This window comes from Lissotriton vulgaris, chromosome 7 (genome assembly GCF_964263255.1).
Source record: "Lissotriton vulgaris chromosome 7, aLisVul1.2, whole genome shotgun sequence".
In the NCBI taxonomy this organism is placed as follows: domain Eukaryota; kingdom Metazoa; phylum Chordata; class Amphibia; order Caudata; family Salamandridae; genus Lissotriton; species Lissotriton vulgaris.
In genome coordinates this window covers 1,296,394,294-1,296,944,465 of record NC_141695.1, presented here as the reverse complement: position 1 = coordinate 1,296,944,465, position 550,172 = coordinate 1,296,394,294, and the positions used below count along the sequence as shown (strand labels likewise).

At 45.5% G+C, this 550,172-nt stretch overlaps 1 protein-coding gene across 2 annotated transcripts; it reads left to right on the top strand.

Annotated features, from left to right (window-relative positions):
• The first annotated feature begins 149,810 nt into the window (after nucleotides 1–149,810).
• LOC147703531 (uncharacterized) lies at nucleotides 149,811–549,532 on the top strand. 2 transcript variants are annotated; one of them, XR_015297584.1, is made up of 10 exons: nucleotides 149,811–149,909; nucleotides 257,524–259,579; nucleotides 295,018–295,117; nucleotides 374,956–375,030; nucleotides 384,133–384,269; nucleotides 453,922–454,059; nucleotides 462,689–462,803; nucleotides 503,549–503,673; nucleotides 543,424–543,516; nucleotides 549,240–549,532. XR_015297584.1 is itself a non-coding variant. In XM_086931902.1 (10 exons), exons 1-10 carry the CDS (start codon nucleotides 149,813–149,815, stop codon nucleotides 549,338–549,340), a joined length of 3,015 nt encoding a protein of 1,004 aa, XP_086788028.1. In that variant the 5' UTR covers nucleotides 149,811–149,812; the 3' UTR covers nucleotides 549,341–549,532. The 2 variants fall into 2 exon arrangements, 1 of the variants encoding a protein (XP_086788028.1); XM_086931902.1 differs by having other exon boundaries at nucleotides 384,133–384,243; nucleotides 453,918–454,059.
• Nucleotides 549,533–550,172: the final 640 nt, after the last annotated feature.

Below are 550,172 nucleotides of genomic sequence, written 5' to 3'. Positions count from 1 at the left end.
AGGGGAGCCGGACTTGATTTGCTGGGCCAATTTGTTGAACCCCTCAGGAAGTAACGGGGGAAGAGAGTGCAGGATGGTATGGCCTTGAATGCAATCTGGGGCTCCTGGAGATGGTCCAATACTAGGGAAAGCCTGATAGATAATCTGGACTTTCTCTAGGAAAAAGGATGCCAGGGCCTCGCAGTGAGAGGTGGAACAGGCTTTCAAGGAGGAGATCCTTTTCGCCAAAAGGTCTTTAAGGACTTTAAAGATGGTTTTAGACGGGTTCGGACTGTTGCGAAATTCCGAGGAATAGAACGCCGCGCGATCTCTACAAATGGCTCGATGGTAAAGCTTAACAGAAGCAAGATACGCGGCTTTCTTATCAGCCTCGTAGGACTTGCGCCATTGTCTTTCCGCCCTTCTGCAGGTACCTTTCAAAGCCCGTAAGGCACTATTGTACCATGGGCTCGACTCTCTAGAGCTAAATTTGCTCAAGGTAATGGGAATCAGAGAGTCGAGCGCCCTGGTAATCCACCGGCAGAAATGGTCGTAGCCCGTTTCCACTTTATCACGTGGAAACGGGCTACGACGTATACGTATTTTATTCCTAATAATATATAACCACACCATTGCCCTTCCCCCAAACCACTTAAATCCTTGGTGTCTTTCTATTTCATATGGAAGAGATATTATAGTTGCAGATATGAAGGATAAAAGCAAGATCTACTGTGAAATTAAACACATAAAGAGCATTTTTTGTTTAAAAAGATATAAGAATCTGTGTAATTTAAGTCAGATTAAAAATTGATAGGCACACAATGTGTAGATAAAGGCAGATATTTTCGATTTTTCTGCAGCGAACTTTGTTGTGCAAAAAATAGCCTGTTCCCATAAATATTTTTGTATTTGCTCTTTGAAGTTCGTTCTAGAAAAAATATCAGAATCATGCAATGCCGGTTTTAGTTTTTGCTGCTTTGTTTAAATACAACTGTAATGATGCTCTGTGACCTGCCGTTCAACTTGGCTGCTGACTGTGACAGCAACATTATGACATCACAACTGAGCTCTTATAACTTATTACGGTTGAGAAGCTACGTCATTTCATTTTTAAAGATGATGAAAGTTGTTACAAGTCACCTGTAATAAGGAAGTTAGAGACAGGCTTATATGCAGCAATGACAGGTGTCTTATAATCTACTATATCATATGGGCATGTTGGAACGATGCTTATTCTCAAATCAAAAAGCAATCTCTTTTTTTCTTGCCAAGTGTGGCTTTATGGAGGCCGTGTAGATTTTTTGGTAAACCTCTATGAGAAATCAATGAGATGAGTTATCTATTGCATGAATACATTGATAATGGTTTGCCTGGATTGTGCAATTCAAATCTAGACAAGTTGCTTCTTTGTGCACTGGAAAATATAGCCTAAAGTGCCATGTGGACAATGTGATGTGGAGATCTGTGCCTTCATGGCCTCGTTTCCAAGAGAAAGAGACTTCTTTAAGGATCACACTGGTGATCATTCTGTAGGCCTTATTAACTCACGCCCGCATAGATCGACCAGAGGAAAAGTAACTGAAGCACAGATGTCAGCCCTTGCAGGGGGTCAGTTTAGATTTAAGATTAAGTAAGCGGGCCAGTTTAAGAGATTCTGAATGTTTTTGGCAATGTAGTCTCCGGATATGGTAGTCGCTCTGGGCTTATCAAGCATAACCAGTGATTGTCAGGATAGCCCTCCTTGTGAGAGGATCTTAAGACATTCTTGAAGTTGGACTTTGAATACAGTGATATTCAAAGGCTGGGCAGGGGCGATGGATAAAGTTGAGTATTGGAAAAAGCATGGTTCTTTTAATTGGAAGTGCCAAAATGCTAAATTCTGTAGTCGATTCAGAAAAGGGGGTGGTGATGAACAGAGTGTCTGAATTAAGCAGACCACTCTTATCCAGTCCAAAGATCAGGGCTTGATCCATCACCGTTATTTATCTCACTGCACCATCCCAGCTCAGAACCTGGCTATATGCAAATCAGTCTGTCCCTGGCCCAGTGCATCATGGGAACAGGGCAGACTAAACTACCAAGCCAATTCGTCACCAGAAAGGAGACAAGCTACCGGGGACCGGTTTCTGGCATTTCAGCCTTCTTCGGCCCGGCTTTCTTGAATCCTGATGGTGCAGTGAGACAGGGACTCATGTCTGAGTATACCCTGCCACACCTATAGTGGCCAAAAACGATTCAGAAAAGGGGGTGGTGATGAACAGAGTGTCTGAATTAAGCAGACCACTCTTACCCAGTCCAAAGATCAGGGCTTGATCCATCACCGTTATTTATCTCACTGCACCATCCCAGCTCAGAACCTGGCTATATGCAAATCAGTCTGTCCCTGGCCCAGTGCATCATGGGAACAGGGCAGACTAAACTACCAAGCCAATTCGTCACCAGAAAGGAGACAAGCTACCGGGGACCGGTTTCTGGCATTTCAGCCTTCTTCGGCCCGGCTTGCTTGAATCCTGATGGTGCAGTGAGAAAGGGACTCATGTCTGAGTATACCCTGCCACACCTATAGTGGCCAAAAACGATTCAGAAAAGGGGGTGGTGATGAACAGAGTGTCTGAATTAAGCAGACCACTCTTACCCAGTCCAAAGATCAGGGTTTGATCCATCACCGTTATTTATCTCACTGCACCATCCCAGCTCAGAACCTGGCTATATGCAAATCAGTCTGTCCCTGGCCCAGTGCATCATGGGAACCGGGCAGACTAAACTACCAAGCCAATTCGTCACCAGAAAGGAGACAAGCTACCGGGGACCGGTTTCTGGCATTTCAGCCTTCTTCGGCCCGGCTTGCTTGAATCCTGATGGGGCAGTGAGAAAGGGACTCATGTCCGAGTATACCCTGCCACACCTATAGTGGCCAAAAACGATTCAGAAAAGGGGGTGGTGATGAACAGAGTGTCTGAATTAAGCAGACCACTCTTACCCAGTCCAAAGATCAGGGCTTGATCCATCACCGTTATTTATCTCACTGCACCATCCCAGCTCAGACCCTGGCTATATGCAAATCAGTCTGTCCCTGGCCCAGTGCATCATGGGAACAGGGCAGACTAAACTACCAAGCCAATTCGTCACCAGAAAGGAGACAAGCTACCGGGGACCGGTTTCTGGCATTTCAGCCTTCTTCGGCCCGGCTTGCTTGAATCCTGATGGTGCAGTGAGAAAGGGACTCATGTCTGAGTATACCCTGCCACACCTATAGTGGCCAAAAACGATTCAGAAAAGGGGGTGGTGATGAACAGAGTGTCTGAATTAAGCAGACCACTCTTACCCAGTCCAAAGATCAGGGCTTGATCCATCACCGTTATTTATCTCACTGCACCATCCCAGCTCAGAACCTGGCTATATGCAAATCAGTCTATCCCTGGCCCAGTGCATCATGGGAACAGGGCAGACTAAACTACCAAGCCAATTTGTCACCAGAAAGGAGACAAGCTACCGGGGACCGGTTTCTGGCATTTCAGCCTTCTTCGGCCCGGCTTGCTTGAATCCTGATGGTGCAGTGAGAAAGGGACTCATGTCTGAGTATACCCTGCCACACCTATAGTGACCAAAAACGATTCAGAAAAGGGGGTGGTGATGAATAGAGTGTCTGAATTAAGCAGACCACTCTTACCCAGTCCAAAGATCAGGGCTTGATCCATCACCGTTATTTATCTCACTGCACCATCCCAGCTCAGAACCTGGCTATATGCAAATCAGTCTGTCCCTGGCCCAGTGCATCATGGGAACAGGGCAGACTAAACTACCAAGCCAATTCGTCACCAGAAAGGAGACAAGCTACCGGGGACCGGTTTCTGGCATTTCAGCCTTCTTCGGCCCGGCTTGCTTGAATCCTGATGGTGCAGTGAGAAAGGGACTCATGTCTGAGTATACCCTGCCACACCTATAGTGGCCAAAAACGATTCAGAAAAGGGGGTGGTGATGAACAGAGTGTCTGAATTAAGCAGACCACTCTTACCCAGTCCAAAGATCAGGGCTTGATCCATCACCGTTATTTATCTCACTGCACCATCCCAGCTCAGAACCTGGCTATATGCAAATCAGTCTGTCCCTGGCCCAGTGCATCATGGGAACAGGGCAGACTAAACTACCAAGCCAATTCGTCACCAGAAAGGAGACAAGCTACCGGGACCGGTTTCTGGCATTTCAGCCTTCTTCGGCCCGGCTTGCTTGAATCCTGATGGTGCAGTGAGAAAGGGACTCATGTCTGAGTATACCCTGCCACACCTATAGTGGCCAAAAACGATTCAGAAAAGGGGGTGGTGATGAACAGAGTGTCTGAATTAAGCAGACCACTCTTACCCAGTCCAAAGATCAGGGCTTGATCCATCACCGTTATTTATCTCACTGCACCATCCCAGCTCAGAACCTGGCTATATGCAAATCAGTCTGTCCCTGGCCCAGTGCATCATGGGAACAGGGCAGACTAAACTACCAAGCCAATTCGTCACCAGAAAGGAGACAAGCTACCGGGGACCGGTTTCTGGCATTTCAGCCTTCTTCGGCCCGGCTTGCTTGAATCCTGATGGTGCAGTGAGAAAGGGACTCATGTCTGAGTATACCCTGCCACACCTATAGTGGCCAAAAACGATTCAGAAAAGGGGGTGGTGATGAACAGAGTGTCTGAATTAAGCAGACCACTCTTACCCAGTCCAAAGATCAGTGCTTGATCCATCACCGTTATTTATCTCACTGCACCATCCCAGCTCAGAACCTGGCTATATGCAAATCAGTCTGTCCCTGGCCCAGTGCATCATGGGAACAGGGCAGACTAAACTACCAAGCCAATTCGTCACCAGAAAGGAGACAAGCTACCGGGGACCGGTTTCTGGCATTTCAGCCTTCTTCGGCCCGGCTTGCTTGAATCCTGATGGTGCAGTGAGAAAGGGACTCATGTCTGAGTATACCCTGCCACACCTATAGTGGCCAAAAACGATTCAGAAAAGGGGGTGGTGATGAACAGAGTGTCTGAATTAAGCAGACCACTCTTACCCAGTCCAAAGATCAGGGCTTGATCCATCACCGTTATTTATCTCACTGCACCATCCCAGCTCAGAACCTGGCTATATGCAAATCAGTCTGTCCCTGGCCCAGTGCATCATGGGAACAGGGCAGACTAAACTACCAAGCCAATTCGTCACCAGAAAGGAGACAAGCTACCGGGGACCGGTTTCTGGCATTTCAGCCTTCTTCGGCCCGGCTTGCTTGAATCCTGATGGTGCAGTGAGAAAGGGACTCATGTCTGAGTATACCCTGCCACACCTATAGTGGCCAAAAACGATTCAGAAAAGGGGGTGGTGATGAACAGAGTGTCTGAATTAAGCAGACCACTCTTACCCAGTCCAAAGATCAGGGCTTGATCCATCACCGTTATTTATCTCACTGCACCATCCCAGCTCAGAACCTGGCTATATGCAAATCAGTCTGTCCCTGGCCCAGTGCATCATGGGAACAGGGCAGACTAAACTACCAAGCCAATTCGTCATCAGAAAGGAGACAAGCTACCGGGGACCGGTTTCTGGCATTTCAGCCTTATCTTCGGCCCGGCTTGCTTGAATCCTGATGGTGCAGTGAGAAAGGGACTCATGTCTGAGTATACCCTGCCACACCTATAGTGGCCAAAAACGATTCAGAAAAGGGGGTGGTGATGAACAGAGTGTCTGAATTAAGCAGGCCACTCTTACCCAGTCCAAAGATCAGGGCTTGATCCATCACCGTTATTTATCTCACTGCACCATCCCAGCTCAGAACCTGGCTATATGCAAATCAGTCTGTCCCTGGCCCAGTGCATCATGGGAACAGGGCAGACTAAACTACCAAGCCAATTCGTCACCAGAAAGGAGACAAGCTACCGGGGACCGGTTTCTGGCATTTCAGCCTTCTTCGGCCCGGCTTGCTTGAATCCTGATGGTGCAGTGAGAAAGGGACTCATGTCTGAGTATACCCTGCCACACCTATAGTGGCCAAAAACGATTCAAGCAAACCGGGCCGAAGACGGCTGTAATGCCTGAAACCGGTCCCCGGGAGCTTGTTTCCTTCCCAGTGTAAGAATTGGCTTTTGTAGTTTGGTTTGCCCTGTTCCCATCATGCACTGGGACAGGAACAGACTAATTTGCATACAGCCAGGTTCTGAAACTGGGATGGTGCAGTGAGCTAAAAAACGGTGTTGGATCTAGCCCTGATCTCTTGACTGGGTGAGAGCTTTCTGCTTAATTCAGAGACTCTGTCCCTCACCACCCCTTGTTGTAAATATTTTTGTCCACCCTAAGCGTGGAAGGGTATTCTCAGATGTGAGGCCCTTGCTCATTGCACCATCAGGATTCAAGCAAACCGGGCCGAAGACGGCTGTAATGCCAGAAACCGGTCCCCGGGAGCTTGTTTCCTTCCCAGTGTAAGAATTGGCTTTTGTAGTTTGGTTTGCCCTGTTCCCATCATGCACTGGGACAGGAACAGACTAATTTGCATACAGCCAGGTTCTGAAACTGGGATGGTGCAGTGAGCTAAAAAACGGTGTTGGATCTAGCCCTGATCTCTTGACTGGGTGAGAGCTTTCTGCTTAATTCAGAGACTCTGTCCCTCACCACCCCTTGTTGTAAATATTTTTGTCCACCCTAAGCGTGGAAGGGTATTCTCAGATGTGAGACCCTTGCTCATTGCACCATCAGGATTCAAGCAAACCGGGCCGAAGACGGCTGTAATGCCAGAAACCGGTCCCCGGGAGCTTGTTTCCTTCCCAGTGTAAGAATTGGCTTTTGTAGTTTGGTTTGCCCTGTTCCCATCATGCACTGGGACAGGAACAGACTAATTTGCATACAGCCAGGTTCTGAAACTGGGATGGTGCAGTGAGCTAAAAAACGGTGTTGGATCTAGCCCTGATCTCTTGACTGGGTGAGAGCTTTCTGCTTAATTCAGAGACTCTGTCCCTCACCACCCCTTTTTGTAAATAAATTCTGTAGTCGGGCAAAAGGAAGTGGTTTGCTCTTGAAGATCTGCTGGAATTGTAACCTTGATTAATTTGTATGATGATGGTAGAGCTACTTTTGAAGGCGAAGCACAGTTTCCGTTTGGATGGATTCGGGCGATGTGAGTCTTCAATTATTCATAGTCAGGAGATATGGCATAGAGAATCTTATACCGCCCTGAATCAGCCAATAAGTCTGAGATTAATGTGGTAATGCATGCAGTCAGTGTAAGCGCATTAAATCCAGACAAAGAAATGAAAGGTGGTCTCTACTGAAGGCTATAAACTGTTATAGAACTGTAAGGCCAAGTACAGAATAGTTGTCCTCCGACAAAAAATACAGTTTCAATCATAGATTTTAGGCATGCACTATAAACCATGAAACCAATGTGAAATATAAGATATGGTTCATAAGTCATAAAACCCCTAGTTTACATAAAGGCATAGTCAGGTGCTGAGAATGCTTTAGCTCAGCGCAGACAACATATAACATACAGAGAACACGCCTCATCATCACTTACAGGTTCTTCAGCAAATGGATACGCTGTACTAGCGGAAAATATCCAGAGGTCAGTTGAGGCGCTACAGCGTCCTGTCTGATTCTCTAAGCCCAGTCTCAACCATATGCCCTCTAAGACCCGTCCCTAAAAGTTATATGGGGAAAATGTTTTCCAAAGAGCTCCCTTCTAACAACCATTTTCATCACTAAGGGATCATTATGTGATAGTAAGATTATGCTTGCCTCATCGTGCACTGGTATGAAGATAGTTTCACCGGTATGTTGACATTGCCCATTACCTGGTCTTGAGAGGCGTTTCCTCCTCCTCGAAAAAACCCTGGGAAGGTTTAGTCTAATGCATCATTTTCATAGAACCTTCCTAGTAGGGGTTCATTACATCCATAAATCACATTAACCTATTTAAAAAGTTGCTCTGTGCCAAATTAAAAGATGTTATAAAAAAAGACTATTTTTCTATCAAACACATTTTTACGAAATGAGAAAAATAGAAGAATCCTCAAACCAGACTAATTAGTAGGAGTCTATCTTATCTTTTTATTTTTCCCCTTAGCCCAATATTTCCACATGGGGGCGAGGTTACTGTTTTTTGCTGTTTGCGTCGGAAAAGGACACAGATTTGGTCGCTACATAAAGTCTTTCTTTGAATTATTTTTTTTCCCCTGTTTTTTTGTGATTTGTTTTATTTATGCCTGGGCCCAGCAGATGGTTTTGTGGCACAATGTGTTCCCCCAGGTATCCCCTTTCCTCTTCTGAGCAGGTTCAAGTTGTATCTTTGGTGGAAGGTTTGCAGGCTGGTGAGTGTCCTGCTGAGTTAGTGTTTATCTGTCTTCATTTTCTGCCTCTTTGAGGACTTGCTGAGCACGGTTAGGTCTTTTTGAATGCCATCTGACTGATTTGGATTGTTACCCCGCCGGGGAAGGGCAGGAATGCGAATGGTTTGGTCTGGTCTTTTGATAGCGGATGCTAATGGTTCAGTCATAACTGGCTGCCTTGCAATCTGTTTAAACAAAAGTCCAGTTGAGCATACTCTGTCATGTGTATTTTGTTGCATGATGATACACAAAGTGTGCAGAGAAGTGGCATTATCTGGAACCTCATTTAGATGTTAAAAAGTGCCTCTTCACTCTCTAGAAGAGAGTCTCAAAAGATGATTAGTGGTGTTGTGACTACTGCTCTCTAGGAGATGGAACCGTATTCAAAACACAGCAGAATTGAAGAAGGGAACCTTAAGAACCCCATGGATCCCTTACCTAAGGGGACATTTGTCCAAGGAATGATCGAACCACAACCTGTCCCTAAGGACATATTTAGCCAGTACTAGAGGAATTCCTCTGGTGCCTTGCCCTTCCACAAGTCTGTTTGGGCTGTTTTACCTAAGAAAGGGAACAATGGAGAGTGCTCTCTTTTTCCCCACTTCCTGCTTAAGAAGGAGAATTCGTATTGGTTTAAGGCTGAATTTTCTCCATCCGCTAAGCAAATTCTCTTCAAGAAAGCTTGGTGGTGGGGTTCTTCCATTGCTTCAGGCCTCGCACAAGTACCTAGTGCATCATAAGATGGAGGTTTGCTTATAGCGTTCCTTTTCTACAATGAATTTAAGGATCATAGGGTGCCTATGCTTCTCAAGCACTGTTAAAAGATTCCAAGGACCTCTATGATGCCATGCAGGAGCGGGTGGATTATCGCCTAGTGAAGATGGAACAAGTCATACGATCATGTCAGATGACACATACAATGAGCTGCGGTCTGTTGCAGTTGTTACGGGTGCTTCCTCTTCAGCAGAAGTCGCCTGTAGATGAGAACGTAGAATTCAGATGCAACTCAATGTGCTTTCATCACCTATCTAAATTTTCTGGGGCCCACTCATTTAGGTCCTGGCTTGACTGATCTGGTTCGACAAACAGAAAAAGAAAAGTATGTGCTTCAGTGGAGTGTTGAAACTTTTCACCCACTCATCCCCAGTCAAGAGAGCTGGGTTTAATCCATCATTCTTTTGCTCACTATGCCACCTAGTTTAGACCCAGCCATATGCAAATCAGTCTTGACCCTGCTCTTCTTGGGAACAGTACAACCCGAACTGTCAGGCCAGGTCCTCCCTGGACCGAAAACAACGATCTTGGGACCGGTTTTGGGGTATTACCCCTCATCAGCCAGGCTAGCTTGAATCCAGTGGCACAGCGAGCAAGGGAACTACTTTTTGGCCATACCATTGACCACTTAGGGCACACATAGCAAGACGATGGATGGATTGTTGAAACTTTTCAACCACGCACCCCCAGTCAAGAGATCTGGGTTAAATCCATCGTACTAACTATGCCCAAGACGCTTGTTTCGGGTCCATGGAGGACCTGGCTTGGCAGTTCGGGCAGGACTGTTCGCATGAAGAGCAGGGTCAAGACTGATTTGCATATGAGAATTGGAGAAGTGTGGCTCAATGGTTAGAGCGGCAGACCCTGATGCAGAAGTCTGGCCCGGGACCAGGGTTCAATCCCAGGGTTCAATTCCCGCCTCGGCGGGTCTTGGGCTCAATTTCCTCTGACCTGTTAATTCTCGCCTCGATGCCTATTCTAATCATGGGTCCCACTCTGCAACTCTGGGCAATAGCTTGCTTAATCTCCACAACGGCCCCAACAACGCTAGGATGCCTGGCTTCACCTTCGGGGTGCCCAGGGGTAGGCACTTCACTGGGAAAGGCCAGGATGGGTTCCTCAGCGGTATTCGTACAAGCGCCCAGATGCCTCCGGGTAGTCGTGCGCTATACAAGTACCTCTACATTCACATTACATTCACTACATTCACATTACATATGACTGTGTCCAAACTGGGATGACATGACGAGCAAATAAACTATGGAGTAATCCCCGATCGTTGTGACCGAGTATGAATGTTTGCATTAATCAGTAATCAGTCCATCATTTGTCCTTTTTGCTTCTACATGAATTGGCCCTTGGCACCTCATTGTTCTTTTATCTTCAAACTGCACCCTCAGCTAAAGTAATGCTAACAGCCACAATGTCCCTATCTTGGGTGGAGTTGTGGTACGAGGCCTCCTTCATGGTGGTGATCAGTGTCTCCCCAGTGCAACCAGTGAGAGGTTGGTTGCACTGTTTCTCCTGAAGGGGTGATGTTAAGGTTCAGTAGATTAAGTTAAGCCATGTTCTGGGGTTGAAATATCACGAGTTTTAATCAAAGCCAAAGGCCCCCCATTTGCCATTTAATAATATTCAATTCGGTTTTTTTTTTCAAAATTTGAACGTTGTTTATGTATATTTTAGCACTCCAAAATATTATAGCACTCAAATGAAATTCGTGTTTTATAAAAAGCACAAACAGATATGACATACTATCATTCTATACAGCAAAATACTACATACAGTGTAGTTACATATCACAAGTCATTTAAATACATAAAACAATGACACACATAGAAATGTCAGAGTTGAGGAGTGTCCAGGATAATAAACAGGAAAAAATTGGATGTATACCAATTTACTCTTCGTATAAGCATAAACACTCAACAGCATCCCTCAAGCGAGGAGGGGGAGAAACATTCACAAAGCTTTTTCCACCTTAAAAACGCATATTCATTATTTGTCAGTACTTTCTCCGGGATTAATTTGAGTTTCAAAAAGAGGGAAACTCCTCCATACGTCGCTCAATAAATAACACGTTTCAACCTAAGTGGAGGCAGGACGTTACTTTAGTGAGGTCGTCATCAGGGTGTACCCTCATTACTTTCCTGACCTTAACTTAAAGAGACAATTACATTTAAGACAAAAGTGTAGGTAATACTTCACCTGTTTAAATCACTTGTAAAATGTTATCTGCTATGTAAATTGTTTGTGCATACCCACTTCAAAGAAAAGGATTTTGTGCTCTCCGTGGGTGTCTGATAATAGGGAGGGGGCATTTGCAATGCAGTAGGCCTCCCATTTGCAAGAGTTAGAGCTTTTGGTGTTGTAAATGATAATGCCTTTTACCTAAGTGTTTTAGTTTGGAGTGGAGTGGATGTATGTGGTGTGGTGTGGTGTGGAGTGAAGTGGTTTTATGTGGGCTGTATTGGACTTGTTAGTTGTGGTATGTGCTAATTGGTGGAATTGTGTTGTGTATGTGTAATATGTGGTTTGGTGTGGAATTATGTGGTGTTTATTGGAAATGTGTGGAGCTGAATTGTGTGTCATGGAACTGTGTGGCGTTGAGCGAAATTATGCTTTTTTGAATAACTTGTTATGGTTTGGAGTGCATATATGAGGATTGCTGGTATATGGCATTTATGTGGGTGCAGTTGTGTTGAGTAGAGTATAATTATGTGTAGTGTGATTATGGGGCGCTGAGTGGTATTATATGGAGTGTAATTATTTTGTGTGGTGCAGAATTGTGTGGCATTGAATTGTTTGGTGTGTGGAATCATGTGGCATAGTTTGCAGTGGTATTATGTGGCATGGTGGGGAGAAGTATTATATGGTGTGGAACTATGTGGCATGTTGCAAAGTTGCACTTTTTTGTGGAGTGTAATTATGTGTTTTGGAATTGAGTGGATATAAGTGAAGGGTAAATATATCAGGTGCTGAAAACAAAGCCCACTGAATCTCCACAAAAGAGCCCTAATTCTACATTTCCTAAGTGAAGGATGCTGTAGTTTCAGGAGCACTGGTTAGCTCCCTCTAATTATGTCCAGAGTCACTTGCGGTCTTGTTACATACCACGTCCAAAAACTGCAGAAGGCTCAAATTACAGACCGTGATCTCACTCATCTTTTGGCTAAAAAAAACATCAAAATGTGGCATCCCAACTAAAGGCCTGCACTGGCCCCAATAAAAAAAGAACAGAGTTCAGTGGAATTTACCTAATCTACAAATACCTGGAAGGATCTGCCGTCTTACGCCTTAACATAATGAACAGCAACCACCTTGCCCTTCTGCTCTGGAGTAAACCAGGAACAAAAACAATGTGGCCTCAGCCACTGGCCCACCGCCCAATGCCATGTTTACCAATCTGGCCCTGCCAGGAGGGAAAAGAAAGTGAAGTGCTGGAGTTGGCAGAGAAGCACACTAAGAAAACAAGTAGAAAAAAGCATACATCACTATGAAGTGCTTTAAGAGAAAGCAAACATGGTAATATACAGGCTATACTGGGGTGGGGGGGGACAAAGACAAGATGGACAGGTTAAAGCAAATAAGGTGAGTGAACAGAAAGCAAGACATGTGAATGACTTAACACAAAGCCAATAGTAAGGTTGGTAGGTTTCGACCTTATAACCACAACTGTCAGAATTATCCAGAAACCAAACTTAAAGGCGCCATCTCTGTCCATGCGATCTCTATGTTAATGGAAACAGAACAAAAGGAGACAAACAAAAGGAAAGGACTCGCTTATCACGATGTATATCTAAAAATAGAAACCATGCTAATTAGAGAGCCCTATGATTTACATCACCAAGGCAAGCTCTGAAAACGCAATCAAATTGTAAGCATGTTAGAACAAGAAGCAGCCCCTTCAGTGCTGCTACTTAAAAGCACTATCATGGTCCATCAATTGTCCATGTTGTTACAAGCACACTGCACGAGTGTAGCTGCACTTGTGGAACGTGCTTAAATACAATAAAGTAGTAGTGAAAAGCGCTGCACTTGACGTTACAGAAACATATTGTGAAAACAAAATCCACTTTTGCACATATGATGGTGGGTCTTTCATAGCTGCTACCTTGACTAATGCCCGAAGTCTAATTGGAGTTGAAACCATACAAAAAAGCATTGTATGTAAAAAAACAAATTCTGTGGCCTATAAAAGAACAGAGATAGCGGTGAAGGGAATGTGAGTTCATAGGTTACCAGAAACAATGTAGATGACTAACCTACTTTTTGAATAATTTGCCTATCAATGAATTTGCCTCGGGTTTCTTGCCACTCACGAAGGACGTCAACTTGCTATAGTGTCTCTTATAAGACGACACAGACTTCAAAGCCTTACATTTAGTGTTGTCCTGGAGGAGGATTATTTGTTGTTGGGTACATCTGTTGTGGTTTGAATTTGAAAAGCAGTGGCATTTCGGCTAAGCGTCAAATAAAGGAAGAGCTTCCAGATAATACAATGAGGTATATTTAATAGTGAATTCCTTGCTGATTATAAAGCACTGCAGTTTACAATACAGTGGTGCGCTTTCAAAACCCAATCTAAAACTAAATATTTTGCGCCCAGAAGCAGGCTCTATAGCTCCTAGGATTAGGCAGATTTCATACTTAAAGACTCTGCATTCGATCTTCATGTTAATCATGTTAATTTAAAAGTACTACTAAAAAGTGGACGAGCGGGTCAAAGTGCTCCTACTTAATATCATGATGTATAATTACAAGTTTGCTAAATAGAAGGCACTACAGTTTACATTACTGAGGCGTGTTGTGAAAGCCAAACGCAATTGTAAACATGCTGCGGCCTGTAGCAGGCCCTTCACAGTTGTTATTTGCAATTTTCTTTATGAGACTCTTCATGGAAATACAGTTATATATTACGCTTCTAATCATTCATAATCACGCCCTGGAACCAAAGCCAACAAGAAAAATGAAAAAAACAAATATGCAAACACAGACCAGGCACACCTTTGGAAACCCATCCACTTGCAGCCGTATACACTGATGTATGCTACTACACAAGCATGCATACACACCCTCATGCACACATGCATGCAGCGACCAGCACATACAAACCTACACACTCACATAAATATACACACAAGAAAGCATGCACAAACATATAGTGCTTTAGCAATGTACACACAAATATGAACAAGCACACATATGCAGGCACTCCTACATACCCACATATGTGCACACTCAAACACACATGCATGGAGGCATGCTCCTGCACATATACACGCACACGCTCTTGTCTGTGAAGCGACTTTAATGAAACATTTATTTTAATCCTTCAAAAAATGCAACATTTTAAAGTGCTAATATGGTGGCAGCATGTGGGTACGCATACTAAACGTGGTTAGTGAGCGTGTGAAGCGTACGCTGTGTGGGAGGCAGGTTCAAATAAAGGCATGGACACATGCTCCCGCACATATACACGAACACTCTCTTGTCTGTCATGCGACTTCAATTAAAAATACATTTTAGCCCTTTAATAAATGCAAACTTTTACATTGCTAAGATAGTGGCAGTGGGTGGGCATGTCCTCTGTAGGGAGTACGCAAAATAAAAGGGGCAGTGGGCGGGTGGAAGCGTCAGACGAGTGGGAGGCGGGTGCAACTAAAGGCACTGAGGCATGCTCACGCACATATACACGCACACGCTGTTGTCTAAAATGCGTCTTTAAATAAATGTTTATTTTAAGACTTTATAATTTTAAGACTTTAAAATATTTAAACCTTTAAAGTGCTAAAACGGTGGCAGCGGGTGTAATTGGCCTCTGTCTGGAAGGACGCAGGTGCAGTGGGCGGATGGAAGCGTCCGCTGTGTGGGAGGCGGGTGCAAGTAAAGACAGGGGAGCTGGTGGAAATAAAACTGCTAAAAGGAAATGGAAGAAGGGAGTAGGTGCAAGCGAGATGGAAGCGTCCGCTGTGTGGGAGGCGGGTGCTGATAAAAGTGAAACTGCTGAGAGGGATTGGGAGAAAGGAGGGGGTGAACGCGAAAAAAACAAATGCCAGCTGTGCACGTGAGGCGGGTGCGGGGAAAGACGAGAGCTGATAAAAGTATGCTGTGTGGAAGGCGGGAGCGAGTAAAGACGAGAGCTGATAAAAGGGAAAATGCTGTGAGGGATTGGGAGAAAGGAGGAGGTGCACGTGAAAAAAAAATGCCAGCTGTGCACGTGAGCCGGGTGCAAGGAAAGACGAGAGCTGATAATAGTATGCTGTGTGGAAGGCGGGAGTGAGTAAAGACGAGAGCTGATAAAGGTGAAACTGCTACGAGGGATTGGGAGAAAGGAGGTGGTGCAAACAAAAAAAGCTTTCGGCATTGCGGGGGGAGCAGGGGAGCGCTGCGAGGGATTGGGAGGAAGGAGGTGGTGCAAACAAAAAAAAGCTCTCGGCATTGCGGGGGGGGGGGGGCAGGGGAGCGGGTGCGAGGAAAGACGAGAGCTGATAATAGTATTACTTGGCAGTGCTTTGGTTACTAAACTGTGTGTGTTAGAAATGTGGAACTTGACTAAAAAGCTCCCTTTTCCCCTGGTGTCCCATCATGCACCCTATCCACCCTAACATCGACCAGGCAAGCCGATTCTCCTACTTCAAGCACAAATCCCGTTGTACCCCCTCTTGCCTGCTCTCTTTCTCATAAAGCTGACACATGCAAAGAATAATGTCCAGCTACCATGTAACCTATGGGTTTCCGTCCCGTTCGATGTTTTCCCTTAGACAAGAACGGAGTCAGTCGGATGGGTGACTCGGAAACCCCCCCCCTCCCTAACTCTGTCACCGAACGAGCAGCTCTCGCTCATCAATGATTTCCTAGTTTGCGAGGACAGCCACGGGTTGGGTTAACAACCAAGGGAAAACCTAATCACGCACACGAGACAGCCACGAAGAAGAATAGTTTACTACAGCCCATTTTTCCTTTTCGCAGCTACACACACATACCATTGTGAGACATCACCGCCCTTGTGTACGAAGTAAAGAACGCACAATGCCTCGTCTTCTATACCTTTCTGACAGAAATGACCCTGTGACAATGCCTCGATTCTCTGTCCTCAGATACTAGCAACTCTGTACCTTGTCACCACAATCGCCCAGATGCAATATGTTTGTCTATGTGTAAATGCTATTCAGGTTATTCTTTAAACGAGAACAAGTATGCTATGTCTTCTGTATGATTACATCATGAAATGATTGAATCAAGTCTAAGGGAAACTCCTTCTTTTTTTGATTGTACTCGTACTGTATATAAGTGCTGATATGTTTCAAGCAAAGTAGACTACTCCTGAACCCGCTTGGTGAAGGAGCTCTCCCTTAACTCGAGTTCTGGAATAAAACCCTTTCAACTCGAAGACCACGGACTCTTTTCCTCATTTTATGCATTACCATTTTCTTGGGTAATTATAGAAATTCCGAACGGCGTAAATAACTAGATTTTTATTTACCACAGAAATACAGCACGCCATTTGCAGGACAGCTAGGAGTATGACAGCGGAGGTAGGGCAACAAGTTAAATGTAAACATTGTTGGCATTGCTAGGGGAGGGGGCGGGGGAGCTGGAGCGCTTTTCTTTGAAGTCTGATGGCGGGGAGCAGGAGAGGCTTGAGAGCTGATTCCTCTGAAGTCGGGGAAAAGCCAGATGGTGTTTGATGCGAGGCTGATGTGTCAGGGGGCGAGAGAGGCTTGAGAGCGGATTCCTGTGAAGTCGGATACGAGCCAGATGGTGTTTGGTGGGAGGCTGATGGGTTTGACGTGCGCGCACGTCTCACAAGAGTGCATCACATGAACTGCACTTAATCCGCGCTTGTTCAAGAGTTTGTTTCAACTACTATACACTCGCCTATTAATCCCTGCGGGATATAATAGTCGAGACCTAACAAGTTGAAAGTACATCCCTTTTCTTAAATTACGTAGCATTAGTTAAGGTGGCGCTTGATCACCAATAGCGAGTGCAGTTGTAGCTGTCTGGCCAGTTACGTTGCTGGCAATTACATCCATGAAAGTCAGAGCTAAAGTAAATAAGCCAAATCCCCCTTAAAAGGAAGGACAAAACCAAACAAAATCCTACCAAAAAAGCCAAACTGCCGGTCGACATCGAAAAGAGTTCCAGCACACTTTGTGAGAGTGAGTGCGCGCTGAGGTAAGACAATGTATGCACAGTAAGCAAATCCTATAGGGAACAATGATTGTAACATGAAAAATATGAAAGCGGGCACCATGCTGAAACATGAAGCGCAGCGCGCATGTACACAATTTTATATAAGGAAACACCTTAGGTGGAATAAAGTTCAAATACTAATGTGTTGAGCTAATACCCAAAGTTATCATAGTTGTTAGTGAAAATGTCCTGCTGCAGCATGGCCTCCCTTTAAGGATTGCCTCTGTCAGACCTAAAAAGAAGACATCACAAGCCCATTGTTCCTTAAAAGGAAGCCCAAAACCAAACAAATATCCCACCAAAAAAATCCCAATTGACGGTCATCATCAAAAATTGCAAAAAGCGCACAAAAGACAGCAAAAAAATACAAGCAATGGAGCAGGAGGCAGCATTAACACAACTGTGGGCCTTAAGAGGAGGTGGGAGGGAGAAATGCTATATTAAAATGTAAGCAGCTATGGTGCCAAAGCTAAATACAGGCAAACGGTAGCAGAGCAGGAAACCTTGAAAAAATTGTACCGCATAGAATAGATAAAGATGAACCATAGCGTAATGATATAAGACTGCGCCGCTGCTCCGTGGAAGAAATAGAAGAGAAAAATGAGGGACAAAGAGGCGGGAAAGACCACTAGCAAGCAAGGTTTTTAAAGGACACTGACATAGACAAATGAAAAGCAATGGCAACAAATGGGAACGCCACAAACCATATACAACAGGTCGCTAAGTCACAGCCTAAACCCTGTCTCGACCTAAAAACTCCAGAGCCTAGGTTGGTATGTGCACTTTATCATTTAGCTGACTCAAGCAGCGGTCCAACTCCATGCTAAGTGACCACACGCTGAATGACAAGAAAACATAACAGGATCGATTTTAAAATGTGAGTGATAATCATTCTTCTCGCTGTGCAAATGTCCTCTCATGTCAACTATTTCAGGTTATTAAGAAGGGACAATACTTTATTTCCTTTAAGTTCCACAACAATATCATACATGCTCTAGGTGAGGGTGTTTAAACAAAATACAGCCTGGGATGTGTGGTTATAATGGTTTTGCTAAGCACACACAGACCAACCTAAGAAGAGTACATTGATATGCATGCTATATTTTTGTTTATTATCCTGGAACTCGTCAACTTTGAAATTTGTATGTGTGTCATTGTTTGATGTTTTTAAATAACTTGTGATATGTAATCACCATCTTTGCAGTATTTAGGTGTATAGAATTACAGTTTGTCATTTCTGTTTGTGTTTTCGTTCAAAAAAGAAATCCTTTTGAGTGCTATAATATTTTTGAGTGCTAAAATATAATTCAACATCGTTGAATTTTGAAAAAAACTTATTGACACACATGATTTGTGATCATGTTGTGATCGAATAACTTATATTGAATCTATGGCAAATGGGCCTTTTACTTTGATTGCATGTCCTGGGGTTATGCCATTAAATTTAGGCTTTCAGCTCCAGCGCCTCAGTGTCTGAAGTTTTTCTAGCAAATGTACAATTTCTTTTGGAGAAGCGGATTAGCTGCCAGGGGACCCAGGGCTATATTGATGTTCCATCTATTCTAGACGCAAAAGCTGCTTGGAGATTTCAAATCTATTTTTGATCTAAAACAGGTCAAAAATATGTGATGCACTAGACATTACTGATTTTGTTACTTCAGATCATCTTTCTCACTGTCTCAGTAGGAATCCTTCTTTCTTCAATGAATTTAATCGATGCACAGGTTCTCGTTTTGGGCCAACCAAGCTTGCACAAGTTCCTCCGGTGCATCCCTACCAGTTTTGAGTCTTGCTCTTTAGACTGTTTGCTTCTCTGAGATTATCTGTCAAGGTACTACCTTTCGTAGCTGCTTTGCTACATTAAGAGAATATTTCGTTATTTCATATCTGGATGACTGGCTAATTTTGTCAACAAAAAAGGAAGGGAGTTAGAGGAACTATAGCTAGGCTCGCCCTCCAAACACTAAGATAAACAAATGGTCTCTGTTTCCAGATACCTAAGAGCCTTGCTAGTTTTTCAGATAACAACCAACACACACTGGGGTCGATTGTGGAAATATGAGATTGTGTACAAAAAAGGAGAATTGCTCCTTTTTTAGGTGTCCCCTCACTCACCAGGGTTGCCCCATGCTTCATCATTGGGGCCATCCCAGTCCTCTACGGGCTGGGGCGTGCTGCGACTTGCGACAGTTACGTGGGAGCACTTTTTTAGACTATGTGTGGTGCATGTGTATTTGAGGAGTGGACTATGTGATGTGTGTTAAAAATACCTGCCCAGTAGGTTTACAATAAACTTTATTCTTGCCTCTAGGTGGTAATATTAAAAACGGGGTGGAAAGATAGGCTGCCCTAAACGTAATGTGTCAAGATGTACCTATCAACTCCTATCGTCGACATGTTTCGTGCATACCCCAAGCACTTCTTCGGGACTACACAGGGACCAGCCCTGTGTTCGCCACTCCTTAGCTCTTCAATGAGATATTGATAGATTAAGTTTAAATTCTTAAAGTTAAAGTTAGACTGCAGCAAACTATATTAAGTGCATGCAATGATACCTACGTATTTGTTCCAAAAACACGTGGTTCCTGAAAAATAAAAGACAACTTGAAAAGTCACGGGGTGAATCACCCCAAATCTTATCACACATAGTTTACAAGAAGAAAATGTGATGATTTCCTGTGATTTATAAACGGACATTTTGACCGTGGTTGTATCCATGCACAAAACGTGTTTCATTTTGTGCATCGTAACGTGATAAAAAACACCTGTCTTTGTGACACACCCAAACATTCATCTGTCATACACACTCATACATACATTTCCTGAGACCTAACTGGGCCCCATGGATTCGGAGGGGTTCGGTATCCTAGCAGCTCTGGTGAGAGAAAATCGGATTTTGTAAATAGCAGAGCCTCGGGCCGATTAGCGATAGTAAACTGACCCGTGGAAGGCCATTGTTTCCCCGATTTGACTTACTTGTGCACCGGATACCTCCTACTTTTAGGCACCTACTTGTGTCCCTCCGGTCCGGATGTTATCGGACCGAGGGTTTCTGGTCTGTTTTAAAGGAAGTTCCCGATCACGGTTTGCTTGCGCTTCCGTGACTGCGCTCATAGGGAAACTAGAGCGTATAGTTCTGTATCCCGGCTCGCGAGTGGCGGCCATCTTGAGTGTGACGCTTCCGTACTCGTATATTCAAGTACTCTTAAATAGGATTAAACGGCAATATTTTCGCCCCAGAATTAATGTTAGGTGTTCAGGATAGTATATACTACATTATCAAACCTTTCTTTTACAAAATAATTTTTGAAAAAAGTTTCTAAAAAAAAAAAAAAAAGTAAGTGGATGGTCAGTAAATGGATTATTTCTGCCCTTTTGATCATTGACAGTATATTAAATCAATTCTCGAGGCTCCAGTATTAGTGACATTCAAAAGTCAGAATAGACCCTCTTTGCTTCTAGGTACTATTGGGTAGGTGATGGTACATTCTCAGGTATTGATCAATAGGTTTTTTCAACAACCCCTAACCTGTCTCTCAAAGCCAAAAGGTACCCTCAGTACTTCTAGGTACTCCTGGGTTGGTGATGGTATATTCATTCACTAGATTTTTTCAAACATCATTAGCATATAACCATACTAGTTTTAGTTAAGTTAGGTCAACTTCGTTACAGGTATATTTTTGATTTTTCAGAAAACGTTGTTCAAGTTTTAGGTGAACTGTCCCCAAGGGATATCATCATTTAGTCCCACTATGTGAGAGCGGAGTCTGAACACCCAACGTTGTTCTTTTTCAAGTAATTTCTTTTCCATATCAGCATGGGGTTGTTGGATTTCCAAAACCACCCACCGCATGTCATTAGGCGTATGTCCCTTTTCTAGAAAGTGTGTAGTCATTTTTGTATTCGAGTGTTTGCACCTAAAGTTACTGCGGTGTTCCACCATCCTCGTGTTCACCTTCCTTGTTGTCATTCCTATATAGTGCAGATTGCACACACATGTGATCATGTACACGACCCCTGACGTATTGCAATTGGAAAAGGATTTCAGATTCCAGACCAGGCCCGTGTTACATGTCACCTGTTTGGTAGTATCGGTTAGGTGGCATACGCTGCAATTGGAACATGGGTGGTGACCCAATGGCAATGGATGTAAGCGTCGAATCGGACCTTCCACATTCCTTGGACGTGTATGTACCACCAAATCTTTCAGGTTTTTTCCTTTCCGGTGACTGAACATCGGTTGGGTGATGTTCAGACCTCCACTGTTCAACGTTTTCCAATGTTTTTTTACAATTTTTGTTACTTGCTGTGAGGCTACAGTATAGGTAGTGATGCAGATAGGTCTTCTTTCAGAGGTATCTGTAGGTGGTTCTCTAGGTTTTGACTCTAGCAGTGCATCTCTATTATTATTCGATGCTCTTTTTTTGGCCTTTGAGACAATCTTTTGTGGACATTGTCTTTGGAATAGTTTTGTACACAGTTCTTTGGCTTGCACCTCGTAATCACATTTCTCAGAACAATTTCTCCTTAGTCGTAGAAACTGTCCAAAGGGCAGATTTTCCCGGAGTGGTCGCGGGTGAAAGCTTTCAAAGCTTAATAGGCAGTTCCTCGACGTCGGTTTGAAATGTGTTGTGGTTGTCAGTATCCCTCTTTCAGCTTTGATATTTAAGTCAAGAAAGACTAATTGTTCTCTACTCATTGTAGAGGTGAATTTTAGAAAGGGGTCTTGTAAGTTCAGCCAGTCCAGGAAGGAGTTTGCATCCTGCTCACTGCCATTCCAGATGAGGATGACATCGTCAATATAACGTCTCCACATCTGGATCTTTGTGGAGAAGGGGTTGTCTGTGCTCAGGATTCTTTTCTTCTCTAGCCAGTGGACATATAGTCCCGCCACGCTCGGCGCGAATGTGCTTCCCATGCTAGTTCCATGGGTCTGTCTATACATTGTTTGTTGGAAAAGGAAGAAGTTTTCGGTCAATGCGAGGTGGCAGCATTCTAACACCACATGTCTTGGTGTTTTGTATTCCCACTCGTTCTCAAATAGGATATCCTCCAGAATTTGTAGTGTTTCCCTGTGGGGCAAGCTCGTATAAAGGCTTTCCACGTCGAGTCCAATCAATATCTGTGTGGAGGGATCAAAGGTGAGGTCTTTTATGAGGCACAGAACTGATTTGGTGTCTTGTAGGTATGTCTCTGTTTTTTGTACCAGCGGTCTTAAGAATGCATCTGCAAACTTAGACAGAGGCTCTAGAATCGATCCGATCCCAGAGACGATAGGTCTCCCGGGTGGTTTTACTAGTCTTTTATGGATCTTTGGAATTGTATAAAAATACGGAGTCCTTGGGTGTTTATTGTCCAGAAAGTCTGCTTCCTTTTTGGATAGCCAGTCGTTGATCAGACACTCTTCCACCATTCCTGCAATTTCAATTCTCAGGCGTTCTGTTGGATCCACCCTCAGGATCTCATAATTCCGTTGGTCGGCTAGTAGTCTCAGACACTCATTCTCATAATCTATTGAATTTTGTATCACAATAGCTCCGCCCTTATCGGCTGGTTTTATTGTAATGCTTGTGTCATTTGCCAATTCATGTATGGCTTCCTTCTCAGTTTTACTAGTATTGTAAAATGTTTTCAGTGACCCGGTGTCCAGGTCCATCACATCCTTCAGGATAGCCTTTTCAAATGCCAGTAGTTCCACTGGTAAACTGGTGGTTGGGGGGGTGAATGAGGATTTTTTCTTCAGTCCTGTGTCACTCACAGTTCCCACTGGTTGCGGTTTGTCTTTAAAATAGACTTGTAATTTTATATTGCGAACAAATTCCTTCAACTCACAATATAACTTGAATTTATCCAAGTTTGTAGTAGGGACAAAACCTAGACCTTTTTCTAACACCCTGTTTTGATCTGGTGTTAAGACTTTATCCGAGAGGTTCACCACTAAGCTCAGATGTTGCTGGTTGACGGTGTTGTCACCGGTCCTTGGCTCCTCGTGTGCGTTCTGCTGGTTTCCAGAGGTTGCGCCCATTGTACTTGCTGTCCTCTGGTCTTTCCTCGGCCTGGTCTTTTGCCTCTCCCTAAAAAAGGCTGCTGTGGCATCCCTTGCATCTGGGTATTATCCCAAAATGGAAAAGGTTGCTGCGGGTACGGTTGTTGAAAAGGAGGATGGCCATAGAAAAACTGCGGTGGTGGGCCCTGATAGGGTTGCCAGAAATTTCCTCTATTCCTTGTCCTCCCTGATCTGCCTCGTCTATTTTTAGGCTGGTTACGGTTGTAACCTGTGTCGGAAGAATCAGATCCTGTGTCTGAGCCCCCGCTATCCGTGCTGTAGCCTGAATTTCTTCCAGTAGGTACATACTCCGCCTTAATGTATGGATATACTTTCTCGTGTGAAAAAGATTTCTTGTCTTTATGAAATTTTACGTATTTCGTGTCTTTCAGTGATATTTCGAATTCAGTCATTGACTTATTCAATTCATCCAATCTTTTTCTGAGTTCAGCTGGTGATTGGTAGGATTTCAGTTTGATTTCAAGATCCTGGATCTCCACCTTCAGTGTCTCTGCTCTGCGTGCTGCAGTTTTTACAATTAGGACTAGCCAGTCCCTGGTGCAATGCCAGCTGATCAATGACCAGTCTTTTTTGAAAACGAGATCATCTTGAAAGATGAATGGCTCATTATTTACTATTAGGCCCCGCGGTGCTGCGTTGGCCCTATGGTATTCACTCATCATGATTCCATGTATTATGGTTTTCACTAGGTTTCGTTTTAGTTCTGTTAATTCATCCCAACATTGTTGGGCCTCACTAGTGTCTTTGTAAGTCGCGCTCGAATGGGGGAGCATGGAGGCTATTATCCTATCTGCCTCATCTTCTGTAAAAGAAAGTCCTGTAATTTCAGCCATTTTGATCTTTCTGTTGGTTGGTACTAGTGTGTAAACTAGAAAGTGGGTCTGTGTCACTGTGTAGGTGTGTTAGTAGACTCCCGCAGCTGCGCGCTGCAACGTGTCAACAAAAAAGGAAGGGAGTTAGAGGAACTATAGCTAGGCTCGCCCTCCAAACACTAAGATAAACAAATGGTCTCTGTTTCCAGATACTTAAGAGCCTTGCTAGTTTTTCAGATAACAACCAACACACACTGGGGTCGATTGTGGAAATATGATATTGTGTACAAAAAAGGAGAATTGCTCCTTTTTTAGGTGTCCCCTCACTCACCAGGGTTGCCCCACAGTGACATGCTTCATCATTGGGGCCATCCCAGTCCTCTACGGGCTGGGGCGTGCTGCGACTTGCGACAGTTACGTAGCAGCACTTTTTTAGACTATGTGTGGTGCATGTGTATTTGAGGAGTGGACTATGTGATGTGTGTTAAAAATACCTGCCCAGTAGGTTTACAATAAACTTTATTCTTGCCTCTAGGTGGTAATATTAAAAACGGGGTGGAAAGATAGGCTGCCCTAAACGTAATGTGTCCAGATGTACCTATCAACTCCTATCGTCGACATGTTTCGTGCATACCCCAAGCACTTCTTCGGGACTACACAGGGACCAGCCCTGTGTTCGCCACTCCTTAGCTCTTCAATGAGATATTGATTGATTAAGTTTAAATTCTTAAAGTTAAAGTTAGACTGCAGCAAACTATATTAAGTGCATGCAATGATACATACGTATTTGTTCCAAAAACACGTGGTTCCTGAAAAATAAAAGACAACTTGAAAAGTCACGGGGTGAATCACCCCAAATCTTATCACACATAGTTTACAAGAAGAAAATGTGATGATTTCCTGTGATTTATAAATGGACATTTTGACCGTGGTTGTATCCATGCACAAAACGTGTTTCATTTCGTGCATCGTAACGTGATAAAAAACACCTCTCTTTGTGACACACCCAAACATTCATCTGTCATACACACTCATACATGCATTTCCTGAGACCTAACTGGGCCCCATGGATTCGGAGGGGTTCGGTATCCTAGCAGCTCTGGTGAGAGAAAATCGGATTTTGTAAATAGCAGAGCCTCGGGCCGATTAGCAATAGTAAACTGACCCGTGGAAGGCCATCGTTTCCCCGATTTGACTTACTTGTGCACCGGATACCGGATACCTCCTACTTTTAGGCACCTACTTGTGTCCCTCCGGTCCGGATGTTATCGGACCGAGGGTTTCTGGTCTGTTTTAAAGGAAGTTCCCGATCACGGTTTGCTTGCGCTTCCGTGACTGCGCTCATAGGGAAACTAGAGCGTATAGTTCTGTATCCCGGCTCGCGAGTGGCGGCCATCTTGAGTGTGACGCTTCCGTACTCGTATATTCAAGTACTCTTAAATAGGATTAAACGGCAATATTTTCGCCCCAGAATTAATTTTAGGTGTTCAGGATAGTATATACTACATTATCAAACCTTTCTTTTACAAAATAATTTTTGAAAAAAGTTTCTAATTGCCGTTTAGCGCAGTCACGGAAGCGCAAGCAAACCGTGATCGGGAACTTCCTTTAAAACAGACCAGAAACCCTCGGTCCGATAACATCCGGACCGGAGGGACACAAGTAGGTGCCTAAAAGTAGGAGGTATCCGGTATCCGGTGCACAAGTAAGTCAAATCGGGGAAACGATGGCCTTCCACGGGTCAGTTTACTATCGCTAATCGGCCCGAGGCTCTGCTATTTGCAAAATCCGATTTTCTCTCACCAGAGCTGCTAGGATACCGAACCCCTCCGAATCCATGGGGCCCAGTTAGGTCTCAGGAAATGTATGTATGAGTGTGTATGACAGATGAATGTTTGGGTGTGTCACAAAGAGAGGTGTTTTTTATCACGTTACGATGCACAAAATGAAACACGTTTTGTGCATGGATACAACCACGGTCAAAATGTCCGTTTATAAATCACAGGAAATCATCACATTTTCTTCTTGTAAACTATGTGTGATAAGATTTGGGGTGATTCACCCCGTGACTTTTCAAGTTGTCTTTTATTTTTCAGGAACCACGTGTTTTTGGAACAAATACGTAGGTATCATTGCATGCACTTAATATAGTTTGCTGCAGTCTAACTTTAACTTTAAGAATTTAAACTTAATCAATCAATATCTCATTGAAGAGCTAAGGAGTGGCGAACACAGGGCTGGTCCCTGTGTAGTCCCGAAGAAGTGCTTGGGGTATGCACGAAACATGTCGACGATAGGAGTTGATAGGTACATCTGGACACATTACGTTTAGGGCAGCCTATCTTTCCACCCCGTTTTTAATATTACCACCTAGAGGCAAGAATAAAGTTTATTGTAAACCTACTGGGCAGGTATTTTTAACACACATCACATAGTCCACTCCTCAAATACACATGCACCACACATAGTCTAAAAAAGTGCTCCTACGTAACTGTCGCAAGTCGCAGCACGCCCCAGCCCGTAGAGGACTGGGATGGCCCCAATGATGAAGCATGTCACCGTGGGGCAACCCTGGTGAGTGAGGGGACACCTAAAAAAGGAGCAATTCTCTGTTTTTGTACACAATATCATATTTCCACAATCGACCCCAGTGTGTGTTGGTTGTTATCTGAAAAACTAGCAAGGCTCTTAGGTATCTGGAAACAGAGACCATTTGTTTATTTTGGCTAATTTTGTCCTCTTCTTACTGAGGCTATCCATGACATGCAGCTGATGTGCTTGGTGTTCCAGTATGTTTTTTTTCTCCTGAATGTCAGATTTCCCACCTCCAGCCCTTCCAGATCATGCAGTTCATCACACTGTGCTAGGCACAGTGCCTGATTCATTGGGTGGGGCTCAGGAGTTTCTTTCCCCCTGTCAGAAATGCTTTCTTCAGCGGAATGTCAATTAGGGTCTGGTTTAGGGTCCAGGTTTTTTTGGTCGCCCGAATAGTCCTGCTTTGGTGACATCTTCATTTTAAAACTCAGTTCTGTTTTCATAAGTGAGTAACAAGGCAAATGTTCTGTTTTTAGGTGATCCATGTTCAGCTTTTATGGATTTGTTTTCTTTTTTACCTTCTAAAAGTGACAATTCCATCTTAACTGCTGAAATATTTTGCTAAACGTCCCTTTCACCAGTCACACGGTCACCACTTGATTCTGCTCCATCTGCCTCAAATCATGTGTTTGGTAACGAAAGCCAATGTTGGAGGTAATTCCCTATCTGTAGAATTGTGGCAGAGTCTCTGGTTCTCATTGAAAACGACTAATTGTAGTCTGCACTAGTTGCTTACTGTTCTCTGTTCTGAGTTGGTGGTGCTATTCCTTCTAGTGGCACTATCTCTGTCATGCAGGCAGAAAACACGGTCTGTCAGCCATTGCAGTACTAAGTAGTCGTCTTTTAGCAGATGCAGTCCTTTCTCAGCCTTGTCGAAATTTTAATTACACCAGTGAAAGCCCTTAATTTTGCATTACGGGAGACTCATGACATTTCCCAAAATTTTCATCTATGTTGTTTCATGTCATTTTTAGGTCTCGTAGAGAGACCTATTGGAGTGAAACCAAAAAGCGAAACCAGCGGATTTCTAGAAGTGCACGACGTCCTCATGCACGAGCTTGCCCGAGCCTTCAAGCAGCATTTCTCCTCCCCTTACCATTTGCTCCTGCCTCCGAGAGCTTCAAAGGGATCTGTTTCCCCGCCGACTGCTTCACACTTCACGGCCGCCAGGCCGTGACTCGCATTTCTCCTTCCTTCGTGCCCAGCCCCCCTCCCAGCGCTTCCAGGCCTGCACATCAAAGGCTGCTGCTCCCCTAATTATTCACTGCCCACGGATCTCTGCCACCCTTTCTTCTCGGCCTCTTCTTGTCTTGTGTTTTCATCACCCCTTACTGTCATGTTTTCCACTGTTTGCTCATTTGCCACTAACTGCTGCCCCCCTGCACCGCTCTGTTCTCACTCCTCTCCATGCCAATGTTTTCATCGCCCCTCTCCTTGTCCTGTGGTTTTATCACCCCTTCTTGTCCCCTGTTTCCCACTATGTGCCCTCGACTGCCACTCCTCACACCCCCCTGCACCGCTGTTTTCTTTCTTCTCCTTGCCATGTATTTTCATCGTCCCTTCCTGTCCCGTATTCCACTCCGTGTGCCCATCTGCCGTCCTAGTCATCCCTCTTCTTGCCCAGTGTTTTCATCACCCCTCTTCTTAACCAGTTTTTTCATCACCCCTCTTCTTAACCAGTCTTTTCATCACCCCTCTTCTTCACCAGTTTTCATCACCCCTCTTCTTAACCAGAGTTTTCATCACCCATCTTCTTATCCAGTGTTTTCATCACCCCTCTCACCCCTCTCTGCCTTTCCCAATACACTAAGCCCTATAGCTGAAACCTCCGTCACCAAGCGCTTCTAGTTCCTCCCCAAAACTAGCTTGGTTTCACGGATGCAATTTTTTTTAAGTGCCTCGTTCCTCACATTGCAATAAACTGTTTGCTGATGAAGTGCTGTGAACGTATTGACGTGTCCCGTGTTTTCATGTATGTGCCTAGAATGGCCGCGGTGTGTTCCTTTGTGGTCACTGTCCTAATTCCATAAGTGTTTCCAGCGCATATGGTTTATTGTTTTTGGCGATAGTGTGAATTTTGTGATGGGCCGTCCCCTCCATGGTACTTTAAAGCTTGTGTTTTGCTGTTAGGTTTCGCAACCTTACCCCCTCACGTGTGTCTGGTTACAGCTGAAATGTCATCATCGAGTTTAATTGGCGGGATGACTGAGCATGTGAAGTGACCTACAGGTCACTAGGTCAAGTCCATGCAGGGCAGACACAGCCCTTCATTCTCCCGAAGCCATTCGTTGAGCTCTATTAAATTGGTGTAATAGGTGACGCCTTTTCTTTTTCTTTTTTTTTTTTTCCCTCATATTGCGAAGCTCTATGTGTTCGGAGTTTCAGGTGTCTGCGTCTAGTTTTTATTGTTCTTTTCCGGTTCTGCCCCTTGGTCTCTCTTGTCTGGGGAGTTTATCATCTTCCCGATGATCTTTTAGAGGAGTACCTTTAAACCGTCACATAATTTGAACTCTGGTTTCAAAACGGGGGGGGAGCTAGCCACTATGGGTACTCACCAAGTACCATACTTGTTCGCCAGAAGTTGTTTCGCATTAATCATAGGACTGATGTTTCTACTCTGTATTGGTATTTAGGTGGTTTTCAAAGCTTTCCCAGTACTTAAATCTCTTATAGTTGTTTCCCTTTCTATCTAGTTTATTTGTCCTTACAGCCGAGTTCATCCACTCTCCATGTGTTGGTGGAGAAGATCCAACCCATTTAATGCAAATCTCCCTTCTTGCAAGTACAATTAGCACAAAGAGTAAGTTTTCTTGACATTTTTTAGACCCCCTCCATCAACTGTATCTTCGATCCCAAAAAGAGTAAGAGTAGTAATTACAGTTATTTCTTTGTTCATGATTATGCTCAAGGTCTTACCAACTTCATTCCAAAATTCCTTTAGTATGGGGCAGTTTCTAAACATATGAATGTCGTCTGCCTTTTCTTCCCCACATTTCGGGCATTTCTTTGTTCCTGCATTTTTAAATTTGGACTGTTTTTTTGGCGTCCAATAAGCGCGATGTATGGTATATAGATGATTCCTTTTCAGTGCCGCAGATTTAAGAGTCAACCAGCATTTCCCCACTGACTTTTCCCAAATTAAATCCAAGTCTGCTGTCAATAAGTCTTTCCCCAAGATTTGACCTTCAATACTTATGTTTCTATCTCCAGCAGTTATTAACGCCCAGTACCACTTTGCCACTTCTTTTGATATCGGTGTAACCCTTACCATTTTTTTTTCTAATTTTTCATTTTCTTTGCTATATGTAGGTATCGTTTTAGACCAACTTAAGATTTGATAGTATTTGAATTTGGAAATTGAACTATTAGTCATCTTTTGAAGTTCTGACCATGTTTTCAAAGTTGAACCGTTCAATAACTGTCCCCAGTAGTTGATGTTTGCAAGTTTTAAAGGAGTTGCCAGTGTGTCTTTTAGGCATTCTGGAGTACCTGGTGAACACCAAATAGGGGCCATTTCGCTATAATACGGGATGTTTAAAAATCCTCTCATTTGTGTCCACACTTTTGCTGCCTCCCTTAAGATCTTCAATTTTATTTTTTTTAAGTACTTGGGGTGTCCAAATTTAAATAAGAAGTGGTCAACTGATTCTGTCGTTACTTGTAGATGTCTTGAATAGTTTTCGTGACTTTTTAGTAGCACTTGGATGTTTTTGAAGTGAAACGCCCTATGATACTCCACCAGATCTGGGCTAGCAAGTCCTCCATCTTGCTTCCCCCTTCGAAGTTTTTTCAATGAGATCCTTGTGTCCTTCGAGGCCCATATGAAACTTGCAATTTCACTTTGTGGTTTTTTCAACAATGATTTTCCGAATTCCAGAGGAATTGAATTGAACAGAAATGTAAACTTTGGTACAATTGACATCTTGATGATGTTGGATCTTCCTATCAAGCTTAGTGGTAAGATGGACCATACCTTAAGCATTTTTCTCACCTCTCCTGCTACCTTGTTTATGTTGCGTTGCGGGATTGTCTTTAGATCATGATTCATTAAGATTCCCAGATATCTTATTTCTTTCTTAATGTTTGACCTTTTAAACTGGGTGTTCCAGGTCATAATTTCCGTTTTTGTGTGGTTTACCAAGTAGCCCGAGACCTTCCCAAACGCACTAATGGTTTCTTCAATCGTATCCTTAGCTTTAGGATAATCGTCCGTGAAAATCATTAGGTCATCCGCATATAATGCAATCTTCTTCTCCCATGTTTGATACTTAAATGGAGTGATTCCTTTAGCTTTCCTTAAATTATTTGCAAGCGGTTCAATGTATAAGTTAAAGAGCAAAGGCGAAAGGGGACACCCCTGCCTCGTTCCTCTGCCTATCTTCACATCATCCGTGAGACTGCCATTGATTAAAATTTTAGATCTTGTTGTCTTATATATTTGTTTTACAACATGCATGAAGGGCTGACCAATGTTGTTTTTAATCATGACTTTCTCTAGAAAGGCCCAGTTAACTCTGTCGAATGCCTTTGCGGCATTGACAGTAAGTATGGTAAGAGGAGCTTTCTTTTGCGTGGCTATGTCTATTGCGGTCAGAAGCTCTTGTGTGACTTCATGCAGTTGCCTCCCCTTGATAAATCCTTTTTGATCTGGGTTTATAAGTTGCGGCAATATTTTTCCTAACCGGGCTGCCATGATTTTAGTGAAGATTTTATAATCCGAGTTTAGCAGCGATATCGGACGATAGGATTCGCATCTAGCAGGGTCCTTTCCAGGTTTTAAGATGATGGTGATTATCGTGTCGTTCCAGGAATCTGGTATACTACTTTCTTGCTTGAGGATCAGGTTAGCCAGGTCCGTGATATGTGGGAGCAAGGTATCTCTTAATTCCATATAAAACTCATTTGGTAAAGCATCAGGTCCTGCTGCCTTTCCTTTCTTCAAACTCTTAATGGCCTCCTCTACTTCACTTGTTAGAATCTCCTTATTTAATTCTCTCTTGTCTTCTTCCGTTAGTGCTTAGGATGGAACATCTTCAAGATAGGAGTTAATCAGGGTTTCTTGCGGATTAGTATCTTCCGTGTATAGTCCTTCAAAAAAATTCCTGAATTCTTGCTTGATTGTGTCTTCGTCCGTGCTTTGAACTGTTTGACCTTCCTGATGTATACTCCTTACTTTATTTCTGGCTAGGTCTGTTTTAAGTTTCCACGCCAACCACTTTCCACATCCCTCCCCATATTCGTGCTTTGCTAACTTGCTTGACTCCCATTTTTTTCGCACTCTTTCTTCCAAGATGTCTTTTAGTTTTTCTCTCTTGTGCTGTCTTTCTTGCAGTAATTCTTCTTTTCTACTCGTTTCTTGTTCCCTTAATATTAAAGTATCTAGAGTGTTGGTATTAGTTTCCAGATCTGTGATTTCTCGCTTTAATTTCTTATTTTTATAAGCCCCTAGACTCAGTAACTTCCCCCTTATCACGGCTTTGTACACGTCCCAAGTTATCCGTTTTGTGGTGCTTGTTTTGTTGAGTTCAAAGAAGTTTGATGTTTCGTTTTCCAATTCCTTTATCATTTGTTGATCTTGTAATATTGCCCTTTCTACTGTAAATCTTCTTATTGTTCCTGTTGTTTTGACCTGTAGAGTTAGTTACACAGCCGAGTGGTCTGATATATGAGCTGAAAGATGTGCTACACTTTTTACACTTTCAGACAGTTCTCGATCGATAAGAAAATAGTCGATCCTCGACCTATGTCCCAATTTTTTATTATGTAGAGTGAAAGGTTGCTTGATTTCTCCTTTATCCCTCCAGATGTCAATCAACTCAAGATCTCTTTTATAGAAGCCAATCCACTCTCTCATTTTTGGCAGATTTGCCTGTCTCCCTAGTGGTGACCTGTCTAATCTGGGATCTATTACTAGATTAAAATCCCCTCCCAGTATTATTACTAGATTAAAATCCCCTCCCAGTATTATAGGTGAGGTGGCTAATAATAACTGTGAATAAAGTTTTCGTAAAGGGATCTGCATCATCCAGATTTGGACCGTAATATCCTGCAATCGTAAGCGGGTTATTTTCAATCTTTATTTTGGTGATCGCCCATCTTCCTTTATTATCCACTTCTACTGAGTCTATGACAGCTTTTAAGGATTTTTTATAATGATTGCAATTCCTTTGATGTTGCATTGTTGTGTAGTACAAACATATGTATCTATCCAGCCTAGGGTCTTTGTTATTTGAGCCCATTCTTCTTTCAGGAGATGCGTTTCTTGCAGTATTATTATTTCGCTTTCTGATGTTCTAATATATTCTAAGATTTTGTTCCTCCTACTCTTCGTCCTCAGTCCATTTACATTCCAAGAGAGTATTTTGATGTCTCTACTTATGCTCCCCATTCATTCTGTTCCTTCTAACACTTTTCCACTTCTGCATGTAATTTATGTCATTGTTTATGAAGTGAGACTCCGTTTTGTTTCTCCTTCTGCTCCAGCGTATGAGGATTTTTTGTTTTTTTTCCCTATTTTGCGCCCCACCCTTTTTCTTTTTTGTGATGTTTTTATATTTTCTCTTTTCTGGTTGTGTGTTACCCTCCCCGGGGAAGCCTCCTTCTTCTTTTTCTTCGGTTATCTTCGTAACCCTTTGTGCCTCCCGACCCCGTGATTCTTGACTTGTGCATAAAAAAACATTTTTGTAGCCTTACACCATTATACTTTTAATTTTTATCCAATGTTATGCTTTCAAAGGATTTCAAAGGATTTCTCAATAGCTCAGTGGTTCTTCTGATCTTCTCTGATCTCGCATAAATTCAATGAATGTTTTAACCTCTTCTGGATCTTTCATGTTTCTCATTTTATTCCGCCACATTATCCTGAGAGATGGTGGGAATTTCATTTGTACCGTAGCACCTAGCTGTTGAAGCTCTGACATCAAGTTTCCTAGTTCCCATTGTCTGGTTTGGGAGGCCTTCGACTTATCAGATCTTATTCTAAAGGTCCAGTTATCTTTATTAAAGTTACCTTTTTTCAGAGCCTCTCCCAAAATGTTATCTTTTAGCACATAAGTTTTGAAGTTAACGAATATCTTCCTCGGAGTTTTTCTCTCCTTGTTTTTCCCAAATGGGTCTCTGTGTGCTCTCTGTATATCTTCTTCTAGTAGTGCCTCGTCGGCCCAAGGGAAATATTCTGCCAGTAGTGCTACCACATATTTCTTCATGTCCGATCCCTCTTGATTTTCCGGAACATTCAAAATCCTGATATTGTTCTTTCTTGCTTGATTTTCCAGTGACTCCATCTTTTCATTCATTATCTTACTTTCTTGTCTCAGGGAATTTATTTCTTTCCGGTTCTTTTCCACCCTTTTGTCCAGGGCGGCCACTTCACTTTCTACCGCCGTCACTCTGTCGCCCAATGCGTTTAGTTTATTGTCCAACTTTTCACAGACTTCCTGAATTTTATCTTGTTTGGCCTCAGAGTTAGAGAATTTTTCCTTCATTTCTGTCCATATTTTTTCTAGAAACTCATCTGTGTGATTTTTCTGGGATTCTTTTTGTCCCCCTTGTGATCTTTCCTCATATTCTGTAGTCTCATGTGTTATTTCTACTGAGCTTTCCTTTTCTCCTCCCTCCGCCATGAGTACTTCTTGGGGCTTAATTACTTCTTCCAGCTTGGTTCCCTTGTTAATCTTCCAGATGTCCTCCAGACACTTTGTCTCAACCTTGCTTTTGTTCTTACTTTTGTTCCCTTTTTTGTACTATCTGGGGCCACTTTTTCAGATTCCAACAATGTCTGTGGGCTCTCCAAAAGAGAGGGTGGTATTACTGTGCTTGCGGAGAGAATATCTTCTTCTACCCTCAAAAGTGAAGGGTCTTCTGAAAAAGGTTGTGCCTGCTTATAGGCCTGAGCTTCTGTATATGATCCCTGTTGCTGTTGTATTTTGAAGTAGGATCTTAGTGAAGGTGTCACTTTTATTTTGGCTTTGGTTTGAGACGAGGAAACTATTTTTCCCTTGAAGGTGGGCAACCCACCTTCAGGAGCTGTCTTGGCGCTCTCAATAGTCTGTTTTCTGTGCCTTTTTTTTTATCTCCCTTGGAGATATGCCTTTAGGGTACTGCTCTTGCTTCAGAAAATTCCTGTTCCGCAGGCTATAGGTGGATATGACCTGTTTCCCCTGTAATTTTGAGGACTGCCCTCCCTGGGTCTTTGCTTCTGCTAATTCTGATTGAGAGGGGGTTTCCTCCGGTTCGCAGCAGTCCTTTTTACCACCCTCCTTTGTTACGCTTAACAGGTCACTCATAAGCTGTTTGTCCGTGTTGTGTCTTAGTTCATTAATGTGTAAGGTTTGGGAAATGTTTGTAGCAGTTAGGCGTGTGGACACAAACAATGAATACTTGTCTCTCTTTAATCTACATATTTCAATGTCAGTATCAGCGGTCAACCACTCCTCAAATCCCGATGTAAAAGGCAGGGCTTCTATTTCATTACACACTTCTTCCTCCTTTTTGCTCTGACTGCTGCTACTTTGTAGAAAAGTTTCCCCCTCCGTGTCGATTAATCTAAACTCAAAACCTCCAGGCGTTCGACACAGGGTTTTCACCTCACATTTCCCCTTGTGGCTAGGGCAGAACTCACCGCTTCCTCTGCCGCTTGCGCCCCGGAACTGAAACCTCAGTCTTCCGGAGACCCGGCAGCAGCGCGACCTTGCTCTCGCAGCCGCTGCCCAGAGACTCGAACAGCGTCTCCTCTCCAGCTCCGCCTCCTCCAACACTCTGCGACTCGAACCCGGCTCTCCCCCCCAAGACTTTGCTCTCCTCTGCAGACGCCGACTCCCGGTAGAAAACCATCCCGTGGTCCGCTCAGACAGTAAGAAATCCTTTTTCCTTTGTCGCCTGTTTGCCTTCACCGTTTCTTCATGTGTGCGGTGTTTTGTCAGGCTTCACCACGTTTCCTCATGCCAGAGGAATCACGGAGTCGGGAGCTCTCCGGCTGAGCGTCCTACCCAGCCGCCATCTTCCCCCCTCAGGTGACGCCTTTTCAGCACAGCGTTTAGGAGTTACAGTCTCTGTGCATATGAGCTATGGTAATCCCGCACAATTATTGTATTTATCTTGAAGTAGTTTGTGTCTTGTGCGCGCTTTTCGTTGGGAGTTTGAAGAACTGTAGTGCTCTGTTCCCGGCTGCCACATAAATAACTTTGAACTGAAGAGGTCTTGAACGAAGCGCTGTTCTCTGCGAACACTTCAAGAATGTTCTTCAGCTCTATACACGCAGATACGTGAATTCAGATGATGTGCTTTCACCATTTTGTAAAGGTGGAAGTATGTGGTATCTATCTAGTGCTTAAATGGAAAGTAGAAGTGCGGGTACTCTGTATCAGAGTACCTCCTTGTTTCTGAGAAGTGCTGGTACTCTCCAATTAAAAGTATTACACCTCGCTTGAGAAGTGCAGGTACTCTCCCCCTCTTAAAAAGTGCCGGTGCTTAGTACCGGACAGTACCGGCTCATTTAATGCACTGGCATATCCGATCCCAGACCGATGGAGGGGGTAAGAGTATGTACGTGCTAACAGTAACAAGTGAATGAGGTAGAAACAGATTATTAGTAATGTTTGTACAGTGCTTAAATCTTTGGTCATGTGATCAGTGAGTTGAAGACAGGAGGGGGTGATGGAGTTATGTACTGACGACAACGATCGCGAACTAAGGAGTTTCTAATTGTGCCGTTTATAATTTATAAAGTGATCTCTTTATATTGCATTTATTTTTATGATGTAATTTTGTTCATGAGATATATGCTTTTGTAGTAACATATGCAAACTGATTACATTGCTACATCTTACTGCCATGCAATAACACAAGTTCCTTTATAACAGCATGAACAATACATTTCGGAGAGTTGTACACGTCAATATTATTTACCTACCTTATATTGAGAAATTTTAAACATTGAGGATGCGTTCCTGTCTAATAAAGTTTCTGGTATTATCATATACTTGACTTTATTTTTATTTGTGCTTGAATATTGCCATGTCTCAAAGTCCTTGCATGGTTTGTAGGGATGCCCTACGAATAGTAATAGAGTTGTTGTTACAACTTCTGCCCATAAAATAGGGGTTATGGCAATTCCAGGCAACCAGTGAATGAGTACTAACTTGTAAATAGCTTCATGTTTTGGAAAAATATCCATTATTTGAAAGCAGCTCAAGTTCTTTTTTTCAGAAAATAGTGCTAGGTAATACGGCTAGCAACCACAAACTTTTGTTCAGCTTGGAAAGAGTTAATGTACGCAGTGCACCACGTGACTCCTAACTGAGGGCATTCCTGTTCATTACCTCAGATAAAAGCCCGCCCGAGTGACAGTGAGCTATGAAATGAAAGCTTTTGACTTAATTGAAGGACAAACACCACATAATGCAGCGCAGATTCATCGCTGCTGCCTGCACGCAGCACACAGTGTGCGGCCTCTAGCCGCTAAATACACACAGATCATAAGCGCCGCACAGGGCAAGTGGGGTTTTCCAAACCTGCGACTGTGGGACCTGAAATGTAACTTGCACACCTTGCCTTCGCTGGTTGTTTGATAACCTGCCCTGAAAGAGTTCACATGAAGCTGGAACATTCCCGGGTTGGCTAGGTCACTGTTACCAAAACGTCAGGTGCTTCGAGGCTTGTTGTGAGGACAAGGCAGAGTCTGCCTGTTGGAATGTGTAAACACCAAAATTACAGCCTGTTTAGGTCTCATAGAGAGGCTCAGGCTGCCTCTGCAGCAGTAATCTGAGAGAGATGCAAATTACTTTCCCTTCGGCGAGCAGAGTCCGCTTTCATGCGCCTCTTCTCCCCTGTCCTTCTCTGGGGACCCTCCCCATCCTCCTCTTCATCACTTTACTGTATATTTCTGCGTTTCCTGTACATCCTGCCTCATGTGCTTGCACCTTACATTTATTCATAGCGTTTTTTTGCCCTTCTGCCCCTATTAGACTCGTTTTTTGTGCCCTTCTGCCCCTGTCAGACTCGTTTTTGTGCCCTCGTGCCCTGTTAGACTCGTTTTTCCCTTGTTTTTCTGCCCTCTGTTCGACTCGTTTTTCCCTTGCAACCCCAGCATCGCTCAGCACAACCCCAGCATCACTCAGCGCAACCCCAGCATCACTCAGCGCAACCCCAGCATCACTCAGCGCAACCCCTGCATCACTCAGCGTAACCCCTGCATCACTCAGCGCAACCCCTGCATCACTCAGCGCAACCCCTGCATCACTCAGCGCAACCCCAGCCTCATTGAGTGCAACTCCAGCACCACTCAGCACCACCACAGCATCACTCAGCGCCACCACAGCATCACTGAGTGCCACCCCAGCACCACTCAGCACCACCACAGCCCCACTCAGCGCCACCCCAGCATCACTCAGCACCACCACAGCACCACTCGGCATCACCACATCATCCCTCAGCGCTACTCCAGCATCACTCAGCACCACCACATTATAACTCAGCACCACCACATTATCACTTAGCACCATCACAACACCACTCAGCACCACCACAGCATCACTCAGCACCACTCACCACCAACACAGCACCACTCAGCACCACCACATTATCACTAAGCATCACCACATTATCACTCAGCACCACCACATTATCACTCAGCACCACCACAGCATCACTCAGCACCACCACAGCACCACTCAGCACCACCACAGCATCCCTCAGCACCACCACAGCACCACTCAGCACCACTCAGCACCAGCGCCACCACAGCACCACTCAGCACCACCACAGCACCACTCAGCACCACCATAGCACCACTCAGCACCACCACAGCACCACTACAGCACCACTCAGTGCAACCACAGCACCACTCAGCACCACCACAGCATCACTCAGCGCAACCACAGCATCACTCAGCGCAACCACAGCATCACTCAGCACCACCACAGCATCACTGGTTCAAATATGTTCTCTCAATGTTTCAAGCTTTATTACAAACTTCTGTTCTTGGATTTTCGTCACTGAACATAATTTTCACAAAAGTTATTTACAAAAGTTTAAGCTATTGCCATTATAAATTACAATCACTTTTATTTAAGTATTAATTATTTAAAAAAATTAAAAGCCATTGTTATTTGTAATATCAATACATTTAAGTCACGTAAATACAAAACATGTTGCATTAGAAATGCTATAGGTGTCACATTTGCAAAAGTTATAACTATTGACATTGTAAATGACAAAGCTATTAATTTAGCTATTTTCAAAAACAACACAAAAATAAAAAAATTGTCATTTACAAAACCAATAGCTCAAACCTTCCTAATACGAGACCTATTGCATTGCAAATGCTTGTTGTACTTGAGTGCGCATCTTGGTTTAAAAAAGTGGTGTGGGGTAAGAGTGGGGAGACTGCTATAAAGACGAAGGCACCAGTTTGATGAAGTAGATTTATTGTAGGTAAGCCGCACACCAGATGGGAGGACACCCTCGTAAAACACAACTTGTCAACTCCCCAACATTTCTTCAACTGAACAACGTTCAGCTGGCGTTCTAGAACGTCAGCTGATTACATCACAAAGGAGGTAAGAGGCACGTGGAGGGTACCGGAGGCTGGGAGGAAAGGACGGGAAGGTTCTGGAAAGATTGGGAAGGTTCTGGAAGTGTGTATTAAATTAACAACTGCTTCACATAAAACCTCCTGTTATGTTTCTTTAAGGTTTAAGTTACCTTGTGCTGTAGCACGAGAAGTGCATTTGTCATACTGTTCATACTGTCTTCTTATTGTTTAATGGGGCATTCCAACCTTCGGTTGTTCTCAACTGACAACCTACATTGGTAATGCAGCAAGTCGGAGAGAAGGACTGAGGGAAGGCTGCTCCGTCGATGGATTAACTTGCTGAATAAATTCTTGATTATACTTCATTGCTGCATTCATTACCTAACACCCCCACAAGTAACATTTCCACTGGAACCGGTTTTCTGCTGGTATCTCACAAGGCCTTTCTATGCGAGGTGCGCGCTCGGATAAAAAAAGTAACCTGTGATACCTGCAAATCTCATTTTGGTACAAAAGCATACTTTCGCACAATTTTCATGCAGTTTCATCAAATTTCGAATGCGAAAAATGCAGTTTCACCCAGCCTTAGCACCTTTCTAGAGCACTCCCGAGAGGCCTGTGACACCTTTAGTTTTCAAGCATGGCCTCAGACAGTGTGTGTTTATATATATATACCGTGACCAAAGCCTTGTGTGGCTGAAACGCGTTGGTGGGGTGAAGCGTTGAATTAAAGGCTTCTAAAAGTATCCGGTTGTGCCGCCTCCTTTGCCCAAAATTAATTATTTGGGTCAGGATTCGACCCCTGGGCCGAGCACAGGCTGTGGAGCGCTCTCATTGAGCTTAAAGGATCACATTGCCGGAATATATATATATATATAGATATATACACCCATCCGCCGAGTACCGCACCAACCTGCAATCTTGAAGGGGCCACGAGGATGGACCCACCTCCTTGTGGAGCGACAGAGCAGGATTGAGGAAGAACACCGTGGCGGGGGCTCACCTGAGGGCTCCAATTCAGCAGTTATAAGTGCGCCACAATTTGAGGGAGAACATTTGGGCACTACATATCCCAGAATTCCTGTATTTCGCCATGAAGGCGTAACAAAGCATTTAATTGGGGGTATGCCTGCCCGCCACTGCACGAACTTTCCCGGCAGCCTCTGAGGAAGAGGAAACTCGAAACGCGTCAGGCTTGAAGGGGAAGCTGTACATTACAACCTGCCACTGTTGTACTTCCGTACCTGAAATTAAAAAGGCTGGTAACCTTTCTCTGCTGTCTCGTGTGCGACTCATTTGGGACTACCAGCGTTACTGAATATATATATATATATATATATATATATATATATATATATATATATATATATATATATATATATATATATATATATATTCACTGAAAAAACCATAGGTTATAGACCATATATAGTTAGGAATTCGCATTTACAAAACCTTATTTTACTCACACAAAACCATTGAAATTCCATATATAGTTAGTTGCACTAACTATATATCGCGCACCCGCAATCCACTGCTGATGATGTCACATATTACATCATTCATGACATGGTCAGTGACATCACTGATGACATCACTGATGACATCTCATTTGACATTACTGATCACATCACTGATGATATCATTCATGTGATAATACGATGAACCTCTTCAGACTCTAATATAACCTTAGATACAATCAGTGTAAACAGACACTCACAGACTGTCACTCATCCATGGAGTTACTCACACACCTAGTCAGTCATGCAAAGAATCAATCACACCTCCATTTCCTCAACTATACAGTTATACAAACTTTACTTATTCAAACATATACTAACACATATTTACTCTCTTATACAATCCCTGATACAAGTTCACAATGATCCATACAGCCACTCACACATTCACTGGCTCTTATGCACAGTTATTTATATATGTCAACTCTCACATGTACTGTGTTTTACATATGTACTTACTTTGACATGTAGCACTGAGATATCCATTCACTCACCAATACACTCATGCACACAGTCAACCGCCCATACAGCTGATTCCACATGCACTTTTGAAACCATACATCTAGTGAATCAACTGCTCACACATCTATGCACAGAGTCATACACCTCCCAGCCACCCACACACACACTCAGTCTCCCATACAAATACTTGGGCAACCAATCAATAACCCATATAGTTACTCATATAGCTACTTATCAACACATGCAACAGTTTACAGAACAACAGACATAATGATGCACAAATTAAGACAGTTTAGTCACTAACCCATGCACTCAGTGAGACACATTTAATCACTCACTCATACAGTCAGTCATGCACCTACTAAATCCTTCATCCAGACTCTTATACATCCACTCATTCTTCAATATGTAAGACATATTTTAACTTTACAGAAACATACAGTCACTGGATGTTGTCATCAGTGATGTCATCAGTGATGTCATTTGAGATGTCATCAGTGATGTAATCAGTGATGTCACTGACCATGTCATGAATGATGTAATATGTGACATCATCAGCAGTGGATTGCGGGTGCGCGATATATAGTTAGTGCAACTAACTATATATGGAATTTCAATGGTTTTGTGTGAGTAAAATAAGGTTTTGTAAATGCGAATTCCTAACTATATATGGTCTATAACCTATGGTTTTTTCAGTGAATTTTCAAGGTTTTGTAAATGCTAATTCCTAACTATATATGGTCTATAACCTATGGTTTTTTCAGTGAATTTTCAAGGTTTTGTAAATGCTAATTCCTAACTATATATGGTCTATAACCTATGGTTTTTTCAGTGAATATATATATATACATACATATATAAACATATATCATCTGTATATCTATATAAATACAAACATAAATGCATGCATACATATACTTATATGCATACAGATGCATGTTATTTACATGAAAGTTGAAAAAACACTAATAAAAGCAAAGCTAAAAAGCCACCTCATTACAAACAGAATGGCTTTAACTTAAACGAGGGCCAGATCTATTGCATTTTCAATGCTTGTTTACTTTGGTTCCATCAAGAAGGCATTCAGATGTGTCACACATTTGCCATAAATTCTGAATGTTAGCACTCTAGTTGCACATTAGATCACTGTAGTAAAGCTACTGCTCACCAGGGACGTCTGCTGCTGGTATTCAAAGTGCATGTTTCAGTCTGCATGTCAGAATTTTTTTAATGAAATAGAAGAGGATTTGAGAAGTCACTCAAAATGATCCCTAATTTTTCTTTCTGAAGCACTAATCATACTTTCTATGGCAAAATTAACCCCCTCATGTTGTTCCTTTTTAAATTGAGTGTTTTCAGACTTACCACTTCATTCCAATCAAGATGGCTTCTGGTGTGCCATACTTTTGTCATAAGTAAGACTGTTAGCGCTCTAGTTGTTCTTTAGAACACTCTGGGACATTCTGTCATTGGGCTATACTTGGGGTACATCTGGGTGATATTTGGGCTACATTTAGGCTCTTTTGTCTCTGGTGGCCATCTTGGGAGACTGTATGTCAGAATTTTTTAATGAAATTGAAGAGGGTTTGAGAAGTCACTCAAAATGTGCCCTAATTTTTCTTTCTGCAGCACTAATTATAATTCATATGGCAAAATATACCCCCTCATTTTGTTCCTTTTTAAATTAAATGTTTTAAGAGTTACCACTTTATTCCAATCAAGATGGCTTCAGGTGTGCCATACCTTTGTAATAAGTAGGACTGTTAGCGCTCTAGTTGTTCTTTAGAACACTCTGGGACATTCTGTCATTGGGCTATACTTGGGCTACATCTGGGTGATATTTGGGCTACATTTGGGCTCTTTTGTCTCTGGTGGCCATTTTGGGAGACTGCATGTCAGAATTTTTTAATGAAATAGAAGAGGATTTGAAAAGTCACTCAAAATGTGCCCTAATTTTTCTTTCTGCAGCACTAATAATACCTTCTATTGCATAATATACCCCCTCATTTTGTTCCTTTTTAAATTAAATGTTTTAAGAGTTACCACTTTATTCCCATCACGATGGCTTCAGGTGTGCCATACCTTTGTAATAAGTAGGACTGTTAGCGCTCTAGTTGTTCTTTAGAACACTCTGGGACATTCTGTCATTGGGCTATACTTGGGCTACATCTGGGTGATATTTGGGCTACATTTGGGCTCTTTTGTCTCTGGTGGCCATTTTGGGAGACTGCATGTCAGAATGTTTTAATGAAATAGAAAAGGATTTGAGAAGTCACTCAAAATGTGCCCTAATTTTTCATTCTGCAGCACTAATCATACTTTCTATGGCAAAATATACCCCCTCATGTTGTTTCTTTTTAAATTAAATGTTTTAAGAGTTACCACTTTATTCCAATCAAGATGGCTTCAGGTGTGCCATACCTTTGTAATAAGTAGGACTGTTAGCGCTCTAGTTGTTCTTTAGAACACTCTAGGAGGCTGCAGTAGAACACAAAGGAATCAACTGACAGTCTCTGTCCTTGTTGGATGTACATGTTTTACTGAGAATGTCAGACTTCATTTTCACATGACTGAGAAAGATAATGTGAATTTACAGAAAATATGCTTTCAGTTTAGCTTATAGATCCCCTTCCAAACCACTGTGGGAAAATCATGAGATATTAGTTTTCTTTCAAACAATATTCATGATATCACAGCAGAAGGTTTTTTCACATGGTAAAATCACCTTAGAACCCTCCACAATTCCTAAAACGAGTATGGTACCATCAACAAATGATTTATAATGTAACTAAAGTCCTAAAACCCTCTATTAACTACAATGCTTTTTAATGAGGTGCTATCATGTATATTGGTCCCAAGATGGCTGCCAACACTTCTTGGATGAAGTGCTGACAGCCAATCAGATCAGATGTGTGGTTAGGCTCCGCCCAGATATATATCTTTTTTTGAACCTAAATTACTCAAAATCCACTGGAGCACATATATTGAGACCTAGCAAAGGCACATCGGGCTAACAGTCCCTACAATTTTGCCAAGTTTTGTGCAAATCCATTCAGCCGTTCGAGCTAAAAGTGAGGCCAACCGCCCTATGGAAATTAACATGGGAAAAACGTGTTTTGGGACCCCCCTTTTTTTCGGCCCCCCCTTGATGAAACCCCCCCAAATTGTCAGGGGCTGCTCAGAAACAAAATGTTCCATTTTCCTGAACATTTCAGCCAATTCCGTCCACAAACGCCAAAGTTATTAGACATAGAATTTTCAAAAATCCCATAGAGAAAAAATCCTAACTATATATACCTACTGGCGACCGCCAGTAGGTAATATATATATATATATATATATATATATATATATATATATATATATATATATATATATATATATATATATATATATATATATATATATATATATATATATATATATATATATATTCATTCAGTGGATGCTCCGAGGAACGAACTTGAGCCACACTCTGTGTGGGGTATGAAAGCTTTATTTTTCCGGCATTGTCCTTATATATTTTGGTCTATCCCGACCTTCCTCAGAGGTCCGCCGCTTCATCTCGGGACCCCAAAACGTGATCACATTCAGCTGTAGGCGGCTTCAGCCCTGTTCCTGGTGCCCCCTGGTGGATTCTTGGTGGAAGGGAAAACGCGCATGCTGGTATTTGTGCTCCGTTAGGGTGACGATATTCCTCCCCTTTAGTGGGTGATGATTATGCTGCCATCTCCACACACCCTATGCATACAGCCTTTTGTGTAGCAAGGGAATCGGCCAAAGTCCAGTCCTTGGCGGCTGCCAGCTGCCTGAGTTGCTTGTGCAGTCAAAAAGTCTTGGTCCAATTTAGGCAATGTGCTGGCGCTCTTGTCGACGTTGCGTGGAGCTTAAAGGATCACATTGCCGGAATATATATATATATATATATATATATATATATATATATATATATATATATATATATATATATATATATTCTGAACACTGCTGTCGTGTGACAAAGGCGGGCAGCACAAAGACACCAGGATACGCTATTAGCTAGGCAGTGGCCTTACAACTGACTATGGACGCATTCTGGGCTCAGACAGTGTGTGTGTATATATATATATATATATACCGTGACCAAAGCCTTGTGTGGCTGAAACGCGTTGGTGGGGTGAAGCGTTGAATTAAAGGCTTCTAAAAGTATCCGGTTGTGCCGCCTCCTTTGTTCAAAATTAATTATTTGGGTCAGGATCCGACCCCTGGGCCGAGCACAGGCTGTGGAGCGCTCTCATTGAGCCTAAAGGATCACATTGCGGGAATATATATATATATATATATATATATATATATATATATATATATATTCTGAACACAGCTGTCGTGTGACGAAGGCGGGCAGAACAAAGACTCCAGGATACGCTATTAGCTACGCAGTGGCCTTACAACTGACTATGGACGCATTCTGGGCTTCAATTTGTTAACTTTCTGATGTGAAGGGTCAAGGTGGACCATACAACATTACACTCGCTGGTTACTATTTGCATCCCCCCTCCCTCAGGCGCTCGGCATGTTGTTGGTCAACTATAAGGCACACTACATCCCTCCCTTAACACAGAATAAAACACATGGACAACAAACTGGTCATTCATGACACACAGTCATATTAAATTATGAGATTAGTGTATGAAAACAATGCATTCAGTCGATGCTCTAGGTGGTGTTATCGGCTTCTCTCTCAGTCAGCCAGGTAAACTGTGTACCGTCGAGATGAGTCTGGACCTCAAGGAATATCTGCCGCTGCAATTCCTTTGGGCTGGCATCTGGGCGCCCTCCTCAGTCTCATGTGACCTGAATGCACTACGGATCTAGTTTGCTTGAAGATGGCACTGCAGCTGGCAGTGCCGGGACTGGTAGAGTTGGAGGCGACCCTTGAATGACCAGGGTGTTTTTGTAACCCGTTCGGTGGACCCATTAGGGCTGGGCAGGCAGCTCCACGATGAGCAGTCCATGGCATTGATGACTGACAATGTCTCATTCATGGCTGGGGACACTCTTTTGAACTGGGAGATATTCTGGGTGTCTCAATTCCATTTGTAGCCATAACCATGGTGCCTTTGATGTCTGTGTCCCTTTGTAGCCGTAACCATGGTGTCTTTGATGTCTGTGATTGTCCAGGGTTCTGCTTCAAATGACAAACATAACTTCCCCCCTGTGTGATGATCTTTAACCAGGACTCGATCTCCTACATGGAGGTTGCGACATTTGGTGCACCCCCTGCACAAATAATACTCGTTGTTGCGGGCTTTCGGGAGTCAGAATGGCTTAAGGGAAGGTGGCTGAGCTGACCAGAGAGGGCGGTGGCGAATAGTGTCTGTCAATGTTCGACCAAAACACAGCAGGCTTGGGGCAATGCCAGTGGTGGAGTGAGGCATCAACCAAAATTCAGGTTGAAAGGTATAAATCTAGCTCTCCACATTCCTGGCCTCTGCTACAGCAATACAAATGACCTTCGTAAGTGCCCTTACAAGCTTCTCTACCTCCCCATTGGCCTGAGGCCACCTGGATGTGATTCAGCAGTGTATTGTGTTCTGTGACTGTAAATATTCTGCCCACTCATGGCCATTGAAAGGTGGGCCATTGCCGGTGTGGATTTTTCTGAACAGTTCATGGCCATGATTTTCTCATCTTTTGGGATGACCTCGGACTCCTTGGTGGTTGCTACAATTTCCACTTCAGGATGCCAGAAAAGTAATCTACAAGGATCAGCATGTGTATGTCATTAGGGAAAATAGAAGGGGTGGAGGGAGAAGGAGGATGAACTAAGCTAGGTCGGCCTCCAAGTGAACTAGAAAAAAAGTAGGAACCCAATGTACTGGATTCAGAGACCTAGCTTGTATGATGGTCACCGATCAAATGTTGTCAGTACAGACCAAAAAGAAAGAAAAATTTCTTTCTAGTGTCCCCTTACTCACCGGGGTTTCCCCACGGTGACATGCTTCATCATTGGGGCCATCCCAGTTCTCTACGAAAAGGGGCGTGCTGCGACTAGCAAACTACGCAGGAGCACTTTAGTTGTGAAAGACTATGTGTGGTGTAAGTGAGATAGTGATAGAGTGGGTGTGAGTGATTGTTAAAAATACTGTGCTAGTGGGCCTCAACAAATTTATTTAGCTCCTAGGTTGGTATATTAAAAGGGGGTGACATTGTTATTTAACCTTTAGTCAGGGCTAAATCAGTGTGCGGTCAACATGTTTCAAGCTCCCCAGGCTTTTCATCAGGACCATACAGGAACCAGCCCTGTATTTGCCACTCCTATGAGTCCCTAGTTAGGGTGTGTAAGGTTTACTAAAAAAACATTCAACGCTGTTAACATTAAAACATGCGTGTTATACATACGATTTGTACTGTTTCGTTACTTCTGTAAAAAGAATGACACATGATTAGTGGCAAAGTAACCCCTCCTTAGATGGAAGGGTATCACACATTTAATTCACGCCTCATAATTGGGTATTTGGTGTCACATCTGCACCTTATTGGTGCGTGCAGGCTTTCCAGTCCAGTGCATGCATAGATAAAATGTGAATCTGGTGGTTTGTGAATTCACACATGTAAACAACACAGGACTTAATGTGACTATGGACACAACATAAATGTCATCATGGCAAAAAACGGCATATTTACATGTAGTGGTGCCTATTAGCACTGCATGGTCTCTGGTAGGGGGCAGGATCACCTTATGGAAACATTGCTGTCGATTTAAAGGTAAGAGAAAGGGAACTGCGATCAATGTGCGTTCGCTATGTTCCTAAGTAAACGAAAAAGCTTCGTATTCTAAAAACGGGACCCTGCCACCGTCGAACTGAGCAAGGTACTTACTTCCTTCATGGTGAAACCGCACCGTATTACCTACTCGTTACCGCTCCGGACCGCATCTTGCAGCTGGTTCGGCGAGGGAAGTTTTTAAGTTATCGCATTTCCGGGTACGTTGTTTAAGGGCTAGACCGTGTATCGGTAGCGGCCATCTTGGGAGGATGTGAAATCGATGGACAATAAAGATGTTGACAAAACCCGACGTTATTGTCAGGAGTTATACGTTTATGTCTCAGCATTACTTCACTCATTACTTAGAATCCAATATTCCTGCTTTCTATCATAATTCGCATTTTTGTTCCAAATTTACGATGAAAATCGTGCAACCATGATTTTTGTTTTATATTTTGAGTTACCGACAGAATTTGAATTTGAAGTACACGCACAAACTCCAAAATTACAACCAACTCAGCAGGTTTAGGCTATGTATCAAATTGTAGGTGCAACCAGAGACACCACCCATTCAGCCTGTTATTCCCCGAGCTTGACAGAGCCTCGGGCTAGTTTATTGAATTGAAACTGTGTGTACACATTGCGGGTTACCATACCTTCATTACTACTGTAGAAGATGTACCGTTCTGCTGTGCTGTGTTTTACTGGGGCCGCCAAGTTTATTATAGACTCTTCTCCCCAGGCTCAACGCTTTCATTCGTTAATAAAACAAGCTTTTGCAAAGCAATAGGTCGCGCATTTACGCGAGTTTAAGCTATTGGCATTGTAAATGACAATGCCTTTTATTTCAGTTTTAAAAACAAAAACAAAAATAAAAGTCGTTTTTAAGTTAAAAATTTGTAATGTGAATAGCTCCAACTAGCGTAAATGCGAGACCTATTGCATTGCAAATGCTTGTTTTTTAATGTCATGGCTTTAAACTCTGGTCTCTCATGCTACCAATGGAGAGGGTAAGGGACAGAGATGTGTTATTCGGGAGCAGTAGGCAGACTGTTAGAACCTCCAGCCAGTCACATCCAGGGCCGGACTGGCCGTTGCAGGCACTGAGCAATCCCCCGGTGCGCCGCAAAGGTGGAGGCATGTTTTGGGCCCCTGGGGGCCGTTTTTGTTACAGGACCGTTTTTGCAGCATAGCTGCAAAATCGGCCCTGTAACAAAATCGGCCGAAAACCGGCCCCGACAAAGAGCTTGTTTGCACCCCCAACGGCCCCTCCCGTTCTCGTTACCCCCACCCCTCCCCCCTCTTGGGGGGGGGGGGGGGGGGCGGCCAAGCACTTTGCCAGGGCCGGTTTTCGTTCCCAGTCCCTGGTCACATCCCCACTTCCCATTCTCCCAGGGAAACTCCTTTGGCTCAGATGAACATAAAATATCCCTTTATGCAGAAGATGCCCTTTTGACATTGGGCGATCCTATGACCTCTGGTGAAATTGGACAACTGTAGGAATTTGAAGCAGTGGCAGAGTATAAAATTAACGTGGACAACCCCGATGTCCTCATTTTAACACTTTCCCATGAAGTAAAGCCAGCTCTCAAGCACAGATAATCATTCAAATGGGCAAAATTATCCATTAAGAATGCTGTGGATATTAAGATCACTCGAAAGGTGACTGCTCTGAATTAGGCAAATTTTCTGTCTTTGTTGGAAGAGCTGCAGGGAGACATGGCTAAATGGATGCCATTACTTATCTCCTTGGTGGGAAGAATCAATACAGTTAAAATGAATGTACTCCGAGTATTCTACACCTTAGGAGTAAGGCCCATACTGTCCTGGTTGTCAAGAGATTCTCTGAAGAATTGAACAGGCTGGTATCTAGTTTTATATGGAAAACCTCTACACCCAGGCTAGTCCTGTGAATATCACAAAAGCTGGGGCAGAGTTGGGGAATGGTCCTCCTGGATTTTCAGAGGTAATATACAACTGCGCAGGTGCAAACTGTGTTAGCTTGACGTGCCCCCACACGGATAAACCCTGGATCCTAAGGGACCATGCCATGGTAGGCAGGTCTTTGTGGGGGGTAATGTGGTTAGAGAAGAACGACGACCACCAGATATCTATTTAGACCCCCGGGTACCTGTGACACTCCGCGTGTGAGATAAACTAGCGAGAAGGTTGGGTCTTACAACATTCAACATTCCCTTCCCCATATGCTCCATTACATTTAAGAGCTGAGTGTCTCTCAGGGCTACAGCAGAGGCACCTTCATAAATGGAGGATAGCCGGCTGCTTTAGAATTAATTCTAGGTGACTTGAAAAGACATACTCAGTTGCAAGATTGGGTTCTTCACACCCGACAGATAGAAATCCCCCTTTGAATCGCTGATCCCTAAATAGGTGGGCTCTCAAGGCCTTTGTTTCTAAATTGTGAAAATTACAGTGATTAACCAATGAAATCTGAGGATCTCATTTACAATTTGAAGGAAGGTGGAGACACTTACTCCAGATGGATCTGGAAGTATTCTTTTGGGGAGAGAGGGGGAGTGGGGAGGTTTTGGTAGGTGCTGGTGATGATACTGCATGTAAGGCAGTTCCAATTCTATTTAACACCCGTTCTGTTACTTCTTTTTGGAAACTTCAATAAAAAGACAAGGACTGACAAAGCAAAAGCCGGTGGGGAGGCGCAGCTCTAGCTCAGTTAATTGACAAGCCCTATTTTTTGTGTTTCAGTGTCTCCCTTTGTTTAGGACGTGGTCACATTTGTATGTAACATCTCTTCGTGGTAACAAAGCCAATTTTATATTTAATCTGTTGAGTTGTGGGGTGTGTATTTCTTCCTTTGTTTTTTGGACCATCTGGTGAAATAAAAATCTTGCTTTCCGTTGACTGCCATTAGCGAATTTGTTTTACATTTTGCTAATGCCTGGCTAACAGTTTATTTATAGAGGTAAGCGTAACTTGCGTAATTGTCTCTAGTGTAATTACAGCAAAATGACTCGTAATTATGTATAATTGCTTGAGGAGCGTAATACACCATTTAGCACTAATTTCTTAGTGCAAAATGCACCCTTGTTTCCAAAATGGGACGGAGGATGCATTTTGCGCTATGAAAACAGCCTTAAATGCTACAGGAAACGAACATCAGGAGCCAGCAGCTGCTTGCTCTCTCTTAGATCTTTGTTCCTGTGCTCCTGTGCTAGGATTTTTCCCCTAAATTACTCTTAATTACTTAAATTGGCATAATCATGTAATTGCTATAATTTCACAACACAAGAGTAACATGCGATTACTGAAATTACTCTGCTTACTCTGCAATAATTAACATTTCGCCCAGACCCATTTATTTTAACTGCTGCAACGACAATTTGTAGTGTGTATACTGCTGACGCCTTCTTCGCTGTGACTGTTTGCTAAGATTCTTGAAGGTAATTAACCTGGAACGGTGGTCCTAGGTTTCTAGTCAGTAGTTGAGAAAAAGGACAGCTCTCCGTAGAGGTCAGGGTCCCTTCCAGGTTAGGCAACTCAATAAAGTTGCATAGCCTATTGTGTAATTGCCTAGTGACAATATTAGGGCAGCACAAGGGTGGTGGTCCATGTATTTGAGTGATGCTACCCTTGTAAAGCTCCACCCTCACAAAATGAACTTTACTGTCAGTGTTTTGCTCTGGTATAAATCCTTTTTAAAAAAAATAATTTTATTGAATTTTTAGGATCAAGAAATAAAGAGAAAATAATAACAGAAGGCAAAAGCATTCAAAAATATATATTAAACATATTACAAATTATAAGTAAGCAAACAATATACAGAAACAGTATGTGCATAACATTGGAGAAAAAAAGAAAAAAAAGGAGTAAGGAAAAAAAGAGATAAAGATAGAAGATAAAAGAAAAATTAAAAGAAGAGAGAGAGAAATCTAAAATTGTATATGAGAAGAGTTAGGTGAAAAAAATAGAATAAAAAGAGATAAGTTGTAAAAGGTAGCCAAAGAAGATCAGATTTAGTTTTTTGAGAGATAGATATAGAGGGGACATTAGCAATTCTATGTTCATCACAAATAAAATTCCACCAGGTTAATGAAGATATTTTAGAATTATCTTTCGAAGATGATAAAATAACTTTGAAGGCTAATGCAATAAAAAGGTCAAATAACATGGAAATACAGGAGGAATCATCAACATCAGGTGAAAAAGAACCTAGAAAAACATTTAGTAGCGATAATGTATGATCACATTTCAACATTTTCATGAAAATATCCCAAACAGACTTCCAAAATATTAATACATTTGAACAATCATAAAGTTGATGTCACAGTGTGCCAGTATCATTAGAGCAAGATCAGCATAATGGAGAAGAGGATGGAGAAAACTTGGAAATACAAACATGAGTGATAACAGCCCTATTATAAATAAAATACAAGGATTGGGTTATGCGTGCACCAGCAGAAACTTTAAATAACTTAGACCACAAGTCGTAATAGAAAAGGAAACTGACAAGTCAGTCTCCCACGCAGTTTCAATATGAGAATTAGGTCTCTCAGTAACATGTGATAACAATAACTTATATACAAGAGCAGCTTTAGGTCTGTGAGGTGGAAATAAACTATATAATGGAGTGTGTGCGTTAAGAGATGGTGTATCAACTGGGAGGTAAAAAGAGGCTAATTGTGATTGAAAGGCATTTGAAATTACAGTATATTCATTGATGCAAGAGTTAGGTAACTGAAATTGTACTTGTAGGTCAGGAGAAGGAATAACAGAGTTTTGGTTATTTAATTGGTGTACAAAAAAATTCCCTTCTCCTTCCAGTATTTGTAATGGATGATTTACCTTTATATTTAAGAGACTTATTAAACAAAATTGTGGAGGATGAAAAACATTGAAATGGAGTTAAACCATTGGAAAATGTATTGTATAATAAACTCTGGGAATATTTTAAAATAGGGTTATTGAACATGAAAGTACTATTGGACATATATATTACATTCTTAAAAAGTCTTTTAGTAATGGGCGTTCAAAAACAATCCATCTAGGAATAGGGATATCAGCAAAATCATAGGATAAAGCAAAGGACTGTTTAATCAAAAAGGCTGAGTGATAAGCTTTAAAATTTACAAAACGCTCACCACCTTCAGTCTTAGGACAAATAAGTTTTGTAAGAGCAATTTGTGGATGTTTCTTGTTCCATAAAAATTTTATACAGATGGAGTTAATTTGAGAAAAATAAGAGATGGGAATCTGAATAGGTATATAGGACATGTGGCACAATCATCATTTTGATAGTATCTAACCTACCCCACCAGGAGAGATAAAGTGGAGACCAAGTAAGAAGGAGTGATTGGATTTTAGTGAATAATGCATTAAATGTATATTTAATTGTGGAAGACAAAGAGGCAGAAAACCAAATTCCAAGGTATTTAATTTGTGTGGGACAACAAGTAAAATTAGTATCATTAAACATAAATTGGTCACATAAGGAGTTTAGAGGTAAAACCTCTGTCTTAGAGAAGGTTAATTTATAACTAGAAATACTGGAGTATAGCCGAACCTCATCCATAAAAGGCGGGAGGGAGGTAATGGGGTTTGACATTTAAATTAATATATTATCCGCATATGCTGATATTTTAGTTTCTATGGAATTATAAGTGAAGCCAGAAATATATGAATTAACACGGATGCGCTCAAGGAATGGTTCAAGGCATAAAACAAATAATAGAGGAGAAAGGGGGCAGCCCTGGTGTGTACCTCTGGATAAAGAAAAAAATCTGGAAAAATGATTATTAACAAAAATTCTGGCTCGTGGGCAAGAATACAATAATTTATTATAAGAAATAAAAGTAGGTCCAAAACCAAACCATTGGAGAGTTCTAAACATAAATGGCCAATTGATACGATCAAAAGCCTTTTCGGCATCCAAAAACAGTGCTGCCAGAGGAGATTTGAATTTTTTGCCATACGAAATAATATTTGCAAACATTCGAGCATTTTCCGATGCTAATCTGCCCTTCACAAACCCAACTTTGTCAGTTTTAACCAAAAAAAGTAATAATATTTTCAAGACAGGATGCAAGAATCTTGGCAAATATTTTACAATCATAATTTATTAAAGATATAGGGCAGAAATTTTTACAAAGGGAATGATCCTTGTCAGGTTTAGGAATTATAATAATTAAGGCGTCCATAAAAGAGCCGGAGGCTTTAGCATTCGCAATAAAGGAACTAAAAAGTGTCAGAAGATTGGGAATAAAAATGGAGGTAAAGGTGGCATACAATTCAACAGAGAGACCATCAGGACCTGGTCCTTTTGATTTTTTTGAGGATTTAATAGCATTAGTTATTTCTTGAGCTGTGACTTCTCTCTCTAATGCGTTAAATTCATCGGGTAGAGAAGGGGGAGAGGGAAGGCCCGAAAAAAAGTTATCTAAATTTTGATTAATAGGATACGTGTCAACAGAATAAAGAGATCGATAATATTCATGAAAAACTTCAGCAATATCTTCATCCGACGAAACCATTGTTTTAGAGGATTTATTTAAGATGGGCCCAATGCTTTTACGTTCAGATTTAATTTTCAAATAATTGGCCAACATCTTACCCGCTTTATTTTGACCACCATGATATTTGGATTTAATTTTAAGAAGAATATTACAGGCTTCAATTGTTGCAAATTTGTTGAGTTCAGATTTGGCCTTAATCAATTCATGAAGAGTTGAAGACGATTTGGAAGTAAAATAAGTATGTTCCAATTATTTAAGTTGTTGTAATTGATCTATATATTTTTTCTGTGTAGCTTTCTTTTTCTCGAGACATATGAAATAGTAAAGGCACGAAAAGAGGCTTTAAAGGCATCCCAATTATTGGAAACAGAGGTGTCCAGTGGATTATTGAAGTTAAAAAATTCAGTAATAAAAGTAGTGGCTTCTTTGATGTACACGTTTCCAGTGACTAAATTGAAGGGAGGTAAGTGAAAGGTCCAGTACAGCATGAACTGGTGCATGGTCAGAAATATTAATGGATCCAATTTCCGATGTTTGAATGGAAGGAAGCAAGGGTTTACTAACCAAAATATAATCAATCCTAGAATGAATTTGATGAACATTAGAAAAAAAAATATATTCAAGTGAGTTAGGGTTACATGTCTTTCAAACATCATATAGTGAACGAGAGGCAATGGCCGATTAAAATGCTTTGTGGGATTTATCATGGTTAAATTTACATTTAGATAGTCTATCAGAAAAGGGGTCAATCCATTGGTTAAAATCACCAGCAATAATAATATCAGGGCAGTCAATGTAAGAGAGTAAAATCTTAATGTCATTCCAAAACTCAGGGTTCGGTTTAACAGGGCCATAAATATTTAGTAAGACCAGAATCTTGTTTTGTATAACAACCTTTGCCATTACCCAACGTCCATCATCATCATTTTGTGTAGACAAAATTTGTACAGATAACGACTTATGAAACAATATAGCGACGCCCCCTTTTTTGCTAGATGCAGGAGAATAAACAACTTGACCCACCCACTGTCTTTTCAACTTAAGCGATTCTGCTTCATTACAATGAGTTTCTTGAAGAAAAGAGACCTGAGAATCTAGTTGGGACAAGTGAGATAATACCTTTTGTCTTTTGATGGGATTCCCAAGACCACAAACATTCCACGTGACAAAATGACTTATAATGGAGGGATAGGGGGGTAACACACGAATGGAGTTGATACTCGCCAGGAACACAGTTAAAAAAGAAAAAACACCACAAATGAGATGCATGTATGGAAAATGTTATGGAAAAACTAAAATTACTGATATACACATGCAACAAGTTGAACACCAGCACTAGAGCAAAATAGATATAGAGAAACCAAGAAAAAAACAATACAGAGAAAAAGAGGAAAAATAGATAAAAGAGAAGACAGATCAAGGAAAGAAATACTGATCTATAAGGAAGTAAAAGCAAAAGATGCATGAGACATAGCTGCAACGACAAGCGATGGAGCGACAGAGAAAAAGATATAAGTACTAGAATTACGAACAGCCCTCATAAATATGATAAGAATAAAAAAAACAACAGGAACATTATGGATTGCAGGAGGAACCAGCTGTAGAGTTTGTAGAAATACTTTGGAGATAAGATTTCAATTTAAGAGGATCATCAAATGAACGTGTAGAGCCATTATGAGTAATGTTACACAGGCAAGGTTGAAGGATAACATAGCAAATATTCAATTGTCTCATCTGAGGAAGTAGAGCCAAAAACTCCTTTCTTCTAGCATTAGTGGCATTAGATAAGTCTTGAGATATGATGATTTGGGGCCAGACCATTTGAGATGACGTTTTGCTTTGGCTGCAGAGAGGACTAGCATTAAGTCAGTAAATTCCAAAAATAACATAATTATTCATCTAGGTTTGGAGGCATGAGGTTGCAGTCAACCAAGTCTATGGGCACGTTAGATATTCAATGTAGGCTCTGGTTGAAGATCCAAAAGTTCTGACAAGAATTTCTTTAGAAATAGAAGCATATCTGGACTTTCAAGATTTTCTGGCAGACCATAAAGGCATAAGTTATTGCGTCTATTTCGATTTTCAAGGTCCTCTGTATGAAGCTTTAAGCATTGGATTTCCTGTTCCAAAGACAGAATTTTTGTAGAAACATTGTGTAAATCACTGATACGTTGCTCCATATCCAACACCTTAGCCTCCATTCTAATCCATCTATCTTCTATTTGTTGAAGCTTCTCATTAGTCGTGGTCATAAAAGACTTAATACTTCTAACTTCATCCAAGATAATATCAAGAACAGGATTTTGGGAGGACAGAGTGGGTGAAGGAAGGTCATTTTTGGCTCGCTTGGGTTTGGTACCTGTTGAAGAGGCTCTTACAGAAGTTGAGGTTTCACCTGCCATCTTGAAATGATGAGGTGGGCGAGAAGAGATTTTTAATAAAGTTTTCAATCTGCTCATAAGCCCACTAAAAACACATAGAAAATGAATAAGGCTCCAGCAAAAAATAGATCAAAAGGATAACGTCACCCTCCTGTCAGCCCTCAGGTAATCAACTCAATCATAACTTTATTCGACAATTAAGTCATAAAAGCGTTTCATAAAACATCCAACATTTACAAATAAAAGTTGTAAAATATAAACCAAAGTACATATGTATAAATATGTTAAAAATATGATTTAACTTCCATAAGACAACTGCCGAGTATGATCATTACATAAACACTAGTCTATAATAATTGGTTTTTTAAATCAAACAATTTCTCCTTTGTTATTCGATAATCCATTCAGTTTAAGGTAATCTAGGGTAATAGGTAATCGCTATGTAAATAATATACCAAAAGCGATAAGGCAAGTATTAAATCACAAGCCAATTTTTCATGAAGCTAAGGGGTGTGACCAAATGGAGCAAATAAATGTGAGAAACTGGTCCAAACTTGAACAAAAATGCCATATGCTCCATAAATGAAATAGGCACTGAGGTAAATTCCACTCATTCATAGGTTGGAGAATGAGTTATACCTGGAAGAACAGGAAAGGAAAAACTTGAGGCAAATACTAGTGCTAGCATATATGGAAAATATAATTTTGGCTGCAGGCGCTGACAAAATCATTGTAGGGACAATAGAAGTGTTTGAATAGTGTTTGCAAAGATACTCAGTTATTTTGAGGAAAAACTAGAAGCTACACGTTGCAGTGCGTTAATAATGAAAACCCTGGTTACCTTAGGACTGTGCGAGCTGAGCGGCCGATGTAAAATGGCGGCCGCTGCTCACATTGTTATAAGGAGAAATCCCTGTCACCGACGTTCGATCTCCGTCAGCAGTTGGAGGCGTTGAAGTGAGTCAATCACCTCTCCGCACCCTCACACGCAGGCGTCCGACATTTGCGGTTCCCGTTGTTGCCAAAATACAGCTGAAATCCAGTAAGAAGCTCCGCGGTCCCACGTAGCTCACGGGAAAGGCGCCATCTTCCTGCCGCCCGAGACCACGCCCCCCATGAATCCTAAATAGAATTGCAGTTATTGTGAGGTGTATGGGTTGGCTTCTATGCTAGTGTTTTCTCAAGATCAAAGTGCCCCGGTAAAGACCTAGGGCCAGATGTAGGAAGCCTAATACCGGTCAGTAACGGTCGAAATAACCGAATTTCGGCCGTTACCGACCGGTATTAGGCTTTTCAGATGTAGGAAGCCAAATTGTAGGATTCGATAATTTACCGAATAGGTAATTTAAGGAATCAGTAAATTACCGAATTCTTAAAATACTGATTTGATAAATTACTGAATCCTTAATGTAGGGAGCACTAAAATGAGTACTTTTCACATTTCAGGATTCGTTATTTACCACCAACTACAAGTTGGTGGTTGTGAGAAGTTGGCCTGGTATATAATGCTCACTAATTCTTAGTGATCACTTTGTACCATGCCAAGCAACCCTTATGATGATGGTTGTAATTCAACCTTGTAGACCAGTTATCCTAGTGGTAACGTGGACAAAGCAGTCTTAGGCTAAACTCTGAAAGGCATGTGAAGCCAGCTGTTATACCATACACAACCCCCTTGAATACCAAATGAAAGGGACACCACACAGATATTTATTGAAAATATATATTGATTTATTAACTATAAAATCCCCTGGACTCTTTATGAGCACAGAAGCACAAGCGTTAAATCACAAGACAGTTTAAAATACACAAAAGTTGCACAATATGGATGAGCCCTAGGGGCCACCTAAACCATATACTAAGAAAGTGGTATAACAGATACCAATAGGAAAGGGAACAGGCCTAGGGCCTTGGGAATCGCTGGAGCTATTCGAGACTAGCAATGATTAAGTCGGGAAGGGCCCACGGGACTCGGGTGCAGTGTTCAAAGTGCACGCACTTTCCAATGCAAAGTCTAAGGTGCGTAAAAAGTACAAAGTTAGAAAGTTAGGAACCTTCCGAGTGACCTACGGAGCTGAAACTTAAGACACAGGCCCTTGAGATGTGTACCAGTGCAGGAGCACCGGCGGAGCTGAGTTACCTCACCCACAGGAAGCAGGTGCATAGGGTCGAAGTAGTGTCGGGTTTCGTCACGCTGGTCGATGGTGCTTGGAGCTGAAGATGCTGCAGGCGGCTCGAAGTGAAGAGTTCCGGTGGATCCAAGGGTGGATCTGAAGATGTGAAGACCTGAAAGCAGAGGGGACAGTGTTCAAAGTCACTAGCCAGTGACTACCGTGGAACCAGATTGGAACCAGGCGATGTCGGGTGCAAACAGGCGTTGTCAGGTAGCTTCTTTCTGCAGCCACGTGGATACCCGGGGTCGAGGACGTCCAGGAGTCGGTCACGAGCTGTCCCACGTAGGCTTCTCGCTGTTGGCGGTGTCGGCGACCTGTTCGGAGCAAACAGGCCTTGGCAAATGCAAGCCACGCAGAAGTTGAAAGATGCTTATCACTCGGACCAGCAAGGTCAGAGCGGGTGCTCCTTTTTACAGGAGCTGGGTTAGGTCTGGAGCAACCAGACCTGCTGTGTAAACCGTCGGTTTCGTTGCCAAGATGGCCGCTGACCACGTGGCTAGTGGCCGGGATGGTGCGTCGAGTGGCACAATGCAAAAGGGCCCCACGCAGATCGTGGAGATGCTGGAGGGCTGATCTTCGGTGCAAGGGCTGCTCGGTGGTGGGGGTTCTCAGTCCCCAAAGCACAATGTCGAGGATGCCTCAGAAGCTGTGCAGTCAGCTTTTCGAGTGTCTTCCAAGAGGTCCGGTCCCACGTCACTCGGTGCCTCCACGGGTCCCTTCTTTGCAGGGACTGTGGATCGGGCTCTGAGAGGTCTGGGAGTCTGGTTCTTGTCGGGCTCTGGGCTCGGGCTCCGGCGGGAGGTGGCGGCAAAGCAGACGTCGAGTTGCTGGTTGGTACCTGTGTTCACAGGGTGGCCACTCCTAGGCCACAAGGGAGATTCTCTTCAGTCTTCTGTGCAGCAGAATGTCGAAGTCCAGTCTTCTTCTTCGTGTAAAGTTGATTCAGGATGATCTGCTGTGCAATGGCACTGCTCCCACTCTTATTCCCAATCTGAGGGGTGGATCACCTACTAGGTCCCGCCTCTGGGAGGAACCAGGAAGGGGGCGGTTACACCCCCTTTCCTTTGTCCAGTTCCGCGCCAAGCCTGGGTCTGGAAAGTCCCAGGACCGGTTTGGACTGGCCTATGCACGGGGACACCTTGTGTGCCCCGGGCATGTCTGATTCTATTCAGCCCTGTCCTACCAAATACACAAAACCCTGTCTGGGGTGGTGCTCGCACCTCCCAAGGCAGGAAACCCTTTGTCCAGGCCACCATCTGCCGAGTTTCGGGCAGCAGCAGGAGGCCAGACTCGTGTCTGTGGTGGCAGCATCCATTTTGTGATGCTGAGGCTCTGTTTAACTTTAACCGGGGTTAAGGCTACACACATGTCGTGTCCCTCTAGAAGGGTGGAATGCTATCCCCGTCGCCAGAATTGGCGAGGGGATAGTATTCCAATTCGTATGACACCTTACTCGACATGTTTTGATAAAGCCAAACCAAAGATAGCAAATAACCGCGAGGATTATAATGCACTTAAGAGTATATGGTATGGCAATATCCCGGAACAGCTTAGGGAGTGGTTCCCGACAGCTGCAGACAGGCTCAGCTCATACTAGAGCACCATCTCACATATTTCCAAGCACTCTGCCTCCAGGATTGATGAGGCCTTCCATAGGAGTGACTGATAGGAACATATGTGTCCAGTTTAGGGTTAGGCACAGACATACTGTACCTAAGTAAGAGGTGATTACACCAACTTACCCCAGCTGAGTGATCAGCCAGTTGTGTCAAATATGGAGGCCAGGCCAGGGGTGGCATAATACATGCTGCAGCCCCTGGTAGGCCTTGGATACACCTATGCCCTGGGTACCTAGGGTACACTACTACAGGGGCTCATGAGGTGAACCAGTTCCAATTCGTAATGCACCTAAAGTGCATTGGCAGTAATTTAGAGAGAGAACAGCAGGCTGTGGGTCTGATTAGCAGGCCCACAGCCACATTAAGTCAGAAACCAGTGAAGCAAAAAGCAAAAATTTGGGGTGACCATAGGATAGCAGACCCTACTCTCCTACATAACCCCCCCCCCCCAAACGCAGGGACATTAGACTAACCTTGACCAGTTGTGTCTTCATGTTCTAAGTGGAAGTACCTGGAGAGACCATCTGCGTTGCCATGGTCAGTCCCTGGGCGGTGCTCCACTGTAAAGTCCATCCCCTGTAGGGAAATGGACCACCTGAGTAGTTTGGGGTTTTCACCCTTCATCTGATTAAGCCATAAGAGGGGCTTATGGTCAGTCTGAATCTTGAAGTGAGTACCAAACAAGTATGGCCTCAACTTCTTCAGGGCCCATACCACAGCAAAGGCCTCCCTCTCTATAGCTGACCAACGTTTCTCTCTGGGGGTCAGCCTTCTGCTAATGAAAGCAATGGGCTGGTCCTGGCCATCTACATTAAGCTGTGAAAGCACTGCTCCCACTCCCAACTCAGAAGCATCTGTTTGGACAATGAACTCTCTTGAGTAGTCAGGACTCTTCAGGATAGGTGCAGAGCACATGGCCTTCTTCAGGTCATCAAATGCCTTTTGACAGATTTCTGTCCACTGAACCTTTTTGGGCATCTTCTTGGATGTCAGATCATTAAGAGGGGTCACAATGGACCCATAGTTCTTAACAAACTTCCTGTAGTACCCAGTCAGGCCCAAGAAAGCTCTGACCTGAGTCTGGGTGGTTGGAGGGGACCAGTCCTTGATGGTCTGGATCTTACTCTCCAGTGGTTGAACTTGGCCTCCACCTACAAGGTGGCCCAGGTATACAACCTTACTCTGCCCTATCTGGCACTTTGTTGCCTTGATAGTGAGGCCTGCCTTCTGCAGAGCCTCAAGTACTTCCTTCAGGTGGACCAGGTGATCCTCCCAGGTGGAGCTAAAGACAGCAATATCATCCAGATAAGCTGCACAAAAGTCATCCAACCCAGTGAGGACTTGATTCACCAACCTTTGGAAGGTGGCAGGTGCATTTTTCAAACCAAAGGGCATCACCACAAACTGATAATGCCCACTAGGGGTAGAAAATGCTGTTTTGGCTTTAGACTCCTCAGCTAACCTGATTTGCCAGTAGCCAGCTGTCAAGTCAAATGTGCTCAAATATTTGTCAGAAGCCAACTTGTCAATGAGCTCATCTGCCCTTGGAATAGGGTGTGCATCTGTCCTGGTGACAGCATTGAGTCCTCTGTAATCCACACAGAACCTCATCTCTCTCTTGCCATCTTTGGTGTGAGGTTTGGGGACCAGAACCACTGGGCTAGCCCAGGGGCTCTCTGAAGGCTCAATGACACCTAATTCCAGCATCTTTTGCACCTCAGTCTTTATACAGTCCCTGACGTGGTCAGGTTGCCTGTAAATCTTGCTCTTTACAGGAAGACTGTCACCAGTGTCCACCACATGTGTACACCAGTTAGTCTGACTGGGTGTCAATGAGAACATATGCCTGTATGCCTGTAGAACTTGTCTGCAGTCATGTTGCTGATGTTCAGTGAGGCTGCCACCTAAGGCCACACCATCAACTGAGCCATCCTCAGGGTTCTGAGTGAGCAGGTCTGGGAGAGGGTCACTCTCTTCCTCCTGTCCCTCATCTGTAGCCATGAGCAAGCCCATGTCTGCCCTGCTGACATATGCCTTCAATCTGTTTACATGGAGCACCCTGTGGGGGCTCCTGGGAGTTCCTAGGTCCACCAAGTAGGTAACCTCTCCCTTCTTCTCCAGAATTGTATGGGGTCCAGACCATTTGTCTTGGAGTGCTGCTGGGGCCACTGGCTCCAACACCCATACCTTCTGTCCAGGCTGAAATTCAACAAGGACAGCCTTTTGGTCATGCCAAGCTTTCTGTAATTCTTGGCTGGCCTCAAGGTTTTTGGATGCCTTTTCCATGTACTCTGCCATCCTGGAGCGGAGACCAAGTACATAGTCCACTATGTCTTGCTTAGGCTTTTTGAGAGGTAACTCCCATCCTTCCTTCACCAGACACAGGGGTCCTCTTACAGGGTGCCCAAACAACAATTCAAAGGGGCTGAAGCCAACCCCCTTTTGAGGGACCTTTCTGTAAGCAAACAAAAGGCAGGGCAGTAGGATGTCCCATCTTCGCCTGAGCTTTTCAGGTAATCCTCTAATCATGCCCTTTAGGGTCTTGTTAAATCTCTCAACAAGCCCATTGCATTGTGGGTGATAAGGAGTGGTGAACTTGTAGTTGACACCACATTCCTTCCACATAGCTGTCAAATATCCTGACATGAAGTTGTCACCTCTATCAGATATTACCTCCTTAGGAAACCCCACTCTGGAGAAAACTCCAAGTAAGGCCCTAGCCACAACAGGAGCTGTTGTGGTCCTAAGTGGAATTGCCTCTGGGTACCTGGTGGCATGATCCACTACCACCAGTATGAATCTGTGCCCAGATGCTGTAGGGGGATCCATTGGACCAACAATATCAATCCCCACTCTTTCAAAGGGAACCCCCACCACAGGTAGTGGTATCAGGGGGGCCTTTGTGGTTCCACCTGCTTTACCACTGGCTTGGCAGGTTTCACAGGAGCGACAAAACTCCTTGGTGTCTTCAGACATGTGAGGCCAGTGAAAGTGAGGGACAAGCCTGTCCCAGGTCTTGTTCTGGCCTAAGTGTCCTGCTAGAGGAATATCATGGGCTAAGGTGAGAAGGAAACCCCTAAATTGCAGAGGTATAACCAACCTCCTGGTTGCACCAGGCTTGGGGTCTCTACCCTCTGTGTAAAGGAGTCCTTCATCCCAATAAACTTTATGGGCACCTTCAGCATTCCCAGCAGCCTCAGCAGCAGCCTGCTGTCTGAGGGGTTCAAGAGAAGGACAGGTTAACTGAGCCTGCCCCAAGTCTGCCCTAGAAGGTCCCCCTGTCCCCAGAAACTCAACCTGATCAGGTTCAAGTTCTTCAGAGACAGTTCCTTCAGGGGTCTCAAGATCAGTTTCCTGTGAAGCCTGATCCTCACTTGCAGGCAGTTGGGAAGGCACAGCCTTAACCCTCCTGTTCTTTCTCTTGGAAGGTGCTTGGTCCATTGTTCCAGGATCCAAGACCTGAGGTTCAGAGAGGCACTTTTTGGCCTGTGACCTGGTCACAGCAAGGACATGTGATGATATCCCTAACATCTCTGCATGAGTCCTGTACTCAACTTCTGACCATAGAGAGTTCTCCAGGTCATTGCCCAACAAACATTCTACTGGGAGATCAGCACTAACCACAACTCTTTTTAGGCCAGTTACCCCTCCCCAGGAAAAGTTAACAAGTGCCACACTATGTGTAGTAGTGACATTGCTGGCATTGGTCACCAGGTAATCATCACCTGGCATGTATTGTCCAGGGTCCACAAAGTTAGGTGTCACCATAGTGACACTGGCACATGTGTCCCTGTAAGCTTGAGCCACTTTATTGTTGATCAAAGGCGTCTGTCTGTATTTGCCCAGATTACTGGGACTTATGTCAGGGGTCAAATCTATGTCCCCTTCACAAATCAGAACAGCCTGTGTAAGGGTTCTGACTAGATCAGAATCACCTTCAGTTCCCAAAGTGATACCCACTAATCCCTTGGTTTGAGGACCAGCACTGCTAACTGTACTAGTGGGTGCAGGTGCCTTAGGGGCTGCAGTGCTGGGGGCTCCACCCTTTTTACACTCACTTGTCCAGTGAGAGGTGTTCTTACAAGTTTTACACCAGGGTTTCTTCTGACCTTCTTTCTTCTTCTTCTTGGAAGTTTGGGACCCACCCTCTGTCTCAGTTTGGGGCCCTGTTGAAGACTTCTGGTCTTTAGCTTTCTGCTCCCCACCCTTCTGGTCTGTTTTCTTCTGGTCACCACCCTGGTTCTGGTTCTGGTTCTTTTGCTTAACTCTGGTTCTTATCCATTTATCTGCCCTCTTTCCCAATTCTTGGGGAGAGGTCAAATCTGAGTCAACCAAATGTTGATGCAACTGCTGGTTCTGACAATTATTTAAAATTTGTTCTCTCATCAGCAAATTATACAATCCTTCATAGTCTGTAACCTTGCTTCCCAGCAACCATCCCTCCAGAGCCTTAGTGGCACACTCAACAAATTCAGACCAGTCCTGAGTCTGTGTCTTCTGGGTATCTCTGAACATTAACCTGTACTGTTCAGTGGTTAAGCCTAACCCATCAATCAGAGCACTCTTCAGGACCAGGTAGTTTCTAGAATCCCCATCACTAACTGTGAGGAGTCTGTCTCGGCCTCTACCTTCAAAGGAGAGCCACAAGATTGCTGCCCACTGCTCCTGAGGGATCTGCTGTACTCTGCAGGCTCTCTCCATTGCAGTAATCCATTTATGGATATCATCCCCAGCTTTGTAGGGGGGCACAATCTTACTCAGGTTTCTGTTATCAAAAGACCTGTCTTTATCCTTGTGGATATTGCTGCCACCAGTGGGTTCTATTACCCCACTCTCTCTAGGCTGTCTTGCTCTAGCAAGTTTCTCTTGGGCCAGGGCAATCTCTAACTCTTGTCTCTGGACTCTCAATTCAGCCTCTCTAATTTGAGATTCTCTCAATTTGGTCTCATGTTCCCTTCTCTGAGGGCGAGTCATCACCCTTCTAGAGTGACCATGAGAACCTCTAGAAGCATGGGAGTTGTCAGAGTCACCTGAGTGAGTCCTTCTCCTCCTAGGCTTCTGGTTAAGTCCACCTGGGGGTCTGAATGGGTTGTTACCAGATTCATTCCCAAGTTGGCTTAAGTTAGCCTGGTTCAGTCTGCTGACCAGCACCTGACTATTTCTGTCATCATCTGACTCGCTGCTTTCCACCTCTTCCTCTTCTTCCTCTTCCTCTTCCTCCTCATCTACTTGAGGAGCTCCAGTGGTGGAGGCTTCCTCATCTACCAGGATGATAGGACTAGGGGTGTCTACAGTGTCATCCTCTGAAGGATGGCCTCCTTCAGCATCCCCTGTGGGGTTTGCCTTAGAGGGCTTTAGAGCCTCAGACTGGTCTAAGAGCTCTCTTAGGTGGTCTGTAGTAGGGGAAGGCCCTGTCTTCAGACCCCTTAAGACACAAAGCTGTCTTAATTCCTTAAAGGAAAAAATAGCAAATTTGGATGGTGCCCTTGGAGGGTCACTCTCAACAGGGATGTTCCCAGTGGAACCCTCTGCTCCAGACATTGCTCTAGTGTGGGTGGATGTGTTGCAATCTACCTACACTGGTGTTTACCTACTAAACCTATCTAGTAGTTGTAGCTAGGGTGTGCTACTCCCTTTGCTCTACAACAACTAAGTTCAGTAGAACTTAAGTATACTAGTCTTGTTTTATATGTACCTAGCAGGTACCTGTATGATCTTTCAAATGATAATCTCAAAGATTGTAATGGTAAAACAACAGCAAGCTCAGATCCCAATCCGCTGCTCACCAATGTGAGAAGTTGGCCTGGTATATAATGCTCACTAATTCTTAGTGATCACTTTGTACCATGCCAAGCAACCCTTATGATGATGGTTGTAATTCAACCTTGTAGACCAGTTATCCTAGTGGTAACGTGGACAAAGCAGTCTTAGGCTAAACTCTGAAAGGCATGTGAAGCCAGCTGTTATACCATACACAACCCCCTTGAATACCAAATGAAAGGGACACCACACAGATATATATTGAAAATATATATTGATTTATTAACTATAAAATCCCCTGGACTCTTTATGAGCACAGAAGCACAAGCGTTAAATCACAAGACAGTTTAAAATACACAAAAGTTGCACAATATGGATGAGCCCTAGGGGCCACGTAAACCATATACTAAGAAAGTGGTATAAGAGATACCAATAGGAAAGGGAACAGGCCTAGGGCCTTGGGAATCGCTGGAGCTATTCGAGACTAGCAATGATTAAGTCGGGAAGGGCCCACGGGACTCGGGTGCAGTGTTCAAAGTGCACGCACTTTCCAATGCAAAGTCTATGGTGCGTAAAAAGTACAAAGTTAGAAAGTTAGGAACCTTCCGAGTGACCTACGGAGCTGAAACTTAAGACACAGGCCCTTGAGATATGTACCAGTGCAGGAGCACCGGCGGAGCTGAGTTACCTCACCCACAGGAAGCGGGTGCACAGGGTCGAAGTAGTGTCGGGTTTCGTCACGCAGGTCGATGGTGCTTGGAGCTGAAGATGCTGCAGGCGGCTCGAAGTGAAGAGTTCCGGTGGATCCAAGGGTGGATCTGAAGATGTGAAGACCTGAAAGCAGAGGGGACAGTGTTCAAAGTCACTAGCCAGTGACTACCGTGGAACCAGATTGGAACCAGGCGATGTCGGGTGCAAACAGGCGTTGTCGGGTAGCTTCTTTCTGCAGCCACATGGATACCCGGGGTTGAGGACGTCCAGGAGTCAGTCACGAGCTGTCCCACGTAGGCTTCTCGCTGTTGGCGGTGTCGGCGACCTGTTCGGAGCAAACAGGCCTTGGCAAATGCAAGCCACGCAGAAGTTGAAAGATGCTTATCACTCGGACCAGCAAGATCAGAGCGGGTGCTCCTTTTTACAGGAGCTGGGTTAGGTCTGGAGCAACCAGACCTGCTGTGTAAACCGTCGGTTTCGTTGCCAAGATGGCCGCTGACCACGTGGCTAGTGGCCGGGATGGCGCGTCGAGTGGCACAATGCAAAAGGGCCCCACGCAGATCGTGGAGATGCTGGAGGGCTGATCTTCGGTGCAAGGGCTGCTCGGTGGTGGGGGTTCTCAGTCCCCAAAGCACAACGTCGAGGATGCCTCAGAAGCTGCGCAGTCAGCTTTTCGAGTGTCTTCCAAGAGGTCCGGTCCCACCTCACTCGGTGCCTCCACGGGTCCCTTCTTTGCAGGGACTGTGGATCGGGCTCTGAGAGGTCTGGGAGTCTGGTTCTTGTTGGGCTCTGGGCTCGGGCTCCGGCGGGAGGCGGCGGGAAAGCAGACGTCGAGTTGCTGGTTGGTACCTGTGTTCACAGGGTGGCCACTCCTAGGCCACAAGGGAGATTCTCTTCAGTCTTCTGTGCAGCAGAATGTCGAAGTCCAGTCTTCTTCTTCGTGTAAAGTTGATTCAGGATGATCTGCTGTGCAATGGCACTGCTCCCACTCTTATTCCCAATCTGAGGGGTGGATCACCTACTAGGTCCCGCCTCTGGGAGGAACCAGGAAGGGGGGCGGTTACACCCCCTTTCCTTTGTCCAGTTCCGCGCCAAGCCTGGGTCTGGAAAGTCCCAGGACCGGTTTGGACTGGCCTATGCACGGGGACACCTTGTGTGCCCCGGGCATGTCTGATTCTATTCAGCCCTGTCCTACCCAATACACAAAACCCTGTCTGGGGTGGTGCTCGCACCTCCCAAGGCAGGAAACCCTTTGTCCAGGCCACCATCTGCCGAGTTTCGGTCAGCAGCAGGATGCCAGACTCGTGTCTGTGGTGGCAGCATCCATTTTGTGATGCTGAGGCTCTGTTTAACTTTAACCGGGGTTAAGGCTACACACATGTCGTGTCCCTCTAGAAGGGTGGAATACTATCCCCGTCGCCAGAATTGGCGAGGGGATAGTATTCCAATTCGTATGACACCTTACTCGACATGTTTTGATAAAGCCAAACCAAAGATAGCAAATAACCGCGAGGATTATAATGCACTTCAGAGTATATGGTATGGCAATATCCCGGAACAGCTTAGGGAGTGGTTCCCGACAGCTGCAGACAGGCTCAGCTCATACTAGAGCACCATCTCACATATTTCCAAGCACTCTGCCTCCAGGATTGATGAGGCCTTCCATAGGAGTGGCTGATAGGAACATATGTGTCCAGTTTAGGGTTAGGCACAGACATACTGTACCTAAGTAAGAGGTGATTACACCAACTTACCCCAGCTGAGTGATCAGCCAGTTGTGTCAAATATGGAGGCCAGGGGTGGCATAATACATGCTGCAGCCCCTGGTAGGCCTTGGATACACCTATGCCCTGGGTACCTAGGGTACACTACTACAGGGGCTCATAAGGTGAACCAGTTCCAATTCGTAATGCACCTAAAGTGCATTGGCAGTAATTTAGAGAGAGAAGAGCAGGCTGTGGGTCTGATTAGCAGGCCCACAGCCACATTAAGTCAGAAACCAGTGAAGCAAAAAGCAAAAATTTGGGGTGACCATAGGATAGCAGACCCTACTCTCCTACAGTGGTAAATATCGAAAACCGTGAAAAAAGCAATTTATTGCAATTTTTAACAGTGCCATGTGGCAGACATACATGCCCTTAGGGCATGTATGTGTGCCACATGTGCACCCATGCACAGTTCAGGGGTGCAACAGGGTGTCAAAGTGACACCCTGCAACCCTTGAATGTGTTCCCCATTTTACTGAATCAGTATTTAACGATTCGGTGATTCCCATGGAGGCCCATAGGGATGAATGGGAAATACCGAATCGGTAAATACCGAATCGGTATTTACCGAATCTTACCGATTCGGTAAAATATACCGAATGAATACCTACATCCCATTTACCGATTCTAAAATACCGAATCGGTAAAATTCGGTATTTTAGAATCGGTAAATCTGGATGTGGCCCCTGTTCAGGGGGCTTTTGTTTGGAACAACGTTTCATTTACTACTTTAATTAATTAAAGGCTTTAATTCAAGTCTTCATGATTCCAGACTGTTCTGAATTAGACGTTACATTTTCAGAAACCAGGGCACCCACAATCAAAAACTAAAGAGGACTAGCATCCATTAGTCTTATGACACCTCACGAAAGCTTGAAAAAGCATTGATAAAGTCATTTCTTTTTCCGCTTGAGGTTGGAGAAGGAGCGCTCTCCACTGTTGCTTCAGTGGATGCGGGGGTATCGGTGAGTGAGAGGGAGGCAGAGCAGAGTTGTCTGGTAGGGTGATGAAAATTTAGGCAGTGGTTGATGTAGGCTGGTCCTTGGCTGTGAAGGGCTTTGTAGGTGTGGATTATCAGCTTGAATTGGCATCTCTTCTGTTTGGAGAGCCAGTGGTTTTCTTAGCTGAGGGAGATGTATGGCCATTTGGGGAGTTCCAGGATGAGTCTGGCTTTAGAACTCTGTATGGTCTGCAGTCTCCTCAGAAGGTAAGTGGTGATCCTGGCGTAGAGTGCATTGCCATTGTCTAATCGGCTGGTGATTAGTGCCTGAGTGACGTTACGCCTGGTCTTTAGAGGGAGCCATTTGAAGACTTTTCATAACAAGCAAAGAGTTCAAAAGCAGCCAGAGGTGACTTTGTTGATCTGAGACTTCATGGTCAGTTTGCTATCCAGGTTTATGCAGAGATTTCTGGCGTGGTCGGTTGTTTTGGGTGATGGTCCTAGTTCAGAGGGCCACCAGGAGTCGTACCAAGGAATAGTGCTGTTGTCAAAGATCAGCTCTTCCATTTTTTCAAAGTTAAGGTACAGGCATTTGTCCTTCATCCAGTTAGTGACGCTCATCAGGCATATGTGGAAGTTTGTTCTTGTTTTGCCGGATTCTTCTGAGAGGGAGAGGATCAGCTGGGTGTCGTCTGCGTAGGATAGGATGTTTAGTCTTTGTGATCTGACAATGTTGGCCAAGGGGGTCATGTAGATGTTGAAGACGGTGGGGCTGAGGGAGGATCCTTTAGGGACACTGCAGATGATGTCATTGGGTTCAGAGGTGAATGGAGGTAGGTAAACCTTCTGCGTTCTTCTTGTGAGGATGTGCTGCTGTCTTCTGATCAGAGTGTGATGAGATACAGTGTCAAAGTCTGCTGAGAGATCGAGGAAGATCAGAGCCGATGTTTCTCCACAGTCGAGAGAATGACAGGTATTGAGTCACTGGTGGAGTAGAGAGAGATCAGATACAACAAAATAGAGAAGTAGCAAGGGATAAATTAGAGAAATGTGGGGTAGAAAAATAAGGTAGAGGTTGGGAGAAAGTTCCGATAGCAGGAGGTAAGAGTATGATACAAGGAGGCAGGCAAGAGTAGAGGAGTAAAGATGATTGAGCAACGTAGGTAGATAGATTATATAGCAAAATATAAGTGAGCTAGAGAAAGAGATAGCTAAAAAGGTAGCAGATGTTGAGCCAAGCATTGGTAGAGAGAGCAGACTACATCTATGCACAGTGAGGTGGAGATAGAGAAGGAGGTAGCGAGAACGATAAAGAGGGAGAGTCTGGTAACTGTCCCAATCATTTAAGAGGGGGGACTCTTTTGTCATGTCTTAACACATCTCTGGAGGTCAGCCCTTTATTTTATAAATGTATTTAGGATTTTATGTGACTTGTCTCAAAAAGATGCTTTTGGAAAGGGGCGACCACTCGGTCCCCCCGAACGTATGGATGGGTGCCCTGATCCCCCCGGGAAACCATTTTGGGCGGGGGGCGTGGCTCGGCTGGCATGCCCAAAGTGGCGTAGCCAGGGCGCGCCCTTTCCCGCCCAGGAGGGGTTGTCCTAGACACCTGCACGAAAGACCACGCCCAGTAGGCGTACCTGAGGAGGGTCCCCGCCCTCCCGCAGACGGATAAAAAGAGCGGGAATCCGAAGAAGCGTCCTCTTGTTCCTGTGCTCTGAAGGCTGCACCAACTCGTTGCTCGTGAGCCCTCGACGGAACAAGCGGCAATTTTGAGAACTTGTAATCTTGTTGTTTCTCTTTCAGTTATTTGGAGTACGAAGGATCTGGGACCTCGTTGATCGACTAGAGCGGAGTAAACGAAGCTATGGCCGGCAAAAAAGCAGGAAAGAGCTCCGAGTTGGAGAAGGTACTGCGTACCTTGTCGAATCGAATACCGATCATGGACCAAAAACTTGGTAAAGTTGACTCGATCGGTCGAGGTTTGGCCGAAGTTAAAAAACAGTTAGCGGCTCAGAACAGCTCAGGCCGTCCTAAGAAGGTAATAGGCCCGGCCTTGCCGGGAATCGTCCCTGAGGGTAGGGGGAAGCGTATTAAGAGGAGGGCGGTTTCCGGGGAGGATCCGGTTCCTGAGGTGCCCCCAGTCGCATCCATCACACCGGCGGACAGCCCGGTACCAAGTCCAGATATAGGTTTACCAATCCCGGTTGTAATTACCCCTATTAATGATGAGGAGATGCCCCCGGAACTGGCCATCCAGTTAGCGGCAGTGTTACCCTGGCTCAAGAAGAAAGCGGGGGGGCAGTGGCCGCGGGGGACCCGGCCGAGGAGGCTAGACTAATAATCGAGCAGTTACGGCAGTCGAGAGAAGCCGGGACGGCGAATGTTCCTCTTGTTCCCCCACAGGTGGCGCCAGGAGTACCTACGGTTAGCCGGGAAAAGACGGCAGACACGACGGTAGAACCCGGTAAGCACACATTGCCAATGGCAGGGGAAGGTTCGTTACCTTCAAGGCGCGAAAGGGTGGCCCAGCACATCCCTGCGGCCTCAAAGGAATTGATATGGGGGGAAAAATATGTGAATATGTTTTCATTGTTGACGGACCATCGCGAGATGGAATATGCAAAATCCCAGAAAGATTTATGGCACCCCAGTGTATGGCGGGCCAAGATGGTGGAATTTAGGGTCGATGAGACCGTAGCGAATTGGGTAAAGGCCTTTTCGATATTTACGGCAGTCATGGGTGAACGAAAGCCGGAAGTGCTGACCGAGTTGTCCTGTTACCAGAATAGGATTATGGATTTTTATACCATGTATGAGGGGGACGAGTGGAAAGGATATGACATGAAATTCCGAAAAGCGAAAGAGTTTGATGCATCTTTGACCTGGGACTGCCTCGACTCGGTGTCATGGCACAAGCAGCTCTTGCCTGGTGCGGCGGGTACGTCCTCGCTGGGCGGGAGCGGGTCGGGGTCAGTTCGCCAAAAGCCTGCGGTGCCCTTTCGAGCAGGCGCCGGTGGGGAATTTCAGCCCAAGACCGGCGGAAATGGCGGCAAGCGGGGGGTTTGTTGGGGCTTCAATAGAGGCAACTGTAGCAGGCCCCAGGGAACATGTAGGTTCAGGCATGCGTGTGCGGGCTGTGGGAACTCCTCACACCCGGAGAGTAGCTGTAGATCTAAGAACAGCGGAACGGGAGGAAAAGGAGGGTCTAAGCAAGAGTGAGGTGATGCTTGGGAACCGATTGCCTACACCTGTCGATATCATGGCTCTGACTCCTTGGTTGAACAAATACCCTTATCATGTATCCGCCGGGGTGTTGAAGAATGGATTCCTATATGGCTTCAACATCCCGGCGGGGGATTTTCGGGGAGACTCTTTTTGTAAAATTCAGTTATCTGTCCAACATAACCCAAGCGTAGCAGCAAAGAAAATTTCCAAAGAGGTCAGCTTGGGGCGGGTGGCGGGGCCTTTTCATTGCCCACCGGTGCCAGATTTCGTGTGTTCCCCACTAGGGGTGGTTCCAAAGAAAGACCCAGGGGAGTTTGGACTCATTCACAACTTGTCTGCCCCAAGGGGTTCCTCGGTGAACGAAGCCATTGACCCGGATATTTGTTCGGTGCGGTACACATCGTTCGACGATGCCGTTGCCATATTAAATCACCTGGGCCCCGGAGCGCTGATGGCGAAATCGGACATCGAAACGGCATTCAGGTTGCTCCCGGTACACCCGCGAGACCAGCGCTTGCTAGGTTTTGCGTTTCAAGGGAGTTACTACATGGATAAATGCATGCCTATGGGTACCTCCATTTCTTGTGCCTATTTTGAAATGTTCAGCTGTTTTTTAGAGTGGGCATTCACCGAGGCCACAGGGCATAGGCACGTTATGCACTATCTAGATGACTTCCTGTTCTTGGGAGCGGCCGGCAATACGAAATGTGCGCAGGCGCTGCAGAACTTCTGCATCCTCATGCGGGAGTTCGGAGTCCCATTGGCACCAGGTAAGACGGTTGGACCATCTACTTCACTGGAGTTTCTGGGAATTGAGCTCGATTCTGTGGAAGGATGTTTCCATTTAACGATGGAAAAGGTGGCCAAGTTTAGGGCTTCCTTGACGCGATGCCTGGGCAAGGAGAAAGTGACCCTGCACCAGTTACAGCAAACAGTGGGTCAGCTTAACTTTGCCTTAAGGGTGATACCAATGGCCCGCCCCTTCTCACGCTCTATTGCACAAGCTATGGTGGGCCTCAAGGAGGGACACCACCGTACGAGACTGTCGGCAGAGGTTCGCCAGGATATGCGCATTTGGTTGGCATTTCTGGCGGACTTCAACGGTCGAGTTGTGTGGAACAAACCACCAGCATCTTCGGATGAACTAGGTTTGTGGACCGACTCAGCTGGGAGCGTGGGATTTGGCGCCACCTTTGGTAACCGATGGTCGGCGCAAGTATGGCCGACGTGGTGGCACTCCAGCGGTCTGACAGGTAACATTGGGTTCTTGGAGCTATTTCCCATTTGGGTTGCTCTGATGGCATGGCCAGACGACTTTAGGGACCGCTCGGTGGTGTTTTGGTCTGATAATATGACTGTGGTTGAGTGCATTAATCAGCAGGCAGCCCGCTGCAAGTGGATCTTGAGATTGTTGAAAGAAATTGTTTTACGTTGCATGAAATTGAATGTACAGTTCAGGGCAAAACATGTGCCAGGCGTACTGAATTATGCAGCTGATGCACTCTCTCGTTCACACATGCAGGCTTTTAGGTGCTATCTACCCACAGCGGACCTAGTGGCGGCACCGTTCCCCGAAGCTCTATGGCTAATCGGTGCCCCGGATTACAAGACCTCGTGGCAGCCAGCTTAGCTCCCAGGACAAGGAAGGTTTACGAAGGAGCGTTTCGTTCCTACTGCACATTTTTGGGTCCGACAGGGAGACAGAGCTGGGGGCAGGAGGAATCCTTCCTGGGGTTCCTGGTAGCGCTGCACAGAGAAGGCCGATCAGCGGCAACGGCCAATAGACATAGGCCATTTCGTTCATGGCACAGCTGCACGGCATAAGTGACCCGACGGGTTCCTTTTTGGTTAGGAAGGCACTCCGCGGCTGGCAACGCCTCGAGGGTCGCAAGCAGGATACGAGGCGCCCGATTGGCTTAGACAGATTTTCTCTGCTTTTAGCAAAGCTGGATGAGACGTGCTCCTCCCCTTTCGAAGCAGTTCTGTTCCGGGCAGCTTTCGCCTTGGCATTCCATGGGGCTATGCGGGTAAGCGAACTCGTAGCAAGGAACAAGAAGGATATGGAGGGAGGCTTGTGCAGGGATCACTTACAAATAAGGGGTGATTCGATGGTAATCTCGATAGCCAGGTCCAAGACAGACCAGGAAGCTATGGGAGATGGTGTTGTCCTGCAGCGCGCACGAGGGTCCCCCACTTGTCCGATAAAGTGTTTAGAGGAATACTTGGCACTGAGGACGGCTACATGGGGGGGGAGCCTGCTGAGGCACAATGATGGCACCCCACTGACGAGATTTCAGTTTCAGAGGGCGCTAGCACTGTCAATCGCTGCCGCGGGCATGGGCCCGTGCGATTTTGGGACTCACTCATTTAGGATAGGTGCTGCTACTGAGGCTACGGCCCGGGGTCAGAGTGCGGAGGAAGTAAAACAGCTAGGCCGTTGGTCCTCGAATTGCTTCAAAAGGTATGTGCGATTGCACATGTTGTAAAAGTCAATTGACATGCACTCACGCTTCTTGTCTTTTGTTTGAATTACAGTTTCGCGAGCCTGTCACGCGGGGCGGAATTGGAAGTCGACCCAACATCAAGAGACCAGCGGTCAAGGATCACCGACTGGAGAGAGAGTGGTATGGGTCGTGGGCCACTCATATGTGAGGCGCGCCGGGGACGTATTCAAGGGAGGTGACGCGACTCACGCATCTGGGGAATACGGGTACAGAGTGACCTTCCATGGGAAGGAAGGGCTCTGTTTTGACCAATTTCAATCGTTTGTGGAGGGTCTTTTAGGGCGGCAAAGGTCACCGCCATCTGTAGTCATAGTACACCTGGGGGGCAATGACTTAGTGAAGCTGGGAAGACAAGTGTTATTAGAACACATCCTGTCGGCAGTTAGCTGGTTGGCTAAGAAACTCCCGGGGTGCACGATTGCCTGGTCCCACATGATCCCCAGGAAGATTTGGCGGGGGGGTCTTTCAGTGTCAGCGTTGAACCACTCAGGGAAAAGGGTCAACAATAAAATTGGGAAATTGTTTCGCTCCACGCAGTTGCATAGCATTCCTCACGGGTGTATTCGGGGTGATCACATGTATCTGAATGATGGGATTCACCTGTCCAGGGAGGGGAATGATTTACTCATAGGACACTTCATAGCATGGCTAAGGGGTTTGAGGAAGCATGACCTTTAGGAGGAGTGGGGGGGGCCGGATAGTCGGTCAACTATCCGGCCTGTGGCGGTAAGGTCATGATCGGTGAGCAGTAATTTCAAGGTCCCTGGAGGGGAGCGCCACCCAGAATGGATGGGAGCGCCCGGGGAGAGGCGGCCATTGGCCCCTTCCACGGGGAGGCGGCACCCACTAAGGATGGGTCGCCTAGGGGGAGACGGCCATAGGCCCCTCCCAGGGGGGAGGCGGCTAGATGCCCCTCCAACGAATTTCCCGGGGGCCGGATATCCGCGACGGCGGAAGAGAGTGTGGGGATGGGGGGGAGTCCACGCTGTCCTTCCTACAGATACCTCACACGGGAACTCGGACGACCTTTAAGATGACGTCGAGTGAAAGGGGGCCCCCACGACAAGGGAAGTTACAGTTGGCAATGAGGGTAAAGTCCTCTGTGCATGCGCCACTCACACCGTGAGGGCGGGATTTTGGTAGTAGGGATCTGACACCGGTTAAGACCTTGCCGTTGGCCCTTAATGCTAGGATGGGTAACTCCCCCCCGCCTTCCAAAAGTTCAAACCTGTGTCTGTCTTCTCCCATTGGGAAGTGGTGTTGGGAGGGGGTGGCGGGCATCCCGGCCATATGGAAAGGGGCGACCACTCGGTCCCCTCGAACGTATGGATAGGTGCCCTGATCCCCCCGGGAAACCATTTTGGGTGGGGGGCGTGGCTCGGCTGGTATGCCCAAAGTGGCATAGCCGGGGCGCCCCCCTTTCCCGCCCAGGAGGGGTTGTCCTAGACACCCGCACGGAAGACCACGCCCAGTAGGCGTACCTGAGGAGGGTCCCCGCCCTCCCGCAGACGGATAAAAAGAGCGGGAATCCGAAGAAGCGTCCTCTTGTTCCTGTGCTCTGAAGGCTGCACCAACTCGTTGCTCGTGAGCCCTCGACGGAACAAGCTGCAATTTTGACCCACCCACCAGCCCCTATGGCAATGTTTGTTTAAATAAAGTTTGATTAGAAAGAAGTGTATAGGCCTTTTTTCCTTTGTAGAGAAGGGAATGTTTCATATAATGATGTTGCTTCTGCTTTTAGGACATTTTTTCCCTTTGTAGAAAGGTAAAGTTGATGACTCATCAAGGCTATGTCAGAATTTTTTCTTCCCTTAGTAGATAAAACAACTGCCGTATTTATTTTTTGGTCGGGCGGTAAGATCATGATCGGTGAGCAGTAATTTCAAGGTCCCTAGAGGGGGGCGCCACCCAGAATGGATGGGAGCGCCCGGGGGGAGGCGGCCATTGGCCCCTTCCACGGGGAGGCGGCACCCACTAAGGATGGGTCGCCTAGGGGGAGACGGCCATAGGCCCCTCCCAGGGGGGAGGCGGCTAGATGCCCCTCCTACGAATTTCCCGGGGGCCGGATATCCCCGACGGCGGAAGAGAGTGTGGGGATGGCGGGGAGTCCACGCTGTCCTTCCTACAGATACCTCACACGGGAACTCGGACGACCTTTAAGATGGCGTCGAGTGAAAGGGGGCCCCCACGACAAGGGAAGTTACAGTTGGCAATGAGGGTAAAGTCCTCTGCGCATGCGCCACTCACACCGTGAGGGCGGGATTTTGGTAGTAGGGATCTGACACCGGTTAAGACCTTGCCGTTGGCCCTTAATGCTAGGATGTACAATTTTAATTTAGAATGTATGCATTTTCAGGATGCTAGACTCGGCTAGGAAACCTTTGTATTAGAGATCTGTTAAGGTTAGCCAAAGAACATGTCTTCATCAAAATGTAATAAAAGTAAAATTGTACATAATTCATGAAACTTTTATTTAATGTTTTAAATTTTGTTTCATATTTTAATAAATACGGCCGGGGGGTAACTCCCCCCGCCTTCCAAAAGTTCAAACCTGTGTCTGTCTTCTCCCATTGGGGAATGTGGTGTTGGGAGGGGGTGGCGGGCATCCCGGCCATATATGGTGACGTATTATCTGTTGGCTACTCAAACTTCCAAAGCAGAACTTCCCAGTCCATTAGGATCTCTGCTAACTTTTCCTCTGATCTGTTTTTTGGGGTTTCAGTGCACTCATCTGTCCCACTTCGGTCTGTAATGTGGCCACTATGTCTTCCTAGACCTTTTATATTTATGGACATAGCCACATAATATAAATAAAGTTTGTTTCCCCACTCGCCACTCCATACATGCTGTCAAACTTTTTATATTTTACTGAGTACCTTACAGGTCAAATACTTTTTATGCAAACATTTGCCATATCTCAACATAAACTTAGCCTTGTAGAAAACCTTTTTAATATGTGCTCAAGCACTAGTCCATTTTACTTCTATGAGTGGTTCAGGGCATTCCTCGTCGTATTATTTTATAGTCTGGTACGAGTGTCCTTTGTCTCCACTTTGCACTCTGTGTAGGTATTACCCTTCAACATGACTGGCTGTATTTCTTAAGATTGTTGGCTCTTCTGGAATAACAGCAAAGAAGGATGCCTGTGTTCTTGCACCCCAGAATACTCTTATATGTCTTCTAATGTAAGAAACTTGCTAGTTATGATGGAATCTCCCATCCCATTTTACAACATATTGCTTCAATCCATATAGTGACCACCATATTGGATCTTATTTTCTTAAAGGACGGCAACCCCCAGAGAGGTGGGGCTTGGGCAATATTCTTTCCTAAGAATTTTCCCAATTAATTCCCATCTAACAAAAACAGACTGTGCAATTCCCTGTCATAGTGCAGACCCTCCACACACCATTCCACTGTAGGTTGTAGTTGAGCAGTAATATAGTACATTTTGAAGCTTGTGAATCAACCCTGCTTTCCTTAAGGCTGCTTTAGGTCTTGTAACTTCACTGCTGCTAAGTGTCCCAACACACACAAGCTTGACTAGCAACTGACCAGTTCCTTGAATACCTACAGTGAGAAGAGGCACATAGATCGCTAGAGAGCATTTTGCCACACTGGGAACATAATAATCCACACTGCTAATGAATACATTAAGCCTCCTATGTCTCTGGTCAAATTGCACTGTAGCAGATCAGTTGTCTCATGCTCAACTTGAATTTCAAAATATCTAAACTTATTTGTTTGCCATGTCGCTGGCCAGTTTGAGTAGTACATGAAGTTCTTGCTTTGCCAATTCTCAGTCTAGGCACCCGGTCAAAAAACTCGGTACTTTCAGGAGGACAGTAAGGGAATGATTGGGATTGACAAATTTATTTGAATGTTTTCATCATACACAGAGCTCATGCAAATCCGTTCCTAAGTGTATGGCCATGTTTCTTAGGCTTTTCTTAAGTTTATTCAGTTGGAATGCTATAGTGAGTGGAAATAAGAGGATCAATGTTGGCTGGTCATTGTCTCCAGAATCCAGATTTCTGAAATGACTGCCTTACTCTTAGTCCTTGCAGTACATGCAGTGTATAACAAGTGGACGATTCATTTATTGATGGTCCCATTGTAAACGGAACCCCTAAAAGCGTATAACAGTCAAACCCATCAATAAACTGTGCCTTATAGCAGCACAAACATATACTGAAAGCTTTTCCATGCCTCGTGTAGCCACTGCATAATCTCCGTCTTCAGCTTCCATTTCATTCCTGACATAAAACAATATTTTCAATTTAAAGTTGTGTTCCTGTAAGGGATCTACCTGAAATGATGTGGGTGTTTTAAACCACCCATCACTTTCAAGACCCTTGTTGCCAAAGCCTTGCTAAGTATTTAATTGCACTGTTTATCATCGAAAATAATATATGCACTCTACAATTGAAGGGCTTTTTATCCAGTGTGGGAATTACATTTATTTTCACTTCCCTATTTGGGCCTGTAAGTAAAACACGGTTTAATTGTTTAGGTCTTGCCTAGGCAGCGCTTGCGCTGTCTCTTCGAGACATGCTGTATCTAGGATATCAAAGAACAATGAAGGGATTTGGCTCCAATCAGTAAGGCTGAGCCAAAATTCGAACAAACAAATTACAATGCCAATACTGATACTTGTTTACCTATTTCAACTGGCGCATAGAATTGAATCAATGTCAGCCTGGACACTTAATTCGAATAAACTTTAATCCAAATTAATTCAAATTGTCACATAATTTAATCAAGTGAAAAGAATTTGAACAATTTAAAAATTTTAAGCAAAAACCACAAAAGTGCAAAACCTATTTTTCATGACAACAATACACTTCATATGTACAACTTCTTTACACTTCAACCTTCAGCCTCTCTCTTAATCCCATTCATACTTGTCACATCTACAATTCATTCAGACCACTCACACTCCAATATGCCAACACACCAACACTTTTCAGTGTTTTCACTTATTTACACCATATAATTACAACAAAATAACAACAAAAGCCAAATAAGTCTTTCTTTTTAGCCAAACAAGTGTAAAAGTTAGCCCCTTGATGGTGCACCTGCAATGGGTGTCGTATAGAGATGAATTGTATAGTTTGTCAAGGTTTCACCTGGGAGTAAATCATAAATAATTTCCTGTTTGGCTTTTGTTGTTATGTTGTTGTAATTATATGGTGTAAATAAGTTTCGACACTGAAAAGTGTTTGTGTGTTAGCATATTGAAGTGTGAGTGGTCTAAATGAAGTGTAGTTGTGACACGTGTAAATGGGATTTAGAGAGAGGCTGAAAGTTTGAGCGTAAAGAAGTTGTAAATGTGAAGTGTCATGAAAAATAGTTTTTTTTTTTTTGTAAATATATTTTTATTGCAGGATTAGAGACAAGATCACTCAATAGACCAACCAGTACACTTGTGGCATCCCGACAGTTAACATGACAGAAATACATTACACAGCCAAGTAGCCCACATCCCGGAGGCTGGACGGCGCGTCAAATTTCCGTTCCCCAGTAGATGCCTCAGTGTGTGCCCTGTCCGGGCGTCAGGTCAGTTATGTCGTGTAGTATCTGCTTTTACCCCTCAACACCCTCCCCCCCCCTGCACCGTTGAGCCCCAGGCTGCATCCTCGTTCGCTCCCAACAATTCCTGTCCATCTCCTTCCTGGTCCATCTGGGTCTAAGAGACTGCTTTGTGGTGCTGAACCACCTACCCCACAAACACCCCCCCCTCCCTCCTCCCCCCACAACTGCTGGTAATGCGGGCACCCACAATCCTTCCTAGCGCTGAGGTATGCCACCCATCAGGATCCACACACAAACATTCGATCCACATGGAATTCAATCTTATCTCTACTCTCCCTCTGCATCGTCCATCATATAGTCCCGCAACGCTTGAACCACTAACTCCCAGAACCTCGCCAGCTCCAGACATTTCTCATTGCCAGTCCTAGTTGCCTGACGCATCCTGAGCACACTCTCGCAGCCCGACCACTTCAACAGCTCATTCCTCCATCGCCTCACTGACGGGCCTTCCTTGGACTTCCAATGCCAAGTTATTTCACGTTGTGCCAGCATGATCCCCAAATCAATAAATTTGCTCGTTATTTTAGTCTTCCTAGTATGCGGGAACCAGAGGAGCAGGCACGCCGCCATATCAAAGTCTATCTCCCTGTCCGTGACAGCATTCAGGAGTTCCCCCACTTCCGGCCAGTACTCCCCCAACTTCGGGCATCCCCACAGTAGATGATCTAGATCTACCTCTGGCGCCAAGCATCTCGGGCACATGGCGTCAAGCACCTGGAAGTGCCGTCTCAACCTCTCCGGGGTCAAGTACGCCCTATGGACAATGAAAAAATGCACCTGCTGAAATCGCGCGTTCCTTGTTCCCTTCCAGGTCCGACGCAACACTTGGCTCCAGATGGTATCCGGTATGGGTTTGCCTATACTGACCTCCCATCGCGACTTTAGCGCCAGCAAGGGCGCCTTTCCCTCATTCAGCATTCTGGTATGGAGGCAAGTCACTGCTTTGACGGTGCCCGCTGCCATTACCACATATTGGCATGCCATGGTCACCTCCGGCTCTGTCAGCCCCCCCCCCCCCCAATATCGCTGCATCGCTGCCACCACCGCAGCGTGCAGTAGGAAGGTTCCGTCTGGTAAGCCAAATTGCTCCTGTAACGTCTGATATGGGACTAGCGCCCCATCAATATAGAGGTCTCCCACCATCTGCAGGCCCAGCTCCTCCCACGTCAACAATTGGGACCAATCGCCCCCATGTGGTAGCGCGGTCAACATTTCCAATGGTATCTCCAGTGCATATGGCCGGTCTTTTTTTGCCCTCTTCAAGCTCCTATCCCAACACAATTTAAGCGTCTTTTCCTCTATCGTAAGCTCCTTCACATCTAGTTTCTGTTGCATTATGATATAAGACAAAACATGTCTCTGGATGCCAATCCCCCGGTCGTGGTCAGGACCCCTGAATTCCCTGGCTACATTCTGCGTTAGTACCTGGAGTTGCGCTGCCAGATAATATAACTCAAAGTCGGGGACGGCTATCCCCCCCTCAGTCTTGGGACTAGTCAGAGTATTCAGTGCTACCCTGCGCCGTCCGTGGCCCCATAGAAAGCCGGTCACCAGTGTCTTCAACTCTCTCTGCGGGATCCATACCGGTAGCGTACGAAAATAATAGAGTAGTCGCGGGAGTGCCACCATCTTCAACAGCGCCACCCGACCCAACACGGATAGAGGGAGGGAGGCCCAAAAGTCCATGCAACCCTTCAGCGCACGAATACAGCGCTCCATGTTCCCCTCCAAGAGGTCCGCTGCCTCATGGTAGATGTGCACCCCTAAGTAGGTGAAACATTTTCCAACGAGGACATCTGAGGCATTAGGTTTGCTCTGTGGCTCACTTGTTGAAAACTATAACTTAATTAAACATATCTTACCTTCTCTTTCCTTTCCTTTCCTTGATTTGTTTCCTGTAAAATGGATCCAAAAAAGAAAGAAACACATTGGCTGCAAATGTCTTTTTCTGACATTTTTCTATTCCAAAGTACAGCTTCGGAACAGAGATAAAAAAAGGTTAAAAATGCAAAATTCCCCAAAATGGTTTTATTCACAACCAAACACATTAGCACCACTTTTACAAAGTTTTCAAGTGAAGCGCTACTTTCGTTTTCTCTTCTTAAATTGGACAACAGTGTTCACTTCTGCTGCGCTGTCGCTGCCCCTCCCCCTCTCTCTTCCTCTTCCTCTTAGTCCCTCTCATTCTGTCTCTGTCTTCCTCCTCCTCACTTACTTAAAACTATGATTTTAACAAATGGCTCCTAGTTTCTCGTTCCTCTCCTATCCTTTATTTGTTCCCCTGTTAAATGGATTCAAAAAGGAAGGAAACACTTTGGTTGCAAATGTCTTCTTTTTCTGAGATTTTTCTTTTCCAAAAAGCAGCCTCAGGACGGAGAGACAAAAAAAGGTTCAAAATACGAAACAAAAAATAAAACTAAATCAAGCTATACAGAGTAGTAGCACAATAGCCAGATTGGTTTTATTCCCAACCACACACATTAGCGCCACTTTACAGAGTTTGCCAGTGAAGTGCGACTTTGGTTTTTGCCTCTTTCTTTGAATATCATTGTTTTCCCGGGTGGTGAAGTACACCACTCCTGGAGGTACTGAAATACCTGGTTGATGCATAAAGTGGAAAACATTTAATGTGATCCTTATCAGCGGTTTTCCTAATTTTAGTTTGTAAAATGTGTACCGCCACTCTTTGTTCAGGGATGTGGTCTTTTTAAACCATATTGCTTACAATTTGTAAGAATATAAGCAATGGACTTTGAAACAGGCCCTTTCTGGCCCTGTATTCATGTGCTTAACTTTTCAGGCAAAAACACTCAGTGATTTCTGAATAATAAGTGCAAAAGCATTAAGGTAAATATGTTTTTTATGCTGACATTTCACATGTTTTCCTTAATCTTGCATTCCCAATGAGTGTTTGCCATTTCCGAGATGTTGTTCTTTTTTTGTTTCCAGCCAGAATATTACTTTTTTCTCCCTCCCCTAATAACCTATTTCCCATTTTCTGGTTCTTCAGCGCCACAAGTTGATCCAAATGGCAATAGTGCTACGCAAATATCATCAGTCCACTGCATACAAAAAGTAAAAAAGATGATCATATTCAATGCCAAGAGCTCTAACTATCACAAATGTGAAACCGTTTGCATTACAAATGCTTGTTTATATGTCCACTCCACTCCAAACCAAAACACATGGATAAAACACATTGCCATTTACAATGCCAATAGCTCTAACTCTCGCAAATGCGAGACCAATTGCATTGCGAATGCTTATTTTTTTCCTGTTTGACTTTGGGACTCTATGTGCTACGACACTGCTAAACACGTGATTTTCTTCTAAAACATATGCCCTGCAATGGTTTAACCTAATGGGCTTATTTAACTTTCCAGTAAGTCCATAGCAGATGTTGCAGAAAATGCAAATGCACCAGTTGCTGAGACGTTTAAGGTCACATGAGGCAGCAATGTGTATTTTCACCACAAATGTGTATAACAAAAATACATGGCTGCAGCTAGCATTATTGTGCTCAAAATGTTCTGCAGCTTACAAGTACAGCTGTGTCACATGGTAAGGCACAGTGCCTTCGTCATTTTGAAAAAAAACTACTTTTCTATGTAAGCACAGTCACCCCTAAAGTATGCCTGGCAAACCCACAAGTATTGGGCGCTTAATATATAAATGTGGGCCGTTCTAGATATTAAGCAGTATGCTCCCACAGTGAATAGTTACAAAACAATGTTTGACACTGTGTATGTAAAGCTATGTTTTCCATGAACAGATGTTGTGGTGCATAAAATAATAGTTACATTTAGTGGTGAAAATAGTTTGTAACTTTACGAACATATGTTCTGTGCTGCCTGAGAGTAACCTGGTTTAGAACTAGTTTGACTCACACCCCTGCTCCAGAAACTGAATACATATCCCTGGATGGTAGTTAACAACCCTCCCCTTTTAGGATATGACTGGTCTTCTGGCAGCAGTAATGCAAGAGTGGTGTTATCAGTGACCACTCTCTAGGTTGCCCACAGGAACAGTTGATAACAAGCAGCTTCCACAGCTCTTACTTTGAAGTGGGGATTCCCAATAGTACTAATAGGAACTAAAACCATTATTTCTGTGAGACAACTTAGACATTTTGTCTGTCTTCACAGCAGGAGGGAAGACCAGCTCACGCACGGACAAGGGGTAGGAAACCTCCTCGGCTTAAGGGAGTTACTAGAATGAAGAACTAGGCTCTGAACCTGAAAGAATGCTATGAATATCTTGGTTGAGGGATTCTGTGAAGGTTTGCAGTAATCTGAGAAAGGAAGTGCTGAAAAGTGGTACAAATGCTGCAAGAAATTACCAGAATTTGGTGTAGGAAATTCCCCAGTCACTAGCCAATTTATTGGCTAAGATTGACACCTTGCCACCACCGCCTCAGAACATTCCTGACCTAGAAACACAAAACCTGAAGAAAAAAGGCTTAGCTGAAAGGCAGAAGAAAGAAGACTCCTGTTAACAACTAGATTTGGAACTGTTCTCGTAAAGTTTGGTGTTTTGCATGCCACAGGTACACAATAGGCAGTAAAACTCCCAACTCCAGGAAGGCCCAGCTGGCTACTGTGTACTGGACTCAGCTTGGTCCTTGGATGGAGATAGAGACCTGGTGCAGAGAAGCTTGTACCAAGCATACAGAAGTGCCCAGAAATTATTTTTCCAGTACCCACTGCTGATTGGAACTTAGTCATTTTTTGTACACCTAGAGGACCAGAATGAGATGCAGAGGCTTCCCCAGGGGAGATGTCGAGGCTCTTCCTCTCAGGGCTTCTTGCCACAAAGAAAAATGCTTCAATTGGACTTCCCAGTGAAAGTGTCCCACCTCATGGATCCTTGCCCAGCTACAATTTACAGGATTGCCTTAATGGCTTAGCAGAACCCAATGTTTTTGGTTACTACATAGACTTCTGGAGACTTTTGCACTAATAAAATTCTGTCAGCAGTCTTTACTGCTCAACATCTTACCCTTATTGATTTTGTGAGTGTTAATGATTCCTCTCTTCCTAGAGATACTTCTGAACCCTCGCTGTTCTTATGTGACCCTACTTAATTTAGCTTCTGAGCCCTCTCTGTTCTTGTGTAACCCTACTCAATTTAGCTGCATGCAGTGTATCTCGTGTTTCTTCAGGGTCTGCTTTTGGCTTGTGTGAGTATAACCATTCTTAAGCACGTTGTTAATGCCAGCATGGGTAATCAGCTGTGCTCACTTTGAACTAAGTATACTAAAAAACTAATATATTTTCCTCCGTTGCTGCTTCTTAAGAAACTAGGCCATCAGCCTACCCGCTTTGTTTCTTCCCTTGTGTAATTTCTGCTGATATTGTATGGGGTGAAATTGTCCAGTGTTTCATGCACCTTTCCCACCTTATGTTTCACTGGGATAAGTGCCTCAGTTCCATTTGGGTCCTTCAGGGTCTCCTTTTTCAGCCTCACAATTTTATATACATGCCCGATTTGGGCATTTTCTCTTTTCAGTTTAAGCCCATACATTATGTTTATGCACTCTCCTCATATTATTACCTCTATTGCCTCCCATTCAGTGCCATTTGACACTATAGAACTCAAACTACGTGCAAAGTGCTGCTCTATTTCTGTTGTAATGCCAGAATGACAACCAGGGTCTCATAGGTCTTCAATTCGCAGCCTTCAAGTGAATACTCCAGCTCTCCACCTCCCATAAGTATAGGTCGCCTTTAACAGTAAGTGATCTAAAAGTGTTCTGCACATATTTGGCAAGTCATAGTTCTAGCTTTGGAACTCTGTTGTTTGTAATCAGTCCCTAACTATGTGCCATGTAGTTATAAATAAAAGAAATACACATTGTCTGACAGCTGTTATGCTTGCCACTAGGCCTGGGCGGTGAACTCTGCTCCATTCGTGGAGTATGCAGAGTTTCCCTTACTCCCCCGAGCACGCGGAGTTCTGAAAAACTCAGCTCTGTGAGCGGTAGTAAGGAAAATCCAACGCAGACCACCTCCAAGCGAGATTTCTCAACCTAGGTAGTCACGAATGGTCATGACCGTTTGCTTTGCGAAACCATCCGTTTGCGTTTAGGAAGCTGCTGCTCGAGTAGAAAATCTATTCGAGCAGCAGAAAGAAGCAGCGCCCTCCTGCGTTGTGCATAGTGGTGTTTGCGCTTATTTCCAGCGGGGGACAAACACCCAGAGCTAAAAGCAGTACGAATGACAAGACCTATTACACTCCGATGCTTGTGGAACTTCGCATAGTACCACAGAGTTTTTTGGTCACTTCAGAACTCTGCCCAGGTCTACTTGCCACATACGACCAAATCAGCTCTCTGTATAGGGATTGCCAGTGTATCTCTCATTTCGCTCTTGGAATGTGTTCTTGGGGGGTGCCTTTCCTGAAAGTTATCCAGTGTAGAGTTGACAAACTCAGCCCATATTATTATCACTCCCAGCTAAAGATCATTAAAGAAGACTTAATTATCTCCATTTGTAGTATAAACATTCAAAAAACAAATATGTTGACTCTCAAGCAAGCCATCCTCAGTAGAGTGGTTCTGGCTCTTAAAACAGTTGCATCGTCCTGTTTGTGATAGCAACTGCCTCTATGAACACCAACACCCTTGCGTTTCTTCTTGGGTCGCCCGTTTGGCTCCTCTGCATGGCATAGTGTTAGACTTGGCACCATTGGCGTGGGTCTCCCTTCCATTTTTTGCTGTTCCCTCCTGTGTTTTTGCTATATGTGTTGCTGGTCTAGATGCTTTGAGCACTGTGCCATTGCTATTCAGTGCCACAGTGCAAGCTTCGACAACCGACCCGGAGACCATCCCACCCAATCTTCCGCCGTACCTTCACCCCCCTCGAACATCCTTAACGACTGGAACCCAATCTCCACCGAGGACACCATCCGCCTGATGAACTCCATCCACTCAGGATCCCCCACAGACCCATGCCCTCACCACATCTTCAACAAAGCAGACTCCATCATAGCACCACACCTCCGAAACGTCATCAACTGCTCCCTCAACTCCGCCACCTTCCCGGAAAGCTGGAAACACGCCGAACTCAGCGCCCTTCTGAAAAAACCCACAGCGGACCCCACCGAACTCCCGCCCCATCTCGCTCCTCCCATTCCCGGCCAAAGTCATCGAGAAAGCCGTCAATAACCAGCTCGCCGCCTTCCTCGAAAGCAACAAATCCCTCGACTCCTCACAGTCCGGCTTCCGAGCCAAACACAGCACGGAGACCGCCCTCATCGCAGCAACAGACGACATCCGAACTCTACTGGACAATGGAGACACAGTCGCCCTCATCCTCCTAGACCTATCCGCAGCCTTTGACACAGTCTGCCATAGAACTCTTCTACAGTGCCTCAAAAACATCGGAATCCAAGGAAAAGCACTGGAATGGATCACCTCATTTCTCACCGGTAGAACCCAGAGAGTCCGCCTCCCTCCATTCAAGTCCGAGGCCACTGAAGTCACCTGCGGCGTACCCCAAGGTTCCTCACTCAGCCCCACCCTCTTCAACGTATACATGAGCCCCCTCGCGACCATCGCTCGCCAACACAACCTCAACATCATCTCCTACGCAGATGACACCCAACTGATCCTATCACTCACCAAAGATCCCAACACCGCCAAAACCAACCTACATGAAGGTATAAAAGAAGTAGCAGAGTGGATGAAGCACAGCCGTCTGAAACTGAACTCAGACAAAACAGAAGTCCTTATCTTAGGCACCTCCCCCTCCGCCTGGGACGACTCTTGGTGGCCAGAGGCCCTTGGAAAAGCACCAATCCCGACAGACCACGCACGGAACCTGGGCATCATCCTGGACTCATCACTCTCTATGAACAGACAAGTCGACCCGCCTTGTGTGTCCCATTGCTGAGCCGAGCCCAGAGACGCTGCGGAGGATTGCCTGTCCCTCGGATTTGAAAGCCTGCAACTCGCCGCTCCCGCTGCGCGGGAGCCGCTTCGCTTTGTGGGTGGTCCCACCAACTTTAAAGAACACCGACCCTGCCTGCTTGCCGTGACAGGGGGAGAATCACCAGAGGAGGCTGCAGGGGTAGCGCGGCAGGGACTCACTATCCCAGGAGTCCCTGCTTGACCACCTGACATCTGGTCAGCGCCCCCCTGCGTGCCCCGCCCACCACCGGCAGACCAGCAAAAGGAAGCGGTTTCACCCGCCTTGTGTGTCCCATTGCTGAGCCGAGCCCAGAGACGCTGCGGAGGATTGCCTGTCCCTCGGATTTGAAAGCCTGCAACTCGCCGCTCCCGCTGCGCGGGAGCCGCTTCGCTTTGTGGGTGGTCCCACCAACTTTAAAGAACACCGACCCTGCCTGCTTGCCGTGACAGGGGGAGAATCACCAGAGGAGGCTGCAGGGGTAGCGCGGCAGGGACTCACTATCCCAGGAGTCCCTGCTTGACCACCTGACATCTGGTCAGCGCCCCCCTGCGTGCCCCGCCCACCACTGCCTCGCCTACATCATCAAGAGAGAGCCCGTCTTGCGGGACGCAAGCGGGACGCCGGGCTAAGCCCGGGCAAAGGGCGGGCCATCTGAGGCCGTCCAAGGTTGGCCAAGGTTGGGTTGGGCCTGGTCTCTTGGTTTGCTGTCTTGAAATCGACGCATCTGCGTATCTCCTCATCCCGGCTGATTTCAACGTAAGTTTTATCAACTTTGGTTGTGTGCAAAGAGTATTATGCCTCCTAAAAAGTTACTTACTCCTAGCAATTCTATTGAGAACTATCTGGTACAAGTTGTAGAAAAAATCAACAGTGACAGGAGAGCTTCTTTGGGAATAGACTCATCTACCCAATCTCCCTTTATTGGCATCGAGGCAGATGATCCCTTTGGCCTTCAAATTAATAATAGCACAAATTGTGCTACACTCGACTCATTTCCGGATACTATCATTATACAGCCTAGTGGTACTGTTGCTGGACCTGAAGACCTTAGCGTTAACGAAGTACTGACAGAGATAACTACTAGTCATGATCCCTCCATCTCCCCTCCAGCACCCGTTCCGGGGAAACGGGAGTGTCTAAGGTCAGCTAAGAACAAAGTTGCAAACCTCCCGAGGAAACATTCAGAGGAAGAGGAGCCTGATCTGACTAATGAGGCTTATGTCACACTTTCAAATGTCCAATTTAATAAACTACTGGCTCTGATGGATACTAAAATCAAAGGTGTGGTTAAACCCCTGGTCAGCAAAATAGATAAGTTAACCTCTGAGGTTAACCGACTGGAAGGTCTACTGCAAAAAACCACGGGTGAGATAGGAAAACTCCCGGAAAATGTCTCTGCCAAGATAGAGGAATCTCTAAACAAATCAGTAATTACAGCTATCAGTGGACTCATCCCTACCCCTGTATCAAACCCCCTAATGGCAACTAATAGTACTCTTCCTGGTGACTCTCATATTGCCCCGATCCCTGCTCCTGTTGCTGAAGACCCATTTACTGAAAAAGGGACTTTCGAGCTTGTGGTTGAAGCTTCCCCATTGGTACTTGTTCTTGCTAATGTTCCTCCCTTGGCTCAAGGTGAGCGGGAAACAACATCTTCTCTAATATACAAATCCCTATCATGGCTAACCAACAACATGGTAATCACTCCATGGGGAAAGCAGCAACTCTCTGAAGAGCTCGTTAATGCAAGAAGGGTCCAGTGGATTAGGGACAGGGTGAAAAAGTTCAAAGGGGAGTGCGTCGTCCTACACTTCTCTGACCCTGGGGTTTTGCCTAACATCTTACCTAATATCCTACCACCACAAAGGAGATCAACCTCAATAGTTCCATAGACTTTGGACTTCTTCTATCCAAGAAAGGGAAGTGGCCCAAACTCAAGTATTTAGAGAACCAAATGGAACATTGTGACTAAGAGGGGGAGGAAGGACGTTGCTTCAGTGGACTGGGGTTTGGGGTTGGAAAATCGTTTTTCTGCATTGTCTAACTTAAATGATTGCGATTGACAACCATCTATTTGTAACTCTATCCCCTTGCCCCTCTGTGACAAAAGAACTTTTGATCCAGTCAGTAATTTAACAACAGATTGTACTCAGGGGTATCCGTCCGATGATTCACCAGGGCTATCCAATGTAATAACCACTAATCAGGTCACTGGGGGTAGGATGTCACACAAGCCTATTACAAACCCCTGTTCTCTTACGACACCTAACTCAGGGAACCTCTTGTCCTGGAATGTGGCTGGAATATCTTCCAAGATGGATTGCGCTGATTGGTTTGAATTTATTAATAATTACGACCTTTGCATCTTCCAAGAGACTTGGGTGTGCGAACCTATTTTTGCATTGGGGTATGTAAATTTTCATGTTCCTGCTATTAAGGGACCAAAAGGGTGGCCGATGGGGGGCCTTATCATATGGATTAGGCAGTCTTTAAAAATTGTTGTAAAATGTGTGGAGCTTGACCAAAAAGATATCCAGCTCATCAGATTGACTAGTGATCTATCCATCTCCATAGACATTTATAATATCTATGTTAGAGGTGGTAGTAAAGGCCAATCTGAGGTTCTTTTGAGTCTTTTTAATCTTCTTGAGACACAATCTGCAGGGAAAAACATTCTAATTGCAGGTGATTTAAATCGTACTTTCGAACCTCTCATCACTGGTGATTCTCCTCTGGGAGCAGAGGAAGATAAGCTTTGGGACATCCCCACACTAGATTCCCCACCGATAACTCGGTGGACGGCTGACATCCTAGGCCTAAACGCTATGTGTCTGGAGCACGGGCTACGAGCCTTGAATGGTCGAACCCAATCAGATCGTGTTCCCGCCATGACTTTTAACAACGGGCGAAGTAAAAGTCGCATTGACTATGTCATTTGTAGTATATCCATATGGTCATCTCTCAGTGACATGGTAGTAACAGCTAGGCCAGAAAGCGACCATGACCCGCTATGTGTCTCACATAATTGGTGGACATCTAACGAAATTGCTCCAACCCCTTGTGACCAACTTGTGCTCCCGACGATCATTCCATCTAATGACATGCGTAGGTTAAGGTGGTCTGGTGTCAAGACAGATCAGCAGGCCCTGGAAAAGATAGGTGCAGCGGCAGACAAGGCCATTTTGGCACTGGAGAATATTGCTGGGTCTTCACAGGGACATGAAGACATCACTAAAGCACATACGACTCTTTTTAATGAAGTTAAAAGTTTCTTCTTAAAAACCGCACATAATACTAGGGCCCGCCCGCATAAATCAGCAAAGTGGTATAATCAAGATTGCAGGGCAGTAAGATTTAAATTAGGAGCTGCAATCAAAAGTAACAACTTGAGTGAGATTCGATCTGCCAGGAAGCACTATAAAAACTGCATTGCCAGGGCAAAAAGAGAATGGGACGAAGACCACTGGCAGAAACTGAGATGTGCAAGTGAATGTAAACACTCTAGACTATTTTGGCATATTGTTAAATGGGGCCACGATAGATCTCCAGAGACTCCCAATAATAATGTCTCTCATGATGCATGGGTTAAATTTTTCAGCGAGCAGTACTCCTCCAGGGATCAGTTTGTTAATAGCTCTAGCCCAACATATCTGTTCGCAGATGAAGACGTTTTTGTGCAGAGCGAAGTCCTGACTGCCCTGAAATCTGTGCATAGTGGCCGAGCCCCGGGTATTGATGGAGTCCCGGCGGATGTCTTTTTAAATGACACCGACAGGTGGAGCAAGTACATCTGCCTTCTACTAAACCATATTGCTAGGGGCGCTGAAATCCCGGTATCCTGGCGGGGTGCTGTCATTATCCCAGTATATAAAAAGGGAGATCGTGCCCAACCTTGCAATTACCGCCCAATCAGCCTAATTGACACGGTTCAAAAAGTTGTAGGACGTGTAATCATTAACAACTTGCTTGATTGGGCAGAGGAGCAGAACGTCTTATCTCCTTTTCAGGCTGGGTTTCGCAGAGCAACCAGCACTGTGGACCAGGTCTTCCGTTTCCAATTGATACAGTGGAGGACCGTGGTCTTGGGCGGATGCAGTCTCTACGCAGCTTTTGTTGACCTACGGGCTGCATTTGACCTGGTGCCGAGGGCAAAATTGTGGGAGGTGCTGGCAGCTCTGGGGGTCCCGATGATCATTTTAACTTTGATCATGAGACTCCATGAGGGCACTTATGCTAAAATTCAATGGGGTGGTTACGGTAACGATACTATTGATTTCCCTGTCGAGCGTGGGGTTCGACAGGGCTGTTCAATGGCACCGACATTGTTTACACTTTTCATAAATGGAATTGTTCCCCGCATGCAAGCTGAGCCTGTAGATGCTCCCTCACTCGCAGGTGCAAAAGTTCCTATTTTAATGTTCGCAGACGACACCTTAATTTTATCAAAATCCCCTAGCGGTCTGCAAAAGGCATTGGTCATTTTTGACAAATTTTGTAGTGACCACGGCTTGGAGGTAAACGCAGCCAAAACAAAACTCATGGTTTTTAATCCTTGTAGGAATTTTAAATCCAAAATATCCATGAGTGGGCGTTGCCTCGAAGTAGTGAATTCTTTTACTTACCTGGGGATCCACATTTCAAACGATAATAGATGGAACCACCATTTAAACATTGCAGTACTAAGACACAAACAACTGGCTGGTACCATCATTAAGGAGCATAGCAAATCTTTGACCAAACCAATTAAACCTCCTTTAATCATATATGAGGCTAAGGCAATAGGGTCAGCATTGTATGGGGCAGAGATGTGGGGGCAAGAAAACCTCCAGGAGTTACAGACGTCAGAGAATAACTTCCTCCGAAAACTAACAGGCACCCCACAGAGCAGCCCCCTTTTGTCTCTCAGATATGACCTTGGCAGGAAGGAAATCTCGGCAATGTGCAAACTTCGTCCGATATTATATTGGCGTAGAATCTGGACCACCCCTGAGTTGTCACAATATGCAGCAGGATTTGCTGATGTCATCAAAGCAGACCGATTCCATAAAATCAGATGGTTTAGATCATTAAAAATAGCATTAAGTGAACTAGGGTTAAGCGATCTGTGGTCCGATCCAACCGGGTCATCCTTCCCATCCAAGTTGTTCATAAAAAATCTTTTCTGGGAACAGGTTGAAAACAAGAGTTTCCTTAGCAATAATAATGGGTCTATGACGACTGCTTTCCTTGAAGCTAAACTGTTTCCCATGTTTGAAATGTATTGGGATCTTATAACTAAACCCATGGAAAGGAAACTGTTTTTTCAAATGAGGGCTGGCTCTCTACCTCTGAGTAATTAAACATCAAAATGGAGAAATGGAGGTCCAGCTATTTGCCCAGTTTGTGGGGAAGGAAAGGAAACGTTGGGTCACTTTTTGTTTGCCTGTTATGCATATTCTGCTCCCAGACGTGTTTGGTTGGCTCCCATGTGCAGAAATCTGGGTACTAAAAGCAGCATGGTAGCTCTACGCATTGTTAAATCTACCTCCTTAAACTGGATTATTATAGCGACTGCAAAGTACTTGGGGTGGGCGTGGGTAATTAGGCAGAGATTGCTAGTAGGGTGACTACTCTCTGCCTAGTTGATCAGAGACTGCTAGATTATCTATTCTCTGTTCCCATGCGAGGTGTCTATCCGACAAACAATTTTTACATTGATTTTTAATTGTGATACTGGATCGCTTCTAAATATGACTTTTTATTATATGAACTTTGCACCTTTGATTGTATATAACAGGATGAAATGTAATTCTAAACTGTCTTTTTAACGTGTATTGTGCTTAAGTCATACCTGACTTTGTAATTTAATTGTATTTTATTATGTGTTTGTTTGTCTGCTTTTATGAGTAATACTCGAATAAAGCACTTTTGAATTGAATTGACAAGTCAACGCAGTCTCATCTTCATGCTTCAACATCCTCCGCATGCTCAAAAAAACATTTCGCTGGATCCCCACCGAAACCAGAAAAACAGTTACCCATGCACTGGTCACAAGTCGCCTGGACTACGGAAACACCCTATACGCCGGTATCACCGCAAAACTCCAGAAAAAACTCCAACGCATCCAGAACGCATCAGCCAGACTCATACTAGACATCCCGCGCAAAGACCATATCTCCAGCCACCTGAAAAACCTCCACTGGCTCCCCGTCAATAAGAGGATTACCTTCCGCCACCTAACCCACGCTCACAAAGCACTCTACGAACTTGGACCCGAATGCCTCAACAAACGACTTTCCTTCTACACCCCCCCTCGCCAGCTACGATCTTCCAACCAAGCCCTTGCTACCATTCCTCGCATCGATAAAACCACCATGGGAGGTAGATCCTTCTCCTACCTCGCAGCTAAAACCTGGAACTCACTCCCCACTCACCTACGCCTCACTCAGAACCACCTAACATTCAGAAAGCAACTTAAAACCTGGATATTCAACAAGTAATTCCCATCCCTTCCTCAAGCGCCTTGAGACCCTCTGGGTATGTGGCGCGCTATATAAATTTCTGACTTGACTTGACTTGACTATGTTAAATTGATGTAATGGTTTAGTGACTCCATGATTGGCTTATTTGGTGTACTTGTGAGACCCTAGTACAGTGCACTGTGTGTGCCAAGGGCTTGTAAATCAAATGCTGTTGCTTGGCTTGCAGCACAGATTGTGCCACCCACCGGAGCAGCTTTTAACCTATGCCATTTCAAAGCCTGTGTACAGCCTGGGGCTTCCATGTTGACTTGGCAAGTGCTCCCACATGCCAGTCCCTAAACCTTTCATTTTCTACATATTAGTCACTACTAAGGTAGGCCCAAGGGCAGGGTGCATTGTATGTCAAAGGTAGGACATGCCCTGGTGTGTGTGGTATGCCCTGACAGTGAAATACAGCCATTTTCGTTTTTCACTATTACAAGGCTACCTGTTCCCATAGGCCAGAATGGGCAATTTGATTATATCATCTTATAATCCTAACTGACTCAGGGAAATGGGTACAAATTCGAGTTTAGTATGCCTGAACTCAGAATGATAAAATACATCTTTTAGTGAAGTTGTTTTTAGCATTCTGCGTTTGAAAATACCACTTTTAGAAAGTAGGTATTTTCTTGCCTAACCACCCAAGCCTGCCTCTGCTAGGTTGTGTATTCCTTGTCTGGTATGTGAGTGACAGGGGCTGGGGTGGCTCTAGGAGACAGGGTGAGTCAGCACAAGGCTGAATAGACCTATCTGCGTTAGGAGTGGTGGTAGGAGTAGCACCTGGGCCTGAATAGGGCTCTGCCTGCCTTTCACAATGCTGGCTCAACCTCCTGTGGTGTGTCTGATGACCCTGGCCAACACTGACCAAGGAAAGAAGGAGTCCTGTAAACAAGTGCTCCAGGACTACACAGCACTGGTTTGGACTAGGTACAGACACTCTCTGCCTTCAGAGACATAGGATTTTGGTGTATAAAAAGGGGAACCCAGACCCCAGAACTGAAGATTACTTCTGGCAATCAAGATGACCCTTTGCTGAGGAGAAGAACCAGAGAAGCTGAATAAAGAGACTACCCCATGCTGAGTGTTTGGGGGTTGGCCTGCAGTGGTTGCTTCATTTCCAAAGAAAGGAGAAAAAGGACTTAGTGTGCTTTCACCATCTTGAAGAAGAATATCCAAGGGCTTGAACTTTGCTTGCCTGCTGCTTGAAGTCTCAGGGATACAAGACTTCACCCCCAGCTCCCCCCTGAATTTCCTTCCTGGGAATTGAAGTGCCTGCTATTGTGCTGGGCCTTCAGAGAGACTGCGTGTCCCTGGGAGCTGGAATCGCAACTCAACAACGAGAAGCTTGTTGCCGCTGCAGCAGTTGCCGACGCATCGCCGTGCAAGCGTTCCGCCACTGCCGTTGTCACCATCACATCCTGCAAAGCACGTCGCATCACCGGAGAAGCGTGCCGCCGCCACAGAGGTTGCCATCGCATCACCGGAGAAGCATGTTGCAGGGTCTTGAGGTTCTGTGACAATCATAATGATGTTTTTGACTCGTTCGAATATGGACGAGTTTGGTATCTATGAACCGCAAATGACGAGTTTAGTGGGTGTATGCGTTTTCGCTACGCTGGCCTGAACCATTCATCTTATTCATGGGTTTCTCCATCTGAACCCACAGGTTCCATTTTAGATACGGCATCCATTTTGTCTCTTGCCCTCAAGTAGCCAGCGAACGGACACTGTCCGCTTCGTGACCCTGGGATTCCCAAGCTCTTGCGGAAGACACGTGTTCCTTTGAGGACGTCTTTATGGCGAGGGGGATGACACTGCAAAGGCAGATGGCTCCGCTCGAGGTTCATCTTGCCGTGCCGGTCTATTGTTTCAGCCGTGCATGCATTAGGCACGAATCCTTTGATCCTGCAATCGTGCTTCCGATATTACCCCCTACACTCTTTTTCAATCTGTTGTCTATCTTTGTCTTCCTTGCACCTGTTTCTGTCTCTTTTCCTAACTCGTTTACAGCTAGAATGGAATGTACTTAATGATGGGATAACGTACTTTTACAGTTGGGAACCGGCGATGCTACTGTAATTATGTTCCGGGCTCCTGAATACATGAAAGCAACCCTTTTGAAGTTTACTGTGGGAACTGAGTTGTAACCTTTTGTTCGCCATGTTGTGCTATGACTAAAATATGTATAAAAGGAGCGATCCACTGTTGCAATTCGAAGCAATCTCTCAGAACCTACACGTAGTGTACTTCAGTGTGTCTCACTGGTTAGAGGCGGCAGACCCGAGAGCAGAGGACGGCCCGGGACCAGGGTTCGAATCCCGGCGCGGCAGGGTTCTGGACCAGGGTCAGCGGACTCGATAATTCTCTCGCCTCGGTGCCCACTCTGATCAGCGATCACACTCGGCAACTCTGGGCATTAGCTTGCCTCATCTTCACCAACGGCCCCACCAGACCGCCAGGGATGCCTGGTCTCACCCTGGAGATACCCATTAAGGGACCATCTCTCAGGGAAGCCAGGAAGGGTTTCGCAGCGGTCGAAGCGCCTTGGGACCCTCCGGGTAAGTAGTGCGCTATATAAATGCCTATACATTTACATTTACATTTACATTTCTTGCGATTTCTGTATCCCTGCAGTAAATAAACCTTGATCTTTGACGCCGAAGGAAGTGTCCCGTGTCTCTGTGATTTGTACGCCGGAACAGGTAACCCACGAAGGTTTCAGGTGTTGTTCCCTGGCACCGCTGGGCCTTAGAATAGCCCAGTCCTTCAGTTGGTGCCCAACGTGGGGCGACATCAACGGTACCGGTCCAAAGCCCGACGATCGTGAGGAACTTCGTGTGAAATCTCCAAGGAAAGGTGCACCCCGCTTCATCGATCCTGTTGTCGAAATAAGTGGTCCGAAGACTTTTCCCGCGAAGATTCCCGCCTCCTGACGGCTGCGATGGTCTGATGCCCTGACTGTTGACCTGTTTTGGCGCCTGGCGTAGTCCTTTGTACAGCGAGATGATAGACGGGCCTTCCTGGTGACGCCATTGTTCTTTCAGTTAAGTATTTGTGGGTCGCTCCCAGAAGCCTTGGTTGTTGTTGTTGAAACTTGGTTGTTTGCATGGTTCCATTGCATTTGTGGTTCTTAGTTGTTGGTTCTTATTTGACGATTGCAATTGCCAAAAACCGAGGGTCTTGCATTTTTGTGAGGACATCGTAATTCGATAACCCTTGAAGTTTGTAAACTCGGTTAGTGTGCACGATGCCTGGCCGTAGTACTTTGTTTGGTTTCTTTAAATGTTGTGGTGCGGATTCCCGATTGGAGGACTCGTGTCCGATACCTCCAGTTGGAACTCCGATCTATGAGCTCTATAGTCGCCATGGAGTGGGTCCTATTGTGTATAATGATTATTGGATCCGCTACACTAAAGACGATGGTGTCCTTAGTTGGCCACCCCATGGTAGTTTCGAAACTGCAATTTTGGACAATCTCGAAGCAAAATTGTTTAAAAAGAAAGCTAGGCCGGCCATGTTTGATTCCTTTCGGTTATGGCGCAAAGAGGCCGAGCAGAAAGAAATCAAGCAGATTAAGAAAAATAAGAGAGAAGGTATCGTTACGGTGATGAGAAATGCAGAGCAGTTTCAGCGAGACAAAGAAGAGAAGGAAAAGGACGTTTTTGCTAGACTGCAACACATGGCCGTGGATAAGTGTTATCCTGTTTTACCGTCGAGTTCTGATAAGAAGGGAGAAGAAGCGGTAGAGGACCCTTTGTTGTCCTATCTACTGAAATCACCACCTCCATACGCACAGGATACTACAGCCCCTGTGGTTCCTCCTGTTCCTCAACCTGTCGTTCCGGCAGCTGCTGGTCAGCCTGCCGTTGGTCCTGTCCTTCCGAATCCTCTTGTTCCTCAAGTTGTCCCTGTTCCCTTGCCTACCCTTCTTCCTACTGCTCCACTGCCTATACCTTCTCAGTCTGCTGTTCCCACTACTTCTGCTCTTTTTGCTACTCCTACTGCTCCTACGTTTAGCCCTCATGTTGTTGCTTCTGTGCTTCTCTCCTCTTCTCCTTCTGTCCGTAGTCGCATACCTAATGCTAATCTTTACTCTCCATTTGGACCGATCCTCGGGTCCGATGTTTCTGATGTCCCTCAAAGACAAAGTCAAATTCCTGGTGGTAGGGAGAGTGATACGTTAGTGAAAATGACGCGTAAATGGATTAGGTATCCCGTTAAATACACCCCGCGCATGGTTTGTGAGACGTTCTCTCAATTTAATGAGCCCACGCAGAGATTTGTGTTTGAGGAAATGTGTAAATCCTTACGAGAGGAGTGGGATAATGATGAGGTAGACAATGCGCCATCCGAAATGACTGAACTCCAGAATCAGTTTTCGAACGGTATGATTGTGGGTAGTAATGTTCGACGTGCTTTAGAGCGCCTCCTATCCTTTCGATCTATAGTACAACCTCGGGCATTGTTTAAGGACGAAACTGAGGAGTAGATGGCACAACCTGGTCAGTATCCCATGCGAGAAGTCCCCCCAGTGTGGATGCCAGGTGATCCTGCTGCTAATCCTGCTATTCCGCCACACTTCCAGAGAGTTTGGATACACCTCCCATGGAAGCGGTCGGAAGTATTGCAAGTGAAGCAATCTTTGCCTGACCCCCGCAAAAATCCGGCAGGTTATTATAAGGAGTTATCTCAATTAGTGGATGCTACTGTTATGAACCTTGCCGATATCGATATGTTGTTCGGTAATGTAGTACCTCAACCAATTTGGGCTAAAATCCGTCAAGAGAATCACGTAGCCGAGTTAGGCGGTGATTGGGCTGCTCTTGCAGCGGCAGACGGACGACAAGTTGGTGGGGCTAAACCTGAACAGCTCATTACTGATCTGCCCCAGAGGATTATTACACTTATGAAGACACTTATGCCAGCAATGAGAGTTAACTGGGATAAACTGTCTGCGTGTAAGCAAAAGAAAGACGAGAGTGTCTCTGATTTCTTTACCAGATTTGAGGAGGCATTTATCGATCACAGTGGTCGGGATATGAGCACTGAGGGAGGTCAGCGACTGTTTGTTGATAAATTTGTGTCGAACTTATTGCCTGAACTCGGCAACAAATTAAAGAATTCTGAAAGTTCGTGGGCTGTTTCTACTTCTGCTCAAATATTGGCCACGGCTCAATATTACGAAAATAGGGAGAAGGAGGAAAATGATCGTGCGGATAAGAAAACAAAGGATCTTAAAACTAAAGTTCTGTTGCAGCAAGCGTATCCTCCGCGCTCGAATCAAAACGATGCACAGCAACAAAATAGATCACAATCACAGTCTTCTAGGACGCAGTCGCGTACTGACTCCTCTACACCGAGATCTATGCTTGGATATAATCAATGCGCATATTGTAGGGGTGAGTGCCATTTGAAGTTTAATTGTCCGGTTTTACGTGACCGAAATAATGGTGTTTCGGCTCGAGGAGGTCGTAGTGGTCCTCAACAAGCATCACGTGGTAGAGGCCGTGGTGCCACTCAAAATCAGAATGAACGTTCTACCACTTCATCAGACTCGAACAATTGCTTTGATCAGCGCGATTCATCATCTGGTAGATCTGCACAGTATCATGTGGACGACTATTACGTCGAGCATGATATCGATGCTGACGGTAATTACTAGGACAGCGGCAGACAAAGAGAGGGAGTAGTATCAGTTCCGGTTGATCAGAGAGGGCCTTACGTCGCAGTTGCCACATCGGGCGTAGTTGAGCCTTTTCTGTTGGACACTGGTGCAGCGAAAAGTTCCATCATGCATTCGAAACTCCCTGGCGCACCTTTGTCTGGCTTAACGAATGTTTCCGTTGGATTCTCTGGTGCCCCCGTTAGCAATACGGTTTCTAGCCCTTTGCCCCTTACAATTGGGCCTTGTGAGCTAGAGGCTCCCTTGATTTATCTACTGGTTGTGGTGAGAATCTTTTGGGCCTGGATTTGTTGAAACGGTTATATGTGACTCTGTACTGTTCTCATGCGGGAGTGGAACTTACATTGGGTCAGAGAGTGATCTCTCCTATGTACTTGTCAACTGATAAGCTCCCACCGGAATTGAGTTCTCTTCCTGAGTCTTTGTGGGCAACAGGTCCCAATGATGAGGGCCTGCTGGACATATCACCTTATGTTGTCCAATTGAAATCGAATGTGCGATTACCACGTATTCCCCAGTATCGTATCTCTCTCGATGGTGAACGAGCGCTATTAGCGATCATATATGACTTGATCAAGAAGGATGTCATTGAGGAAACTCGGGGAAATGTGTGTAATAGTCCTGTGTTACCTATTCTAAAACGAACTGATCCATCCAAGCCTCCTGTGTACCGTTTTGTCATTGATTTAAGAGAGGTAAATAAAATTGTGTTTCCATAATTCCCTGTGGTGCCTGATATTACGGCTTTACTGACTCTGATTCCAGCCTCTGCCTCTTGGTTCTCGGTGATCGATCTGAAGAATGCTTTCTTTAGCATTCCGATTGCTGAGGAAAGCAGAGATCTATTCGGCTTCTCATTAGGAGGTCGCAGCTTTAGATTTAAACACGCGCCTCAGGGCTACTGTGAGAGTGCATCGATCTACAGCCAAGCTCTTAAGGGTCATCTTGATGCATTTGTGTTACCAGCTGGTGCGGCCTTGATTCAGTATGTTGATGACTTACTAGTGGCCGCTGACACTGAAGAGATTTGCAAAACTGCTACAGTATCGCTGTTACAGCATCTATGTGACTTACACCACAAGGTGTCACCTTCTAAGTTACAATATTGTTGTCAAGAAGTAACCTATCTAGGTCACTTATTGTCAAAGGAGGGAAGAAGGTTGACCCCAGAAAGAATTGCAGCGATCGCTCGAATGACTGTGCCAACAACTCAGAGAGATGTGCGTGCCTTTCTAGGTATCACGTCGTACTGCAGGCAATGGATTCCCAATTTTTCATTGCTAGCGAAGCCATTGGTCGCCCTCACGTGCAAGGATGTTCCGACTCCTTTGCCATGGACTGAAGAGTGTCATAAAAGTTTTTCTGAATTGCGTGATGCGTTGTGTTCGGCTCCTGTGTTAGGTACTCCTGACTACAGTAAGCCGTTTACACTATACGTTCATGAGAGAGAGGGTTGTGCGTTGAGTGTTTTGACGCAACAATTTGGCGGTAAGCAGCGTCCATGTGCATATTTTTCCTCGACCTTGGACCCAGTAGCTAGAGCATTGCCGAGTTGTCTGAGAGCGACAGCGGCAGCTGCGGTGTCCATCCGGCAATCTGCAGGTAATCCGGCAATCTGCAAGTAGTGTGGCTCACTGGTTAGAGGCGGCAGACCCGAGAGCAGAGGACGGCCCGGGACCAGGGTTCGATTCCCGGCGCGGCAGGTTTCTGGACCAGGGTCAGCGGACTCGATAATTCTCTCGCCTCGGTGCCCACTCTGATCAGCGATCACACTCGGCAACTCTGGGCATTAGCTTGCCTCATCTTCACTAACGGCCCCACCAGACCGCCGGGGATGCCTGGTCTCACCCTGGAGATACCCATTAAGGGACCATCTCTCAGGGAAGCCAGGAAGGGTTTCGCAGCGGTCGAAGCGCCTTGGGACCCTACGGGTAAGTAGTGCGCTATATAAATGCCAATACATTTACAATACATTTACATTTACAGGATTGGTTATGGATAATATGCTTACGGTGATGGTTCCGCATGCAGTTGACACGAATCGTACAAAAACTCAACACTTGACGAGTGCAAGGTTGTCCGGTTATGAGTTGACGCTTTTGGCAAGTCATATACAAATAAAGCGCTGTAATGTACTGAACCCGGCGACATTGTTGCCGACTAATATGGAATCAGATGATGTACCACCACATGATTGCTATTTACGAACTGAGGAAGAAACGAAGGGTCGTGTTGACCTAAAAAACACTCCATTGGCAGACCCCGATGGTACTTTGTATGTTGACGGTTCGTGTTTCAAGTTGCCGAATGGTGATGTGACGACTGCGTATGCTGTAGTGACGTTGAGTATGGTTGTGGAAACTGCGAGATTGAGTCAGAATTCCGCGCAAGCGGCAGAGTTGATTGCGTTGACGAGAGCGTGTGTTTTGTCTAAAGGGAAGCGAGTGAATGTGTTTACTGATAGTCAATATGCATTTGGCGTTGCACATAGCTTTGGTCGTCTGTGGAGAGAAAGAGGATTTATGACATCGCATGGTACGAAGATCCAACACGGACAGCTCGTGAACGATCTTTTGGACGCACTTACATTGCCTAAGCAGGTGGCAATCATTAAATGCAGCGCGCACCGAAAGGTTACGGATGATGTTGGTCGTGGTAATGCGTTTGCGGATGAGATTGCTAAGGAAACAGCTAAGAATCTTGCAACCCGAATGTACGTTACGAGTTCAGTAAGGTGGCCTGCGGAGACTGGTATGTGTGAGGACACTGTTGAGAGTGTGAAAGCGATTCAGAATGAGGCCACTGAAACTGAAAAGACTAAGTGGAAAGAAAGCACGGGAAAGTTGGATGCGCATGGATGTTGGATTGATTTGTCGGCGTGTCAGAGGTGGATGTTACCGGATGCATATGTGCTAGCCGTTGTGACTATGGCTCACGGCTTGTCACATATTAGCGCGAAAGGTATATGTAAGTTGCTGTCCCCTGTATGGAAGAATGATGGTATTGCTAAGTGTGCTGAGAGAGTGGTCAAAAATTGTATGGTATGTATGATGTACAATCCCGGCAAGGGCACCCCCACTCCACCTGGCCATTTTGCTCCTCCTACATGTCCCTTTGAGGTTATTCAGCTGGACTTCATCCATATGGAGAGATGCAATAACCTGAAGTACGTTTTAGTTGTGGTTTGCGCGTTCTCCAGATGGATTGAGGCCTATCCTCTTAAAGATAATACTGCCCTGTCCACCGCGAAAGTCCTACTGAAGGGATACTTTCCTCGGTATGGAATGCCACGGATTGTATGGTCGGATAACGGAAGTGAGTTTGTTGGGAGTGTGATGAAGAGTGTGTGTAAGGGCCTTGGAATTCGACAAAAATTCCATAGCGCTAATCATCCCCAGTCAGCAGGTTTAGTGGAAGGGTACAATGGCACTCTGAAACTAAAACTTGCTAAGATTCAAGCTACGACTGCTCTGTCATGGCCTGATGCCTTGCCTCTGGCTCTCTTGTCGACCAAGGCGACTGTACACTCTCGAGTAGGGCTTAGCCCATATGAGATTGTGTTCAGCCGTCTTGCGAAAATTTGGGGAGTCCCGAGGCCTAAGGCCTTTGATAGTCTCGAGTATCCAATGTTAATTGATTATCTTCATGATCTGACTGCTAAACTGAGGTTAATTCATCAACAGGTCTTTGAAGCTCTACCGGCACAGACAGAGGGTCCTGGACATCGGCTCCAACCGGGTGACTGGGTTGTCACCCGCAACTTTGGCAGAAAACGTAACTTGGAGCCGAGATTTGTGGGTCCATTCCAAGTCCTGCTGGCTACAAGGACTGCAGTTCGGTTGGAAGGCAGAAAGAATTGGGTGCATACCACCCACACCAAAAAAGTTCCGATCCCTTTACCAGCAGATTCTTGGGTGAGGACTGGGATTGCCGCAACGGAAACAGAGACCCCAACAAGTTTTGTGCCGTTTAGTGATGCTCAACCGGTAGGAGACACTTCATTGTAGCCAGATACATCTGTTGAACCATCAGCATTGGAGAATTCGAGGCTTGAACTGTCGTCTGATCGATTGGACGCGGTTTCGCAATCTGAACAATTGTTTGAAGAACAGACTCGACCTGGGAGAAGTCGATATTTTCTTTGTTCTCGTGACAAAGACTAATAAAAATCCTTTTTGTTTTTTCCTTTTGAATTCACATTACCCCTTATTTTTGCCACGAATATTATGGACAATTGCATCCTCTATTAATTCTTGAGGTTTTTTTTCATGTGTGTTCCTTTTTCCACAGCTAGGAGATTTGCCTTAAAATTGAATGTTTGTTTAAAAAAACCTTTCATCCGGGTTGGCCGTAGGGCCGTGCGGGTACTTCCTTCTGTTTAGCAGGTTCCTGACACTAGGTCGGTTACTTTTGTCGATTCCTGGGAACTCCTGGGAATTGATAATCGCTACTCAGAACGAAGTGCGTCAAGAACGTTGCGGACGGTTTTTAGAGGATGGAGTTCTCTAAACTGTCGGAAGTAGAGAGGATGTCAGCTCAAAGATCGGAATTGCATAGGGTTGTACGAACAAAATGCTTTCTGTTTCAAGTATTCCTGCTGTTTCTGGCTGTTTCCATGCTATTGGTGGGTGGAGTGTATTTTGGAATACAGTCGTTATTGCCTTCTGCTTCACCTACTTCTTCTTCTGAACCGAAATCTATTCCCACTGTTTCTCCACATTCCTTTCATCCTCTGCCCCAACATGAACAGGTTAGACGTGCGGAATTCATGAACAACTCCTTTGTCTAGCTCCTACATCAGCATCAGTTGGTGATGAATACTACTAACTGTTGGGTGTGTGGGTTAATGCCACATACCATGGATAGGGGTATTCCGTATTTGGTTCTTCCTTACAGCTCCCAGGGGTCAGCTCGAGCATTCCAAACTATGTTTCGTAGCGCACTAGATTCCTACTCCCATCGAGAGCCACGCTCTGCAGATCCTGGTCCCGGCCCGTACCACAAGCCTTTGGCAAGAGCGATTGTTGACTTAGATAGAGATATTTTTGATGCATCGCTTATTCCAGAGGAAGAGGTGCGAGCATATAAGGATCTGAGTGAGGCTGAGTATAGCATGTCAGTGGGTGATAGACAGCTTAAAAGCTCGTCTCCGATCTGGATCGTACCCCATCTTGGTAATTTCTGCTTGCAAGGCCTTGGTTGAAATCCGCGAGCCCAGCTTGGGAAGATTGCTTGCACTGAAACGTACGTTTTACCAATGCTCTCTTCCCCTGTTTTTCTGACTGCCAAGGGTACATACTTTGTATGTTATGTTATGATCGCGCATATACATGGTTGCCCCGTGACTTCTCGGGCACCTGTTATATTGCAAATTTGTTGCCACCGACTTTCACAGTTGCCTCGGACTATCACAAGACTAGAGTTGTGAGAGGCGTTATTAGCAAAGAGGACACTGCCGGTCAAGAAGCAGGAGACTTCTTCAAGGGTTTCCTGTTTATGGTTAACAGTAGGAACCTGAGACAGCTGACTCGTGTGGTAGAATCGACTGCTAATATAACTGCAAGTGCCCTTGGTAATTTGACTGAAGTATTGGGAGGGGTCCCAGTAAAGAGAGAACGATAACCAAAAAATAAATAAACAATCAAACAGACATAGCTTGAAACCACATTGTTTAATTCACAAATGTGGTTATATCTTGCATATAATATGCTAATTCACATTAATTAGTCTGTGACTATTTACAGTGCCCCAAAGGTGGGAGAGGGAGGAGAAGGTGTGGTTGTGTTGGGAGTTGAGTGAAGGAGAAGGGTTCATAAGTGACAGTAAAATCAACGAATAACACTTATTTCACAAAGTTACATGTTAATGTACACAAAACCGGACCAACAGGTTCATATGAATTACTTTTCAAAAGTCATACTCCAGATGTACAATAAATGAGAGCAATGGGGTACGGAGTTGACAGCAAAGAACAATACGTTGTCGACGTTTCGACCCTCGTGTGCGCAGATATGAGTATTAATCTTGCTGTGGGGTCTTCCTCAGGACGGGGGAGAAGGGGACACGTGACCTATTTGGTGTACAAATGTACATAAATTACCACAATGGGAAAGAAATTCACCCTAGATTACTCAAAAATAGCAGTGCACACCATACATATCTTGGAAGTGACTGAAGGTCAAAAGGGGTTTCCGCCCAGTGGGATGCGACTATGTCGTAAAAATCAACTAGTACATATGTTGGTTTACCTGGAGCGCTATTAATGCGTCCAATTAATGTATTATTATTTATTCCTAGATCACTACATAGGTGGAGAGAAGGAGCGGTCTGAACATAGGTCAAAACACACAGGAGTGGACCATCAGCGATAAAATGAGAGCTACCAATAAATTAAGCAAACATACTAACAATCCCGGACTTAATGCACCGGTCGGAGGTGTCTGGAAACTCGCATGACAGATTGGTGTTTAGTAGTTAAATGATGTCAAGAAAACGGGAAATTGGGACTTACCACAACAGTGGTGTGCTCCGGACCCGAATGGATAAGGGTTCAGGGTAAGTATCTAGAGTGAATCTGTAATTGAAATTAAACACTTCTTATAGTTCAGAAATTGCTAAAACGTATAATGCAAGACTAGCCACACAGTGGAAAACTCACCGAGATCGCACTCGGAAGCGCCGTGTATTCTAATTTTACAGGGTCCGATATTTCTTGAGAGGTACGGTTGCTCTAAACAAATAAAGAGCGCGGGCAGGCGTTAGAGATTGATATAAATGCTGCAATAGTTGAAACCATGCGCAGGAGAACCGGGAATGAACTTACCCGACAGCCGTGATCGGATAACTTCCGGCGTGGGGTAGCATACAATAGCGCTCTGGCAATGGGTTGAATGAAGGGCTAAGTCAGGTGACAAAAAATATATATACACCGGCGTTAGGAAACGGGTGGTGGGAGGTGGATTTGGAGCATGCAATCAGGTTCAGGGCTGTGAGCATGCTTACCGATCGTGGAGTTAATCCGGTTCGGATCTCACCTCATACATTAATATTATTGTATAATTCGGTTTGGAATTTTGTTACATTATAAGTACAAGTGGCCTTTACCCACGTGTGTGAGGTACGCCATTGACTGTAGTACTGGTTCAACTTGATGGTTGCCCTAGTTACGATACCTTTCCTGATTTTTTGATGATGTAATTTGCTATTTATACTCATAGAACAGCTAATGTGGACCTGTATATGTGATCCTCCATGGGTACCAACAGCCAATCTTAATCCGCTTTATTTCAAATCAAAGCTGAGACAGTGGGCATTGTGCTGGTCTAATAACCGACATCTAGGCGGTCAAACAGTTACCCTAATTGGCTCGACCATTGTATCATAAATGTCTTGTAATTGTCAATACATGCTAACTCTGAACCCCCCCCCCTTTCTTGGCTTAGCATGAACAAAATATGCACTCACACGTGGGTTGCCCATTATTCAAAACGGAATCTGTAATCATTTGGAAACTCTTTATTCAGTGCGTCTCGTATTTTGACTGAATGCTTGAACACACGTTACCTAGCAACTAAAGTTAGTCTTTCCACTATGTCTCCCAATCATGTGACTGGTTGCCATGGTGATATATGAGTAAGCGGAACTCTGCTTCGCCATTGCGTCTGCAAGCAGAGATCGGAATTGAACACACGTTACCTAGCAACTAAAGTTAGTCTTTCCACTATGTCTCCCAATCATGTGACTGGTTGCCATGGTGATATATGAGTAAGCGGAACTCTGCTTCGCCATTGCGTCTGCAAGCAGAGATCGGAACCGGATTAACTCCACGATCGGTAAGCATGCTCACAGCCCTGAACCTGATTGCATGCTCCAAATCCACCTCCCACCACCCGTTTCCTAACGCCGGTGTATATATATTTTTTGTCCCCTGACTTAGCCCTTCATTCAACCCATTGCCAGAGCGCTATTGTATGCTACCCCACGCCGGACGTTATCCGATCACGGCTGTCGGGTAAGTTCATTCCCGGTTCTCCTGCGCATGGTTTCAACTATTGCAGCATTTATATCAATCTCTAACGCCTGCCCGCGCTCTTTATTTGTTTAGAGCAACCGTACCTCTCAAGAAATATCGGACCCTGTAAAATTAGAATACACGGCGCTTCCGAGTGCGATCTCGGTGAGTTTTCCACTGTGTGGCTAGTCTTGCATTATACGTTTTAGCAATTTCTGAACTATAAGAAGTGTTTAATTTCAATTACAGATTCACTCTAGATACTTACCCTGAACCCTTATCCATTCGGGTCCGGAGCACACCACTGTTGTGGTAAGTCCCAATTTCCCGTTTTCTTGACATCATTTAACTACTAAACACCAATCTGTCATGCGAGTTTCCAGACACCTCCGACCGGTGCATTAAGTCCGGGATTGTTAGTATGTTTGCTTAATTTATTGGTAGCTCTCATTTTATCACTGATGGTCCACTCCTGTGTGTTTTGACCTATGTTCAGACCGCTCCTTCTCTCCACCTATGTAGTGATCTAGGAATAAATAATAATACATTAATTGGAAGCATTAATAGCGCTCCAGGTAAACCAACATATGTACTAGTTGATTTTTACGACATAGTCGCATCCCACTGGGCGGAAACCCCTTTTGACCTTCAGTCACTTCCAAGATATGTATGGTGTGCACTGCTATTTTTGAGTAATCTAGGGTGAATTTCTTTCCCATTGTGGTAATTTATGTACATTTGTACACCAAATAGGTCACGTGTCCCCTTCTCCCCCGTCCTGAGGAAGACCCCACAGCAAGATTAATACTCATATCTGCGCACACGAGGGTCGAAACGTCGACAACGTATTGTTCTTTGCTGTCAACTCCCTACCCCATTGCTCTCATTTATTGTACATCTGGAGTATGACTTTTGAAAAGTAATTCATATGAACCTGTTGGTCCGGTTTTGTGTACATTAACATGTAACTTTGTGAAATAAGTGTTATTCGTTGATTTTACTGTCACTTATGAACCCTTCTTCTTCACTCAACTCCCAACACAACCACACCTTCTCCTCCCTCTCCCACCTTTGGGGCACTGTAAATAGTCACAGACTAATTAATGTGAATTAGCATATTATATGCAAGATATCACCACATTTGTGAATTAAAAAATGTGGTTTCAAGCTATGTCTGTTTGATTGTTTATTTATTTTTTGGTTATCGTTCTCTCTTTACTGGGACCCCTCCCAATACTTCAATTGATAACCCAGGTCCCCGTAACCTTATCTGGGTACAACCCCCCCACTAATATCTTGGTAATTTGACAGCAGAGCTTCAGGCGGATAGACTTATGACGTTGCAGAACCGTATGGTTTTAGACGTTGTACTTGCAGATAGAGGTGGTGTGTGCAAGGTGATCCATTCGAGTTGCTGTATTTTCATCCCTGATAACGCTCCAACTGTATATCAGGCTATCTCGAAGTTGCATAAGATCTCCGAGTCCATACACGTGGACGTAGGTGATTGGACGCTACTCGAATGGTTTTGGGGCCTAATGTCGACGTGGGGTTGGAAGATTCTGATGATCATTGGAGTTGTTGTGACGTTCCTGTTCATGTGTTGTCTTTGTGTACAGTGTGGTCCTGCCTTATGTGGCCTCTGTGCTACGTCGTGTATAAGACGGCCATCTGTTACCAAGGAAGCATTGATGGATAGAATAATGTTGCAGCAACATCTGAATGACCTGATGAATATCGAGATGGATTCTGATATCGACTAGTGCTTGCCTACCTGAGGGCAAAAGGAGCGTCTGAGGTTCTGTGACAATCATAATTATGTTTTTGACTCGTTCGAATATGGACGAGTTTGGTATCTATGAACCGCAAATGACGAGTTTAGTGGGTGTACGCATTTTCGCTATGCTGGCCTGAACCATTCGTCTTATTCGTGGGTTTCTCCATCTGAACCCACTGGTTCCATTTTAGATACGGCATCCATTTTGTCTCTTGCCCTCAAGTAGCCAGCGAACGGACACGGTCCGCTTCGTGACCCTGGGATTCCCAAGCTCTTGCGGAAGACACGTGTTCCTTTGCGGACGTCTTTATGACGAGGGGGATGACACTGCAAAGGCAGATGGCTCCGCTCGAGGTTCATCTTGCCGTGCCGGTCTATTGTTTCAGCCGTGCATGCATTAGGCACGAATCCTTTGATCCTGCAATTGTGCTTCCGATATTACCCCCTACACTCTTTTTCAATCTGTTGTCTATCTTTGTCTTTCTTGCACCTGTTTCTGTCTCTTTTCCTAACTCGTTTACAGCTAGAATGGAATGTACTTAATGATGGGATAACGTACTTTTACAGTTGGGAACCGGCGATGCTACTGTAATTATGTTCCGGGCTCCTGAATACATGAAAGCAACCCTTTTGAAGTTTACTGTGGGAACTGAGTTGTAACCTTTTGTTCGCCATGTTGTGCTATGACTAAAATATGTATAAAAGGAGCGATCCACTGTTGCAATTCGAAGCAATCTCTCAGAACCTACACGTAGTGTACTTCTTGCGATTTCTGTATCCCTGCAGTAAATAAACCTTGATCTTTGACGCCGAAGGAAGTGTCCCGTGTCTCTGTGATTTGTACGCCGGAACAGGTAACCCGCGAAGGTTTCAGGTGTTGTTCCCTGGCACCGCTGGGCCTTAGAATAGCCCAGTCCTTCAGTCTGTCATGGCTCAGAAGATCACTGAGTCGTAACACGGCCGTCGGGCGTGCACGCATTGCATCTATGTTGTCGCATCGTAACCAAGACGCCATTTTGTCGCATCACACCGGAACGCCATCGCATCGTACCGGAGACCAGTAAGAAACCGACGCATCACCTCCCCACACAGTAAAGAACCGACGCATCCTCTCCCCTGAGTGTAAGGAACTGACTAATCACCTTACCTGTGACCCTTTTGTTTGCTTTGCGTTACGCATCCAAGGTACTGTGAGAGTAAAAGTGTTGCATTTGCATCTGAAGTGAACTAAGCTATTTCTACCATTTTAAAGACTTACTTGGATTACAGCATTGTGGATTTTTGTCATTTGGTCTTGTGTTAAGTCTAGTAAAGAGTACATATTTTTCTAAACCTGTGTGGTGTCCATCTGTAGTGTTTTCACTGTATTACTGTATGTGTTCACAAATGTTTTACACACTGCCTCTGAGATAAGCCTGCCTGCTCGTGCCAAGCTACCTATGGGGTGAGCAGGGGTTATTTTATGAGTGTAGCCTCTTACCCTGACTAGAAGCAAGGGTCCCAATTTCTCAAAGGTACCTACCTCTGCCAACTAGAGACCCCCAATTCTAACACATAGTAAGACCCCATTAGGCTTGAGCAGGTTATTCTTGCAGTCTAGTAGCCAGTCCTGCAGACTACAACTGGCAACTGATTTCAATGTGAGAGTTCCACTAAGCAAACAGCCAAATTCTTGTTGAGCTCTGAGCCCTGCTATGCCCAGCACCACTAATTTGCGTGAATGCACTTTCTTTCTGCACTGCTAACGCATACCATTAGTTTAGTTCAGGACATTGTAGTAGATAAGTAGCCTTTACAAGGGATTTTTCACTTACACTACCTATCTCCAAAATGCTTTGTGACAGCCTGGTTTTACTCTACTTCTACATTGAAAATAGAGGTGAGCACAGTGTATTTGATTACAATAGACAATGAACCCCTTTTTTGATGCAATGGTCAATGTTAAGGACAGGATGCAGTTCTGGCAAAAGAAGCTTTGAATGATGGTTATGCCGAAATGTTGTTGGGGAATTAAGCTTAATGCTTATCTCTTCAAACTGGTTAAGGGTGTAGTGTAGATAGTGTCCAGTGACAAGTGCTCTATTTCTGAGAGCTGTTGCAACTCTGCAGTATGCACCCACCCTTGTTTACAGGAAAACATCTCAGGGCACACCACTAACCAGGACTAAATTGTGTATCCTAACCCTTCTGCGACATGCGCAATGTATTGAACTGCAATAGATGCCAACAACACTATGTAGTTCGTCCACTTGGCAATGAGCTGTTTATTGGGCTACACTCCTCCATCATATTTCCTCCCTCAGCTCTCTTCTCGTTTCATGAATTAACCTTCTTTCTAACTGATCCCTTTGATGGTTTGCTGAGGTAAGTATGCATTAAAACGTGGAGCTCGCCTACACTTCTCTTGAAAGAGTACTACTGACGTTCGGTCAAACGTATGTGCTTACCGCACTATTGTATCCAACTTCTGTTCCAAAATTTAAACGCACTCACTAGTTTAAGTATTGGACATAGTGCTTAATTTGGAAATTAAAGAGTGCTGGTGCCCAAAGTCTTCACAGAAGACTGCGGCTGGTGCTATTAAATGTCAGTGTGCCGAATACAAGGGCTGTTCAGTCTTAAATCCACCTCATGTTTCTCTTTAATCGACTACCAGTCACTCCCTGCCTCTTTACCTCACTCTTGCAGGTTCCTGCTTCCCCTTTGTGACAATTTTTCAGTGTTTCTCTTCCTCCTTCTTTTTTCATTTATGTGTGTTTCCCTCTTTTGGTCTCAGGAAATATCTGATGAGGAAAAATACATTCCAGTCCCCAGAAATGAGTGCAGGTGGTCCCCACTTCATCCACTGCCTCAAATTAAGCACTTGACATAGTGCAGAGCTTGGCCCAGGAAGCAGCAAATCAATTTACAGAGAATGGCTTTACTGTAAAAAGAGTGCCTAAAACATTAGATGTGAGTAAAGGATAAGGTGGTGGTGTGTGTCCATTATAAAAAAGATATTAGCAATTTGTATGTAATGAAGTAGAGGAGGGAATAGGTAATTGGAGCAGCACGCTGCACTGTTTATTTCATATTAAACACTTTTAAATTGCATAATTATGTTACACTTGTTTGCCTATTTCATGGACAGAAAGATTAAGTGATTTATTAAAATCCACCATTTAAGTGCAGAAGCCAGGATTAGAATAAAAGCGCCTGGATACTGTTTCTAAAATATCTACTTTCTCTCTCCAAAATACTCCCAAAATGCACCTGATCTGATTAGAAAACATCTCAATGATGTGCATCTATTCATGCACTTAATTTATTGAAATTAATTCATAAAAATGATGTGCTTTTGCAGAGCAGTGCTGTCATTGCAGAGTGACCCAAGTAAACTACTGACAGCAGGCCTGCCATAGCAGACTGCAAGCGCAGGGCAACCTGCTTTAACTCGACTTTGCCTTCACCAGTGCTTAATTTGAGTTGGTGGTTTCCGGTGCTCAGCATTGGCACTTAATCATTAACACCAGCACTTTCCATGAGCACCAGTTAAGGACACATTCATTTATGGTAGGCATCTGGAGATTAAGTGATTTTCCCAGAATCACAGGATGGTGAGCCGACACAGACTGGAACCTGGTTCCCCAGCTCCGAAGTTCACAGCTCTAGCCATTACGGTTAGTAGTTGGTTGTGTTTTAGGCGGCGCTAACAAGAGAAATGGGCTGGTGCAAGCTGTTTCCTGATGAGAGCCCGGCACCCATTTTGTTTACAAAATAACCTCTGGCCTTCACCATGTGTGAGAAGGTCAAAGCTATATCTTTAATATGTGTCTGTCACCCCTAAGGAAGGCCTACTCAGCCCAGGAGGCAGGGTGCGTTATATTAACAGAGAGGACATATAAGTGCAATTTTATATGTCCTTATTGTGGCCTTTTCCATTAAAGGCTACTATAAGTGTTCAAAGGTCCATAGGATAACATGAGCTGGCACCCGGACAATTTCGCGGTTGCCTGCTCCATTCTGGTATCATCAAAATATGTCATGTTTGGCAGCAAACAACTAGCCTTCTCACGCCTGTCCTGATTATTGTGCCAGAGGTGATCTGGCATGTACCCAGGAGGCTACCTTGGAGGTTGTCCACCTGATTGCCTCAGCTTCCCTCTGCTCTGTCTGGCAACCGGCCACTGCTGCCACCAAGACAGAATTCTGACCTTCAGCCAGGAGGAGTGAACACTCCCAGGAATCAGAAACAATTGCCTGGACAAGAAGGAAGTCACAACTCCCTCCCTGACAGGATGACTAGTGAAGTGGCTCATCAAGGTGGTGAGCTTCAAAGCTTTCACAGTCTTTTATATGCATCCGGGCTATCTCCCAAATCAAGGTACAGCCACCCCCCTCCCCCCAGGCACATTTGCACCTGTATAAGCAGGAACATTATGAGTGGAGTGGGTTACCTGGCCTGTACAGCTGAGGAATACTTCTGCCATTTTTAAAAGTAGTAGAATAGACGGTTCTGGGTAGGGAAGGTGACCCCCCTAAATGGGGTCACCTGAGGTGTGGATTAACCATTGGGGCTAGTAGCCCATAGGCCACATGCACCCATGGGCTAACGCCCCTAAATTTAGGATTTAACAGCCACCACTGACACCAGAAACTCAGTTCTGATCTGACTTGTAAGAAGACAAAGAAGAGACCTGTGTCTGCAACAACTGGATCTGCACAAAGCAAAGGCTCAAACAGAGGTACCCCGCTGTGAGCAAAAGGCAACTCTAGAGTCTTCTGGACTAGGGGCACTAATACCCTTAACACCGCAGGTAAAAACAGCGCACTGGAACCAAATAATCCCTGCCATTGGGCCCTCTGAGGGATCGCCCAAAAGTAGATGGTTTCAATATTGGGTTGTAGGGGCACCACCTGGCCGCTCCCAACTTGGTGTCCCAAGTACACCACAGAACTCTGCCCGATCTGGCACTTACTCGCCTTGATCGTGAGGCCCGCCTTCCGCAGTGCCAACAACACTTCCCAGAGGTGGCGCAGATGTTCCTCCCAAGTGACACTGAACACTGTGATGTCATCCAGGTAGGTAGTACTGAACTCATCCAGTTCAACCAACACCTGGTTGACCAACCTCTGAAAGGTGGCAGGGGCATTCTTCATCCCAAAGGGTATAACACGGAACTGGAAATGCCCATCTGGTGTGGAGAATGCTGACCTCTCCTTTGCCCCATCAGTCAAGGTGATCTGCCAATACCCAGATGCCAAGTCAAAGATGCTGAGGTTCCGAGCAGCCCCTAACCGATCAATGAGCTCATCAGCTCTGGGGATGGGGTGTGCGTCGGTCTTCGTGACTGAATTGAGCCCTCGGTAGTCCACACAGAACCGGAGTTCGGGTGTGGCACCCGCGCCGCAGCCTTCGGGACTAAGACCACTGGGCTGGTCCAAGGACTGCTGGAGGACTCAATCACCCCTAGTGAAAGCATCTTTGAGACTTTCTCTTTGATGCAAGCCCTTACCCTGTCAGTTACTCTGTAAGACTTGTGCTTCACAGGTAAGCTGTCCCCTGTATCCACGTCATGGACGCACCAATCTGTGATACTAGGAACCAGGGAGAACAGGTCATAAAACTGTCCCAGCAACTGGCGGCAGTCATTCTGTTGCTCAGGGGTCAGGGTGGAAGAGAGGTTAACACCATCCACTGACCCAGCTTGCTCTGTGGCCGCCAGGAGGTCAGTAAGAGGCTCAGTCTCCTCTTCCATTCCAGCATCTGTCGCCAAGAGCATGCCCACTTCAGACCTCTCTAAGTGGGGCTTAAGGCAGTTGACATGCAGGACCCTCAAGGGGTTCCTAGGAGACCAGAAGTCCACCAAGTAGGTAACTGGACTCTTGCGCTCCACAACCTCAAATGGTCTGGTCCACTTATCCTGGAGCGCACAGGGGTCCACTGGGGCAATGACCCACACTTTCTGACCTGGTTGAAGCTCTACCAGAGTGGCTTTCTGGTCGTACCACCGCTTCATCTCCTCCTGGCTGGCTTCCAGATTCACCTCAGGGAGTTGCCTGAAATGCCTAGTCTGGTTCGTGAAGGCCAGCATATAGCTATATACATCCTGGGGAGGTTTCCTTGGAGATTGCTCCCAGCCTTCCTTGGCCAAACTCAGAGGTCCTCTGACCGTGTGCCCATAGAAAAGCTCAAAGGGACTGAACCCTAGAGATTTCTGTGGCACCTCCCGGTATGCAAACAACAGGCATGGTAAGAGGACGTCCCACTTACACCTCCTGGGTTCCTCAAGACCCATAATCATGCCCTTCAGGGTTCGGTTGAACCTTTCAACCAACCCATTTCGTTGGGGGTGGTAAGGAGTGGTGAACTTGTAAGTTACCCCCACACTTCTGCCACAGGGACTTCATGTACTTAGAAATGAAGTTGGTGCCCCGGTCAGACACAACCTGTTGAAGGGAATCCTACTCGTGAGAAAATTCCCATCAGTGCTCGTCCCACCACGGGGGCCGTCACTGTCCGCAGAGGTATGGCTTCCGGGTACCGGGTGGCATGGTCCACCAAGACCAGGATGTACCTGTTGCCCATGGCTGTCTTGGGGTCCAGTGGCCCCACAATGTCAATCCCCACCCGCTCAAAGGGGGTACTGACCACAAGGAATGGCTGGAGAGGAGCCTTCTGCTTTCTCCCACTCTTTCCACTTGCCTGGCAAGTCTGACAGGTCCTGCAATGAGTGTCTGAACTTCTGCGCATTTGGGGCCAATGAAAGTGGGTGACAAGCCTCTCAAAGGTCTTGTCCTGCCCCAAATGTCCTGCCAATGGCACATCATGATATTGGAAGTTATCAAGGGCCCCCTGAACTTTATGTGATACAGTTCCTAGGACAGGGAAAAACAAATGCGGTAAACAATTCCTAAACAACTCAGAAAGTCATTCATGCAGTGATATACGGAGAATATAGCAGAAATAATCAACTAGGTGTCTAAAGAAAAGTAGTTAATTTTATTGAGTTATAAAAATACATGCCATGTTTTTTGTTAAAAAGCTTTTGTTCCAAAACATTATTTGAATTAGTAACATCGGCAAAACATATCATCAAATAAAAATTACAGATTTATACATACAATTCCAAAATAACAAAAATAAAAAAATGTTACATATATTAAAATATCCTTTTTGTAGTAATTATTGACGCGCGTTTCGGCCTTTCACACGCCTTCTTCAGGAAATTACCTACAAAAAATGTTTATTTAAAAAGAAATTAAAACCACTATATAATAGTGAATATAATGCTTTTATAAATACATCTGATTATCTTAGTCTATGATAATCCACCGTTGCCTCAATATTTTTTCAATCTAGACACAAAAAGGATTTATTTTATAAAAAAGGAGCAAATACATTTACTTATTAGTAGACACCATACTCAGTGATTATTCTTTTCATTTTACATTTCTGATATCATCTCCTAAAATTAGACACCATGTGTCTGATAATCTGCTACACCAGTATATAATTTGGGTACTCAAAACACCACTTCAATAAATCATATGTATTAATGCATGCAGAACTAGTAATGGCACTTACTTAATCGTTCGTAGACTAGCATGTAAAAACTTGAACGGATAACCTATTTTCTCGATCTGATAAAATTCTGCAATATAAAGATTAAGTGGTCATGATCTGTAGTTGTTCATATATACAGAGTATATACGGAACTATATAATGAGCTTGTTTGCTTACTTACTAAAAAAATCTCTTTATATTGATGTAGGGATAGTAATATATACGTAGATTTGATGGACAATTGTTTCTTTAGTTCAGACCTCTTTGTGTTAGCTGAAACGAGAATTATTATCACTCTAAATTACGAATACTATTGTATCATGGTTGAGAATTGAAAATAAAGCTAATTGGAATACTTGTAATTGCAGCTCTGGAAAACAATTATCAGACAAGTACTCCCATGCAATCAAATCCAAGAGACCTTGAAAATCATTAACTTTGTTGCCCTGTACCCAACTATCCAATGCTCTGCAACAGAAAGTGACATACCCAGGTACTATTTTCTATCTTTTTACACTTCCTGAACCTCTGCCTATAGAGTTCAGGGGTCAAGCCATACCTAGTCATGAGTGCCTCTTTCATGTGACTATAGGAGTTTTGGACTTCAGAAGGCAAGTCCAACAGTGTGTCCCGCCCCTCACTAAGGAACCTTCCCCATAATCCCGCTCCCCAATCTCTCTCAGGGACCCGGTGGGAAGACATGGCTACCTCATAGCCTCTGAACCACTGCCCAATATCGCCATTCTTAAAAAACTCCTTTATCACATATTTAGGGATGTACACTTTACCTTCCCCAGGTGCTGACGGTGTGCTGCTTTCAAAGGGAGTAATCTCTAGGCTCCTGGCTTTCAGATCCAACTCCCTCAAAACTTTGTCATGCTCAAACTGTAACCTCTTTTCCTCTAGAGCCATCTTCTTGCTTTCTATCTCCAGTTGCCCATTCAATTTGAGCTTGGCCATCTCCATTTCATGCATCCTGTTTTCTTTCCTGTCTGCCAACTCTTCTGGGAACAGACCTCGGGCAGAAACACTGCTACCCACTGGGGAGGGCGCACCCCTCCTCTCAGGACCCAGTGGCTCACCAAGCTGCTCCTCTGCTTCCTCATAATTCACTAAATCTCCAGGGGCATTCCTTGCTTCCATCTAGGCGCTCAGCGCCTTGTGGTATTGCTCCTTTTTGGAGATTCCGGCCGTGGAAATTTTAAACTTTCTGCAGAAGCTCTTGAGCTGGTTGTTGGTGTAGCTTTCTAGTTTCTCTTCCTCCCAATCACAGTCAACAGATGCAATGGATGCTGCCTTTTCCATTCTGACTGACCCAGGCATGACTTTTCAAAAATAAAATGGAGATCTCTGGCCAAAACAAGCATCAGACGTACGTGGCTGCGTTATGGTCTGCACTCACTAAGTAGTGTTCACCAATCACTGTACATGAGTCACAAATACAAATTCAGAATCCCTTCCGCTGACTGACAATGTTAGAATTGGGGGTCTCTAGTTGGCACATGTAGGTACTTGTGACAAATGGGGACCCTCTCCTCTAGTCAGAATAAGGGGGATTACACTCCCAAAATAACCCCTGTTTACCCTCTAGGTTGCGTGGCGCAAGTAGTCAAGGCTTATTTCAGTGGCGGTGTAAGTTGAGCATTTATAACCACATACAGTAACCCAGTGACAACACTACAAATAGACACCACACAGGTTTTATATCAAAAATAAGTTATAATTTATATAGAGTTACCACAAGACCAATAAATGACAAAAAGAATCTGTGTACTATTAGCTTTCAAGAGTTCTTGTTGAAAAGGCTTAAGTCAAGGTTCTGTGCGAGTCGGTAGCCCGGACGGGCTACAGCGTCGTTAAAAATAACAGAGTCTAGCAAATCCAGCAGACTGTGTCGGTACGGGCCCACACAATGGTTTACAGACTTAGTCACAGTACGTTTTACTTGGGGCGGCCGGCACGGATGTGTGAGCCGGTTCCGGTGATCGTCGCGGTGCAGAAAGGAAGCGTTGCAGGCCGCGTTGTCCCTCGATGCGGTGCAGGTAGCGGCCCGTTGACAGAGTCGGTGGATCCAAGGCTTGCGTTGCAGGGCGAGACGGTGCTTTGATGCAGTGCTTGCAGCTTGCGGTGCGGCAAACGAGCCGGAGTTCGGGAGCTGGCGTTGATCGGTCCGGACAGCGGTGCGAGTCGGGCGGTGCATCGCAAAGCGTGTGAGGCGGTGCCCAACTCCGGTGCGGTCACAGGACTCGAAGTCAGCAGCAGTGACCGCGTCGGTCAGACCAGTTCGATTCGGTGTAGCAAGCCATTGCATGTCGCAGTATCCTTGCAGTCAGACAGACAGGCTACGGCTCGGTGACCGCGTCAGGACATAGTCGGTGAGCGCAGAGCTTGCGTTGTTCGAGGCGGACATTGCTTGATGCGGTGCCTATAGGACAGCAGGCCGGTCGTGAGAGTCGGTCACAGCTCCCTGCCTCTGTAGCCACTTGTTTCCAGCGGCAATTCACAAAGGCTGGTGAAGTCCACTGGTCCTGGGACTTCGGTCAGGGGTCAAGCTCTCTTCCAAGCCCTTGGAGATCTTTGCACAAGTTGAAAGAAAAGTCCACAAAGTTCTTTCTCCTCTCTTCGGCAGTCAGGCAACCACTGCAGGCCAATACCCCAAGCAGCACTTCAGCTTGGGAATAGTCTCTCCTCAGTTTCTTCAGGTTCCTTTTCCTTAGCAGAGGTTTCGTCTTGCAAGTCCAGAAGTGATCTAATTTAATGGGATCAGGGTCCCAATACTTATACCCCAAAATCCTTTGTTCTCTGAGGGGAGAGGGGGCCTGTGCCCAGTTCAAGCCAGTTCTGAAGCACTCTGTTTACCAGACTTCTCCTTCCCTTTCACAGTACAGGGCAGGCACATCAGATGCCCCACAGGAGGTGGAGCCAGCATTGTGGAAAGCAAGTACAGTCCTGGAGCACTTTGTTGATAGTCTTCCTTCTCTCATTTCAGTGTGCAGGACAGAGACATCAGAAGCACCACACGGGGTGGAGCCAGCATTGTAGAGGGGAGGACCCAGCCCTATTCAGGTCCCAGGTGCAACTCCTCCCTCCCATCTAGATGCAGATCTCCCTATTCACCACCAGGTTGCCCCAGCCTGTCTCTTGGAATCCCTCAACAACCCTGTCACTCACAAAACCAGACAAAGGAATACACAACCTCGCAGAGGCAGGCTCAAATGGTTAGGCAAGCAAATACCTACTTTCTGAAAGTGGTATTTGCAAACACAGAATATCAAAATAAACTTCACTAAAATGTGTATTTTATTATTCTGAGTCCAGGCATACTAAACTCAAATTTTTACCATGTTTTCTGAGTCTGCTAGGATTATAAACATGTAACAATCCAGCAGCCCGTTCTGGCCTATGAAGAACAGGTAGCCTTGCAATAGTGAAAAACAAAAATGGCTGTAATTCATTATTAGGACATGCCACACACATCGGGGCTTGTCCTACCTTATACTTACAATGCACCATGCCCTTGGGCCTACAATAGGGGTGACTAATATGAAGAAAAGGGAAGGTTTAGGGACTGGCAAGTGGGTGCACTTGCCCAGTCAGCATGACAGTACCAGGCTGCATGCAGGCTCTGCAATGGCAGACCTTAGACACGTTTTACAAGGCCTCTTCTGTGGGTGGCACAACCAGTGCTGCAAGCCAACTAGCAGCATTTTGATTTACACGCCCTGGACACACTCAGTGCACTGTACTAGGGTCTGACAAGTAAACCAAACATCCAATCATGGAACTACTAATCAATACATCAATTTACATTAGGGAGCACTTTCACTGTGGCACTGGACAGCAGTGGCACAGTGCCCAAAGCATCTAACACCAGCAAAAACACATGAGGCAACAGCAAAAATGGAAGGGAGACCCACGCCAATGGTGCCAGGTCTAACAGTTACATAGCAACCCTTAGGACCCTGCAAACTTGAACAGAGACAGCTAAGCCATGGCATTTACAAAAGTTCTGAACAGGTGCCCCCTTGTTCCGTGGCACTTGTGTTCTATTCCTGGTGTCAGGGTTGAGCCACTAGTACCAAAACCCTGGTGTCTCCGGTCCCCAGACTCTCTTTGATTGCAGTTATTGTTTTTGGCATGGGAATGCCCCTGTGTGGTTTTCTGACTGTGCACCCTTACCCAGAGTTACTCATCTGGAGGTATCCCAAATATTTTTTATATTTAGTGCCCAGAGCGATCACCAGTCATGCTTGCGCACTGAGGTCTTTTAAGTGTAAAGGTACCAAGAACCCAGATTGGGGTTTTGTTGTCGCAAAGGGCACCTCAAGCAGATCTTCCTCTTTACATGGGTCATCTGTCAATGTACTCGTTCATAGACAATTAGTAGTGGTGGTAACATATTGTTTATGAATCTCTATTACCAGAAAGGTCTTATTCCTGTTGCTGGTAGTGAGCAAGAAACCTGCCTGCCTCGTTTTCCAACATTCTGCTAAAGTGTCAGGACTGGGTCCTTTGCTGACATCCTGAATGGGTGGAGGCATGCAAGGAGTATACAGTGTTCTTATGGACCTGTTTGGCAAGTGAGTGTGTGGTTAGGGGACCCGTGGGATCCATTTTGGTTTTACCCTGCTAAAGCATGGTACAGCATTGTGGCTGAGTAACCACCTTCCAGAACAGCAATGTATATTGCTGATATTCCTGAAGCTTTCTTGAAGCACCACAACACTGGGGTTAGGAGAATGGGGACAGGCCTTGCAATAGAAATCTAGCAGCCCAGATCGTTCCTACCTGAGGACTCCAGTTAGGATAGTTAGAGAGAGGGGAGGAAAAATGGAGACAGTGGTACTCTTTATTAGTGCAGGTGACCATTCTGTCAGGGCCTGCTTTTTGTCGCTCCCATAGGTGATAACTCGAAAAGGCTCATGACGGTCAGGAGTGAGGACTCCACTCCTCATTGTACCTTGTTTTGTGTGCTCTCCATGGAGCCAACACTCATCATTACCTGCTGTGGGACCATCTCTTAAAGAGAAAGGTTATAGCTGCCTTGAAAAGGAAGGATATGCAGACTGAGTAGCATCTCAAATCAGTTCCAGAGCATTGACAGTGGAATCAACATTCACTGTCTGGAAAAACTATAAGAGAAAGCCTTAAACGTACTAAGACCATTCCAAGACTTCTCACTGACTCATGAGGTGATCCACATCAGTGTCACAGATACAGGTGAGATCATGGCTGGTGTCGCTGAGAGACAGTCACCAAGAGGTGACAGATATCACCGGAAAATCTAAATCTCCAACTACCTACTGGATAAGAGCTGTGGGGCACATGCATCAGTGTGTTGTTTTGCGATTCGTAATTTGTGAATTTTAAGGAATCGCAAGTTGCGAATCGCAAAACGACATGCATCATTATTTTTGCGATTTATTTGAGAATCGGTAAAAATCGCTATTTTCCTGCGAATCGCAATTTATTTGCAATTCTTTTGCGAATTCGCAACTGAAGAAATCGCAAAAAAATCGCAAATTTGCGAATTCGCAAAATCATGCATTGCATTGAGGACACACCCAGGAATCACACACACTGATTAGGCACACCTGAAACCTAGTTTGAACTACAGAGTGGCAGTTGGTCATTTGAACTGTGTGTGCTGCACCAGGAGGAGTGTTTTGGGAGAGCAGTAGAAGAACAAATGGAGCCAGAAAGTGCTACTCAAGACCTTCAAGCAAGAAAAAGGAAGATAAAGTTTAGTGAACAGGAGTTGCAGATTTTGATAGAGGAGGTTACTCAGAGGCAGGAACAGCTGTTTGGGAAGCAGTCATTGAAGGTTCCAGAAGCAGTCAAAAGAAAACTGTGGCTGGCCATACAGGCAAAAGTTAATGCTGTGGGGGTTGCCCACCGAGATATCACCAACCTTCAAAACATCTGGTATGACTTACGCTCTTGCGCAAAAGAAAGGATTGCGACAAGGATCAAAAGTGCCAACAGAACTGGTGGAGGCTCTCCCAGGGACAGACCAACTACCCCCCTGGAGGATTTGGTTGAGGGGACCCTTGTGACAGAAGCAGTCATTGGAGTGATTCAAATAGACACCTCTGAGCATGCTGGCACTTCACAAGGTAAGATTACTGTGTGCAATATTTTTTAATTTTAAGCAAATGAGGTTGCAGGTTGTAATTAAACATTTCATTAGTGCTAAGGTTAAAACCCATAAGGTTTCATATACTTTGCAGTGGCATATGTTGGTTTACAAGCCATTTTCATGTAGGAAGCAGTGCATCATGGGACTTGTAGTTTTTCAAACATGTGTAGTAAAATGTTTTATAAAGTTGTAAAAAAAAAATCAAATAAACACATCACTAATGAGGTAGTTCAAAGGCATGCATTTAGCATGTTTATTACCAAACAAATGTGCATTTTAGTGCTTTTTAAAACATGACATTTCAAAACATTGATATACTGAATGCACTTTTTCATTCATAGATGTTGATACAGAAACTGAAAAAAATGTGTTTGAAGACACCAACTTGGATTTACAAAACACATTAGATCAAAACTCATAGACATCTTCACCAAATGTGCACACATTGCAAGGTAGAAAGAGAGTGCGTCAGCTTCAGAATTCAGACACTGAAGAAGAACATAATGTGCCAGAACTTGAACAGCAAAGTGCAGGAATCACTGGCACTTCAAATAAACAGTCAAGTTGTGTTAGAAAGCTCCAAAACTTTTTCAGAAGAAGGCCAAGGTCTTCAAATCCAAGACACTCCATAGAAGATAATGCCCTTGCAAGTGAGGTTGAAGTAAAGTTATTGAAAGTGCAGCGTCTGCAAGGGAAGGATATGAGGATTATGAAGGGCAAACTGAGTCATATCAGTGAAGACATGAGTGAAATGGGTAAAAGTCTGACATCATTAACAAAAGTGATTGAAGGTGCACAAAAGGCGTCATGTCACAATTTTCACCGCATAGCAAATGCATTGGAGACTATTTGTCATGGCATGGAAGGTCAGAAAATTGCAATAGACACATGAGAACAATGATGAGCATGTACACATATGCAAGGGCTTTGAATAGAGTAACTACTAGCAATGCACGACTGATTAAACATACAATATCCATTCAGAAGGATATTAGACAATGTTGTGGTGAGCTTTGTGAAGGTATGATGTCTATGAAAAGTGCTGCTATTAAGATGCAACCTACAGAAAACCTAAATAATTCTGTTGAAGGGGGTTTAAACATTGATTGTGATGGAAGCAGTGTCAAAATTAAAGCAAAAGAAGTGTCAGAACGCCGTAGCGCAAGAGGCCAAGACCTAAACACAAGAAAAACTATAATTTCAGAAAAAGTGAAAACCAAAGCTTTAGGTTTGCGCGGAAGGAAGAAATGATTACCTGTAATAATTTGTTAATATGTTCATGATTTTTGAATATGTTTAAAAATGCACCTTGACTGATTCAAGTTTGGTAAAAGTTTATGTATTTCTTCAAATTACATGCAGTAATGGTTCTGGAGTGCCAAGCTCTTCCTTTTATTTGAACAATAATTTAAATAAACATTTTGAATGCAAATTACATTTATCTCACCTTTATTTTAAAAATAATGCTGAGTGATTTCTGGTCTTCTTCTCCTCCCTTCTGCTGTGTCAGGTCCATGTAATCTTGCATGGGGTTGTTTAGGCTGGTTGTCATTATTTGGTAGCACATCCTCCACATCAAGTTCAAGGCCTCTCCTTGTGGCTAGGTTGTGCAGGATAGCACATGCTGCAACTATTTTGCAGCAAACATCCGGACAATTTTGCAGTGCTCCTCCAGTCTTATGCAGAATTCTGAACCTTGACTTCATAACCCCAAAAGTCCTCTCTATGATACTGCGAGTTGAGATATGGGCATGATTATATTGCTGTTCTTTGTTGGTTGTTGGATTCAGGTAAGGTGTGAGTATGTATGACCTCACACCGTATGCACTATCTCCTATGTTTTAAGGTAAAAAGTTGTAATGAGTACCAGTTCAATGCCAAAGCACAATAGTGAAATACATAGGACATTGATTAATTACATTTACCTAGTAAATATCCGTCTCCAAATTCTCCAGACAGCAGGCGAGTATGGATGGCACTATGTTTAAAAATGTAAGAGTCATGGGCACTCCCTGGGTAACTGGCAACTAAGTCAGTGATGATTCCTTTTGCATTGCAGATTACTTGAATATTTAATGAATGGTAATTTTTCCTGTTTCTAAAAATGTACTCATTTGCAGCAGGGGGACAAATGGGAACATGTGTTCCATCAACACATCCTATTACATGTGGGAAATGTGCCATGTTATAAAAGTCTACTTTGGTCTACAGCAACTCCTGCTGAGTGGTAGGGAACTTTATGTGATGGTTTATCCTATGGAGCATTGCATTGAGAAAGTCTTTAAAAAATCTAGACAATGCACTCTGTGAAACACCCCCCCCCCCCGCAACAGCAATGACACCTTGAAAGGACCCAGAGGCTAGAAGATGAAGACAACATAACACCTGTACATGGGTGGGTATGGCTTGAGTCCTACGCGTTTGCCTATGCAATATGGGGTCTAATTCTGCTCTCAATTCTAAAATAGAGACTGCATTAAGCCTATACTTATCATATATGTCTGCCTGTGTCTGCCCAAGCAAAGTGATGCGCAATCTAAATATTCTTTCATTAAGTATTCTTCTCCTCCTTCCTGCTGCTCTCAAACGCCACCTACTTGCTAGCACAATGACTGCTGCCATCCTGGAAGAGTTCCTGTGGGAATGTGGAACCCCTTTTATAGTTGGCCAATCATTTGCACATGTTTTGTTAGAAAAAAAAATACCACCTGCTAACACTTCTTCTACTTTTAGGAATTCCTAATTGTGATTTTTATGAAAATCGCAAATAGCGAATTTTCATGCATTCCAAAATGCGCAAAAAATGTAAGGATTCTTTAAATTTGCGATTCCTTAACAACTCGCAATGCCATTTGCGATTTTTTAAGGAATCGCAAAGACAATTGCGATTCCTATTTTGAAAAATAATTAATGCATTCCAAAAACAGAAATTGCATTCGCAAACAGCCTAATTTAGCGATTCGCACTGTTTGCAAATGCAATTTCTGTTGATGCATGTGCCCCTGTGTGTCTTACTTGGTCTACCTGACCTGCTGATAGGGGAAAGTATAGGGCACCCACTGCAGGAGCAAGTATACTCAGAGGAAAAGCCCAGCTATAGTGACCTGGAAACTGGCACTGTCCGGAAAGGTGGCCTGGATTCAGTGACTACTCAGGAGCCGAACCATGTCCTGGAGTAGGTTCCCCTGTATCCCCAATTTTAGCCTGGTGCACTGCGTTGGAGATGCCAAGTGGGACCACTAATACTGATCATACCTGAACAGGAGGGACGTTACAGGAGTTAACCCGAGTGCTGGAGTCAGTCGCCCTGCATTCTTCCATTTGAGCCTGGTGCATTGTGCTGAATATGCCAAGTTTAATACCTGCCTGTGGTCACCCCAACCACAAGTGACATTGCAGGAGCTCCCTCTGATCCTCCTGTGCTGTGCCGAAGAAGAGAAGCGGACCACATCTCACTGTCCCCCTCATGCTATGTACCCAGGACCTTTGATGTATGCTAGCACAACTTATGACATTTGACCTCTGCTGGACGCCCAAACCTTCAACTGATTTACCAGTGACTTATGGGTAGACTCTCATCACAAGTTGGGATGAGGTTTGGGACTGAATGGCAAACCTAGATATTGCAGCACCCTCCGTTGCATCTGAAGCTCTACCAGCAGTGCCAAGAGACAAGGCAGAGCCACACATACGCAAGGCACCTAGAAAGGACCTCGCTCCAGGGCCACACACCAGAGAAGGTAAATGCTAACTGAACACTGCCCCAGGGATCGGTGGGGTTTAGAACTGAGAGTTTGGTCTTAATTTATAATTGCATAATCTATTTGTGTTGCATTATGCAGTTGTTGTAATAAAGTATTTTTCCTTTTTCTTAAAGCTAGTCCCCTGGAGAATCCTTGGACTGCTCACCTCTCCACCCTGAGAGTCAAGTGCTGAAAAGGCTACTTTGTGCTCAGTTTTCAGTAACCGGAGTAGGTGGGCCCGGAACTTCAATGGTAAGAGGTCTCAAGCACCTTGGTTGTGTCCCAGTAACCTCTACATTCCCCGGAAGCCTGAAAACTATTCTGACATTTGTACTTCCAAATCAGCTGTGGTCTCCTTCTAGATACAGTGTCCTCCTGCAAGACATGCTTCCAGTATTCTTTTCACTGTGGGTTGGCTTCTTCCCTCAAGTCAGATCCAGCTCCTCCAGCAGGGTGAGGGCCAGTTCCCATGCACAGCTCTGTATTCACCAGGCAACTGGGCTCATCACTCCTCAAGGTAGGCTCCCCTCTAAGGGATGCAGACCCTTACTCCCTAGTAGGTACTTTCTGCTTATCCAGGCAGACTACAGGTCTCCCTGTGGAGATGTGACCCTGGGTTTCTCCAGGTGCGTGGCGTCTTAGCCCAAATGATTTCAACCCACACGCTGGTAATAAGTATATTGGCACACTGACCTTGGTTTCTACCTGGAATTTATTCTAGGTTTGCAACCAGCAATGTGGATTCAAGAAATCAATTTCTCAAGCTGGTTTCTGACAGTCCCTGACACTTGCTCCAGATTGATCAAGCTAAAGTCTTTGTCGCTCAAATGCAGGAGGATGAAGGAGTGGTTCTGGATGCTCCCTGATAGGAGAATGTGAAACACGGGCACAAGAGAGATAATGCCGACGCACCTACTGTACATAACTGTGTGCAGTTACACCTCAAGGGGCAAAAAAATCATGTAACATGAGGCTGTCACTGCACTTCCACTGTGCATCTGTCTCTCTCTTTTTTTTCACAGAAATCTGGTCTATTTCAAGCGATCCAAAATACAATGGTCCTAAACCTTCATTTACTACAAACAAAAAGATCCTTTTTCAAGTCAAAAAATCTCTGGAGCTCACTCAATGATAGCTCCTAGCAGTCAATACATTTTTGAGAAACAATACATTCTTTGGAAGGAAAGCACACTGCAGTGACTGGCATTCATTGCACCTTTTGACCAATTAAAGCAGTCTTACTACCCCACACTCTGGGTGAGGTGATTATCTGGATGGATATATTTGGCAGAGGACGATCGCCTCTAGTGTTGTAAATAGAAAGGGATTTCTAAAGTCTCCACCGCAACTTGTGCGGATGTGATTCAAGGACAACATATTGCTGGGTTGGTTGCCCGCCCTCTCCCCCTTTGCCCCCAGTCCTGAAGAAGACCCACAGGCCTAGGTTCCAAGTACCCTTTGTGCCCCAAGTCGGGTCGAAACGTCGACAGTACAACCCATTGATCCTGGACCAGGAACATTTCCCCTCTTTGTACCGTGCAAAACATTGATTTACTCATGTCTATATGAAAATGTAAATAAGACATGGACTCTATGGACACTGTATGGCCTGGATACCTAGATTGAGATTCTTTATCAATCATTTTTAGGTCGAGGCTATTCTATTCCGTAAGGGATAAATAGACGAGAGTATAGTGGGCAAACCAAGGTCTTAAACCATTGCGGATTTCGGACAGTTCGTGTGGTGCACTCGTGCGGAAAGCGCATCCACATCAAGCCATCAGCCTCCCTCCCACAGGCATCTGTTGCTTCCCCAGCGTGCGCAGTGCGCGCTCGGCCTCACTTCTCCTCTCCCCTAATTACATCCCGCTTTCACTTTCACGGCCGCGAGGCCGTGAGCTTCACTTCAAAGGGGACGCCAATGCTTTCAGCACTCCGCTTCCCCGCAACCAGCATTCAACCCCCACCTTTTAGTAAAAAAAAACAATTGCAGCTTTGCCCAGCTCTCTACTATTTCCAATGTTCCAGGTTTTACAAGTTTTGCCTCTTTTCACTTGCCGCTTTTCCCTGGATCACACATTGGTTTACTGGTTTCCCTGGCCTCCTTAGTGCCGGTCCGCCAGCTCCCACGTCTGCCTCTACTTCATCCTGCGCCGCCCCGGAAGATTCTGCTTCACCTTCCACGTCCCGAGCCTGCTCCGCCACTGTGTTCCGCTCCAACTCTCTGCTCTGCCCTGCCGTTTCACCGTACTGCACTGCCGTGTCACCGCTTCACCATCCCCCGGTAGGTTTGCTTCACTATACTTCGGTTTTATTCTTCTACTGCTTTGTGCAGCTTTTAGGAAAAAAAGCCTCTCTTTTGCTTTTGGATCTTCCTGCTGTCTGTGACTTAAATGTGCACTGTGCTCATTTTTCGACAGTGTGCGATGCTTTGCACAATAGTGTTTCATTTTATTTAGAGGCTATTTGTGGGGCAGGGCGGTACAAGTTTTGAAAAAGAGGAAGAAAAGGATTTACTATTTAAAAATTTATGCTAAAATCTGTGCTTAGCATAGTGTGCTGCAGACTGGTATTCTGCTGCTTATGTCTTTACATCCAGATATACAATACAACAACTAACATTACACCTATTTATTTTATTTTATTTAATGCGATTTAATATAGTGCGAACATTACCCGAGAACGAACAAGGACTATTGGCTTTGTCAATGGTTGTTAGTTGTGCCTCGCACCACTCTCGGGCTCACCTCCTGCTCCCCCTTTCACAATGCGCGTGCACGCCCCCCCCCCCCCCCACCCCTCCCATTTGTTCTCTATTCGCCTCCCGCACCCATGCGGTCTCTTGGGCTCTGCGGGCACAGCCATGTTTTTTTCAGTAATTAAAAAGAACACTTTTCGTAGCCACAGTAGGGATAGCCGTGGCACAGAGCAGCATACCGGTGCCCGAGATGAAGACATTGCTGGCATGAGAGCCACTGTTTTATGTTTTTTTTAAAACATCACACATCTCCAATAGACATGCTTAAACAGCTGGGCACTTACCGCACCATCCAATGCTCATGACACCAATGGAGCATCTGTTAAACCCTACAAGGTTAAACACCAATGCCCAGAAGTTAAATCGTTGTTTTAAACATTTACGCTAAAATCTGTGCTTAGCATAGTGTGCTGCGGACTGGTATTTTGCTGCTTATGTCTTTACAGCCATATATACAATACAACAACTAACATTACACCTACAATGAACAAGGACTATTGGCTTTGTCAATGGTTGCTAGTTGCGCCGCGCACCACTCTCGGGCTTACCTCCTGCTCCCCCTTTCACAATGCGTGTGCACTCCCCCCAGCCCTCCCTTTTATTCTCTGTTCGCCTCCCGCACCCATGCGGTCTCTTGGGTTCTGCGGGCACGGCCATGTTTTTCAGTAATTGAAAAGAACACTTTTTGTTGCCACAGTAGGTATAGCCGTGGCACAGAGCAGCATACTGTGTCCCGGGATTAAGACATTGCAGGCATAACTTAACGTTTGCTTTTGTAATTTCTTCACTTGTAATTTTCTCCTCATGTATCAGTTATGTTCCTATTGTGAAGCGGTCTGACACCTTCGGGTAAAGTCTGCGCTATATAAAACGCATAAAATAAATAAATAAATAAAATAAGTAAAGAGCCACTGTTTTATGTTTCTTTTAAAAACATCACACATCTCCACTAGAAGTGCTTCAACAGTCGGGCACTTACTGCACCATCACTCAGCACCACCACAGCATCACTCAGCACCACCACAGCATCACTCAGCACCACCACAGCACCACTCAGCACCACCACAGCACCACTCCGCACCACTACAGCACCACTCAGCATCACCACAGCATCACTCAGCACCACCACAGCACCACTCAGCACCACCCCAGCATCACTCAGCACCACCACAGCACCACTCAGCACCACCACAGCACCACTCAGCACCACCCCAGCATCACTCAGCACCACCCCAGCATCACTCAGCACCACCACAGCATCACTCAGCACCACCACAGCACCACTACAGCATCACTCAGCACCACCACAGCATCACTCAGCGCCACCACAGCACCACTCTGCACCACCACAGCATCACTCAGCACCACCACAGCACCACTCAGCACCACCACAGCATCACTCAGCACCACCACAGCATCACTCAGCACCACCACAGCACCACTCAGCACCACCACAGCACCACTCAGCACCACCACAGCATCACTCAGCGCAACCTCAGCATCACTCAGCACCACCACAGCATCACTCAGCGCCACCACAACATCACTCCGCACCATCACAGCATGAATCTGTGCAACCATTCAACAACAACTGGTTCAAAAATGATTTTCATCACAATAAAATGCACTGAACATAATCTTCAAAAAAGTTATTTACAAAAGTTTAAGCTATAGCCATTATAAATTACAATCACTTTTATTTAAGTATTAATTATTTAAAAAAATTAAAAGCCATTGTTATTTGTAATATCAATACATCTAAGTCACGTAAATACAAAACATGTTGCATTACAAATCTTATAGGTGTCACATTTGCGAAAGTTATAACTATTGGCATTGTAAATGACAAAGCTATTAATTTAGCTATTTTCAAAACCAACACATAAATTAAAAAAAATCATTTACAAGACCAATAGCTCAAACTTTTATAATGTGAGACCTATTGCATTGCAAATGCTTGTTTATTGAGCTTCTTCAATCTCACTTGGATTTTCTTTTCCAATCTTTCCACACCTGAGCACCGTCTCCTATCTTTAGCACGTTCCCCTATGGAGCAACTGAACCTTTTAAACATGATAAAAATTCTGTGGAAAGCATTGTTTGCAAGAAATATTAAATATTAATTGTTTATGTCATGGTTGGCTTTGGCACGTTTATTTTTCTTTAAATGTATTGTTTCTCAAAAATGTATTGAATACTAGGAGCTACCAGTGAGTGAGATCCAGAGATTTTTTTACTTCTAAAAGTTTTTTTTGTTTGTAGTAAATGAAGGTTTAGGACCATTGTATTTTGTATCACTTAAAAACCCAGGTCCAAGACTGTATTGGGTGACCCCATTTTTTTGATAATGGTCTATTTCAAAGGCACTCTAAAATATTGCTACAATCTATATTCTTGTCTAGAAAAACTCTCTCCAATGTATGTACCTTCCACACATGAGATCCAGAATAAATTACTGTTCCTACACAGTAGAGGACCTCAAAAACTCTCCATGCTGACTCTAATCCACACATGGAACATTCACAGTGCGCACACACTCTTCAAGCGTGTCCCTGCACACCACCCATAGGGCCATATGTATCAAGCAAAAATGCGTTCGAAAACGCCGAAATTCGCAGAATTTCGGCATTTGCGAACGCATTTTTTCTAAAATGTATGTATGTAGCAAATCTGCGTGCAAAATGCGATTGCATTTAAGGAATCGCAAATTTTGCGATTCCTTAAATGCAATGTAAGAAGCACCAGAAAAGTGCAATTTCGCCTTAAGAAATTGCACATTACCACCAACTTCAAGTTGATGGTAATTTGTGATTTCTTTGAAAAATTCACTTTTTTGCATTTTCAAAGTGCTATGTGAAGCGCATACATGCCCTTAGGGAATGTATGTGCACCACATGTGCACCCATGCTTATTTCAGGGGTGCAACAGGGTGTCCTTTGGACAACTCTGCACCCTTGAAATTGCATTCTCAATTTGCGATTCGCAAATCGCTAATCGCAAATTGAGAATGTCTTCCCAGTCATTCTTATGGGCCTCTAGGTCTATAGGAATGAATGGAGAGGTATTCCTTAATTGTGAATCGCAATTTGCGAATCGCAATTTGCGATTCGCAATTAAGGAATATGTAGAATTTGCAAAATGTATTGCAAATCCTACATACATAGCATTTTGCGATTCTCAAATAGCGATTCCCAGAAAATCGCTATTTGAGAATCGCAAAATACCTATTTGATACATATGGCCCATAGCTCCTTACCCAAGCAGTCAACAGGCAGCTTGCTTTACATTAAAGGATGGCACTATTAAACTGCAGTTATAGTCCAATTTTAACAGTGCATACCATGGGTTAGACTCCGTTATGAAGCCTAACATCCTGTCAGATGTCATAACGGTAAAATCGGGACGTTTTCACAATTTCGGCCCCAATTTTCCTAAAGTAGATGGATCTAAAATGGATGTTACGATTTATGACATGTATTCTTTAAAGCCCTTTACATAGCGACTTTGAAACTGGATGTATGTTGAAGATCCTTTTTCTTGCAAAACCACTTAAAAAGGGTGTGAAAGTCCTAATTTTTTTCCATTGGGTCAGCGAAGCAGGTCGAGCCTGGACCATACCGAGCACAAGGAATCCTTGTCCTACCACCATCCGAAAATACACCATTACTGAGCTTTAAGCCCTGGACCCAGTACTCCCCAACAGCAACTGTTGCTGCATCTTTCCCCGATCTGCAGTAGGACATTTCAACTGCCGACACTGCCCCCTCTCCTGCAACACTGAAGCTCTAGCATGCACATCGACCACCACCACACCTACCACGACCACCCTAAACCACTGATATTTGGGAAACCATCACCTCCCTAAACCCTGATGTCATCTTCCTCATCAAGACCTGGCTCAAACCCGCACACCGAGACTGCATCAACAAACATAGAGGTGGACTCACCATCATTCACAAGGAAACCATCCACTGCACCATCCCCACAGACAACATCACCCCAATCATGGAACACCTCAACTTCCAACTCTGAACCGTCACTAAAACCACCATCAGTGACATCGACACCTACAAACCTCCATGACCTCACCCCTTTTTCTGCAATGCCATTTCTGATTTCATCAATCCGCTCGCCATCGACTCTGAAAATGACATCTTCCATGGTGACCTAATTGTTCACCTCGATAACCCCAATGATACAAACACTGCCAACCTACTCGAAAGCATGAGCAACATCGGCCTCACCAAACTGGTTACCAACCCCATTCACATCGCAGAGCACACACTCGACCCAATCTTCACGGCCAGTGACAGAGTCAAGTGCAGCCATCTCACCGAGCTCACCTGGACCGACCACGCTATCGTCCACTTCACTATCTTGGGACCCCGCGGCACTGCCCCCAAGCCTCCCAGAATGAATATATGATGTTACTTTACAAGCCATTAGTACACATGGCATTGCGTTCAAACATGCATACAAAAAGATCCTGCAAAGTTATAAATGAGTACTAATGGTAATGCATACTAGTGCCCGCTAAGTAGAGGTAGATTACCTCCCAGTGTCATATGGATACTTCGTTACATATATTGCGTTAAGTTAGCATGAGTGCATTACATGTTTAAACAGCCTTTTTTCCTTCGGCTTCAGTTTTGCACACGACACATACTTGTTGTTGTCGCCTTCACCCTAGAAGCGGTGAGGTGGTTTATTTGAGAATAATATGTTATTTCTATGCTATCAGCTTTGCCTGGTACACTTGGTACAACTGTCTGCACACTGAGAGCTGCACACTCTGAAATTAACCTAACACAAGGTTGCTGGGAGGCTTGATCCTCGCACCACATTAGACATAACACAAATAATGTTGATGCCAACATTTTGGGCTCTACGCGGGTTTAAGATAGAGTTACACGGAATGAACGTAGACACTTGGTGCTGCGCATGAAGAGAGCTGGTAGCTGTTGATGTGAACTGCTCCTACTGACATTGAGAGGTATGGGGCCGCCCTGCTAAAGCCCGAATGAGACCTTCTTAGATATAATATAATATGCTAGATAGGGTGCGCGAAATATAGGTGATATAGATTTCTATAGAAATTGCATTAGAACATGCTAGCACCTTTTGCTTACTATGGATTAGTGACTATGCTGCTGACTCTGATTTTTATAATCTGCATTTTGGTATTATACAAGATACTGCGTTTGAGAACTTTGCATTGAATAATAAATATTTCAAACTTGCACTTGTGTTCTTTGACTCTCAGTTTTGGTTTGAAATGATTATCTAACGAAAGAGTGTTCATGTGTTCCACGACTCCTGAGGTATTCTAAAGATCATGTTCTGGTTTGTCTAAGACATGGATCATTCCATAATGATCCATGAGACACTGTAGCTAGCTAGGTAAAGAGATTTCTGACACTGAGATGAGTTTTTGGATCATCCTAACTCACTGAGGTTCTAGATCTCTATGCACAGTTCTGTGGGAGAACGGAAACCCTGCTACATGGCGCCCAACGGATTGGTTGGCCGTATTTCATGACACTCGAGTAGTATATCATTCATACCTTGACGCCTTCATTCCCGTTTCCGGTAAACGGCGGTGTCGGAAAACCTACCTGTTTTTGAAATAGGTCTTTTCAAGCTTGAATTCTTCTAAAAAAGGTTTCTTTGAATCACTACCCAGTTGTGCTACAAAGTGTTCTTTGTCTTTTTTTCTTCTTCCTGTGCTAACATGGCAGTGGAAATAGCGCAGCATAGCCGCGTCGCGGTTCGCGACCACTTGCGGGGTTATAATGTACCCGCGGAAGGCTTAGCTGTGGTTCTAGTAGTGAGTGCGGAACATGCGTACCCGTACGAATTGTTTTATTCCTGGGTGACATTTCCGGAAGTGGACGCTAATTCGGGTGTCTACCATTCATACACTGCCACGGATGTACCGGCGGCTTATGCTCCGTACAGAGCACTGGAAGTACCTATAGACGCTTGGCAGCACGGAGTTTGGTTTGGTGGCGCCCTACCCCATTCTTTAACGGCTCCGAGGTTAGGTCCCTTATCCATTCCGGGCACAAATTGGCCCGCTTTGGGTGGATTTACTCCTCATCCTAATCGCACCACTTGTAATGTAGCTGACCTGCGGCGTCTTCATGAGGTCGCGGTTGGAGTGATTAGAGCGCTTGTTCATTACATTGGTCGTAATATTCATGGCGCAGCCCCCGCAGGTGCGCAGCTTCGAGCAGAACAGGCTGGTTTGAAAATCAGTCCTGTCTTGGTGAATTCCGTTATGGGCAGAAAGCCAGACAATAAGGATGATTTTCCTTACTGGCTTGCCGAGAAATTCGACCAGCTGGAGGCTGTGTTTCCTAATACGACTCCGGGTGAAAAACACCGGATTCTTACGCTTAGTTTACCAAAAGATTTAGCCCCGGAACTTGTTGACTGTGAGACATGGGGTAAGACTTTTGCAGCGGTTTACTCGCGGTGCTTTGGCACACCGTCAGTGTCGAACCTGTCTGCGATCCTCAAACGTGTTCAGGATGATCACGGACCTGAGTCGGCGGTTGAGTTGGGTATGCGCCTGAACGGTTCATTTGAGACAGTTTGCGGTATTATCCTTGCCAATGTAAAAGGGGATGCAGTGAACTTTCAAGTGGCCAATGGTCTGGCGTTAATTCCCGATGCCGAGAAACCCCGTCAGCTGGCAAGAATAATTGTGGCGGCTTATAAAATGGTTGGCCGCAATTCTAAGGGTGCGAAGGTTTTTCTTGAAAAAGAAAAGAAGCAGCCCCAGGGGCAGTCTTCGGAAACAGGTGGACAGCCCAGGTCCAAAAAAAAAAATTGGCCTAAAAAGCAGAATCAGGGTAAGCAACAACAACAACAGACACAGGTCTCGAGTCCCGCGCCTTCACAACCTGCGCAGTCAGAGCGAGTTTATGAATTGCGCGATCGCGCTACGATTAAATCGCCTGACAGATATCAGGCATCTGACCAACGCTCTCCTCGTTCCTTTCAGGACTCATCGGCTCCGTCAACCGGTGGTGGAGGGGGCGGCAGGGGCAGGGGTGGTCAGCAAGGACGTGGCCAGCCCCGCACGCGAAGTGAAGGGGACCAGCGGGACGACTCTATGCCAAAGAGACCGCAGTTTGCCAAGAAGAAAGTCGCGGCCTTAACGGCGCATCGATATGCCCCAGATAGTGAGAACGCGGCTTCGGAATCTGACGTGGGCTCTGACCTTGCTGGACAGCGCGGCGGAGATTACCATAGTGAGAGAGGCCCTCCGTCCACTGTTGAAGGTGACAGCGACTGACACTTATGTTGTAATCGAAACAGCTGATACACATGTTGCTCCCCCTGAAAGACTTTTTGAAATTGTCCTGTTAATTGAAGGTGACATGCAGCGAACTGTAAAAGGGGTATTTTGGGAGAATCTATCGGATACGTATGACATTTTGCTTTCGGAGGCTGACTGGCCCCCACCTTTTGTTCTCGCAGCTCCGCGAGGGGAGGAGGTAATCCTCCCCAGTTTCGCGCACACTGTGCCGAGAGTGGAAGCGCTGCATTTTGCAGAAGAGTGGGCTCTGGCGCTTGCGCCGGCTGTGTACCGGAATCAGTGTGGCTGGGATAAATTGTCCCCTAGCCATGAGATTCCGTTGCGGTCACAGCCGCAGCCACAACCCCAGTATCCCATACGGCGTGAAGCTAAGGCTTCGGTCGCGGCTATCCTTGAACAATTGGAATATCAAGGTGTAATTGAAACGTGTGTGTCACCAATGAATAATCCCCTTTTTACTGTTAACAAGCCGGACGGCTCATATCGTCTGGTTTTGGATTACCGGCATTTGAACTCGCATTGCCGTAACTGTGCAGTACAGAATACTCACGGCTCTGCCCTAGTGAATAGTCTTGAGCGTAAACGGTTTAAAACCACGCTTGACATTTCCAATGGTTTTTATGCACATAGATTAGATGGTCTAAGTTCCCAATGGACCAGTTTTACTTGCGGCGGCGTACAAAAAATGTTTAAACGACTCCCAATGGGATATAAAAATAGTCCTGGAGTGTTTTCCGCCCGCATAGTCTCTCTTTTAGAGAGTTTCGATCCAGTTGCATGTTCGTATGTGGATGACATTTATCTCACAGACGATGAGCTTTGGGTGCATCTGTGTCGAGTGAACAGCATAATTTGTAACTTTGCAGACATGGGTTACAAGTTTAACTTTGCGAAATCACACATTGCGGAGTACACAGTGTTGTTTCTAGGTTATGAACTTAACCATGAAGGAAAGGGATTGGCTCCTCATTTCCTGGAGAAGTGCGCGCAGTTGCGCTCTCCGACAACGCTGAAAAAATTACAGTCTTTACTGGGTTTTTTAAATTTCGGGAGGACATACATTCCGGAATATGCCCAGCGTATCAAGCCTTTATATGCCTTGGTACAACCATCTTTTTCCAAATCATGCTGGCTGCCTGAGCATTCAGCCATTCTGCAGTCTTTGCAGGCTGATTTGCTCACTTCTGACTACTTACAGACCCGTGATAACCAGACCAACCTGGTGATAAGAATTATCCCTGGGACGGTGGGTTTCACGTACCTGACTTTTAATGAGGGGGATACTGTACCTATTGCTTACAAGTCACACTTGTACACTTCGGCTGAACTGCGTTTTTCCACTGTGGAGAAAGTTTTAACGGCGGTGCAGATGGCAATTCTTAAAGAACGTGCCCTGTCGCAGGGAAAGCGCATGTTGGTTGTTACCCCGTGTCCTGCCTTGGAGGCGGTCACGAAAGCCAGTGTACCGAATTCTAAAGCTTTGCACCCTCGGTGGATTCAGTGGGCTACATCCTTGAAATCTCAGGATGTCACGTTTATTTTTGACGCCGCTTTACGGTCGCAGGAATATTTGCAGTATGAATTTGTTCATCCTGCTCCTTTAGCAATGCGGCCGTTGGAGGATTTCCATTGTATCATTTACACGGATGTTCGGCGCAGGTTGCGCATGGCTCTAAACATGCCTACGTTTCCGCTTGCGCCATTGTGGTCGGTGCCATGGTGAACGATGAGTTCAAGTCCAGTGTCGTGCACACGCAGACGCTTGGAGACTGCACCGCACAATTAGCAGTGCTCCGTGCTCTTATGCTCGCATTGGAGTACGCAGATGCTAGTGCGACGACTTTAATCGTAAGTGATTCTTACTACTGTGTCCAGTCTTACAATGAGAACTTGTTCTTTTGGATTCAGAATGATTTTCGTGATTCCAAAGGTAGCACAATAAAACATAAAATGATCTGGGTCCGAGTGGCGGAGCTTAAAGAGAAACTGCCGCTCGTGTTTGTGATTCATACTCTCGGCCACCAGCGCGTGGGAGTCCACGCTGTTGGCAACTCGCTTGCTGATGAAGCAGCGAAGTCAGCGGTATCAAAATACTTAGTTGCAGCAGTCACAAGGTCCAAAAGCAAAATAGATGATGACATCTTGGCGGCTGTTGCTGCCACGGCGAAGGGAGGTAAATATCCTGCGGGGTTCCCTTCGAAGTACACATACCACTTAAGTCCCGATAAGGTTCCTTATGTGAAAATTCCTGAAGTTGGAGAGCGTCTAGTTCCCAACTCGGATCGCAGAGCTTCTCTGATTACAGCGGCTCATGAAGGTGTGGCGTCTGCGCATGCGGGCATCTCAGCCACTGTATCTCAGCTACAACAGAGGTTCTGGTGGCGGGGACTGTACAAACAGACGCGCGATTATGTCCTTATGTGTGACATTTGTCAGCAGATCAAGCCTTCTACTGCTGCGCGTCCGCCTCAGACACAGTTGTACATCTCTAATAAACCACTTGGATGTGTTTATTTGGATCACTGCGGTCCTTTTTCTTCTGATACTGCGTATAAATACATCTTAGTAGCAGTTGACTCATGCACACGCTTTGTGTGGTTATGGCCGCATCGCAGCGCTGATTCACGGACTGTCATTAAGGATTTGCGTGTCTTTGTGGGAATCTTTGCTTGTGGTGCTTTCCATTCGGACCAGGGTCCGGCTTTCGCCTCTAAGGCGTATAAGGATGCTATGGTTTCGTTGGGAGTACAGGTGAAGTTTTCAAGTCCCTACAGGCCTGAGGGCAATTCTGTGGTAGAAAGAATGAACCGCGACTTAAAGCAATCTTTGACAGCCCGAGTTATAGGCACTGGTAGAAACTGGCTGACCCACCTCTATGGCGTGCAGCGTGCGCTTAATAATCTCCCTAGAAGGTCTCTGGGTGGGCGGACCCCATACGAAATGCTCTTTGGTATCAAGATGTACGTCCCTGACCTTGATGGTGCAGACTGCGAGGCCCAGGCCGCGGCCTTTGACGTAGATGAACATTGCAATGTTTTACAGGATCTACAAAAGACCAGAGACAGTCTTGCAAAGGAACACTTGCCCTCCACGTCGGATGATGCGTTGCAGATCCCGGTAGTTGGCTGGCTACCCCAAGTTGGAGAACTGGTTCGAGAGAAGATCGATAACAAAAAAGAGTTTGGTCCCTCATATCGAGCGCCGGTTCGAGTCCTTGGAGTGAAGGGCACAAGAACAGTCATTTTACCACCACTTCCAGGTCGTAAAGAAAACAGATTTATTTCTATTGACAATGTCAAGACACACAGGGTGGCCGATTCTTCATAGCATGACACCGGCTGTATCCTGTCCTTCCATGGTGAGGAACTCTGTGCTGGCTATTACATCTGGTGCAGATCAGGAGGTGTCCCTCGAGATGCCTGCTATGTCAAGTCCTTTATTAAATACTATTCCTATTACTAACATTGATGAGCTGACCTATGCAGAACCTGCTGAGTTATCTATGTCCGATATACAAGCTCGTTTGGCTAACCAGTCCAGATTCTCTTTTGACTCTGATTCGGAACTTTCAAAGAAACCATCGACTATTGCAAAATATGCCACGTTGTTTAAAAAACATTTTTTAGTTCCACCTTGGACATACATTTGGCTGATACTATTTTCATTTTATCTTTTTATGTCAATTGGTTTTGTGTATTATTTTTTCCGTCTGATTGATGGCCATTATGTAAAAGAAAGAACAGGAATTCGGTACCTTAATGGAACATTGGCCCCTCTCTCCTCCTCACATTCCGCACACAGACTAAAGAGAGACTTGAAAACTGTAAAGATTACTGCTTGGCCTGTCCTTGATGGGATTGTGTGGGATGCGGTTAGGTTTCAGATACATGGCCCCACAGAAGTTATTAATGTTCCTAATGTGCTTAGAGTAAACATGGGAGATGTGATTAAGCAAAATATTCGTTCTGATGATTGGGATCTTCAGGCCGTAGAAGCATTGTTCTCTGATTTGAAATATTATGCGGCCTTTGATGATGAGGATTTATATTTAGATTCTGTCAATTATGGTGATTTGTTTTGTTACCAACATTATGGAAATCATTTCTTGCACAAGACAAGTTCCAGGCGGGTTCCTGTGAATTACACTCAGTGGGAACATTGCCCTACTCCTTTACAGGGGAGCTCAAGTACGTTACTGGGGAAATATTCTTACTTTACAGATTTTAATCAATCAAATCCGGAGTCATTTTATTTTAAAGTGAACCAGAAATTCATGCCCAAAGTTAGATTAACTGACACAAAATTGTTGTATTCAAAGTCCTTTCTAGAAAGGTTATCTGTGGATGGCTATGAGTTATGGAAGGATGCTATTGACCTTAAATCGGTTTGGGGTACCAAAGATTGGCAGGTACAAGGCACTGAGGCTTTGCATCGTGCATGTCTCATCCCGAATCACATGTTGTTTTTAAATTCGACTGTTTCCCAAACAACATGTTTTGGATTGGCTACATCTAAAAAATTAAATACCCCTACTATCCCTGATTTGGAAGAATATTCGGGTTGGAGTAATTTCACTACATTATCCATAGGTGAGATACAAGCACTTATGCAGAATTCCTCCTTTAATATTTCCAGTTTTGATCCAGTTGGGTGGCTTTTATGGCAAAGAAGCTCTGATTCTTGCCAACGTCGTTTTTTGGGTTTGTCTGAAGGTTTTACACACATCAGGCCAGATCCCAGGTTTGACACAGATCACACGGTTACAACTTATTCAGTAGGCAAATTGTGTCAGAACTGGTTACAACATTCCACTTTAGCTGCAGTTAAACTGCATCTGTCCCAGTTGAATGAGAATATAGAGCTAAATGATTTTATAAAAGGCCCGACTATGGGTAGGTCTAAACGCTTTATTTATGCTGTTTACAATGAAATTTGGAAATTTTCACAAGTCGAAGCAGCTAAACGCCTGAGGGCTATTGATCAAGCCAATTTGGAAAAAGTGCTTGCAGTGGTCGATAACAGTATTAACACGCTTTCTTCCAGAATTTACACATTGGATAATATTGTTTCTTCTGTTGTTGATATTGTACATGATGAAGTGTCCACGTTATACCATGGTCAAAATCAATTGCGTTCTGTAATGCAGTTTGCCTGGACTCTACAGACAATTAAGGCTGGTCGAGTTCCCTGGACCTCATTGAACGTTTCATCCCTTTTCGCCCCTTTTAATCTTACTGAAAAACAGCGCATGCTTTCAATGCGTGATGCATCATTTTCTATGTTACATATTGAGAAGCTAGAATCCTTACCTTTCTCTGTTGCTGAAACCACTACTGCCACGTGGCTTATTCATGGTTTAATTACATTACCATTTCCTTTATATAAATTTACTAACTGTATGCGGTATATTGCTATAGGACGATATGAGCCACTAGGCAATGCATTCCTACATGAGGCATGGTCATTACCATACACATACAGATGTCTGAAGGATGGGAAAGAAGTGAATCTTAATGGTGAGGAATGCACACAGTCACCTGACCATTCATTAATATGCAGACACATTCAGTTACACGGTTCTTGTAATCAGGACCGACCAAATTTAGCATGTGTTTTAAAAGGCACGCCAGTTCCAGCAGTGGTTCCCACATTTACATTATTAGCTAATGGTAGTTATTTGCTTTTAAACAACGAATTATGTTGTGGTTTATTAATTGGTGTGGCTTATGTGGTAACTGTATCAGAGCGTGTGGTGTGCTGCAAGAATGTTCTATACCCACCCACGCATGGGTCTTTAGATGCCTCCATCTGGCCACGGATTCCAACCTTGGAAGCAAAATTCAATGGTTTAAGCAGAATAAGGGCCCTTTTGTCTCAAAAACAAGTGACCCTGAGTTCGGCCCGGGAAACTTATGTCCTTCACATAGCCAACACCCGCACAGAGGTGCAGGCGCTTTTAAATACTGATTTGCCGTTTCATTTCTGCGAGCTGGTACACCAGATTTTTAATGCTTCTTCAACGACTGGGCTGGCACATTTTTTCAAGTTAGTGAGCAGTGGCCTCGTGACTACGTTTGAAAAAGTTTTTGGTATCATTCCCACGTTTTTCCACACTATTTTTTCGAGTTTGTTTGGTGGACTACCTGTGTTGCTGGCTGTAGCCGCAGGCATTCTGTTGGTGTTTTTCTTCATAAAACATGGATGCCCAACCTGCGCAAGACGCCGTTCAACGCCTCCTGACACTGTGCCGTAATCGGATGCTCAATTACTATGGAACATTGCCGCTTGCAGCATTAAGCACGGCCTATAGATTGTCATTTCGGTTCACCGACTTCACGTGTGTCCAACCTGTGTTTCACTGCCTGAGCTGCGAGTTCGATTGGGCCATTGATTTGTGCCTATGCTTGAGGACTGCTCCTGACGTCGATTTTGATCAACTAATGCGTCCCGTGGTGGCTCATGAGCTGATCTGTTCTGGCGAAAGAGTTATGGCCTTGGCAGCGATAAATGGAGTTCTGGGCCAATGGGAGATCTCTGCAGCGGCGGATGCCTTTCTGACACACAGCGATCTGGTGAACCCACCGAGTTGTCCTCTGACGTTACAGGAGGATCCGATGCTGGAGGAGCACGTATGTTCTTTCCCATTGCTGAATTGGATTGCTGAACTATTTTCGGATGATGGCAGTGATTTCATACTGGAGGCTGTTGCAACTTTCTTTGCATATACTTTCCAATCATGACATGCCTGAAGGAGTGCTTTGTTGTGAAATATGACTTTCCCCTCGCTGAATTGGAGGGATGGACTGTGTTCAGCTGATGGAGAGTTCAAGCACGTGATGTCGCTGAGGATAACGTCAACATGGCACATGACTTTGGATATCGGATAAGTGCCTTAAAAAATTTTTTTTCTCTCTTACAGACATTTGGATTGATGCGGCCTGGTCCTACATTTCATAATTTTGAGACCTGGCGAATAACTTTTGGTTCGAAAGTTTTGTTTTTATTTTTAGACTTGAGGCCACTGTAGGCATTCGTACATATGCATTCATACATATTTTTTAGCTTATTTTAGCTCAAGATTATTGAACTTTGCTTTCAATCTTTGTATCTGGTTTAGTATTGCCTTTTCCCTTATGTTTGACGGTGCTCGGACCAATGGGGGGGTGTCATATGGATACTTCGTTACATATATTGCGTTAAGTTAGCATGAGTGCATTACATGTTTAAACAGCCTTTTTTCCTTCGGCTTCAGTTTTGCACACGACACATACTTGTTGTTGTCGCCTTCACCCTAGAAGCGGTGAGGTGGTTTATTTGAGAATAATATGTTATTTCTATGCTATCAGCTTTGCCTGGTACACTTGGTACAACTGTCTGCACACTGAGAGCTGCACACTCTGAAATTAACCTAACACAAGGTTGCTGGGAGGCTTGATCCTCGCACCACATTAGACATAACACAAATAATGTTGATGCCAACATTTTGGGCTCTACGCGGGTTTAAGATAGAGTTACACGGAATGAACGTAGACACTTGGTGCTGCGCATGAAGAGAGCTGGTAGCTGTTGATGTGAACTGCTCCTACTGACATTGAGAGGTATGGGGCCGCCCTGCTAAAGCCCGAATGAGACCTTCTTAGATATAATATAATATGCTAGATAGGGTGCGCGAAATATAGGTGATATAGATTTCTATAGAAATTGCATTAGAACATGCTAGCACCTTTTGCTTACTATGGATTAGTGACTATGCTGCTGACTCTGATTTTTATAATCTGCATTTTGGTATTATACAAGATACTGCGTTTGAGAACTTTGCATTGAATAATAAATATTTCAAACTTGCACTTGTGTTCTTTGACTCTCAGTTTTGGTTTGAAATGATTATCTAACGAAAGAGTGTTCATGTGTTCCACGACTCCTGAGGTATTCTAAAGATCATGTTCTGGTTTGTCTAAGACATGGATCATTCCATAATGATCCATGAGACACTGTAGCTAGCTAGGTAAAGAGATTTCTGACACTGAGATGAGTTTTTGGATCATCCTAACTCACTGAGGTTCTAGATCTCTATGCACAGTTCTGTGGGAGAACGGAAACCCTGCTACACCAGCATGTCTCACCGCAGCTGGAAAAAGATCTCAGAGGACCAATGGACCAACGCCCTCAACACCTACTGCACTCAAACCGCAACCAACCTAGAACAAGCCGTAAAGAACTTCTCCGCCTGGATCACAGACTGCACTGACAGAGTCGCCCAGCAAACCCACCAGGCTCAAAAAGTCCTCCAAGAAAGCCAGTTCATCCAAGATGGAACTAAGATACATTAAGCACACTTTCAAATGACTCAAAATGAAGTGGTGCACCAGCAAGGAGCCCACAGATTAAACAAAAAATAAAACTGCCCTCAATCTATAACACCAACTCCTGAAAAAGATGAAACAGAGTGCCCTGGCTGGCTGCATCGAAGCTAGCTCCAACCAGATCAAGTAACTCTTCAACATCGTCAGAGATTTTTCCAGCCCCACAGGTACTGAAAACATCAGCAACCCTTCACAGGAACTCTGCGACTCTGTGGCTAATTTCTTTCACAGCAAGAACTGCACCATCTACTGAAACTTTGAACCCCAACCTACCGACCTTCTCAGCCATCTCGACCCCACAGATGAGGAGCACAACCACCCGCTCACTAGCTGGGACCGGCTCACCACGCAATTCACCATAGCCAACATGATTTCTGTCCACTCAGAAGCACCCTCGGATCCCTGTCACCACCACTACTTCAACCGCAGGAGCAAGACCATTAGCAAGGAGCTCACCACCATCCTGAATGCATCCATCAGCATGGACACATTCCCCGAAGAACAGAAACATGAAAACAGTCAAGCCCCTACTTAAGAAAAAAACATCCGCCGACCCCAACAAATTTAAGAACTACCGTCCCGTCTCTCTGTTCTCCTTTCCAGCCAAAGTACTTGAGAAGGCCATCAACCACCAATTCACAAGAACACATGGAGAACAGCAAACGTCTAGACACTTCCCAATCCGTATTCCGCAGCAACCACAGCAGCGAAATCGCCTTGATTGCAGCCACAAACAACATCAGATCCCTCCTCAACCAAGGAAAAGTGGAAGCCCTGATCCTCCTCTAAATCTCAGCAGCATTCAACACAGTATCACACCACAAACTGATCAAAAGATTTCACAACATTGGAATCCAAGGAGACGCCCTCAAGTTGATCACCTACTTCCTCGCCAGCAGAACCCAGAAAATTTGCCTTACGCCCTTTACCTCGGAACCCAAAATCACCACCTTTGGCATCCCTCAAGGTTTGTCCCTCAGCCCCACCCTCTTCAACATCTACATAACTCCCTTGGCCAACGTCATCAGATTGGATGGACTGAACATCATATCCTACGCCAACTATACCCAGCTCAAACCTCTCACTATCAGAAGACCCCTCCGCCATGCTGATCAACTTCCGCAGGTGCATGGCGAACATCGCTGACTGGATGAGAGACAATGGCCTACAATTCGGCACAGAAAAGATGAAAGTGCTGATCTTTGGGAGCAACACGGACCCCATGGTACGATGCCCTGGTGGCCCCATGAACAAAGACCCTCACCTAGACCAAGCGATGACGCCCGCAACCTTGGCATCATCTGGACAGTAAGCTCACCATGAGAAGACACAGCAATGCAGTCTTTTCTGCCTGATTCCTCGCCCTCCACATGCTCTGCAGGATTTTGAAGTGGCTCCCCATCGACCCCAGACGCACCATCATACATACAAGCCCTGGTCACCAGCAGACTAGTAACAGCATTACACACTACATAGGAATCACCTCGCACCTCCTCAAGAGATTGCAAACTATTCAGAACACAGCAACCACACTCGTCCTAAACCTCCCTAAACTGACCCACATCACCCCCCACCTCAAGAAGCTCCACTGGCTACACATTCAGAAGAGATGCCAATTCAAGATGTTGATCCACATCGTCAGAGCCCTGCACAATCAGGGAACAGCATACATCAACCACTGATTGAACTTCCACCGTCCCTCCAGATACCTGCGCTCTGCTTCCCTCCTCCTCGCCCACACCCGAGCATCTTCCGCAGCAACTGTGGAGGACACTCCTTCTCCCACCTTGCCGTGAAGGCCTGGAAAAACCTCCTACTTCACCTACAGACCTCATCATTCCTGCTGGAATTCAGAAAAGTATTCAAGACCTGTATGTTCAACTGATCCCCTGCAGCACTGCCATCAGCGCCTGGACACCCTTTTGGGTGCATAGCCGCTATACAAATACAGATTAATTTTTATGTGAAAACCCACATGCACAAAACTTTGAGAGAATTGTCTAATAATCACGTTTTTTGCGAAAATAACTGTTAATATTCAAGTGAAAAGTTTACAATTTCACAAACCCTCTAAAGTAGGAATCCCATGTTCTTCAGGAGCACAGCGCTGCTCGAACTAGCCAGGGCAATCACTGGAGAGAAATGCGGGTGAAGCTGGCAGGTTTTCCATGTTTAGCTCTGAAGTCATCATGCCACCCTAACGAGAAATGTAATTAACCTCTATAGGGGTGGTGATATATGCGGGTACATTCTTGTTTTTTTTCTGTCACTCCAACGCCTGCTGTTAAGCAACTTTTCAGCTACTTGTAAACTACACAGAATTCACCACCTAAACACATTCTTACAACCTGATGCATCATGGGCAATCTCGGCTTCCCACCGACACAGCTGTGTGATCCTGGACAAATCGTGTTATACCGCCATGCCTTGGCTGCTTTATTTGGAATCATTACGGAGCTTAAAAGCGCAACGCCCCCCAAAATATTAAACGCTATTAAAATAAAGTTGGCGTTTACACTAGGAACGGTTTCGGTTTAAAAATCACGTTTCTGCATTGGGAACATGTTCCAGGCAGCAAGCCATATTTTGGCACTTCTTTAAAGTTGGGCGGCGTTTCCCCATTGTCTTAGTCTTATTATTTGGCTTTCATCATATAATGCTGACAACCCCAGTCTCAGTGCGTAGATAAATAGGGTTGAAGAACCAGCCGGTCCGGTATTATGTGAACGCTAGCGTGGCACCGAATTCGGCGATGAACGAGTTAAACATAGGGCACGCTTTAGTCAGCCAATCACACCAACGCCTGCAGCACCTTCATAATCCAATGAATTACTCCCCAGACTCAGAGCATGTTAACCATCAACAGGGCAGCGCACTCAGACGGCCGGACACCCTCCACACACACCATGCGCCTCTCTTTTGGGGTCACGCTCTTTGCGCTCTGGGGTACGTACCACTGAAACTAATGCATTGACACAGCATGCTCTGTGTCACCTTTAAATAGTTACATATAGTACGTAAGTGTGGAAGGCGCGTGGGGTGTGGGAGATGCAGTAACTGGAGGGAGACTGCATGCAGAAATCTGTCAATCTAGGAGTACTAGTGTCCCAAAGGAACATGGTGGTGTCAGCTGACCCCTCCTCCCCACCTCTGCCCACGGTAACCGCTTTTAAATTAATTGTGGAGTGGGTAAAGCTACAGAGAGATCAAGAAAGCAGAGGCGCGCTTCTTTGTGACCTTCAGAGTAAACAGATCCACTATTTGTTATCACCATATATGATATGAGAACGCGGGCACGTCTCCAGGACGAAGGACGTGTTTTCGAAATTGGCAGAAGTGGGGAGGAAATATTTAATTTGAGGCTGTGCTGGATAAAAGATGTGCACGCCTTTCCTGCAGGGCGTGGGCACACGTGAGAGCCGTGTCAGTGTGTGCCATCGTTTGTGGAAGTTTTATTTGATGTTAAATCGAGTCTTTCGAGTTGTGAGCTCATCGTTGTCCAGTGAGCTGAACGCAATTGGCACTAAAGAACAAGCATCGTCAAAGACTGTAGGCCTGTGCTTTTAGTGTAGACTGTAGAGAGTCTGCGTTTGACACATGAAGAAGAAGTTTGTGTGGTTTTTGCGTGATTGTGGGAGTGTTGGGCGGCAGTGTGCTGTTTGTTCAGTGAACCTAAGTTCCCCTATATCAGGAATGTGTTATTTATTTTTTGTTGAAGGTGAGTACTAGGTTTGAGTGTGATATTTGTTTGGTGCACAGAGCTGGTCGACTTGCCGCAAGTTTGATGATTGTTTGGGGATTAGGGGCTGTACGCATGGTGTGAGTTTGGTGATTGACTTCTGTAGTGGGTTTGTACATCTGATCTGGAATGAGTTCGATTATTTTGGGCGATGCGGGTTGCACACTTGCCATCAGTTTGATGTTTGCTTGTTAATCAATAGGGTTCTATACTTGCGATCATCTTGATGTTTATTGATATAGCTTGGACAGATGCCATGAATTTATTTTTGCTGAAGAACAGTTGAACTTTTGCAGTAACTCTGATGGCTATTTGGTGAAGAGGAGTAGTGCTCTCTTCCCACGCGTTTGAGGATTTATTTGGTGGAAGAGGTTGTGCAATCGTCAGACTCTGGTGATTGTGCAGTGACGGAGTTGTACACTTATCATTAGTTTGATTATTGTTCTTTGAAGTGGGGTTGTGCATCTGCAGTGAATTTGATTATTTTTGGACCTATGGGGTTGCACTCTTGCTATCAGTTTGACGTTTGTTTGCTTATAGGGCTTGGACATTTGCCACCAGTTTGATTACTGTTTGGTGGTGTTTAGACAGAATTTCGGAAATAAAAATATTGTGGGACAAAATATTGTGTGAAGAATATCAAGGACAAAAATATTGTGATGGTAAGCTTCTATACATAAGCAAAGAATAACTATATATAACTCCACATATTTTATTATATATATATATCTTCAAGGAATGTAGATGTGAAGTTAAGAAAAGTAAATTTATACTTAACCTATTTGCACCTACCTTCTTGATATTTTGGTCCTCAATATCTTTGACACAAGAGTCCGTTCACGTAATATTTTTGTTTCCAATAGTCTGTCAGGGATCCTTGGTTGGTGAAGAGCAGCTGTACACATGCATTAAGTTTGATGACTATTTGGTGAACATGGGTCGGGCACTTGCAAAGAGTGTGGTGATCATTTGGGGTTGTACAACAATTTTCAGAATTTGGTGATTGTTTGGTAAGATTGGTTAAACTCTTGGAATGATTGTGACGAGTGCCTGGTAAAGAGGGGTTGTACATTGCAAAGGGTTTGATATGTGTTTGGTGAAGGGTGGTAGTGAACTTGCCAAGACTTTCATGCTTGTTTTGGTGAAGAGAGGTAGTTTCAAGTTTGATGACGGTGTTGTGATGTTGTTGTACATTTACGATTACGTTGACTATTGCTCTGCTAAGAGGGGTTGAACACTTGAGGTGAGTTTGACGATTGTTTGAAGATTGGAGTGTCTCTCTCCGGGCATTCTTCAGGACCAGAAGGAGAAGCCAAGTTCAGCCCGGCAAGATGTTTAGACCAGCCCACTCCCTCCCTCCCTCCCTCTCTCCCTTCTTTCTCTTCTTTTCTCTTTCCTCTCTTTTTCCACTCTCTCCTCTAAAGCACCCACTGTGCCTGTTGTAGTTAGTTACCTGGGGGAGCTGAAGAAAATGGCAGAGACGCCATCAGCGCCCCCCTCCTTAAAAACCAACATCCAGTGGGTGCAGCCTACTGGGAAATGCCCAGTGGATTGCACATCCTCCGCTCCGTCCACCATTATGGATAACATTCTTATATGAAAGTTTAAACTAAGGAGTTTGAGTACACCAACAACATCAGTTTACACAATTTTGTAATAATAAACATCACCACACAGTCGTATGCTCTCAGTCCACCCAGACCAGTGCACACAGCCCACAAGTTGCGTCAGTGCAGACACAGGCTCCACAGAAGAACGCGGGCTGCTATGGAGCAGCCCGCGTGCACGTGCGCGGGCTGCTCCACAGAATAACCGCAGAAGCGTGCACGTGCGTGGGCTGCACCACAGAATAACCTCAGAAGCGTGCACCTGCGCTGGCTGCTCCACAGAAAAACCTCAGAAGCGTGCACGTGCGTGGGCTGCACCACAGAATAACCTCAGAAGCGTGCACCTGCGCTGGCTGCTCCACAGAAAAACCTCAGAAGCGTGCACGTGCGTGGGCTGCACCACAGAATAACCTCAGAAGCGTGCACCTGCGCTGGCTGCTCCACAGAAAAACCTCAGAAGCGTGCACGTGCGTGGGCTGCACCACAGAAAAACCTCAGAAGCGTGCACGTGCGTGGGCTGCACCACAGAATAACCTCAGAAGCGTGCACCTGCGCTGTCTGCTCCACAGAAAAACCTCAGAAGCGTGCACCTGCGTGGGCTGCTCCACAGAAAAACCTCAGAAGCGTGCACGTGCGCGGGCCGCACCACACCGAAGCTGCTGAAGGCCTCACTCAGTGTCATAGCTAGGGGGTGCGGTGCGCCCCGGGTGGCACCAATTTTGCGGTGGCTGCCACCCCCCCAGCTCTTTGTAGGCAAGGTAGCAAAGGTCCAAGGATTCTAAGTCTTGAACAACGCTTAGATAAGCTGTTTTTATCGGTGAAAGGAGTACATACTCATCACTTCTCAAACCCCCCCCAGCTCTTACCTGCGGCCGTGCTTCACAGCTGCTGGGCGTCAAACGCAGAACAGCAAGCTACGCCACTGGCCTCACAGCCAACTACTGAGTAAGAAGCTATCAAAACCAGACCCGCTTCCAACAGGTTATGATGTGAGACACAAACATGCTGTGTAGTTACACAGCTCCAAAGACTGGTGTTTGTTGGCTGCCTACCGTGTGAAAATGAGACACTTTGATCATATTCGGCCTCTCTTCATACAGGGTACGATGCGAGACAAACACACAGACACTCTCACAGCACCACCATCGGGCATAGCATATGGAGTGAAAGTGAGACACATAATCATATACTCCAAACATTTCTCAGAATGTTCTAGGGACACCTCTCACAGGCTAGAGGATGAGCGCTTACAATCTTTCATTTCCACCTCTCACAGGCTAAACGTTTAACCCTCAGAATGTCCCAACTCCACCTTTCACAGACTAAATTGTGTGTGTTTACAATGTTCCTACACAGCCTCTCACAGATTACAGGATGAGCTCTTATAGTCAGGGCTTTAAGTGGGCCGGGTCTCAAGGGGTCTGAGCACCGGCAGTTTTTTTTAGGGGGCCTCGAAACGGGTCTCTATCGGGCTCTGTTTTGAGCCATGGCACAGGCGGTCCTTGCGGTCACTGCAGTCTGGAAAAAAGTGCCAATGCGCAAAACAGCCCGATTGAGACCCGTTTCGAGACAGCAGGCACATTGATGAGCGCTGCCCACACTACTCACTTCTCACTAGTGGACGTCATGCCAGGTGAGCGTTGTGTGGGAAGGGAAATCCTTTAAAGAGAGTCATTTTCTCTCTGGATTTCCCTTCCCTTCCCTTTCCGAAACGCAAGAGCAGCAACATTGTGGTAGGGTCACCAGGGCTTTAAAGCTTTTTCAATATTATATGCAACAAGCCATAGTTGCAGCTTATTTATCTTATGCAACTAATAACTGTTGACAAAGCCAATAGTCCTGACTTGTTGTAGGTATGATGTTACTTGTTGTATCACATATCTGGAATGGATGTAATGACAGAAACAGCAAAATACAAGTGGGGCTGCACACTATGCTAAACACAGATTTTTAGCCTAAGTGATTTAAAGCCACGCCCCTAATTACACTGGCCACGCCCCTTTGAGAGACCCCACAGTTTTTTCATCCCACTTAAAGCCCTGCTTATAGTGTTCACAGTCGGCCTCTCTTAGGTTAAAAGATGAACCCTCTTAATGTGCTAAACCTACCTCTCACAGGTTAAAGGGTGAACTCTCACAATGTTCCACCCCACTTAATGTTCGCATTTCACCTCTCACAGGCTAAACGGCGAGCCTTCGCAATGTTCCAACCCCACCTTCCAACTCCGCCTCTTACGCTAAAGGGTGAGACTTCATACCCACCAGCATCTCTCCGAACATTTCAACACAAGTGACGTCACACAGCCGGGCCCTCTCCAAGGCGCACACTCACCCCACACCTTAAAATATGACAATCTGCATAAACCAGAATCATAGAGGGAAAACAAACCGTATGACGACACCACGTTAATCTTTCAATAATTATTTCTCTGGTGTTCAAGCCCTCGCGTGCACGGTTGTGTAACTGTGGAGTGTGGTTTGCATTCCACTCGCACAAGAAACGGAAATATTAGTTTCGCTGCTGCATACACACAACTTCCCCACAACCTGTGACTAGGCGTCCATAGGTTCAGATAGCGGCCTCCGTCAGCAGACGTCGGCTCCGCTCTCCCTAATCCAGTCAGGACCGCCGTTCTTTCCATGGTCTGCGGTTTACCATTCACCAGTTTACCGCTCGTCTGGAAACCTCGGGAAAGGTCACATTTTCCGACTAGAGTTTAATCAGAGTTACACACCGGCACTAGCGCGCCAGATTCACGTTTTCCACTTGAAACACTCTTATAATGCTCTTATTTCAATGTGGTTACGCTTAAAACGCTTATTGGCGTAGAATCAATGGCGTGGCAAAGATGCAAAAGCCATAAAACACGCAAATAAAATAGGGACCATCTCCAGGTTAGGTAGTAAAAAATAAGAACGTCTGTATTTGAAGTGCAGAGGGTCCCTCACATCTCTGAGCCCTGGTGCCAATGCACCTTCTGCACTGTTTATCGATAGCTACACCCCTGTGCAGACTCCCAGTCGTTCCTGAGCCCTCCGAATATGTCAGATTTTCCTATATGACTCCAAGGCACCAGAATTCATTCACACTTACCGTTTTTTTTTATTTCTGTAATTTTTTATTGTAAAAAAATTATATATTTACATGGAGCATAACATATACATGGGAGGAGGAAGAGAAAAAGAAAAAAAAGAGAGGGAGAGAAAGGAGAAGAAAAAGAAACGCCCGGGGGGCACATTTACCGTTTTAATAGCATTTCGCAGATAGTCACTGTTCTCAATTTTGCTTACATTTCACACAGGCGGCGCTGTAGAAACTTCAGACTTCCATGAAATTTGTAAAACTGTTCAAAGTTCTTGTACTTATATCTCAGGTTTACAAACAGTACTTTCCCGCAGAAATTCACATTTTCTGTTTTAACTGCATTTTGCTGACCGTAGTAGTATCTTACTTTTGTCTCATTTTCATGTCCAACATTGCCATGGAATCTCCAAACTTCACTGAATATGTTATTCAGCACATTTTTGGAAAGCAAAGTCAACCTGCGGATATATTCGATGCTGGTAATCAGTTACAGCTGATATGCTGTCCTCTTAATAGTTTTGCCAGGTTGTGGCGGCACCTCCATAACATAATATGTATCCTTGAGTGGCAACTTACTTAAAATGGCTTTGCATAGAAGTCTTACACATGATAGTATGTCAGTATCCTTGGAGACCAGGTCTCATGTGTGTCTAGGCTCCTGTGAGATGCTCTTCGTGGAGGGGGCAACGGTTACTGCAACTTAGGTGAGAGAGACATTGTTGCCTCTGTGATTGGCATGGAGGAGCAGTGGTATGCATAGGCAGGGCCTGCTATTAGTTACTGCGTATGCAGGAGCAGGAGTCTGATTGGTCGTGTGCCAAAGGTTAATGTCTGTAGTGAGCTTTAGGGGTGAACAGTCTGTAGAAACCCAGGTAGCGAGATACTGATAATAGACTTGGCCGAGAAGAGTAGTAAAGACGCCATCCGGTGTGGGCTTTGGCCTTGCCCAATCAGGAGGCGGGACACTAGCGTCATGAATCCCTCATGGGGTCCACCCACCGCCTTGGAATGGCTTTCCTGAAGTGCAGGAAGCTAAGGGCTGAATAGGCCAAAATCAGGCTGATTGAGTTACTCCTGGGCAGATGCCCTAGAGGTTCCGTGGCCCCGGGATCTCTCTGTAGGCATGAAAAAGGACTATAAAGTCTGTGCCTTTGATGTACAGTGCCAGTCTTGCCATTCAAAGAGCTCTACTCAGACCTGCAGGGGACTTGTTGTGGTGGCTCGCAAGGCTCAGGCTCCTTCAGGAGTGGAGCATGGTCGCCACTGCTTTAAGTGTGGAGCAGATAATAGCCAATGTGTGGGCAGGATATGCAGTGGCCCTTTAGGTCAAGTGGTGTCCTTTGTGATGGCTGCAGTGTTTGGGCAGGACAGTGTTTTGGCCTTGAAAAAAGCCATCCTAGACACTTGTAAATCCAGGTTTGCGCCATAAATACCTAGTGTAATGGTTAGCAGGGAACACTTGCATTCTCCTTTATGAAGTGGAGGCTGCGACTTTAAGGATCAGGAAAAAGGCCTGACAGCCTGAGCCACCAATGCACATTCCTCAGTCCTCTCCTGCTACAAGTCATGTTCAAAATACCTTTGTGGGCAACAGACAGTAAGTTGTGGCAAATTGCTTTAGATTAAGTTAAACTGTCAATAAAAAACATTCTCTTTATTTACTTTTAATCTAATTAAGGGTTCGTGTTGGCTTCATGAGATTATTTAATTGTAATCAATTCTAATTGATATTAATTTATGTTTAGCAATGCAAATCAGTTAATTATAATAATGCATTTATTTGGCTTTGGATTGAAATTGGGGCTATGATAAGGAACATTATTTAATTTATTTTCAATTGATTAAGATTTATTGTAAGAATTAGTATTAGGGTTGGAATTAGGTTTAAGTAAAACAATTGAATTTAAATGTAGTAATTAAGGTTCAATGTTATCGCAGCAAAAATATTAATTTAATTTAATAATAATTTACTTCGATTTACAATGATTAGAACTTAGAATTAGTGTTAAAGTTACATTTAATTTAATTTGACTTAAATGCATTAAGTTAATATGGTGGTTACATTAAGGAAAATAATGCAATTTATTTTATTTTGTTGTAATTTAAATTAAGTAAGGCTTGAACTAGAGTTAGTAATAATGTTAAGGAAAAAATAATTTAATTAACTTATAGTTAAACTCATTAAATAATAGGGTTACAATGAAAGTTAGATTAATCAAATAACACATCGGTGTAAAGTAATTAAATCATTTGACTGTAATTAGAAAGGTCTAGGCAGCTGTGGATGTATATTTTTGAGGTTCAGGTAGTAGTAAAATGCATCACAACCACACCGTAGTAATATAATAGCTGTCGATCTAGTGCCACCAGCGTTGTAATATAGAACTGTTCAAGAGCACCCTATTCTCTATAGCAGGAACACATTGGTTATAAAAGTTATAATATGTTTTCAATGATAGAGCCCGTAGAGTAGAACTTTAATTGTGGCTCCCACCTGATCCCCAAAAGAAAGTCCCCTCTATCTGCATAATCGTCTTGTTTGGTGTAATGCTGGAGGAAGAGAGGGCCACTCTTGGTGATGTTATATTTTTGGAGCCCCAAAGAAGATCCTCGATCTTACCACACCAGAGGTTTAGGCCCCTATTGCCCATCCACAATACCACCACGACCAGGCTATCCCCTATCACTTTGATTATCGAAGACCACCATATCCAGTGTCATAAGATTGTGTATTATCTGCTTACATCCGGAGAGGAGTGGACGAAAGAAAAGAAATGATGGAATGTATTGCCCAACAAGTGGTGGTTAGGTGCGGCTACTAGAACGGCAGCTCACATGCTGGCAAGATGGCTAAGTCAAAGCTTCATGCAGTGTTCTGAAGTCTTAAGGAAGGGTTAGTCTGTAATGCTTCTGAAGTTAGAAAATTGAGTTCCATAGAAACAACAAACATATGGTATGAAGTACTCCATGTAAATACTCAAGCAGTGATACATACATTTCTCCCCTGTGGCATTTGTTTTGCTGCAAAGTGTACCGAGAACTGTGTGTGTGATCTTCTCACTGTATTCTTTAAGGCCTAGCGTAATTATCTCCATCGTTCCCAAACCAGTAGTGGTTATGAGTAATCACAGTGGTGCTTGGCAATAATTGTACCAGAGATTTCATTTCAGCAGATTGCTTGTCAGACTCTGGAGGTCAAAGACGGGCTACTGGGCCACAACCATAGAGGGGGACGAGTCGTCTGCCTCTGTGACCTGGACAATCTTCTCCTCCTGCATGGTCCAGCACGCTCTTTCCTTCTCTGAGCAGTCAGGATTTTAGGCACTACTCAGGCCCACAGCTTTTTGAGAAAGTTGTGCACACTTCAGGTCATGTCCCCTCACTTGGGTAGACTGGCTCTCATGCGGACACCAGCGATCGTCTCAAATGAGATCTTTGAGTGCTGTGGGGAGCGCTATCTTCCTTGATCAAGAATAACTTGTAACTGGTACAAAGTGGGGTACCTTGTTCTCCTTTTTTATATTAATTTTCCCAACGTGGAATGTGGATCACCTGCCTATGTCCCTGGAATCTTTTTAAGAAGGTTCTCTTTCAAATGACACTTTTTGGCTGTAGTGCAAACACGGCCTGTGTGCAAGGGAATGGAATCTCAGCAGGTAGTGATGATGCAGACTCCAAGCCGTAGTATCTAAAACATGGACACAATCAAATGGGAAGGTCCTTCACATGGCTGTCATCAGCCTTTCTAAAGCAGCATCCTTGTTCCCTGCCATTCACGATATGACAATGCTCAGGAAAATGTAACTAGCTATCCCTTGCTAACAAAGTCCTCATACAGTTCTAAGGGTAGCTCCACTCCCACCCTTCCACACTTCAGTGTCTGGGTCTCCATCCTCCAAGCAGAGCAATGCAAGTGACATGCTTCCACTGTCTGGGAAAGCTGTATCCTTTCTCAATCTTGTGCCATAATAAACCAGGGTTGTCCAAAATAGATCCAATTCGTCCCAACAAACATGTTCACATTGTACACTGTCTTGCTGTTATATATGTGCTGTTCATATGCAATGTACACATATAATTGATATGCACACAGGATATCAGGCCACGGCTCTGGGTGCCTCATTGATGAACTTTTACCTAAGTGGGGCCTGTAGATCACACCCCTCTCAGACAGAGAAAAAAATGTCTGTTGAGGACTGTTGATTTGCAAACATTGGCAAACTACCACACCACTTCATATCAATAACCCAGGACATTGGACAATAGTCCATGTTGACACAGAAACAGTGTTGCACCCTGGCAGTACCATGGACAGGCCTCGGCTGGAAGGAAAACGTTAGACTTGAAAGTTAACTAAACTGGTTAAAAGTTGGAATATCAGTTTCACATGCAGTTGGCTCAATCAGGGCAGAAGTGCACACCAGTATACCATGCATGAGACATTCCTGTCCCAACTATGGTTATTTACTTTCAGCACTACTTGTGATGCACTGATGGTCTGATTTAATATATTCTTCAAAAATACAGATAGCAGGGCTATCTACCTGATTCACCATGGAAGAAATTCATTTTTATCAGGGATTATGTAGACTCAATAGCATTTAGTTGCAGCAGCAGAACCTAATTCAAGAACTTTGAGGATTGAACTAAGTGAATCTTTGAACTGATACCAGATAATCCAAAGGTCAGCCGCATTCAACATGAAGTGCTACGATTGAAAACGGATCTATAATCAGATATTGAAGCACTGGTGAGGCATATTTATCCAACATTTGCGTTGATTTCCTCCATATGAGTCAGAACTTAAGTATTAAAAGCTGTCCATTCTTGATAACAAAATGCCTATTAGGGATGTGTCCTTAATCCAAAGCTTGTGGGGCAGTAGAGAGAGGGAAGCCATCATGTTTTTTAGGTCTTCTGAGGTGCACATATTGGACTCTGAAGTTAATTCCCTTTTGAGGGATTCCGAAGTAAATTCCCTTATGAGGCTTGCAGGAATCAGCACAGTCTCTAATGGTGTGTCCAGCACAAGTGAATACTCAGTCATTAAAAGACTGGTTTGTACTTGGAGAGGGGTCTAACCAGGGCAATAGTTTAAAAAAAACGTGTGGATATAAGATATGGCCTCCAGTGTTGTGTTAATAACCAGTTAACGAGCCCCAAAATGTGACATTAGGTTATAAACAAATTGATCAATATTGGCAAAAAAGACGACTTAAAATCCCTTTTTAGGAGACCATGAAATGGTCCCAAGCCTTTTTGATGCTAAAGTGTGGCAGAAGGCAACAGAAGACCAGGGCTGTTCAATACTTAGGGCACAGTGTCCCTGTTTGTGCTGCAGTGCACCTTTAATGAGGTGCACCGTGCGCAAACAAGTACAGTGTACTGTATTACAGATAATGTGTTGCCCCCAAGTCAGATGTGAACTTGCAGTTTTCCTTAGGCAGGCAGTGAGTTAGTGCAATGCAGAAAGGATGCTGGAAGAACCATTCTATCCTTCACAGTGCAGGCAGCCCCCAACGTGCACTTTAAAGGGGAAGAGAGATTAGCCTGCAAGCGAGTGTAGTGGGTGACTTGACCCACCTGAAGGTGGGTGTCTGGGAGGTCCATGGGATCCCCTCTCTCCCTTTCAGAAGACACACTCAGGCAGGCACTGACTGCAATTCCTGACAGCCTCTTTTCCTCTGCTACCATGTCCATAGCACGGTGCAGGCAAAGCGGCAACATGTGTCTTCATTAGTATGGAGCATTGCCTCTATGGTAATGAGGTAACACCCTCTTAAGATAGAGCATATGGTATATGTGAACTGTCACTATCTGTATTATACTAGGTGCCACACAAGCGTCTGCAGCTCATTCTGTTATTCTACAGTGCCCTTGGGGTGCAAAAATGGCGCACCGTACAAACCCGTAGCACCCTCTGGTTTTATATGTAATACAGCCCCTGATTTCTACTTAGCAGCCGATGACAGATAATAATAATTATGTATATAAACAATTTTGTTTTTACATACATACGGGGAGCCGTGCGGGGAAATGGCAGATATTGGCTTAGAAGGTGGAACTTGATAACTCCCATAAATTGAGGAACCTAGGAATCTTAGGAGATTGCCCAATTGTATGTCACAATATCAGTTGCAAAAATATTATCCAACAGAAATATCATTTACAAAAATGTTGTCACTTCAGCTGCAGTCACGCTTGATGTGCGGATCCTGCCGAAAAATTAGAAAAAGAAGACCAGGTCCCGGGGCATACAGAATGTTTTAAAAGTACGGGGGCGCAGGGGGCCCCCCTCCGAAGGCTCTTTTAAGCCCTAGGGACCACCACCTACCTGGGGCTAACTGTAAATAAATTGAGGGGCCTCACAAACTGCCCCGGGGACCACCACCTCCCCAGGGCAAACTTCATAGTAATGGAAGGGATCGTGGACCCCCCCCCGACCACCACCACCACCCTGGGGCCAAAATGCCATTTTAAAAGTGGGGGGGCACGCGTCCCCCCTCCTGGGCCATATACAGCCTCTCACATACCCACTCACTCACCCATACACCACTGACCCACCCACTCACTCACCCACACAGAAACACACAGTCACCTACTCACCCCTACTGCCACTCATACAGCCACTCACTCATACAACGACTCACACACCCATAGAGCCAGTCGGACATCTACTCACACATGTAAAGTTTTTTATTAACCTAACAATAAATTATTACTCCCTTATTTACTTACCTACTCATACATGGATACACATAGTCACACAGCCACTCACATAATATGTTAGAAATTGTTTCACTCAATAGTAGTACACAAGGTATAGTCATTTAACTTTAGTAGTTTCTTAGTATATATGTTTAACACTCAGAAACTTTTGGAAAACACTCACACTTACTGGATGTTGGCATCAATGATGTCACTGACCATGTCATGAGGTATTCTTTATTACAGAGACAGTGCAGTCTTTACATTTTATATATTTTTACATGTAATGCGCTCATTATTTAGATCATAAATTAGCCATGCCAGCACAGTAGTAATGGTCTCATACAGCACCTGCATACCTTGAAATCATACGTGAAAGACCAATGTAATTTTTCACTCTTTGCCCACTGTCAACTCAAATCAAATGGTTGGGTTCATTCCCCTACTTCTCTTGTCTTGGTGTAGAACGGGCAGGTCAGGCTCCCATAACATTTAACTTCCAACACACTTTTCCTCTGCAAGGGAGCCCTGACCTCTGCAGAGTGACCTCAGCATTCGGGAGCAGAGCACCCTGTGTGTATCCAAAACAGCTGCACACTGGACTTCAAAGGTACCAGACACTTTATGAAATACTTGCTGTAATTCCTAAAGTCCTGACTCATTCAGCTCACATTGAGCCAAGTTCACAGGTGAGCTACATATAGCTTTATATGCTAGTCAAAGACTATAAGATCTCAACATGGTCTTAAAGTACTACAATCTCCAGGATGCAACAATAAGTGAACAATGGAATGGCGGGATTATTATTGCCGCATCGGACAAGTGACTTGGATTTAAATACATATTGATGTTTCAAAAGAAACCCTCCTCTTTGTCAATCATGTGACGAAGACCTGCATAGGGTTGAAATGCGTTATTATGGACTATCTGCTGGATTTAAATGCTTGTTGCACAATACCGGCTGGTGGGCTAATTTTTCGCTCTTGAAAGGAGGAGGCCTTGTTTCAGTTTATATATATATTCACTGAAAAAACCATAGGTTTCACACCAGTTATAGTTAGGAATTAGCATTTAAAAAACCTATCAAATTCACTGAAAAAACCATAGGTTTAACACCAGTTATAGTTAGCTGGAAATTTTACTGATATAAAACCATTGAAATTCCCACGTTATAGTTAGTTGGACTCACTATAACTTGCACGTGTAATGCACTGCTGATGACATCACATATTACATCACTCATGACATGGTCAGTGACATCACTCATGACATCACTGATGACACCATCCAGTGAATATGTGTCTTTCTGAAAAATAAATATTAGTGAGTAATGTTTAAATATTTAAATATATATATTAGTGTTTCACTTTGTGTATAAGTGGCTACATGTGTTGGTAAGTAGCTACATGCGTATGTATATGGGTTATTAGATGTTTCTCTTAGTATCAGTATGAGCGTCTATATGGTTTGGTGGGGGTATTACTTAGCACATAGATGCATGAGTGACTGACTCTCTGTTTGTATGTGTTTTGAAGACAGCATATGTGCAGGACTGTATGGGTGGATGAGTGTGTATATGTGTTTGTTAGTGAGTGAATGACTGTCTCACTAGTGTCTTTATCAGTAACGACATATGTTTTAATCTAGTATATGTGAATATTGATGTATATAAGTGAGTATATGTGAGAGTAAGAGATTGTAAGAGTTCCTGTTTAAATAAGTATGTGTTTCTATAAGTGATTGTTTAAGAGAATAAATATGTGTAATTTTCAATATAAGTAAGGTGGAAGTGTGTGTATAACTCTATATTCAAATAAATGGATGTTCAATAGTTTATTTGCACGTGTGAGTATGTGTGTGAGTAACTTTTCGATGACTGTCGGTGTGTAACAGGATGTATAGGTGTATCACTTCATATGATGAGTGAGTATATGTATGAGTGACTATATAGAACAGTTGGTGAATGAGTGGATGTGTATATAGATGGTGGAATTACTGAATTACTTGTTGTAACTGATATGGGTATCTCCATTTTTTTTAAAATTTCAGTTTCTATTTTTGAATATGTGTTTCAAGGGTTACATTACAGTGAAAGGAGGTCTGTCACTATGTCACAAGGATGGTGTCATCAGTGATGTCATGAGTGATGTCACTGACCATGTCATGAGTGATGTAATATGTGATGTCATCAGCAGTGCATTACACGTGCAAGTTATAGTGAGTCCAACTAACTATAACGTGGGAATTTCAATGGTTTTATATCAGTAAAATTTCCAGCTAACTATAACTGGTGTTAAAGCTATGGTTTTTTCAGTGAATTTGATAGGTTTTTTAAATGCTAATTCCTAACTATAACTGGTGTGAAACCTATGGTTTTTTCAGTGAATTTCATAGGTTTTTTAAATGCTAATTCCTTTGTATATCGAGTTTCTAACCTTTTCTTTTTTTTACAATTTGCTGTTTTTTTTTAAGTATTCATTTTTTTTATATAATTTTTTTCTTTTGCGCTCTGGGTGCGCGCTCCGGGAAGCTTTCAGCTAAGCTCTCCGGTAAGCTTTTCCGTGAGCTCACCTGAAAGCGCACCCAGAGCGCTACTGTCGTTCGTGAAAAAAAATATGAATGAAAAGTTAATAATAATGCAAAACATTTCGTACCATACAAATAAAATTAGTTTTTTTTAATAAGGAAAATGATTATGCATTACTGTAAAAGTTTGATGACGTCACTTCGGCGCGCAACGTAAGTGCCCTCGGAAGCGCCTACGTTCGCGGCGCATAAACGCACGCAAAAGCGCCTACGATCGCGCCACGTTTGCGCCCCGGAAGCGCCTACGATCGCGCTGCGTAAACGCACCGGAAGTGCTCCGGAGCGCGCAGCGTAAACGCGTCGGGTCATGTGACCCTAAAATAACACTTTTCATTGGTTGCTAACAGTTTTTTTTTACAATGAATGAAATCCCCACCCATTTCCTTCACTTCTTCTTTCACTTTTGTGACTGAAAGACCTGCCTTTTTTGCTGTTCCATATTTCTTGATTAATCATGGCTGCCAGACCATCCAGCAGTGAAGATGACTCCAATGATTTCATTGATGAAGAGCATCCTCAGCTGAAGGTCAAAGAACATTTCATCTGGAAATTTTTTAAGTTTCCAGCAGACCAGAAGAAGGTGAATGCACCAAAAGTAGAGTGCAGGATCTGCAAACAGGTCCTGTCACGGGGTAACCCCCCAAAAAAATACTCTTTTGGCAACTTCACCATGATTCGCCATGTGGAGAGGAGGCACCCCCAGAATTTTGCCCGGGAAAGTGTCAGGGCTCTGGCACAAGAGGTTCCCAGAGATGGGGCCTCTACATCAACAGGAGGAGCAACTTCTTCTGGGAGAGAACAATCGCAGGAGCAGGTGGCAAACATACAACCTGCATTTAACCATGGGGTCGTCAAATGCAGATACTGCAATCAACTCCTCACCTATGGGGAGCAAAGTGTCCTGCTCATGGTTCGAGCATTGGAGAACCATCGCTGCCCTTCCCACCCCTAATTTTTTTCTTTTCTTTTTGCTCCTGTTGAGCAGTTTCCATTCCCTGTTTTTGTTCCTGTTCAGTTAAAAGAAGAAAACCAAAAGTTCTTTTCAGAACTACCTCCAATTCTCATCAAAGAGCTATATTCTTAAAAAAATGAAGAGTAAGTGAAATATAGTGCATTGATAATTGAAAGGAGAATGAGTAAGAAAGAACAGAAAGGTATGAGAGGTGAAAGGAAGTGAAGTAGGAGGAATGAAAGAAGGTGAGTGTTAGAAAAGAAAGTTATGACACAGTGAATAAACTGGAGGCCTCATTTCTGAAAAGTGACACATCGCTACGTGAAAACAGCGATGCGTCACTTTTCTGGACGCACTCCTTATGACATTCCAGATATGTCATATTTAATATATGACTAATCAATTCGCAAAGAGTTACAGATATGTCAGTATTTCTGACGTATCTGTAAACACAAAAGTAACGCATTGCTGGAGTGCGTCACAAAAGTGACGCAACTCCAGTAATGTGTCCTTTCACATGGAAAAAGCACCATGTGAAAGGTTTGCTGTGAAGCAGGCGCAAGATTTTGGCGCAACAGCATCCTAAAAAAGACGCACTGCGTCATTATTACCAAGCTTTTTGCAGGGGAACACCCCCTCTGCATGCATTATACCTGACACTATTTTTAAAAAGTGACGCATCTAGGTACATGGGTCACTTTTTAAAACTCTGCGCCACATTATATCTGCGTCAGGTATAATGTATGCAGAGGGGGCAATCCCTCGCAAAAAGCTTGGTAATAACGACGTACTGAAATCTATGAGATTTCTCTGCGTCACTAGGTAATATATATATATATATATATATATATATATATATATTACCTACTGGCGGTCGCCAGTAGGTAGTTATAGTTAGGATTTTTTTCAATGTTAAATCTCAAAATTCTATTTGGAATAACTTTGGCACTGGTTGACGAATCTGCCTGAAAATGTCACGAAAATGGCCTCGTCGAGCTCCGGTCCTTCCCTGAAAGTTTGGGGGGGATACAATAAGCGGGGGCCGAGATAAAAGGGGGGTCCCAAAACGCGTTTTCCCCATGTTAATTTCCATAGGGCGGTCGATTTCACTTTTAGCCCGAACGGCTGAATGGATTTACACCAAACTTGGCAAAATTGTAGGGACTGGTAGCCCGATGTGCCTTTGCTATGTCTCAAGATATGTGCTCCAGTGGATTTTGAGTAATTTAGGTTCAAAAAAATATATATATCTATAGCAGCGCACCGGTGCGCGCACCGGAGTGCGCTCCAGGCGCGACACGCGAGGTGCGCATGGAAAGCTGATTGGCTCTCGGGTGTCTGTAAACATTCCAAACAGTCCAGAGCGGTCGCCATCTTGTGTCTCGGTAAAATCGAGACATAAGAGGTGGCTAAAACAAAGTGGGAACTGACCATAAGGCGTCAGGGATAGACCCCTTTGACCCCCTAGGTTTGATGTGGGGGCTATAAAAGGGCCCGCGGGGCATTTAAAATATATATTTTTTTTTCGTTTTGCGCGGGGGAAGCGCTCGGTGCGCGCACCAGGTAGCGCACCGGGGAGCGTAAAATGAGGGAAAAAGATGACAGAGTTTTAAAAAAATGAAGTTTTTATTTAGAAATTGGAGGTAGTTCTTAAAAGAACTTTTTTTTTTCTTCTTTTTGTTGTTTTATATTTTTTTTGTGTTTTTGGAACTTTTTGAACTTTTTTTGGCTTTTCAAAACAGTTTTATATTTTTTTTGTATTTTTTAGGGGGAGAAACAAAAAAAGGGAATTGAAACTGGCTCAACTGGAGCAAAAAAACAAAAAACCCAAAAAATTATTTCTTTTTGGGGCACTTGTGATTATCACCTGCAAGGACGATGAGCTTAATACTTTTTTCCCCATAGGAGATAAGCTTGCCACAAGCAGTACAAGTAATTTTAAAGGCATCACCTCAGATGTTTCTGGTTGCGAGGAAGTGGGTTGGTTTCTTTGGGAGGGGGTCCTTGATGACTGGGGGAGGTTACTGGCCAGTTCCCGGAACTCTGCACGAGAGTAGTTGTTTGGATGTTTTCTTGTCATGTGCCGAATCATGGTATAGTTACCAAAAGAATATTTCTTGTTTGGGTTACCCCGTGAAAGTTCATCATTGCAGATGAGGCAAGTCACCTTGGGAGCATTCACCTTTTTTTTCCCCTCTGGAATTGAAAAAAACTGCCAAACAATGTGTGGTTTGGGTTTGTAAGGTGTATTTTCTTCTGGCAGCCATCTTCTTCTCCCCTCCTCCTCTTCCTCTTCCTCCTCCTCCTGTTCTTGACCACCAATATAATTTGGAGCTGGTCCTCTTGGTGGTGGTGGTGGTGGTGGTGGGGCAGATGCACCAGCTGATGCTACTACTGAAGCCATTATTTGGAGCAAAAAAGTAGAGAGAGCAACAAACAGGTCTTCCTCAGTCAAAGGACAAAGTCAGAATAAGGAAAAAAGGTGGGGTCTTTCATCATTTAGAAAAAAAAACTGTCCTGAACCAATGAGAAGTGTTATTTTCAGGTCACAAGACCAGGGGCTTCATCATTATGAAACTAAAACTGTTATGAACCAATGAAAAGTGTTATTTTCTGCTCACATGACCCGACGCGCTTACGCTACGCGCACGGGGGCGCGCAGCGTAAGCGCGTCGGAAGTTTACGTTTTGCGATCGTATTCGCTCGAGTACTTCTGGGTGCGCTTACGCCGTGCGTATCACGCGGTCGCGGCTACGCGATACGTCACGATCATGTTTTCGTTTGCGATATTGGCGCTCACGAGACGCTCCCCGGAGCGCGCCCGGGGGCGCTTTTCAGAAATACGCTTTTCGGGGCGCACTCCGGGGCGCGCTCTGGGAGTGCTCCCCCCAAAAATAAAAAAAATAAAAATGGGATAATTGTAGAGACAGGTAGCCCTATTCTGAAGTGGTTTGTAAAAAAATTAACTTTATAAAAATATGTATTGTGCTACATTGGGCTTAATATATGTTAGAGCCAAAATGTAGCCCAAATGTAGCCCAAAGTAGCCCAATGTAGCCCAAAGATGGCCACCAGAGATCAAAAATTGTAAATGTAGCCCAAAATTCAACTAGATGTAGCCCAACTGTAGCCCAATGACAGAATGTACCAGAGTGTTAAAAAGAACAACTAGAGTGCTAACAGTCTTATTTATAAAGTGAAACTTATAGTAAGGAATTAGCATTAAAAAAACCTTTGAAATTCACTGAAAAAAAACATAGGTTTCACACCAGTTATAGTTAGGAATTAGCATTTAAAAAACCTATTAAATTCTCTGAAAAAACCATAGGTTTCACACCAGTTATAGTTAGCTGGAAATTTTACTGATATAAAACCATTGAAATTCCCACGTTATAGTTAGTCGGACTCACTATAACTTGCGCGTGCAATGCACTGCTGATGACATCACATATTACATCACTCATGACATGGTCAGTGACATCACTCATGACATCACTGATGACACCATCCAGTGAATATGTGTCTTTCTGAAAAATAAATATTAGTGAGTTATGTTTAAATATTTAAATACATATATTAGTGTTTCACTTTGTGTATAAGTGGCTACATGTGTTGATAAGTAGCTACATGCGTATGTATATGGGTTATTTGATATTTTTAGTAGTATCAGTATGAGTGTCTATGTGGTTTGGTGGAGGTATTACTTAGCACATAGATGCATGAGTGACTGACTCTTTGTTTGTATGTGTTTTGAAGACAGCATATGTACAGGACTGTATGGGTGGATGAGTGTCTATATGTGTTTGTTAGTGAGTGAATGACTGTCTCACTAGTGTCTTTATCAGTAACTACATATGTTTTAATCTAGTATATATGAATATTGATGTATATAAGTGAGTATATGTGAGAGTAAGAGATTGTAAGATTTCCTGTTTAAATAAGTATGTGTTTCTATAAGTGATTGTTTAAGAGAATAAATATGTGTAATTTTCAGTAGAAGTAAGGTGGAAGTGTGTGTATAACTCTATATTCAAATAAATGGTTGTTCAATAGTTTATTTGCACGTGTGAATATGTGTGTGAGTAACTTTTGGATGAATGTCGGTGTGTAACAGGATGTATAGGTGTATCTCTTCATATGATGAGTGAGTATATGTATGAGTGACTATATAGAACTGTTGGTGAATGAGTGGATGTGTATATAGATAGTGGAAGTACAGAATTGCTTGTTGTAACTGATATAGGTATGTCCATTTTTTAAAAATTTCAGTTTCTATTTTTGAATATGTGTCTCAAGGGTTACTTTACACTGAGAGGAGGTCTGTGACTGTGTCACAAGGATGGTGTCATCAGTGATGTCATGAGTGATGTCACTGACCATGTCACGAGTGATGTAATATGTGATGTCATCAGCAGTGCATTGCACGCGCAAGTTATAGTGAGTCCGACTAACTATAACGTGGGAATTTCAATGGTTTTATATCAGTAAAATTTCCAGCTAACTATAACTGGTGTGAAACCTATGGTTTTTTCAGTGAATATATATATATATATATATATATATATATATATATATATATATATATATATATATATATATATATATATATATATATATATATATAACCTACTGGCGGTCGCCAGTAGGTAGTTATAGTTAGGATTTTTTTCAATGTTAAATCTCAAAATTCTATTTGGAATAACTTTGGCACCGGTTGACGAATCTGCCTGAAAATTTTCTGAAAATGGCCTCGTCGAGCTCCGGTTCTTCCTTGAAAGTTTGGGGGGGATACGTCAAGCGGGGGCCGAGATAAAAGGGGGGTCCCAAAACGCGTTTTCCCCATGTTAATTTCCATAGGGCGGTCGATTTCACTTTTAGCTCGAACGGCTGAATGGATATACAGCAAACTTGGCAAAATTGTAGGGACTGGTAGCCCAATGTGCCTTTGCTATGTCTCAAGATATGTGCTCCAGTGGATTTTGAGTAATTTAGGTTAAAAAAATATATATATCTATAGGCGCTCTCCGGTGCGCGCACCGGAGAGCGCTCCAGGCGCGACACGCGACTTGCGCGCAGAAAGCTGATTGGCTCTTGGGTGTCTGTAAACATTCTAAACAGTCTGGAGCGGCCGCCATCTTGTGTCTCGGTAAAATCGAGACACAAGGGGTTTAAAAAAAAAGGGGCAAATGACCATAAGGGGGAAGAGTAGACCCCCTCTGACCCCCTAGTTTTGATGTGGGGGCCATAAAAGGGTCCCGCGGGTAAAAAAAAAAATTAAAAAAAAATCGATTTCCGCGGGAGGCGCACCCGGTACGCGTACCGGAGAGCTTACTGGGGAGCGTACCATGGAGATAAAAAATGACAGATTTTTTTTCACAAAAAAAATGCATTTTTTTTATAAATTAGAGGTAGTTCTGAAAAGAACTTTTTTTTTTTGATTTTGTTGTTTTATATATTTTTTTTTAGACTTTTTAAAACAATTTTATAATTTTTTGGGATTTTTGTCAAGGGAAAAACAAAAAACAGGGATTCCAAAACGGCTCAACAGGAGCAAAAAAATGTGAAAATTTAGGGACTGTCAGGGCAGCGGTGTTGCTGTTTCTTTAGGGCAATGAGTTCAACACTCTGCTCCCCATAGCAGAGCAGTTCGTCACACTCCGTGCACAGAAATTTGATGCCTGCAAACTCTGGCTGTATGTTAGGGACCATTCTTCTACGGGATGGTCCCGAAGGTGTTGCTCCACCAGTGGAGGTGCTGCCGCCATCTGTGGGTAATTTCCGTGCCAGGTCTCTGACACTCTCCCTCGCAAAGTTGTTTGGGTGTCTTCTTTTGGCATGCCTGATTAAATTGGCATTTCCATCTGGATAAAGTACTACCACATATTTTGCAGGTTACTTTTGGAGCGTTGACTTTTTTTTCTCCTTCAGGGATGTTATAAAATTTCCAGATGAAATTGATTTTTTTCTTCTGCCTAGGAGGGTCCTCATCTAAAAATGCCTCTGAATCACTGCTGGATGATTCTCTTGCAGCCATTGCTGTAGATCAGGAAAGTAGGAGATGAAGATAGTACACAGAACAGCTCTTGCTCTCTCCAAGTACAAAGCAATAGTGAAGGAAATGGGTGGGGATTTCATTCTTTGTAAAAAAAACTGTTAGCAACCAATGAAAAGTGTTATTTTAGGGTCACATGACCCGACGCGCTTACGCTGCGCGCTCCGAAGCACTTCTGGGTGCGTTTACGCGGCGCGATCGTAGGCGCTTCCGGGGCGCAAACGTGGCGCGATCGTAGGCGCTTCTGCGTGCGTTTATGCGGCGCGAACGTAGGCACTTCCGAGGGCACTTACGTTGCGCGCCGAAGTGACGTCATCAAACTTTTACAGAAATGCATAATCATTTTCCTTATAAAAAAACACTGATTTTATTTGTATGGTACGAAATGTTTTGCATTATTATTAACTTTTCATTCATATTTTTTTTCACGAACGACAGTAGCGCTCTGGGTGCGCTTTCAGGTGAGCTCACCGAAAAGCTTACCGGAGAGCTTAGCTGAAAGCTTCCCGGAGAGCGCACCCAGAGCGCAAAAGAAAAAAATTATATAAAAAAAATGAATACTTAAAAAAAAACAGCAAATTGTAAAAAAAAAAAAAGGTTAGAAACTCGATATAGAAAGGAATTAGCATTTAAAAAACCTATGAAATTCACTGAAAAAACCATAGGTTTCACACCAGTTATAGTTAGGAATTAGCATTTAAAAAACCTATCAAATTCACTGAAAAAACCATAGGTTTAACACCAGTTATAGTTAGCTGGAAATTTTACTGACATAAAACCATTGAAATTCCCACGTTATAGTTAGTTGGACTCACTATAACTTGCACGTGTAATGCACTGCTGATGACATCACATATTACATCACTCATGACATGGTCAGTGACATCACTCATGACATCACTGATGACAGAGAGACTGACCTACTTTCACTCGCTAATATATGTATTCACTAAGATACACTTAATAAGGCAGATGTCCAATTATTTTTTTTTTTAAAACATCCATTAAGACAATAATTTAAACAAATATTCTTCCATCGACCTTAACATACATATATAAAACATATTTATTTATCTGAAAGACACACATTCACTGGATGGTGTCATCAGTGCATTACACGTGCAAGTTATAGTGAGTCCAACTAACTATAACGTGGGAATTTCAATGGTTTTATGTCAGTAAAATTTCCAGCTAACTATAACTGGTGTTAAACCTATGGTTTTTTCAGTGAATATATATATATATATATATATATATATATATATATATCAACAACCAAAGAGATCCAATAGCCATGTGGGCGCGCTCTGCAGTGTGTGCTCTGCCCAGGGGTCGGATCCTGACCCAGGTAATTTTTTGAAACAAAGGAGGCGGCACAATCAGGAATCGATTTAAAGCCTTATTTATTACAAGACTTCACCCCACCAACGCGTTTCGGCCTCACTCGGCCTTGCTCACGGTTGGTTAGTCCCTCTACAGTGTTTGTATTTATACTAGCCCATTTGTAGCCATTTATGAGGCATTATGGGAGATGTAGTTTCAGTGCATTTTAGTGATTAAATTAAAGAAAAGAAAGACTTTGCATGCTTTTAAATTATAGCACTTAGGTAACAGTCAGTGTTCACAATAGTGGGTTTAGTACCCATTGTCTTGACTTGATGTTTACTCTTTATCCGTTGTTGTTCAGGGTGTAGTACCCATTTTTTATTCTGAGGTTCTTATTCCAGATGAACATGCAGATCCTCTCCAAAGTTCATCCCCTTCGGGTATTTGGTTCGGAGTCTAATTATCATACGAGACTCCATCTGTCGCAGTCTTCTAACCACATCACCTCCTCTTTCCATTTTATCCAGCACAGGACAAGGGGGGTAATATTGTCCTGATGAAAACAACTGATTACATAGAAGAGGCAATGAGACAATTAAACCAGGCAAACAACTATCAAAAACTGGAAATAAACCTGTATGAAAAGATGAAAAAAGAGCTGCATGAACATTTGGAAACATGGCACAAAAATGGTTTAATAGATGAAGAAGAACAAAAGTACCTAACCATTGATTACCCAATAATACCGTGCATATATTTTCTCCCGAAAATTCATAAGACCTTAAATCAACCACCAGGGAGGCCCATTGTTTCTTCATGTGGATCATTGTACGAAAACATTTCCAATTACGTCGACAAATTTTTGGCCCCCATTGCCCAAAGTCTCCCATCCTATATAAAAGACACTGGTGATTTTTTGAGAATTCTAATGAATGTGACCTGGAACCCCGAATTTTTGCTAGTAACCATTGATGTAGTCTCACTCTACACCTCAATCCGCCATGATATCGGAATGCAAGCCTGTGAATACTATTTCAAACAACGGAATATCATATATCTGGACCATTCGAAAATGCTAATGTCAATGATTGATCTATGTTTGAAGAACAATGTTTTTTTCTTCAACAAGCAACTATTCAAACAAATCTGCGGCACCGCTATGGGCATTTCTCTATCACCGAACTACGCCAACATCACTATGGGGTGGTGGGAGAAAACCATAGCATGGAATGAAGAAAATCAACAAGATCTGGAACGGATAATGTTATGGGTTCGGTACATCGACGACCTGTTCATTATTTGGCACGGCACGAATGAGCAATTTCAGATATACTTCAATAAACTCAACAACAACAATGTCGGATTACAATTCACATGCAATACCAGCACTAAGGAAATAGATTTCTTGGACACTAAAATATATGTGCTCAATGAAAAGTTGGAATCAACTCTATTTCGAAAAAAGACAGCCACAAATAGTGTACTTCATGGGACAAGTTTTCATCCCACACCACTCCTGCGTAGTATACCGTATGGCGAATTCACAAGACTAAAGAGGAACTGCTCGGTAGCAGAAGATGCTGAGAAAATCATTGAAGAAAGCAAATGCAGATTCAGAGCGAGAGGCTATGAAGAAAGAGTATTGACCAATTGCAAAAGAAAAGTCGACCAAAAAACACGCACCCAAAAATTGATGGAACAACCAAAAAAAAAGTGAAACCCACACACCTCCAAGATTAATAATGACCTACAGTAAAGAAAGTTCCAACATTGCCCGAATAATGAAAAAATACTGGCATCTTCTGAAAAATGATCCTGATATTGGCAGTACCATTGGCAACTCACCACAAATAACATACAAAAAAAACACTTCACTGAAAGACCTATTGGTCAAAAGCCACTTCCAAGAAAAGCCAAAACAGAACTGGCTAGAAATGCAGCGAAAAGGATTCCAACCCTGCAACACCTGCAAAGCCTGCAAGATTGGAAAAAGTATGAAAGTAATTGAGGAACCAGATGGCAAGTTAATGAGAATAGATCAACAAATCTCATGCACCTCAAAAAATGTTATTTACATAATCGAATGTAAATGTGGAATGAAATATGTGGGGTGCACAACTTGCATGTTGAAGAAAAGAATTTTGGAACATATTCGAGCAGTAAAAAATTCCAACATGCAATATGCCACTGCGAAGCACATGAGTACATGCCAGAACGGCGATTGGAGGCAAATGCATTTCTTTGGAGCAAAAGTGCTGGATAAAATGGAAAGAGGAGGTGATGTGGTTAGAAGACTGCGACAGATGGAGTCTCGTATGATAATTAGACTCCGAACCAAATACCCGAAGGGGATGAACTTTGGAGAGGATCTGCATGTTCATCTGGAATAAGAACCTCAGAATAAAAAATGGGTACTACACCCTGAACAACAACGGATAAAGAGTAAACATCAAGTCAAGACAATGGGTACTAAACCCACTATTGTGAACACTGACTGTTACCTAAGTGCTATAATTTAAAAGCATGCAAAGTCTTTCTTTTCTTTAATTTAATCACTAAAATGCACTGAAACTACATCTCCAATAATGCCTCATAAATGGCTACAAATGGGCTAGTATAAATACAAACACTGTAGAGGGACTAACCAACCGTGAGCAAGGCCGAGTGAGGCCGAAACGCGTTGGTGGGGTGAAGTCTTGTAATAAATAAGGCTTTAAATCGATTCCTGATTGTGCCGCCTCCTTTGTTTAAAAAAAAAATATATATATATATATATATTTATATTTATATATATATATATATTTATATATATATATATAGAGAGAGAGATGTATAGAGAGATGTATAGAGAGATGTATAGAGAGATCTAAATATCAAAGGAGCTCCTCAATAAGCCCAGACCTCTTGGGGGAGGAGTGCATCGGCTGGGGGAGCGAACCAGCCCAGGAATACAAACAGCAAGGAAGTGAAAGCGCACACACCTGGAAAAATGAAAGGTATGTGTTCATTCAGCACACCAGTCCTGTTTCGGCCCAGGTCAATATATATTTATTTATTTTTATATAGTGTGATTTAATAATGTTTTATATTGTTTACATATGTTTACTAAATTAATAGGACTGTTCTTATATGTAAAAGGTTTGTTGAAGTCAAACACTTTCCCTAGTGTTGCTTAGGCTGGAGTGGGAATAGTAAATCTAACCCATCCAAAGTCCACTACTTTCCCTACTTGTGCAGACTGGAGTAGGAATAGTAAGTTTAACGCCTTCAAAGTCCAATGCTTTTCCTACTGTTTCTTAGACTGGTGTGGGAAAAGTACATTTATTGACTCTGAAGTCCAACACTTTTCCTACTGCTGCTTAGACTGGAGTGGGAATAAAAAGTGTAACCCCTTCGGAAGTACAACACTTTTCCTATTGTTACTTAGAATGGAGTGGGAATAGTAAATTAAATCCTTCCGAAGTTCAACACTTTCCCTACTGTTATTTAAACTGGAATTGGAAAAGTAAATCAAACCCCTCTGGAGTCCAATGCTTTCCGTACTGTTGTAGAGACTGGAGTGGGAATAGTAAATCTAACTTCTCCAAAGTCCAACACTTGCCCTACTGTTGCTTAGACTGGAGTGGGGATAGTAAATGTAACCCCTCTGATGTCCAACACTTTCTCTACTGTTGCTTAACCTGGAGTAGGAGTACTGATCTAATTTTTTCGGAGACAACAGTTTTCATAATATTGGTGAAATCGTTTTTGTATTATTTATTTCTTTTTTATAGTTAATATTGTTTATTTGTATTTTTTATTTTTTAATGTTTATTATTTTTAGTAAATTTGTGCTTTATGGGTTCTAATATTTTGATATTTTCTATATTGGTGAATTGTATTAATATGTGTTTTATTGAATTGTTTACATTTTCAAGCTGATTTTTATTTGTGTATGTATATTTTCTATATATATAATGTGTGTTTCATGTTACTAAATTGAATTTTTTGAAAAAAAAATCAATTAATGTAATATAAAATATACATTTGTCATTAATGATATCATACTGTGTGTGTATACATATGTATATTTTATATAAATATATATTTGATATATTAATTTTATTAAATAAATATTTCACATTTACTTCCTCAAAATGCTGTGTATATATATATATATATATATATATATATATATATATATATATATATATATATATATATATATATATGAGAAAAAAATTCAATGTTTTTTGAATATTGATTTTGATATTGTCAACTACATTTTTTAAGATGTTTTTGTAATTTCCATCATAAGTATAGGAACACAATATTGTGGTAAACAATATTTTAACGCAACATTTTTGTCAGCTATATTGTTTAACACGATATTGTGTCACTGACCCACTCTAAGGGGACTGAATAGTGTCCTTGTTGCAAGACAATTTTTTTTCTGTGGCGGAGAAGGAGTTTTGTACATGTCCCAGCTGGAAGCCATACCAGTAAGCAAGCTACATAGGACCAAAGTGTTGGGCTTGTTGTGACCATCTTAAAGAAAAGTAAATGGTGAATTTTACATCTATGTAAGGTTTGGTACCTTGTAGCAGTGACTGTGGTGAATGCCACCAGCTTCATGATTGAGTCACATTCTACGGGAAAGTTATTGAGGTACTTTCAGGCAGTGACTATGGTGAGTGTCCCTAGTCTCATGGGTGGGGTAGACAGGCAAGGTTGTTTTTGGTGTGCCCCTCCCAACCCCAGCCTCCCACTCTCAACTTTGTGCTGGCATTGGTGAGGTCATATGCACAAGACTACAGAGCTCAGTCTTTATCCATGTGCCCTGTGACTCAAATGGACGTCTCCTGACAGATCCATTCTTTTGTCTCGTGCCTTCGTTTTATTTTCCCTTCCTGCAAGTTGGCTCGTAACTCTCCTCTCTCTTGTGAGATGCACTCCTTCCTCAGTGTTCAGAGGGGGTCAAAGTTATGGACTCGGGAGGAAAGGCGATGTTGGTAATGTTGGATCTTTCGGCGGCTTTTGATACCGTCCCCCACAGCCGGCTCCTTTCAAGACTCTTTGAGATCGGCTTGAGGGGGACGGCTTTCAGCTGGTTTGAATCTTTCCTGGCCGACAAACAGTCTGGGCTCCTCCGTACTCAGCCGCAGTGCCGCCTCTGGAGGTAGGAGTCCCGCAGGGCTCGATCCTGAGCCCTACTCTATTTAATATCTATATGGCCCCACTAGCGGCGGTGGCTGAATCCCATGGCGCCCAGATTGTTTCGTACGCCGATGACACTCAGCTTCTCTTTACCTGTGACAGTAATATCGATTTCAACGGAGAGAGCATTATGAGCTGTCTTGGAGCAGTTTTTAGTTGGTCTCAACTGAACAACCTTAAGTGCAATTCAGATAAGTCTGAGGTGCTCTTTTTCGGCTGTCCTCCCGATCCCGGCTGGAAGTCTTGGTGGCCGGAGGCCATGTTTCCACCTTCCGTCGCCTCCTTTGCGGCCAAGAATCTGGGAGTGAAGGTGGACAATGGTCTCACTTTTAAGCCACAGATCCTTGGCTTAGTGGGTCAGTGCTTTGGGCTCTTAAAAATGCTCAGGAAGTTTCTACCACTATTATCCTTAGCCCATAGGAGAATCATTGTCCAGGCGCTGATAGGTTCGCGTTTAGACTATGCCAATGTGTTATATCTGGGCCTTCCTGAAAACCTTCTGTCCCGTCTGCAAATTGTGCAAAGTTCTGCAGCACGAGCAATTTTCGGTCTTCATCGAAGATCCAGCTCGACAGTCCTTTTAAATGCCCTCCATTGGCTTCCGGTTCGTAAACGCGTCATTTTTAAAACGCTAACTTTAGCTCTCTATGACACTGGCGCCAGATATATCAGGAAAAGATTGAACTTCTATCAGCCTCCTAGGTTGCTTCAGTCCTCTTCACTGGCCTTGGCTACTGTCCCGACAATCAGGCGAGCCCGCATTGGTGGACGCTCTTTTAAACGTCTTGCACCCCAATTGTGTTATACTCTGCCCCTGTCCTTACGGAAGACCGATAATCTTTTAGCCTTTAGGCAAGATCTCAAGACATGGCTATTCGGACAGTAAGCTTGCTACCCTCTCCTCCTCTGTGCCTTTTGGTCTATAGCGCCGGGACACTATTCTTGAGTAGCTGAGTGCTTTACAAAACCCAATTTAACATAACAATAACATAAAAAAGTCAATCAGGGTAAGTGAGACACGTAGACAAAATGGTGCATCTCATCTTGGGGGTTTACAATGACGGAATGTCAAAGAAACACTGTTCGCAGACTGACTAACTAGTAATTGCAGCTCACTTCAGGCCCACTGTACAACCTTTGCCATTCTTCATGCTGCCAAAGAAGCATAGGCTTGCTTCTAGGTCAGACTGGAACTAAAAATAGGCCTTGGCACCAAAATAAACGTGCCCATCAATAGTGTATTAGATGGGTAAAAAAGTGGCCAATGTTTGCACACTGGGCCAAGAAGCATTCTTTATACTGACAGACTGACCACGAGGAAAACTTGTAAAGAAGTTTATTCCATAGGAAGATCCCATCTATCAAGATCCAGGTTACAAATCAAGACATAACAAGTATATGACATACATAGTATTCCAATATGACATGCAAGTAAACCATGACAACTGTAGGTTCCAGACTATGCAGATGTCATTTAAAGAGAAACTCCACACACCTCCCTTCCTTGACCACAACAAAATACATAAATAGAATTAAACATAAACTTTAAGATAACCAGGACGTTTGATTGTCCTGGAAGTGCAACAAGCCTTTTTACATACATTTCTGTTATGAAATTTTTTTTAATGAACCAACAGGAGTAGGAATTGCACCATCAACATTTGCACCCAATCTACCTTTGACCACCACCACTCTGTTCAAATTCCATATGCGATAGTTCTGGGTTCTGATAGCATTGTTGAAAACGTTTATGACCTTAAGAGGTTTCATGAACTTAGAAATAGAATTGCCGCCCAGGCCAGGCCGCTTGCTCATGACCCAATCATCAACTTTCACCACAGTTCTTTTAACAGCATTTTTAATATCAAAATAACATTCTCTTTTGTTAGCTTTCATGTCTTCTTTCTTTTGTATGTCAGTACCATCATAAACCCTTTCTTTTCCTTTGGCTAACTCTTTATTATTAACCCAAGAAGGTTCAACAAATGTGTTGGGTATCCTACCACGAAATATTATAAAAGGAGTTTTTCCCGTGGTACCATGAGGAGACATTCTATACTCCTCCACCTTTTTTAGAACTTCACCTTTCCAATCTAAGGACAATTACTTTGCTAAAGTAATAGTTTCCTTAAGTACTCTGTTAAATCTCTCAACCATTCCATTGGATTCAGGGTGATATAGGGCACAAGTTTTGTGAATAAAACCTCTCAACCTTAAGAAATATTCCATTACCCTAGAAGTAAGCTGAACACCATTGTCCGTTAAAATGGATTCAGGCAAACCTTTCTTCGAAAACAAATCCTTCAAACACTCAATCACATGGGTTGAATCTATAGCAGACAAAAAGAAAACTTCAGGCCAGCATGAATACATATAAATTAACACCAAAAGAAATGTTTGCATACCACCATGATACACAGGACCTAATATATCCAAAGCAATATCTTGCCAAGGACAAGAAGGATGCCTCCTTATAATCATGGGTTGTACCCGTGTACATTTGGTTTATAACTTAACGTGCAAGGCACACAATCTCGCACCACATGCTCTACTTGCTTGTCCATGTCAGGCCACCAATATGACATGCGCAACCTTTCTTTGCCTTTAGTAAGACTAGCATGAGTTGCATGAACTACATCCACTAATTCATTCCTGAGACTACCTGGGGGATTTAACCTAGTCCCACGAAACAATAACCCATTCTCTTCAGACAACTCATTTCATACAACCCAAAATGGCCTCATAGATTCAGAACCAGCCTTTCTCTTAGTCCAGCCCTTTTGAACAAACAATATCACTTCAGTCAAAATCGAATTATTAGCCAACTCTTCCATCCACCTTTTCTCCTAGATCATTTCATGATCCACTACACACACCCATTCACTGGAATCATCATATTCATCACACACAGTGGATTCACTAAGAACAAGGCGCAATAACACATCAGCAATACCATTGTCAATTCCAGGAATATATTTGAGTGAAAAACGATATTCCTGCAAACCAATGACCCATCTAGTGATGCTACTTGAACTTAGATCAAGACCTTTCTTATTAAATATTTCCATTAAAGGTTTATGGTCAGTGCTAACCTCAAAATCAATACCCCACAAGACTTTCTTCAATTTCTTCATTGCCCAAAAAACCGCAAGAGATTTCCTTTCCACTACAGAATATCTAGTTTCAGGATCTCTCAAACTTCTGGAAAGAAACATGACCGTTTGTACACCAAAAGGACCATGCTGTTGTACAACAGCCCCTAAGCCCTTCTCACTAGCGTCTGTAACAATAATAGGTTTAATAATGGGATCAAAGCTCTTGAGTGAAGGAGCAGAATTCAGTTTTTCTTTGACACTTTTGAATTCATACTCCCATAACTCTGACCATCCAAAATCAATACCTGTACGTCACAGGGACCTCATGTTCAAAGTCAAATCTGCAAAACACTTCACGAATTTTGCGTAATACTCTACCATACCTAAGACCCAAAGGAGTGATGTCAAGCTTTATAAGTGACACTTTGTTTTTCAATTTGGACTGATAAAAAACATTAGACACAATAGTGATTTTTGCACCATAGTCAAATAAAACGAGAGTTGTTTCCCCTTCAACAATAGTGTTGACTAACGGCATGATTTCTTATTGTTTTCACCCTGAACTTGAACAATGATTTGTCCACATTCAAAATAATCCGAACTTACCACACTGTCATCAGCTTCATAAACCTCCACAGTTTTAACTTTTGGTACTGATCTACTTTTTCATATTGAAACAGAATGACCTATTCTTTTATGTTTTGTGCAAGTTTGATTCAAAGCAGGACACTTCTTATCATTCGCGAGATGACCTACTCTGCCACATCTGTAACATCTACGCTGTTCAAGAAATTTACCTTTACCATCCTCTTTAGCCATTGGAGCTATATACTTACTTCTATCAGCTCTATTTTGACTTTTGTCTTTGACCTTTTGTACTTTTACATCTTTCTCAATGTTTTTCCTTATAACTTCAACACACTTCAATGAATGTTCGATTCTCTTAGCTACAGTGAGAACCTCATCTAGTGTAGGCTCAATGCGTAACCAAAGTTCTTCTCTGACCTTTTCCATGTTGCATCCAAACATGAACTGGTCCGGAATACGTGAAGAGGCACCTTTCTGTAAATCTGTAACATACCCTTCAATAGTTTCTTCTTCTCTTTGAGTTCTCTTTGCGAAATGATATCTTTCTAAAATTGTACTTATCTTGGGTAAATAGTGTTTATCTAACTTCTTAATACGTATCTCATAGTCATTCAAATCTCTTGCTTCAGCAGGTAAGAGATCAGGTAAATGGTCAAAAATGTCCTGACCTTCTGAGCCCAAACAGTGGAGAAGTAGCAATGACTTTCTCTCCGCACTTAGTGATGGACCACAGTCTCTAGCACACATTTCAAACACTACTTTCCAATTTTTCAATTGTATAGGTGGAACCTCAGGACTAGAAAGAAAGAAAGGTGCAGCCGTGATATTTGCATATTGAAGCTTAAGTTAGAAATTATTATCAGACTAAAATCTGTGAACTATTAAATATGCTCCATGTGATAAACAGCTAAATATCTATAACAGTGCTCCAACTGTATATTATATCATGAGTTATATCCAGCAGAAGCGCACTGTGTATTAACATAACTGTTTCATAAGTAAACAATTGCTAATAAAATACAATTATGAGTGCGTATCACCGACAAAGTAACACGCAAAATCAAAAAAATAATTAAAGAGGTTAAGACCTTTACAAAAAATGAAGAGAATTAGCACTCAGGCAACAAACGAACTTCGTATAAATTAACCTTAAATTGGATTGACAGTGTGCGGGTCACTGAAACACAGGCTTGAAGACATCCCATGGAAAGCGTCTTGATTTAACATAATAAATCTATGGCAAGCTTCCAATAAGCCTCTTCTTCTGCTGCTAGGCAACGATCACAACTCCAGGAATTTCTCAAAATGGCGCCCACGCATTCACACTGCGTGACATCGTAGAAATCTAATCCTTAATGTCACGCATAATGGCACAGACGGTGATACGCATGCGCAAGAAGCATGACGCATGAATGGCAACGAAGATGAAATTCCACCAAAGCAGGACTCCGTTCGACTTACAACTGGTGCGTTTATTTTTAAATAACTCTATTCGGTTTGTTATGGGTTTGTGCATATATTTTCAAAAGATACAGCCACATTCACCAAAAGTTTGATGCTGTACAATTTCCAATAGTTCACAGCAAAGCAAGCAACCCACGCTAAAGGTGTAATGGCGTTCAATTGCCGGTCATTAGACGTAAGACAAGCAACTTATGACAGCACATCACATGAACCAATATATATTTCTATTCAGCTCCATGAGCAAAACAAGGTCGAATCAGAAATTCTTCTTCTAGTCACTTCCCACTATCATCACCAAGGATGAAATCGCCTCACATATGAGACAGTCAAAATCACAATTCCGTGCAATACATAGAAATCTTGGATTGGCAAACAATTATCTCCCAACCCAAAAATGATTGTAAGGGTGAGCATGCAGCATGCGGCGAAGCTCCCAATCCCAGTAATATTTACATAAGGTTTAGCCACCTTATGATATGTAAAACAATTTGTTTCCCATTAAGCCATAAAGCCATAAAGTAATCCAAGATTTTCAAAATTCAAAAATTATTTAAATAAAATGGAAATGTCCCTCACTAAATCCTTTATGTTGGGATCTACTTATTGTCATCCTGCCAACTAATCCACTGAATCATTCTGTACATTGAGAGACTGACCAGGACGAAAACTTGTAAAGAAGTTTATTACATAAGAAGATCCCATCCATCAAGATCCAGGTTACAGCTTCAACTGAAGCTCAAATCAAGACATAACAAGTATATGACATACATAGTATTCCAATATGACATGCTAGTAAACCATGACATCAGTAGGTTCCAGGCTATGCAGATATTATTTAAAGGGAACTCCACAGGGCAATTTTAAACTTGTAAAGACACGCTGTACAACTGTTTTGGACGGTATGGAAGACTGCGTGGATTTAAGCTTGCTGAACGCAGTATTTGTTTTAATAACAAGAAATCAACAGTAAAAACGGGCCAGCAGACCTTAAAACAGTCCACAAACAGCCAGGAAACCAGCTCTCACATTGGGCTGTCAGACGAGCTCTTTGGCAGCGACAGCCGGCATGACTCACATTTGGCGGGGTGGGGACAGTGGTTGTAAGGGTGGGCCCAGGGGAAAGTGGGGTTTGCGCTGGCGGAATTAAAAAAACACAAAAATTACCTTGAGGCAGGTCTCGCGTCACTGCTCGTACTCTCCAGTCTACAACTACAGGAATATGAAGCAGTCAGCCAGGCTCCGTCCTTTAAGCCACTGACAACGCTGCAATGCAGCGTTGTGATTGGTCTAAGCGTTATGACACGGCACTCCGACAGGGGCTAGAGGGGTGGGCATGTTCTCCATGCAGGCTGTAGTGTAGCCTGCATGGATGACAGGGAAGTGCGCATGACTGGTTTGGGAGGTCCGAGTGGGCCGACCAAACAGTCATTGCGCACTCAGGAGTAGGCAAACAACTCCTCCCATGCCCTGCTCAGAGAGCAGAGCAGCCCTGCCTAACCCGCCCGCCCGCAAAGCAGCAAGACATGTTATGAAGCTTAAAATAATAATAATAACTTAAAGTTATTATCATTTTATGCTTCTCTTCTTCACACGGCCTAAAAGCAGTGGGGTGACGCTCACAAGCATCCCAATAAACCAGAGCTTTAAGTGGGTGGGGTCTCACCGTGTCTGAGCAACGGCAGTTTTTAAATGGGGCCTCGAAACGGGTCTCTTTCAGGCTCTGTTTTGTGCCCTGGCACAGGCAGTTAGTTTTCTTTCCGGACTGCAATGACAGCAGGCACATCGATGTGCGCGAGCTTACACTGCTCACTTCTCACTAGTGTGCGTGTGCTCACACAGCTCACTTCTCAGTGGTGTGCGCGTGCTCACACTGCTCACTTCTCACATGTGGAGGTTATGGCATGACGTAAAAAAACAAGGTTGGTGGAGGGTCTAAGGGGAAAATTATTTAAAGACCAAAGGACAGACAAACCCCTTATTCGCAATATAACAATACAAAAGGACTGTCAATGGTCTGTACAACTTATGAGGGCAAAGAAAAATGTGACAAACTCTGTGTCTACCTGTAAAGTGTGTACAACAAAAAGGAAATGAATCCCATCAGCCCACTCATATGGCAGAGCTTCATCATCTGGGATAGACCCAAAGATGGTCCGGTTAAGGAGCCACACACCTGTTGAAATTATGTGCTTCTCCAAACCCAAGGAACCACCAGTGATGGATCATACCATAAGTCAAATCAGTTTGGAATGGTGTGGGATGTTAAATTGCAGTGAGAAAAAAAGTGTGCAAAAAGAATCAAAAAGTGAGATGTAAAATTGGCTACCATGATTTAAGGAAAACTTTATTAGGGAAAATCATGGTGTCAAGATTAAAATGAGTGTGAGACAGTTTGACACAATAACTGTCTATTAAGGATGGTATTTGGTCAACATGTTTCAACCATTGTAGGAAAGTGTACCCGGCTTTCGTCAGGACCTCTTGAACACTACTGCAATTAAGCTTGACCTAAGCTTAGTGAAAAAAGCAAAAATTAACACAAATTAATGATACAAAACATCCTACCATACATTGGATTTTCCAGACGGGGGATGTCTGTTTCATAAGGTATTTAGGATTCTTTCCTAACAAGCACTGGCGTTGCCAATAGGTCTCGCAGTAGGAAAGTTGGAGCTATTGGTTTTGTAAATGACATTTTATATTTATGTTTTGTGATTTACAATGCCAATACTTTTAACTTTAGCATATGTGACACTTTTAGTATTTGTAATGTCACATGTTTTGTATTGCCTTTACTTAGATGTATTGATATTACAATTAACATTGGCTTTTAACTTTTTTTAAATAATTAATACCTAAATAAAAGTGATTGTAATTTTTAATGGCAATAGCTTAAACTTTTGTAAATAACTGTTGTGAAGATTATGTTCAGTGACTAAAATCCAAGAACAGAAGTGAAATATTAACATTTTTTTGTGACATTTGCAATAAAGCTTCAAACATTGAGAGAACATATTTGAACCAGTGATGCTGTGGTAGTGCTGAGTGATGCTGTGGTGGTGCTGAGTGATGCTGTGGTGCCCCTGAGTGATGCTGTGGTGGAGCGATAGATAGATAGAGGGCGATAGATAGATAGACAGAGTGACGGCGATAGATAGACAGAGTGAGGGCGATAGATAGATAGTGAGGGCGATAGATAGAGTGAGGGCGATAGATAGAGTGAGGGTGATAGATAGAGTGAGGGCGATAGATAGATTGATAGAGAGTGAGGGCGATAGAGAGATAGAGTGAGTGCAATAGATAGATAGAGTGAGGGGAATAGATATAGTGAGGGCGACAGATGTGTGTGTTTGTGTGTGTGCGTCGTGTGTGGTTGTGTGTGTAGTTGTTTGAGTGGTTTTATGTGTGAGTGGTTGTATGTGTGGGTGGTTGTATGTGTGAGTGGTTGTATGTGTGAGTGGTTGTATGTGTGAGTGGTTGTATGTGTGAGTGGTTGTATGCGTGTATGGTGGTGGGGTTGGGTGTAGGGTTGTGAGTGTGTGTGTGTTTTGGGGGTGTGTGTGGGTGTTTGGGGTTGTGTGTGGGGTTGTATGTGTGGGGTTGCGTGTGTGTAGTTGTGTGTGTAGTTGTGTGTGGTTGTGTGTGTGGTTGTGTGTGTGGTTTGGTGTGTGGTTGTGTGTGGTTGTGTGTGAGATTGTGTGTGTGGTGTGGTTGTGTGTGTGGTTGGGTGTGTGGTTGTGTGTGTGGTTGGGTGTGTGGTTGTGTGGAGGCTAGCCAAAATGACTATGTGAAAGTTTTAGTGATGGAAAAACGACTTTAATAAATGGCCCAAAAATAAGCTATACAAATGACATAATTAGTTGGCCACAAACCAGCAAACCTTCTGAAGTGAGAAACCTCTAAAAAATTACAAATTGTATTCTGGCTTAGTTCAACTGCTGATTGCCATCTAATAGTCTTTATTGATATTTGAGTGCCTTCTCGTTGCCCAGCAGCAGGCAATCCCAAGGACTGATCCCAGCCTCTGCTCCTGCTGTGTGATGAGCACTGACACGAACTTCAAAGGACCTGGATATGCTTGCAACCATCATTTTCTTTGGTGGTTGCTGAGGTTGTGGCTTTCTGTTTGTTTGATGCTTATGGTCGTATTCAGTCAGTGTATTGGCCAACAACACCGTACTTGTTTCCACTGTTTGTGCATGTCTGCATAGGGAAAGATGCATGTTTAATAGTAACTATGAAAGGTTCACTGCATATCATAATATCCTCGCACATCACGCGCACCTATTAACGCTGTGTCTCATTGTAAGGATCTTCACGCGTTCCTGTTTCGGCGCCTCTCTTGCACGTCGTCTGCATAGCCGCATGCGCGCGCATCCCTCACTGGGTATTAGCTGTATGAAATGATTACATCGATTCTTCTCAAGCATCTGAAGGGTTTAATGGAGTCGGTCCCAGCCCACTTTTGCTGGGGCTCAGTTAATTGAGGATCGTCTGTGTCTTGAGAGGAGGAAGCCGCTTCGGTCCCCAGCAGATGCTGACACCTCATTACCTCTCGGAGAAGCCCCGCACAACTTCAAGTAGAATAATACATTTCATAAAAAGGATAATGCTAATGGATAAAGTGGTTTGTATTCTGTCTTGGGTTATGCTTTAATAAGCTCGGAAGTGAAAGAGTCAAGCAAATGCAGAAAACAGAAAAGAGAGCGATGAGGGGTGACAGCCTGGCACATATGATGAAAGAAAACAAAGGGACGAATAAGACCGACAAACTGAAATGAAACAAACGGGTAGGCAAATAATCTGGAGAGAGACACAGTTGACACATAAAGATATAGAGAAAGTGGGAGCTGAGAGAGAAAACAGTACAAGAGAGGGCACGTGATAGCGTGAGAGAGAATTAGGGAAACAAGAGCGGCCGAGAAACTGAATGTACGGCCGGCCAGCCATGAATAATTAGGGGAGGAGAAGCCGCAGAGCACACGCTGGGAGAAGCCCTTTGATGTGGTGGCGGCCGTGAAAAAATGCAATTAGGAGGGAGGGAGGGAGGCTGATGCGCGTGCTTGTTTGGTCACGTGATTCACGTGAACTCGAAGAAAAACGCACAGAAAAAAGCGAGTATTTTGAGCACTAGAAGTCTCTCCATTTTCCATTCCAACGGAATGGAAAAGGCGAGACCTAAAAAGGAAAATACACAACAAGGGACAACAAATAGGTAGAACACAGACACACATTTCTATTATTTGTGCGCCATATGTTTCTTTATGCCAATAGGTCATTCTCCAAAACGATAGAGAAATTTTTATTATTATTTATTTTTACTCACCCAAAAATGCTTGGGAGAAAGCCTCACCTCTTCCTGGCCACTGCTCAGGGTTGAAGGCCCAGCTCTAATTCGTGAAATAGAATAGTGGGTGTCTGGTTAGATCACATCCATACTAATGATTCACTGGCACAAAGTGCTAAAAACCTAGGCATTGTTTCTGAGTACATGACAGACAGCAACTGCAAGGGCTGCCGTGAGAGTGAGACACAGTTAGTAACAAATCTCTGATTCTAACAATATATCAATGTAAGACCAGTGAAAAAAAGCTCTTCAAGGCTGGCTGATAACGAACCAAGTTCATTTAGTAACAATAATACATAAGGAGCTCATCAAACTCCTCTTTGTAATTGTAATCCAACAGCCTATATGCTGATATCCAGAGCGCTCTCCTAAAAATGAAAATAGAGAAACGCTTCGCTGTGTAAAGCTGGAAAATGAGCGCTCTCCTAAGTAGGAAACCGCTTCGCTTTAGAGAGCTGCATGAGCTTGGCTGGCGTCGCTTCCTCACCTGTCCGTCGGTACCCCTGGACTGATCCTGAGCCGAGGGGGAGGTACCGACTGGATCGGGGAGGAAGTTAATATATGTTACATGGGACAATGGGGATGCTCCATAGTTGTAGGACCAGAGTGGAAACTGTATTATCAGCCAAATAGAATCGTTTTTACTTGACTGGAACAGGGAGGAAGTTAATAAGTGTTACATGGGCCAATGAGGATGCTCCATAGCTGTAGGACCAGAGTGGAAGCTGCAGTATCAGCCAATGGAATCGTTTTTGCTAAAACATGAAATGGAAACTGCATTATCAGCCAATGGAATCGTTTTTACTTGCCTGGAACAGGGAGGACGTTGATAAGTGTTAGACGGGCCAATGGGGAAGCTCCATAGCTGTAGGACCAGAGTGGAAACTGTATTATCAGCCAATGGAATCGTTTTTACTTGACTGGAACAGGGAGGAAGTTAATAAGTGTTACATGGGCAATGAGGATGCTCCATAGCTGTAGGACATGCCAGGTGAGTGTTCTAGAGGAAGGGAAATCCTTTAAAGTCATTTTCTCTCTGGATTTCGCTTCTCCTTTTGAAATTTGGGATCAGCAAGACTGTCCTGTTGTCACCAGGGATTTAAGTGGCAGTTTTTTTCAATATTATACACAACAAGCCATAGTTGCTGCTTATTTATCTATTGCAACTAGCAACCATTGACAAAGCCAATAGTCCTGCCTTGTTGCAGGTATGATGTTACTTGTTGTATCATATGTCTAGATGCAATGACAGAAACAACAAAATACAAGTTGGGCGGCACACTATGCTAAGCAAAGATTTATTAGTTTGTGTTTTTAAACCACGCCCTTAATTACACTGGCCACGCCCCTTTGAGAGACCCTCCAGTTTTTTCATTCCACTTAAAGCCCTGCCCTGCACAGCTAATCGAGCGCTACCCAGAATAGGCCTCCGCTTCTTACACATTCACCTGTCTCCTCACAGCGGATCTTAGTAGGTGCTAGATGCAATCCTTGTAGATGCTAGATTTTCATCTTCCTCACATTGACAAAAAACTACATAGGATAACTAAACTGAAATACAGCTAGTAGTATCTGAAAATGCTACACAGTGTTCTACAGGCGTCTGTCCTTGACTGTCACAGCCTGCTTCAGCAATGTTCACTATCACTGTTTGATCTATCGCTTTAGGTTTTCAGCATCAGAGAGCTAAAGCTTTATTCAGAAAGACCTTCGTTGATTGCAAACTAAGATGGGGCAACAACAGGACACAGCTGTCCACAATTTGAACCATATGTCTTATGTACTAAGCAGCCAAAGCTCACCTGAGCAGGGTATACACATGGGTTATGTAAAAGAATGAGCTATCTGACAAACGAGTGTTGCTGAGCCCTTGGCCTGTGAGTAGGACTGGGTGCTTTTGAACATTTAATGACGATATCAAATGACATTCTGAGTGGGCCCTTTCATTCCAATCACTTCGGACACCCCTACTTGGCAGGTATCATAATTCTGAGATTTGCGGCTCTCTCACACTCCCTCGTCTTCTCCTGGCGAATGCTGGTGGATTAAATTCGACGGATAAAAACATGCAGTACATTTTAATCAATTAGGTAAATGGCGCGGAAAAATTAGAAATCTGCATGAAATTCCTCATTTGCACCTGGAAGACGCATGGCCAGGGGTTTTTATCATACCTGATAAAACACCACCCCACATAATATCGAAAGACATTTACTGAGTGCATTTAACACCTCACACGACACCCTTGGAATCGGCACCTTACTTTTACAGGAAATCTAGCAAAGGAGAAATCGAAATTCTAAATGGATGTGAATAATGCACGGTTTTACTCAAGTTGCAGTAACATTTGATACGTAACCTGCTGTTCTCACTGCTGAGAGAGGCGTGTGAATCCCTTTAATAAGATAGCGCCTCCGCACACACTGAACAGAACAGGACTCCCTGGCTTTCCCGCGTGAACTCCCTGGTCACGAGTGGGCGTTCATCACAGCCGGCCCTTTCCTCTGACGCAGAGCCCAGGTGTTTGCACCTCACGAATTGCTTAGAGAGCTACCGAAACCTAGACAAGCAAACCAGGCTTGTCATGGAAAGGGATGTGTTACTACTCAGGGGAACCTTTCTGACGGCGTGGCGCGCATGGGAATATGGAAAGTTAAAGCATTGGTAGGTAACCAGGCCTTAATTAATCCAAGCAAAGCAAACCCTTCTTATCTTCAATGGTGTTCGTGTCTGTTCGAATGGAAATATGGAGCTGTCATATTTTTCAATAACAGCGTTCATTACGCTGTCTAAAGATAGGAGGCACTGGATCTTTTCGAGGGGTATTAGTTGGGAATACTCCGCTGAGGAGGATAGTGCAGTCTGTTGTGATACCACGCCGGAAGTGGCGTGTTCTCGCCATCAGTATTCCAGGCTCCCCCTTCACCAAAGACCTGACTCATGCTGCATCGTCATACTACACTTATATTAAAGCCATCTCTCAGTTATGGGAATACTGCATCGTCATAACTGCACTTATATTAAAGAGATCACTCAGTTATGGGAATACTGCATCGTCACGCTACATTTTTACTAAAGAGATCACTCATTTATGTGAATACTGCATCGCCATTACTGCACTTATATTAAAGAGATCACTTAGTTATGGAAATACTGCATCGTCATGCTACACTTTTATTAAAGAGATCACCCAGTTATGGGAATATTGCATCGTCATGCTACACTTTTAGTAAAGAGATCACTCAATTATGAGAAACTGCATCGTTATAACTGCACTTATATTAAAGAGATCACTCAGTTATGGGAATACTGTATCGTCATGCTACACTTTTATTAAAGAGATCACTCAGTTATGGTATTACTGCATCGTCATGCTGCACTTAAATGAAAGAGATCACTCAGTTATTGGAATACTGCATCGTCATAATTGCACTTACATTAAAGAGATCACTCAGTTATGGGAATACTGTATCGTCATGCTACACTTTTATTAAAGAGATCACTCAGTTATGGGATTACTGCATCGTCATAATTGCACTTATATTAAAGAGATCACTCAGTTATGGGAATACTGCATCGTCATGCTACACTTTTATTAAAGAGATTACTCAATTATGGGATTACTGCATCGGCATGCTACACTTATATTAAAGAGATCACACAGTATGGGATAATTCATTAAAAATAAATTTTTCAGTAAAACAAAAAACACTGGAAAACTACCCGAGGCATAATCCAATTGGACTGTAGATGACTAACATCCATGTTTTGAAACCCAAAATGGGTCTAATATTGCGTTCTTTGATGTCAGTGAATAATGCCTTTCACTGCCTGCCCCTGGCATGTCTGATTTTTTCTTATTACCTAATGCCTATAGTGTTTGGTAGACTTCTTCACACCCATTAATTGGGTAATTTAGCAGAAATCGGTAATGTTACAGTGTTTGCTTTTATTTCAAGTGTGATATGTGTAAGAAATTGGGTTATTTGTTGTGATGGATGTGAGCCCTTCTCAAGCGATAGGTCCACAATTGTATCTTTACTGGCAACCAAGTACCCTATTGGAGCACTTAACTCTCTCAGGGAAGTGAAGCAGAGCAGTCCAAGGCCTACTAAGGGGACTTGGTATAGGCTAGGAATCCCAATTCGCCTGAACACAACAGTACCTCTCAGTATATTATTATCCACTCATTTCCTTTTCTTTTAAAAAGTAAACATGCTTTTATTGTACACACACTATTAAATACCATGTATTCAATTACAAATATAAACATCAGAGTAGTTTCACATTTAACATTTAACATTTTACTCCTGTCAGCCCTGAACCCCTATAATCACAATAACCCCACCACATATACCAAATGCAACATTACAATATAAAGGGGGTGTCAGGGCAGCACTTTTTTTTACCCACATGTTACGATTCACACATTAAGCCCCGTTGAAATCAAAACCAATAGAGTCAATAACTCTATTCAAATGCATTCATTATAAGTATAAGGTTTGCATTGTCAATATGTTAAATAAAGAATTTCAATATAAAACAGCATGTCAGAGTCTTGCTTCACTCTCTATAGGCCACAAAATGCAGCCGTAGGACCAACCACAATGAATCCCTGCACTCCATAGACCAAGAGCAAAACAATTGGGGACTGCTGCCCCTCCTTCAGCCCTCCACAACACATGTAAAATGCATAGTTAATTAGCGGGCCAGGTGGTGAGCAGAGTGACCTCCGCCATGTTCTGTTCTTTTATTTCCTCTTTTGTTTTTGGGTGCCCCGGTCCCATCTGGGGCACTCACAACCTGATCCATTTCTTGGGGACCGCAGAAAAGACCCAAGGCCCCTGTGGCTCTGACAGCTCCCCGCATGTCCTCCCAGGCGGCGTGGAAGCTGGCACCATTCTCTGCTGCTGGGTAGGAGCAGCCTTTGTTCCTGGCTCCTGCCCATGGCGGAACCAGTCTTGATTCCCCTGCCCGCAATGAGTGCAGGAGGGAGGAAGAGGGCTGGCACAATCCACCACCAGAAATTGGCACTGTGAAGGAGCAACGTGCCCAGCCGGTTGTGTTTTCATCAGTCTCTGGGAACTAGAGCCCACGGGGCCCATGGAGGACTAAGCAATGCAATGATGTCTCTGGTTTTCTTCACAACAGCCCGCAGGGAGATAGGAGACTGAGGGCAGAAATTGTCCCCACGCACGCCCCTTCCCGAAAGGGAATTTTTTAAATAAAGATACGCTGACCCCCGGGCCCTGGCCCAGCCCGTGGGTAGTTGGGAAAATAGCAGCAGAGTGCCACAAACTTGGTTTTCGGGCTGCTTTCCTTTTTAAAAAGGTGAACCTCCAAATACACTTATTCCTGGCGCCATAGAGCTAATTTTCTTAACCGTGTGCTTGTTTTGTTCCTGGCAGTCAGCCCTAGCCACCAGGAGCATTTTTGTAGAGCCGCATACCTTACAGCAATCTGTAGGAGCTCATCATTTGATCCAATGCTGTCTCTTTCAATGATTTGCTTATGCTACCCACATTAATTATTGCTAATATCAGTGTGTACATATGATTATTAGTCCTCTCTAATAAGTCCTGTTCAGGAAGCAGTTTTTGTTTGGGTCTTGTTTGTCTCAAGGACAGTTAGGAAGTCCTTACTTGAGAAGCATTGCTCCTGTCTTTGAAAACATAGGAACCAGGTCCTACTGCAAGCTCACTGAATTGCCAAGTACCGCCATTATAGACTATGAGTCTTTGTAGGTAATGGAGGTGAAAGGTTAAGGCTTACTTTTGGGGTGGTGCGGAGTAGGACACCTAGTTTAGGCAGCACATGAATTAGCATGTGACTACAGCCAAACACAGTGTCTGTTTTTTAGCGTTTTAAGTGAGTTTAGTTCAATAACCGATTCAGAGTTTTGATGTTTGCAGCTTGTCTCAGGAACCCAAGATCAGTAGAAAATACCCAATATGCAGGAACATGGAAAACAATGCGCCCTGGGAGTCTGGGAACAGTAACCTCCTAATGAAAATGTGTAATCATGAAAAATGATCGTCATGGCGATTCCAGGTTTCAAAGCTCGTGCTGCCCCCAGTGACTACTGTTTAGGAATCGCCTGCGCACCAGTGGCATGCCAGGAAGCTCCTCTAAACGAAAGAGTCTCTATAAAACTTCCCACGGTGCACCGCCTGTTCAAGGCTCCCTCTGGGTCTAAGACCAATTTGTCGCCTTTGCATTGCAAAGTACACAGTTGCCTTGCAAGGGCCAATTTTGCCCTGAATTGTTTGAACAAGTCCCATTTTATTATTTGATAGGGGATCAAAACTTGTACACGGAATGGAACAGAGAGGTCTCTCTCGTGTTTATGCAGGAGCGGGTCACCTCTATTGAAATCTATTGCTTAGAAAAGCAGTTATAGAATGTATTTAGCCAGTGCTTAATTTGTAAAACAGTAAGAATCGGGGGCCAAAGTATTGCTCAGAAGCAACACCTTGCCCCAATATCAGGGGAGCTGAACATCAAGGCTGCAGAGTCTTGATTCCACATCTTGCCACTTTCATCCACCACCAGACACTCCCTGCATCTTTGTCTCACTATTGCTGGTTCTTTTTAATTCCTGCTTTCTTCCTCTATCACTCTTTTTCTCTTTCTTTTTCCTTCCCCCTTTTGTGTTGCTCTCTCTTTTGCTCTGAGTGAAAGTCTGATGAAGGAAAAATAAGTGCTGGCCCTCAAATATGAGTGCCAGTGGATCCCACCTGCAGCCACCGGCTTAAGTTAAGGACTGTGTTTAGGAAAATAAATGACCAGGCACCGACGTCATCTCTACCGTTATCAGCAATGTTTGTCTTCACCAGACTGAGTGGATTCTATGTGGCACCTGTTTTATTGGTGTGGATTTTTCTTCTTTTCTTAGTTCTCTAAATGTTCCTTAATCTTTAGCAGGGGAGTAAATCAATTACTGCTACCACTTGTAAATGTTAACACGTTAATATTCTGTATAGATAGCCAGTTCTGTAATGTAAAATACATATGTAATGTAAGCTGAATTTATAAAGCACACTGTCACCCCACGAGTATCCTGGCGCTATGAATACCATACATTCCCGTGTGCGCAAGTCCACCCATGCCAGATGAACGTTGTTAGAGCTGCAACTAAGTTACACTAGTCCCTGGGGAAAAGCCAAGTTTTCAGCTTTTTTCTGAATTCCAATAAATTCTCAGTCTGGCTGTGATTAGTCGGGAGTTCATTCCACAGCCGCAGAACTGAATGCTCTGCCACCAATCCTGTTTTTTTTAATCTGGTAGTGCTAACCAATTTTGCTGTGGCTGAGCGAAGATTTCTAGCTGCAGTATACCAGGTGAATTTGCCCTGCAGTGGTGTAGGTCCCATTCTATGTACTGCCTTAAAGACAACGCAGAGTGATTTGAATTGTATTCTCTGCAGAATCGGTATCCAATGGAGATCCTTCAGAGATAGGGACGCAGAGGACCTCCGCTGTCTTTTCAGAGCTAACTTGGCAGCTATTATTTGAATTCTCTGAAGTTTCACATAACATAACATAACACATGAAAGAATGTAACCCCTGTGGAAAGGTCTCTACTTTTCTTACTGTAGTATATTTATGACATCACTACTCACTGATATTAAGAAAATGACATCACTGCTTCAACTGTAATTATTTGGAGTATATGTCTATCTTTGGAAGCTTTTGTCAAGAGCCTTGGATGCCAAACTCAGTTCTTCACTGCTCCAACTTCAGTGAGTGTAGTGAGAAACGAGTGACTTCTCTGCACCTAAGCTGCTGATCTGACAGCCCAATTACTATATGACCACTGTGAAGGCTGATGTAAAATGCTTTTTACTATTGCAGCCTGTGCAGCAGCCCAGGAAAAGAGCCTCTGCACAAGCTGCAATAGTAAAAAGCATTTTGAAAACATCTATGCACTGTGTGCCAGGCACCCTTTAGTGCCTGGCACATGGTGCATGGATGTTTGGGAGACCTCCATAAAAAGGCTGTCGGAAACTGACATTCTAATCCCTACGGCAGGCATCACCTCCATTGTAGGGATTAAGCTCCAATCGCTGCCCGTATGGGCTCCTGAAGCCTATCTTTACCCCCTCCCAAATCGCTTTGACCGGCGCTGTTGTAATCCGGCGGTCAGACCGAAAACCTCGATGTCGGGCAAACCACCACAGACGGCCTGTTGGTGGCAGTCCACCCGACATCGCAATCTCGCTCTATACATTATACAGTGCTTCATTGACAACCATTAGAGTGAATATTGGATCTGAAATCCCTATATTTACTGCTCTTATTCCACAGTTGGGAAAAAAGTTTTTTTTCACAGTTGTGACATCATCGGGAAGCACATGCTTCCTTGGTCTTTTCCCTATCTTGTCTGTGTCTCCAGAGACCCAAGTTAAGAAGAGAAATGGCAGATGATGTCTCGCTGTTGCAGCCACCTTCTCTTGCCTCTCTTAGGTCTCCAAGACTTGAGCATTGCATATGAATGTAGGTATTGGGCAAAACTGGGGTAACACCAGCTGCTATCCCTATGTAATCCAGAGCTCTTCACAGACATATGTTCACAGGGAACTGTTGTCCAGGCTGACAAGCGGGCTCTCATAGAGTTACTAGTGTCAGCAGGACATTGGCTCTGTTGGAAAGCACGGCATCGGGTGAGAAGGGCATGATAAGAAAGTCAAGTCAAGTCAACAGCAAGCTTTATTCGGTTAAAAAAAAAATTAAACCATCAAAGCACAGTGCCACACAAAATTCATGAAGAAAATTCACTACATACATAGGATAATATTAATACCAACATACATATTTTGTAGTCATTAGAAAAAGACCGTTTAAAATAACTTGGCCCCTAAAGACACAATACTTGGCATTCGATATACAATTAAAAAGATTGTCACCCGCTGAATATGCATTTTAAAAATTACATAACAATAACATTTCATACCAATAAAAATTCCTTAATCATAAAGTCACCACAAGTGCAAAGGTAGAAAGCTCATATCATAGTAACTGCATCTTATTTCTTCTTGTAATTGCCCCTGTGATATAGCTAGCCACTCCAAAACATACCATCGGGGACCTCAAACATTGCAGATATATCAGGGCTGGCCTGACCTGTTCAAAGTCACAGCCCTTTAACAATGGCAATATGAATTTCTTGCGTATTAAGACATAAAAATCGCAAAAGAAAATCAAATGTAAGGTGTTCGTTTCTGGAAAGGGGCATGGACCAAGGGCCCCCTCCTTCGAGAAGCCTTTTGGGAAAGAAAGTAGCCCTGGGAGCATATTATACTTAAATCTTGCCAATACAAACAAATGAAATGGTTTGTTTATATACATTAAGTATGGCTGGATTCCTCTCCGAGTACTTAAAATTACAAAGCTTCTAACTGAGGGTTTGACCAGCTCACCTTGTTCCCTCGTTGACATAGACCTGTTTAGGAACTGTAGTTTAATGGCTTTAATAGCCACCTTGCTCAGCGCCCTTGGGTTTGTAAACAAGCCAAGGGCTCTGTCTAGGGACATACAATCCTGGATTATTTCTTGATTCAGATTGACCGGTTGCTTAGCCCAAATTCTTAGCCAGCCTAATAATGGAGCCACAGCAATCTGGTCTTGGATATAGCCAACTCCTAAGTCCTCATGTACAATAAAGTTAGCAGCGGAAACTGGGAGAGACAATAATTTCCGTAAAAAGATATTTTCTGCTACTTGTATTTCTCTAGCGTCTGTGTAGCCCCATACCTCACTCCCATATAAAGCCATGGGGACACACTTTGCATTGTAAATTTTCATAAGGGCTGGGAGTGGCTTAGAACCTATCCGCTTGGCGAACCCCAGGACAGCCCCCGTAGACCTGGCTAGACCATTCTTTTTTAACGTTCGCTGCGTCACCCATGACCTTCTATGATCATAAACTATCCCTAGATAGGGAAATGTTGGAACTTTGGTCAGTTCCAGGCCTTTACAGAAAAATGTTGCCTTTTTTGACCTTCTTCCCACCTATCGTCATTGAGTGGGACTTCTTAAAATTAGTTATAAGATCAAGAAAATCCATAAAACTAATAAAACGATCTAAAAGCAATTGCAGTCCTCTCGCAGTTCTGGCCACCAAGACAGCGTCGTCAGCATATAACAGTGCTGGAATTCTTTTGGAGCCTACCCTTGGGATGTCTTCACAAGATGTTATTAATGCATCGCCCAAATTATTTATATAAAGTGAAAACAACAGAGGGGCAAGGATACATCCTTGCCTTACTCCAAATTTGACGGGCCATGCTTCATTTAAGCTCCCATTTTCATTGTAACGAACTGCAGCTGTGTTATTCTCATGTATTTCAGCCAGGAAGGATATCAAGGCGGGATCAAGCCCAATGTCGGAAAGAGATGCCCATAACTTTTGCCTATTTACAAGGTTGAAAGCAGTTGAGAGATCCATAAAAGCCAAATGGATATCCCCCTGCCTTGCGACTGTGTACTTTCCTAGAACCAAATGTAAATTCAGACATTGGCCCACCGTGCTTTTCCCCTGCTGAAACGATACTGCAAGTCAGAGACAATGCCATTATCGTCCAGCCATTCTGTCAACCGTGCTAAAACAACTTTCCCCATTATTTTCGCAGCAGAGTCCAAGGGTGAGATTGGCCTGTAACAGGACGGATCTTCTCTTGAGCCCTTTTTAGGTTTCGGCCTGGCTGTAGCACTGCAAAGCAGTGCTCCGCCCAGGGCGAAAACTTATGTCCTACAGTATGGGGCTTCGTCCCGCCTCTGTCTTCCATTGGCTAGCTCCATAAATGGAGGCTAGCCATTGAAAAAGATTGGCTGTCAGTCACTATTTCCCCGTCGGAACGCGATTCGGGGGCGTTTCCGTGTCTTTTTTTAAGTCCCGCCCCCCACACCCTCCCTCTGGCCATCCCGTTGTCCATGCCTTCTCCCTCCCGCCCGCCCACTGCCAGTGCCTCCTCCCTCCCGCCCAACCACTGTCCGTGCCTCCTCCCTCCCGCCCCCCACTGTCCGTGGCCTTTTTTTTATATTACTGCAGTATAGTTGTGTGCAGCTGAGCCAAGTGCGGCATCAGCAGAGGGCTGAGCGCAGTGATTAGCGTAGGTTTTCTTTGATGTTTTGCCATTTTTGTATCCATTCGTGTACATATTCTCCTGTTTTCAAAACTATTGAAATCACCTCTACCGGCCGGGGTGGAAGCTTTCACATTCTGCTCTGCTTCCCTGTCACCTCTTTCTGCATGGTGAAATAGCAGCCGCTTTACCGCTTGCAGCATGGGGGGTGATGATTATGGGGGGTCTGAGCTAGGTGTTACTGGTGAAGAGGAAGGGCGGGACGAGGGCTAGAGTGACCTTCCAGCACCCTCACACGTAAAGGAATGCGTTGCCCTTTAGTTTCCTTCCCAGTAGGACAGTGTGTTTGCTCGGCGGCTTGTCACTATCGTGTTCGGCAACAAAAGCACTGCGCATCTCTGGCAGCTGTGTGTGTGGAGGGCTTGTGATGCACGGATGTGAACATGAAGAGGGTGTGTGTGACACACACTGCGTGTGCGGTGCTTCCCACTGTACGGTCTGTGTTAAACACAATGTAGGAACTTGGGGCAGTCTTGCTTCTAAACATGGACAGAATGCCAAGGCATGTCAGAGAAACCATGCCCGCCCCCTGCCCTCTGTCCCGCCCTGCCTCTCTATGCATCTCTACAGCGTCCCCGTGAGGGCTGCAGGGACACAGGCCGTGGTGTCAGCCCCCTTGCCCAAGAGAGGGCTTGCAGACCGAAAATGAACCCAAAACGTGGAAACGGGGCAAAAGGCATCATGTGGCCTTGTTTGCCGTCTTTTTTTCTGGATTTCTTCCTATTTTTGAGTAGCTTCATGTAAAATGGTGCGATTTTTTTAAATCCTGCCCCCAAATAAATATTTTCAGTCGCAAATTAAGTTTACTTTTCCCTATTGGAGCTCGCAGATGTTAAACATATCTGGGAGGGGGGCAGAGAGTCAGAGAGTCCTGTGCAAGAAACTGAACGGCGGTGTTTGGCGCATTAGGGCAGCCACAACCTTGTAGTGCAGCAGAGGAGACACATTTTTGGATGCAGAGGGAAAGAAAATTACCCACCACAGGGGTTTCTCATTCTCGGAGCATACCATCTCCTCGTGGCAAATGTCTTAGAACGTTTGGAGATAGAGAATACTTAATTCGTCGTTGAGAATTGTTGAAGTTTTTCTGTCCTTATTAGGAGTAAAAGGCAGCAAACACACATCATTGGTGTTTTTTGAAAAAATGTGGTGTCTACTCGTTGTAGGTGCCCCCAGTATCTCTCAAATGCCCCAACTATCTTTTCCAACCCCTTTAATGGGAGAACTTGACACAGACAACTGCTTGGGCGCCAATGTAGTATATACACATTTGTGTTAAATAGTCAACATGCATAATGTTTTTTTCCTACAAGATTTAGTATTCTGTTGTTTGTCTAAAGACAAACCCCGAAGGTCGCAAAGCCATGTTATCAATGGATTTGCAACAAAAAAGGCTATTATCTGTGTCACGTTGACACTTAACACAAGGCTACCAGGCTTGAGTAGTGCAAAAATCAACTTACTCTACTTCTGCCTGTTAGGAAACTGAGTCATTGAATACCAGTGAACTCTCTATCCGCTGCCTTGCTGGAGGGGGTGAGTGGGGCAGCATGTCAGTGCAGCATTATTTGTGACATTACTTAGTTGTTCTAAGTATTAAAGTGCATGCTGGGTGGTGAAAAATAATAGTATGCGAGTGAGGGGGAGCAGCATTCCAGTTGGCTAGGAAAGAAAGCTTCCCTCAGTGCACGTCCTGTTTTATTTCCCGGAGGTGCACTTGGGAGGACCATATCCTGCAGATTTGGCTGGGCAGCTTGGGTGAGGCATACCAGTCCTTGGGTGGAGACGCTGCCGCACAAGGACCACTTGCCCTGTTCCTCCTTCTTCCAGTGGCCCTTCTATGACATCACCACACATCGCAGAAGTGGTGGGTTTGGACTGAGGGAGAGGAAAGGGGGACCAGGATGCGTTCTAATTGCAGATGGTGGGCCCTACGATGATTCTTCTGTCATTGCACACAGCTGGGACTGGAGCTCAGCTAAATTCAGTGGTTGAAGTGAGGGAAGGCTAATGGGACCCCAAATATGCTGACCCCACCCCTATTTCACTCATCATAGTTCCCATACTTTTTTAGGCATCTCAACCACTTGACGGGGAGGTAGAGGTAGGGACAAGCTTTGTTGTGGTTTCAAAGGATGCACAGTCTCTGGGCGAGGGATGCAGAGCGAAGGTCCCTGGATGGTTGGTGGAATTTCAGGCGATGGTTGATGTCTTCTGGTCCTATGTCGTGGACGGCTTTGTAGGCGTGGGTTAATATCTTGAATTGGCTTCTTTTCTGTACGGGAAGTCAGTGGAGGTTCCTAAAGTGTGAGATGCTGTTGGTCTGTTTGGGCAGGTTGAGGAGGAGTCTTGACGCTGAGTTCTGTATCGTCTGCAGTCTCCATCAGTTCAGTGGTGGTTCTTGCTTGCGTACAGTGCCTTTCCATAGTCCAGCTGGCTGGTGAATAGTGCTTGAGTGACGGTTTTACTCATGCCAGTGGGGTGCCATTTGAAGATTCTTCAGGTCTTGTAGGGAGTGTGGAAGCAGACAGAATATACTGCATTGATCTGTCGTTTCATGGCGAGTTTGCTGTCCAGGATGATGTGATAGCATGGTTGCATGCATGGTCTGTCGATGTGAGTCTGAGTTCGGCGGGCCACCAGGTGTCATTCTGGGGGGTGTTGCCTAAGATAGCACGTCAGCCTTGTCATTGCTGAGCTTCAGACGTTTGGCCTATATCCAGTCGGCGACATTTTTCATGCAGTTGTAGAAATTGGTCTTCATGGTGGGGAAGTCTGCTGAGAGCCAAAGTACGGCATAGGATATGATGTTGAGATAGTAGGTTCTGATGAGGTCGGCTAGAGGTATTGTGTAGGTGTTGAAGAGGATGGGTACTTCATGGACATGAGGTGAGCTTTTGTATAGTATGCTCTTGTAGACCAGGTGAACTGATGATGTTATATCTATGACTTGACATAGTGCATAGTACGTTGTGTACACAACCTCTTTGTATATATCCACATAGGTGTGGCCAGCTCTTGTATTTATACATGCGGTTAACTGCTGTACAACGTGTGTATTTTCTGTTCTGGTGTGTTACCTTTAAGTAAGAGTGAGTTCTCTGCAGCATATTACTGTACATAGAATGAACTGATTTATATTATTGTTCAGTAGATGGAGCCTAGATTTGTATATTACCCTGCAGGTGTTTCGTATTGGGACTAGTTTGTAGAATGTACATATTTGAGTAGGTGTATATAGGGGCGTAGGTTTGTGGACTTGTTTGCGGTATGACCAAGAACCCCCCTTGGGCCTGTTAGGCCTAATTCAGGTCTGCTATGTCTGTTTGTTCTTCTTGTAGTCCTGAATTATAGTGGTTGGCTTAACAAAAAGGTAGCTCATCTTCATCCGTAGAAGTACTCATGAAATGGATAAAAATGTTCTACTTTTTGGAATTTACTAATATTGTCCGTAGTAGTCTTGGAAAGCTGCACCAGGCTTAGGCTTCCAGGCATAATACTGGCAATTGAACACTGAAACGTGATGGGGAAAAAAGGCGTGCAAATAGTCTATCTACTGGCAATCAGTCAAGCCGGTATCCCGAACCATTTTTTTTTCACCCACCATGCCTCACAAAATAGAGGGCCTGATTTAGAGGTTGACAGACAGAGTAAAGGGAGACAGTGTGGCAAAGGACTTCACGTCTCGTTTCCTATTGTTACTCCACCTGCCAAATTTAGAAATGTTCACTTGCTCGGTCGACATCTCTATATATTGACAGGAGCCGCCATCATGTCAGTTACTGACGATGTAGCTAAAGTTTGACGGACAGCTCTATCAAACATGACATCCAACCGTCAATCTTTTCCACAGTCTAAAAATTTCTAAAACAAACTCTCATTGCAAGGTTTTATTTTTCAGAAGAAACAACCTAATAACCTCCCCCACACCTTGCGTGTTCTCTCACAGTGTGTGGCGGGGTCTTTTTTTATTTTTTTACTGTCCCTCACATCTAGTTTGGCGGTGACAAGACGGTGGGGGGGGGGGGGGAAGTAATCCGACTGCCCATTCTGAATAGGGCAGACGGTCGGTTGGCTTACCTCCAACAGCCCCTACTCTGTTGGGTCATTGGAGGAAGTTTTACACCATCTGAATACATTTTAATCTTGTCAGCGAAAACTTGCAGTCCACCAACTCAAAATTGGGTTGGCAGACATTGGGTTTTGTGGACAGGGTATTGGGTCGCCGTTGGAATGGAGTACTTGTCAGCCGCAGAGGTCCTTCTAATGCAACCCAGTGCTGACCCTTCTACTTATGGCAACAGTCCATCCTGAACCTTTAGTCTCGTCCATTCACCCTATAGCCCAATTTTTTTTCCCAAGTTGGGAATTTGAGCTCAGCAAACTCCCTGATTAAGCTACGTCCCTGAGTGTAAATCTGAACTATATATTTGTAATGAGCTGGCTTATATGATGTCTTCAGTAAAACAAGACAAATATTCAGAATACATTAAGCTATCGCACAAAAGGTCAATACTGGAAACTGTTCTAAATTTCCTGTAAAACAGATCTTCTTATATATGTGGGTATACATTGTGAGATTAACTAGCATACTGCATATTCCGCTGTGACAGGAGCTAGCGTATACTAAGCACATCTACGTATGGGTGATTTATTTTAACATATATCCATGTAGTTGAGATACTTGATGAGTTGGTATTTAGGGGGTCCTAGCATATCAGGTTAGTTGGTGTGTAGATTATATCCATGTTGGTAGCCTATGTATGTGCAGTGTGTGGGGGGCTCTGTGTGGGTGTGTGTGGGGGGGCTCCGTGTGGGTGTGTGTGGGGGGGCTCTGTGTGGGGTGGGCTCTCTGTGGGTTTGTGTGTGGCATTTGTGAGAGATTAAGCTATTGGCAAGGACAATGCCATTTATTTATCTGTTTTCAAAACCAACACATAAATAAAAATGTTGTCATTTACAATGCCAATAGCTCTAACATTTGCAAAGGCGAAACCGTTGCATTGTAAATGCTTGTTAAATATTGGGACTATGACTGCTTTGCCCCACGTTCTTGGGAACCCTGCCTTGGTGGAAGCATTAAAAACTCTAGTTAAAATCTTTGCCCACACATTTGGATCGGCCCTATACACATCCGCCGGAACCCCAGCTCAGTTTTCCGTGACTTGATTGCGTTTTTGTAGTTCCTCCTAGCTTTGGCGATACTAGTTAGATCCATTGCAGGGGCCTTCAAGACCACCATTAAGGCGTTATGTGCAGTAATGCACATTTGGTCAAACCAGTTTTTTAGTTTCTTGGGCCGTGGTTTGCCTCGCCGAGTCAAGTTAGCCGCTATTTGGTTTGTGATGCGGTCAAAGGCACCTAGGATTTCTGTAGATTCCACTCCCGGATCTGAACAGAGACTAAAGTCTTCTCGGTTACTATCATATAGGCTACCAAGAAAGTCAACCGGAGTAATAACCTCCCATCTCAACCTTCGTCCTTGGGAGTTAGTAACTATATTAGTATTTGTGATAGGGGCCAAAGGCATCTCAAATATGAGGGCCTCGATTTCGAGTACCATCTTGAGGGGGTTATGGTCGCTCATCCCAACCTGCCTAACTTCAAGATAACCAATATGGTCCATTAAGGGGCATGACACTAAAATATAATCAATAATGCTGTCGTGTCCTTGACCTATATAAGTTGGGGACGGATTTAAGGAATTTGATTGTTCAGTGCAAGACAAATAATGGGCAGCTAAAAGACTCTCTAAGTACAGACCGCTTCTCGTGTGCTCAAAATGGATGAGCCCCTGCGAGGCGAGTTCCTGCTCCGTGCTTTGCAAGCAGTTTAAGTGACAACCATGAAAATTAAAATCACCAAGGATTATAACATAGTATGGAGCTTCATTACTTATTTCAAAATCATCTAAAAAAGTACTCAGTGATTTCAGGTGCTCTAATTCGTCTTCCCTAGTGAAAGAGTTATAAAAATGTATAACCAATAAGGTTAGAAGGCTTTTTTTACTCTCCAACTTAACAGCTAGGATGTGAGGAGAATTGGACACCACCAGCAGAAGTCAAGTTAGGTGGCAGGACATCAGACATTTTGAATGTTTATGTTTTGGGGGAAGGTTCTAGGTAATGCTGTGGCAGGACACCAGGGGCCCTATTATAGATAAGGTGCACTTTCCCTGTTTGTGCCCAGCGCACCTTAAAATAGGTGGGCACAAGCGCCTGTTTGCGCCCCGGGGCCCTTTGTGTAATACAGCCCCAGGTGTATCTTGTATGAACATTTCAGGAGATGGCAGTAATGTAGAGCGTAGTGAGGGAGGATGCCAGGATTTTTTATTATTTGGGTGGGGCAAGGAAGCAGTGGCTAGAGTGCTGGAGTTGGTAGCTAGACATGAATTATTCTTTTTAATTCACATCTAGCATGGGGTTATTGCATGTTGTGAATGGTTCCCCCTTAACTCCTCTACCACTGTGCTGCGGATATGAGCAGGGGCACAGGCTATGTAGAGGTCATTCTTAATATTACATTGAAGATTGGTAACTATGAATAAAGCAGATTGTTTTTTTACATTGTTCTGCAGAGTAATGCATACCATTCACATATTTTATTTATTTCAAACACTTGGGGATGTATATACAATTATAGATGGGTATTTTTTTAACTAAGGTGATCTTAGTACTGTTCCTTCTGAAGTGCACGCTGGGCAGCTGCCCAAGCTGGAATTGCTTTCCTTAAAAAGTGACCATTAGCAACGCACATCACAAAGGATCATCCTGCTGACCAGGAGTATATCGTAGCCACTAACAAACAAAAGACCCAGGCAGCATAAACACAGAAAGCAAGCTTTTTGTTTTTTTCTCCAAATGTTAGCAATATATTGCCAACATTGTCTTATTGCCTATACATTCCCTTACTTTACAATCTGTTTCTTCTATTGGTAACTGCTTCCAATACAAAGTGGTGGGGCAATAAAGGGGAAATAGTATATTTTTTAAAGGACTTACATGCCGCTTCTGCTGCCATGGTCCAGGTCCTTCCACAAGCGCAGTCCAAAGGCCACATTGAGCAGACTCCCAGCCTCCCCACCCAATCCATATGCTGCTCCCATGCTATTACCCAGCATGAGAGAAGCCCTGGGATTGGTCTGAGTGGGCTTGACTGACTCTCGCTCAGGGAAAGGGAGCCTGTGCCTCTTCTCCACCGGCTTTGCAACACAGCAGGGTTGGAGAAATGTAAGTGCGCATGTCGGTTTGGCTGTCCTAAAACAGCCAGCCAAACCGACGTGCACTTACAGTGCCCAACTCTCCTCCTCCCTGCTGCTGTCCATAGAGGATAAACTGAGTTGCCCTACCCTAGACTCGGGCTACTCGGCTCAAACAGTGAAAAATAAAAGGTGTGCGCGGAAGATGGTTATGGCGTTCAGTGAGGCAGTGGGAACCTCGAATAAGATCCTTAAGTGATTTTGACCAGACGGAGAGAGCGAGACTCAATCAATCAGTCAATCAATCAATCACAGCATTTGTAAAGCGCGCTACTCACCCGGGAGGGTCTCAAGGCGCTGGGGGAGAGGGGTAAGTTACTGCTCGAACAGCCAGGTCTTGAGCTGCTTCCTGAAGGAGAGATGGTCTTGGGTTCGCCGTAGATGGGTGGGGAGGGAGTTCCAAGTCTTGGCTGCCAGGTAGGTGAAGGATCTTCCTCCGGCGGTGGTTCTGCGGATGCGTGGTACGGTGGCGAGGGCGTGGCTGGTCGATCGTAGCTGGCGGGTGGGCCTGTAGAAGGTCAGGCGGTCGTTGAGGTACTTGGGACCCAGGTCGTGGAGAGCCTTGTGTGCGTGGGTGAGGAGTCTGAACGTGATTCTCTTGCTGACGGGGAGCCAGTGCAGGTCTCTCAGGTGTCCGGTGATGTGGCTGTGTCGGGGGATGTCCAGGATGAGTCGCGCGGAGGCGTTCTGGATACGTTGGAGTCTTTTTTGAAGTTTGGCTGTGGTTCGGGCTTAGAGGGTGTTCCCGTAGTCCAGTCGGCTGGTGACGAGTGCCTGGGTGACGGTCTTCCTGGTTTCAGTGGGGATCCATCTGAAGATCTTGCTGAGCATGCGCAGGGTGTTGAAGCATGAGGATGAGACGGCGTTGACTTGTCTGGTCATCGACAGGGAGGAGTCCAGGATGAAGCCTAGGTTGCGTGCGTGGTCCGTTGGTTTGGGAGCGGTGCCCAGGGCCGGGGGCCACCAGGAGTCGTCCCAGGTGGAGGGTGATGATCCCAGGATGAGGACTTCCGTCTTGTCTGAGTTCAGTTTAAGGCGGCTGTTCTTCATCCAGTCGGCGACGTCTTTCATCCCTTCGTGTAGGTTGGCTCTGGCGGTGGTGAGGTCGTTGGTGAGGGAGAGGATCAGCTGGGTGTCGTCGGCGTAGGAGATGATGTTGAGGTTGTGTTGGCGTGCAATGGCTGTGAGGGGGCTCATGTAGACGTTGAAGAGGGTTGGACTGAGTGAAGATCCTTGTGGTACGCCGCAGATGACTTCGGTGGCCTCGGGTCTGAACGGAGGGAGGCGGACTCTCTGGGTCCTTCCGGCGAGGAACAAGATGATCCACTCCAGTGCTTTCTCTCGGATTCCGATGTTGCTGAGGCGCTTCACTAGGGTGCGGTGGCAGACAGCGTTGAATGGCGCAGAGAGGTCCAGGAGAAGGAGGGCCGCTGTTTCCCTGTTGTTGATCAGGGTTCTGATGTCATCGGTGGCTGCGATGAGGGCGGTCTCGGTGCTGTGGTTGGCCCGGAACCCGGACTGCGAGGGGTCGAAGGATCCGTTCATCTCGAGGAAGGCGGCAAGCTGTCTGTTGATGGTCTTCTCGATGACTTTGGCCGGAAAAGGAAAGAGCGAGATGGGACGGCAGTTCTTGAGGTCGGTGGGGTCCGCCGTTGGTTTCTTCAGGAGGGCGGTCAGCTCGGCGTGCTTCCAGCTCTCCGGGAAGGTGGCGGTGTGGAAGGAGGAGTTGATGATGTCTCGGAGATGGGGTGCGATGATGGCGTCGGCTTTGTTGAAGGCGTGGTGTGGGCATGGGTCGGTTGGTGATCCGGAGTGGATGGAGTTCATTGTGCGGGTGGTGTCTTCGGTGCTGATCGGGGTTCAGTTGCAGAGGGTGGTGGTGGCGGGCGTCAGTTCGGTGGTAGGGTGCGTGGTCTGTGCGTCAAAGCTGTTGTGTATGTCGGCGATCTTGCGGTGGAAGAACGAGGCGAGTGAGTTGCAGAGGTCTTGCGAGGGAGTGATGTCGTTATTTCCGGCGCTGGGGTTGAAGAACTCTTTGACGATGCTGAAGAGTTCCTTGCTGTCGTGGGCGTTGTTGTCCAGTCGTTCTTTGAGTGCCGTCTTCTTTGTTGCGCGGATCAGCTGGTGGTGTTTGCGGGTGGCGTGCTTGAGGGCGGTCCTGTTGTCTGTGGTCTGGTCGAGCCGCCAGGCTTTCTCGAGGGTGCGGCAGTTCTTCTTGGATTCCTTGAGTGCATCGGTGAACCAGGGGGTTTCTTTGCTGCCGGGTCTGCTGGGAGGTTTCTTTAGTGGTGCGAGGTCATTGGCGCAGGCGGTCAGCCACTTGGTGAGGTTGCGTGCTGCTTCGTTGTGCTGGTGGGAGTGTTCTGGTTGAGGGAGGCGGTGAGCTGTTCGGCGATGATCTTGCTCCAGCTTCGGCGGGGAACCTGTTGCGGGTGGTGGTGAGTCGTAGTTCTTCTGAAGCTGAAGTGGACGCAGCTGTGGTCGGTCCAATGGAGTCCGGTGGCGTGGCTGAAGGAGATGTGCTTGCTGGATGAGAAGACGGGGTCAAGCGTATGTCCGGCGTAGTGGGTGGGGGTGTTCACCAGTTGCTTGAGTCCGAGGTTGTCCAGCAGGGCGGTGGTGTTTTTGTCGTTGTTGTTCTCCAGGTGGAAGTTGAGGTCCCCTAGGAGGATGTAGTCGGCCGAGGGAAGGGCGTGCGGGCTGATGAAGTCTGCGATGTCTTCGCTGAATTGCGTGCGTGGTCCCGTGGACTCGTATTTTGAATAGTGGAAGTATATTAACTCTTGACTCTTCGAGCAACCCACAAAGGTGAATTCATTCTCAAGGGGATAAACTATTACAAAGACAGCCTATTATTGGCAGGAAGTTTGACCCCTTATCTGAGATTCCAATATGAACGCATATAGAAGTTTTGTACATATAATTGTTGATCGGAAGCCCTAGTCCTGATGAGGCCTGCAAAATGATGGGCTGAAACGCGTCGACATTATTTTCGAGGACACCCAATGAACTGAAATACACAAACAATTATAATAGCAGTTGTAAAAATAGAAGGATAGAATTGTTGACCTTGAACACTGCTTGTATAGGGTGATCTTATATTGAAGGAATGCTCGGTTGAAGTCTATGGTAGAGCATCCGGTACGATTAACATGGGCTACGAGAAACAATAAGTGAAGTTATAACTTTTTGTTTCCATCTTGAGTTATGGTGAAAAGATAAATGGTTGTAATTGTTTGTAAATGTTCGTGTATATATGTAAATGTCATTCTCGTATGCATTTTGAATAATAGTCGGATATAAATAGAAAAAGCAAAGTGATAATAAAAGATACACTTGCGAATAAGTAAAGAATTGTTTTTGAGGCAACATTTGGCGAGTGACTAAAACCAGAAGATTAGTTTCAATATCATTAATTAGCTGGGATAGGTAATTAAAAAACCTGTCCGACCTCGTTTTGTTTTAATTTGTCCCGAGGCATTGTTATGTTTTGTTGTATTATGGTTATACCCCGATGCCTATAGGGTTATATAGGGAATCCCCTGTTGAAATATATACCCATGTGTTACAATGATAAAAGTAATTTGTAATGTAAGTAGATCCAATAGCCGTAGATGTTCTTAAAAAGGTGTTTATTAGTTAAAAGTTGGTAAACAGGAAGGCCCCACCGGGAGCAGCATCCAGCTGCTCAGCCCCACTCATTCAAACTGATCACACATTCAAACCATGCATACACGAACATTCTAATGACATCACACACACACAGGCTGAGCAGCAGGGAAAGAGATGATCAGAATATAACAAATTTCCCTCTTTTAAAACAATGAACACAAAAGAAAGCAAGAGAAAATAAATACAGTATGCCCTGACGATGGCAAGGTCAGGAAAGCAAGAGAAAATAAATACAGTATGCCCTGACGATGACAAGGTCAGGATTTCAAATAAGCAGTCAACACAAATAAATGAATGACTGCAAATAAAAATTATGAAATAGCAATATAGCATAATATAAGAATTGTTGCATAAAACACAAAAAGAGGAATAATATCCTCTCGCACAACACCAATGCAAAATCACATAACCACCATCCCCCATCACAAACCAAACCCAAAATATCACAAATCATGCCAGTTGGCCGGACTGTCACAAAAAGCAATAAACAGGGAGCCCAACTAAGTAAAATGCACGGGGTATATGACTTCGCAACGGCACTCTGTATAAATGAACACCTCTAAATGAATAGAGCACTTACGTGGTTCAACCAAATAAATCATGTATAAAACTGAGCATTAACAGAACTGAGGACTCTGCAGCCCCATATAATTCAATCTGAAACAGATGGAGCGCCTCAAACAATGAGCACCTATGTGGCTCCGTAAAATATGCATACTAAAAATCCAAACTGGAGAACTAATCTTCAGAAAATACACACTAGAATTGAACACCTCAAAACATTTGAGCACCTAAAGTGGTTCAAAACAATAAAAGGAACATGTAGTCCCTGCACGACTCCTCACAGTAAAAATGTGAACTCCCTCTATTAGAATAGAGCACTAAGAAAAAGTGGTTCACCAAAACATCCAGCATAAATAAATCTCACCACTTACCAAAAGTAGTTCCAAAACATATATCAGTATCACACGCTCCAAGTAATAATCACTAGAAATAAATTAAATCGAGCATCGCATCTCAAATTGCGCACTTATATGGCTCAACCAATTAAAGCAAATACAATAAAGAATGAACACCTCAAATAAATTGAGCACATATGTGGTTCATTACCATAAAGAAAAATCTAACATTTCCACGACTCAGCATAGTGAAACATGAACACTAAAATCAACACTTAAAGAAATTAAATGAGCACCTGAACAAAGGTTTCAGTACATAAGTAGCTCAATTCAGTAAACATAAATTAATCCATTAAAATAACAGTAAAGGAGCACTTGAATAAACATCTCAGCACATAAACAGTTCCACGCAGTAAAAGTAAATAAATCAGTCACTCTGAACACAAACATGTAAATCAATACACATGTGTTTAGCAAATAATTCAAAATAAGAAACGAAAACAATAAAAGTAGTCACGCTGTCACGATAATGCTGTAAGACCTGAGCTTGGCAAAAAAATAAATTGACATAATAAATGTAGTCACCGTTGACTCAATGTGCAGCTCCACTTCTTAAAGTCTGTGTAATTACTTCTCCACAAAACATCGCTGCCATGTTGATACAGATGGTGAGTTACGATGTTTTCTCAGAACACTTCACAGTTCCGGGTAGGTGTCAGACACACGTAATAACGCAGTGCGTCTCTTCTGGTTTACGACTTTCCTGTCATCATTGCGTGATGACTCATCATTCACAGCCTGCTCAAACTACGCTCCGGAATGCGGGGACTCTGACTCTGACACAACAAAGCTGAAAGATTCCTTCAGGATGGATGTCGGCTGCCACTCAGAAGATCACGTCACAGGTAATCACTTTCAAATTAAAACAAAATGGAAATGTGCCCTTGCTTTTGCCGAGGATCACACATGAAACCGTTTGAAACACAGGCACTTGAGGCACAGTAAAAGTGAAATAAAATGCGGTCCAGAGAATCATAAACATTCCGATTAAAATGTCCAGGTCTCTTCTTGTTTGACACCATCGATGCTGTGCAAGCAGGCAAGTTTAAGTCACAAAGTATTTAAAATATTCAGAATAAATAGTGTGTAGGCAGGCAGGTTTCAAGCCATTCGCGCCACACACATGTCTTCTAGGTACAAACTTTAATGTTTTAAAAAATCAGAAACCGGAAACATGCACAGATGGTCACAGAAAACGCTGAACAATTGCTCTCACAGTGAAGAGGTTCAAGGTCACGTGAAAAACCAGTACGTAACATCATCAATCCATGTCCTTAAATTTGACACAGCAGTGTGTACCTTGTGAAGGACGGGCTGCATTGCGGTTACACTCTGCCCTACCTGCTGATTACCGAGACCCGGACCAGGACCCGAACCCACGCCTCGCGGCTCCCGCTTCGCAGGCGCCGCTCGTTTCCTTGGGTCTTTACCAGCATCAGCAACAGCGAATTGAGGCCAGGAGCCATAATCCATCAAAGGCTCTCCGTGGGACTGCGAGGACCAGCGGGCAGTGCGCTAACCTGCCACAGCTGGTCCTCTTCCCGCCGCCTCCTCCCTGTGTGTTGAAAGCGGGGGCTGGACTTGTGCTTTGTGTGTACCTTGTGAAGGACGGGCTGCATTGCGGTTACACTCTGCCCTACCTGCTGATTACCGAGACCCGGACCAGGACCCAAGCCCACGCCTCGCGGCTCCCGCTTCGCGGGCGCCGCTCGTTTCCTTGGGTCTTTACCAGCATCAGCAACAGCGAATTGAGGCCAGAAGCCATAATCCATCAAAGGCTCTCCGTGGGACTGCGAGGACCAGCGGGCAGTGCGCTAACCTGCCACAGCTGGTCCTCTTCCCGCCGCCTCCTTCCTGTGTGTTGAAAGCAGGGGCTGGACTTGTGCTTTGTGTGTACCTTGTGAAGGGCGGGCTGTATTGCGGTTACACTCTGCCCCACCTGCTGATTACCGAGACCCGGACCAGGACCCGAACCCACGCCTCGCGGCTCCCGCTTCGCGGGCGCCGCTCATTTCCTTTGGTCTTTACCGGCATCAGCAACAGCGAATTGAGGCCAGGAGCCATAATCCATCAAAGGCTCTCCGTGGGACTGCGAGGACCAGCGGGCAGTGCGCTAACCTGCCACAGCTGGTCCTCTTCCCGCCGCCTCCTCCCTTGGTGTTGAAAGCGGGGGCTGGACTTGTGCTTTGTGTGTACCTTGTGAAGGACGGGCTGCATTGCGGTTACACTATGCCCTACCTGCTGATTACCGAGACCCGGACCAGGACCCGAACCCACGCCTCGTGGCTCCCGCTTCGCGGGCGCCACTCGTTTCCTTGGGTCTTTACCAGCATCAGCAACAGCGAATTGAGGCCAGGAGCCATAATCCATCAAAGGCTCTCCGTGGGACTGCGAGGACCAGCGGGCAGTGCGCTAACCTGCCACAGCTGGCCCTCTTCCCGCCGCCTCCTCCCTGTGTGTTGAAAGCGGGGTTGTGGTCTCTCCTAAAGGAACTATATTGCAGGACCTTCATTCCCGGCCCGCGGGACGCGCGCGGACGCGCACAGGCGAAGACCGGACCAAGAGCAGGCCCGTTTGTGCCCGTTCATGACCAGTAGTGACCGGACCGGGCCACCCCTCCAACAATTTTGTATCCACCTGCCACCTGGACCATGGCTGGACGGGAAGCACGGAGTAAGTCCCTGCTAGCGGGAGGATCTTCTTCTGCTGCTGGAGGTATGGAAAAATTTCTTATTAGGGCAAATAACATTATTGATAAAGAAATCACTACTCTGGAGAAACGCCTATCGAAAGAACTAATGTCTCTAAAACGATCTTCCATGGGGACTTTGGCTAATGCAAAAACACCGGAAAGAACTATTGATAATCTTACCCCTGTGGTGGATGTCCAACCTCCCCTCTCTGAGGTAGTTCCTCCGCCAAGAGCTGACTCTGATACTGTGGCAAATGCATTTGTTACTGTAGCTGAAATCAACCACGTCTCTGATAGCAACAATGTTTCCATCATCTCTGTTACCGAAGAGAGTTCTATCTATCCTAACACCCAGGGGGAAAGAGAAGGTGCCATTAGGAAACGGAAAAGCCAATACAATAAAAAAGACAAAAAAGTTGGAAGGTCCTCTAAAACAGCTAAATTACATAGCGACCCGACACCGTCAAATATCATCCAAGAAGTGACTACCCCCAGTTATGAGGCTTCTATGGATAGGATTGCTGCCCTATTTAAATCAATTGTATTTCCGTTAGAGGCCAAATTAGATAGGTTAGATCTTAGAATATCCAACATTGAGAAAACCACAGCCCCTATCCTTGCCAAATCCAACAAGCCCAACAGTTTTTGCCCCCCTCATATTGCTCCCATCCCCCCAGCTCCCTATCCTACTAATGTGACCCAACCCCCTGTTTCCTCTATAGTAAGTTCCCAACCCGTCCCCTCTGTATCTAGCAAAGACATTCCCGTTATTCCCCAACATCCTCAAGGCACCCAACCCGGTTTGCCCAACCCCGCCAGACTTATGACCATTGAGACACAAGGGTCCCCAATTAAAGAATATAAAACCCCTAGACTCCGACGGCCTGATCTCCCGCCGGAAGCTAATCGGTTTATGGTAGTCTTAGCTGGAGCATCGCATTAGAAAAGGGAGAAACTGAAACCTTTAGCTCCCTGAAAAGTAAAATCATTAAATGGCTTAATTGGAATAGACCCTTACCGGCACATTTGCATAATGAAATTATTATGGTAAGGAGGGTACCCTGGATTGGTAAGACGCCAAAATCCATTAATGGAGACTGCATTACTGTAAGTTTTAGAGACCCCCGTACTATATCTCACATATGTGCGGGATTCAACAGGTCTTTTGACTCTACCATTCAAACTCTTCCAGTTTCTTTCTTTTTTCCACCTAATAATGCCACCCATTATACTGGAAGAAATGATTGGACTAGAGTAGAACGTAGGGGTAGGCAAAGATTATATGACTCTAGACCCCTATGCTACCCCAATATCTGCCCCAGCAAAATCCTTTTTCGGATTATAACCGGTATAGCTGCCTAGAAGGTCTTGAGGGAGTCGACTGACTACTTCCAACCAGCATCCCCGTACCACCTCCCCTTGAATCGGCTAACAATACCAAAAATGGGGAAGTCCTGGCTAAAGTCATACCGCCCTTAGATGAATGCATGGTAGCCCCCTATATATCAGACATGATTTCCCCGACACCTGTTCCACCTGCTGAACCGATGGACGTTCACCCTACACCACTAGCCCCGGGTCCTACGGACATGGGAAGTATAAGTACAGCCCCCACCATTATAAACACCCTCACAGAACAGGCGCCGATTCCCAGTCAGCAAGGTTATTCAATGGCGAGCTGGAACATAGCTGGGTGGCGACAGAGAGTCTCAGCCTTGGGATGGAGGGAATATATTTTAGGCTTTGACATCCTATGCCTACAGGAAACCTGGTCTACTACGGACATCTATTTTGACGGCTTCGTTTCTTATAATTGTCATGCTCAAGATTCTGTTATGGGAAGGGAAAAAGGTGGCTTGTTGGTTTTATTGTCTGTGCACCTCCCAGTATATGTAAGATCTTACCTTACAGTTGGTTCCCACTCCCAAATATTGGAATTAGAAGTTAACAGGGGCAGGAATATCCTGCTGATCAATCATTACAACAATACTTTTGATCTTACCAGCACTTCTGTCGTGGATGAACTTGAAGCTTCCCTGAACAAAATCTGTAATAAATCACCCAATTCATATGACATTATTTGGGGGGGGTGATTTTATTATTAGAACTTGCCCGCACTCTTATACCTCTGCTTGTGCGTTTGATGGGGATACTGGGGAGAACTTAGCACATTTTCGACACTCCCCCTATGGGGTCTCTCTTAACAATATCTTACTAAAATACGACTTGGTTATCCACCAACCTGCCCCTGATAAAGAGGGTAATATCGCTCCTACTTTCACTGGGAGGGACACAGCCTCTGTTATTGACTACCTGTTGATTTCGACCCCGATTGTCCCGTTTTGCACGGTCCCGATTATTGTGGACTTTGGTATGAGCGACCATAATGCTCTAACAATGTATATCCTTACATGGGGCTCAAGAAATGACTTCTCCTGTAGGGTTGTAGGTGACATTACCCCATGTAGGCAAAACGGGATACGGATCAAATGGTGTGTAGAAAAATCTGAGAAACTACACCGCACAGCTGTGATAGCCGGTACCAAAGCGATATTCCGTTGCCTCGAAATTGATGCCCCTCCTGAAAGTACCATAAATGACTTTGAGGAACTTGGTATTATAATCAAGAAATCCCTTACCAACAATAAGGTCACAACGAAACGGGAAACGCTAGGCTGGTTCGACCAAGCTTGTACTATGGCGCTAAAAGCCCTTAAGAAGGCCCTATCTAATCTCCCAAGAGATAGGGAAGTGGTTAAAACTCTGAGGGCCAAATACAATATTGAATTAAAGCGTAGGAAACAAGAACTTAGAGAACAAGCCTGGGATGACCTGAATAAAGCCGCAGCCCTCTGGGATATTAAACTGTTCTGGAGCACAATCAATAGTCCTTTTCTCCAGAAGGAAGAATTCCCAGTCCTCACTGCCCAAGTAAGTGAAGATAGTTGGGTTTTACATTTTACTGGGATCTTTGACCCAATTAGGGAGATCCAAGATAATACCCTGTAATAACCCCTTTACACCACCTCAGACATTGGGAATTACCCTCCATGAAGTCGACATGGCAATCAACTCCAGTAAAGGGGTGAAGGTCCTGATTGACCTCTATAAATACAATCTGGCCCTGTGGAGCCCATTATTGACCCAAGTTTTTAATGCCGCTGTCGACTACAATACCCCGGTAACGTGGAGTGAATCCATAATTATTCCAATCTATAAGAAGTGAGATAGAGGAGAGGCTAAGAACTACCGCCCAATCTCCCTTCTGGATTCCTCACTTAAAATCATGAGCAGGGTCCTACTGATACGCTTGGAAGAATGGGCCGAAGATAATAACATTCTTGCACCATCCCAACACGGCTTCAGAAAGGGTCTTGGCACAATAGAACAGTGTATTAACTTAAATCTCCTAATAGGAAAATACACTAAGGCCAAACCGGGTTCCTTGTTCCTATGTTTTGCGGACCTTTCTAGTGCCTTCGATCTGGTGGACCATTCCCTGTTGTGGACAACCCTACTTGATATAGGCGCACCTTCTGCTATTATCCACTTCTTAGCAAGACTTTACTCCAATCTATCAGCCCAGATCCGCTATGGACCAGAAGGGGAATGTACTAGAAAGATCAAGGTTAAATCAGGTATCAGGCAGGGCTGTGTCCTGGCCCCGTTGCTCTTCTCCCTTTTTATTAATTCTATTGAGCAGGAATCAAAAAATGTCCAAGCAGATGCCCCGCAAGCAGGAGGCCAATCTATCCCGGTGTTGCTTTACGCCGATGATACTGTTCTACTCTACAGAACTCCAATAGGCCTACAGATACTTATGAACTGTATTTTATACCGGGAAAGAAACTTAAAATTAACAACTCAAAAACATTCATTATGGCATGTGGTAAGAAGATAAATCATCTTAAACCTTTTTATTTTAAAGAAAACCGCATTGAGGTTGTGGATAATTTCTGTTACCTGGGCATTACCTTTAATAATGGAGGGTCCTGGACCACAGAGCAAAATAATGTAAAAGCAAGGATGGGGAAGGCTTCCTTAGGTGTTTTCCGTTTTGCCACTAAACTGGGAAGCCGACGGATTCCAGACATGTTAAATATTTATAGACACAGATGTGCTTCAATAGCATTATACGGCTCAGGGGTTTGGGGACATTGGTCTTCAAGGGACCTGCAAATATTGGAAAATGTATTCCTAAAACGACTACTTTGCCTTCCACCCTCGGCATCCACCGACCTTACCCACAAAGAACTTTGGCTGGATTACATAGCCAACCTAATTGGATTAAGACCTTTAATGGTATGGAGATCTATTTGGAAGAAGGACGAAACAAGCTTTGCAAAGGAAATTATTAAGGACTGTCTGCATCTGGAAAAAGTTCACGATATCCCTTGGTTAAAGTATGTGATCTCTACCTTTAGTGAACTTTATGATATGGATGTATGTAAAGATCCTGCAAGTGTAATCACTCTATCCAAACAGGAGGTTAAAGGCGAATTTCTGAGGATTAAATTCAACAAGCGTAAAGTTGAAACAAGAGACTACTCAACCCACGCCTTTTATTCTTCCAATATAGATGAAGGACTTGGGCTACCCATGTATCTCAAAGTTATTTGTAGACGGTCTAATCAATTTGTCCTCTCCAGATTTAGACTTGGTATTGTACATAATTTGGTGGCATTTCCAACGATGAAAAACCATTCTGCCACTCCTTGTCCATGTGACAGATTAACTAAGCAAAGTACGTTGCACTTTCTGTTAATTTGTCCCTTGTATAAATCCCTGCGTATCTTTTATCTTAAACCTTTATTTAAGAAATATTCTGTGTTCACTACAGGAAATGCTATGAAACTCTTATTTTCACTTGCTAGCCCAGATTTATGTTTTTTCACTGCAACCTTCATTTTAAAATCTATTACCGCAAGAAAAAGTATGGTTTTCTAGTAACACATTCATTATAACTACTACTACTAGTTTATGTTTTACATATTAAGTAATGTTATGATATGTACTTCCCCTGTGTAATATTATATGTGACTTGTTTTAACTTGTATACTTTTATGATGTTTTTACAACAATCGAATAAAGTTTATAAATGAATGAATGAATGACACAGCATATTTATGTAGGTAAAATCGTCAAAAGCAAGTTGCTCATCCACAATGAAAGCATATTTAACGGATGACAGAAGCAATGTTCAAAACATCCCAAAAAGTGGTCGTAGTAGCAGGTTTCAGGTCTCAAACTCCAGCTCACAAAATACTCAAAATAACCATTTGTAGACAGGTTGATTTAAAGCAATAAGAGTCATACACTGTCCAACGCCCAAAACATACCTTTAGAAAAAATGTCTTTAGTAGGCTGTCAGATGTAACATGACACCGGTGGGGCATCAAAAAGCGTTGCTTGTCTTCTTTTAAAAGCTTTTCTTCACATCTTGTAGTTCCATGTTTCAAATATAGTTCCTGCACACGTAGTTCTTTCACAATCGTCGCCATTGTTTCAATGATAAAAGTAATTTGTAATGTAAGTAGATCCAATAGCCGTAGATGTTCTTAAAAAGGTGTTTATTAGTTAAAAGTTGGTAAACAGGAAGGCCCCACCGGGAGCAGCATCCAGCTGCTCAGCCCCACTCATTCAAACTGATCACACATTCAAACCATGCATACACGAACATTCTAATGACATCACACACACACACACAGGCTGAGCAGCAGGGAAAGAGATGATCAGAATATAACACCATGCTATTACCCAGCATGAGAGAAGCCCTGGGATTGGTCTGAGTGGGCTGGACTGACTCTCACTCAGGGAAAGGGAGCCTGTGCCTCTTTTCCACCCGCTTTGCAACACAGCAGGGTTGGAGAAATGTAAGTGCGCATGTCGGTTTGGCTGTCCTAAAAAAGCCAGCAAAACCGACGTGCACTTACAGTGCCCAACTCTCCTCCTCCCTGCTGCTGTCCATAGAGGAAAAACTGAGTTGCCCTACCCTAGACTCGGGCTACTCGGCTCAAACACTGAAAAATAAAATGATAATAAATTGTTTTATTATCATGTTATTTTTTTATCTGCTGGCTCCGAGCAGTGTGATGATGCTCCTTCACTATAACAGAGAAATCGCCGCTGGATTCTACACTGTGTAAGGGTTGCACTGCCTAAATACCTTAATGGAGTTTAAAAACATAATGTGTACATGAAATCAGTGCTTAATTTGAGTGGATGGTTGCAGGTTTGGCCCACCAGCACTTATTTTTGGGGACAACACATATTTTGCCTCATTCGGTTTGGAGCCAAAGCAGGACAGAGAAAAACACAACAGGGGGAAACAAGAAGGAAGAGAAAAATGATGAAGCAAGCACAAGGCAGAATAAAGGCTAGGCAGTGTTGTTCTCTCTAAATTCTATAGCAACAATAGCAGGCCTCAAATCTAAAAAAAATGTGCCTGATACATATTCTTTATAAATTAAGCACTGCAAGAAAGTCTTCTCTTTCACCTGCCATGTTTCTCATTGACAGTGTGAAACATGAGAGCAAACTCTATGGGGTCAACAGATCTCCTTTTTAAAAGTCTTATGTAATTGTCTTCACTTGTTTGCTTAGTCTGTCCTGAAATCGCTGTGTTTGTTAATCCATGGATGGGATTGACATTATTGTACTTCTTCACACTTTCTTTTTTTCAGAAAAAGTGCTTAAGTCAGATTGATTTAACTTTTGATACACGGATTTTCTATACATAGTGTAAGAATTTAACTCCTGAAAGACAGAAATCCAGAGCACTGTGCTTTAGTGTTAAAGGGGAAGGGAGATAGAGATATCTGTGACTGCTATGATCAAGAAACCCGGGCTCTAATCCTGGTCATCTAAATTTCACAATGTAAGGTTCAGCGCACAAGGCACCACATCTAGTAAGTTCAGATTCATTCATTTAGGTGTTAGCGCAGCTACCGAGACCCTCTCTTCGAGAAGAATGGTCTCAAAGTTCAGCTTCCTTTCTAGCTACCAGTGGCGAGCTCTCCCATAGGCATTAACTCCCATAAACATGAGGTCCATAATGCCATGGGAACGGGATATGACCTTTTCCAGTAGGACGCTACTGTAGTTCTAGCTTATCCTAGGCAGTTCCACAGGATTATTCTGTCAGGTTTACTCTGAAACCGCAAGGTCGGGGGTTGCACCCTCTAGAGGATTGTGGATATGCCTTAGAGCAGGGACTAACGTAGGATCTTTCCCAATTACTTGTTACTGTTGCCAAAAGCAGGATGATGTGAGGTCAGTTCCACCATGTGTCTCTGTCAAGTATTGCATTGCATCCCCTCCAGCATTTTGGGCTAACCTGAGGGTAGAACTTGTGCAATTTAGCTGGGTGGCAATACTAGTCAAGCTATATTTTATACTGTGCTTCATGCTATGTGCACTTTGATGCAAGTCTGTCCACACCTTTAGCCATTGCACTTCCAAAAGTGGTCGCCTGTGAGATTGCACCATCTTCTCTGCTGGCGATCTTTTTCATATGGCAGTGTGTCTAAAAGGAGGGCGCATAGCAGTGAAATGATACCTTTAGATCCTGAAGCTCTACATATAAACTGTTCTAAAGTGGTTAGATCGCTGTTTGCTGCCTCTCTCAATACAGGCTGTAATACACCCACATTAAAGAAAGTTTCCGGTATAGCTCTCAGAAGTGCCAGGAAGATGTAGAGTATTTTTTGAAGAATTGTAATTTTATTGCATTTATTCTGCCCATCCAACAGATTGGAAGTGACTGTCACCTATTTAGCTCACCCTTGACAGTTGCTATAATAGTTATAAAGCTGGCTCTATGTAAGTCTTGTATCTTGGGGGTGATATTATAGCCCAGATATTTAATACATTTCTCTGCCCAACTAATTTGTTTACCACCCTTCAGTGACTCCACCCCAGAGCTGGGATGTGTGTGATTGAATATTACCAATTCGGGTGTTCATTAGATACATGAGCAAAGAGTCTGATTTGGATAGTCAAAGCAAATCATGATCTTTAAATAGCATTGCTTTCTGCCTCTCTGCTAAACTGTATTCCCTTCACTTCCTCGTGCCCACAAATTATCCTCATAAACAGCTCCATAGAAAGTACACATTGGAAAGGAGAGAATGACCATCCTTAATAAGTGCCCCTTCCCAAAGTTTTGGGATTGGAAAACAAGCAATAAGTGAGGTTGGGCTGCGGTAGTTACCTAAACTCATTGTAATGAAATTAGGCCCATATCCCGTGTTACCCAATAACTGATCTAAAAAGTTCTATTCCTATCAGTCAAAGGATTTTTCCGTGTCTAGGTTTACCCGATCTGCTGGCATGGACTTTTTGCGTGGTTTTTTGACCAGGTGTACCAGACTCCTCAGATTGTTGTGAGTCTGCTGATTTGAAATAAAACCAGACTGGTCATGGGTGTATCAGGTATGGGAGGATATTCCCTTAATGCAGAGCCAAAAGTTTTGAATAGATTTTGACAAATATATTCAGCAAAGCTACTGGCCAATAAGAACAGCAGAGTTTGAGATCCTTCTCATGCTTATGAATCAAGTTTACTGTGATCTCTGCCATTTAATGTGCCCCCCTTCCTTGTGCAATGAGTTAAACCGTCTAGTAAGGTGGGAAGTAGGCACAATTCTTATAAAATCCTGCTGTGAACTCATCAGGTCCAGAGGAATTTTGATTCTTTAGAGATTCAATCGCCCGTTTCATCTCATTATCCGATAACTGGGTTTCCAGCAAATCGATCTGGGCAAGAGTTATTTTTGGCATCTTAGTTTCCTCAAGGTATGCTTTCTGTGCCTCTAAGAAAAGCGAATCTTAAGCATATATGGTTTAGTAGAATTTGTGGAAGTCACTAGGTTTGCCTTCAACTACTATTTAGATAGCGTAAGCGTCACTTTTAATCTCTTTGAGGTAACCCCTTTCCTGCTTTTGGCTGAGTTGTCGAGCTAAGAGCATTTCTACCTTATTGCTCTGTGTGGAATATGCATTTTTCACTCCTACAAGGTGTAATTGTGCTTTATTAGTGTTGAGCGTACTTATTTGGCCTCTATTGCAGGACATTGTACGGAGTAGCCAAGGGAAGGGGGAAGGTCTTTTTTTTCAACTCCACTATTTGTAGGTCTTGTTGAAGTTGTTCCCTCTGTAGTTGTATAGCCCTCCTAACCGTAAACAACAAATGCAGCTACCTCGTAATATTGCCTTAAAGTCATCCCAGAGGTTTGCAGTTGATACCTCTACATTATCATTGCCTTGGAAGTCGTTTTTAATGTGGGTACGGAGTTCGTCTTTTAAGACAGGATCCCTCAGGAGAAGAGGGTGGAGGATTCATCTCTCCATTTGCTTTGGTTTATTGTGCCAGTTCAGGTATAAAATGACAGTTGCATGGGTTTTATATGGAAATCTGTCCAAACTGAGAGTTTGAACTGCAGTGGAGAAACGCGGGTTTTACCAAAATATAGTCGATTCTTGAGAATGAGCAGCATGCATGGGAGAAAAAGCATGTGCAGCTCTGTTTATCTTTGTTCTGGACCCCAAACACATCATGAAGCCTTTTACGTCTTTCAAAGAGATTTTACAGTTTTTTAGAAAAGTATCCTGTATGTGATGCTGCTTTGTGGTGCTTTGTGGTGGAGAAGTGTGGATCAGTGGTTAGAGGCGGCAGACCCGGAAGCTGAGATCGGCCGTGGACCAGGGTTCGATTCCCCGCCTCGGCGGGTCTCGGGCACAAAATTCCACGGAGTCGACAATTCTCGCTCTGGTGCCTACTCGACTCACGGGGTCACACTCTGCGACTCTGGGCAATAGCTTGCTTAATCTCCACTACGGCCCCTCACGGCGGGATGCCTGGCTTTCACCTTGTGGATACCCGGCCGGGGTATCTCACAGGGGAATACCAGGACGGGTTCCCTAAGCAAGCGCCTAGAGACCCCTGGGTTATAGTGCGCTATATAAAATCGAAACACATTTACACACATTTACATTTGTGTGTCCTATTGAACTGGGGTTCTCGTACCCGATGTAATGTCTCACATTAAGATCAGTTCACCTTTCGGAAACTCTTCAACTATAGTAGTCATGCAGTAGCAGCCAGTGTTTGGGGCGAGTGGCGGGAGGAGGGAGATGGGTGAGGGGGGCATAGGGGTCACGAATGGAAGGGGCAAAATAAAAAATAATACTTAAAAAAAAACTTACCGTCAGTCGCCCACATAGCGCTCCTCTTCTTCCAGCACAGGCTCCCAGAATGCCCTGCGGCCAATCCTGAAGCTGCTCTGACATGAAAGCAGCTTTAGGATTGATTGGCCTGAGCGCCCCCGATTAGCACTACAGGACAGACTGGGAGTCTGTGCTTGCCCTCTCCAGCCCCAGCAATGCAGCTGGGGGTGGAGAGAGCATCACTGCCCATAATGGTTTGCCGGCCTGAGACAACCGACCAAACCGTCATGTGCAGTGAAGGGAGTGCACTACCACTCCCCTCAGTGCTGTCACCCCCCCATGCCCGCCCCCACAACTCAGCAGGAAAGGACCTCTGCTGCAGTCATGCTGCGTAAGAAAGAGTCCTGTCCTGTGTCCCATGCGTACGCAATTGCAAAGGTGATCCTCCTCCATTCCAGTAAGCCCTTCACCACTAGAATCCTCTTTTCTAAATCACTTTTAGTGTATTTTACTATGAATGACACTGTCCTCTAAAGTGGTAATGTCAGCACATTGTGTTTCGTATCACTAGAGGAGTAGAAGGCAACTGGGTACATATTACTATGAGAACAGGTTTCTTCAGTTTTCTTAAGATGAGTTTCCTGGATGAGAAACGGACTTAACTATCCTGGTCAGCCACGCGTACCATTTCCCTGTAAGCCGAACCACACATGCCTTAACAACGCATATGCCTTACAACGCACATGCGTGGTTAAGACAATGCACATTCTAGTTGTAGAGCAGAAGGGTGGGCACAGGAAGGAAGGAAGAGGAAGGATCGGGAGAGGATGCGGTAAGGTAAGTGGGACTGGGGCCGGGTCTTGGGGGGTAGTTTTTTGAGGTGGGGTAGTTTCTATTGCTCAAGAGGTGTCAGGGTTGTTTATAGAGAGAAAATGGGCCTTTTTTAAGGTCTGGGAGCAGTTTTAAGCCTGAGGGCAGGGGGGCTGGGTCGGGGTACTTTAGGGATGTAGGAGACACATTTTAGGGCTCAGAGCGGGGGAGGCTGAGATTGGGCTAGTTTTTGGGGCATGGGGTTAATTTGTAGGGCTCAGGGCATGGGGAAAGGGACAGTGTACAGGGCAGGGTGTAATTTAAGGCCTGAGTGGAGGGGGGGGGGGTGCTAGGTTGGGGTACTTTAGGGAAGATGGGGACAGTTACTAGGACTCAGGGCGGGGGAGGCTTGGTGGGGGTAGTTTTTGGGGTGTAGTGTTAATTTTTAGGATTCAGGGCAGGGGGCTGGGGTATGATCTTTAGCACGCATGTCTCTTTACCCATCAAGTCTTTACCATGAAATTGTGTGGTAAAGGCATGCATGGTAAAGGCACGAGTGGTCAAGACACAGTTGTGGTTTAGACTGCGTGGTACAGGCATGCGTTCTATCTACTCATTTGTGAGATAAATCCAGATTCTCATTTGTTTATTTGAGCAGATAAATCACTCGACATTTAAAGCAAATATCTAAATCATGATTATAAAGTCGGTAAGGATCTTCACCCAATGGAGAACTGTTCCCTGATCCCGAGGTACTTATGATGTTTGTTTGTGCGGACATGCCACCTAATAGAGTGGCATGTGCAGAGTGGGTGTATGTCAAAGGGTGGGCTTTAATTTCCCCATATAATATCCCTCTTGCCAGGAAGGATAACAAAACGTCAATGGAAACAATTTTAAGCGTATAATACAGTACTTTTCTGGGTTCGTCCCCAAACAATACCCTAAACCCATAAAATGGTTACGTGTTGCACCCTGCAAGAATGGTGTTCCTTATCCGAAACAGTCTTTGCTATCCACTTCCAAGTCATCCCCCCAGCCCATTCTTATATTTGGATAAAGTCAGTACAAATTAGGGTAGCACAGTGTGTTCTGTTCTCCAGTAAGCTAGCAAAATAAAGGAAAAAAATGGTTGTAGAAGTCTAATCATCTGTGACAGTCTACTCCGAGGAATCCACAGGCACCCATGGAACCCCTGATGCACTACGGGCTGCACAATCAATAATATTTACTTGGAAAAGTCAGATCGCTCATATTTGTGCTATCCTTTGAGAGTTGGACTCCTGGAGTTCCAAGAGGCATTCAAGGGCGTATGTAGAAGCTCCTATCACCACAGGAAAGTCACTTTTTGTGGCTTTCCCGTGGCTAAAGGGGCCTTGCGTTATGTACAAGGCAGTGTTAAGCCACTTACCGTGGCTTAACGCTGCCTTGCACATAGGGAACCCTTTCACGCTAACTTAGCGTAAAAGGGGCGTGCAGTGGGTGTTGTGCTGAGCGTACCACCGCAACACCCATTGTATTTGCAGCTGCCCCCTATGTACAAGGATGGCGTACATAGGAGGCAGTGCTAAAATTAAGACCAGGAAAATCCTGGTCTTAAGTTGACGAAACGAGGAGGAATTAATTATTTCTCCTCGTTTTTGCTTTTTCCATGTGTGCTGCCTTGCGCCGCACACATGGAAAACGCAAAATGCCATGCCATACAAGGTGTCTCTTACTGTACATGAACACACCTTTTAAAAAAATGCCATTTTGTAACTTTCATGTGTGCTGCACAAAGCAGCACATATGCAAATTAGAAAATGGCATTTTAGGATTGTTTGTGTACAGGAAAGGGACAACTTCCTACACTTAAACAATCCTCCCCTGCACACAGACACCTGTGCACTCAGGTGCAAGTGTGCCTGCGTCGGCGCTAAGATGTTAAACTTAGCACCATCGCAGGGGGAAACACAAGGCTGCACCACATTCTTGTAAATATGGTACAGCCTTGTGTTTCCGGAGTGGTGGAGCATGTCGTTAAGCCTAGGAGGCTTACGACATGCTTCGCCACTTCATTGTTCAAAACCCCCTCAGTCTTTGGTTGTTAGTATCTATTCCCTCGTACGTTGGGGACACTGATTTCTCCTTTCAAATATTTTCGCTGTTTAGATGTTGAGCTGATTCTTGACTCTGTCATCTGGCTGTCTCTGCCGTTCTCTCCAGTTCTAGACCAAAATCACCCCTGCCGCTCCCACCTTGATGTGCCTTGTAGTGTTATTCAAAAGCCAGTTGGAAAGGGTAGAGCCATTTCCATTGGTACTGCATTCTATCCTGAAGCAGTTTGTCGTGATGGGCCAGAATAGCTGGCAACATGCCAACGTTACTGGCCCTGTTCTTGGAACAGTGCACATTCATAGTCTTTATATTTGACAACAATGAGATTTCTAGAGGCTGAAAGGGTTTTCTCTCTCTGTTAAAAGATGTGGAACTTGATTAGGATATCTCTTGGCCTCAAAGAGCCTCCCAAAGGCTGCTGCCCCACTTGGTAGACTCGGTCGAGTCTGATCTCACCATGATCTCCCTTTAGCAATGAAGTCACTAGTTCCCCTATGAACAAACTTTATTACAGTTGTTCAATAGTTGCAGTGAATACACAGTTACCTATCAATAGTTATATATATTGCAGTGGAGCTGTGACATCAAAACACCTGCTGACAGAGCTAGCAGCCAGTGTGAAAAACAATTACCTGAACTCCCCATCCTGAAATCCCAGCCATTGTCTGGTCAGGTTTAAGGTGGAATCTGTGCTTAATTTGTTCTGGTGGTTGCAGGTGGTGGGCACATGTTTAGTGGTAGATGTCCTAGTAGATTAGAAGAAAAACGCAGGATGCCACTTTCGTTGAGACACATTGGTGAAGATTTACTGTGAATTTGCGTTAGTGTTAAGCATGGGCTGAATTTGCAAATTCACGATACGCCATATTCCGCGAGCTTGCGAATTTTTTTTTATTGCGAGTTCGCGAGATTTTTTTACCCATTCGGGAACGAGAACTTGCGCATGCGGTCCCAAAGGTCGCGAACATGTTGATTTCACTTAACCAGCCTGCTCGCGATGCCTTTTTCCTGTTTCGGGTCGCAATGACATGTTCGCGTTCGCAATTTCCTGTTTCAGGTCGCAATGACGTGTACGCGTTCGCAATTTCCTGTTTCGGGTCGCAATGACATGTTCGCGATCGCGGCGTCGCTCGGCCAGCTACCACAATCTCGCAGCGCACGCGAACAAGGAGGAAAACTCATCAGCGAACGCAGAATCATGGTAAGTCAATGCCACGCGCGCAAGATTGTATTTTTGAAGCGCGAACAAGGAAAAAAAATCCGCCAACTCGCAAATTGCGGATTTTTGGGCAATTTCTCGCGATTATTTGCAGATTGCAAAATTGCCAAAAATTCACAAATTCCGCAAGCGGAACGAATATTCCGCCCATACTTAGTTAGTGTTGCTGCACTTTTGTGGCGCAGCCCCAAAGCAAATCATTTTTGGCAATTACTAAGCCATACAACGCCATTTTGCGTGGCTTTGTGTGGTTTAGTGAATACAAAGTAATACAGCACAAAGCACTGCCTTGCGTTACTTTGCATCGGGTAGGCGTTACATGGGGGTAGCATGGGCATTCCAATGCATCCACCCATGTATATTGACACAAACCTAGATTTACAAAAACTTGTAAACCTGGGATTGTGACATAATAGTGTCTCTACCTTACAAAGGTGCAACAACGAGAAATATCTTTGTCTCCCTATTACTTCTACTTTAGATTCCACAAACACAATCCTAACCATAACGCAGGCCCCCTTGCACCATGGGTCGGGTGCCTACATTGGTGCTAGGCAGCCTCAAATGCGTCAGCACAGAAAGAGAGAGGAAGAGAGTCCTATCTTAATAAATATGGAGTTTTTCAACTCTTTCCCATTCATGCAACACAGGGTAGAGACTTGCTTTGCTGCACTGCATCGTGTGAATTCTTAATAAATCTGTCCCCTCGTTTATGGAGGAAAAATAGACCTTGACTGACGCCAGGAAAGCAGTGATTCAGAATGCCCACCTACTGTCCTCGTAAGAACAGTGTGGGCCTCCTAGAACCCCCACACTCCAGAAGAGTAGTGATCTCAAGAGAAAGCAAGAATACAAACAATCATTTAATAGTATAACCCTTAGCAGCACCTGATGTTGAGTGTTTATTTCTCAACATCAGACTTTGATTACAAGCAAATAAGAGAAAGGGGGAAGAAAAGTTAGGGCAACAGAGATAAAGGGAGAACGCAGGGTTGGAAAAGAACATACAGGACTGAGATAAAAACACAGCTTGTGTAGTTTGATGGAATAAATGAACCTGATGTGAAATCAAGAGCAGGCAGCCTTGGTATTCAGCTACTCAGCAGAGGCTCTTAAGAAAAACTTAGTGTACCTACTCTTTTTTTTAGTTAAGCACTAAGTAGCATTGTTATTGCAGCAGTTTAATGAAGGAGCAGTTGAATGATCTCTTTGAGTGTAAGGGCATGTGGTAAACCTCAAAACCAGCTTTCACACTGACTAATATTAAACTGCTTACAATATGTTAGCATGACATTACAATCTGCCATTTCTGTGTTTTTTTTCACTGTCCAGGGCCATATTTATTGTAAAGAGTCTGAAGCCTGGAAATGTATTTTATACAGGGTTCAATTTTTAAATGAATGCCGGAACTGTGTGAAAGCACAACCATGAATTTTAAGGAGGATAATGAGCCCTACCATTTGTGCTACACCTTGTTATGTTACGTAACATGTATTTTTAAAGAGCACTGTCACCAGCAAGGATATCCTGGAGATGAGCAGATGTGTGTGCCTAACCCTGCCTTAGGTGGGTTGGTTAATTGAAAGACCAGTCCTTAGCTTCTTGCGGAATTCGAGAAGAAAGGAGGAGACTGGGATGTGGGATGTCATTTCCACGCTTTCGGAGCGATGGAAGAGAACACTTGTCCTCCTGATGTGGTTTTGCATTGGAGTGGAATGTGTATGAGTAGGAGTCCTGTGGAGCGCAGGTGTCTGGGGGAAGAAGAAGCAACTGTTCTGGTTGGCGGGGCCTGAGTTGTGCAGTGCCTTGAATGTGTGTGTGAGGAGTATGAATTGGGTGGGTATGTGTATTGGGAGCCAGTGGAGTTCTCTCAGGTGTGGTGTTATGTGAGTTCTGTGTGGTAGGTTGAGGATGAGTCTGGCTGCTGAGTTCTGGGTAGTTTGTAGTCTTCTAGTGAGTTGATTGGTGTTCCTGGCACAGAGGATGTTCCCATAGTTCAAGTTGCTGGTGACTAGGGAATGAGTGGAAGTTTTAACTAGTCTTGCTTGGGAGCCATTTGAAAATCTTTCTCAGCATTTTCAGGGTGTAGAAGCAGTGTAAGTTCCAAGTCTAGTTTGCTGTTGATACTGTTGGGGGTCTTTTCCAAGAGGATGAGTATGAGTTGCGTGTGGTTGGTGTAGAAGTGGATGGTAATGTTGTGTGTATGTTTGACGGTGGCCAGATGAAAATCATGTATGCATTTAAGAGGGCTGAGCGATGAACCTTGTGGCACTCCTCCTATGAGTTTGCAGGTTTCCGAAGGCTTAGGTGTCAGGCTGGCAGCTTGTGTTCTCTCAATTAAGAAGGAGCAGATCCAGTGGAGAGTGAGTCCAGGGATACCAATCTCGTGCAGGTGGTTGATGATGTTGGGTTATGAGACCCTGTCAAGTGCTGCAGAGAAGTCCTGGAGAATGAAGACTGCCCTGTCTCCTATGTCAAGGATGTTGTGGCCTTGGCAACGCTGATTTCTGTTTCTGTTCTGTGGTTGGGCCTGAATCTGGACTGCTTTGTGTCAAGGAGCTGGTGGTTGCTGATGAGGTTGATGAGGTGTCAGTTGATTAATTTTGGGTCTGTAGTTGGAAAGCGTGACTGGGACCACGGATGGTTTCTTGAGCAGAGGCGTGTTTTCAGGTGTCCGGGAATGTGGCTGAGCTAATGAAAGCATTGAAGATGGGTGTTCGTAGGAGTCCTTTGGTGAAGATGTGGTGGGGGCAAGGGTCAGACGAGTTTACGAGTGGATGATCTTCATGGTTTCAGTTATTTCGATGGTGGTAACAGCAGGCTACATGGCCATGGTTCGTTCATCAGCCATGATGGGAAGTTGAATTACAACTGTGATGGGATATGGTTGAGGCTTGAAATTGCTGTATATAGTGATGATTTTGTTATTGAACAATTTTGAGTGCTAGTTGCAAAGGTCTCGTGAGGGGTGATGTTGCTGGAGTCGGCTGTAGTGCGATGACATTTTTGATGATGGCAAAGATTTCCTTGCTGCTGGTAAGGCTGGTGACAATGCAATCTGCAAGAGCTGGGTGCTTGGAGTTCCGTATCTGCTGGTGGTAGCGTCCCCGCATCTTATTACATTATAAAGGACCTGCTCGATTTCTCTATTTGGTGACAAGACACCACGTTTATTTGCAATATCCTTATAACACACAATGGGGAGCATTGTATCCCGTTGTGGGAGAGCGGGCCGGATAAACAGACGAGGAGGCTGTATATAGTGTGCCAGTTGGACTGTTTTTATTTAACAGTTTAAGTCAAGGGTATAGTCTCGCGGTTCCACTGCCTGGATCCTGCGTTCTCTTCTTTTGGGGTGGCTTCGGGTCTCCTCGGTGTTCAAATGGCATTAGCCTGCAAGCTGGATGGTCCTTCCCTGGGAGGCTCAGAAGAGAAAAAAACAAAGAGCTGTCAGTTCTTTCCAGGGGTCCCTTTTCCTATATACTTGTCACCGTCACCACACCCAGTAGGTGATTTTTACAAGAAGGGATTGAAGGAGTGAAAGGATGGGCCGGTATTGTGAGGGGTACAGTGAAGGTTCTGGCTAGGTTGGTATAGTGCACAGTGAATTTAGGAAAGTGAAAAAGGTTGCAATACTAATGATTCGATAGTATATTAGGCTCTCAAACACTCTGTAGCAACCTGCCTACAGTGTTGTCAGGATTTGGTTTACTACAACTGATAAATGGGGGGATGGGAGGGAAGAAAATATAAACGCTAAGCGGCCAAACAACAAAAGAAACAGTTAAAGCAACCCTTCCTTCTATTAGGAACCTCCCTCCACCCTCCTGTACACCCACACACCTCCCACTACCCTACACCCCGCTTCCCAGGTACCCAACACTCATCGACTCTGCCACAACTCTCCTGAGTTGCGGCCGCTCTTCAGCCACCTCCTGTGGGGATGCACCACGTCTCGTCTTCTTCTTCTCGTTCTCCCGCGTCACCTTCTTTCACGACATCTCTCTCTTCGGCTTCTTTGTTCTGCTCCCGATCCTCTCGGCGTTTTACCTTCCTTCCGGTTTCTTCACGCCCGCCCTCTGTTTCCGTCACCTTTTTCAGTTCCTGCGCCGGTCTATTTCTGGGGTTGGCCCCGCCCCTTCCTCTTCATCGTGGGAGAGTTCCGGGCACTGTACAAACAGAGGACATGGGGGCGTTACTGGTGATCTTATATGTCTGAACCGCGTTGTAGCCTTGCCAGGTAAGTTACAGTGCTAACGAATGCGTTCCGGCCTCGGCACTCGACAGGCCTCGGCACTCGACCTGTCATGCTCTGCAACCCCTCACAGCCGTATAAGATTAAAATGTACATCTAAGGAAGCCCAAGTTTCCTACCCAAGATCAGGTGCTGATAAGGGTAATACTATTATATGATTATGTTTGCATTCTTGCTTTCACTCAAGCTCACTACTCCTCTGGTGCGTGGGGGCTCTAAAAGGCCCTATAAACTAGGCGCAGTTTTATTAAGAATACATGCAACGCACTGCAACAAGGCAAGTTACTGAGTTGTGTTAGAGTGAATGGGAGAGAGTCGAAATGTGCCAAATCTGCTAAACTATGATGCTGTTCAGCTCTCTCCCTGTGCTGGAGCACTTGGGGCTGCCTAGTGCCAACGTAAGCACCCATGCACCATGGTAGAAGGGGGCCTGCGTTATGTTAGGAACATTTTTGTGGGACATGGTTCATTGAGTTAAACAGCTGTCACTGACATGGTGGGGTCGGCAGGTTACTAATTCGAATTCAGCCTTCACCCTTCCAAGGTTGGTAATTTGGGTAAAATGTATTGAAAATTAAGTATAAAGTCAGTTGTTATATGTCATAGGTATTTCTGAATTTTGGAAAAGGTGATGGACAGAGTTTCTGAATGATGCAGAATACTCCTACCCAGTCAAGAGATCAGGGCTTGATCCATCACCGTTTTTTAGCTCACTGCACCATCCCAGCTCAGAACCTGGCTATATGCAAATTAGTCTGTTCCTGTCCCAGTGCATGATGGGAACAGGGCAAACCAAACTACCAAGCCAATTCTTATACTGGAAAGGAGACAAGCTTCCGGGGACTGGTTTCTGGCATTTCAGCCGTCTTCGGCCCGGCTTGCTTGAATCCTGATGGTGCAATGAGCTAGGGACTCACGTCTGAGTATACCCTCCCACACTTAGTGTGGATAAAATCAATTTTGGAAAAGGTGATGGACAGAGTTTCTGAATGATGCAGAATACTCCTACCCAGTCAAGAGATCAGGGCTTGATTCCTCACCGTTTTTTAGCTCACTGCACCATCCCAGCTCAGAACCTGGCTATATGCAAATTAGTCTGTTCCTGTCCCAGTGCATGATGGGAACAGGGCAAACCAAACTACCAAGCCAATTCTTATACTGGAAAGGAGACAAGCTTCCGGGGACCGGTTTCTGGCATTTCAGCCGTCTTCGGCCCGGCTTGCTTGAATCCTGATGGTGCAATGAGCTAGGGACTCACGTCTGAGTATACCCTCCCACACTTAGTGTGGATAAAATCAATTTTGGAAAAGGTGATGGACAGAGTTTCTGAATGATGCAGAATACTCCTACCCAGTCAAGAGATCAGGGCTTGTTCCATCACCACTATGTGTGGGGACGCACCACGTCTCGTCTTCTTCTTCTCGTTCTCCCGCGTCACCTTCTTTCACGACTTCTCTCTCTTCGGCTTCTTTGTTCTGCTCCCGATCCTCTCGGCGTTTTACCTTCCTTCCGGTTTCTTCACGCCCGCCCTCTGTTTCCTTCACCTTTTTCAGTTCCTGCGCCGGTCTATTTCTGGGGTTGGCCCCGCCCCTTCCTCTTCATCGTGGGAGAGTTCCGGGCACTGTACAAACAGAGGACATGGGGGCGTTACTGGTGATCTTATATGTCTGAACCGCGTTGTAGCCTTGCCAGGTAAGTTACAGTGCTAACGAATGCGTTCCGGCCTCGGCACTCGACAGGCCTCGGCACTCGACCTGTCATGCTCTGCAACCCCTCACAGCCGTATAAGATTAAAATGTACATCTAAGGAAGCCCAAGTTTCCTACCCAAGATCAGGTGCTGATAAGGGTAATACTATTATATGATTATGTTTGCATTCTTGCTTTCACTCAAGCTCACTACTCCTCTGGTGCATGGGGGCTCTAAAAGGCCCTATAAACTAGGCGCAGTTTTATTAAGAATACATGCAACGCACTGCAACAAGGCAAGTTACTGAGTTGTGTTAGAGTGAATGGGAGAGAGTCGAAATGTGCCAAATCTGCTAAACTATGATGCTGTTCAGCTCTCTCCCTGTGCTGGAGCACTTGGGGCTGCCTAGTGCCAACGTAAGCACCCATGCACCATGGTAGAAGGGGGCCTGCGTTATGTTAGGAACATTTTTGTGGGACATGGTTCATTGAGTTAAACAGCTGTCACTGACATGGTGGGGTCGGCAGGTTACTAATTCGAATTCAGCCTTCACCCTTCCAAGGTTGGTAATTTGGGTAAAATGTATTGAAAATTAAGTATAAAGTCAGTTGTTATATGTCATAGGTATTTCTGAATGCAGAGGTTGGTGTTTCATTTTAAGTGAACACACCCAACTGTCATTGTTGGCAAACCTCGCCCACACACAGGCGTGCCCTGTAGGTAGATTATATAGCTGTCTCATGGCACAAAGGTGTGGAATTACGCGGGAGTGCTGTGACCTCACCTCTACGCATCTTTCTTTATTTCTGGCAACAACAAACGAGAGAAACCACTGAACATTTAATTTTATATGCAAGTGGTTGAATGGTATTTATGGATGAGAAATAATGAACGTATTTATCAACAGTGTAGCAGGCCCAGTAACACCAGGGCCCATGTATTTAAGGAGCCACTGCACCCAAACGATAGCTGTGTTATTTACTTCCAAACCGGGGAAAGGACGTCCAATTTCCTTGTTTGCATCAGAGCCCGAGGCTCCCTTGGCACGCGCCACTAATCAGAAAGACTTAGACTGAGCAACCTTGAACTCAGAAGTTCAGCACTTGAAACTAAAGGCCAGCGCGGAAGAATACCTCCAGTGCGCTGTTAAGAGAAGCTTGTGCTGATTGGGTGACGCCGCAATCCCGCTCCTATCACGCATGCCTGGAGTTGCACTTCATATTAATTAATTTGTTTCATAAACTATTTCAATCATTGTATAGATTTGAATCCATTATAGCGAGTTATGAATAACCTAGACCTCGCACTCCTTTTTCATGTTTAAAGTCGATATTGTTTGTTCTTTCTTTAGTAGAGAACGCCTCCGCCTACGCTGTCGGTCACATCTGACTGCAAAGCAGAGAGAGAATCCCGAATCCGTCACCACGTTCAGGGTCAAAGGTTCTCTTGCTGGACCTGCTTTTATTCTTAATTCTTTTTTTTTTTGTTAACCTTCAGCAGCCAATGGTAAATTAGTTACTGGAGCCCTCTGTTAATGTTAACCAGGGCACAAGTTGTAAAAAAAAGTGACGCCACGACAGGAAGTGACGTCACGAAAGGTGCCGCGCTCCTCGTCCTAGAGAGGCCAAAGAGTGAAGTCCAGCTGTTTGCCAGGGGGGACAGCCAGCGTCCCCCCGGTAAAATAATTGGGGGACCGCCGTCCACCCGCGTGGTACCCCAACTCGAGCCCTGATATTAACAGATGTATAATTGAATAAACATGAGAAGCTTTTTGATATAAAACACAAATATTCAAAATGCCCGCCCATATACCCCCTGCACCAGTGCAAATTTGTAAAAGAATGTGGGCCAGTGCCCAAAACTCCGCTCCAGCGGTGCTGTTAAAAATCGGTGCAACCAACATAGAGGCTGCGTACTCATAAATTCACCTCAGGCCTCTGAACCACTACAAGACACTGCTACCCCTTTATCTCACTCTTGCCGGCCACTGCTGTCTCCCGTGCGCCTGTATTTCCGGCCACTGCTCTCTCCCATGCACCAGTTTTTCCATCTTTCTCCTTCTTTCCTGTAATAAATTTGAACCTCTCATCCCCACCTATTTCGGCTGGTGTTACCGCCCTTGCTCTCATATTCATTCTCTGAACAAGCGAAATAGCTCCAAAGTATACCTCAACAAACCTCTAAACTTTACAAGCCTAAAGGATCATTCGCCCTCCAAATCTTCCTCACCCTCCATTCACGTTTAATCTTTATGGATTTCAATGGCATCACCCTTCAAAAATAACCTGATCTTGCTCTTCACAGACACCCAAAAGGTTGAGAGGTATACCCATGTGGAAACCTCACAGTCTACTCAAGCCACATGTATATAATGTCGGATCATGATACAAATTGACAGTTTGTTCCTAATATTTGTGTTTTATTACCTTTGTACAAATATGTTTTTTGGAAATAATGCTGCATAAAGAAATTTTTTTTTAAAAATAACTGAAATTGGTTTTAAGAAATGTGTTATTAATATTGTTTGTATAAATTGAACATATATCGTGTAACGGTTTTTAATGCAACAGTTTTGTAGTACTATGACTTTTTAAACAAAAATTTTTTGAATAAATGTATGACAATTTTTAAACAAGTCTTTGCTTCATATATGGTCCCCTATGACACTGAAGGGTTGTTAGTTCATGTTGTAAATTTGGTAACCTAAATAAGACTGCACAATTCTTGTACACACAGAGGTGGCCACCCCTAGGGGGAGAGGCACACCGAATAAGGTATAACAATCAGGAAAAGGCACCCTGTTTTTTATCATGATACAAATTGAACATCTTCAAAGAAATTTGAAAAAACCTTCACCGTGGTGTGTTCTTGGGCGTAGCAATATTTGCGACTGAAGTGAAAAATATTCAGGGAAATATTTAATGTTGAATTAATATACTCAACTATAGTTACAAAGACGTCACACCTTCCACAGCCCTGGCACACTGTTTTTGACATATATCTGTGATAGGACAAAATAAGATAATTCAGCTAGTATTTCTATAATTATGCAGCTGATACAAATTTGCACTCGTACTGATGCCATTTCCTCCATGTCTTTTCGCTCTTCAGTACTAGGCCGACACAAAGTGCTTGGCTCATAGTTACAAGTATTGTTACTAGAGTAAGTTTATTCCAGGAAAGATGGTTTGATTAGCAAAGGTTTTGTCCTGCTTAAGAGCCTGGAGAGATTGTTTTTTCCTAGCATACCGCATTTTTAAGACTATCAGTCTGATGTAAGAATGTTTGCTTCCTGCTTAAGGAACGGAAAACTTGGCAAAACTGGCCTGTGTTTCTTATTTTAGACCTAGAATTATTTTCAGAAACCGAGCCCTAATTTCCTAAAGCCAACTCCATATAAGCAAAGATACTCCTAGTCGGAGCACACGCTCTTCTTAATCTTAACAACGTGTTGACAAACCCCTTGATACTTACTTTGCCCTATCAAACGTGATTGAAATCTTCTAGACTTTTTAATATGAGGTTTGTCCATTTTCAATTAATAAAAGACTCTTCCTCTACCAAGGGTGGTCCAATGATCTGAACTTAGGTGCTCCAACATATGTTCTGTGGAAGTCATAGCAGCAGTAGAATACAGCCCTCATGGATAATAAAACCCCCCAACATGTTTCAACCATACTTCTCAAAAGTTAGAATCCCTTTGCTGATTTTCTCTTCACAAGGAAGTACTTCTCAAGGTTTATGTTTTACACATAATTGTTTTTATTACAATTGTCTGTGATGTTTTATACCTTCCTAGAGTCCTGTAAACATTCACACCACTCTCAGACCGGCTTCCAACCACTTCTGGGAACGAAACCAGCTCTTCTATCTGTAGTGGAAGAATCTAAAAAGATCATAGATCAGGGAGGAGCAGTCGCCATCATTCTCCTCGATCTAAGTGCCGCATTCAACACTGTTAATTTGTATATTCTTCTGAACCGGCTTGGGAATGTAGGAGTATCAGGGGAAGCAATAGCAGGGATCCAATCGTACCTCAGTGAGATAACTTTTCACGTTTTTTTCAGGAGAAGCCACCTCAAGGTCACGCTTTTTTAGAAATGGAGTGCCTCAGGGATCTTCCCTCAGTCTTACCTTATTTAACATATATATGAGGACACTGGCGGACATTGTCCATTCATTTGGGATAAAAATGATCACCAATGCTGATGACACCCAGCTAGGGATCTCTTTAAAGCACCTGCACAAAGCCCCCTCTGACCTAGAAACATGCTTGGAGAAGGTGGCTATATGGATGCAAAATTCCTACCTCAAGCTCAATGGCGGCAAATCGAAAATCATGTACTTGGGAATTTTCCCAATACTGACTTCAAACTGCAATGGCCCACATGTCTAGGACTAGCACCCACCCCAAAACCCAAGATAAAAAGCTTGGGAGTATGGCTTGACAAATCTCTAAAATTTAGGCAGCAAGCTGTGGAAGTGGTCGGTGGTGTTATGGCATCATCAGAATGCTGAGAAAATGTATCCCCCTTCTCCCCACTGGGGCAAGAAGAATGGTGGTCCCGGCCCTGGTTCTCTTGCGCTTTGACTATGGTAACTCCTTATATCTGGGAGCACCCAAATCCACCATTAGAAACTCCAAGTGGCCCAGAACTGGCAAGCCAGGGTGCTGCTTGGAGTGCCAAGAGTGCAATCCGCGAAGCCATGTCTGAAAGCCCTACATTGGCTACCTTTTCTGGAAAGAATTACATTCAAATCCCTTTGCATACCTCACAAAATCCTGATGGGGCAAGGCCCCACTAATGTTTAAATCCTTCATCCCCTTTTACCACCCCAGGAAATTTCTCTGCTCCGCAAACATGAGGTTAGCCGTCATCTTCAAAATTCACAGGACACACTGTGGGGATAGCTCTTTCTCGTATAGCATAGCTAGGCTATGGAATACTCTACCCCTGCAGCTATGATCAGGGACCCATCTTCTCACCTTTCGAAAGCATCTGAAAACGTGGCTATTTCAAAACCTTAGTCTGTAAACCCACTCCCTCTCACTGCTAAACCGCTAGCGCTGGGATGCCTCTGGGTAGCTATGCGCTCTAGAAATGCTAAGTAACACTAATAATTATACCATGCTGCCCTTAAATCTCTGTGGGCCAGCACTCCGGTCAATACATTTGTTTCTCTTCAGGGAACTTCATCAGAAACCGAAAAGGAGGCATTTCCCTGTGCAGAACTCTAGCCTCTGGAACTTCAGGCATTTTGAGTTACATGCTGTGTCCAACCACATGAATTTCTGTAAACCTCTAAAGGCTTAAATTCTTAAGGAGCAGCTCGGGCTTCACATAAGGAGATCATATGTTTCATTGACACAAAGCTTTATAAATCAGTAATAACGTAGCAAAAGAAAATATATTTTGCAATCCTTGTGTCAGAATTGCAGCCGCGGTCGGTGGTGGGAGTACCTGCCGGGCGGTGACGTGAGGAGGGGGAGGGTCAGGGTGGGGGGTAGTAAACTGTGGATTGTACTTCAAAAATCTTTAACTGAATGTTATTGTCTTCCGATTATGCCGCTGCATTTCAGTGTACAGAAAAGGAGGCATATATTCAAGGGTATTGAAAAAAGAACATACAATGAACCTAGATAAAGTAAAAATAATGCAAGCTGCAAAATATGTTTTGTGCTATTCCAAAACATGCCTAGGATTTGGTCAAAAATTGAACAACAGCAAAAGAATGCTGTGCAAATAGTGAGATGATGAGTACAACAAAGGACTGAAGCAGCAAAGATCAAAAGAGCTCCTCATCAATGATAGAGAACACAACAAGGAGGGAGCCAGGGAATGGTCTTGACACAACACTAGAGGATCGTTTATTGATCGCCAATCACACTAGCCTGCCAGCTGCCCAATTATCTTTGGTATATGGTTCTGTTACAAACCATTCATCAAAGATAACAGTTTTTAACAGACACAGGGCCTTATTAGGACAGCGCTGCAACCCTTCCAGCGGCACTGCCCTAAGGAAAAAGGGAAGGGCAGGAATGTGCTGTATCTGTGTGATACGGCACATTCCTGTCCTTTTTTCCTGAACCAGTGCACAATGGGCTGCTGTGCGCCAACGCAGGCACCTTTGCACCATGGTCGATGGCTGTTTGATTTTGTGCAGGAAGGTACACCTTCCTGCACAAAATCAATCTATTCAGGCGCTTTCATTTTTCTATGTGTGCTACAAAATGCAGCACACATAGAAAAATGAAAGCACGAGGAACAATGTTTCATTTGTCTTCGTTGCACCTCCCTAACTCCACCCTTGGGGCGGCGTTAGGTTCTGAGGCATTCCCAGGTTTACAATTGCTTGTAAATGTGGGAATGTGTCAGGTTCTGTGGGTGTTAAGTGAAAGGGACACATATTGATAAGGCCATGAATAGCCATGTAAAGTGGCTTTATGTGGCCTTATAAATATGTGGTGGCACATTGCTCTACCGGAACGTCAAAAAAGTGATGATCCGGGAGCGCAAGAGTGCCGGTAGGGCCTCATAAATGAGGCCCACAATCTTCTTTTCTTCCATGCATTATGCCTAGTCGCCAAAGTGTCGTAACAATCCAAAATTAGAACGTGTCCCTTACTAAAGTCTAAATTAATTTACTTCTTTTGCGCACCCTCGTAACAATCCTGCTATTTTCTACATCAGTGTGATTTGAGGACAGAAGAAGACCAAGGCCCTTGTGTAGTCGAAAGGTATTGATTGAAAAATAGTGCTGTGTAGATGGACTGATGTTGGTCATATTTTAATACATTAAGTTTGTCATACAGCTATATCTATTATAAGGTCATTTTATGTGGCTTGTGAAACAACTATTATAAATGCCATGATCACCCTAATTGATGTAAAGCACACCATTGCCGCCTATAGCCATGTATCTCAATAAAAGACTGCGCACTATTGGTTTATAGGGCAGGAATTTGGTTTGGGTCACTTCGCGAATCATACTATGCAATTTATTTACTTGTATTATACAATAATTCACCTGGAAATGGGACTAGGGATGATGCTCTCAAGTACGTTTTAGTTCTGCATCCTTTTCCCCTTTGAGATTCATATCATTGCGTGTTTTCCGGTGTTCCACATAAACTATGAACCCACACACACACACACACAGACACACACACGGTGGAAGCACTGCTTATTGACGAAAAAGAGGGCACTTAAATATATATGAACAAATAGGGAGCCAAGATGCATAGTGAAGGGTTAATTAATATTGCAAATAATATCAAACTCTCTACTTACTGACTTTTAAAAGAGAACTGCTAGGGAGAGGGAAAGGACATGTAAGTACGACTCAGTGGATATGGTGGGATAGTGACACTGTAGCATAACATTGAACTGTTGAACTGAAAGCCAGCCAAATGCTATGCAAGTGGAACTGACATAGGTGTCAATTTTGAGCAGGGCAGATTTAGGTACAGATATACAAGGTGGTCGGAATTTAAGATTTACACTTAAATTTGCCCTTCACAAATTGATCCCCATGGAAAGTGAAATAACCATGTAGACCAAGTGAAATTCTGCATTGTGTTCCCTTTTTGTTTGAGGACTATTGCTTACAGAGCAGGAAGAAAATGAGAGTGCAGGGGGGAGGGTGGGATTGGGAAGGTTAAGAGAGGAGGGAAGAATGTTGCCTGGCAAAATGAATCATTATATGCTTCCTTTATTCCATAAAAGGAGGATGGGTTGCCCTTGCATCCCACTCCCAAAGCGATTTTACTGGCCCAATTTTCCAGCCAGTAGAATTGGGTACAGTGTCTCCAAATCTTTAAAAGTTTGGATGTTGGAGCACCAGTCCACTTATAAATGGGCGGAGGCATACCCCACACAGATATACTTCCCTGCTCAACTTGTAATTGGAATAAAAGCTACAATGTGTTCTGTCGGTGTCCCAATTGCTTTACGTAATCAAAATGGTGCCTAGAATATATCATCGATTTGTGCAAATCAATCCATGGTCTGGAGAGTTGAGTAGACAATGTCCACAACATAAGTGGAGTTTGGTCTTATACTTGACCAATGTTTATCATCCCATAGTGCAGATCAATGAAGGAATAGACAACACACAATATAACCATTACTTATTGCATATAGTCACAATCATATATCCAAACACTATATACAATTTTGTTTGTATGAGGATGTCACATACACAGACATGAAAAACACGTGACTTGGCGAATAAGTAACATAAAGTGCAAAAACGTGCTTGACATAACACAATAGTAAAACTTGACATGAAACAAAAATAGAAAGATGTCTGTCCTTTTTGTATCTACTGGTTAAATATGCACAATATCACATCATCAAATCCATTTAAAGGATGGCTTTCCAAAGACATGGACCAAATAAAATTGTCAACGACAACAACTTTATTTGGTCCATGACTTTGGTAAACCATCCTTTAAATGGAATTAACTATGCATGTTGAACTAGTCACCAAGTCACGTTGTGTTTTTCATGTCTGTGTTTGTGACAGCCTCATATGAAAAAATTGTGTATTTTTGGATATATGATTGTGAATTTAAGCAATAAGCAATAAGTAATAGCTATATTGTGTGTGATATCATGGAAGGGGTCATTTCCTTGCTGTCACACTTAAAGCCTCTTAGGAACATTGGAAGGAGTGATGAGAACAAGCAAAGGACAGGGCCTCACAAGCCATAATAGAGCATTGGGCATAAATGCAAATGCTAATAGCAGTGTGATATTTCATTTATTGGCGAAGAGAACCAATCTTGCTGATGCAGAAACCAAAGGCACATCGGTGAAGATATATTTTTTGCCTTTTCTTCCCCTAATTACCCACAATGCACACAGCGTGCTCCACACTTCTTCTATGATGCACCCTATTATAGGTAGACATAAATGTTGACTTACTTGTATGTAACTACCGTATGTTGTCAACACAATATAATTAAAGGCATTTCAGCCTAACTATACGCTCACAGGTTAGGCTGAACGAGAAGAAAGAGGCAATTCTGTCTGTGTTATTAATTCTAAAAGTAATAAATATTATTATAATATACAGTGCACAATGGGCGTTGAATGAACTACACACCTGTGAGGCCTTTGTCTGAGGCACTTTAGTCTGCAAACTGACTCACTTCCCCGAATTTCGTCAATAGTGGAAAATGAGGAGAGAGAGGTAATGCAGCTTGGCAAGTAATGCACACTGTCATCAAGTTAGGAAATGAGGGATGTATGCAAATGTTTACTTTTTGCATAATATGCAATTAAGGGCTCTTTAAAAAAAAAATCCATGAGTATTGTGTGTGTTCCTGGAAATTTAGGAGGAAGTCCGGTGTAAGTCGCGCGTAGTCTCAGGAAGGAATATGTTTGTAATTGGGTCTTTTTAAATAGGGTCATAGGCACTGAATTATTTCTCATCCTGACTATCTTTAAACCTGTAGGCATTGGTGCAATTCTGTGTGCATCTATGTCTATGTAGAGCTGAATTAGTACAACTGCTTTCTCTATAAGCCTACATTTATGTCTGGGCACACAAGCAGGGTGCACTTGTCAGGCAGGGTCGGTTTGGCCTGTAGGGCAAACAGGCAGTACCCGAAGGAGGTCAGTGCGTGTGTCATTTTTTGGCTGCTGGTGGGCCCTTTTTACGGTCTGCGGGGCCGGTTTTTACTTCTGATTTCCTGGTATTGCCACAAACATTACCTGCAGCAAGCTCAATCACATGCTGTCTTCCATACCTTGCCAAAAACGTACAACAGCGTGCCTTTATACGTTCAAAACTGCCCCAGTGTGTAAACAGGGGCCCATGTTTTAGCCTTCTAATTCACTGACGGTGGGCACTTTATTTTAATGGCCGTGCCTAGTTTCTGTCCCAGACCGACCTTGCTTGAAAGTGTTCTCTCGGTCCTTTTTAGGTCTCGCCTGGCGTTGCAGCGCGAAAGCGCTGTCGCCAGCGAAACCTATTGTTGTTGTTTTGCCTCCCAAGGGAGACAGACCGGTGCACGAGCCGCTTAGGGTCTGTGGACGCACTTCGCGTGCACACACACACACACACACAGCGTTTTTAAGGCCGGCCGAAGGCACGCACACATGCGCATACACAGACAGACGCATACACACACGCGCACAAACAAACACACACACCACCGCCGCCCCCCGCACACACACACACACACACACACTGCCGCCCCCCCCACGCACACACACACACACACATGCACCGCCGGCCCCCCCATCAGAATGATACTTGTATTCTGTTGCTACGCGGCTTCATGTGCAGTGTCCGTGACAGCCAGGCCTCTCTGCGCATGCGAGTCCGGTATCTCGCTCTGACGCTCCTAATATCCGGGGCTGGGATAGGGCGCCTGCTTTTCTTCATTCATCTGGAAGGGGGAGTGAGCTAAGGAAAAAAAACAACATGGCGGCGTCTACTGTTACTGCTGGGCAAGTCGCTTCCTTTTCTTCCCCCTCGTCCACCCGGCTGAACTCCAACCATTCGGGCAGTCCGATGGTAGCCCAGCCCAGCCACGACCACCATGCCTCAGGGGAGGAGGATGGCGGGCAGAACCTGTGGTAAAAACACACCCTCTATCATTTAAATCCAATAATGTCCTATGCTAGTAAATACGTTAGATTGTGCTTGCTCTAAATAAGAGTTCTTGTTTTTTTTTTAATTAAATGCGCTTTGCTTTTCTGACTTTGAGAATATTCTGCGACGCTTGCCTAGTTCTGGAGGGACAGGAGATTCCGGTGCCCAAGAGCATTTTGGCGGGGGCCAGTCCATACATAAGGTGAGAGCATCCCACTGGTCTAACTTTAGAAGCAGCGAATCTCACATCCCATGCTATTTTTATTATTTAAAAAAACACATACGGTCTCACCGCTCTCTAAACACTTCGGTGCTCGCCTCTCCTTCCGGTGCCCGCAGCGGCTCATTCTGCGTGTCTGGAGCAGTGATGGGTGCTCGAGGAGCCGCGAGTGCCTCCTCCGCCCTCCCCGGCCCGGGACAGTCAGCTACCAGGTCTAAATTAGGCAGCGACTACAGGGAATCCGAGGGAGCAGCGGGGCCCGGTTGCGTGCCCTGAGTGAAGCTGCACGCGTCCCCGGGTCTCCTGTTGGCGAGCGCGCGCCTTACATCTCGTGTGCTGCTCTTGGCCCACGCGCCACTAGTTGGAGACACCGAGCAAAGCGTGCGCCCCTTCAGAGACGCATCCTCTTTGGAGTGGCATAAAAACCACGCAGTGCGTGCGCTAAAAACTTCCGTAAGTTATATTTTGTTCTGAAGCAAAAAACTCTTCGCGTCAAGTATTTATCGAAATGCCACGTCGTCACTTCATGTTAATGGGCATTGGAAATGGAATTAAGTATTCTCAGCTGAAAGCGTTATTGATCGGTCCTATTCTAGAAACTACAGTCCGTTTCGTTACAGGGCAGTAAAGAGACGACTGCTTGAAATGGAAAACTGTAGGTACTCATTCTTCGTGACTTCCTCATTCCCTCGTATGACCCTGGTGCCTTGTCCCATGGACTCTCGTCACAGTTCTGGCTCAAACAGCATTCTGAATTAGCTGCCTGGATAGCGATTCTTGACAATGTCCGTGTCTTCTACTTGTAGGTCAGACAGTTTTGCCAGCTTCTTGCATAGCTGCAAAGGTTTCCGATTGCCATGTGACATTTTCATAATTTCAGTGTAATTATGGGTGATTTCAACACCTATGAGTGACGCTTTCCTGCGAGCAAAATCAAGCAATGAAGACAGGGAAACATATTAATATTAGAAACTACATCCATTTGAGTAATCTGAAACGTAAAGATCTTAAAATTGCTGCAAAGCACCAAAAAGGAGAAGGCACTGCACTAAGCAGGGCCAGCTTTAGCGCTGGTGGCGCCCTTTGCAACACTGTTTGTTGGTGCCCACCAATGACCGCTTCCAACAGGGATTCCCACACCACCATCCTTTAACAATGCCCCTCAAGTCTCCATAACCACTCTCTCTCAGATGCATTTATTAGTTATATAGCGCCACTGAAACCAGTGTAGGGTGTCAGAGCACTTTTCATCACACATGCATTACACAGAGACAATACAATCATACGTTTATGACTCAGTGTATAGGAAATGTTGCATAAGCCAGAGGGCCACAAGGTGTAGGAGTGACATATCATCCATACTCGTAAGCAGTGTCGTTTAAGAGTGCTTAGTCTAGAGAAGCACAAAGTCAGAATTTAACAAGCATTTGCAATGCAATAGGTCCTGCATTTACTCAAGTTTGAGCTATTGGCAATGTAAATAACAATGCATTTTATTTATATTTTGCGTTTTAAAACATAAATAAAAGGCATTGTCATTTATAATACTAATAGCTCAAAGTCACGTAAATGCGAGACCTATTGCATTGCAAATGCTTGTTACAATGGTCTTGGTTTCTACTAATAGCAATGGTCTTCGTATATCATCCATTGAACTCACTGGCATGCCATTAAGCCATTCTGTAGTCAGGGGCGGCTGGTGACATTTGAAAGTGGTGGGGGGTAAACTAATTTGCATACTGCACCGTAGCAAGCGAGCGTAGCGAGCGAGACCGAACCCCATGAGGGGTGTTTGGGGGGGGTTCTCCCCCGAGAAAATTTTGAAAAAGAGAAAAAAAATGGTGCATTTCCAAGCAAATTTGAGAAAGCAGGAAGGTTAATAAAGCAATTGTGAGTGCAGTTATTACATTTATAGATGCATAACATAGGTAGCTGCTTATTCAGTATATCGTAAACGCTTGGGAGGTAAAGTATTTTCGTATGTTGGCCCTAAATATTGGAACTCCCTACCTGAAGGGCAGCGAAAGTCTCCCGCGTACCTTACTTTTAGGAAACATCTTAAAGCTTTCCTTTACTGTTGATGCTCTCTGGTACCCTAACCTTCGTTTTTCAGGGAAAAGGACTAGGCAGCACGGAGATGCCCCTGGGTGATTCATGCGCTTTATAAAAAACCAATAACAATAACAATAACAACCACAGAGCTTCATACATTCTGTCCTATTACGCTGCTGAATTCAGACTATAAGACTTTCATGAAAATCTCAGCTCTAAGAGTAGAGGAAGTTGCACAGCAGTTGGGAAATAGCCTTCACAAAGCATTGGGAACCACGCATTGCCTTTACCATGTTTCCATTAGAACGCATGTGACTTTATCACACATGTCTTTCCACACAGTTTATAGTGTTTAGGTGAAACAAAATGTACTTAATATGCCATTTGATCAGTAAAATCTGTTTAGTCCCCAAATAGAACAAACACTAGAAAACAACATACCGCTCCAATTCTTTCTTTGCAGTTTGCATGCAGCTCTTAGATGACAGTTAATAGCTCGCTGTTGTATGTTAGGATTTTAACTTAGAAACTGCAAGTAACAAAAGGATCTCTCTGACAAAAGCAGTGACTCACTGACCTATTACATCATATGCATTTTTTGATCTGCATCAGGTATATGTTCTTTGCAGCAGGCACATTAACCTTCTGCGCTGCCGCCTGCTGCTATTTCACTACTGGGACCACAAACATAGTCTGGCAGACTGCCAACGCTCCTACTATAGGCCAACAACTGATGTTTCTATTTTTTGTTTTACATAGCGAAGTAGACCCGAGACATCGGGTATCAGAGCGCTTTACATGAGCACCAGTTTCGTTACATCACCGTTATTGCCTAAATAAACATTAGAATAAACATTAGAATAAAGCTTAAAATCCATGCCTGGGTAATGTTCCCTACATTGTCAGGAACGTGAAAAACAGGAATCAGATGAAACCAGGCAAGACATTCAATGGGGTACAAAAGGGGGTGGTGATGGACGGAGCATCTGAATCAATCAAACACTCACACCCAGTCAAAAGATCTGGGTTTAATCCCCCACCGTTCTTTAGCCCACTCTGCCACCCCAGTTCAGACATGGCTATATGCAAATCAGTCTGACCCTGTGCCTCATGGGAACAGTCCAGCCTGAACTGCCAAGCCATGTCTTCCCTGGACCGGAAACAAGCTTCCGAGGGCCGGTTTCTGGCATTCCAGCCATCTTCAGCCCGGCTTGCTTGAATCCAGTGGCAAAGTGAGCAAGGGACTCACGTCTGAGCATACCTTTCCACATTTATGGCGGCCAAAAGCGGTACAAAAGGGGGTGGTGATGGACGGAGCATCTGAATCAATCAAACACTCAAACCCAGTCAAAAGATCTGGGTTTAATCCATCACCGTTCTTTAGCCCACTCTGCCACCCCAGTTCAGACATGGCTATATGCAAATCAGTCTGACCCTGTGCCTCATGGGAACAGTCCAGCCGAACTGCCAAGCCATGTCTTCCGTGGACCGTGAGAGACAGTCACCCAGAGGTGACAGAACATCACCAGAAAATCTCCAACTACCTACTGGATAAGAGCTGTGTGTCTTCCTTGGTCTACCTGCCCTGCTGGTAGGGGAAAGTATAGAGCACCCTCTGAAGGAGCAAGTATACTCGGAGGAAAAGCCCAGCTATAGTGACCTGGAAACTGACACTGTCCAAAAAGGTGGCCTGGATTCAGTGACTACTCAGGAGCCGAACCATGTCCTGGAGTGGGTCCCCCTGTATCCCCCAATTTTAGCCTGGTGCACTGCGCTGGAGATGCCAAATGGGACCACTACTACTAATCATACCTCAACAGGAGGAACGTTACTGGAGTTAACCCGAGTGCTGGAGTCAGTCACCCTGCATTCGTCCATTTGAGCCTGGTGCACTGTGCTGAATATCAGACCAATCATTTCAGGGATAGGTGGTCCCACAGAGAGACTGGCCCAGTATGTAGATCTTTTTCTCAACCCTATGGTAAAAAATGTGGCTTCCCACATTCAAGATACAAAACACATTTTGGGAATTCTCAATGACATCGATTGGCAACCTAACATGATCATGGCCACACTGGATGTAGTCTCCCTCTATACTTCCATCAGAGCAGATTTGGGACTAGAGACCATCACCAAACTCCTATACAACAGACCAGCATCTTTTGACTGGGTGTGAGTGTTTGATTGATTCAGATGCTCCGTCCATCACCACCCCCTTTTGTACCGCTTTTGGCCGCCATAAGTGTGGCAGGGTATGCTCAGACGTGAGTCCCTTGCTCACTTTGCCACTGGATTCAAGCAAGCCGGGCTGAAGACGGCTGGAATGCCAGAAACCGGTCCTCGGAAGCATGTTTACGGTCCAGGGAAGACATGGCTTGGCAGTTCGGGCTGGACTGTTCCCATGAGGCACAGGGTCAGACTGATTTGCATATGGCCATGTCTGAACTGGGGTGGCAGAGTGGGCTAAAGAACAGTGGTGGATTAAACCCAGATCTTTTGACTGGGTGTGAGTGTTTGATTGATTCAGATGCTCCGTCCATCACTACCCCCTTTTGTACCGCTTTAAGACATTCAATGGCACAGTTATGAAAACCACTATGCTTGAAGAAAACATTCACCATCGTCAGCCAGAAGTAAATATTTGCGCTGTAATTATGTTTTCCGGCATCACGCAAAACTTCATCTATCTGAATGGACTATTATCCGGGAATAAACAATCTGCATGCCTTGCATGTTCACATGTGAAAACATTCTCGACGTTCACAGCTCTGCATCGCAAAGCAGTTCTGCAGTTCTGCTGAGCCATAATAAAGGGCACCCAGTGTGAGCTTGGGAAAATCCATTTTACAGCGATCCATCTAGGCTACTATCAGGCACTCTGACACTCAGCCCAATCCCAACAACTCCCTCCTCACCCCAAAGGTAGACACAATTGTATTTTACGATGCTGCTTTTCCTGGCAGCCTCTTAACTTACGTGCCTGACTTTTGAGTGATTGTCCTATGCAAGAGGCACAGGGAGCGATAATCATAACTGTGCCAGGACATAACTGTGCCTCTCTCGGCCACCCTACATCTGCACCCCCACCCATACCGCCATGTAGAAACACAGACCGCAGTTTATCCAGCCTTCCGTTTTACATTTACTTTCTGGTGCTGGTTACCATGTTTGAACTTCATACATACATGACTACGGGTCCCAGAATGCAAAGGGAAAGGATGAGTCAGTCACGCGGAGGTCTGCGTTCTCTTTCCTTTTCACAAAAGTGTTTTTGGGGGTTTATCCACTGCGCAGACCTGGCCGGCTGGCCTCAGAAGACTGGGACTCAGTTTAAGCACAATGCGGTACCACGTGTGCCACCCCCTGCTGGTTACCCATGTACACGTGCATTTACGAAAGTGAGCACATACAAAAATGACACTTTGGTAATTAGCTTAGCAGGGGAGTTAATTAGTTAAACATCATGAAAGCCTCTGGAAATACTTCAGTGGATTCTCGCATATGCTGCGGTCATCTGGCGGCAGGGACTGGGAGGTCTCATGGTGGAGGGGTGCGGGATTTGGTTTTAAGGAGGTGCGGCTTCATACGGCTCCTCAAACAGCCTAGACCTCTGGCTGCACAAGGCCCAGTGTCGTCGTTCTAGATCAGATTGCACTCTTTTCCCCAATCGGCGCCTTGAATCGATTGCCTTTTCTCGGGTGCTCTGGCCGCTCCTTCGCCCTTCACCTGCGGCTCTGGGCATCAAAGCCGAGCACAAATAAGATCTCCTGAATGCAATATCTAGGGATAGCGAACGCTATAATTATTGTTCGATTGGCTTGAGCACTCTGTCAGGGCAGACCCGTAACGCTGCCTTCACACAGTGTCAGAAGTGGAATCTACAGTGAGGGTGTCGGTGGTAAGAAAGTGAAGCACATTTTGTATTAAGAAGCCTGTGTGTGCGTGCCCGGGCAGCATTTATATCCTTGAACACTGTTCATGTGTGCGAATGTGCACTGACTTTTGTGGTGTGTGCCTGTGTGTTTGATGTGTGTGCACATGTTTAGAACCTGCAAGGCACCCGTGTCTGAAAGTAAAAACAGTTCAAGAGCCCCACACGAGTCAGGTGGTGGTGAGGTGGACCCCACAGAGTGTTTGTACAAGGTAGGAGCATGAAGCGAGAGGTCGTGGGGGACCGGCACTGGAAGATGCAGACAGCGAGGTGTGAGGGTGCCGAGAGGTGGACTGAAGACAGGCTCAAAGCGGTCATGTTTCCGGATACATTCCCCAGTGCACACAGAAATAATGCGTTACATACTATAAAATACTGCTTTGCGTCATGTGTTGAGCGAACATTTCCCTGGCCGCTGGGCCGGCGCCTGGAAATAAAGACAAAATTTCTGGAAGAGGCCGAGAGAGGATCGACGTATGCAAAAGTAATCAATGAGGATTTATATTGGTTATGTAAAGTCGGGAAAACCATATTCAGGCTTTGGAATCTGCAATGGATTTATTTTGATGAAGTACACAGAGTCATACGCGCGTAATAGAGTTTCCGTCTCCTAAGCATGTAGGCCCATAACTGTATTTTCCTCACATAAAGTCTGTCCTTCCATCCATTATTTTATGACTCTTTTCTGCACTTTACAATCCGCCTCAACAATAAATTACTTATAACTATATCAACTACTGAGGAGGTACACTATGTAAGAACTAACTGATACTCACTAAAAAAAGAGACTATTGCTGAACTGAAGTAGTCTGGTGATGACGACGGGTCGAGAGCACAGGCTGGCTGATGCACACACACCACGAGGCGAGTCCCAGTCCCAGGGCCCCAGAGAGAGAGTATAGAACTGGATCCACAACGTCAGCAGCGCCGCGCGTCGCGAAATGGCCAATCACTGCATGACTACATGAAGTCAGACACAGTGATTGGCCATTATGCAGTGTGGCTGAGCCACCCACGCGCGGCATCCAATAATGGATTGCCCTGCCCTGCTGCGTGGTGACCGGCCAATCCTGGTGCTGCATGCAGCGCCAGGATTGGTCTGGGGGGCGCACTGAGTGCTCGCCCTGTCGCCCTTTCTAACGCTGGGGGCAGCCGGACGCTTAAACCAGCAGCCCCCTGGTCACTCGCTATCAGGGAAACTCAAATGCGCATGCTCGCGCTAGTTTCAGCCCCAAGCTTCACTTGCTCGCTACTAGGTACCTGTCTCTGCTGCTACAGCTGAGCTGAGTGAGTGCGTGGACTGTCACTCAACTCAAGCTGCGCAGCAGTCCAGCCCCCCTGCGTGCAGCGCACTCCCCGACTCCCGTATAAGTCGGGTGCTGCCCGGATTCCGGGAAGGCGCTCGGATGATCCGATAATTATTTTTAAAGACAGTGTGTGGCAAATTATTTTCCTTTCAGCCGCGGGACCATGGGCTAGTGGGGCTACGCCCCTACGCCCCAGTGGACGCACCACGGCTGTTTGTAGTGCTTGGACGAACAGTTTATGAGAATGAAATATCCGTGCACTTGGACAGCTAGCTACATAGTGCAACAAAAATGTGTCTATTTTTATCGAGTGCTTCTGTATGTACTGAAAACGTATGCATTTTTTCAAATAGAAAATGATGTTGTGGGATTGAAAAATGGCACTTTGAGAAAAAAGTGCCTGCCCTAGGTTTGACGCTGGAGCTAAGGTCATGCATAGGGGGATATAGCGCCTTGCTCTGCAGGCACATGCACACCATGCATTGTGTTCTGACCCTAACATTGGCAGCACCTCGCTTTTTTTGTTTGCTCAAATCATCCAGTGGGACATGTCACCTAGGAATTTATTCATGTTGATCTGACTCCAGAAATTGCTGCTGAATTGAAAAGTGGGTTCGAGTGTCGTCCACTTACATTTTGATGTGTGCCCTGTGACGTACTGGTATCTAAGCATGTGACTTTTGAACGGTATGGGAGAGAAATGTAAATATAAACATCTGGGCTGAGAGAGGGCTCCTGCGCTCAGATGTTCAACCCTTGAAACTGAAATTGAATCTGAAATGGCTCCTTTGCTTTCTTGGTGAAAAGCTGTGCTGACTGGATGACCATCTGAATTATAGGACACGCCTCAATGGAGAAAGGTTCACCTGGAGCTTAGGTGGCCAGCAGGGCCCACACTGGGGCACTCTACTGTGTGAGTACCCAGCTGTGGCACCTTATCGGTGAAGCTAAGTTGGCAATGGTCTGTGCATGGAAAGAATGCGCAAAGACACTAATAGTGGAATCATCTGGCAAGCAAGTGACTTTTTTTATTAGCCTAGGAAAACCTCACTGTATAGTGCCTTGCAAAATCCTCAAAGAATCCAGGGCCTATACAGAAGCGAAATGTGTGTATTTTCATTAGGGTGTCCCATGTCATGATTCACAAGGACCAACAGCAATGCCCTGTCCTGTCCTGACCTTTACACTGCTGTAAATACCTAGGGCCTCATTTACAAGATGTTGACGCAGGGCAGATGAGTAAGTCACTTTGCTGCGCTGCCCTGCTTTAAAAGAAAAGGGCAGGAATGCACTGTATCTATGAGATACAAAGCATCCCTGTCCTCTTTCACTGCGCTGGCGGTCAAATGGCTGCTGTGCGCCATCTCAAGCACCCTTGCACCATGGTGAAAGAGTTTACGTGTTGTTGGAATGATTGTTTTTGTGCAGGAAGGGACAGTCTCCTGCACACAACAATCAATAAAGACGTTTTCCCCTTTCTATGTGAGCTGCAGAACCCAGCATACATAGAAAGAGGAAACAACGAGGAGAAATACAGTTATTTCTCCTTGTTTTCACTACCCATTGGGCAATGCACAGAGTTGACGCAATGTTGTAAATCTGGGAATGTGTCCAAATCTATAGGCGTTGCATGGGAACACCCACCGCTACCCCATGGCATGCCTCCTGATGCAGTGTGAGGCAACGCAGTGACTTGCACTGCGTTTCCTTACACCATATATACGAGGCCATGAAAAGCCACGCAGGGTGGCTTTGCGTGGCTTCGTAGATATGACTGGGAGGCCTGTGCCACCGGAGCATCATTGAAAGCCATTAAAAAGACTTATAAATGAGGCCCTCAGTTTCTAGCTTCTCTTACAAACACACACACCTTGCATTTAGGACAAACCTTATCTTCTAATTGAGGAGTTAGTTTATCCGAACAGTCTGCTTTTGGATTATTCCCACCCACCAATTCCCCAACAGCCCGCAGTTATGAGGGTCTGAGTCCTTGAGTGGTATGTAGGACTGACTTTCAGTACAAAGGATTTCAGAGTCCAGCAGATATAACAACTTATTTAACAGAAAGAAGGGGTTATAGCAGTTTTCCTCAATCCATCAAGGCCCGCTAAGCATTCTCAGAAAGGTTCTGCCAAGAGGTGGATCTCAAAGTGGATTAGTGGTGCATCTCTTGCTTTGCAGTGCCTTGGGTGTCTCACACCCTCTAAGGCCTAGTTTTGTTACATGCTCAGAGTGACAAAAATGTATGTAGTCACCGTTGGCTATCAAATTAAGCACAAGGCACATCAGTCAGCAAGGAATCATCTCCTATGTAGTGCTGCACGAAATCAGACGCTCTGGACCAGATTTATTACTATTTGACGCAACGCAGCACAGTAACCAAAGCTTCAGATTTGCTTTGTATCAAAAGGAAAAAATGTGCAATATCTAATAACACATGATACATTTTTTCTCTCTCCCAGCGCTGGTACACCTAAACCACCATGTGCCAACGCACACACCTCTGCGCAATAGTGCGTTCTCTAAAGCATAAGATCTGTACTGCAAAAGGGCCCTTCCAGTAAAAAAAAAACTACCCTTTAAGGCCTTTCCCACTTTATATATGTGATGATTAATGCAGCACACATGCAAACTTGGAAAAATAAAGAGAAATGAAAACATTTCTCTATGTTACGCCTGCCTCATGAAGGCATAAGGTATTGACACTGTCTATAAATGTAAGAGGCATGGGAATTCCTATGTACCACCAATGGAGTGCTCCCTTAAGGCAAAACATAGCATAGTACAACTTTACATTATTTTGTGTGACTTTCCAATGTAAATCCTGGTTTACATTGGGTAGTAAATCTCACCCCAACTCTTTGTGGCAGATTCGTGTGACTTTTGTAACAACAATCAAGCACAAGGCCTTAGAAAATCTGGGCCTCCATGTGTAGGCTGAATGTACCAAAGGTGTAATGAATATGTCAGTCTCGTTTAAATAAGTGGATGCTTACATCAAAACATCCTAATGGTTAAGAAGTGAAGCCATACCAGATACCTCCACGTTTAAGTAGTAGCCTCTGATCAATCATGTGGAACCACGGGAAAAGCCTAGCTGTCAGATGTAGAGCTAAGACACAATATTACAGACACACACAGCTCTTAATAAATGGTTGCAGCATAACATATTTTTCATATAAGAATTTAGACTCTGTCTTATGTAAACGTATCCTAAACTGGGGTTGTTAACAGGCATTTGCGGAAATAGATTACCCCCAGGTCCCTTATGTCCTCGGCCCATTCGTAACTTATGGAGATTACCATCTCCCGACAGAAATAAAAACAAGAGGAATGCTGGGATATCCCTACTGCCCCTCCCCCCGGGAGTACAAAGGTAGGATCTACCCAGCAGCCCTCCTGTTCTTTTTTTCTGTCTTCGACCATCAATAATGTTTAAAACTGCCTCTCCCTCTGTGTCCTCAGTGGAATCGTCCAGGAGCGCCTCTGGGGTGTGGCTTCATCATGAATGGGGTGTGCACGTGGCATGCGGGAACAAGCCCCCATACACAGATTCCGAATTTCCTTCAGTGTGACTTCTCCTGATGCAGTAACAGTGTTTTGTGACTTTGAACTTTTGGTGTGTGTGGTGACCTCAGTGGAACCAAGCTCTCTGGCTCAAACTTATAAAAAATATTGTACTGAAGTCACAGAAATCCATTCCTCAAAGTGTCAGGTGTTGTGGAAGTGACATCAGGCACCTGTTGACCCTGATGACATCACAAATGGGATGCTGAAAAGACATATTACAACAATCACAAAGTAGACGTGCTTACTTTTTTCGTGATGCTGTCTAATTGAGTCTTTTGACCGCTGGCAAAGGGAATTGCCAAGAGTAATATCTACTTTTGAAAGGCTATCCTAGCCTCTGAGAGAATCGGGGCCAGATGTGTCTAGCCTTTGCACCAATGCAGTGTCACAAAAAGTGACACAAACCTTTGCAAAGGCTTGAATTGGGATTTCCTTTCCTGCGTAAATCATGATTTGCGCTGGAAAGTAGTCTTAAAGTGATACAAAGTAGCACTTTGCACAACTTTGCATCAAGACGGTGGGGCATATTGACCAACAACTAGCGATATTTATCGCTAAATAAGCTTAGCAACATTTTTTCTATCCCGTGCATCGCCGGATTTTATTGCAGAGATAACGTGCTATTAGCAACGTTTATCTCAAATGCGATAACATTTCCGGCGAAAGTGGCTTAATGCGTGAATATTGCTGGAAATAACGTTTGAGAAAAATGTTCTTTTCTCAAAACTTTTCTACGTATGCATGTATGCTGTAATTTACTGCACACATATAAAGTTAGAAAACGTTAAAACTGTCTAAGCATAGTATTTTGTACATGAAGAGTACTGAGGGCCAGCCCCATGCTAGCTATCACGCTCACCTGTGTTAGTGACACAAGGTAGCGTAAGGTATGCCAGCACAGGAGAGAGAGAAACAGCGCCATATTTGAGCAGATATGGTGTAGAACGGTTTTCTCTCCTATGCGCCATGCAGTGCAACAACTTTGGTAGCTGGGCTCCATTGCGTGTCTTCCTTGTAAACTTACCCCCGTGTGTTTGTGTAATGAAACTTGTGGTATTATTTAATATCCTGTAACTGGCTATATGTGCTTTGGGTCGTTTTGAACGCAGATTGTCAAATTGTGATTGCTCTCATTGTGACACCCGTTTTTTTTCTTTCGATATTTAGGAACAGTGTTTTCTGAAAACTTTCGAGTGGATGTGAACATGGCTGGAATAAAGGGTTACATTGAGTTCAACCCCCTCCTGAAGACAGCTGTTCAGAATCTGACGGGCACAGGCGTCGGCGCCATCAACGTCTCATTGCACGAATTTCCTGTTATGTACGGCCACTTTCCAGACCCATGTGCCCAGGCGAATCTAGGAGACCAGCTCTACACCTTCACATTCAACAACTCACAATCTCCAAGCGGAGCTTTCAATGTTAATGGGCTTTTTGGCGCCAACATCAGCCTGGACGATTTGTCACTCGTGGTAAAAACGTCCAACTGCCAAGCCTGTGGAAACATACGGAAAGAAGGGGGCACAGTGCGCACCTGGCAGGCAAAGTTCTACTCTTCAGTCCTTGGGGAAACATATTTTCGGCAACGGGATGGTGACACGTCCTTGACAATTCTGACGGAGCTCGTGACAGTGCGTGTGGGAGAAAGCCCAGTGCCCAACGTGTCCATGTATTTTGTACCAACGTGCAACCCGCATGAGAGTAAAGCCAACGTCTCACTTGGCGTGTTTAAAGTAGGTATGTTTCCTAAAGCCATAAAATCAGGACGAAGAGTGCCCAACATAACAGTCCAGCAATTTGTGTCCCTTCGTTTTATAGATCAGTGGGTTTGTGCGGAGTTGCACCAGCTTGAGCCTAAAAGTGTGAACGCGATAATTGACATGAAAGGGGTCAAAGGACTTTTGACTTTCACCCAGGTTTCCCCCTTTGATCCTACACAGATTTCAGTGGATCTAAGGAACGCCAGTGGACTGGAAAAGTATTACCATGTCCACAAGTTCCCTGTTCCTCAGAGAAGAGACCCTTCAGAAAACCTGTGTGACCAGAACAGCACTGGAGACCACTGGAACCCCTTTAATGCCAATGTCAGTGCCGCATCTTACCCCAAGGGCCCAGGAGCAACGCACGACCTGTACGAAATTGGGGATCTGAGTGGAAAGCATGGCTCTTTGGAAGGTATGAATAGATCTTCATCTGTGTTTCTTGACTGGAACCTGCCTCTTTTTGGCAGAAACAGCATTGTTGGTCGCTCTATTGTCATACATAAAGCGGATAATGCCAGGCTGGCCTGTGGTAGCATTGGATATGGTGCCGAGGTGATCACGGGAATTGCAGTGTTCAGGACTACGGTGGTTGGCAGGGTTATCTTCAGGCAGCTGAAAAGCAACCCATACGCTGACTTGTCGATCTACATTGATCTCTCATACAGCAATGTTTCGGCTGTTTCAACATTTAATCACAACTGGCATGTCCACGGGTGCCCGATCAGTACAGAAATGGACGCTGACATGGACGCTTGCCGCAGCACCGAAGGATTTAATCCTACAGGAGTTGAAGACAATGCTAATTACAGTCAGAATTGTCAGCCTCAAAGCCCTTTCTTGTGTGAGGTGGGCGATCTTTCAGGGAAACATAAACCCCTCAACCTCACCAGCTATGCACGATCAGTCCAAGCCAAAGCCTTCTTCACAGACACCACATCAGCTCTCGCTGGATTAGCTTCATTTCTTGGAAAGTCTTTAATGATCCATGGAGCAGACCAGACATTGACTACAACTGCCTGTGCGAACATTACTTCGCTGCGACCATCAGTAGGAAAGACAGGCCAGTGGTTTGGTTCCAAGCAAGTCGAAGGCGAATTCAACGTCTCCCAGCCCATGGAGCTGGATCCTACCGCAATCTCCATCTCGTTCACAAATCTGAGAAGCATTTGTGGTGGTTATCATGTTCATTTGCTGCCAATCATGCAGAATACCCCAGAGGCATGTGCAGACATTCTCATCAAAGGGCATTTTAATCCATTTCTTATTAACATGTCCATGTCTCCTTCTCCTGGCATGGGCACAGTGGATAAATATGAAGTGGGGGATATAAGTGGGAAGATTGGCACCTTAGCAGACAAAACCTCGCATTTTCAACAGTACCTCGACTCCAATCTACCCCTCTCAGGACCGCACAGTATACTTAGACGTTCACTTGTGATTCATTACATCAATGGATCAAGGTAAGTGGTATATGATTTGTAAAAGAAAACTAAATGTTGCCCTTCATGCCCTCATGTGTCCGCCCAAGTATGCTGCACCCCACAGATCAGGGCTTGAATCCCCATGTGATGGGCTGAGCACAATGTGGTTAGGCTGGTGGAGGTGAATGGAAAGTCTTACTTCTGTTGCCTGAACAGCAGATGACCATATGTCGAGTGATGTGTGCATTGTCCCCTCGCATACAACCTTGCCTGATATATGGATTTGGATTTTTAGCTGGATTTTAACAGTCAAGGACTGTTTACCCTCCACCCCAAAAGACCACAGAGAACATACTGCATGCCAAGCTTCCTTTGTTAGGGAAAAAGTACAGCACGCCTGTGAGTTGCTGTCCCGAGGGGAATACAAGCCCACTCAGAATCTATAAGCTGGTCTTGGGTCATGCAGAGCATTCACATTCATATGTGGGACACACTCAATCCAAGCCTCTTTACCTATGTTTTACGGCTAATGGGAGAGAACTTACCTTCTGTTTTGACCTCTGCCACCCCTGAAGTTTTCAAATCCCCACTATAGCAGCTTCCATAATGGAATCCAAGTGGGGCTAGGAGCTAATGATTATTATGGGCATGGGACGGTGGCCTTATAGTGGTGATCTCACATGCCTACCTATTTAATGATCGCCCGGATGTGCTTGTTAGCAATGGACCTGGGCAACTCTGTCTTAGTCCTAGTAGGGTTGAAACCAGGCATATCAGACATAAAGACATATCTTCAAGCGGCTCAGGATAGTTAAATGGGGCCATTTAAATGTGAGTGCAAGTGCTAAAAATTGGTTCTTAACTATTTGCACCATATTTAAAACCTGTGCCATTTAGGAGAGGAGGAACAATTGCCCCAGTGTTTGTGAGGACTCTTAGCACCAGGCTGTAGCTGGTGATAACTGGCTATGCAAAACAGTGCACCTCGGGTAACAGTACAACATTTTTTTGCATAAAAATCATCTACACAATTTGTTCCCCACTATTGAGCACAGAGGTAATAATCAGGTACATAAGCACACTGGTATTTCCACACAAGTGTGTTAGGACCCATGTCTAAATAACCATGATTATGTGCACCGGTAGGGCTCTTGGGTTTTCCAGCGTGTCCTGTTACTTCTCTAGAAGGTCAGTGCTTCATTTGAGCCAGTGGTTTCCACTGCTCCGCACCGGCACTTAATTGTTAACATCGGCGCTTGTGACAGTCTGCTACAGGTAATTATTAATTCAATATACATTAAAAATACCTATGAGCATGACGATCCCAGAGGGACTCATGATAGTGGGGGGAGACCTGAACGCCGTAGTAGATGGCACACATGACAGGAACCCGCCAAGACAACTCCGCCCGTCCAACAGCTGGTTACCGTATTTTCTGGGGGCTTTGGGGTTGCAGGAAACATGCCACTCATTTAACCCCAACACCACCCAATACACCTTCCACTCGGGTGCCCACAACACTCAATCCAGAATAGATTACTTACTGGTGCCCCCTGGCCAATTGCAACACGTACGAGAGGTTAGACACATGGTGAGAGGTACTACTGACAAGAGTAAAATCCGGTGCTCCCTCAGATAGCTGTCCCCCCCACATCTTGAAAGAGTGTTTTTCCACATACCCAGCCCCTGCTCTTACACTTCTGAACAACTCCTTGACCCTCGGTATAGTCCCCTTAGCGTTTAAAGAGGCCACGGTCATCCCGCTTTAAAAAAAACCCGGGGCCGACCCAGCTTGTAAAGCCAACTACCGGCCCATCTCCCTACTGCCCTATCTGGCAAACGTCCTGGAGGCTCACATGGCTAAATGCCTCTCCAATTTTCTTGAGGAGTCCTCCTGTTTTGACCCCCACCAGGCAGGCTTTCGGCCGGCCCACTCTACAGAGGCAGTAGTCACCACAGTCTTGGATACGTTGCGAGACTGCGCTGACAGACGCTCTCCACAGGCCCTGGTGCTCCTGGACCTATCTGCCGCATTTGACACGGTTGACCACAACATCTTGGTCGACCGCGTCGAACAGGCCGGCACCTGGGACTTGGCGGCCTGTTGGTTGAGGTCCTTTTTGGAAAACCGCACTCAAACATTACGTCTTGGAGATCTAGTAGGTGTCAAACAACCCATCACTTGCGGAGTGCCACAGGGCTCTTCCCTGTCACCCCATTTATTTAATTTATACATACTCCCTCTGATCCAGACTCTTAGAGACGAACAGGTGAGACTTTTCAACTATGCCGATGATTTACAACTGCTTTTTACCATCGACAACACTGTAAACTCCATACTGCATTTTCAGTCTACCATGAGATTCATTAAATCATGGATGGACCAAAACCAGCTTAAACTGAACCCGGGAAAAAAACAAGTTAGTCCTGACCGGGGACAGTGCCAAGTACTGGGGCCCTCACTACTGGCCTTCTGAACTGGGCCAAGCTCCGACACCCTCCTCGTCAGCCAAAACACTTGGAGTCACCGTGGACTGTGATCTTTCACTGAAGGCACAAGTAGGCTAGGTGGTCTCCAAGTGTTTTTTCCAGCTAAAAAAATCCGGAAGGTCCGTCGTCTACTCACGCCCGAGGCAATCACCCAGGTTGTGATCTCCACTGTCCTGTCCCATCTCGACTACGGAAACGCCATCTATCTAGGTCTTCCCTACTACCTATCTAAACGCCTCCAGATGGTACAGAACCACGCTGCGAGACTAATCCTGAATCAACCGAGGCGACAGGCAGCTACTCCCCTACTCAGGAAACTGCATTGGCTTCCAGTCACCAAGCGCTGTGCCTTTAAAACTGGATGTATAATATTCAAATCCCTTTACTGTAAAAGCCCCAAATTCATTAATCAACTAATTACCAGATACATTCCATCCCGAAACCTACGCTCACTCCATCAGAGCCTCCTGCAGACGCCCCCTTTCAAACTTAAGCGCGCCGGAGGCCGTAGGTTCGCTACACTTGCCCCCTGCCTATGGAACACCCTTCCTCTGGAGATCCGGAATTGTCAGGACCTTCTCTCTTTCCGGAAAGCCTTGAAGACCTGACTTTTCAGACAAGCACTTCAATAACTCTCCACCCTTCATCCACGTTTATGCTACTGTTGATCACAGCGCCAAGAAACCAATCGGTGACAGTGCGCTTAATAAATATTTTAGTAACATAACATAACAATAACAATAACATATCCAATCATTCTCCGTTGTGGATGCACCTGGTGGTGGGCCACCACAGAGTGGGAAGGGTGGCCCCCATCAACCCTTGGCATCTACGCAACCCAGGAGTCCATAAAGCAGTTCATGCTGCAATTGAGCACTACTTCCTGGAAAATGAAGGATCTGTGAGCTCAAACCAGACACTGCGGGAAGCCTTTAAGACCGTGGTTAGGGGCCAGGCCCTCTCCCAAATAGCAGGGGTGAGAAAGGAAAAGGTCAAGGAGGAGGAAGCGCTAGAGAAGGAAATCCTCAGCCTAGAAGAGGAAATGGCAGAGACCAAACCCAGACACCCTACACGTTTTACAATTAAAGCATGATAGCTACAAAGCCTTAGTGACAGATAGAGCCAAGAAACTGGGAAGAGAAACACTAGGTAGAATCTACGATTAAGGGGATAAAGTTGTGAAATTAATCGCATGGCTAGATAAACAAAAATTAGCAAATAGACTGGTACCGGAGCTAGTACGCTCACATAATCACAGACCCCCAGGACATTGCAAACTCATTTGCTCTCCACTTCCAGCAGATCTATGCCTCCCAGAATCCCTACACGACACAAGACTCTATCCACCTCCTAAGAGACATATCGCTGCCTAAACTCTCAGAGCCGGAGTTTGAGTACCTGGAGGGAATACTCACACCAGATGAGGTGGCACTGGCAATGAAAGGGCTCAAGTCGGGGAAGGCATCGGGACCCAGCGGTCTACCGATAGAACTTTATAAACTCGCGACAGACATTCTTGCCCCTCATCTATGTAACATGTTCAAAGAGAGCAGGGAGATCGGGGAGCTACCCCAAGACCAAAGAATCGCAACCCTGGTGATGATCCACAAAGAAGGTAAAAGCCGGACAGATTGTTCCTCCTACAGGCCAATCTCCCTATTGAACGCCGAGCCAAAGATCTTAGCCAACCTTTTCGCAAACCGACTAATCAAGGTCATTAATAACCTTTTACATCCGGATCAATCTGGCTTCATGCCTCAGTGCAACACAGCCCTAAATGTGCACTGAGTACACGGAGTGATGGGGAGGGCAGCCACAATACAGGAGGAGGCAGTCTTGGTATCTCTGGACACCACGATGGCTGTAATACAATACTCCAGTCAAGAGCTCCGCGCACTCAATAGACTTCCCTCTCTGGCGGCTGGCATTACCCCCATCAGAGTGACTAAGAGCTCTATTAGTCTCAAGCACTCTGCACAAAATGATGTATTCCCCTCAAACACCAGGTCCTTGCCCCAGAAAACTCACTCATACCAACTGGACAGGCATATACTGCAACACCCGCTCCCTCCCAAAACATGCTCTCGAAATTAGTCCCTACTAGACTCAGAGAAACCAGACCAATTTTTTATCACCGAGACATGGCTCCACAAGTCATCTCAACCCAATATTTCCTTAGCCCTCCCTCATGACTATCAGCTGACCAGACTAGTCAGGAAAGGAAAGAAAGGAGGGGGCATAGGTATAGCTTTTAGAGCCAACACTGATATACATGTTATTGAATCCATCCAAACGGATTGGGAAGAAATCTGCATTTTTAAAATAAACGGTATCAGGCAAAGGACCTGGAGAGAGGCCCTACTCTATCGGAAGAACGTAAATGGAGACATACAAAAAGTGCCACATACAAGCAGGACTATAAAATAATACGCCAGCGCTATATGGACCTCATAGCTGCAGCCAAAAAAAACTATTTAGGGGATAGAATCTACCAAGCATCCAACTCACAAAAATAGCTCTATAGGATTCTGAAAGAATTTACCAATCCCCCCTCTTGTCAACCAATCCAGACCTCCTCACAGGAGTGGGTTGACTCTCTCTCAGTCTTTTTTGTGAATAAAATTAAAGTCCTCCATAGCTCTTTCTCACAGCCAACAGGAACACCTCCTTCAGAGAGAAACCAGGGCATCTCTCCCCATCTTCCCAACCTTCTTAGAGAATTCAGCTCAGTCACCAAGGAAGAAGTCCTAGCAACCCTCTCAAGGATTAAATCCGGCTCCCCCACAGACCCAGCTTCCGCCCAGATTATATCCAAAATCGAACTAGCCCTTACGCCTAGACTGACGAAGCTATTCAATAACTCGCTGTCTCTGTCCACTGTGCCATCTATCTGGAAAGAGGCCATAGCAAGACCCAGCTTTAAAAAGCCAATTCGGATCCTAAAGAACACAATAATTACCATTCTATTTCCCTTCTACCGCTCTTTGGGAAAGTCCTGGAAGCACTAGTAAACAATCAACTGTCTGAACATCTAGAGAGCAACAACCTGCTGGACTCATCTCAGTCCGGGTTCCAGGCCTCCCACAGCACTGAAACTGCACTACTGGAGATAGTTGATAACATCAGACTCGCCCTTGATGCCAGACAACCGGCCATCTTGGTCCTACTAGACCTGTCTGCAGCTTTCGACACCATCTCCCATAGCATCCTCTTGGGCCACCTGTGGGAGCTTGGTGTCGAGGGCGCATCGCTGAAAGGGCTCAGGAGCTACCTCACAGACCGTACATCCAAAGTCCAAATAGGAGCCTTCACTTCCAGTAGCCAGCCCATAGACAAGGGTGTTCCCCAGGGTTCCATACTGAGCCCGACTCTGTTTAACTTGTACCTATCTACCCCAGCTAAAATAATCAAAGCATACAGCTTTGATACAGTGTTGTATGCTGACAACACCCATTACTAATCACCCTTGGACCAGATCCCACCTCTACGAACCTCAAATTTAAACAATGTATGACAGACATCAATGACTGGATGACAAACAATCACCTCCAACTTAAGGCTGGTAAAACAGAGATCTTACTCTTCAGTAAGGCTCAACAATTATGGACCGACGACTGGTGGCCAACCACTTTAGGCCCTTGCCCTTTACATAAAAAGGCATCCAGCAACCTTGGAGTGATAATAGACAACAAACTTTCAATGTCTGATCACATCAACCAGGTAGTGCGCACTTGCTATGGCTTAATGCATAGCCTGAGAAAAATCTTTAAATGGATCCCACTCTCCTCACGCATGCCTTTCGTGCAGGAATTAATTATCAGCCGCCTGGTCTATGGGAATGCCCTGTTAGCATATATAAATGAAACACACCTGACAAGACTCCAGGTCCTACAGAACACAGCGGTCAGACTGGTCCTTAAACTCCCCCCACCCTGCTCACCCTCTGCCCCCAGTCTGAAGACCCTCCACTGGCTTCCCATCAGAAAGTGGATCACCTTTAAAATATGCTGCTGGTACATAAAACTCTAAATGGAAAGGTACCCGATTATCTTGCACAGAAACTAATCAAATATCAGCCAACAAGAACCCTCCGATCAGCCAGCAAACATTTTCAACCACACCAAAGATCCGAACCGTCCGGAATGGTGGCAGATCATTCTCCAAAATCGCCCCTACGATCTGGAACGTGATGCCCGTACACCTCCGAATGGAAACCGATCATAAGAAATTCCGTAGATTCCTCAAAACCCTATTATTCTAATTCCTCCCCCACCAAGCAGCCCCTGGGACAGACTCCCTGGTCTGGGCAGGGCATCTTTTAAACCCGCTCAGGCTAATCCTTGCGGTGCTCTGCAGCACGGGGGTTAGATGGGAGTCTGTCCCAGGGGCTGCTTGGACCCAGGAAGAAGAGGAGAGGCGGTGCGACGCTGGAGGCGGCTGGCGGCAAGTTTTTTTTGTTTAAAATCTATTATTTCTAACCAACAACCCCCCACGCAACCCCCTCCCCCTCGCGCCCTACCACCATTTATTTGTGGCGGCTGCCACTGGATGAACATATACATAAAAATAAAAATAAAAATAAAAAAAGAATGAAGTGTGTGAAACTATGTCCTCGGTTTAGGTGTGTTTAAGTGTGTGAAACTATGTCCTCTGTTTAGGGATCGGCATGTTACTCTTGAGTCATGCTTGCACTTTCTTTTCCTAGCTCTGAAAATGTTAAACATTTGTATCCACTCTCATGGATAGAATTAGCATTAATATATTAATTGAAATTCATAAACATTTAAAAGCAGTGATGAAGTTGGCAGGTCCGGTGGAATCCGGCATTTTGACACTGTTGCCTTGTTCCTTCTTAAACAAGGGGGGTTCTCCATGGCTTTATACCCGTACATCACGCATAAGGAAAGTAATTTGAAATTTCGGCCAATGGATAGGAAGGCGTGCCAATCCGGCCCTGCATTGTCCAATATAAATGCATCTATTCGGGGCATTGAGTTTGGTCATTCTCTCGCAGGCTTATCCCAGGGTCAGGTTACTACCAAATTGGTGTCTGAAAGAAAGGGCTAAGAATACACGGTGCACCCTAGATATATAATACACCTCTATAAATTATTGTTGGTGTGAGTATCTATAACACCTCCCGTAAAGTCTTCAGAAATCATAGAAATGTTCGTTTTGTGTTTAGAACAGCCTTTGTATTCTTTGTCATAGTTAGGTGGTGAGACCTACAATCTGCCACCCTCGAAAATAAACTTTATCAAACGCTATGAATGCGATTGAACAAAGAACACCGGTTACATTTCATTTTTCCCTTTAGAGGTACCATAGCCTCACCATGCATTCGGTTTGTGCTTTCCTCCTCTAGGGCACCGTGCAATTTCGAGCAGTTCATTATGCTCTTGGACGAAAAGAAGCGACATCCCTTTTTAACATGTTTCAATATTACATCAGAATATTTGTGAAACAATGATCTGTTTCAGCACTGTAATAATGCGATGTTTATTGTCTGGTTAATAAAAATCATTACAAATAACACAACATAAAAATCGCATTTTGCATGTGAGTCATTCACTATGAGCAAAAATACAAATAGCAAAATCATTAGCTTATGCCATTTGAAAACATACCATAATAATTAATCATGTGAAATTAATGACTTGAAAACATTGATTATGCCAAGTATAATTAGAAAAAGACGCTTCATGTAATCACAATGTATAAAAAAACACAAACTATTTAATTTAGTGCACATAGCCATTTTTAGAGCCAGCATACTCAGATTCCTACTAAACATGAATGGAAATATTAAAACAAACTGTGCATATTGATACTAAAATGCTTAAGTGCCTATAATTTTCCAGTCAAATTGGTATCGTTCTAAGGTATCATATCCGGCCTTCATAAAAAAAACTTTTAAACAAAGAGGAGATATAACAGTGCTAACAGTTTAGGATAGAAATGTAAACATTCTTTCCACAAAAGCCAGAAACTTAACAAACTGGCAAATCATTGGGATGGATTTGCCCAATAAACAAAGCTTAATAGCTTGGCAACACATTCTCACTGCTGTTTTTAAAAACAGTAGCTTTAACATAATATGACCTGCCTCAAGGAGGTAAGGACAGATACAAACAATGTGCAGGAAAGTGTCTTGAGTATATCCAAAAAGTCTGCAGCAATTGGTTGTTGTGAGAAGCTGGCCTGGTATATGATGTCCACTAATGTTAGTGGGCACCCTGCACCAGTCCAGACAACCCTTATGGTGATTTAAGAGGTCGTGGACAACCTTAGAAAACACTCTAAGTGGTAGCTGTGGTGAGCAGCCTTCAGGCTTAGTCCAGAAGGAGTGTAAAGCAGCTTGTTTTACCAGAATGCAATTTTATAGTATAGAATAAGTGAAAAAGAACCACACAATCTATTTATAAAAATGTGTATTTATTATATAACGCTCACAAATACGTACCAATATCTCCTACCCGGAGATATACACATTGCACAAAATACTTTGCAAGGAAATCAAGTAAATAGCACATTATACACTGTGGACCCCAGAGGGGACCAAACTATATACTAAGATAGTGGTATAAGAACCACGACTTGAGTCAAGACAATGTTGAGAGGACATAGAAATGCTGGGGATCCACAGAAACACCCAAGGTAAGTAGATAGGGACCCCATGGAGAGCGTGTGCAGTGTGGGAACAAAACCGCGGCTCTGTACAAGTCAACGTTCTGGAACTCCCTTCCGACGGAACTCCGTATGACATCTTCTTACATCGAGTTCCGGAAAGGTCTTAAAACTCTGCTCTTCTCCCGAGCCTACAATGCCTAGTTTCCCTCCGCTCCTGTTGTCTCCTCGCAATCCAAAAGCGCCAAGAAACCGCGTGGTAGAAGCGCGCTATACAAATGTTTTTAAATTCAAATTCAAATTAAATTCAAATTCAACGTGTAAGTTGCGGTTGGAGTTTTAAAGATTAAGGACCCTTCACAGTGGAACCTGAAGAAACCCTGTGTATGACAGAAGGTTGGAGAGCCACCCCACCCATGGACACCCTAGTACCCATGTTACCTACACCAGAGAAGCCGGGTGCATACATGTGAAGTGGTGTCGGAAATCGCTGTCGAACCCAATAGAAGGTTTCAGGAAAGTGCAGTTGCTGAAGAAGTAGAAAGTGCCTGGAGGAATCTGAATGTGTATTCTAGTTGAGAGGTACCTGCAAGTAGAGGGAACAGAGTCTACGTCACTCAGGAGTGACCAGGAGACTTAGACAACGAATGTCCTCCGATGTCGAGTTTTGCAGGTGAGATGACCTTGACTCTGCAGCTATGAGAACAAGGCAATGCTGAGGAAGAAAAGGCGCCATACATGAGCTGACCCACATTGGATGTCAAGTGCTGAGTGGTCAGTGCCTGGCGGGAGCACCAACAAGCCTTGGCAAATGCAACCCACTCAGAAGTCAAAGAAGGTGCAATGTCAGGACCACCAAGGTCCAGGGGGCTCACCACAAGAAGGGGAGTCAGGGCAGGCCCGAGCAATCAGGGGAACCCAATGGTGACCCTCAACAGGACCCACAGGCCGGAGGCACTGCAGTCACAAGAGGAGCTCAAGCAGGTTACCAAGAGATGCAGCCCACAGTGCAAGCAATGTGGAGTGGACAAAGAGTCTGTTCACAGGAGATGCTCGAGCTGGGGGCTACTTGGAGCCCGAAGAACTTGGTGGAAGTAAGCCAACAAGCCTTTGCAACTGCAAGTGGACGACGTGCATAGGGGTTCGGTTATTGCAGGGGAGGGTCTGGATGGGAGGAGGTTACTCCCATGTCCTTTGTCTAGATTTACACCAGAGCAGGAGCCAATGGCCCCCAGGACTGGTTTGATTTGGACTATCCACGGAGGGCACCAAATGTGCCCCTCAAGCGGACTTAGTGGTGCTGGCAAGCGATCCACCCGGTCCGAATACACTACATCCTGTCCGGGAGGTGGCCACACCTCCCTGTGACAGGATGCGTATTCTTCTGCCTTCCCCTGCTAGAGATTAGCTCAGCAGCGGGAGGGCAGAAACGTGTCTCTGGTCGGCAGCAACCATTTTGTGCTGTCCGGGTCTAGAAGGCTGGCACCCGGAACACTGAGAGCCTAATGGAGGGCTCTTCCAGTGCTTGGAATCATACCTCCCTTATCGTTTACGGTGTGGGAGGTTTTATTCCAACATGTTTGATACCAAACATGATAGGATTTGTTTCAGCGAATTTCGGGAAGGTCACCGTGTAATTACGCGGTGCCCCTCTATATAGTATATGGCTGTTTCACTTAGAACCCGGTAGAATGAACTCCGTAGGCTGTAAGGGTGTCCTGCTCATGCAGGAGCACCCTCTTACTTAGAACCAAGCACCCTGCCCTCAGGATTAAAAAGGCCTGCTATAGGGGTGACTTACAGGTTTTAAGTGCAGTGTCCATAGATATAGGAAACCTATATCTTCAGTAAGTGGTGCTAGCACCAACTTACAAAGACTGCAATGGCAGGCCTGTAGCTCCATTTTAAATGGTCCCTCATGGGTGGCATAATACATGCTTCAGCCCATGGGGGACCTCTGGGGTACCTATGCCCTGGGTACCTTAATACCATATACTAGTGACTGATAAGGGTACCTAAGTACTGAACATAACAATTTACGGGAGAAAGCAGACAGACTGGGGTCCTGATTAGGAGTATCCCAGTCAGACTAGTAAATAACAGCTTAGCACCAGGCAAAAAAGTGGGGGTAACCATATGAACAGATCCAACTTTCCTACAGATGTCCATTGTTGTATCAATTTTGAGATGCTACCTGCACGCCTTTCACCAGCAGCCCTTACTTCCATCCACCACGGAAACAAGCGTCAAAACACGTCTACCAAAATTTAACAAGCATTTACAATGCAATGGTTTCGCCTTTGGAAAAGTTAGAGCTATTGGCATTGTAAATGACAACATTTGTATTTATGTTTTGGTTTTGAAAACAGATAAATAAATGGCATTGTCATTTACATTGCCATTAGCTTAATCTCTCGCAAATGTGAGACCTATTGTACCCTACGGATGAGCTCAGTAGACAGCAATTACTACCACACACAAACACACACCCAGAGCCACACACACACACCCAGAGCCACACACACACCTTAACCGGTATTATTTCATGGTGCTCTCAAATGGGAGGACAATGATAAAGGAGAAACCGTGAAGAAAACGAATTGCTCACAGTGACACCGTTTGGAAAAGCTGGGAAGCCAGGAGTGAACCCAAGGTTTTTGGGTCAGAGAACCGCTGCTACGTTTTGCCTCCGGTTCTACAAAAGAAAGTTTCTGACTGATCATTTTACGCAAGTGCACTCACAACATAATTTGCTTTTTCATAAATTGGGGCAGCAAGAGTGGGAACATTCCAGTATAGGGCAGGTACACCTTGGACAGAAAGAGTACAGCCTTTTGCAATTACAGAACAGGTCAAATTCGGGCAGCAGCAAAGCAAGCTTTACTTCCTCACAGAACAGGCATGTCAGCAGGAAAGCAAGCTTTCTTTACTCATAAAAGGACGCAAGTCCAATATTTCATTCCCTACTGAACATATCCAGAAGCGTAAACAAAAACAAAAACAAACTTTCAGCGCTCACAGAATATGTACAGTTAAGGAATGACTGACAAGTAGATTACAGACATATCTGGAATGTGCTCAAGTCTCAGAGTACTGTATAGGTGGATAAACAAATGAATACTTGAGTTCTGACACAAATTCTCACTTAGACGATACTCCATGTCAGCATCCTGAAAGCCCTGCTGCTAGGACAGGGAGACTTGCCTACTGTTTGTGTTGATTCTTGGGTTTTCCATGGATTGAGAAGTAGCAATACCCATAAAATCACTGTATTTTGGATCAGCACAGCTCAATATGCTCAGGACAGGTACACATGCAACATTCTCTTCTAAAATATTCTGAATGCGTGTGCGCAGGGCTGGATTAAGCAAAATAAGCATGTGCTTAGGGCATCAAGGGAAAAGGGACACCACAGACATTTTCAATTGCCGGATTTACCATGGACCATATAATGCAAACTTGCAAATGGTGCAGCTGAACCTATAAAGTGGAAGTATACAAAAACAAACTTTATCCATCTTACTCGAAGTTTTATTTCATTGTGAAATAATAAAATGTTAGTTTACAAGTTATTGATTTTTTTTTTAATTAGAAATATATGGGGCACCAAAATCTTACGTGTTTAGAGCCTCTAAAGGTCCCTATGTAATCCCAGTCTCGGAGCAACACTCGTTCAGTGTTAAGAGCCATAACAGATATTTGAAACAAAGATCAGTGGGGAAAAAGGGGGGGGGGAGGCAAATGAGGGTCATGAAGACCCAGTAAGGACAGCAAGGGGGCGGGACGGCAGTGAGACCTCTACAAGCTAATTAGATGCAGCGAGTGATCCACACACAGGCCGACAATCATCCTAAACTGACCTATGGATGCCATCAATATACACCCCCCCCACCCCAGGCCAATCCCCTCATAGTCTAACTCTCACAGGACTACCAGCTTGACGTGCACTCAATTAATGCTCCCCATGCACGGGTAGAGGGCTCCCAGCCAGACTCTTCCTCCTGGCCAGCCTCCCAGGCTCACCTATGGACAACACCAGCTTCGGATGCTCTCGGCCCCTCCCCCTTGTGAGTGGGTCTCTTTCCCTCCAAGCCAGTTCCCTGAGGTTCACCTATACAGGCAGAAGTGCCCCCAGCCTCTCCTCCCCTGGCCAGCGCCCTGGCTCACCTATGGACTCCGAGTAGATATGATCCAGCATCCCCTCCCCTAGGCCAGTACCCTCTTTCACCTATGGGCGCACTCGCTTTACATGTCCTCTGACCCTCCTACATTTGAACGTGGGTCTATTTCCCCCCAGGCCAGTCCCCTCAAGATGATACATGCCAGACTGCTGTGTCCTCCCCAGGCCAGTGCCCCTGGCTCACCTACGGGTGCCAGGTAGAAGTGCCCCAGCCCTCTGGCTCACCTATGGATGCCAGCTAGAAGTGCCCCCAGCCACGCCCAGCCTCTGTCTCACCTATGGACACCAGGTACAGGTGCCCCCAGCCCCCGGCTCACCTATAGACACCAGCTTGATGTGCTCCTGGTCCAGGAACTCGAGCGCCACGGACACGTTCTCGAGCTTCATCTGCCGGAAGTTGGGCCGCTGGTGGTACTTGCGGTAAATCTTCTTGTGGCTCAGCACCTCGAGCAGCGCGATGAGCTTCAGGCCGTCGGCCAGGTCGCGCTGCAGGTCCCCGATGCGCTTGTGCATGCACTTGAGGTGCTCGTTGCACCAGCGCGTGAAGGTGTTCTGCTGGATCTTCTTCCAGGCTATAAATAGGGGGGTTATACCCAGACAAAGTTACAGGGACCTGGGTTATCAATTGAAGTATGGGAAGGGGTCCCAGTAAGCATGGAAACGTAAAAAAGGATATACCAATAATCAAAGAGACAAATCATAAAGACACATTGTTTAATTCACAATGCGCTGGTATCATAAATATACTTCACTTACAAACAATAATAAGTGGTTATTTTGCAGTGCCCCAAAGGTTGGGAAAGAAGGGAGGGGGTTTGTGATACGTGTAGGTAGTAAGTGAGGGAAAAGGGTTTAAGGTGACAGTAAAATCGACGAATAGAACAAATTCAATGGAGTTACACGTCAATGTACCCACTAATTGACCAAAAGGTTCATGTAAAGTAATTTCCAAACATCATACTCCAATTACACAATTAATGAGAGCAATGGGGTATGGAGTTGACAGCAGAAAACAGTATGTTGTCGACGTTTCGACCCTCATGCGCAGATATAAATAATGATCTTGCCGTGGGGTCTTCCTCAGGACAGTGGAGGTGGGGACACGTGACCCGACTGCCGATATTTCATAGTCTTTCGGCGTTGGATGGCGAACACTCGCGCTGATGCATCGAGTATGTTGCAGGGCGGAATCTGGACTGAATCTTCTTCCAGGGCGCGTCCTCGGCCAGGTCCTTCTCCGTGGCCGGCATCTCGTCCGCCTCCTCCTCGTGGTACAGCAGCTGCGGCGACGCCGCCGGGTCCGAGTAGTAGCTGTTGTTGCTCATGGCGACGGGGCGGGGGGGCTCGGGCCTCTTTATCGGGGATCGCAGAGGGAGGAAGGGCTTCAATTTAGCACGGTGTGAGCGGGGCCAGTCCCTGCGGCTGGGCTGAGCTCAGGGCACCGAGGTCCGGGCTGCGAGAGGTCCCTCCTTTCCTCTGCCCTTCTCTTTCCTTCTTTGTACTTTAATTCCCTCTTTTAGTTTATTCTTCTTTCTCTCTTCTTTTCTTTCTTCGTTTGTTGTATTCCCCTTTTCTGGGGTTCCTTGCCCAGATCCCAATAGGTTATTAGAATTCCCTCAAATACAAAACTCAAAGGGTTCCTATAAATTCATGTGTTCTTCTTTCAGAAAGTTGGCAGCGAGTGGTTGCAGAGCGTGGGCCGGTTCTCCTCCCACCCTGGCCGAGTGCCTCCTGGTTGCCGCTTGTTCTCTTCGCTCTTTCGTTTTCTCCTCGGAGTACAATCTTCTTTTGCCTTTTTTAGAGCAGAAAAGTTTCCACGCCGCCAGATAGTGGTTTTGTTGCTGGCAGGATTCCCTCGGAAGCGGGCTCGGGATACAAGGCAGTGAACGGGGGACCGGGAAGCGCCAGCGCCAAGATCACACGGAGGGATGAGGAAGCGCTGAGAGGGAGCGAGGAGAGGCTGAGCTCTGCCCAGGGGTGTACACACACTGGTGCATTAAAGTGAGCGGTGGTGCAGGAGGAAGGTTTTTAAGAAAGCTGCTGAGCTGGTCGCCCCCTCCCGCCCCCACGTCAGAGCCATGGCGTCTCAGGAATGCCTCTGCCATGACCATATACAACGAAGGGATGAGCGGGCGCTAATCCCCCTCCCCCGCATCACTGCGGGCGCTAAGGATAGCCAGGGGCGGGCCAGGCTCCCCCATGACACCCTGGTGTATTTTTAGCGTTCCTGATTCAGTGCTGGGCTACGGGAGACCACCGTCCCAGCCCCTGCTTTGTTTGAGGAGCGGTGACGTGAGGGGCCCCTTGCCTGCGCTGACATATGCCAGCCACAGGTGGCACCGACCCCAAGCTCCTGTCTTCCTTCCCCACCCCCAGGTCCGGTCCCGTCAATCACTAGCTGAGAGTGGGGGACCAGATCGCACAGGCAACTTTAAACCCCGCCCTGTGGAGGCCGGGCGCGTCACCAGGACCCCGTCCCCAGGTGTCTCTCTAGCTCTGTGGTCTTCCGGAACAGCAGGGAGCCTCCTCAGATTCCTAACACCGAGACAGGAGAGACGGTCGGGAAGAGACACCGTGACTCGTGAAAGGGACTACAGTCAGGGGAGAGGCACGGCCGCACAGGGTCAAAAGGGGGCCGACGTCTGCACTGAAACAGGACACAAGAAACAGGATGTCCCTGTTCCCTCACATTGTCAAAGGAGGAGGAGTAGGCATCCTTAACTGCCCGCCGCTTCGGCTCACATCATCCCTTCCCTCCACTCGCACACAGGAGACACCCCTGCACATCAGAGGAGGTCATGGGGAGGGGGGAGGGACACGGAGGAAGGCAGGACAGCAGCAAGCACGGCCCGGCCGGACCAGATTCGGGGGCGTTCCCAGCTTTTGGCTGACGTAGCCAAAAGCCAAAAATTCTCGGGAACGCCCCCGAATCTGGTCCAGCCATGATGGACGCCTCTCTGTTCCAATGGCTAGCCTCCATTTATGGAGCTAGCCAATGGGACCGGCGGGCGTATTCCAGAGTCACTACTGAAATCAAGAGATTTCTCTGGAGGCGGAGCTTACAGCTCCGTTCCCCAGCGAAACCTAAAAAGGACTTCTATTATGACGTCTTTTGGGAGGCTCTTTCCTTTAACGTCAGAGGCACTGAACAGCGTTTTTTTATGTTATTAACCTGCTCGTTGTTTTTTTTGGGGGGGGAGACCCCCCAGCCCCCCCAAGCCCACGCAGAACGTACACGCTGGCCAACTGGAAGGTTTTTTTTGGGGGGGGGGAGGGGGGAGTCCCCCCTAGCCCCCCCAAGCCCACGCAGAACGTACACGCTGGACGACTGGAAGGAATACCTCTTGCGTGGTAAAGACAGTCGTGGAAGGCACCCGCGTTGAAAAGACGTTTGCGTGGTAAGTGTACCGTTGTAAACGTTATGCGTGGTAATGCCTTCGTAGTAAATGATGTTTCCCGGCCCTGCCTAGTTCGCCATCCCACTGGGGAATCCGTCCCTGTAGGGTTAGTTTCCTTGCTCACTGTGTAGTCTGCAGTGGGTAATTGGGCCTTTGTTTTTGGGTGGGTTCACTGTAAAATTGGTTTGCTTTCACTTTAGTTGTTTGAGTCTCGCCTGGTTTGTTTTTTGTAATGCGCCAACTGCTCACCCTCAAGCCCGGTCCCTCCTGCCATTTTTCCCCCAAGGCTCCAGCCCCGTAGTTTTTTTCTGCTCCATGCCCTCTGGCCTCCTGGCCATCCCCTTTCACCTCCCAGGACTACTTATGCCGGCCGCTGCATGGCCTCAGTGAGCAGCCCTTGAACTCTTGGTCTCGCCAGCAGCTCCCTTCGCTTGCTATCAGTCACCTGGCTCCTTGACAGAGCGCCTGCCTCTCCTTCCTACTTCCACAAGTTCGACCCCTCGGCAGCGACCGGACTAGTTTGCCGTCCACTAGGGAATCCCTCTCTGTAGGTGTAGTTTCCCTCCTCACTGTGTAGTCTGCAGCGGGGATTGTGCCTTTGTTTTTGGGTGGTTTCACTGTAAAATTGGGTTGGTTTCACTGTAGTTGTTTTGGATCTCACCTGTTCTGTTTTTTTGTAATCCGTTGATTGCTCACCCTCTAGCCCCCACCCCCTCCCACCATTTTCACTTGAGGCTCTAGCCACGTAGGTTTTTCCAGCTCCATTTGCACTTGCCTCCCAGCCAGACCATCCTACGACTACTTATGCAGGCCATCACAGCAACCAACCCCATGCCAGCCCAAGAAACGAGTTCCCCCGGAACAGCTCAGCTGCCTCCTCATCAATAGTAGATCACTCTACAAACATGCCACAGAAGCCTGGGACACCATCTCCACCCTTACCCCCGATGTGACCTTCATTACAGAGACCTGGCTCACCCCCGCATTGACCCCGGACATCGCTACAGCAGCACTCTTTCGCTACAAGATTAAACACGGTGACCGCACCTCAGACACGGAGGTGGCATCACCATTGTACACAAGGAATCATTCACATGCACCATCTCCGCTGACAAAACCACACCAATCATGGAACATATGAATTTCCAACTCCGCACCAATGATAACACCATCATCAAAGACACCCTTGCGTACCGACCACCAGGACCATGAGCCGGCCTCAGCAACACCATCACTGAATTCATCACACCGCTTGCCACCGAATCTGAACACTACACCTTCCTGGGAGACCTCAGCTTCCACCAGCACAACCTCGCAGACACCAACTCCACCGACCTCCTGGAAAGATTGCACAACATCAGCCTCAAGCTGATAACTGACCCCACACATAAAGCAGGACATAAGCTGGACCCCATCTTCAAGTCCAGCAACAGAACCAGATATAGTAACACGTAGGAAATCACCTGGTTGGGCCACTCCATAGTATACTTCACCCTCGCCGAACCTGCCCGCATCGCCCCCAACTGACACAACGCCTCTTCCTCTGTTGGTCCAAGGTCACTCTGCAATGATGGACCAACACCCTCAGCACCACACAGCCCAAAGACACCCCCTACCTGGATCAGGCAGTACAGAACTTCAACGACTGGATCACCAGCGCCACCAAACCAGCTAAAAAGCACAGATCTCCAAACAAGCCAGCTGGTACACCCCAGAACTCAGTATGTCAAAATGCAAGTGCAAACAACTGGAAAGAAGATGGTGCACCAGGAGGAGCCACACAGACTGAGCTACCTTCAAATCAGCCTCGAACGACTATCACCGACAGATCAAAGCTGCAAAAAAGGAGGCCCTGACCCATTGGATTGCGACCAGTTCCAACCAAGCCAAGGAACTCGATCCCTTCCTCACAGGAACTCTGCGATGCCCTCGCTGACCACTTCCACAACAAGATAGCAACCGACTACAAAAACTTCAATCCCTAACATTCAAACCTCCTCAGCTTCTGACTGATCGTCACCACTGACAACCTGTTCACCGCATGGGAACAACTCAGTACACGGAACACAACCACTTTTATAAACTCCATCCATTCTGGAGCACCCACAGACCCCTACCCTCACCGACCTTTTAACCTCAGAAGAGACGAGATCAGCTGCCAACCACCACCATCCTCAACACCTCGACATAGGCAATTTTCCTGTCACGTGGAAAAATGCAGAGGTCAGACCCCTCCTCAAGAAACCCTTGGCAGACCACAGTGAGCTCCAAAACTACCATCCTATCTCACCAATCCCATTCCCTGTCACAGTCCTGGAGAAGGCTCTCAACCTCCAACTCACCAAACACCTGGCGAAAACAACCTACTGGACCCTTCCCAATCAGACTTCGGAACCAACCACAGCACTGAGATAATGATGATCGCTACAACAGATGACAGCCGCACCCTACTCGACAGAGGAGAAGCAGCCGCCCTGATCCTGCTTGACCTCTCCGCAACCTTTGACACTGTCTCCCACCACACTCTCATCGATCCCCTTTGTCTGATTGGTATCACAGACAGCACACCCATATGGATGGCATCCTTTCTCATGGGACCCACCCAGCATTCTTGCTTCAGGATCTTCCCTCAGTGTGTGTATATTTTCAGAACGGATATTTCCGAGAGACATTTGTTCATCAGCCTTCACCGGATTGGGTACTTTATTCTGAGAAACAAGCTTTATTACTGGCTTTCACGAACATCCAGTCATCCACGTTCACGTGGTGACGTTTGGGGACACGCCCAGCCCGAGCCCAATCACAAGGCTTTCCCCGTAGTTAAAAATACACTAGTTTGCCCTGTTCATTTACCAGTGGGATTCGGCCATAAGAGGCAGGTACCGAGCGGGTGCCTGGCAGCAAAGGCGTGAGTTCGAACACAACGGCACGAGATAAGTAACACTTTCATGTCCAGGCCGCGTAACTGAATCCTTTTTCCTTTCTTTCTATATTCGTAGCTTGTGCCATTTTGCCACCACTCCGCTCCCGAGACTAATGGTGTAATAAGTGATTGCACCACATGTAAGATACATTCTGAATTTTACATTCAATGCGTGCCCAGCAGTACCGTTTTACAGCCATGATTTGCATATTGTTTATACTCCACAGATTACTGGCTACCGTTAAACGCCGCAATGGGTATACTGGGCCTAATAGCTCTTTACTAGTTCTTCCCACAATACGAATCGACCTATTTTTCTAAAGTGCAAATGATCGTTCACAGTAGCACGTCTGATCAGTGTTACCGTTTAAGTGCACTTTGAAGAGCACATGTGTATGTATGTTCTGTCACGACAAAAGTACGAATATTATGTCTAAATATACTTTTTTTCCCTGTATGTTTGTCTGTTAATGTCTACCTTAACACTTTTGTAGTGTAAACTCGGTTCCTCTCAACTCGAGGATTACCTGACTAACATTGGTTTTAAGTATTGTTTCACACTTATAACCTCTGGTTAGGGTGGGCCTTAGCACGCCCACACCACTGCGGTTCACCTTACTCTGGTCCTGATGAATGCCTGATTAATTATCACACATAGGCAGAAACATGTTGACCATACACTAGTGGATATAGCTGAACAATTTATTCAGCTTTAATATCCCACATTTTGTTTTTAACCATGTCTGATTGGCTAATTAATAAAATATTTTTTTGACACAATCTAGACATGTTTAACTCACTTTCACCTATCACTAATCACACAATACCAGCTCCGCAGTAATTCTGGCATCGAAGCACACCAGGGTGGCATTCGGCCTCTCCTGGTGGGGCCCGATGATGAAGCATGTCACCAACTAGGTTGGTGAGTACGGGCTTTCTAAAGAACCTAGTTGGATTCTACATACGTGCTCTACTCTTTAAAAAGGCACACTCTTTCATTGTTATGATTATGTTATTTGGGGTACTAAGAGTGCTCCTTATTTAATTTCCCTCTCTCTCGTTGTTTTCATTATATTTTCTGAACCCCTGTCCTCAGTTAAATGACAAGATATGTGTGCTCACAAACAGCAGCTGCATTCTCTTGTCATGTCTAAGTGCTAGTGTCTGGCCAGAGAAAATAGCAAGGGGCATTGCTGTTTGACCTTGTTTAGTGTGTTCAGACCAAATCCCAGGAAAGGAACAAAATACGAAAATCTGCAAGTTCTGTGTGAAAATATAATGCAGCACAAAGGCAAGCAGGTTTTGTAATATTGTGTGCAAAATAAAAGCAGCCTACAACATGCACAGTTAAGCTAACACATAGAAAATAACAATGGGCCATGCACAAAACACACAACAGGACATTTTCACTGAGGTACTCAATGCTCTTCCCAAAGTTTGCAGGCAGGATGGTGACACAGTGCTATCATTAGCCGCTATGTAATAAATGTTTTTTACCGCTTGTCGAGTGTCTAGAGGCTTTGGGGGACAGGGGGTATAGGTGTTTCTTCTGGGAGGAGGGCGGTCCATATGAAGGATCATGCTTGTACAGATTTAACCCGTAGCTGGCCTTTGCCTGGTGGGCTGGGGCACAGCTCTGCGACCTGGGGCAGTCAGTACTGGTGAGAAGGTTTTTAAACACAAGGCCGGTAAGCCAGTTACATCTTTTCAATTGTTGGCCTTTATGCGCAAGGCACTGGCATTGGGCTGTCAAGCCAACAGACATAGATAGGGCCAGGAGGAAGCTGAACAAAGAAATGCATTCTTTCTGTAGGGAAACTGGTTTGGGCAGAGTAGTACATTCAGATCTTCGTTATGAGGACGTCAATTTGTTTTAGAGGAGATGGAGTCCATTTGTCCTTTACAGGCATTTAGCTACACTTGTTGCAGTTCAAGTTGGTTTTGGCCAAGGTGCTGAACTTTAGTTAGTGGGGGTGCTTCTAATTTTCGGGTCAGACAGAGGGTAGGGGTTGGGGGGGGGGCAGAAAAGTGAGGTAGCACTTTCGGCTCCCCCTTTTCTGGGTTGAGATTGGCTGAGAAGTTGCAATGAATTACTGAAGTTTATGGTTGTTGTCAGCAGCAGTTCAGGCTGAAAGGGAACGGCTAGGCAAGTTCACGCCTGGACGAGCTAGGAAGGTTAAGGCTGATAGGAAGTTGAATGGGTTAAAAAATTAATAGAGGTAGGGAAAAGGGGTGGGATTTTAGCAATCTCAGTTACAGTTGAACAGCTCTGGTGCAAGTACGATATTGTTGAATTAAGTTGTAGGGGGAGGGATGTTTTGGGGCTGGGGTAGCTTAACATAGGTGATTAACTATGTATAGTGAGGTTGTAGTTTTGTAAGGCAAAGGCAGAGGTAATTTGGTGATGTGCACCTGTTTCAATAAAGCTGCCTTTTTACTGTGTGTCAGTGGTCTGTGCTGCTCCCCTCTTCCCCAAGGAGGATTTGGGGGCAGCCAACCACGGGGAGGTCTGCCCCGGGCATTTTTGGGGAAGTGGGGCAGTTGGATGACGCTCTGGGTTTGGGTCGCATTTGGGCTACATATGTAACCCAAGGTATATCTATACAGCCATTTTACAGTACCATCCACCATTTTGTCTTGGTGACACGTGGGCTGGTACCTGTCTGTAGCGGTTTTGACCCCATCCTCTTATCCCCATATTTAGGCTTGTTCAGGTTGTTTTTTTAGTTCCCCGTTTTTGAGGTAGGGCAAGCTTTGTTGCATACAGGTATGCAGGGGGAAGTTGTGTTATTTTTGTTGTCGCTTTCATTCATGTGCTGGCTAAGTTGCATCATTACCCAAAGTTTATTGATGTTGTCAACGACAGTTCATGCTGAAAGGGAATGGTTAGGCAAGTTCACACCTGGATGACCTAGGAAGCTTAAGGTCAGATAGGAAGTTGGTTTGGAAAGTTAATAGAGGTAGGGAAAAGGAAAAGGATTTTAGAAGTCTCAGTTACAGTTGACCAGCTCTGGTGCAAGTACGATATTGTTGAATTAAGTTGTTGGGGAGGAGGGATGTTTTAGGGGTGGGGGTAGCTTAACATAGGTGATTAACTATATATAGTGAGGTTGGAGTTTTGTAAGGCAAAGACCTAGGTTGTTTTGTGATGTGCACCTGTTTTCGTAAAGCAGCCTTTTCACACAAACCTGGTGTCAATGGTCTGTGTTTCTCCCCTCTTCACCTAAGATATATATATATATATGCGTGGGGGGTTGTGTTGGCGTGGGGGTGTTGTGTTTGCGTGGGGGTGTTGTGTGTGTGTATGTGTGTGTGTGGTAATGGTGTATCAGGTACACATTCTTATGAAATATATGTATGTTTTAATATATGATGCGGCTGTCAAGTGCTTAAGCATTTTATTTGATTCATGATATATATGCATTGCCACTTCTCGTACAAGACAGCAAGTCCTTTACCACGCGCTTTTCAGCATTAAACTCGCGGACATGCCACTTAACATTGGCAACGCAAAAAAGCCACCCTGGGTCAAAATTGCAATGACGGAGTGCAGGGGAGTCCCTTTTTAAAGGCCAAATTCCCTCACCCACCCGTAGGTGGCATGCTTCATCATCGGGAACCTGGTCGCAGTGCGGGCTACAACCCCCTCACTGTGAGGGAGGAGCTCAGGGATATTTTTTTTTAAATAGTTGGGAGTTATACTAAAACCTTCAGAAGAGCCGGCCCTAGAGGGAGTGTGTGAACAAAGTGAGCGTGAAGTTAAAACGAACTACCTGGTATGCTAATGATACATTCTAATGGAACATCCAGGGGTCAGGATTAAAAAGGTGTGTGGGACATGGCAGGAAAATTCAACCTGTCAGCAGAGGTGGCTGGGGGTCACGTAACTAGTTAGCATGGAGGAGTCTTGTTCGTTATCCGAATTAACTAGTTACGGGACCCCCAGCCACCTCTGCAGAGGGCACTCAGGCTGAGACATGTCAACCATTGACCACTTAGAGACAATAACAATAAACACCACAGAGAGAGAAAGGGTCATAGGGATATTTAAAGACCTGCCCAGGTTCACATCCCCTAATACTACAATCCAATGAACAAAAATGAACCAGGGTCTAAAAGCCAACAATATAGCCGGCTGGCTTTAACTCCTCAAAGAGTGAGTCGGAACACAAGTCACACAAAAGCCCAGAAAACAGGAAAAACAAGAGAGCAAAAGTCAAGTGATTACTAGTGAGATCCAAAAGCAAGTAATTGGATTCCCATCAGTGTATCGCAGTGATCAATCTTCTCATTTGGTCATCCATCTATCGGGATGGTGTGTCTCTTGATCATAGAGACTTTCTACCATTCCAATGGTAATTCGCTTGATTGGATCAAACCCACAATCACTTTAGACAAAGAAACATATAATGTGTTTCTAGATTTCAGATCACAAGGGAATTGAGTGCAGTGTAAAACACAAAAAGTGGTGATTAAAATAGGGTAATGAGACGAAAAAGTGAGACATTTTATTTGAATATCGGCTCACCCCCTAATTTAAAAACAGAACAGTGCAAGGGGCAGTTTCACCAAATAACTGCAAAAATCAGGCCAACATGTTTCAGCCACTTGGGAACAAAATCCCTCGGCTTTCTTCAGGGCCTCTGCTCTCAAACTTTGCTACTGCAAAACAAAGTGTATACTAACATAAAGTGAAGAAATTATGTATAAAAAGGACTGTTCATAGTGCAAATACAGACATGAATAAGAGGTTGGAACAAATACAACCTACTTGTACTGATCCTCCGCATCAAGGAATGCAGATAGCATCCAGCTTGACCGGGGACTGACCTCACCTCACCTGTGCCTTGCTCAGGAAATAAAGGCCCCGCTCTGTCCGTCGTTGCCTCAGACAGATCCTGAGTCCAGGGGAAGACCATGACAGGTTGAATCTTCCTGCCATGGCCCACACACCATTTTAATCCTGACCCCTGGATGTTCCATTAAAATGTATCTTTCGCATACCTTGTAGTTAGTTTCAACTTCACTTTTACTTTGTTCACACACTCCCTTCAGGCACGGCTCATCTGAAGGTTTTAGTTTACCTCCCAACTATTCCCCCCAAAAATCCCTGAGCCCCTCCCTCACAGTGAGGGAATTATATCCCGCACTACGACCAGGTTCGCAGTTCGAGGAGGTTTCGGATGATGAAGCATGCCACCTATGGGTTGGTGAGGGAATACGTCCTTTAAAAAGGGACTACCCCGCACTCCGTCATTGCAGTTTTGACCCAGGATGGCTTGTTTGTGTTGTCATATTTGCTACGAGGGGAGTAGCCCCCTGCTGGTCTCCAAATCTCCTCAGGCCTCTTTTGTGTGCATCATGCCACTTAACATTCTCATTGGTAGTGGTAACTGCAGGGTGTTGTGGTGGTGGAGTTCTTACTTACCAAAGAACCATGTACTGAGCGTGTGGTGTGCCTTCATGTTGTACAGTATTCAAGTCTTTTTCAGGATTATTGATTCATGATTGACCTGATTCCAGAAACCTTGCACAGGGTGATGCAGAGGTCAGTGTTACATACCATGTGGACATGCGAAGTGTGCTACATTTTGTGGTTATGGCACTCTTACTTCTGGCCTTTAGGGAAACCAGTGGAGCCTGCAAGAAATCTTTGCCCCATCCACACTTACAAACCCTGCTATGGGATCAAGTTCAGCCTCCCTAGATAGACTGTTTGCTGGTCTGTAGGAGAGATGATGTGCTAGTCAATTACACTCTGTACTACAGTAGTCAGTATTATTGAAAAGGTGAGCTATGCAAACCTAAATCTGTGCACCATGTTCACTATGTTCACTGCACACAGGAAAGAACCTGTTACCATAATGCAGTCCTACAACCGGGTCATAGCTAGTAATAGTGCAGTGGCGCAGGGGCAGTGGGGTCCATAGGTGGGAGTGACCATTTGCACAATAGTAGCAGTCATTATTTTTAAACAGTTTTTTTGCCATTGTAGCTCTTCATACTGTACATACATAATAATCTCTAGTTCAGTTAATTTTCAGCACTTATAGGTAAACTTAGGTTTTGCACTTCGGGCTCGTGAGACAATTTTCCAGTACAGGAAGTTTAGTGGCACATTTCTACCATACAAATACCAACAGGGCCATGTTTGGTTTGACGGAGGGCATTTAAGTGTTAAGATGTCCCATGCCATTAGAATTATCGGCTCAAACAAAAGTACATCACTACATTTGCAGACAGTCGAACACTATGCTGTTCGGTCTCGTATCAGTAATATTGAGCATGTCAAAGCTCCACAGCCATTCCAGATGGCCTATCACCATATGCCACAGTAACTGTGAACAATTGTTAAATTCCATTCCATGGTAGTGCAATCAGGTATTTGAGTAGACCTCTCTTTTCTTCTCTGTGTACTCTCCATTTTATCCCAGTTCATTCCTTATCTGTGCTATTTGCTCACTGGTGGAGCCGAAGTTGACTTCCGTGACATTGCAAATGCAGACTTAGATAGGAACAAAGCTAATTTATAAACTAGTGGCCTCATGCAAGAAAGGTATTAGGGTTCGCAAACACTCCGATTTGGTAAAACAGTGAGCTCACAAACACTAAAATCCTTTTTCCAAATTTACTAAACCCATTTAGCGACTCAAGAAAGGTTTTTGGGATCACTAAATTGGTTTAAAAATGGTTCCAGGATCGCAATTTGTAAGTGGTGTGTTTTAGGCGCCCCTTCTACATACCCATTCCCAACCCCGATATATCAATGTTTTGGGTTCGTAACAGTCGAAAAACATTGAAAACATACCAACTACTAAGTCGCAGTTATACCTGATTCGCACTGCGGAGGGCAGTGGGGGCTCCTCTGCTAAGGCGGAGCAGCGTCACCCCACTGCTCTTAGAGCAGTGAAAAAGGGAAAATAAAATTACAATAACAAGTTTATTTTCATTTTATTTTTCGCTACTTTGGAGCGGTGTCAGTGTGGTGTGGGGCTTGTGGCTCAGGAAGGAGGAGTGGTTTGTGCACACTTAAGTTTTGGCCCAGCCAAACAGTCATGCACACTTTGCATATTCCTCACCAGGAGTACTGCACAGTCTGGTGGGGAAAATGCACAGGCCCCCTGTCTTCATCTGAGCGCTGACCCACAGCGCTCAGACCAATCACAACGCTGCATTGCAGTGTTGTGATTAGCTCAGGGGAGCCTGTGTGCCCGGGTGCTTCCTGCAGCTTATTCCGGATTGGTGTCAGGAAGAGAGGAAAAGCAGAGATGGAGGAGAGGCGGCGTAAAAGGTCAGTTTTTTTTTCTCATCCCCCCACGCCCCCTGTTCCCTACCAGCCGCCACTGGGGGAGGAGGGTCTCCCTTTGATCCTTCCCCTTGGGAAATCTTTGAAAAGTTTCATGATTGCCAACACCCATAAAAACCTTTTACAATAAATTTAAACAAAGTCCTATTTCCTTCTAGGAGAACAGCTGCATTAAAAAAAAAATTATTTCTTTATTTAAACACAATCACAGATATGGTGGTCTGCTGACCTTTACAGGCCACCATACCTGTGATTGTGGCCAATCGCAGCAGGTCACAAATTGCGACATGCCCAATTAATATTAATTAGGCAAGCTGACTTGTGACCTCCTGTGATTTAGCATTTTATAAACTGACATATTTGTACATAAGTCAATTTGGAAAATACTATTTCATTTGCAAACAGTCAGTGGACAATTTATAAAAAATGTTTGCAAATTGAAAGGTAGTAGGAGCCCCTTAGTGCCTACTGCTATCTATCTTGAGCAGTGGTAGAGACCCCACAAACAGCACTCAGGATGGAACAGCTTCGTTCGAAGTTGTGTGGGGCAGAACTTGGCATTTGGAGTGCTCTTCCTTACCCGAGTCCCGGGCAGCAGAAGGACCATCGTGGGCGGCGGAAGCATCAGCGGGACTGCGAGTCCCAGGATTGCTTGCGGCGTGTGTTGAGCCGCACCTGGAGACTCTTCCCCAGCGACCCCGCCTTCCTCCTGGGTGCCCCCCCCGCCCATTGGCTACAAGATCACGCCCTGACACGCGCCTCGCGGGACGCGCGCGGGCGGGCGCCGGGCTAAGCCCGGGCAAAGGGCGGGCCGTTTGAGGCCGTTAGAGGACGGTAGAGACCGGACCGGGCAACCCCACTAACTTCTCGCCCTCCAGAACATTTCAACCTCACTACCTTGCCTGGCTACCCTGAGGTTCTGCTTGAAACAAAAAGGCAACGACGGAAACAAGAAGCAAGGCAGCCACCCTGGTCACAGGTACTCTGGATAATTTTCTTGCAAAGACTAATACCGTGGTAAATAAGGGCCTCACAGTCCTAGAAAAACATATAGCCGAAGGAATTGAAAGCTCGCACCTGGTTTCCCCGGGGCCTTCTTCTAACGTTAGATCTTCACTACTGCTGGATGCTACGCACTTGTCACTCATGGATAGCATCAATCAAACTATAGAGTCAGTTTTGCAGCAGTTGAGGACACCATCTAACTCACATAGGGATCGAGACTCAGTCCACATCCTTGATGAGGTGGCATCTTCCCCTATTCCACAGACAATGTTACCCAGCGACTTGGGGAATGGTTCTACTGCAATGGATTGCATGGGTCTCCGAGAGGACGCTGTTCCAAAAAGGAAAAGATCGAGGAAGGCTAAAGATGCTAAAAGGGCTAAAGTAGATCCCACCCCAAACACCGCTGATGACAGCATGGACGCCCCAGGAACCTCTTCCCTTGGGAGCGTCACTGAAACGGTGAGCCCTGTAGCCCACGCCACCAACCTCATACCCCCGCACGCTGGTCCATTTATTTTTGGAGGGGGACTTCCAAACACTTCAGAGCATATTATCTGCTCACTCACTGGCATTATTAAAAGTCTTTTGGATCCCCTCTCCCTCAAACTGGACTGCATTTAGGCTAGACTTCTAGCTATAGAAAGATCAGGTGGACGTGGGGCTGAACAGCAAGGGTTGCGATTAACCACAAATGGAGTTAATGGGGCTAGTGTTGGGATCTCCCTCTTGCCTAGTGCTTCTACTATTGTGGCTTCAACTCTGCCAACAACTCTTTCTGCGGGGAACGCCCCGACAATCAGCCCACCACAACCTGCTCCTGTACCTCTCTCCAGGCAATTGCCTCCGGTGCCACCTGTTAGGAGATCGAAGTTACCTATTTCGACTAGCTCATTGGGACAGGAGAGACCGCCTAATGTAATGGCTGACTGCCCTAATCAGATAGGTAACACCCTTAACCGACGAAAAGCAGTTACTTGCCTCCCGAGGCGGCGGCCTATACTATAATTTTGATGGGGATACCTGAGCTCTCCAGCAATGCGGTGGAATCCTATGATTCCCTACGTAACAAAGTTATTAGCTGGCTAAATGTCCAAAGACCCCTACCACCTAACCTAAGAGGAGACGTACTGATGGTCAGAAGGGTCCCATGGGTTGGGTACACTGTCAAGAAAAAAGTGGGTGATTGTATAATTGTAAGCTTTAGGAGTTCCCAGGTTGCTACGTATATTTGTAATTGGCTTGGGAATCCAGGGAATACATCTAGAGAACTGGTCCCCCTGTCGTTCTTCTATCCCAATGTACGAGATGCGACTCTGAGGAGGGACCAGGGTGGGATTTGCTGTTGACGGGTCAAGGTATAGGCCCTCTCGCTACGACACCCCAGTCTATGGCAACTATGTACACCCCAACAGATACAGTTGCCTCGATCAGGTTGACTGACTCCAGAAGGGCGCATCGATTGGGGACATTCAAGGTGTAGTTTCAGAAACCACTGGGTTGGGGACAGGAAGAGATGTAACTGATGTTATCACTCGAGATGTTGATGCATCTCCCTGTGAGAGCATAATTACCAGCAGTTCCCGGGGCCAATTAGATAATTTATTCCCGAGTCCATCTGGTCCTACTTTAATACCTGGAGCTCCACTTGATCAGGGAATATTACTGCATAGGTCTGAACTACCATCACTAGGTTCCATTGCTGACAGGATCTGGGGGATGGTACCCAAGACCCCCGAAGGAACCATGAAGGTTCTCTCCTGGAATGTGGCAGGTATGGCCAACAAAATAGACACAAATGATTGGGTTTCCCTAGTAGGCAGTAGCAACATTTGTCTCTTTCAGGAGACTTGGGCTAGGGAACCCTTCCTCAGAGCAGGCTACGCAACCTTCTACATCAATGCCAAGTGGAATGGTAAAGGGAGGCCCTCGGGTGGACTAGCTGTCTGGATGGCCAGTCACATTGGCTGTAATGCGGAAATAGTACCTTCGTTTTCGGAGGACATACAATGTGTTCTCCTTAAATGGCCCAATGCCTTCAATTTGTCAATTGTTAATGTGTACTCTCGCCCAGTCAGCGCGTCCATGGAATCACCCACTTTGGATGATCTCTCATAATTTTTGGGTCAACTTCCCACCGACTGTAAGATATTGATAGGTGGAGACCTTAACTGTCACTTCGAACCCCTTGAAGGTTTGAAGGAGGGCGCTCTAACTGCTGAAGACGATTATTGGGGGATCCCACCATGCCAATCCCCCTATCCTAAATCATGGTCCCCTCTTGCAGTTCAGATTATGTCCTTGAATTTGAACTTTGCCCTGAGGGCCTGCAACGGGCGCACCCCATCTGGCACTCCTTCATTGTGCACCTTTAATAGGAAGGACCACGAATCGCGACTGGACTACATTTTTGTAGAGGCAGGCTTGTGGTCCAAGGTCCAGGACTTTAGGGTCGTTGAAAGAACAGATAGCGACCATAATGCCCTCTGTCTAGATATGGCTCACCCCGTCCCTGCTGTTGGCTCGTCATCTATTGACCCCAGTGAAGACCTGGGGAATTTGGTTCTTAGTACCAACAGACGCAGGGGGAGATGGGGTAAATTGGTAAATTCAAAAGAGAGCATAAATAAGATCTATGAACTAGCACTCCCTAAGCTAGATGAAATAGACAGACTGATTAACCAACCTAGAGCCACAGATTTTAATGAGAAGTTAGCCCAAATCCTCACAGATTTAGTGGGAACCTTAGAAGAGGTCTTTTATCCGGTGGTGGTGCCAAGGAAGAAAAAGACTCGAACCTCAGCTTGGTATAACTCCACCTGTAAAAAGATCAAGACCGAGCTGATCTCCACAATAAAATCAGGCACTGATAAGGACAAGGTAGTTGAGCTCAGGCGCAAATACAGGGAAGCCATGGTACAAGCAAAATCAGAATGGGACTGGAATAGATGGAAGGACCTCTCCTTAGCATTAGAAACAAGGGACTCTAGAAAATTCTGGTCTCTGGTTAACACTGGCTCGGGAGAACCAAAAACAGCAGTGGAGCCAAACATCGCTGCCCCGGTTTGGGAAGCCCATTTTAGCAGATTGTACCAAGATACCTCTGAATTTGCTAATGATGTGGCCCTTGACAACATATCTGACCCCGCAGCTGGACTAGAATTTACATTTGGTGAGGTAGTTAGTGCGATAGAGAGATTGACGCTGGGGAAGGCTCCGGGACTCGACAGATTGCCTGGCGATCTGTTTAGATATCATCCTGATATCTGGGGCCCGTACCTCCTAATTCTTTTTAATTCCATCTTGGGAGGCATGGAGATCCCCTGTACTTGGCTGGGGGCAGAGATAGTACCAATTTTTAAAAAGGGATCTCCTCTGCTCCCAGCCAACTACAGGCCGATCAGCCTCATAGATGTCCCCCAAAAACAATTTTCTCGCCTTCTCCTGGACCAGCTCCTAGACTGGATGGAGGACAATGTGATTCTCAGTCCCCTCCAGGCGGGCTTCAGGAAAAACACGTCCACCATGGGCCAGATTTTCCGCCTCGTTCTCCTCTACTGGAAAACAGTGAGGATCGAGGGGAGGAGTCTGTACATGTTGTTTGTGGACCTGAGGTCTGCATTCGACTTGGTTCCCCGTAAGAAACTATGGGAGGTCCTAAAGGAGCTGGGCGTCCCTACCCAACTACTGCATACTATAATTAGGCTCCACAAAGGCAATTTTGCTCAGGTTAGGTGTGGGAGGGATGGAGCGTTATCTTCTAGGTTCCCAGTTCTCAGAAGGGTAAGACAGGGTTGCGTCCTTGCGCCGACCCTGTTTTGCCTCTTTGTTAACAGTGTCATACTCCATCTTGACAATGACGCACCCCTGCTGACAGACAGGAGGGTACCGGCTATCATGTTTGCCGATGATACCCTCCTACTTTCCAAATCGCCGATGGGGATCCAACGGATATTAGATGGGTTTGGCGTTTTCTGCAGGCAACATGGTCTGGAGATAAATACAGAAAAAAACAAATTCATGATATTTAACCCCTCCTTCACAACTAGGACTAATCCAACACTGGGCTCTGCAAGGCTGGAAAGGGTAAAAACATTCCAGTATCTAGGGGTAACCCTACACAAGAACTTATCATGGGGCCCTCAGATAGCTAGATCCCGGTTAAAGCTGTCCCAATTGTCGGGGGCAATCTTGAAGGTCGCAAATACATCAACCTTTAAACCCATCAGTCCAGCTGTGGAGATGTATAAAGCCCAAGCTAAAGCGGCCGCATCCTATGGTAGTGAGTTGTGGGATCACAAAGTTGGGACAGAACTTGTCAGCGTAGAAAACAACTTCCTCAGACGCCTTTTGGTTCTTCCCCAAGGCACACCCTTGCTACCCTTAAGGATGGATCTGGTGCTCCCTTCAATAAGGAACAAATTGGAACTAAAACCATTGAGGTTCTGGCACAGGCTCTGGTCCACTGGCGAACTTGCACATTACAGGGAAGACCTCAAGCATGTTATGAAACTCAACCAGCGTAACAGAATCCCTTGGTTGGCCTTTATCAAGAGAGAATTACATCGTCTGGGACTCCCTGAGTTATGGGAGGCTCCCGAAAGAGGCTGCCAAAGGGTCCCTCGCAAAAGGCTGGTTGAAATATTCAAGGAGAAAGGTTTACTCTCTCTTGTGTGTGCACCCAACATTGGCACCCTGACCGAACAATTCCTGAATTCCAAAATTTCTTATCATTTTGAAGGTTTTATGGACATCATATATCCTATTTTAGCAAGGAAATTGTTCATCCAATGGAGGCTAAGCACCCTGCCCTTGAAAACGTTCACCTGCAAATGGACAATGCGGGATGATAAAATCTGTCCTGGGTGCAATAAGTATGATGAGGAAGAAATTCACGTTCTGTTTTTTTGCCCGGCCTACACTAGACCGAGGAAATGCTGGCTAGTGCCATTGTGTAGGAACTTGGGCATAAGAAATTATTCATATTCATACAGAATACTGAAGACAAGTACCCTGCCCCACATAGTCTTTGCAATTGCCAAGTTTATAATGGCCATGTGGCAGATAAGGGGAAAAATACTAAAAGACTGAAAAGTGATATGAACTGTAATGAAATCGTTCCTCACAGCCCCTCCAGGGAAATGAACTACCTATGAAATGTATTATGTTATGGTTTTATTGTATGTGGATGTGTTTTAAATGTTTTAATGTTTTTTAAAGAATCTTTTATGGTCTCAAATGGCCGAAATAAATAATTTTTGGATTGGATTGGCTTTGTTCGACCAGAGACTTTGCTGGGGCAGTTAGTGATTGCCTTCCAGCATCGTACTCCTGCCAAACATCTGCACGTGTGCACACAGGACAACTTGAGAAGACCATTAATGATATTTATAATTCTTTTTAGGAGTTTAGTACATTCTATGTAGAGAGTGAATTTGAAGCTGGCATTTCTGGATATCACAGTACTGTGCACAAGAATTCCATCCCATTCACTCTCCTGAAATTCTCATCTAAGATCTGCCTCTCATTGGTTCCTCAAGCTTCCTAGTCATGTTAACTATGCTTTATACAACAAAGATGCCAATTTCCCCAGTATCTCATATTAAACATCAATTGCAGTTCTGTGCGCTCTTTAGGATTATTCATTGCCGCTGCAGTACCATTCACTATGGCTATTTTTTTGGAAGATTTCCTAAGTTAGATACAGGCCCTCCAGTAGATCTTCATGGTCTGTTAGTTCAGATGAGTTTTCACATTTTGTAACTGGGACCTACTGTCTGCATCCCACTTCAGTCCAACGTTCCAGTTGTCTCGTCGTTAGGGATCCTCAGTGTTTTGGTAGCCTTATAAGTGGTAAGGTGGAGGCTCATGCTGTCCTACGTGGAGTTCTTCATTGTAGTCTCTTCCAGCCTGGTAGAGTAGACAACAGCAGGCCAGAATGCTTGCCGAGAATTATCGTCTGACCATAAAACAAATTGTTCAAGGGGCCATCTTGTACTCTAGTATCTGAGACATCCGTGTCTTCCAGGAATTTCCAGTGCATCCATCTTGCAAACCACTGTAACTGAGCAGTCAGAGTTAGAACTTAAAATCAGGCACTCCTAGGCTGCCTCTATCGTATTATATATACAAGGAAGTACAGCAATGTTAAACAATCAAATCACAAAAAGCTTCCAAAACTTTGGTAAGACAACATAAAATAAAACTGGTGACTGACAGACTTCTCAGCGGCAAGAAAACTAGAGTAGTTGAACAGCACAGCCATGATAGCAGGCCCAAGTCTCCTAGGGGAATGTGACTGAAGTCAACTTGGTTGCAATTCTACATGCTTCTCCACACTTCTCAGTGTTGAAATAACGATGTAAAAACCTTTAAGAGCGTCTGAAAAGTATGCTATAAACTTTTACAACTTTGAAAAATGGAAGGCTCAATTAATTCCTTCGTTTGAGTTACGGCTGGTTAAAATGCATGGAGTGGGGTACGAGAAGGGCTGTTTGTTGAACGATCAACGCAAAGATTTCTTAAATGGTGGAAAAACGTCTGTAAAAAACAATGTGAAATGTGGTTAATATGCTAAAGAATGTTACTTGAGTGCTTATGAGGATATTATCTATCTATCTATCTATCTATCTATCTATCTATCTATCTATCTATCTATCTATCTATCTATCTATCTATCTATCTATCTTGCATGTTTTGCCTTATGCATGGTATCTATATTTGACCTTTTAACTGGATTATGTATGCCTTGTTTCTGCCCGAATAAAATATCAAAAGTAGTCTCTGCAGGGCTGATTAGGCTGTATGCAGGGGTCAATTACAGCGTGAGATGGGATTTAATGGGCTGATTGGGATATATCCATGTCCTTGCCAAGCAAGCAGTAGAAATCAGCTTCAGGCTGCTCCTATTTAAACGGTGACATCAGCTTATTTTTCCAGCCTGCAAGCAATCACTGCAGCTTGAGGTGCTGATGAACGGACAAGTTCACCACTGTTCCTACTTGTGGTGACATGAAAAGATTCCTGTCATGCCCTTCAGCCCCTTGGATGGCTCCAAACCCTATTGGCCAATTAGTGGTGGTAAAGATGAGAACATTCGGTGCAATACTGCCCAAGGTAATTATCAGCTCATCAGTATCCTTCCAAGTTTCCCCTTTGGACACCTTTGGCTAACAGCTAATAAGGGGCAGAAAAAGGACAAGAACCTGTACCCTAATGTAAGTTTTTTTTACGCCCACTCTCTCCGGCTACATGTCTACATTGGCATTGACTTGTAGAGTAGCAGGCTTGAAGGTACTTTGAGGTCGGTTGCAAGACATCTTGGTCTATAAACAGGGTTCTTCTCTGAAATGGGATAAGAATAACAAATGAAGTATTGGATAGATAATAGAAATGTAAAAAGAGGTTCTATAAATGTCTCAAAGGTAGTGCATCTCTGTGTTCATTTGATCTCATGGTCCAGCATTCTCCATCTGCTCTCCAAAGCACTAAGCTTTAGGAACTCACTGCACGTGTTCTTTTTGTTCCCTCTTTTACCTGACAATGAAGACTGCAGTGTGCCAACATTGAGCCTCAGAAAGCAGAGGATGGAGAGTGGGTTCGGGCAACAGTGGAATTCAATGGAACACTGAAGGGAAACATCTCAATGGTAAGGCGGTCCTATAACGCAGATACCTGCTGTACATCTTGTGTATGTAGATTTAGAAATACTGCTCCCACTATTCCTGACGTGTTGCATGTGCTCATCCTGGAATGCAAATCAACACGTGACACCAGAGTAAAGTGGCCAAAAGGGAAGCACAACAACGCTGAGTGTTGCTTTGGTATTTACTATCTGGAAAGCATCCCAAAAGTCACTTAAAGTAGCGCCTTGCAAAGGGCCGTCCTATAGGTAGTATGTAGGTATTCCCATGTAACTCTCAACACTCTAACTAAAACAATTAGGAGGGTTGAGAAGTATGATCGAGACTGCTTTATACGACTGAGTCCAATGCCAATAAAGTAAACCCCCAAAAGACAAGAAATGAAGTCAAATCCATAAGAGTTTATTCAAAATTAGGTTAATTACAGAAAGCAAAAAGTTATTAGTTAAATCATTACAGGGGTAGCAGTAATTAAGGATCAATCACTATTAATCAAAAGAGGTGAAAGGATCAACATAAGGTCACAGTCTAAAGCAAGCAGCAGCCAGAAACAAAGTGTAATTCAGCAAGAGGACTGACATAGAATCTACCTCCAAAACAAGTGCCAAAATTCTAAGTATAAATCAAAAGACAGACTGTCATGAAGTCCGTGTTCAAGGAACGTAAGTATGCATCTAGATTAACGTCAGTAAACCGATTAGCATAGAGTCTGCTCCCTAAGAAGTTAGCCAAACAACTGGGACATTTTCCAAAAACCTAATATTTTAACGGGTTTTAGGCAAAGAAGCCAATGGTGGCTGATAACCTAAATATTTAATGGACCACCCAACCAACCACTGACCAGCATGAGGTCAACGCCAAAGCAATCAGTCATGCCTCGTTATAAACAGTGGGGCTTATTTACAAGCCCCTTGTGCTGCTGGCGCATGACTTTTTATGATGCTCCTGCAGCGCACCGTGCAGACTCATATCTACGATGCCAAGCAAAGCCACTCTGAGTGCCTTTTCATTGGCTCGTAGATATGGTGTATGGCAAACCAGTACAAGTCGCTGCGTTGCCTCAGACTGCTTCAGGGCAGCATTCCATGGGCATTGCAGTGGGTTTTCCTGTGCAACACCCATGGGTTTTGCCACATTCCCAGATTTTACAAGGATCTGTAAACCTGAAAAGGTGTCAAAACTGTACGCTTCCTCAGGGGAGGCATAACAAGGAGAAATATCTTTATTTCTCCTAGTTTCTTCCTCTTTCTATGCGTGCTGAATTCTGCAGCACACATAGAAGAGTAAACATCATCCATGGGTTATTTTTGTGCTGGAGGGTGTCTCTTCCTGCACAAAAACAATCCAGCCACAAAGCAGACACCCTTTCACCATGGTGCAAGGGTGCTTGCGTTGGCGCTAGGCACCAAATTGTGCACTGAGGCAGAAAGGAGAGGAATACACTGTATCTTGTAAATATGGTGCATTCCTGCCCTATCGAATTGGCTTAGTACAGGACAGCAAATATATTTACGGCACTGCCCTACTTCAATTCATTGTAAATGAGGCCCAGTGTTTTAAACAAACCACGACTGAGAGCTCTGGCGTTGAGGCTGAAGGCAGTGCTTGTAAGTGGGAAAGAAATAAAAAAAGAATAATGTAAACTAAAAATGTACATACCAATTCACCTCATCTGGTCCTCCTCCTGCTTCAGCCCTTTGGCGCTGGTGGTCTCTGCAGCAATTAAAGTTTCCAGTCCAATCCAGGAGCTGCTCTCATCCTGCTGATAATGTTAAGCAGCATAAGAGCAGCTCCAGGATTGGCTGTAGCAGGCTGTTTTGACGCTCCTGCAGGTACTGGGGGCCTGTGCCTGCTCTCTACCAAGCTGAGTGGAATGGTTTACAGTGCACATGCAGGCTGTTCTGTCGCAAGACAGCTGGGCAAAATGACATGAGCACTCTGAACTGCTGAAGTGAGCACCACTCCCCTTGTCCCAGTCAGCTGCAGTCGCCCAGCCTCCAAACACGGGTGGCTGGGGAAAGGGAAAAATAAAATGGTAATAATTTAATTTCCTTTTTCTCCTTTGTGGCACTGGCAGCAGGGGGGCAACGTTCCTCCGCTCTAATGGAAGGGCTGCCCCTGAAAGAAGCGTCACTCTCAGTATGGTCAAGTATAGCATAATAGGGCTGGACTAACAAAGATACGTCATGAGCAGCCAATCATTATTCAAAAAAACAAGAAAAATCAAATAAGATGTAACTAGTAAACATTTTCTACACGTCATATCTAGGAATCAGGAGTGAATAGGAAATGGGAGAGTGACATGATGCTTCATATCAAAACAAATACAGTGGCTAGTTGGAGCAATAAATAGCCTCAAAAAAGGGAACTTGAATTGTTACAGACCTTCTGGACATGGCTTCCTTCATCAGTAGCACAAATGAATACAACGTTGTTAACTTTATATGCAGGGACAACAACGGAGGCTATGTCTAAAATAATTTTCTGAAATTAAAAAAACTCTGGTAAACAGGCAGGTAGAAGGGCTCGTTCATGTAAGCTAGAAGTGCACATCTCTCTCTGCAAATATGAATTGATGTCAATGCAAGCTGTTAATGCTAACTTAAGCTCATGTGAATTAGGCATTATTTCTTATTTATGAAACCTCCCCTTCACAACCACCAGTGGTTTAGGATGCAAAGCCATATCTACGATGATTTATAGGGAGGGATTGTCACCAAAAAATCCACTTCCCAAAGGCAGGTGCAAAGTTTGAAGAAACAGTTTCTTATCACCAAAACCTTCTGACTTTGCATGTGTTCTGTACTGTAGAGGACACCTATAACATGGCAAACGTTTTAAATTATGCCTGAGTGTAGTATTTTGTACTAGAAGGGTACCCTGTCCTCACGCAGACACCTATGCAGTATGCTGAAAAGGTGTGCACATGGTGTTAGGCGGAAAGGAAGTGCAGTTGTAGTACCTTATCTTTGTCGATAGGCTACTGCCCTGCTCTCTCCCTTTCATGTAATGCAGCACAGCATCTTCGGTGGATGTTCTCAATTGCTTGACATATTAATAAGTATCACCTACATGTTTTTGGGGTTGCGACCAAGCATGTATCACCAAATACAATGTTCTATTTTCCATGCATCTGATTTGCACTTTCTGTATAATATTTACATTGGAAACTTGTTTAGCAAATAAGCAAATGTAAGGAAAAGCATGATGTGTTCACGCCTAGTAAACATCTATATCTTATTGGAAAACAACTTATTTTTACAGCTCCTAAAGGTAAGGCGGATCATCTTTGGTAGGGTTCTATCACTTAATAATCATGTGAAAAGCCTCAGCTATGCTGAATGGACTGCATAGATGTTTAAATGCATGGGCAAATTCTGGTTTATGTTTTCTGACTGATGTGTGGCGCCTAGCCACTCACAACTTCACATCAACCCACTCCGCAGTAAATCTGGTGTTGAAGCACACTGGGGTAGCACTCGGCCACTCCCAGTGGGGCCCGATGATGAAGCATGTCACCGACCAGGTCGGCGAGTGAGGGCCTTCTATAAACACCAAGAGAGTGTTTCTACTTTCTTCTCTTTGTGCTCTGAAACCCGCCCTTCCGACGAGCTCTGAACACTCTTTTGTTGTTGTTAATGATGTGTGGCAAGCCATTGAGGGCACTTGACGATCTAAATGAGGCAAGCAAAGTTGGTCAGATGGCCTTCACAAATGGACTGAATACTAGACCATGAAAGAGTTGGTTTCTGACAATGTAAGGCCGCCATAGACACACTGGCATGCATACCTACATGCACCAATGGTAGTGGAAAGTGGGATTATTTACAGTGATGTTCTAGAATGAAAATATGATGGACATGCAACAAGCAAGGTCACCTTCATAAATGGCTTTGCAAGTGCGCTTTTTGGCACATGCCTATCCACTCAGTATGGATGGAGCTCGATGTTGCCGGTTCTTTGCTCTCAGCATTGTATGCCACCCAACATGTAGCTTACAAAGGTTGCTCAGTCTGTAGGGTGCACATCTGCATATCACCCATTCAGATGCTCTCTTGGCACAGCCTAATGTTGGTGCTAAGTGTTTGGGGCCTCACTAATATGACAAATCCCTACATTATCAGCAATACATTATTAGTTAACATGCATACCAATATTTTGCAGACTCAAAAGTACAAACGCAAATTGCAGAATGTACCAGGGACAACTTGCAGATGGATTCTGCAGGTGCAGTGGTGACCTTAAACATGAACCAAATGAAAGTTGGTGAATGAGCTACAGCAATAAAAAGGAAACTTTAACCCCTTCGCTGCTTCTGCCGGCCAAAGGCCGTCGTGAGCACTACCTCTGTAGTGCTGCGCACATCCGTTGGCCGACGTGGCCCCGCCCACTCCTTTAAACCATCGCACTGCGGCCGAATTTGAGTCACGGGTAAGAAATTAAGTTTCACTGTCCGAGCAACCCAGGCTCTAATCATTTGACCACCAAAATAGCCATTAACCAAGGAGCTTTAGACTGTTTCCCAAATTAAATGTGATCCAGTGCTGCCTTTGAATAAGAACTTAGGATGTGATGTAGAGTTTGGTGGACAGTTTACTCCGCCACAAACATAGCAGCGTTTCCCTTATGGCAGACGCTCGGTTCACCTGTTCTATTTAGTGTAAGGCGATCAGTCATGTTTCCCTTGGCAGAGGCTCCTTTGGATCTACTGTAGGAAACCTTAAGTGAGCCCATGGACTCATTGGAATAAAAACCTCAGAACATCAGCCCTGATTAGGGCGGACATTCTGACATACTGTGTTTTCTGTTGGGGACCACAAGAGGGTGTTGTGGTGGGGGATAGATTAAGATCTTTCCCAGGTGTGCATATTACTGATGTCATTTAAACGCGTCTGGGCCTAGTATTGCTAGTAATATTTCCAAGTGTGATTTATGCCCAGAAGGAAATGATGCTCATGTTGGATTGGTTAATTATTGTTTGTTGAATTCATACGTTATTTACATACATCCTGTGTGTGAAGTCTCTTTTGTGACACTCAGCATATTTATTGTGAGTCAGTGCTGTACCAATGCTTTACATATTGCCTCTGTGATAAGCCTTACAGCTTAGTGCCAAGTTACCCAAGGGTGAGTGCAGGTTATAGAGTGAGTGTAATCACCTGCCCCTGATGGGAATTATAAGTTCTGTCTGGCTAGGGCATCGCCTCAGCCAACCAGAAATGCTGGGTCTAACATCAACAAAAGCTTGCACTTTAATAATGCATATTAGCGATAAGCTTGAGTAAACAATTGAGTGTTGCTCAAATGCTGCTTCAGGCTCCCACAACTGAACCAGGTGTCCTGGTTTTATGTCTGTTTTATATTTTGGGGTACAACTTGATGAGTGCCTGATGCTGCTTTGTTGCTGACCAGGCATGGGCACTCACTTTTGCTTTGGCGTGTGCAGCGCCAGTCACTGTTCAGCCAATTAGTGAGGCTGGAATGGGTGCATAAGTTAAAGGTTCGGTATGGAGTTGTACAGTATGATGGTGGAAAATGAGTGGTTACTTCCAGTAGAGGCTGGTTGGTATCCTACGTTATGAAGAATGTTATTTAATGTTTATATGGGAAGCACCACCATCTTTCCCTTGCTTTGGATCCGCAGTCATACACTTTTAGAGTTGAAAACCCTTTCGGTAAGCAACTTGTGCAAATTACTTGCCGGAGACCTGTTTTTATGTTAAGTCCTGATGTATCCCATGATTGTGAACATTGAAGAGGCATTGACACCGAAACTAAAGCTAAAATATGGATCTGAATTTCATTGAGTGGAAAAGTTCTAAGGGCATACCTCTGGCAACTCTTTATCACATTTAATTATTCGTCTTTCTACCAATTTGTGAGCAAACTCTGAAATGTTGATACTCTACTGGTTTGATTGCTCCTGTCCAGTGTGAATGTCATTTTAGCTGCTTTCACCTTAATGAGAGCCCCAGGTCGCACATTGGATACCTCATTCTCCATATAATTAGTACCTTGTAATTCATTTGCAATAAAACAGTAAATATTGCTTATCCCGGGACATGCCATCATAACTCTGCAACAGCCAAAAAGAACTAAAGTAGATCCTATCTTGGTGTCTTTTGTAACATTCTTTTTATCGATAAAGAGGGCATGCACAGAACACACAGGTTCACATTTAGGTGCTCAATGCTCAATATTCCTGCAATCCATAGCATTACAATATCATACATCATAGCCCCTTTTCATCCCCTATAATGGCGTATTTCCCTATTGAAGCCACACATTGTGTGATGTTTTACAGTATCATATTACCAGGGCCACTGGAGTTATGTGATTCTGCGGCCGCTGGGTTTTTCGCATCAATTCTGGATTTGCCACATTTTTTTGCCACATAATACATCATCTGCATAATTTACAAGTTTTAACCCAAAATTTTTTTTTAGTCAAATGGTTCAAAAGTTACTAAAAAAAAGCAGTGATCCTCGTTGCTATGCAGGGGAAGGCGCTTCTCAAGGGTGACTGTTCACCATTAGCTTGCATATTACTGTATTTGGGTGTTAAACTAGTACTAATAAGGTGATAACCGTTGTCTATACAGTGTTAACGTATAGAAATGACAAAATATTGAACTGATACAATCACCAAATGTACCGCTTTATAATGTGTATTTTGTATTTTCTTGCTGCATAATTTAGTAAACCCTGGTGCATAATTTCGCTCTGCTTTGCCGCATAACTCCAGTGGCTCAGCACATTACTCTGTCTCTTGTCCTCGGTGTGCTTTCCAGGGTGATCATATCCTGTCCCTTTCTTCAGACAGCCCTGCCCTGTCTTGGTGTCTTGACCAAATACCGAAGAGATGAGATAAGTCTATTATGTTAAATCAACATTCTTCAAGAGCAGGGCAATTCAGGAACATGTGAATGTCATCTGCCTCTGGCGCATCGCACCATGGACAGAGGACACCCGAGCCTCAACTGAGTGTGGACTTTTTCTTGTGTTTCCTATAGCTTCTGTGGCAAGCAACAAAGTGTTTTTTTCCTCACTGTGTCAGATTTGACAATGGAGTATAGCATGGTACTTGGGGTGAAGTGCCTGATTTGAATATCAGAAGTGTGCCAAAGGTAGTGGACATTTTGTGTAGAATTGGTGTGTGTCAAAGGGCCAGGGCTTCAAGATTGTAAAGGGTGTAGATAGTTCCTGCCCTGAAGTTACGTGCTTGTAGAGGTTGGAATTTATGGCTAGGTAGGAGTTTGTGTGGCAGCTGAACACCTGCAAGTGACTAAATATGATACTACAGACTCAACATGCATATTGTCGCAATTGATGCCTTAAGCTAGGCTGGGGACTGAGAGTATCTTCTCGTGAATATGTATACCTGTGGGGGGCATAGCGAAGTGCAGCATACGCAGGGGTACTGGAATTATGCAATTATGTGGCCGCAGCGATTTTTACATAGTTATAGATTTGCCGCAAATACCATATAATCCATAATTTACGGCATAATCTGCAGATAAAACTGTTTTTTATTTCAAGCTCAAACAGTATAAAATTAATTAAAAATGCAGCCCCATGTGTTACAGCGCAATGGAAGACCTTTTGCAAAGGTTGACTGGTAGCCTTTCTGTTGTTTATTGCTATATTTGGGTATTAAACCGGTATTAATGAGGTGCACCTAATGCCCAGACAATGTGAACAAGTGTAAAAAGTATAAAAGAATGAAGTACTATTTAAAAAACGTGCCACATTACGCCACATAATTTACCTTTTCTTGCCTGATTGAGTCTTGAGATTTTCAGAGTTTTATCTGATGTATTTATTTTATTTTAAAGAATATATTTACGAGCAGCTAGAGGTTAGGAAGGCGGAGTGGCAACCTAAAAGCAAAGAAGAAAGAACACAGGGCAGTATTATGAGCCTGTTGTTATGGCTAACACCATTTCTAAAAGGTTTAGAAGGGCCTCAGAATACGTGGGTTAAGTAACTATAGGAAGGGAGGTGACTGCCAGGGAGTGCAGACCAATCTCAAATAGTATGTACTGGGTATGGGAAGAAAGAATCAGAGTAGTGCAAATTACCAATAAATAATTAAAACATGGGGTTTGGTTAAATGGAGCCGGTACTGGAAAGGCATTGAGTTAGGAAGCAGAATGGAAGGAAATCTATGTATTTTAGTTTGCCCCCAGAGTTACATAAGGACTTTACAATCATTCACACCCTGTTCTTTCTGTCTCCATCCAGAAATGATGTCTTTCTTTCTAATCTGCTTATTAGCTGTGAGCTTCTCAGGTGTTTTCTGATTTATTACATGTGCTTAATTTGAGCCGGTGGTTTCCGGTGCTTGGCACCTGCACTTTATTGTCAACACCAATATTTAAGACAGTCTGCCACATGATGGCTCTGTCTGTCCAATTTGGAAATAAACAACCCAACAGTCATTTTTTTAATTCAATGCACATTAAAAATACCTAATACCTGCTGCCCTTACAATCCTTATGGTGCTGGGCGCCTGGAAAAGTGTGTATTGTCATATTTATAGCAGTGTGATGGTTATTAGTTGTGTTGGCTTGGTCATTGACAGTCCTGGAAGGAGTAATGGGTGCTGCAAGCTGCAGTGGACTAATGACGAGAAACCTGGCACGTGTTTATTTACAAATGAAGCACTGATTATTACTGTCCTTCAACAAACAGGTATGTTTGCCTTAGGCTGTGGCTTGGCTTTAGCTGGTGCAGAGCTCACCGCCTGTAACTTACATGCTAACATTTGGTGAAAGATAAGGAGAAATATAGAAAACAAAATCTGGGACCTTTAATTTCATATAGACTAACATTAAAATGCAGAAAGTGTTAAGTTACGTTTTTGCTACAAAAATCGGGAGTCTGTTTCCTGAATTTTGAGGTTTTTTTGTATGACTATACTGGAGGGATCTCCTGGCCTTAGAGTGACCCTGCTGCAATGGGTACAAGTTCTAGCCCTTTCTTTTTGGGATCCTAGTACAAGGCTCTCACTGGATGGAAGGTGGCATGCTCTCTCAGGGCACTTTGTCATCTCCGGGGCTTCTCTTGTTGATACAGGGATCAGTTTTTGAGGTCTGCCTTAACAGCTCTCCCCTTCAGATACCGCTGCACATGACCAATTGGCTGTGCTAATTGGTGTTTGGGATGGATGGAGACACTTTTCCTTTTGTCTCTGCCGCAGGGACATGGGTGTGTTTGATATGGATGGTATGTTACTCTATTTTCCTGCCTGCCCTCTTCTCTGGGATTTTCCTTTTGCTCTGGGAAAGTCTCTTTTGACTTATTGCGTTGGTTTCCTGGACTCTCTTTTTGAGCCAGGCCTTTCTTCCTTTTCCCGGGGCTTCCGCTCCACCCCTCTCTCTATAGGGAGAGTAGTTCTCTGCTTGGCTGTCTCATTTTACAAGTATGTGCTGGTAATTTTACAATTGTTATGGCTGATGTTTGCCATATGTGTCAGTGCTCATGGCCACATCTTTGTGACCTTGGCTTCTCTGGTACTGTTTTCTGGCACACTGTGTTGTGCTGGTTTGTTCTGCAGTGCCCTAGATTTGTGCTCATTTGGTGCTGCCTAACTGTGTCCCTGTCAAATGTTTCCTTTCTTGGGCTTCTACCCCTACGATTTCTTCCTTTTGGTATTAGAAAAGTAATTTGCCAATTACTGTTGGCCTGGCCATTATAGGCTAGTCTGCCTCACAGCTCCTTGGAGCATGGTGCCTGTTGTCACTATCTTCAGCAATTCCTCCCCTGCCAGGGCTTTCAATTGGCATGTTAGGGTCCTTGTCAGCTGTTTCAGCTTTGCCTTTCTGCTTCTGTTCCTGACTTGCAACTTTGGGTGTGTGGCCATTCCTGAGGCCTATCTACACATTTCACTCTGGCCTGATTTGCTATGGTCTAGGCTCACCTGGCTGGTACTTCTGTGCATTGCATTGCTTTTTGTGCTTGTTTGATTGCTCTGGCTAGACTGCTGCTGGGCTTTAGCCCTGACAGATCCCTTCTGTCGATTCGATGCCCCTTGGCCACAAAGCAGGTGTCTGAGACTATGGCATGCAATCCACTGTCATGCCTGTCGTACTGGCTTCGTCATTCCCCCCTTGATTGATGGCTCTTCCTTTGGGTTCTCCATATCTCCAGCCTTTCTGCGCTGATATTCATGTCCCACTTTCAGGGTGATTTGGTCTCGCTTTCACTCCTCTTGATCTTGTATTTCTTAGGAGGGTTCTGTTTCAGTGTACAAGTGAGTGACACAGTGATTGCACACCTTACGGATTGTGGGTGTAGGATGTATGACGTTACAACGCATACTTTAACAACGCACACCATTACAACGCAATTTTTACAACGCAGGATCCTTTCCAACGAATGCCTTTACAACGCATGACATTACATAGCAGATGCTATTACAACGCATGCCATTATAACGTATGTCTAGGTAAGTATATTATTTAAAAAAAATGTAATTAATAAATATTTACGTAATTTTATTTATTAAATTATTTTTTTATTAATATATTTGTAAATATATGTATATATTTTTTAAAAATAGTGTAGGTGTTTTAAAATAATATTCTAACTCCAGTTAGTGTAAAAATAGTGTAGGTGTTTTAAAATATTATTCTAACTCCAGGGGGAGTTACCTGTACCCCATAACCCAAACCTAGCCCTGAACCCTAAAAATACCCCTGTACCCCAAAACCCAAACCTAGCCCTGAACCCTAAAAATACCCCTGTACCCCAAAACCCAAACCTAGCCCTGAACCCTAAAAATACCCCTGTACCCCATAACCCAAACCTAGCCCTGAACCCTAAAAATAGCCCTGTACCCCAAAACCCAAACCTAGCCTGAACCCTAAAAATACCCCAGTACCCCAAAACCCAAACCTAGCCCTGAACCCTAAAAATACCCCTGTACCCCAAAACCCAAACCTAGCCCTGAACCCTAAAAATACCCCTGTATCCCATAACCCAAACCTAGCCCTGAACCCTAAAAATACCCCTGTACCCCATAACCCAAACCTAGCCCTGAACCCTAAAAATACCCCTGTACCCCAAAACCCAAACCAAGCCCTGAACCCAAAAAATACCCAAGTACCCGAAAACCCAAACCTAGCCCTGAACCCTAAAAATACCCCTATACCCCAAAAGCCAAAACTATATCTGAACCCTTAAAATACCCAAACACCCCAAAACATATACCTCAGTACCCCAAAACATATACTCCTATACTCATACTTACTTTTTAAAATTACTTCAATTAATTTATTTAATTTATTTTTAATATTTATTAAATTAATTAAATAATGTTTTGGAATTAAATAAATGTTTAAATAAAATGATATACTTATCTATACTTACATTGTAATGGCATGCGTTGTAATAGCATCTGCTATGTAATGTCATACGTTGTAAAGGTATTTGTTGTAAAGGATCCTGCGTTGTAGTAGTTGCGTTGTAAAAGTAGTCCGTTGTAATAGTTGCGTTGTAACGGTTGTATACCGTGGGGGTATGTCCCCTGCATTTGTTACAGTTGAAATTTTCGAGTAGGCTGTTCTCCTGTACTGTACACTACTCCATCTGTTGGTTCATGGTTTGCGGGTTTTACCCAGCATTAGCAGGTTATCTCCTTGCCTGGGTTTCCTTCTGTTTGGCAGCCATGCTGTGGTGTATGCTATCAGTGACTTAGCCCTGGCAGTTTTTGGGACTCTTAGGTCAGTAGGCCCGGTTGTCTTGGTCTCTTGCCCTTCATGGGTGTTCATTTTATGGCTTGTAAGCTGTTTCCCTTTTCTCTTCGCTCTGTGTTTCTGCTCAATGGCTGGTGTTGTTCTATCCATTGCATTGTGACTTTCTTCCTCAGGATCTCTCACGGACGGTAAGCAGCGTTTGCAACCCTGACATTACCACGCAGGTACATAACAACGCGGTTGTTACAACCGCGCTGTTACCACGCCTGCCTTTATATCACAAGACATTTCAATGACTGTGCTAGGCAATGTGCAACACCAGGAAATGTGTTGGATTTTTAATCCAAAAACACTCGAAATGTGGTATTAATCCTAGGCTACTGGCGCATCTGGGTGGAATTTACATATGTAGATTAGGTTAAAGCAACTATATGGGACGGTGTTGAAAGGTGTAGAGAACCACTAAACTCCACAAACTTTGAGCCTCAGCTCAATATACAAATTACTTCACTCCCCAGCACACGTCAGATTTACATAAAGGTTTCCCTATTATGGTTGGAAACAGTTCAATGTATCATAGTTATACAGGTAAATAATCAACAATCCCATACGGTTATTCGTTTTTTTATTTCCTCGTCTTTCTAGTATTCAAAACAGCCACAGCCAACATGTGTTTCGTCGCTTTTGGGGGGTCTGTTCCTGCGACTTCCTCAAGGCTAATGCTTCAAATCCGTGATTTTTTAAATATGGTGTTAATTCCAACCCACATTGGGCATCCAAATCCTGCGACATGCCCACACTGTTCAGTGCACCACCTAGTGCAAGTTGTTGGAATGACTTGCACTGTAATGCCATACGTGGTAACAACGCGGTCATTGTAATGACCGCGTTGTTACCTACCGCGTGGTAAAAGCACGCGTTGTAAAGTGCTACATTCCTCACAGACTCTTTTTTGGCTTGGTCACATTATGGTTGTGGCCCTGTTTAGATGTTCATCCTGTGGGTCAGCTGTGCTTGATCATACCTGTTCTTTCTATGCAAGGGGTTTCTGGGTGTCTTTCTTCTCCAATGGTTAGAGTTGTGGGTCTCTGTTCAGAATGTTCTTAGAGGTTGTTTCCCTGTGGCTTTTGTTTTGCAGTTTGTGTTGTGCCCTTGAATTCATGTGGTGTTGGCTGCAGCGGATCATGTCCTTTCCTGTGTCTGGACTTCTTTTCGATAAGGTGGTAGCTTATCGTGGTACTGAATATGGATCTTCCTGCAACTGGTTCATGTCCTTCAGTGGATTTTCTGGTGGTTTCTGCTTGGCTGCCTGATAATGCACAGTACCAACCTGGTCAGTGTATACTACAGAGCAATATTAGTTGTTCAGGCTTCGTTTGAACCTTTAGTTTTCTGATTTGGCCTCTTATCCTTCCTGCTTCTTGTCTGCTCCTGGTCTGATCTTTTGCTCGTAGTGCATGTTGGTGCTGGACTACTATGTTTCTCTTTGGCTTTTTTCCTGATTTTTTCTTGCTTTTGGCATCCACTGCTTTTTGCTCCTGTTGGCTGGTTTCTGGTCCTTTTGTCCGGGGTCCTTAATTATCTGTTATTTTTGTGGGCTCCCTCTGAGATTTTCCTGGCCTGTGTTTACCGCACTATCACCCGGCTATCCTGGCGCTGATAAGGTGTAAGTCTAGGCATATCTAGGGCCTAGTGGGACTATTAGAAAAGCTAGGTCTTCGGCATCTTCCAGATTCAAGAAGGGAGGAGGAGGCTCTTATGTGTAGCAGCAGGACATTCCATACTTTAGGAGAGAAGTAGGAGAAGGCCCGACTGCGGAATTTGGTTTTCCGTATGTGTAGGATTTGTGCAAGTAGGAGTCTGAACAAGTGTAGGTGTTTGGAAAGTTTGTGAAAGAAGATGCAATTGTTGTGGTATGCTGGGCCAGTGTCATGTAGTGCCTTGAAAGTATGGGTGAAGAGTTTGATTTGTGCTCGTTTGGTATTGGGGAAGTGAAGCTCCTTGAGGTGTGGTTTGATGTGAGTGTGGCGTGAGAAACTGAGTGGGATTCTGTCTGGCGAGTTCAAAAGGGTCTCTAGCCTTCTGGTGAGTTTATGTTGATCCCAGCATAGTGGATGCTCCTGTAGTCCACCTTGTTTGTGACCAGGGCATGCATAATGGTTTTCCTAGTGCTGATTGGGAACCATTTGAAAATCTTCTTCAACATCTTCAGGCAAGCATGAGGTGGTGACAGCATTGACTTGGGCGATCATGTCGAGTTTGCTGTTGATGATGATCCTGAGGTTCTTGGCGTGGGTGGTGGGGGTGAGTGTCTGTCCTAGCTCTTTTTGCCACCAAGTGGAGTTCAACTGTACTTTACTCTTCCCGAAGATCATGATTTTATTCTTGTTGCTGTTCAGCTTCAGACATTTGATCTTCATTGAGTGGGAAGTTTCAACCTTGCAGGCATTGAACTTGATCTGGGTACTGTGAGTCTTGTCCGTGAGAGAGAGAATAAGTTGTGCATCGTTAGCATAGAATAAGACATTGATATCCTGCATCATGTTCCATGTTTCTGCTACATTTTGTCAAATATTGTAAGCTTTTAGTTGTTTTTCAGGATGCAGTGATTGTTCTGGTTGATATTCTGCTCTCTGGTGGTGTGAGAAAGGGTGCTAGTGCTTGGTATATCCTCACAGAGTAAGCGCTGGGTCAAGGACGAAGGACAAGAAAATGTTGGTACAATTATCCACTGGCAGTGTTCCATTTACTCCAAGTCTTCATTGTCCACATCCCAGTCGTTCACTCCTCCTGTCCATCCCCTTGGTGCCCTTCTTTTATGAACAGTCTGTTTGCTAATGCACAGGACGGGGTCCTTTTGTAGCCAGCGGAGGAGGGACAGAGCAAACGTTTATATTTTTTTGGGGGTAGAAAGTTGTTTCCTGTTTCTGGGGTAAACTCGTACTAATAGAGCAAGGTTTGGAATGAGGATATTGAACCTGGAGTAATGAAGGTTACCAGGATGTGTTCAGTCCATCATCAAACAGATCTGTTGAGTGCAGTATGGTTGGTTAGTGGTTATCAGGTAATGAGACAGGCATTTCAGATCACTAGATAACATTTAGAGTAATTTTTAGTAATTTAGTCAGGTTTAGGGTTAGCTATAATCTAACAGATTGAATCCACAGCTTTCCCAAAGGCAGACAACGACTCAGATATACCTGTAGAAGCTATAGAGTTTCAGTAGAGGCAGTGCTGTGGGGGCAGCAGCAGCATTGCTGCTACCCTGGAATCCCTGCAGTAGACAGCTGTGTATGCATTTGCTGTTCACAAGCAGTGTGATGAGTAGTGTTTGGTGCAGTGGACCTGTCCAGCACTATTAGTTTGAAGAAATTACTGTGAGGTGAGTTTTGTGAACTTTTTCTGTGTTAGTAGCTTAGAACTTTCTTGCCAAGTCTTTACCGTTACAAAAGTGCTATGAAGTATTAGACCCTTACTTCATTGGTTCCTTGCAGTTTGGTAAGTGGACCTGTCCAACTTTAATACTTCTTCATCAATGGAAGTTTCTGTGGTTATGCCATGCAATTAAACTGCCCTACTATTGTAAGAGTGAGCTTGTTTAGCATTGGTATTTGTCTGTGGTTTGGTCAGCACAATTGGTAGCACGAAGTGGATATTTTCATCAAGGATACCTGTCCCTTGTGGTGCTGGGCTGTGAACTCCATCAACCCTTCTCATTGCTGGTGCCAAATGGTGCCTTGCAGTGGATCTATCTCTGTTATCTTTTTCTGGAAGTACTGAGCGGGAGGTGTGGTTTCCTAGGATTGTGCACCATGAAGTTATTGACTTTGGACTTGTGGCTGCAGGTTGGACATCCTGAATAGCAAAGAGCACATCAAGACCAATGACACAGAGCTGGATAAAACCAACCAGTTCATCAAGAAGCTGATACATAGCAAATCACTAGAGGCTGCACTGGAAAAAGTGTAATACGTGCAGACATTTAAGGTGTTTTAAAGCAAATTAAATACTATATATGAGTAGCTTTTCCTCTTAGATTACCCAACCAGGATTTTCAAGGTCCAAAATTCAAACTATATATAAACGTTTTTAGTGTGCCCCTCAGTTCTTAATGTGATTGACCATTTCTTCAGAACAGACGTACAATGGAAAAGTCTGCATACAAAATCCTGTGCTGCTTTTGGGTGTGCCTTATTTGTACATCTACACTCATAACTATGTTGGCTGACACAATAGTGACGTCCAGCAACTTTGAAGGAAATCCACAATTACACATTTGACATTATTAGCTAACTTCTCTATTCATGTTAACTACAAACTCCAATATCCCAAGTATCAGGGAATACTTATATACCAGATATTTTTGTTCGTGTCTTCAGCAAACACTTATATTCTTTCATTGTTTTCTTTTTCTCAAGGGCACCACTAAACCCACGACATTACTGCCCATGTTTCGGAGTCTTCTAAGCCATTCCTCATGCTGGTGATGTCTTTAGATCACCCACTGAGTGTACAGACTCAGGGGCATATTACCAACCAATAGCGATAATTATCGCTATTGCTTGGTTAGAGACAAAAAATTACAGCTGAGCTGCAGAGATTTTTATCGCAAATAAACCTTGGTATTACCAAGGTTTATCGCAAATGCGATAAAAATCGGCCTCAATGCATGAATATCGCTGAAAAGTCCGCGATATTCATGCATTACCGAGCTAATGCTCTTACCCATGTTATCCACCTCCCATTGGATAACATGGCTAAGAACTGCTCAGGGCAGGTGTTAGCTTTTGGAGATATTCGCGCTTAGCGCGAATATCTCCAAAAGTTGGTAAAAGGAGATAGCGATGTTAGCGCATGTTTCCAGTCGCTAACATCTTGGCACGCCCACTTTGCATGTCATTAGTGATACATATCACTGACATGCAAAGTGGGGCCAAAGATGGTCGCTATCTCCTACTAGCTGTCGCTAACTGGTGTTAGCGACAGCTAGGTAATAGGGAGATAATTTTATCTCCGCTTTCTTGGCTTTTAAAGCCAAAAAAGCGGAGATAAACCCCCTTGATAATATGCCCCTCAGTGCTTAGTTCCCATCTGAGTCTCTGATGCTCCTAGCTGTTTATCAAATGGGTATCTAAACTGTGGCTGATTGCTACTAACTATTTCACACTAATTCTCTCAAATATTTCTTGGAAATGATTTCCAGGTCTCCTAATACTTTCAATTCAATGTTCATAAATGTTATCTGTCTAATTTACTTTTGATGCAGCATTTTCCACATCTGAGTAATTGTTTTCAAGCTATATTGTTTTGACTTACATGCTTTCAAGCGTAATTCTTTCACAAATGTTTCCCAAAGGTCATTGGTGGAGAACAGTACTGTAGTAAAAAACTACAAAAGAAAATGCACTGTATGCTTTAAACCCTTCCTAGTGCTTCAACATTATATCAAACATGTAAGGAGATAGCACTTCCCTTCCCAAAACCATCCTTGATTTCGTTATCACTGGGGGTCATGCCCCCCGAAACAAATACTCCTGGCTACGGCCCTGAAAGAACATGAAGAGAGAGTTCACAGTAAATGTAAGCTTTCAGCATTTGCTGAAAGAGATGATGCTCAATTTGTCACAGAGCCACAGGGAGTGCTGCCTTCCTTAATTTAGCCCCTTGGACACAGGAGGGCGAGCCATCAGAGACTTGTGATTGAAGAACTCCACTTCAAAGAAGTTGAAAATGCGAGGCCTGAGAGGTCCCTCTGCAGCATGCAGGGTCACCACACAAGAGAGGAAGGAGGTCTACGTTGTGTAGAAGGTGCCATTCATGGCGCAGTTTCTTAAAATGAATCCTTTGCTTTAAAGGCTGCCTTTGCATCTGTCGTCAAGGCGCTGACGGCTTCTTGCACTTGTTTGGCTCGTGGCCCAGCCAGACTGCAAAAATCTGGATATTTTGCAATCCTGAAATAAAAGAATCCAGTAATCCAATATAAAGAACATTGCCCTAATCCAGGCGAGAAAGAACACTCCCCCAATGAGCCTACCAGGCTTATCGCCCACATGTTTGTGAGGGATTTTCTGTTACCTGGTCCCAGGAGAATGGATTTCTATGGCCATTTTCTTGACTATTAGAAAAATTAAACTTCCTGGTTCAGTAATCGGGCACTGCTCAATTTACTTTGGAATAAGGAGAACAGTTGTCGTCTCTTTGTGACGGTGAGAAAGGGAAGCTTAATAAGGATATTATTTCTCAGCTCGGAGATATATTTTTGTTTAATTTGTGTGGGAATAAAAACAAATGTTGAATTGTAGGTATATTCTTTTTCTTTAGAATCGCTAGCATTGTTATCCCAATTACAGTCCAACTGTTTCCTAACCAGAGGAACAGGTCAGGCTTTACAGTTACTGGGGTATGTGGGTGCCGGGGAGGGCAGATTGGGTAGAGTTTGTTACATGGTTGTTGTTTGCAGCAATCTGTGATGCTTTGTTTTTCAGACTGTATGGAGGCGCGCCACAGTCACGTGTGAGGGAAGGGCAAAGGGCTAATAATCGAAAAAAGTAAATGAATAACGCAGTCTATGGCCAGATATCTAGATATTTTTTTTAACATAGCTTCACCATGTGTGACATATTCTCCTTGAAAGGGCCAGCTATGAATTACACAACTAAAGCTTCCCATTGATGCAGCGCCCAAATATCAATGCTGTATTTATCATACTGCACAACGCTTGTTGTGTTTTGCAGTGATGTATTAGTAAATTCTAGTACATAAACCAGAGTAACTTAGTGCAGACAAAAGTGTCACTTTTTAGGTTTGACTCAAGAGCTATTGTTTCCAATGTATAGGGAGTGGGCTGTAGGTAATCTCCCTTCTGACATTTGTTTGCTTGAGACAGATCCCTTCAGCTGTTGCTTTCAAACTTCATTATTCACATCTTGGATCAGCCCAGAAGAATATATATCTCTTACCTCAAGCTATTGACTGTGTGGTGTATCACTCCGCCTTCTAAGAATCCAAAGACTTCACTGCAATGTAGGAGCTACATTGTTTTCACCAAGTGACATGGGCAATGTGGTAAATGGAGAAGCCATTTTGGAAAAAGGCTTTGCTACCTATAAGCAGTATTTTCTGTATCATAAGCAAATACGTATCTGAAGCATGAATTAAAAACTACACGTGAATATTGTATTATGTGCAGAAAATCATTTTTGGTGTGGAAAAAAGTGACATAAAATATCAAATTGTCTTTAAAACTAACGACTGACAAATATTATTCAGCATTTGCATACTTTTCTTCTGGAGTTGTCAATACTTTATTTATGTTCTCACTTTATTCCTGGGATTGGATTGTCTGGTTTCTCTTTAATATGTGCTTGTTTGGCTTGTTGCTCTGTTTCTTTTATCTGTCCTTGTGGTTCTTCAATGGTTTAGGTTGGATTTAGTGTAAATTATTAGATATAAGAATAAGTGCTCTCACTTCATTCCTGAGGTTGACAGGTTGGCTGGTTACTCTTTAATTTGTGCTTATTTGTTTGTCTCTTTTATGTGCTCTTGTGGTTCTTGAGTGGTGCAGGTTGAATTCAATGTGAGTTCTAAGTTATAAGACTAAATGACTACCATTTTAGAATGGGAGTATCCACGGATGGTAATAAAACCCAATTAAAGAACGATTGCACTTTTCGATACATTTCAAGATCAGTATGATTTTTTATGTTTATGTTCCTTTCTTTTCTTTTCAGCATGACCATTTTCTCGTTTCATGATGCGTAATCTAAATGCAATGTATACTAACAAGGACATTAAGACTTCATCACTACTAGGGAAGTCTTTATACACGTTGTTCTTCCACAAAAACAATAGGCAGCAAAAGCTGGAAAAAATTGTAGAACTCAATATTAATTATTATTGTATTTTGTTTATGATAAGAAATAAAAATGAGTTTTTGCGATTGTGATAAAGAGTTCTGGGTGTGCTTATTCTGTACAGAGGAGTTTGGTCTACAGATGTTCTGCCAGGACATTTCCTACACTGCCTACACGCCCCCCTCCCCCGAGAAAAGCCTGGCACTTCATTCATCTTTCTTTATATACACAAGGAGCAACTTATTATGCTGCACAGGAATTCCAAACGTAATGCTTTGTCTAACTAAAAAAATATAGGTCACAAAAACCATTTGTAATATGTATGTACCTTTTCTCCCACTTCAGAAGAGGTCATTCTGAAACACAACCATTTTTTAATAAATTCAGTGAATGCTAACCAGGAAAATCAACGTTCCTTCAGTAATAGGAGACGGTGTATGCCCCATGATGTTCCACAAAGCAATAAGTCATCAAAAACGGAAATGCTTTTCTAGTGCTTAATGCTATTAATCAATGTTTTTTTGTGAGAAGAAAAAATACGTTTGTGGGATTGTGAGTAAGATTCTAGGTATGCAAATATTCTACAGAGGATCATGGATCTGCGGTTGTCCTATGAGGGACATAACTGCACTCCGTCTCCTATAGGAAAAACAGTCTTTCTCTCTTTCATTATATTCCATTGATTCAGCTGCTGACCAGCCCACACCTTGATGGAGACACTTCTTCTGATTATGCCCTTTAGTCTTTTACTCTGCCTTTGTGATGAGAAGCCAGTGAGTCTTCGCCTTCTGTGATTTCCCATAAATACTTCTCATTGTATCAGTTTTTGAATCCGGGTTTCTCCATGCAAAGATCTAATTGTCCTGATGAAGACCCACCAGAAAGGCTTTAATTGACCTTCACATATTTATGGTTGAAACATGGACATCCCTCCTTTGTACAGCCTAGAGTGATTAAATAACCCACGGAGGGATTACATTGACTCATGCAGTGTACCCATATATCATGAAAGGGTTTTGACTGCTTTACAAAAAAAGCTGCCAGACAGGCTTTGTAATTGTGTTGTTGTTGATTTTTTTGTCCTCATTCGCCAACAATCTTGCTTCGAATACACACTCAAGCAGTCCGTACCCACACCCAACTATTTACGAGCTCCAGGAGCTAGATGGCCATTGTCTTAAGACTTTCAGTTTTATACTGGGAGTATCCGACCTGGCCCATAGAGTATTAAGGCAGCATAATCATAAGACCCGATAAAGAAAAAGAAGAAAGAAAAAGCAAACAAAAACTATGCAATCAACTCCGGGTCCCATCTTGCTTTCAGTATGTTTCAAAATGTTCTCTTCTTTTTGCTTCCTGTTCTCAATAGATGCAACTTGGAAGTCACCAGAACAGAAGATTGCCAGTCAAAAAAGGAGGGAGGGATAGAATCTGTCCATTTTATACATATTTGTCTCCTAGCTAGGAGCATGGCATAAAAAAGTAACGATCTTGCAGGGCCTCTGACGTTATCCTGTAAGCCAAAAATGACCAAGGGCAAGTCAATAATAACGGAGCTTCCTATTATATCCGACAAAAGTTTCCCAATACTGTCCCAAAAAGAGGCCAGAGCTGGACACTCTTTAAACATATGAATGTCGGAAGCCGAGGCCAATCCACATTTCTTACAGTATACAGGCAACTCTTTGTTGATTTTGGAAAGCCTCAATGGGGCAAAATAAGCCCTGTGAATGGTGAACAGGTGGTTCCTTTTGAACAATGCCGGTTTTACAATTTCATATAAGATTTCACACAAACACTTCCACAATGTGTCACAGTCTTGGGCAGGTAAAGAACTTCCCCACAATTCCTTGGCAAGTTTAAAATCACCATCCACTTCCTCCAAGATTGCCTGGTACCAAAAGGAAACTTCCTTCTTCCCTCGGGGTCTAGTCACAAGCTTATATTCCAGATCATTACCTTCACCTAATAAGCTGCCATGAGTTGTTTGTGAATGTGACTGTGCCCAACTGGCCAACTGGAGATATTGAAATTTAAAAAGGCCAGCCCCAACCCTTTCCCTAACGTGTTCCCATGTTACTAGGGGGTCCATCTGAAATCAGGTCCCCCCAAACTGCCAGACCGGCTTCCCTCAAAGGAGCTGCCAAACTTTCCCTCAGACACTCTGGGCCACCGGGAGATTCCCATAAGGGCGCCATGCTAGAGAAGTATCCGAGAGTGACCGACCTCCTAAAATCTGCCCATGTTTTACCCAGGCCCTGCAAAACCTTAAGCCTAACTTTTTTTTTAAACTTAGCATCCCCAAATTTCAACAGAAAACCCTTCACCGGTAAATGTGCACCCTGAAGCATAGCTAAAAACATCCCTCCTGCTCCAGTGTTGACCGGCATTTTCAATAACATACATGCATGGGAGAGTTGGAAGGCCCAAGCATAAAGCTAGATATCTGGCAAGGTGAGGCCTCCCTTCTCCCTCCTGCATCTTAGCTTTTTCCAAGCTATCCTGGAGAAATTGTATCCCCAAACAAAGGAGTTAATATCCCTCTGAATTTTGTCAATTTGTAATTTCTCAAAGTGAAGAGGAACACTATTAAAGGTAATTTTCGGAAGTATTGACATTTTAACTAAGTTGACTCTGCCAATGATAGAGAGGGGAAGCGAAGCCCAGGTTTTCATTAACTTCACGCACTCTCTCGCCAACATAGTCAAATTAGTTTCAGCTATCTTAGCTATGTCTTGCACAATGTTTACCCTAGGTATCTCATTCTGGGGCTGATCTGGTGCTGATATTGATTTGCCGCCTGGTTCCAAACCATTATCTCAGTCTTAGCAGCATTAATTTTGTAGCCTGAGACTAGTCTAAACTCCTGGGCTTGGCTGATGACAGCTGGAAATGCCATATCTAAATCAGCTGTAAATATTAAAATATCATCGGCATAGAACGCTACCTTCCTCTCCGACTCCCCATATTTGAAAGGCTGAATGTTAGAATCCTCTCTAAGCAGTTGAGCAAATGGCTCGATATATAGATCAAAGAGGAGAGGGTAGAGTGGGCAGCCCTGCCTGGTACCCCTATATATATATATTAAAGGGTCCTGTCATACTGCAATTTACCAAAAGTCTAGCCGTAGGTCTCCTGTAAATAGATTGTATTGTACGACGAAATGTCTCACCAAGATTGCATTTTTCCAAGACCTCCGACAGGTATGTCCAATTCACCCTGTCGAAGGCTTTGGTCGCGTCTAAGGTCATAGCTGCTAAGGGGATGGAATATGTGGAGGCCAGATCAATAGCTCCAATTAGATCATATGTTAGGTGCGATAACTGGCGGCCCTTTACGAAGCCCTTCTGGTCTGAATGCAAAATGTCCCCTGCCACTATACCCAATCTTGCTGCCAATATAGAGGTAAAGATTTTATAGTCGGCATTCAAGAGAGATATGGGTCTATAAGACCCACAGTTGGATGCAGTTTTCCCTGGTTTCAGGATCAGGACCATAGTGGCATCGGTCCATGAACCTGGCGGAATCAGTCCCTTTTGCAAGATCTGATTGAAAAGGTTAGTCATAGTAGGAATAACCTGATCACTTATTACTCTATAAATCTCAGCAGGTAACCCATCCGGCCATGCAGCCTTTCCGTTCTTACTGTTGATGATAGCGTCCCTTACCTCGGCACAGGAAAAGGCCCTGTCTAGATATTGCTGTTGTTCTGAACTAAGGGAGGGGAGAGGAATACCTCCAAGCCACCTCTGGGTACTATGGTGATCTACGCCCTTATCCTCCTGGTAAATAGATTGAAAAAAGGCCTGAAAGGCGTCCTGAATTTCCTCATCAGTGACTAAAGTACCATTCTCATTTCTGATCTCCTTAATATAACTCCTTGCTCGGTCCGATTTGCTCTTCCATGCAAGGAGTTTGCCCGCTCCTTCTCCATACTCGAAGTGGGAGATCTTACTGGCTTCCCATCTTCGAGTAAGCCTGATGTTCAAAATATTTTCAAGCTCGGCTTTTAATCCGCTGACATTATCTCGCTTCTCTTGCAAAATTTCAGAGGGTACTGAGCCTGAGAGATCTACCTCTGCGTCTTTCAGCCTAGCTTCAATATCCATGATCTCTTCCTTATATTTTTTGTTCCTATGTCAAGACCTGCTCGTAATTTGGCCACGTAGAAAGGCTTTCAGAGAGTCCCATACTGAAGTTGTTGAGGCTGTACCAACGTTCATCTCCAAAAACCATTCTACTTCTTGTGAGAGAAAAGAAACTTCCTCCTCTTCCAAAACTATTGCTCGATTAAAGGACTAAGCCCTAGTTGAACTGGGAACTGGACATTTCAGAACCAGAAGGACCCCAGAGCGATCCGAAAGGTGGAGTGCCAGGTATGCAATATTCTTAACTCTAAAAAAAAGCAGGTGGGGGGGGGTCAAAGGGGAAAATTTAACGACCACGGTAGCTCAAACCCCTTTATCAAATTGAGAAACAAACAGGAGTTACCTGGTCCAATTATTTGCCTACGTGTTGTGTCATGCCCAAAAACCGCTAAACCAACATGTCATCACAGTGATAATACTGGGTTCGAAAAATTCCCATCAGCCCACCATTATTGGCGGAGTGTCGTCATGTGGGATGCAGACCATGAACCTTGATCTCTCCCAATGCACCTGGTAATGATGCGGAGATAGGTTTTGGAAGGTACTATTCTGAACCACAGTATTTCAAAGGTAGGACCGATGGAGTGCAGTGCTCGTGAAAAAGAAAACAAGTGTGAATAAAATTGGCTCCTGTGACAAAAAATATGTTTATTAAGTATTGTCCAGGGTCAAGAGTAAAAACAACGCCTTATAGTCTTAAAAAATAACTATATCGTGGCGTAGTGCATGGAGGTCGACATGTTTCAGCTTGTGAGGACAACTTGTCCAAGCTTTCTTCAGGACCAATTGATGTTGCGCATCTGCACTATGTGAAAAGTTAAGTATATTAACATATTGGATTAATCCTACCAGAACTTTGAGCCCAAAATATTCTCTGGTGTTTATCCAACTGGTCGTGATTTTCCTAAGGAGGAAAGACAACTGAGTGTAAGAGACATATGTGATATAATGGTGATTAGAAACACAACACAACAAGAGTAGGCAGGGCGGCAGAAGACTGTTCTCCGCCTATCAGAAGCTACATGAATCTACTGATTTGAAACTCATTGATTTACAAAATATTAGTTTGTCAATTTTCTACTCACCCAGCATTCTGTGGGAGAACACCTCACCTCACCCGGCACCCACTCGGGAAGAAGGAGGCCCCGCTCTGTTAGAGATGGAAAAGTATAAAGACCTCAAAAAGTTATATTGAGGTACAGAGTAAACATACTCTACTAATCCATACATATATACTAACAAATACCAGTTAATTAAAAAGAGACTCAACCCTAAAGGAGGACATGGTTATGACCAAGCATGGAGGTGACACTGATTTTTAAATGGCTCTACAAGTTAAATGGTAAGGTGGTGACCAAGGGAGGTTCTGTCTATGCCTAGCCAGAACAGTGTCTTGAGAGCATAGTATAGGTGTGGCCATAAGAATAGGTTAGTGCATAAAGGCCAACAAAATATTCAGTTTAAAAGAAGGAGAAAAACAGGACTTTAAATAATATCCCTTATTGCTAGATCTTGGATTTCCAGGGAGCCATACCTGTCCGTCGGTACCTCTATGGCCAGCGTCCGAGCGGGAGTGGAGGTGGTTTGGGCTGTGCATATCTCCTCATTATATACCTGCTCTAATTGAATACCCACTTCTGCTCTTTTTTGAATAGGAATTTCGAGACATCACTTATGTGATGTCTCGAAATTCCTATTCAAAAAAGAGCAGAAGTGGGTTTTCCAACTACAAAGTGATTCTAAGGGGCTCAATGATGACATATCACTTATGTGATGTCTCGAAATTCCTATTCAAAAAAGAGCAGAAGTGGGTTTTCCAACTACAAAGTGATTCTAAGGGGCTCAATGATGACATACCATGGGCGTCCTTATAACTTACCATCTTTGCACTAATAACAACTTATCTGCACTCTTAACACTAAGTGTCTTAATATCTCGACCATATTCTAAATAACTATTTATAGACACAGTCATATAGGTGTACACGGGGATCACACCCCTTTTTTCCCCCTTTGATGAACTCTAATTTTCCCATCTAATTAGAGCAATGTCTATGCCTTAATGCATAATACTGAATAATAGATCTCTTTTCCAGTTCCAGTGACAATTTTATACTCACAGACCTGTCGTGCCAATTAGTATAATTAATTATATCTAATCCCTCGCTTTTGAATTCGCCACATTCATTTGAGGGCAATAATCTAGCTACGTAAACACGCAAACACGAGGACTGCTGGAATAGTATAAACACACGCGAGCGATGTCTACGCTTCGCGCATGCTCACCGCGTTTCGCTATGGTGCTTGTGCGCATGCGTTACCGTTTTACACTGTTCTGTGGCTCAGCACACAACGCGCTAGAGTGCAAGCGCGGAGGCATCGAGAGGGTCACTGGCGCATGCGCGTTTAGTGTTCGGGCCGCTGCCCCATACACGAGAGTCAGGCAGCGCATGCCCAGTAATAAATACAGACCTCCTAATCAAGTGCCGTTTTCGCGCGTTTTGGTCAGCTGTCCTTTATTATTCAATTAGAGCAGGTATATAATGAGGAGATATGCACAGCTCAAACCACCTCCACTCCCGCTCGGACGCTGGCCATAGAGGTACCGACGGACAGGTATGGCTCCCTGGAAATCCAAGATCTAGCAATAAGGGATATTATTTAAAGTCCTGTTTTTCTCCTTCTTTTAAACTGAATATTTTGTTGGCCTTTATGCACTAACCTATTCTTATGGCCACACCTATACTATGCTCTCAAGACACTGTTCTGGCTAGGCATAGACAGAACCTCCCTTGGTCACCACCTTACCATTTAACTTGTAGAGCCATTTAAAAATCAGTGTCACCTCCATGCTTGGTCATAACCATGTCCTCCTTTAGGGTTGAGTCTCTTTTTAATTAACTGGTATTTGTTAGTATATATGTATGGATTAGTAGAGTATGTTTACTCTGTACCTCAATATAACTTTTTGAGGTCTTTATACTTTTCCATCTCTAACAGAGCGGGGCCTCCTTCTTCCCGAGTGGGTGCCGGGTGAGGTGAGGTGTTCTCCCACAGAATGCTGGGTGAGTAGAAAATTGACAAACTAATATTTTGTAAATCAATGAGTTTCAAATCAGTAGATTCATGTAGCTTCTGATAGGCGGAGAACAGTCTTCTGCCGCCCTGCCTACTCTTGTTGTGTTGTGTTTCTAATCACCATTATATCACATATGTCTCTTACACTCAGTTGTCTTTCCTCCTTAGGAAAATCATGACCAGTTGGATAAACACCAGAGAATATTTTGGGCTCAAAGTTCTGGTAGGATTAATCCAATATGTTAATATACTTAACTTTTCACATAGTGCAGATGCGCAACATCAATTGGTCCTGAAGAAAGCTTGGACAAGTTGTCCTCACAAGCTGAAACATGTCGACCTCCATGCACTACGCCACGATATAGTTATTTTTTAAGACTATAAGGCGTTGTTTTTACTCTTGACCCTGGACAATACTTAATAAACATATTTTTTGTCACAGGAGCCAATTTTATTCACACTTGTTTTCTTTTTCACGAGCACTGCACTCCATCGGTCCTACCTTTGAAATACTGTGGTTCAGAATAGTACCTTCCAAAACCTATCTCCGCATCATTACCAGGTGCATTGGGAGAGATCAAGGTTCATGGTCTGCATTCTACATGACGACACTCCGCCAATAATGGTGGGCTGATGGGAATTTTTCGAACCCAGTATTATCACTGTGATGACATGTTGGTTTAGCGGTTTTTGGGCATGACACAACACGTAGGCAAATAATTGGACCAGGTAACTCCTGTTTGTTTCTCAATGCAATATTCTTAACCTGGCTCTTTAATGAGTAACTGACCAGGACAAAGTCAATTCTTGACTGGTGCCGATATTTATAGTTGCGGTATGACACCTCTAACTGCTGCACTGATCTGTCTCTCCAGATATCCAATAGGGTGAACTGTCTCATGGCCCCAAGCAGATACTCCTGAGATTTAGAAAATACAACAGCTCTATTAGTTGGAATTTTATTCAATGCAGGGTTCAAGACAATGTTAAAGTCCCCTGCCTGGACCATCTGTTCAGGGAAGTCCAATAAATGTGAAAAAATAGCCTTCAAATTAGTTGGGTTGTCGTGGTTGGGACCATAATATCCAATTAAGGTTAGCAAGGTCTCCATTATTGTAACTTTTACGATTTACCATTTGGATCTTTTATCTGAGATAATATATGAGCCCTGGCTGTTTTTTTAAAAATAATTGACACCCCTCTAATATTTGCTGACTGACTTGTGCATACATGGTAGCCTACCTAGCTTTGAGACTTTAGCAGGGAGATCATCTCTTCTTCCAATAGATGAGTTTCCTGTAGGACAACGACCTGCGCTGAAGAGTCCCGTAGATATTGCAAGATCTTATCTCTCCTTGGTCTAGTGCGCAGGCCATTGACATTCCAGGAAAGAATCTAAAAAGAGCTCATGGTGGCTCTAAATTCCCCTTATCCACCAGAATCAAGATATGGGATATCAAATTCAGCATCTTCAACACCTGCGCACAGATCATCCCACTACCTACGTCCTTAACCTTCACTCTAGAGTTGGACATACCAAAAGTGGTGGAAATTAGGATTTTAAAAACATTTTTCCCCCTGCTCCCCCCTCTCCTGACCCTGTGCCCTAACACCCCCTCCCCTCACCTGTGGAGAACCCTACCCCCAGTCATCTGGACAGGTGAAGTCCCTATAATTGCACCCCAGAGATTCCCACCCTCCTCCACCCCAAAGAAAACATAACCAGGAATACTAACAGAGAAATTGAATAGAGCCAACCTAACTTTACCTAAGCTGACCTATTACAGTGCAATAAATGTGGGATGTGGTTTGAGAAAGAGGGGGAAAAAAAGAGAAACGTTATCTATACCCATCTTATTCTCCTTTTTTTTCTTTTCCCCCTCTCTTTTCTTTTTTTTTGTTTTTTATTTACTTTTCATTTATATCATTTTTACCTATGTGAGACTTGTATTTATTTATTTATTTATTTTAACATTGACTATTCCCCCCTAGACCTTGCTGCATATATAAATACTTGTGATGTATATTTTGATTAAAAGTAGGCTATCCAGGGAACCTAGGGAGAAACTGGGGATAGAGGCTAGAGGTAATTATATGAAGATATAGCTAGCCCAATTGCATATTAGCGAGCAAGTCTTCTGCCTCCTGTACTGATCTCATGTTGTACATTTTGTTTTTAAACATAATCTTCAAGGAGACAGGAAATTTAAGTTGAGCCACAGCTCCTAGCTTTTTAAAATCCTCCAGCTTCCTACCCAGCTCTCATTGCCTATCTAACGTGACTCTGGCCAGGTCTGATCTGATCTGAAATGGAAAATCCTTACCCTTCAATGATTTATATTTGAGAGATAAATTGAGAATCTTCTCTTTCAATGAATAGGTATGGAAATTTAAAAGGATTTTCCTCGGTTTAGATCGATTCGGATTTCTTCTGAAGGGAACTCAGTGGATTCTCTGAATGTCCTGGCCCAGTTAATCATCTGAGATCTCTAAATCAAGTGATTCTTTTAAAAGTGTGATCATGAAGGGCTTAAGATCTTCACCTTCACTCCCCTGTGGAACATTCAGTATTCGAAATGTATTCCTACGGGAATTATTTTCTAATGCTTCCAACCTGTCCCGCAGGGCCCCTCATCTCTTTTAAGAGCAACTAGGTCATCTTTCAGGACATCAAGCTGCTCTGTTAATGCCCCCACATTATATTCTAATGTCTCCGTCCAGGTATTTAGAAGGTCCACTTTCTTATCTAGGGACTCACAAAAACTCCTGATATCTCCTTGATTTGCAGCAGAGACCTCAAACCCCTTTTTTATATCTACTGATAATGAGGCCAAAAGAAGCTCCAGGGAACAAATCGAATGTGTCTCTATATTTGGAGCTGTCGCTTCTCTGTCCGAGCCTCCTTCCTCCAAAACCGGACCCTTAGATGAGACCTAGGGGGTATCCGGAGATTCAGCTTGAGGTGCCTGTTCTACCACCCCTTCACTACCTCCATCGCGTTATCTCTCACCTCCTAAGCAGGACTTTCAGTATCAACCAGAGCCAAACCCCCAGCAGATGTGTTGCCCCCTGACTTTATTTACTCTGCTTTTAAATCATCTGGGTTAGCAGGTCCAGGTTCCAGATCAGTTACGTCCCTTTTTCCCAGCTTTCCAGCCTCTCCCTGTCTCACAAGGCACAGAACTTCCGGTAGGACCTTGAAGTACGACCTTAGGGAAGGAGTGATCTTGGGCTTAACTTCTAAACAAGTGCCCTTAGACCTAGTTGTTTTGGTATTCTTTTTTTACTTCCCCAAATAAAAAGGTCGAAGTATTTTTCTTTTCTATCTTTGACTTTCTCTTAGTACTGCTAATGCCGTAACCTTCCCTAGTACTATTATTCGGGGTATTGCCAACACTTTCCGTACTTGTGTCCAGACTGCCCTCCCGTCTATTCAAATGTGCCTGGATAGTGTGCTTCCCGACAGACTTAACTTTTGCAAACCCTCCTCCGCCCCTGCGTCTTTTGTTCTTCTTGATACACTTACTGTTGCCAAGGGGGGAGGCAGAAGCAGAAGCGGAAGCCTGAACAGGGGGATTCAGGATAGCTGGAACTTGTCCTACCTGGATGTAGGGCACCCCGCCAACAAACAAATCACCACAGGCCTGGGGCTGCTCTTCCGGGGCCCCCTGGGACAGCGCTCCGACGTCTCCAGCGCCCTCCTCTCGGCCGTGCTCACTACTTCTGTCGGAACACTCAATGCTCTACAGTTTCCCCGATATGCCCCTGGTGCTGCCCCTGAGGAGACCGTGGGCGCTACTTTCCGGCTCCTCCTCAGCTCCAGCGCCATCCTCTCCCACTGCGTTAGGCAGGGACGAGCGTAAGCCGGGCCAGGACCAAGGGCCACACCGCCCCCAACACACATCCGCCGAAAGCTGACCTCAGAAGCAAACAGGAGCGGAGCCCGGATTGGTCTCCCAGCAGCCGCCCAAAAAAGGAAACGCCTCAAAAAAATGAAGAATGCTCTGATCAAAAGGTAAGCTGTCTTTGCCACATTGACCACGTAGAACCCCTCAGGATCCGCACTAGACGCGCATTCACATGGCATGTGGGACGGGTGGAACCTCCAGGTGCTGAGCGCAGCTCAACTTGTTGCCGCCATGTTCTCCACCGTGAACCGATATCACAATGGTGCGTTCTTACCGCCCTGGATGAAGTTAGTTGGCCAGGTCATCAACCATGTTGTTTGTTATTGTAGTTTGTGGAGTTGATATTGTGATTTTCTTTGCACTTTCTTCTTCTCATGAATGCACAAGAACTTTTTCTAAGCACTTATATTTCACCCCATGGAGCAACCGTGAAGTATAAACAATGTATAATTTTAATTCAATACAGGTTTGAATTAATTTCATTTCATTTTCTTTATGTGTTGGAATATTTGGGACTTTTCTCTGTATACTGGGTTGACATGCGTTCCATTTGGTTGGGTTGAGTGCACGTGATTACAGTAGCAGAATCCGGATTGATCAATTGATTTGACATATCCCTGGTGAATCCATTAGTACCAATTATTACCGTATTATATAATACCCAGGTCCTATGGCCTACTGGGTTACCCCATTGTTTTTTTAATGGTGCAGTTGAGGTATGGCACCGGGCCTGGGCTGCTGTCCGACACTGCATCTTACCTCCAGTCTTTTAAGCAGGGTCTTTTTGGTGTTTAGCTTGGCTTGTGCTTTTTTTTCTTGTACATGAAACCCACAAGTCATATCCAATTCGGACACAATGGTGGTCGAATCCAGCACTTAAAATGTCAGCTGCAACTAGCAAGCCATGAGCTGAAAACAATGCTTTTTCAGGGAATTGCCTAATATTTTGCAAGCTTCTAGCATCCCTCATCTCTGCCTTGGGGTTAGACACTTTGGAGGTATGCCTGCCCCCTCCACCTCCCCCCCATTACTTTGGAATTTTTTTACTGTGTGAAATTCTCAAGTCAGAGCTTACTTGTGAGTTTTAAGGTGGCAGAAAAAACATTCTCACCCCTAATTCAACTAATTAAATTGAGTAAAAAATGTAAACCATGTGATTGACTGGTTTGACTCTCAGTAGAGTTTGGTGTAAACCGGTTCAGCGTTTTTTGCTGCATCTTTCAGGAACATTTCCTGTGGGAGCTAAAATGGGAAAATATACACATACACTCCTTGACCACTGCTGCTCCACAAACCCACAAAGCCGGCGGGATGAGGGACACATGAACCCACCGAAAAGGAGTCCAAGTACAATTCTGCACCCACCTCCAGAGAGCCCTGCAAGCTACCACTCTATCTTCATGGTTTCTTTTTAAGGAAGTGCACTAGAGTGGGGGAAAGGATGGTTAGGCAAAAAAAATGAGGTAAGTGCAAAATGAAAGGTGACATGCATGAAGTGAACATTAGCCACACACCCTTATTGCTTTTCATGAAAAAGATGTTCGTAGCATGTGTGCCTGTAGATATACAGGTTCTACATATTCCTGCTTTCTAGTGTTGGGCTCAGATATCTGCAAGTTGTGGTTTTTTCAAAGAGGTCTTTCGACCCACTGAATACATTGTGACTTTTCCCTTTGTGGGCAATGCACAAGTCACCAACTCCGTGTTAGATTGTCTTTTTGCCAACATTGGGTTAGGGTTTGTACCAACTGGAATCTATTATTCAATGTGCCTTCCACGTTTTTTTGTGCCCAAGTGGTGCAGCTTCGACACCAAGCATTGAACAAACCATTTTATGGACAGCATATTCCCTTCGTCGACACACTCTGGGGACTGACCGAGTCCCTAAATGGCGGGCACCGGGCCCTTCTTGTGCCACTTGCCCTCTTCGTTGACCTTTGACACAGGAGAATGTAAATGCTCAAAGGGTAATGGAATTGTTGTCTTTCCAGAACTGCCCCGTAGCCACATGAAGTACCCATGTTCGGACCATACAAGGTTAGTGATCTTTGCCTCACCCCAGACAATGGCAAAGTCTTGTGCAAATCTTGCCTTGTTTTCTTCTCGAAGAAGACCTTATCGCATCCAAGGGAGAGGTGTTGGGCACACAGCAAGGTACACCAGTAGTCTGCCACCGATATCTCTGAAATCTTTGGCAAACAGGACCCCTTCGGGCTGCGGAAGATGAGCAAGGTGACCCTTCCAGCATTCCACTGCACCAAGCCACACCCAGCCCAGAGGTCATCTACTCCAGCTCCTCTGACTCTGAGGAAGAACAGGAGGCTCTACCGACTTCAAAGATCAGCAGCCCTTGGATAAAGACCACACCCATGGTCATAAATACAGTTAGCTCCAAACCTCACTCGAAGCGTTGCAAGTCAGAGCACTGCTCATAAGGGAGTAGGGCATAGAGCCACTGTGCATAAGACCCTGCCCCCTCAAGTGTCTAAGCTGCCTTTAATCTCCAGTTGAGATCTAGTAAATGCTTTAATCCAAAAAAGCCTGTCCAAAGGAATCGACCACTCCCAACCATCAAGCCTGCTGCAGCCCAAGGCTACCGTCAAGCCTCAACAGCAGCCAAGGCCTGTGCTGAACACCAGCACATAGACCCCCGTTGGATTTGATGCTCAGCGCATCATCGACATCCGGCTCTGAGGTTTCACACAGTTTATCCTGCAAAGACTCCAAGAAGAGCTCACTACAAGGAAGAAGCGCCTGTTTATTCATACCAGGGAAAATTTTAGTCAAACCACCTCTGCCAAGCAAGCATAGACTCTGACTTGCAAGAGGAAGCTTGCCTTTGAAGAGAAACCTGCATTGGAGTTCCCCCGGGATCTAATACCCAAGAAACATAGAGACAGAGTCCAAGCGTTCCCCACATGCTCAACTTTTACCTCCTCCTCCACATCAACCACCACCTCTTCTACCTCCACCATCACCTTCTTCTCCTCAATTGGCATGACCAGAGTCATCTAAGGGGTCCCTATGCTCCTTTTCTGGCCCTGGCAGTCCAGTTCGTCCTTCTGGTCTGTACGACACGCCCTTTGAACCTTGACCTCCTGATTACCCTTTTGACAACTACAGTTTTGATCTCCCAGGTGACCCAGACCTTGACCACTATTCCGTCAATGCATCCACCCAACAACACCACAGCATACTACAAGGTGATACAATGGACAGTTGCCTTCCACAAGGCTGACATGCACGTCCTCCATGAGGAAGAGGTCTTCCTCATTGAGATGCTCTCTAAGTCAGAGCAGACAGAGCAGGTATTGCCCAGGCTCAAGGGCATGCTTAAATCTGCCCCTGAGACATTCAAAGACCCATTGAAGACAAGGGTAGAAACTCTTAGGGTGAAGATGAAGTACAAGCCCTCCCCCCAATGACCCCATCTACATCAGACGCCAGTCATCCATACTTCCCGTAAATTAACTTCTGCTCAGACCACATGTGGTGTCCTGCCACAGACAAAGAGAGCAAGAACCTCAACACAGCAGGCAAGAGGGTAGCCATAGAGGCAGTTACTTACTGGTGCAGAGCCATCTATGTCAGTGCTCTTCTATGACTGTGACCGATCCCAGTGGGATGAGATGCAGGAGCTGATTAAACATCTCTCTGAAGAGTTTGGGCCGCAGGTTGACGAGATGCTAGAGAAGATCAAAAAGGAAATTGACATCACAAAATCAATGGGTGCTTGTCAGACACCAGTGGCTAGCAGCTCCTTTTGGAGGCACCAGCCTAGAGGAGGACCTAAGGTCACTTCCCCCACACAGCCACACTCCTATTAGAGGCAACAGCCATCCTTCCACCATAAGATGGATAGGTGTTACACCGGAGAAGCTTACAAGAGCAATAAAAACATGGATGGGGATGAATAAGCTCGGGTAAAGGAGCCTTAACTTTCAAACACTATCTTGCCCTACCTCTACCCAGATCATGTCACCTGTTGGGAAAGACTCAAAGATTTCCTCTCCCACATGGAGAAAATCACCTCTGATCATTTGGTTCTAATGGTGGTCCATCTCTACTACTATCTAGAACTCCTCATTACCTCCCCAAACTTCCCACCCTGCACTTTTACCCTCAGCTAAGAACATCTTCACCATCTACATGATTAAGATTAAGATTTGTTTATTGTACAGTTAATAACAACTCACAATTATTAAAACAAGCAAATTATAAGACAATCACTAGCTAAAGTGTTTGTGATTAAAATAACAGGTGAATTCTCCTTGTTAGTTAATAAAAACACAATTTGGTTTGTTGCTGTCCTTTGGGGCGACTGGATGCTAACAGTTTTTTTTTATTTTAGGCAGTGCTTCCAGTTGGCCCAGCAGCTGTTTCTTTTAGTCTTTTGGCCACAATGTTAAAGAATTTTGTTATTCTGCAGTTTAACCCCTTCCAAGCTGATGACGAGCTGGGCTCGTCATGGCGTAGCCTCCTCGCACGCTGATGACGAGCCCAGCTCGTCATAAAATAATGTCAAATAGCAATTCCCAGCACAGGAGGGGAATTGCCTTAGCAGCCATGGAGTTAACTGGGTTTCTCCGGGGTTAAAGCAGAGCATCACAGCCTGCCTGCAGCTTGTTGTTCCCTTCTGGATCCAAAGGGGCCGAAGCAGGGAGCGTCTTATATCCAGGAGATTTGTGCAGATGCAGATTATGTGCGTCAGTTCCTCTTTTCCAGTAGAGCAGAGTCGGCAGCAGTTTGCTACGTTTTCTCTTTTCCAGGGTGCTAAGTGAGGCATTATGGGTATATTGCCAAGGCGCATGTTGAGGAACTTATTTTTTGTTGTCTGTGTGAGACCCGTTGTTAAATACTGTTGTGGCTTGAGAGCTGTGTAGCCTTCCAATACCACCCATCCATGTGCTCTCTTAGCAAGAGTTGCTTTATCCTCGATAGATGAGACCATCTTGGAGACTTTCGATACCATTTTTTTGAAAGTCTTGGGGTCAGTTGCTGACTCCCATAAGTTTGTTAGTCCTAAGGTCTCCAATGATTCCATTAGATATTTTCTTGCTGGTGAATTTTCTCTAATGGATAGTTCAGTCCAGAGGTGGGTGTTTAGGGATCCGTGCTCTGCATCTCTGATTTTCCGCCAGCTTTTAATGTGTGCGCCTCTTCTCTCCACCGTTTGTTTCTGCAGCCCGAATTCAAGGCGGATTTGGGCGGGAGAGGTGTAAGTGGGCAGATGGAATATTGCCCTGTAGGCTCGACTGATGGTGTTGTCTAGTGTCATTGCGTCTTTGCCACGCATAGGTTCGCTGCCGTAGGTGAGCATTAGCTGTAGGCTAGTTCTTATTACCTATAGGAGGGGGCCCAGTGTTCGGTCAGGAAGAGCTTTCTGCAGCGGCTTTATCGACAGGTGGAATGTCGTGCCGTTCCGCTGGATAGCCTCTAATTGTTGTTTAAATGAGTCATTGCTGTCTAGTATGACGCCTAAGTATTTGTAGGAGGTTACCTGATCTAACTTCTGTCCATTCAGTAGCCATGTAAAGTTCTGTTTTCTGTGGTGATTAATTGTTATGATTTTTGTTTTGTTTAGGTTAATTGTCAATGAGTTGTTTTTGGAAAATGTGTTAGTTTTGTCCAGCAGGTGTTGAAGGCCTATAGGGGACCGGCTAATGAGAACTAAATCGTCTGCGTAAAGAAGATTTGACAATGTGGTATTGCCCAGCAGTGGTCCATGAGATTTAACTGCCTCTAGCTCCCCGGGGAGATCTGCAAGGAAGAGGTTGAACAACATTGGGGCTAGGACGCAGCCTTGTTTCAGTCCTTTGCTGGTCCCAATTTCTCTTGAGAGGTGCGTTCCAGGTCCCAGTTTTATCCTGACCCAGGTGTTGCTGTATAGCAGTATTAACTGCTGTAGGAGTGGGCCTGGGATTCCCCAATCGCTCAGTTTCTGCCAGAGTTTGCGACGGTTTACGTGATCGAATGCAGCGCTATAATCGATGAAACACAGACACAGAGAGGTCTTGGTGACTTTTGCTGCGTCTGCCAGGAGGGTTAGCGCCATGATGTTTGTCGTAGTGCCCTGGCCGCTGCGAAATCCAGTTTGGGTTGGTGGGATGATGTTCTTTGCGGTTGCCCAAGCTGTCAGATCTTCTAGGATGAGGCCCGCGTAGTACTTTGCCTCTATATCAATCAGAGCTATGAGGCGGTAGCTGCTTGGGTCGTTCCTGGGGCCCTTTTTGTAAATCGGGCTTATTATCGAGCCTCTCCAGGATGTTGGTGTTGTTGTTATTTCCCTTATTTTGAGAAAGACCGGTGCCATGGTGTTGCTCCAGTAGCCAGCATCATTTTTATATAGTATTGGCGGGATCCCGTTTGGGCCTGGTGCCCCCTCAAGGATTTTTATCTTAATCCTAGCTGCTATTTCTAGGTGTAGGTTATTCTCTATGTCTGCTGTTAAGTTGGTGGCTGATTTTGAGTCTATGCTCGTGTTTGGATTGTGGGGCGGGGAAGATGTCCTTTTGTGGGCTGAGGTCTCATCGTTTGTGGGTGTACCGAAATGTTTGAGGTTCTGGTCAGCGTCGTCTGACCAGTCTCCCCCTCTGGGGTTGGTCGTTTTTGAGTCAGCTGTGTTAAAGTGTGCAAATAAGTAATTGGCCCAGTCAGATTCAGATATGTTAGAGTCAATGCCCTTGTGGCCTGGCTGTTGAAGGGAGTGGATTATTTTCCAGAAATTGGAGCTATTCTTCTGTTTTGAGCTATGGACGATTTTTATCCTTCGATCTTCACATAGTTGTCTTATTAATTCCCAGGTCATCTTTTTTAGTTGTCTTTTTAGAGTGCGAAGCTCCTTTTGAGAGCCTTCATTATTGGGTTCATTGCAGAGCTGTTTCAAGGTCTTTTTTATTTCGCGTTTTAGGTTTTTTATCTCTGGTGTTGTACTTTTTCCATGTGAAGACCAAGTGGTGTTCCCTTTGTGGGTTTTCAGCTCGGTAGCATGTTTGGCTCCCAGTTCTGTTGTAAAGTCTTCCCAGGCTTCTAGCGGATTTATGTTTAAGCAGGATGCCTGGTGCATAATTATTTTTGCACTAGTTGATAATTCATCGATCTCTGTGGTCTTACACCTTATTTGTTTGTAATTGGCAGTGTATTCTGTACCAATATTACATTTGTCCACGATTTTATTCTCGCTAGACACGCCTAGTGTGACTTCTAGAGGCTGGTGATCGCTTGAAGCACTTTCCCCGATCTTGAACGAACTGATTTTTTCATACAGCGGGAGTGTCGTCAGCATGTAGTCGAGGTGTGAAGACGTACTCGTGGAGAAGTGTGTTGGTGCTGGTGGGATATCGTCTTTAAATCGTCCGTTAAGTACTCTGAGGTTTAGCTGCTCGAGGTCTTTGTGTAGCTCGATTGAGGTTTTTATGTATTTGTTGGGAAACGGAGTTGTTTGGCTTGGGGTGGCCCCGACGGTGTCTATTTCCTTGGTCATTTCGTCTGCTGGTTTGGTTTCGAAGAGGTAAAGGTTAAAATCTCCTGCCACTAGTGTATTCTCCATTTCCCTGTCCACCATGAGTCTTGTCAATTCTTTGGTAAGTTCTCTGGAGCCCGAGTGTCTGTGCTTCGGATGTATGTATATGTTGATAATGTACAGCTGTTCGGTTGCCTGATTGTTTGTGGTTGTTACTGATAGCGCCTGTATCGCGTTTGGAGGTGTGAGGCTTTCTTTTATCGTTTCCGTTGCCCCGATTGTTGATATCGAGGCGAATATTGCCAGGCCTCCTGAACTGTGGCCATATTGAGAGCTTCTGGTTGCCGGGTGCGTTTGAGTTGTGAAGCCTTGTAGTGGGATGTCGTTTGTTTCCCACGTTTCCTGAAGGAGGATCAGATCAAAGGATCTTAAGTAATTTGAGATCTCGGGGTCCTCCAGTTTGTCTAAGAGGCCGTTGATGTTCCAATTACCTATTTTTATTTTGGGGGTGGCTGTAGGGTTGACGGTTGAGGCTGATGTTCTTTGCCAGTTAGTGTCTCCACCGGGTATAGTGTGTGTTAGTAGTTGTGCTCTATGTGGTTCTAGCTGGGAGAAGCTTGGGTGTCGAAGTGGTGGCAGGTGTATTACCGGTCCCGGTGAGTGGCTCCGTGCTCCTTTCAGGATTGATTTAGCCGTTTTAGGGCGTTCTTGTTTCTTTTCTTCAAGAAGCAGAGTCGGGTAAGCGGGCCTGCTTGCCACTTCTAACTTAATTCCCCACTGGGAGAATCTAAGTGTTTCCTCCATAATTGAGTTTGCAACGTCATGTGTTGTCCATCTGGTCTTTGTTGTTTCGTTACCACATAGGTGAGAAGCTGGAAGAAATTCAAGTTCAAGCAGGTCTGTGGTGTGTATGTTTTTTAGGTTGTCAATTGAGTTGATCAGCTTTAGTATGTTACCCCTGTTTAAAGTGTCCACTCTTCCTCTGGATTTGAATTCGGGAATAAAAAGAATTATGTCGGGTTCTTCTGGGGGCTGTAGTGTCTGCTGTGATTGTCTCGCTGATTCACTTGGCCCTTTTGAATGTTGACTGGTGGGTATTGTAAGATTTTGATTGGAATTTGCCCGCCGGAGTTGGTCTTTAGGCTGACCACTTTCTGTTTTTGTGATGTTTAATGTCGTGGGGTCCCCCTTTGTCTCGCTGCTGATGATCTTAATGTTTGTGCAAGTAGTGGTGGTTGGGAGGTCGGTGGTTGTGACCTTAGCTGTAACTTTAACAGGCTCTTCATGGGCCTGTTTTCCGACCACCCAGGTCCATTGCGTTGTTGCGGCTTGGCTTTCGCTTTGGCCTATGTGGGTCGGTTCTGATGAGTTGTTAGATGTTGGGTTTTTTGTTTGGCCGGACGGGATTTCCTCTGTCTGTTTGGAGGTTTTCTCTTTTGGGAAGGACGGGGTTCGCATGCCCTCTCCGACTTGCGTCTGTGCGTCTAAGGATTTTTTGAGTTGAGGTGAAGCGCTGAAGTGGTGCTTGATTGCTACTAGCGGATCACAGCCCCCCAATGTGCTTAGCTGGCGATTCTCTTCTGTACAGTGGTGCTTATTTGCTACTGGCGGATCAGAGCCCCCCAATATACTTAGCTGGCGATTCTCTTCTGTACAGACTGCTTCAACGTGCTTCCTGTTCCTGCCCTTTCTTTTTTGTTTGCGTCGAGTGCGTGCGTTCATTGGGCTGCCCGATTGCTCGACGTGTTTTCTTGTTGAGATATTGTGGGGGGACTCTTCTATTGAAGTGTTGGAATTTGGTTGTTGGCGCCGTTGCATTCTGGCTTTATTTGGGTTGTTATCAATCCCTTGTGGGCTTTTATTGTGGAGTGGTGTGGCGGGCCTTTCCTTTGTTGTGAGGAACTTTGAGGTGTTTCATTTTATGTCCTCCAGGAGATTACCCAACATAGTGGGTAATGATGATAATTTGTCGACAATAGGTGAGCAGACACAGTCCGTTCTTACGATCTGGGATAGTTTTACTGACTCTTGTCCTCTTTTTATAAGGCCATTAAGATCTGCGAGTTTTCTATCGATCCCCATGGTGGCCTCTGCCAGCCTTTGCAGCACGATTAATTGAAGATCTAATTTGTCAGATTGATACTGGAGTGCTGTTGAGGACAGGTGGATAGTGTTGAGTAGAGTTACCCAAAAGGTGTCAGTGGTATCCCTATCCCCCCGCTATGGGATAAGTTAGACTCTCTTTGCTGATGTTGTTTGTGGGGTCCTTGGTGTTGTATGCGGCCTCAAGTTCAATCCATTCTTGATGTTCCAAGAAGGTCATGTCCCTGTCTAGGGAGGGTAAAATCTCGTCTGCCCTTATTGGAGAGGAATTTGCGGGTTCTATTTTCGCACCCTGGGTTACGTGGGCCTTGGTTTTGTCTTGAAGTTTAGGTTCGGCGTGATGGTTGACTTCGTTTCCTCGAGCCAATGCTGTTTCTTGGTCGTGTTTTACTTCTTCCCCTGCCGGCCGGATGAGTGAAAGAGAGAGTGTTGACGGTGACATACCGCTTTCTTCGTTGTTGCTAGGGTGTCCCTGTGACACTACCGGCTCTGGGACACGAGTGCTCAGTTTTTCTTTCTCCGGCGGGGGACTAGATAGGCTTATTACCTGATATTCTTCCTCTGTTGCTGAGGTGTGGCTGGCTGCGCCTTCTTGTGTCATGAGGTGGCTATTATCTTGTCCCCGCTGTCCTCCTACCCCTGCTATGCTTTTGATGTTTGCTGTGCTCTCTTTTGGATTTGATGGCGTATGTATTTCAGCTACGGTGAGATTTGAGGTTTGAGGCAAGGGGTTGTTTATGTCAGCTGGTGGCAAGGGAGTTTGAAGGCCTGTAACTGAGTCATTTGACGAGTAGATCGCGTTTCCTGGGTTTTTTAGAAAGGTAAATTTAGTGTAAATTTTCGGTTGATAATTATATTGCGTTTTCGCTGGCTGATCTGCTTGGTTGATTAGGTCTTTGGTGTTTTTCCTTTTGTTATTTTTATTGCTTGTGGATTGATCTAGAGGTGAAGTTGATATTGAGGTTGAGGTTGAGGTTAGAGTGGGAGTGTGGGCTGTGTCCGTTAGTAGCCCCTCTTTTGTGCCGCGGTTACTGTCTTTTTGGTTGTTATCCAGTGGTTTGGAGGTGCTCGGGGAGTTGCTGGTGTCCTTGTTGGTGTCCTTAGGGCTACTGAGTGGTCGCTTGTTTTTTCCCGCTGTCTCTAAGCTCATAGATGTGTTGTTCCTTTTCCGTTTTGTCGGTTGCTTTGCTGGAGGTCTTCTTTCTTTCCCTGACCTCATGGTGGTCCTCCTATGTCCCTATCAGCGTCTCCCCCGCTTATGTTGTTCGTTTGCCTCTTCTATCTCTTCTCTCTATCTCTTCTGTCTCCCTTCCAGCTTATTCGTGTCGTTGGAGAAGAGTGAGTGAGGCAAGATGGGCTGGATAGATACCTGTCTTTTGGAGGCAGTTTTGTTTGTCCGGCGAGTCGCGGCTGGGGGGTGTCTCAAATGTTGGGACATAAGGAGTCTGATCTCCTGACGGTGCACTGCGCTGCAGACTGGAGACTGGAGACCGCGGAGACCGAGTTACTGGGCCTCCAGGCACGAACCGGTCTCTCGGTCACTTTTGGGTGAGATGTGAGATGTGATCATCCGGTCTTTGTACGTTGCAGAATGGCTTGCTGCCTATCTGTTTTTTAGGTGCTTGGGAGCTTCTGAGTGAGGTTACTAGAATTACTGAGGCTTTTTCTGTGTTTTTTTGGTAGCTTTAGCGTGGCTCGCGGCTCGCAGTTTAGGGGCGCATGCTGCTCTCACCTCTGCCGCTCACTGCAGCTGCCTCCTCCACCGCCTCCGCCGCCGCCTCCTTGATATTGGCGGCGTGAGTAGAGAAGAGTGGGGAAGAGTGAGGAAGCAAAAGTTTTCGGCCGGGTCCGGCAGCTGACCGTCGGAAATCGCCTCTCGCCTCTCACGGCCACCGGTGGCTACCAGCGCCCGGCTCCCAACTCCCTACAGCCCCCGATGGCCCGTGGGGGGTGCGGGCTCCGTCGGACTCCTCTGGCTCGGCTTGGCTTGCCCCTTTCTCACGGCGCTTGGCGCTTGACTAGCTTGACCCGCGGCGTGCGGTTTGCTCGGCTTGAAGAGCTGCAGGTGCTCCTCTTGAAGGAGGCTATAGAGAGGGTGCCCCCTCACCACTAAGCAAGGTTGTCTGCTCTCTTTACTTCTTCATTATGAAGAATGGAAGCTCCTTCAGAACAACCTTGGACCTCAGATCCCAAAGCAAATACATCCTGTCAGAACATATCAATATATCAACTCTGCAGTACATCATCCCACTAAGTAACTACATGATGGCATTAGACCTCAAGAACATATACATTCACATAGCCATCCATCGCATCTACCAGCGCTACTTCTGCTTTGTGATAAGTGGGCAGCACTTCACGGTTACTGCTCCCCCAACTGTGTTCACAAAGTGATAGGTGGTGCTGGCTGCCCATCTAAAAAGAGTTGGCACGCATGTATTCCCCTACCTCGATGATTGGCTAATAAAGAACACAGGCAGGCAGAAATGCTTAATATACATGCAAGCTTCAATTTCCTTGCTTTACAGCCTGAGAATCACCATAAATGCATCCAAGTCCCACTTCCAACCCCTGCCATTTCTGGGGTCTGTCATAAATGCCACTACAGGCAAACCCTACCATAACGATGGGTGCTAGCAATTCAGCAGCTGCTGCCTCCTTTTCAGCCCAATCGTCAACATATGGTCAGAACCGAAATGCGTGTACTATGTATGATGGTCTCATGTATCCATTACAAGAGTGTCTTTTGGCACAATGTTCATAAACAGAGGGTCATTGGGAAGTTCTAGTGTTGGTAAGGGCCAGTGCCCATTGCTGTCTGTAGTTGGGAAATAGTAGCAACATGTTGCAGGACAGGCCCTTCACAGACCAAATCCCGATTGTTACCATTACCATGGATGCCTCGCTCCCAGGTTGGAGTGCACAGCTACACCATATGACCATAAAAGGGGTTGTGCCTGCTCAATACCAGGGGTGCCACATCAAATCATCAACTACCTTAAGCTCCTGGCTATATATCTAGCTCTTAAACCTTCCTTCAGATCATTCAGTGCAAGGTAGTACTCATCAAGACAGTCAACATGACCACCATGTATTATCTTGAGAAGCAGGATGATGCACATTCTCCCTAGCTATCAGCACTAGCACAGCAGATCCGGCACAAGGCCATCCACCATTATTGCATGCACCTCCTGGCTGAGTACCTTCCATGGGGAGACAACAAATTTGCCAAAATGCTCAACAAGATGCATTAACAAGCCCATAAGTGAGAACTCTACCCACATGTCCTACTCAGTTGCTTCCACCATTGGCAGGCCCCATGCTAGACCTGTTCACCACCTATGTCAATGCAAAATCCTTAATCTTTGCCTCCAGGCACCCACACCTGCAGTCTATGTGCAAAGCTCTATGGAATAACTGGTCAGTGATATTTGCCTATGCTTTTCATTGTCTACCACTTCTGTAAGTGTTGAAGGAGATGTAGCAAACATCTATCACACTTATCCTGGTGGTTCCCACTTGAGCTAGGCAACCTTAGTACTCAACGCTTCTCAAGATGTCTATCATCTCACATGAGATGCTCTCCAAAAGCCAAACCTTTTCACAAAGAACCAATCCCTAATCGGGCATTTGGACAGCAGATAGCTCAGCATAGCGATCTGACACCTGAGGTCTTAGAGTTTAGGTATCTCAGTCTCAGGAGTGCATGACTATCTTTTGCAAAGTCTGCAGACCTACTGCATGCTATATTGAAAAGAGGAAGATGCGTGTCCACTACTGTGTCTCCAAGCACCTGGACTCATTAAAGTCATTTATCACCTCTTGCACCTACAACAGTCAGACCCCGCCTTCACCTCCATACAGCTACACGCAGCCACTATTGCTGCTTACATTTAAACCATTCAACATTCTTATTTGGAATCCCTGTCTTCAAGGTATTCATGGAGGGCCGCAAGAGAAACATACTTCCCAGGGAGACCCCTACCCTTGCATAGAACCCTAACGCTGTTCTCATCAGGCTCATAGGTCATGCCTTCTAGTTTGGGGTGGGTGAAAATCCACGCCGCTGGTGGAGTTTGCGTCATTTTGTGCACTCCACGTTCTGCTTGGAACACGAAGTTCAGGTAAGACTCCACCAACTGCTGCATGAGTTTTTACATACCCTATTTTGATTTTTGGATGCTAGAATACCTCCTGGTGAGATTTCGCAATGTGGGTGGTCATGGCAGGTCGCAACCATTCACATTGAGAAAGATTCCGCTCGGGTAGCAAATCGACTCGAAGGGTAAAAAAAAGAAGCATCCATTGTGTCGTTCACGCAGATTTTACAGTGTGGAACAACATTCCGGTGCTAAAATCAGCACGGGCAGCGCGACGTGCTGCATTCCGCCCGCTCGCGGAACTCCACGAATGTTGTGCAGTTTTTATGTAATTCTGCATAATTCCATGGAGTGAAAATTGGTGAGTCTACCCACCCCTACTTTGAGCTCTTGTATTCTTGCCCTCTGCAGTTCCTTGTTTGGAAGGTGGCCTTTCTCATAGCCATAACTTCCCTCAGACAAATCAGTGAATTGCAGGGACATCTACAACAAGAAACTTTCATTCAGGTTCAGAGGGACAGAGTTGTTTTCAGAACTAACCCTTAAATTCTCCCCAAGGTAGTATCCCCTTTCTATGTCAATCAGACTATAGTGCTCTGAGTCTTCTTTCCGCGGCCTGACTCCATGGCGGAAAAAGTCCTTCATCCTCTAGACATTAAATGGACTCTCATATACTATAATGATAGGACTAAGCCCTTTCCCAAGTCTGACTAGCTCTTTGTAGCCCTTGCCAAACTCCACAAGGGCCATCATTTGTCAAATGCTAGCACAGTCAGGTGAGCATTAAAGTGCATCCAGACCTGCTACCACACAAAGAAAAGACCTTGCCTCTCCCCCCCAAGGCATACCTGACCCGCAAAAAAAGGCAAAACCATTGCCTTTTTGGCCAACATTCTACTAGCTGACATTTGCAAAGCAGCCACCGAGTCAACCACACACAAAACACTGTTGTGTTTTTAGCCTAGTCCATCGAAAGGCACTTTTTGACCGGACAGTACTAAAATGGGTTTTCCAGATTTTGTTTTTATTTATTTATTTTTATTTTATGTGTTTTTAGAGCTCAAACTTGACCCGTTAGGGTATCAGAGCGCTTTACAGGAGAGCAAATCAATATACAGACAGACTTAGAATCAACCAGTTACAGCTCGAATAGTAAAGGGGAGGGGTGCTGGATACATATGGTAAAGAAGAGCACATATTTACAGTTTACATAACCAGTTACTCAAGGCGAGATACCATATTTACAAAATACGTTTACAATTGTTCAAGCCAGGCCCCAAGCTTCTGATGGGGTGACAAGGTAGACCGAAGGGTGGTAGTGGACGGCCATAGGTCGGGACATAGCAGTGGTTGAGGCAATGTTAGCCGAGAAATTTGCCCATAAGGAAGGTTTTGGCATCCTTTTTTAATCGAGTCAGTGAGGGGATTCTTCTGATGTCGGGTGGGAGAGAGTTCCATATTCTAGGAGCAGCTCCTGAGAAGGCCAAATTGTACGTTTTTTTTTCGAAAGCATGCGGGTTGGAGCAAGAGACCTCTGGCAGATCGGGAGTTTCTGGTTCCTCCGGAGATCACAAGTTTCTGTGTGAGATATGCAGAGGAGTTAGAGTGTAAAAATTTGTGTGTGATGCATGCTAGTTTGAGCTGTATTCCTGCCTCCATGGGAAGCCAGTTGAGAGCTTTCAGGTGTGGGGAAATATGATCGTATTTCCTTGTGCCGGTAAGTAGTCTGGCGGCCGCGTTGAGGCAGGCTTTAAGAGGTGCCAGGGTGATCTTGGGTAACCCCGAGAGGGTTAAGCCGCCGTATTCCAGTCTAAAGTTGACGAGTGCTTGGACTGCCATTTTTAGGTTGGGATCATCGAGGAAGGGTTTTAATTTCCTAAGGTAGCTCAGGTGGAATCTGGCTGTTTTGGCCATCGAATTTATGTGGTCTCGTATGTTAAGGTTGGTGTCAAGGGTAATTCCCACAGATTTAGCCGAGTTCACAATGGTCGGCGGGCAATTTAAGGCTGTGATAGCCTTAATCCATGATTGAATCTCGAGGTTGGTATTGGGAGGGGAGATCAGGAGAAATTCTGTTTTCTTTGTATTGAGTTTAAGTTGATTGGATGCGAGCCATTGGACGGTAAGTTTCAGGGCTTCGTTCAGGGAGAGAATCTCTTCGAGAGAAGAGGTTTTGATGTAGATCTGGGTGTCATCAGTGTACATATGATAGGAGATATTAGCTGCACGTAATACTTCTGTAAGCGGTTCTAGGTAGAGGTTGAAAAGGGTGGGGGACAGGGTTGATCCTTGAGGGACTCTAACCGGGGATGGTGATGATATGTTGCCGTTGATTAGGAATCTCTGAGACTGGTTGTGGAGGAAGGACCTAAACCAATCTAGAACAGTGCATCCAATCCCATCCTGAGTTTGAGGCGTTTGAGTAGTTTTTCATGGTTGACAGTGTCGAAGGCAGAGGATAGGTCCAGGAGGATTAGGAGACAAGTTTTGCCTTGGTCAAGGGCTAGTAGGTCTAAATCCGGATTGGAAGTCATCAAGCAGGTGGAAGTTGTTGATGTGGTGACTTAGCTGCTGTTTCACACATTTCTCCAGCACTTTGGCTAAGAGGGGGTTGTTGGAGATGGGTCGGAAGTTGTCGGGGGAGGCTGGATCCAGCGATGGCTTTTTCAGGTTGGAGAGGACTTGGCCGGCTTTTAGAGAGTCAGGCATTGTTCCCTGCTGGAGGAAGGCGTTGATTATTGTAGTCCGGCTGGAAATAATGGATTGAAGAGATATCTTCACCATCACTTATAAAGAGTGCTGCTTTACAGTCTAGGCAGATCATATGTATCAAACGCCACGCATGCTATGAATGGATGGAAAATGTTACTTACCCTGTAAGCAACTGTTTGTCTTGTGTAGGGCTGTAGAGCCATATGCACCCACCCTCCTCCCTGTGGTCTATGTCTGCTGCAGATCTTCCCGCTTGTCACCTGTTTCTTACATGAACAATACTCTTAGTCAACATGCCGCTTTCACTCACCACTTCATACATACGCTTGCCCGCTGTGTGAAAAAAACCTAATATGCGGTTGGTGCCCATGAGCATTGGCCCCAAAGGGAGGAGTCACAGTGTATCCCATGACTCAAAAAAATTCTTCAAAGAAAAACATTTTACAAACATCCCAGCCCAACACTAGATGGCAAGAGTATGCACAGCATGTGAATCTACAGCACTTCATGCCACAAACAGATACCTACAGGATAAGTACGTTTATCTTTATCTGATTCATATGAACTACTTCTTTCTACAGTTTTACATCCTCAGATCGAATACTATTTTATTAGGCCTTCATCCACTATATTCTTAAAATGCTGCATAAAAAATTGACCTTGACTTAAAACTTTGATTGCCCCTCTCCTTTTCTTCTTTCAAAGGACCCTCTCCTTACCTTCTATCGCCTGTATGACTCCTTTCTCTCAGTACAGCCTACTCTAAGTTGCATGCCCTTCTACATTAGTCTCTATTATTGCATTTCTGCTAATGGCTTACATCTCATTTCACAGATCACAATCTCTCCTTCTTTGAAAACATATGCCTGCAACCTAACAGTACCCAATCTCCTCCAGCGCATTCCTTCTGGTAAGGAGTGCTAACATGCAATTTGCTTAAGGCTGCCTTCGGGTGGCACTTGAAATCTTTTACTTTCCTTGTAAGTGTGTTATGTTAGAATGCTCGGAGTTGCCTGGTTCCTGTCCATGTTGGTGGCCATCTTAGATCAGCCTTCACATAATTTTAATAGGATTATGTTTCCTTTTTCTCATGTTGATTTTAATTTTTTATTTTAATCTTACCGTTATTTTGCCAGTATTTCCTTTTGAAGGGAAGCCTGCCAGAGGAAACAGAGCTACTGGCCTCCAGTTAATAGATTATTTGCCCCCCCTCTCCCCCGGTCTATCGGCGCCTGCCACGCCTCAGGTTTAGCCACACCCTCTTGAAGGTAGGCTATTTAGATATTACAACTGCGCTGCCATAGCGGATTTATTCCGGTAAGGAGCGCTGACATGCAATTTGCTTGAGGTTTCCTTTGGGTGACACTTGAAATCGAAATCTTTTACTTTCTTTGTAAGTGCATTAGTGCGCTCTGGGTTGTCTGGACCCTGTCCATGTTGGTGGCCAACATAGGTCTGCCTCCACTTACTTTTATTATGTTAAGGTTTCTTTTTTCACATGTCAATTTCTATTTCTTATTTTAATCGTACCATTATTTTCCCAATATTTCCGTTTGGGTGGGAAGCTTGCCAGAAGGAAATGGAGCTGCTGGGCTTCAATTGCAAGATTATTTGCCCCCCCCTCCCGGGCTATCAGCGTTTGCTATGCCTCAGCCTTAGTCACATCCTCTTGAAGGCGGGCTATTTAGTTATGGTAGCTGGGCGGCCATGCCGCTGGTGTGCCGAAGGTGCGCTTAAGGCAAGCAAATCTGCGCCCTCCCCCCATGCCTGAACAGCACCAGGGGCTAGGACCCCTGCCGGTTCGGAGCTAAACATCAGGCAATACACAGCAAATAAATCTTGCAACTTGCCCCAAGTAGTGTTGAAGAATGCCTACATCCTCTGGATGGTTCTCAGGATAAAGAAGTCTGCTGTGTTTTCTACCATAACAACTATGGCTGATAGGGGATATAAGAGTGGGTCTCCTTCCTTTTTAGTATCCTGTTACTTGTTGAATTGCCGCTCTCTGGTGAAGCACATGGAAGAGGTTTTTGATTTCTTAGTCAATCGTCATCAGCCAGACAGTCTATTTTTATCAGAGACATAGCTAACTGAAAATGTGGCACCTTATATTCTTGCCGCTCTTACTTATGGTTATGCTACAGGGAGACTTGACAGACAGGCTGAGAGAGGGGGAGGAATAGCGATTATTTTTAAACAGTCCATTCCTTGCACCTTCTCTAATATAAAGATTGCGGGCTGAGAGGCCGCCTTTTTTACGATGACTCTATCATGTAATCTTGCACTAGCTGAGTTTTTGATTTGCCTCCCGCTTGGTTTTGCTTCTAATTTTATAACCGCATTAGCGGACATTTGGCCATCTTTCTCGTTGCAATCTACTACTTTCCTAATTTCTGGTGATTTTAATCTTCATTTTGAGAAGGCAACTTGTCGTCTGGCTACTACTCTCACGGGGTCCTGGAACCACTCCAGTTTACCCAACTGGTATGTACTCCAACGCATAATCTAGCCCATATGCTGGATCCCATTTTTTGCCAATTCTACTGGAGTGAAGGTGGGCAGTCCAATTCCACTGATATGGTCCGACCATTGTCAGTCCCATGCCCACTTTGAATGGAGGTAAACAGTGTAGGTTGTGGACCTGGGCTAAGGTGGCGCCCGCTATTTTTACGGAGACTCTGACTGAGAATTGTCCAACTCTAAGTGATCGTGTTGACATGGCAAATCAACAAGTAGAGAACTTAATAACTGAAGCACTTGATCTTATTGCACCTATGACGAGCCACACAGTGAGGCATGCTAAATCTGAATGGTTTAATGAGAAGCTTCTCACGCAGATAAAGATTTGCTTAAAGCACTTCTGGCGCAGAAAGTCTAGTGCTGAGGACAGTGAAAACTATTGTAAAGCTTTCAAGGACTACCATAGACAGATTAAAATTACATGTAATCACTTCTAAGCTAATAAAATCGAGTTAGCTCACAATTCATCCAGAAAGCTATCCATGCTGGATCACGTATCTTCGTCTCTTGCTCCTTCTGTGGAGGGTTATAACCTGATTGCTCAATTCTTTTTTGATAAGGTCTCTAATATATATGCAACCTTCCCTGAGTCAGTCAGAGACGCTCCATGGCTCGAAACATGGTTCAGACAAATTGGACTCTAACATAGGACTCCCCAGTTTCAATATTCTAACTTTAGATGAGCTGCATGCTCTGCTGCCGAAGGTGAAATCAGGTTCACCAGCCGATCCTGCCTCACCCATGATGTTGGAACGTGGGATGGAAGCTATTTTACCTGGACTTTGCAATTTGCTAATAAGTCCTTTGGGTGTGGTAAGGTTCCCCCAGGTGGAAACATGCTACTGCTCTACAACTCCTGAGAAAACCTCCACTTGACCTTGCAAAACCAGAACATTTCAGGCTTATTTCTCTCCTACCGTTCCTCTCTAAAATAGAAGAGAAGCACATTAACACTCAGCTGATGAGCTTTATTGAGGCAGAGAACTGTCTGCAAAAGACCCAATCGGGTTTTCGTGTAAAGTACAGCGCGAATCAGCGCTGCTGTTAGCTTCTGAGTCTCTCAGATATATTGTGGATGGGGACAAAACTGCTGCATTAATAATGCTGGACTTAAGTGCAGCCTTTGATACCGTATGCCATGGTCTTTTGCTTGAACGGCTATGGAAAAGCGGTGTAGGTGACTTGGCTTTGCGGGGGCTAGCCTCGTTCCTTCAGGACCGTACCTTTCAGGTGATCCAACAACTCTTCTCTTCAGAGATATTTCTGCTGTGGAAGGGGGTGGGTGCCACGGAGCTCTGCACTGAGCACTACACTGTTCAATCTTTACATGCCCCCCTCAGCATACGTCATTGAGTGTCATGACTTTAATATTGTGTCATGCGCCAATGACACACAGCTTATTATTACTCTATCTCAGGATGAGGGAGCCAATGCGGCTCGGCTCAGATCCTGCCTGATTGTGCTGGTGGAATGGATGGTATATGGCTATCTTAAGCTTAATCACATTTGATTGGGTTGCACACCTTGTTTTTAAACTAATGTTCATCAAATCTTAAACGTCTGTGTCCTTCTTTTGCGTGCTGTTGCACTGGTGACGTGCCTAGCCCAAACGCACGTAAAAACTAAACATCATCAACATGGGGCTATCCTTTAGCCCCAAAACCAGTGGCACAGCCAATGTTGTGTTTGCAAATTGTTCTCCTTTCTTCCTCATTTTACACTTCTTTAAATTCCATATTTTCTTCTTTTTCATTTTCACTATAGTCATTCGTCATTCAAATCAATCAATCAATCAGTGATACTTATATAGCGCGCTAACTACCCATAGGGTCTCAAGGCGCTGGGGGGGGGGGGGGGGGGGGGGCGCTACTGCTCGAACAGCCAGGTCTTCAACTTCTTCCTGAAGGCGAGGTGGTCTTGGGTCAGGCACATGCTAGTTTATGCAATTTCCTGGGTTTCTCATGTTTAAGCGGGTCATCCGAACCTCTTCTTCAAAAACACATACAAAGGCGAAATTCATCAGAAGCAGTTTATTAATACCCAATGCAATTCGGGCCTCTGGGGCCCCTTCGTCAGGGGATAACTGAAAATAACAATAAAGGATAGCCCCATGTTGATGATGTTTATCTTAAGCTTAATGCCAGAAAACCTGAGGTACTGGTCCTAGGAAACCAACCATCAATTAATCAATAATTTGTAGAGTGCACTACTCACCCGTGAGGATCTTAAGGGGCTAAGGGGTGGGGGGGGGGAGGCAGCTACTCGTCGAACAGCCAGGTCTTGAGACAATGTCTTTGCGGCGAGGTGGGAGAATGAACTGCCGGTGGTCGTTCTCCAGATGCGTGGGACGGTGGCGAGGGCGAGGGCGGCGGAGCGAAGCTGGCGGTTCGGGGTGTAGAAGGGCAGTCATTCGTTGAGGTATGCTGGTCCGGCATTGTGGAGTGCTTTATGAGCATGGGTGAGGAGTTTGAAGGTGATCCTCTTGTTGACCAGGAGCCAGTGCAGCTCTCTTAGGTGGGTGGTGATGTGGCTGTGACGTTGGAGTCCGAGGATGAGATGTGTGGAGCGTTCTGTATGCGTTGGAGTCTCTTCTGGAGTGTAGTTGTGGTTCCTGCTTAGAGGGCGTTGCCGTAGTCAAGCTGCTGACGAGTGCTTGGAGGACCGTTCTCCTGGTTTCGATGGGGATCCATCTGGGGATCCATCTCTAGATCTTGTGGAGCATTCGGAGGGTGTTGAAGCAGGAGGAGGAAACGGTGCTGACTTGCTGGGTCATAGATAGCGTTGAGTCCAGAATGAACCCCAGATTGCGTGCATGGTTTGTGGGTGTCGGGGCAGCTCCCAGCGAGGTCGGCCACCAGGAGTCATTCCATGTGGAGGGGGTGTGGCCTAGGATGAGGACCTCCATTTTGTCTGAGTTCAATTTCAGTCAGCTGGTTTTCATCCAATCCGCGAAGGTCTTCATTCCCTCGTGGAGGTTGGATTTGGCAATATGCCGGGTCTTTGGTGAGGGAGAGGATCAGCTGTGTGTCGTCGGCGTACGAGACGATGTTGAGGTGGTATGCTCGGACGATGTTGGCGAGCAGTGCCATGTAGATGTTGAACAGGGTCGGGCTGAGGGATGAAACTTAGGGTGCGCCGCAGATGATCGTGGCGGCTTCAGATCAGAACAGGGGAGGCGGACTCTCTGGGTTCTGCCGGTTAGGAAGGAGGTTATCCAGTCCAGGGTTTTGCCTTGGATCCCTGCGTCGTGGAGGCGTGTGTGCAGGGTGTGGTGGCAGACGGTGTCGAAGGCCATCGATCTGGTCTACTGCCTCGTGGCCAGACATTCAGATCAGTGCCGACTCCTAAGCCAAAAGTGAAAAAACATTGGCATTTAGTTTGACACTAACCATCATTTGACAGACAGATCTCCAGTTTAACAATAGAAGAGCATGTTTTAGAATATTAAAAACATTAAACAAAATCTTAAGCTTTCTCTCAGAAGCACTAAGAAATCAATAGTCCAGCCACTAGTCATATCTAGCAAAACACACAAGATGATGGACGGAATGTTGCACAATGGCAAAACATTCACCCCCAGTCACAGATCTGGGTTTAGTCCATCATTATTTTGCTCACCAAGCCACCCCAGTTCAGACATGGCCATATGCAAATCAGTTTTGACCCTGTGCCTCATGGAAACAGTCCAGACCGAACTGCCAAGCCATGTCTTCCCTGGACCGGAATCATGCTTGTGTGTTTTACTCGTCATATCTAGGCGTGACTTTTGCAATGTGTTATATCTTGGAACCTCACAGAGTGGACTGAGAAAGCTTCAGAGGGTGCAGAATGAGGCAGCGCATCTTCAGCTTAATCTTCCTAGGCTCTCATCCATGGGATCTGCCCTTGCCAAACTTCATTGGCTCCCAGTGCGCATGACTGGCTTTCAGAGCTATATTTTTTTGGCATAATATTTTGCACAGGAAAGGACCAGTGGCGGCTCTCCGAGGGAGTGCTGCAGGCACTGGGGTGGAGCGGGGGAGGGAAAGGGTGGAGGGTAGTGGGTCCGACATACGACAGACAGGAGTAAGGTGAGTCATTAAATAAATAAAACTATTTACTTTGCGCGCGCTGCATTGCCAACCCGGGGATGCAGTGCGCGCAAGGTAAATAGTTTTATTTATTAATAACTTACCTTACTCCTGTCTGTCGGATGTTGGACTCCACTACCCCCCCTCCCCCCCCACCCACCCACCCTGCCCCTCCCCCACCCCTCAGCACTCCTTCGGCGAGCTGCCACTGGAAAGGAGCCTAATATTTGGCCTCACTAGTGAAACCTTATCAACCCAGAAGAAGTGTTAGGTCTGCAGGGGTCTAGCTTATTGAGATACCCGTTGTAAAGAAAGTATGGATGGGAGGGTGTTCCTTTAGGTTTCTGGCTTCTAAAATGTGGAACTCTTTGCCTCTAGCTTTACAACAGGAATCCTCACAGCCAACTTTCTGTAAAACACTCAAAATCTGTTTTTTCAGATAAATCTAGTGCCTGCTGAGAGTGTGTGCTAGGCCTCTGTACCTAGAGAAAGAATCCTAAGCGCTGGGACACTCCGGATGGAGTAACCATGTGCTCTAAAAATCACCTATTATTATTATTATTATTATTATTATTATTATTATTATTATTATTATTATTATTATTATTATTATTATCATCTACTCATCGCACCAATCATTTACATGAACTCATATAGCTCCCATTAATGACCACACCTAGCTCAAATTAATGAATTCTACCACAAAGAAACTGGGGTAAATGCATGGGATGGGTTGCATGAGTGTAAAAACCTAATCCCAATAAACAATATCCTTTGGATTAGCCACAAATGTTCTTTCTGAAGTAGCACGTTCCTCACCATTAAGCACTTTAACACCTCATCGGGGGAAGTAAACGCTATATAAATGCAATTACTGTACAGGGTACTAGTCAGCCTGAGAGGTCCCCATTTTGGCGGTGAACAGAGCGACACAGCACAAAAGACCCCGGACACCCCTAGCCCCGGTGCCACTGCACCCGCTCCATTATTAATAGCTAAGCCTTTGCACATGGAATGAAGAGGTGTAGGGCGGCCTCGCTGCCTCGCGCAGCCCCCTCTGAGCTCTCCTTCCGTTCCCGGCGACCTTGCAGTCACCGTGCTCCGCTGTCAGAGAAAGCTGCCAGCTCACACAGTGGGTCTTTTATGCGGACTTTAGAAAACAGGGCAATCCCGCCTCCTTATCTGTCACGGGAAGCTGTTATCTGACAGACACGGCTCCGGAAGGCTCTTAGAAAGACACTCCAGGCGGCTATCAAAAACAGCTCATCACCTTACTTTAGATCTAAACATTGTTAATAGTAAAAGCGTGGGTTGCGTGAGATTCAGAGTACAATAAAGCTACAGTGTACTGAGCACGGCAGAAACACATTTCAGGTCAGAAAGCCCTCCTACACTTACCACAAATGCACATGAAAAGGCAAACAGCCACATTCACCAACATATGTGTAAAAGTGAGCAAAGCGGTAGGGAACACATCGTTGATGTTGTGAAAGACCTGGTTCACAAGTACAGTTTGGGCCCTTTACTGTGTCTGGCTGCACGGCCCGTTTTCGAGCAGCCGCAGCTTTAAAGAACGCGCAAGGACGCACCGCGCGCGGCACCGCTCATCCTTGAGGCCAAAGAGTGTAACCGTGAGACTGGGCCTTAACCGACGTTTGTGCAATATGCATATTCAAATTAGATTAAACTGGAGTCAAGATGCACGGCTCCTTTAAAATATATATAGCAGCGGCGTGGCTTGCATAGATCCACATCAAGCATTTCTACATGTCAAAATTTTGCAAAATGTACCAATCTTGGAGATGTGTAATTTAATTGGCGGGAAGCGGGGTGAGCAGAAAATGTCTTATGGGAGCAGTAAACCCGCGGGGGGAGGGGGGAGGGGAGATAATTTTCCTAACTGGCCTCCTGTCGGTATCGCGTCTGACTTTTGAATGCCATTATCTTCAATGTTCCCGTCACATGAGTTATTGACAAGTACATATCGTGAAAGTTGTCATATTTCAGATAATGTTTGCAACATTTTATATACAGATATAATGATTTCCCACACACTTAGGCGCACAGCGGGTCAGGGGACCACAAGTAAAAAATAATACAACTTTCTGTGAACAGGTTGAACGTTGCAACCCTATAAAGTACAGCACATAACATTTGGGCATAGCTGCCAAGTTATCATGTTTATGTGTCACACTTCCATATTTTCATAGTGCGTTTCTGTGGCAATCCATTACTGTATGTGTGAACCTTAGAGTGACACTTTATCACGGGTAAAACCACAGTTTAGATCTTGTAATGAGAAAAAACAGAAATGTACCCTCTATGTAAAATACATGTCAGCATTTTCGATAGCTAAAAGGATGTTTAGAACCGGTAGAGGTTATGCAAGGTCACTAACCTACTTCCCTTTGCTGACATTATGATAGTCCTTGAAACATTTGTGGTGGCATGGTAGGAAGCAATCTACAAGTCTTTCTCTGGCAGTAGTTGAATTGATTAAAGTAGTTGTGTGGAGTAATGCCCTCTACATGTAGTTCAAGTTTATTTCAGTTTGCTAAATGCCATATTTGGCAATATAAAAATTAAAAACAGATCTAAAAAAAATATCCTGTAAAAAAAAAAAATCCCGTTTCATCATTTCGTCAGCCAATATAATATTTCACCAATGAACATGCGATAAAAATGTTGCATATCATTTCAAATACCTGGTAAGCAATCTCAGTGTATATACCTGAGGGTCTTTTTAAAATCCTTAACCATTTTTTCCAGATTTCTTCCCTACCTTTTGGGTTTTACACAGATGTTTGCATTCTGATTATTCAAAATCAGACTATAATAACCTCATAGTTTTTAAGTCAGATGTCTGCAACAACTTCTCTATTGACCCATATCCTCCTAGACAAAGCGTTGGATAAATGTAGAGATATAATAGAATTAACATGTTGTTTAAATTACAAAGGTAAAGGTCACCTCTAGATAACAGTAATTTGAGGCCATCTCACGTGGCATCTCATTTACTTCAGGATATTTCTTTTGTTTTTCCCCTTCTTAATATCATTAACTTTTCCAAATTTTTAGGTAATTGGATTGACAATGTGAGGTAAACTTATTCAAAGCATGCTGCAAGCCTACTAGATGTCATCTTTTTTTTTATATATATAGTGCGAACCTGACTAGAAGGTACTAAAGCACTTTACATGAGCACTAGCTCTGTTACAGATGGACACATACATTTTTTGTTCTTGTTAGACACCAGTAGATGAAGTGGTTTGCCCAGAATCATAGGATGTTGAGCGTCATTGCCGAGACTCGATCCCGGTTCTCCAGCTTCGCGGTCTACCGCTCTAACCATTAGGCCACATTCTCTCCATTATTTTTTTTGTTTAAATCTGTTTTATTACATTTTCTGTTTGAAACCTCATTACGATTGCTAAAGAAGCAGATTCAGTATAAGTATCACAATACATAACATTTTCAGCAACAATTGTTACTTTCATTTAGTGCAGGAAAACTGAGTGACAAGCTTAATCTCCCAGCTATTGTCTGTTCCGGCTGGGCTGCGGATCCGCAACTGGCAGGGGGCGATCCGTGACCTAGTGTTGATCGTCATGGGGAGATTCACCTAGTGATGGAGCGTGTATGTGTCACTGTATTTTTATAATGATGGTGGGGGGCTGGGCAAAAAGTCAGGGGGTAACTGAGACTAACTGGGTTAGGGTGTAAGTTAGCGTTGCACCTTCTTGCGACCAGAGCCGTAGTCATTGGGTTGTGATGCTTGCTGGGGCTAGGCATGGGCGGAAAATCCGTTCCGCTCGCGGATTTTGCGGATTTTCGGTAAATCCGCAATCCGCGAGATTCGCGAATCTCCCGCAAAATCCGCAAATCCGCGAGCAGCGGATTTTGCTCGCACTGCTCGCACTGTTCGCGTGAGTTTGCGTGAGTTCGCGCCCCGCGAATAAGTGCAAAATTGCAGAAATACGATCTTAGCAAAACTGAAAGTAACTACTTACCAGGTTCAAAAGTTCAGGCTCATCATTAGTAGCCATTTCCTGTAGTGCTTCCTGAGGGGCCCCTCCAGAGTTCAGTTGCCAGTTGAAACTATTATGTGACCCTGCTCTGAACCTCAGAATAGTTACACATATGCCACAAAGGTCCTGAATTACAGCTAAGGGAGACAAGCAGGAGCCAGGCTGGAAGTTAAAATCCATTAATCAGCCCCTAATTCATTATTGTCAGTTGGGGCAGGGCAGGTGTTGTAACTAATTTTGCAACAATGAAAGCACTTAGCAAGTGCAAAAGATCACTAATCAGGGCGCACTAAGGAAGCAGGTGCCAGCTAAAAAAATATTCTGTGACACATTAATCAGCCCCAAATTAATTCAGGTCACTTGAGGCAGGGAAGGTGTGCTTTGCTTTGCCGAAAATAATGTACACTGGACAACCAGAGGGTGTGGTGATGAAACAGAGGGTGGCATGGGTGGGCCAGAGGGTGGCATGAGTAGTCAGAGAGTGGCAGTGGTGACAGAGAGTGGCAGTGATGAAGAAGAGTGTCCCAAACAGGCTGGACACGTAGAAACAACAAGTTCGCGAAACTTGCGACCCGACAGGTAAGTTCGCAATTTGCGAAAGTGTACAAAACCCTCGCGAACTGGCAGAAACACGGGCGAACACAAAAAAAAAAAATCCGCAAATTCGCGGGAATTCGCGGATTTTGCGGATTGCGAATCCGCAAATCCGCAAAATTCGCGAACGCGAGATCCGCAAAATTCGCTCATGCTTAGCTGGGGCTGGTGTGCATTCATTTGCAGAGTCGGTATACTCTGCCTATTGAACCGTTAGTGTTTACCTTTATTTGGCGCTGTGCATGGGTAACGCATATGTGTAAGGTTGTTACAAGGGGTGTGTAAAGGCCCCCCTTGCTAGCTGTTTGTTATTCATCATAAAATCTTTATTTCGGTAAAATACCATAAAAGCACACAAAAAACATATGACAACGATACAAATAGATGGCATTATCAGGTAATCATAGCAAATAATTTTCAGATCTCATTAAAATCATAGCAATAAATAGGTTTCTAATAAAAACACTAAATAAAACAAAAATAAGTCACTTAACTGGTGTGCCAGACTTAAACACAAGAAATTAAAATTGTGCGCGTACGCCACATGGCTGCCAGAAATTGTGAAACAGCAAATACAATACGTCCAGTTGTGTCAATCATTAGTGCTCTGAGTGCCTGTGCACAATGCCGAAAGCCAAGATTTTTGCACAGAGGAACGAGCCAATACTTCCTGGGTTTATAATCGCAGGACAGAAAAAAAGACATGCAACTCAGATTCAGTATCACAATCACAAGCAGGACATTCATTCGGGGCAGGAGTTGACCAGTTACTAGTAACGGCTCGTAAAGGTAGAACTCCGTGCCTCCATTGTACATACAATTTTCTGGCTAAAACTGGATATATGTCATCTAAAAATCGCTCAAAGTGGTATGAATCTTTAACCATAAGAAAATAGGCAGTTATAGAGCCAATTTTAGAATTGCACAGTGGCACATTGAGGTTATCAGCACGAAATGCCTTCGTAAGCATGGAACGCGAAATCTCTTTACGGCCCCTCTCAGGGTCAGCCCATAAGACAGGAACTCCTAACCTTGTAAATTAATTCTTTATGAAACTGAGCCAGGGAATTTTCCATGCGCTCGTACAGGTAAGTATTTCTTTGAGCTCCTGTCTGTAATTTAGCAGCTCTGGTGTTACCCAGAGCCGGCGCCAGTACCTAAGTGGTTTTAAAGCTAACTCCTCGTCGATTGGCCTAATCCCCAGATCAAGCCTTAGAGCAGAGGTCTTCAAACTTTTGCATGCCGGGACCCCCCTGTCAAAATTTTCCGGCGTAAGGACCCATTCCTGATTCGCACATTCAACAGATACTTAAATGGTCACCGAAAATCATTTTGATAGCAAACCTCATAGTCCACCTCTCAGCTATCTTCTCTCACCCTTCAACAGTAGCTCTCCTCTCTGCCCTCACCTCTCCTCTTGCATTTCCGCACTTCCTTCGCCACTTCACAATTCCCTCATCCCTGACCCCTTAAATCGAATTCTCACCCTCCATTGCTGCCCTCGTCACCTCTCTTGGCTGTCTCCTCTCACCCTTCACTCTTTCATGTCTCTCACCTTGCGTCTGCTCACTTCACTCACATCATCCACCCCTTCTCTCCAGTCCACTCTCATACCTCTCTCTTTCATGCCTCTCACTCCGCACCTCTATCCTTGCCTTCCAGTCGGTCTCGCATGGACCCATCTCCCATCCGCGTTCATAACATATTATGGTACGTTTTGTTCACCAATATTTCTTCTGAATGTATAGGCCCAGTATGTTTGGTTTTCTATTTTAGCTGTCTGTTTATTCCTATTTCTTTGTTATACATCATCTTCCAAGTATTTGCACGTATTTTCTTGCTCCTTATGCAAAGTTTGAGGGGCACTTCTCAAGTTTGGGGTAAAGTAACCCTTTAATCCAGATTGTCCTCAAGCTTTTTTGTTGTTATGGTTTATAGGACACAATATATGCAAACAAAAAAGCAGAATAGAAATTACGAAGTCTGGCTCCATGTTTGCCTCTGTGTGTATCCTCGTGTAGCACTTTGACACTCTTCGGAGCCTTAACTGCACTTCAGAAAAATATGCAAAATACTATAAGAGGCCATAAAATTTAGCAACCAAAACAGGCCCAAGGCTAATATACACATGCCTTATTAAAACAGCCCTTTTTGCATGCCCTACGAAATATTCTACCTTTTTTTAAAAAAAAAGAGAACATCTTCAAGGAGGAAGAAGGTATTGTGGGAAACAGTTTCAGGCACCAAAATTCTTATAGATAAGAATGTGTGTGCGGCCGGGGTGAAAAGTCAGGGCATGGTGGATGAGGCAGCTGACTTACAAGTTCTACGAAGCTTTGGTTGCCTTGGCAACATGGACACAGCTTAGAGAGGATTGCAAAGGCAGACACGAGGAAGAAGCACTAAAAGGACACCAGCTGAAAAAACAGCAGCAGCAACGAGATAGACCAGGAAAGGCAACAGGACGGAGTGCAATGAAGCGGGACAAAATAATATCGAAGCGCTCCAGAGCATTCCACAGCTGTATATGTATGGCCTCAGTTCACTGCCCGGCATTTCCTGATGTTCATCCTGCAGTCTCTCTGATTGGAGGACAGTCGTGGATGACGTTGTATTCATTTACTATGTCCTCCAATCAGAGAACACATTGAGACACACTATTCTAAATACAAAACGAAGAGCAAACGTTTGGGATTCCGGATCCAGGCAGTTTAATGCAGGAGTGCGACCGGGAATGCGCGACCCCCTGTGTAAGTCTCCACGCCCCCCCTGGGGGTCGCGCCCCACAGATTGAAGACCCCTGCCTTAGAGGGAGAAGCGGGATACTGGAGGGGAGTGCTAACAGCTGTCTTAATAATGTATTCTCGACCCTGGTGATTTTGGTCCTGTTGCAATGTCCCCATAATTCACCCCCATACATTATTGCACCCCTAGCTTGTGATTTATAAACCTTCAACGGGGGTCCACCTGGTTTAATCGTAGATATGTTGGATAGTCTAAGGATTCCACACGAGAGTTGGGCCAATTTAAGTTGTGATTTGGTTTGCTGGGGGCCCCACGACAGGCTCTCATTAATGGTGACCCCCAGATAATCAAAAGTGCCAACCCTTTCAAGTCTCGTTATGCCTAGAATTGGATTAGGTCTTGTAGTTCTAGGCGGATTGAAGATCATAAATTTTGTTTTAAGCGAGTTGATCTCCAGTCCCTGAGCAATACAGAATTCTACAAAACCATCCAATGGTCGCTGGATGCCCATTGGGGATTTAGAAAGCAGGAGAGTATCATCGGCGAACATAATAGCCGGTACCCTATTGCCGGCTAGCTTAAGTGCATCATTATTCTAGACTCCATTTAGATACGCGATTACCCCATTGACATAGAGGCAAAACAGGGTCGATGCAAGCACACAACCCTGCCTTACCCCTCGGTCAACGGGGAATCTAGATGACAATACACCGCTCTTTCTGCATCTAACTTGGGCAAATTTAGCCGCATCAGGATAGAAAGGAGATGAATGGGGATGCCCAGCTCAAGAAGGAAACTCCAAAGTTTCCCCCTAGGCACAAGGTCAAAGGCAGAGCGAAGGTCAACGAATACCATATAGAGGCTGCCACTCTCTATTCGCACCATCTTCCAATACAGAAGTACTAGTCAGAAGATTTGGTCCACGGTGGAGGTATTCTTCCTAAACCCTGCCTGATAGGGGCTAAGTATTGCAAACTCCTCCATCCAGTCCTGCATCCGATCCAAGATGAGTCTTGCAAAGATCTTCTGAGGGACATCAATAAGGCTTATGGGTCTATAGTTGGATTGGAGCAGTGGTGAGCCCTTCTTGAAGATAGGGACTATCTCTGCTCCCAGCCAAGTACTAGGGACAGCCCAAGATTGTGTTAAAAAGCATCTGGAGATATGGACCCCAAATTTTGGGCTCATGCTTGAAGAGGTCGCTCGGAAGTTTATCCAGGCCTGGTGCTTTACTGGTGGCGAGTTTATTAATAGCGGTGCACACTTCGGCCACTGTAACCTTGCTCTCCTCTGGCTGGGTGGTAGGTAAGCTATAGGTTGGTAGGTTAGCAGAATCATCAGGGCGGGCCTCGCTAAAATACAGAGCCCGAAAATGGCCTTCCCATACTTCTGCTGCTATATTAGGTTCTATAGCAGTTTTCGGTTCACCGGAGCCGGTATTGTTTATAGACCAGAATTTCTGAAAATCTTTGGTGTCTAGAGCAGAAGATAGACTGGACCACTTTTCATGGTCCCACTCTTCCTTCGCACGCTTGGTTATCCATTTATAGTAAGCCCAAAAGTATTTTAATGCGGTTCTGTTGTTATCTTTAAAGGCCAGTAATAGCTCTGATTTGGCCTTCCAACACGCTGGGTTGTACCAAGAGCAACGAGGGGCCCTGGTTCCCTTCTTAGACACCCTTGGGTTCCATACCTCTGCCAAGTTAGATACTAGGCCCACATGGAGAACCTGCAACTGTGTTAGAAAATCAGTGGGGGAAGGTTGGTTAACTAGCGCTGCAACCTCTATCAAAGAGGGAATTGCCAAATTATACAATTTTGCTATTTGTTCTGGATGTTCCATAAGTTTGGACCATCTAACTCTACGCCTGTTATTAGACAGGGTAAGATCATTGGTATCATCCCCCAGGGGTAGAGCACCGCTCCTGCCGGTCTTGGGCAGGCCCATTTCTAGGATTAGAGCATTGTGATCGCTGTCCATTCTTGTCAGTACAGTGAAATCTATTACCTTTGGTCAAAGCCTTGTTTCCAGCAAGATGTAATCAAGATGGGACATTTGTCCCGGTTTATTAAATGTACATTTGGCTGGGATGTCCGAGGGGGTACGGCCATTACATGCACGTAGGGTGTGAGTGATGGTTAGTGCCATGACCTGTATGGCTAATGGGGACCATGAACCTGGGGGGCGGGGCCTGGGTCAAGGGAATTGACCAATGGTCATCCTCTGCCATTAAGGCTTCTTCATTAAGGCCCTCTAGGGGCTCAAAGTGGCAATTCAAATCACCCCCCACCAATATGTGGGTATCACTCAGGATTGTTGAAATAAAAGAGGAGAGGTCCTCAATAGTGCTGGACTCTTTAGCTATGCTAACAGGGCGTGAGTATACATTAATCAATGCTAATATAAAGGCATTGGGCCAAACGAGGACCACACATTGGATGTCTTTAGAAGAGGTGTTTAGGGCCTTAGCATTGCAGCCCAAATGGGATCCAACCCAAATTGCGAGTCCTCCTGATGGACGACCTCTCCCTCCCCAGACTGCCGGGACATAGAAAGAGGCAAAGCCTACCCTGAGATGCTCTGTATGAGCCCAGGTCTCTTGGAAGAGGCACACGTCATTTTAATCCACAAAAGAGCCCCATTCTGGGCCGGTCAGTTTGTTAGACAGTCCTGCCAGATTCCAGGATAGAAATTTTATCGTCTCTTCTTTTGTTCCGATATCCCTTCTTTTCGGTGGCTCCACGTTTACCTCCTCAGGTAGACCTACATTACCTAATACGGTGGACATAGGATTGCCATCCCCAATAGGTTCAGCACCAGACTCCTTGTGGGGTGGGCAACTACTTACAGCGACTGAAATCAGTGTGTCCACCACGCATCTTGCACCGCTCCTAGCCCCTTTTTCGTCATGTGTTTTTCTTTGTGCTTCATCCCCCTCTCCCCGCTCTACCTCAGTAACTGTCCCACTTGTACCCCCAGGGTTAGTATACAACTTGGCGAAATTCAGTCAATCCACCGAATCTAGACAACTGAATCTGTTGTGTAGGCGAACGGCCACGGGTACTATGGATTCTCTGGGCCTTCCCTGGGTAGAACCTGCCACTGATGAAGAACCTACCAAGTTCCAGTCAAAATCACTGCCAATCCTGGTGCGCGAAGGAACCAGGGGATAAAAATACGACATGGGGAGAGCCTGGATAGCTGGCGCGAGTCTGGGCTGAGTCCACTCACATACGTGGGATACTGTCCGTGTGTCCCTAAAATTAATCAGGACACAGTCTCCCAGTGTGTCCTTGGCTCTGTGGCTCACCCATGACACCCTTCGGACAAGCAGAATTTCACTCGTTACATGTGGCGGTAATGGTCTGTTTTTGTTAAGCCAATCTGTGACTTTGTTCTTTAGTGACATGTGTGAGTCTTCACTTCCATTCTTCAATTGAGGTACCCCTGCTAGGACTACTACATAAGGGCTGCATTCAGGGGGTAGATCAATTTGTATGGATGGTATTTTAGTGTTACTCTGGAGGTTTGGACCTACACTATGATAATTTCTACGTTTGACCTTGTTTTGAGAGTGCGAGTCCAACCCGTTCGCTGCTGGCCCTGGTTTAGCCAGTTGTGAGCACCCAACCCCCTGGTCACTTTGATCACCTGGCAGTGACCTTAATACACTTGTGTGGTTAACACCAGGAGAAGTGGAGAGTATATGCTTGTTGTTAGTGCTACTAACACTAGCCAAAACCCTGGAGTTATGGTCTAGGGCATTGGTAAGCGTGAGTAGGTTTTCTTCAATAGCTGCCAATCTATTGATTAAAGGTGATAAACAATCAGCGATAATAGCCCCCACTTTGTCCCAAAAAGCACTGTTCAGGGTAAGCACAGGGACCTCTGATATATTAGGGACATTCGGAGCCAATGTAGGTGTCACAATCGCCATCTCCTTATATTGTTCCACGGTTTTCCGTCCATCCTCGTCCAACCTTGTTGTCTTTGCTCTACTTGGACAGTTTTTCTGTAGGAGGCCCCCTTCCCGCTTCTTATTTTTGGGGCCTTGTTTATCATTTGAGGGTTCTTTTCTGCACTTGGAAGGGGCAGTCTTGGACCTGGTTATGGCACAGGATGACTGGTCCTGTGCCCTATTCTCTGCCACAGAGTCAGCCACCACAGGTAACGTGGAGTTATCCAACAAGGGCGGAACGTCATTACTAGTAGTAGAGCCATGGGGAGGGGAGTGATCCAGCTTGGACCCACCCTCCGTTGGGCACTTAGTTGGAGCCGGACCAAGAGATAGCCGTCGTTCTGTAACGGCGATCTCTTGAGCGATCACGTTTGAGGGTCTTGTGATGAAATAATCCAATGTCCCATCGTCCCCCCCACCTTTGTGCCCTTCTTTTCCTTGGCAGCACCATTCGCCATTGCAATGAATTCGACAATTTACACAAGTTAAGGGCCTCGGGTTTCACGAGGCTTAGGTCCAGGCGCTGGGTCTTACCGCTTAATGATGAAATATCAGTGCCCCAGACAAGACGTTAGGGGGTAGGCCCAGCCCAGCCTACTTCGACCTCTAAGGGTCTCAAACGGGCCAGCCCTTGGCCCGGGCTTCGGCCGGCACGAGCCCACACGCGTCCCGCGTAGCGGTAGGCGTAACCAAAGATATAGGCTGTCGGTAGTAGAGGGAGGAGTGCGGTGATGGTAGCTGCGGGGGCTCCTGGTTGTTGCAGTCCCGCTGTGCTCCCTCTCTCCCTCTGAAGGCAGGTGTCAGTCCCAGGTAGCAGGCAAAGTACAACCGCTGCGAGCGGCTCCCGCGAAGCGGGGGCCGCGAGCAGTTTTAAGGCAGCAGGGGGAGGAGCGCGGTGATGGTAGCTGCGGGGGCTCCTAGTTGTTGCAGTCCCGCTGTGCTCCCTCTCTCCCTCTGAAGGCAGACGTCAGTCCCAGGTAGCAGGCAAAGTACAACCGCTGCGAGCGGCTCCCGTGAAGCGGGGGCCGCAAGCAGTTTTAAGGCAGCAGGGGGAGGAGCGCGATGATGGTAGCTGCGGGGACTCCTGGTTGTTACAGGCCCACTGTGCTCCCTCTCTCCCTCTGAAGGCAGGCATCAGTCCTAGGTAGCAGGAAAAGTACAACCGCTGCGAGCGGCACCCCGCTAATGGTTCCGCTTCAGGTTCTGGGTTCTTGCTCCCACCTTGGAATTCCTGCAGTGTCACATCTCAACACTCTGTGATTGGGACTTTACATAGGCCCCATGCATCTTCCCTGCCTAGTGCTACGCTCTCCGCACTGGCCCACACATGCAAGGAGCATTCCCCAGCACTTACAGCTAGAGGCTCGGCTGAGCCCCATCTCTTTGTGATCAGCCTCTTTGCGACAATCAGCCCTAGTGCTAGAAACCAGGAGGTGACTCTCGTTCGTTTGGTGCTTGTCTAGAGGTGTAGAATATAGGTCTCCCAATTCAGAGGTATTGTTTGGTCTGTGCAGTGGCCTAGAGTGGACACCACTCATTTCTAATATTCTCTCAGTCTCTGGCAGCTCCGCGTCATGTGCAATAGGTCTGTGTCAACAGCTCAGCGGCACAGACAGCACCAACATAAAATTTGTTGATTTTGGCTGGGGTGAGGTATGCCCTCTGGGTGAAGAAGTACTGTATGAGACGGAAGCGCATGTTTCTCGGGATATTAGTCAGTCCTTCCAATACCCTACTCCATTCAGCATCCGTAAAAGGGTGCTGTAGGTTGTCTTGACAAGGCACGCCTGCTGACAGAGTAGCGGCGGCTCTGTATGTGCCCTGAGAGAGGCGGTGAACCACTTAAGGAGGTGTCTCCCCATGTCCATTACGTGCAGATATTGGATGGTTAAGTGCGTTGGGGGCTCTATCGTCATGTCTCCCCAGTGTTTTTGTAGCGTAGGTATGATTGCTCGGTGCATGAGGAATTGTCCTGATGCTACCCCGGAGCTGTCTACAAGTGAGGCGAAAGACATTAAATTTCCTTCAAGATACAGGTCTCCCACATCTTGTATTCTGCTGTCTGTTAGACTACGCATCTCACGGGCTGTGATGGGGCCGTGGTCTCTCAGTGTGCCAGTTAGGGGCAGTGCTGGGGCATACGGCTTAACACTATGCGTCAGCCAATGCACAAATATAGGGGCCGATTAGGATGGCGGACGGATGCATGACCGCTGGGCTGAAGGCGGCAGAAAACGCACCTCATCGTCCGCCAGCAGCGGGCCTTCTGTCCGCCATATTAGGAAGGGGAAATGGGCAGATTTACCGTCCGCCGCGTAAAAACGTGAACCGCCGCAGGAACACACCAGACACCATGGCGGACGGAGCCAATCCAAGCTCACCGCCGTGCGGAATGACGTCCCAACCGCCTGCATTATTACGATGTTGCAAACAAACCAGAACACCGCAGCGGAAACACTTCCATCTCATAGACGGCGGAAGCACCACAACGGAGAGGGAAAGCATTGCCACGAGACCCACTGCACGGACCCGACCGCCATGGACCCAGGCAGTTGGGCCTGTTAGCGTGGCCACTCCATCCGCGACGGTCGGGTTTCTATGGTTCCGTCGGCGGTCTTTGGAGACATCCGTCCGCCGCGGTCGGATTTTGCTGGAGGGGAATCCTAATAGCACCAGCAGTTTCCCCACGGTGCGGTCGGACGGTCATTTCCCGCGAGACTGGCGGTCTGGACGCTTTCTGTCCGCCATCTAATTCGACCCCTAGTTCTTCTTATTTGTGATGCTGCATATCTTAGACTAATGCCTGCAGCACGAGCAACTGCAATGAATTTGAAAACAGACACACAACTCTCATTCTCCTTGAGCCATAGAAAGTCCACCGCCTTAAGCAAACTACCTTTAATTTTGCAGCAAATGCATCAGGTTTGTTTGCAACTCACACCATTATCTGCTTTTTATCTTCTGGCAATATTATTTGGTGCACTTTTGTCAGACCTCGATCATGAGAACACAGGTCAGGCAAGGGCTATTGGACCAAAACCATGGGGTTGAGGCCTTTTACCACTGTTGTCTCGGGCACCACCCTAAAATGGCTGTGCAAACTAGGCCAAGTACAACCCTTTCAGGTTCCCTTACCCTGCTTAGGGCCGATTCCGATCTGGGTCGGAAAGCTCTACGACGGAGCTGGATCCGGAGTGTTTTCCGACCGAGCCGGAGTCCTGCTGTCCGACCGAGCGAGTGCAATGCGGCCATATGCTGCTGGACTCGGTTTGGTCGGACTCCCATAGAAGTCAATGGGAGCTGGTCATACGACATGTACATGGGCTCCCATTGACTGAATGGGTACGTCTCGTACAAGGGCGCCCCCTACAGTGTGTACGCGTCGGTGCCATCCGCACCATACATGCCTGTGTTGGGGAGACCCTTGGGAGTCCCCCTCTGTCTGAGTCGTAGGGCTGCGGGTGACAGTGGGTCCGACGCGGACCCCCAAAGGTAACTTCCCGGACGTTTTGCAAGCTGGACACTCCGGCTCGCACCGGCTGTCTGACGCGTGCATCATACTGGCTCGGACGTAAATCGCATCCATTGCACGCCACGGTTAGCTTACGGCTCAGACGTACGGAGTGGTTCGGACCCGGAAATGACTCAGTCTGTGAATTTCACGTAGCTCACATCATACTTGCTCACTCGTACAGCTGTACGAGTAAGGCAGAAAACACTCGTACGGATCGTACTTTGGTTCCCTTCCGACCCGGATCGGAATCGGCCACTTAGTAGCAAGTACTAGAAGTCACAGGCTTCTCAGTGAGGTTGGTGTAGGGATACTCAGGCTCAAGAATCAATACCACTTCACCCCTCCCCATAAAAGCCAAATAAGATCAATATCAAGCCTAGTGCTTCTCTTTGTATAACACAGAAAGCATAGAATTCAACTACACATATGGTAATGCACGAATACCCGATTTGTGGAAGTGAGTCTTTATGCTTTTAGGGATCTTTGCCTACTAGTCCAGTTAGCCCTCCACCTATTCCTTGTGGATACCCTTTCTGTGGGTTTCCCCCAGATCCAGAGTTCGAGGTACTGCCAATGGGTGCAGCTCATGCTCACCCACCCCCCTGTATGGTCTCAGCACTCAGTTTTTCAGGCCTATGCCCTTTTAGTCTCTCAACCAATTTGTAAGAGCAGCTCCAGCCCATGTTCCGCTCTCCTGCAGCAGTGGGATGTCACTGGTAGCTGGAAGGTTCCAGACTGAACATAGCATTCTTTTAGGGTATTGGGTAGCAGCCGGCCGGGCAGTGCGTCGCTCGGAGGGGCATGTTAAGAGCGGAGGATTTTTGCAACTGGTGGTATATCTCTGCTCATTGCATGGCTAACTTCGGCGCTCCATTGGGTAATTGATGCTTCTTCTTGAGCATGACAGCCACACATACGCAGGTGCTGGTTCTTCAGTGTGGTGATCGGCAGGCGATATCTTTGCCACACAGTCCATCGAGGCAATAACCTCAATTCTTCAAGAGGCTTCCCCAGGGCACCTCTCTGGTCACTTGATTTTTAGGAGTAGTACGGCGTTTACAGGGCTGGTGTAGCTCGACCCACAAATATCTGACCCAGTAATTCCGGGCACAGAGACACCAGAGAGAATTTGTGTCAAGGCAGGGTCTGAGGGCAGGAGCATTACCCCCTGCAGTACCATGGGAAAAAGCTGTCCCTGTTCCTCTAGAATCCTGTCCAGCCAACAGGCCAATTCCACGCCTTCCATGCCCTCCAGTCACAGCCCCAGGCCATGCATAGAAGCCCAGGGTACACAGAGCATAGAGAGGGTGGGGGAGCAGGCAGGGCCCCTGCCCCATGAAGCCATTACCTGCCTTGAAAATACCCTGAGAGTGAGTGTGGAGAGTGCGACCTTAAAAGCCAGGAGACTCCCTGAGATCACTGAGCGTTTCCAGATGTTTAGCAAGATAAAGTAATACAACAGGTGGAACAATCTTAAGAAGAACCCCGACTTACTCCAAAAAAAAACCCAGCCACCCTATACTTTTATTGTGAGCACCCAATTTCTCAAGAGTGCCTAATTCCCAATGGGACATGTACACAAAGAGGGATGCTTGAGCAACAAAAAAGAATCCATCTTGGATGTATCACTATTCCTAAAAATGTTTTAAAGAATCTTTTCCTAACCTACGGCCTGATGTATAAAGCCCTTTTGCAGTCACAGTCCCTGTGATGCACAAAATCATATTCAACTCTATTCCTTTATGGGTTCCGCTATCCTTCTGGATCCAAATAACTGACTAACCTATCCACCACTCAAATTACTTTCATATTTCACAATACTAATTCAACACTAATGCTTTATGGGTTCCGGAATAGCGTGTTACTCGCCGAAAAAGCGCTCTGACGCCTCGTCAGGGGTAGTAAGCGCTATATAAATGCAATTACAATACAATATGGTTTGCAACCAGTAAGGGGCTTTATACTATGTACAAAAGCCCTTTTACGAGTTGGAACAAGCTTTCCGATTCTGATTCATGAAAGTGCTTTTTCAACCCTTTATGAATTGCAAAAATGAGGGGGCATGAAAAGGGCATCTCCCTCCTGTTTGTGAGTTGGAAAAGTGTGTATCAGTTGTTTGCGACCTCAGCTGTGGTTGCAAACCGTTGATCAGTTACCATCCCCCGAGTTGGAATGGTAATTGGTTCACAAATGTTGAGCTGTCCCATATGGACAACTTCCTCTTTGGGATCTGTGCTGGGCAAGGAACAATGCCCGCTATCTCAATGTATTCCCAGGAAGGAACCTTTTGTTTTTTCAAAACAGCACCTGTCCCTTTGATGGATGAGGGGTATTTTCAAAAAAAGTTTCCATGATGGGAAGGCAAATGCAGGGATGGCAGTCTGCTGTCCCTTGAAGGCTTCCACCCCTGCATTTCTAGCCAATCACAAGGTGTCAAAATTGAGACCTGCCTACTTAATATTCATTAGGCAGTTTTTTTGCCACTGCCAGCAAATGGACAATTTTGTAATGCGACCTACACAGTTTGCACACAGTTTGGACATCCTGGTATGCAAATAGATATTAGTACATCAGGCTGTTAGGCTGCATCACCCTTGAAATAGAAACCACATATGGAGTCATTACCAGAGAAGACGCATGAGATCCTTAGAGAAATGCTAATTTGACTTGAGCTTTTAATTAAAAAAACATTCTGCAAGAAGCTTAGAAAAATGAAGGGATTACTCGGAATGGACATGGTTCACTGTTCTTGCTACACCTCCCCAGGGAAGTCATCTTGAAACACAGATCCTTCTGTGAAGCAAAGATAATGGGAAATGTGATGCAAATCAATAATAATAATAATAATAATAATAATAATAATAATAATAATAATAATAAATAATATTAATAACAACAGTAAAGAATACAACAAGGGTATGCTTAAACATTGCTTTAGCAACAAAGGACTGATATAGAGTTTGGTGGGTGGCTACCAGTTCTCTGGGTCAGAAGAAGCCTTCGCCTATTCAACCTCCCCTCCACCTGCCCTCCCTCGGCACAGTACTTACATGTTTAGAACTTCTCCCCACCAAGTGCATCCATCGAGATCATCCATTTTTGTTCTGAATTTCTCATTGATATTATGTTGTGTTTACATTTGCCATTACCCCTGTGCATACTTACTCTACTTTAGCCACCTTAGTTTACAGCTTTTCCACCGTTAGGGTCGTATGCATCATTATACTGGTCGCAAACAGGCCCGGACAAGTCGTAGCAGGCACCAGGCAATCCCCCGGTGCGCCCCACGGGTGGGGGCCGGTTTTGGGCCCCTAGGCGCTGTTTTTGCTGCAAAATCGGCCCTGTAACAAAACCGGCCCTGTCAAAGAGCTCAGCGGGGTGGGAGGGGGGTTTGGGGGGGGGGGGGGGGGGGTTGCCGAGCACTTTGCCAGGGCCGGTTTTGGTTTTCAGTCCGGCCCTGGTCGCAAAAACTGTTCGCAATTTGCAAACTAACATATTTAATAGGTTAGTTTGCAGTTGTGGCTCCTCTGCTATGGCGTAGAAGCGTCGCCTCACTGCTTTTAAGCAGTGCGAAGTAGAAACATGAAATGATAATCATTTTGCATTATTATCATTTTATGCTGCTTCCTGCTGCTTTGTGGGCGGGTGGGTGGGCTTCTCTGTTCTTGGAGCAGGACGGGGGAGGAGTGGTTTGCTCACTCTTATGTACGCAATGACTGTTTGCTCAGCCCTCTCGGGACAACCAAACCAGTCATGTGCACTTTCCCGCGTTCTCCATGAAGGCTGCTTACAGCCTGCATGGAGAACATCCCCAGGCCCCCATTCCCTGGTTGAGTTTCGAACCAGAACACTCAAAACCAATCACAATGCTGCATTACAGCGTTGTGATTGGTCAAGGGGGCCTGGGTGCTTACCAATCACAATGCTGCATTGCAGCGTTGTGATTGGTCAGTTGGGCCTGCTTCCTGTTTCTCAATGTACACGAGGAGAGCAGGAGCAGAGACACGGGACCCGGCCTCCAGCAAGGTAACTTTATAGTAGTTAGCAAATTTAGACTCACTCCGATTGGATAGAATCGCAGGAATGGTAGCCTGCAAGAGCCAATAGACCACCATGTCGGGGATTGCATGTAAATAAAGAAGCTGCTTTAAAAGCAGCCTAATTTCCTTAAAGGAAATAGAGCTGCTCTTAAAAAAGTTTCCTTGAGAGTTGGCTGTGTACCCAACCTTTTCCATAATTCGCAAAGGAGTGTGGATCGAAAGAGGATCACTTCCCTTTTTCGAGTGAGTTACCACCAAACTTGGGTGTCTGTTAGCTTTTCAATGGTTTGCGGCCATAGCTCTTGTTGCAAACCATTGATACATAGGGTTCAGATTTTGTGTTTGGAAGAGACACCCAAAACACACCTCTTCCAACTATGAATCAGGTTCCAGCCACTATCCCTTTTTTGGAGTTGATAAAACTTTACCAACTCATCAAATGGGATTGATACATGGGAAACCAGTTTTTAAGTTGCACACTCGAATTCCAAGTATTTGCTACTGTAAACAAGCATTGGAAATGCAATAGGTCTCGCATTAGGAAAGTTTGAGCGATTGTTATTGTAAATGACACTTTTTTATTTATGTGTTGGTTTTTAAAATAGCAAAATTAATAGCTTTGTCAGTTACAATGTCAATAGTTTTAACTTTCGCAAATGTGACACCTATAGCATTTGTAATGCAATGTGTGTTGTATTTACGTGACTTAGATGTATTGATATTACAAATCACAATGGCTTTTATTTTTGTAAATGATTAATACTTAATTAAAAGTTATTTTAATTTATAATGGCAATACCTTAAACGTTTGTAAATAAGTTTTGTGAAGATTATGTTCAGTGTATTTTATTGTGACGAAAATCCAAGCACATTGCATTTGCACCTACACACACACAGAGCCACACACACACACACACACACACACACACATATAGATGTGGTGGATCTGGGGGATATGGTGGTGGTGGATGTGTTTGTGGATGTGGTGGTGGATGCGGTGGTGGTCATGGATGTGGTGTTGGTGGATGCAGTGGTGGTGGATGCGGTGGTGTTGGAAGTGTTGGTGGATGTGTTGGTGGATGTGTGGTGGTGGTGGGTGTGGTGGATGTGGTGGTGGTGGGTGTGGTGGATGTGGTGGTGGTGGGTGTGGTGAAAGTGGTGGTGGATGTGGTGGTGTATGTGGTGGTGTATGTGGTGGTGTATGTGGTGGTGTTGGATGTGGTGGTGGATGTGGTGGTGGATGTGGTGGTGGATGTGGTGGTGGTGGATGCGGTGGTGGTGGGTGTGGCGGTGGTGGGTGTGGTGGTGGATGTGGTGGTGGTGGATGCGGTGGATGTGGTGGTGGTGCATGCGGTGGATGTGGTGGTGGATGTGGCGGTGGATGTGGATGTGGTGGTGGATGTGGTGGTGGTGGATGCGGTGGTGGTGGTGGTGGATGGGGTGGTGGTGGGTGGGGTGGATCTGGTGGCGGTGGATGTGGCTGTGGATGTGGCAGTATATGTGGCAGTGGTTGTGGTGGTGCATGTGGAGGTGGATTTGGAGTTGATGGTGGATGTGGTGGATGTGGTGGTGGTGGATGCGGTGGTGGTGGTGGATGCGGTGGTGGTGGTGGATGGGGTGGTGGTGGATGGGGTGGTGGTGGATGGGGTGGTGGATGTAGTGGTGGTGGGTGTGGTGGATGTGGTTAACTAAAACGAGGATGTAAGGGGTTAAATGTATGCCGAAGGTAAATTCAGACTGAAGGGGCCTCATGATTAAGTGGTACAGCTGTTTCTGTGTTAAATAGTTGTAAGAGGCATACACAATCATTGTCTTATCTTATGTTTATGCTGCTGTGGTAATAAACTGGAATTTGAACTTTCCACTGTAGTAATAAACGTGGAGTGTGCGGTAACTTTCACTACGGAGAAGAGTTAGCGACATGGGTGTGGGCAGTGCATTTATATTGTAATGGGAGCATCTCAGCCATAACATATGGAATTGGGGGAGAGGAGAGATACACAGCGCACTAAGTGCTGGAGGGAATGACGGGTAGTGTGAGGGAGCGGAGAGTGAGCACCCCGCCGGCCTGGAAGTGGGAACTCAGCCCAGCGCGTGGCTGTGTGCAGCGAGGTGTGCCCTGCGGCTGCAGCAGGCATCAGTCAATGCAGCTCCCAGCGGCCCCTGCGGAAGGCACTGCGTTGTACACTATTCACTCATGTGATGGGGGAGCACCGCAGGGAAGACGGGGACCCCCCTGGAAGGTAGGAAGGCCCAAGCGGGAGGGGGTGAGGGGCAACGGCCGTGCGGGGGCGACACAGGAGGAGATATAGTGAGGAGAGAGGCTGGTAAATAGACCTATGAGGGAGAGAGAGGGTGGGATAAAGATGGGGGCTGAGGAAGAGAGAGGGAGGGGAGGTTTTGAGGACGAGGGTTGGGGGCGAAGGCGTGGAAAAGAGAGGGTAAGTAGCAAGCATGGAGAGCGAGGCTAGTAATAAACGTGGAGTGTGCGGTAACTTTCACTACGGAGAAGAGTTAGTGGCATGGGTGTGGGCAGTGCATTTGTATTGTAATGGGAGCATCTCAGCCATAACATATGGAATTGGGGGAGAGGAGAGATACACACAGCGCACTAAGTGCTGAAGGGAATGACGGGTAGTGTGAGGGAGCGGAGAGTGAGCACCCCACTGGCCTGGAAGTGGGAACTCAGCCCAGCGCGTGGCTGTGTGCAGCGAGGTGTGCCCTGCGGCTGCAGCAGGCATCAGTCAATGCAGCTCCCAGCGGCCCCTGCGGAAGGCACTGCGTTGTACACTATTCACTCATGTGATGGGGGAGCACCGCAGGGAAGACGGGGACCCCCCTGGAAGGTAGGAAGGCCCAAGCGGGAGGGGGTGAGGGGCAACGGCCGTGTGGGGGCGACACAGGAGGAGATATAGTGAGGAGAGAGGCCGGTAAATAGACCTATGAGGGAGAGAGAGGGTGGGATAAAGATGGGGGCTGAGGAAGAGAGAGGGAGGGGAGGTTTTGAGGACGAGGGTTGGGGGCGAAGGCGTGGAAAAGAGAGGGTAAGTAGCAAGCATGGAGAGCGAGGCGAAGAGTGGAGGCGGCGGCAAGGCTCGAGTGTGAAGAGGAGGCGGATGAAGCAGCACTGAGAATACTTACAGGAAAAACAAGCTTCTGTGTCTGCGACACGGCGGGGAGGGGGCGGAGCGGGGAGAGGTGCGACACGGCAGGCAGGGGAGGAGAGTAGGAGGAGGAGGGGGGAGGAGAGTAGGAGGAGAAGGGGGAGGAGAAATGCGACACAAACAAGACGGAGGGAAGGCAGATAAGGAGAGGGGGAGGAGAAATGCGACACGGCGGGCAGGGGAGGGGGCGGAGCGGGGAGAGGGTGTGAAAGCAGCAGGGGCCTGGAGAGCGGCTGAGGGAACTGATGTGCACGCGCTTTTAAGCTCAATGCGAATGCGCATTGAGCTTAAAAGTCACGGGCACTGCAAGGAATCGCCACGATTCCTTGCAAGTTAGTTAAAGAGTGGTTAAGCCCCCATAGTCTCGCAAGCTCGATGCGCATGCGCATCGACAGGCGAGACCTAAAACGGCTAGTACATCTGGCCTTTAGTTCTTTTTCAACAGTTTGTGAGTTTCTTTTGATTGAAGAGCTAGGCATTATTTGGAAATTATGTTGTACTGATTCCTTTCCCATTTTGATTTTTGTGCAGCTCACTTTGACCCCTTTTCAACAGTTTAGAAATGAAACGCCATTGAAGGTTGTTCAGGCGTTTTAGCCTCAGTTAAAGAATCTTTATTGCCAAATAATTTAGGTTAGAACTAAGCCCCAAGTTCCTTGTTTTTTTATTGTCAAGCTTTATTACTGGTTTCCTAGTGATAATACTTTTTGTGACGAAATCTCTGGTTGTACAGCCAGTGCCTTTGTTGGTTCTCATTTCTATTTGGCTCATTGGGAACTACTTCAGATCAAATAGTTTGTGACCCTACTTAGAAGGGACAACGTGTATGCTACCTTATGATTTATACTGTGTTCTAGAGATTAATCTGAGTTAATGTTAATGAATGCACTTGTCCAAACTGTCCTTTTGTAAAGAGGCTACTTGACCAATTTGGCCATGCATCAACGACGATGCAACATCCCTCCTGTGCAAACAGCGGCGCTTAGTCTTCCAGTAATGCAAAGGTAGGTACAAAGAGTGTACCCCAGATCTGTCTTTGCATCTCAAGGCAGCCCCCACTCCCCCAGCCATAGGACTTATGTATTTTGGCTGGCCCCATTACAGTAGACATTTTCCCCAGTGGGACACAAACAGGTACTTCTAGACTGAAAATCCCATTGGGATCCTTCACAAAAATGAGCTTCTTTCTTAAAATCTAGACATGGATATGGAACTTTACCACAATTCCATGGGCCCATGAGTCAAATCCTAAGTGGTTCCTCCTATCTATGCAGTCTTTTTCCATGCAGGATTGAGTAAATAGCTCCAGTGTATCTTGGTGCTATGTCAAACCAGTTAAATGGGGGCAGGGGACAAGGGGCAGACTTCTATCAGGTAGTTGTATACATACTGTTTCTGTTGATTGAGTAGCCAGTGACTGGGGCTGCCAAGTTGTAACCTAGGTGTAAATAGGCATGCCTTTGTAATCCTTTATAGAGGGGAGGGCTGGATCAATTTGGTTTGAGCATGTAAGTTAAGGCTGGATGTACATGAGTTCACTGTGTGCTTCCAAGGGAGTTTGTACAGGGGTTGGCACCATGGTGTATGACTTTGGGTGATTGTGTCAAATCTGTGTGTGAAGAAGTCCTGAAGAAAGTGAGTGGACTCACCTGCATAAGGAAAAGAACACCTGTTCATCTTATAATAGTAACAGAAATGTAGATATAGTTGCCATTTTCAGGCCTGTTATCATTAATTCTGCACCGCCGCTAGGTTGTGTCAGCTACCTTTCCATGCCATACAGAAGGGCTAGCCCTGTGGGCATGTAAAACCCCAAGGCCTAGGCTCATAATCATGAGCAGATATTATCCTCAGTGTGAAGTGTATTTCAGTAGTATATTTGGGGCACTGGTGGTTGATGATGTTTTTCTAATTGGTGTAACTTCCTCATGCGTGGCAAAGATGGCATACTGGATCATGGCACCCTGACCTTAACAGAGGCATGTTACCAGTGGCTTAGGGATAATGGTCAAACATATTGAATTTGAATCCTAAATTCACTCAAGGCAGGGAGATGGAGGGGATTTATAGTGTCAGCCAGGACAACAACCATTTATTCTTCTTTTCATTAGGAATATATTTATATATATTTTTTACTTTCTACTGCTATTAAGATTGTTTCAACCTTGCGTAGATGGGCCAGGTAGCACTTTACAACACGTGTTCAGGTAATAAACAGTAACAAGTAAAGAATAATGCAACTGAGATCCAAATTTTTAGGCCAGGGGAAGGAAATCAATCTTTTTTGTATATTCCCCTAGATTTTTGTTTTTTGTAGACCTTGAAAGCTTGTGTTTTGTATCTGTTGGTAGTGAGGAACTGCTAAGAAGGTCCTCACCGGAATGACTTTTCATATAAGCATAGTAACTATTTTGGCTGTCAACTATAGAAGAGCACAAACATGGAGAAAGGCATACCAGCTCCAAGCATAAACTTAATTGATAGCAAGTCTAAGCCATTAGTCAAGATAGAGTTTTATTTTATTTGTTGTAAGATAGATTTACTTTTATACATTTGCTTTTTTCTGCCTTAGGAAAAAACTGTTTGGCCAGCGACTGTAATGATCGTCTGGGCGGCTCTTTGCTGCTCAACAATAATTAGTTTCCATCACATCTCATCCCTGTTTGGTGGACATGCTTCATGGCAGTACATTGCAGTAATCTGAAGTATCTTGCAACTGCTTTACATGTACTCCAGGTTCGATGACTTTTCCTGTTAGCACTTCCTGGACGCCAGCTTATGGAGCCCATGATGGGGTTCTCAAACAGAATCCTTTGTTATGAGCCACTTGCCTTTCCTATACAGGTACCTACACTTGGTGGCCAAAAAGAGTTAAGGTCCATATCACCCGACTGCCCTAACATTTCCAACACCTAATAGTTTTCGTGTTGGCTGATTAAAAATCTGTATGAACATTTCTAAGACAAATGACTGAAGGCGTGACCTTCTCTGTGTAAGCTTTTTATTGATAGTAGGCAGGTAGGGAAAGTTCCTGTGATAGTTTTCCGGTAGGCCTGGATGAGATTTTAATGTTGCAGATGAAATTAATGCAATTGGTGAATTGTGCTCTGTGTGAAATTTGTAAATGTTCTCATTAATCTAATTTTTTGTAACTCTAGACTGATGGATGCAGAAAATGTTTTGCCAAGAGACATCTTCTTCTTCCAGAAGTATCCTTCAGGTGTATCACGTGTTTTGTTTAACAAAAACTCTTGCGAGATACCAGCAAAATACGTTTCACTCCATGAATGGAATTTCATGTGATTTTAAGAAATACTCCTAGAAGTTTATGAAAAATGTACGTAATTCTGTACACACTTAGGGCCTCATTACGATATCGGGCTGGAAAGTCTCCGCCCGACACCGACTTGGGATCGGGACCGACGACTTGCGGTTGGCGAAGTTGACCGCCAGATTATGATGCAACCCAACATTGTTCGGTCGGAGTCCCATTGTTCCCTATGGGAGCTCGTGTTCCACCTGACAATTGGATATAACACAGGCTCCTATGTGTAAATGGGGTGTTTGCTGAAAACCCTGCATCCTGTCGTAGGCGCCCCACAGTACCTGCCACACATTGCAGAGTTTTACAGGGGGGGTCCCTTAGGCTCCCCCTCAGGCATCAACCGTAGGCTGCAGGGGCAAGGGGGCCCTGCCAGAGGCCCCAAAGTAACTTTACAATAGCCTTTCCATGTCAGACAGGCCATCGTGGAAAGGCTGTTGGAAATCGACATCCCAAGGGCATAAACGCCGTCCATAGGGTTGTACGATGTGGTTCCGACCGACATGAATACTCCACAAGTCGCTCTGAACCGATTTGAAATGAATGTGCGGTATACATTCCAACAGCGAAAAACGTAATTGGGCAATCAGAATGGAAACCGACCGAGTCTGTCGAAAGGGCTCCGACATGGTTGAGGACATCCAACTGTCGGAAGGAGGCTTTCCGCCCAACATTGTAATCAGCCCCTTAGTTGCTAGATGAAATATACATTCATTCAAGGAGTAATGAGAATCCTGCTATCTAACTGGAGAATTGATTTTTTTTTCCTTTTTTGTAACGTGCACATTCAAGCTTGCCTTAATATTATATGTTGCTGTTGTTCCAGGTTCAGCAAGTTTTCCCTGATGGCAGTTACAGTGATACAACACTTGAGGTGAATTTACAATCTTCAGATGCACAGGTATGTAATATAAAGCAAATCCTTTTGGTGTAGATGCTAATTCTAACCTTGTTTTTTAATGGTCCTTCTTTTATATTCTATAAATTGATCATATAGGATGCTTCTTTCTGGCGGTAACTGTGCTCCAGTGTCACCATAAAACCATCTGCAAACTAACAAAGTAGTAGTATGTTGAATATATGTATGCTCTTTATAAATCTGCACAATAAATATATGTGAAAGAAAACACTATCAAGTTTAGCATTATCCCAATACCAAGAATTGGGATACTTATCTTAAGGCAGTTTACAGGAAGGCAAACAAGTTAACTACAAAATGGCCACTATTTTACTAAAAAGTTAGAGCATTCATTAAAATGTTGGGAGCGACAGCCAATCAGATTCCTCCAAATACATTCTTTAACTGCTACTTTTGGACTGTTCAGGGAACTGTTCCAGAACATGGTAATGAATGGAGAAATGACTACTGGGGGGAGAGAGGATGGGGAAAAGTGACATTGCTGCTGAATTCATGTGCTAATACCATTGCTGATCTGGGAGCAATAACGCTGCTTATTGGCCCAGGTCACACTCATAGAGAGGGTGATAAACAATAGTCAGTGTCATTGGCCATGTTCATTATCCTGCACGTAATTTAGAAAACAGTTAGCTCCCAGAGTGGAACGTTGGTAACTGGCTAGCCAATTAGAATGCTCCCTTTGCTGGCCATACATAATGTTCCATGCCTGCAAAGAGTATTCTGAGGCTGATGAGCTCACAGCATCTCCCCTATGTGTTCTGGGCAGATAGGGAGTGCCTCACGACCATGAACAGCCTATCACCTAAATGCTTGAGTGGAAAAAACAGATTGTCCTCTCGCGGTACCCCTTCAGCTTCTTCTACACATGTACTATGTGGAAGGTAATTGTATTGTAACATTTGTTTAGAGACGTAACCATGCCCCACATTCTATGGTGTTATCCAGTTAGTTTGTTTTTTGAACTGTCATTGATATGAAATGTAATGATAAGGGAAGAAGGTCCTCAGCATCTCTCTTACTAGTGCCATGTGAATTTTCCTCTCCATGGCCCTGTGTTTTTTCCTCACTGAGTTTAACAATCAAGTGAGCCTTCTGATGGTTCTCCTGCTTACTTGCATGAGACATCAGTCCTGGTTCTGATGTTGAGGTGGGCACTCAAAGTGCTCCCATCTTTCAGGCAGCGTCTACTGCTCTCTGCACCCGAGCAATCCAAGACTGATACACAGTCATTGGTGGAGTGGGACTCAGTCCATGCCCTACTAGCTTCTACACTTAATGGGACGGGCTAGTGGGACTGAGGCCCATTACCATGAAGCCTGGCTTTCTATCATGCCAGGCCACAAGGATCTCTTCCCTTTTAGGCCATCTCAAATCTCTGAAGGGCCAAGCCACTCTGTTCCTTGGAGTTATGGAGAACAGACACCAGGGGCCCATGGCTCCTGTTGTAATCGTCCTATCGCAGCCCAGGGGCAAATGCTGGACTTACCATAGCGGGCATTGGGCATGTCCCCAGTGGGCCGGAGCGGGCTGCTCCCAGGGCCGGGCGAGCAGCAATCTGCCAGGGCTGATTGCTGTTCCTAGTCCGGCCCTACCTGAGGCAGACCCATCAAGCAGTGTCTTAGGGAGTATCGCCCTAAGTCACGAAGCCCCACCATGGAGGATCCCTCCCCTGTGAGTTCTCGCACAACACTCCTTCATGGGTTGTACCTTGTAAATTTGAATTTTTAACTGAGAAAAAGGAGCAGCTCATTTTAAGACTTTGAAATTGAGGTATGAGCTATTGAAATTAATTAATTGCAGTGTTAGCAAGACTTCCTATCTTTTTCACAGCTAAGCTAAAAATGGGTGTAACACTCTCCAGCACAACTAAATTAAACACATTCCAACTGTAAAACTAGACAAATGTAATCATATGTGTTAACTCTATACTTTTAACCACTTCCCAAAACCGTAATCCTACACCCCAAACACTTAACCCTCAAGTGATACCCCAAACCCTTAAACCTATACCCTTTACATGATGCCCTTAACCTCTGAGTACAAACCCCTAATCCTTTAAACCTTAACCTCTTAACTAATACATTTTCAGCCTGTAACACTTAGCTCTCTACCCCAAACCCTATATCCTTAACGCTTTACCGTATACCTTTAACCCATAATCTTAACCTCCTCACCTGTAAATCGAGTCCACAAATCTTTAACCCAATACTATAAACTGTATACCTTAAACATTAAAACCAATATCAGTAACTCCTAAATCCCTAATCAATAAACCTTTAACCTCCATTCCATAAACCTTTACCCTATTCCTTAACCTGCTTCCCAAAACTCTTAACCTTATTCCCCAAACCCTTATTCCTGTATCCCAAACCATAAACTCTACATCGTTAAATCCTACACCACAAACCCATAATCTTATACCCAATGTTGCATGCAGAAAATGTCTTGCCAAGACACATTTTATGCTTGAACCAGTCTCCTTCCTGTTTATCACATGTTCTGTAAAAAAACAAACTCTTGGCGATACCAGCAAACTACGTTTTGCACCATGTATGGAATTTCATGTCTGGTGTAAACAGTAGTAACTAGAAGATCTTTCCTTCCCAGGACGAATTCTGTTGTGGGTGTCAAATAATTCTCAGGAAACAAAGTTAAAGTTGGTTGGTGAGTTTATTGTAAGAGCAACGAGCCACCGCACCATACACTGGCACAGAAGATCACCAACTGGCAATATACAGAACTAGAACATCTAGAGCCCGATGACAACAGGGAGGTTCCAGAGAAGGAACCTAATAAACACAAGCAAATACAACATTATCTCTTTTTTCCAAAAAAACAAACAAAAAACAAAAGTGAAGCAAACAAAATAAAATTATAAAACTAGCGAAGTTTCCATGGAAGGCGAGTAACACGTGAAGATTTTCTGACAGAACCACTTTCCATGGGACACACTGCAGATGAAGAACTAGGAACAGAAAGTAAAGATTTTCGTACAGAATCTGAAGACACAAGTTGAGACTCTGCAGAACAAACGCCAGAGTCACCCATTTTCGCTTTGATAACTTTGCAAAGATTCCACCAATGTCCACCCTCCACCATGACAGCATTCCCACACACTTTCTCAACACGAACAGGTTCACTGAAAGATTCACAACCCTTCTTAACCGCCCTATAATTCTTTACACGCACCATGTCACCAGGAGAAATATTCAAAGATTTAACAAACTTCTTGTCATTATACCTGTTGGCCATTTTATCTTCAGCACATTTAACACGCCCCTGCACTTCATCATTATTAGTAGTGTGGAAAGAAAACTTGTGGCTCACAGTTCTCAAAAGCCAGGCAGGGTAAAGGGTAGAAGTAGGTAATCTTCCTCTGAGAGAAACAAAGGGAGCAACTTTTGTGACAGAATGCGGTGTGGTGCGATAAAACCAAATCATAGATCTCACAGCGTTCTCCACATCGAAACTATTCCCCTTGGCCCACTTTATACACTCAACAAGCACAAGCAAGTTTGTGGAGAAGTGTGGCTCAGGGGTTAGAGGCGGCAGACCCGGAAGCTGAGATCGGTCCTGGACCAGGGTTCAATTCCTTGCCTCGGCAGGTCTTGGGCTAAAAATTCCACGGACTCGATAATTCTCGCTCCGGTGCCTTCTCGACTCACGGGTTCACACTCTGCGACTCTGGGCAATAGCTTGCTTAATCTCCACAACGGCCCCTCGCGGCGGGATGCCTGACTTTCACCTTGTGGATACCCGCTGGGGCCATCACACAGGGGAATATCAGGACGGGTTCCCTAAGCAAGCGCCGGGACACCCACTGCGGGTAGCTGTGCGCTATATAAGCTCAACTACATTTACATTTACATTTACACGGTTCATTCTCTCAACTTGACCATTAGTTTGAGGAGGCCCAACTGAACTTCTTAAGTGCTTTACACCAGATTCTTCCAAAAAGACGCGCATCTCAGCATTAACAAATTGCACACCATTGTCAGAGACAAAACTTTCAGGAAAACCTTCCCTCATAATATTTTCCTTAGAAAAAGAATGGCACAACTAGCAGTAGGGTTTGCACAAAATTTAACCTCTGGCCATTTGCTATCAAAATCCATCAGCACAAAGGCAAATCTAAGATGAGATGGGAGAAAATTAAAAGGTCCAACAAGATCAATACCAATCTTAAGCCATGGTTTAGAAGGAAAGGGAATGGGCTGCAAAGGGGGAACAACAACTTTTAAAACCTTTCTCAGCGGTAGCACATACACAACATAGCTTGACCCTTTCTTCCACATCACCATCCATCGAAGGCCACCAGTAATGCAATCTCAACCGTCTGTTAGTCATAGTTAGACCAAGGTGACCCTCATGCGCCTTATCTATCAGATTCACACGTAATTTCAGAGGAGGAATACACCTGTCATCCCTCATAACAACCCCATCTTCAATAGAAAGTTCATCAGAAACTTTCCAAAAAGGTTGAATATGATGAGGCAAACTTTTTTCCTTTGGCCATCCAGCAACAATATATTCTTTAACTTTTGACAAAGTTACATCAGCAATCATGGCGTCAAACCATTCACTTCCAGAACAACCAACATTGTCAATAGCATCCAAAGAGGCGATAGAACAATCCTCTCTATCCTCCTCCAAATCAGGACCATCATTTTCCTGCAAAGGTAGTCTAGAGAGCATGTCTGCTGTACAATTGTCTTTTCCGGGTATATGTTTAGAAACAAACTGATATTGCAACAACTTGGTAGTGAGACGAGCAATGCGAGGAGTGGCAAACTTAATACGATCTCCAGACAAAATGTAGATCAACGGCTTATGATCTGCCTGAATTACAAACTTCCTTCCCCAAACATAAGTCCGAAACTTTTCACATGCCCAGTAGCATGCTAGTAACTCTTTCTCAATGACCGAGTAATTTATTTCAGGATCTCTGAGAACCCTTGAAGCATAGCTAATAGTTACTTCCTTTCCATCAACTACCTGAGTGAGCACAGCTCCTAGACCATAATTGCTCGCATCAACTGTAATAATACAACTGACACTGGGGTCATACGCCTTCAAAACCTTAGCGTTAACCAATTCAGATTTAACCAAATCAAAAGTGGACTGACAAACCTGATCCCAAACAAAGGTAACACTGGATCTAAGCATATTTGAAAGAGACTTCATTTTAGTGGCGTAATCTGGGATAAAACGTGTATAAAATTCACATAAACCCAAAAATGAATGCAATTCATCTCTGTTCTTGGGTGCTGGACAATCAACAACAGCCTTAACCAAACCAGGTCTAGGAGAAACTCCCAAACCTGAAACCAAATGACCTAGAAATTCAACTTCCTTCTTCCAAAATTCACATTTGGTCTTTTTGACAACAATCCCTCTTTCATCAAATCTCTTCAAAACAGACCTGAGAATATGATCATGTTGATCTAAGAATTTGTCAAAAATCAAAACATCGTCCTGAAAAATGACTACACCCTTGACATCTTTGAGCACACTCTGCATAATCCTTTGAAAAACTGAAGCCGCAGAGGCTAGCCCAAGCAGCATTCTACAAAATTGAAAAGTGCCAAAGGGAGAATTAAAAGCAGTAAAATGTCTGGACTCATCTTCCAGGACAATTTGGTGGTAAGCAGAGGCTAAATCAATTTTAGAAAACCACTGCGCATCCCTCAGCTCTTCCATCAAATCCCCAATCTTAGGAAGTGGATGGGCATCCACCCAGATCTCCTTATTGAGACTCCTGAGATCACAACAGAGACGAATCTCCCCATTCCGTTTGCGTGGAACCACTAAAGGACTAAGCCACAAGCTAGATTCAATAGGCTCTATAATACCATTTTTCTCCAGTCTCACAAGTTCAGCTTTAAGATCCGATCTCAAACTGAAAGGTACAGACCTTACTTTATGTTTCACCGGCAGAGCATCGCTTTTAACTTTGATTCTGTGCTTGAACCCTAAATTTCACCAAGAGAATCAGAAAAAACTCTTGGAAATTCTTTCTCAAGAGACAAAGAATCAGGCATATCCAGCACAACAAGTACTTGTTCTTTTGCAACTGGTCTCAGTAACATACCAAATAAACCCTGATGGTACCAACCTAAAATGTTCAAGCCCCATACAGCAACATAAATATTTCCTTGTATCCTCCTGTCTTTGAACTGCAAGATGTCTTCAATATAACCCTCCAAAACTATTTTGCGTCCCTCATAGGAAACAGGTGCCCTGTCAGGCGGAAATAACTCCCTATCTGCCCAAGATTGCTTGAACAAATCCAAAGAAATCATGGTAATTCTCGCACCGGAGTCCTCAAGTAGCTTTAAACAAAAATCACCCACAAGAATATCCACATATGGATCTTCGCATTCAGCAGGATCACCAGTCACAACACCATCATCAGTAACAGTGACAATCATGTCTTTGAATTCTTTCACCATTTCACACTCCGAAACATGTTCATCTTCCAACACACAACTGACTTTTTCAGTTTTACTCAATGTGGCTTGACAAACTTTAGCCAAATGGCCAAATTTTCCACACTTATAACACTTTGCATTTTTTCCAGGACAAAAACTATTCTCCTTAGAGTGCGGAGGATAACCACATCTATAACACATATTTTTTTTATAAACACCTTTGTCGTTGGACTTATCTTTCCTGGTAAAACTAGACTTGTTGGTTTGAGAAACAATAACATTTACACTTTCTTTTTGCACCTCTGTTTTGCTCAATTCTTTAATAGAAGTTTGAGCTAGCTCTAGACTTTTTGCTACTTTTATAATTTCCTCCAAAGTTGGGTTTCCCATTGTAAGTAACTTCTGTTGAATATGTTTATCGCAACAGTGTGCGATGAACTGATCTCTCACCAGTTGGTCCCTAAAATCACCAAACTGGCATTCAGCACAAAGTTTTCGTAAAGCACTTAAATAGGAATCAACATCCTCACTCTGAAGTTGCGCTCTTTTAAAAAACTTGTGTCTTAATACAACTAAACTTGGTTGTACATCGATTTTTTTAACAAGCTTTTTAATTGTTTCTTGGTATTCATCAATTACCTCACCCTCAGCAAGGACCAAATCAGGTAAGTACTTGAAAACCTCCCTTCCCTCAAATCCCAAACAGTTTAAAATTAAGAATTTCTTTCTTTCTGCCCTGTATCTAGAAGCACCAATGGCACCAATATATGTCTCAAAGGCATCAAACCACTGCCTCCACTGAATTTGTGGTGTACCAGGGCTTTCCAAGAAAGGGGGAGGCTGATTGACAGATTGCATTCTTAAACAGAGAAAAATAACAATATTCAATCAAAAGGTAAAATGCAACTTAACGTCAAAAGATAACAAGCAGAATAAAATGAGAAGGATTTTGGTAGAAATAATGGTAGAAATACCACTGTAGCAAAAAAAAAATATTTTCTTACTACCACTGATGTAAACACAACTTTGATGTCCAAAATAGAATCTTAAACTCGATGGGTCATTTGCTCCGTTGCTTCAGAAACTTGCTTGAATAGCCACCATACAAGTAAAACAGAAAATATATAAGAAACTGAAAGACTGTCACATGCGATGGCACTGTGAGTAGAAAGATTTGCCGAAAGACTGTCACATGGGATGGCACTCTGAGTAGAAAGATTCGCCGATAAACAAAAGAGGTTGTAGAGAAAAGTCGACTCCGTGAGACTCGTTGGTGCCCAAACGACGCTCTACACTCACGCCGATTCTCGATGCTCTGCACTCATGCCACGCAGAACACCGGAAGAATGTTGCTGAACGTTGTTTCTGCGCAGAACGCTGCTAGAATGCGGCTGTGAATGTGGTTGCTGGAATTTCCGAACACTGCTAGAATGTGACGTGCAAAGAAATCACCAACTCCCAATGTACATTCGACAACGTCATCAGATGCAGCGAGCGCTCAAGAGGTAACAATCTCGCTGGACAGTTGAAAGACGGTAAAGCTCAACGCCAAAGAGGTCAGTTATCCCAGCATTAGAAGCGTTTAAAGTTCAAAACTTAGCGTTTATCAACGTACTTTTCCGAGGATAAATGTAATATAACAAGTCAGCTACTCCACTCCACTTTCTTTAAAATGACCCACCCTACGACCTCCTCACCTTTTAGAAAATAGGGTTGACACACTGCCGCTGGGGAAATAAATTCCCTTTTTAACTTACTACCGCTGGAGAAGGTGGTAGGGTCAAGAGGGAAAATTAGAGCTTCAGTGAAACTTCTTTTTTTCACAAAAAACAGCAAAAAGACGGTAAATCTCGAAGCAGTGGCTCGTTTTGAATTGACCCCAAGTCCTCGTCGCCAAAATTATGTTGTGGGTGTCAGATAATTCTCAGGAAACAAAGTTAAAGTTGGTTGGTGAGTTTATTGTAAGAGCAACGAGCCACCGCACCATACACTGGCACAAAAGATCACCAGCTGGCAATATACAGAACTAGAACATCCAGAGCCCCATGACAACAGGGAGGTTCCAGAGAAGGAACCTAATAAACACAAGCAAATACAACAGATTCCATCTCTGAAAGTAATCACATCAATAGACACCTTTCGGTGGAGAAATAGGGTATCAAGGAAGAGGTCAAAGTGATGTGGATCTGAAAGCTGCATCAAAATTGTAAGGTGAAAACCTCCAGTAAGCGCAATAAAGATGCAAGCCTCCCAAAAGAACTTAGAGATTTTGTAGAAGAGTCTCTTTACCTTTGTGTTTAATAAAATTGGTATTGGACTTCTTCAAATACCCTCTATGGTCTACTAGTCTTCCTTCTACCACCCGTCTGTACTATCCAGTATGGGATCTATAAGGTCTGCGGTACAGGAAGTATATATGTGTTTGAGGTCCTCATTACTACTTAATGGACTGGTAATAATATGGCATATTTTTATGCTTCTGCTCTGAGCACAAGAATTGCTAGCACAATTTAAATGATCCTGAGGTTTACTGCTCAACAGTGTGGGTAAGACAGACTTCAACGACAGAATGTCATCACATGGAAAGCATGCTAACTTTGCTAAAAGCAAACATCATACATGAACTTGCCAATTTACTGTCTTTTCTCCTCAGGGAATGGAGATGCAGTGGTACATTTCAAGCCAGTTCCTTCATGGACCCCATCACCAGTGTCCCAAATCTGAGATGGACGAGGCCTACAACCCTTACAGGACTTACAAAGGAGTAAGAAACAAGCCTTCTGTGCAGAGGTCTATGTGTTTTACATACAATATAATGAAAGAACAAATACATATTTTGCAAGAAAGTGATTATGCTAAACTGTATTTTTGGGGACAACTGTATCAGCCATTCATCTTTGACTGTACATATGATGTAATCCATGGATCCTATATATGAAGGTGAATATCCTGAGATCACAGAATATGAAATAAGTTTCATCATACTATTCAGTGGCAGAGCGCCAAAAAGGAGTGTGACAGATTAGCAAAGTCCCAAGTGGTAGCGTCCATCTTGTGAATGGTGCCTGCCAGCACCAGAGGGAGGAGACAGTGGCCATAAGGCAATGCATGGCCCTCCATGTAATTGTCTTTAAACTTCAGGGACTGCTTTCAAAGAGATCAAGGATTGCTGTTCCACGCCTGCCATCCCTGCACAATAAGCCACTCAGAGTGTTGCTAAAGGGCTCTTGCTTTGTACATATTGACGAGCCAGGACTTCCTACGACTCCCTTCAAATTGACATTTTCAGTGTCTGATGAGTACATCAGCTGCACCACAGAACATAGGAGGGTTTACAAACTAATAGCCTGCAAAAATAAGCATTTTCAATGCAATTGGCCTCACATTTACAAGAGTTTCAGCTATTGGTTTTGTAAATGACAATGCATTTCATTTATGTGTTGTTTTTAAAACAGATAAATAAAAGGCAATGTCATTAGCATACACCCTCACAAATGCAAGACCAATTGCATTGCAAATGTGTTTGTGCTATAAAAAAAATGTAAGCGTTAGGAGAGAGCTTGTCCTGCCAGCAGGCAGGACAAAGCTATTTGGGAAAATAGTGCTTGGAGGCTGTAATTAAAGCCTACTGAGTAAGAACACATGTAACATATGGGCCGGGATGCCCGCCACCCCTCCCAACACCAATTCCCCATGGGAGGAGACAGACACAGGTTTAAACTTTTGGAAGGCGGGGGGGCCTCACGACCCCCCCGGCCGTATTTATTAAAATATGAAACAAAATTTAAAACTTTAAAGTAAAATGTTTCATGAATCATGTACAAATTCAACTTCAATTACATTTTGATGAAGACAAGTTTTTAGGCTAACCTTAACAAATCTCTAATACAAAGGTTTCCTAGCCGAGTCTAGCATCCTGAAAATGCATAACATTTTGAATTTGTACAACCTAGCATTAAGGGCCAACGGCAAGGTCTTAACCGGTGTCAGATCCCTATTACTAACTTCCCGCCCTCACGGTGTGAGTGGTGCATGCGCAGAGGACTTTACCCTCGCAGCCAACTGTAACTTCCCTTGTCGTGGGGGCCCCCTTTCACTCGACGCCATCTTAAGGTTGTCCGAGTTCCCGTGCGAGGTATCCGTAAGAAGGACAGCGTGGACTCCCCCCCTTCCCCACACTCTCTTCCGCCAGAGCGGATATCCGGACCCCGGGAAATTCGTGGGAGGGGCATATAACCGTCTTCCCCTGGGAGGGGCCTATGGCCGTCTCCCCCTGGGTGACCCATCCATAGTCGGTGCCGCCCCCCCGTGGGAGGGGCCAATGGCCGCCTCCCCACGGGCGCTCCCATCCATAATGGGTGGCGCCCCCCCTAGGGACCTTGAAATCACCGCTTACCGATCATGACGTTACCGCCCGACCAAAAATAAATATGACAGTTGTTTTACCTACTAAGGAAAGAAAATTATGCCTAAATCTGTAACAGCTTGACAATTCACCGACTTTGACATTGCTACAAAGGGAAAAAAGTCCTAAAGCACAAACACAATCTTTATTGAATCCATTCCATTACGTTTCTACAAAGGAAAAAAGGCCTACAATCAAGTATTCAATCAAAGGCATACATTCATGATGCAAAAATTGACTGTATCTTTTTATTACATTCAAATAATCAACGAGAAAATTACTTTATTCCACAAAATTTGCAACCCAGGGGCTGGTGGGTGGGTCAAAAAAGTGCAGCTTGTTCCCTAGAGGGCTCACGAGTGACGAGTGGTGCAGCCTTCAGAGCACAGGAACAAGAGGACGCTTCGTTGGATTCCAGCGCTATTTATCCATCTGCGGGAGGGCGGGGGCCCGCCTCAGGTGTGCCCATCCGTGCACGGACTTCCGGGCGGGTGTCTAGGCCAACCTCTTCTGGGCGGGATGGGCGTGCTCCGGCTACGCCGCTTCGGGCATACCAGCTGGGACACGCCCCCCGCCCACAATGGTTTCCCGGGGGATCGGGGCACCCATCCATACGTTCGGGGGGACTGAGTGGTCTCCCCTTTCCATATGGGCCGGGATGCCCGCCACCCCTCCCAACACCAATTCCCCATGGGAGGAGACAGACACAGGTTTAAACTTTTGGAAGGCGGGGGGGCCTCACGACCCCCCCGGCCGTATTTATTAAAATATGAAACAAAATTTAAAACTTTAAATTAAAACTTTTCATGAATCATGCACAAATTCAACTTCAATTACATTTTGATGAAGACAAGTTTTTAGGCTAACCTTAACAAATCTCTAATACAAAGGTTTCCTAGCCGAGTCTTGCATCCTGAAAATGCATAACATTTTGAATTTGTACAACCTAGCATTAAGGGCCAAAGGCAAGGTCTTAACCGGTGTCAGATCCCTATTACCAACTTCCCGCCCTCACGGTGTGAGTGGCGCATGCGCAGAGGACTTTACCCTCACAGCCAACTGTAACTTCCCTTGTCGTGGGGGCCCCCTTTCACTCGACGCCATCTTAAGGTCGTCCGAGTTCCCGTGTGAGGTATCCGTAAGAAGGACAGCGTGGACTCCCCCCCTTCCCCACACTCTCTTCCGCCGGAGTGGATATCCGGCCCCCGGGAAATTCGTGGGAGGGGCCTATGGCCGTCTCCCCCTGGGCGACCCATCCGTAGTCGCTGCCGCCCCCCGTGGGAGGGGCGAATGGCCGCCTCCCGCCGGGCGCTCCCATCCATAATGGGTGGCGCCCCCCCTAGGGACCTTGAAATCACTGCTCACCGATCATGACCTTACCGCCACAGGCCGGATAGTTGAGCGACTATCTGGCCCCCCCACACCTCCTAAAGGTCATGTCTCCTCAAACCCACTAGCCATGCTATGAAGTCTCCTATGAGTAAGTCATTCCCAGCCCAGGACAGATGCACCCCATCATTCAAATAATAGCGATCCCCCCTAATACACCCATGGGGAATGCTTTGGAGATGAGCGGAGCGAAACAGTTTCTCAATCTTGTTGTTGACCCTCTTTACCGAGTGGTTCAACGCTGACATAGACAAACCCCCCCGCCATATTCTTCTGAGAATCATGTGGGACCAGGCGATCGTACACCCAGGGAGCCTCTTGGCCAACCAGCTGACTGCTGACAATATGTGCTCAACTAACACCCGTCTTCCCAGTCTCACCAAGTCATTGCCTCCCACATGCACTATGATTACAGGTGGCGGTGACCTGTGCCGCCCTAAGAGTTCCTCCACAAAATTTTGCAATCGGTCAATACAGAGGCCTCCCTTCCCATGGAAGGTCACTCTGAACCCATATTCCTCAGATGCGTGGATCGCGTCACCTGCCTTGAATATGTCCCCGGCACGTCTCACGTATGAGTGGCCCACGACCCAGACCACTTGATCTCCATTCGGTGATCCCTTCCCGCTGGTCAGCTGGTGTTAGGCCGATCCCAATTTCCGCCCCGCGTTACAGGCTTGCGAAACTGTAATCCAAACAAAAGACAACAAGCGTGAGTGCATTTCATCAGTCTTTTACAACATGTGCAGGCGCACATACCTCTTGAAACAATTCGAGGACCAACGGCCTAACTGCTTCACCTCCTCTGTCTGCAGACCCCGAGCCGTAGCCTCTGTAGCGGCCCCTATTCTGAATGAGTGGGTCCCAAAATCACACGGGTTCAAGCCCGCCACTGCAATCGTAATTGCCAGCACCCACCGAAATTGAAATCTTGTCAACGGGGTGCCGTCCTCGTGTCTAAGCAGGGCCCCCCCCCATGTTGTCAACCTCTGTTTCATGTAGGCCTCCAAATGCCGTACCGGACAACCGGGGTTCCCCCGAGCGCGCTGCAGCACCACACTACTCCCCAACGCCTCCTGGTCTGTTTTTGACCTGGCTATCGAGATCAGCAGAGAATCGCCCCTTACTTGGACGTGATCCCTGCGTAGACCTCCCCCCACATCCTTGTTATTCCTTGCCACTAGTTCACTTACCCGCATGGCCCCATAGAATGCCAATGCAAAAGCTGCTCGGAACAGTATTACATTACTGGGCGAGGAGCATGTCTCATCCAGCTTCGCTAGTAATGTGGACAATCTGCCCAACCCAATCGGGTGCCTTTTATCCTGTCTGCGACCCTCTAGGCGCTGCCAGCCGCGGAGAGCGTTCCTGACTAAGAAGGAGTTCGTCGGGTCCCGTATCCCGTGGAGCTGTGCCATAAATGATATGGCAGCCTTATACCTGTTGGGGGTTGCTGCCGACCGGCCTTCCTTATGAAGTGCCACCAGAAATTGGAGCAAGGACTCTTCCCGCCCCCAGCTATGCCCCCCTACCGGCCCTAAAAAGGCGCAGTATGAACGGAACGCTCCTTCATAAGCTTTCCTCGTCCTGGGCGCTAAACTGGCTGCCACGAGGTCTTGTAGTCCGGGGCACCGATCTGCCATAGTGCTTCGGGGAAAGGTGCCGCCACTAGTTCCGCTGTGGGTAGATAACCCCTGAAAGCCTGCATGTTTGAACGAGAGAGTGCATCAGCTGCATTATTCAGTACACCCGGCACATGCCTTGCCCTGAATTGTACATTCAATCTCATGCATCGCAATACAATTTCTTTCAACAGTCTTAAGATCCATTTGCAGCGTGCAGCCTGGTGATTAATGCACTCGACCACTGTCATGTTATCTGACCAAAACACCACTGAGCGGTCCTTAAAGTCTTCTGGCCATGCCATCAGAGCCACCCAAATGGGGAATAGCTCCAAGAATCCTATGTTACCTGTTAGGCCGCTTGTGTGCCACCACGCTGGCCATGTTTGTGCCGACCAGCGGTTTCCAAAGATTGCGCCAAATCCCGCGCTCCCCGCCGAGTCGGTCCACAATCCTAGCTCGTCCGACGAGGCTGGGGGTTTGTTCCACACCACTCGACCGTTGAAATCCGCCAGAAATGCCAACCAAATGAGCATGTCCTGGCGAACCTCAGCCGACAGTCCAGTGCAGTGGTGTCCTTCTTTAAGGCCCACCATAGCCTGTGCTATGGAACGAGAGAAAGGGCGAGCCATCGGCATCACTCTTAAGGCAAAATTAAGCTGACCCACTGTCTGATGCAACTGGTGTAGGGTCACCTTTTCTTTTCGGAGACATTGTACCAAGGAAGCCCTAAACTTGGCCACCTTCTCAACCGGCAGACGGAAACACCCCTCCTCCGAGTCTAGTTCAATACCCAGAAACTCGAGTGAGGTAGATGGCCCCACCGTCTTACCTGGCGCCAATGGGACCCCAAAACCCCGCATGAGCGTGCGGAAGTCCTGCAACGCCTGCGCACAGACCTGAGTGCCCGCTGGGCCCAGAAAGAGGAAATCATCCAAATAGTGCATCACCTGTCTATGCCCTGTGGCCTCGGTGAACACCCATTCCAAAAAGGAGCTAAACATTTCAAAATAGGCACATGAAATCGAACAACCCATGGGCATGCATTTATCCATGTAGAATTTCCCCTGAAACGTGAATCCCAGCAGGCGCTGGTCCTGGGGGTGTACCGGGAGTAACCTGAATGCAGATTCAATGTCTGCTTTAGCTAACAATGCACCGGGGCCCAGGCGATTCAACAGTACGACTGCGTCATCGAACGATGCATACTTCACTGAACATACCTCGGGGTCAATAGCTTCATTTACTGAGCCCCCCCTAGGGGGCGATAGATTGTGGATGAGTCTATACTCCCCCGGGTCTTTCTTCTGAACCACTCCTAAAGGAGAACACACAAATTCCGCAACTGGTGGGCCGCCAAATGGACCTGCCACTCGCCCCAAGCTAACTTCTTTCGCTATCTTTTTGGCGGCCACCGCAGGGTTGTGTTGAATAGACAGCTGGTTATTACAGGAAGGGCTCCGCCGAAAATTGCCCGCCGGGATCCTGAAGCCATATAAAAAAACATCCCTCAAAGTCCCGGCGGACACATGATCAGGGTATCGGTTCAGTCAAGGGGTCAAAGCCAAGATATCAACGGGCGAAGATGTTTGCTTCCGAGGCACCGAATCAATCCTGCTTGGATCCCCCCTTTCCTCCCACGCCATTGGCTTTAGACCGGCAACTGGTTTCCGGGTGTGAGGAATTCCCACAGCCCGAACATGCGTGCCGGAACCTACACGTTCCCTGAGGCCTGTTACAGGTTCCTTTGTTAAATCCCCAACAAACCCCTCGCTTGCCTCCATTCCCGCCAGACCTGGGCTGGGAATCCCTCCCGGCGCTCGCCCGAAAGGGCTGTGACGGCTTCTGATGGAATGCCCCAGAGCCACTCGTGCTTGGCACCGAAGTACCCGCCGGTCCCGGCAAGAGCTGAGCATGCCATGACACTGTATCCAAACAATCCCATGTCAAGGCCTGATTAAACTCCTTTGCTTTTCTAAAGGCAACATCATAACCCTTCCATTCATTTCCCCCATACATCGCATGGAAATTCATGATCCTGTTCTGATAATATGCCAGGTCAGTCAACACTTCTGGTTTACGCTCTCCGATAATTGCCGTGAAGATAGAAACGGCCCTGACCCAGTTCACCATGGTCTCATCGACCCTGAATTCCGCCATCTTGGCCCACCATACGCTGGGGTGCCATAGATCTTTCTGGGTCTTTGCATATTCTAACTCACGATGGTCAGTCAAAAGCGAAAACATGTTAATATATTTGTCTCCCCACACCATTTCTTTTGTAACCATGGGAATATGTTGCGATAAACTTTCCCGCCTTGAGGGTACTGGGCCCTCCCAGACCAATGGCAACGCTCTCTTACCGACTTCAGCCAAACTCCCAGCTGTGTCCGTTGTCTTCTCCCAACCGTCAGCCGTGACCCCCGTCGCCATCTGAAGGGAAATAGAAGGTACATTCGCTGTCCCGGCTCCCTTGACTGCCGCAACTGCTCAATAATTAATCTGGCCTCTTCCGCCGGGTCTCCCGCAGCCGCTGATCCCCTTGCTCCCTTCTTTAGCCAGGGTAATACCGCTGCTAACTGAAGTGCTAATTCTGGGGGCATCTGGTCACCCCCCAGTGGCGTGATCACCACGGGAATTGGCAAACCCCCATCCGGTCCTGGTACCGGGCTGGCCGCCGGCGCGACGGGAATGTCCGCGCCGGGACTCCGTGCAGTTACTACTGGGACTGGGACCTCACTAGGACCTGCCCTCCCCTTCCTTTTCTTACCCTTATCCCCCGGGGTGACGTTCGGCAAGGCCGATCCTATGACCCTTTTAGGCCGCCCCGAGGGGGCATTCTGGGCCTCCACCTGTTTCCTGATGGCCGCTAAGCCACGACCGAGCCGGTCACCTTTACCCAACTTTCGGTCCATCACCGCCACTTGGTTCACCAACGTGCGCAGCATCCTTTCCATCTCGGAGCTCTTTCCAGATTTCTTGCCAGGCATGACTTCGATCACTCCGTCCGACTTGACTCGCAAAGGTGACTCGATCTTCCACACGCCTCATACTGAAAGAGAAAGACAAAGATTACAAGTTCTCAAAAAAGTGCAGCTTGTTCCCCAGAGGGCTCACGAGCGACGAGTGGTGCAGCCTTCAGAGCACAGTAACAAGAGGAAGCTTCGTTGGATTCCCGCGCTATTTATCCATCTGCGGGAGGGCGGGGGCCCGCCTCAGGTGCGCCCATCCGTGCACGGACTTCCGGGCGGGTGTCTAGGCCAACCTCTTCTGGGCGGGAGGGGCATGCTCCGGCTATGCCGCTTCAGGCATACCAGCCGGGACACGCCCCCTGCCCACAATGGTTTCCCGGGGGATCGGGGCACCCATCCATACGTTCGGGGGGACCGAGTGGTCTCCCCTTTCCAGAGGGTTTCTCCATGGGAGATTACAAAATGAGTCAAGGAGGGACTACTAAGCCTATTAACCAATGAACAGCCACAGTTTACAGTGGACAGTGGCACAAGCCAATGAAAAATATGGGCGGAGAGTGGGCGGAGCGTCAAGTCGCTACCTGAATACAGCATGCCTCGCAGAGCATCCCATATGCTGCCCAGGCTTGAACCTAAACACATAGACTGGTTTGTGTCCTGGGTTTAGTAGACCAGGTGCATAATTAGATTGGGCAGTTTTTATTCTCTCTCACATTCAACTGGATAGGGAATCCCCTCCCTTTTCTTCTTCTGTTTTTCATCTCCCCTCAAAACATCTTTTCGTTGAAGTTTCTTTCTTATTGTCACATATGTCTTACTCTCATTTACAGTGTCGGGCCAGGTCCGCCCTCTGTTTCAAAATTATGTTTGACTCATCTTTTGCCCATACCCACAAACAAGAAAAAATAATTGACCACAGAAGTCATCCAGCAGTAAGCTCAAACATGAATCTGTGTCAAATATAGGAAGAGACTTTAGTGGAAATGATAAGTGAAACATGAGATGGGCAATGCTTTGCCTGCTTCTACCAGTTAACGGAAAGAAAACAGAATGTGTTTTTGAGGGGATTTTTCATCCTATTCCTTGCAGATCAAAAAGGAGTTAAAGATATGTTCTTTGTTATGCAGGGCTTTCAGTTGCCCATCTCCTGGGGTGAGTCCCCCTCAATGATTTGGAAGGGGACGAGAAATAAAGACATAGTGGTAATGGTTTCCTCAATTCATTGTCATGGCAAAAATTGGACAATTTGAAATGAGGCGAATATCAATCAAACCATACGCGTCGGTACTAGGATCTGTATAAAACACATTTAAAATGTACTCAAATCTACACCTATTGTGTCAAATCTGCTGGTGATCCCTAGACTGGAGAAGAAAATAAACAGAGCAGAACACAAAAAAGGCTACCACAGTATATGAGCTACCTTTAAGCAGGGTAAATAGGCAGAATGGCAAATAGGTGATTAAGTCACATTATCTATATTGATGCAGCCTGCTTTTGAAAAATATTACAATTGGGTTAGAAATTGTTGGAACAGTTGCGTTTTGAGGTGTCTCCACAAAGTAGCAAGAGGGGTGAGCTTTCTAAGATTTACAGGTAGAGAGTTTTATGTGGTAACACCTGTTCCGGAGAAAGATTGTTTTCTTGCTAGTGAAGACTTAAATTTGTGAACTCTAGCATCAAAGAGCCTTTGCTTCTCAGGCATTTGGTTCCTCTTGAGATGGTTACCTGTTCCGCTAGATATGGAGGACAGTTTTCATGTACGGCTTTATAGACACAGAGCTTGAAACATAGCCTGGCTTCAATGGGAAGCCAATGTAGATCAATAGTAGTTGCAGTAATGCAGTCACATTTTTGGTTTGCGTTATGAGCTAAACTTGTCACTGAGTGAAAGATAGCTTTGATTGGGGCAACATGTGGCGGGGGAATTCCAGCTAGTAAGCAGTTTCCAAAATCCAGCCTGGATATGACAAAAGCCTGCACTGTTGTCTTGAGGGAGCTGGAAGGGTTTAGGTGACATATCTTCTTCATAATAGGTAGAGGAAATGTTGCTGCTTTGGCAATCTTGTTAATGGTGGGATAAATGAGAGTGAATGTTCAGTGGGGAGTCTTAATGATTTAACTGATGGCGCAGGAGCAGCAGCGGGGCCACTGAGGTTAAGATAGTTCCAAATGCTAACAAGGATAAGAGAGGGAATTTGCTTTGCTCTCGATTCAAGAGCAGAAGTTTGCCTTTCAGCCAGTATTGGTGTCAGTGGCGTAGCTAGCCCTTTGTGCGCCTGTGGCGGTTTCTGTGTTTGCTGCCCTGCAGTAGCATTGAAGACCAGGTGGGATGGAGGGCAGTCCCAGACTGGCTGTAGCGAGCACCGGGCAATCTCCCGGTGCGCCGCAGGGGTGGGGGACGATTTTGTTACAGGGCCGTTTTAGCTGCAAAATCGGCCGAAAACCGGCCCTGGCAAAGAGCTGGGCGGCAACCGCAACCCCTGGGGTGGGTGGGGAAGGCAGGCGAGCACTTTGCCGGGGCCGGTTTTGATTCCCAGTCCGGCCCTGATAGAGGGAGGGTGCTGGCGAGGTTCAGCCCAGATTGCCGCCCGATGACTGCCGCTTTGGGAGGGAGTTGATTGCCACCCCGAGACAGCGGGTAAAAGCGGGAGGTGGCCGCTGCCCCCAAAACTGATGCCGCTTGGGGGGACTGCCCCCAGCTTCCCCCTTGCTACACCACTGATTGGTGCAGAGAGAGGCATGTTGTCAGGGTGTCGATGACATGAATATTTGATGTCTTTCAGTACAGTTGGGGTTCATCAGCGTAATGGTTTACACCAGAGTCTCTCATTACAAAACTTAACTTACTAAAACTAGTATTTGGTGCAAATAGCATGTGATTCCATTACAACTAAATTAAAGTGCTGCAGTATGGGCGCATCAATTTAAAATGTGAATACACATTGGGTGATAGATGTATGAATTTTATTAACTATGACATGAACTGGGTCTAGTAGTGGAAAACAAACTTATTATTAATGGACAGCGTAATTCAGTAGTAAAAGTAAAATCAAGCACTTGCAAAGCCATTGTTCTAACCTTTCTGTGGCATTGTCAGGGCTTTAAGTGGGAAAAAAACTGGGGGTGCTCTAAAAGGGGCGTGGTAAATCTCTTAAAGGGGTGTGGTCTATCCGAGTCGGGCGTGGTCTAAATCAAGATAACTAGCACTGCTGCACACAGGATCCCTTCAATCCCCCGGTGACTTTCTCCCAACTAAAACTGTGCAGTTTTTCTGCTCGACCTTTCAGGTTGAAAGCCGGGGCTATCAAGGGCAGCCAAGTATAAACAACATTATTTTTGTGCCCGTATCACATCCACACACTCCTTTCACTCGCCCCCCCCCCCCCCCCTCTTCTCTCTGTGTTTTGTCTTCCTCTCTTTCTGTTGGAATGAAGGTCCTCTACTGTGAACTTAACCTCTAGAATATTTTCTGGCTGACCCTCTAATCTCCATATTTGGTCATTTGATTGAACCAAAACGGGTTAAAAGGCATTTTGGTGACCAGTTTTGTTTTTAGGTTTACATTTTATTTTTGTGAATCACACAAACAGCATCTAACAAATGCAAATATCCTCAATATGGAAAAGCCGCCATACAGTAGTATCTCACCCAGGAATTATGTTTCAGCTTTTTATTTTATCTTCATTAGTTTATTTTTGCAATTTTATACAGTGCAGACTTGACCCAAAGGCATTGACGCAGGAAAGTAAGAAGTACCCTTTGGATACTAGACATCACAGAGTCAAAGATCAGCATTACGGAACTAAAAGTAACAAACAATTTGTTGCAGCGTAGACAGTCCCTTGCCAGGAGGCACTTGGCTTTCAATCACAACGCACGCATAAAAAATAAAGATGCAAGTTTGTAACTGGAATCTACACGTTATACAAGCTCAAATTAAAAAACGATTTTAATCAAACCGTGGGGTTAACCCACTGCACTTACAGATCAAGGATGGGGCTCCACAGGTAAAAAATGGTGAAACTAATTTCCCCGACCTCTCCAATTCAAAACACGGCGCCAATTCATTAAGTGAAGGTTGTGTAGGTCCTGCTGGAGCAAGCTGCCTGGGGCAGAGGCGCAATTAGAGCCACATTTCGGGGGGGGCGGGGGGGGGCTAATAAAAAAAATTGGGGGGGGGTGAATCTTTAATCAATGGGCAGAGTGGAGCTGCAGGGGCTCTTAGAAGGGGTGAAACAACAGCAAGGCCTCATTAACAGGCACGTTGTCTTAAAGACCTGTGAAGTGCTGGGGTGCGGCTGTGTGGCTGTCTCAGGCATGCTGACACACACGAGGGGGGGGATAGTGGGGGGGGGGCTGCCGCTGAAGCCCTTTAAGTCCAATGGGTGTTGCACGCCTGGCTGGGGTCCTCTGCCTCTTCAGTTTTTCATCGTCCCAGGCTGGAACCACGTCATGCCGTGACCACTTCTCAGTGAGGAAACTGAGCTCTCACTGCAGTAGCATAGGTTCAGAGATCGCGTTCTGGCCCCCTTAGCTGTAAATTCTTCTCCCAAAATGTCACAGACACGTTACCTAAAAGAAAATGGTAAAACATTACAGCAGCAACCGCCAGGGCTTTAAGTGGGCAGAGTCTGAGCACCGGCAGTTTTTTGGGGGGCCCTCGAAACGGGTCTGAAAAAAAAAATGAAGAAAGGACTACCTTTGCCAGCCGCGAAATAGAGCCCGATAGAGACACGTTTCGAGGGCTCCCCAAAAAAACTGCCGGTGCTCAGACCCGGACAGACCCGGCCCACTTAAAGCCCTGGGTATTGTACAAACTGATCCTGAATGTGCTTGAAGAAACAAGCGTTAAGGTTTCAAGTATTATGAGGGCCATACAATACATGTGTACAGTATACATGGCAATCACAGAATAGACATGCTGTGTGGAGTCACAGTATGCGCTTAATGCATAGCAGTTACATCGTTCATACAGAACATGGTTTTATGCCAGCTGTTCTTAAGAATTTGACTTCTGGGGACCCCAGTGAATCATTCCTGGAAGCTGAGGTCGTCTGCCTTAACAATGTCTATGATTTGAGCCTCAAAATAATAAAGAAATAATACACAAACAAGTATATTTTAAAACAAATTCACAAATTATGAAATATTTTATTTTATTCAAAAACAAAAAATATACAACAATTTAATTCTAATGGGAAGGCTGGGTCTTTCCAAAATGCAGTTTTATTTCTAAAAGATGAGGTGACATACTATGTTGCTTGCATAACACTTTGGGCCAGATGTATCAGGCCTTTTGCGACTCGCAAAGGCCGAAATTCGCAGAATTTCGGCCTTTGCGAATCGCAAACGGCCTTTTTGCATGTTTTGGAATGCATGAAAAAATCGCAATTTAAGGAATCGGAAAACATTGCGATTCCTTATTTTGCCATAGCATTTAAGGAATCGCAATTTTTGCGATTCTTTAAATGCTATGTATGTAGCAATTTTAATTTGCGAATTTTGGTTAAGAAATCGCAAATTACCACCAACTTGTTGTTGATGGTAATTTGCGAATTCTTTAAAAAAAGCAAAAATTGTCATTTGTTAAGGTGGCATGTGACGCACACATATGCCCATAGGGCATGTATGTGCGCCATATGCACACACATGTACATTTCAGGGGTGCAGCAGGGTGTCTTTGAGACACCCCTGCACCCTTGAAATAATTCTCAAATTGCGATTAGCAAATTGCAAATTTGCAATTTGAGAATTACTTCACAATCATACCTATGGGCCTCCTGGCCCATAGGAATGCATTGGAAATTATTCCTTATTTGCGAATTCGCAAAATGCGAATTCGCAAATAAAGAATATTAAGGAATCGCTAAAAAATCGCGATTTTTTACTTACATTCCATTTTGCGAATTCTAAATAGCGATTAGCAAAAAATCGCTATTTAGAATTCGCAAATTGTAATCTTGATACATCTGCCCCTTTGTCTTTTTTGCCCCAAATGTATGCTCTATATTTGTCGGCGCAAACCATTGGTTCATTTAAGGCCCCTAAACGTCCATACTAGATTTTGTTTGCTTTACTTGTGCTGCTCCCTCAAATCAAGATAATGGTGCAATTTGATTTTTATTCTCCATTTTGAAAATCCGTTAACATTTAAAGAGAGTTTTCATTTTTTAACTCTTAGTTTTGCGTATTTATATATCTATATTAATCTGCTAATATTATTTAATTATCTAAACTGTTGCGGATCATCTAAGTACACATTGACCCTAAGCGGTCTTCAGAAGACTGCAGTTGTAGATTGCATGTTATGTTACTCATGCATACACATGTCGATTAGTCACTCAGTCAAAAATAGTTTATTAGTTAATAAAAACCATAAACATGAAGACATACATACATTTATCAAAAGCGGTAAAAGAATGTTAAGAAATCCCTGATAGGGGCACAGGCTAAAATACTAAGTACCAAAATTCCAGATGTTGCGATATCGATATGCCGAGATCCGTTATCATCAGGCTTCAGGCAATTGGTTCATTGTTTTTTTGGCTGCGACAGATGGTATCAAAGGTTTCTCGGTTTTACACATGATGTGCACTAATGCAACTCAGCAGACAAACCTGCATCATTTCCTGGCTTGGGTTGGTCAACTCTGCTGAAAAGGAACTTTGATCTTATCAGGTTCTTGAAAAATGTCAAAAAATTGCACCAGCTGAATGTTCAAAATGAGATTTGATATTTTTTAAGTACTCTCTAACTGCCAACCTGCAAGTTCTTGTTCCCAGGGAGATGAATTCCTTGCGTAGAAGCAGGGCCAGCTTTGGCATTGGTGGTGCCCGGTGCGACAATCATTTTTGGCGCCCCCACTCCCACGACCGCCTCCTGGATTCTCTCACTACCACCAGGCAAATGTGCCCCTCATCTCTCCAATCATAAGTTATTACTAAACACAGCGCCCTCCTTGAGGTCAGCCCCCCCTCCAAAGGTCAGCGCACAGTGCAGCCGCACCAGTCGCACTGCCATAAAGCCGGCCCTGCGTAGAAGGGCCATTTGCTGAAGGAGTAGGTGTGGGCTAAGCCAGAAATGAAATTCTTAATATACTCTGTCTGCATATATTATCAAAGGTCAACACATACAATTCATAGCGTGCGCTATACAGTATACATTCTGTATTGCCGCTGTGCGCAGGATGTGGATAGACACATGAAGTGTATTACATGCCTGCTAGGAGCAGTTTGTGCCTTGTATTGCACTTCTGTGACATGGGCAGTATATGTACAGCTGAGGTCTGCGCAGTGTTTAATTTGAGCTGCGGGTTTTGGTGCTCCTCACCGCCACTTAATTGGTTCCCTGAGCTCAGCACCTGCATTTAATTGTCAACACTGCACTTATGACAGTCTGTCACATGGTGGCGCAGCTCATCCAATTAAGAGATGAGCATAAAAACGTGTGTTTATGAATACAATACACACAAAAAATACCAATAGTTGCCTCCCCAGCTATTCCTTCAGCCTTGGGGAGCTGGAATAATCTGAACTGTCACACTTGCAGGTGAGAGAGATGGTTAGTAGTTGTTTTCGCAGCGATGACAGGTACAATGGGTGGTGAAAGCTGCTGTGGCCTCCTGGTCAGAGCCCAGTCACTTATTATTTTTCAAATTAAGGATTGGGTCTGTGTGCAGAAATGAGATGCAGTGGGTAAGGAGTGCATGTGTGCACAGTGCTTTTCTAAGTGGAGGGTAGCCACAGCTCTGTTTCACAGGCCCTGAGCTCCTAGAGGAATATGAAGTCAAATACCAACAGTGAAGCCCTAACCTCTTTCCTTGTGATCAGTGGCGGCTCCTCCACAATGGAGGAGGAGTGTTGCCTCATTACTGACTCAGTGCAAGTAAATGAAAAATGTCATTGTTTAATTTTTCATTTTCAGGCTCTGAGCTAGCTTCTGAAGGTAGGGGCGGGGCATTGGGAAGAGGAGTGGATATGCACTCCACTCCCTAAGTGCGCAAATGTATTTTGGCCAGCCGACTCAGGCCGACTAAAACACACATGCGCACTTAGGTTTTCTCCAGCCCAGCTGCATTCAGCATCAGGGCTGGAGAAACCCCACGCACTCCCTGGTCTGAGCTGGGCGTCTTTCCTGCCCGCTCAGGCCAATCCCTATGCTGCTCTCACGTGAGAGCAGCGGGGGAATTGCAGGGACTCTTTCACGTGGCCCCAGTGCTTGCTGGAACCAGGAAGGACTGGGCCAAGCGACGGGTCAGCTCCAGGTACGTTTTTATTTTAAATGTATTTTTTATAATACCCCAGTGCGCTTGCCCTACTGCGCTTCCCCATGCCCCCTCCATCCGCCCCGCCAACTCTTTATTGTGGCGGCCGCGGCTGCTTGTGATGCAGCTAATGTAGTAACGCCACTAGGTGGCTCCATATCCTGTATGTTTCTCTTTTCCCAGTGTGTATGCTTTCTTAAGTACAAGCTGCAACTTAGATCAGACACCAAAGAGGAGAGAGAGTGAGAAAAAGGAAGAGAGAGAGTGTGTGTGTGTGTGTGCACACGTGTGTGTGTGCGTGTGTGTGTAAATGTAGTTTGTGTTTTGTCCCTCCGTGAAGGGCTAAAGGTGTGCAAGGGATCTGCACCCTGGACAACAGACTCTGCTTATGATTGCAAGTCAATACACTTACGGCGTGTTGGGGGCTTCCATTGTATTTCCTTTGCTTGGAACTATGTGTACACAAAGTCTATTGTTTTATCTGTCAGTGTGCTGACATTATATATATTCCGTGCATTATTGAGAATTAATAAGTGCTGTGTATATATGTGTATTCAGTGAGCACGTGCTTTGTGACTATGCAAATGGCTATGTATTATAATAAGCTGTGTATTGTGCTTGCATGATTTGTACACAACAAGATGAAAACCCTGTGCAGAGCATGTTTGGGAATGCATTCTGTAGGGTGTACCTAATTGTGAGTAGTCTGTGAACATCACAGGTAATGCATTTTGTGCATCCTACGCTGTCCATGTTTCAGTTGTTTCTGTGACAGCCTAACCGTTTGTATTTGCAGCGTGCTATGCGCACTTTCACTTCAACAATGGCTGAGCTTGTGTGCCAAATGATTGTTCTTGGCATTCCTCACATACATTTTGTGTGTTTTTGCCCACAATACATAAGGACATTTCTTGAGTTAGATAGAAGTGCACATTTTGCTCTCAATCGCTATGGAGGCTGGGCTTGAATGCTGTCTAGAAGGGGTCAGATGTCTGTATACACACTATATAGTAGGACTGGTAATGCATTTCTTGGTGCGTGAAAGATCCCAACACTGATTTCCAGTTTTCCCTTTCTTGCGACAGTCTAGCAATATAAATGCCAATGTATTTTACCTAGCCACGTTGCAGTATCATATGTGCCCAAAAGAGGTGCCATAGGCCCTCCTTTGGCCACATATGTTACTGCACCCTGCAACATTGCTAGGTAAACAAGCATTGGCGTAGCCAATAGGTCTCGCCTTTGGGACCTTATAAGTGTTTAGCCATGCAACACTTGATGTTGTTGCACCAAGGATATTGTGCTGGATAACTAAACACTTATAAGGTCCCAAAGGCGAGACCTATTGGCTATGCCAATGGGAGTGTTAACTTTTTGCCCAAACCTCAGGCATTGTGTGATTTGTGCTTAACACTGGAGAAGTATATCCTCTGTTAAGCCAAAATGTGACTTGGAGTGGTACAAAACCACCTAGACAGATTTCTGACTTATTAAATAAATGCTCCTAAACTCCGCACTTAGTTGGCGTTGGCTGTAAGTTACCTTGCTGATACACTTATACCATGCAAACAACTTGCAATCATGTATTACTACAAAGTGTAATTATTTCATCCCAGTTGTGAATTATTTGTGTACAGTTCATTTGCTGACTGAAATGGTTACATTATCCGACAACTACCTAAAGTTTGTGACCAAGAGCCCTGAAAGCAGTGATAGCTCTCAGTATGAAAAAAGTTGCGAAAAGCGTTTCTGCAAAAGAGCAGATTTTGCACAGAGGAGGTTGTGCAAAAAAGGTTTTGCACAGAGAAGACCATGCAAAACCTACTTTTCGTTGAGGAGGGCAAAGCCGATTCTGGTGGTCAGTGGACTACGCATCCCTTCTGGAATGTCTCTTTCACTCCATGGTCACAGGTTCGAGTCCCGTGCTTTCTCCCTCCCGTAGCCCTTAAAATGTGATCAATTGATGGATGACACTAAACACCAGCCTTCAGCTCCAACTTGTGTGTCATTATGAACATGTGCTTCACAAATACACCGCTAATGTTTCAAAAGTTTCTATGGGACAAATTTGTCCCCAAGCTTTTTTTGCAGGAATTTTTGCTGGTATCGAAGATTTGCTAACCGGGGAAGATGTTTAGTTCCACAATACTACCTCTGCGTTTAAATTGCATTTATATAGCGATTACCCCTGACAAGGCGTCGAGGCGCTTTATGGCAAGTAGCTCGGGACCTGAGAGCCCAGAGTTAGTGGTCAGTCCATTCGTTTTTTTGTAGGTTAGTTTTGCATGCTCACCCCATGCATTCACGCCAGTTTCTTTGTGGTACATTTTTGCGACATTATCACTTCTCACCACATTTCTGTCCATAAAGCTGTTTGGTATATGGCAGACTTGCCTTACGTCAGCGGTGGGCTGAGGCGCTAATATTCCCACATTTTCTGTGTTCTGGCATTTTATTCTCAATACAAGATCTCCTTTCATGAACTAACGTGGAAACTGCTGGTGCAAGGCGAAGGGAAAAACATTGGAATTAAACATTTCTTCTGGTTGCGCTGAGAGTAAATAATTATTATCTCCCAAGATGCAGGACTCTCCAAGAAAGAAGTAAGCCCACCCCTAGCTGTTCTTTGATGTGCTCTGAAGTTTTCTGTCTGTGGTAGTGGATCACCTGAACACCCAGACGGCCAGATAGCAGGCAGACAGTCGTGCAGCTGGGAGTAGAGGCCACCCCCGGATAGCGAGCAGCCTTGAAGGACCCTCTGCTTTCAGTTTATTCTTAAGCACGCCCACGCAAATCTCAGACGAGAGCAGCTTCTTAGCGAAGTATGCCAATAATTAATGACTCCAAGGCTTTCTGTGAGGAAACAGAGTATGCATTAAAATCCTTAAACACATGTTTAAAGAAAGATGTTTAGGAAATACAAAACGGGAAAAAAACACAGAAATCATTCCAGATCGCTGGGCTTTCACTATCCTTTCCAAATGTTCCAATTTGCAGGCCTTCAAATGAAAGCAGCAGATGTAAACAAACATTAACAAGGCAAGCAATGTGCTGCCTATCATGCAACAAGCATTCAGGTAGTAGGTCAGTCTTGCATTTTGAGCCCAGACTTAAATGCATTGAAAAACAAGCAAGGAGGTGGTGCGTGCGGGCATGCGCCTCGCGCTAAAAGGGCTGCGCAGCCGTGAAAGTGATGCGGCTGTGAAAGCGAAAGTAATCGCGAGTGTACCTGCGAGCCATGTGGCCACGCCGCCAAAGTGAAAGTGATCGTGAAAGGTACCCTTGAGCGATGCGCTTGAGCTATGCCCTTAATGAGGAAAAGATAGGAATGCCAGATGGCGGCTGCTCGCGTGCACGGCAGCGTAACCGCAAGCTTGAGGCCAGCTAAAGCCTTTGGTAGCACTTTGAAAGCCTACTTACTAAATGTCTAGCAGAGCAATGCATGTGCTGGCTCAGGCGAGACCTAAAAACATTGGCATTTATAATGCCAATAACTCCAACTCCCAACAAATGCGAGACCTATTGCATTTGCGATGCTTGTTGTTTTTATGGCAAGGGGATATTAAGTGATTTGCACAGGATTTCAATCCGATGTTGGGATTTGACCTCCCCATGCCATAAAAACAATAACGATTCAGAAAAGGGGGTGGTGATGGACAGAGTATCTGAATTAAGCAGAACACTCATACCCAGTCAACAGATCAGGGCTTGATCCATCACCGTTTTTTAGCTCACTGCACCATCCCAGCTCAGAACCTGGCTACATGCAAATTAGTCTGTCCCTGGCCCAGTGCATCATGGGAACAGGGCAGACCAAACTACCAAGCCAATTCTTTTACTGGAAAGGAAACAAGCTTCCGGGGACCGGTTTCTGGCATTACAGCCGTCTTCGGCCCGGCTTGCTTGAATCCTGATGGTGCAGTGAGCAAGGGACTCATGTCTGAGCATACCCTGAGCATAAAAACAATAAAGCATACTTTCATAGAAAACGTACTTCTCATGTAAAGTGCTTTATTCTGCTGGGTTAAGTTCACGCCATCTAAAACTAAAAAAAAAAACACATGTGACTCAAACTTGACCAAAGGGCGGTAGGCGCTCTGACAGTTAATAGTAGTTTATTCTAGTGCTGGGATGCAGCTGCAGTCTTACACTAACTGACAAGCGGCAGTCTGAATGTCGGGAGCTCTTACCTTTAGACCACATTCCTGATGGGATTCCAATTAGAATGTAGGGCTGCAGGCAGCAGCAACCCGCACCCGAATACATTGACTATTGACTGTCAGAGCGGCTCATAGACACTCTTCACTCAAGCCTCGCTCTCAGCAGCACTTGCACTGCATATACCTCAGAGTCTGAGCCCAGGTGCCCCTCGAGTACTGGTACTCTTATAGCACAAGGAGAAGGTCCGGTACTCAAGGGGAGAACACTGAGAAGTAGATACTCAGTACTGGTGAGTGCTGGCCCATTTAAAGCACTGCCCCAAACACAATGAGTGTAGGCATCCCTAATCCCTCCTTATTTATGGGCTTTTTTTCTGAATGGGCCCAAAGTGTTTCTTAATATTCCGCAGCAGGTGCTGCCGAACACCAAGCACTGCCTTGTAATGAGTCCCTCTGGGGCATCCCTCTTTCTCCTTCTACACTATCCCCCAGATGCATCAACAACCCAATTTGCGAATCCTTAATAGTGAAAAATACCAATTCGCTATTAAGGTATTGCAAAATGGAATGCATCAAGAAATCACTTAAAAAATAGCGATTTCTTAGAATTCCTTAATTGCGACTCGCAAATTGTGAGTCGCAATTAAGTAATACCTCCCAATTCATTCCTATGGGCCTAGAGGCGCATAGGAATGAATGGGAAGACAATCTCAATTTGTGAATCGCAATTAGCGATTCGCAAATTGAGATTGCGATTTCAAGGGTGCAGGGGTGTCCAAAGGACACCCTGTTGCACCCCTGAAATTGATATGTGCACATATGGTACGCACAGACATGCCCTTAGGGCATGTGTGTGCGCAACATGAAACTTTGAAAAATGCACTTTAGTGCATTTTTCAAAGTTTTTGCAAATTACCATTGAGTGGTACTTCATGGTATTTTGCGGGCCCTATTAGCGATTTCGCTATTTTAAAAACTTTCATGCATTGCATTTAAGGAATCTCAATATGAGATTCCTTAAATGCAATTAATCGCAATTTAGTGATTTCTCAAATTTCCCAAATGCAAAAATACCGCTCGCATCTGCCCCTTTCCGAGCGGATTTTTGTTTGATGAATCGGGGCCTTACTCTCCTGTTAGCTCGCTCTTGCAGGTTCTTTCTCATACTTGCTTTCTCTCTGTGTCATTTCTTTATATCTTTCTCTTCCTCCTCCTTTCCCCCATTTCTTTCTCTCTCTTGCTCACAGGCGATGATAAAAATAAGCCCCTGTCCCCAAAACCGAGGCCAGAGCCGACCTTCTTCAACTACAGGTGCAAATTAAGCACTGCTTTCAGATTCAGTACCGGCCAGAGTACCCAAAAAAAGGAACACCCGCCTCTTTGACTTATGAATGGAGAGGGACGTGATTGGCACTTATTTCCAGCCATTGAGCGGAAGTGCAGTAACCGGAAGCATGGTGCAGAGGAGTCACTAGGAGTGATGCCACTAAGAGGCGGACAGCTGCATTCATGGTGACTCCATGAGGCGTAGTCCAAGGCACGCCTCTGCCTCCAAAGCTACCTTCACTTGCTGTATTTGTATCTTTAATCTCTGCTGTGAACCACATCTGCATATGAAAAGGGATTTTAAAGATACAACAACATATTTACTAACACAATATTATCATAACGGCTGCGCTACTCTTCTCATATCCCAGCTTGCCAGCACCATGACGTCATCATGACTCAATCTGCAAAATGGAGTATGACGAGTGAAAGCCACCAAGCTGCAGCCTACCTGGCCTAGTAGTAGCCAGAGTTGTCCTTGCTGTACCGGCCTTTCAGCACTTTCCTGGTGGGCTGCCGGCTAGGGGGCATCTTTCACAGTAGGGTGGGTTGCCAACATCACCGAACTATGCCCCATTCTATTAATGGCCTCATGGAGAATAAGGCAGAATTTAACCTAGTTGCCAGGTCTGATTTTGGCTGCTGTACTGGCCCTAATAGTATTAAGGAGCAGGAGTAACAACAATAGGAAACTGACAGTTGTGGCCAGGAAGGAGCGTGTTTAGTATTACCCCATTGAAAGCTTGAGCCAGATGCCTGGCTCTGGCTAAGCTCAAGGTCCAATGTTATGTTAAAAATATTTCTTAAGCGCGTAGCTGCCCCCAGAAAAGTGTCTTGCCAGTACTGATCACAAGTGAGTTAAAGCAGCGGTGGGGAGAAGAGAAAATGCAACCTAGGCTGAAAACAGCCAGGTGTTCAACAGCTTCTGAAGCCTAAATGATGTTCAATCTTTCTTAGCTTAGACGGTGAAGAGTTCCATAAGGTCGGAACCAGAACTTGAAAAGAACATCCTCCCATTCTGGCTCTTATGGGGTGAGGTATAAAGGCCAAGGTTCACATCTGCAGACCTTAAAGCTCTAGTAGAGTGGGCAAACAAGATTGCATCAAAGCAGCCAGGCTGGGTGCTCCTTGTTTGTGGAGGATTTTATGAGAGATGCATACAGTTTTTGTACTTCATAGGCTTCTCAATTGTCAACCAGTGAAGCTTACTTGAAAGTCGATAATCTAAACATATTTAGGGAGAGAGAAAAAAACCCTAGCAGCAACAGATCTTTTAGCGCCCAGATAAAGAGTATTTCAGTAGTCCAGGCGTGAAATAACAAGGGAGTGTACGATTAGTTGACAAACTTGTAGAGTGAAAAATCCCATGATGTATTTGAGAATTCTCAAGATGCCAAAACAGTGACCATCTAGGGCCCTAACTTGGGTTTCAAAGGACAAAGAGTCATCCATCCATACACCAAGGGTTTTTTTTACCACCGATTAGGGTTTGGAGGGGGCGGGGGGGTTTTGGGTTGGACCCTAGCACTTCTGGTCTCCATTAATGTCCCCAGAGATGGGTGTGCCTACCCGGCAGGAGGATCTCATATTTGTTGACGTTAGGTTTTAAACAGTTGTTGTGCATCCAGCTGGCGACCACTGTTAGACAGTTTTTAGGTCTCGCAGAGAGACCTATAGCTGTCCATCCACAAAGCTGACTTTTTATGATGAGGATTCTCAACAGTTCACGAGAATCCCAATCACGTGACCTGCTCTCATGCACGAGCCTTCCCCCTGCCAGCAGCCTTTCTCCCTTCACAGCCATCTGTTCCTCTCTCCCCGCCCCCGCCGTCACTTATTCACGGCCGCAGGCCGTCCTAATTGCATTTTTTTCAGCCTGGCTACTTCAAAGGGTTCGGGTTCGGCTGCCCCGCCCCCTGCAATGCCGAGAGCTTCTTTTGCGTTCTTTCCCTACATGTTTTTTAGTGGGTTCGCTAGACGATTGGTAAGGTTGAACTGCAGGTTAGGAGAAGAATGTTAGTATAGTCGTTTGTTTTTGGGGGACACATTTAAAATATTCTTTCTTTCTTTTTTCCTGTCTTTCTTATCTCATTGCAGTTTTATATAGCTCGAGCTCCACCCGAAGGAATTGGAGCGCCTCACATTAGCACCGGTTACATTACAAATGGTCGTATTCCCTTCGCGTTTCTTTATTTTGAACCTACACATCACCCTGCATTTAAAACAAAATAGGAACGAAGGGCCAGTGGATGGCGGCTGTCAGCGACGTGTCATTTTAAGTAACGTAGGCATTTAGCACCCAATAAGATGTTCGCCCTCAATCAATTAGATGCACTGAAAACTTCCTGGACGAGACAGAGTGCGACATGAGTCGCCGAAGGAAATGTATTGTCTTAGGATAGAAATCCATACATAATAGTCATGAAAAGTGTGAAAAAAGCAAATAAAACGTATGCAAACAAGTACACATTATTGGGTATCCCGTTGGCTATGTAATGCGGCACATGCAGCTAAAAGCTCATCCAGGCACTCAAATAGAATACACATTTCCATATGCCTTAGCAAAAACCTAAAACCTTGCCGTGCCCTCCACTAACTTGGCCTGTCACATGAAGGCATGGAAAATGCCTCTCTGCAAACTCTCAATCAATACAAAATATTCTGCCACAGCCACTCCAATGTAAAGTTTAATGTGTTTGTCAAGCGCCAAAATTAAACGGTATCGAGGTGCTCTGCTGTGCTAAGCCGTGCTATACAGGATCTGGGCGTTACGTGTCAAGCCCGGGGATTCTCCACCAGAGATCATTGCCTTCCGCTGAATTGGACTAAAGAAAGTGCGACTAGACTACAGCTCCCACAATGCAATTCTTTAGACTTAATGTTAATGATTGAGGACGCGATCCCAAGGCGGACGCTGGATAAAGCAAGTTGATAGCAATTGGGGCTCCTTCCGCGTGCACAAGGTCGAAAGAAAAGGATCTGGGGGTCACGGTATTAACTAAGATACAGTTAATTAGCTCAATCTAAGTGCGGATCTTGTACCGTGAGAGCTCCCCTTTGCATTGGTACGGACCATGTTACATGGTACATTCCTCTCTGATGGGACACAGCGTGTAGATGATCTGGGCCCTCCCTTTCCGAGCCCTTCATGAATATTTATAGCAGGATGTTTTAATTCCTGTCAGTTGCCCTTTGCCAGTAAACATGTTTCTAACAAGCATTGGCATTGCCATTAGGTCTCGCCGTTGGGACCTCATGGCAACTCGTTATAAGGTTCTTAGGGTTAAACGTGCAAACCCAGCTCTAAAGCACAAGGTTCTGCTCTGAGAGGCCTTACATTCCCTCCTAGCTCAGCTAGAACCTGCGGTTTAACTGGGCAGTATCATTGTGACATACCCAGCACACTTGTTGATTAGTCGTATAATATGATAAAGAACAGTGATGTTTGACTGTTGTGCTTATTAAATGGAACATGGCCATCACTAACATGCAAGTGAACTACATAATTTTATGAAAAATTCTAGCTGAAGGCTAAGAACATTTAGTACTTTTTAATTTCAACGGTATGCTTTATAAAATAAATACAAAATCCCCCAAAATACACAGTCTGTCAAAACTTATGCTCGTAGCGTTAGATATGATTTGGAAAATGTCTCTCTTAAGACCTGCAGGTTGCTGAAGGAAAACTGGGGCGCCTTGAAGGACCCAGGACACTGACCCAATGATGTTGCTGCACGCAGCTTCAGACATGCTCGCTGTCTGATGATGTAAATAGCTGCAGTACAAGGAATCAAGTCACCTAGAGGTTTTTTGTTCAACTTCAGTGGTGACCTCGGTGCTCCGACATACTGTCTCAGCACTCGCCCTACTCAGTGGATACTTTGCCACCCTCACTCAGGGATGCATGGTTTAATGATGCATACTGGGCCCTCTCCTGTCCTCACACAGCACTTAGTGACCGCGCAAGCGCACAATAAGCATGCAAATGTCACTTCTGCTTATGTCTGTTGTCACGTGGACTGAACCACAGGAGAGAAGGGGTGGTGAATTACACATTTACACAGTGCGGTGGTTTACGTGGGCCGGGTCTTGCAGGTGTCTAGGCGGGTCCCTATCGGACTCTATATTTTTGCCCTCCCCCTCGATGAACATATAAATCTTACGTTTGCTGCAGTACCATTGCTCACTACCGCTTTGAGAGGACTTCAAAGAGAAACGTTATAGTTATAGTACAGCCTCGTCATTTCAAAATGGAAGCATTTATAATATTATACATACAAAGCCATAGTTGTTGCTTATGAAGCTAACAACAATTGGCAAACTCAATTGTCCTGCCTTCTTTTTATTGTTCACCAGGTCTTTTTTTAGGTCTACTATATCTTAAATAGGCTGCCCCAAGGCTCCCCTATCACCTTACAAACACTCCCAATACCAGAATGCTGCCAATAACCTTATACTGTACACATTATTACACTACAGTTTTTGCTTGTGCAACTTTGCTTACTAACTTTTTGCCTTTTATGTGCCTTTATATACTTGAAATATTATAAACAGCTATCTTTTCAACTAAATTAACAGCTTTTTGCATGCTCTACAAAATGTTTCCCTATTATTTCTGCTTACAGAAAATTCCTCATTATACCACTTGTTTATATGTACTGTTTAAAGCCTAAACAGGCAATTAAACAAGCAGGGCGGGCGGGGTCTGTGTTGTGTATGCAGTACATGCGCTCACTGTGTGTGTGTTGCTTTCTTTGTGTGTACATCATTGTCTCTGTGTGCTTCACTGTCTCTGTGCGTATCACTCTTTTGTGTACACATTTCTCTCTGTGTCTGCTTCTTTGCATCTGTGTATATGCGCCTCTGTATGTGCGTCTCTGTATGTGCGTCTCTGTATGTGCATGTCTCTTAGTGTGTCTCTGTCAGTGCGTCTATTTGGTGTGTGTCTGTTGGTGTGCCTCTCAGTGCGTCTCTGTAGTGCGTCTGTCACCCTCACCCTCCCTCACCCCCTCACCCTCACTTCCCCTCTCACCCACCCTCCCTCTCACCCTCCCCCACACCCTCTCACCCTCACACCCCCTCACCCTCACCCACCACTCCACCCTCACACACCCTCTCACTCACCCTCACCCTCACACACCCTCTCACCCTCACACACCCTCTCACACACCCTCACCCACCCCTTCACCCTCACACACCCTCTCACTCACCCTCTCACCCACCCGCACCCTCACACACCCTCTCACACACCCTCTCACCTTCACACACCCTCTCACCCTCACACACCCTCTCACCCACCCTCACACTCACACCCCCTCACCCTCACACACACCCTCACCCTCACACCCCCCTCACCCTCACTCACCCTCACCCTCCCCACACCTTCACACCCCCTCACCCACCCCTTCACCCTCACACACCCTCTCACCCACCCTCACCCGCACCCTCACACACCCTCTCACCCTCACACACCCTCGCACCCTCACACACCCCTCACCCACCCCCTCACCCTCACTCACCCTCTCACCCACCCCCTCACCTTCCCACACACCCTTACACCCCCTCACCCGCCCCTTCACCCTCACACACCCTCTCACTCACCCTCTAACCCACCCTCACTCACCCACACCCTCACTCACCCTCACACCCCCTCACTCTCCCTCACATGCCCTCACCCTCACACACCCTCACCCACTCACACTCACACCACCACACCCACTCACACCACCACATCCCTCACCCTTACACCCCCTCACCCTTACACACCCTCACTCTCACCCTTACACCCCCTCACCCTTACACCCCCTCACTCTCACCCTTACAGCCCCTCACTCTCACCTTTACACCCCCTCACTCTCACATCCCCTCACTCTCATACCCCCTCACCCTCACACCCCCTCACCCTCTCACACCCTCTCACACACCCACACCCTCACCCTCACCACTCTACCACTCTACTGCCCTCACTCTACCACACTCACTCTACCGCCCTCACTCTACCACCCTCACTCTACCGCCCTCGCTTTACCACCCTCGCTCTACCACCCTCACTCTACCACCCTCACTCTACCACCCTCACTCTACCACCCTCACTCTACCGCCCTCACTCTACCGCCCTCACTCTACCACTCTACCGCCCTCACTCTTCCACTCTACCACTCTACCACCCTCACTCTACCACCCTCACTCTACCACCCTCACTCTACCCCCTGCACTCTACTGCCCGCACTCTACCGCCTGCACTCTACCGCCCGCACTCTACCTCCCTTACTCTACCACCCTCACACCCTCACTCTACCGCCCTCACCATACCGCTCTACCACCCTCACTCTACCACTCTACCGCCCTCACTCTACCACTCTGCCGCTCTCACTCTACCACTCTACCGCCCTCAATCTACCATTCTACCACCCTCACTCTACCTCCCTCACTCTACCGCCCTCACTCTACCACTCTGCCGCTCTCACTCTACCACTCTACCGCCCTCAATCTACCATTCTACCACCCTCACTCTACCTCCCTCACTCTACCGCCCTCACTCTACCGCTCTCACTCTACCACCCTCACTCTACCGCCCTCACTCTATCGCCCTCACTCTACTGCTCTCACTCTACCGCCCTCACTCTACCACTCTACCACCCTCACACCCTCACTCTGCCGCCCTCACTCTACCACCCTCACGCCCTCACTCTACCGCCCTCACTCTACCACTCTACCGCCTTCACTGTACCGCCCTCACTCTAACACTCTACCGCCCTCACTCTACCGCCCTAACTCTACCACTCTACCGCCCTCACTCTACCACTCGACCGCCCTCACTCTACCACTCGACCGCCCTCACTCTACCACTCGACCGCCCTCACTCTACCACTCTACTGCCCTCAATCTACTGCCCTCACTCTACCGCCCTCACTCTACCACTCTACTGCCCCCACTCTACCACCCTCACTCTACCACCCTCACTCTACCACCCACACTCTACCACCCTCACTCTACCGCCTGCACTCTACCGCCCGCACTCTACCTCCCTTACTCTAACACCCTCACACCCTCACTCTACCGCCCTCACTCTACCACTCTACCACCCTCACTCTACCACTCTACTGCCCTCACTCTACCGCCCTCACTCTACCGCTCTCACTCTACCGCTCTCACTCTACCGCCCTCACTCTATCGCCCTCACTCTACTGCTCTCACTCTACCGCCCTCACTCTACCGCCCTCACTCTACCGCCCTCACTCTACCGCCCTCACTCTACCACTCTACCGCCCTCACTCTACCGCCCTCACTCTTCCACTCTACCACCCTCACTCTACCACCCTCACTCTACCACCCTCACTCTACCACCCTCACTCTACCACCCTCACTCTACCCCCTGCACTCTACTGCCCGCACTCTACCGCCTGCACTCTACCGCCCGCACTCTACCTCCCTTACTCTACCACCCTCACACCCTCACTCTACCGCCCTCACCATACCACTCTACCGCCCTCACTCTACCACTCTACCGCCCTCACTCTACCACTCTGCCGCTCTAACTCTACCACTCTACCGCCCTCACTCTACCAATCTACTGCCCTCACTCTACCGCACTCACTCTACCGCCCCCACTCTACCACCCTCACTCTACCACCCTCACTCTACCACCCACACTCTACCACCCGCACTTTACCGCCCGCACTCTACCTCCCTTACTCTACCACCCTCACACCCTCACTCTACCGCCCTCACTCTACCACTCTACCACCCTCACTCTACCACTCTACCGCCCTCACTCTACCACTCTACCGCCCTCACTCTACCGCCCTCACTCTACCGCTCTCACTCTACCACCCTCACTCTACCGCCCTCACTCTATCGCCCTCACTCTACTGCTCTCACTCTACCGCCCTCACTCTACCGCCCTCACTCTACTGCCCTCACTCTACCACTCTACCGCCCTCACTCTACCGCCCTCACTCTTCCACTCTACCACCCTCACTCTACCACCCTCACTCTACCACCCTCACTCTACCACCCTCACTCTACCCCCTGCACTCTACTGCCCGCACTCTACTGCCCGCACTCTACCGCCTGCACTCTACCGCCCGCACTCTACCTCCCTTACTCTACCACCCTCACACCCTCACTCTACCGCCCTCACCATACCACTCTACCACCCTCACTCTACCACTCTACCGCCCTCACTCTACCACTCTACCGCTCTCACTCTACCACTCTACCACCCTCACCATACCATTCTACCGCCCTCACTCTACCACCCTCACTCTACCACCCTCACTCTACCACCCTCACTCTACCGCCCTCACTCTACCGCTCTCACTCTACCGCTCTCACTCTACCGCCCTCACTCTACCGCCCTCACTCTACTGCTCTCACTCTACCGCCCTCACTCTACCACTCTACCACCCTCACACCCTCACTCTGCCGCCCTCACTCTACCACCCTCACGCCCTCACTCTACCGCCCTCACTCTACCGCCCTCACTCTACCACTCTACCGCCTTCACTGTACCGCCCTCACTCTAACACTCTACCGCCCTCACTCTACCGCCCTCACTCTACCGCCCTCACTCTACCACCCTCACTCTACCCCCTGCACTCTACTGCCCGCACACTACTGCCCGCACTCTACCGCCTGCACTCTACCGCCCGCACTCTACCTCCCTTACTCTACCACCCTCACACCCTCACTCTACCGCCCTCACCATACCACTCTACCGCCCTCACTCTACCACTCTACCGCCCTCACTCAACCACTCTGCCGCTCTCACTCTACCACTCTACCGCCCTCACTCTACCAATCTACTGCCCTCACTCTACCGCCCTCACTCTACCACTCTACCGCCCCCACTCTACCACCCTCACTCTACCACCCTCACTCTACCACCCACACTCTACCACCCGCACTTTACCGCCCGCACTCTACCTCCCTTACTCTACCACCCTCACACCCTCACTCTTCCGCCCTCACTCTACCACTCGACCGCCCTCACTCTACCACTCGACCGCCCTCACTCTACCAATCTACTGCCTTCACTCTACCGCCCTCACTCTACCACTCTACCGCCCCCACTCTACCGCCCCCACTCTACCACCCTCACTCTACCACCCTCACTCTACCGCCTGCACTCTACCGCCCGCACTCTACCTCCCTTACTCTACCACCCTCACACCCTCACTTTATCGCCCTCACTCTACCACTCTACCACCCTCACTCTACCACTCTACCGCCCTCACTCTACCGCCCTCACTCTACCGCTCTCACTCTACCGCTCTACCACCCTCACTCTACCGCCCTCACGCCCTCACTTTACCACTCTACCCCTTCACTGTACCGCCCTCACGCTATCCCTCTACCACCCTCACTCTACCCCTCTACCGCCATCACTATACCACTCTACTGCCCTCACTCTACCGCCCTCACTCTACCACTCTACCACCCTCACTCTACCACTCTACCGCCCTCACTCTACCGCCCTCCCTCTACCGCTCTCACTCTACCGCTCTACCACCCTCACTCTACCGCCCTCACGCCCTCACTTTACCACTCTACCCCTTCACTGTACCGCCCTCACGCTACCCCTCTACCACCCTCACTCTACCCCTCTACCGCCATCACTATACCATTCTACTGCCCTCACTCTACCACTCTACCGCCCTCACTCTACCGCCCTCACTCTACCGCTCTCACTCTACCGCTCTACCACCCTCACTCTACCACCCTCACGCCCTCACTTTACCACTCTACCCCTTCACTGTACCGCCCTCACGCTACCCCTCTACCACCCTCACTCTACCCCTCTACCGCCATCACTATACCACTCTACTGCCCTCACTCTACCGCCCTCACTCTACCACTCTACCATCCTCCTGCCCTCACTTTACCGTCCTCACGCCCTCACTGTACCGCCCTCATGCCCTCACTCTACCACTCTAACTCTACCACCCTCACTCTACCACTCTACTGCCCTCACTTTACCACTCTACCGCCCTCACTCTACCACTCTACCGCCCTCACTCTACCGCCCTCACTCACTTTTCCGCCCTCACTCACTCGCCCTCACTCACTCTTCCGCCCTTACTCTATCTATCAACCTCCCTCTATCTATCGCCCTCCCTCTATTTATCTATCGCCCTCCCTCTATTTATCTATCGCCCTCCCTCTATTTATCTATCGCCCTCCCTCTATCTATCTCCCTCCCTCTACCGCCCTCACTCTACCACTCTACCGCCCTCACTCTACCACTCTACCGCCCTCACTCTACCACTATACCGCCCTCACTCTACCACTATACTGCCCTCACTCTACTACTATACCGCCCTCACTCTACCACTCTCACTCTACCACTCTACCGCCCTCACTCTACCGCCCTCACTCTACCACTCTGCCGCCCTCACACCCTCACTCTACCACCCTCACTCTACTACTCTACCGCCTTCACTGTACCGCCCTCACTCTACCACTCTACCGCCCTCACTCTACCACTCTACTGTCCTCACTCTACCGCCCTCACTCTACCATTCTACTGCCCTCACTCTACCGCCCTCACTCTACTGCCCTCAGTCTACCGCCCTCACTCTACCACTCTACTGCCCTCACTCTACCGCCCTCAGTCTACTGCCCTCACTCTACCGCCCTCACGCCCTCACTCTACCACTCTACAGCCTTCACTGTACCGCCCTCACTCTACCCCTCTACCACCCTCACTCTACCCCTCCACCGCCATCACTCTACCACTCTACTGCCCTCACTCTACCGCCCTCACTCTACCGCCCTCACTCTACCATCCTCATGCCCTCACTTTACCGTCCTCACACCCTCATTCTACTGCCCTCATGCCCTCACTCTACCACTCTACCGCCCTCACTCTACCGCCCTCACTCTACCACTCTACTGCCCTCACTCACTCTTCCGCCCTCACTCACTCTTCCGCCCTCACTCTACCACTCTACCGCCCTCACTCTACCACTCTACCGCCCTCACTCTACCACTCTACCGCCCTCACTCTACCACTCTACCGCCCTCACTCTACCACTCTACTGCCCTCACTCACTCTTCCGCCCTCACTCTATCTATCAACCTCCCTCCCTCTATCTATCGCCCTCCCTCTATCTATCGCCCTCCCTCTATCTATCTATCGCCCTCCCTCTATCTATCTATCGCCCTCCCTCTACCGCCCTCCCTCTACTGCCCCCACTCTAACCGCCCCCACTCTACCACCCTCACTCTACCGCCCTCACTCTACCACTCTACCGCCCTCACTATACCGCCCTCACTCTACCGCTCTCACTCTACCACTCTACTGCCCTCACTCTACCGCCCTCACTCTACCGCCCTCACTCTACCACTCTACCGCCCTCACTCTACCACTCTACCGCCCTCACTCTACCACACTACCGCCCTCACTCACTCTACCGCCCTCACTCACTCTACCGCCCTCACTCACTCTACCGCCCTCACTCACTCTGGTGCCCTCAATCACTCTTCCGCCCTCACTCACTCTTCTGCCCTCACTCACTCTTCTGCCCTCACTCACTCTTCTGCCCTCACTCACTCTTCTGCCCTCACTCACTCTTCTGCCCTCACTCACTCTTCCGCCCTCACTCACTCTTCCGCCCTCACTCACTCTTCCGCCCTCACTCACTCTTCCGCCCTCACTCACTCTTCCGCCCTCACTCTATCTGTCGCCCTCCCTCACTCTATCTATCGCCCTTCCTCTATCTATCGCCCTCCCCACTATCTATCCCCCTTCCTCCATCTATCTATCGCCCTCCCTCTATCTATCGCCCTCCCTCTATCGCCCTCCCTCTATCGCCCTCACTCTATCGCCCTCCCTCCCCCTATCGCCCTCCCTCTCTTCCACCCACCTCCTTCTCTAACTCCCTGTTCTCGTCTCTTCTCCTGTGCTGATCTGCTGCTCTCTTCCAACCCGTCTCCTTCTGTAACTCCCTGTTTTCTTCTCCTGCGCTAATCTGCTGTTCTCTTCCACTCGCCTCTTTCTATAACTCCCTGTTCTCTTCTCCTGTGCTGATCTGCTGCTCTCTTCCACTCGCCTCTTTCTCTAACTCCCTGTTCTCTTCTCCTGTGCTGATCTGCTGCTCTCTTCCACCCGCCTCCTTCTTTAACTCCATGTACTCTTCTGCTGTGCTGTTATGCTGCTCTCTTCCACCACCTCCTTCTCTAACCCCCTGTTCACTTCTCTTCTCCAGAGCTGATCTGCTGCTCTCTTCAACCCACCTCCTTCACTACCTCGCTGTTCTCTTCTCCCGTGCTGTTCTGCTGCTCTCTTCAACCCCACCTCCTTCTTTAACTCCCTGTTCTCTTCTCCTGTGCTAATCTGCTGCTCTCTTCCACCCACCTCCTTCTTTAACTCCCTGTTCTCTTCTGCTGTGCTGATCAGCTGCTCTCTTCCACCCACCTCCTTCTCTAACTCCCTGTTATCATCTTTTCTCCCTCTGCTGATCTGCTGCTCTCTTCCACCCCACCTACTTCTTTAACTCCCAGTTCTCTTCTGCTGATCTGCTGCTCTCTTCCACCTCGGCTCCTTCTCTAACTCCCTGTTCTCTTCTCCTGTGCTAATCTGCTGCTCTCATGCACCCCACCTCCTTCTTTAACTCCCTGTTCTCTTCTCCTGTGCTGATCTGCTCCTCCCTTCCACCCACTCTTTCTCTAACTCCCTGTTCTCTTCTCTTCTCCCGTGCTGATCTGCTGCTCTCGCCCACCCCAACTCCTTCTTTAACTCCCTGTTTGCTTCTCTTCTCCTGTGCTGATCTGCTGTTCTCTTCCACCCCACTTCCTTCTCTACCTCCCTGTTCTCTTCTTCTGTGCTGTTCTGCTGCTCTCATGCACCCACCTCCTTCTCTAACTCCCTGTTCTCTTCTGCTGTGCTGAACTGCTGCTCTCTTCCACCAACCTCCTTCTCTAACTCCCTGTACTCTTCTTTACTCCCTCTGCTGATCTGCTGCTCTCTTCCACCCTGCCTCCTTCTTTAATTTCCTGTTCTCTTCTGCTGATCTGCTGCTCTCTTCCACCTGCTTCCTTCCTTAAAACCCTGTTCTCTTCCCATGTGCTGATATGCTGCTCTCTTCCACCCCACCTCCCCCTTTAACTCCAGGTTTTCTTCACCTGTGCTGATCTGCTGCTCTATTCCACCCCCTCCTTCTTTAACTCTGCTTTTTTCTCCTGTGCTGATCTGCTGTTCCCTTCCACCACCTCCTTCTCGAACTCCCTGTTCTCTTCTCCTGTGATGATATTTCTGCTATCTTCCATCCGCCTCCTTCTCTAACTCCCTGTTCTCTTCTCATGTGCTGATCTGCTGTTCTCTTTCACCCGCCTCCTTCTCTAACTCCCTTTTCTCTTCTCCTGTGCTGATCTGCTGTTCTCTTTAACCCGGCCTCCTTCTCTATATCCCTGTTCTCTTCTCCTGTGCTAATATGCTGTTCTCTTCCACCCGCTTCCTTCCTTAACTCCCTGTACTCTTCTCCTGTGCTGATCTGCTGCTCTCTTCCACTCGCCTCTTTCTCTAACTCCCTGTTCTCTTCTCCTGTGCTGATCTGCTGCTCTCTTCCACCCCACCTCCTCCTTTAACTCCATGTTCTCTTCACCTGTGCTGATCTGCTGCTCTCTTCCACCCCGCCTCCTTCTTTAACTCTGTTTTTTTTCTCCTGTGCTGATCTGCTGTTCTCATTCACCCGCCTCCTTCTCTAACTCCCTGTTCTCTTCTCACATGCTGATTTGCTGTTCTCTTCCTCCCACCTCATTCTCTAAGACCCTGTTCTCTTCTCCTGTGATGATCTTTCTGCTATCTTACATCCGCCTCCTTCTCTAACTCCCTGTTCTCTTCTCTTCTCCCGTGCTGATCTGCTACTCTCTTCAACTCTGCCTCCTTCTCTAACTCCCTGTCCTGTTCTCTTCTCTTCTCCTGTGCTGATCTGCTGCTCTCTTCCACCCTACCTCCTTCTCAAACTCCCTGTTCTCTTCTCCTGTGCTAATCTGCTGCTGCTCTCATCCACCCCACCTCCTTCTTTAACTCTCTGTTCTCTTCTGCTGTGCTGACCTGCTCCTCTCTTCCACCCACCTCCTTCTCTAACTCCCTGTTCTCTTCTCTTTTCCTGTGCTGATCTGTTGCTCTCTTCCACTCTTCCTCCTTCTCTAACTCCCTGTTCTCTTCTCTTCTCCTGTGCCGATCTGCTGTTCTCTTCCACCCACCTCCTTTTTAACTCCCTGTTCTCTTCTCCTGTGCTGATCTGCTGCTCTCTTCCACCCGCCTCCTTCTTTAACTCCCTGTTCTCTTCTGTGCTGATCTGCTGCTTTCTTCCACATACATCCTTCTCTAACCACACACACACATACACATACACATACATACAACCACGCACACACACACATACAACCACACACACACAGCCACACCACACATACAATCTCACACACAACCACACACACACACAACCACACAACCACAACCACACATCACCCCACAGACAACCACACACACAACCACACCCAACAACAACACACACAACCACACCCAACCACACACACAGCCACAACCACACACACAACCACACACACAGCCACACACACAGCCACACACACAGCCACACACACAACCACACACACAACCACACACACAACCATACACCCAACCACACACCCAACCACACACCCAACCACACACCCAACCACACACCCAACCACACACCCAACCACACACCCAACTACACACCCAACTACACACCCAACTACACACCCAACTACACACCCAACCACACACACAACCACACACACAACCACACACACAACCACACACACAACCACACACACAACCACAGACACAACCACACACACACATAACCACACACATCTATCTATCGCCCTCACTCTATCTATCGCCCTCACTCTATCTATTGCCCTCACTCTATCTGTCTATCGCCCTCACTCTATCTATCTATCGCCCTCACTCTATCTATCTATCGCCCTCACTCTATCTATCTATCGCCCTCCCTCTATCTTTCTTTCGCGCTCCCTCTATCTTTCTTTCGCCTTCCCTCTAGCTATCTATCGCCCTCCCTCTAGCTATCTATCGCACTACCACAGCATCACTCTGGGGCACCACAACATCCCTATGCGCTACCACAGCATCACTGAACGCCACAGCATCACGCGTCTCCACCACAACATCACTCAACGCCACCACAGTATCAATCTGTGCAACCATTCAACAACAACTGGTTCAAGTATGTTCTCTAAATGTTTCAAACTTTATTACAAATGTCACAAAAAAATGTTAATATTTCACTTCTGTTCTTGGATTTTCGTCACAATAAAATACACTGAACATAATCTTCACAAAAGTTATTTACAAAAGTTTAAGCTATTGCCATTAAAAATTACAATAACTGGGGCGTGGCCAAGCAGCATGGCCGACAGGACGTGAACTCCACCAGCTCCGTCCCGATGACCGCTTAAATCCTTTTAATTATCCTGCCCGGACCCTCCCGTTCCCGGGAAAGCGTGTCGGAGGGGCAGTGGTAGTCCCGCCGGAACTCCTGTGCCTGGTGGGACGGACCCGTGATCGGCAATCCGCCGTGAGCAACGGACTGGCTGTTCCTGGAGGCGGCGCCGGCGTGCTCTCTCACGCTGCGCCGCGACTTGGGCCTGCACACTGGGCTGGACGGCGGAAGTGGCGAGCGGAGACCCCAGCCTGAGTGCGCCCTCTGATGTCCACCGGTGGCCTACCTGAGGATCCCAAACCCGGGACCGGAGGACTGTAGTACCGGAGGCCCGGGAATCTACTGGTGTGCGGTGAGGAGGGGAGCGGGGAGAAGGTGCCGTCCATTTTGTGCGGCCTCGCTGGGCTGGAGTGCGGAGGGCCCCCTTCTTGACTAGCGCTGCACGACCGATCGTCGGAGCGCCTACCCTTGGGAGTGGGGGATGTGGATGCCATTTGCCCTGGCCCCCCCTTGAGACGCTGAGGTACGAGTGGGGCCCTGGACTGCTGTGGGCCTGCCTGGGTCCGACTGCGGAGCTATTGCCGTACCTGCACCTCCTCCCGCCGGTCTGTATCCTGCGCCCTGAGGAGGATTGGGATCTCCGCTACCGGTGAGGCATCGGGGGGGCTCTCGGAGAGGTGTTGCTGGGCCCGAAGACGAACGGCGCCCCTCCCCCAACTGTCAGCCATTTTGGAGTTGGTCTCGAGCGGCCTCTTGGGGATCGGGGGCGGCCGTTGGAGGAGTGCATCTGTGCCCCGTTTTGCCCTGTTCTGTGGATTATAAGCTGAGCCCACGACCCTACGCTCTGGTGGAACCTGATCTGTGGCCTGCACAGCCGACTGTGGTCTTACCGGGGCCCTGCCTACTGGCCCTTCAGTGGGGCTTAACAGACGGGACCGGCCCCTACGCTGTATTGCCTCTTGGTTTGCTTGACCCGAACACTGCTTGCCCAATTTCCTCCGGCGCTGTGGTGTCGCATTCCCTGCCTTGCTTGGGTGGCTTCTGGGGGCCCCTCCTGATAGCACCGTGCGGACCCCTAAAAAAAACACCTGAAATGGCGGGCCGGACTGGACGTGGCACTAAGGCTACCCAACACGATTACGCAGTACACCACCCCTCGCCTGCAGCCGCAGAGGATCACGCACCAAACGGGCGCTGGAGATGGAGATGGGGAGCCGCTGGAGCCGTCCAGGGCGGAACTTCTCAAGGCTATACAGGGTTCACACACTGCCCTGGAACGCCAAATTGAGACGGTGTCCGTGGATGTGAACCTTTTGAGGACAGACCTTCGCAAAGTAGCGGATAAAGTCTCGGACGCGGAGGGCAACATCACTCAACTACAGGGGGAGGTTGCGTCCCTACAGAAGTCACTCTCCCAACTTACCTCTACTACCCGAGCACTGGAAAGGCGCGCCGAGGATGCAGAAGGTAGGGCGCTCCGAAGTAACATACGGGTCCTGGGGGTACCGGAACGGCTGGAGGCGGGGAACCCTGAACGATTCCTAGAGACCTGGATCCGTGAACATCTGTGTCCGAGTGGATTGTCCAGCGTCTTTATAGTGGAACGGGCGCACAGGGCCCTGGTGCCCCCCCCACGACCTGGGGAAGCCCCTAGAGCCCTCATCGCGAAAATCCTGAACTATAAAGACCGTGACTGCATCCTCAAGGCGGCGAGGGAGTCGGGGCCCCATATGATTGAGAACAGTCGTGTCTCAATTTATCCCGACTACACCCAGCAGGTGCAGGAGCAAAGAAAATCCTACTTGGGGGTCAAACAGAAGCTGCGCGACATGCAGCTACAGTATATGCTTTTGTACCCTGCTAAGCTCAAGGTGCTCTCCCAGGGCCGGGCACACTTCTTTGAGACGCAAGCGGAGGTGTGGGAGTGGCTCGAGATCAGAGGAGATGATCTGCCCCGGGTGAGAGAGGGGGCTCGCGAGATGTCTGGGGGACTAGGCCGCAAAAACGACGGCGTGGCAGGAGAAATCGCCGTTCTGGATCCCGTGGTCCTCCTGAGACTCGACCCACGGTGGGACCGGATGGGGCCATCCTGATGGAAGTCTTGCCTGAAGGGACTGGAACAAGTTTGCACGGGGCGGCCGCACCTGATGACATTTTGGTACCAGATACTTTGCAGGAGACGCCGGTGAACGCGGATTCTGCGGCCCCGGTGGTCCCGGAGACGGCCTTGCAGGCCCCAGACTTGGAATGATCCTTGCCCTGCCTCCATTGACTCTGCTGTGCGATTGCTGTTATTGAATGGCTCCATGTGGCCCGGCAGCTCTTTAGATCTCTGCTGGTCCAGCCTTGATGTTGAGGGCGATTGAACACTGATCGGTACCTCGTACTTGGCGTCTGGGTTGGTTGTACTCCGAGTGGTGGGAGATGTGCGTGGGAGCTGTTCCTCCTGCATTGCTGACTACGGGGGAGGGATGACCGGGTTCGCATCAATGTGAGCATTGGGTCATGCGGGGAGCTGGAGGGGGGGGGTGTGTGCAGTTCATAGTTGTGTGGGTATGTGATGTGTTGTGAGGGGTGTGTGGGGAGGCTGTGTACGTCCTGGCACCAGCAGGGGAAGGGCGGGTTGACAGGTTGGGTTGTTGTCGCTATCCAGCTCGTGGGTGGGGGAGGGGGGGAGAGTTATGCAACTGTTGCAATTTTGGTAAGGGGGGAGGAGAGGGGGGGGAAATGTTTAAGAATGTTGTTATAGGCATCATGTGTATCACTGTTCAGGCCCCTAGGAGGCGGCATTTGGGCAGCAGACTGCATGGCCCGGCTGGGCGCTTACAGGAAACATGGGATACAAATTCTTAACGTGGAACGTGCGTGGGTTGGGCACATGTACAAAAAGATATAGGGTCCTGTCCTTCCTTAGGAGGCATGGCATTTCGATTGCATGTTTGCAAGAAACGCATCTGAATGAGGAGGGGGCGCAAAAGCTGGCAAAAAAGTGGCGAGGTCAGGTCTTTCACTCTTCCTTTTCGACGTATGCGCGTGGGGTCTTGATCTGGGTAGCGCCCGGGGTCCCCCTCGCGGTACAGTATGCGGAGGCAGACATTGAGGGCAGGTACCTGCTCCTGAGGGTGAAGTTGAATGGCAGGGACCTTACACTACTTAATACATATGCGCCTAATGTAGACGACGCGACCTTCTACTCACAAATGCAGGACGTCTTGGTGTCGGACGTGGACAGCCCTCTCCTGTGGTTCGGAGACTTTAACTGTATCTTGGATCCCGTCCTGGATAGGCATCCTCCCCGAGTGGGGACGAAAACTTGCATGACGGCGAGACTGCGCGAGGTCATGGCGAACTTGGGGGCGGTAGATGTGTGGCGTCAGGGTCACCCGTCACAGAAACTGTACACCTGTTCCACTCCTACACACGACACCCATAGCAGGCTGGATAGGGTCCTAGCCGCTAATATGGATGTGTCGTATTCCTTAAAGGTCACCCATCTGGCTCGCTTCCTGTCTGACCACTCCCCGGTGTTGTGCGCTACGCAGGAAGTCGACCAGCCTTGCCGCCCCCGCACCTGGCGGATGCCTGCGGACCTACTGCAGGACCCGCTGGGTAGAGATCATGTGCAGACAACACTCACTAAATACGTCAAACTAAACTGGGAGGGGGACGATGTGCCCCTGTCGACGAAATGGGACGCTGTGAAGGCAGTGGTGCGGGGTGAATGTATGGCTCTTACTTATGGGGTCCGCCAACAGCTGACTCGCGAACTGCGGGAAGCTGAGGACGCCCTGCGGACTCGCCAGGCCTCATCAAATCCTGGGGAACCGGAACTGGCCTTGGAGCGGGAAGCCCAGGAACAAGTACACGATATACTTACGCGCCTCGATAGATTCACGCTAGGTCAATTTAGACAGCGTCTCCACAGGGAGGGGGACAAATCCGGCCGATTATTGGCCTGGATTTTGAAGAAAGAAACAGCCCCGGTTCGGATAGTTGCCCTGAGGGGCCCTGATGGGGTCATGGTGCATTCGGAGTCCGGTATACTGCGTGTTCTCAAAACCCACCTGCAGCAGGTGTATACGGCGGATCCGCGGGTCACGGAAGCATCCTATCAGCCTTACCTCCGAGGAGTGACTCTTCCGGCCCTTTCGAGAGAAGCAGCGGAAGAATTGGATGGGGCTTTGACCCTTCATGAAGTGCGGGTGGCTATGGCCGGCCTACCGAAGGCGAAATCCCCAGGAGGAGACGGGTTTCCTTCCGAGTTTTACCACACGTTCGGAGACGTCCTCGGCCCCCTCCTCCTCCAGGTCTTCCTTACGGCGCTAGAGGATGGAGCCCTTCCGCCCACAATGTACCAGGGAGAGATCTGCATGCTTCTAAAGCCGGGTGGTGATGGTTACGACCCCGCGGCATACCGCCCTATAACCATGATTAACACGGATGTTAAGATCCTGACTAAACTCTTAGCCGCTCGGTTGGCGCCGTTCATGGCCCGGTTGGTTCACCAGGACCAGTGTGGGTTTATCCCCGGACGCAACACCGCGATGAATCTGCGCCGATTAACCCATGTCATACATGAGGTGCGCGGTAGGGAGGATCCCCAGGTCCTGGTTTCGATAGACTTGGCCAAGGCATTTGATACGGTTAGCTGGGGGTACCTGTCAGAGGTACTTCAACAGGTGGGATTGGGGCCCGTGTTTCGCAAGTGGATCCAGATATTGTACCGGGCGCCTCGAGCCAGAGTCAAGCTTGGGGCTGCACGCTCTGAAGACTGGGCGTTGGAGAGGGGCACCCGTCAGGGATGCCCCCTCTCGCCGCTCCTGTTCGCCCTGGCGATTGAGCCTTTGGCGGTGGAAGTCCGTACCACGATGTCCCAATGGGGAATCAAAGTGGGGAGTAATGTACACACAGTGTCCTTGTTTGCAGATGATGCTCTGTTTTATTTAACATCTCCGCGGGACGCGCTACCGGTTTTGCGGCGGCTGCTGGACCGTTTTGGTGCAGCCTCGGGCCTGCGTATCAATGCAGGGAAGTCCCTGATCTTCCCTCTAGCGGGATGCAATGTGGACGCGCGCGGGGACTTGCCACACCTGGGACTGCGGTGGGAACTGGAAGCCTTCCGCTATCTGGGGATACAGGTGGCGTCGTCAGACGAACAATTGCTGACCCGCAATGCGGATAGGGTAGTGCACTCCCTACAACAATCGGTGTCATTCTGGAACACATTGCCTCTCTCCCTGATGGGCCGTCTGGCAGTGGCGAAATGGTGATGCTGCAGCGAGTGCTGTATGTGTTGCAGAATTCACTGTGCCCACTTCCCCCGCGGATATTCCGCACTCTTGATACACTTCTTACGTCTTTACTCTGGGCGGGCAGGCGTAGCAGAGTTGCCTTGCGCACGGTTGTCCGGAGCTGGGAGGAAGGGGGGTTGGAAGCGCCGAGATTTGACCCTCACTACTATACAGCTCAGCTGTTGCCAGCTGCCAGGTGGTTCGCGGATGCGGACACCTGGGAACTACGGCTCCTGGCGGGGAGTGCGGATGAGAGAACGGTACAGATGGCCCTGATGCGCGGAAGGGGCGCGGATGCGGCTCTGCCGTACATAGTGCGCCACATCGCAGCCATTTGGCAGCGTGTTGTGGAAAAAGTCCTACGGAGGGCCCCCTTTCACAGAGAGCTGCTGATATGGATCATGGCCCCAGTGGTGGACATGGAGGTACACATGCCATTCCATGACTGGAGAGCGGGTGGGTGCGAGTTATTGGCGGATCTCTACCCGGACGGCACGTTTCTATCTATCGAACGGGCGACGGAGACGTTCGGACTCGGTGAGGGGCAGTTCCTACACTACATGGGCCTCCATGCAATGGCGCGGGATACTTGGCCGCAATTCCCTGATGCGCCCCCTGTGTCCCATACCCTCAATATTATCCTTTCCTGTGGTAGGGGCAAGAGGCTGATAACCCTATTGTACTCAGCCTTGCGGCAGGACTCCGCCCCACTGGTCCCACCGGCGTGGGCGGCCTGGGAGGCTGACCTGGGGATTGTTTTGGACCCGACACAGCGCAAACGCATTGGTACCCTCACCCGAAAGGTGTCGTGCAATGCACGGTTCAAACTGATACACTTTAACTTTCTACACCGCACATATGTGACACCGGTTGCCTTGAGGCGTATCGCCCCGGACAAGCGCGATGACTGCCCTAGATGTGGCGCGCCGGGTGCCTCCTTCCTTCATCTGGCGTGGGACTGCCCGTTGGTTAACGCCTTTTGGCAGTCGGTGGTGGCGCACATTCGCAAGGTTACTGAACTCCGGATGGAGCTTGTAGGAGAGTAGGGTCTGCAATCCTATGATCACCCAGATTTTTTGCTTTTGTTTCACTGGTTTACGACTTTCTCTGGCTGTGGGCCTGCTAATCAGACCCACAGCCTGGCTGTTCTCTTTCTAAATTACGATATGTACCCTAGGTGCATTTACCAATTGGTACTGGGCCACCTTATCAGACCCTGTAACTCAGGGCATAGGTGTACCCAGGGCCGCCAGGGGCTGCAGCATGTATTATGCCACCCCTGGCTGGCCTCCTAAATTTGACACAACTGGCTGCATGACAGCTGGGGCGAAGTCGTGTAATCACACTTTGCTTTAGATATAGTAGCCCTATATCTAACCATACAATGGACACTCGAGTTCCTATCAGTCACTCCTATGGCAGGCCTTGACGATCCTGAAGGCAGAGTGCATGGGCTCGTGTGAACTAGGCTCTGGCCCGAGCCGAGCCCGGTTGCAGCTTGCGGACCCAAGACCCAATGGCTGTTCCATGATAACGCGTACCACATCGGTAACTTCGGTGTCGCGTTATCAAGACATGTCGAGTAAGGTGTCATACGAATCGGGATGCTGCCCTCTCCCCAACGCTGGTGGCGAGGTTAGCATTCCGCCCTTCTAGAGGGACACGACATGTACGTAACTGTGAACCCCGGTTAAAGTTAACTAAAAGCCTCAGCTCCACAAAATGGGTGCTGCCACCACAGACACGAGTCTGACCTCCTGCTGCTGGGAGTCCTTCCAGCGAGGAGAGCTTGGACAAAGGGTTTCCTGCCAAGGGCGGTGTTCGCACCGTCCCAGACAGGGTTTGTGTATTCTGGGTAGGTAGGGCTTTTGCGAGAAGGTGACTGCGAAGTGGCACCCCGGTGCTCACTACGCATCTGCCGGTCAGAACCAGTTCCAGGGGCGCCAGCCCTGGCCTGGGGAAAGTCCGGCAGGGGAGAGGGGTGTAACTACCTCCCTTCCTGGTCCCACCCTTAGGGCAGGACCTAGTCATGTACCCACCCCTTTCTTTAGAATAAAGGCCGGAGCGGGGACCCTTCCAAATTAGATCATCTTTGAATCAAGAATACTTTCTACGAAAGGACTTCAAGACTCTTCTCAAGATTTCTCCCTTGTGACTAAGGAGTAGTCACCCTGCATCAGCGGGCACCATCTAAGAACTCTGCGGTTTGCTGTAAGTCCTTCCTCAAGGAATCCGACGGCCCAGCTCGACGAGAACCGGCTTCCCTGGCACCTCTGACCTCTACCCACGTCATCAGCTCAGCTGTGATCTGTGGGTGCGACGAGACCTCGAGGGACCGGCCATCATCAGAACCTGCACGCTCTTAAACCAGCACGACCATCGAGGTAACTCTCTGGTGAGTGCTCTGGGGTCCGAAAAGCCCCGACCCTGAGCCGCTCCAGCACCGAAGTGCAGTCTCCCAGCACCTCCACGATCTGCGTGGGGCCCTTCTGCTCGCTGCTCAGCACGTTGTCTGGTCACTAGCCGCTGGCTTGTGCCCTTCTGTGACGACATCCGACAATCAACACTGCTGGTCTGGTTGCTCCAGACTGGCCCTTGCTTCCATCTTTGCGAGAAGCACCCCGGACCCTCCTGGTCCACTCAAGACACCATCTTAGGCCCACCACGTGGCCCTGAGATCTGCCAAGGCTTGTTGCCCCATCCTGGGCCCAGCGACGCCGACAGCATCATCCTTCGTGGGACAGCTCGCACCTCCACCGTGGTCGCCGACAACGCCTCCTGGTCTGTGAGACTGCAGAGCCTAGCGTCGCCCACTCACCTGGTCGAGGTGACGGCCAACCGGTGCCATCCTGGTACCCTCTGACTACTGCCTAGTAGTACGAACTTGGTCCCCTCTGCTTTCAGGTATCAACAATCTCTGATCCAGGCTTGGATCTCTACGAACTATTCATCACTGGTCGCCGACCAGCAACTCCTTTTCTTCCGGCTCCTGGCTCGTCAGCGAAGACCCCGACGCCTGTAAGACTTGTGCAGCCGCAGCCCTCGTGGCTAGGTAACTCGGCATTTCGGTGCCTGCATAGCCTCTTTACTCTAGGGTCCCGAGTCCCTCGCTTCCGACTTGCCTTATCGGGTCCGCCCGAGACCTTAAACTTTCCGTGTCCTTGGACACTTGTTTTAATTGTGCACTTGAAGTATTTTCCTAAGAGATTTGGTTTGTGCTTAGTACCCTGTCCTCATAAAGAATACAGGGCTGTTGTGATTCTTAATAAATATACTGTTTATTTTCATAACACTTGTGTGGTGTCCTTTCACTGGGTGTTCAAGGGGTACATGTGTGGTAAACAGCTGGCTTAACACGCCCTCTCGAGTCTTTAGCCTTAGACTGCTCGTATCCACGCTACTAGGATAGCTGGTCTATAGGTTGACTTACAACCAAACACCATAAGGGTCGTTGGAACGATACATAGCGGTCGCTAGAGTAGCGAACGTTGCATATCGGGCCAACTTCTCACATTGGTGAGCAGCGGTTGGGATTTGAGCTTGCTGTTGTTTTACCACACGTATCCTAAGAATATCTTGTTGAAAGATCGCATAAGTACTGTTAGTACATATAACCAAAGCTTAGAATACTCTGAGTTCTACTGAACCAGCTGTTGCAGCTCCTCAAGGCTTAGCACACCTTGGCTGCAACTCTTAGCAAGGGAACAGTAGGTAAACACGTAGTGTAGGTAGGTGCATCACTTACACCACACTAGAAACAGTATGTCGGACAAAGGAGGAAACTCTGAGTCTCCCCTTGTGTCAGTTGACCCTCCACAGGTCATCCCTTCAAGATATACTGTGCTGAGCTTCAAGGAGTTAAGACAGGTGTGTCACTCCCGGAAGATCAAGCAGGGGTCTAACCCCACCACGTCCTTTCTGATTGGTCTCTTGGAGACTTATGATGCCAGAAAAGCTGAGACCCGTCTTAGCTCTTCTAATCCAGAAGGAGACATGCCTCCCCTCGAGGGAACCAGAGACGATCCTGACCTCATCCACCTCGCAACTGAGAACGAAGATGTGGAGGATGATGAGGATGAGGATCCCTCTGGGGATGAGGCAGATAAGGGACAGGTAGAAGTCGTCAGACTAAGCAGGTCCAACTTAAGCAAACATGATAGCGGTACTGGGGGACCCCTGGGGCCACTATCAGGTCAGCTTAACATTGGGAATGGACGAGCCCGATCTCTGTCAAGAGACTCTGGCAGATCCCTTCAAACCAATGGCTCTCGCAACTCTTCGCAAAGAGGGATGACGTCCCCTCAGCGGAGAGTGTACGAAGCTAAGGAAAGGGCAGCTAATCTGAGGATCGAAAGGGAAGAACTTGCCCTGGCCAAAGAAAGGCTTGCCTTTGCGAGAGAGCAACAATTAAGTGGGGTAGTCCCCACTGGTGGCAGCAATATACCTAGCAATAGGGAAAAGAGTTTCGATACGAAACACCTTGGGAAGATAGTGCCCCCCTTTAAACAAGGGGACGACATCCACAAATGGATTACTGCTTTGGAGAGGGCCTGCACGGTGCAAGGTGTTCCCCAGAGTCAGTGGGCAGCTATCTTGTGGCTCTCCTTTGAAGGTAAAGGAAGAGACAAGCTCCTCACCACAAGGGTGGAGGATGCGAACGATTACCAAGTCTTGAAAAATACACTCGTTGAAGGGTTCGGCCTAACCACTGAGCAGTACAGGGTGCTGTTCAGGGATACCCAGAAAACGCAGCCTCAAGATTGGTCTGACTTTGTCGATTGTGCCACTAAGGCTTTTGAGGGCTGGTTGCTGGGCAGTAAGGTTACTGATTACAAAGGATTGTATAATTTGATGATGAGAGAACAAATTTTAAACAATTGTCAGAACCAGTTGTTGCATCAGCATCTTGTCGACTCGGATCTGACCTCTCCCCAAGAATTGGGAAAGAAGGCAGACAGATGGGTTCGTACGAGAGTTAAACAGAACCAGGGCCAGAATCAAGGTGGTCAGAAGAAAGCAGACCAGAAGGGTAAAGATTCTAAGGGGGAACAAAATGACCAGAAGTCTTCGACAGGTCCCCAACAACCCAAAGAGGGTGGGGGTCAGGCCCCCCAAAAGAAGAAAGAAGGCCAATCCAAAAGATGGTGCCAGTACTGTAAAAGTAAATCTCACTGGTTTAGTGAGTGCACCAAGAAAGGAGGAGGGCAGACTCCTGCCACTGCAGCCCCTAAGGCACCTGTGCCCCCTAGTACAGTCAGCAGTGGTAGTGCGCCTCCCAAGGGTTTAGTAGGGTTAACCCTGGGTTCTGAGGGGCGTGACAACTTAGTTGGCACACTCACTCAGGCTGTCCTTGTCAGTACAGGGGACGCGGACGTGTCCCCTGACATAAGTCCCAATACCTTGGGCAAATACAGACAGACGCCTTTCATAAATGGAAAGATGGCTCAGGCCTATAGGGACACTTGTGCCAGCGTCACCATGGTGACGCCTAACTTTGTGGACCCTGGACAGATCATGCCAGGTACAGAATTCCTGGTGACCAATGCAAGCAATGTCACTACCAATCACAGTATGGCAATTGTAGCTTTCTCCTGGGGAGGGGTAACTGGCCAAAAGAAGGTTGTAGTTAGTCCAGACCTCCCAGTGGATTGTTTGTTGGGCAATGATTTGGAGTCATCACAATGGTCAGAAGTGGAGCACCGGACTCACATGGAAATGTTAGGTTTGCCAGCACATGTGTTCGCTGTGACCAGGTCACAGGTCAGGAAATGCCCCACTGAACAGGTGCTGGATCCTGGAACAACGGACCAGACACCTCCCAAGAAAAAGAGCAGTAGGGTTAAGGCTGCGCCTTCCCCCTTGCCCCAGGTCGTGGATCAAGTCTCAGAGGAGGCTGACCTACAGGAATTGAGGGAAACTGAGCCTAGGGAGTTCGAACTTGATCAAGTTGAATTCTTGGGTTCAGGGGGACCCTCAAGGGAAGACCTGGGGAAGGACCAGTTAGACTGCCCTTCTCTTGAACCCCTCAGACAGCAGGCTGCTGCTGAGGCTGCTGGGAACGCCACAGGTACCCACAAGGTATACTGGGAAGATGGACTCCTGTACACTGAGTCAAGAGACCCCAAGCCTGGCATGACCAGGAGGCTGGTTGTACCCTTGTCTCAGCGTGGTTTCCTACTTACCTTGGCCCACGAGATTCCCTTAGCAGGTCACTTAGGCCAGACGAAAACGTGGGACAGGCTTGTCTCACACTTTCACTGGCCTCACATGAACGAAGATACCAAGGAGTTTTGCCGCTCCTGTGTCACTTGCCAAGCCAGTGGTAAGTCAGGTGGCACAACAAAGGCCCCCCTTATACCAATGCCTGTGGTGGGGGTGCCCTTTGAACGGGTGGGGATCGACATCGTCGGTCCCATGGAACCACCAACAGCATCAGGGCACAAGTTTATACTGGTGGTAGTGGATCATGCCACCAGGTATCCTGAAGCTATTCCCCTTAGGACCACTACAGCACCTGTTGTGGCAAGAGCCCTAGTTGGAGTATTCTCCAGAGTGGGCTTCCCTAAGGAGGTCGTCTCCGACAGAGGTGCAAACTTTATGTCGAGCTACTTAACTGCTATGTGGAAGGAATGTGGTGTCAACTACAAGTTCACTACACCCTATCATCCACAATGCAATGGGCTTGTTGAGAGATTCAACAGGACCCTTAAAGGGATGATTCATGGACTACCTGAAAAGCTTCGGCGTAGATGGGACGTCCTGATCCCCTGCCTCTTGTTCGCCTACAGAGAAGTCCCACAGAAGGGGGTTGGCTACAGCCCTTTTGAACTTTTGTACGGGCATCCTGTAAGAGGACCCCTGTGTTTGGTGAAGGAAGGATGGGAGAGACCTCTCAAAAAGCCTGCAGCCAACATAGTGGACTATGTGCTTGGCCTCCGCTCGCGGATGGCTGAATACATGGAGAAGGCATCTGAAAACCTTAAGGCCAGCCAAGAACTCCAGAAAGCTTGGCATGACCAAAAGGCTGTCTTGACTGTTTACCAGCCCGGACAGAAGGTGTGGGTGTTGGAGCCAGTGGCCCCAGCAGCACTCAAGGACAAATGGTCCGGGCCCTACACCATCCTGGAGAAAAAGGGAGAGGTCACCTACCTGGTCGACCTGGGAACTCCCCGGAGCCCCCACAGGGTGCTTCATGTCAACAGGCTCAAGGCATATGTCGACAGGAAGGACATGAGTTTGCTCATGGCCCTAGATGAGGGACAGGAAGAAGAGAGTGACCCTCTCCCCGACCTGCTCACTCAGAATCCTGACGATGGATCGGTAGATGGTGTTGTCTTTTGTGGCAGCCTCTCCGAACGTCAACAGAGCGACTGTAAACAGGTTCTTCAGTCGTTCCGACATATGTTTTCTCTAACACCCAGCCAGACCGATTGGTGCACCCATGAGGTTGACACTGGTGACAGCTTGCCCGTTAAGAGTAAAATCTACCGGCAGCCTGATCACGTTAGAGACTGCATCAAGAGTGAAGTGCAGAAAATGTTGGAGCTGGGAGTCATTGAACCCTCGGACAGCCCCTGGGCTAGTCCCGTAGTTCTAGTGCCGAAACCTCACACCCAGGGTGGTAAGAGAGAGATGAGGTTCTGCGTAGACTACAGGGGTCTCAATGCAGTCACTAAGACTGACGCCCACCCAATACCAAGGGCAGACGAGCTTATTGATAGGCTGGCTTCGGCCAACTACTTAAGTACGTTTGACCTGACAGCTGGGTATTGGCAAATCAGGTTAGCTGAGGACGCCAAGCCTAAAACCGCATTTTCAACCCCTGGTGGGCATTATCAGTTCGTGGTGATGCCCTTTGGTCTGAAAAATGCACCTGCCACCTTCCAAAGGTTGGTGAATCAAGTCCTTACTGGGCTGGATGACTTCTGTGCGGCGTATCTTGACGATATTGCTGTCTTTAGCTCCACCTGGGAGGATCACCTGGTCCACCTGCGGAAGACGTTAGAGGCGCTGCAAGCAGCAGGCCTCACTATCAAGGCCACCAAGTGCCAGATAGGGCAGACACAGGTTGTATACCTGGGCCACCTTGTAGGTGGAGGCCAGGTTCAGCCACTGGAGAGCAAGATACAGTCAATCAGGGACTGGGCTCCTCCAACCACCCAGACTCAGGTTCGAGCTTTCTTGGGCCTGACTGGTTACTATAGGAAGTTTGTCAGGAACTATGGTTCCATCGTGACACCATTAAACGAACTGACAAGCAAGAAAATGCCAAAAAAGGTTCAGTGGACAGCGAGCTGTCAAAAAGCATTCGATGACCTAAAGCAGGCCATGTGCACGGCGCCTATCCTCAAGAGTCCGGACTACTCCAAACCATTCATTGTCCAAACAGATGCTTCTGAGTTGGGTGTGGGAGCTGTTCTTTCTCAACTGAATTTTGATGGTCAAGACCAGCCCATTGCTTTTATAAGCAGAAGGCTGACCCCTAGAGAGAAGAATTGGTCAGCTATTGAGAGGGAGGCCTTTGCTGTGGTTTGGGCCCTGAAGAAGCTGAGGCCATACTTGTTTGGCACTCACTTCAAGATTCAGACCGACCATAAGCCCCTCTTGTGGCTAAATCAGATGAAGGGTGAAAACCCCAAACTGCTAAGGTGGTCCATTTCCCTACAGGGGATGGACTTCACAGTGGAACATAGACCTGGTACTGATCATGGCAATGCCGATGGGCTCTCCAGATATTTCCACTTAGAACAAGAAGACTCACCTGGTCAAGGTTAGCGTATTGTTCCGACGTTTGGGGGGGGGTCATGTAGGAGAGTAGGGTCTGCAATCCTATGATCACCCAGATTTTTTGCTTTTGTTTCACTGGTTTACGACTTTCTCTGGCTGTGGGCCTGCTAATCAGACCCACAGCCTGGCTGTTCTCTTTCTAAATTACGATATGTACCCTAGGTGCATTTACCAATTGGTACTGGGCCACCTTATCAGACCCTGTAACTCAGGGCATAGGTGTACCCAGGGCCGCCAGGGGCTGCAGCATGTATTATGCCACCCCTGGCTGGCCTCCTAAATTTGACACAACTGGCTGCATGACAGCTGGGGCGAAGTCGTGTAATCACACTTTGCTTTAGATATAGTAACCCTATATCTAACCATACAATGGACACTCGAGTTCCTATCAGTCACTCCTATGGCAGGCCTTGACGATCCTGAAGGCAGAGTGCATGGGCTCGTGTGAACTAGGCTCTGGCCCGAGCCGAGCCCGGTTGCAGCTTGCGGACCCAAGACCCAATGGCTGTTCCATGATAACGCGTACCACATCGGTAACTTCGGTGTCGCGTTATCAAGACATGTCGAGTAAGGTGTCATACGAATCGGGATGCTGCCCTCTCCCCAACGCTGGCGGCGAGGTTAGCATTCCGCCCTTCTAGAGGGACACGACATGTACGTAACTGTGAACCCCGGTTAAAGTTAACTAAAAGCCTCAGCTCCACAAAATGGGTGCTGCCACCACAGACACGAGTCTGACCTCCTGCTGCTGGGAGTCCTTCCAGCGAGGAGAGCTTGGACAAAGGGTTTCCTGCCAAGGGCGGTGTTCGCACCGTCCCAGACAGGGTTTGTGTATTCTGGGTAGGTAGGGCTTTTGCGAGAAGGTGACTGCGAAGTGGCACCCCGGTGCTCACTACGCATCTGCCGGTCAGAACCAGTTCCAGGGGCGCCAGCCCTGGCCTGGGGAAAGTCCGGCAGGGGAGAGGGGTGTAACTACCTCCCTTCCTGGTCCCACCCTTAGGGCAGGACCTAGTCATGTACCCACCCCTTTCTTTAGAATAAAGGCCGGAGCGGGGACCCTTCCAAATTAGATCATCTTTGAATCAAGAATACTTTCTACGAAAGGACTTCAAGACTCTTCTCAAGATTTCTCCCTTGTGACTAAGGAGTAGTCACCCTGCATCAGCGGGCACCATCTAAGAACTCTGCGGTTTGCTGTAAGTCCTTCCTCAAGGAATCCGACGGCCCAGCTCGACGAGAACCGGCTTCCCTGGCACCTCTGACCTCTACCCACGTCATCAGCTCAGCTGTGATCTGTGGGTGCGACAAGACCTCGAGGGACCGGCCATCATCAGAACCTGCACGCTCTTAAACCAGCACGACCATCGAGGTAACTCTCTGGTGAGTGCTCTGGGGTCCGAAAAGCCCCGACCCTGAGCCGCTCCAGCACCGAAGTGCAGTCTCCCAGCACCTCCACGATCTGCGTGGGGCCCTTCTGCTCGCTGCTCAGCACGTTGTCTGGTCACTAGCCGCTGGCTTGTGCCCTTCTGTGACGACATCCGACAATCAACACTGCTGGTCTGGTTGCTCCAGACTGGCCCTTGCTTCCATCTTTGCGAGAAGCACCCCGGACCCTCCTGGTCCACTCAAGACACCATCTTAGGCCCACCACGTGGCCCTGAGATCTGCCAAGGCTTGTTGCCCCATCCTGGGCCCAGCGACGCCGACAGCATCATCCTTCGTGGGACAGCTCGCACCTCCACCGTGGTCGCCGACAACGCCTCCTGGTCTGTGAGACTGCAGAGCCTAGCGTCGCCCACTCACCTGGTCGAGGTGACGTCCAACCGGTGCCATCCTGGTACCCTCTGACTACTGGCTAGTAGTACGAACTTGGTCCCCTCTGCTTTCAGGTATCAACAATCTCTGATCCAGGCTTGGATCTCTACGAACTATTCATCACTGGTCGCCGGCCAGCAACTCCTTTTCTTCCGGCTCCTGGCTCGTCAGCGAAGACCCCGACGCCTGTAAGACTTGTGCAGCCGCAGCCCTCGTGGCTAGGTAACTCGGCATTTCGGTGCCTGCATAGCCTCTTTACTCTAGGGTCCCGAGTCCCTCGCTTCCGACTTGCCTTATCGGGTCCGCCCGAGACCTTAAACTTTCCGTGTCCTTGGACACTTGTTTTAATTGTGCACTTGAAGTATTTTCCTAAGAGATTTGGTTTGTGCTTAGTACCCTGTCCTCATAAAGAATACAGGGCTGTTGTGATTCTTAATAAATATACTGTTTATTTTCATAACACTTGTGTGGTGTCCTTTCACTGGGTGTTCAAGGGGTACATGTGTGGTAAACAGCTGGCTTAACACGCCCTCTCGAGTCTTTAGCCTTAGACTGCTCGTATCCACGCTACTAGGATAGCTGGTCTATAGGTTGACTTACAACCAAACACCATAAGGGTCGTTGGAACGATACATAGCGGTCGCTAGAATAGCGAACGTTGCATATCGGGCCAACTTCTCACAGAGCTGACCCCCCTTCAGTGTTTGTTAGCCTTGGTCCCCAAGCCCAAGAAATGTAATTTGTCCTACAAAATGTTACAACTACTTTTAGTACTGGCAAGGAGGAGGGTGGCAATCACATGGATGGGACAGAGGGCCCCAGAGATGTTGCAGTTAGAGATGTGGGGGAATGGTCCCTGGCGGAGGAAACCTTCATGCAAACCGTGCGTAGAGATGTAAAGCTACAGGACGACCTGCTTGCGTGGAGAATGATGCGAGTGGTGGGAGAGGCAGCCGAGGATTCAGATGGCACCAGTGCGGAGTTGTTCACCCCTGGGGATACAGGATCTGAGGATGAGGGTGACGGGGAGGGAGGGGGAGGGCAGTGAGTTGGGGGAGTGCCTGGCCGTACACGCACGTGTTGGATACAATTGGGAGGAATTGTGTTTTGGTATCTGGAGGTTTCATTCCTAATCTAAGTAACGATTGCTGTACTATCTGCCGATAGGAGTGCCATAATGAGGTGAACGAACTGTATACACATGTCTAAGTCCTGAATGCCGAAGTTTTGGGGGGGGTGGGGGGGGGGGTTCCATTGGGGAGTTGGGGGGTAATCTGTATAAAAAAAATAAATAAAAGCAGATCAGAATATCCTGCCGCGCAGTTACATTGCTAGGTTCATGGCCTGGCTTCCATGCTGCCACCTACCGCCGCCCGGCCTTCGGGTTGTGGGCTGATGGGCCGTGTGCACAGAAGTATGTTATTTGACGTAATGTCGTTGCTTTGTTGATGCTGTCGGCGCAACTGTTATATACTATCATTGTCTGCGACAAAAATAAAGTTTAAAAAAAAAATTACAATAACTTTTATTTAAGTAATAATTATTTAAAAAAATTAAAAGCCATTGTTATTTGTAATATCACTACATCTAAGTCACGTAAATACAAAACATGTTGCATTACAAATGCTATAGGTGTCACTTTTGCAAAAGATAAAAGTATTGGCATTGTAAATGAAAAAACTATTAATTTCGCTATTTTCAAAACCAACATAAATAAAACATGTCATCTACAAGACCAATAGCTCAAACTTTCCTAATGCGAGACCTATTGCATTGCAAATGCTTGTTAAAATTAACGCTACCATCAGCCGACTCCGCTGACAAGGAACTGATTAACTTGGTGTCGTCAGCATAGGACACTAATGACATCCAAAAGGATTTCACCACATCAGCTCAGGTCATAGCAACTGATCCAAGAATGGTAATAGTGGGATCCGGGTAGTAGATCTAAGAAGCAAAATTCTATGTGAAGCTGTAAAGAGGAAAACTATGAACATAGAGCAAAGCAGTTTTCTTTTTTTCGCCGATTTGAATATGGGTACTTCAGCCAGTCAGAGGGACTTGATGGCTGTTACAAGACAGCTGTTGGCGAGGGGGTTGAAGGCTTCTGTGGGCCGCTCAGAGAAACAGAGTTGAAAACAGGGGGGGGGGGGGGGGGGAGGGGGGGGGGGAAGAATTGAAGTTTCTTTTTCCACCAGTGCACTATGGTAACTCATTTTGGGCAGCCTGGAATTGAACCCATTTGAAGAATGGTGACAGAATTGTACATTGGACTCAGAGGCACAACTAGAGTCAAATTTCGGGGGGGCTGAGAGAAAATTTCGGGTGGGGGGTGATTCTCTAGCAAAAGGCCGAGTGAAGCTGCAGGGGCTCTAAGCATCAAAGCCTCATTAACAAGCAAAAGGTCTTTTAAAGACCTGTGAAGTACACGGGTGCGGCTGTGTGTGTGCCCGGGAAGCCGTCTCATCCCGGGCTGACACACACGAGGTAGGGGGGCGTTAGGGGGTGGAGGGGGCAAGGCTTGAGTCCTTTGAGTCCAATGGGCGTTGCGCGCCTGATTGGACTTGACTTGAAGGCAGGGTGGGCGATTACTTGCTCTTGATATATGCGGACGTGGCATATGCCTCTTTAATGTAGAGGAAACGGATCTGTTGCTTTATTCGGAACCAGTAGACTGTGCATTCTGTTTTCTCTCTACTGTCTGCTTTGTCTTTCCTGACTCTTTGGTGTCACTTGATTATTTTGACAGCTATGTTATTTTTGAAAGACGTTATTTATCACATATCTGTTTTATCCTCACTGCTGTGACCTTCAGTCTATATATGAAATTGCAAGATAAACTAATGGGTTCAGAAATTATACTTTTTGAAAAATGACTCGAAAAAATCAAGGAGTTCAGAAATTATCGTTACAAAAGTGAGCACCCCTAAACTTCAGGAGAATGTGAAAACTTGAATGTAATTGAAGCTTCGCTTATGGAAAAATCATAGAGGCTAGGCTGTTATTTGGAAAGCAGCCACTAGCTGGCAGTGCTCACCAAGAATTAAATGACAAACGACCTGTAGACTCTCGACTGGAAATACAATGTATCTTACTATTTTATGTTGACATCTTTTATAGAGAGAATAATAAAAATGCATGTTAAAGAACTCACTCTACTTCTAGCAGTCTCTAGAAAAACAAATAAAATATCACAATATCATAGGAGGTGAATTAACAGCACTCACAAACCAGTACAGTTCATTAAATATGCAGAGAGTTCAGTCTCTGACTTCTCATAAATGATTCCCAGTTCAGCAATCTTCATTCTATAAGGTGTATAGAGTCAAACGCAAAGCCTTGCAAGAGATTATTAAAGTTCTGGAAAACACGGTCTTGGACGTATATAGACCCTCCTTCCAAATTCCTAAGGCCAGTTGTAGTGTCAAGAGAAGCAGACATCCAATGCAACATGTAGAACAAAGTCTCCTGGGTTTCCAAGACTCTGAAAGCAAACTTGGGAAGCAATTTCACTTCCCTTTTTTTCCTTTTATACTGAAGATTCAGGATGGCCGCTACCACGAAATATTGCCCAATGAAATTACCAAGTCTTGAAATATTTAGTTTTAGTTTCACTTTTCACTTTGTGGCATTGTTGTCAACTGTGACCAGCATCCTGGATAAGGCATCACTGCAAACAAAGTTCTGCAATGGAAGTGTGTTAAGAAATTTTGCAGTAAGATTCAATGTTCTTTTATTCCAGCTTGTGATCCCTCCTCTGTATTCCTCTTTAAACTTGTCCACAATCTTGACAACCAGGACATACCCATATGATGTCCCCTCTGGCATAGACCAAATAAGTAGTGAAACACACTTGCCATCTCAATCTACTCCTGCACTATAGTTCGCTGAATGTCATTTAGGTGAACTCCCTGCAAAAATGCAATGGGAACATTGCACCTATGGAGTGTAGAGTGTATGGTATACCGTTTTCTGGGGGTAAGCATAACTCGGATATTCCAAATCAGTTTTGTCCATGTATTACTAGCCACCTGAGGATGTAAGACATATAAAAGATATAATCCATGTCAAGCCTGCTTTTCGACTAAAACACCCACATGACAAGGCATGCTCTGTTCTTGTAAACAAATATATCCTTAATGGAGTACTCAATTTTCACTATTTCGCCAAATAAAACCTAGCCCAAGTTACCAAGCCCTGGACAGTTCATAAACATATAAGTATCTGTAAAATCAAGTAATTGAGGCACAGGAGGACTCAGCATAAGGTTGAAGAAGGTTTATTCCAGAGAGTAAAAGGTCTCATCCATCCAAGAGCTTGAGCCAGGTGCAACTGACTCACATATCTTACAGTAGATTCTATCACCATGGAGCTACTCAAATGGAAACAAGGAGACATTCTTAAGAGAAGCTGAGAGCTACATGAAGGATAATACATGCATAGTAATATGCACATTGTTACAGTATCCAAACAACATGAGTAGAAATAAGAAAATGGAACTAAAGATATTATAGAGAAATGTGGTCATCATGGGGTGATTTGACCAGGTGATGGTCAGGGAAAGCTCCTGGATAGACCAAAGAACAGTGCCGTAGCCGCCTAAATCGGCACAAATCAGTTTAATTGGTGTGATCGTATCCAGACGGATCTCCCAGACCAGTTGGGCATCATGGTGAGAAAAACACAATGGTGGAGATGAGGCAACCTGGTAGGTTGGGGGGGCATCATCGACATGTGTACTTCTGGATACAATCGTGGCTCTAGTTTATCACATCTTACTCAGTCCATCCCACACCTTCTCCAGGGTGGCAATGAAATACATTGGTATAACAGAGAGGGATTTAGGCAAAGCCACAAATAAAACAGTTATGTCAATTGCTACAGTTACAAAAAGTCGTCCGCAGTTTGTGGGGTATTTACTTGCATGGAGGATGAGCCACCTGAGGCAGATGCCTGTAGGGATTCTGCATCTCATGCAGAGCTCATTGATTCTTGAACTGATCTCCTCCTAGTGGCAGATTGTAGTTTAGCTGTGATCTACAGAACAGTACATCTCTCCTCCTGTGCTTGTGATAGCAAGGGCATGATTTCCAATGAGGGGTGTCATTGCCGATCTATCCGGTTCCCCCGGGGGTGTCTGCAGGTGCCACACCTGCTGAGTCAGTGGCCAGATTGTCCTGCATTGTTATTTGACCGTTGTTCCACCCAGTTGCAAGAATCATGAGGGTCAGTAAAAAAAATGGCCCGCTGATTGGCAATGATCTTGAGCTTTGCATGGAAGAAGAGAACATACTTGTGTCCTAACACTCTTTGGAGCTTATTACAAGCCCATTGTGTTGCCTGTGCGTCACTTTTAATCTGGGAAACAGTAACACAACTGCGGCTCAAGACGCTTGTAAATAAGCCCCTTTCTTTTTTACAGGCATAAAAGACTCTCATCGATGTTGCATTGCCAGTGTTCAGTCTCCCTCTGCCCTTGCTGCTTGGAGGATCATGTCACAATCTCAGTAGTTAAGTTTACCAGCAAACCTGGGACGAGCAGGGCCCCAAATGGTGGTCTGTGGGCTGGGTTCCTATGTGTCCAACCACAAAGTAGGTGGAGGAACCTTGGGTGGAACCTCAGTCTTGAGCCAGGCTTCAATGAAATCAGTTATTTTTGGACCGTCTGAGTTCCAGAGAAGGCCCACAATTCATAGGTTATTTAGTCTGACCCATCATTTGGCATCCTCTGCCCTCTCTTCGAGAAACCAAACACAATTAGTGGGCTCTTGCATCTTCCAAGGCATATCTGCTGCATGGAGAAGCAGCTTTTGAAACGCACTTTCATTATGTGGAATTATATCATACTGGATTTGAATATAGAATTGTATTCAGAAAAGACCCTTTTGTGGTTTGGTTTAAATCAATTTAGTAGTTTACAGGATAATTGAATTACAGAAGGATGTAGGCGCACTTCAGAGGGTTAGCCTTTGTACCCTTAATTCATTAAATTGTACAGACGTCTGGATCCAAGGAAGATCTGAGGATAAACTAATGAAAACAAAATTCAAATCTGATTGGATGAGGAAGCATTTTTTCCATTTGCTATTTTGGTAGCAGTGGATCCAGAAGGATCAACAGACCTTCGTAGTTTGATTGGCTGTCTGCGATAGAAAACAGTTGTGTCTACCATTGAGCACTGCTGTGTATCTATGAATACTCATGGATCCTGACTCCCACAAAATAAATTTGAATGTGTATAAGGGGACTGGAACAGCCTCTAAACTCAGGTAAGATGAGGTTGGGTCAGAAAGGGCAGAACCTGACCTTAAATGTTAAAATATATATATATATATATATATATATATATATATATATATATATATATATATATATATATATATATATATATATATATCTATATATTCAATGAAAAAACCATTGGTTTTAGGCCATATATAGTTAGGGATTTGCATTTACAAAACCTTATTTTACTCGCATAAAACCATTGAAATTCCATATATAGTTAGAAGCGCTAACTATATATCGCGCACCCGCAATCCACTGCTGATGATGTCACATATTACATCATTCATGACATGGTCAGTGACATCACTGATGACATCACTGATGACATCTCAAATGACATCACTGATGACAACTCAAATGACATCACTGATGACATCACTGATGACATCTCAAATGACATCACTGATGACATCACTGATGACAACATCCAGTGATTGTATGTGTCTGTAAAGTTTAAATATGTTTTACATATTGAAGAATGAGTGGATGTATAAGTGTCTGGATGAAGAATTTAGTAGGTGCATGACTGACTGTATGAAAGAGTGATTAAATGTGTCTCACTGAGTGCATGGGTTAGTGACTAAACTGTCTTAATTTGTGCATCAGTATGTTTGTTGTTGTGTAAGCTGCTGCATGTGTTGATCAGTAGCTATAAGAGTGGCCATATGGGTTATTGATTGGTTGCCCAAGTATTTGAATGGGAGGCTGAGTGTGTGTGTGGGTGGCTGGGAGGTGCGTGACTCTGTGCATAGATGTGTAAGCAGTTGATTCACTAGGAGTATGAGTTCAAGAGTGCATGTGGAAACAGCTATATGGGCGGTTGACTGTGCATGGGTGTGTTGGTGAGTGAATGGATTTCTCATTGCTACATGTGCAAGTAAGTACGTATGTAAAACACAATACATGTGAGAGTTGACATATATAAATAACTGAACATAAGAGCCAGTGAATGTGTGAGTGGCTGTATCGATCACTGTGAGCTTGTATCAGGGATTATATAAGAGAGTAAATATGTGTTATTATATGTTTGAATAAGTAAGATGTGTATAACTGTATAGTTGAGGAAATGGAGGTGTGATTGATTCTTTGCATGACTGACTAGGTGTGTGAGTAACTCCATGGATGAGTGACAGTCTGTGAGTGTCTGTTTATACTGAGTGTATGTAAGGTTATATTAGAGTCTGAAGAGGTTCATTGTATTATCACATGAGTGATGTGATCAGTGATGACAAATGAGATGTCATCAGTGATGTCATTTGAGTTGTCATCAGTGATGTCATCAGTGATGTCATTTGAGATGTCATCAGTGATGTCATCAGTGATGTCATTTGAGTTGTCATCAGTGATGTCATCAGTGATGTCATTTGAGATGTCATCAGTGATGTCATCAGTGATGTCACTGACCATGTCATGAATGATGTAATATGTGACATCATCAGCAGTGGATTGCGGGTGCGCGATATATAGTTAGCGCTTCTAACTATATATGGAATTTCAATGGTTTTATGCGAGTAAAATAAGGTTTTGTAAATGCAAATCCCTAACTATATATGGCCTAAAACCAATGGTTTTTTCATTGAATTTTCAAGGTTTTGTAAATGCAAATTCCTAACTATATATCCACTATAACCTATGGTTTTTTCTGTGAATTTCATTGGTTTTTTAATAGCAAATATGAAAAGCTTTAAAATGTAAAGTACGTGATAGATAAAAACATTTTCGTATTTATGCACGCTGATGTGCTTTGAACGCTGCCCCCCTCCCCTCTTTTCTCTTAGTAGTACTCTCTCTTTGCAGATAGTGAAGAGTAGTTAACGCAGGCCTTTACCCCCGTTGTAATCCGTCCTGCTTGCTTGTCTCTCCATTTGATTGATTATTATCCAAGCATTTACTTTTTTTCAATTGATTCTCTTTGGTTCATTCTCTATTTACAAACAAGCACAAAGTCGCAATACTCTGTTTAGTCTTTGCAGATCGTGAAAAATCGTGTAAAAAAATAAAAGTAATCGAGCAAAATCAGTAGGCCACTAATTGGATCTCTTTTTGACCTCGCTAAAATAGAAATATTATAAACAACCCTTCATGAGAAATACGAAAATAGTGAGATGAACTGAGCTCCACACCATGAGGGCTGCAAGACAACTCGGCTCCGTCACCCACCCCGCCCAAAATAACGACAAACCCTATGCAAATATTAAAAATATAGACAACACACCAGCAAAGAAACAGGGTAAAACATTTTATTAAATAACTATTTACATAACGTTGGTTTATAAGATGATGTCAGTAGTGGACCGATGTGTGAATAGGTCGGAAGCAGCACAAGGCGCCAAGATCCGGATGGAAAGTTCTGGATATTGGGTGCCATAGTTCAGAGTTCTGAGTTTGAGCCTTTTTCAATGCCTGTGCTTTGTTGTTTCCCCTCCATCAAAAACAAAAAAAATATATAAAACTGTGCAAAAATACAAAAAAAACAAAAAATGTTTACAAAAGCAGTGCTTGTAAGACTGTCTGAAGCTTATTTCCACCTACTGCAGCTTCACTATTCCAAAGTAAGTGAGGGTCGTTTGTGGACCTGACTGCATTTGAAAACAATGTTATATGGTACCTCCCTAAACCGCTTGACGGAAGCCCCCGAGGGGCTGTGTGATGACACGGACTCGGAGAAGACGCTTGGCTCCTGCCCCCTCCCCAAGTCTTATAGCACTGGTGTAGCCTGAGATCGCCCCCGACATAGGCGGCCGGCTCCCGGGATCCGGCGGAACTTTTTGCCTTTTGATGACTCTTCTATTCTGGACTTTGTCCCACAATCCGTTTGACCTGAAGACACGCTGTAGTGGGGCGCCCCTTTACCGTTTCAGTTGCCATTCCGCCCGCTTTTGCTACACTGTGCCTCTTCCGCCATTCAGCTGTTTACCGCCCGCTCTTGCGACTACAGCGTCTCGCTCACCATGTAGTTAAGTTGCTCCCGCTCTTGCGGTGCAGCGATAGGCGGCTGCCACAGGACTCTCAAAATGGCGGCCGGCTCTTCGGTTTTGGGCCTGGTCCACTAAAATGGCCCTGGGACACCTTTGAACTCGGACGCTTCCCTGATAGGGCTTGGGTCCCATTCTCGAAAAGCGTCCCCTCAGCCGTGAAGATTCTACAAAAGTCTTGGGGGCCTCCGACTCCCGCAGGCTTCTGGTGGGGAGCGGCTGCCATGATTGCTCGTGGAATGGCCACGACGGAGCTACGAGATGGTAGTGGTCTCATGCTGACGCCAGCTTTAGTCTGAAACATCCAGAAACACTATAGACTACCAATTCGATCAGTTCCGGTAGCGCCCCAACATGACCCGGAAGAGAAGAATTTGCCCTCCCCTCTTTGACTGATGGTTCTTGTTGCCTGTCCCCTCTGTTGTCATTTAACAGAACTTTTTGGACTGCTGAAAGGGGTTGTGTTCTTAACGCTGGTTGGTGGAGACATTTAGACTATATTCTTGACCTACGTTGTCGCGTAATGCGTTTTATGACACGCCGCGTTAGCGCACCCGGAAGTGATCCGAGGCGCGGCGCGCAGCGCGTAACGTAAGCATAACAGGTCATGTGACTTGTTAATAAAACTTTTCATTGGTTCATTTTACTTTTGTTAATTTAATGATGAAAAGCTTGGTCATATGACCTAAAAATTACGCTTTTTATTTTTTTCGAACATTATTTTTTTTTCAAACATATGTTATAATATTCCAGGCTAATGTACTTTCCCGGAAAATTTACAACTGTCCTGCAAGTAAAATATATTCCTTTTTCGAGAAAAAGGGCGTTTCTTCGTTCCATGACGGAGCCGTTGAGTAAGAGAGACTCGGCCTGCTGTCTTAGTCGCCGATACGCCTGATTATCAGATTCTTATCGATCACTTTATGTTGCAGAAATGAAAAACACAACTGCCCTTGACCATTTATCTTTACTGCGTTCCTACATATTATACCTTTTATCCGTCATGTAATTGGACTGCTTTATTTCACTTGCCTTTTACTGATTCGAAAACAGTGACTAAAAGTAAAAACTTTACCAATGTAAATACTACTACCGTGTTTTGTTTTAAAAACCTTTATTGTGAAAATATCAGTATACAAATACGGGCCTATAACCACGTGGGCCGGCCACGGAGCAAACTGAAATCGTATATGATGAGGAGACATTTACACTGTAGAGGAACGTAACGAACGGGCCATTAGGTTGCAAGAACTAAGGTGTCTAACAGTTGCGGAATCGGTGGACGTACATTTTGTAATTAAAATAAGACAGGGCCACTTACAATAACATTTTCTAGATATACATTTGCGGGCAAGGAGTTACGAGTCCCATTTATACCGGCGCCATTTTGGGCGAGGCCGGGCAGGTCCAAGATATAGTCAAAATGTCTTCACCAACAATCGGCCAGACCAGAACCCCTTTCGGCCCTTTATGCTACAAGATGGTGTCTTCCATTCAGAAAATATTGTTGGCAGCATTTTGAAAAGAAAGATAAACAGCCGTTCTCCTAGTGAGTCTCACATTGTTACATTTAGGAAGAATGTTGAAGAGTAATATGTGGAAAATCTGAAGCCATTTTTCTACAAACTCTCAATCAGCCTAAGTCATGGAAGATCTTTGTCCACACCAGGGCAATAGTGAAGCTGCAGCAGGTGCAAAGGAGCTTCAGACAGTCTTACAAGCACTGCTTTTCTAAACATTTTTTTGTATTTTTGCACAGTTTTATATATTTTTTTTTGTTTTTGATGGAGGGGAAACAACAAAAAACAGGCATTGAAAAAAGCTCAACAGTGCAGGGAGCCTTGTGCTGCTTCCGACCTATTCACACATCGGTCCACTACTGACATCACCTCATAAGCCAACGGGGCACCCCACACTGACTTTCGGCGCAGCATTGTAGGATGGCCACACCAGTGCGGCAACTTGCTGGACACCACCTCGGTGCCATCCGGATCTCGGAGCGTTCGAGTCACTGTACCGCAAGAGTGACCGGAACTCAGCTGGTCACGCCGTCTTTCGGCGCAGCATTGTAGGATGGCCACACCAGTGCGGCAACTTGCTGGACACAACCTCGGTGCCATCCGGATCTCGGCGCGTTCGACTCACTGTACCGCAAGAGTGACCGGAACTCAGCTGGACACGCCGTCTTTCGGCGCAGCATTGTAGGATGGCCACACCACTGCAGCAATTTGCTGGACACCACCACAGTGAAACTGCAGCAGGTGCAAATAAGCTTCAGATAGTCTTACAAGCACAGCTCAGAACTCTCAACTATGGCACTCAATATCCAGGACTTGCCATTCGGATCTTGGCGCCTTGTGCTGGTTCCGACCTATTCACACATCGGTCCACTACTGACATCACCTCATAAGCCAACGGGGCACCCCACGCCGACTTTCGGCACAGCATTGTAGGATGGCCACACCAGTGCAGCAACTTGCTGGACACAACCTCGGTGCCATCCGGATCTCGGCGCGTTCGACTCACTGTACCGCAAGAGTGACCGGAACTCAGCTGGACACGCCGTCTTTCGGCGCAGCATTGTAGGATGGCCACACCAGTACGGCAATTTGCTTGACACCACCTCGGTGCCATCCGGATCTCAGCGCGTTGTGCTGCCTTCGGCCTATTCGCACATCGGTCCGCTACTGACGCCGCCTCACGTGCCAACGGATTTTCTACGGTTTTTGTAGCCCTATGCCGCATAACAGGTCATGTGACTTCTTTATAAAACTTTTCATTGGTTCATTTTACTTTTGGTTTCCTAAAGATGGAAGGCTTGGTCATATGACCTAAAAATAACACTTTTCATTGGTTTAGAACATTTTTTTTTCCCAAACGATGAAAGCCCCACCTTGTTTCTGGATCATTCAGACTGAAGCTGGCGTCAGCATGAGAGCACCACCATCTCGTGGCTCCGTCGTGGTCATTCCGCGAGCAATCATGGCAGCCGCTCCCCACCGGAAGCCTGCGGGAGTCGGGGGCCCCCAAGACTTTTATACAATCTTCACGGCTGAGGGGACGCTTTTCGAGAATGGAGCCCAAGCCCTAGCAGGCAAGCGTCCGAGTTCCAAAGTGTCCCAGGGCCATTTCAGTGGACCAGGCCTAAAACCGAGGAGCTGTCCGCCATTTTAAGAGCCATGTGGCAGCCGCCTATCGCTGCACTGCAAGAGTGGGAGCAACTCAACAACATGGTGAGCGAGACGCTGTGGCCGCAAGAGCGAGCGCAACTCAGCTACATGGCCGCCACCTGGGGAGGCCCGTTCACGCCGGCTCCCCCACGCCCCCCCCCCGGGCCGCCGCACGCCAATTTTCGGAGCAGCATTGTAGGATACCAAAACCAGTGCGGCAGTTTACTGGACATCACCTGGGTGCCTGTCGTACATGTTGTGTCAGCCATGTGACACTGGACACAGACCGCTACTGACGAGGCCTCCCCCCGCACCACCCGGGACGCCCCACGCTGTTTTTCTGTGCTGCATTGTAGGATCCCTAAACCAGTGCGGCACCCAGGCGACATCACCTGGGTGCCGTCCAGAACTCTGCACGTTGTGCTGCCTTGGGACTATTCGCACAACAGACCGCTACTGACGAGGCCTCCCCCCGCCCCACCCGGGACGCCCCACGCCAATTTTCGGAGCAGCATTGTAGGATCCCTAAACCAGTGCGGCACCCAGGCGACATCACCTGGGTGCCGTCCAGAACTCTGCACGTTGTGCTGCCTTGGGACTATTCGCACAAAAGACAGCTTCTAACCATTGTTGCTTTTTGTGTTGAGAAATGTTTAAATGTTTTTAGTTTTTGTTCCGTTCGTTAAAGTTAGTAGTTAATAAAGTTTTATAACCTTACTTTGTTGGAGTGTTATCTATTTTTTTAAAAACGGGTGAATGGGGCCTTGAATCGGGTTATTGTCATGTGTGGGCTTTGGAAGTGTGCTGCTGCAGGATCGGACATTTCAAACTCAAATGCACGTTCTTTTTCTTACCTTTCCGAAGCATGGAGCGCAATAGCAGGCAGAGAAAGGGTGATGCACGTGTTGAACACTACCTGACCTGGCAAGTTGCTGGCAGTGCCCCCCCGCCCGCTCCTGAAAGAGGGCACACACACACCGCCGCCCCGAATACTTCACAAATCTTTAAAAGACCATGCGCTTGTTCATGAGGCTTAAATGGTTTATCACCTCTTCTAGAACCCCTGCATCGACCCTCTGACGTTTCATGGAAAAATTACCACGTAACACAATACCAAGCCCTGTCAGCTGAAACCCCCAAGGAATCGTGGGGCATATTATCAAGGGGGTTTATCTCCGCTTTTTTGGCTTTAAAAGCCAAAAAAAAAGAGATAAAATTATCTCCCTATTACCAAGCTGTCGCTACCACCAGTTAGTGACAGCTAAAAGGAGATAGCGACCATCTTGGGCCCCGCTTTGCATGTCAGTGATATTTATCACTAATGACATGCAAAGTGGGCGTGCCAAGATTTTAGCGACTGGAAACAGTCCCTAACCATCGCTATCTCCTATTACCAACTTTTGGAGATATTCGCGCTAAGCGCGAATATCTCCAAAAGCTAACACCTGACCTGAGCAGTTCTTAGCCATGTTATCCAATGGGAGGTGGATAACATGGCTAAGAGCATTTGCTCGATAATACATGAATATCGCTGACTTTTCAGCGATATTCATGCATTGCGGCCGTTTTTTATCGCATTTGCGATAAACCTTGCTAATAGCAAGGTTTATGTGCGATAAAATTCGCCGATGTGCGGCGATAATTTTTGTCTCTAAACAAGTTAGAGACAAAAATTATCGCTAGTTGTTGGTAATATGCCCCCGGATTTTTCCTTGCAGGAATCGGGAGGCGAAAGACTAGCACTGAAATCAGTAGTCTCACGCCTGAATCGGGAGGGTTGGCATGTCTGCATTCTCTACAGCTGGGGCCATAAACTACATCCGCAGGGCTAGGTGATAGCCTGGGTCCGGCCTGGACAATCGGACACAGAGGAAGAGGAGTGTCAGAGGGTGCGGTAGTGAATAGGGTGAAAGGGAGGTGTCGGGCGGGCACAGGGTGTGATTCTCAGAGAAGAGCAGCGCAGATGGGGGGAAGTATATGGCCCATGCATGAGAGAGACAGAGCGGGGGTGACCAGTGCGTGGGGGAGATGCTTGCGAGGGTGCGGAGCCGTGCTGAGAATCGACAGCGTGCAGAGAGTGGGCCTGGTCAAGGCATCTAAAATGGCTGCCGTGCACGACAAAATTGTGGCATTGGACAAAAAAGGCAAGATAGCGCAGACAATGTTTATCAATAAGGATTCATTTATAACAAAATATTTTATCGCAGTGACAAATTGGCGGTCAACACTTCCTGATTTCCATCGAATCGAACGTTAACAGACGTCACGCAACAAAAAAAAAAAAAAGCTCACGCACAGCCGCTGGAAGACATGTATCAACATATTCGGAAAACATAAGGGATCAGGATACGTCTCCCGCACCCCCTTATACCTAGTAATTTAATTAAAACGAAACACAAAATGGCGAATTCCCGTTTCGCTACCAGTTTGCGGCCCAGTTCGCGGCTCGGGAAGCGCTTCTACCGTGAAAAATATATATATTTTTTTTTTCCCCACGAGACCCTTTAATAACCCCAACATCATTCCTAGGGGGTCAAGAGAGGTATACCTTGCCCCCTTTCATTAAATTCCCCCTTCGTTTTTCACCTCTTCTTCTCTCTCGATCCTACCGAGAGATAAGATGGCGGCCGCTCCGGACTGTTTAGAATGTTGACAGACACCGGAGGGCCAATCAGCTTCGCATCGCAAAGTTCCGATACGCGAAAAGTTCGCTAACCGGATAGCTGCCCGGAGCGCTGTTACAGATATATATCTTGATTTAAACGTTAATTTCTCAAAATCCACTGAAGCACATATATTGAGACCTAGCAAAGGCACATCGGGCTAACAGTCCCTACAATTTTGCCAAGTTTCGTGGAAATCCATTCAGCCGTTCGAGCTAAAAGTGAGGCCAACCGCCCTATGGAAATTAACATGGGAAAAACGCGTTTTGGGACCCCCCTTTTTTCTCGGCCCCCCCTTGACGAAACCCCCCCAAATTTTCAAGGGCTGCTCAGAAACAAAATGTGCCATTTTCCTGAAAATTTCAGCCGATTCCGTCCACAAACGCCAAAGTTATTAGACATAGAATTTTCAAAAGTCCCATAGACAAAAAATCCTAACTATATATACCTACTGGCGACCGCCAGTAGGTAATATATATATATATATATATATATATATATATATATATATATATATATATTGCAATGTTAGATGCCCCTATATTTAAATGGGCATACAGCAATGCAAATATAAAGAAATCTTTACTGAAGAGCTGTATTTTATTGTGTGAAAGAATAAAACGCATGCACTACATTATTTAAACGTACATTTACATTGTTAATCCAATAATAAAGCTCTGTTTTGAACGTCATAGAATCATAACCTGAAGAAACGTATGCTTAGTTTTTCACATTTCAACCAAACATCTCATTCATGTCGATTGGCATGAATTAAATACTGTTGATTGACAAGTGAAAAAAGTTGTATAAAAAGAATACAAGATACAGTGAGGTATCTTAGGGATTCTAAGACTGTCGCTTGATTTGAACCTATAGAGAACCCAAACTCTGTGGTAGATATGAAAGAGAGTTCTTACTGTGAAAGATGGAAATTAAGAAAATATTCATGAAAATAATGAACACGTTATCTGTGCTTTTAAGATCCCTCTGTTAGGAGGTGTCTTTGAAGTACAAGTGTCAAATGTAAGTCAAGGAGTGCCAGATGCTTGCCAGATACTTAGGGTCTGTGAACTAGATGAACCTCAAAAACCAGAATGCACTGGGTTGCACCAGTGACCCATACATAAATGATGTGAGAGTTCCTACAATCTTGATCATTAAAACTCTTCTCCTGGAACCGGTGGATTGTGTGCCATGCTTTGTAAAGGTATTTTATGCGCCCGTTCACTAACAAGAAGAATGCACGTTTGCCAAAACAAGATTATGCGTTAATCCCTTTTGATGATAGGTAAATGCGTTGACAAAGTAGAGTAAAGAGATGGCGTTTATACTGACTGCGAAGAAAAAGGAAATGCAGTGTGAAATAGATGGACTTCAGAGACCAGAATGTACTGGGTCTACACATATGACTAATACTTGATACAGATCTTAGAGTCTGTCGCACATGAGAGGGGTGCTACAAACTACATAGGTTCTGAAGCTATCTACATAAGACAAATATACATACACAAAATCTAAATAGAACTCATTTACATAGTCTTTATCTTAAAAATCTAACATTAATCTTACTGTCCTGAACCTATTTTGGACACCACTGTCTAAAGGAATGCTTCAAAAGAGCTACATCAACTAAACAGTGAATTATTGTAGATTCTTTGCTTATGTGCTTTAGAATCCCTACATTAAATATAGTTCTCATGAGGAAGGCAGCCAAAACAATTAAGTCTAGTTCTATGTTTCAAGGTACCAGAATTTGTATATTATAACTTAGGCGAATATCTTGGCAGGTCAAGATATATACATATAGAGCACATTTGAAGGCAACATTTCTAAATACTGTTTTTCTTTCAGACAGGTTCGAATTCCAGCTGCTCACAAGGCTATCCTTTACATTGTGCTGTCGGAGATATGACAGGCAAGCACGGTCCTATCACCGCAACCAAGAGGCAACTGGTGACTGATGGCAACCTGCCACTGACAGGAGATTTCTCAGGTGAGGAATCACATGAGTAAATAAAAAAGATTTATACCTAGGAAAAGAGATGTTGTACAATGTGGATACTTTGAAGATATTGCCACAATGAAACAAACATACTTAAATCCATTAGATAAATAAATACAACTGCTTAAATTGTTCGAGATGGGTCATCTGTGCTTAACTAAATAATGTGTCTGTAAGCAAGATAAAGATGAAACATCATGCTTTTTTTAGCTTGATCGTCAATTAATAATTATCTATCCAAATTACTTTGTACTGTCTCACAAAAGCTTTTAGTTCTGGCCGAGAGACATACAGTGTGGACCGGCACAGGTAAGAGTAGTGGGTCGGGGCGGGGTGAGGTGGGGGGAAGTCGACAGACAACGGGATAGGTAAAATGAAATACATTTTTTTTAAAAACACTTACCTTGCGATCGCCACATCGCCGAGTCGGCGATGCGGCGAGTGCAAGGTAAGGAGTTTTATTTATTTATTTACTTGTACCTATCCTGTCGTCTGTCGACTTCCCCCCCATCCCGCCCCAACCCCGCCTGGCCCCACTGTTCTTACCTGAGCCGGCGGCCAATGGAAACATACATATGATATATATACATAGAGGGGCTTTCTGTGAGGGCCCTTTGCTCATTGACTTGTTCAAGTGTCCTTCACAATTTGCTTTCTCACATCACAGCATGCAACATGGAGCAAAGAGTCAGCCCACATCAACAACTGTCTCTCAACACTGTAATTGTATTATGTTCTTGCACATATGCACATTCAACTCAAAAGTAATTCACCTCAGTGTTAGTGCTGGTAGGCAAATCTCTTATTTAATTTCATTTTTTTATTAATTTTTTTAATTGATCAATGTGATGGGTCAATTTTTATTTACTTTTTTTTGCAAACATATGGGTGCCACCATCTATATTGCTACTGTGCGTTGCTTTTACACTTTTAATATTGCATATTAATATTGCATTATTATTTAATATTATACATTCATAATTGCATCTTTGTCAAGGCAGACATTTTGCTTTGCAAGTGCTTGGTTTTGCTGCTGTGTAAAATACTTGAAGTTGCCACACATGGACAGAATGATTTTCAGTGGCACAACCTGATCCAAAAGGTTACCATCCTACCCAATTTTTCAAGGACAGTCATAGATTTCAGTGTTTGCCCATGCATGACCATTGTCCCCAAAAGTCCATAGTACTGCCTTGCATTGGGAAGGCTTTCCATGAGTAGAGCATGGGGGTTCCCATGCATACAGCCATGGATTTTGGCCCATTCCCATATTTCCATACACCTGTAAGCCTAGAAATGTGTCAAAATTCTACGCCATCCTCCTGTGAGGCGTAACAAGGAGAAATATCTTTATTTCTCCTTGTTGTTTTCTCCACGTGTGCTGCATTCTTTGACATACAAAGAAAGAGGAAAACATTGCTGAAGATTGTTTTGTGAGGGAATGTGTTCCTTCCTCCACAAAAACAATCATGTCTGAAAGCCAGGAAAGAAATGCGTTTCCATGGCGTGCCGAAGGAAAATGAAATAGTAGCTCCTTCACATCAGTTCTCCCTGCAACAGTTCTCCTATCCAGCTTGCCCCCAGTCCACTACCCTCTGCTGCCTGTCTACCTGCTGCCCTCTGTTTGTGCCTCCTCTGCTCATTGTTTGCTCTGTTTTATATTTTCTGCTTGTTTTTTGGCCCTGTTCTGCCTTTCTGCTCTGTTTTTCTGCCCTCTGTTTTGCCCACTTCTGCTCTGTTTTGTCTTTTCTGTTCGTTTTTCTGCCCTCCATTTTGCCTGTTTCTGCTCATTTTTCTGCCTTCCGTTTTGCCTTTTTCTGCACATTTTTCTGCCATCTGTTTGGCCTTTTATTCTTGTTTTTCAGCCCTCTGTTTTGCCCTCTTCTGCTCTGTTTTGCCTTTTCTGCTCTTTTTATGCCCTCTGTGTTGCCTTTGTTGCTTGCTCATTGTTCCTGCCCTCTGTTTTGCCTTTTTCTGCTAATTTCTTCCCGCTGTTTCCTCAAGACCTGCCTTTTCGACGGAGACCTCACACCCCAGTGCCACTTTCTACAAATGCTGATTGATAGATTGATTGATTGAGGGTGTGTCAGCAGTTCTATGCTCCAGTGCCAGGACAAAAATAAGAATAGAGAGAAATGTCATCAGAGAGCTGAAAGAGACAATACTCCATCCAATCATAAGCAAGAGGCCCACCAAAGCCTGCTCTATTTATATTGTATTGTAGGCAATAGGTCATTAACAGCAGAAAGCTAAGGCTTTTTGTAGGTTGAGGCCTGAAAGTAAGTAAACAGAAGATGAATGCATTGGAAATGCGCAGCATATGGTATTGGGAAAAATCGTACTGTTGGCTGAGTTGTCTGGTGTCAGTGGCAAATACTATCACCTTCAGCCTGGTCACAGACAGCTCTCCTGGTCAGGATAAGAGCAAGAGTTGTCAGTGCCTTAGGAGAAAAAATAATCTTTGCCTGTGGCACAAACTCTCCACGCCAGCAGAATATCTGTTTTTTCACCCCGCCCCACTCTTTCATCCTCCTGCATTTGCTTTAATTGTCATGATATACTGACTCTGCACATGGTTTGCCTGCACTAGAGCATCTAGCCCATGGCAAAGCCAATCAAATGGTTGCTGACAAAAAAGAGTTGTAACTCAAGAGACTAAATTAAGACGTCCTTAGATTCGTCTATTGGAAATAGGTTAATTTTACAAAATAAAAGTTTGTAGTAATTGTGAGAGTCAGAAAACGTGCATCTGCACAGGGTGCCACAGGGGTGCAGCATTGAAGGATAGATCATCACAGGCTGGGCGACATGATTGATGTCTTAGAGCTGATTAGAAATTAGATTCCATGAGAGAAGTCCTGCTAGTGGATTTTCTAAATCTCCTGGATCTTATAGGATAATATATCAGAATCGCTGATAAGAACACACGTGCCCATGTCTACATTAAGACTTGTTAAAACCAGGCTTTTATAAGAATATGAGAATGTACAGGAAGACTGTGGAAGAGTTGAAAGGAAATGGAATGTAAAAGGAGGATTCACTTGCTCAAAGCCCAACGTAACAGGAATACTCCAGTTTGGTCTGAATTACAACCATGCAGCAAGGCCCCTTTAAATAGCAAAGCTGTTACTTAGAGCTAGCTGTAGGGGTGGACCAAGGACATAGACCAGCATTGAGTTGTCCCATGTGACATACAGCAAAATAGCTCAATCCAACGACCTAATGATGATCACAGTTCATCTAAGTCACAGGGATGTGGACCATAGCAGCACAAGGAAGCACAGTGAACTTATGAATTCAGACTTCATCCAGGTAGGAGGAAAAGGAAGTGAATAAACACTTAGATACAATTAATGTATACTGGTATTTGTATTGCACTTACTACCCGTGATGATGCACTGAAGCAATTTGCAGATGGGTAGCACACTTCTCTGTTGGGTTGTGTTTGACATTGCAAATTTCATCATATGTGTAATAAATTGGGTTATTAGTTTAGGGTGGTGAGAGCCCCATGAATTATTAAACACAATCCATATCAGGGTGAGCCAAAAACGTCGCTAAATAAACCTATGCTTAACCATCCGGTAGCTTGGCACAAATCAATTAGGCTTAACTTAAAGACAATGTGTAAAGTATGTATGCATCACTCAGACAGTAATAAAATGAAAACACAACACAAGAAAAATCCCAAACCACATTACATTTTTAGCAAATAAAATGACACCAAAATAACAATGTGATAAGTAGAACTGGAGTTATGAATTTTTAAAGTTTGAGGTGTAAATAGCGCCACAAGCTGGTATCGGGCAATGCTAGACCAGGTCAAAGTCCCAATTTCAGGCTGACTTCGATGGAGCATGTGTAGAATACAGGGACCAGGTTTGCTCCAGTAAATTTACCTTCACTGAGTCCAACTCCATGCAAGAATCCTCACCTGGAAGTTCATATTGACGGGGGCCGCGAGGAAATCATAGCTGACGCAAGGAGCAGCCCAGCAAACGGTTTGTATTAGAGAGAGATGTGGGCAGTTGCTGAAAGGTGCAAAGAGCTGGTTAATGTCCGAACTTTGCATTGATCCTTTCTGTATTCTTAGAACTGCTCTGTGTTTTCAGGTGAGAAAACTTACAATGTTATGCTCCTTTGGTGACAGTGGAAGCAGGTTCAGTTTGGAGCAAGCAACTTTATCTGCATTGTGTTGGCAAGCTTGCTGTCCTGGTGGAGGAAATAAAAGCTTGGAAATAAATTGGAATTAATCTCAGACACTTTACACTTGGATTTACCAAAGAGTCTAGGTGCAAGAAGAAATTGTGGCTCCAAGAGTAGACGGTGTAACTCCTATGGGTTCTGTAGGTTCAGTGCCACACATAATCCAAGTTCATTTCAGACACAAAAATGTGCCAAAGTGCTCACATCCTGTAAACACGAAGCCTCAGTTGTGTATCTATTCATTTACAAGTACACCACCCATTAACACCTTAGGAGCCTCGAACGTTCAGCGCCCAGTGCTGAACGTTCGAATAACGGGTGCGGCCCCGTCGGCCAACGGTCGTGCGCAGCACTGGCAAGGTAGTGCTTGCGACGACCGTTGGCCGACGGCAGCACTTAAAGGGTTAAGATCACCACTAATATTCAACCTGCCCTGGAGTTGAGATATCAACCAGCAAGCTCAACCACTTCTCTAAAATGTGACGCTCTTCCTCATTGAAGCAACGTTCAACGTCCTCGAAGATGGCGCTCAGTGCTGTGGAATCACACCTGGTAAAAATGACAGAAAGCGACATAGACGGTGGTGAAGACGCTGCAGTTGTCCATGTAGTTAGAGCAATCCATCCACTCCACAGAACACACCAGTTGACTCACATGTACCATGTGGACGTACAGGGCCACCCAGTCTCGGCCCTTAAAGATCCCAGTGCCTCTATAAACCTGTTGGCTGAGGAGTCTTCCTAACCCTCCCACTTGCTATTGCAGCTGGAAGGTGTATTCCAGGCTGACTTCACCCATGACTCCACCTGCCAAAGAGCCAAAGTGTATGTGTACCAGCTGTCAGACTGCCCAGGAGCCCAACTTGGTACAACTCACCTTCAGCTACAGTGACCTTGACCGGCTATTAAATGACTTTGCCCCCCTGTTCGATGGCATTGGCTGCCTGGTAGGACCAGCAATCTGCCTTCACATTAATGACACTGTGGCTCTGGTGGTGCTTCAGCACCACAGAATTGCCTTCCATTTCCCCCAAGGTGTAGAAAGAACTGAAACTCTTAGAAAAAGCTAGCATTATTGAAAAAGTGAGAGGCCAACCCCAGGGGTCTCTCCCATTGTAGTGGAGTAAAAACCTAAGCAGGGCACCACATCAGGACCACACCATCTCTTCTTGAATTCCCCAAGAAACTGAAGACCTGGCTATTCAAATAGGAGCCCAATGAGCCTCCTCACCTACTCCAGTGCCTAAATACCTTGTGGGTGAGAAGTGTGCTCTACAGAGCCACAAAACATAATATAACATACAACTTAACATAATGTATCATGCATGGCTCAGATTCGCATGCAAATCAAAAGCTTTTTTTTATCCAACCAGAAGCAATCGGGGGCTGGGCACCTGAGAAGAAAGATCTGGAGAGAACTCATTCACTGCAAGATGAGACTAACAAAAATTAGAACAAAGACTAGATGAATCACCCCAAGTACACAAATAGAGCTAACAAGAAGCAATATTGTAGCAGGTCCACATCCTGATGTAGAGGAAAAACCCAGATCTGCAGACATACTCAAACTCTGGGTCTCTGAGAAAACCTAAGCAGCCCGACGCAAATGCGTGGACATGAGAATACCCAAACTGGCAATCAAACAAGAGTGTCGTATAACACCAACCATTGATGACATTAATAGAGAACTGTCAGAGTCAAAATGCTTTCCAAAGATGGATCTTCAATCTGGTTACCTCCATATACCACTACACCCAGACTCACGTTCAATCACCATGTCTCCATTCATGCCGGCCTCTGGAGGAACATCCGTTTGAACTTTGGAATCTCCAGTTCAGCCGGAGTCTATCAGCATATCGTCAAAGAGATTCTGCATGGCCTTCCAGGGGTACTAAACTTGAGTGATGACATTCTGGAACACACCTCAACTCTTGAAGAGCACCTCACTTGCCTCAGAGATGTATTCCACAGACTCAAAGAGTGTGGTCTAAACCTTCATAGGGAGAAATGTGACTTTCTAAGAAACAATATAAGTTTCTTTGGGTACCTGTTCTCTGATAGAGGAATTGGCCCTGACTGTGACAAACTGAGGGACATTAATAAATAATACATTTTTCCTCGTCGTAGCCGTCTGTCGAAATACCCCCCACCATGCCCCACTGCTCTTACCTGCAAGGGCTGCGGCTGCATCCAGTTCGGATTTAGCATACCAGCACATTGTGAAGGATAGTTCAAGCTACATTCCAGCTCCAAAAAAACAGGTTGGAGTCAAGAGATGTACTAAACAAAAATGTTTGACATTAAGATCAGCATTAATCGTAGAGTGTGCAGTACTACTACGCTTGACTTTGCAGCTGAAAGTCGAGGTCTTGTGGCAAACCCAAAAAACACTCAGTACTCCAGTGAATGCCTCCAGTCCTGAACTTTTCACATACAAATCATTGATTATGGGTATGCTAGTCTAATTAGGTAAGTGGAAGCAAAACAAGACTACAACATCCAGAATGCATGAGGCTTTCATACAAAGTGACAGTGCTGTAAACAGTGTGCATAATGACCTGGAGGGAGTTGGTCACCCTAGTTAGCATAGTCAACCTCAACATATACAAAGGGTCAATTGTACCTTGTTTTCATAACTATGTATGGGAAAGGCATGTCTCAGCCTCAATACACAGAAAAATGCCTGACTCTGTCACTGCAAAATGTGTTGGTATTATGGAGATAGCTGTATCAATCTTGGTCCAAAATTATCTCAGGTTGTTAACTGCGACGGAGGATTCCAATATGTCTGACAAAAGTGCACAGGTCTTCTAGACTAAGTGCAACATGTTTTTTGTATATGTTAAGAATGAACCTGTTTCTGGCTATCTAATCATTGAAGGACAGGAGGCAATAGGGAGCATTGTTTATGGAGGCAGGGTGATATTTCAATAGCAACTGCTTTCCATTGGTGCAGGTACAAAAGCATAGGCTAATGATTAAATCAGGTGAATCAGTAGGAGAAGGTGAAAAACAAACAGGAGAAAGTGCAGAAGCCTGAAATTAAAAGTGGATAATAAAAAAAGACTACAAAATGTAAGTGCAATGGTATCAAAAAATGATATTCTGAGTCAACATTAATACGTAACGGATTCGACGATGTCCTAGGTCCAACAGATAAAGGGACTAAGCTACAGGGTAATTTTGCCACTATAAGCTAGGCATAAAAGTACCCCTGGGGTAAATAAGCCCATATAAAAAATTCAGAAGCAGGGGAAACATTTCAAAATAGCTCAGTGATTTTAATGTAGGTTAAACTCCAAGTAATTGACAAACGTGCCACATTTCATTACCTCCCTGGGCTTGGAATTAGCTGTTAGCCATCAGAAGGGCATGAGGAGATAATCAAAGTTTGCAAACATGTGGTGACTCTTCAAGAAGTGGAATGGAGGTCTGCCTCCTGTGAAACTTGCTGTATAAAAGAGTGACAACAAAATACGAGTATATAAGTAGAACTACAATCATAGAAAAAAAAATATTTTGAGTTAGGCCTAATGCAAACCTAAAACCAACTCAGATGCGGGACTAATCACTGAAGCCATGAATCCCAGATTACCGATTCTTAAATACCGAATCATACCGATTCGGTATTTAAGAACAGGCAAATGGGATGTAGGTAAAAAATTACCGAATCGGCCTGGAGGCCCATAGGAATGAATGTCAATTACCGAATCGGTAAATACCGATTCGGTAAAAGGGGGAAACATTGAAGGGTGGCAGGGTGTCACTTTGACACCCTGTTGCACCCCTCAATTGTATATGGGTGCGCATGTTGCAGACATACATGCCCTAAGGGCATGTATGTCTGCAACATGTCATTGTTGGAAAAGCAAAAAAAATGCTTTTTCAAAGGTTTTCATTATTTACCACCAACTTCTAGTTGGTGGTAAATAACGAATCCTAAGATGGGAAAAGCACTCATTTGAGTGCTCCCTACATGTCAGATTTGGTAATTTACAGATTCGGTATTTTTAAGAATCGGTAATTTACCGAATTCTTAAATACCGATTCGGTAAATTACCGAATCTGAAATGATGCCACCTACATATGAAAAGCCTAATTCCGTCGGTAACGGCCGAAATTCGGTAATTACGCCCGTTACCAACCGGAATTAGTCTTCCTACATCTGGCCCCCAGTCTTTAAAGCCTCAGTGAGTTGGCAAAAAAGCTATTTAAAACAACAGTTTCAAGAGGCACTGTAAATTCAGGTGACCATGGCTGTTCGTGCCTTTTAGGAGATACTGTGCTGCATTGCAATAACTAAAAGATAGAAGTGAGATTTGAAGCTCCATCAAACATGGCATGTAATGTGAAGACAATAACCTGTGAACCTAGTTATGTTACCTAACGAAGGATTGCATCTTTTCTTTTTTTAGTTGTTGGTCGAGGAATGCTGCTGAAAAGTGGCCAAGAAGTGCTGGACTGTTCTACAGTTACTTTTGACGGCCCCGTGATTACCCTTATTTTTCCCATTGTGACCACTTTTAGCAGGTATGTGCAGAATAAATGTTCTACAGTGTCCAGTACAGCAATAACCAAAGCTTTGAAACACAAATATATTACTCAACATATGCTGTGTCTTCCAGTCTTGTGGAGATGTGAAAATAGTGCCTCGGGTAAAAGGGCTGGCCATATCCCACTGAACTACTAAATTTGTTTTAGGGACACTGAGGGCCAGATTCACAAAGGGGCGGAGACCCCATAGTCATGGGCATCCGCAGAAATTTTTCCAGGGGGCGGCTATCCTGGCAAATGAAGGGACGTGGCTAATGTTAATCAATAGGAGCGGGCCTAAAATGGCAGACAATCAGGATCGGGTCATGCTCTAGCCAAGCTGAGAAAAGTAAGTGGTGAATTTTGCATTTGAAACTGGACAACAATTAGAGCACACATAAACCCTAAAATACCCCCCCTGGCCCCTTAAAACTCATACATTCCCTGTTACCTAAAATGAGCCCCCTGGCTCCCCAAAACCGATAACCCATACCCACCCTGACCCCTAAAATTGTACCCCTGGCACCCCAAAACCCATACCCGCCCTGAACCTGAAAATTCCCCCCCTTGCTCCCCAAAACCCATACCAACCCTGAACCCTAAAATTACCCCCCTGGTACCCCAAAGCCCAAACCCACCATAAACCCTAACATTATCCCCCTGGCACCCCAAAACCCATACCCACCCTGAACCCTAAAATTCCCCCTGCCCCCCAAAACTCATACCCGCCCTAAACCCTAAAATTACACCCCATGCCCCTTAAAACCCACACCCTCCCTGAACCCTAAAATTACCCCCTGGAACCCCAAAACCCATACACACCCTGAATCCTAAAATTATCCCCCTGGCACCTCAAAACCCATACCCACACTGAACCCCGAAATTACCCCCTGGCACCCCAATCCCTAACCCACCCTGAACCCTAAAATGACTCCCTGGCACCCCAAAACACACACCCAACCTGAACCCTAAAGTTACCCCCTGGCACCCCAAAAGCTGAACACTACGAGCTTACACTACATTTACATATTCGGAGGGGACTGTCCTCCTTGACGTTTCCATGCATGTAAGCCTAGAACACCGTTCACTTAGAGTAACCTAAGCCAGGGCCTCCTCTACTTCTTCGTCGGTGCCCTTGGATGCAAAAAGAGGAGACAAATCCATGGCACTGTTCACCATTCATCTGGTGAGCAGCGCCGTGGATGTGTATTCCTTACAAATGCACAGACAGCAGGGGGAAAGGGATGGCAGTGCAGGTGACGCTTTTCCTTTGTAAAGTAATTCCTGCTGGTGTCATAGCCCAGGGTTTGCTGTCTGTGCACTTGTATGGAATACACATTTATACAAGTGCACAGACCGCAAACCCTGGGCTATAACGCCAGCAGAAATTCCTATACAAAAGAAAAGCGTCACCTGCACTGGCCATCCCTTTCCCCCTGCTGTGCACATCTTCCCACTCCCACCCCATGTTTATATTCAAAACACATCAAGTGCTTAGTGAAATCCCTGCCTTCAGGTAAGGATATCACCTCGGTGGCACCAGTCTAAAAGAAAACAAAGGGTGGGGGTAGGGAGGGTCGCTGAAATCGCTCAGAGGCGGGCTGGCTCTGGGCCTCTCAGAGGGGGTCATAAAAATCACATTCTCGGATGCTTAGCATTCAACCATGGCCCGTTCTTAGCACCTGGTGGTGGCTCAGATCAATGTAGGCGTTTTACAAGCGTAATATGCTATACGGAAAAAATACAGAAACACAACATCCGGGAAATCATTAACACTCTAAGGGAATTAAATAATAAGTAAAACGTCAAACACAAACAGGAACTAAATCACTGACATGGATTGCCTTTTTACATTAATTATTTAGAAATCGATCAGTGTTTATGTCAGAATAAAGGGCATGATGTTAGAGCCCGATAAGGACCCGTTGCCACTTCCTCTGCAACCCAGGGGAACCCGGCCCATTTAAAGCCCTGGATGAGGGGTCACTTCAATGTGAGATGAAGATCGGCAACAAAAAGGCCCCCCACATGCAGAAGATTTTTATAGAACTCCCTGTTCTGGAATGGGGGCTGAGCAGGACGTTTGTGGCGGGGAAGGAGGTTCATGGTTCCTGCGCGGCTTGTAGTGTATCTTTCCTTGCCAGTGGAGGTGCGTGTTTCAGTCATGCTTCTGGGCTTCAGTCCTGTCCAGATCATTGCATCCGAGCATTTCACATTATAAGTACCATGGATGCGTTGGTAAATGCTTTGCAGACAAGTTTGGATGAACTCTGTACTTTTGGTGACATCATGTGTGAACGCTGCGCCCGAAGTGAACTCACCTGTTAATGTAGGGTGACCAACTGACATGGTTGCAAATTCAGGATGGTAAGTGTAAACATTCAGGACAAAGGGTCAAAATTCAGGACGAAAATTCAGGACAGAAGGTCAAAATTCAGGACACATCTTTGGAACAAAAGGTACGTTTTACAGACACATCAGAGGAAGTTGAGCAATAGTATAAAAGTAAGTTAATAGACAACCACTTAAGTACAAGTCAAAATAAGTTTACATTAGGTTGAGACAATCGTGCACTTCACAGTTTTTTGGTATGTGCATCGCTTTGAGCAACTGTTGAGCTCTTTTTGAGGTATTAAATATGATAATAATCTATTTATATGGTTACTGCATGGGTTAGCCAGTCTGTTATTTTGTTTACAACTCATGGTCTTGTGCAGACATATATGGTGAGAGAGTGTTCAGGAAGGTCTGCTCGGATACACTTTGTTAATAGCATCTCATATCTGAGTGCCATTGTGAGATATAGCGCGGCAAGCATAGGTGAACTAAAGGGAGGATTGCTGTGATGAACCTACTACAGGGAACGCATTATGGGTGTTTCAGCAAATGGAACTTAAAATATGGAATCTGACTTTGCTTATTGGGGCTTCGCAGAGAGTTGCACTAGCTGACCGAAGTCACAAAGGTGCTTTTCCCTGCAGCTATCTTAAAGAAGGCACTGTCAATACACTATTACAGAGTTTATTTTTGACACCTTGCCTACTGTTACAAACACAATATACATCTCAAGCACAGCTTATGGCACTCTGAGGAGCTCCCTAAAACCTTACACCTAAAACAAAGCATGCAAACATTTACAATTACTAGTGTAACATTCAAGTAGCAGTTGGGTGTCACTCAAAATGGCGTATGCATGATGTATGGATCCCACACATAAGCACACAGCAAATACAGAATAGTAATACATAGACAAGGGAGTAGCCAGAAAATTGAAATACCTCCCACTTTGAACTAAAGGCCTTTAGGCACCAAGAAAGCAAAGTAAGTCATCACAACCCTCCCCAGAAGAGGTCTCTTGTCCAGGGATCTAACCATTCATCCTTCCATCAAAACCCTGACATCCACCATTTCAAATGTACTTTATGTTATCTATTAATTTTTTCATCCACCATTCAGTCTTTCACCATTTATTCTGTCCTTCCATCTGTGTTCACATCCATATCTAAACCTTTTCAGCCATTTGCAAACCTTCCAACGTCTATTCTTCCATCCATCATTTCACTCATCCATCCCTCCATCCACCCTTTCATCCATCCACCCTTTCACTGAATCCATCCTTTCACTCATCCATCCACTCTTCCACCAATCCATCCATTCACTCATCCATCCAACCATTTACCTTTTCACCCAAACCATCCTTTCACTCATCCATCCACTCTTCCACCCAACCATCCACTCCTTCATCCAACCACTTACCCTTTCACCCATCCAGCCACCCTTTCACTTATCCATTCATCAACCATCCACCCTTTCACCCTTTGACCCAATCCATCCTTTCACTCATCCATCATCCATGCACCCTTTCACCCAATCCATCCTCTCACTCATCCACCCACTCATGAATTCCATTCACTCTTCCACCCAACCATCCACTCCTTCGTCCAACCACTTACCCTTTCACCCATCCAGCTACCCTTTCACTTAGCCATCCATCAACCACCCACCCTTTTACCCAAGCCACCCTTTCACTCATCCATCCACTCTTCCACCCATCCATCCATTCAGTCATCCATCCATCCATTCATTCACCCTTTCACTTTTTAATTCATCATCCATCCATCATTTCTCTCATCTATCCACCCATTCACTTGCCCATCATCCACCCTTTCACTCATCAATCCATCCTTTTACTGATCTATCTTTCATAATTGGTGGTGGGAAGGGTGGGAACCCCCCGCACAGCGCACACATGTGCAAATTACTGTTCTTTCACATCCCCTATGGCTCACCTTTCCAATCCCAATCCAGGTGAACAGAGCACAGAACATGAGGCGCTGCACAATACAGTGAAGATCGCTTGTGTTGCATCTCATAAAATCAAGCGCCTCAGCTGTAATGAACTTACCACCATCACCTTCTGGGCCCATACCACTCCCGGTACCTTGTAGATGATATTGGCAGTGTTTCTCAGGGACTCTGGGGCTCGACTGCGGTATTGAAATGCAGACTTACGAGGCTGCAGGACAGCAGTGGAGATCGTGCTGCTCCAAATTTACAGTACCTTGAAAGTGAACCTAGTTGATCTTCTTCATGCCCCGAGTTTCGGCGCTCACACACCAGTATTGTGCATGCCTACAGGAGTGCGAGCTCTTCAAGCGCTCATCACGATCAGCTGGATTGGCCCACACACTTAGACATAGAGCAGGCTGTTAGCAAGGTGCTTTCGCAGCTCAAACTGGCCATTGTCATTCTGTATGTGATAATCAGCCACAGACAGAATGACAATTGGCGGGAGGGGCTGCGAGGAGGAGTGTGAGGCGCCCCATCAGGGAGTTGATTATAAAAAACAATTTGATGGACAGAATGTAGATCAATGTCTTACATTCACCCCAGTACAAGGATCTGGGCCTAAATCCATCGTTTTTTGCACTCCACACCACCCTGGGTCAGATAATGGCTTTATGCAAATCAGCTCTGACCCTGTGCCCCATGGGAACAGTCCAGTCCGAACTACAACAGCCATATCTTTCCCAGACCGGAATCAAGCATCCGAGGACCGGACCGGTTTCGAGGTAACACCTCTCATCAGCCCGGCTAGCTTGACTCCAGTGGTGTGGAGGCTCTGGGACCCACGTCTGAGCTACCCCAGTACACTCAGGGAGAAAATTACAAAAAACAATTTGATGGACAGAATGTAGATCAATGTCTTACATTCACCCCAGTACAAGGATCTGGGCCTAAATCCATCGTTTTTTGCACTCCACACCACCCTGGGTCAGATAATGGCTTTATGCAAATCAGCTCTGACCCTGTGCCCCATGGGAACAGTCCAGTCCGAACTACAACAGCCATATCTTTCCCAGACCGGAATCAAGCATCCGAGGACCGGACCGGTTTCGAGGTAACACCTCTCATCAGCCCGGCTAGCTTGACTCCAGTGGTGTGGAGGCTCTGGGACCCACGTCTGAGCTACCCCAGTACACTCAGGGAGAAAATTACAAAAAACAATTTGATGGACAGAATGTAGATCAATGTCTTACATTCACCCCAGTACAAGGATCTGGGCCTAAATCCATCGTTTTTTGCACTCCACACCACCCTGGGTCAGATAATGGCTTTATGCAAATCAGCTCTGACCCTGTGCCCCATGGGAACAGTCCAGTCCGAACTACAACAGCCATATCTTTCCCAGACCGGAATCAAGCATCCGAGGACCGGACCGGTTTCGAGGTAACACCTCTCATCAGCCCGGCTAGCTTGACTCCAGTGGTGTGGAGGCTCTGGGACCCACGTCTGAGCTACCCCAGTACACTCAGGGAGAAAATTACAAAAAACAATTTGATGGACAGAATGTAGATCAATGTCTTACATTCACCCCATTACAAGGATCTGGGCCTAAATCCATCGTTTTTTGCACTCCACACCACCCTGGGTCAGATAATGGCTTTATGCAAATCAGCTCTGACCCTGTGCCCCATGGGAACAGTCCAGTCCGAACTACAACAGCCATATCTTTCCCAGACCGGAATCAAGCATCCGAGGACCGGACCGGTTTCGAGGTAACACCTCTCATCAGCCCGGCTAGCTTGACTCCAGTGGTGTGGAGGCTCTGGGACCCACGTCTGAGCTACCCCAGTACACTCAGGGAGAAAATTACAAAAAACAATTTGATGGACAGAATGTAGATCAATGTCTTACATTCACCCCAGTACAAGGATCTGGGCCTAAATCCATCGTTTTTTGCACTCCACACCACCCTGGGTCAGATAATGGCTTTATGCAAATCAGCTCTGACCCTGTGCCCCATGGGAACAGTCCAGTCCGAACTACAACAGCCATATCTTTCCCAGACCGGAATCAAGCATCCGAGGACCGGACCGGTTTCGAGGTAACACCTCTCATCAGCCCGGCTAGCTTGACTCCAGTGGTGTGGAGGCTCTGGGACCCACGTCTGAGCTACCCCAGTACACTCAGGGAGAAAATTACAAAAAACAATTTGATGGACAGAATGTAGATCAATGTCTTACATTCACCCCAGTACAAGGATCTGGGCCTAAATCCATCGTTTTTTGCACTCCACACCACCCTGGGTCAGATAATGGCTTTATGCAAATCAGCTCTGACCCTGTGCCCCATGGGAACAGTCCAGTCCGAACTACAACAGCCATATCTTTCCCAGACCGGAATCAAGCATCCGAGGACCGGACCGGTTTCGAGGTAACACCTCTCATCAGCCCGGCTAGCTTGACTCCAGTGGTGTGGAGGCTCTGGGACCCACGTCTGAGCTACCCCAGTACACTCAGGGAGAAAATTACAAAAAACAATTTGATGGACAGAATGTAGATCAATGTCTTACATTCACCCCAGTACAAGGATCTGGGCCTAAATCCATCGTTTTTTGCACTCCACACCACCCTGGGTCAGATAATGGCTTTATGCAAATCAGCTCTGACCCTGTGCCCCATGGGAACAGTCCAGTCCGAACTACAACAGCCATATCTTTCCCAGACCGGAATCAAGCATCCGAGGACCGGACCGGTTTCGAGGTAACACCTCTCATCAGCCCGGCTAGCTTGACTCCAGTGGTGTGGAGGCTCTGGGACCCACGTCTGAGCTACCCCAGTACACTCAGGGAGAAAATTACAAAAAGCAATTTGATGGACAGAATGTAGATCAATGTCTTGGATGGATTTGGGCCCAGATCTTTGGACTGGGGTGAGTGTGTGACATTGATCCACATTCGGTCCATCACCTGTTGTGTTTGCATATTCCGCCCTAAGTGCGCTGGGGATGCCCAGACGTGGGTCCCAGGCACTCCACACCACTGGAGTCAAGCTAGCCGGGCTGATGAGAGGTGTTACCTCGAAACCGGTCCGGTCCTCGGATGCTTGATTCCGTTCTGGGAAGGACATGGCTTTTGTAGTTCGGACTGGACTGTTCCCATGGGGCACAGGGTCAGAGCTGATTTGCATATCGCCATTGTCTAACCCAGGGTGGTGTGGAGTGCAAAAAAACGATGGATTTGGGCCCAGATCTTTGGACTGGGGTGAGTGTGTGACATTGATCCACATTCGGTCCATCACCTGTTGTGTTTGCATATTCCGCCCTAAGTGCGCTGGGGATGCCCAGACGTGGGTCCCAGGCACTCCACACCACTGGAGTCAAGCTAGCCGGGCTGATGAGAGGTGTTACCTCGAAACCGGTCCGGTCCTCGGATGCTTGATTCCGTTCTGGGAAGGACATGGCTTTTGTAGTTCGGACTGGACTGTTCCCATGGGGCACAGGGTCAGAGCTGATTTGCATATCGCCATTGTCTAACCCAGGGTGGTGTGGAGTGCAAAAAAACGATGGATTTGGGCCCAGATCTTTGGACTGGGGTGAGTGTGTGACATTGATCCACATTCGGTCCATCACCTGTTGTGTTTGCATATTCCGCCCTAAGTGCGCTGGGGATGCCCAGACGTGGGTCCCAGGCACTCCACACCACTGGAGTCAAGCTAGCCGGGCTGATGAGAGGTGTTACCTCGAAACCGGTCCGGTCCTCGGATGCTTGATTCCGTTCTGGGAAGGACATGGCTTTTGTAGTTCGGACTGGACTGTTCCCATGGGGCACAGGGTCAGAGCTGATTTGCATATCGCCATTGTCTAACCCAGGGTGGTGTGGAGTGCAAAAAAACGATGGATTTGGGCCCAGATCTTTGGACTGGGGTGAGTGTGTGACATTGATCCACATTCGGTCCATCACCTGTTGTGTTTGCATATTCCGCCCTAAGTGCGCTGGGGATGCCCAGACGTGGGTCCCAGGCACTCCACACCACTGGAGTCAAGCTAGCCGGGCTGATGAGAGGTGTTACCTCGAAACCGGTCCGGTCCTCGGATGCTTGATTCCGTTCTGGGAAGGACATGGCTTTTGTAGTTCGGACTGGACTGTTCCCATGGGGCACAGGGTCAGAGCTGATTTGCATATCGCCATTGTCTAACCCAGGGTGGTGTGGAGTGCAAAAAAACGATGGATTTGGGCCCAGATCTTTGGACTGGGGTGAGTGTGTGACATTGATCCACATTCGGTCCATCACCTGTTGTGTTTGCATATTCCGCCCTAAGTGCGCTGGGGATGCCCAGACGTGGGTCCCAGGCACTCCACACCACTGGAGTCAAGCTAGCCGGGCTGATGAGAGGTGTTACCTCGAAACCGGTCCGGTCCTCGGATGCTTGATTCCGTTCTGGGAAGGACATGGCTTTTGTAGTTCGGACTGGACTGTTCCCATGGGGCACAGGGTCAGAGCTGATTTGCATATCGCCATTGTCTAACCCAGGGTGGTGTGGAGTGCAAAAAAACGATGGATTTGGGCCCAGATCTTTGGACTGGGGTGAGTGTGTGACATTGATCCACATTCGGTCCATCACCTGTTGTGTTTGCATATTCCGCCCTAAGTGCGCTGGGGATGCCCAGACGTGGGTCCCAGGCACTCCACACCACTGGAGTCAAGCTAGCCGGGCTGATGAGAGGTGTTACCTCGAAACCGGTCCGGTCCTCGGATGCTTGATTCCGTTCTGGGAAGGACATGGCTTTTGTAGTTCGGACTGGACTGTTCCCATGGGGCACAGGGTCAGAGCTGATTTGCATATCGCCATTGTCTAACCCAGGGTGGTGTGGAGTGCAAAAAAACGATGGATTTGGGCCCAGATCTTTGGACTGGGGTGAGTGTGTGACATTGATCCACATTCGGTCCATCACCTGTTGTGTTTGCATATTCCGCCCTAAGTGCGCTGGGGATGCCCAGACGTGGGTCCCAGGCACTCCACACCACTGGAGTCAAGCTAGCCGGGCTGATGAGAGGTGTTACCTCGAAACCGGTCCGGTCCTCGGATGCTTGATTCCGTTCTGGGAAGGACATGGCTTTTGTAGTTTGGACTGGACTGTTCCCATGGGGCACAGGGTCAGAGCTGATTTGCATATCGCCATTGTCTAACCCAGGGTGGTGTGGAGTGCAAAAAAACGATGGATTTGGGCCCAGATCTTTGGACTGGGGTGAGTGTGTGACATTGATCCACATTCGGTCCATCACCTGTTGTGTTTGCATATTCCGCCCTAAGTGCGCTGGGGATGCCCAGACGTGGGTCCCAGGCACTCCACACCACTGGAGTCAAGCTAGCCGGGCTGATGAGAGGTGTTACCTCGAAACCGGTCCGGTCCTCGGATGCTTGATTCCGTTCTGGGAAGGACATGGCTTTTGTAGTTCGGACTGGACTGTTCCCATGGGGCACAGGGTCAGAGCTGATTTGCATATCGCCATTGTCTAACCCAGGGTGGTGTGGAGTGCAAAAAAACGATGGATTTGGGCCCAGATCTTTGGACTGGGGTGAGTGTGTGACATTGATCCACATTCGGTCCATCACCTGTTGTGTTTGCACCATCAGGGAGTTGAGGCATCTGGAAGGGAACAGCTCTGCTCCCTGCAGGGCCCAGAATTATAGACAAACAGCCTCTGTAAAAGCATGGGTGTCCAGAGGGGGGGCAAGGATGGGCGCTCCAGAGGGGGGGCAAGCGCCCCTCCTTGCCTCCCCCCCCCCCCCTGCGGACGTCCATGCCCACAGTCATGGGGGAGTGTCCTCATTCTGGGCGAAATCTCTGCAATGAGAATTCAATGCGCAGATTCCACCCTGTGTGCAGAGACTTCCCCCACATCTCTGGGGCCTCCTCCCCGAGTGCGGACCCTTTTTGAACCAGCCCCACAGTAGTAAATGTTTGTTGTTTATTTGACTAAGTCAGAAAAAATACTTCATTGTAATCACTTGTGTTGAAAATCAGGTAGGGCTATAAAAAAACGATTACAATTGCTGAGACACTGGTCATGTCTGTCTCCTGCGCCCCCCTTCCAAATATGTTTGTGTCCAGGTGAGAGTAAGAGCGTGAACTGGGCGGAAGCAAATGGGAAACCCTCAATATTTCCTAGCTATCATAACAGAAAGTTTCAATTCAATTAAGGACACAGAGGCAGCATTGGGCTGATCTTTCTTCACTTCATTGTAACCAGCAGCCATTAAGCATTCTTCATTTAAACTGTATAAACTTCATTTCCGATGATACATTGAGATAGAAACAGAAAACAGTCCATCCAATCCAAGCCCCCCACGTCTCTCAAGAACCTCCTGTAGACGCTCTGTCCCACTCCTTCTTCCTGTGAACACAGCCCATTAGTCTGGACTTATATCCTGTTTAGAAGTCTCTTTCCCGAAAAGACATTACCCTTATATATTAAATTGTTTCAGAGGAAGCAGTATAAAATGCTGGTTTACAGTGACATATCAGAAGAAATCCTTTGGAACAAATGTAAGAAAACATAAGAAGGATTCAGATGAAACAAGTAAAAAATTACCTGTAAACGTATACATTTCTCTGAATAAATCATCTCTACATACCTCCTTCAAAGGGTAGGTGCAAAAGATGTAATTCTAGTAAGTAGAGGGGCTAATCCTCTCCTCTCTGTCCTTAATAGAATTGAAACTTCCTGCTACTATAGCCAGGACTGGAGGCGAGGATTTGGCTAATTTAAAGCTTTTTGACCACTAGAGATGCCAGGGACTGGTTTAAAATAACACCTCTTAAAAGTAGAATCCCAGGACTAGCCTGCTGCACTTAGGATAGCTTCTAAATGAACTCCCAAAGAGAAGGCTTTGGATGCCATGGCCCCTCTGACTGATTGAGCTCCTACCTTTCAAATATCAATACCAGCTTCTTGCATGGCACACCTGACCCACCTGGCAATAGTAGGGGAGGAAGCCGCTCTGTGAGGTTTAATGAGGGTAATGAGAAATTGTTGATCCCCTTGTGGACGAACATGTAATTTCATAAACTCATAGGGTTTTATAGCCCGTACAATGCACAGCTTTGGAACATCTGGAAAAGTCGGGTATGAAACATCTTTTGAATTGCATTTTGTTCTCCTGGAAATATGGAAAGTCACTCCATCTGGAGTAAATACTCTGCCTGATATGTCCAGAGCTCGCATGTCTGAGACTCTCTGACAGGACACCAGACACAGCTAGCTAGCTAATTTTGCTGACTTCTGCTTTCTTGACAAGTATTTATTCAAAGTCCATGATTTGAATTGGTATAATACCTTATTACCGTTACATAATGAATACCTGGGTTCAGGAGGGAAGGATAATCTAATGCCTCTAAGAAGTTTACAAACTAATCGATGTTCTCCTACAGGAATACCATTCAATGGTGAATGGTCTGCCGAGATAGCCGATTGAAAGGTATTAATAGACCTGTATGCCAAACCTTCTGAAGCTAAGGAGGTATGGAAATTCAAAATGTGGACAATGTCCGACCCCACTAGATCCAATTGCCGTTGATGACACCAACCCAACCATTGAGACCAGGCAGAGCGGTATCTTTTATTTGTGCTATCTGCCCAAACCTTGGTGAATAAGGAGGCAGCCTCCTGTGAAATACCTGGGACTTTCCTACATTCCCGGTAATCCTCCACACCATGAGACAAAGGAAACCTGCTAGGATAAGGTGATGAGGATTCCCATGGGGATCTCACGGAAGATACGGAAATAGGGGGTAGAGGGATTGGAAAATTCCAAGAAAGTTCCAACAGAATTAGAAACCAAATTTGAGGCCCCTAAATTGGGGTGATTACCACCAAATCCGCCTGCTGTCTCCGCATTTGGGTAGATAGTTTTATGATAATGGAGAACAGTGGAAACTAACATTTTTCCTTGCTCCAATTCTGGATAAAAGCATGGGTTGCTACTTCATTTGGATCTGGAGACCAACTGCAGTATCTGTCCATCTGTGAGGCGAATAGATCCATCAACAAAGGGACCCCAACTGGACTGGATTCCCTGAAACACCTGTGGTATGGTTTCCATAGACAGGCATCCGGGAGTGCCAGTCCGCCAACAGTTTCTATTTTACTGGAAGATGTTCTGCTGAGACTGATATCTGATTGACTAGGCAGTAGGTCCAAAATATTGGAGCCAAGGCTGAGAGGGTTTTCAATCTCGTTCCTCCTAAGTGGTTGATGTAGCAAACAGCCACTACTTTGTCCATTTTGAGAAGGACACAACATTGGACCTTGTCTGTGGTCCAGCACTTCATTGCAAAGGATTCTGCCATCAGTTCCAGACAGTTCATGTGAAGGGATCTCTCTGCAGCGAGCTCCCGAACCTGGACTGCTGGCATCTGACTCTATCACGAGATCGGGTTGAGAACCGAAACCAAAAATGGCACAGCCATTCCAAGCCTTCATGCGGGCGATCCACCATTGCAATTCTTCTTTTTCCTCTTCCGAGAGGGGGACAGATTGTAAGTAAGTGAGACCCTGTTGAAGGTGGAAAATCTTGAGGCATTGCAACGCCTGATAGTAGAGTGGGCCTGGGAAAATGGCCTGTATGCACAAAGACAAAAGGCCCACTATGTGGGCAAGTTGATGCAGGGAAGTCAATGGTTTGACCAGAGTTTTCCTTAGTTATTACTTTATTTTGGTAAGCTTCCGAGATGAAAGACTCAGGTGGCTATGACTCAATCCACCACGAACCCCAAAAACTACAAGGAATGGGTCAGAGTCAGAGAAGACTTCTTTTCGTTGAGCATGAAACCGAGAGATTCCAGGAGATTAATGGTCTTCTGTGGATGCTTGGACAGGCGCTCTGGACATTTATCTATAATGAAGATATTGTCCAGATAGACAATTAATCTGATACCCCAGGACCTCAAGTATTCTACCACAGGCTTCAAAACCTTGGTGAAGCACCATGGAGTGGAAGATAGACCAAAAGGAAGGGAGGGGAATTCGAAGATTTGTGACCTACATTAAAACTGCAGGAATCGTCTGTGAGGTGGGAAAATAGGAATTGTGAGATAGGCATCCTTCTAATTCAGATGCATCATCCAGTCGTTTGCCTGCAGCAAATCCCTGAGAAGATGGATACCTTCCATCTTGAAATTGCGGTAAACCAGCCACTCATTGAATTCTGTCAGGCTGATGATGGGACGTTGACCCCCATCCCTTTTCTCCACCAGAAAAAGATTGCTGAGAAAACCATGAGTATCTAAGAATGTGGGCAAGATTGCGCCCTTTTCTAAGAGTTGACCAATTTAAGAAACTGGCAGGTCTGTTTGGCTGGTGGAAAAACGGTAGGGGTTTTGGTCTCTGTGGTGGATATGGTGAATCTTAGAATTCGATATGGAAACACCTTACTGTCTAAAGAACCCAAGCGTCTGATGTAAGAGCCTCCCAGTTGTGAAAGAACTCTACCAATCTGCCCCCAAGTCTGATCCCCTCAGAAGATTGTACACTTACCTTGAGGAATGTTTTAAGAGCCATTGCTTATTTTTAAAAAAGGAGAAGGAGCAAAAGAGGGAGAAAAAACTAGGACGCCCTTCACTGAATAATGTCAATATACAAAGGCCTGGTTACAGATTTCACATACAATGTATTCATTATTTTTAGTTTGTTTAAATTGTAAGGGAAAGTCACAGCATTTCTTTCCTTGGTGGGACAGGGTTTGCTATCTAGTGATACACGCCCATATGTGTCATCTTTAATATTTAAAACCAATCATAGTAGTCAGGAAACCCAAAATACTTTGACAACTAGGCAGGTCTAAAAAAGTAAGTTGAATCAAGAAAACGCCTCACGTAAGCTACACCAGGGGAGCTGCTGGTAAGTACTCACCAGTTAGCTCACTATGTCATTATCTGCACGTTCCTGCTACAAAAGGAAACATAACCAAACTCCCAGTTATGTGTCAGTTAAAGAAAAAGGTGTATCAAAATAAAGTAATATCAAACCAAGAATTAAGAACTAAAGATCTTCGTATACAAAGGAAACTCAAAGTGCTCTCCTATAAGGCTGAAATTGAGTTACGGAAGCACATTACTCCTGTCTTTAATTTTTAGTGTCTGTACTTCTTTAAAACCACCATATCATGTTTAGACCATTTTAACCTGAACAACTAAAGAACTGTTGACCCTGGAAGCTCCTATCAACTTTCGTTGAGGGGGGTAACTTCCGGTAGGGTAAAAGTTACTGAACCGGAGGGAAAAGATGGCGACCGGCTAGGAGGCTCGGTCCCGGGCTCCTCACCGAACAGAAAATGATCCGTACAGAAAATACCTATCTCGTAATGGAGTGCTGACCCTACGCTAAAAAGATACATGACGTGCAGACAACCGGGAGAAGTACGCTAAAACCATTTTACCTCTGGGTCGACGGTCCGACGCGGAGTCCATCGCGGAGCCAGGGAACAGGGCTCACAGTTCAACCCCGAGATCCGATCCAGCTCCGAAGCAAAGAGGCGGGGTGAGGAAGAGAAGCGCGGAAGGCAGTGTCCTGTCCTTCCGGGTCAAGGAGGGAAGAGGCAGCGGCGGTGGCGGCAGTAAGCAGCGGCGTGTAAGGCGCCGGGTGCTGCATTTTTTACATTCTTTTTCCCACATTAACAGAGTGGAGTAGCAGCAGCAGCATCAAGAACCGAGGGGGAAGTGGAGGGAGAAGTGGAGGTGTAGCGTGATTTAGCGCGACCGCGCTATTTAGGTGTGGCTCTGGGTGCTGCAATTTTGGCATTCTTCTCCCCGCATTTCCCGCATTTTCCAGAGCTGAGCAGCAGCATTGAGAACCAAGTGAAAAGTGGAGGTGCAGTAATTTCAGCACAAATGCGCTATTCAGCTGTGGTTTGAAGCGGCTAAAGCACTTCAGAAGAGCAGGAGTATTACTGCACGACTGTTAGAGAAAGCAAGAGTGTCTCGGCAGCCTGCTACTCCAGGGAGAACTGGACCCCGGGACACCCACTTTATTGGGGTAAGTGAAGGCAAAGCGCTAAGCTATCTTACAAAAAGTTTTTCTAAACCAGGGCAAAATGAGTGCTAGAGAGTGTGTGAACGAGGCAGAGACGCGGCTCCGGCGAGACTAAGAACATATCCAGTTCTGGGGAGGAATCGAGTTACCCTATGCCCGTTCAAGGAAAGTTTTAAAATGCCACAAGATACACAACCAAAAATTGCCCAATAGATCGAAAAGACGAAAGAAAGACATCCCAATACAAGGAGCTCCTTTTTAAGGAGAGAGGACGTAGATACAAAAGATTGCAGAATCAAAGTGCAACGCTACGCAGATCCCATTCTGGATCGTCTTCCACAGACAGTGGGGAGAAGGTGCAATTAACCACTTTTTGAAACCCCAACAAAAGAAGTCCTGAAGAAGGTGCCACAGAATCAAATGTACTGCACCGAAACGCGTCGACGCATTTTTTCAGATATAGAGAATCCAACCAGGGCCCAGTAAACACTGGATGGACATGCAATATTGTTACTAATGTTTACAGAAGCTAAAACAATATAGGCCTGTGGATCTACTGATATATAGTGGCAGAGATATCCAGGAGCCACAGTCATACTAGGGGTTCTTTATGGTGTATTTTTTGTTCCTTGTTTATTGTCTATGAACTGCTGAAATGTTATACACATGTCTCTATTTGTTTTGTGTATTTTTTAATTGTGTTTGAAAAGTATTGGTTTCGAGTGTTTATAATTTCTCAAAGAATATTTCTTTGATTTTAATTGTCTTGTATTTTAATTGCTCAGATATATGGTTTTTAATAAAATTAGATTGTGAACGATTTTATTTCTTTGTGGAAATTATTATATATTCCCCAGAATACAGTGGACTATAGGTTCTCCCCCGTGTCTTTGTAAATGTATGTTTACACGGGTCTGTGAGGTTCACTAGTGTACTCCAGGGATTTCCCTTTGACTTGCAAAATGAGTACACCCTCATAGTAATTCTCGCTAAAAGTAAAGAGCAAACCTGGACACAGGGTGAAATGCAGGAGGGGTGCAGGGGTGCAGGGGGAAGAGCAGAACGCAGACCTGGATCAGCGGGAGACAGAAGGGGCAGATGAGGCGAGAGTGATCAATGATAAAGGGAGTACTAAACCAAAATTATTAACTCCCCCTCAAGGGCTGTTGGATATAAAAAGGTCATTAAGAGAACAAGGGGAAGGTATAAACTACTCTTTAAGGAGTAGAACTACCCTGCCAGTTGACCGACACCGAAAGCAAAAACCAGATGTAGTACACCCCCAGAAGTAGTAAAATTGTCAGGCATATCACCCCCAATTGTCCCAAGAAGCACTAAAAAGAAGAGGAAACCGAATGTAACTGGAAAGCTGCAATATCCTGCATCTAGAGCAAGCCAGGCCAAACTAATAACACCCGGTCAGACAAAACAAAGGATAACCCCCTCACTAAAGTCTTTTTTCAAAGTGCAAGAAAACTTGAGAGATAACCTGGAAAAGGAAAAATACCAGAATAAGTCCCAGCCTGATAAACAGAAAGAGACATACAACGAGGAGACATTGGTAAAAATGTCAAAAATAAGCACTAGCAACAGGTATGCTGTTCTAGAAACATCAAATCAGCAGGAGATAGAAACGAATGCCCCCGACCCTGCAAGTACAGAAAAACCAGAGGAACACATAACGCCACAACTGAACAAGGATTGTCGGGAAAGCATGATGACTACCATGATGGGGGTGATGAGATTGAATTTTGAGAAGTCAGAAAGGAACCAGACAAAAATCCAGGAAGTATTTGAGGCGATGAACCAGAAGATAAACAGTCTTATGGATAGAGTAGCTTCAGTCGAGCTGGAAGTTAAGGCTATAAATAAGAGAGTGGAAGAAAATAAAAAAGAAATAGACCAACTCAAGATCTCCGAAAAAATAGACAAAGTGGTCTATGACAGGTTGGAAGCAATGGGAAATCAAGCGAGAAGAAATAATCTAAGTATTTTAAATGTACCTGAAGGCCTAGAAAGTGAAGATATTAAAGCATTTGTAATCAAGCTACTAGAAAACACACTACCATGGACAAAAACCGTTGACCTGGCAGAGTATATTCAGAGAGTCCACCAGGACCCATTTGGCAGGAACAAGATCAGAAAGAACCCTAGAAAAATCATCATAAACTTCAAGAGGTAGACCCTGAAGGAAAGGATCTTGAGCGAGGGCCTGAAAGCTGGCTTGTTTCAGATTAAAGATTGGGCTTGCAGAATAAGGTCAGATATATCCAAGGCAAACCAGCAGCAGCGGTGCGTCCATTGGGGCGTAGGGGCGTAGCCCCACCAGCCCACATGGAAGCATCGCGGCCGCCGAGCAATCCTACTAGTATAAATAACAATTACAAATCAGCCGCCGGTTGCGCAGGGGGGGTGGGCGTGGCCTGCTGCAGCTTGAGTGACAGTCCACACACTCAGGCTGCAGCAGACCGTAGTGGGGAACTTACAGTGCGCATGCTTGGGAAAGTTGAAAACTTTCTCAAGCATGCGCACTGTAAGTTCCCCAGCGGGACCCAGGGGTACTTGTTTGCTGCCACAGCCCGGGTTTAGAAAGGCCGAAAGGGCGAGCAGCAAATATGCCTCCGTAGCCAATGGATTGGCTGGTCCACCGGCGCAGCATCCCATTGGATGCCGCGCTTGGGGGCGAGGTCTGTCGCTGGCTCCCGTACAGTGTTTGTCTAGCTGTCGCCATTACGTGCTGACTGTACCACGGTAAATTACATTTTTCATCACCGGAGCTCAGCTGTGGCACTTTGAATTGCACGGAGAGGCAGAAAATAAATTAAAAAAAGTTGCAGCAGCATTGCCCTGGACTTTCACTGCTGCAGGACCCCAGTCCAGGCCAGAATACGCTCTGAGGAGGCAATGCGGCCCCCGGGGGAATGCAGGTCGACAGACTAGTCTTCCCCCGGGGTATTCGCGCGAGGACACGGCGGGCGGATGTGAGGTAGGGGGTTTAGGTCAGGGGTGGGAGGGGTTAGATAGGAGGTTATTTAAGGGGGACAGGAAGGGAACGACTTCCTTTCCTGTCCCCGGTGCCTCAGGGGAAAGTTAGGTTTTGTGTTAGGCGGTGTGTTACTTAGTTAGGCGGTGTGTGATTTGAGACGGGTTCGTTTCCCTGGTGTCCCAGGGCGACGTGCAGGTCAGTTTCCGCGGCGCGGTTAGGCGGAGGGCGATTTAGCTTCTTTAATTAATTATCGGAGCGGGAGCTCCGGGCGGCAAGCGGAGGGTGACAAACGTCCCGCATCTCGCGGACGTTTAGGTCGGGTTGACGATCCTCACGCATCTCGCGGAGGGTGTTTTTGGCCCGTTTTTCGCAATGGCTGTTCCTGATGCAGAGGCAGTTAGGGCTGCTTTGTTGGTTCTTGGCAGGGCTGGGAGGGCTGATCTCCTCCAGCCAGGGGTGCTGGACCAGGCTTGGGTGGGCATGACCCGCACGCCCAGGGCTGCGTCGGCGGGGGTGGCAGCTGTGGTGGCTGCCTGCAAGGATGAGCCTGCTGGGTCGAGGGATGGTGGGAACAAGAAGGGGAAGGCCAAAAAGGTTCAGGAGCTTCCGAAGGCGGGAGGGGGCAGTCTGGTTCTCCCGGCTGAGGCTGGGGCTACGGGGGAATTGGTCCGGGAGGGGTTTGGGGAGGCGGGGGGCCCCGAGCTGGGGGCGGATGAGCAGGTGCAGGCGACGGGGTACGGGGGGAGCGGTGCTGGCAGTGGGGGGGAGGACCCTGAGGATTGGGAGGTGGCGGCTGGGGGCGATTTTGCCCTCTTGCTGTCGGGCGAGGAGTCAGGGGGGGAGGCTAGTTTCTCGGCGGTGGAGCAGCCGGTCGACCTGTCCAGGGGGCGTAAGGGAGTGGGGAAGCCCCAGGGTTCAAAGGGCAAGGGCCCCGCCAAGGTACAGCAGCGGGGTGGGGCAGGACATGGTGCGGGTGGTGCTGTGGCCCCCGGGCTCGGGAGCGGGAAGGGAGGGCCGGGGCAGACACCCATGTTTGAACATTGGGCCAGGATGACAGAAGAGGAGAGGGCGAGGGACCAGCGGCGGGTCATTGAGGAGTATGAAAGGGAGTGGCAGCGCCTGTGCGACGCCCGGGAGGAGAAGGTGGGTGGGGTGCCTGTGGGCGATGGGGCCCAGGCATCAGGGCGAGGCGGGGTGTCGGCCGTTGGCTGCGGTAGGGGGGCTCCTGGGGCACGCGGCCAGTGGGTGTGGGTGGAGTCTGCAGGGACTGCCTTGACGGATCAGGGACCTGGTGGCACCGGGGCCTCCTCGAGCGCATACGGCTCAGGGGGGGGGGGCAAGCCAGCAGGGTCGGCTGGCAGAGGCCGGGGTGGGCCGGCGGGGCGCAAAACGGCCTCCAAACGCCGGGACGAAGATGCAGGGGGGTCCGCGGCGGCCTGCCCTCCACCGAGGGAGCGGGCACCGACCATGTTGGAGTGTGAATTTACGCCTGGTATGAAAGGGAAGGGTGCTAAACGAGTCGTGACTGAGGTTGTGCCGCTGGATGTCCAGGATGAATGGTTGGATTACGAGGAGGATGAGGATGAGTTGGAAGAGGGTGAGTTGCGTGAGCCTGAGCGAGTGTGCAGGGCTAGGGGGGCAGCTACCAAGGTTGGTGCTTCTCAGGAGGCACGAGATGGCGCCGGTCGGGCCACCAGCAGGATGTCGAGGCCGGCGGACGCACGGCGACAGGAGCGGGGGGCTCCTGCAACTTTGTCAGGTGAGGGCTCTTGGTGGGACGCCTGGCTGGATGGGGGGAGCGGGGGGAGGAAGAAGCCCTGCCGGTCGGTGGGGGTGGGGGATGGGTCTGTGCGGGCTGGAGCCCAAGGTGATGGGGAGCCGGTGAAGGCTGTTGGGGGCACGCAGGTCGCGACGGCCGGTGCGCAGACGGACAAGGTGGAAGATCTGGAGGGTGTGAGCGGGGTGGAGAAACTGAGGAAGAAGTTGCCATACATGGGGCTGGGTGTGCCTCTGGGGTCTCATTTGTCGGAGAAAACGAGGGCAAGGATTTGGAAGCATGAGTATGTTGATGTGTTCAAGCTTTTGCACAGGGAGGTCCAGGCGAAGGAGGGGTCTAAGGAGGAGGAATGGGAGCTGACTAGGCGGCCGCGGGTTCCAGTTACTATGGAGAATTGGACTTCTGCCTTCCTGATTTATGCGAGTATCTATTGCGAGAAGCATGGGGATCGGGCTATCGCTTTGTTTAAATACATGGACGTGATAAGGAAGGCACAGATGCACTTCGGGGGTTTCGCTTGGTTGAGCTATGACGAGGAGTTCAGGGCTCGGGTCAGTGTTAACCCGGATAAGCCATGGGGGGATGTGGATCAGGAGCTTTGGCTCCAGTGGATGTCCTCGACGCAGGCGGCGGCGTCTACTCATACGGCCAGCGGTCTTCCGGTCACGTATCGGTCTTTTCAGCAGCGTCCCGCCCAATCTGGGGCGGGTAGCCATGGTGCCACAAGTGGTCAGTGGGGCCAGCCCGTGTGGTCCGGGTCGGCGGGTCAACAGTACAAGCCGGTCGCTTCGGGAGCGTGCTGGGGGTTTAACAGAGGTTTCTGCAACCGCCCCTCCTGTAAGTTCAAGCATGAGTGTTCTAAGTGTGGGGGACGCCACCCGGTCACGCAGTGCCTCACCCTGGCTTCGCCGTCAGAACAGTGGAAATTTGCCAAGGGTAGGGGGCAGCCTGGGCCGAAGGGCCCGTACTCCGGTTAAAGTGGAGGCCATGGGTCCATGGCTCTCCCGGTACCCTGATAAGGAGGCGGCGTTGCGACTGTACTGGGGGTTTGTGGAAGGATTTCGGATTGGCTATCAGGGGCCCAGGGTGAGGCGGTGGGCTGAGAACTTGCGGTCAGCTAAGGAGTTGCCGGGGGTGGTGGCGTGTAAATTGGAGAAGGAGGTGTCGGAGGGCAGGATTGCGGGTCCTTTCTCGGAGTGGCCCTTGGCGGATCTCATCGTGTCACCGTTGGGGGTGGTGCCCAAGAAGGAGCGGGGGGAGTACCGGTTGATACATCATTTGTCCTGGCCGGAAGGCGGGTCGGTGAATGATTTCATTGCTGAGGAGGACTCGAAGGTGTTGTATGCTTCGGTGGATGATGCCATTGGGTTGGTGCGGTTGTGTGGGAGGGGGGCGGAGATGGCCAAGTGTGACATCAAGTCGGCCTTTCGGCTTCTTCCCATTCATCCGGCGGATTTCTCTCTCCTGGGTATGCAGTTTGATGGGGCCATTTTTGTGGACATGGTGCTGCCAATGGGTTGTGCGATTTCCTGCGCGCTCTTCGAGACTTTCAGCTCTTTTTTGCAGTGGGCCTTTGTGGACCGCAGTGGGCACCGGCTGGTGTCTCACTATCTGGATGATTTTCTGTTTGTGGGTTCTGGACGTTCGGGTGATTGTGGTCAGGCACTGAGGCAGTTTCAGTTGTTGGCTGAGGATTTTGGGGTGCCTTTGGCGCCGGAGAAGACTGCGGGCCCAGTTGTTGTCTGACGTTCCTCGGTATTGAATTGGATTCGGTGGCTTGGCGGGCGCGCTTGCCGGCGGTGAAGGTGGTTGAGATGCAGGAGGCTTTGAGGAGTGCGATTGTGGTGCAGAAGCTGGATTTGAGATCGGTGCAGCGCTTGCTGGGCTTGTTGAACTTTGCCTGTAGAGTGGTGAGGGCGGGGAGGACTTTCTGTAGGCGACTCGGCATGGCCATGTCGGGCGTGGCCCTCCCACATCACAGGGTCAGGATCACGCTGGGGGTCCGGTCGGACTTGCGGGTGTGGCTGGTCTTTCTCGAGGATTTCAATGGTGTGTCGCTGGATTTTGCGCGTGACAAGATGGTGTGGCAGGTTCAGCTCTACTCGGATGCAGCGGGGGCGGCTGGTTTTGGAATTTTCTGGGACGGTCGCTGGTGCGCAGAAAGGTGGCCGGATCATTGGCTGCGGCAGGGCAGGAGCATTGCTTTCCTGGAGTTCTTTCCCTTGTTGGTGGCGTTGCTGGTGTGGGGCCCGGAATTCATGAACAGGTCTGTGTTGTTTCACGTGGACAATATGACGGTGGTGGACTTGGTCAACAACCAGAAGGCGAGAGATGTGAGGGTGCTGCGCTTGCTGCGAAGTTTCATGCTGCTATGTCTGCGTTACAATGTGCTGTTTCGCGCGCAACATGTGCCTGGCGCGAGTAACGAAATTGCGGATGCGTTATCTCGTTCGCAGTGGCTGCGCTTCAGAGAGTTGGCGCCGGGAGCGGAGGCTTGCAAGACCAAGGTGCCGGAGGGTATCTGGGCGTGGGGGGAGTGAGAGTGGTGGGGTTGGTGGAACGGTCGCTGGCGGAGTCTACCAGGCGGGCGTACAGGTTGGCTTGGAATGAGTTTGGCGAGTCTGTGGGTCTGGGAGCTGGGGTGTTGGGTTTGCCGAGGGACGAGTGCGAAAGGCGGGTTGTGCGCTTTGTGCTGGACTGCATGGATAAGGGGCTATCACAGACTACGATTGCTGGCAAGTTGGCGGGTGTGTCTTTTTACTGCTTGTTGTACTTGGGTTTTGATCCGGCTAGTTCGGATTTGCTGAGCAGAATGTTGAAGGGTTGGGGGCGGGTGCGGGCTGAGTTGGGGGGAGGGGAGTTGCCCAGGGAGGCGGTCACGTTTGACCTTTTGAAGTTGATTTTGCAGGAATTGGTTTTTTGTTGCTATGATGGGGGGGAGTTGGCGCTGTTTCGCCTGTGCATGATCTGGATGTTTTTTGGAGCATTTCGGGTGTCTGAGCTGCTTGGGGCGCGGGGGGCTCCGGGTAGGCTGTTTGCTGATGTGCGGGTGGACGGGCTTCGTCTGGGCATTTGGTTGGGGCGGTCCAAGACTGATCAGCTGGGCCGGGGTAAATGGGTGTGGTTGTCGGTGAGTGGGTGTGCGGGTGTGTGTCCGGTGAGGGAATGGCTGTGTTTTCGGCAGAATGTTTTTACACAACAAGGGAAACCCAAAAGGAATCACACTAGGGTCCTTGGGCAGTAGACTATTGTACAGAACAGGGGACCCTAGTAATTGAGGATCACGTAAATAATAGACATATACTTAATAGTATATATGACCTCTGCCCAGCCGGACAGGTTTTTTATTATACAATTTTTTAGTATTATTCCATATAACATTATACAAAAGTGGGCACAGCCTGTGACCCACAAAGGACAAGACAAAACAAGTGACACAAACAATTATGTAGAAATGCTCAAACGCGGTCTGTAATCATTCATTGGTTATACAGACTAGATTACAATCATAGCAACCCATTGTTGTTCAGTATTTATGAGGTCAGATCAACATATGGTGCAGTTAGGTCGACGACGTTTCGATGCAGTTACAAAATACTTGCATCATCATCAGGACAGAAAATACTATGTCATGTTTGTCTGGAGATTCTATTACAAACACAGAGCTTCTCGTATTTATTTAGACTGGGTCCATAGTAGGTAGGAATTCGACACAGCTATAACCAAATGATTACGCTTTTCAAGGCGACTAGAGGAGAAATTTAGCATTTGCCTTGCGTATATTCTAGGTGGTCGGAACTTCGTCAAGTAGATTTGTCATTTCAGCATGATGGCTGGACGAGGGGGTTCTGGCGGTGATCGCTCACCAACCGACCACCTAGAATATACGCAAGGCAAATGCTAAATTTCTCCTCTAGTCGCCTTGAAAAGCGTAATCATTTGGTTATAGCTGTGTCGAATTCCTACCTACTATGGACCCAGTCTAAATAAATACGAGAAGCTCTGTGTTTGTAATAGAATCTCCAGACAAACATGACATAGTATTTTCTGTCCTGATGATGATGCAAGTATTTTGTAACTGCATCGAAACGTCGTCGACCTAACTGCACCATATGTTGATCTGACCTCATAAATACTGAACAACAATGGGTTGCTATGATTGTAATCTAGTCTGTATAACCAATGAATGATTACAGACCGCGTTTGAGCATTTCTACATAATTGTTTGTGTCACTTGTTTTGTCTTGTCCTTTGTGGGTCACAGGCTGTGCCCACTTTTGTATAATGTTATATGGAATAATACTAAAAAATTGTATAATAAAAAACCTGTCCGGCTGGGCAGAGGTCATATATACTATTAAGTATATGTCTATTATTTACGTGATCCTCAATTACTAGGGTCCCCTGTTCTGTACAATAGTGTTTTCGGCAGAAAGCGCAGCGGACAGAGGGGGAGATTTTTGTGCATGTGTCACAGAAGCGTTTGACGTCGAGTCAGTTGTTGGCTGTGCTGCGAATGGCTTTGCGGAGGCTGGGTAGGGACCCGGCCCGTTTTGGCACGCATTCCTTTCGAATTGGGGCGGCTACTGCGGCGGCGGGTTTGGGTTGGTCATGGGAGGAGATCAGGAGGATTGGTCGCTGGAGGTCACGGTGCTGCGAACGCTACGTGCGTAAGTAGGGGAGGGAGCGCTGCGCTTGGACGGCGACGCTGCTTGGCGTAGTTTCTTGTCTGCCTTGGTATTAATACCTTTTTCTTCGTAGGTTGCGTTCGGGGGCCAGGGGCCAAGACGGTCACTTGGATCGTGGGACACTCGTTTGTTCATTGGGCTTCGAGGTATGCTGCCAGGCAGGTGTACGGTCGTAGCCTGGGCCTGAGGAGCAGCCATCATGAAGTGCATTGGTGGGGTAAGAGCGGAATGAGATGGGGTGAACTGTTACCATGGCTGACAAAGAAAGTGTCGCAGCTGGGCTGCCCGGATTTGATCATCATTCACCTGGGGGAAAATGATTTGGTGAGACAATCGGGGGTGTCATTGACCTACTTGATGCAGAGGGACTTGGAGGTTATGAAGAACAATCTGGCTGGCGCCTGCATTGTGTGGACTGCTTTTGTGCCAAGGAGGATTTGGAGGGGTGCACTTAAGCCTGCGGCTGTGGAAAGGGCCCGCAGGAAACTGAATAGGGCTATGAGCCTTTTTTGCGCAGATCGAGGGATTAAAGTGCTGGCTCATGACGGGCTCCAGCTGGAACAGCCTCTTCTTTTCAGGGACGACGGCGTGCACCTTTCTCACATGGGAAATGCCTTCTACCTTATGGAGCTGCGGGATTTGATTAGTTGTCTGTGGAACGAGTCCATCTGGTGTGGGAGAGTCTGAGTTCGAAAGGTGCACGCTTGGTGGGGCAGGTAACCGCCCTCCGGGGGTTCCCTGGGTGGCGGGAACCGGGAGGGGTGGGGAGTCCATGACGGGCAGAATCACCCTTACAGGGAGGGGGTTACAGGCGCAGGATGGGAGAGAGTGGTAGACGGGAGTGCGATGGACAGAAATGACCGAGGAGTCGGGAAGTGGAAAGGGGGAAGTGAATGGGATGCAAAGAGGTTGTGGTGTGATTTGGGAATGGATGGTGGAGCACGTGAGTGAATGACGGTTGAAAGCAGAATGTTGGGGGGATTGTTAAAGTTGATAAGTTGATAATGTTATGTTTTGATAATCTGTCATGCCTGTCCTAATAAATGGCCTTTTACGCAAACTGATGCGTGGAGTGGTTCATTGCGCGATGCGGCCCCCGGGGGAATGCAGGTCGACAGACTAGTCTTCCCCCGGGGTATTCGCGCGAGGACACGGCGGGCGGATGTGAGGTAGGGGGTTTAGGTCAGGGGTGGGAGGGGTTAGATAGGAGGTTATTTAAGGGGGACAGGAAGGGAACGACTTCCTTTCCTGTCCCCGGTGCCTCAGGGGAAAGTTAGGTTTTGCCACCCGCCCACCCTACAAGGAGAAGGGTTTTTGGGCGCGGTGTTTTTTCTGGTTGCCGTGTTGGGCAACGTGCCAGTTTAGGACAGGATGGCAAGGGGGAGACGTTCCGGGAACCGGGAGGGGTGGGGAGTCCATGACGGGCAGAATCACCCTTACAGGGAGGGGGTTACAGGCGCAGGATGGGAGAGAGTGGTAGACGGGAGTGCGATGGACAGAAATGACCGAGGAGTCGGGAAGTGGAAAGGGGGAAGTGAATGGGATGCAAAGAGTTTGTGGTGTGATTTGGGAATGGATGGTGGAGCACGTGAGTGAATGACGGTTGAAAGGCAGAATGTTGGGGGGATTGTTAAAGTTGATAAGTTGATAATGTTATGTTTTGATAATCTGTCATGCCTGTCCTAATAAATGGCCTTTTACGCAAACTGATGCGTGGAGTGGTTCATTGCGCGAGCGGCAATCGCTAATTGCCGCGGTGGCTTGAGCTCCAGTTACTGCAACTTGGATAAGTAAGTGCGGCCGCCGACTGTGTGTGACAGTGTGAATAATGAATTCCTAAAGACATTGCGGGATCGGCAGCGGGTGCCAGTAGTGTACAAAACTCACTGTAACTCAGACGTTTTGTAGTGTCCTGACATGGCTGCATCTTCCATTGTTGCTATTTTATTTCGCATATATTTACCATGTTTGAAACTGTCTGCCTAATTGGGATGACGGTGAATTGGGCCTCTTTCGATTACAAACGTAGGAGTGAAAAATGAAATGTGTTGATGTTATGGCAATGATGTTAAAACCCTTCACTATGTAAATAACCTTAGTTTTATGCTGCCCCATGACTGAAAATGTCCCACTGTGTATTCACACCCAGCGGTGCAATTTCGGGGGGGGGGGGGGGGGGGGTGGAGTGGGGATAAGAAAACATTTCGTGGGGGCTGATTCTTCCAGAAATGGGCAGAATGGGGCTGCAGTGGCTGGAAGAAGGGGTGAAAAACGCCAAAGCCTCGTTAACTCGCAAACGGTCTTAAAGACCTGTGAAGTGCACACCCAGGGCCCTTTCCCAATGGGCATTGCTCGGCTGTTCACACCCGCCCTCTGCATTCTCCCCTGAAGACTTTCCATTCCCATACCCAGGGGGGAGGCTCAGTGAGAGGACCTGTACCTTCCGACCCCTCCTCGAGCTTCACGTTCTTCGCAGGCACAGAGCCCACCAGGCTGCACTCGGGTCCCTGGGTTGCCTGTCAAAGGCCTAGAATTGCCAGCAGCTGCCCTGGAAGCCTCCCAGCCGTTTGCCTTCTGCTCAAAAATATAATCACTGAAGAAGCAGAGACTCAGGGTTGAGTCTGAGGGTGTGTGTCTGCCGAGGCGTGCCAACTGATGCATGCACGACGCTCTCCTGTCATCTTGCTACTGCCTCCTGCAACCCCCACAGGGCTATGAAAGTTTTTATTTTATTTTAATGCATGCAGCTTGCTTTTCAAAAGTATCGGCAATCTGTGGTCTGGTAACTTTGGATTTGTCTCTCAGAAGCTAGGAAAGAGCTCAGTGCGAGGGCAATTTCCACTGGCTCGAAGGAGAAGAGTCTGGGGTAATTTAAAACAGCTTTCCGACAGCAATAAGCTATCATCTGTTGTATGGGAGGAGATTATTGCACCAGCCTCAGCCTGTGAAGATAATGCAGAATGGTGCTAGGCAGCCTGTCTGTGCGCATGTCAGATGAGACAGTGTGACACTTAGATAACTGAGATGGCTGAGGGTAACTTGTTCATGTTGGTGCCTCACCACACATCCTTCCTGTTGGGCCAGGTCCCATGTGGACAGAGACGTTTTCTAGTACATTTAAGATGTTCTTGGAGTTTCTAGTTGTTCAAATGGGTGGAATTTCTGATGTGTATATGTTTCCCTCATCTTCATTACTTGATTTTGCATGTGAGAAAGTGTCACTCCTAGTTGTTGAAATGTCACTCATAATTACACTGACATTTTGAAAATGTCACACGTAGCAATCTGAAACCTTGGCAGCTATGGTGATCTGGGGCATGAGAGTGCAGTTGAGGTATTATTAATAAGTTGAAGAAATGACTCCCATCATGCACTGAAATCACATTAAAGCTCGCTTGTAAGCAAAGTCGTTAAATGCCTATTGAATGTGTACTTTATCGTTCTCTCTTTATCTAAATACTCCACTCTCAGATCGGTTCCAGAAAGTAAAAGTGTGCACAGTGTGTAGTGGGGATGCTCAGTGATACGTTACATCGCCTGCACTGACAACCATTGTGCATACTCGGGTCCCAGCGCTGCAGTTTGGGAACCACACGGGGAGGGAAGCTATAACACAGACCAAGCTGCCTGTCCTGTCTGTATTTTATTTGTGTTCGTTTTATTTGAAATGTGTGAAATAAAAAACGCGCCCAGAGCCCCCTTAATCAACGTTCCTTTTCCATAAACATGAAAGGGAGAGGAGACCGTCGCCAGGCAACAACCCTCAAACCATCAGTTGTAGGAGAGACATGCGAGGGTCCCCTGTTCTATCACCACTAGGACCCCCAGCAGCAATTCCCTCATGTGGACTGCACTGATGATGTCAACGGCTGTTGCCGTGGCAACAGGCGCTGTGATGTCATTGCTACATGTGGAGGACAGAGGCCCTTCCAGGAAGGGTGCATTCCAGAGCACTGGATGAGGGGCACAGGAGTTTAGCGACGCTGGTTTAGATGGGACAGCCACAAAGTCACGGTGACACTTTTGACGCACCGCCCAGACCGCACCAACATTATTCACAATCATACCACGTTAAAAACCATGCTTTACAAACTACGCACCACAGACATGGCAGCCTCTTACTCGAGCACCTGGGTGCACTTCGGCGCCTTGTCTGGTGCATGAGGCGCTAGAGACATACTACACTAATTAGTACTACCTGCCCATGTTCCAGTGCCGTGTCCAGCAGTGAGGATGGGTGGTGGAGGAAAAGAGGATTGACAGTCGCCTGACCCCTGACAAGTAGGCACTAGCTAGGGGCGCAGTGAGTCATATTTTAGCAGCTAACTATGAGTATCAGAAAGGGAACAAAGGGAGAACAAGACAGAAAGGTACAGCGAGAAAGTGGAAGTGAAAAAGCAAGAAAACAAGCAGAGGCGCTTTGAACGAAGAAATGAGAGTAAGGTAAGGTAATGGAGGAAGTGTGAAAGGAAAGTACGGTGAAAGGATGAATGGAAAGATGGAAAATTAAGTGGGAGGAATAGAGTGCTGAATGGATGAGAGGATAAAAAGATCGAAGGGAGAAAGAAGAGTTAAATTCAAAGGCACAGCGTGCGCGAGAATGCCGTTGCGAACCCTAGAACTCTCTTTCACTATCACTCCTTTTATCACTCACTGGGTTGTTTCTGAACTTTTCTTTTAATACATCTCAACCTTATTTCAACTTGGGGTGACACAGAGGGAGGGAGTGACACAGAGGGGGGAGTGACACAGAAGGAGGGGGTGACACAGAAGGAGGGGGTGACACAGAGGGAGGGGTGACACAGAGGGGGGAGTGACACAGAAGGAGTGAGTGACACAGAGGGAGGGGTGACACAGAGGGAGGTTGTGACACAGAAGGAGGGGGTGACACAGTGGGAGGGGTGACACAGAGGGAGGGAGTGACACAGAGGGGGGAGTGACACAAAAGGAGGGAGTGACACAGAAGGAGGGGGTGACACAGAGGGAGGGGGTGACACAGAGGGAGGGGGTGACAGAGAAGGAGGGGGTGACACAGAGAAGGAGGGGGTGACACAGAGAAGGAGGGGGTGACACAGAGAAGGAGGGGGTGACACAGAGGGAGGGAGTGACACAGACGGAGGGGGTGACTCAGAGGGAGGGAGGGAGTGACACAGAAGGAGGGGGTGACACAGAGGGAGGGGGTGACACAGAAGGAGGGAGTGACACAGAAGGAGGGGGTGACACAGAAGGAGGGGGTGACACAGAGAAGGAGGGAGTGACACAGAGAAGGAGGGGGTGACACAGAGGGAGGGAGTGACACAGACGGAGGGGGTGACACAGAGGGAGGGAGGGAGTGACACAGACGGAGGGGGTGACACACAGGGATGGAGTGACACAGAGGGAGGGAGTGAGGGATGGAGTGACACAGAGGGAGGGAGAGGCAGTTGTTGCAACGCCAATACGTTGATTGCTATTGGGCAGTACTTAACTTCGCAGACCACGAAATCGCACGCCCCGACAACGCGTTTTGTTTTTTGTTCCCCTCTGTTTCATGTGTGAACTGCTCTTTTATCCTACTGAAATGAAATTGTTGTAAAAAAGACAAGAATACATATCCCATATCCGTCCGTATTTAGCCAGCCACGCATTTTCCCAGAGTGTGCTTGCTGCCCGTCCTATAAGGCACCTGGATGCCACCCAAAGCATTATGAAGCGCTATGTAAATATCATTACTGTTGGGGATAGTCTGGTCCGCTGTGCATGAATTGTGATTGGCTTTAAAATCTGCTCCCTAAAGTGCAATTTATATCGGTGCATATTTCGTCAGCCACGCATTTAGCAGATTGCGCTTGCTACCCGTTCGATAAGGCACCTGTACGCCACCCAAAGCGGTACGAAGCGCTATGTAAATACCATTAGTGTTCGAGATAGTCTGGTTCGCTGTGCATAAAATGTGATCAGCTTTATAATCTGATTTCTAACGTGCATTTTTCTTTTCTGCTGTGTGCCTGCAATTCCATCCATCCACCCTGTACAGACTTACATGAAGCAATTATTAAGTATTTGTTTGAAAACTATCCACCCATTCATCCATCCACCCACCCTTTGATCCATCCACATACCCATCCAGCCATCCTTCACCCATCCACCCTTTGAAACATCCATTCATCCATGCACCATTTCATCTAGCCATCCACCAATCCTTCACACACCCACCCTTTCATCCGTCCATGCATCCAGCGACCCTTTCATTCAGCCAGCAAGCCATCTGTCATCCACCCACCCTTTCATCCATCCAGCCAGCCTTTCACCAGTCTTACCATACACCCTTCATCCATCCACCCACCCTCTCTCCATCAATCCACCCATCGCATTAACAAAGGAATGATGATATTGACATTGCGCACAATTTACGTTATTTGTAGCTTTGTTGAGCGTTTGCAGTATTAATGAATGCATTATAAACAATTCAATCAACTGGTATTAAGTATATGACCGTTATTAAGTATATGAGCGTTATTAATACGCGCGTCAATAAGCTAAGGTGACATAGCCGCTGTTTAAAATAAACATGTCTTCAGCTTCCTGGAGTGCCTCTGACTTCGTTCTGTTTCTTTACTTTTTGTGACTGTTGGTCCTGCTGGGAAACATTTTCAATTTATGTTGTCTTGTTTACTGGGAGCATTGCTTTTATTTTCCTTTAGTGTAATAGGCTGGCTGGTGAAGTGCACTTCCCATAGTGTGCAGTCACTTCAATTTGCCTTTAGGTGACTACCTGGCTTGATGGTGGTTTTCTATTTGATTTAATGTAACTCTTTGTCTTGATGAGTGCATTGGTTTTAGTTTGTTTGAGGTAACTGCTTCACATGCTGGTTTCATCACACAGCTGACACCCACCCTGAGAAAGCCAGAGCTGCCCTGTTATTGGTATCAACACCAGTGCGCTTAGGTTCCTTACAGCTCCTTCACTTGAAGTGGGTTACCACCTACTCGTTTACTTTTTGTATCCTGCTCGTACCAAGTCAGATCCAGACCCAGACCAGTCATTTTTCTTTCATTAAACTGTACTTGCTTGGTGCTTTTATGTTGGTGCCTGCATGCTGAGGTGTACTCTTCTTCAGTTTAAATGTATGTGACTGGCCTGTTGACTAGCACCCTGCTTTCAAAGTGAAGGTTCACAGGTTCACACTTGCTTTAGTTTACTTTTGTATGGTTGACTGCATGCACTGTTTTGCTGGATGCATTGCTTTAAGTTACTACTTGATGCATTGCTTTCAGTTTGCTTTCAAGTAATTGCCTCTCATTTTCCTAATGCTTTGTGAAGGCTGTTTCCCAACTGCTGTGCAACTTCTTCTACTCTTAGAGCTGAGATTCTCATGAAAGTCTTATAGTCTGAATTCAGCACCTGAGCGTAATAGGACGGAATGAATGAAGCTCTGTGGTTATACTGAATAAGCAGCTACCTATGTTATGCCATCTATTAATGTAATAACTGCACTTTCACAATTGCTTTATTAACCTTCCTGCTTTCTCAAATTTGCTTGAAAATGCACGATTTTTCTTCTTTTTTTTCAAAATTTTCTTGGGGGGGGTTATCCCCCCAAACCCCCCTTTTGGGGTTCGGGCTCGCTCGCTGCGATCGCTCGCTACGGTGCTGTATGCAAATCACTTCACGCCCCACCACTTTGAAATGTCACCCACCGCCCCTGCAAACCAGGACAGGCAATGGCAATTAGGCCAGTACATGCAGCAACTAAAGACATTAGGAGCAACAGTTCAAATGCGTTTTCCAGCAGCATTAGGAATAATGTGGCAAAACAAATTGCATAACATCAGAGACCCAAAGGAGGTAGAAAACTTTATAGAACAAATCAAAACACAAAAGTAGGATCAGCGTAGCATATTGTGAAACTATGTAGACAAAAAGGGGTGAGGAACTCAAGGAGGGGCAAAAAGAAAAACGCCCCAAGAGGAGTCAAGGGAGGTTTTTCCAGGGAGGGATAGAGAGGAGGGGGGACCACCTGAAAATATAAATTTAAAAATAAAAAAGTGCACAGGGTGGGGAGCAAGATGGTGAAAAAATAAAAAAAGTCATGTCCAAAGAAGGCAATATGAGGTAGAAAGAACCCCAAAAAACCCGCAACAATATCAGCAACAAGAACATGGGGAAACTGCAACCGAGACAAAAATTGTACTCACAACTCCTAACTGCACAAGCCCCAATAATAATGGGAGGGGATTTTAACATAATTTTGGACCTTAAAAAAGATCAGTTCCCAACCAAACATGGTCCGAATTTACCATTAATGAGGGAGTGGGTGAATCACTGCATTAAAGATCTGGGTATGGTTGATATATGGAGGGAGAAACGAGGAAACCTCAACAAATACACACTGCACAATAAAAGGTTGGGGCACGCATCAAGGATAGATTATTTTTTAATAGATAAGGGACTATCAGAAGCAACACAAAACGTTGAACATATACCAGCTCATCTATCGGATCACTCAGCTGTGATCTTACATCTTAATTGTAGCGAAGCAATGTATACACGTACATATACAGTAGACAGGGGAATCTTCCTAGATGCTGGCTGCTTAGAAAATCTGGCAAAAGAAACCAAAGAGTTGTTTCAAAGCAATAAAGAAGAAACCTCGAGGCAAACTGCGTGGGAGCCATACAAACTTATATTAGGGGCAAATTAATCAGCCTTGCGGCCTACAAAAACAAAACCAGAAGAAATAAGATCCAAGAATTAGAAAAAAGAATAGCAACCTTAGAGCTTGAGATTAGTAGATCTGCGAGCCTTGAGGCAAAATCTAGACTCAAGGAGGAGAGAGATAAGAAAAAGATGGAGCTGGTAGATTTCCTTGAAGTAATCTTAAAAGACAAATGGGACGCAAGCAAAATGGCTCACTACGAGTATGGAGAAGGATGTGGGAAGTTATTGGCGTGGAAGCTCAAAACCGATGCAATAAGAAATAGAATAGAAAAGATCCCGGTGGGAGGCCAAAAATACACAACAGAAGAGGAGGAAATCAGAAAGGAATTTGTAGTATTTTTTGGGAACTTGTACACCGAGGAAGAACCACCCACGGAAGAAAAAATACAACATATGCTGGAAAAAATAGCCCTCCCAAAACTCTCACAAGAACAGAGAGACAGGATCAACAAAGAAATAACCAAGGAAGAAGTGTTAGGAGTGCTGAAGAACTTAAAGAAAAGTAGAGCGGCAGGCCAGACTCACTCCCAAACGAGTTGTACAGTCATCTGTGCGAGGAACTAGTAATTCCAATGACGAAACTGTTCAATGATCTATTTCTAGCAGGAAAAACACTACCAGACTCTTGGAATGAGGCAACAATCAACCTAATACTGAAGCCCGGGATAGATCCAACAAGAACTGAATCCTACAGGCCAATATCTCTTCTAAATACGGACTACAAGGTTTACACACAAATTCTAGCCAAAAGGCTTGGGGAGATTGCAGGCTCAGTGGTTCGTGTAGACCAAAAAGGCTTTATTAAAGGACGGCACATACAAGAATACAAGAATTAACACATGAGCTTGTCCTAGCAATTGACATTGCAACTCACTATGATACACCATTGTCTGTCTTGACCCTAGATGCTGCCAAAGCATTTGATAGGATAAGCTGGTCTTTTTTAACGGCCACCATAGCGAAGTTCGACCTAGGTGAGTCATTCCAAAAAGCAATAAAGCAAATATACAAAAATCCAACAGCAAAGGTGCTAGTAAACTGAGTATTAACCGATAGCATAACAATAAGAAGAGGGACAAGGCAGGGATGTCCCTTATCAAAGTTGCTATTCGACTTATATATTGAACCATTGGCAGAAAAAATAAGAAAGGAAACAGGACTTATCCCATTTAAGTACCAAGGATGGGAGAAGAAATTTGCACTTTTTGCCGATGACCTAATGATATTTACAAGTAATCTGGAAGCTTCTCTACCCAAAATAGAAGGAATAATTGAGGAATATGGAGTAGTATCAGTCTACTTAGCAAACCAAACTAAAACCGAAATCCTACAGTGGAATAATCAGTATCAAGACCAGAGAATAAAATAAAAAATAAAATATCTGGGCATCAATGTTCTAGTAAATCTCAAGGAAATCCCGAACCATAACTTTGGGAGAATACATAAACAAGTAAAAAAGTTGCTGAAAGTATGGGAAGGTCTTCCACTATCATTCACCTGAAGGTCCAATATAATAAAGATGGCCATACTGCCGAAATATACATACCTATTCAGCACTATCCCTTTGGACTTCAACCTCAACCAAATAAAAAAATTACAAGGGGAACTAATCAGTTTCATCTGGGCAGCAAAAGGGGCTAGAATAGCCTAGAAAAAGAAGGAAAAAGTTAAACGGAGGAATAGCTAGCCCCGATATTCTCAACTACGGCAGAGCGAACCAATTAAAAAATGTCGGAATACTGTTAGGTCACTATGATTAGTACCCCGAACACCTAAAAGCGGCATTACAGAAGGAAGGAAGTCACTTCTTTTATAAGTATGGTCACCTCAAGTACTTGAAAAAAATAAGACTAAAAAGCCTAAAGGTGGCCGCATCACTCTGGTACCAGATGAGAAGAACACTCAAAATACCCTACTATAGCAGATACGTACCTATATGGGACTCACCGGGAGCACCCGAATGCTTACAGGATAAGTTAGCAAGTGTCTTGAAAGAAAGCAACATTAATAAATGGGGTGAGTTAATAGTTCTGAATTCTGTAATAGACTGGGGAACACTGAATGGAAAAACCAATGGAAAAATCTTAACATTTAAGTACTACCAAATAAGTAGTTGGATTAAAAACCTTAACGATATAAAAGAGGGCTACAGAACAGCAGAGGAAACGATGCAGGAATACAAAAACATTAAAAAAGAAGTAGCATGTTGGTACTGGGCGCTGGTTGAGGAAGGAGTAGAGTATTATGATATCCCCAAAAAGATCTAGGGAGAATCATTCCCAGAGCTCGACATAACGAATGAATGGCAAATCTCGATGAACACTTGTTATGAGACAGTAAAATCAGCACCATTGAGAAAAAATCATATCTTCACAGCACATAGAGCCTACTGGACTCCCAAGAGGCTGTCTAAGTTCAAAGGTCAAAGCGAGAGGAGTTGCCCCAAATGCGGGGAACAGGGCGCAGATGATCTTCACATGTTTTGCCAATGCCCCCACCTGGAAGAATTCTGGAGAGAGATAGGTAAAACCGTGTCCAAGGTATTGGGAGTACAGGTGGACGTGAGTATGGACTTAATTCTTTTGGGGAAAAGTTGGCCCAGGCAACTAAAATAAGTAAAGATAAAGAAAAAATCTTGTTTGTGTTAATATTGCTAGCGAGAAGGGAGATCTGTATTAACTGGGTAAAGAATTCACCCCCAATGCTCAAAGAGTGGATGGCCTCTGTTCAAAGAATAAAGAAACTGGACAAGAGTGGGAATAGGGGGAGAGCAAACACATTTTTAACAATTTGGGAAAACTATATGAATAATAGTTAATTACACCATTGTAAATGTAAATGTAAATGCCTTGGTACTTATAGAGCGCACTGTCACCAGACGTCACCTTGCGGTGTCGCCTATACGGCTTCCTGGCGCTGATACTCATACCGCTGTGGAACCCCTCCTGGCTTTCCCTGTGAAGTGTCCACTCCTGGGCACCCCCAGGGTGAAGTCAGGCATCCTTAGCGCTGTTGGGGCATTAACAATGCAATTGTCCAATGATTTAAAGCAATTCAATAGAACACTTCAAGTGGGAACTTTAAGTAGTAGTCAAAGTGACCAGCTCACCCCAGAATCACTACTGAAATGGAATGGACATAAAAGGGGCTTGAGAATACTTAAGAAAAAGGGAAAACGAGAATTCTCCATGCATCTGTTGCGCTTACCCAGGAGAAATCCCAGAAGGTTGGCATTTCTAAGTAAATTGGGCACCCGATACCTCCAATTCCTAACTAATGCTTAATGAAGGAAAAAAAAAAGTTACTAAACCGGATGGAGTCCTACCACTGTCCTTGTCAGATGTCACCACCCCTAGTGAAGGCTTGATGAAAGGATCTGCCGGTCCAGCACCCCCAACTGGTGCTGGTAAAACCACAGGAGTTAAAAATCCTTTTATAGAGGATTGAGCTTTACCAAGGGAGTTAAAGGTGTTCATGAACTTTCCCAGTTTGCGGATGATGGGATCTTCAAAGAGGCTCCCTGCAACGGCGGCCGGTACGGGTCAGATGTAGGGGCCTGAGGGGGGAGAATGATGGGAGAAGTGGGTATAAAAAAATAAAATAAAAACATACCTTCTCGCTGCTTCCTCACCGCACCTCTCCTCTGTAGTCCTCCCTCGCTCAGCCACAGGAAGCACACCCAGGCTCCAAGTCAACCAATCACAACGCTCTCTTTGCAGCATTGTGATTGTCTGAGTGCCTTGCTCCAGTGCTCAGATGCTGACTGGAGGGCTGGGCATGTTCACTACGTAGGCTGCAATGCAGCCTGCATGGAGAACATGCAAAGTGTGCAAGACTGTTTTGGACAGCCTGAGAGGGCTGGCCAAGCAGTCGTTGCGCTCTTAGAAGGCTGCTGCTCTTAGAGCGGTGCTGCCTACCACTCTTACTCTGCCCCCTCACGTAACGCTGCGTAAGTAGGAGAAAATAAGATGATATTAACGCAAGTTATTATCATTTTATTTTCCCTTTGTTTATCTGCAGAAAAGCAGTGGGGTGATGTGCCTCCGCCTTAGGGGAGGAGCCGCCACTGCTCCCCTGCATATTGGGATCCACCTCAGATGTTACCTACACACCTAGTTTCAGGACAATTTTAATTTAAAGGAATCGTCACTTCTCTGTAGCCATCGTGCAGTTGGCATTCCCTAGGAATATCATAGCTCTCTGCACCCAACAATGCAGACAATGCTTCTGGGAAAATTAGGGTACAAATACTTTGGCATCTTCAGCTATGTCCATGATCTTGGACAAGGGCCCTGCAACAACCAATAACTTATCCTGGCTTGAGTGCCAGGAATGGTCTATCCCTTTGTTGGGGTCCCTCACAAATTTCGCTAAAAAGGTAGCTATTTTGGCATCAATTTACGGTGTGAGGGTGACTTTGCCCTCTAGGTAGGGTTGAGAACACTCTGCCCGAAAGTGGCTACTTACCTTGTTGTCAAGCGGATTCCATAGTCAGGTCACTGCATATGAGAGCCACCTTTGGCGCTGGGGACCATTCCACAGAACACGACTGCAGCACATCATCAGAGTCCAGCATATCTGCATTGGGGGACTGGAGAGGTGTATCCAGTGTAGCCTGACCCCTATGATTGCCACAAGGGCGCCAGGGCCTGTTCCGGTTGCCCTCCCCATCCAAGATGTTAGGGAAATCATCCCAGTCTAAGGGGTCAGGAAAGCGGGAAAAATAGAGGAACCTCCCAAGGTACCGGGAGTTGGAAGTTGGGAGTCTTCCAGAAAACTGCTGTTCAAGCCCTTGTATGCATGTATTTGGATGGTGGTAAGGCCCTGTTCCTTGGTCTTCCATACTCCACAATGGCACCCCTTAAGGGACCTGCTGCCTAAGGCCCGAGATTGTGAGATCTGTGAAACTGCTCCTCTTCCTATTCTCCTACTCCTTCCAAAATGATTCTGAGACAATTGAGAGATAATCTAAGGGACATAATGAGAGAACTTGAATAAACAATCACAGGATTTGAGACAACTCCGGGGCACAAACTTGGTGATATATTTATGGAAGCTTTGTGTCATGCTTGCACAACTCAAACCTCTAAGTCAGATTCATGAAGCCACCCAAAACCACTTTGTTTGGCTTTGAATGGCTCCAAGAATCTGGAGTAAGGCAAAGCAGCACAAATCATTGCGTTGCTTTACTCTGCGCAAGGGAGGCCTTTCATGGGCGTTGCAGTGGGTGTTCCAACGCAACTCCCATGGATTTTTGTGCATTCCCAGGTTTACAAGGACTTGTAAACCTGAAAATGCACCAAAAAGAAACACCTCCTTTCTTTATTCCTCCTTGTTTTTTCCTCTTTCTATATGTGCTACATTCTGCAGCCTTTCAGGATAGTGTTTTTGCAGGAAGGTCCCCCTTTCTGGACAAAAGCAATCCTACCTACAACACCTCCCTTGCACCATGGTGCAAGGGTGCCTGCATTGGCGCTAGGCAGCCAAAATGGCACCAGTGCAGGGGAATGGACTGGAATGTGCTGTATGGGATAAACATGGCACATTGCTGCCCTTTCCCTGTGATGCAGGGCAGCAGAGCAAGGTGACTTGCTGTGCTCTCCTGTGCCACAATATTCATAATTATGCCCCCTGGTTCCCCTGTTCCAAAGTAAGCAGCTCTGGCCATTAGACCACATCTCTTCCACTATCTTCTGTTCTTTCTGCCCTTTCATGTATAATGTGTATGGCTGCCAGTAAAGTGATAAGTGCAGCAGAAAGCCCTTCCCCGAAGGACAGCTGATTTTGAACTTGTAAAGATTGCTGCACAAGGGATGACAAAAGCTGATGACAGGAATCGGAGGGCATTCTGGGACGAAGGTCAGATTTTGATGACCCATGGATTCACTTAGGGGTTGGTAGAGCAGAAGCTGTGCTATAAATAAACAGGACTCCTGCTGTACCACATTTGTGGTCTGCCTCATTCATAGGTGTGGGGGGGGGGGGGGGGGGAAAGAGTTGGGTTTCCAGCTTCAGAGCTGTCTCTGCCACTGGAAACCTTTAACTGATGGCTGGCTCCCAACAGGGCAGTTAATTCATGCACTGCAAAAGGAACATCCAATCTAACATGGTCTTTCTGATATAAATATTTCTTTTTTGGGACCGCTAGGAAATGCCTAGAAGTCTTGAATAGGGATAATCAAAATGACCCCCAGATGCTGAAAGAAAACTCCCAGCGTTTTAAAGCCATTTATTTTTGGTTTCCCTGAAATAAACCTCTTCTTTGGTGTTTTCTTCTGAAAAAAAAGATCTTCCAAGCGGAGCAAGGCCTAAACAACAAGGGACCAGCTCCACAAACTTCCCTGCCTTCTGTGCAACTTCTGCACTGGATCTTATTATATGGCAAATGGTCTTCTGCCAGGGGAGCAGAGGCAATGGTTGCCACTCACCCGCTCATGTCTAAATGGCATCTCTCCCACTATAGTAAATGGGTCAGTGTTTCGGACGCCGAGCTGTAGAACTGTAGTGTGCATGTCTGCAGCCAGTGCATAGGTCCCTTGAGCTATGGGCTCCTTGGCCACTATACTGCTGTTATCATTGCTAGCTATGCACCTGTTGGTGTATTGGCACCCCAACACCCAGGGCCGGTTCTAGGATTTTTAGGGCCCTAGGCAGAAGGGGAATGTGCGAGGCCCCTCTAATTTGCATAGACTTGACCCATTCAGGGCTGCCTGCATCTCAATAGATAACCCCTGCTCCTGGAGCTGCAGCCCTCCATCTCAGCCACCTACAAGCACCTCTTAACAGCTCATAAAGGGATGAAGGTGTGAGGGTTGCTTATCTCCGAAGAGGGTTAAGACTGCCAGGGAGCTAAAAAGCCAGGCAATAGTTCTCCTGCTGTGCCTCTGTGTGGGTGGGGGAGGAGGCCTAATTGCTGGAAAAAATTGAGGACTGTGCCTTCTGTCACTGGGACTGCCCCCCCCCCCCCCACCACCCCCGGGTTTGCTCGTTACACCATAGCAGTGAGGCTAGGGAAGGGCCCCCCTATGGTGGTGCACTTGCAAGGTGGTATCTTTCATAGCGTGGCCTGACTGTTTCGCATTTGTGCAAGGCCCCAAGGTGGAAAGCTGACTGTGGGGCCCTGGGCAGTGGCCCACTCTGTCGATGCCCAGCACCAGAGATCTGGTTCTGTCAAATGAACGCTGAATATTGTGTGCCTTTCAGCCGTTAGTGTTGTGTGTTAGCCATGGCACATGAACCCATGTCTTACCTAAGTTGTTTTTCTATTGCACAGATACGAGTTCCGCAGCACCATCGCCCAAGCTCTCTCGGTGCCTCTATGGAAAGTGAACATTTTACCACAAGGATCAATGGAGGTCGTGCTGGAAAAATGCCAGAAGATGAGCTTCTTTGTGATAGGTAACTTACTACTCATTGTTGTCTGCCATTTTGGGATGCATTCTGTCACTGTGTTCTTGCTCCTTCACAACTAGATGAGAAGTGCTTGTATTGTAAGGAGGGACGTGTAAGGGTTATAAGTCATAAAAGATGATGTCACCCTAAATAATTTACTGTTGACCCCAGCTGGAGCGCTAACTGCTCAAGCTTGAACGCCCCACCCACCTTTGTGATGCATCCCAACCCCAAACTAGTTTCATAGACAGGCTTCTCCTAATTTTAGCTTTCTTTGCTCTCCTCTCTACCCAGATGGATTCTTTTTCAGTCAAATATTTGATTTTTGATTGGCTTTTATAAATACTTGCCTTTGTTTTCTGAGAATGCAGGAATGCAGTAAAAAGGGAATATTGAGGTAATGTATTTGATGTGGCTGCTTCTTCTCGGTGGCCTATGCAAGGTCTATGTTTAATATTTATATATGATAATTTACTTTCCAGTCTGCCATGCAATGCAGCCAAGGTCACTGAAGATTAGGCTTCTGTCACAGTCATAGGTGGGAACATTACTAGAAAAGGCTACTTTGTGACGGTTGTTGCATCTGGGTCAGAAGGATTGGGCGAGGAAGGTTTTGAGCAAGAACGGCAATCAGTACCAATGCAATGGCAACTTAACTCATTAAGAGGGGGTCTCAACTGCTAGTCCAGGAAACACTGGTTGTCTGTGTACTTAGAAGTTGGAGGGCATCCAGTCATTTGGCTAGGGATTCTGAGATACTGACCTTCTCAAACCGCATATATGGTGTCCTAGATTCTAAGGATGTCACAATTCGCCAAGGAGTACCATACTTATAGAGGATGAGACTGAAGGGTGAGTTCCTTTATAAGGTAATAAAAAGATAGGGTACTTTATTACATAAAATACATGGTCACACCATCACCTTTCCCAAAAACCATTTAAACCCTTGGTGTGTAGCTCTTTCAGAAAAAGTGAGCATGTTTGCAAACACGAAGAATAAAAATAGAGCCTCTTGTGCCAAATTAAACAAATCAATAAACCTGTTAGATATTTGATATATGTCAAAAGTCAGTAAAAAAAACTGCCATATATCAGATCGTGTACTAACATGTAGAAAGGCTCTAACTTCTCTATTATTATCTAAGGAATACAAAAATAATCATGTCCCTTCTGCTAGTCACAGTAACCTAGAAAAATAGAGAAGACAGAAAAGCAACATTTAATTTCTATTGCTTTAAGCAGCTGCTCCGTGACCTGACTTGCCATTCACCTCGGCTACTGGCTCTAGCAACAAGCGTTGTGACATCAGAACTCACCTGTAATAACTTATAATGGTAGAATTCTGACATATTTTCTTTATAATCAATATTGTGCCAAATCCATTTCATGAATCCAATGTCTTTCAGCGTCTCTGCGCAATTCCATCATAACCAGGTAGCTCAAAACTGTTCACAACTTTTACTAATTTTTGATAATAATACATTTCTGTAAGAGATGAAAGGGCTTCTGCTTCCCAGTCAGTGGCAGCCAGTAATTTCTGCTTACCCAAGGTCAGCCAATGAAGGAAGGCAGCAGTTCCAACCTCATCACAGAGTGGGATGGGGTCAGTGAACTGCTGACCTCACCCCACTTTGTGATGAAGTGTCACTGATTGACACTTGGCCCTGTGCACATCAGGGCTTAAAACTGAAGCACTCAGGTCTGAGGCAATGAGTGACGCTACTCCTTGTCACCAAGTGGGAGGGCCTCAGGACCTTTTTTAAAAGAAATTTAAATTATTTTTTATTATGAAAAATATCGCTGACAAACACAGCAGTTCACCGACAACCCTGAGGCCGGCCACGTATATACATAAGGCACATCTCACAGCAACGCCACCCACATCCCGGAGGCCAGGAAGCGTTGCTCTTAAGAGTTGTAGTTCCAGTCAGTGTACAAAGCGTGTCCGCTGCATTTCTGTAATATTAAATGAATCTCAAAAATACATTTTCCTGACAAACAAACAAAGAGGTGTCAGCTCAGCGTTTCGCCGTCAGGACTCTAACACTAGTATTACAACACAAAGTACAGTGACAGACAGATATAAATGAGAGGGAAAATGTTCAATCCACTAGTATTACAACACGACCACAAAGTTCTAATTCTGTCGCCAATCAGACCCAGCTCCCCCCTCCATCATTGTTTCCCTCCACTAATTCCCTCTCTTTAGTCCAGTCCCACCTATTAATCTGAGCTCAGCTTTATTCCCTGCCTTCAGAGCACATCCTGATCCACCTATTAGCAATGACCTGTTTCCCAATTCTACCCCTGTCGTTGTCTCTGCAACTGTGCCCCCCCCACCTTTTAGGTATGTGGTGTAGAGTCCCCAGAAGTTCTTTGGTCTGCTTCGCGGAGGAAGTAGTTTGCTGAAGTTTTCTGATTGTGTGCTGCAATAAAGAACATCGCATTACCATTGCAACACTGTAGGCAAAGGTCCCCTTAACCAACACATTGCCACTCTGCGCTTTGTCATCAGCAGGCCCAGATCTACCAATCTACGAGCTGCCTTCGGCAATTTTTTAGAGTAGCCCAGCAGCACCACTGCTGAGTCCGGGGGGGATCTCCAACTCCCCAATAGTGCATATTTCACAGAATATGTTTCCTCAGAATTGAAATACACCTGGGCAACCACATGTTAAATGTATAAAATCAACCTTCTGGGAGCGACATCTGTCACAGGTTGCGTCTTTTCTCAATCCATACCTGTGCAATCTCTCTGGCGTATAGTACACCCTATTAATGAATTTGAAATGAATCAGTCTGTGTTTGCCGTGCAGTGATATGCGCTTCGTGTTAGTGCAGCAGTATAACCACATGTCATCATCAGTTACCATGTCCAAGTCGCGTTGCCAGGCCAGTCTGGCTTTGGTATACTGATTAACCCTCTGGGACATTGCCAACATATATATATTGGAGACTAGTTTGCGGGGGGATTTAGTTTTAATGAGATACGATAGTTCTCTCACCTCAGGGGGCTCGTTCATGTCATCTCCTAGTTGTTGGTGCAGTGCTCTTTGCATTCTGTGTAACTGGAAGCGCTGCAGCAGGGTGGGTGCTTCTATAGTGGTTGTGACTTCGTCCCATGTTTTAGCGATGCCATCTGAAAACAGGTCTCACACTTTGTGAATGCCCAGCGCTCGGAGCTTGCGAACTACCCCTTTATCACTGCAGGAGGTCAGCCAGATCTCCCAGTCCACATGCATTTCTGGGGAATATAACAATGCCCCCGCTTACTGGTGTAATAAGCAATGCCAGGCATGCCGCGTTGAGTTTAAGGAATCTAGAATCTCAGTTCTGCCATCCGCCGACTCAAAGATGACGGCTGGGAGAGATAGAGGGTCAGCGAACAACCTCTCAAGCCTGAGATATGGTATGTTATCTGCCCCGTGAATCCAACTGTGCGCTTGCGCACCCTGCGCCGCCCTGTAATACAGCTCTAGATCAGGAGCACCCAATCCCCTCAGGTGGTATGGCAATGTGAGGGCCCGTCATTGAACACAAGCCTGCTTGCCCGCCCAAGCCAGCCTCACCAGTGATTTATTAAGTCTGGCGAAAAAGGAGCGCGGATGCACTATCAGAATATTTGCAAACAAGAAAAGGAATCTATGTAGCACTACCATCTTCATGATGGAGACCCTACCAATTAGTGACAGTGGCAGCCCAATCCAAGTTTTGACATCATCCTCTAGTTTAGCTATGGCTGTCTCATAATTTTCTCGGAAAACAACTTCCGCATCTGTGTGCAATCTAATGCCAAGGTACCTAACCGAATCGACAGACCACAGCAGCGGGTACTCCATCTCAAATGGTGAAGTGGACAGAGTGAGCGGGAAGGCTATGGATTTTGACCAATTGACCTTTAACCCAGCTAGTGCCCCATAGTGCACCACCTCTGGTAGAACCGGGAAGAGATTGTTTTCGGGATACCTCATGTATAGCAGGGTGTCATCAGTGTTGTTACCACGATTTCGTAGGTGGGAAAACAGACGCCTCTGTGGCTGTGGTATTCCCTGAGCGCACACGCCAAGGGCTCTGCAATTAATGCATATAGCGTCGGCGACAAGGGGCAGCCCTGGGGAGTTCCCCTGGCAATAGAAATGGTGCCTGTGACAGGCCCCCCACGATTCGCGCGGTTGGGGCATTGTATAACACCCTGATCATTTGCAAAAAGACAGGGCCAAGTCCCATTCTGGTCAACACATGTCGCATAAAGGGCTACTCCACAGAGTCGAAAGCCTTCTCCATATCCAAGAAGACTGCAACATCCTTCGTGTCCTGTCGGACATGTTGTATTGTGCCGAAGACTGTGCGGAGATTATAAGTGAGGTTTCTTTCAGGAACAAACCCTGCCTGTTCCGGGGCAACTAGTTCTGGGGTCAAAAGGCCCAAACGGTTAGCTAAGATTTTCTCGAACAACTTAGTGTCCACATTTAGCAACGAAAGCGGTCGGTAAGATCCACATTCCTCCGGGGGTTTACCTGGTTTGGGAATAGCTACTAAAATGGCTTCCCGCATTGATTGTGGCATCTGTCCCGTTATGCACATGTTGTCAAATAACTCTGCTATGTGCGGGAGCAGAAGATCCATGAAGTTCACTGTGAGTCCGTCCGTCCCTGGGGCGCTATACGCCCTCATTCCCGTCAGTGCTTCGAGAATCTTCTCTCTTTCAATGGGGAGAGACAGGAACTCTCTGTGCGTGTTTGATAGGAAGGGTAACCAATAGGCTCCAAGTAATCTAGTATCTTCCTGTCCATATCGGACGGGCGTGAAGCGTACAGGCTCGAATAGTCCATCCCAGAATGCTGGCTGGCCTCCAACTTACCCAATTTGTGCTTCAGAGCCAACAGTCTCTGTCGAATGTCATACAGCACCCCCAAGTGTTTAGACATGGCCACCCCCTAATATACTCTTTAAAAGCCTCCCATACCATCTGGAAACTGTCCACGGACCCAATATTAGTATCGAAAAATGTTTCTATCACTTCTGCTATCGTTTCTTTAAAGAGGGGGTCCAGCAGTGAGTAAGGAGGGAAACATGTGAATGGAGGGATTGTTTTCTTAGGGGTGGACAAGACCAACAAGATAGGAGAATGATCCGACAGAGTGCACTGCAGAATCTGACAGGAGTGGATCTGGGACATGAGAGGCGACGATACCAGACAATAATCAATACGGTATGTAGGTTATAGTAAGCAGAGTAGTGTGTGAAACCACCGTCCAACGGGTGAAGTTCCCTCCATACATCCATGAGATCCACGCTAATCATAGCCCTTTCTAAAGCTCTGGCTGCCGTCGCCGGCCTCCTTAAGGGGCCTCCTGATCTATCTAAGCTCTCGTTCCTGACTAGATTGAAGTCACCACCCCACAGTATTTGTGTCGTCCCGCACCCACTTACAGTGTTAGCCAATGTGGCAAAGAACTCCGGGCAGTCGTAATTAGGGCCGTAGACATTAACAAGAAGCAGGTCCAGCCCCCTACCCTGACATCTGGAGATCACAAACCTTCCGCCAGTGTCTGCTGTCATTAGCCGAAATTTATATTCGGATCTGGGGTTAACCCATGTAATTACTCCCCTTGTGTGAGTTGTAAAGCCAGCAGCGTTAACATTCACCGCAAGCCCCCTGGAATGCATCATAGGGCTCTGCAGTAGGAGGTGCGTCTCCTGCAGGAGGGCGACATCTATATTATGTCTAGTGAAATAGATCAGCACCTTGCTAAGTTTGCGATGGTCGTTGAGACCCCTCACATTCCATGACAGTGCTTTGAGTGAATCAACAGTTCACTGCCCAGTGGCCTCCCTAGTGGTTACCATCCTGTCTGTCGTGCATAGCATAGCATCCTGAGTCCTGTGACTGATATATGTACTGTGTAACATACAACAATATGGCTGATCTCTCTGACCTCCTTAACAAAAATAGTGTCCCCACCCTTCCCTCCCCTCCCCCCACCCACAGCTGACCACCCACAACTTGGCCACGCAGCATGCCTTATAGGGACCTCCCACACCTCCCCCTCCCACCCCCAACTTAGTTAACAGCAATGGTGTGTGTCACTTGCAGGCGGAGGTCGCTCTGTATGCAACTACAAGCTTAATGCTAGTTTTCCCGTCTCAACCTCCACTCATCAACTTCAAGCATCGTCCCCACCACTTAACTGCAATTCATAGCAATATGTGTCAGTGTGACACACCGCAACCTAGTTTTGTGGACAAACTAATATCGTGCATCCCAATAGGCAGCTCCTGTAACTAATGCTGAGGTTATGGTAGGATCTCCGGTTTACCTTCTAACATTCGCATTCCTAATTATAGCGGTTAGTCTCAAAGAATATATGCAAATCAGAGTGTCTGTAAGTGTCCGCCCCAGCATTACGATATATACATTCCTACCAAACTCCCCTTCTCCCCCCAGCCCCCCAACTCACAGGATACTTATGAAGTGCATGCAACCGGTCGAGTCTCAGTCCTGTTCCTCAAGTGATCCCCAACCGCCTCATGCAGGAGCTGTCATTCTGGGCTCTTTCGTTGTTCCCCAGTCCAGTCTTTAAGCGCCTTCTGCAGAGCCTTCGGTTCTAAGAAGATGTGTGAGCGTCCTTGCCTGTTGACCCATAACTTGGCCAGGTACAGCATTGCATAGTCTTAACCCAGCTCCTGTAGCTGTTTCTTCATGGGGACAAATTGCCGGCGTGGGTCTTGTACTCGGGCAGTGAAATCTGGATAGAGCAAAATATTTGACCCTTCGTATGGCAGCATTTGTTTGTCCCTCGCATGGGCAGAGCAGCATCTCTGTCTCGGTAATTTAGCAGTTTTGCTATGATTGGGCATGGTGGGGCTCCCGACTGGGGTCTGGGCCCCAGGGAGTGGTGCGCCCTCTCCACCACAAACTTGTTCTGCTCCTAGTAGGTCGACCAGTAGCTTCTCTAAAAAACGTTCCATGTTGCCAGTTTGTGTTGTCTCCGGCAGGCCCATGATCCGTAAGTTGCAGCGCCTCGAACGGGCCTCTAAGTCCTCCATTTTATCATGCAGCACCTGCATATTCCTCCCAAGCTGTTAATGATCCGAATCCAATGTTGTCTGTGTCTCTTCAACTTCCATGAGCCGTCGTTCGGACATATCGAGCCTCTCCGTGTGCTTGTCCAACCGTTCCCCCATTCTGTCCATGAAAGTGTTGTGTAGCGTTTCCAAGCGTAATTTAGTGATTCATGCCCTTATATAGGTATAATTCATCTTACCCTTATATAGGCATAGAAATCATAACCATATTTAGACATAACCCATCCAGTCCAAATACAGGCATGGCTACTTCTACTAATTCCAAAAAGCTACAACAATTTCTTGGAAAACTCGGCTTCAGCAGTCAGGGACATCCCCTTTCTCGAATATTGATTTGTCCTAGAAATGTTGGCGTTTTCAAAGAACTAACATTCCCTTGGGGTTCTTGCGTGACGGTATTATGTCCGACTTTACGTCAAACCAGGCACCTTCAAGGTATAAATATGCCAACACTTGCCCTAGCAAACACACGGTGGTTCGGAGCAGCTTGACTATCTACTTGCCCGACGCAGCCCGCTACAGCAAGTGCCGAAGGAAGCCGACCGTCCAGCTGACGCACTGACAGAGAAGCTGTCCTTTCTCTCGCTGCGAATCCAGCACCAGTGTTTCCAAGCTCTCCTCGCGGGGTGTTGGGAAATTAAGTCCCGAGACAGAGATACCAGACCTCCTTCATTCTAAACCAAGGTACGGAGCTGATGAGACCCTAAGAGAAATCTTGGATAGATTCTTGGCAAAGAAACTAAACCTATGCTACACCATACTTACTTCTTCCCTCGTACTAGACTTAGGTTAGGTACATTGGGGTAGGCGTATTTTAGAAGCACCAGTTGAGTACTTTTAGCTTTGTTATTTATGTATGTATTTTATGGCTTAGAAACCATACCATGCTTTTACAGTATTATTTTATAATACTCTTCTTGCTGTACGCATTATACTTTACAGCCAGTATTACGATTGTAGCAGTTCATTTCTTTTGCATGAGAAAGAAGACTGTTCAATAAATCCTTTTATCGAAAACACCCTTCTCTCTATTTCTCTGCACCTCTGATGAAACGATGCATGCACGATTGACTGAGTAAAATATCTATCTATGGTTTCCACAACTCTGAAGATACGTTTTATCTTGGGGAAACAAAGGGCCATATGTATCATTGAAATTCGCATTCGCAAAGGCCGAAATTTGCAGAATTTCGGCCTTTGCGAATGTGAATTCGCAAAATGATATGTATGAAGGAAATCCCGATGCAAAATAAGGAATTGCAAAATTTGCGATTCCTTATTTTGCGATTGCATTTAAGGAATCGCATATTTTGCGATTCCTTAAATGCAATGTATCAAGGACATTTTTTTTCAAAAATGCCTTTAAGGAATCGCAAAGTACCACCAACTTCTAGTGGCATGTATGTGCGCCACATGTGCACCCATGCAGATTTCAGGGGTGCAACTGGGTGTCCTTTGGACACCCCTGCACCCTTGAAGATATTCTCAATTTGCGATTAGCAAATTGCGAATCGCAAATTTCCCCTTCATTCCTATGGGCCACCTGGAAATTATTCCTTAATTGCGATTAGCAATTTGCTAATCGCAATTAAGGATTTTTAAGGAATCGCTAAAAAGAAGCGAATTTCTACATACATACCATTTTGCGATTTGTAAATAGCGATTCCTTAAAAATCGCTATTTAGAAATCGCAAAACGGGATGTTGATACATATGGCCCAAAGTTGTCATGTTTATGCGGTTGTCAGAAACTAATCCCTTCTTGTGTATTCGAGAAAGTTTCTAGTGACCTGTGAACTAGCTTACACTCACAATTAAGTCTAATATATTCAGTAGAGACCCAGTCAACCTCATTCCTACGTCAAATCTATAGGATATGTTATTCCAATGCGCAGAGCCTATTGGGAATATAGGAACTACACTACAAGAGGGCGTCTATTTTCATGCCGAGAGAAGTGATGCCACTCTGCAATCCCTTTTCCATTGACAACAGCAGACTTCGGATGTCCAGTTCATCTTCTATAGGGGGTGTGGGTCTATTTGCCTCCTCCGAGGTGGGGTCATGTGACTTAGAGCGTTTTTGTTCGAAGGACAGCTTGGACAGGGTCCTGTCCGTTCTGCCCATCGCCTTCTCTTGTGTGGGATAGTTGTGCGAATACCGTTTCGTGATACTACTCTAGCAATGAGCAGGTAGAGGCCGGGCCTTGAGACCTCTCGTGGGCTGCAGTCCGTGGGGCTTCAATCCAGAAGCTGATGTGCGGTATTCAACAATGGCACCAAAAAGTTTCCCAGCCGTGGGAGGTGCTTCTTATTGTTGCTTGTGTTGCTTCTTATTGCTGTGCCGCCTCTTCGCCAGAGGCTGTCCAGCTGGGCCACGCCCCCTCGGGCACCTCTTAGGACAGCACGGTCCGACCTGCAGCTGCCACGGTACTGCGCTGGGCTCAGTCCACTCTGCACTGCAGGGGCTGTGGATGATAGTGTTGCGCCTACTAGGCGTGTCGCTTTCTGTGGGAATATTGCGACCCCCACTGAGAGACCCCTCTGCCACCTTCACCGTGGCTTGGCATGCCTCGCACTTTCAGGCCTATTCTCTAATGGCCTGTCGTCCCCGGGTGTGCACCTCTACATGCAGCGGCATTCAGTCCCTTGCTGTGAGCACCAATCCACACAGGTCTCCGCAAGATTGCAGGCTCCACACCCCACTCAGTCCCTTGCTTTAGCTGGCGCACATGAACTGTCCGGAAGCGCACAGGTTGGCAGCTTTGCCTGGCTTTAAGTCTCTACACATTAAGTCTGTATAGCAGCGTTTGTAGGGACTGTGCATTAGCTGCCCGCGGCCCCTCTATACTGGGCACCACGGCCCGCCGGTCACGCAATGCTCGTCTACGTCTCAGCTGTGCAGTCGTCCCCGGGTATATGCCCGCAATGCTGTGCCTCTACAGACCCCACTGCTAGCGCCTACCTCCACAGTAATCAACCAGGCTGCAGGGCGCGCACCCAGTATGTGCCCTCGTGGTTGCTGGCGCTCCAGATCCTCCTGGCTGCATTCAAAATGGCGTTGTCGCTCAGCCTCCAGTCTTTCCCCCCCCGCCATCCGTGCTGTGCGCAGCAGTTTGTCTCCCTCCTGAGCTCACTTGTACAGGCGTCCCCCTGCTTTATATTTCCACAATTGGTTGTCACTGTTGAACCCACTGCGCGGAGGCGAGAGGGGGGACTCTTCGCTGCTTCCTCTGTCGGGCCACTCAGTGCACACACTCGCACCACGTTAGCAGACCCGGGCACCTACCCCAAGGCAGCGGCAACTCTGCCCAAGTCTCGGCAGTCCGCACTGGAACCCGCCCGGGCCCGGCTCCAGTGATGCAGGTGGGGCGGTTGGACTGTGCAGCTCTACGCTTCACGCACAGAGACGCAGCTCCGCCCCGCACCCTACTCGAGTTTGGGGATGAACGGCCTCCCACTTCGCCTCCAAACTATCGCCGTATCTTTGGGCAGGAAGAGCCTGGGAGGGTCGGGGTTGGATCCACAGGATGTGGCGACTTTCCGATGGCTAGGCGTCGGTCCATAAGTGGTATTACAGTGGTGGGAAACCGGATATCTTCAGGATCGTTGATCGGTGTTGCGGAGCTCGAGGCTCAGGTGGCCATCTTCGTCGCGAGCCAAGCTCCGCCCCCGACCTCAGGAACCTTTGCTGAGCTGAGGGGGTCATGCCCACAGGATCTGTGAAATCCTCAGCCCAGCAAAGTTCAGCTCAGGCAGCCAGGAGCCTGTGCTTTTAGCCCATGTATGTTATAAGGAACAAAGGTCACTTAGCGTATTTAAGATTCAAACTGATGTAGTATAGGTACACAATGGAAGCTATACGAATAACAAGTTTCCAAACCCAGCCGGGAAAGGAGTTTATTTTCTGGAGGCAATGTCCAATCTTACAATATAAACAGCATAACTTGACACAAGCCTGTGCCGTACAAACCAGAAGGAAAAAAACAAGGATAGCGTAAAAATGAAAGGGGTGTCTTTCAGGCAAAGGAAAAAGAGCAAGGACAGGGTACTGTAAAGAGTTATAAATTAATCACAGTATCGCCTGGGAGTTGGGTGTACACAATCACAGTTGAAAATAATATAGGTGTGACCCCACTCATGGGTGTCGACGTTTCGATCCCTTAGCTCAACTAAATACATGGGATCATCATCAGGACTTTTGTAATAGACAAAAACATGCCTGAATGTAGTCAATAACGCCTGTTAGGAGAAAAAGAAAAGAGCAGAAATTTTTCAGAGACTTAAGAGAGTTTTTTGCATAGATGCCAACTTTTGTAACACTTTCTCAGTAAGTGACCACGTGCACAGTGTTTGTGTCCTACTTAAAAACAACAATATTTACATGTTCCTCGGATTCGCAGTGTCATGCGTGAAATATTACGTCAAAAAACGCTGTGTAGTGAGGGTGCTTAGTCTCGGGGAGGAAGGAAATATATCGTGGAGTGAAAAATGCCAGTCTGATGTGACTAGGGGTGGTGCAACTAGGGAGTGCCATGCCGGTTCAGTAATAAGAAAGGGGATGGTCATACCTCAATGAGGTGAAGAACATAATCTCTAATGGTTAAACGTCCTTCTCTTCAAAATATGGTACTGGCTCTGCAATAGGAGCAAAGCATATAAGGGAATTAAGGTCGGAGTACCAGGAGGGTCATGGACGTGGTAAGGAGTAGGATAGAAATGAGCCTACCACGTGGATAACGTGATGGAGAACCTTAACGGGGGTCCGGTGGAAAGTTCCTGCGTTATCAAGTGCCTCGAGGTCCGTTTTCAACTGCGGAGGATAGCAGCACTGAAAACAAAGTTAAACTTAGCTTGGTCGTGAGAAAATGGGGGGCGCTTCCCACCGAAGGTTAGGAATTTGGTTAACGTACCTTAGTTCACTCTGTATGTGAACACGGAACAATTTTAACAGTGCAGGCAGCGATGGCCGTGCATGTCGGAAGCCAACAATGTGGCGGTAGGGACGCTGTAAAGAAAACAGTGGGAAAGGGACAACCCATTACTGAGAAGTCGAGCCGGTGAACGGGTAGGCAGCGAAGCCAACAATAGTCACTCACCACGTCTGGATGCGGGCGCGTCTCTCGTGGGCTGCTCGGTCGGTGCCTGATGCTTAGCAACCGTCACCGTGTGAAGGCGGACTTGATAGAGCTTTGCCGGTCACGTGACTAGGGTTGCGAGCGTCATGAAAGTAGGGAAAAGCGGGGGCCATCTTGGAGTGGATGGTGGTACTTGCGCCGAGGGGGAGTGCTCGGAATTACCATGAGTGCCAGGAGTGAAACATTAACAGTTTGTGACAAAAAGTGAATACTAGATTTTTAAAAATAACAAAACAGAAACCAGGTGACAATATAATTGCAATACTTCTTATTTTTCATACTAGATTTTTAAATATATAAATATTTAAATATCAGAACAGATATCAGGTGCCAATATAATTCCCTATTTTCCTGTGTGAATCCAAAGAAGTATTTCTTTATGGTAACAATCTCTTCAAGAGTCCCAGATTGCTAAATGTACACAGTTATACCAGTTTGTCATCAAGGTAATTTAGTTCAATCAAAGCAACGTAGTCCAGTCCTCGCTCCGGTTAAGTCCTTTTTGGATGGTGTTGAACTGAATGATTGATTTCAGCTCCTCACGATTCATTATCTGTTGAAGGTTGCCACCTCTCTGGGGTAATTTGATGGCCTTCAGAACGGTCCAGCGGAGATCGTCTGCCGTGTGGTTCAAGTGGCCAAAATGTTCAACCAGGGGTGCGTTGGGGGTTCCACATCTTATGCGACTACGATGCTGATTTATTCTTGTTTTTACTTTTTGTGTAGTCTGGCCTACATACATCAAGGGGCAAGGACATACAATCGCATAAATAACATTGTGACTGTTACAGTTCGTGAAGTCCCTCATGTCAACCGTGATGTTATTGTGACTGAACGTGCGTCCCTCTAGTGCCAGATTGCATACAATACATTGCCCACATTTAGCCCATGTATAGCTCCTGGCTGCATGACCTGAAAATGAAGAGTATCTGTCAGGCTGACCTTTGCTCAACCTGACAGACACGAGTAGCAGCTGTTACCAGACAGGAGTGATAGGCCGGGGGGGGTAATTGGGGAAGAGAAGAAAAAAAAAGAAACCACTTACCTGGGCTGTCTGCCGTCTCTCCTCAGTCTTTTTCCTTCTTCTTCCTACAGTCTCAGTCAGGAGCAGGAAGTATCCAGGCTCCCCTGAGCCAATCACAACGCTGCAATGCACTGTTGTAATTGGTCTGAGCCCCGTGGCTCAGCACTCAGATGAGGAATGGGAGACTTTCAATGTTCCTCACCAGGCTATTTAATGCAGCCTGGGGAGGAAGATGTGCATGACTGTATGGCCGGCCCGATAGGGATGGTCAAGCAGTCATGCCCAATTGAGGAGTGAAAATCACTCCTCTCCCTGCTTTTCCTAACCCCACTCTGTGATGAAGTGTCACTGAAGCCCCCAGGTCTGAGGCAATGAGTTATGCTAGCCCTCATCACCAAGTGGGAGGGCCTCAGGAACCTTTGCTGAGCTGTGAAGGCCATGCCCACAGGATCTGTGGCATCCTCAGCCCAGCAAAGTTCAGCTCAGGCAGCCAGGAGCCTGCGCATTTAGCCCGTGTGTAGCTCCTGGCTACCTGACCTGAAAATGAAGAGTGTCTGTCAGGCTGACCTTTGCTCAACCTGACAGACACGAGTAGCGGCTGTTACCAGACGGGAGTGGTGAGCCGGGGGGGGGGGCAATTGGGGCGAGAAGAAAAAAAACACTTACTTGGAACGGCTGCCTTCACTCCTCGGTCTTCTTCCTTCTTCTTCTTCCTACTTTCTCGGTGAGCAGCAGGAAGCACCCAGGCTCTCCTGAGCCAATCACAACGCTGCAATGCACTGTTGTGATTGGTCTGAGCGCTGTGGCTTTAAACTCAAATCGGGAATGGGAGACTTTCAATGTTCCTCACCAGGCTATGTAATGCAGCCTGGCTGGGAAGATGCAAAGTGCGCATGACTGTTTGGGTGGCCCAAGAGGGCCAGTCAAGCAGTCATGCCCACTTGAGGAGTGAAAACCACTCCTCTCCCTGCTTTTCCTAGCCCCGCATGAGAGCCACTGATTTCAATAGGAAAAACACGATAATAACGATACATTATTATCATTTTATTTTTCCTTTTTATTAGTGGGGCGTCGCTCCTCCGCTTCAGCGGAGGAGGCTGCCACTGACAGGCACTCTTCTTTAGGGGCAAACGGTGAGGGGACGTGGCTTCTCAATCCCTGTGTACCGGCCGCTGTTGTTTCCAGTACCGGACACCATAACAGAGCCTGAATTGAACACTTTTATATGCATAATGAAAAACAGAAGAATAAGGGAAAGCACATGGAAAAGTATAGAAACAGACACAAAAAAGTCAGTGGCCTTGCTCTGCCAGTGCTTTGCAATCACTGCTATTAGCTTTGCCAATGCTTTTAAAACTGTACAGACATTTGTAAAGCCAATATCGGCCACAAACTATCTTGCAAGTATATATCCTTTACTTTCAAGATGGCCACCATGCTGTTTGTCATTGACATTCTGCCCCAGTATTTTTTTGTATTTGTTTTATTCTGCTCAGTGACCCTAGAGGTTATGTTACCTTTACAATGATTCATGATTCATGTTCATATACTTACATTTACCTCACATTTTAAGGATGCTTGTTATTTACATTGACTTACATTCACATTGTATTTTTACAATGCATTGCAAATTCATGTTTATTTTTTGTTGCATGCTTCCACTGTCAGTACTTTTTAAAACTATGCGCCAAATTTATTTTAAAAATTATGCACCTCAGCAAGCCACCTTGCTGAACTATGTAAAAGAGAAAGGGCAGTAATGCACCATATTTACCATTATACAACACATTCCTGTCCTTTTCTATTACAGGCACACTTTTGCTGCCTAGCGCCAATGCAGGCACCGTTGCGTCATGTTGCTATTTCAAGTAACTATAACTCACGCCCGCATGTAACTATAACTCGCAACCCACCATGCACAGTTTGTTCGTGAAAAATGTAACTGCGAATATTGCTTTAATATTATCAATGTTTTTATCAAAGATGTCATGAGTGCTGTAATATTGAGGGTGTTTAACAGTGCATGGCGAGAGCACGAGTTATAATTACCTTCAGTTACTTGAAATAAGTCTAAATATAAATGTTGAATTTCTATGGATTTTTGCAGTAAGTGAATTCCTAAAACTCTGTGTGGCTCTGTGAGTGGCTGTGTGAATCTCTTAGTGTGTCTCACAGTGGATGGATCAGTGTCTGAGTGGGTCTGTGAGTGGGTATCTATGTCTGTCAATGCATCTGTGAGAGGGTGTCTGAGTCTTTGAATAGGTCTCGGAGTGTGTGCGTCAGTGCTTGGGTGGGTTTGTGAGTGGATGCATGAATCTCTGAGTGGGTCTGTGAGTGGGTGTATCAGTGTTTGAGTGGATGCGAGTGGTGTCTCAGTGTTTGAGTGGGTCTGTGAGTGGGTAAATCTCTCATTAGGGTCTGTGAGTGGGTGTCTGAGTATTTGAAAGGCTCTCTGAGTGAGTGTGTCAGTGTTTGAGTGGGTCTCTGAGTGGGTGTTTGAGTCTATGAGTGAGCCACTATGTGGGTGCATGAGTCTCTGAGTGTGTTTCTGAGTAAATGAGTTAGTGTCTGAGTAACTCACTAAAGCCTTTTTGTTTCACTAATATTCGCAAAGTAGTTGTGACGTTACACAGGAGTGGGCCAGGCTGATGGCTGTGACAGCATCGTGGGTATTGCGTGCTGTTGGAAAAAAAGAGATTTTCGATCCATAGCTTATCTGATTACCTCCCTTATATTTGTAATATGGGGTCAGGATATCTCTACCTTCACCCCTTATATCTCTTTCAGAATTGAATTTCACCCCCGAGGACCATCTCATGTTACATAAAATGTAGGTCGCAACTTTCTGTTCAGGTTGCGGCCAGCCAATTACAGAATTTCTCTCTGCAATGCCTTTGTGATTAAACGCGAAGTCGTCACGAAATAAGGAATCACTAACTTTCTAGGTTTCTGCCAAATGTATAATTCTGTCCAGTGGTTCGGGCTGCAGTTGTGTCTAAAGTCCTAACTATAACTACCTACTGGCGACTGGCAGTATGTAACACACACACACACACACACACACGCACGCACGCACCCACACGCACACACACACACACAAGACAAAGGTTCCAGGGACATTATAGTTAGGCTCAGATTTCACTCCTACAAAACTAGTGAAATTCAGCATTTATAGTTACCTGAGCTAACTATAACTTACGCCCTTATAGTGCACTGTTTATGATCTCACATATTACATTACATGTCAGTGGCTATATGGGTGTATAAGTGGGTGTGTGAGTAGCTGTGTGGCTAAGTGATTGGCTGTGTGAGTGGCTGTATTGGTGAGTGAGTGGATGTGTTAGTGGCTATATGGGTGAGTGAGTGGATGTGTCAGTGGCTGTATGGGTGGGTATGTGAGTGACTGTAAGGGTGAGTGAGTGGGTGTCTGAATGGCCGTATGAGTGAATGACTGGGTGTGTAAATGGCTGTATTGGTAAATGAGTGGCTGTTGGAGTAGGTGTTTGGTTAAGTGAGTTGGTGTGTGAGAGACTGTATTAGAGAGTGAATATCTGTGTGAATGGATGTATGGGTGAATGTGTATGTGGGAGTCCTTGTAAGGATGTATGAATGATATGTAAGTGGTTGTGTGCGTGTGTGAGTGCTTGTATGGGTGAGTGGGTAGCTGTGTTGAGAGGCTGTATGGGTGAGTGAGTGGGTGTGTGAGTGGCTGTATAGGTATATACATGGATGTGTGAGTAGCTGTATGGGTGAGTGACTGGCTGTATGAGTAGCTGTATGGGTGAGTGAGTGGTTGTATGATTGGCTATATAAGTGAGTGAGTGGGTATGTGAGTAGCTCTATGGATGTGTGAGTGCTTGTATGGGTCTGTGAACAGGAATGAGTGTTTGTGTGAATGGGTGTATGAGAGATTGTATAGGGCTGTGTGGATGTGTGAGTGGCTCAACTACTCGCACACCAACTCACGCACCTACAGAAACCCTTACATATCAATGTACACATCAATAGAACCAGTCACACACCCACTAACTCACCCTTAAAGCCACTCACACAGACATTCACTCTTCAATACAGCTACCCACACCCACTCACTCACTCACTTATATTCACACACTCAAACAGCTATTCGCTCAACAATACAGCCACTCGCACTCACACACCTACTCCCTCACCCATACAGCCACTCACACACCTACTCCCTCACCCATACAACCACTCACAGACCCACTCAGTCACCCATATAGCGACTCACAAACCCACTCATACACCTATACATCCACTAATTTATACATGCAGTCACTCACACAGCCACTCACTCACCCATACAGCTACTCCTGACAGCTTCATTACCTGGTATCAGGATGGTCAAGTCCTCCACTGTAGTCTTCAAATGCTGCATCTGCATGCTTAGACTGAGTGGCACCATTAGGATAGTTTTGTATTCTTTATGAGTTTGCAAATATAATATTAGCAGTCAGGGGACCTGCTCACAAATCCTTCTATGCAAACAGGGAAAGTGCACCTTATTACATGGAATGCACTGCCCTCAGAGCAACTGGGACTTGTGCAGTCCTGAGTTTAGCACATTCATTTGAAAACCTTAGGGGCTGCTTTGAAGCTGCTCCATGTTTCACAGTGCAGGCGGCAGCCCACCTGAACTTTGAAGAGGGATTAGAGATCCCCTTCCAAGCGGGTACAGTGAGTGACTGCACCCATCTGCAAGGGGAAGTCTGGCGGGTCCACGGGACACCTTCACCCCCTCCAGAGAGCTGCCATCAGGGGGTGCACTTCCATTGCACCATCTTGTAGGTGGCGCCCTATCACTACATCTCCTGACAGCTTCTTTGCCTCTGCACCTGCATCTATAATACGGCACAGGCACAGAGATAAAGGGATTCCCTCATTTGCATGGGGCACATCCCCATGCAAATGAGGGAATGTCCTCTAAAGATAGCGCTGGTGCTTTATTTGCACCAGCGCTATCGGTATTACAGAAGGGGACACTCAAGTGTCTGCAGCCTTTACATAATAGGGCCCCTGGAAGTCATGTCTGCTTTCATATGTAAAACCTATCATTTTTCCCTCTTAAGATCAGAAGTAGTGGCACAATTTCCACCTATTCAGTTTATTTTTCCTCAGTGGGGTTTGAATCTCGCATTGGTCTTCTTGATGATATCCCAAATTTTCCCAATGCAGAGCTGCCAAGATTAAATTGTTATTGTGAAAACAATTCTGCTTGTGGGAATTACTGTTGTTTGTGAGGCTGGACAAGTACAGGTCCTCTCATTTCGTAAACTGTTCAGTGTTCCACCTGGATAAAATGCTTCTCTGCGCCTTGACAATTGTTCCTGCCCAAGTTGGTTTCTGCATTTCAGTTAGACAATCACATTACTCTTCCATCCTTTTTAACTCCTCCACATTCAGTCATAGTAGAGGAATGGCTGCATAGACTTGATCTCAGACATGTGGTGTTATACTACACTGATCACAGGAGACAGGACAGTGCCGACCAGCTCTTTGTGTGCTTTGCTTTAGTAAAAAAAGCATACAAGATTGATTAAACCTGCATTTTTGTGTTGGGTCATCTTCTGTTTCAGAATCTGTTATGCCCTGTGTTAGATCCATTTCGGGGGGCCACAGAGCAGACATGGGCTACTTGTCTCCAACCGTAGTGGTTGAGGTCATCATTATTCAATAGTGTCCTGGGGTCTGTCCTACTATTGCTCAGCAAACTTGGCTAAGCACAAACCTTTTCATACTTGACTTTCAGGGTGATGAGGGTGAACATTCAAGGCCTCTCGGAGTTAGTGTGATTGTGTACAAAGTCAGAACTAAACAATCAAGCAACAGACACAAGGGGCCAGATTTGCAAATCTTTTGCAATGGGTTTGCATTACAAACGTGCAAAATGATTTTATTGTATTTACTTTCCAGTACAACACTTACTTAGGGCTAGAAAGTTGCCTGAGAATAACGCAAATCAGCACTTACTAGTTCTGGAGACTCACTGCTGGGTAAATGTTTTCCAACCCAGTCTGCAGATTGGAGAGTAGTGTTCATAAGGTGAAGTATCTATTCACCAAAAACTACTGCTAGCTTTTTCTAATTTCTAAGTTTTCTAATTTGACTTGTGATTTCTGCTGTGCCTTCTGAAAACAGGCTTGCATAGTTGACATTGGCACTGGAGGGCACTAAAACTCTCAATGGGAAGTGTCCCCGGCTTCCAAATTTCCTCCTTGAACAAGAGTATTACGAACTGTTCGGATCATTGGCTTGATGTATTACACAGGTTTCTTTGACTCCTGCTTAACTTGATTTGTTTAATGCTCTTTCTTATATCACTGACAGCAATGGTCTTCAAACCTTTTAATGCTGCACCTAATGGTGTGAAAAAAAGAACATTGGGCACCCCAGAAATGTTCACAATTATTCTACTAAATTAGAAATGTTTAAATATGTCTAAAAATATTTAAACATTGTGTAGGAAAGTGTTCTTTTCTGAATGGTCACCCCCACGTTTTCCACCACTTGCTTATGGTTATGACTTTGATAGAGCACTGGAATCCACTGCCCAGAGCCCAGTTCCTGTGCTCTCTCTCTCTCCCTAAAACTGGTATGTTCACCATGGTAATCCACAAATTGGCAAATAATTTACTCCCTTACAAGTCCCTGGCAAATAGTACCAGGAGTAGCAAGGGCATTAATGGTAAAGGGACCCCAGGGCTGCAGCGTGAGTTTATGTCACACTGAGTGACCCAAACAAACTACTTACAGCAGGTCTGCCATTGCAGACTGCAGAAACAGTACACACTGATCCATGTTGGGTTTAACTTCACCATGGGTTAGATGTACATCCCGTTTTTGCATGCGTAAACAGGTTTGCCAACCTGTTTGTGCATGCAAAAACATCATGGGCCAAGTATAAAGCCTATTTAGCAAGTCGCAATTTATTTGCGACTCGCTAAATAGGTTTTGCGACTTGCTATTTGGAAGGGGCTTTCCCCTCCAAATAGCGTGTCTCAAAACCATATACTAATGTTTTCCGACCGCAATTGCGGTCGCAAAACATTCGCAATTACCACCTACTTCAAGTAGGTGGTAATGCATTCGCAAATGGGAAGGGTTCAACAGGGAACCCCTTCTCCTTTGCAAATGCATGTGAACATATTTTTTAAGGGCAGGCAGTGGTCCCAGGGACCACCGCCTGCCCTTAAAAAATGATAAAAAGAAAACATTTCATTCTTTTTTTTTTAAATGCATCCCCTTTTCCTTAAAGAAAATGGGCTGCATTAAAAACAAGCATTGGCATAGCCAATAGGTCTCGCCTTTGGGACATTATAAGTGTTTAGCCATGCAACAGTTGATGTTGCACCAAGGATATTGTGCTGTAGAATTAAATACTTATAAAGTCCCAAAGGCAAGGCCTATTGGCTATGCCAATGCTTGTTTTAAATGGGAGAAATTTGAAGTGGAAAAAAATGTTCCATCAAGTGCAGAAATGTTTTCCTTATTATGAACATTTATGCAGAACATTTTTCTGCACTTTACATTCCTCCCATTAAAAGAAAATGGTTGCATGTTTGTGCTGTACATGTAACTGCCACATTTGGCAAAAGGTACGTCCTGTGCCACAAGACCATATGACACAGGCTCTCAGTCACCCATACACATATATCCCATCACTTCACACACATGTTCATACATCCCCACAGACCATGTACTCACAGATGCACATGGCAGCCCTATCATAGTACTTCTATTGATAGTACTTTGTTCAAACCATAGTATCAGGCTCTATGGACATTAGGTATAAAGTCAATGAAGTCGGGCGCGAGTTACTTGGCCTTCAGTAGCTCATAACGATTTTCACTAATCAGAAGTAGCTCTCATTACAGAAAAGGCCAGAGACCCCTGTTATACAGTAAGATTATAGTCTATTAGATCAAACACAATAGGTTGTGTACAACTGATATCCTGATCTCACGAATTTGAAAGTGTTTTATTACAGCAAAATCAAGAAAAAGGAATTTTGGTGAAATACAGTATTTGCCTAGGATCACACAATTTAAGTGGCTAAGCAGTAATGTATTCAGGTTTTCTGATTTTTATTTGTACAAATCAGCCACTAAATCGTTATCCGTCTCTTCTTTGTTGTAACCACTTTGTGCATTTTTCTGCAGTTTTAATATAGTGCGAACTTCATCAGAAGGTGTTGGACCACAGGAAGATTATGTGATTTGCCCAGAATCACAGTATGTTGTGCTGGTGCTGAGACACAAGCCTGATTCCCCATTTCCAAAGTTTGCAGCTCTGGCCATAATGCCACATCTTGTGTAAAGTTAACAAGCCGGAGCCACTTGAATGTGCGTTGTGGGCTTAAGGTTCCAACAGGACTTCGAGCTAAGACAGAACCAGGCTTCAGGATCGAGCTTGGCTCGAGCTTTCAGTTGCACGCCCACCTCTACCTTCCTCTTTCATTTGTATCATGTCGGAAGCATCGCAAATGCACTGCAAGTAACACAGATGAACAGCCTGCTGCACAGGTTGTACTTCCAACCCCTGATGAGGGTATAACAAAACATGTCCTTCCCCATGAACATCCTGTGGACAGTCCATTTATGGTCAGCCCAAAAAATGTCAAGTTTGCCGCCATATGACCTGAGGCTTACTTTCAAAACAGTCTTCCAGTCTAAACATACTAAACAGAAGTGGCAGGGCCAAAAGGTAAGGGCATGGGCAGCTATCTAGTGTCAGTGAACTCATTGAGGGTAGGTTGGAGAAAGGCATAGCTATTAATGGTGCATGCAACAGATGCAGTAACACTAGGGCGTAGCCGACGGAAGGCCCTGTTAAACCCCAATTGTTGATATATTTTACTACCCAACTAGTGGTCGCGGAACACTTGCTTTACTTGAATCAGGGCCCATGGGTGGCTAGATATGCCACTGGGGTCCAGTTGCTTTAGCCCGGCAGCTCCATATGGGCGAATGTTAACCAACAAACATGTTGGGTACACTTCCAGGGTCTAAAGGTCCATGCAGCTGGGTAAGTTGCACTGACAATCACAGTCAGTGCTTTCTCTAGGTTCAAGGGATCCAGCCAGTCATATGGGGGTTGACGTTTCCCTGCTAAAAGAGGAGACCTGGGAAAGTTGTCTGCCCAGAAAGCAATGCATGGATTGGTACCAATATGCATAAGACCAGACATCCATAAATCAGTGCTTAATTTGAGCTGGTGGTTTCCATGCTCAGCACCAGCCCTTAATTGCCAACATTGCCCCTTATGACAGTCTGTTGAATGGTGGCGCTATTTGTCTAATTTGGAGACCAGCACAACATATTTTTTAATTCAAAATACATTAAAAATGACTAAAACCTACAGCCAAAGCCATTCTTATAGGTTTGGGGGCTGGAATAGTCAGAATAGTCACACTTGTATGAGTGGGATGGTTAGGAGTTTGGTTGTTACTGTAGTTGGCAGAATTGACAGCGGCAATGGGTGGTGCAAGCAGAAGTGGCCTCCTGAAGAGGGCCCTGGCACTTATTCTTTTTACAAATTTACCACTGCCTAAAGACAAAGAATGGTAGGGGAAGAAGTAATGGGAGGCATGATACTCATCTGTGGGCAGCATCCACCCTCCATCTAACACCCAAGGGTCTTAAAAAAATATAAATGTTTGTCCAAGGCTAACCGTAGCAAGAGATGCTAAACTGAAACCATCAAATGATTCTGGTTAAAGTGCCTCTTGGTGCCTCCAAGCTCCTGATAATTATAAACTTACAAAATTCACCTACCGAGTGTTGCAGTCCATGGTCTTCGAAAAGGCATCGCTCCTACTCAAAACACTCACACATTGATAGGCGAGATACTTCCGGCTTTTGGTACTTTATTTAGGTCAACACATTTCTCGTGCTCTGCCCTGTGGTGCACACATTACAGCCGGCTGGTTTCCCACAAAGAACGGTCAAGTGTTTTCTCGAGCCGCTGTGTGCCCTTCAGCTCCCGGGTTTGAAACTGGAATCTCTCCTCCCATCCTGGAGAGGCGAGTGGTGCCCATTGCAGCGTTCAGGGGGAGCAGCAATGTCGATTCTGTTTACATTCAGCGGCCCAGATGCGCAACTAGAGCCAAATTTCGGGGGGCTAAGAAAAAATTTCGGGGGGGGGGCTGAACCTTTAATTAGTAGGCAGAGTGGAGCTGCAGGGGCTCCAACAAGGGGTGAAACAACTGCAAGGCCTAATTAGCATTCAAATGGTCTATTAAAGACCTGTGAAACGTTTGGGTGCGGCTCTGTGTGTGCCCGGGATCTGTCTCATCTCAGGCAGCCACACACGACGGGGGGGGCTGAAGCCCGGTGAGTCCAATGGGTGTTGCGCGCCTGATTCAGCCACATACAGTGACTGAGCGATGGACAGAGGCCTGTCCAGGGAGGTGGGAGATAGCAGGGTGCAGTGAGTGGTCAGAGCGGTGGGTGGGAAAGGCGGCAAGGAACTGACACTTAACTGCATATCCTGTTGGCAAAGAAACAGTAGCGTGAATTGTGCGTGACTAACAAACACACTAAAATGGTAATGAAGGGCCATAGGCACAGAATGCACTAACGTGGCCACATGCCTGAGGCAGAAACACTGCCATTGCTGCAAGTGACTGGGGCTTTTAAGAGTGTGTGTGGTAGCAAACATTTCTAAGTAAATCACGTCATATACCAACACCAGTGCTGGAAATTAAAACCAAGAAGAAACACAAAAGGGGGGCTCACCCATCTTCACTCATGTTTTAAGTGCACACGATTTTAGATGTTCGAAAGACGTGAACCTGAGGCGAACACTGATCCCATGGTCTGCACACTAATTATGTCACATTTTAGCGGCGAGCGTGTAACTCCGTGAAATGTCCAACTAGCTATGAAGAAACAGATGGCCGCAAAAAGTATCTACACGAAATATGACTTTTCAGCAATTTAACCCTGTTCAGTTGCGACAGCAATTTAGGAGATATGCCATTAGAGGCTGAAACCGGATGCTGTGGCAGGTAGGGAGGTGGGTGTGGAGGTGTTGGACACCTAAGTCCCAAACAAACAACACTTGGCTGCTGCAAATAATAACAATAATTGTGCACTGCGAATGGGAGGGGTCTGGGGGAGGGGGGCTGTCACGAGATAATCCCACTTTGTAGAGAATGACATTTGAAGTCCGTCTTTACTTTAAACAAATGCATTCTGGGAGTGGGGGGTCTTGGTTCACTACTATTGAATGAACACAGATAAGTTGAAAGGAAGATGGTGCCCCGGCTGCAAACAATGTCACCTTGTAACTTTACACTGGCGTAGGCCCGCTGCTGTAGTCTCCAGGAACACACACTGCCATTTTCCCCCAGCCACACTCGTATTCCCGAACCTCCTAGGATCACCCGCCAGGCAACCCTGGGACTGGAGTGGGAGTGAACTGACCTGGAGCTCTCCAGTGGGAAATCACCGACGGACGATGCAGGAGAACAGGCGCCTGAAACCTGATAAACCCAGGGTTAAAATCATGAGACGGTGTTTGCAAGTCGGAGAGTCTTCAATGAGCGTGCGCCGCCACACAAGAGGGTCAAATCAGGAGGCAAGTTACGGGGGCGGAATCACGAGACTCTGTGGAAGCACAACGCCCTGCTCATTTGCAAATGTGCGGCTGCGGCTCGTTGGGCAGCATGAAGCGTTAAATTAACAAGCATTGGCCGCACGTTTAAAACAACATACGCGTTCCTATCTTTCGGTGATAATCGATTGTGGGGACACAGCAGGGCTGTCAAAAAGTCAATAACAATATATCAAATAATGAGAAGTTTCAAACGTGGCATTCTTTGGGGTGGGACACTTCTTTTGGCTTGCGGTTTTGGTTGGAGTGCGATTGGTGTTTTTAAAGCGACCCGCAGAAAACAGAAAAACGGGCTCACTAAAAGGTATTTAAAGCCCTGAGACGCCCAATTCACTCGTCATGACTCACGATGCTGAAGAATACAGCAAGGAAATAGGTGAGTTGCCAGACGTGAGAAAAAGACGGGACAGTAAGCAAGAAAAATAAGCATTGGCTGCAGCAAAGCGGGCGCAAAAGTGAAAGTGATCAAGCGTGGCGAGCGATGCGCTTAATGAGCATGCCGAATAAAGCCATATGGCGCCTCTGCTCGTAAGCGAGCGCTCGCGCACAAGCACTCAAGCTCTAGGCCGGCCATGGCAGCGTTTTTTAAGCCCTCACTAAAAATCTCGCCAGGCCAGCGCATGCGCTGGGTCAGACGAGACCTAAAAATGGCTTTATTTGAAAGCAGTCCCAGACATGGTGGTCTGCTGAGCCCAGCAGGCCGCCATCCCTCGGAAGGCCTGTCATTCCCAATGAGCTCGCAAATTGCGAGACAGTCATTGATATTAATGAGCCTTGCAATATGCGACCCCATTGGGAATCGCAAACAGTGTTAAGCACACTGTTGTACATTTCATTATGCGTCTCGCAATTTGCAAGGAGCAATTAGTTGCAAATTGCGAGGCGCAAAATAAAATGGTCGTACATCTGGCCCCATGTGCGCTAAAGTGAATACACTGCTCATAGTATATGTAAGTCACCCCTAAGGAAGGCTTTCTGAGCCCAGGAGGCAAGGTGCCGTATATTAAGGGTTAGAACATGTACGTGCAAGCTTATATGTCCTTATAGTGGCCTTTACCATTAATGTACACTGTAAGTGCAAGGCGGTCCATAGGATAACATGGGCGTGTACCCAGGCACTCTGCGGGTTAGTAGTTCCATTATGGTACAGCTGAAATATGTTTGGTATGAAACATAATGCCTTCCCACCCCTGACATGAATCCCATGTGGAGGGGGACATTACATGCACTCAAGTGCCTATCTTAGAGGTGCCAAATGGTTGTCCCCCCAGCCTAACTGTGCTCTGTGCTGGCTGTGTATGCTGCCACCACAGACAGGTTTCTGACCTCCTGCTAGGCAGTGTGAACACTCCCAGGACTTAGCAACACGGGCAAGGTAAGGAAGGAGATTACAGCACCCCCCTCCAATGCAGGCAAGTGAATGAGCACATCAAGGAAGTAAGCTTCAACTACTGCATCGCCTCTGATATGCATCAGGGCTGACTCCCAGCAGAGGAAACAGCCTTCTCCTGCCACAGGCACATTTGCTCTGGTACAGCCAGGAAATTAGCTATGCAAGGTAGTATACCACTCCCTCAAGGCTGACCACACCTCCTGGGTGAGCAACGATCTGTACACTATTCTAATTTGCTGCCATGTTTAGGAGTGGCAGAAAAGAGGGTTCTGGGTAGAAAGGGTGATCCACCACATCTGATGTGGTCACCTCAGGGAGGATTAGCTGCAGGAGCTATCTGCCCATTGGCTACTAGTCTCCAAACCTCTAAATCCCCTAAATCTAGGATGTAAGGAAACCTCCTGACACCAGAACATCAGATCTGATCAACCTGCATCAAAGAAGGAAAAAGAAGGAAGCCAAGTCCATGATAATTGGACTTTGCCCACCATCCAAAGCTAAAGAGGGATTCCCTGTCTCTTTGGCAACAGATATGGAACTATGGGAACAAACTTCATCCTTTGCTCTAACTTGGTCTCCACTGGACTGGTGGCACCAGTACCCTGTACACTGCAAGTAAAAACACTTCCGGGATCCTAAGAATCAGCGGCCTTTGGGCTTGCTGAAAATCAGATAGTGCATTGTGGGAGTTGTAGGCCTGCCTGCCCCAAGTTTCAGGCACTACCTCCGGCCTCCGACCCCTGTGAATGGCCTATAATTTTTCGCTGGAGTTACCGCTGCTAAGGCTTGTTGGTTGCCAGTCTTGCAACTGACTCCCACATGTGATGCTGCATCTACAGAGACTACCATGCAACCCACAGCTAACATTGACAACTGTGTCCCCATTGTCGTTTTGCATCTTGTTTCTTGCAGAACCAGATAAGCAGTCAAATCAGCACAACCGCAGCCCCCGTTCAGCACCAAGGACAGCCAGAGCACCTTCGCACCTGAAGCCCCTAGGCTTGGTAAAATTCTACAGACTGTCCTGGCCTGATCCTAATGCCTGGACAACCTTACCCCCTGCAATGTTTCCACGAAACTTGACTAGGAAGTGGCCGATTGTCACTAGTGTTTTTTCCCATAGACTGCAATGTTATGTTTTTCATGTATTATTTTGTACTGATTTAACGTTCCTTCTAGAACCTATAACTCCAATTATATGCATAGTATTCTGTTCAATTTAGTGTCTAAATTACGATAAAAATACCCTTTTTTTAATTAAATTGCTGACACAGTTATGTCAGTTACTTATTGTCCTTATTGGTACTCTGAAATGTTTAACACATGTTCCTCTAGTAAAGCCTGACTGCTGTTTGCCACTCTACCAATGCTGAGCAAAGGATTTATTAGTGTGAATCCAAGGATCATCTTTGGGATATTTTGATCATATTACATGGTAAGAACTAACCCCCTTGCCACATAATATTACACTTTCCTACATTGGCGTTACAGCATTGGGAATCCTGAAAATGTGTTTCTCAGTACCACGTGGTCATAAGTAATTTGTGCGTGAGAAATTTGCCAAATTGACTTTAGCATCAAAAATTGTAAAAATAAATATTTTTAAATTGGTTTTAAAGGGCCCTGTGTAGTTCCCTATTCCAATAGTACAGTGTAAAGGCCTAGACAAGATGGGAAAGTTTAAAAGTTGATTCTAAATTTGAAAAAGCTCCCGACTGCTATACAAAAAGATTAGGTACAATGGAAGCTGCACAGAGTCTCAACCTGTCAGTCATCCCAGCTCTGAAGATCAATGATCTAAGAGCTTTGTGAAAATTTAGATATACATAACCAACCCTAAGATCATGAGTTTGATGAAGGTGAAGATGAGGTCCTGGCTCAAGTTGGAGATGATGGATAAGTGAATGAAGAATTTGAGCCTCCACCCTTCCCCAGACCCCCTTCACCAGTGGAAAGTGACATTCACTCTAGTAGACCCCCCAATGGTAGGGTGGTAGTACCCTCAAGTTGGGCCTAAGGCCCAAAAATGGTGGCAGCACAGGCCTTGAAATATCAACTCGCCCACTCGCAATGTCGAGTGAGATTTTATCAGGTCGAGCTATTTTCCGGCTGGCGAGTTAACTTAAACTGGAAGAAACAGGTGTTCTGTTCATTCAGAAAGTGAATGAGCAATAAAAACGTCTTTAAATCTTGTTTTGGCCTTAACACATTTGCTGTCTGTTCAAGGACAGAGATCAAATGTCAATTTGTCTTTTTACTAAGTGTTGCTTATCTGTTCTTGGAAAATGTTTTTTACTTTTCTTTCTGTTGTTATTGTTAGTGCTTTTTGTCAAGTGAGTTATCTGACAATAATTGTGAGATAAAAGGCTGTAAAATGTCAGTTTATTTTTTTAGCATATTTAAACAACTTGTGAATTAGTAGCATAATTATTTTAAAATATATCTGGAATTATGAAATAACTTATTTTTTGTACTTCAGAAGTGTGACGCAAACAAAAAATTACATAGGAGCAAAATAAATCAAAACACTTTATTTGGTGATGTGCAAATGACAAATATTTGCAGAAACTCGATTTCCAGACCTACACTATATAGTTTTAAAACCACATGTCAGAGGGAAAATCTGTGGGCATTTTAATGTAAAACTGCGGATTGCAAATGACAGTGTGTTGCTACTTTATGCTTTAGTTGTGAATTAATTAAAAGTGACCGTTTTTAAACATGAGTTGAGAAACATTTTTGCCCCACACTGATGACAATGCGTTTAATGAACTGAGGAAAGTCCGATATGTGGCTAGATTTCTTTTATATATGGAGCAAAAGTTTAGTCTATTAAACTAAACAAGAGTTTTCTGCACAGAAGACACGCTGAACTTGCGTATTTGAAGGTGCTCTCATGTGGGATAATGAACAAAATGGCGTCTCAATTAGTTAAAATACATGCCCAGAATCACATAATTTGAAACCAGTTTATGAGGCAAGAGCTTTATAATTAGGTTGAGTACATTATTTAAGTCACTAGACCTTCAAGTCTAGTAAAATATTTAGGATGTTTCGAGACCTGCAGCAATATAAACAAGGAAAACGATGAATATTTTGACCCAAACATCCCCAAAGAGATTGCCCTAAGTTTAGTGATGGGGATGACATGGATAAGTGGTTTGCAGCCTTTGAGATACCCTGCAAGATGAGGAGGATATCATCCCAGCACTGGAGCTCTGTACGTTGGGAGTTATTCTTAGTCTAGGGCAGAGACAGACTTCTGATCCTTAAGGAGGAGGTAGTTCAGTCCTGTCAGCATATGAAGGAGACCTTGGACTCACTACAGAAGAGTACAAAGTAGAGTTCAGAGACATCCATAAAGGTCAAAACTAGACATAGGAGGACTTTGTGGACTCTTCAGTTACAGCACTGGCAGGCAGGACAAAAGGCAATGATGTGAACCCTTATGATGGGCTATATAATTTGATTATGAAACAACACATTTTTAGTAATTGTACCACAGAGAAATTGCATCAACATTTGATGGATTCTAAGTTGTCTTCTCCCAGAGAACAGGGAAAAATGGCTGACAATGAGTCAGCACCAGGGTGCCTAGGACGAAACATGGTGGAGGTGCAAGGAAAAGGGTTTACAGGCTTCTCAGCAGAAGAAAGAGGTGAGCAACAAAACAGATAACAAGAAGGAGTTCGCTAAACCACCAAAATACTTTTCACGAGGGTGGGTCCCAAGACTTCTCCCAGTCCAAGGGCAAAGGGTACCAAGGTAAGAATTGGGATCCAGCAAAGGTTTCTGGTTTTTGTCATGACTGTCATCACGCAGTTCATAAGAAGGGAGATGCAGCTTGCTCCAAAATGTCCCCCAATGATGGACAATCCAAGGGATTGGCTAGCATAGGAGTGGGGGTAGAAGTGTACTCAGGAGAGGCCATAGGTTACACATAGGCTACTTTAGGTTCCTGGGTGGGGTGGATATTAAAGCCTGGCTGTCTTCACTGCAAGCCCTGGAGAAGTATAGACAAAGGCCAAAGATTAAGGGGGCTGAGGTAGAGGCTCTGAGGAGACAGGTGCTAGTGCCACTAGGATGCCAGCCATACTGGTTTCCCCAGACCAAATGTTGTCTATTGTCAGTCGCCAGGTTACCAGTGCTGACAATGAAACTAAGCTACATCCTATGCTCTTGGTAAGCTTAGAGTGGGTAGGGGTTACATGCCCTGAGAAGATGGTTGTAACCCATGCCATCCCAGTGGAGTGTCGGCTGGGAAATGATCCTGAAACTTATGCATGGCCAGAAATGGAGAGGAAGACTCATGGAGAAATGCTGGGTCTCCATGAGTGGGTGTGTGTCAAGCCAGTGGCCAGACAGGCTCACAACCAAAGGCTCCCTTAATTCCACCACCTGCTGTTGGGACTCCATTTGAGATGATAGGGATTGACATGGTTGATCCCATTGACCCTCAGACATCATCTGTAAAATAGATTTATCCTAATGATATTGGACCATGCCACGAGATATCCAGAGGCAATTTCTCTCAGGACTGCAACTACTCCTGCAGTAGCAAAGGCCTTCCTGGGCATTTTCACCAGGGTTGGGCTTCTTAAAGAGGTGGTCTCCGATAGAGGGACAAACTGTGATTCTGCATACTTGAAAGCTATGTGGCATGAAGGTGGAGTGAGCTATAAGTTCACTACCCCCTTCACCCTCAGAAAAGTGGTTTAGTTGAAAAGTTCAACAAAAGCATGAAAACCGTGAACACGGGCCTCTCTGAAAAACTCAGAAAGAGTTAGGATGTTTTTTTACCTTGCCTCCTGTTTGCCAACAGGGAGGTGTCACAAAGGGGGGTTGGATTCAGCCCTTTTGAACTTATGTTTGGCAGTCCTGTGAGGGGTCGACTAAGTCTTGTAAGGGAAGGATGGGAGAGGCCTCTCAAAGAGCCCAAGCAGAACACTGCGGATTATGGGCCTGTGGTCATGCATGGCAAAGTACAAGAAAGGGGCAAATAAGAACCTAGAGACCAGCGGGTTCCCTGTTTTGAATCGTTGCCCAGCGACGCATCAAAAAGGGTTATTGCGTACCCTGTTTTATTATCACTTTCACTTGCTCTGCTGCCCTCACCACCTTGAGCTAACCACTGTGGTATTTAGTATACTCTCCTTTACATATGAAAACATCCCTGATCTCCACCCTCTCAGAGGGAGGGGTTGTAGCCCTTACTGTGACTAGGCATCACAGTATGAGGAGATTCCCAATGATGACCCCCCCCTTTTAAGCTAGGTCTTCCCTTATAGCAGTTGCATGTTTCTTAGACCCAATGGTTTCTTGTCTTTAGTAGACTCGGAAGTGTTTTTCACATGTTCCTTTAGTAAAGCCTGACTGCTCTTTGCCACTCTAGAAAGGACTGAGCTCAGGATTTATTAGTGTGTATCCAAGGACCGTCATTGGGGTATTGTAAAAATAATACATTTCCTTTGTGACAGTATTGCCGGATTTGGACCTTTGACGCTGGTGGATCCTGTTAGCGCCTCTTGAACCTTGAGCGCTTTCCGCACTTCAGACCGCTACCTCTTGCCGGACCCGCTTCGCGGGTCCCGCTGCGCGGTGCTGTGCTTTATGTGGATGTTGGCGAGCAGAACTTACTAAAACGTAGTGAGGGTATCTTTAAAACAGGGCTGCGAGCGCGTCTGCAGCAGGACTCCAGATCCCAAGAGTCCCTGCTGCTCACCTCACCTCAACCACCTGGTGCCGCTCTCCCTGTTGTCCACGCCCCCCTTAACCATCCTGTTATAAAATACCGAACGTCATCTCCGCTGCGCGGGAGCGCGCGGGAGTGCGCCGGGAGAAGCCCGGGACAAGGGCGGGACCGACTGCGACCGACAGAGACTGATTGAGGTTGGGCTGGGCCATTTCCCTTTAGTTTGTTTGTTTCAGGATTGATAGAGTGTTTAATGTTTACTGCTAATTAGCGGAATAAATTGTGTTTCCTTTTTACTTTTTTATTCTAACTTATTATTTTTAAGGTGGTATCGTATATTGTCTCTCTAGAAAAAATGACTACTAAGAAATTGAGATCAGGAAGAGTATTAGTTGGTAGAGCCTGTTCTAAAACTAAATCTAACCCCTTGCGGAACAGAGATGGGTCAGCTTTACAATTAAAAAGTAAATGTCAACTTTACTCTTTGTGGGATAAGGGTAAGGATAAAGTAGACCGGGAGGGGTCCTTTACTGAAAAGATTAATATCAACAGCAAAGAGCAGGTGAGAGATCCCTCTGTTACTAAAAATGATAGTACCTTATCGGGTATCATTGCCCTGCCCCCTTTAGAAGATATATTTTATAAGAACCAAGAGGGAGACCCCGCCTATTTACCTGAAATCCAAGATAAAGCTGTAAACGTTGCAGATTTAGGTAACACCTCTGTTTTCCCTGTTGTGGCTGTAGTACATAATTTTCCCCCTCCTCCTAAGGCAGATCAAAAAAATCATCCTGGTACATCTTCTTCTTTGCATATTCTCCCAGAGGACTTCACCCTTCCAGATATAAACTTTGAGTCCCAGAAAGGATTAATTAAAGCACTGAACTCCATTATTTCACAAGATATTGTAGCTACTCCTAGGTTACATCTTTATAGCAGTACCCCGTCAAAAAACTCCGAGTTCTCCATCCCTGAAATGAACTTTTTTCCTAGCCCCGTTCATATTCAAAATAAAGACCCCCTTAACTCTTATATACAAGAAGATAACGTAATATCTAACTCCTTATCCTCTTTAGAGCGGCTTATTTCATCTATTTTACAGCTCCTGGAAAAATTAGTTAATGGGTCAGATAACGTATTTGATACAGTAACCCTGATTTTAAAGGCACTGCTGAGTCATAATAAAGGATTAGAAGGTGTCACCCAACCAAAAATAATTACTCCATCAAAAAACTCAAGTAAGGAAGTAAATAAAGAAGTAAACGTAAAAACAGCCCTTGAGGTATCTTTATCGTCAGATCCCCTGGTTAAAACTAACACTCATACTGCAGTTATTTCTGAATCTTCCGTATATAGGAATGAGAATTCAATTAACGGTAATTGTGTAGCATTTATTAGCCAGGAGATCGAGGCTTTATTACCTTCGGAGGATAATTCGACTAACATTTTACCCCCTATCTTTCCCATTTTTATTCCCCAAACAAATAAAGAAACACCAATCCTCACTGTTTTCCCGGATAAAGTTTCTCCGCTACAGGAGAAAAAACCTGAAATAGCAGTATCTAAAAAACAACGATGCAAAAAAAGAAAACCAAACCGTAGATTTTATAAAAAAAGGCAAAGGAAAATTACTTTTGAATGTGAACAAGAGTTTTCTTTGGATAATTCCAATCCCGTGGTTTTGGATTCTAATTCGTTACATGACCCAGTGGGAACATCAAAGTTGATCCACACAGAGATACAGCATGAATTTTTATCTCACATAAACCAACATCATCTCGATGAGCAGATCAAAATGGTGAATGATCAAAATCCAAATCCAATTCTAGATCCCAAAGTAAAATTAAATCTTAACCCTCTGGCTATTCCCTTCTCAGATGTGGTTGCAACCGAATATGTATCTAAGACAGTGCCTAAGACTAGAGAAAATGTGGATACTTTCTTCCTTGATTTTATACCTATCTTTGATACAGATCTTATCTTAAATAGATCTGCATTGGTTAACTGTGTCCGTGAAATAGAGAGCCTAAAATTGATCCAATCTGCAGATCTAGATGTAATAACACTAATAAACTCAGAGAATGGAAAGATAGCACGGGTAAAATTTTATTCCAAATTGGTAACAAATCACGTCCTACAATGGGCAGAGGAATTCCAAATAAGAGGAATTGATGTCGATCCTTTTATTCCGGTTAAAATAGAAAGCCGAAGACCCCGAAAAATGTTAACCTATCAGGGTATAAATTCCGGTCCTTCAGATGGATCCTCTGTAGTGACCGAAGAGTTAAAAATACGTATATCAAAAAATGAGCGACAGGTGATAGTAAATAATCCTCTATCTATAAAACAAACTAGGGTAAAGGACCCCGATCTGGAGTGGAGTTGGCTGCCCGCTGTTCTATCAGATAAATCCGGTTTTACATCTAGAATGAATTCTGATTTTTAACGATAATTTAAAAATAATATCGTGGAACATTGCCGGATTAATCCAGAGCACCGAAAAGTTGCTATTTCTGCATTCTTTAGAGGCAGATGTGATCTGTTTGCAGGAAACTTGGTTGGTAGGGAATTTCCCGGTTGAAAAAGATTATTATGTATTGGAGAGTAATGCTACCCCCTCTACGAGAGGGCGTGCGAAGGGAGGACTAGCCTGTCTTCTGTCCAATAAAATTAATTGGAATTATACCCATTATTTCGATCCGAACAAATTATTTCAGGCAATAACCTTAATAAATTTCGCTAAGGATGCCCCCCAGAACTCACTTGTAATAATAAATGCCTATTTACCTCCAGATATAAATTATAATTCTGGTATTAAGACGATTTGTTCTTTTATACTAAATCTTCAGGAATCTATTTTCCCCCCTCATATTCTATTATTAGGTGACCTAAATGGTAAAATATCTAATAGTGCCTTGGAGTTATTCAGGAATAAGTTAAAGGAGGAAACGTTCCAGATACCTAAAGCCATATTTCCAGAGAACATTAAAACAAATAAAAGAGGGAAACTAATCTTGGAGAGTTTAGCCGAAGTAGATTGTATTATAATCAATGGAAGGCTCCCCTCTGATAGTCCCGCTCACTGTACACATAAGTCAGGGAATGGTGGTTCGATCCTTGACTATATGATAGTAGATAGTACCTTTTTTAGTTCTCTGAAGGATTTATCTGTACTTATTACTGATCTCAGTGATCATAACGTTTTGTCTGTAAAATTGAATGTAACATCATCTCAAAGGGATCCATGGAATATTGGGGATGACTTATTGAACTTTAATATTAAAAAAGGGAAATGCTATTGGAATCCAGGGTCCATCAGAAGCTTGGCCAATATATTAGAATATACAGCAGAGAACTTAATCTCATGGGAAGGGAGAGAGCTACTTTGTTTTGCGTCCCTTTTACATACCTTAAAATCTAAAGTACAAAAGCCTCCATTAGGAAAGATAATTCCAAAAATCCCCTCTGACCTTCGTCACTTAAATACAGAAATAAATAAATTGGTTAGGGCTGAGTACCTCTCCTTTATTCCCGAACGTAGACAAAGGATAACCCTTTTGAGAAGAAGGAGAAAAAGGATAAAGGCTAGATTAAAACGGGAGAAAGAAGATGCCCTTTGGATTAAACTTCGTGAGGCAACTAGGAGTGGGCAGGCAAAGACCTTCTGGTCATTAATTGGAGAAGGATGCGGGGTAAGATCCAGACCCTCACCGATATCTATTAATGAGCAGTCATGGGTTGATTTTATCCAGCATTTATATAGCGGTAATGGTGTGAAGTTTGATTCCGGTAAGCTACAGGAGGACTTGTTCCCATATGATCTTCCGTCTGAATTGGAAATTGTTGCTGCAATTAAAGCTCTGCGTACATCTGGTGCACTGGGCCCAGATGAAATTCCTATTTCAGTGCTAAAATCACATAGTATTTTATGGGGGAAAATTTTATATCCAGTCTTTAAATTTTGCTTTACCAATGGCACCGTTGCGCATTCCTGGAAAGGGAGTTTATTAATTCCTCTCTTTAAAAAGGGGGCTAGAGATTTACCTCAAAATTACAGACAAATTGCCCTCCTAGATGCCATTGGCAAGGTTTTTGCCAAATGTTTATTAAATTCTTTAAATGACTGGGTATCTGCATCCGCAATACTACCGCTAGAACAGACTGGCTTTAGGAAACAACATGGTACCCTAGACAATCTTACTGCTCTTCAAGTCCTGGTAGAAAAATATGTCATAGTTCGTAGAGGAGGTGTATATGGGGCTTTTATTGACTTCTCTACGGCCTTTGATAAGGTGGACAGATCTTTGCTGTGGAGTAAGTTAATTAAATTAGAGATGCCCCCTAGTTTATTAAGGTTAGTTATTGCACTGCACACAGACACCTGGTGCAGAGTATTAATGGGTGGCGAGAGAGGACTATCCAGGGTCATACCCACAAATAATGGACTTAAACAGGGCTGCTTATTGGCTCCTCTGTTGTTCTCTTTATATATTGCTGACCTCCCTAAGGCCCTATTATCATCTAGCAATGGTATTGCTCCAGTTTTGGGGGGATCCCCAATAGTGTGCCTAATGTACGCAGATGACATTTTAATTTTGGACCTTACCCCAAAAGGTTTGACTGGCCGTTTACAAGCTCTGATCTCCTACGCTGAGGCTCATTTTTTAAAAATAAATATCTTAAAAAGTAAAATAATGTGCTTCCGGGGAAGGAAAAAATCCAAATATGAAAATTATTACTGGTCTGTTGGGGGTGAAAGAATAGAAGTAGTCAAATCCTATCCTTTTCTTGGAAAGATTGTCACGAGTAGTCTAAGTGAAAAAACTCACATTGAGAACAATAGCAGGAAAGCTCTCGCTGAAGGGAAGAGTCTTATTTCTCTCTACAAGGCGACAGGTAAAAGGCACTTCTCCATATTGCTCGAGGTTTTCCGAGCGAAATCCCCGCATCCCTAATCTACGGACTAGAAATAGTAGATATGGCATGTTGGAATTTTCTGGATTCCACTGAAGGAAAAATATTACGCAACTTAACTTCTGTAAATACTGCGTATTCTACGTCTTCGTTGAGACAAGAATTCGGTTTGCGTAGCTCCTGGGCTCAGGCAGTTGCGAGTGTGGTGCCTTTGGTTTTTAATATTGCTGGAGGAATGCCGGGCACACTGAGGTACCTTATAAAAAATGAGCTGTTGGGTACTTTTAATGCTTATTCTTCAATTGTGAGGAATTTCCAACAGGCTGTTACATTATTACAGCTAGATGAACAAGGTCTTTTTTCATTATCTGCAGCCCAATTAAAGCTAGTTTTAAAGTCTGCCTCTTGGGAATTGAGTTTTAGAGTAGATAGTGGGGCAAGTAAATTAAAGAGAGGAATGTTCCCTACCGTAAATTTTGTGAAATAAAAAAACCCCAGCCATACATATGTTGGAATCTCCCTCATGGAGTTAGGCGATTTACCCTTCTGTTAAGGTATAACTTACTCCCTTTGAACTGTCTTCTGTCCAAATGGTATGGTGGTTCAGATATCTGTGATTATTGTAACTCTAATTCCCAGGATATGTATCATGTCATTTTTGTTTGTCCGGTACTTATGGCATTTAGACGTAAATGGTTAAGACCTATGTGCCTTCAATTGGGTATTTTTACTGCTTTTGATTTCATTGAAGCAATGCTTAATCCTCCGAACGAAATGTTTTGTTTTAAATTGTTTCATTTCTTTAACTGTTTTTTACCATTATATTGACAATTTAATATCATGTAAATTTTTTAAGATATCTTGTTGTTTTTTACTGAATTATTATGTGGACCTCAATTGAGTTCCGTTACCATAAATAAATAAACTTGAAACTTGAAACTTAATAATAATACATGGTGAAGACTAACCCCCCTCACCACATACCATTCCACATTCGTACATATGGCAGTTAAGTTCAGTTACCCCTTTTAAAAATGCAATCAAACACATGATAGCCAAACATACATTCAGGTCAAAGCACTGTTATCAGTATGATGCTTCTTTTGGCCATAGCCTGGCACCCCCCTAGGATCAATTAAGGCCCCCACCAGCCCCCCGGGGGTCTGCTCCCCTAATTTGAAGACCTCTGACTTACAGTTATCGCCCACATTTTCCTGCAGTTACAATCTTTTTACATTTTGATGTATGGTATGCATCCTCACTTTCTACTAAAAAATATTTACCCGTCTTCTGACGGAGAAGGATTCCGTTTTTCTGCACTCTCCCAATTTACTCTCCTTAAGAGATTACCTTGCCACAAATCAAGCAATGAGAGCCCACAGTCACAAATCAAAGAATAATCTTGTATTGCTCCTACTGCAAGGCATCTTTTAGCAACCTCTGTCTAGGAAGGATGGAATTTTGCAGTGCTAAAGCAGATGTTGTTGCCTTTCCTGTATCCCTCTTCCTTCTCAGCATTGAACTGTTTTTCTTGCCAAGCACTGATTTGCTTGTGCATCATAGATGTTCTAAAGCTGTACCTCCCTCAGCTACCCCTGTCAGTTTCATGTCACACAATGTGCATATAAAGTCCTTTGAGGACAATTAATTTTTTCATAAGGTAGAAGAGTGAACAATTTTCAAACAATGAATCCTGGGTGCTTTCTTGAATCCTTTATGTGACTATCTTCCAGGTCTTCATTTCTCTCCATATCATGTTCCTCAAGATTTTCCCTCTCCTGGTCTTGTTGTCCAGATGCCATTACAAATGAGCAAAACATTTTGAGTCTCCATAAAAGAAAAGCATATCATACATACTATACAGTCTCCTTTACTGCATAGCTCATCTACTGCAAGGAGTGTAATGATATGTGCAAGAAAGATCAAGGACAATTTGAATATGGAAGTATACATTTTCAGGAACCAATCAAACATCTTCAATTGGCTGTAAGGATTTGTGGTCTCTCCACGGTTCCAAAGAAATAATCATGGGTGGAGTGTATACACAGGGACTGCAATTCTGATTCCTGGTACTGCAACTCCATCAAGTCTTTTAACGTGGAAAGTTGCAAAAATAACACTACAGCTGTGTGAGCTAAGGTGCACTTAGCAAACTCACACCCTCAAACAATATAGATAAAATAGTTTTCTTGCCACACACAACTTACAAATAGTTATAGCATTTGTGACACACACTTTTTGAGTTTTGCAGCACTTGAAAAATAAGTCCCACCTGTCTTACCTTGGGAGAGCCCCGCACCCAGAAAAACAAGCCATGGCACTGTAGCGTTGTAACTATTTCAGGTGATATATGGTGGATGCTTTAAAAAATACACAGAAAAAAATAATTGCCTTGTGTAAAGAAATTGCTACATACAATGTATGAGGCAGTAAAATGTGTTTTTATGACCACATGTGAACATCTGACTGAGAAGAAGTACATTTCAATGTGAGTGCTGGTGTGCCTAGATGGGTCTCCGGGCCATATCTTTATTTGAATGTTTTTTTTATTTATTTTGCATATTGCATACTACAAAAAATAGATATCTAAACAGGAGCTTATTTTGGCCCAAGTGATAATGAACAGTAAAATATAATCATGATGTTCCAGTTTTAGAAGTGAAAACGTGTCTCCTATTTGATATAACTACAGACTGAAAACTGAACAATATATAATATTCTAATGGTTTGTGTTACTGTTGCTTTCAGTGTCAACAGACAAATTCCTAATAAAAGTGAAAGTGTTGCGCAATCAGAATGTGTCTTGCAATAAGGTGGTTGGCCATATATTTTATGCAGGGCACTGACTGTACATGCATTACTTTCTTTTTTAGGGTATTCTGACACACAGAAGTTGAATTCCATTAAAGATCTTGAAGAACTGCATAAGTTCAAATCTTCGCCTCTGTGCGTTTCAGGTGATCCAGGTAAGTAGTTGCATGCAATAAGTATATTGAGACGACGCTTTTCAAATTACCTTGCCTTCTGCTCAATGCCATGATTCAGGGGTTAAGCACAGTAGCGGCCCTGCATTGGGGCGGGGTGGAGTGTTGTAGGTGACAAACAACGGGATTGGGAATGTAGAATAAATAAATAAACCACTTACCTTGCCCTCGCTGCATTGCCAACTCGACAATGTGGCGAGAGCAAGGTAAGTAGTTTTATTTATTTAATTTACATTCCCTGTACCGTCAATTGTCACTTTCACCACCCTACCCCGCTTCCGCACCGGTCCACTGTGCTTACCTGCATGGGCCGCCACTGGTGCTCGTCATCATTTTAGTGGGTGCTAACATTAGTAATGGTATAAAATTAATAATTGACAACCAACTAACCTCTCCCCCCACACACACTTTTAGTGGTACTAGGAAGATGGAGATGGGATTAGGATACATCTAGATTTGGAAGTCAGACTAAAACTCCTCAATAGGGCCTTGGGGGCACCTGTACTGCGCCCCTTAACATCCCTGCACCGTGTGGCAGGCCACCGATGTTTGAGCAATACAGTTTGGAAAGGCCCCAAAACCAAGTGAGGCTATATTACTTTAGGAATATTTCAAGAGGCACCAAAATGCTTCAATAAACTGTTACTTTTTCACAGGCAGGCGCGGAACAACCATTGGGCTGGAAGGGCTTCAACCGGTCCCCCCTCCGTCAGGTTCCGTGGGCTGGGCTGAGGCTGCCAGGCAGTAGTCAAGGTTCATCAAGGGTTTTACTCGATCCGCCCTAAAGCCCTGGCGGTCACAGCTTTCCTCTTGTTTTTTTGTTTATCCTATTTACCTCTTTCTTTCCTTTAGTAGTCTCCCCTGCATGACCCTTTCATTCCTTAATGGCTGTATCTGCATGACAACAGCGGCGAGACTGGCAAAGTTAAATGGTTTAAAGGTGTGAAGTACAGTCAACCTCCCCCCTCCAGGAATGAACAGAATATCCTGCAAACAAAAAGGAATACACCCACATCACAACAGATTTTCTCAAAGAATTTAGGGGAGAGATGATTTTAAAGTGGGCTAGGGTTGCCACATTTTCAGATGCAAATGCGGACGAGGCTGGTAAGTGAATAGCAACTAAATCTGCTGTTAGCTTTTAAAACAAAATTCACTCACAACTCTTAACTTTTTTGCTCAGGCAATTTAATTTTATTTTATAATGTCACCAAACTAAAACGACAGTGGAATTTAAAATGAACACAGTACAGTGAGTGTTATAGAAAGTATAGTAATCTTGGGGAGTTCACAATTTGTATTACAGGCAACAAAAATAAGACGTCATCTGGAGCACAGTGAATGTGAAGCTGCAATTATTGCATTTAAAAACTGAGTATCGAGGTCATAAAGTCACGTCATCAAAAATGTTTAGAGACAAATATTAAACAGCTAAGAGTAAGACTCTGTTACCTTTAATAATAATTTAGGATTAGTGTATGTTGCTTGGTAATAATTTTGATGGGACATATGCTTGGCCATTGAAATTCTGCAGCAGGAGAGAGACAAATTATGCTGCAAGGTTGAGTAAATTATGTGGCATAATGCTGCACATTTTGTGATAGCATTACTGTATTATTTTTTGACACTTTTTAACATTGTCTAAACATTGGTTGCATCTCATTAATACCAGTTCAAAACTCAAATACAGAAATAAGCAACAGAAAGGTGACCGGTCACCATTTGCAAAGGTCCTTCCACTGCGTGGCAACATGTTGCTGCTTCAATCAGGATTTATAAAGAGTGGCTAATCACCAGATAGGGTATCCAGGTGCTTGCAGGTCCCGGAGGCTTATACGAACAGCCAAGTCTTGAGGGTCATTCGGAATTACGGAAGTGAGGTAATAGTCCGGAGGTGCATGGGGAGGCTGGTAAAGGTCTTTGAAGCAAAGTGGGAGAAGGATCGTCCTCCATTTCTGTTTCGGGCAATGCAGGGAGTATGGGAAAGTGAAAAGGAGGCAGCACATATTCTTTTCCGCAGGAGGTGGAAGGTCAGGCGGTGGTTAATGTAGACTGGTCCTTGGATGTGTAGAACCTTGTGTTCGTAGGTCAGCAGCTTGAATCAGCATCTCTTCAGTACAGGGAGCCAGTGGAGCTGCCTGACGCTGGTGTGATGTGGGTTTGTTGGGGGAAGGCTGAGGATGAATCTGATTGCGGAGTTCTGTATGGTCTGAAGTCTCTGTAGGAGGTGTGCGGCGATTCCTACGTAGAGAGCGCTGTGTAGGCCAGTCGGATAATGACGAGGGCTTGTGTCATGGTGCGTCTCGTGTGTAAGGGTAGCCTCTTGAATATCTTAAGTAGCATGTTCAGAGTAAGGAAGCAGGCAGAGGAGACAGTGTTGATCTGGGATTTCATGGTGAGCTTGTTGTTAATGATGATTCCGAGGTTTCTGGCATGGTCGGAGGGAGTGGGTCCTAAGGCTGATGGCCACCATGAGTCATTCCATATCAGTTTGCAACATCATCAAGGAAAGCATATATTGAGTAATAGTGATTTACTACTGTAAGTACACATTTACAAAAACGTGATGAAATTGTGAAATTTGAAATCATGATATTGTTTCAGGTCAGTATTTTAAAGTAAATTTTTTTGTACCACACCTTTGAGACTGGTGATACCCGGCCAAACGTTATCTCATGTAGGAAAACAAACCAGTTCAAAACAATATTCATTGTATGTTATGCATGCCTGGTTACCCTAGTCTTCCACCCCTATTGTGGGAGCGCGGGTCTAATATACAGGCGAGGAGGCTGAATGAATTTTCGAACAGGTATAGGTTTATTTTGAACAAGTGTAGGATCAGGTAAAACAGATGTCCGGGCGTCACAGTAGTCTTCTTCTTGGGAGTCCTCTTCGGATTCTGGCAATGGTCCCGGCTCGTCGTCTTCGGAATCGAAGGGTGTTCCCCGGAGGCTCATAAAAAGAGGAAAGATAGGGAGTCGTCAGAACACTAGTTTTACCCTTTTACAGGGAATCTAACCCGTCACCGCACCACAGTTGTGCTCAGTAAAAAGGATTGTGATTTTAAACTAGGATAGGGTTGGGCATAGGGAATCATGAATAAATAAAGCAAAAAGGGTAGTGAGAATCCCTCACTAAAAGAAATAGTTTTCCCTTATTGTTAAGAGATTGTATTTTGAGACAGTTTTCTACGTCAATGCAGTCAGACGTCAATGTATCTAATCTCACATATGCAGGATTTTTCCTATGAGACTAATTTCAGTTTACTCAGGTGTCTGAAACCGTTTCTAATCATTGGCAGCAAAAAGGATCACTATGACACAGTCTTAACAGGTATAACGAGCGTTTCAAGGATGAAAACGGTTCACCGCGCAGTATAGTAAAATGTATACACACTAACTGCCACCCGCCACCCTACAGAGACTACCCGCCACCCTCACGTGTAGTAAAGTGAAAACCCTTAACTCACCGACTCCTGCCGCAAACTCTCCTGAGTCCGCGGCCGCTCTTCAGCATCCTCCGGTGGAATCCACCACTCCTCAGTCCAGGGCTCGTCTGCTTCTTCGTCCTGGGTTTCTCTCTCCTTGGACTTCTCCTCGCAGTCCTCTCGGCTCCGGTATGGCGTTTCTCCTCGCGTCCCCTCCGCCGGCGTCCTCTTCCGGTCTACTCCTTCTCTCCCAAACCCTCTTCCGTGCTCAGTTTTCATTGGGTTTCGTAGACCTTTTCCGGGGTTATCATCGTTCACTTCCGGTTTAAGTTTTCCAGCTCTCTGTAAGGAGAGGAAAAGACGGCATGGATCTGGATTGGATGTTGTCGTTTGTGAAGTCCGTTGGACGTTATCGGCCCACGGGATTACATCGGTGAGCGTTTCCTCACATCCCCTTTCCCTTGCTGTCCTTCTACTCGGGTTGTATCTTGAGGAAATCTAGATAAATAGTCCACATTTCCTTGTTCGCTTCCTTTCCTATGTTTGGTTCGAAATGGATAAGGTTGTAATGACAGGAACCATCGAAGCACTCGTTCATTATGGCCCTTGTTTTTGGCTAACCATTCTAGATGGGCGTGATCAGTGTACAAAGTAAACTCCCTACCTTCAAGATAGTATCTTAGGGTTTCTATTGCCCATTTTATGGCTAATGCTTCTTTTTCTATAGTGGCATAGTTCTTTTCACGGGGAAAGAGTTTTCTACTAATGTACAATATGGGCTTCTCTCCCTGGGATGTTTCTTGGGATAGAACAGCCCCAAGTCCTTGATCTGAAGCATCTGTTTGATATTTCTTTCTAACAAGTAGGATAGCGTGCACAAGACTTTAAGATGTTTTCAAGTAGTCAATGGAAGGTACTGGTTTTAAAAACCTCACAAGGCCATTCGGAGGCAGGTGTTAAAATAGGTCTTCAAAGCCAAGAGCACCTGAGAAAAAGAATCAGTCTAATGTTGATTATTAGTGATGCAGAACTGCTTAAAGAGAATTGTTTTACCTGTAATCTGGATGTCTCCTTTTATACCATACACCATATGTGAACCGCTTCTGCATCCTGCCTTTCTTAATCTCTGTGCAATGTACCAGCCCTCCAAACACAGATGCAGGTTGTGGCAATGGGAGGATCAGGTTCTCTCTAGCAATGGGTCAAAGGTTACAATTAAAACCCAGACCGGGCACAGTACCTCAATTGAAGGACTTCGTAGAGTTAAAGAAACGAGGGAGGCTATCGCAGAATGTTTGTGAACAGCATATACAAGAGCGGGGACTTAATGAGTGATGGTGCATTTTTGAAGGAGGGTGAAATCGGTCGCCCAAAAGTCACACATAAAGGGAAGTAACAACCAGTATCATAACGTAGCTTTTGCCTCCCCCTTCTTACAGGACACCACCTGCTAAATAGATTTTCTTTTCATCTCATGAACATTATATAGATGCAAATTGAATAGCATAACTAAGTGGTACCCGAACGTTTGACTCTGGGGACCCCCGCTTAATCATTACTGGAACCCAGTGACCACTACTGAATCATTATTGGAATCCAAGGACCCCCCACGAGTCATTACTGGAAGCCGGGGGATACCTGCCTAATCATTGTCGATAATCTGAACCACAAAACAATACCCAAAATATACAGAAAAACACATTCATCAAACAAATAAAAATAAAAAAATGTAATTTTAATAGAAAGTCTAGAGCTTTTGTAAAATTTAAATTGACACCACTTATCATCCATACTCTATTCTTTATGATGCACAGCTCCCACGAATCAATCAGGGGATACTATTTTAATTTATAACCTCCCATCTCAAATTTCTTCACATTTACAGTGCATTTCAAAATGTTCAATTGTACATTTAGCTTCTTTATTTATATACACTTTATTAATCCGGGTCTGTTAATAATATTTAATTTTCAAATTAGTCGCCGACCCTCTGAGGAGGCTTCTCGGACCCTCAGGGGTCCCCAGACCACATTTTGGGAACCACAAGCATAACTGAAATGTAAGGGGCACCTCGGTTTTGCAGTGGCCCCATGAAATTGTTACTGGTTATAACCACTTAGGTCATCAGAAAGAACTGCTGTACAGCAATATATGCAACTGCAACACCCTGATTTGCTACAGATATATAAATGTGTGATAAAGGCAAGTTTGGTGATCTGATGTTGTGACTTTACCTAAAGTGAATATATTAATGTCAACATTCTTATTTTTATCACAGCATCAGCACCAACCGGAGCAGCTAGTATGGTGGTATCTCAACAGCTCCCCGCCCTCTGGTTCATGATGTTGTGGCTTATACACAGACTTCAGCTGGGATAATTATTTAGCTGTTGAAGAAAAGCAAGTTTCGAATGGAATTCTCAGACCCTGTACTGTATCCTACCTCTTTGTGGTTTGCATTGGTGTTGCTCTCCATATTCCTTGATGTACAAATCTATAAACTGACAGAAATCATTGTTGTCTTTTATTTACTGATGTGTTGAAGATCATCATTAAAAGATTTAATTTCACAATAAATCGCACTATCTGTAAAAATGTTTTGCTACCCTTGAAGCCCATACAAAGCTTATGAAAGTAAAGCTGGGCCTGCGCGTTAACTAAATTATACTCACAATGGTAGAAACATTGACAACATTTTTTATCATACTTTTTTTCCCAATATTTTTTTAATTATCATTTACAAACTCTTAATACATAATAGAAAATAAAATACCACCACCATTTTTACCCCAATAAAACGCCCACCCACCCGGCTGCACAATTAGATACCAGAAAATGTAATCTCTGGTGCCATACAATGTGTCTTAGCAAATTCAATATGATTCATACGGTTGATACCAAGAAGGACAGTAGACAAAAAACGAACAAAATTAGAGAAAATCCATTAGGGACTAAGCATGGGCGGAAAGTCCGTTCCGCTCGCGGATTTTGCGGATTTTCGGTAAATTCGCAATCCGCGAACGCTCGCGAATTTACCGAAAATCCGCAAATTCGCACGCAGCGGATTTTTTTTTCTTGGTGATACAATTTTGCGGCGTGCGGTGTAAGTTCGCAATTGCGAACATGTAGGTGCGGCGGGCAGCAACAATCTTGCACTCGCGAAATTACAAAAATTGCAATTCTGCACAAGAAATCTACTAGCAAGCAGCAT

Bases quoted from the DNA above. Each gene is read 5' to 3' on its own strand.
- LOC147703531 (XM_086931902.1), top strand. From the start codon at position 149,813: ATGTTAACCATCAACAGGGCAGCGCACTCAGACGGCCGGACACCCTCC. The intron at 149,910-257,523 runs GTACGTACCACT...TTCGATATTTAG, and splicing joins CACGCTCTTTGCGCTCTGGG to GAACAGTGTTTTCTGAAAAC. The intron at 462,804-503,548 runs GTATGTGCAGAA...TCTATTGCACAG, and splicing joins ATTGTGACCACTTTTAGCAG to ATACGAGTTCCGCAGCACCA.